This window comes from Neolamprologus brichardi, chromosome 15, assembly GCF_056152115.1.
Source record: "Neolamprologus brichardi isolate AB-2024 chromosome 15, ASM5615211v1, whole genome shotgun sequence".
Classification (NCBI taxonomy): Eukaryota; Metazoa; Chordata; class Actinopteri; order Cichliformes; family Cichlidae; genus Neolamprologus; species Neolamprologus brichardi.
Genome location: NC_142118.1, coordinates 11,497,304 through 12,012,500, shown reverse-complemented (window position 1 = coordinate 12,012,500; position 515,197 = coordinate 11,497,304). Strand labels below are relative to the sequence as shown.

The 515,197-nt window shown below is 41.2% G+C and overlaps 14 protein-coding genes, 1 non-coding gene and 1 pseudogene across 24 annotated transcripts in view; 9 read left to right on the top strand and 7 right to left on the bottom strand.

Annotated features, from left to right (window-relative positions):
- The window catches only part of serac1 (serine active site containing 1), a 6,607-nt gene extending 1,896 nt beyond the window's left edge, over window positions 1-4,711 (bottom strand). Inside the window, exons 1-12 of one of the 2 annotated variants that reach the window (XM_006792456.3) lie at window positions 4,625-4,711; window positions 3,995-4,143; window positions 3,869-3,905; window positions 3,635-3,777; window positions 2,475-2,564; window positions 1,754-1,885; window positions 1,540-1,661; window positions 1,339-1,467; window positions 1,070-1,183; window positions 746-908; window positions 344-494; window positions 104-245 (exon numbers count right to left, since the gene is read on the bottom strand). In XM_006792456.3, the coding sequence (XP_006792519.2) occupies window positions 104-245; window positions 344-494; window positions 746-908; window positions 1,070-1,183; window positions 1,339-1,467; window positions 1,540-1,661; window positions 1,754-1,885; window positions 2,475-2,564; window positions 3,635-3,777; window positions 3,869-3,905; window positions 3,995-4,097 (1,326 nt within the window). In that variant the 5' untranslated portion in view covers window positions 4,098-4,143; window positions 4,625-4,711. Of the gene's footprint in view, window positions 1-103; window positions 246-343; window positions 495-745; window positions 909-1,069; window positions 1,184-1,338; window positions 1,468-1,539; window positions 1,662-1,753; window positions 1,886-2,474; window positions 2,565-3,634; window positions 3,778-3,868; window positions 3,906-3,994; window positions 4,148-4,624 lie in introns of both variants that reach the window. The other variant, XM_087852557.1, reaches the window with a different exon arrangement.
- A 3,107-nt stretch (window positions 4,712-7,818) lies between these two features.
- Window positions 7,819-11,765, bottom strand: myct1a (myc target 1a). The gene is made up of 2 exons (XM_006792455.2): window positions 11,403-11,765; window positions 7,819-8,863 (listed from the first exon to the last, which is right to left on the bottom strand). Exons 1-2 carry the CDS (start codon window positions 11,455-11,457, stop codon window positions 8,319-8,321), a joined length of 600 nt encoding a protein of 199 aa, XP_006792518.2. The 5' UTR covers window positions 11,458-11,765; the 3' UTR covers window positions 7,819-8,318.
- A 16,089-nt stretch (window positions 11,766-27,854) lies between these two features.
- On the top strand, window positions 27,855-154,756 carry syne1a (spectrin repeat containing, nuclear envelope 1a). 2 transcript variants are annotated; one of them, XM_087852137.1, is made up of 147 exons: window positions 27,855-27,951; window positions 30,138-30,199; window positions 36,301-36,396; window positions 36,983-37,066; window positions 44,505-44,525; window positions 45,798-45,890; window positions 47,529-47,710; window positions 47,808-48,004; window positions 50,141-50,253; window positions 51,841-51,948; window positions 52,329-52,466; window positions 52,873-53,037; window positions 53,164-53,276; window positions 53,488-53,656; window positions 53,843-53,939; window positions 55,138-55,343; window positions 55,756-55,920; window positions 56,048-56,200; window positions 57,973-58,116; window positions 58,202-58,378; window positions 59,281-59,439; window positions 59,650-59,814; window positions 59,990-60,124; window positions 60,388-60,549; window positions 60,685-60,893; window positions 60,970-61,078; window positions 61,170-61,334; window positions 61,417-61,584; window positions 61,759-61,923; window positions 62,311-62,451; window positions 62,544-62,704; window positions 63,026-63,182; window positions 63,735-63,962; window positions 64,045-64,143; window positions 64,287-64,474; window positions 65,652-65,775; window positions 65,886-66,052; window positions 66,200-66,353; window positions 66,493-67,148; window positions 67,454-67,633; window positions 67,731-67,884; window positions 69,388-69,546; window positions 70,151-70,333; window positions 70,425-70,526; window positions 71,708-71,911; window positions 72,373-72,580; window positions 73,238-73,350; window positions 73,578-73,783; window positions 73,896-74,057; window positions 74,154-74,433; window positions 74,596-74,768; window positions 75,981-76,290; window positions 76,407-76,571; window positions 77,932-78,291; window positions 79,732-79,868; window positions 85,294-85,471; window positions 87,603-87,785; window positions 87,972-88,115; window positions 89,345-89,500; window positions 90,425-90,589; window positions 91,421-91,593; window positions 91,763-91,916; window positions 92,085-92,228; window positions 92,603-92,767; window positions 92,967-93,284; window positions 94,398-94,553; window positions 97,397-97,567; window positions 100,536-100,862; window positions 101,203-101,355; window positions 101,624-101,791; window positions 103,914-104,090; window positions 105,212-105,358; window positions 105,498-105,623; window positions 105,732-105,908; window positions 106,049-106,314; window positions 106,511-106,667; window positions 106,782-107,180; window positions 107,377-108,981; window positions 109,418-109,755; window positions 109,875-110,019; window positions 110,173-110,391; window positions 111,953-112,239; window positions 112,509-112,674; window positions 113,570-113,725; window positions 114,060-114,212; window positions 114,755-114,937; window positions 115,080-115,217; window positions 115,507-115,692; window positions 116,412-116,534; window positions 116,670-116,852; window positions 117,861-118,004; window positions 120,338-120,568; window positions 122,636-122,776; window positions 124,278-124,391; window positions 124,602-124,763; window positions 125,231-125,419; window positions 125,550-125,723; window positions 127,430-127,621; window positions 128,295-128,426; window positions 128,591-128,691; window positions 128,838-128,988; window positions 129,184-129,312; window positions 129,449-129,622; window positions 129,791-130,006; window positions 130,115-130,216; window positions 130,339-130,458; window positions 130,544-130,744; window positions 130,846-131,019; window positions 131,146-131,277; window positions 131,371-131,567; window positions 131,684-131,816; window positions 132,227-132,409; window positions 132,498-132,647; window positions 132,735-132,911; window positions 132,992-133,147; window positions 133,233-133,388; window positions 133,477-133,647; window positions 133,726-133,859; window positions 133,959-134,163; window positions 134,901-135,083; window positions 135,187-135,333; window positions 135,436-135,590; window positions 136,508-136,655; window positions 136,777-136,871; window positions 136,973-137,207; window positions 137,463-137,657; window positions 138,827-138,952; window positions 140,169-140,324; window positions 140,557-140,715; window positions 140,917-141,083; window positions 143,651-143,813; window positions 144,413-144,600; window positions 144,804-144,954; window positions 145,491-145,673; window positions 145,816-145,953; window positions 146,097-146,288; window positions 146,797-147,115; window positions 147,692-147,760; window positions 148,116-148,249; window positions 148,745-148,871; window positions 148,955-149,166; window positions 149,407-149,613; window positions 150,054-150,182; window positions 150,498-150,752; window positions 150,922-150,996; window positions 151,525-151,583; window positions 153,178-154,756. In XM_087852137.1, the coding sequence occupies exons 1-147, from the start codon at window positions 27,867-27,869 to the stop codon at window positions 153,452-153,454; spliced, it is 26,547 nt and encodes an 8,848-aa protein (XP_087708263.1). In that variant the 5' UTR covers window positions 27,855-27,866; the 3' UTR covers window positions 153,455-154,756. The 2 variants fall into 2 exon arrangements, with proteins under 2 accessions (XP_087708263.1, XP_087708262.1); XM_087852136.1 differs by lacking the exons at window positions 27,855-27,951; window positions 30,138-30,199; window positions 36,301-36,396; ... (34 more) ...; window positions 66,200-66,353; window positions 122,636-122,776 and having other exon boundaries at window positions 66,968-67,148; window positions 153,178-154,750.
- On the bottom strand, window positions 41,536-43,222 carry LOC148098418 (homeodomain-interacting protein kinase 2-like). The gene is made up of 2 exons (XM_087852431.1): window positions 41,918-43,222; window positions 41,536-41,589 (listed from the first exon to the last, which is right to left on the bottom strand). The coding sequence occupies exons 1-2, from the start codon at window positions 43,091-43,093 to the stop codon at window positions 41,536-41,538; spliced, it is 1,230 nt and encodes a 409-aa protein (XP_087708557.1). The 5' UTR covers window positions 43,094-43,222.
- Window positions 154,720-169,453, bottom strand: esr1 (estrogen receptor 1). 2 transcript variants are annotated; one of them, XM_006792453.3, is made up of 10 exons: window positions 169,373-169,453; window positions 165,313-165,738; window positions 164,240-164,448; window positions 163,306-163,422; window positions 162,643-162,830; window positions 162,398-162,551; window positions 160,864-161,002; window positions 159,748-159,881; window positions 158,328-158,511; window positions 154,720-158,150 (listed from the first exon to the last, which is right to left on the bottom strand). In XM_006792453.3, the coding sequence occupies exons 1-10, from the start codon at window positions 169,384-169,386 to the stop codon at window positions 157,814-157,816; spliced, it is 1,902 nt and encodes a 633-aa protein (XP_006792516.1). In that variant the 5' UTR covers window positions 169,387-169,453; the 3' UTR covers window positions 154,720-157,813. The 2 variants fall into 2 exon arrangements, with proteins under 2 accessions (XP_006792516.1, XP_087708264.1); XM_087852138.1 differs by lacking the exon at window positions 169,373-169,453 and having other exon boundaries at window positions 165,313-165,749.
- dcph1 (damage control phosphatase 1) lies at window positions 166,640-171,570 on the bottom strand. The gene is made up of 5 exons (XM_006792454.3): window positions 171,302-171,570; window positions 170,821-170,926; window positions 170,486-170,727; window positions 169,852-170,017; window positions 166,640-169,498 (listed from the first exon to the last, which is right to left on the bottom strand). Exons 1-5 carry the CDS (start codon window positions 171,355-171,357, stop codon window positions 168,719-168,721), a joined length of 1,350 nt encoding a protein of 449 aa, XP_006792517.2. The 5' UTR covers window positions 171,358-171,570; the 3' UTR covers window positions 166,640-168,718.
- Window positions 171,571-175,875: 4,305 nt separating this feature from the next.
- zbtb2b (zinc finger and BTB domain containing 2b) lies at window positions 175,876-182,986 on the top strand. The gene is made up of 3 exons (XM_006792452.3): window positions 175,876-176,212; window positions 179,314-179,494; window positions 179,797-182,986. The coding sequence occupies exons 2-3, from the start codon at window positions 179,322-179,324 to the stop codon at window positions 181,205-181,207; spliced, it is 1,584 nt and encodes a 527-aa protein (XP_006792515.2). The 5' UTR covers window positions 175,876-176,212; window positions 179,314-179,321; the 3' UTR covers window positions 181,208-182,986.
- A 2,204-nt stretch (window positions 182,987-185,190) lies between these two features.
- akap12b (A-kinase anchoring protein 12b) lies at window positions 185,191-241,894 on the bottom strand. 3 transcript variants are annotated; one of them, XM_006792450.3, is made up of 4 exons: window positions 241,567-241,894; window positions 209,363-209,438; window positions 188,399-192,694; window positions 185,191-187,542 (listed from the first exon to the last, which is right to left on the bottom strand). In XM_006792450.3, the coding sequence occupies exons 1-3, from the start codon at window positions 241,699-241,701 to the stop codon at window positions 188,403-188,405; spliced, it is 4,503 nt and encodes a 1,500-aa protein (XP_006792513.2). In that variant the 5' UTR covers window positions 241,702-241,894; the 3' UTR covers window positions 185,191-187,542; window positions 188,399-188,402. The 3 variants fall into 3 exon arrangements, with proteins under 3 accessions (XP_006792513.2, XP_087708065.1, XP_006792514.2); XM_087851939.1 differs by having other exon boundaries at window positions 185,191-187,539; XM_006792451.3 differs by lacking the exons at window positions 209,363-209,438; window positions 241,567-241,894 and adding an exon at window positions 196,368-196,615.
- On the top strand, window positions 225,657-227,730 carry LOC148098417 (uncharacterized; annotated as a pseudogene).
- A 4,795-nt stretch (window positions 241,895-246,689) lies between the features above and the next one.
- On the bottom strand, window positions 246,690-289,849 carry mthfd1l (methylenetetrahydrofolate dehydrogenase (NADP+ dependent) 1 like). 2 transcript variants are annotated; one of them, XM_087852064.1, is made up of 28 exons: window positions 289,375-289,849; window positions 288,114-288,198; window positions 287,800-287,850; window positions 287,641-287,694; window positions 286,847-286,971; window positions 286,256-286,356; window positions 284,425-284,561; window positions 283,803-283,914; window positions 283,504-283,571; window positions 283,300-283,397; window positions 282,984-283,157; window positions 282,637-282,773; window positions 282,150-282,196; window positions 281,447-281,554; window positions 281,059-281,133; window positions 280,308-280,410; window positions 277,809-277,885; window positions 276,064-276,204; window positions 274,748-274,816; window positions 270,296-270,407; window positions 263,236-263,375; window positions 262,772-262,813; window positions 259,533-259,636; window positions 259,225-259,402; window positions 257,888-257,995; window positions 257,639-257,791; window positions 247,737-247,849; window positions 246,690-247,552 (listed from the first exon to the last, which is right to left on the bottom strand). In XM_087852064.1, exons 1-27 carry the CDS (start codon window positions 289,812-289,814, stop codon window positions 247,760-247,762), a joined length of 3,129 nt encoding a protein of 1,042 aa, XP_087708190.1. In that variant the 5' UTR covers window positions 289,815-289,849; the 3' UTR covers window positions 246,690-247,552; window positions 247,737-247,759. The 2 variants fall into 2 exon arrangements, with proteins under 2 accessions (XP_087708190.1, XP_087708191.1); XM_087852065.1 differs by having other exon boundaries at window positions 289,433-289,645.
- LOC102799599 (syntaxin-11-like) lies at window positions 289,187-293,847 on the top strand. Of its 2 annotated transcripts, XM_035908533.2 has the most exons (4): window positions 289,187-289,580; window positions 289,688-289,788; window positions 290,124-290,220; window positions 292,481-293,847. In XM_035908533.2, exon 4 carries the CDS (start codon window positions 292,488-292,490, stop codon window positions 293,319-293,321), a length of 834 nt encoding a protein of 277 aa, XP_035764426.2. In that variant the 5' UTR covers window positions 289,187-289,580; window positions 289,688-289,788; window positions 290,124-290,220; window positions 292,481-292,487; the 3' UTR covers window positions 293,322-293,847. The 2 variants fall into 2 exon arrangements, with proteins under 2 accessions (XP_035764426.2, XP_006792512.2); XM_006792449.3 differs by lacking the exons at window positions 289,187-289,580; window positions 289,688-289,788; window positions 290,124-290,220 and adding an exon at window positions 291,715-291,828.
- A 761-nt stretch (window positions 293,848-294,608) lies between these two features.
- Window positions 294,609-297,434, top strand: LOC102799320 (syntaxin-11-like). The gene is made up of 2 exons (XM_087851854.1): window positions 294,609-294,828; window positions 295,903-297,434. The coding sequence occupies exon 2, from the start codon at window positions 295,910-295,912 to the stop codon at window positions 296,807-296,809; it is 900 nt and encodes a 299-aa protein (XP_087707980.1). The 5' UTR covers window positions 294,609-294,828; window positions 295,903-295,909; the 3' UTR covers window positions 296,810-297,434.
- Window positions 297,435-298,911: 1,477 nt separating this feature from the next.
- LOC102799030 (syntaxin-11-like) lies at window positions 298,912-299,814 on the top strand. The gene has a single exon (XM_006792447.3). The coding sequence runs from the start codon at window positions 298,912-298,914 to the stop codon at window positions 299,812-299,814; it is 903 nt and encodes a 300-aa protein (XP_006792510.2).
- Window positions 299,815-301,305: 1,491 nt separating this feature from the next.
- Window positions 301,306-304,472, top strand: LOC148098416 (uncharacterized). Its single transcript, XM_087852556.1, has one exon. It carries the CDS (start codon window positions 301,635-301,637, stop codon window positions 303,954-303,956), a length of 2,322 nt encoding a protein of 773 aa, XP_087708682.1. The 5' UTR covers window positions 301,306-301,634; the 3' UTR covers window positions 303,957-304,472.
- Window positions 304,473-307,920: 3,448 nt separating this feature from the next.
- On the top strand, window positions 307,921-308,003 carry trnal-uaa (transfer RNA leucine (anticodon UAA)). The gene has a single exon. It is a non-coding gene; the product is annotated as a tRNA-Leu (tRNA).
- A 3,488-nt stretch (window positions 308,004-311,491) lies between these two features.
- Window positions 311,492-502,075, top strand: utrn (utrophin). Of its 3 annotated transcripts, XM_087851850.1 has the most exons (79): window positions 311,492-311,922; window positions 313,157-313,308; window positions 331,253-331,314; window positions 332,514-332,606; window positions 333,738-333,815; window positions 336,614-336,706; window positions 337,340-337,512; window positions 339,099-339,214; window positions 339,836-340,002; window positions 343,007-343,237; window positions 344,301-344,482; window positions 344,968-345,118; window positions 345,379-345,498; window positions 345,696-345,797; window positions 346,048-346,155; window positions 346,321-346,500; window positions 347,273-347,436; window positions 347,581-347,704; window positions 347,797-347,884; window positions 348,570-348,814; window positions 349,349-349,517; window positions 350,699-350,826; window positions 352,942-353,079; window positions 353,172-353,285; window positions 353,457-353,612; window positions 354,298-354,468; window positions 354,570-354,761; window positions 355,486-355,620; window positions 357,278-357,427; window positions 357,899-358,060; window positions 358,288-358,419; window positions 358,722-358,895; window positions 358,984-359,139; window positions 359,261-359,431; window positions 360,152-360,331; window positions 360,863-360,991; window positions 363,088-363,258; window positions 363,344-363,388; window positions 363,652-363,816; window positions 364,495-364,632; window positions 364,772-364,867; window positions 365,632-365,802; window positions 366,373-366,545; window positions 368,814-368,964; window positions 369,900-370,075; window positions 370,391-370,526; window positions 370,976-371,125; window positions 371,458-371,610; window positions 371,718-371,819; window positions 372,060-372,180; window positions 372,665-372,882; window positions 372,989-373,106; window positions 373,178-373,386; window positions 374,331-374,485; window positions 374,621-374,810; window positions 421,498-421,670; window positions 424,059-424,215; window positions 435,007-435,136; window positions 439,335-439,603; window positions 440,442-440,588; window positions 444,345-444,423; window positions 445,751-445,811; window positions 453,631-453,692; window positions 455,361-455,435; window positions 458,430-458,631; window positions 459,173-459,258; window positions 460,647-460,804; window positions 465,672-465,838; window positions 468,638-468,749; window positions 472,204-472,340; window positions 478,895-478,933; window positions 479,429-479,494; window positions 481,766-481,831; window positions 490,086-490,247; window positions 491,054-491,291; window positions 495,107-495,182; window positions 495,381-495,464; window positions 498,196-498,221; window positions 500,748-502,075. In XM_087851850.1, exons 2-79 carry the CDS (start codon window positions 313,236-313,238, stop codon window positions 500,754-500,756), a joined length of 10,626 nt encoding a protein of 3,541 aa, XP_087707976.1. In that variant the 5' UTR covers window positions 311,492-311,922; window positions 313,157-313,235; the 3' UTR covers window positions 500,757-502,075. The 3 variants fall into 3 exon arrangements, with proteins under 3 accessions (XP_087707976.1, XP_087707978.1, XP_087707977.1); XM_087851852.1 differs by lacking the exon at window positions 498,196-498,221; XM_087851851.1 differs by lacking the exons at window positions 311,492-311,922; window positions 313,157-313,308 and adding an exon at window positions 324,865-324,975.
- Window positions 502,076-515,197: the final 13,122 nt, after the last annotated feature.

Genomic DNA, 515,197 nt, shown 5'->3' with positions numbered 1-515,197 from the left:
AAGAACACTGAGATAAATCTTAAGCTGTGTGAGACCTCAGAAACACTGGAAAACACTGAAACAATCCATTAATGTAATGAGAGGAATTAGGTGCCTTTGTTACCTTTGGCCAGCACTCTGTATAGTCATCTTCGCGTTTGGCTGCCTCCTCTTCCTCTAATGTATTGCGGTCCTTCTGCCTCCACGTCTTAAAAGCTGCCCCTAGAATCCCGTGGATGAACAGCACGTCTGCTTTGATTGGCTGACTGGAAATTGAAAACATTGTCAAAGATGACGGCTGGGTTATAACAATAAAATAATATGACGTTAATGCATTATGTAACAACTGAATTTGTTTTCCTACTTGCTACGTGTTTGTGGGTGCAGGATATAGACGCCATCTGGGTATTTCTCTTTTACTGTCTCCCTGTCCAGGTTTGCAAGAGCGCGAGCTGCGTGAGACGCCTGCATGATGTGAGGGCACTGCATCATCTCAGCCAGGACAGACACCCAGCCTGCAGGTGTTTTATGGGTAAAGTAGGGAAAAAAAACAGGAAAGTGTGAGGAGTACGATAAAATTTATAAGTTGGGGTGGATAACTATAAAAGTAAACACATTTTTTTGTGATGGTGAAAATCTAATCTCTAATTGAAACAAGCGCAACATATATTTTAGACCTTACTTTCATAACATCTTTAGCGCACCCAGTCAGGATTACACATAATCAGAACTGTCTCCAGTTTATTCAGATTAGTTACAGACTTACCGGACTGGGCTATGGCCTGATGGGCACCTTCATTGAGAGCCAGGTTTCCGATGATGCGAACAATGTTCCTCTGAATCTTCATAGAGTCTGTTCTGAGCTGATAAACCCTCTGGAGAAGCTGTAGACCTCCGTTGGCAACTATGTGGTCACAGTGGCTCCTTACCTGCAGATCACAAAGTATTAACCACAAGGCAACATCTAGACAGCGGGCGCATAGAATTGACCTTAATACACTGCTACAATGACCGCAATGAGTAGTAAGTAAATAATCAAGCCACCGACTCCAGACTAAAACACCTTTGGATGCACAATGATGATGATTACCTTTGAGTGCTGTACCAGTGCCTGCAGACAGAAGGACTCCACCTTCTCAGAAGGAACAGAGGTGAGGCTCTGGGCATAAGGCAGCCCATTGCCACCAAAACTCCACAGACCACCCTGGAACAATGAAGCGCACGTGTTAATGACAGGATATAGAAACTAGCTTCTTCTTTTTTTCTTTGTTTTTTTTATCACATCCCAGTGACTGTTTTTAGTTTTAGACCTGGCCTTCCTAATGACTGTACATGTATGTGTACATCTGTGATTGTTACCCTTTGTGCTGCCAAGGACTGAGTGCTCTCTCTCAGGGCCAGTGAGGTAAAGTACCGAACACATTTGTCCACCTCAGTTTGAGGCAGAGATGCCAAAAGCTGCCTCAGTCCGTCCTCCGCTGACAAACCCTGAGAAGATCACAGCACATCTGTGAGGTAGGCATTCAAATGGCAACTATCCTAAAGAGTAGATTTGATTACCTCCTCCAAATCAGGCAGTGCAGGTGGGTGACGGAAAAACCTCAGGTCTACCTGAGGTGTCCGGGCCAAGCCCACTGCTGTCCGATGGTCTATAACCTGGGCTGCCGTCTGGTACTGGTAATCTGGATTATTCAAAACAGGTGTGATCTAAGACCAGAGCAAGTCTCTGTTGTGTATCAAATTAAAGTAACAGGAAACTTTTAGGGTCCTTTACCATGCCAGTGGTGATTGTCTGCAAGCTCCTGAACAGCCTCTAGTCTGATGGCTTTGTTAGCTGACTGTGTCTTCTTCAGCAGGACCCACAATGCCACCTCATGTGGGTCAGCATCCACATGACTGAAGTGCTCTAAGACACAAAATTACCGAACAAACTGACTGTCTGAACATTTACAGAATAAAAATGGAGACGTGTTCTACTAATTCCTCTAACTGGACCTTTTAGCAATTCTAACTACAACTAAAAGGTCAACTACTAGTGTCTACTGCACCACCTTTTAGATTACTACAAGAGCTAATGAGCTACAGTACAAACCTTGCAGTAGTGAAACTTGTGTCATCAATTTGGCAGCTATTAATTTGTAAAAAGTTAAAGTAAAGAAAAGTGAATGTAACTTTTTGTCTGCGGATTTAAAACTACAGGTGGCTAAAAACAAAACAAAAAATCTCAGACCTGTTTATTCCACTCACTTTTACAAGATCCACACCACTGTAAAAGCTATGTGGCATTCAAAACAGGATGTGCATGTGCAAAGGCAGGTGTTTCCTTTGGTCTCTGTGCACATACGTCACATAAAATTGACTAAATGACTACAGTTTTCTGAGCATAAACACTTGCCCTGCTATTGGCAATAATACTTTTCAGTTCAAGAAATATTAGGGGCATTATCGTGTATCTGTCCATGTTATTGGTGAATTGGTGTTTGTTAGTTTCTTACCATCGAGTGATTGCAGTAAAAGCCTCGAGGATATTTCCACAAACCGTCTTGCTGCTTTATGAAGTTCCCTCCTTGCTTTGTGTGTAAGTCCTGGAAGAGATGCAGAAAAAACAGCTAGCCACTACTCCCTTGACAAAATTTAGAACTGCATTTCTATAACATTATAAAGACAACGGAAACCATTTAGAAATGCTTTCCTGTAGAGGTGGCTAATTAATCAAATTTGAGTCAGATTAATTTATATTTCCATTTTTATAATAATGATTCTGGTTTTTATCTTTCATTATAAATCCATCTCATCCTTACAGCTATAGCATTTGCACCTCCCCGAAAGCCTAAACACATTCCCTGCTATACTGTTGTGTGTTAAGTTCACATGTATTTATTTTAAGTTAAAAGTGAAATTAATGCATTATGAGTGATTACTGCTTAAAATGATCATGATCATATGTTTCGGCATAATCAAGCCGCTTATATTTGAGTTTATAAGTTGATTGTGAAAGCTTCCACTAAAAAGGAAGAGGAAGTAAAATCACCCAACACCAAATGGCCCAAAGTGCTGGCAGGAAAGGGAAGACAGGAAGAATGAAGGCAGATGTCGCTGCCCCACTGAACATAAAAAACTCAACAACACTTTCTCATACAAGAACAAAATGGGGCCACTCAGCATATTTGTCAGATAATGCCCTCCCACAGTAGGGAAGAAGGAACATGTCCAAAACCCAGTAACATAATATAATTTATACAGTAAAAGAGGTTAAAATGACAGATTTAGTACAAGAAGAAATACTGCAATGCCAAATGGGAGATGCTACATCTGACCTTGTGTATTTTCACAATAAAACGTGTAATTCGTCCCAAAATACGTCTGACACTAGATGGAGGTATGTAGAAACAGAATGTGAATATCTCGATGCAGTGAGAAAATGTAGGACTACAAACACAGTTGTACAACAGGCAAAAAGATAAAATATGAGATGATGAGATGATCCGTGATGAATTTATAAATGTACTGTTTATTCTGGGATTGTCCTAGAAACACCAGCCAGGGTTTGGTGAAAAGTTGTGACTGAGTCCAGCAACATAGGGTATGCAAATATATGAAAAGATATATAATGTGTCATGTTACCCATGAGGTTGTTTAGGATAGCATTAATTACCTCCAGTTAGGTTGTCTTTTTCATCTGAAGGAGTGGCCCTCAGATAGATGTACGACTTGTTCTTCTCCTGAAGAATTGCACTAGTGTCAATGGTCACAGCCTTATCCAAGGCTATCACCTCATAAGTAATAAAAAGACAGCCCCTGCAGAAAGGAGCATGTTTAATAAGCTATGGGACAGAGATCATTCTTCTCTCACACATGCATAAATCAGTCTTTTAATAATGTTACTTACCCCAAGACAACTGCGCCAGTTACTTTAGCAACTTTCCCTAAATGTCAGCGAAGAGGAAGATCTTTATTTTCAATGTGTTTATCGAAATTTATTGTACAAGATTGCTGATTTTGTCTAATAACTTACTTAAATCTTTCCACTGAAGCACTTTCTTCACACTAGGCGGCCCAGCTGTGCTCAGCCTCCGACAACGGATCCAGCGCAGAGCGGCTGCGGACATCCTTCCCATGTGTGCCCTCCCAGATGTGCGTGTGTTAACCAGACTGCTGTCCAACCTATCTGACAAAGTCACAGACGTGAGGACAGTGTCTGATAAGGCACATAACGGTATGTCAACGCAAAAAAGACCCGATAATTACATTTAATGTCATCATGTCAGTTTAAACACTTAGCAGTGCTAACATTTAACTCGTGACAGTGCTAATGGTAAACTAATCTAAAGCATTAATTTAATCAAAGACCATTAGCTAAACGTTAGCTAGCCACACAGGTGGGTGTGACTGACAGCTGGGCTAAAATTACTTGAGTAAATAACATAAACATCGGTAAGTCTCCGCCATAAATCCAAAGCTGGCATGAACACCCAAACGTAATCCGGGTGAAGCTAAATGAAGCCTTAGCTGCCACTAACTTGGTGGAGATTAGTTAGCATTTGGCTATGACTGTTCTATCTCTGTGCAAGGCATCCAAACGTATAACGGAGTAACCCGGTGGACATGTAGTGGATTAATGTCCATTTCTGATAAGCGATATTACCTTATTTATTGATGGACACGTTTTAAAAGAACTACGATAACGTCCTCCAAGACTGCAGCCGGTGTACATAAACACAACATAAATTTGTCCCACAAATAATACGTCATCCACTGCAACAGTTTTTTATTGACAGCTTTAGAGGTCCGGTGTGTGAACTGCAAGATTACGCAAAAACGACAGTGTAAAAAGTAAATATGTCACGGGGGAAAAGAGGAGGGGCGAGAGTAAGAGAGACATCAAATAAAGACGGTAATACTGTTACAATGCGATATTATAAAATCAAAAATGTTTATAGCCTTCTTGTTGCGGGAAGGATAAATTGTGGTCACATAAAGTTTAATTTCCATTCATGAAAATAGGGAAGTGTGGCTTCTTATTGGAGAACTGCAATTTATGGATGTGAAATTTGGCAATGAGTAAAAGCAAACTGATAAGAATAGATGGGTTAGAGGAGGGGTGTCAAATATAAGGAACAGGGAACAGAAATAAGCTGGTGAAGACTCCAATCAGGCCTCACTGGACAGCTTTAGGAAATGCGAAGAGAGTCATAAAATTTTGACTTATAATATAATTTTGTATCACAGATTTATCTTTACTGCTAAATACCTCCCATGTGGCCACACCAAAGTAATTAGGTAACAAATAAAAAAAAAAATCTGAAAAGTTCCTTTTCTTCACTCCAGAAATTAATGGGGGGGGGGGGTTAACAATGGATACAAATAAAGGACGTTTTCTGTGAATAAACAAAAACTTTGTGTTTTGTAATCACAGGATTGACAATAAGATCCAGCTACCAGAACTTTTTCTGTAATTTTACATGTTTATTTCTTACAATTTAATTCTCATACATATAGATTTCTTTCATTCACTACAGCAGTGAATGAATCTTTATTATGTAGAAAAAAAAACTAAGATGTTCTGTTGAAATTGTGCTTCTTTATCAAATATTAAGATAATATTCAATAATCAAATAACCCATTATGCACGGACAGAAAGAGTTTCATTGGTCGGGCCCACTTAAGATCAAAGTGTGCTGTATCTGGCTCACAGTGTAAAATGAGTTTGACCTCCTTTCTTTATCTCAGTCAACTATGTACCAGATTTTTTTAAAGTGAAAATTTGACAAAATGTTATTAGAACTAAAACCAGTAATGTCTTTTCTACAACTCTTTTCCATAAGTACAAGACAAAAAAGTATATATAGGAGGACATCTGTGGGAAGGTCTGACAAAAAGAGCAAAATATATCTATCTAAACAGAAGTGTATTTTTTACATGCAGTAACATATTTGTTGTTACATGTTTTTTTACATTTTATTTGCATTTTTAACATATAATAAAATATAACTTTCGAAACTTAAACACAACTCAAAACATTGTTCTTTCTTCTCAAAACTGGTTTCTTTAACCAAAACAACACGCACATACCTTTACATTCCTACAGAACATCAAAAACCAAATTCAGAAATTCAGGAAACTACTATAAAAATTATTTGTATTATTATATTATTTTTTGGCCATGAAGCTACATATTTAAATCCATGCAAATGTGTAAGAGTAAGTTTATTTTTTCTCATTCTGGTGAAGTGGAGTTTTGTCCAAATATAGCATTTACAGTTCTACATATATGTCAACACCAGTGTTACCTGTTTCATGTAGTATATGGCAAAACTCAGTAATTCCACCATGTAATGTTAGTACAGTAAGAAACATTGCCAAGAAAATCAGTGCAAAGATACAAAAAGGTAACAAAAGAAGTATTTATTGGTTACTATAATACAAAATGTCCCACTGAGCTGACAGTTGCACATATTTCACTGGGAATATTGGCATGGCTGAGCCTTCCTCTTCCTCCTCGTCCACGATGGCCTCCGCTGCCTGCTAGTCTTCCTCTTCGTCACTTGAGGCCTCTTTTATACTCTGACACATGACTGAATTGTTCTTCTAGTTGAGTTTGAGGAGGTGCATGACGAGTGAGAGTAACTGATTGTGATTGTGTTGCGTTTTGAAGGCCAGTGTTTTGTAGGTGAAAAAAGCGCGTTGAATAATGGATTTGTGTGTCAGAAATGTGCAAATCTTGAATTTATAATGATATTTGAGTGAGACCAGTAAAATTGCATTTAGCATTTTGGAGTCATGTTTTGATATGTGAGCTTCATGTTTTTAGATTCGGTTGTATAGTTCTTTTTTTGTGTGTATTAAATGTGGGAAAACTAATTAATTTAGTTTGCATAGTAGGTTTGTGTGTTTCAGTTTAGTTTTTAGTTTGCATTGTTTAAAATTTTTAAGTTTTAGGTTAGCTTTTATTATTTTGATTTTATTATTCAGAGAACATATTGCAGCACAAACAGCAGTTTTTCAAGTCAGTTAACTCAGTCAAGTTGACATCCTAAGTCTGAGTGAAAAATCAGGCCAAGATCTCATCAAGCAAGTTGTAATTACACATTTTCTCAGTAAATTTTTTTTTTTTCAAATTCAAGTTTATTTTTCGGTCTGGTTTTAGTCAGCTGTAAATACCTTAGCGATTATGTGTTTTGCCATTACGAGTGCTGCTCATCGTTTGGTCCTGTAAAGTTTAAGAGCTCTGTAGGGATTGTGTCCTTCACCTTTCAAACTTTACTGTTGTACACAAGTTCCTTCTTCAGGAAACAACAGTTGGGACAGTAATAAAAATGACAGCACAGCTGCACTGTAAATAAATATAGCAGTCTAACCCAGCTATTACTATTATTGTATTCTGGCTTTTTTTGCTCTAGAGTGCATTACTGTGGAACAACACTATAGTCTTGAACTGTTGGTAGCTCATATTTGGGTGAGTGCTAGGTTGAACTGCATCGTAAGGTGACTACCTTGACTTTTATGAAGTGTGCTGGAGAGGTTTCATGAAAATCAACATAGTAGCAGTTCATAGTACAATGGTTCAGACATTTGCTTGCCATGCAAAATGTCACTGGTTCAATTTTAGCTGGAGATTAAAAGCCCATTTGTGCTTGTACCAAGGGAGCAGCTGAAAGTAGCTATAGGTGGAGTGGTAAAGGTCAGAACCCATTACATTTTGAGATTGCTCAGTATCCTTTCTTTATACCTGTAGAGGCCTTATTGGAAGAATCATTCACTTTTTTATATATTTTGTGTCAGCTTATGTGAAGAAGTCCCTCCAGACCTGTTACAGACCAAAATGTCTGCACTTAAAAGCCTTTTTGAGTCTTGCTTTATTGCATTAACTTAAGAGCAGAGTCCAGTAAAATACATTCAAAACATACAAAACAAAAATTCTTATACCTAATGCCCACATTTTCTCACATGTCACATTCGCAAGTGCTGTTCATGCAAACACATAAACAAAATCATCTTGAATATGTGATTCAGAAAATAACAAACATCAGGTCCATTTAACCAAGTTTTCAACATGAATTTGATAAAACATCAAATAGTCTAATACACTTTATTAACTACAGGCTTACACACACTTTTTATTTATCTTTTAAGCTTCACGTGTACAATCATTACATCTTTTCTTGCATAGTTATTATACGACCTGCACAGAGAAAGCATATGTCTTGCCTTACATTATAAATAATTAGAAATGTTTTCTCCACTCCAGCTCCACCTGATCATAAAAATCATAGATTTAGTCCAGTTTGGAAATCCGTTCATCTCCCAATTAGTATCAGCCAGTGGTGCTTTCACTCCACTTAGGTTCGGGTTTCCTGATAAGCTCTGATTATGCTCTCATAAGCTGGAGGTGGGGTCTGCGTAGCATGAAGACCTCTCACACTGTTCCCCCAAAATGACTCTGGTCTTGGTGGGGTGGCAGCTGGCTGGGCTACGCTTTGAGCTGATCCAGTTGATGTAGTCAGAGGTGGTGTACGTGGCAGTGTGGTTTGGCTCCCCTCCTCTGCCTCTCTTGCAATTTGGCTGCACTGGAGGAGCGGGTGGAAGGTGGAGCCCCTGAAGCTGGATTTATGCGCCATTGCGTCAAAGTGATCTGGAGAGGAAGTCTGCCGGTGAAAGGTGAAAGCAGCTGTCACTAAGCTGTTGTTGCTTCGCCGGTCATAGCTGCTGCTGCGGTTAAAGCCTGGACGATGGCGGGAAGAAATGTGCGAGCGGCGATGCGGGCGGCGGGTGATGCTGGCAGAGCCTGCTTTGTGTCGGGAAAACCAAGTAAGCATCACATAAACTAGGGCGCCCAAGAGAAGGCCCACTGCCACAGAAGCACAGAAAGCTATAATCAGGTGGTCTGTGAAGAGAGAAGCATACCATTAAAAAAAAAAAGGATCTTTACAAAATGATCTGTGCTGTAGTATCTTTTTTATATCACAAATATTCCCATTACAAGTCTGTGAAAAAGTGTTTGCTCCCTTTCCTGCTTTCTTCTTTGTTTATATGCTTTAGATCATTAAATGAAATCGTAATATTAGACAAAGATAACCTGAGTAAGTATAAAATGCAGTTTTAAATTATGGTTTAATTTATTAAACCATAATTTTATTATTAATCAGTTAATTCATGATTCCCTGTGTGAAATCATGAATGAACTGTGATTTTTTCAGAAGTTCACTTCAGTTTCACAGGCCACTCTTAGGTTGGATTACTGCAAGACCCGTTGAATCAAAGAATTACTTAAATAGAACCTGCCTGACAAAGTGAAGCAGGCTAAAAGATTTCAGAAGACAGCACATCGTGCCAAGATCTAAAGAAACAGCTGAGAATCAAAGTCATTGATATCTATCAGTCTGGAAAGGGTTATAAAGCCATTTCTAAAACTTTAAGGCTGGGAATCTAAACTTGGAACAGTGGTGAACCTTCCTATGAGTGTCCGGCCTACTGAAATTAGTCCAAGCGCACATCCATAACTTATGGAAGGAGGTCAGAAAATAACCAGGACAACATCTAAAGAGCTGCAGGGTTCACATGTCTCTGTTACACTTAGAATTTATGACTTGGCAAAAATGGCATCCAAGAGAGAGTTCCAAGGAGAAAACCACTGCTGACCAAAAAGAACACAAAGGCTTGTCTTGCACTGCCAAAAAACATCTTGGTGATCCCCAAGATTTCTTGAAGGCTTGAGTACCTTTACATCTGGCATAAAACTAACACAGCATTTCATAAAACGATCACCAAACCAACAGTAAAATAAAATTCTAAAGGAGAATTTCTGGCCATCAGTTCATGCCCTAAAGCTCAAGTACACTTGGGCTATGCAGCAGAACAGTGATCTAAAACACATCAGGAGGCCCACCTCTGAATAGACAAAAACAAAAATGTAGGCTTTGGAGTGGCCTGGTCAAAGTCTTGACTTAAATCCCATTGAGTCTTTTTTGACATGACCTTAAAAAGGCCATTGATGCTGGAAAATCCTCCACTGTGGCTGAATTAAAACAATTCTGCAAAGAAGAGTTTGCCAAAATTCCACCACAGTGATGTGAAAGACTGATTACCAGGTATCACAAATACTTGCTTGCAGTTCTGTGTGGCAAGTGTGGAACAACCAGTTAGTATTTCTACAAATGCATATAAAATTGACAAAAAGATACATTTAGATACATTTTTTGATGCTCTCAATACAACATCAGAAATTAATTTGGATCTAAATATCCTTCTGGATCCACACAGTCAATTAATGCACAGGTTGGAGGGTTTTTCAGCCTTGGTGAAGTTATACATCCTCACTGCTCTTATGCACATGCAGTGCATCTAAATAACGTTTATGGTCTTTTTTTAAAAAAAATAATCCACTGTGAATGCAAGGAATTTAATGTGTGCTAGGAAGAAACTGAGAATTGCCAGACGTGTCTGGAAATATGGTGGCCCTTGACAAAATAATAATAGGCTTTTCTTTGCCTGTGTTTAACAGATTGAGCCTCTTGGAGAAAACAAACCAACTGAGTTTCATTTCCACACACGCACACACAGACAAAAAATGAAAAGCTGTTGACATATTCTTGCTCAGTGCTACTTTGCCTTGGATAAAGCCAACTGAGCATGCTTGAGAGAAGGAAGAGAATGTAGCAGATGAGACAAATACCACTGGACTTATGCCAGGAAAACAAATTGGGTTCCCCTCAATAAAAAGTTCAAAAAGTTTGAACCTGCTTTGTTACTAGACCACATTTCCACAAGTTTTTTTTTTCTCTTAATTTTGGAAAATGGAGGGCAGACGCTAGTAAAAAGTCATCTGGAAATGCCATTAGGGAAAACTGAAAAAAAGAAAACATCAGCAGCAAGTATGTCTGTGTAGGTTCTCAGTCATCCAGGTTATGGTAATCTAAGGAGCTTAGAAAGAAAAGTGACTGGATTGACATTAACATTGATTCAGTAGGTAACATGATAGGGTGAGGTTTCACCTTAAAACTCAGATAATGACCTACACCTTTGTTCATTTGATGAGGCACCTGATCAATAGTGGGTCAAGTACCCTCTTAAGGGAAAACTCCCACTAGGGCTTAAATACCTGGGACTCTCCACCATTTGGTTTTAGAACTGAAGAAGATTCTCGGATGAAAGGTGAAACGTCCTCAAGAAACTTAAAGAAGTCCAGTTGCTTTTCTTTCCACGCTCCTTAGATGAGCACCAAACAGATCGAGCATTCTTAGAAGTCTGAAAAGGTTTCTTTGAATATTCAAATTTGGATGATAAAGCTTGGTTCAAAAAGGCACTAGGCCCGCATATTACATCTATTCCAGGAGGCGATTCAAGCTTGAATTCCTGAGGGCACCAATCAGAGCAACCACATGAAACACACCAGCTAAAAGAGAAAGAAAACTCCGAAAACTCACCAACGTCGGCAGGCTGAAGCATTTCCAGAAGGAAATTTGTGTTGTTCGCAGCCATGACTTTATCTGCTTTGTCAAAGGAGAGGAAGAGAGACTGAAGCTCAGTTCAGTCTGTCTGTTCCTCTCGTCTTCTCCCTTCTCTCCTATCAATTCTTTCCTGTCCTTTTTTTTTTTTGATGGATTTTCCTGTCTTTCTGTCCCGTCTCTTTTCCTGTTCCCCCTACTTTCTCCCTCTTCTCCTTTGCTCACTTTCCCTGTCAGTAACGTCCGACTCCCTCAAAAGGAGACTGAGCCCAGACGCTCGCAGGGCTGGCAGCTAACTCTGACAGTCAGCTTGTTTATGGAAGCGGAAAACTACACTGTCACATTTCCTGCTTTTCTGCTGGAAATTAGCAACAGGAGGGGCTTATCTACCCAGGACAGAGATCCTGGAGGTATAGAGACGGGGTGTTTCTGTAATCACTTCCCCTCTCATCATTTCCTTCAGGTTGATTAAAGTAGAAGAAGGATCACCAGCGCAGGAGTTAGTCCTTCAGCTGTTACCATATGAGAGTCTATTACAATCACAAATATTTTTCTTCCTTTCAGAAATGATAAATATTTGAATCTTTTCTTTTTTTTTCTTCCGTCACAGAGACCCCAGGCGACAAGCCATCACCTTGCACCAGAAGTTACATTTCTGGGGCTGTAAGGGGCATTGAAAGGCAAATCTCCAACTGAAAACGGTGATTGTAATTTTGCAAGTGTCTTTAACTGCAGCATTTGTATTGGTAAACTCAGTGTTTCTTCGGTGCCTCTCTCTCTATCAAAACCAAAGTTGCCTGAATTTGAGAGATTTATTAAAAAAAATGTAATTTGATAAGAAAGAAGAGCTGCTCAGCTGCTCTTTTGATACACCAACATTTTTATTTCAAGTTCTTTTTTACCACCTTCTCTCAACAAATCAGGATATAATGCACTGAAATGAATCTCTGTGTTTTTGATCCCACGCTAAACTAAGGAAAAAAGAATTGCAGCCAAATCTGCTGCAAATTCATCAATTCAGTCAGCAAGAACAATGCCAGCAGTCACACTCTGAGGTAAACCGGCCCCTTTGCTCCAACAGCAGCTTTTTATTTTACTTCTCCGAGTTGACCCCTGATCTCAGCGTTCTCTAAACATTCACTGAGTCAATGTTTTGTTTTGTTTTTTAAAAAATACACAATTATGAGCATTTTAGTCAAAAATCTCTGAGAGTTTATTGTGTTAAGAGAGCTTTAACCTTCTTACTGGCAAAGAGAGAGTAAGGGAGAGAGACTATCCCAACCAAAGCTTGAACTTCCTTTAATTGTTGGCTCGGCTGTATGACCTGTTGAAAATAGTATGTCAGGCCATTGTTTTCTGATATAGAGAAGCTGAAGGGCAATAAACCAACATGTTGATATGTGGCGGAGACATTCTTTAAGCTTTTATAGCTTTTGTTCATGGCATTTATCAAGTGTAGCAGGGCGGAGTGGTGGGAAATAACTGTGCAGTCCTTAATGTCTTAGTAAAGAAATACACATCCAGAAGTACTTCAAAGATTTAGGTAGCAAGGAAAAATGCAGATTTTACAGATTTTTTAAAGTTAATATTTTATGAACCTTCAAAGCTGTGGCTTATATCAATGTGCTTTTCTGGAGCATGTATAAAATTAGTCAAATAAAAATAAACGGGTGAGAAGAAGAGAAGCAACTGGGTGATACTGTTTTGTTTTTAAGACATTGCATTGGTTAGAAATTAATGCACCAGGGAGCTACTCTCTGTGTTTCTTCTGTCCCCGCTTTGATCAGTAGATGGAGCAATACTCCAGGGTAACTTCATAACACATCTCTTTATGTGATCTGAAAGTCAGAGAGCATGTCTGCTCCCACCCTGTAAACATTAAACATCTGTAAACATTAAACGTCAGTCAAAATGGGGGGGAAAGAGTTAGAAAAACATCTCTGTTAGCTAATTAGCAGACACAAATGATAAAAGGGCTGAGGTTATTTATCTTTAACATTTGCACTGTACTTTTGAATGTGTGATACAGTCTGTTTGCAGACCTCCACATAATGATTATTCAACAGTATTGCACTCAAAAAAAGCCATGCTTTCTGCATCTTAATTAATAATGGGTGGCAGCCCTTTAAGGCAAGTACATTTTTACACAATTTTCATGAATTAATTTCATAAATAATTGTGTCCTTTTTGCTACAGAAAAACATGTAAAAGGCTTCTGAGTTGAATACATAACATACATCAGTATAACTTGAAAGATTCACTCATGTTTCAAACATGTTTCGCGGTAAACAACTTTTCAGATACAATAACTCAGGACCCATAATAGATTTGCAGAAAAGCGTTTCTCTCTTAGCATGTTGATTTTTGCCATGCAGGTTGACAGCAAACTTTCTAATGAGATTTCAGAAAACTGCTGACTATGCATGAAAGAGATTACCATGCTAGCAGTCTTGCTCCCAGCTCTCTGGCTGTGGAATGATTAGATAAGAAAACGGATCTTAAAAGGGTTACTCTTGGATGGTTTCCTATTGACCTGAGTGTTTTGTCTCTGCTCTCCTCTGCTGCAGCATTGTCGACTTTCTCTTTCGCTGAATCTGTTTTGGTCCACAGGGGCGCTGAACGGTAGAGGTCACCTCGAGCTGAGCTGTGTAAAAATGTAGGAATCAGCAGTCCATTCCTGCTGCAGAGCAGCCGGCCAATCCAGCGAAATCCCACAACATTTCAGTGCACTGACAAGTCAAACGGCTGATTCTGACACATGTACATTTATTGGGAAGGAATTCCTGTATAGCTGATACTGAATTCACCAAGGTAAATCTTTTGCCCCATATTTTCTATGGCAGTAGCAATGGCAGGCCTGTAATTTGAATGGATTATTGTTTTGTTTTGTTTTTGCCTTGTCTTACACTGTGGTTTAGAACATTTTTTTGGTAGGTTTACCAGTAAAACACCAATTCATCTTGTTTGGGGGAGTTATTTTGAGGATTTCATGTTCTTCCACATCTCTCCACAGCTTTTTGGCTGAAAGACAAATATTTCCCCCCAGTAAATATTATTTTTACACAGTCACTGCAGAAAACAAACAAAACAACAGCACGCAACAAAAGCTTCAAAAAGGCTGCCAAGATGTTGCAGAAATCTAGACATCCACACCTGCAGATATACTGTGGAAGGCAAATCCTCATGCTTAAAATCAGCCCTTTTCACCTGCTGCCAATCATTTAGTGAAATCAAAGAAGCTTCAGTCGATCATTTATTAGTTTTTCTGATTTCAAGGCGTCCTCATCTGTGTCTGCCTTTGTGGAATGACGCTCTGGACGGAGCTCTATAGCTCCCTCTTTTAGTTTTCTAAGAGCTCTCCTGAGATGATGATGAAAGGACTTGTCTAATGGGATTACACATTGCGATAAGTGCTCAGAGCCCAGTGGTTCATCGCACCTCCCTCTTGCATTTCAAAGAATGGCATTGATCTGTTGTTGGGTAGTATATCTTAGACATTGTGTTTTAAGGGAGATGCTTTATTGCTTGATTCACAGAGGTTTGTTCTTAATGCTCTTTGTCATTCCAGCCCCAAAATATATGTGTGATTCCTTTAAAACTACATTTAAAATGAAATGCCCTTTGGTTAGGATCCAGCTCGCTTATTTTCAAGGATTTGATCTGCAAAAGACACCAATCCCCCCCACCGCCACCCGTACCCCATCCAACCTTTAACCTGAGCACACTGTAAAGGTGATGTCATGGGATAATTCACAAAGCTGCCCAATAAGCAATGAATTATGTAGCAACTGAAGCTTCTAGTTTATATTGAAATCAAGCAGCATTATGTCATACTTTTGCACACGTGTGCACATGTTCTCTGTATGCTTATGTATATTTAGATTTTATCATGCTAGAGCTGGTCTACCTCTATTAATACCAGTGAAATAATATTTTTTTCTGTTAGGAAAACTGATTAATAACAGGGTTCCAGTCTATTCCTTTAAGTAAGGAGAAAAATATAGACAATATATGATCATCTAGTCATTGTATTATTTTATTTATTACAATGAATTCATATTAAAAAACGGTATTTTTAAGGTGCAACTCAACCCAAATGTGATTTATACAACAGGTTGGAGCTTGAAATTCTTTCCTTAACCATCAAACACGGCCAACAAATTATTATACTTTCTGGATTTTTAAGTGGTAGAGCCATTTAGCTCATTTTCAAAACAACATGCTTTCAAATATGTAAGTGATTTTGTTTTCTATGCATCATTAACACTAATTGTTTTAATCCATTTTGCCTCCATTTTATCTTCAGTAATTTAAGGGCAGTTAATCTTGGTAAATAGCATCCATTTTCCACCACTAATAAAGCAAATACATCAGTCCTTCTGTCTGGCTGAAGGCGTAGTTATCACTCTGGAGTGAGTGCACAAGTTTGGCTTTAACCATTTCAACAAATTAATGCTCAAACCAATATTACCCTCAAATTGAGTCTAATAATTTTTCAGTAGCCTTAACATGTATTGGTGCTGACAGGTTTGATTCTTTAATGTCGGCCCTTTTTAAAGCAGGATTTATCTTCCATCGCACATTTGATGTGACTCATTCTGTTTTTTCTTGTTTCTTTCTTTTGCCACTCTGCTGACACGCACATTTGCCCAACTGAAGACAACTTCCCGTGTGCAAGAACCAGAAGGGAAGAGAAGAAGCCCTATCCTGAGGTCTGAGATGGAAGCGTATTCCTTTTGGTTGGACAGCAGGTGGCAGTACATGCAGACCACAAAGCTATACAGTCTGCAGGAGTAAAAGGCTCAGGGAAGGGAGGGGGGCCTCTAAGATGTTCAGTGCACAGACACACATGCATGCATGCTCGCATACACATCCAGTTTGCACTTACATCATCATTACCAGGGGAGGAGCTCTGCAGAATGTGAGGATTGCAGACAGCTACTGTAACAGGGATGACTTCAAAAGAAACAGCAACATTGGCATGATTCAGTCTTGACACCCTGCGGTCAGTGTGAAGACTCTAAACTGCTGCAGTCCTGGTCAGAGCATGAGGATCTTGCCAGGGTGATTCACAGAAGCTGGGACGTGACTTTAGTGACCTCAGTACAGCAGCATGGCATCACCCAGGCACTACGGACACTCTGCTCGGGATATTACCAACGTGATGCAGAAGCTGCAAGGTAGGAGCTAAATGCTTACTCACAATGCTCTAACTTGGTTTTGCAGAGTGTTTAGAGGTGACCTAGAGCTTGGTATGACACAGCAGAGCAGAATGAGGTAGAGACAGCGTGGAAAATTCTGTCTTTCATCTCATCCTCATGACATGAATGTCCTGATGTGTAATGCTGGAATTCAAGTTCATATGGCTGATAAATGTTTGGTATGAGAAGGGCATAAATCAGTGGAATGTGCAATGTCACTGCATGCAGTACAAGAAGTACAGTAGAAATTTGGGGTTATAATCAGTTCTGTTTTAGCTCACCTTCAGGCCCTATCAGTGCTTTGGTTTATTTTAAATGCTCTGAATCTTTTTTAAAATCGAGATGGAGAAACCTGCAGTGGTTAGAGCTTATTATTTAAAATATATTTTTTCTTTTTCATTGGGGAAAAAAAACTTGATCAAATGGTAATGAGTAAATGTGTGAGAGACAGCATTATTGCCCCATTCTTGTTTGTGTTTTGTGTTTGTTTTAATTGCCTGCTTGCTCGCTGTGTGTTTGGTCTATCTGTGTTAGTGATTGCACACATGGAGTGCAGTGTGTGTGTGTGTGTGTTTGTGTGTATATATATGTTTCTGTATGTTGATTGACAGGGAAGCAGACAATAGCAAAGCTAATCCTCAGAGAAGCTGACAGGATGAAGTCTATTCCTCAGCCTAACTCGGCTGTAGTAGCAGGACTCCTCATAATGGACAGTTATATCCTCAGCTTGCTGGCAGTTACATCCAACCTGGCTAATTTAAAATAATCAGCTTAAAGTATTTTTTTAAATCTTCTCTAACCTCTAACTTTTATTTCTTCTTTAAAATTTTATTCTCTATTCTTTAAAATTTTATTTTATTGTATTTTTTGCAGCAGATAACTAGCATTTATTCCCATTTGCTAATAATGAGACAGCATGGCTTTAACAGTTTCACAAGCTTCCAGTGGGAAACGGTGTATCTCAGTGTGCCGGGATCATGTATCCTTTGCTGACAGGATCAGATTGATGACGCTTGCAAAGTAGCAGGAAAGTCAGGTGACACTAGAGCTGAGATCCAATATGGCTGCTCACTGTACGGCTTCTGAGGTGGCAGTTTCTGTGAAAGCTGAGAACAGCATCAGCAGCCACGTGGTTCCCCTGCATCACTGTGTGCAGGTGTGGATGCACACTTTGAATCTCAATTGTACGCTGATGGATCTAATTTTAGAAGCCTCCCCTCAAGCCGTCTCTCCAGTGCAAAGACGGATTGGTGCAGACACGCTTTGAGTGCGCATTTAACCATTTGCAACAATGAAAGGGTGTCATATGATCCCATTATTTATTCATTCTTCTCAGAATTAAAACAAATTAATCCACAGGGAGACACCCCCATTTCAAAGAGGTGGATAATGTTTCATCGGCATCTAAATGGTGGTGTTTCTAGATATCTGGCAAGCTTCTACTACTTATAGGTATAGGATTCCTAATGAATGCTGTAAGGATGTAAATAACATGACAGTGGTTTGTTCCAGCCACAGACTTCTGACTGGATCCTACTTTTTTTGGTTTGGTTTTTTTAGTGAAACTTTATCTCATTTTAGCAAACGGCCCTTTTACCAACTGTTGCTTTAATGGTTTCACAAATTGTAAGCATTTCAGATAAAGTTGTTTCTGTTGCTGTGGGTGTCTTTACAAATGGAAAGACTGAGGGTTTGTGGGAACAATGCTGCTCTAATGTAGCCGCAGTAGCCGTTACCACAAAAATACAACGTGTAGATCATCTTTGATTCTGCTGAATTTAGTATGTGCCTATTATATTCGAGTCTGATATATTGCCTGTGGTTGGAATATGCATCGTTCTTACTAAATGTTTTGAAAAAGCAAAATCTGTACTTGATCTACATTCACCGCCCACTTTATTAGCTACACCTGTTCAGCCGCTTAACATAAATGTCTAATTCATCAAACACGGCGGCAGCTAAAAGGATTTAGATCATGCAGACATGATCAAAATGACTTGCTAATGTTTAAACTGAGGACCAGAATGGGAAAGAACGGTGATTTGAGTATCTTTGAACGCAGCATGTTTGTCTGTGTCAAAAACGGCTGATCTGAGTTCTTCGGAAAATGCTGACCTACTGAGAATTTCCCCACAAAACCATCTCAGGGGCTTACAGAGACTGGTCCAAAAAAATAGAAACTATCCAATGACTAGCAGGAGAAAATATCTTGCTGATGGCAGAGGTCAGAGGAGAAGACTGAAGCCAGACTGCTTTGAGCTGATAGGAAGGTAACAGTAACTGAATACAAACAAGATATGCAGAAGAGGATTTCTGAACACCACGTTGGAGCACATGGGCTACAGCCACAGAAGAACCCAATAGGAGCTGCTCCTATCAGCTAAGAACAGGAAGTTAAGGCAACAATTCAAACAGGCTCACTAGAATTAGACAACATATGATTGGAAAACATTACCTAGTGTGATGAACTCTGATTTCTGCTGTGATCTTCAGAGGGTAGGGTCAGAATTTGGAGAAACAACACGATAGCATGGCTCCATTCTGCCTTTTACCACTGATTCAAACTACTCTTAATATTATAATAGTGTTGGGGGATATTTTCTTGGAACTCTTTGGGCCCCTTAGTACCAACACAGAATTGTTTGAATGCTACAGCCTACCTGAGTATTGATCCGGATCATGTCTATGCCTTTATGTGTACACATCTTCTCATGCACCGTGTCACAATGCTCGATCACATCAAGCTAGTTTCTTGAATATAGCAATGAGTACAATGTCCTACACAATGACCTCCACGGTCACATTTTCTCTATCAAGATGAGGGCCTTTAGTGTTGGGTGGAACATACACATGCACATGCTTGCATGTGCAGCACACATATCTGCAGCAACTGTGTGATAATCAATTCCAAATGGACCAAAATCTCTCAATACTAGCAAGGTGTACCTAATGAAGTGGCCGGTCCCCTTTACAGTTGCTTCTGTACATGTACTTTCTCCAGATATTTAGGTTTAGTCCAAATTTAAATCAGGAGTATTGTCTTTCCTTTATAATGGGTTGAGTCGTGGAACTTTTTGATTGTACTCTGTAGTTTTTTTTATTCTTTTTTTTTTTCATAACATGTAACTCTCATGTATCTCATATGTTCTCGCCTCTGAGTACAGCATCAAATTAGCTTGTTGACAGCGGGCAAGCAGAATCTAATTTCATTTGTTTGATGTGTTCTGGTTGCCGTTCATCTCCTGGGAGGCGAGAGCTAAACCTGTGATAATATAATCAAGATGTTTTGTAGGAATCAAAGAGGAGCACTTATTTTTTTTCATTAATCTGCAGATGAAAGTGAAACACAAAATAAAAACGTGTTCTTTCCAGTATCATATAGTTCTGAGCTTGTACCCTAAAAGACAGCTGTAGATGAAATGTATGGAGCCTTTGTTTATGACAATGGGACTCTGCTGGGATAATTGTTATGTTCACATGTGTTTGAGGGAAGAAAACTTGGTTAGTTGTATAAATATATCTAATCTAATGTCACTTGCATGTCTTGTAAACCGCGATTAGTTTAACATATTTCCTCATCATCTCGAGGGAATATAACAATCTCAAATCGCCATGTTTTAAACCGTTCTCCCTCAAGGCTCAATTTGGCGGCCGCTTGAGAAGAAAGAAACGGCTCAATGCAACATCAAAACAATCAAAACTTTTGCCCCAGTTTTGGGCTTGTGTTTTTCTCCCTTTAACCAGCTCTTTTGGTGCACCTCTCTGTCGCATACAAAAGGGGAAAAAAAACAAAAACATCGCAATTAGTGACACCATATGGCAGAGAACGGCAAGGCCGCTTTGAACACCTCCCAGCCTGAACTCATCCATATGCTGTGGAATTTGCCTGTTTGTTGTCTCTCATTAACGAGAAAAGCGATGCGCTGTTTTTGCTATTACAATTTCTCACCTGTTTTCTCTGTCGTGGGCGGAAGAGGCGTACGTCCATGCCTACGCCTCTGGGCGCTGCCGTCTGCCGGCCCATCAAGTGGACAAGTTTGCTAAATCTCATTGAGGTGGGTGTGCACACCTGCATGAGTTTTCTCTGCATTGTGTAATTTTGGTAAAAGAAGATGCTTAGCAGGGGAAAAAAAGACTGAGAGGGTAAAGTGCATAGGCAACAGAGAGGCAGCACATCTGGAAGACATGAGCCCCATACTGAGAGTTTCAGATGGATGAAATGGGAATGAGAGCGGCAGCGGGAAAAGCAGGAAAATGAGGACTGGACCAGCAGAGTTGTTGGGGGGGTGGGTGGGTGGAGAGAGAGAGCGAGCCCACACACCAGCTTTTAAGCTCCTAGTTGCTAGTGGGCCTGGCACAGATCCTTGGGTTGGCACAGGGCCAGCTTGACATCCTGTTGCCAGGGGCGACATTATGATGCGGCCGCAGCCAAGGAAGGCCCGAGCAGACGGTCACCTTGAGCCATGCCAGCCTCCTGTTTAGCTGTGACACCACTATTTATCGTCTGTGGCTCTGCACACCGTGGCTTCACACACAGACACACGTGTCCACATTTACATATACACCGAAATAATCGCTGTGTTAAAAATAGCTCTAGTGCAACGTTTTATTTTTGTGATTTTTTAATAAGACTGGGTGTCTGCAGTTTAACTGAGCGGTTAAACAGACCCAGAGGAAGTCTTCAAGGCCACCAGAGCAGAACTGTGGCAGAGCGTCTGCTCGGGAACAACGCTGTAGCGTGAGTTGTTGTTTGTTCTGCTGCTTCTTCTTCTCCTTTTACTTCCAGATTGTGTTTGTGACTCGTTGCCATAAACGGCAATCGCATGACAGCCAGCACGGGGCTGGCTTTTTTTTCTCTTTTTCACCTTGTGGGCTTATGGGGCATGTCTGGTTCAGGCTCTGCTTCTGTAACAGCACGTTATGCTTGATAAAAGGGTGTGTGTGTATGTGTGTCCCTGCACTAATGGGTATCTGTGTTCAGACCATGCAGGTTTCCCAGTGGCAGCTTCTATTGCAGATCAGATCATAATCTCTTTTAACCTGACAGTCAGTGAGGTTTTGAGTGACGTATCACAAGATTAGGTCATTGAGGGTCCCTCCTGTACAATATGTACGGTGGGTCACACTCATCCACTCTAGACACTCTTTTAAATGTCACTCTTTCACGAAGGTCAGAGTGTATTCCTGCGTTATTTAAGTGAAGAAGAAGAATTACAATATCAAATCTTTCTCTAACTCTAACATTTTATGCAACACAGGCAGCATTAAGTGACTCTAAAGATATAATGAAAGGAGTATTTATGTTATCTCAAACTATTAGGTGCTGTAGCATGGGGCAAAATCACAGCTTTAGGCCACACCGATTCCACGATACAGTATCTTCTCTGATGCTGTCCATCAGATTGAAGCTTCAGATAGTTTTGACGGACGTGCCAAACAATGTCTTAACAGATAAAATCCTGACACCTGAGCTTTTGACCCCGAGACACATTCAGCCTCTTTCTGTAATACTCTGAGTCTCATGCAGGCTCTTATCTCTCACCCACAGACACCTCTGTCCCCCTTTTCCCTCTGTCTCATTGGGATTGGATAGTAGAAACTTTTGCCTCTGGCGGTAAATTTAGCGCTTTTAAATAGAGGTCAGATTGTGAATCCTTGACCTCGTAAAGGTCAGTCAGGCAGATAATGTGGTAATAAGTAAGTCATTTCCAAGTTTTCCTGTTTTCTGTGTCGCTCGCAGAAAATAATGAAAATAAAAACCCCTCATTTTGTTTTTAAGAAACAGACGCAACTCTGCCATCTGACACAACAAGCCCTTTTTGCCTGTTGCAAGAATGCGTAATAAGGAAAAAAAACAACAAAATTCAGGTGAAAGTAGAAGGAAATTAAATGTAATACCTTTACAGATCTGCACTGTGAATGGGACAGATGGTTTTAGTGAAGTAAAAGGCGCTCGGACATCTGCCGGATGCAAAAAAAGAATTGGTTTAGGTTCACTTTTAATAACATAGAAAATTTGCCCAGCTGGATGGGCATAAATGCGCTCAAGTGGATATGTGCAACAGGATTTTGCAGATGATTCTGGCTCTGTGCCAGGCAGCATTTTTATTTCACAGCAAAGACGAGCATTATAACTGAATTTACTGCTCTGGCCACAGTGATTTATTTAGTGTGCTGACGCTAGTCCTTTCACTTTACTCGTCCCTGTAATGTGCGGCGGGCCACTGAACCTGGATAAAGAGCTTAGACTGTCTGACCCACTCCCGCACTCTCCCCCCCCACACACACACACACATTCATCACACACACACACAATCATCACACACATTCATGGAGAGCAGCAGAGAAACATCAAGCAGAAAATATTTTTTCAAAGCCAAATTGAGTCTTTCTAATGCTCTTAGTGCCGCTGAATGGTGTTTTGATACGACCCCCTGTGCCTCCAGTGGAATAGATGCTTTGTATTAGCCGCTTGTTTAGTCTGATTGTGTGTGTGATGTTAAAATTTTCTTGTGTTCACCTAAATGTATTTTGCTGTGATAAAGAAAGCCTTGATAAAACAAGACAGAAGGCTGTAGCTCACGGACTAACACTGATTCGCTGCAGGATGTATCTGATATTTTGCAGCTCCTCTGTCAGAAATGAATCAAATTAATATCTGAAACGAATATACTGTCTACGCTAAGAGACTTTTTTTGTCTCATTTGATTTTTACGTATTTCTTTTTTAAATTCCTTTAGTTTGTTTTGCTGTATTGCATTTGCATTCTGATCTGCCTTCATTGCTGTTGTGTGTGTGTGTGTGTGTGTATGTGTGTGCGTCAGTACCGCAGGTGCTAAAATTGCTGAAATTACTGTATCAGTGGCCTGGCTTTAATGAACACTGTGATATTTGGACATTTTTGTCAAACGACAAAGTGCCTTCTCTGCACATCTGCTACTGAAAAGGGAGTGATGGTGCTTGAAAGAGGCAAGGGGTTGTTTTGATAATCACTTTGACTTGTTCCCCCCTTCTTAGTCCTTTTAATGTGGTATCATTATTACTGAAATGTAATTAGGTATGCTAATTGGCTGACATTTGGACTTCCGTCTCAGCACTTACGTCGGGTCTGGTAAAAATGTGTTGTAAATGAAGTGGGATGGCGAATGGAGAGGCTGAATGGACGTGAGAGTTGAGTGGAGGTGCTGAGAGCGTGATAGATGGTGTTATTGAGTGCTCGGGCTAAAGTACTCCAGCGGAAGTGCAGAGAAGGTTTTTTTTTTATAAATTAGGAATTGTTGGGGTGAAAGAGAAGAGCTTGAGTCAGGAAGTGGATAAATAAGCTGTTGGAAGAAGCAGGGGTAGAAAAGCCTCTAAACCCTGTGAAATCAGTGCGGTGGGATGGGTGAGCGTGCAAGTGTTGCAAAATAGGTTGTGTGTGTGTGAGAAAGAGTGTGAAGCAATTATAGGGTACCTCTGCGGCGTACAACAAAGCCATCCATTTAGTGCACGATGCTGTTCACAGGCACGATCCATTAATGTTGTGCTGCAAGACGCACTATTTTCTAAAAAAGTCTCATCATATACACACACATTCATAGTGACTGTCGTTTAAGCAATTAATCCAGGTTGGCAGCTGTTAGATGAATTTAAATGTCCGCCAGCTTGAATAATATGAAGATAATATGATTAAATCAATGTATTACTACATTAATACTTGACATCAGAGTGTGTGACCTTGTACAGTAAGTATGTGGAGTGCCGTCCATATGTGACCGGCCATAATCATGGCTGGTGAGTTGTGGAGTCATTAATAGATTAAAAGAGATCAGAAATGCTTTGAATGCAGAGCGGGGTCATCTGAGAGGCTGAGGTTTAAAGCTGAGCTTGTTCTTTCTCTCCTCTTCTCTTGCTTTCTTTTGTCTATACGTTGCTTCTTGGGAAATATGCATTCATAAGAAAAAAACCCACCATCAACTTCAAATACTTAAAGCTTTACTTATCCACAAGGTGGTGCTGTGTCTCTGTACAGTCATGAAGGGCTAAATAAGAAGTCTTGTTTGCTCAGAGAGAAAACCCAAATATCCTTAGGGTGAATGCATTATATGATGAGCAGACACGGCGTTATTCCACCTTCCAGGGGGGCGTTTGTTTTTCCTTTAATGGCTGAAAAGAGACGGTTCCTCCTCTCCTCAGGAAGCATCGCACCCCGCAGGCATACCTGTGTGAGCGCTGGGCGCTGACCCACGTTCCAACCTCCACAACCTCAGTGAAGGATCTGGTATTTTCTGGGGCTGCCAGGGGCTCCAACAGGGATCCAGACCAGCTGAGGTTCAGGCTGTTTCAACCCCCCACTATCATCTTTTTTTTTTCCTCTTGGAAAGACTGAAACACTCCTGAGATCTGCAGCCTAAAGGAGTCTGTTGGTTTATTCTTGTACATACAGTATATGTGAAAGTGATTGTCTCCATTCAGCTTATTCTGTTCAACATGTGTGTGTGAGCCTGTGTGCACCTGCTCACCCTGTGGTTCTCTCAGCTCCCGTGGTGAAGTCTAATAAGTCCCATGAATCCTCACCATGTTGTTTTGGTTTTTGTCCTGGGGTTGTTTTTCTTAGCAGTTTAGTTCACCAGAGAAGTTCTGCTTCCACATTTTTCACTGTTAAAAAGGAAGAATTATCTAAAAGAAAACAAAACAAAACAAAAAAACTAGAAATACTGAGCTCAAAAGACTTGGACTTTCAGCGTGGCTATAGCTGGTCATTATTTAGTGCTGGCTCTTTGTAAATTTACTGCTTTAAAGTGGATTAAAAATTGCATTAATTCTCCTTGATTGATTCTTTTTGGCGGGTTCAGCACCTCGGATAGTTCCCTCACACTTCTGAGTTCGGGTGTAGCTGTTTAGCAGCACCTTGAACTTGGCATAGAGGCTGGAGTAAATGGAAACACACTGTGCATCGGTCAATATATTCTGTTTTATTATTTACATCATTGATAATGCGTGGGCTCTCTAGAACAATAGATCTTTGCCTGGTTGCAGCGCAGCATGGGCCAAAGGATTTTCTTGCAGTAATGTTATTGAATTGGGATTGCGAGACTGTGCAGAGTGAAACCCCCAATGGATTTTGCTTTCCACTGGCATAAATCATGTTTTTATAGTTTAGAGAAAGCTGGTAAAGGCAATGCAAATGTCAATATGAAAAAAAAAAACAGGACTGCATGAATATTTCTTTGAACTGTCGCTTGAGCTAAAATGCCGGCACAGTCCGTCACACATACACAGCTCTCTAACTGTATGTTCAGAAATGTAAAGCGCTGCTTGACAGACACTCGTTTCAAAGAGTCATCCAGAGGGATAGGCTCACATTATGACGGCCAGTTCCGGGGCTGTTAGAGGGAGGAGTGTCAGCGGTGTGATTATCAGCAGACAGATAGCGGATGACAGCTGCCATCGGTTATTGATGACTTTTATAATTAAAATCCCTTATGGGGGGAACCCAAAGAACAAAAAGGGAAAATCATACAAATGATGAATGGTCCTTTCATCTTTAAGGCTGATATAAGATGCACCGGGCTCTTCAGCATGAATATTGCTTTCTAGGAAACTCTCTGAATATGGTTTCAAAAAGAGCTCTGCAATTTTAATTTTGCCAGAGCTCACACTGGCTGTATGTTTTTGTGTCTGTGTGTGCGCGTGTGTGCCTGTGGTTGTTGGAGGAGACGGGGAACAAACAGAAAAGGCTGAATGCAGGAGAGCAGAGGTCAGGCAGAAACTGAGATAGGAATCAGAGTGTGAAAGAAGAAGGGGTCAACATACACTGGGGACATGCACACCCAGCAACATCACGAGAAGATGTTAAACCATAGGGAATGGCACAAGTTAGCTTTTTGTTTAATTCCCAGTATCGTCTTGGGATTTCTCGCGCTCAGGGAACATGCCTTTGTAAAATGAACTCTCAGTAGTTGGACAAACAGTGCACCCATTGTCTAATGTTTTCTTGTTGCCTTGTTTAGCAGTAAAAGTTTTACCAGCAGCAGCAGTTCAGTTTCCACAGCATGACTGAATCAGAATGAAAGTGGTGGTCTTCTTTGTTCTAGACTTCCCTATATTGTTCTTGTCCGAGACACTTTGTGCACTGTGTACATTTCATGCTGTATGACAATCCAAACCTTGTCCCAGATATTACATCCTCCTGTATTGTTTTCCACTCCTGTTCGGTAGTCGCTTACCCAGAGAGAAAACAAGCAGACTGTTTGTGACTGTGGTTGAGATGAAAGTGGCTCTTTTCTTTTTTTTCTTTTTTTGAAGGGAGTACAGTAGGAGATCAGACAAGATGACTGTCAGTGATAGTCTGCTCCCCTGAAGGCTCTATGGAGTAAAGAAGCAGCGTGCCTCAGAGCACCGCATGGTATCTGTATGGATGACAGAGGGAGAGCGAGGAGGGGAATTAAGAGTGCCAGCAGCACATAGGGAATTCCTGCACGTCTGTCCCCGCGTTGCTTTAGTGTTTGTGTGTTTGTGTGTGTGGTGCTGTCACAGAAGAGCTCCCGCTTTTCCCCTACTAACCTGCTAAATGGTCTCCTTTAACCCACCCACCACCGCTAAGTCCTCCCTTTCCACATGCGGATGGGGCTACTGTGACATCACTCATTCCCACGCACTCTGATTGGCTAGCCATTGGAGGGAAGTAATTTTTTTTCCTGCAGCCTATAGCGAAAAATTGAGAGAGAGAGAGAGAGAAAGAGAGAGAGAAAACGTGGGAGGGAAGGACGCAGGTAGGGAGGATATGAGAGGGGAAGAGAGAGAGGGAGACTAAGCAAAAAAAGACTGATGCTGAGGCAAGCCGGCACTGCGCAGCACTCTCTCACACACATACACACACAAACAGTCATTGCATCACGCGTACTCTCACATCACACTCCCAAGCTGCTTAACAGGCAGGAAAACCACTGAGTCTGACTGAGTCTGCAGCCCGCTACTGCAGGACAGGACAGAGGACGGCAGAACGTAAAGGGCGACAGGAGAAACAAGAGGGTGGTTCTTTCCTCCCTGTTTTACTTCAGCGCAACAGTTCCACTGCTGTCATCTCAGGAGGTCCGGTGCTTCAGGGAGCTCTTTAAAGACACCTCCCCCCGAAAAAAAGGGGGGTGGGCAACAAGGGCAGGAGCAAGGGCAAGTGTTGCCTCTCCCAGAGGTTGTCGTTGATGTCCTCTCAGTGCCCCCATGAAACAAGCACAAATTGAGGCATAATCCGGGTTACAAGATGGCACGGCAAGTAGGGGGCGAAGCCTCCCCGAAAAAGAACACATCCCTCAACCTGGTGGCCGGCTTCTACCAATACCTCCGGGGTAAGTGGGGCAGTTTGTGTGCGCGGCTGTGTGCATGTGTGTGTCCTGCTGAGACAGATAGAGACTCCAAAAAGAAAGCAAGTGCACAAAATGTGTTGCATGTGTGTAGGGTGTGTGATTTAAAACGGCACTGCAGCATGGGCCGTACGTGCCTGCTGGACATATGTGTATGTGTGTGTGCATAACTATGAATGATTGTGTGCATTTTGCAGTGCAGTTTTCTTCCAAAGAGTTCCCTGAAGGATGCTTTTGTTTTTTTGTCGAAGCTGTGAGTGTGTGAATAAAGTGAAATGGGCAGACGTCTGAAGGGGGCGTTTCCACACTGGCGGAGTCAGCGAGTGAGTGTGTATCTGCCTGTGTGTGTGTGTGTGTGTGTGTGTGTGTGTGTGTGTGTGTGTGTGTGTGTGTGTGTGTGTGTGTGTGTGTGTGTGTGTGGAGGTCTCCAGCTGGTGAAACAAGCATGCCCAACAGACAAGTAACAACTCACTGCAGGTGTCACAGCACAGAGGGCTGACTGTCAAAATGCTTGATTCCTTATCTCTCTGCCTGACCCTGTGGCTATCTGCCTCTCTGCTCATTTGGATATCACATATTCAGCATTCTGTCTGCCAGCTTGTCTCTGGATAAATCACATTATCAGTCTATACTGTTGAGAAGAAAGGAAATACTCTGAGATGTCTGACAACTGGTCTATTTGTTTGCACCAAGTTTGCATTCTTTTCCTTGACTGAATCAATGATAATTTGTTAAGGTGATCTTTGCTGTGGGAAATCAGGGACTGTGCATGAGACAAGTGATACAGAAGGTAATCAAGAGTGTTAAAATGCTGCTGCAAAGGATGGCTGTTTCCCATTGTTATATTGAAAGAAGATGAGCGTGTGTGCTTAAGAGTGACTGCGTTTGTGCGGCAGGTTCAAAGTCACCTCGTCCCTGAGACTGAGAGGCTGGCACCATGCACATGCAGGCATGTTCACCGTCACGCATGTTCCCGCTCAAGAATGTGGAGGGAGGGAACATCTTTCCCCATTCTCATCCAATATTACCGCCCATCAATATTTGATTACTCTTGGACCCAATCAAAAGATTAATTTGTAGAGCGGGAAGCTGCTCAGTGGCACGTATGACTATGTGCGAGTGTATATGCATTATGTATGAAAGGTACCTTCCCTCTGACACAGACACACCTCTTCCCGTTAGCGTCTGTCCACAGCACCCAGTGACACACTAACCAACTTGAGTGCAATCAAGGCGTCAGCATATTTCATTAAGGTAGAGGAAGGCACTGTGTCAGACGTCCTTTCTCGCTGATAACATGCTTATCTCAAGGATATTGCTCTTCAGCAAAGACGGGACACACAAAAACATCAGTTGCATGCGCGTGATGGGATGCTTTGAATCCCAGGTAGATTGTGTGGTTTTGTACACTCTAACAGTATAAGTGTAGCAGCTGCACGTTAATTTCTCTGAGATAACCTCATTCATGTTCAATTTTTTTTAATACATTGGTTGCACATAACATTGAATTTTGCTGACACAAGATATCACGAAGAATAAACTATACATTAGTTGGTAAAAATCCAGCAGAACACACACAATTTCATACTATAAATGCACAGAAAATTGTATATATGCTTGATTAGGTTTTCTCATTCAGGTTAAGTGCCTTTTTAGGGGACATCGTCAGCAGACATGTATACTATTGATTGGGTGTTTCCAAAAGGGCCTTCATTACGTTAGCTGCCATAAACAAGACCAATGCATTTGGGGTAATGTCGCGTTTGTGTATTTTGATCACAGCCCTGAACAGAGCACCAGATTTCATGTTTAAACTGTACTCAGAAATGACTAGAACATGGCAGATAAGAGGGAGAACCACCGGCCTCCTATCATTTAAAGGGCATTTTCGAGAGCACAATTTTCTGTCCTCAGCAAGAGGAGTTCAGATAATGAAAATGCCATCTGTAAATGTCAAATGCCTTCTCTTTGTACATTAGTGTAAGGTATGTATTGGTGTGACTGACACATTAGAGAGACAGGAAGATTATCAGAGATAACAAGAGGCAGCCATCCAGCATTAGAAACCCAAGCGACTCTCACAATAAACAATGAGAAGATTGTGTTTTTAATCCTTTCTTTGTTTATTATTGCGCGTGACTAATAGTAATGCTCTGGGCTCTGATTTACAGATGAGCAGGAAGCAGTGCAGAAAAGGACATTCACAAAATGGATCAACTCCCACTTGGCAAAGGTAAGAAAGTCTGGTTGTGTTTCCCTGCTAGTGCCAGCATTGTGTTATCCATTTACACAAAAGCTGGTGCTGGTGTTTGTTTTAAAACTCCCCGATCTCCATGTTTTTCCACTGTGAGTGACTTTACTACATCCTGTGTGCATGTGCTGACATTTTCCAAGAGCTGGTCATGGGACTGCTTGTTCCAGCTCAGACCACACACGGTCCTTCATTCTTGCATGATTTTCTTGCTCCTTGTTATTCTGTCAGTTTCATATAGCTACTAGCAAGGATTTACTCTCACTCTAATTATCTATTTCATATTACAGCATTTAATACACTGTATATCTTTTCCCCCTGCAAGCTAGAGTCATTAATTTACATCTTAGTAATCTTGCTATCTCAATATGGACCAATTTAGATTGTTTAAGATAAGAGTTTTTTTTATTAAAGCATGCTCTTCATTTGTCCACTCAGTGGACAATATGTCTGTGCCTTATAGTAAACAAACACATTTGATGCTACTGCATGCTGAGGGGCCTGTAATTATTGCATTATACTACGTTAGGCTCATCAGTTTCGCTCATTAATGCTTAAATGGTATGTCAGGAATGGGCAGACAAGGCAAATATGGCACAGTGCAACACAATTAAGTGTTACTCCAATCAGTGACGCTCCTCTCAAGGTTCCCTATTTGATTACGACAGCTGTGGAGTTCTTGAACTGCGGTGACGTGGAGCTGAAAATTCATTTGAAGAGCACTCAGAAGGGAATAAACCGTGACGTAATATTAAATAAGCACGTCTCAGGACTGTGCCAGCAGAGAATTACACACACACAGCCCAATATTTAAATGCTGTGAATTTTTTATAAGATTCAAGGTATAACCACATACTTTATTTATCAAGCCTGCAGTTGAGCAGAGCTGGAGTCCCTTTGTTATTTCCTTGTGATTGAAAATTATGGAGAGGCATTCCCACGAAGCTTTGAGGGGGTAGTTCAACATTTTTTTGGTCAGATGAGTAAATTGAGAAAATGAACACATATTCCACATTTGCATTATAAATATGTAGATGAGTAGATCCAGTAGCTTGTCTTCTTTTATGGGTTCTCCTTTTATGGATCACCACAGATCATCTATCCTTTGCATCCTTTTCTACCACACCAACCCTCTGCATGTCCTCCTTCACTATATCCATGAACTTTCTCTGAGGTTCCTCTTTTCCTCTTCCCTGCCAGCTCCATTCTCAGCATCCTTTGCTCAATATATCCACTATCCCTCCTCTTCAGACAGTAAAAAAAAGTCCAGATATGTATCGATTCAGGGATGTGAAGCCTAGGAGACAGCGCCAAAGCAGCCGGTGTCTTAATTTTAATACATTTACAAACACAGTTAAACCAGGTGGTTTCTAAAATAAATAAATAAGTGGACGTAAACAAAAAAACCTTAGCTCTGTCTAAAGCTGACCATTTTTAACACAGGAGTCCAGGGAGACTGACCTCTTTTTGCAGTTTCAAGTGGCCATTCACAGGGCTGTAATTTTTGACACTTCAGCAATGGGCTCATTTTTCATCCCTGAGGTTGTTGCTTTGTCCTACTTCTATATTTACTCTAAGAGCCAAAGATTGGCATTTATTTCCTCACATAGCTTTCAGCAAGAAGGCCGGATGTCTAACTAATCTTTTAACCTAAAGTGGAAAAAGATCATTTTTGCTATATCAACACTCATGCACTAAAAACTCAATGAACTGATCCAACAAAGATCCCGGAGACTTCATTAAAATTCCATTTAAATTTGCCTTAATTAATGGATTCGGGTAATTAATAGATTAGTCATACCATCACACTTCCACTCGAAGAGAAAACCATATTTGTTCCTCATGCTTTTCCCTCTGCCGACTTGATCAAATTACGTATCTGATGTCCTCCTCGCTCATCACGAAGCTGCTTACACTTCCACCTGATGCCTGACGTTACCATAGTGATACTGATTGGCCTATATTTGTCTTAAAAATGTCTTGGCTGTCATAGCGGCTTGGTGAATTTTCAAAGAGCGTTGTGATGAGAAGGGGGTAAAGGTTCACCAACTTAAAGGTGGTGCAAAAAATAAAGAGAGCCGTTTCTGGAAGTCATCATTCTGCAGACTAGTAGAGATTATGTGGCATCTTATGGACTCACTCTCACAAGAATAGCTAATCATACGCAAAAAGTAGTGTGAAAGTGAGACAGGAGGATAGAAGACAGAGAAGCTTTAACAGTTGGTTTAGCTTTGCTCTCACAGGGATAAATCCTGCCCTTGGCTATGCAGATGATTAGGCCACTCCAGTTATCACAGGTCTTTAATTCACCGCCTAAAGGTATGTGATTAATCGTTAGGTGAGTTGAGCCATAGCATGAGGGCTTCCTTTTGCTATCACCGCCCTCCCCCTCACTTTACTACTCCACAGGTATAACAAAAGAAGTCTTACGGGCTCCGACAAAGACTTTCTATGAGAGGGGATGTATTGGAGCTGGTAATTTATACAGAAGATGAATGACTCTCATTAGTTCACCAGATTAACTCGCCAAAGATGTGAACTATAAGAGAGCTGTAAGGTAGTATTTTTCCAGGGGATGCATTTCATTTAGATAAAGGTTGATGTCGTTTAGACCCACACAGCAGTCACACTCAACTTGCAAAATTGCTCTCCTCACAGTGTATTTTATGTTGCACCCGGTAGTGGAGTGATACATGTGGAGGGGTTTCAGTCAGAGGACCCCAAATTTCCACTCTGACAAATCCTTTCTGAGAAGGTTAAAGCTTAATTACAGAGTGGCCAGTGTGAACTGCGGAGGTCTCGCCGTCTTTCAGGCGTTTTCCCGGGAAAACAGCTTTAGTTCAGCCATCAGTGAAGCAAGTGTTCTTTGAGATTAAAGAAGGAAAAGAAATAAAGCTCCCAGCTCCTCTCTCGGTGTTTACTCTCGGGTTAGAGCGAGGGGAGAGGGTGATACATCCCGTGCACATGAAGTTCAGAGACAGCAAATCATGGCACGTGGCATGTGCTTCAGCTAACTAAGCTGCTGTTATGTTTTTCAAAGTATTAAAAATTTCAATCAGCTAACTCTGCTTGTGGTGTCCTCTTAAATTGTTAAGTTGTGTTTATTATTTATTTTTTAACGGCAGTGTTGCTTTCCTTCATTTCATTTCAGTTCATACTTGTGTTTAGGAGCCATACAAGCTTATAAGCTTAAAAAATCCATCTATCCATCATCTTACACTGCAGCCTATCCCAGCTGTCATAGGGCAAAAGGCGGGTTACAACACAGAGAGACAAAGAACTATTAATGCTCAGAATTCACACCTACAGATAATTAAAAATGACTAATTAACGTAATGAGCTTGTCTTCCGAGTCTGGGAGACTACCACACATATCATGGCCCTGGGTCGCTTGCCCCAGTATTTGTGAGTTTTTGGCCTTCCTGGTTTTGTTTATTTAAATAATCTGTTTGTTTAAAGCCATATCTTTTTTGTTTCTACTTCCCAGTTGCTTTAGAGAGGGATGTCACACTCGTTTTACATTGTGGACCACATGCAACCCATTTTGATTTTAAGTAAAAAAAACAACAACAATTTGTATCAGTGTAAAGATGTTTAACTACACATTTAATCCCTGAGATGTCTCAATATAAAAAAAAAGTGTTATTTCACTGTTATTAAAAAGTGTTATTTCAACAGTATCTCTCAGTTTTACTTCATGATAAAGAAAACTGTTGTATTAAATGCAGGAAACATGCCAGCATGACTCTTTGGGCTTAAACTGTAAGAAGTAAATATGTAAAATTACAGAAAAGTTCTGGTAACTTATTGCCTAAATTGCCCTGTAATTATAAAGTGAATCGTTTTTATTATTTATTTTTCTGTTAACACATTAAAAAAAAACTCCAGGCATTTAAATTAAAAAGAGACATTAATTGTTTGTCTATTACATATTAGTATGAATGGTGAAGGATGAGGTCTTTATCAGCTCGACAAGTTGTAAATTCATGAAAATATATTTAAAAGTCCAAAATGTATGTTAGTCCTTCTTTTTAGTTGTCCCACTTCCTGCTTTATTTTTAGAGCTGTCCTTTGTTTCCATCGTCTCGTCTACTGCGATTTAGTACAGCTGTGTCCCCAGCTGTTTCCACTTCCCCGATTGCCCTTCTGTGTGTATATAGACGCTGTCTCTCCTTGTCTTTGATCAGTGTCTGTTCTCCTTGCCCCAGTGTTGGTTCAACCTTTTGTTTCTGTAGTTTATATTTTTGGATGTTCCCCTTTTTGGATTATTGCAACCAGCCAATAAACAGTTCATTTTACATTGCTCGGTTTGGCTCCACATTTCTGCATCCTGTAAGACTCCACATGGTCAGCAGCACAGCTGATAATGACAACAAGAAAGGCCCCAGCCAATGGATTTAGACCCACAACCCCGCCGCTGTGAGATGACAGTGCTGACTTTGCACAAGTCCTGCATGATTTTAATTGAAATGTTTCGACATGAGTGATTTTATGTGCCAATAATTCCCTGTCAGAATACCATCATCCTAAAAAGACTTTGCTAATAGGCTTCAAGTTTTTATTGTCCTTTCAAACTGGATGTATTGCAGCTCAAACTGAAACCTCTAAGTGTTCTCTTTGTTTCTGCCCCCTTCTGTGTCTTTCATGCTGTTGATCTTTTGGGATCCAGTCAAATGTACCAGGGGAATAACAAGAGAGCATAGACAGACGCACATCCTCAAACTCTTCTGCTCACAATCAATTACGACCCAGACGCTCATGTGTAATTAGCTCATTAAGTTCGTGATTTATTTTTTTTACCGCATGTTGCCGAGCAAAGGGAATGAATATTACTTTCTTTTTTTGTAATTAGTCTGAAATTTCCTCATTAGCTTTGGGATTATAATGAACAAATAGGTAAATTTGGCTTCAATTAGCTCATGGTATAATTTATCCCTCTGAATGGGATCTTTTTTAAGTGCTTCTTCTGTCAGGCTATGATACGGGCACAAGTGCTGTCTCAAAACCCTAATATCCAAAGCCATGAAACGACGTTAGAAGAGGAATTAGTGAGAAGCGCTGCTGCGTTTGCTAATTAAATTTGAAAGACGTGAGGTTAGTGTCCTGTCTCTCTCTGCCTCTGTCATGTTTTTCACTGCCACTCCTTCTACTCAATTAAACCCCTCTCTCCTTTTCACTTTGTTGGGGTTGTACATATATTTTCACTCTGGCTGCACACACACTCTTGCGTACATCTCTACTTTTTTGCCTTCCCTCTCTTCACTCACTCCCTTTGCTGCTAATCTCCCTGTGAATGGTTCGCTCGTCTGAAAGCTCCCCCTCCCCTCTAAAGCTCTCCTCAGCCCCAGCATGTGACTGTGTTTAAGAGAAATCCTTGATGTGGCGGCGGCGAAAAACTGAGATATGTGGATTTCCTCAAGTCTGGAAGTCTGTGTCAGGTCAGGGAGGAAGTCAATGGGAAGGATACAGTTTGAAATCATCAGCATATTTTAGGATTTAAAGAAGCCGTTCAGAGTCCTCTGAGCCGGCGCTTATGGATGAATCCAGCTGTCAGTAATACACGGCACCACCAAACTCTGTTTGGGCTCCTAGCACAGTTTTTTTTTATGAAGATTTCCTTTATCCCTGTCCCACAAGTTTAAATGAATGTCTTACAGTTTAATATATGTATTATGTTAGGGTTATGTATGCACTATGCAGCTTTGTGGGGGATAATGTGCAGAAAAATACTTCTTACCTCAAAGTTTTCTGTACATTGCTAGACCTATTAGCTCTGTAATCCTTACTCTTTGCATTCCAAGAAAACTGGGAAAGCTTTGTGTGACATGAAACACTTATGTAAACAGTGATTCCCCCCCCCCCCCCCCCCCTTTTTTTTTTTTTTTTTGCACAAACAGTTACATAAATTTAGTCGCTTGTTTAGAAATATCTTGCCTGGAAAAATTGTGTTATTATAAAGTATGCACCTGCCTTCAGATGAGTGTTTTCAAGTCTTTCTCAATGTTAAAAACCACAATGTTTCTAGTTTAAGCATTGCACTTAAGTTTACTTATTTCATATGATGTGTGTGTTGTCTTCTGTAGCATGTCCCTCCCCTGGTGATGACCGATCTCTTTGAGGACATAAAAGATGGTGTGATGCTGCTGGCCTTGCTGGAAGTCCTTTCAGGACAAAAGCTGGTGAGCCTGTGGGTCATTTCTACATCATGGGATTTGGCTACAAGCTTCAAACACGTCCTCTCCTCTGATCTCTCTGGATTATATTTTCTACTTTCTCACACTGAACCGGCTCAGGCTGATGCAATAAAAGAGAAATACAATAATTTTTGAATGTTTGTTTGTCCAGTGAGCTGCAGGCTTAATGCAGTGAATGTGAAATGAGCCAGAATTATATGGAAATGCCTATTGACTGACTTTTATTAGGATGTTTGAATTGAGTGGGAAAGCCTAGATTAACAAGGACAGATCAGAGTTCACAAACACAGACAAAGACACACACGGCTTGAGGATTACATTTGACCAATACTGCCTAAGGTCTAATCTGCCTCTGTCCTATTGATCCGTTTGTTTATAGTCTTTGATTGGAATTCTGAGTCTCATTATTTCAAAAACGTTTATGCTATATTTTTTTCATCTATGCTTTGTCTGTTTAAACTGTGCTAATTTTTTATACATGTACTGATACATTTTACCCTCCCGTTTTCTTTCCCTCTCAATATCTCTCTTGCTTCCTTTCCATATCCATTGTTCTCCCTTCTCCTCCCAGCCATGTGAACAGGGCAAGAAGCTAAAAAGGATCCACTGGGTCGCCAACATTGGTACAGCTCTTAAATTCCTTGAGGGTAGAAAGGTAAGAGTTCACCGCCTTCTTTTTATGTTTTTTTTCTCTCTTTTTTTCTTAACCTTCCTGCTTCTCTCCCTGCTCATCTGGAGCCTCGTGGGCGCAAATATTGAATCTTGACCTCTTGTGACCCGCTTCTCTTTCCTTCTCGCCTCTCATTGTCTTCACATTCCCACATCCTTTGGGTATCCTGAAATTAGTAGATTCTCTCGATTTATATTTCCACAAAGACTTTGTTAAATGTAATTCTGTCTTAACTACTTCATTACATTTAATTGTTTGGCTCCCTCTAAGAGATGGAGAACAGCGTCTCTCTCTCTTCAGCTGATTGCCACTACACCTACTGCACTCCATGTTATTAGTACTTAGCAAATTCCTTTTCTCTGCTTCATTGGCAGAATTGCATCAGAAAAAAACGCTCAATATGGTTTTGAATGTAATCATCTAAATGCATCAACTGCCCCTCCATGAGATTAGTAAAACGTTCTCAAAGTGTCGCCTGGCTCGTCCTTGGATATACATAAATAAAGCCATGAGTATGAGCTGACGTCTGCGGGGACACTGACTTGTCTTCCTCGAGTGTGACAGGGTTAAAACTGTAAATCCTAAACCAGTAATCTGCTGTCTGGAGATGAGACATCAGTGGGCACTCTGCTGCGTAAATCGGAGAGATGAAAATTAAACGTAAATATGCTCTCTGTGTGTGAAGCTGATGTACACACAGAGCATATTTACATTTTGCTTTAGATTGCCTATGTCTGATCCGCGATTGTGTCTCGTGTCTGTGTCATAGAAAGTAAGTGTTTGCTGGTGTAATGATGTTTACTGATGTTTGGAAACTGTTGAAACCCTGTGATGTAAAGCCTCCCTTCTGGGAAAGTAGAGAAGCTGTGTAAAATGTAAATGAAAACTGGATGCAAAATCAGACCCCAATCATCGGTGATGACCCTGAACCTATCACAATATTCCCCAGAATATGTAAATTTGTCTTCTTTTAAAAATTGTTCTTGACAGTCAGGGATAAAAAAAATAATTCTAACTGACACAGATTAGGCATTCAGATCATGTGATTAGGGTTAGTTAAAGTCTCTGGTTAGGGTTTAGTCATTGAAAGCTGTGGTTATGGTTAGGGAAAAAGACTGGGTTGGGTTGCCAGATCCTGAAATTGTTATGTCGGCTGTAACTGTACATAGTACATACCACAGCCTGTAAGAAACTCTAAGATAGTTGTACAAGTCAGTGCATGACTCCCTTAAATTGAATTGGTTAGAATGAAGAGTTAGGGTTTGGGGTCATCACTGATGGTGTAGTAAACACCACCATGGTCATTTTCTCATTTTGATTTCGATTCCAGCAACATGTTTCATAAAACCTTGGACTGTGGCAACAAAATGCTCATAGAAATAAGATTCTTTAAAAATGTAGTCATAAATTATTATTTTAATGAGTAATAATCGGATGTAAACGAGCGCCACGGAGAGATTGAGACTTTCTAAAGCAGGGGTGTCAAACTCAAATACACAGTGGGCCAAAATTCAAAATTGGAACAAAGTCGTGGGCTAACATTAATATTTATTGAAAAAAAAATCTTCCTCCAGATATAAGAATGAATCTTTTCTTATGGACTCAAATAAGTTTTGCTGGAAAACTGAATGTGGAACAAGCAAAGCTTAATACTGAACAATATATATATTAACTGTATAATACCAGTAGGCCAGCTCTAATAGTAATTTGGTATGGCTTCGCGGGCCAAATGTGGGCCAGAGTTTGACACCTATGACTTATGGCAAAGTTACAGTCTCTATGTTATTCTTTATTTTTTCTCAGTGTCTTCTTGAGGGACAGTATGTGTATATGTGTACGTGATATTAAATGAATGTTTAAGTGCAGGTTATTGTGCAGACTCAGCACAGAGCATCAAAGAGTTGATTTGTAGTGTGTCACATCAGTGTGGTGGCAGCTGTCCTGGCAGCCATTTTTGGAATTCCATAAGATACTATGATTCATATCAGTATGTCACACATAAACACATTGTATTGAATGACACAAAAACAGAATCTTATGAGAATTATAAGATTCTGCAAACATTCTGTCCACATTTGATAACCTGCTTAGTGATGTGAAATCATCATCAATGTGTGTGGGCAAAACAGAAGCAACTTTGGATTTCTAACTACAAATCCATTCTCTCTTGTTTCTTTTTGTCTTTATCCCACTCTATAAGTTGGATGTAACAGTGAGACCAAATTCACAACCCAATAGAAACAGATCCAGGTACATTTACTGCAATATTCAAACTGAATACAGGCTGCTGGCCATTGACATGTAGTATCCTTTTGACTTGAAGTCACCTGGAACTGTAGCTGTGCTGTAAACAAATAATGAAGCACAGTTTGACCAGAATAAGAACTAGAATCTTTAACACACTAAGATAATAAAATACACAAGCTATTTGGCTGGTAACTGGCAATAAGCCAGAGGACTAATGGCCCAGAAGGCCCAAATGAAACTAGTAATGTCCAGACATCTAGCCTATATTACTTAATATTCATTAACCTATTTAAAAAGCACTTTTGCTCTGTTTCAGGTAAAGTGTAAATCTGCACCTCTGATTTGTGTGATTACATTTTCTCTTTGTCTTTTTCTGCTGCAGCAGCCAAAGTCTGATTTATTAATAACAAACCAGTGGTAGAAGCATCATAACATCAAGAAAACTGGACAGTTAAAGGATTTTTCTTTTTACATAAAAAAGAAAAAAATGTTTGATGATCTGAAATGTTTAAGTGTGACAAACATACAAATAAATAGGAAAATGCTTTTTTACACCATTGTCATATAAAAGACTTACTTCCTTCATTCTGTTCATTGACCCATTGTGGACCACTGAAATTTTGCATACTATGTAGTATATACCTTATTTACTTTATTTATTAAATTTTGGGTTTGTTTTGTTTTTTTGCACTACATTAGACAACATCAAAATAGCGTTGACATTTTTGTTATTTGTGTTTTGTAATCTTTATGAAAACCTAGAAAAAACACCTCTTAATCTTTGGTATATGGCGAGGCGCTGTGGACATCCAAGTTTGTGATTGTGTAGATTTTTCAAATCAATACCATGGTTGCATCTACTGAAAATCTCTGTGAAGCTTAAATCTCAGTGACCTTGACTTCAAGGTCAGAGGTCAACTTTTCTGAAAATCGGATGAGTTTCACATTTATAACACAGGTATGTCTACTAGGAGGCTGAAGGGTAGCACTATATATTTATAAACAATCAAAAACAACAATTTATTTCCAATTTGTATGGAATTTATTTCTGTAAACATGGTGTTTTAGGTCGGATTAAAGGACTGATGTGATGGTAAGGTGTCCACTGCTCTGCTTTGAATATTGGTAGGCTTTTTTTTTTTTAAATTTTCACAAGAATTGCTACTTCCCATAGAGTTTTGGCCACCCCAGCAATCAGAAGATTCCCTATGAGCAAGCATTTAGCGACAGTGGGAAGGAAAAACTCCCTTTAAAAAGGAAGAAACCTTCGACAGAACCAGGCTCAGGAAGGGACAGTCATCTGCCGCGACTGGTTGGGGTGGGGGGAGTGAAAATTTAAAAAAAAAAAGAAAAGCCAAAGTGATAATTATTGGAGCAGCTTAATTAATATTTCCAGTGTAATTTGCTGTTAATATCCTTTTTCAATCCCAGTTTGTGTTTTTATCGCTTTTGTCCAGGGTGGAAGATGCCATGCTGGAGATTGACTCTGTGTGGTTTTTCAGTGTTGATACTTGGGAACTTGTTGGAGAGGCCAGGGTTGAAAAAGGGATGCCGTAGAACCTGAGAGGGTGTTATCCGCTGGTGAGCATCCAAGGCCAACATCTCTTTAATTAGGCTGACAAATAAGCGTTGGCCATCTTCTGGTCCTCGTCTAAACATCATTATTTGTTCGAGGTCATCCAGACGTTTAAGTTTTATGTATCTTGTCTTCAAAGATTCATATCCTGTCTCGTATTTAAATTGTTGGGCGGTCTTAAATGTCCAGCGTTGTTGGTTGTAGTTGTAGTTGTCTTTTGTGAAATAGTCTTCAGTGTACACGCCAGGATCGAGAACATGATCTGGTGGCTGACCCTGAGTCTCTATGATGAATTTCAAAACATCATAATATTTTTTTCCAGGGTAGAGTGGCACCCCTGTAACAAGCTCAACAGCCACCAGCCCCAGAGACCACATGTCACATGCTTCGTTATAAGGAAGGCCAAGCATAACCTCAGGTGCACTATAACCAACTGTCCCCACACAGTCACCAGGCATCACTGCAGACGCAGGACATGCGAGGCCAAAGTCTATAAGTTTGACTTTGACTGGAGACTCATAGCGATTTACAACCATGATGTTTCCAGGTTTGAGGTCAGCGTGCACTATTCCCACAGAACCCAGGTGGGACAGAGCATTTGTGAGTTGACCTAAAATTGGCCTGACTTCGCTTATGGGGAGACGCCGGTTATTCGGGTCCCGTATGTAGTCCCACAGGCATTGATCTAGGAGTTCAAATTTCAGGCAAACCCGCTCTCTGTCAAGGAAAAAGCCGTTCCATTGAACAATGTTGGCGGCATCTGGATCCAACCTTCGCAGCTGCTCCAGGATGAAAATTTCCAGTTTTGCCTGTTGCAGAATATCAGGGCGGCTCTTGTTCACCTTAATAGCCACAGCTTGGTTGGTTTTGGTATCACGGCATTTGGCTACAATACCAAAGCCCCCTTCTCCGAGGAAAGCCTCTACCTTGTAGTGGTTTCCCAAAATGCTCCCTTCAACTATTTCAAGCTCATCTGAGCTGAAGGATGGGCTGGCTGACGTGTGGACGAATACTTGCTGAGAAAATTCAACCGAGTTTTGAAAACTGCAGTTGATTTTCTCTGATCTCTTGCATTTCAAGTTTGAAGGGTACTGAAAGACCACAGGGTTTTGTGGTCTTTCAGCACTCATGTCAATGCAAGGGGAACTCTTAGGGTTGAAAAAGGGATGCCGGAGAACCTCCGACGGTGTTATGCGCTGGTTTGCATCCAAGGCCAACATCTGTTTAATTAAACTTACAAACAAACGTTGGCCATTTTCTGGTCCTCGTCTAAACATCATTACTTGTTCGAGGTCATCGAGACGCGTCAGTTTTATGTATCTTGTCTCCAGGGACTCATGTCCTGTCTCGTACTGAAATTGTTGGTCAGTCTTAAATGTCCAGCGCTGCTGGTTGTCGTTGTCTTCAATGAAATAGTCTTCAGTGTACATGCCAGAGTCTAGAACATGATCTGGTAGCTGACCCTGAGTCTCTATGATGAATTTCAAAACATCATAGTCTTCATTTCCAGGGTAGAGTGGCACCCCTGTACCAAGCTCCACAGCTACCAGCCCCAGAGACCACATGTCACTTGCTTCATTGTAAGGAAGGCCAAGCATAACTTCAGGTGCACTATAACCAACCGTCCCCACACGGTCACCAGGCATCACTGCAGATACAGGACATGCGAGGCCAAAGTCTATAAGTTTGACTTTGATGGGAGACTCATGGCGGTTTACAACCATGATGTTTCCAGGTTTGAGGTCAGCGTGCACTATTCCCACAGAACCCAGGTGGGACAGAGCATTTGTGAGCTGACCTAAAATTGGCCTGACTTCGCTTATGGGGAGACCCTGGTTTTTACGGTCCCCTATATAGTCCCATAGGCATTGATCAAGGAGTTCGAACTTTAAGCAAACCCGCTCTCCGTCGTGGAAAAAGCCGTTCCATTTAACAATGTTGGCGGCATCTGGATCCAGCCTTCTCAGCTGCTCCAGGATGAAAATTTCCAGTTTTGCCTGTTGCAGAATATCAGGGTCGCTCTTGTTGACTTTAATAGCCACAGCTCGGTTGGTCATGGTATCACGACATTTGGCTACAATACCAAAGCCCCCTTCTCCAAGGAAAGCCTCTACCTTGTAGTGGTTTCCCAAAATGCTCCCTTTAACTATTTCAAGCTCATTTGAGCTGAAGGATGGGTTAGCTGACATGGTGAAATGTGTCGGCTTGGTCAGTGAATTGCTAAGTAACGCGAAATTCTCTCAAAACTCTCCAAAAGGGTTTGCTTACTGTCAGGTCAAGGTCCGTTGAGCAGCAAAGTTTAACAGAGCAAAGCTCCTATTTAAGGGTTTTTCTCTCAGCAAGATGATGACATCACAAGGGATCAAAGACATTCTACTTTGGATCAAAGGCATTCTATTTTTGATCAATGGCATTCTATTTTTTTCAGTTGAAACACTGAAAAAAAATAGTGTTTCAACAGGGCAGGCTGGCGCCCTGTGGGAGGCAGAGGTGATAGGGTAAGGATGCAGAGGATAAGAAAAGATCTTATCTGTCACTCATCAGCGAGCAGCCGCAGAATCACAGGTGCAGCTTGGCAGGGGATGGAGAGTGAAGACAAAATCAACAATGACTTATGTCATGGACTAAAGTAAAGACGGCAAGGAGTGAAAAAACTGAGTGTCAAATATTTAAACAATAAAAGAAGAACTCAAAGTCAAATTATAAAAAAAAAAAATGGTTGAATTTGGGTTTCATCATTTAATATGTTGCCTTTGACGTGTTATTAATATAATAAATTTAGATGATTGGTTACCTGTGATGGACAGGTCACCGCTCCAGTGTTTACCCCACCTTTCATGCAAACATCTGGGGTAGGTTCCAGTTTACCTGACCCTGAACTGGATAAGCAACTTAGAAAATGGATGGATAGTTTGTTAGCGCTTTACACAGCTTCATAACTTTTTAGTTTTACTATTTAGAGTTTAGTACAATTTATTCAAAGAAACACAACTACTGCTACTGTATATGCTTACTGCTGTCATTTTATACTGGTGTGTTTTCAGTGTTGTCACGCTATACCTCTGTTAACCACTCCAGCCTTGCATTACTGTTTTGATTTGCCAGGATAACCTGCTGTGTTTTTAATATAACACCATGTATTGCATATGTTCTTATCAGTCTCTATCCCACGGTTCCCCACGTTGCCCTCGTCTGCCCCCAATCTCGTTTTTCATGCTTGTTCACATGTGTGGAGTGGCAGGTATTACCATTAGATGACCTGTTGTGCTGCGGCGCCTCAGTAATACAACCCTCTGTGTGATAATATACAATACTTCATCATATCACAAGATACAGCCTCCTCTCTCTCTCGTTTCTTGCTCCACTCGGCCCCTTTCTCCCTTTCTCTGTGTCCATCTCTGCTGGATATAATCCCTGTTGCCTGTGTAGTAGTGATAGATCTCTCCTCTCAGCCAACCACTCAAGTTATCTCACCTCAGAGACGCTACAGTATCTGCCTTTTCACAGTCAATCAGGCGTTTGCTTTCAATCATCTCCAGTACTTATGAATTATCTTTCTCCCCCTCCTCCTCTTCCTGTTCCTCCTCCATCTGCCTCCAGTCTGCGTACAGAGGATCTCCGGTCAGTATTCATAACATTGCTCCACTTTTTTCTTTGTGATGTTGATAAATTGTGTCAGAAACATCTGCATGCAGGAGTTCTGATGATTACATGTGATTTCTCTTAAAGATGCACTGAAATTAGCTTGAACCTGTGGCTGTTTTGTTCTCAATCTGGATGTTAAGTTCACCTGCTTTAATGTGTGTAACGTTAGTATTTGTGCAGCTTTTTATCTTTTACGTCACTCTATTGAAAAAGAGATTCTCAATCTCAGTAGGACTTGAACATACTGCCTGGCCAAAAAGTCACATGCTCTTTTATTTCATTTGACTTAATTGCTGTGGTATGGTTTAGATAATCTTATGAATGTCCTAATATTTATTTTTGTCCATAAATGCATTATGTTTGTGCCACCATCTGAGTCTGATCAGTTCTCCAGCACATCCCAAAGATTCTCAATAGGGTTAAGGTTTAAAGTCTGTGGTGATCAACCCATGTGTGAAAATGATGGTTCACGCTCCCTGGACAACTGACCTCATGTATTTTTGGCCACATAATATTCCTGAACCAGATCAACTAAAGCAACCCCAAATCATAACACTTTTTCCATTGTTCCAGAGTTCAACCTGTTTGCTCCCAACTAAACTAAAGCTACTGATAAGTGGTTTTCTTTACCCTACACAGTTGTTTAGTCCTAATCCCATCAGTTTCCTTCACATATATATGTATAAGGAAAAGCTTCTACTTTCACTAGTAGACTTATTTATTCATTATATTTGATTTCGCCAAATATTTAAGTGATCTCTGATCACAAACAAGATTTTTTCCAGCTACATAATTTCTATCTTCAGAATCAGAATCAGAATACTTTATTGATCCCTGGGGGAAATTATTTCTTGAGGATGAATGTTTAAGTCATGAGATAGGATATCGTTACTTATGAAACAAGAAGCTACTCGTAGCATCAGTTACACTCGAGCAATTGGACAGCAGAGAAAGAATGTAATTGTACAGAGAAATGCTTTTTCTTGGTACACATGACAATAAACGCTTTGAATCTTCTTAAATCCTATGGATGGCGCTTACTTTTTTGGTTAGTTAAATCCAGATGTTGAGCTTTTTTTTTTTTTGTTCTTTTTGGCTGGGCAGTGTTTTCACATTACACTCTATTGTTAACTTTCTGAATAAAATTGGCTTATTGGGGTAATAGTAAAAAATGATAGATTAGTCTGCGATCTGGAAATATCTAGACCTTCTAATAGTGTAGTTTAATGCTGCTGCGTTTGGACACAGATCAAGTTGGTGAACATCAACTCAACAGACATCGTGGATGGACGGCCATCTATTGTTCTGGGGTTGGTGTGGACCATCATTCTCTATTTCCAGGTAACTTTTTGCAGCATTAGTGCGATTAGATCATCAGATTCAATGCACATAATTCAGCGTTATCTTTTGAAAAGCAGTGATAAGAAGAACATGATGTGAATATTACTATAACCTGACAGCTAACATGGCTGAGAATATCCAGTTTGCAGAGAGAGCAGATGTGTATTTTTCTAGTTATATATATATATATATATATATATATATATATATATATATATATATATATATATATATATATATATATATATATATATATATATATATATATATGAGCAATTTAAGCTAAAGGGAAATAAAAAAAAGAAGTTAATCTTTAAAAGTACCTACACTCAAAATAAACAGCATCTGCCTCAGGTAATTCAGACATGCAGAGAATAAATCAGAACTTAATACTCCACTCTCGTAGCAGCATCAGTACACATAAATGCCTGCTACTCCATCAGACATAAGGATATTCAATAAAGGAAATGTAGTGCACTAGTAAATGTACACTTTCACTTACTGACATATTGATTTGTTTTATTTATGGATTTTCTGAGTCTGCTGACTTTAGGGAACAGAAACTGTGGCTCATCTGCAGGCCTGATAGGATATTATCAGACTGAGCTCCCAATATAATAATTTACATGCTTGCTTAAATATGTCCGTTGACTCTATTCGTACAGATTCACAATTTTTGCTTTGTTCAATAAATAAAATATAATATAATGATACCACAGATAAAAAAATAATAATATTTAAGTAAAATGCGGCTGATGTATACAAGGATTAAAGCCACAGCTAATTTGCAGACACAATTCCTGATAAGGTTGTTAGGAAAAGATTGTCACACACAAGATCTAATAATTAAGCAAACAACTTGGAGAGTGAGAATTAGGACCCAAGATGAAGGCACTGGCTGAGATGTGAGTGAGCTTTATTGAAGGCGAGTGACATACAAACAAAAGGCAGGGATGGTACGAACAAAACTAGCACACCTAAACTAGGAAAAACTAAGAACCAAAGTAACAAACCTGAAGGAGCCGGAGAGCAGAGCAACACAGGGCATGATAAACAGGGAGAAACGCAGGGAGACAACACAGATGAACCAGCAACAAGCAGGAGAAAACACAGGGCCTATATACACACAGGAGCAATCAGGGAATGAGAAACAGGAGGGAGACACTTGAGTGATTAGTCAGGACAACATCTGTGCACCTTATATTAGTGTAGAAGATTAATTCTAGATGAATTCTACTTTATTGTTAAATTCTCTTGGGTGACAATTGATGATTTTTCCCTCCTTTAATGATGTATATTATATAATATATTATGTATATTATAAGTAAACTTCTGGTACTTTGAACTTTCAGAAGAACTAAAACACTGCTCATCAACTAGGTATAAAGTTACTTAAACTGGCTTTAAAATAAAGTACCAGTGGGGTACCAGTGTGGAGCTTCTTATTTGCCTCACAAACAGACCTGATAGAATTAGAAAACTAACGGATTATATTTTCAGATTACGTGATCTAAAGCGCACTGTAGGAATCTGAAAACCTAACAAGATCAAATGTAGCACTTTTGATCTTGAATTGAATATCCTTATGTCACTAACTGTGGCTAAGCCTGACTTTAGTTGGTATTCTGTTGCTTCCAGATTGAGGAGTTAACCAGTAGCCTACCAGCACTCCATACCTTGTCCAGCAGCACCTCCTCACTGGACAGCTCCACCAGCAGCACTGAGATTACCAGCCCACCCGTCAAAAAGAAGACCCTTCCTCCTCTGCAGGGTGGAGCCAGGAAGGCATTACTGAGATGGGTCCAGCAGACAGCCACCAAGTATGAAGTCTGATTTGATGGTCAAGTGTTGCTGCAGGTTGTAGGTTATGTTTTGTTTTTTCTCTGCTGTGACCTTGTAATTTTCTGTCCTTTCTAGAAGTCTGGGCCTTGAGGTGAGGGACTTTGGCCCCAGCTGGCGTACTGGTTTAGCATTCTTCGCGGTTATCAATGCTCTCCGGCCTAATCTTGTCGACATGGAACGAGTATGGGGAAGGCCCAATCGGGAAAATCTTCATGAAGCCTTCTTGTTGGCCGAGACTGAGTTAGGGATTCCACAGCTTCTTGAGCCAGAGGGTAAATAACATTTCCAGTAGCATTTCGGAGTGACTCTGTCATTAAGTTTATCAAAAGCAAACTTGAGCAACAAACCTACAAGTAGGCATAAAATTACTATGTATTTCTTTTTATTGTCTTAACAGGGCTCTAGACTAACTTTTTGCCATGGTTGCACTGGTGCGCCTAAATTTTTTTCTTAGGCGCACCAGCACAAAAGTTAGGCGCACCCAAATTTTTCAACCGCAGCGCTTAACACCGCAGTTTTACGTGTGCACATTTTTTTTTGGGGGGGGGGGGGGGGGGGGGGGAATTGCTGTCCATACAGACAATATTGATTTGTAAATGATTAACTAATAATCTTGTGCTTGTGCTTAAAGTGCTTTGGCACTCTTTGGCAATATTGTAGACAATGTTAAACTTAATCATCACATCAGCCTCCTCTGATGACCTGTTTGCTGCTGCCTGCCGCTGAAAGGCATTGGGGAGAGGGGGCACTTGGGCAGTGCATTTATCATGAGAGAGAGAGAGAGAGAGAAAGCTGTGCATGAAGTGTGATTTTTATTGTTTTAGAGGCAAAATAGCAAAAGTAAGAGAGAATTCATGACGATGTTTATCAAATGTGAAGCGTAGTTTGTTGATTCTTTTGCTGCTGGTTCAGTGAATTTTGGTTGGAGAGAGGCAAAACCTGCCGCTCAGAATCGAGTGCAGAAAAGACATAAACACAGCGCAGACCCAACACATCAGAATCAGTGAGCTGTCGGCTTTCAGCCCCGATGCCGTGTGGAGTCCGTTAACCTGCTCTCATTTGCTGTTTGGTGGTTGTTGAAATAGTTTTGTGAGCTTTAACCTGAGAAAATTACCTGGAAAAATACATTTATATTTAAAAGTCGATTCAGGATTTAATGAATCGATATCGCTTTATTCAAGCTACTCACTTCTCTCTATCCAGCTGCCCTGCACTTTCAAACATACACACGGACTACATGAATATCTGGACCACGATCAATCAGAGAGGTCCCGCCCCTGACTATCTTTGATTGGTTTAGACCACGATAGAGGCATAATGAGTGTCTGCTGTTGACCACACGGAGACGTTTGGAGTTGCAGAGTATTTATTTTTTATTTTTTTGTTACTCAAACAGTTGGTCGCACCGGTGCGACCTAACATTTTCTTTAGTCGCACCATTGAAAAATTTGTTCGCACTCTAGAGCCCTGCTTAAAAATAATATTTTATGTCGCAGACTGGATTCTCTCTGCTACAAAATACAGATTAATGCAGTAAAGAGGCAGATAGGCAGTCCACTGAAGCCATGGTGCATTATACACCTACATATACCAAACACATCCTAAGCTGAAAAAAGTCCTGTTTCTTCCTCTAACATGCTTCTTGCTCTGCTGCGTGGTGTTTCAATCTCACCACCACCCCAGCATTCACCAGTACAAGGGGATGTTTACTCATTAAACCCAAATTTCTGTTACGATTTGCAGGAGAAGGACCCAAAAGTAGTCATCCCCAAATGTCTAAAATATAAAACATATTCCTACAAAGCTTCTTGAAAACAGACAGGAGGAACAGAAGGACAGGTAAACAGATGTTATGACAAAGACTAAGAAACCATACAGGACAATTTATACACATGAAGGAAACAGAAGGATACCAAAATACAGCTCAGTTAAATCAAGATGATGAGATAACAAGGGGGAAGTTAAACTAGACACAAGACTGAGGAGACAGTTGCCTACCATGGGGCATGAATACTGTGGGAAATGTTTGCAAGGCAAGTTTTAGAGAATAGAAATACTGTACAATACTGGGTCAGTCCTTGCATCAGATGTGCATCTCACTTTCACTGCCAGACACCATCTGCTCCCCTTCATGCCTGCCCTTCAAAATGTACTCCAGCAAATCAAGCTTGACATCAGCATAATTAAGGTGCATTAGGCCATGAGATCCAGCATGGCGGAACCCTCAAACAAAACTTGGACACTGATCTGAAATGGTGAAAATTGATTTTATTTGAGATGCCCGCTTGTCTCCTTCAGTCAAGCCGATTCTTATCAACGGCTGATATTTTTCTCTATGAGAAAACTCTTTAAGGATTTACAGCCAGCTTATTTGACTTCTGACTTTATTTTTTTGGTTCCCGTCTCAGATGTCGACGTAGAAAAGCCAGATGAGAAATCTGTCATGACATATGTAGCCCAATTCCTGAAGCACCTTCCAGAACGAAAGCAGAGCGGCTCCGAGGGACAGCTACAAGTAGAGGTAACCGGCTGTCTCGGTCTCGATAGGCTGTCATTGTGATCATCTTCTCTCTTTCTGCATAGTGAATGTTTGTCTTTTGTATATGTATTTGTATGTTTGTATGTGTATTATTTATAATCATTTTGAGCTATCAAAGTGCAATGTTCAAGGTTCAGGGGGAAAAGAAAAATCTGCTTGTCTAATTTTATATTTAATTGATTCAGAATTTAGTTAAAATCTCTTATTTAATGACTCGAAGCTATCTAGTTTTTAAAGTAGGTTGAAACGAGCTGCTGCAGTGTCTTGTCTGTTCTGTGTTTCGTTTTTGTACATCTTTCTCTCTTTGTGTCGCTCTTTGTCTTCTTCTCTGGTGCGTTTGTATGGTGACTGCTTTCCTGTGGTTGTTGTGCTGGACTCTGTTCTGCAGCATGATCTTGCACCTCGGGATATAGAGGAAATGTTGGAGGTAGGTTATTTAGCCACTTTGGTTCCCAGGGGAGAGTTTTCAATAATTTCCTCCAACGCAATGCAATTACCACCCGTGATCATTCACGGTTTCCATATAAATTTGATTAAAGCATATTTTTCTGCCTCCTCTATTGGATTGCTGTATCAGTTCCTACTGTACTTTGTAAGAATGGGATTAAACACTGATTTTTCATGTCAAAATAAAGCCTGTATCCTAATATTGGCTCTTTATCTAACCCGATGTGATATTTGGGCCGCGGGGTTTCTAAGCCATGATAACGGAAGGAAGTCCAATATAATAAGATGTGATATTACCATTTATGAATGCTACCACTGAGTGCTTTGGCTCTCGGTCCCATTAGCATGACAATGAAGGCCTCTGGCATCGGCAGTGTGCACTGATACAGCATATTTGATGGAAAGCTTGTGAATAGAGGTTGGCCTTTTTTATTGTTTGCTGTGTCCAGATGTATGTCACACCGTGTTTTGCTGTTTTACAACACCGATAGGGCTTTTTGTTCTTCCTTACTTCATGGTGTTTGGACTGGAGATTAATTAGCTGTGACAAAGCGTGAATTTAAAAAATAAACAGAAGCATAAACACTTGGGTAGAAAATATTTAGAGAATGATGGTGAGTAAAATATGGAAGACTGTTTCCTTTTAGAATTAACTTGATCTACTTCCATGTTCTGAGCTGTCATAGAGAATAAAGTTGGGGCTTCCTTCAGGAGGGGTGGTACAAGTGAATAGATTCAGACTGAACAGCTCTCAAACTGAATGGTCTGTCGCACAAGCTTTTTAGCAGCATCGCATTATCGTCATGCTTATTTAAAATCCAATGAAATGTTCGTAGGGGGTCTTAGACAAAGTATCCTGTCTAAGCTGAGTGTTGTTGGCAGCTGTGGGTTTTTGACGTTTTGTCCTGCAGGGAGACACAGAGGATTAGGGGAACACATGTTTAACCGTGCATGCTCTGCTTTCTTGTTCCCTTCTTTCCTCTTTTCATCTCGGTCAATCACTTTTTCCACTCTGTCTTCTTTTCTTTCCTCCTTTTTGTGGGCTGCACTGTCCTCTTTTCTTTTATTTCCCAATCTCCTACTCGTTTACTCTGCCACTCCTGCGTGATCCCGGCCACCTAGAGAGAGCAGCGAAAGAGCCTGAGGGAGCTCAGGATGTGGCTCGACCAGCTGGAGAGAGATACAATACAGGCTCAGGAGACTGAGGGCAGTCTTGCTCAGCAGTACCAGGTTAGTGTGAGTGTGTGTGTGTCTGTGGCGGGGTGTGTTTAAACTGGGCACACTGGGCACAGACGCTCCTATTATTAGCTTAATCAGTGGTATTAGACTGTGGGGATCAGGCAGCAGCCGTCATGTTTTCAGTCAATCTGGCTTATTCCACCAAGCCTCGGGATACATTCCATATTCAGCAGCATGTGGGATATCCTCATTGTCATTGCATAGCTCTGAAAGTCTAAAGCCAGATAGAGGGACAGTTTTTAAAGGTAGAACATATGAGGATCTGATAAGATGCAAATGGGAAAAGGGTATGACCTGTGAGAGAAAGAACACTCATTATCATCCTTTTATCGAGGATAAAGAGCTGTGAGTCACTGATTTTTGCTTTTCAGCTGTTCAAGAGTCTGCGTGTCCAGTTGGAGATGAGGAGGAAGCAGGTGGAGGGAGCTTTGCAGTCTACTCAGAGGGATGGGATGTTGACTGTGGATCAGGCTCTGGTCAAACAGGCCTGGGAAAGGATCTCCAAAAGGGTGAGAGCAGTGGGATTACCCACTCGCCTCCTGTTCAGAATTGCACACAGAGCTTTTTCTTTCCATTCAGAAAAAGTGATATCTAAAGATATTTAAAGCTACTCCTGGAGGTTGATGGAGTGTTTACAATGTTCTAATTCATACATAAGGACTTCAGAAGGCATAATTTGAATTTATTTTGTGCTTTGCCAGCAACTCTGAGAATCAGCCATTTTTTAAGCTTGTATGATGATTTATCGTTTAAGGTTATTTCCTTTTACCTTATTTGCGCTAACACAAGTTGTGTTTTTTATAAAGAGCTGATGACTTAGTGTCTCCTTCTTTTTTTTATAGAAATTAAAAATTAAATTATTTGTGTGATGAGGTCATTATTTAAGGAGACATCATCTGTTTTTATCCATCTTAGTTACTGGACTGGCATCTTCAGCTGGATAGGTCTCTGCCAGCTCCTCTGGACACAGTGGGAGCATGGCTGCACGAGGCCGAGGAAGCTCTGCGACAGGAGATAACCATCCAGCAGGCACATGATATCACAGCCAGCACCGTGCATAGAGCTCTGGAGCAGCACAAGGTTAGTGCAGAGCCATACATAGCACAATAGAGTGTGAGAATCAAACATACTATTAGAATGAACACAGAATGTATAAATACATTTTTATGTCTGTTGTCATGTCTTTACTCGGTGTACTCTGCACAGGATGTGTTGAAGAGCCTGGAAAGTCACCAGCAGGTCTTTCAGAGAATCCATAAAGACAGAAGTGTTGATGGAGTGCCTGTTCCCCCAGACCAGCTCCAAGACATGGCTGAGAGGTAAACAAAACTCCTGCTAATCTCCCTTGAAAGTGCAGAATACAAAATTAATGTTCTTCGTGGTAATGTTTTTCTGATAAGAACAGATTATTTGAATGAAATTTGGCACCTCAGTCGGTGTGTTTTCACAACCTTGCTTATTGGGAAAGCAGCAGTATGAGAAGGTCGAGTTGTAGGTCTGATGTCCCTGTATGAACTGTGTCTTTTTTAGGATGAACTTTATCTCTACATCTTCTAGCATCCACTTAGCAAAAATGGAATTTCTGGAGAACAAACATCACATGCAGGCCTTCCTCAGTCTGGCTGAGTCCAAACTAAAGTCCTGGATCATCAAATACGGTCAACAGGAATCTGTGGAACTGATGCTTCACAGCTATATCGTAAGCTCAGTCTCTCCTTCACCTACATTTTAATTAATTTTTGTATATTGCATAATAATTATTGGTTGATGAAGGATAGTTACCATTACATAGCACATGTATAAGATATTTAGTTCTGTTTCTGTGTATCTGTTAAGATGCTTTTCACATCTAATAACATTTTCTTTTGGAATCTGTCTTCATCAGTCATTCGTGGAGAAGCAGCGTTTCTTTGAAAACTATGAGATGTTGTTCCAGTCTCTGAAACTGTCTGCAGAGGCCTATGTGAATGCTGACAGCTCAGGTGAGTAGTTCAAGGTGTAATATTTACTATATGTATATATAAGCATTCCTATCACTTTCTTATAATAAAGTAATTCAGTAATTCTCCCGGGAAGTCTGGGAAATGTTTATCAATATCCTGGCCAGACAGTAATCTGAAAGGCGCTTTATTGCGATGATGTCAGAATCACATAAAATGTCCAACAATGCAATAAAGCAGTCCTGCTCATTGATTGGGAACATCATTATTGTGTCACATTTCCAATGCATTCTCATCCTTTTAATGGAACTTTAATCTGAAATTGATCTGATACTTCCAGTGTATCCTGGCTGAGATCAGTATCTCTCAATTGTTCACTATATTTCAACTTTATTTCCCTTTTCAACAACTCGCTAACCAATGAGGCTTTCCCTGCCAGCAGCTCAGTTTGCCCCTGACTGGTTTCACAATTTGATAGAGGAGGAGAGTCTGCAGGCTACAGCTAAATGAGGTTCCTCCACTCTCTGCTCTCAGTAGGGAATACGACCCCATTTGCTAGTTGGGGGGCTGCTCCACTTCTGCAGGTCTCTGGGCGCAAACTGAGCTAGCTTGTTGGTTTCATTAGGTTTCAGGGTTGCATTGCTTTAGGGTATGCAGAGCAGAGAAGTGAGGTGTGGTGAGAAATCAGGACATCTGAGGTTTGATTGGTCGACCCCACAAATGAAATGCAGCAGGTCCTGCTGGTACTGTAGTTAGCATCGTGGTTTCTGATTGGCTGCCTGAGAAAAATAAGGAAAAGGGTTAGGGTACTGATCTGTTTTTTGTCTTCCATTTTAGAAGCATCGCGTTTATCTGATGTGTGTCTTTATGCCATTGTTTTGCACATACTCTAACAACTAGAGAGTTTGCATCTAAGAATGTAGCACAAGCACAGATGATACATCTCCTTGTAGTGAGTTTTTGGGGTCAGGGAGTTTTCTGCAAAAGCGTGTACCTCCTTTTGCTCTATCGAGTGTTCCTCTGCCTTTGCCAAAGTGTGGTGATGTGAAACAAAGCAGTGAAAGTCATCAGGCACACACAGACATAAAAGGTACAGCTGCAGCTCCAAAACAGCTGCTTCAGTGCTTCATTTTTCATTTGACTCTTGTGAATAAGTGACATTATTAGCGGCAGCAGAATCAGAGGTAATGGTGGTGTTGTCGGTAGCTGTCATTCTTGTTAAACTTTACCTCTCTTCCAGTGGATGAAGGCGAGATGGGAGTGCGCAGGTTCATGCGGGAGGTAGTGACTCAGTGGAGGAGCCTGTCCATGGAAGTGCGCAGCGTAAGGAGCATGTTGGAGGAAGTGCTGTCCAACTGGGAGAGGTACACCTCCACTGTGGCCTCTTTGCAGGCCTGGCTGGAAGATGCAGAGGAAGCCCTGAGCCAGCCAGAAAACACAAAACGGGTATGAGATTAGATCTTAATACTGTCTGAGCCTTTGATTTTTATTTTTATTTTCTGTGAACAGATTAGGAGCCTGCTCATACACCCATTTATTTGATGGACTCAGATTTAATTGTAGCAATCAAGCCATTTTGAAGAATTTAGATTTTTTATGTGGAAGCTTATTAGGAGTCTCCACTCAAGTATCAAATGATCCTACAACAAGCCGCTGAGGATATTCCTGTTGTTGCATTGCCATGGTTACACAGACTCACATCTCCGTCTAGGATTAGACATCTAATTACCCCACTTTTTTATTGTCCTCCCTTTGTTTCTTTCTTTGAATCACTTTCTTTGTTCCTTTTTTGATTAGCTTTCTTCATCTCTTTCTTTGACACTCGCTCTTTGTTTCTCTTAATTTCTTTGTCTTCCAGGAGTTTTTCAGGGATCTCAGCCACTGGATGGATCAGCATGCAGCCATGAACGATGCAGGGAATTTTCTTATTGAAACGTGTGACGAGACAGTGTCACTTGATCTCAAGCAGCAGCTACTCATTTTAAACGGGCGATGGAGAGACCTCTTCCTCAAAGTCAAACAAGTAATGAATGAAAACATCTAAAAATACTGCCTGTCAGACAAAGACAAAATTGGGTCAAAACATATGTGATGGCTCTGTTTGATTCGTTTCTCAGTGTAAAGTGTAATTAGCTTCTTTTTTGCTGCAGTATGCCCATTCAGATGAGTTGGAGAAGTGGAGAAAAGAACACTTGAAGGCTATTTGGGCCTTGAAAGAGCTGCTGGACACTGCCGAAGCCAAACTCAATGCTCCTGTTCAAGTCTCTTTCCTCAGTGTTAGGGCTTTTCTTCAGGATGTGGAGGTGAGGAAAGCAAACTGTCAGTTTAACTATCAAATGTAAAAGATAATATAGCCTGACAGTAAAAATACAACCTGTCAGTAATGTTTTTTTTAAGCTGGTGGCATTGCAGCATCATGATACTTAAGACTTCTTAGTTCAATGGGCACCTACACTTACATACATACTTTATATTAGACCATCCCTGATCACGTCGCTTGGAGTTTGTTTCACATCTGTTCTTTCTTAAGCTGGTCGAGAATGACAAGCCTGACTCTGAAGTGGACCTAATATGCGTTTTCTTTTCCTGTTGTGTTTATTTGCTGTTACTGATGGTGGATACTCATGTTAAACATGGCCAAAGTTTCAAATATGGAACTAGATGGAGTTTTTCTTTTACTCTTAGCTTTATGTGATTTCAAAGAGAATGGTCATCACAGCTCTTTTTAGGAACACAGCTGCCCCACACACCAACAGCAGGTGAAACCTAACTGTTTTACGTCCTTCCAAGCCATTTTCAGACATGTAAACTCTCTTTTTCATGTTAGAGAGGGACTTTTAACAGGATTCTGTGTCGTCCTGATATAAGCTAACTTTAGCAGCAATAAATTGAAGTAATTGTTTGTGGTGTGTATTTATCGGTACACCTTTTAAGGTCCCAACACGGCATTTCAGTGGGGTTGTGGTCTGTTCCTTGGGCCATTAGAACAGTTTCTTTTTCAGTCCTTTTATTTTAGATTTGTTGCTGTGCTTGGGGATCGTTGTCCTGTTGCATGAGCCAAGAATTTGTTACTCAGAGGAATTCAGGGTTGACTTAATGGCTATAAGGTGCCCAGGTCCTGTGGCTGTAAAATGCTCGCCCAAATCACTCCTCTTCCACCACACTTAATAGCTGGTGTCAGGTGTTTTGCTTGCAGATATGCTGTGTTTTATGACAAACTATCTCCACTCTGGTCTCATCTGTCCAAAGCACATTGTTCATATGTAACTTTGCAAGCCTAAGCGATCCCGCCATGTTCTTTTTTTAAAAGAGAAAAAGCTTTCCCCTGGCAACCCATGCAAACTTGTTCATTCTCTTTCTAACTGTACTGTCATGAACTTTAACGTTTAACATGCTAACTGAAGCTTGTAGAGACTTAGAAGCTGCTCTTGAGTTTTTCCTGTCCTTCCTTTTTGACATGACTGTATTTCAGACTGTCTAAGAATTAGTTACATACAACAGACCATAGTCTATTTTAGATGCATTCCCACTATGCTGGCAATGCTGTCCTTGGTCTTGGCAATGGTACTATCTGGGTAGAGCATACAGAATTAAGCTTGTGTGACGCCCACTCACTGTGAAATTCGGATCATTTTCTTCTCTGTACTCTAATGCATGGCACCAGATATCTGTCAGACTTTGTGGTGGTTAAAGGCAGCTAAAGATCTGATCTGAGAGCGTCCAGAATTTATGTTCCATAAATGCAGTTTCATCAGTTAATGCTTAGAAATGTTCATGACTGCAGTAAATAATGTCACTGGCTCAGGTCAACATGAATTGAAGCTCGAGCTCTCTTCCTCGCCTGAGACAAATCAGATAAAGTCACGCTTGAGTCACGATAAAGTGAGATTTCACAGCTGCACTCAATGTGTGAAAACGGCTTTACTCTCATACGTTTTTGATAAGGTGTTACCAAAAGCTGCAAGTCACTGCTTTATTGATGTCAGCATTTTTATTACTAAAACAGCTTTGATGGCAGTGCATTCACTTTAAGAAGGTATGAAATGACCCTTTACCCTTGCACGTCACATCGCAGAATACCAAGCAAAAGGTTGTCGCTATGGAGACACAATACAAGTTGGCTGCCCGCAGCGCTCAGCTCCTTGCCAAGGATGCTCCACAGGATGAGGCAACCAGGGTCATGGCAACTATGGCAACAGTCAAAGGTCAACTAAGCAAGGTGAGTCTCATCCGAGGGTAAACACAAAGACTTTTAAATTAATACCTTTTTTCACTGTTAAGCAGTCCGTTTTGTATCTGTTCAGGTGAGAGAGCGGTGCCCATCTCTGATGCGGGAGTGTCATGCCTTTCTGCCGCTGTTGGAGGAGATGGAGAAACACATCAACACTTTTTACCAGGCCTTGGAGCGAGCGAGTCGCATCACTTCTGCTGCGAGAGACCCAGAGTCACAGGCACAAGACCAGCAAAAATACAAGTGGCAGGTCAGACACGAACACGTTCAATTTACAATAAGTGCTTATTAGATATGTTTTTATTCTTTTTTCAGTTTCTTTTTATTTTTTTACAGTTATTATGGATATGAGCTACCAGCTCCATAAGCAGTGATCTGCATTTACAACACTACAGTCCTGTTGCTGTATCTTTTATGTATTATTGTTCCCTTCTTTTATATTCAAATCTGATGCACGCTGACAGAAAATAATAACTCCCCTCAAACGTCTTCAAAGCAATGAGCCTCTTATGAAAATTCAAGGAGTAGAAAGAAGAGATATTTGTGTTGAAATGTAGCTTACTTAAAATACGTGCTTACTTTACTCTGAGGAGCATTATTGTGTCATTTCTAGATGCAGTTTTCTGCAGCGAACCACTTTCCATCTTTACTTCTGGGGAACTCTGCATCTCTAAGATGCTCTTTCTATACTCAGTAATGTTACTGATCTGTTTCCAGTTAACCTAATTATAGCAAAGTGTTTCTCCAGCTGTTTCTTTTTTAATACCATTTACTTTTGTTGCCCCCTTTCCCAACTTTTTTGAGATGCGTTGCTGCCATCAAATTAAATTGAGCTCATATTTTTCATGGAATGATAACATTATCCCAGGTTAAACTAATATTTTCTGTGTCCCATTGTGAATAAAATATGAGTCTATGACATTTGCAAATCATTGCATTTTGTTTTTATTTACAATTTACACTGTGTCCAAACTTGTAAAAGTCTATCCATCCGTTTTCTTCCACTCATCCAGTTCAGGGACTGTCGGCTTGTCCAGTGTGCACGCTGCCTCGCTAAATTGGATAGCTAGATAAGAAAATGGATGGACAGATGGATGGATACTGGAAACACAAGTAATTGTTTTAAACTTCTTGTCTCCCCTTTTGTGACAGGATTTGTTAAACCATCAGCAAAGCTGTAAACGATGTTTATCGGTGATTGAGAGGAACCACCACTCCCTGCAGAGGGCGCTCTCCACCAGTAAGGTGCTCAGGAACTTCGACATATCGTTGCTGCAAAAGAGAGTTGTTGAAATTCAGGGCTCGGCACAGGTTAGTATTACAGTTATGCATTACATGCATTTGCATACCAGAATGCCAGTCAGAAACCACAATACTGATTATACTATAGAGATTACACAGACATCAGAAAAACACAAGGGATTTGTGCAGATTAGATTTACCCACCATGTGTGTTACTGTTCATTTGTTTGTAGGACAAATAATGTAATTACACTGTATTACTACTATCTAACCTCTCAGGCTTTGCTAAAGGAGGTTGGGGAATGGAGAAGGCAGGAAGAGGCCAACAACTCCCTGAGGAGGAGATTTGAGGAATCACGACAAGAGCTGGAGAGAGTGCTGAAGAAAGCTCAGGGCTGCTTGAGAGAGACTGGAGATGCTGAGGAATTATTAAAGAAACACACTGTAAGATTAAATCTATAACCTCTAAGCATGTCTGTGAAAGCTGCGGCTAATCTGCAGAAGCATTTCTATTTTCTAATTACATTTTTAAGTGGAAACGGGTAGAGTGTTAACATTCTTGACTTAACTTTTACTCTGTCTTGTGTCGTGTTTACTCTTATTTTATTTCACATTACAGGATTTCTTTGGACAACTGGACCAGCGGGTGCTGAGTGTGTTTTTGAAAGCGTGTGATGAGCTCACGGACATCCTGCCACAGGAGGAGCAACAGGGGCTGCAGGAAACTGTCCGCAGGCTGCACAAACTCTGGAAGGTCAGAGGTCACCATGGTTTACCACTCTCACTAATTACTGTAGACCTCTTGAGGCGCATAAGCACTACTTCATTGACTTAACCAGGAAAACCTTTGGCTTCAATAGAGTCCCTCCAGTCTGGTTCCAGTTAACCTGGTTAGATAAAAATGCAACCCTCTCTGTGTTTATTTGCAGCCACTCCAGGGAACTTTTGATCAGTGACAGATACAATGTGACACTTAAGGGTCTGCTATGTTTTGTCTCATCTCCATCTTTTTTACAGGACATGCAGAGCGAGGTACCATCTCACCTACTCCGTCTCAAGGTGGATGTGGAGCGAAGCCGAGTTGCTGTGATCCTGCAAGACTGCAGAGCAGAGCTGCACAGAGAAATGCAAGCCCTGTCTGGCACCTGCACCAGCGAGCGAGTGATCAAAGAGCACAGAGTGAGTCTCGGATTTAGTGGAAAATTGAAACGGATTGAACTGAAAATCAGAGAAAGACAAAATCACTTAATGTTGTCATCGCTGACATTCGGGAGCCTCTCATATCTTAATTTTCTTTTTTTTCTTCTTCCTCAGACTTTCTTCAGGGAGCGCAAACCTTTAATTCAGAGCGAGAGGAGGATTAGAAACATGGAGGATCTGTGTTACAAGTTGCCTGACAACGACCAAGCTTATCGAATACTTGACTGCACTAGAAGGGCCGTAGAAGAGGTTACAGAGCAGATAAAGAGCACCCACCTCAAGCTGGAGCAGCACCCTGATAAATGGAAAGAGTGGAATGAGAGGTAAAGATGGGCAAAAAGCACAGATTTAAAGCGATTTAAAGCAAATTCAGAACTCAGTGGTCCATTTTTGTTTTAGGTTCTGCGAGCTTTCTGATTGGCTCTCATCTCAAAAAAGGCAAATGAGGCTCTTAAGAGGAACAGCAATAACTTCCAGTCATCAGGAGCAGCTTGATGCTGCTGTTCAGGTGAGCTAGTGGGCTACATTTGCTGCTGTAGGCACTGAAATTAGGCTATACTTCAACTTCAGTTAACATCTAGTGCTTCCATCAATTCCAGGCACTACAGGAAGCAGTGGACACTCGAGAGGAGAGTCTGCTGTGGCTCAAGAGCCGCCTTGCTGTGCTGTCTGAAGTTAGCTCTGAAGTGGAAGTCCAAAGGCAAAGAGCAGCCTTGGCTAAACTCTCAACTGACCTGCGGGCAGTTTACTCTTCACTCTGTCAGGTATTCCAGGATAAGTGCTGAATATTCTCTTCCGTACTGAAAATTTTCATCAAAAAATAATCCAATGACCTTTTTGCCACAGCTGGGTGATGAGGGCTCTGCCATGTTCCAGTATGAGGAGCTGAGGGACGAGATTCATGGTGCTCTGGAGGAGGTTCTGAGGGCCCGAAAAGAGGCTGAGGAGCAGATAGGCAGAATTCTGGATGCTGAGGGTTTGGAGGAAGCCAAACAACTTTACCTTATTCACCAGGTATGTGTTTAGTGCAAATGCACTTGTAACAACTTGGTTTCCATGTTTGAAAGTCTCTTTTGTATTTAATTTAACAGTTTAACAGTTTACATTATGAATGGTTTGAGCAAGGCAAAGCGAAATCAAGGTTGCTCACAAAATAGCATGTTGTTTTTGTGTTTCTGTGTGTTATAGCAACATCTAAAGCACCTGCATGCTAACAGGAGAGAGGCAGAGCTTCTGGTGTCCCACTGCCGCCAGCTGCAGAAAGGGGAGGGGCTCAGTCAATCTCTACGGGAGCTGGAAGGAGCTTTCAGTGAGGCTGACCACAAATCAGGGGCAAAGGAGCAAAATCTGCAGGTAGGCAGAGCCAAGATTTTTCTCATGTCGGCACCCTGGTGTTTGCATGTGTGAGTGTCATTGATCATCCACACACATTCCCGCTGTGATAATTGATTAGCCTATTGCTGACTGTTATCCTGCACATTAATTTTGTTTGTTACTTTGTGATTTCTTTGTACACTTGTCGTTATCCTTGAATTGATCAGAAAATTAAAAGTAAATGTCGGTGTATTTTAAGACAGCAGATCATCTGCTGTCGTAAAATACCCTATGCTTACAGATGAAATCAGGAGAATGACAGTAAATATTACAGTGCCCATCTCCTTTGTGTAAATAGTGCATGTTATCATCAGGTATGAATTTGTACCTGCTAACGTTACTCTTTCATTTCTTTGTCACTTCAAGGCAACGCTGAGCTCCTGGGAAAGTTTTGAAGCAGAAAGAGAAACAGTTTGGAGGTTCATCAGCAATACTGACAATGAATTGCACAAGGAACTCCTTTTCAACTGCTTGGACAGCCTGAAAATTGAACTGAAGCATAACAAGGTGTGTATGTGCAAAACGTGCATGCATTCATACTCTGGTTTATTGGCCTGTATTTGCTCATGTTGTGTAACTGCTTGTTTTTCGGTCCATAGGAACTCTTCACGGAGGTCGAGGAGTACTCTATACGAGCAGATCTCCTCTCAGAGAAAGCAGAAGACATTCAGCTTGGTCCGAAGACTCAGACTCTTCTCCTGCAGCAGGCGCAGTCCACCAGAGAAGCAATCGCACAACTTCAAGACCACCTCAACAAGAAGTATGTCGGAATATTTTCTTCTATTACATTTTTTTTTTTTTTTTGGTGGAGATGGGGACAAGCAATAAAGGTCTGAAATGTGGTATGGGCCTTAACCGGCAGTTTTACGAGTGCCCAATAATGAGCTTTAAGTGCAAAAACTAACTTGTGATATTGTCTGAAAAAAAAAATCCTAAAGTATCAAAATGTAAAATTATATTTTGCCAACATATGATGTCTGTCTGGCATTCACCTGCAAATTGCATCCATGCTATTGTCTGGTTGTTTGTTTTCATTCCAATATTCTGACCTTGGGCTGTTGCCTAATCTCATGTGTCCCAGTGTTGTCCAGCTGGAGATGATATTTGTGTGGTGGGAGCGCTTCAGCAGTGAATCAGCGGCCTTCTTTCTTTGGATCAATCAGAAACAGAAGGAGCTGGAGGCTGTCAACATTTTCTCCTCCTCTGATTCTTTAGACAAACACATCAGCGCTGTAGAGGTTTGTGCAGGTCTATATTTCTATCACAGCATTACATTGTATACCCGATCACAAGGTTTCCAATTAGAGGTCAGTCAAAGGTGATGCAGTTCACTGCACACTTTTTACATAACTCTTTAAATATTTTTTTATATCTTCACAAGTAAATAGTTATCATATTTTTTGGTTGCTTCAGTTAAACTGGAGTCACATTGCTGTCTGGTCTTATGTCTGTAGTTTACAGTATCACTGTGGCCTAAAATGATTAAGATTATGATGAAATGAGATTAAATTTTAATCTAACCCCAAGGGAAATTGGGTCAGTGCTGTAGCAGAGGCTGGAATTTAAAGGAAATAAATTGATCATATTTAATAAAATATAATCTTGATATGCCTAATCCCAGACTTGTCACTCTCATGATGGTTTTTAGAAAAAAAAGGATACTGCCATTATCTGCCTTTTTTTTCTTCTCAGTTTGAAAATAAATTTCTTCTTGAAAGAGCGATCTTTTATCGTCGTAATTTCCTGTATGCTTTCCCTCGTTGAATTCCTCTTTTATTGCATCTCTCCAGGCTGTGGGGGAAGCTTTAGAGGAGAGAAAGGCAGTTCTTGTCCTCATGGAGGCCGACTTTGAGGCTCTGTCCAGGTTTGTGACTTCTGGAGAGGCCGGTCGCATCCGGGCGCAACTTAACCAGACGAGACAATACTGGGAAGAGCTGAAGGGGAGAGCAGAGCAGCTTGGCGTGCAGCTCAACCAGAGCGCCTCCTACAGGCAGAGATGCAATGATAATCTTGAACAGGTTTAGAGCATCACACAATTTGACTTTTATTAAAGGTGTTTTATTACACAATACAAACTGACATTTTTATTTTTATTATCAGGTTAAGAAAACAGTTAGTGATCTGAATGAAAAACTGGACTGTCTGATCACATGCTGCGTATCGTCATTAGAGACCTACAAAGCCCTCCAGGATCACATTGTAAGAGCACAACTTGGCACCTCTTTGATACATGAATAAGTATCACTGGCTTCCTTTTCAGAGTGGTGCCATGTTATTATGTTGTATTTTCAAGGGTTTACTTAATGTGTAGTTGATAACAAGTATTTTTGTGTTTATCCCAGGAGGTCTGCCAGACTGTTGAGCTTCTGAAGCCCAGGCTTATGGCCCTGTGTTCGGCCACAAAAAGGCTTGGAGAGGGCAGCCAGCTGGAGGAAGAAGTGGCTAACCTCCAGAAGCAGCAGAGAGAGTTAATGGAAAAGGCTTCAGAAAAGAAATCTATGTTAGAGAGCCTTCTAGCTCTGTGGCAGAGGTACAATAAACCGCAAAATGTGGTTGCTTGACATCCAGGGATGTCAAGCTCATTTTGTCTGGAGGGCCACATCAACTTTGTGTTAGTGTAAAGTTGTTTAGGGATAGAAGAGACAAATGCTAGACAAAGAGTGTTAATTGTTAAACTGAAGGCATGAGTCACTGTTCACTGTAATGTGTGAAGATTGATCCATTTAGTTTAGTGTTTAGAGTTTATTATGCTTTGGTATGGCCCAAAGCAGGGTTTCGGGTGTATGTGTCCCTTCAACACTTTTGTATTACTGTAGGGTCTTTACATTACAATATAAAGCGCCTTGAGGCAACTGTTGTCGTGATTTGGTGCTGTATAGATAAACACCTACAACAGGCCTGATCGAATATTTCAGATTTTGCCACATTGAAAAAAAAACATAAAATCAAAAAGTACATTTATAAAAATGGAGAAATACATTATAAGTCATTTTTTGAGAAACATCTGTAGTCTCCATTAGCACACACCTACAGCACCTTATTGCAGTTGAATAAGCAAATGCCATTTTCCCTTCTATTGTGCATGTGCTGTTTCTGCTTCTCTCTGTGCCAGTTTCCTCTTTATTCCTCTGAATCTGTCTCTCATCTTAGTGTGATGTGGAAGAGCGAGATCTTGTCTGTCCCCCTGTCAGCCAGTGCATTTCTATTCTAATTATATGCTTTCTTATCGCTTTCTTTTGTCACACAATAGTCCTTCACCGCAGTGATTGTTTCTTTTCTGTTTAGCCGTGAGGAGAAAATAATGATCTAGCCACATGGTGGCTGTTTAAATTGCCCAAGCCTTAGCACTTCCTTTTATTTACCCAGCCGGTAACTCTTTTTGAAATGAACTCAATTATGTTTTTGCCACTAAACTTCAGCAGAGTTTATGTGTGTCTGTTTGTGTGTGTGTGCAGCTTAGTGTCTCTGCAGTTAGCCTCATCCTGTATCCTGCAGGTATATGTATAAGGGATTACTTCCAGCACTGGGTGCACTGGGAAGATATGGTTGCCCCATTATGAGCTTGTCACTGATACTAGGCTTTGGTCAGATTTTAAAAAAAAAAAAAAAAAAAAAAGGAGAAAAAGTGAACTTGTAATTGTGTGTGTCCTAAGGGGATGCAACTTCTATTTTCCTTGATTTTAATACATGCAACATCTGCATTACAGATATGAAAAGGAAAATTTGTCCATGAAAAGCTGGCTGGACAGGTGTGAGTCTGTGTGCTGCCCAGACACCGAACTGCTCTCTGCAGATAAAGTAAAGCTTAGGAATGAATTACAAAATGTGCAGGTAAAATCTTTTTACTTACTTCTTCTATTACTTACAAATACTTCTGTATTTGTTTCTACAAGAAAGTTTTGTTATTTTATCTAATTTGCATTGATGTTATGCCTATCCAGGAAATGCAGGTAGAGACGGTGTCACACGAGACTCTCCTTCAGGGTCTCGTGAATCTTGGGCTTTGCCTGTACCCCACGGCACCCGAAGCTCGTATCCAGGAGCTCAGTGATGATCTCACACAACTACAGGAGAGATGCGCTTCTGTGAAGAACAGCATATTACACAGGTATTTTTTTAGGGTGATTGATTATGATATAGTTTATTTACATCTGGGTTACAGTATGTGAATGGATCCTAGTATTCTTTTTAAATTTACATTTAAAACAGTCACTTCCATATTCTCAGTCCATGCTTTTCCCACCCTCACTTTTAGGATAAAGCGGTTGGAGCTGCAGTTGGAGCACTTGGAGCAGTTTGATCAGGCACTGCTGCCCCTTACCCAGTGGAGTGAAAACTTCCTGTCTCTCTTGAGAAGCTCTTCCCAGGTTGATATTGCTGATCTTGAGGCTGTGTTTATTAAGGTGAAGGTGAGAGATCAATAACTTGCTGTCAACTCTGATGTCCTTTATAGGCTGTATGTATATTGGAGCAGTTTTAATAAACAAGTTTGCATCGATTGCTGTTGAAGCTCACATAAATGTGTCTAATTGAACAATCGTGTTGCAGGAGCATGAGGCACAGCTACAGGAAAATGCATCACTGAGAGAGACTCTCCATAAAAAAGAGTCCTTCCTGCTTTGCTCTTCCACCCCAGAGGCCCAAGAGCAGCTCCAGGCATGGAGAGAGGACTGCCTGCAACCTCTCAGTGAATCCCAACGTCTCCTGCTGCTTCGTAAAGAGTGCCTGACCGAGTTAAACACTTTCCTCGAGAAGCATAAAATGGCTGCTAAGGCCGTGCGTCGCCTTCATGAGGCTGTGGAGGGCAGAGGGAGCTGGGACCCTTCCAAAGCTGAAGAGCTGCATCGCGAAATAGGAGAGGTGGCTAAAGAAGTGGCCCGACTTGAGGCTGAAGCTGTCGGGTTAGATGGGCAGCTGAGCAAAGCACATCTGCACCTGTGTGGAGCAGAGTGGAGGGGATCTAAAGATGCCAGCCATCCTCAGGGAAGAACATCTTGCAGAGGACAGGCGGTGGCCCTGACAATGGCTCTGGAGGAGGTGCAGAGGGGTGTGGGGTGGAGACAAAGTGAAGCGGATGCTTTAGGGGCTTTGTGGAGCTCCTTCAGAGAGAGAAGAGAAGAAGTGATGAAGAATTTGAAGAAACTGTTGGACGATGCAAGACAGGAGGGCATCAGAGAGAGCTCTGTACAGGCCTTTCACAACAGGTTTGTTCATTTTAATTTTGACACTTCAGCCCAGTAAATATATCAGTATTCATAGTGTCAGCACAGTTGGTAATGTCGGCTTTCAGTAGTAATAATGCTGTCAGTCCTTGCTTCATTCCTACTTTTTGCATTTCTACTGCCTACTATGAATCTTTGATTCAAAGATCTACTGTATGCCAGAGTCTATTGTCTATTACAGAAGCCAACATACAGGCAGACACATTTAATCTCCTGGAAATTGAGATGTAATATGTTGGAATCAGGCTACTAATCTCCATTGTTTTCTTCTGCATCTATTCTCCCAGGATGCGTTTCTTTGTCCAGCTGGAGGATGAGCTCCAGTCCCTACAGCACTCCCAACGGTGGTTAGAAGAAAAGGGAAACCAGCTGGCCCAGAGAGACAGTGAGCTGGCAGGAGAAGCGCTCAGGGAGGTAGCTCTGGTGAAGACAGCCTGGGATAACGTCAGGACGCTAATCATCAACAGGTAAGAGATTAATTTTCTCTCACCCATCTGTCCATCTTTTACCACCTGCTTTAAAAAATAATATATTTGACGTTTTCTGATTTGTTTTAACATGCAGTCAGGAACACAGTGGAGTTGTGTTAGATCTTCTTCGCCAGTTCCACCACCTGAAGTCGATCCTCACCACACTCATGGAAAGCGCTCAGGCCGTCGCTCACAATCTGCCCGACCACAACCACAGTGCTCAGGAAGCCAAAAGGACTTTCACGCAAGTCAGTAGTTTATGTTTATTCTCAGAAAAGTATTGAATTATTACATTTCTGTGCATCAGACTAAAAAAAATGACCATCACAGATTTGCTTGGGTAAAAATATACAAGGAAAAGTAATTTCTCTAAATAAATACAAAAGAAATAATTCAAGGGATGAGCGACATTAAAAAAATCCACTAACTAGAAAACTACTTGACCCAGGTGCTTCAATTTTTTATAGGTTGGTTTCTACCAATCTACTTTGTGATTAGGGATAGTTGCAAAGGCACCCAGCACACATGCTCTCTTCTTGGCCAGAAAAAAAACTTGGCTGTGAAGGGTAGATAAATTGAATGAAAACATCTTGCTCTGCTTTCAAAACAGTCTTTGGCTGCTATACATAAAAACAAGTGCCTTATAAAACTCATAATGACAAAATGTGAAAAATGATCATCAGAAATTTGGGGTATAATATTAAGAGAAATCTGCTTCTTCTAATTAAGTGAGCTTATATTTTGTACATGGTGTCATGGCTGAAGAAATTATACTGAAGTTGGGTCTAAATGTGGGTTTTTGTTTTGTGGTAGGGGTTTCAAATTCGATCTTTAATCTCTGTAAAACCTTTCACCTGATTTAGACTGTTTTTGTTTGTTGTTTTTTGTTTTTTTAAAAAAAAATGTGCCCTGTATATGAGAAATTATCAACAAACATCAGTTCATCAGCTCAAAATTATGATTTCCACAAATCTGACATCAGGGATTGGAGTTACATCATTGTATGTTAGCTTAAGTTATCCTCATGTTCATAGAGCCATAGTACCAGATACTTAATAACAATTGAATGCCATGCTTAAGTAGTTTTTTAATAGCACGATTTTAAAAAGGGCTACTGGAAAAAGCGTTTGAAAACAAGTTTTTGAGAAGATCTATTGATTGGTGTGAGGGATTTGATGAGCTAACATGAAATGAACCTATTGTTAATTGTAAAGAATTTATACAGTAGTGATTTATATAATAATCAAATTGGTCACTTTAATTGTGAGCCTTGTTATGGAGTCAAAAAGGACAGTATCCATTCCTCATTGTTATGACTTGTTGGAACTTGATGGTCGAAAGAGTTTATTCATTGTGATTTTACCTGCTATAATGAGTTAAAATATCTACTACTGTTAAAACCGGATATGATCGATCCAAGTATGATTCTATTTTTTGTATGAAAACATATGTAAGAATGTTTTTATGAGCTAAGAAGAAAAATCAGCTTTAGTGTCATTTTCTGGTAATCCAATGAGTTTTAAGTGAGTAATAATCTGTTTTCATCAAGGAAATTAGTCTGAAAAGTTTCACAGCTTTCTCTGTGGTTTGACTGTTTTTATTGTATATTAGAAAAAAACAGGAGGTGGAGGAAGAAGAAACTTGTCTTATATTTATTTAGCAAACCAAATCTCAGAAACCCACTGTCTTACCTCCCCACTGAACAGTATCTCGCCCTCCTGTTACCATTTCCCTTGCTGTGTTCTCTTCAGCATAAAGCCATAAAAGATGAACTGAGAGAAAAACAGGAAGACATGGACCAGCTCATCAGGACGGTCGAGGACCTGCAGAGGGAGCTGGAGAAGGTTCCCAACTGTGAAATGTCCTCCATCCAGAGAGACACAGAGACACTTAGAGAGCAGTGGCTGGCGGTGAGTAGTCTTTAGTAAAGATAAATGCACAATACTGATATTTCTGTTATTTCAGGTGTTTTGAAGTGAAATATTTTTGTAACATCAAAAAGTTTCCCAGAATTTTCCGAATCTAAATAAAAAACTGGGAAAAAAAAGCCATAAACTATAAATGGTGTTTTCCCCGAGTCTGGGCCTGAAGTACAATAATAACCATGAAGGGTATGAACAAATCTGTGTGAGTATAAAAAACATCTCTGCTGAACACCTGCGCCGTCACTTTTTTCAATTATATTTTTTCCCTGCTTTTTCTTTTATTTTATCTACATTTTCTCCTCTTTTGAGTTGTTGTTGTCTGCTCAGCTGTCAAAATGAGACAGAGAAATAAACAAGTCTAGACAGGTTATCTGCATCTCTGTCTCTCTCTCTCTCTCGCTTCTCACTTGCACATCTGTCAGACTAATTAGGCAGCGATTTTCTTCCATCTCCCTGTAAAGCATACATCCCCTGTTACAGAGAGAAAGCCAAACACAAAGGAGGTGGGCCTTCCTCTCCTCTTGATTGAGATGTATTATTCTCTTACATACCTCACATAGTCTCCTGGTCTCTCTTTTTCTCTTTTAAGATTGCAGAGAAAATACAAACCAATACAGAAAGATTAGGCTACTGTGTGAAACTCTGGGATGACCTCAAGGCCGCGGAGCAGGACATCAACCACTGGACCAGTGGATCCATTGCTGATCTAACCGACGCTGTCGCCAGTCTCAGTGACAAGGAGAAGACAGAGGCCCAGCTTGCGACCTTCCAGGTCAGAGTATGCTGCGTGAAAGTGTGCGCAAATGAATGTTTGCTCAGATGACGGCGAATGTTATTTCATTGTCTTGCACTTTGATTCATAGGAGGAGGTTGAAAAGAGGGAGCACATGCTGGATGTTTTGGAGGAGAGAGTGGCAGATTTGAAGGCTCGAGCCAGACTGCAGGAAATCCCATTACAAATGCAGGTGAATGTATAGGAGAAGAGAAAAATAATGCAAGGTATTATTCATCAAAGATTAAAACCACAATATGTGGAACCCAGACTTCTTCTCTGATCATGTGCAGATTTTACATATAGAATAAGTAGACACTGAAACATCCTGAGAGTGCTGACGACCTTTTTTTTGCACCTTGGTTCAGTCTTCCTGCATCCAGTGACCCTCCTCCTCTCACCCACACGTGTTGCCACTGCTGTTGTGCTCTTGTTGTGTTAACATTAAGAGCTTCAGAGGGACATTTGAGAGTGCTAAGCAGTTATAAATGTTAGACGGTGTGCAGAAGCTCAGTGCATTAATGTACATGCAGCTAAACCGGCAGGATTATGTGACAGAGACACATCAGGAGGATTAGGTGACAGCCGTGGCAGATAAAAGGAGGGGCCATTTAATTGCTGTAGCCAAGGGGCAGTACTAGTGTGTCAGTCAAGCTCTGCTGTGTGTGTTTAGAACATGTTTTGTAGTGGTGTAAACAGCATATTTACACCCATGTACGTTACAACACAATTTATTGACTTACCTATTTATTTTTAGCTTATGACACCTGTGGTTAAAATATTTTTTTTCTCAGTTTTTTCTTGTGTATAAATAACCGTTCTATTAATTCGGGGTCTCTTTCGTGGCCGTCTCTCCTTACCATAGTACAGCACATCAGCAGAAGCCACATTTATCTTCATTATTCTTCCAATTAATTTGCTATGCTATACTGCCTCTCCCTTCCACTTCCCTCAGTCCTCTGCAGGAGTACTAATTCCCCCTGTTGCTGGCTGCCTGGAAGAGTGCATCAGTTTTTTTTCCCATTTATAGGGCCAGGGGTTTGAACAAACAAAATAGTGATAAATCCCTCTGTGATCTTGGACAAAGCCATGGTCCTTGATCCCTGTGTAATTTACTTTCATCTGATTTATGTGGTTCATGCTTCACTCCTAGAATTTCTGCTCCAAATTGCCTCTTGATTGACTTAAACTTTACAAATAAGCGCTCTGAGTTGAGCTGAAGACAAATAAAGTATCTGTACCTTCTACTCAGGAGGAACTTTTAGTCACAAATCTATGAAACCGTAAATCAAATCTAGGAAACCGTACTGGACCAATAATTAAACATACTATTGTGTTGTTTAAATGTGACTAAAACTGATTTTCACACGCCAGGTCCTGCAGTCAGATCTGAGGAAGAAAATGGCCCATGCTGAGGAGGTGTACAATCAGGCCAAGCACACTCTGACCTACTTCAGTTTCCAGAAAGAGCGACTGGAGGACCTCATGTCCCAGATGGCCCAGCGGCTGGAGGCAGTCGAGGGTTCCTTATCGGACCTCACCGAAACTACTTCCCCTGAAGACATTGGCACTGTTAAGGTATGGCATTATCGGTTCCTTTAGTAAGACAGAAAAACTCACAAAAAACTGTGCAAAGTTTATTTTATTTACACACCTACAACTAGCTTATTACCTAATTAGTTAGAGGAACTAATCATAATGTACTAATTATTGTTATTCTAGCAGGAAACTCCTCAAAAGTGTTTCCCTAATAAAAATCTGAGCACCATAGGCGGTGTAGTAGGTGTTCTTTCCTTTAAGAAGGAAAGAAATGTTTACATCATAGAATTTTGATTCCTGAAGGAAAATGCCTGTCCTGATTAGTGATGCTTTTCTGGAGGACAGATGTCAAACCAGCAACAGATCAGCATCCGTTCTGCTAGAAGAGACTGTTGCCTTAGGACACATTTGCAGGATAGACACAGTACAACACATACAGAGCACATAGCTATAAATGTGCAGAATTATTTGCATAATTTCTCACTGTGGTCCATTTCCAGGACCTGCAGAGTGTCGTGCAGCAGCAGAGGGCAGACATGGACTCGGCTAGAGATGCCCTGACTGCTCTGTGCAGATCGCATCCCTCTGAGGAGCTGTCACGCCTCTCGTCTGATCTCACCTCCATTGCCAAACGAACCGAGACCGTTTCCCAACGCTGTGCCAAGACCAGAGGAAACCTGCAGGACGGTCTGCAGCTCCATTTCAACGGTAAGCGATCATCAGTTTTGCTCGGATTTTGTTTGTGGCGTTGATGATGTATCAGCTAATTTACAAAAGGTGCTTAATTCTTCTTCATTCTGATGCACCGAGCGATCTTATCTATCAGTAATAGTAAGTAGCCGCAATAACTTATTCCTTGATGAGGACAAATTAAAAATTTTAATAACCCTTAAAATGCCATAATCACCCAATCAAACATTGCACTGTTACACGAAGCAGAGCCATTTGTTCGTGTTAGTAGTGCAACAGATTTGCTGTTGATTATCCTACATTTTCCCCAGAGCGCACTCAATCCGCCCACTACAGCCCACACTCCACTGACACACATGCTGTCAGGTACACTGGTGCACTCTCACTGCGCCGACACACACCTGTGCCTCGGAGAGTAATGTCGCTCTCGTCACATCTGCTCTCGAGGGACTCATTTTGGGCTTGTTGCCAAGGCAACTTAGCACTCCATAGCGTGGACACGCCCACACTTTCCATCTGCCTTAACACACTGCCTGCTCTCACACTTCTTCTTCAGGTTTCTTCACTTTAAAATGTTTTTTCTGCCATAATCTGCAACACATCCGTCTTCCTCGACTTGTCGCTATATGTTTCTTTAGCTTTTAACTCATCTCTTCTTCCTGTTCCCTCAATCAGAGCTTGTCCAAGACTTCAAATCCTGGCTAGCGATTCTGAAGTTGGAGCTGAAAGAATGCTCTAATCAGTCAGGAGATGTTGTCCTCTTAGGAGCCAAGTTACAAAGGTTAAAGGTACATTACTTGTTGCTCTTTTTCCCTGTGCAGATGTCAGGGCTATGAAGTGCATATTCCACTTAAAAGTTCTAAGGAGGTTGACTTGTTGATATGAGCATGCTACAGTATAAACAATTTATATTTTTAGAAACATATATCTGTACCTTCCACATAATCTATTAGTATAAGTCATAAGTTTAAACTGGGCTTGTAAATTTATTTAGAGACGCATCCTATGTTCACAGGTATCACTTCAGCGGATTTCAGAGGGTGAGGAGCGCCTCTCTCAGGTTTGTAAAGAGGCTGGGAAACTCCAGCTCCACCTACCTAAAGCTGGAGCAGTGCAGGTTCAAGAGAACCTCTCTGCCTGCCAGCGAGAGTGGAGGAGCTTTCTGGATGGTTGTTATCAGAGCAAGCTGGACTTGGAGGAGAGCGTTGGCCTTCTGAAAAAGTAACACCCTCATTTATGGCTATTTCTTGCTTTTATACAAAGGAATTTAAATCAAATAGAAATATGGCTCTCATTAATTCTTTTTTTTCTTCCTTCCCCTCTTTTCCCATAGTTTTGACGACTGCGTGCAGGGTATAAGAGACTGGCTGAAGCAGATGGATCTCAGCCTTAAGGCTGAGCCAGTTCTTGGGGGAGAAAGCCAGCAAGGAGCCCCAGACACCACAGAAGAGCTGGAGAGGATGGAGCAACTCCATAAGGAACTGACAGAAAGAAGGTTTGTATATGAGGGTGTCTGTGGCCATATGCTATATATGTCACAGCATAAGTTACTGAATATTCAGAACAATAATATATCATTTTCTTTTGTAAGGGAATCTATTGAGCAACTCTGCCAGGAAGCCCAGGTTCTATCTGAGGCAGGCCGGGGGTCAGGAGGAGAGGTCAGAGTAACAGGCCAGCTACAGATGGAGCACCAGGCCCTACTGAAGGCAGCCAGGGAGAGGCTCAGAGGCTGCCAGGAGAGCCAGGCTTTTGGAGACACTCTCCAGGGGGTTTGGGCCTGGCTGGAGGAAATCCAGGAGCGATTGGGTACAGTCGACAGCACGATGGGGACCAAAGAGCAGTTAGAGCAAAGGCTGGAGACGGTGCAGGTAAGAGGACAACAAGACTACATCTGCATGTATTCTTTATTTAGGTAATTCACCTTTATTACAATCTAGTTTTTCCAGTGAACACAAGAGGGGGCTGTTTGCTTAAGATATATTTACATATATTTTATTTTTATTTTTTACTCTGAATGTCTGTTTGCACAGGATATCCTGCTTTTGAAGGGAGAGGGTGAGGTCAAGTTAAATATGGCAATGGGTAAAGGTGAGCTCGCCCTGCGCAGCTATGGCGCCGCCGGACAGGAAGTGGTTCGCTCTCAGCTGCAGGAACTGGAGGACGCATGGGCTACACTGCTTGTGACAGCCATGAGTTGCCACAGGTACAACTACTCACTTTAACTATCACCTGCAATTTGTTATAATCTACAAATCATAATCTAATGAGTAAAGAAGCATTCCTGCCTTTAACTAATTTTGCATGCAGTTATAGAATACATGTATGCTTTTGGATAAAGCACTTTGGTTAGCACTGTCACCTAACATCAAGAAGTTTCCATGTTTGAACCCTAACCGGGGCTTTTCTGTGTGGAGTTTGCATGTTCTCTCTGTGCGTGGGTGGGTTTCCTCTGAGTACTCCTCAAGGTATGCGAAAATATGCATGTTAGGCTAATTCCTGGTTCTAAATTGGCCATGGATGTGATGCAGATAAAGTGCTTAAAATTCAAAAAGCACTGTATGGATGTGTGTAAATTTGGCTTGTAGAGTGAAGCACTTTGACTGGTCAGTGAGACTAGATGAGCTCAATATAAATGCCAGTCAATCCCCATTTCTCTGCCACTGAAACATTTGCCCATGAACATTTAAGAGAGGATTTTTCTGTTTGCCAAAAAAAAAAATTCTCTCTTAGGAACAGGTTATTTTCATCACCACAGATTGATGTGTCGGTGCTGTTAATTACCATTAGGTTAAATAAATAATGAGAAGTATGTGTCTCATTTTCCAACTGTGACTGATGTGTCTTAGTATGTGCTCTCGGGTGTGTTTGTGTTTGTGTGTGTGCGTGACGGCATGCACGTGCATCCGTTTGTGTGTGTGTGTCTAATTGACCAATTATGGCCCCTCCTAGAAAAAAAATTGATCCCATTAGGGACTAAATGGTGGATGGCAAACAGTGGGTCACACATGCGGCGTGTTTGTGTTGAAAGGGGAGCGGGATAACAGGAGGCGAGGGGTAGCAGGTGAATTAGAGGTGTGTGTGAGTATGTGGATATTGGCACTATTTGCACAGGCAGGGGTAACAGATGGCAAGGAAAATTATGGGTGTGTGTCTGTGTCCTTGTGTGTTTTGAACCTCCTGATAAAAAGGGAGAAAGGCTTTAAGCCAGTATTACTGCCAGTTTGTGCTTCTTCTGCAATGCTGCAAATGTACAGGAGAGTAAAAAGGTGTAAAAAGATTTTTATGCACCAAGATTTAAATTAAGCAGTCTACAAATGTAGTTGTAAAAGATTTCACGTGGGTTTTTTTTCTGTTTTCTTTTTACACAATATGTAAAAGTGTATGATTAATGAGAGATCTACTGTTCTGTCTCCAGTCGATTAGAGTGGACTGTGTCTCAGTGGGGAGGATACCTTGAGAGTGCTGCCCAACTGCGCTGCTGGATGGAGGTTGTGGAGCGGGAGGTGTGCGCCCCTCTCACCCCTCAGCCAGGACCTAGAGAAAAAGCCTCACAGCTGGAGAGACTCCGTGCTCTGCTGGCTGATCTAGAAGACCACCAGATGGCGCTGTCCACACTGGAGGAAAAAGCCAGAGAACTCTTCAAGAAGACTGGTGATGCCAGCTTTAACCATGGTGCTCGCACCCAGCTGCAGGTGCAGTTTGACAACCTCACAGCTTTGGTGGAGGTACAAAACATCTGCCTTTATTTATTAATTTACAATGTAAATGACCTTCAACCTCTTTCACCTTGATCAAGGCTTTCGGTAATATAACGCATACATTTTTTGTGTTTCTTCTATAGGAGAGAGTACGTCTGGCACAGGCAGTGGTGTTGGAGCACCAGGACTACCTGGAGGCCGTTAGAGAGCTCACTGATTGGCTAATGACTGCAGGGGAGGAGCTACAGCACTGGTCTGACACATCAGGAGACTCCACATCCATCAAAAAGAAACTGTCAGAAGTTAGGGTAAGGAAGACAAACATTTGTTGGTCACCTCAAGCATTTCCATTCTGTGCTTACGGCCCTTTTTCGGGGACAAATCATAAAGAGTTGCAGATTATTTCAGCCCACATAAATTGAGTGATAAAACTGTAGAGAAGACACAAGTACACGGATGCTAAAACAGTATCAGCTAAAGAATCTAAAATTTATTTGACATAATCTGAAATCTCTTGAGCCACTCGATGTTAACAGCACACGGTACATGTTGGTTAAATTGTCTTTTAGTTATAAACTTAGATTATTTGAGAATTATAACTTGGCTGGACATCTTGTAGGAATTTGTTGGGATAATTGATGTGTAACAGGGACTAATTACACATCTATTAAAGAAGGATTAACTCTTTAAACCCAATATAGACATAATGATTCTCAGTGCAGTATCAGCGACTCTTGTGTGGAAGCGATGTTTAACTTATTTAAGAATAATTTGTCTTTGGCTCTTCTGCATGCTTGAAATGTGTGTGCTGTTCTTTGTTTTGTTTTGTTTTTTTAATCCACGCCCAGTTCTTGCGAAGATAACTGATTGCTGAATTATCTGAACCCATTTGATGAATACATTCTCACTTTGAAGGAGAGCAAATTATGCAGGGAATTGGAATTGGTTCTCAGTTTGTTCCCATATCAGAGCCAAATATCTCAATCTCTCATGATGCATTTTACTGCCAATGCAGTATAATATGGTTTATGGTCGTGTGTAAAAGGAAAAAAGAAAAGGAGCAATGAATTTAATGCTAAATCTTTCCCTGCTCGATAACTCTGCGATTACAGAGGAGAGAAAATATGCGAGGAAAAATTGATTTGCATTTAAATTTTACACATGGGTACTAATTATCACATTATAAATGTGTGTCAGCAGAGCTATGCTGTGTGAAGCATTACAGTAGAAGAGGAGACATGATGTCTTGTGTACACGAGCTAGTTTTCATTTTTTATTTAGTGTCAAGGTTGATCTTCATGGCCATCTTCTCCCTTTTTAATCCCTCTATCAGCTCACTGCTATCGCATCACAGTGTTTTTCACATCATCTGCCTGGCTTTCCCTTAGAGAGTAAGAGGTGAAGAGGGAAGGAGAGGGAAAAAAATCACTAACAGAGCGATATTACTGATATGGAAATTAAAAATACAGCAAATCAGAATAACTGGTGCACTGACAGAATCAAAGAAGTAGATATAAACATGTAAGGTGATGAAGCAGGGGACATCTGATGAAAACACTATACGGCAGCTTTAAATAGACACCAGCACAGCCAGAGATTGCGGTTTCCTTAGCCACAGTTTCCGTAGCAACTTTGTCTCTTACCTACCTACCCTCTTTATCTCTCCAGGAGCGCGTGGAGTGTCGACTTCTGGAGGGCCGCGACCGCCTCAGCCGGGTACGTCGCAGCGCGGCGTCCACAGCGGAACACACGGCAGCGGGAGGCTGCGAGGCCATGGATCGACAGCTGGGGGCGCTGTCCCACGCTCTGGAGCAATGGGAAGGGGCCGCTCTGAGGGCCCGGGATAGCTTGGAGGGGGCCTTGTCCGCTGCCGCGGCTTCCGAAGAGGAATATAACCGTCTGACCGCCCAGTTGGAGGAAGAGTTAAAAGTGTTTGATGGACGTCTGAGGGGGTGGAGCCAGGAGCTGGTTAAAGCTGAAGGGCAGAGTAACGGCGAGGAGGCTGTGGAGGGATGGCAGCTGGCTAAGGTACTATAGAATTTAAATAAACATAATGACAAGAGAGCCTGAATTATTATCTGTTCATTTTCGCACAATGGTGCATTTAAAAAACTCAGCATCAATAATAAAAACTCGCTGGGGTGGGTGAAAGCTGACAGCGGCTATGCTGCCGTCCTATGATTAGCATTGTTTAATACAAAGTACACACACAGACACACACAGACCCTCTGCAATTAGCCATGCTTTCTCTGTCAGTAATTATCCATTCTATTTGTAAATCCTAAAAACAGATTAGTTTGTAAATCAGCTTTACTGGAATGATGAACAAGTGACAGCCACAATCCCATCACTTCCCCTGGTTTCCTGCTCATTCTGTCTTCCCTGCTGTCCCCTCTGCCCCTCCCCGCTTTGTCTTTTTTAACCATTATTTTCCACTATCTCTCCCTCCCAAACATTCCCTCATTGTTTCTCCCGCCTATACTCCGACTTGGTTGAACTGAAGTGTGCTGAGATGTCCTTCTTGGCTGCAGGGGTTCTTTCTTAGATGCTTGTGCTCCTCGCCTCCCCTGCTGCTCTGTTTCTAACCTCCACAGGATGTTTACAGTGTGACAATTTCTCTGTATTGTCAAGGCCGTGCCAACACGTTCAGCCCTATATTTCTCCTCCGGGCTTCTTCAGCCATGCCTTTCTCCGGTTTTCCTCAATTTGGGGCTGTTAAAGAACAGAGGAGGAGTTTTTATTTTTTTTCTTTCCCCTCCTCCGCTTCTCGTTCTCCTCCTTCTCCAGCCTGTTTCCTGTGTCCGGCCTTGTTTTCGTTACGCGCTTGTTTGTGTGCGTTTGAACCAATTCTACATCTGTGAGGGCTGACAGCTGAATTCCACTGGGAGAGAGCGTGAGAGAGTCATCGGGAGGAAAAATGTGTGCGAGGGAATAAGTGGAAGGAGTGGGAGGAGGGAGACAGAAAGAGGAGAGAGCGAGAGAGTGGGGTAGAGAAAGAAGTAGAACCGCCGTAGGAGGAGGGAGGGAGGAAAGGAAAGGAGAAGAGGGAGACGGGAGCAGCGAGTCCACAGGAGCAGGGAGGGAGGGTTGTTTTAATCGTCATACGTCAGAGAGTGAGTGAGAGTCACACAGCGAGAGAGAGAGAGAGCTTGTACATATTTCATGGGACAGGATTTCATGACTGTGTGAGTGCAGAATGTGAGGCACGCTGAGGCGAGCTGGAGACCGTTATCCACAGCTCCTTCCTGCCACACTCCGCCAGGAACAGCAATGCTTTTGTACAGGCAGCACTGTGAGTATGTGTTTGAGCGTCTGTGTGCGCGGTTTGAATGTGAGAAGAGCGAAAACGAGGCAGGGTGTGAATAGGAATGCGAGCGGACTTATTGGAGGGTGTCATGCAGATCCGTTGGGTGCTTGTGTTTCCTTGTCACACACACACTGAGCTGGTGTCTGATTTGTGCCGTTTAGGATATACTGGAGGGCTTGCAGAGCGCCGAGCCGATGGCGGAGAAGTTGAAAGGCCAACTGAATGACCTGGTGCGATACTCCAGAGACCTCGGCTCACAGTCAGACCGGGTCACGGCGCTAATCAAACAGCACAACAGGTGAGAGGAACATTTCTGCTGTAGTGATATGATGTGGGTGAGCGAAAATTACTCCTTGGAGTGTTTGTGGATGTAAAACGAAACACTGACTGATTAACTACAGTTTATTCACGATGTCTTTTGCTTCAAGTCGGTGTGATGAGGCCAAAAGCTGCTTTTTTCAAATGTAGATAGAAATGGCCCCAACTTGAACTTCCTAACCTAAAAGCCAACAAAGTTATCCAAACAAATGCTCAAGGAAAGGAAATTCAGAGTCTCACTGGAGATGGAGATGAAGTAAAAGGTTTTCTCAAAAGTGAAGACGTTATCACACAGATTATATGAAAACTGTGGTTTAATATAGAACAAAAGTATAAATTAGAGGAAGAACCTGGTGATACTTTGGACCAGAGATGAGAAACAATGGATACCAAATGGAATAACAGCACTGTGTGCAGTAAAAAAAGATGAGAATTTTATGAGTTTTCAGGAGATGGAACAAAATTTAACATTATGCAACCATTCTCCAACCATAGTAGGAATCTACAATTTAAAGAAATATAGAGTAATATCTGCATAGTACCAACAGAGGAAAGGAAATACAGCACATTATGTTAAAGAGAAATGGGCAAAAAAGAACTAGGTGTGTATAGTTCTCAAGATAAATGGCTGCCTGTATGGAGAACACAGCAATCTACTACATCATCATGTAGCTTGAGAGAAAACTGTTGGAAGGGTTGAATAACATTCTCTGTCAGCCCCAGTATTAACCATACATTTCTAGTTTTCTCTAACAAAGCCATATTGAAGACAATGTGATACAGTAAATGTAAACCATTCTCATATCTTTTGGCTCTGCCCTGGCATTGTGCAGTTTTGGGAGAGTGTTCATTTATTTATTGTTAAAATTATGGGTTACAATATATACAGGATCATCTCTGGTGTTGCATTTTGGTGATATAGCAGGAAATATTGTGTTGAGAGAAGACAGATGTTTGTTTAAAATCTTGTTAGCAGCCTGTAAAAAAGCCATCCTGGAGAGATGGTACGACCCAGACCGAATGGCTGTAAATAGTGAGTGAAATATATGTTATGGAGTAACCGACTCATAAGATCAGACAGGAACAGTGTTGAGAGATATGGACCATGTTTACACATCAATGACAGGGTGAGGACTGAAATTAATGCCACAGGAACAAACTAGAGATAATCATTTCGGGATTTTTGTTATTTTGCTTTGTTTCACTTCTTTCTTTTGTGTGTACCTGAAATGGAAAGGTGGTAACAATGTGTTTAAAAGTTATCTGATCAAAAAAAAAATGTTTTTGAAGGGTTTTTTTCAGCTAGGATGTTCAAGTTAACCTCTATTGACCAATATGCTATATACATTTTAAGGCAAAAGTAAAAAAAAAAAAATAACATAAGACAAATAAACAGGAAATAATCAAAATATGTTGAGGAAACTAAATAAAAATGAATTTCATTTGTTTAATTATAATATGCTAAAAGCAATAAGTGCAAACAAAGGCCATTGAAAAGGCATACTCTCCTTGACCCACTTGGATAGTGGAACAGTTAAAAGCAGTTGTTCTGGGGATCTGAGACCTACTGCTTGGGTAGAAGACATTAGGTTCTGAAAATCAATCTGACAGGTGGCCAGTGCAGGGATTTTAGTACTGGTGTAATGTGTTTTCATTATCTGCTACCAGTTAGTCTCACTACGGGATTCTGCAACTGCTGCATGATGAGATGAGGGCTGGTGCAGTAAAGGGTCAAAAATCCATCCTCGAGGAGAATAAACTGTTTGTAACACTCTTTATATGAGTGAAAGAAGGGATGCTTAGCTGTGTCTGTCTGCCTAGTTTGCCTTTATGGACAGCTCCCTGTGTACATAGCAGACCTGGTGAGACCTTATTCAAGCAGTTGGCCTCTCTAATCATCTGATCCGAGTCTTTTGATAGAAATGGCCACACTTTTTGAGCTCTTGAACTTTAGAACTACGTTCTGCAGTGGAGGCATGCATGTATAATTACGTTGAGTAAAACCAGGACACTTCCAATGTTAAAGAAATTGTGTTTTGCCTAAAAAGTCTGCATTTTCTTCTGTAGCTATCTGTTTATAGAGAACGGAAGCAAATTAATTGGATTTAGGTTTAAGTGCAAGGTCAAAGGTGATACCAAGATTTTTGCTATGGGCTTAAAGGTTTAGTGCTAATGGTCCTAAATGGCTAGCTAAAATGATCACACCTGTCTGTGTGTCATTTAGATAAAGACAGTTTTTTCTGTAGAAATACACATCCTAAAATATTTGTGTGACATTGGATTATCATTTGAAAGATGCATTGTACTTGTGAAAAATAAAGCCTAACAGACACATAATGCAAAAAGGGACCTAAAAACAAATCCTGAGGTACTCCATAATTGATTGAGGCATTGGAGAAAGAGAGCTTTATTAGCTATTAGTCAACAACCTAGCCAACCTTATCCTTTAGACAGTTTTTATTAAAAGGCTGTGATTAATACAGATGATCAAGTGATTATTCAAATTTTTTTAAAGCTATAAATAGTTTCTTATGACGCAACGTGCAACATAACGTATAAACAAGTTATTTGCTATTTATTACTGTACAAGTATGTGACATACTTTTTATCTGGCATATTATATAAAAATGTGTCATTTTAATGATTCAATTAAACCTGTCCTCATAAGTATTGTTGATGTCACACATTATTCCATATAACAGTCTTAAAAACAGCTGTTCCATAACACAATAACAAGAGCGGGAAAGGAAAGTTCTCCTTAATTACAGCTCAAACGCCAGGGCTATGTTTTATAAGCTCTTTTGTGTGTGTGTGTGTGTGTGTGTGTGTGTGTGTGTGTGTGTGTGTGTGTGTGTGTGTGTGTGTGCGCGCGCTTGTGGCAATAACACACAGAGGTCTGACGTCCGTATCAGCCAGGTGAAGGTGAAAGGTGACGGACAACAACAGAGTCACCAGTTGCTAGGCGACATTTAACCGTCTTCCCTCACTTCCACTTATTGACTATGTTTGTATCCTTCCCCAGTTTAATTTTATGCAACACCGAGTGTAATTTTTTAGGGAAATTAAAAATTTTTGGAAGGTCTTTTTCTTCACACTGATACCCACTTTAGTCTCTTTACTAAGCTCTAATTGCCTGCTTTAAACCCTCAAGTGAGCCCGTGTTCAATGAGCACCACTTGTTTGTGAACGCACCGTGCAGTGCCTTTTCAAAAGAACAACAGTGCATACAAAAGAGCATGCACGCACGCACACAGCCATGCACATTCAACGCATTCATGTACAAGTGTAAACTTCTACCGTAGCGCAAATGATCTCCTTTATTTGCTGCTTCTCTGAAGATTTACTGGCAGACAATCTAAGTGAGGTCAGCTTTTTGGAAATGCTTTGGCAGCTAATTGGCGTCGACTGCTGATTGGCAAAACACCACCTTTCCTTATTCGTTTGGCTGTTTAGTCTGTAATAGACTTGGCCTGTGCGCTCTTTGCACCTGTCCTGCATTAAAGCGCTGCAGAAAGAAGAGTGCACAGACAGAATGAAAAAAAAGGAGTCAGAGGAGAGGAGGAAAAGGCAATAACTCCCCTCCGCCCCGCCTCCTCTTTATACCGCATGCCAGATTTTGTCTGTCACAGCAGAAAAAGTGCTTCTTTTACACCCGTGCTATCCCCACTGTGTTACCCTTTCATGCCCTCATCACACCGTTAAAGCTCAAGAGTATCTGTGCCTGACTTTAATGCGTGTTTCAGTGCATTGAGATGCTACATGAGGACAATGTGTTTTTTGCCATGTTTTTCATACCTCTATTTCTGATAAGTAACCTTATTTCCCTGCTGTCATCCACTTCTCCCCCTTCCTCCTTTAACCTTCACACACTCCCCACAATGTGTGAAATCCAGTAATTGTTTTTCTTTTTTTTGTCTTACGTCATGTTTAAATCTATTTTGAATGAAACCACATGTACACAGATTTTTTTTCTTTATCCCAGAGTTGAAAGAAAATAATTCTGCTGGTTGTACATATAGCTTATCCATATATGAACTTGTATCTATGTTGGTCATAACACACCTCACAATTTGGTTATGTAAATTTAGTGCCAGGGAGCATTGAGCAGAAGTGTGTGAAGGAGTATGGAGGTCAAGAAGACGGGTGGTTGTGTAGTGCGTCATGCTGGAGATTTGAATCTGAAAAAAATTTTTTGTTGTTGCCATTTTATACTTTTAAATAGCCTAATACCTGAATTGTGTCTGGTTATAAAAACACATAACTGATTGTTGGTCTCATGATGTACTCAAAGCACCATCAACAAATTAAAAAAAAAAAAATCTCATCGCCGATCATTTTGTAGCTGACAGCTGGTCTCCCACCCCCTCATATGCCAATCAACAACATCCGCTCCCACTAGGCTGCTACTTTTGCTGCTGGGTCTTTTCTACTCTAAATCAACACACCAAGGCTCATTCACACATTCATAAAGATCTTTATTTTGTACCCTTAAGTGCTTTCTGACTATCATACACACACTTAGACTGCAGTCGATGGATTGGGAGAAATTTTGGGGTTCAGTATCTTGCCCATGGACACTTAAGCACAATTACTACAGGGACTAGGGATCAAACCACCAACCTTCCACTTAGTAGACGACCCAATCTACCTCCGGAGCTGTCGTAAATTTATTATCACGCTCCATAAAGTTGGGAGTTGTCATCAAATTTCGCTGACATTTTCATTTTGTGTGTTTGTGCATCCCTTTAGATTATTATGGTTTCTTGTGTTTTTAGCTATCCTTTAAAGCTTCAAATCTCAGTCTCATTCAACAAGTGATTTTATTATGCTTCAGTTACATACCTGCTGTACTTTGTGGTTAATATATTAATAGCAGAAAAATTCCTCTGGATGAAAAGCTAAATTCTCCTAAAATCCAAATTTGAAAGTGTACCTTTGATATTCTGTCAAGCCTCGCTGTAACCGCTTCCTCACATATCTCCTCCATCTCATCTCTTTCTTATAGCATCAAGCTGTCGTGCCTCGTTCCCTCCATCTTGTCACCCATGTGAACTCTTGCCCCAGTCATATGTTGCCTCTCAACCCCCCTCCCACACGGTGCCCCTTAGCGCCATCCCCCCGCTCTCCCTCTTTGCCCCAGAGCTCATTCCTTCCACTTCACCCACTTTGCCATTTCTCCACCTGCCCATTTCTCATCCCTGGCTCATCCTCCATGACGTGAGTACAGTCTGGACAGTATCAGAGCATCAGCACGTGTCTCCTTTGTTTTGATGGACACATGGGCAGTAAACACTTCCTCTGTTTGTAGCTTCGTTCTTTCTTTGTTCATTTCTCACGGGAGATTTCAACCCATGAACAACAACTTAAATGAGGCCTTTTGTTTCTTTTCTTCTTCTTTCCTGCAGTCTGAGTCTTCGTGTATCCAGGGAATGTCAAAATAAGGAGCGCTTGTTGGAGCAAAGGTTTCGTGCAGCCCTTAGAGACTTCCAGCAGTGGCTGGTCAATGCCAAAATCAGCACTGCCAAATGCTTTGATGTGCCACAGACTGTCACAGAGGCCTCCTCTGCTTTGCAAAGGATTCAGGTAAGGAATATATTTTGCAAAACCCTTATTTACAGCTAAAACATTTTTATTATTCCTGTGTGCGTGTGTTTTTTAAGGGGACATATAACTGTAGTAAAATTGAAGTTCATCGTCTTCTTTGCACAGGCGTTTTTCCAGGACAGACTTACCTGATGCAGGAATTAATCACCGATTTAATCACATTTTTGTCATATTATTCCAGGGCAGACTGAAGTAAAACAAGCATATCAAGCAGGTTTTTTTTGGATGGAAACGTAACTAAATATTACTGTAGTCAAGTCTTTTGAGAAATAACATTTTCAATAACTTGTTTTGTGCTCATTCATATTGATGTCTCAGAGCTGCCAGCCAGCGTGGCCGTATGATATTTTTTCTACAGGCAGATTGCTTCTGTGAGTGTCATTTATTCACTGACATAAACCAGACTTTTCCTGCCTCTCGGGGTGATGATATTAACAAGCTTCTTGTCATAAAGGCCATTTGTCTGCTACTTCAGAAGCTGCAACCTTGCATCAGTTTGAGTCCACTTAAATCCACTCTTGCTAATTACAGACTGGTTCTCGCTTTTTATTTTGTTTCCATAGAGGCAGGCTAAGCAACAATATGGTACTACAAAGAAAAGCAAAAGATGTAGTAGTTAAACAATCAATCCTCTTTCATTGGATGTTTGCTCAAAGGGAAGCGTGTGTGAACATGCCCACTGTTGAGTGTCTGCTGGTGGGCTTGTTGGAGTGATGGGACCTGCAGTAGCCTGGATAAGCTAGAAATGGGCTCATAGCCAAAAGGGATAAGAGAAAGCTCCACAGTGGGGTCTCTCTGCCTTTCTCTTCAAAATATCTGTGTGTCTCTTTCTGAGAAGTCTCTGAGATTCTGGCAGGTCTGGCAGCCTCTTCAGAGCACCGCAGGGTTCTGGCTAATAGTCAGCTGCTTGTCTGTGAAGGTGGACATCCCCACATCCATGCACCGCATTACTATCAAGCAATGCGCTATTATTTCTAAACTCTGCATTCTCAGACCATATTTTGGAGCTCTTAGATGATCGACGAAGCAGTGAATCAACAGTTAGGTGGTCAGGGAGAGTGAGTTCAAAATGGCAAAGCAACGTGTGGTTATTTGACAAAATAATTTGCTGGAAATCCTCTGCAGGGGTTTAGCAAAGTCTGCTCCTTAAGAAGTTTCTAGTTTTTTGGATGAGAGGGATTTTCATACTTTCTGACTATTGGAGGGGAGAGAGGCAATCATGTTTTATTTATTATTGACTTGGTGAGGAATGTGGAACAATGTTTCCACATGGCTGACCTCCAGGAGGGCTAGTGTGGGAGGGGCTGGGGTATCCATTGTGTCATGCTTAATTGGTGGTATACAGTTACACTGGCAGGGTGAGAAAGACAGCAAGTGTGGAAAAGAAAAAGAGCGAGCAAGTAAATGAATGTAGAACACAGAGAGCGAAACGGTGAGAGACGCAGACTTTCTTTTCTTGTGTGTGCCTTTTACTTTACCAAGTGTGTGTGTGTGTGTGTGTGTGTGTGTGTGTGTGTGTGTGTGTGTGTGTGTGTGTGTGTGTGTGTTTTGAGGAGGCTGAAGCTAGATAGTGTGTGTAAGTGATGTGCTGACTGCACAGATGGTGGAGTGGTCCCTGCTGCGCTACTGTCATCGGCTCAGCTCAGAGGGAGGGGTGTCTGTGTGTGTGCATGCTGCATATGCGTGTTTATCCTAATATGTGTGTGTACATTGCCGGTGGGTGTGTATGAAGGCGCTTTGTAAAAAAAAAAAAAAAAAAAAAGCAGACACATTTCAGGCTCATTGACTTCTCTTATCTGTTATTGCGTCTGTGGGTCAGGCCACTTCTTCATATGCATGTAGAATTAGTAATGACTTCATCTAATGTAATTACTGCTTTTCACAATGTAGGGTCACATTCTGGGACCTTGAGAGAAAATTTGTTGACAATGTAGAGAATTGCTTTGTTAACCGTCAGGCACTGCAGCAAAAGCAAAAGGCAAAAAAAGAAGTTTGGGATAGTCATTCAGTCTTTTTTTCCCCTCCTTTCACACCCTTCTCCCTTTGTGTGCATGCTTCAGTTAAATAGTCACTGCTCCTTTGTCTTTGTCTGTGTACTGTATCCTCTTAGGAGTTCTTGAGTGACAGGGAGAATGGCCAGGCCAGGCTTAGTACAGTAGGAGCCAGTGGGGAGCTGCTGATGGCTGTAGTGTCCAAGGACAGGGTGGAGGGAATCAAGGCCAAGGTGGCAAATGCGAGAGAAGACTGGAAGAGCCTGATGAATAACCTGCAAATGAGAGAAGATGCTCTCAAGGTTGGTGCATTGTTTTCTGTGCTTAGCAGATGGCTGCAAAATTACATCAATGTGTAATGTGCAAGAAAGCAAGCAATCATTAGTTTCATTTTTTTATCAGAATGCTCACTTTCTCTGATATTTGTACAGTTTGTGCAAATTCAGAACCTCAAAAGGTGTATTTAACAAGTTGCTTCACATTTACAGAACCTGCAGGCCCAGATGACAGAGTTTGAGACCAGTGCTGAGCCTCTGCAGGAATGGCTGAACAGCACAGAGGTCAGAGTTCAGGAGAGCAGTGCTCGCCTACATGACCTTCCAGCCAAGAAGCAGGAGCTCAGCAAACTACAGGTACTGTGAAGCCCACAGTCGTGCTCATGATTCTCCCTGGACATTACAGTCCTCTTACAATGACATTACTTCTGCGGTTATTGTGGCTGATGAAGGGTCAATCTGTTAGTCCACCCCTGTAGCAGTACATCAGGACATTTTAATCAATACTGTAGGGTCCATTTACTGTTAAATTGCATTACGTTAGTGAGGCTGCCCCTTTTACATTTCTCTTCTCAGCTGCTCTCACTGATGTTTTCTAATTTCCTCTCTTCACTCAAATAAACCTTGTCATTACACCGCAAATTGAATATTAAGTAGATTTTCCAAGGATACTAAATAGTCAGCTCTCCATCAGATATGGATCCCTGAAGTACAATTTCAATTCACTGGGGAGAAGAGAAGGACCTAATTACATTTTTCGAGCACCACTGGATCAAAATAGAGCTGCGTCTTGACACAATAGTCAGAAGAAAAGTCCAGAAATCTAATTAATTCTCCTTCTGTCAAAGCTGAAGCACTGCGTGGCTAAAAGGCCTTTTTCAGGATGCGATAACAGCCTCTGCCACGTCTGGCAGAGACAAAAAGGGAAGACAGGCATGAAGCGTTAAAAAAGATAAAACTGACAAAGGGAAAAAAAAAAAAATCAAACCCATCTCAAAGCTCTGCTCTTATCATTGTTGCTATTTTTATATTTATTCTGTCCCCCGCTGTAGCACTTCTCGTCATTGCCTTTTGTCTGGGCCCTGCAAGCAATTACATTTCTTCCCACAGCACCTGAAGTACAATAAAACACACAGGCTTCAGTCTCTGAACTCATGTAGGGAAAATCCTCCTTACCCTTTAACATGTATACAACCTGTCTTTGGATTACGTTATCAGCCGTGTCTCCTGTGCCTCTTCTTTGCTGTGGTGTCTAACCTAATAACAGCATTTATATGTAAAAGTGAACATCAGGAGAAATACTGCTGATGCTCGTGTTCCTCTGTTTTTATCCATGTATTTTGATGTGCTCTAGTGTGTACTTGTGACATGTTAATCCCGTGTCCCTCCTCCTCTGCGCTTCTCGTGCCTCGTGTCTCCGCTGTCATGAAAAATGTTATGTTTTCTGTTGTTTCATTTTCACGTCTAATGGTGCTCACACACAACCATACTTTCCAACCCATCACTTTTTCTGTACCCTGCGCTCACCAACATCCAATTGCTCCGTCTCTGTTTTTCCACCACTTGCCTGCTTCACATCGGCTTAGTGTGTGCTGGAGGAGATGGCGTGTCAGGAGGTAGAGCTGGGCAGGCTGAGGGAAAGAGCTCATCGACTCTGGGAGGGACAAGCAGCCGGAAAGGGCTTCGTCCACAGAGTATCTCAGCTGTCAGCACAATACCTAGCCCTCAGCAACTTAACCAAGGTAACACCGCTCACGCCTTGTAACCTTATTCCTTGCCTTTCCTCTCTTTATGCTCTGCTTCTATCACAGACTGCTAAAGTGCGCTGAAATGTGCCTTGCTTAACCCATGTGCTCTTGATAAACACTAAAGCGCTTTCTGTCCAGCTGTGGTGTTCGCTGTTTTGTTGTATGATCTGCCGTGTCATGGACTGCTGCCCCCTTGCACATTAGTCATGTCTCCAAGGGAAGACCTGGTTCCCAGAGTAATTTACCTGAGCTCAGTAATCTCTCTTACCTCTAAAACGCCCTTGTGCTTGCAGCCTCATCAGCATAAAAGGGCCAAGACTGTGCAGCGTACCTTTATCCACTAAAGCACTTCTGAAATGTCACAGCTGAAATGTGTCACTGCTTGAGAAGCTGACCTTTGTGGAGCTCTCATTAAAGTGGTCGCACTCGTATGATTAATTTGATACATCACAGAACAAAATATTACGCTGACCACAGAGCACCATTCTCTTACCTCGGGACAATGAGAGTACCCCAGCGATGATGAATGGGATTTATTTACTTTGCTGGCCAGCCAGCGAAGTGCTATTTTTAGGTCCTCTTCCCTCCTAGACGTGGAAACAGGAACGAAAACACTTCAAAAATTGCCACCAGTTATTGAAGCTTTTACTTTCTGCGCTTTGCAGATCCACAGATGTTGCAGATGTATGAGTGATGACTGAAAACACAATGCGTTTTTTTTTTCTTGTGCTATAACATGTGGGTGGGAGAGTCTCTAGAGATGTCTATCTGGGAAAACAAGGCTGTAATTTCAAACACGAACACAGAAAAATATGAAGAAACTGTTGTTGTTCACTGGAAACACGTGTAATGTTAAACTCTTTGGTAAGGAAAGACTTGAGGAGTATATTCACATTACTCTACTTTAATATCTAACAGGACAAGGCATCCAGGATTGAGCGCATTGTAGGGGAACACCGCCTTTTCTCTGAAGGACTGAAAGAGCTCCAGGACTGGGTGTGTGAGGCTCAGCGGGTCCTCAACACCTGCATCTCCACCACTACAGACAAGGGCTTGTTGGAGGACCGGATGTTACAACTTGAAGTAAGGAAGGAAGACATGGATGGAGTTCTTTAAAGGGATACACAAAAAGTCCATTCATGCACATTTTCCTAGCAAGACTTTTCTTTGCTGGCCGCTAGGAACAAAAATGAGTATTCCCCATTAAGTTGGCGTGTGGTTGCTGTTGCTTGATTAAATTTGTTGCAGAGAGCTGTACAGATTGCTGTGGTCCCCTGCAGGTTGCACACAAGATACCAAATTACCAGCAAACAGCTGCAACCAACAACCAAGCAGCAGTGTAATTAAAAAAAAAAACAATAAGCCGTGAAAGTAAAAGTTATGTTTTACCATTGAAACTAAGACAAGGTTCTCCATTTCTTGTTTGCGTCACAGGCTTCACAATTTCACAGCCACCTACCAAGAATTTGTAGAGTGCTGGCAGATAAGTCAGTATTTTCCATGCAAGAAACGGAGGATTGCAGCAATCTGTTAGTGACCAAAGCAATCACAAGAAGGTGATCAGTCAGCACCCTCTTTACAAGTGATTTCACCCAGCAACAGCAGGAAACCTCCAGCTTCCACCGACTAGAATAGAGACTGGTGTTGCCCTGTTGCCGACCAGTCTCTAGGCCTGTGTGACTGAGCCCTATGTGGGCTAAATCACTGTAACTGAGATATTGTGTTTAAAATTTTCAGAAGTAAACATTACACAGGCTTATTTTACAAACCATGCAACTGCAGATTTCTGACTTGACACAAATTTTATCTGTAGATATGTTGCATCTATTTTAATGGTTTAGAAAGCAACAGGGCGAGATGAATTTTACCCTTTAGAGAGTTATGTTCTGTCTGTGTGTTCACCTCTATCTGTAGGCCTTACTAACTGCCCGTCAGGAGAGGGAAATCCAGCTAAAAATGCTCTTGACGCGGGGAGAGGCAGTCCAGAGGAACACTTCAGCTGAGGGAGTCCCGGTGATTCGCAAACAGATCCAAGACCTCAAAGACTCGTGGGACTCACTGCTGTCTGCCTCAATCCAGTGTAAAAGGTGAGCATGGGGCAATTAATCTGTCAGTCTTTGATAAATGGGACTGGGAACTGCCTAGTTTCCCTTGATGGATTTCTGCTAGTTGAAAGGTTAAAGGGATTATTAGATTTAGCTGTTCAGAATCTTGTTTGTTCTCTCTGTGCTAACTTTGCCTTATTTATGGTCACAGTCAGCTGGAAGGTGCTCTGTCGCAGTGGACCAGCTATCAAGAGGACGTGGGTCAGTTTATGCAGTGGATGGATCGGGTTGAAGAGACGCTTAGCTGCTCAGACAGACAGTACTCTGAGATGAGAGACAAGACTGCTAACCTGGGAAAGACCAAGGTATCAAATGCCACTGTAGACTATCCAAACTCTGTATTTAGATTAGCCTGACTGTTATTTTAATTTAATTAAAATTTTAGCCATTTATCCGCTTTAGATTCATGCAGTTACATTTATACCTCAGAGCATCCCAGTTGCAATGATCTATGGGTTCTCCTTTCTTTCCAGCTTCTCTATGAGGAAGTACTGAGTCATAGCAGTCCTCTGGAGACCATTGCCACAAAGGGTTCCAATATGGCTGAACACTACACGACACAGCAGGAGGTGCAGCAGCTGCAGTGTAGATACAACTCCCTCAAAGAAAAGGCTAAGGTGCTTACCCAGAACATACGGCTTCAGTTTTTCCTCTGCAGGCATTTGAATAATAACCGAATAGTTTGAGTGTATTTCTTTAAAAGCTTGCTTCATGCTTTTTCAGAAATCTTAATTATATTCCCCAAAATACTGAAGGGCATGAACTTGTTGAAAATTTTACTGACTTGCCTAATAATTATTGTAAAATCATTACACATATTTCTCTTTGAGCTTCAAGTCTGTAATCAAAAAGCATTTTAATTGATAGACATTAATCTCTCCAACTTTTAATTTTACATTATTCAAATTTCAAATCTCCCTGTAATACTGAACAAATGAACTGCTTTCATCCATTAATGTTTGCGTCTTGTTACCTCTTTTGTTTTTTGCAGAATGCAGTCAGCAAGGCCAAGGAGCTGGTGCTGGTGCATCAGGAGTATCAAAGGGGGTTACATGTGTTTGAGGACTGGCTGGAGAAGGAGCAGGCCTCTCTGGCCTCATTGTCCCATCCAGAGGGAAACGTGGATACACTTGAGAATACACTGCAGCAGCTACAGGTAGAAACACTGTGGAGTTTTATGTCAACTCTATATGGTTATGATCAGAGAAGAGAATAGCTGCAAACTTTTAACCCTGCCTGCGCATAGTTGTATTTTTCAAAAGTAAAGCACCTAACACCTAACCCTTTCTAAATGTTTTAAGTCTTCAGTGACCTCCAGTATTTACTTTGTTCTTGACTCTTCATTTTCTTCACAGAACCTGCAGGAGCACTGTTCAAATGGCCAAGCCTTACTCTCCGCTGTGCTCACCAGCAGAGAGAGAGTAATCCCCTGGGGTATACCTCAGATCGAGGACCGAGCCCTGGACACCGCTCAGCGAGAGTGGGCGGCCTATCAGAGCCGCCTAGAGGAGACTCAAGGCCAGCTGCACTCAATGCTGACCCGACTGAGGCAGATGGGACATAAATTCCTGAGCCTGGCACAGTGGCTGGAGGAGATGGAGAGGGTAGCTAATATCAGAAGTAATCGGAGGTCAGACGCAACCACCAAGCAGATTCAGCTGAAGAAACTCCAGGTGAGAAAGAGGCCTGATTGCTGCAGTCCATATAAGATACAGGCCCGTGATATTTCATGCAACTGTCAACACCGTAAAGCTCAAAAGGGAACAACATACTGTCTTATTAGAAGAATTTCTTTTTGGGGGCCAGGATGTAGAGACTTCAGGAAGCTACTTCCCCCAGCCAGGAAATTGTTTAGTGATACCCATCCATCTATTTTCTTCTGATAATCCAATTCAGGGTCGCTGGAGGGGCTGGAGCCCATCCCAGCCACCAGAGGGAATACCATAGTTTAATAATATTTCAACAAATGTTTTTTTTTATTTCACTGGTCACTTCAGTCAGAGGTACCTTCTGGTTATACTGAAAACCAAACAGAAGAATATCAAGCTCACAATTTGTAATTTACATTTCAGGACACAGAAGAAGCAAACTAACCTAAAAACACAGCCACACATGCTGTAAGCTGTGAAGCAGTGTGTCACTTTATACTACAGCACATCACTTTGTCATGTTTCAAATAAAACAGCTGTATTTCCTATACTTGGTCTCCTCCCTCTGGAGCATGCTTCCTGCCACTGTCAGGATGCCAGAGAGTCTCAGTATTTTCCTTCCTTGCATTTACACACACACACACACACACACACACACACACACACACAAACACAAACACACACACACACACACACACACACACACACACACATGTTGGGGATTCATATCTTGTGGGGACATCTAATTGACATAATGCTTTCCCTAGCCACTTACCCTATCCATCAAAAAAGAATGTCTAAACCTAACTCTTACCCTAAACCTGACCATAACCCAATTGCAACCCTGACAATAAGTGTCCACTAACTCCATTTTTGAGTCTCAAAAATGCCTTTAAAGTTGTGGGGAGTGGGATTTTGGTCCCTATAAGGGCTGTCGGTCCCCACAAGTACAGTAAAATTCCAATTTTTGATCCCCACACACACACACCCTTCTGTCCTTCTAGGCCCTATATTGCTTTGCTTGTAATGCGTTTTCTGACACCTGGCTTTTAAATGAACTTTGCTGACATATAAATCATCTATAGCTTTGGCAGTATGTAACGAAAATATTAAAATTTATGTGTCCCTTGTGATCAGGGGTGTCTAGAGGCAGTGCTCACACGGCAGAGTGAAGTCGATGGACTTTCATCTTTAGCCCAGGAGGTTCTGGAGGAAACTTACATCAGCAGTCGTATCAGTGTTACGGCCACTCAGCTCACTGCCCGCTACCACTCCCTGCTGCTCAACATACAGGTTTGGCGCTCTTGATTATCTGCAGTTTAATATAATAATATTTCCTTTTTATTCAGTTAATGGTGCTTTGCATTTTCAGAGATCCTTTATCTATTTAACAGTGAGCCACATGAGGGGTTTGTTGTGGTGTTTTCAGCGTTTGTAGTGTTGCTAACCCAGTTGTTCCTCTGTTGCTCCAAATGTACTCAGGAACATTGTGATGTCACAGTTGTTTGTTTGTTTTTATTTAACATCATTTCACAAAAACAGTCCCCTCAAGATGTTTTATATTGTAATGTAAAGGCCCTACATTCCTGCGTGTATTTATATTTCTGCCTTTGGGCGCACTTTGCCAGTTCATGCATTTCTCCACTCACAGATTCTGCTTCCATCTCGGTTTCACCTGATTTACCCCGACCACTTAATCTCCCAGCACGGTACTGCTTTTGTAGCGTGCAGGTGTTACACTGAGCTTTGCAACCCACATCAGTATGTTGTAGCTGTGTGCTGTCACTTGAGGGCAGTGTGAAAAATCAGCGGACTACAATGTGGACTGCTTTTGTTCATGTTTGCGCTAAAGTTGTTCCTTCAGTGTCGCCCTTGCAGCCATGAAATCAGAAGTCATAATAGTCAAAGAAGTTCTTTGCAGTGAACTAAAACTGAGCATCAGAAGCAATCATTGTCTGTGCTTCCATTCAGATGTTTATTTCCACAGTTCCTCCTGTTTTTGGTGAACTCTGCTATCACAGCCGTTCCTGTTCAAGCAGAGTTTGAACCAATCAGCATTCTGTCTACACATAGCTTCATTACCATTGGGCTATGCTCAGGTTTTTTCAAGGACTGCATAAAGAATCCATCTCTGCATCGCCAAAGGACACCGCTGCAGGAGTATAAATCACAAATTTCTCACCTGTTCCTGTTTTCCTTATTTGCTCAGTATTCATAAAGGCTCAATTTCAGCTGCTCTTTTCTCAGAGCCACCATGCCTGGTGACTGTATCTGTTCCATTGCTTACCTCTAATTCTCCATTGTCACCACAGCTTTTTAAAACACTTCACCAGATTTTCTTACCTGCTTCTTTGGATCCACCCTATTGCCTACACTGCCAGCCTTGATATGTAAATGTGTAAACAAGACCTAGGTGTCATTGTGAGTTTAATAAATAAAAATAATTAAAAACAAGCTGGCTGCAGGTTAAAACATTTTTTGCGTTACCATCTCAATCATCTATTTTAGAAAATGTGAATTTTTCATGCATTGCCTCTGGGGTCTCTTCCCACAGTGTGTTTTTCACACATGATTGTTCTCCCTCACTGTGGAATTTACTCCTGGGAGAGTTTTGACTTTGTTTCTGTAACACCCCATTGAAGTAGCTTTGAGAGTTATCGGTGTTACCCCTGCCGGGGTTGTTCTGTATACTCAGATCCAGCCTCTCTATTTGTCTTCTCCTCTGGGTTGGGGGGGGGGGGGGACTAAAGGAAAATCAATGGGGCTCTGCTGGTCTGGAGCTAAAGCTGTAATTAAACGCTACAGAAAGCAATCTCACACCCTGCACCAGGAGTGGAAAAGCTTTGCCTGCACTGCATTGATTTTTTTTACACCTTCAGTAACACATCTGTGTGTGCGCATTTGTCCCCCTTTACTCCCTCACTTTTGTTTCTCCACCTCCGTACAGCCCACACCCTTCCTTTCCTGCTAAAATTGTCTCACATATGCATATACTTTACAGTTGTGCCTACACACACATGCAAACACATAACATCCCTCTCAAACTGTGGATGCCTGTAATTATACCGTGTGAAGTGTGGGCCATATGGGCTTGAGGTGGGAAGCTGTTACCTCTGGCTAGTCAGAAAAGGTGTGCACTCAGCACTATCAGCTAATTGGAGCTCCTCACCACAGGATTTGCAAGTTGAGTGAATAATGTGTCAAAACCTGCAAGAAACCCTCTACATCCTCACGGTGTTATCGACTCAGAATATCAGTCAAGTGGATAATGCGTCAAAAGCATAAAAACCCACTCCTCCTTGTAGTGAAGCTATTGACACTGAGCAGATGAAAGAGTAGAGGGGAAACGGATATTTTCTGTTTTGATGGCTGATCAGAGAGCTTGTGGTCCTTGGTGACTAATGTTAGACTGCTGCTGGGGCACAACTCACACCTTCAAAAGGAAAGGATACAGACAGTGTTTTCTAGATTTACCCCAAAGAAATATAATGTTAGACTTTGAAGAGTCTCACCAATAATTCTGACATATGAAACACGAAATCCGTTTTGTTTGTTTTTTTGTCATTTATCCTCAATTTATATTTGACCTACAGCAGTCGACTTAATATTTCCGGGAAGGACTAATGTTGTTTACGAAAGAAAGGGAGGTTTAAGACATTTATATGATGAAAATGGGTAGTTTTAGCCTGTTGCTTGCCATGTATAATTCAACTTTTTGGGATATAAATTAGATGTTCCAATAGGATGCTTTCATAAGGTTTTAAGTCAATAAAGACTAAAAAACAGGTAATAAAAAGTCATCCATAATTCACCTTTTGTGGATAAAAAAAAAAAGAAAAGAAGAAGAAACATACTTTAACATAACGTTGTAGGTGCATGAATTGAAAAAAATGGTATTTTTAGCCCATTGCTAGGCAACATGATGAATATCATAGTATCTGATTTCGATAAGTCCCTTCAGGGGCTTCAGATCTATGTGTGTGCCAAGTTTGGTTGCTCATCTCCTGATCGTCTAGACAGTTTTCAGGCAGACAGAGCTTTTATGTATCATAGTAAGATATTTATCCTCCTTAAAAATCCAAACTTAACATTTCTGGAACTTTTTTCTTCTGACCTTCGATTTAATCTACTTTCAGGACACCATCAAACAGCTACAAGAGGAGCTGAGGAGCATTGAAGAGACAGAGAATCTTTGCAAGTCCTTCACCGAGTGGCTTGGCTCGACTCTGAAAAGCTTCACAGCATTAACTGACACTTCTGAACCTCTAGACCAGGCGGCCATGGAGAAGAAGATGAAAAAACTAGAGGTATGTTTATTTAGTTTCACTGTTACATTTCTAAACCTCCACGGTTTAGACCCAAAGTGATGCATTTGGATAGAAGGTGCAGCGGTGCACCAATGCACCTCCCTGAACTGTTTATGTCAAAGAATTTGAGCACAAATTCATATGAATCCAATTTCACAAGCCAGCAAACAAATCCTTTGTGCAGTTTTCTTTGGCAGCTGCAAAATGGCCGGTAAAATATGCATAGACTTCCTGTAAAACTTGAAAAGCGTTCATTGTTCGTATAATATTTGGACAGCGCTCTCAACTAAGAGAAAATGACTGCAACTCTTTCTTTTATGTTCATTTCATCAAATTGGCTTTTGAGGGAGGTAGCCCTGCTCAGAAATGCACACACTGTAAAAAGAGAATCACCACTATAGTTTGCCTGGCATAGTTCAAATCGAGTGTGTAGAGGATTGGGTGAGAATGTGTGTATCGATCGGCTCTTTATGAAGACAAAGCGGGTGCTGCTTTAGAGGAAGCGTGGTAGCAGGGGGAGACCTCCCACTGTGTGTAAGAGGATGAAGAAGCGCCGGTGTCAGGAGCCTGCTGGCACAGACACTGTAATTGATGCAGTGCCCTTACTGCTTCAATACACACACACACACACACACACACACACACTTCTCTCCTCAAACACTCGTTTCATATCATAAAACCCATCCAAAGTACTAACTAACAAGCTGAAGCAAACCCATGCGTCCTCGTGCATTTTTTTTTACTTCTCCATCGCTATATCTCATTTCTCTTTGTCTTCTTCACATACATCCAGAACAGCCTTAACACACACAAACACCCGCACACCAAACATAGATGTTTACAATAGATCATCTGGTGCAGTCTTTGCAGTAATCCGTGTCTGGGATCGATGCTCTGTCTCTGCGTATGCACTGAAGACATGCTGCCACCACATGTGTCCTTCCAGCACTGCATATAACACGCGAGCGCTTGCTCATCTCCTGCAGTGAGAGCTACAGGGCTGTTCAGTGAGCAGCGATGATTATGCATCGACACAAAGACCAGTAGTCAATAGCTGTGTCAAGGGCCATTAGTTGGATTTGGACTTTATTTGATACTGTCAAAGTGTGAGTCATACAGTAATGATGGACTACCTCAGTTGTAAATGTGCTGTGAATTCATTGTACATATCGTGATCATGTAGAATGTAACATATAATTTAATTTGTCCCCTTCAGCTGAAGTGTGTCTGTAGTTTTCTTTGACAAGATTTCTTTTGAAATGACTGGCTCGTACAAACATGTAAACAAGGCAAAATGCAAAATAGAAAAGGGTTGGTTCTCATTAATAAGCACCCCCCCTCCTCCTCCTCCTCCTTTCTCCTCCCTCCATAATTTTTAATTTCACTCGCATTTCATAAATGTTCAAGGTCATATACTCCCCAAAGTCCCTGATGGTTTCTGATGCACACAGTCAGGGTTTTTTTCCCCAAAGGTAAAAGTAAATTTTTTAATTCCATATTTGTAACTGGGAATAATGAATGCATTTAGTATAGCACAGAAATTGACATATGCTTCTTAATTAATTTGAACAAAATTTCGAGCTATGCAAAATTGAACATGCTCCTTCTGTTCTGTGGTTTCACTGCATTTCTTGCACTGACGGCAGAGACTGCTAAACTGCTTAAAGGGTCATTTTTGTAAAGTCCTTCTCCTTCTAGTAGGTAATGTAACTGCTAAACATGGTTGGCAGATCCATAGTAGATGCAGTGCAGTAGATAAAAGAGCCCCGGCACTGATGCAGAATCACCAGTTACAGCAGGTTGACAAGGAACTTGACTGGTATAATTGGGTTGACGTGCTATAAGACAGCTACAGCAGAAAGGGCACGATGTCTTTAAGACCCGATATACATTGTTCACAAGACTGTACTGCCTTATGCTATATGGAAGCCGTAGAATTATTAAATATGAGCCTATGCAGGTTTAAAGCCTTACACTGATAACTTATTTGATGCAAAGACAGATTGTGAGCACCAAATTCTGATCATTCTCTTAAGTGAAGTCATTGATTATTTCAGATTCTGGAAGAACAAAATCTTGCAACTTTAATTCAACATGTAAACAACCGCTGCTGCTAAGATGGAAAACTGATATCAGGTGTGAGATGAAGAGGCGATAATGAGTTTTTCAGCACTAAATCTAAAGTGCTGTAACTGCAATTACTGCAGATTTCTTATTTTAGCTCTTGGTAAACACAGAGAACTATATGAAATTGAAATGTAGTCAGTGTCGCTCATTAAAGCCATAAAGCGTGAGCGCCATTACTCGAGTGACGAGCGAGCCTGGAGCATCACATTAAGCGGGAAGCATGGACGTGTGCAGACAGACGCGGCTCTTGTTATATTATATTACCAACAGCCGTAGCTGGAGATCGGGGATTGCTGAAGTGAGAGGCTACTTTCTACACAAGCAATAACAGACTGATGATGAAAGCTAGATGGCATCCCATAGAGTGGAGGTGTGAGTGTGTGTGTGTGTGGCATGTTATGGTTGCCCTGGAAACCCTGCAGTTACTTGTGCCTGTTAAGGGCCTGTTATAATTGGGTCCTCCTTTCATATTATTCACTGTGGTTTCTCCCCAACATGACCTCCCAGTCCTCTCCACATCGCACCATGCAGGTGTCAGCTTACCCAATGAGTTCAAAGCTTTTCAAATGCACTGCAAGGCTTGTCTGGGTGACTGGGACACCACTGGAGGTGAAGGACAAGGGAATCAGTGATCTTGTGTTGAATGCCAGCCTCAAAGTCAGTGAAGTTATGATATAAATCTATTTTATCCAAGAGGATGATTGCAGAGGATGATTTACTCTTTTCTTTCATTCAGTAGTGTGTAAACTGCCTGGCTGAAGGTCAGTTAGTAACAAGCAATGGTGATAACACAGTAGCAGGACCCATGGTGAGCTCTATTCATGCTTTCTCTTCCTCCCAGAGTCTCCAGTCTGAGCTCCAGCACGGTCACAGCTTCCTGAAATCACTTAGGGAGCGAGCAGAACAGGCGGCAGGCTTCCTGAATGAATCTGCAGCTGAAAGTTTAGGAGGAGAAGTAGAGGCGCGTCTTTCCCAGCTGGAGGAGTTAGCCGGAGGCCTCAGGCAGGAGCGCAGCTTCCTTGAGCGGGCATTACTGCTAGCTAAGGAGTTCCAGGACCGGTACAAGGCTCAGGCTCAGTGGCTGGTGGAAACCAAGGCTTTGCTTCGTACGCCAGTGGAGCCCAAGGCTGAGCTGTATCAACGCAGAGCACAGCTGACTAAGTATAAGGTATAGTATAAAAAAAGTGAGGGGGACATCTGGATTAATTTTACACTAAGTGATTTTTTTCTCTTTCAGCAAGACTAATATTAGCATAATGAACCACATGAGTGACCTTGCATGTCTGAAAATTAACTTTAAAAGTAGATTTGCTTTAAATGACTGCTGACCATTTTCCAGAGTCATAATGACAAATGCTTATGGGCCGCTTTAACAGCTGTTGGCATTAATAAGTAGACCCTATTAATAGTAAACTAGATTAAAAAAAAGCTTAACATCTAACGCCACATAGCATACTCTATGGTGCGGAAGATACTGAAGATAAAGCCTGTCTGTTTGTGTGTTTTAGGCTCTGTTGCAGATGGTTCAGTCCCATGATGGAGCCATCAAGTCAGTGCTGGAAAAGGGCGACGCTCTACTTTCCTCTGTCCACTACCCCTCCATTCGAGATAAAATTAGCAAACTACAAAAGGACTACACTGGACTTTGTAATACTGCATTGGTGAGAAGCTGTACACACATGACAGTAGTTCTTTTTGAAAAAGAGGACAAACTAATGTAGTTTCCATGCAGGCAGAGCAGGAACTTTGGAATCAGCTTCACATAAATTAAGTGCATGTGGATGTTTCTAAAAAAGTTGTGTAAAACTAGCTTCTGATAAAAAATTAAAAAAAAACACTGTTGCTTCTCAGTGTCAAAGAAGCTTTCCTGCCCAGCTGTTGCATATGCATTGTCATCAGTATAGTTTGTCTGTGAACTGTGTGGTCCAGGCTCATGTGGAGAATTTGGAAGGCCAGGTGAAGGAACAGGAAGTTTACCACAACGAACTCCAGGAAGTGGAGCGCTGGTTGCTGCAGATGTCCAGCAGGATGGTGACCCCTGATCCCAGTATTAGCGGCAGCCTGGAGGCAGCCACTCAACAGCTGGCCAGACACAAGGTACCCAAATAAAATATTTCACTTTTGCTGTTTTTGGCCGTATTGGTTGTATTTAATGACAAATTGCCTTAATTGGGGGACAAAAATTATCCCCTGTGGTCTGTACTACTACTTGATGTTTGTTTTATTTGATGTGGGCGATCGTGGCTCAAGAGTTGTGAGTTCGCCTTGTAATTGGAAGGTTGCCGGTTCGAGCCCCGGCTTGGACAGTCTCGGTCGTTGTGTCCTTAGGCAAGACACTTCACCCGTTGCCTACTGGTGGTGGTCAGAGGGCCCGGTGGCACCAGTGTCCGGCAGCCTCGCCTCTGTCAGTGCGCCCCAGGTAGCTTGCCATCACCAGTGTGTGAATGGGTGGATGACTGGATATGTAAAGCGCTTTGGGGTCCTTAGGGACTAGTAAAGCGCTATATAAATACAGGCCATTTACCATTTACCATGTTAGTGACATCATTATTTGAAAGGGTTTTGTTGCATATAGGATGCCAGTAATAAATTTTACTTATGCCTCTTTTACACACACACACACATATATATATATTCAATTTTATTCAATTCAATTTTATTTATATAGCGCCAAATCACAACAAATGTCGCCTCAAGGCGCTTCATAGATACAGAGAAAAGCCCAACAATCATATGACCCCCTATGAGCAAGCACTTTGGCGACAGTGGGAAGGAAAAACTCCCTTTTAACAGGAAGAAACCTCCGGCAGAACCAGGCTCAGGGAGGGGCGGCCATCTGCTGCGACCGGTTGGGGTGAGAGAAGGAAGACAGGATAAAGACATGCTGTGGAAGAGAGACAGAGATTAATAACAGATACGATTCAATACAGAGAGGTCTGTTAATACATAGTGAGTGAGAAAGGTGACTGGAAAGGAAAAACTCAATGCATCATGGGAATCCCCCGGCAGCCTACATCTATTGCAGCATAACTAAGGGAGGATTCAGGGTCACCTGGTCCAGCCCTAACTATATGCTTTAGCAAAAAGGAAAGTTTTAAGCCTAATCTTAAAAGTAGAGATAGTGTCTGTCTCCCGAATCCAAACTGGAAGCTGGTTCCACAGAAGAGGGGCCTGAAAACTGAAGGCTCTCCCTCCCATTCTACTTTTAAATACTCTAGGAACAACAAGTAGGCCTGCAGAGCGAGAGCGAAGTGCTCTAATAGGGTGATATGGTACTACAAGGTCATTAAGATAAGATGGGGCCTGATTATTTAAGACCTTGTATGTGAGGAGCAGGATTTTGAATTCAATTCTGGATTTAACAGGAAGCCAATGAAGGGAAGCCAAAACAGGAGAAATATGCTCTCTCTTTCTAGTCCCTGTCAGTACTCTTGCTGCAGCATTTTGGATTAACTGAAGGCTTTTCAGTGAGTTTTTTGGACATCCTGATAATAATGAATTGCAGTAGTCCAGCCTGGAAGTAATAAATGCATGAACTAGTTTTTCAGCGTTATATATATATATATATATATATATATATATATATATATATATATATATATATATATATATATATATATATATATATATATAATTCCCCTCTTATCCCAGCGGGCAGTCTTTATCCTTGAAGCTTGGGTCCTCTGCCAGAAGCCTGGGAATTTGAGGTTCCTAGGTCTGCGCTCTTCTGGACAGAGATCTCAGACATTGTTCCTGGGATCTGCTCAAGCCACTTGCCTAGCTTGGAAATCACTGCACCTAGTGCTCCAATTACCACTGGGACCAGTGTTGCCTTACCCCCTCCACATCTGGTCCCTTCTGGGGATCCTTGGGGTTCCCCGGATGGGACTAGTCCCTTCTGGGGACTGGGCATAAGTGATTGGCATGGTGTTTGGGTTTGGCAATAATAGTGAATTTTATGACAATTAATCTGGAAAAAAATCAGACTTTTGCTTTGGACATGAAACTATAAGTAATATATTAATAATGAAATGTTTTCTTTTAGTAGGTTCATCTAAATGTTTAACAGATGCTGGATTTAGTCATCATTTAATCCAGACAGTTTAATAGTTTTTTGTGGTCACTCTGCTCAAATCACAAATGTACAAGCTCATCTGCTATTATATCTCCACTGGAGATTCTCTCATAAAATCCTACGCGGTTACTTTATCCTCCACAGGCCATCATGGAGGAAATTGCAGGGTTTGAGGATCGCTTGGCAGGCCTGAAAGAGCGAGGAGACCACCTGATGGAAGGCTGCAGTGACCGTGTGCAGAGCAGGCTGAGACAGCAGGTCCAGGCACACCAGCAAGGCACCAGAGACAGCTACTCTGCCATCTGCAGCACAGCGCAGAGAGTGAGTGAGGAGGAGGAGGAGATGGAGAGATGGAGGGAGGGAGGGAACGTGGAGGAGAAGGGAGGGAGTTGTGGGAAGCTGAGAAAGACAGATAGTCTGTCTGTCTGTGGAGCAGTGAAATGGTTAATACACATTCATGAAGTAATTCTTGGATGTCTTTTGGATGAGACGTGCATGCACAGAAACGCATGGTTTAGATATCAGTTCCGTTAATATTCCAACAGATTAGATAGCAACTTAATCCTAAATCATTCTGACACTTAAACCCATCTCTTAAGACAGCCCTTTACTGCCAGCGTAGAGGGCACAACCAATTAGGGCTGCCAAAGTGGAGCTCAACAGCAGCCGTATGCGGACAGACCCCACCGGCCAAAATCACTAACTCAATCTCGCCATATTAATCTCCGTGTATCCCCTGTCAGCTCCACTTTTTCATGCTTGAGCCAAAAATGATCACACACCACCATTCAGCGAATCTGGCGAGCCCCCATAATCCAGCCACACTCTGTCATTTTGGCATCGTCTGTTCTGTCATCATAGCTCACCTCCCAAGACACTACCTCCACCACCACTCACACATCCAATCTGGCATTGTGTGATCCAGCCACACTTTACCACTACACTGCTGGCTTCTCTACAACTGCGCCTCAAGTGTTACGATGGCTGCCAACTGTGTCCCAGCGCAGCACAGCTCTAATATCCTGCCTGCCACTTGCCACCATGCCAGCCTTCTAGCCTTTGCCAAATACATTGGGCATTTTGCCAGTAGTTGCCCCCCGTTATTCCTCTCTTTCGGGTTCTCATATTAACACTGTCAATCAGACCTTGCTGTTCCGCTCTCCCCTGGAAGGCATGGACGCCTCCACATTCAACACCTGTTAAATATAACAATGAAAAACTGCCTAATCATTTGGGTTTTAATCTGTCATTGTATTTGGCCATAGGTTTTGACTTCAAAGCATTGTAGCACTGTGTCGGCTACCAACAGTTCATTGTTTTCACTCCGTGTTCTTGCATGTGTTTATTCTGCTACTGTTGGTAAAACAGAAAACATTGAAATGGTTTGCCATGCAGAGGTGCGTCAATAAGAGCACTTATATTTAGCTTCTTCTGTATTACAGGTGTATCAGAGTCTGGATCATGAGTTACAGAGACATGTGAGTCTGCAGGACACACTGCAGCAGTGCCAGACGTGGTTGAACTCTGTGTCAGAAGAGCCAGAGCCTCCTACACATCCTTCTTTCAGCCTCGAGGAGGCTTTACAACAGGTTAGTAACCATACATACATAAAGTAAGCATACATAAAATATATCGATGCTAATTTTGTAGTGAGAGAGGATGTAGTGAGGATATAATATGCCCAACCAGTAAAATCAATAAAATTAATAAACAGCTATATATGAACAGGTGAAGCAGGAGCGGGCTCTGCAGGAGCAGGCTGGCACTTACCTCCAGCTTGTGTGCTCCACGTGTGACCTGTGTGAGCCGAGGGTGAGAGAGACCGCGGCAGCTATCCAACAGGTCAAACTGCAGGTCAGTACACTTTAAGAAGCTTTTAAGCAAAAGAGTACAAGTTTCACCATGCATGTTTATAGCTCATATATCCATCGTGAAATGACTGCACTTTATTTTTGTGTCTAGATTGAGGAGCGTATGCTGCTTTGTGAAGAGGTAGCCGACAGCTGGAGAGACATCGAGGAGCAGAAGGCAGATCTGGAGACCCAGCTAATAGAGACAGAGCAGCAGCTTCAGAACCTCACCAGGAGACCTGCAGAGCTGGAGCCTAAGATTGCACAGAACCAGCTGGACAAGGCCCAGGTTTGATTTTACTATTTTACTTTTTTGTTTTACATTTTTTTACATTTACATTTTTCAAAGAGTTTTCTTTTAGCTAAAATCATACAATTTGAGTTGCTGCTCAGAATAATCCCAGAAACCAACTCTTATCTTTCTTCCAGGAGTTCCTGCAGCAGATTAAGGAGAAACAATCTGAGGTAACACGTCTGCATGAAGCCATCGGCAGGTTGATGGACGGACAGGTCTCTCCTGCCCTGGAGGAGATAAGGAGACTGAAGAAAAGCTGGATGGACCTGGGCCAGCGGGCTGAAGAGCTGGAAGCCCTGCGGGGGGAGGACATGCAGCGAAGTGGAGAGTACCAGGAGAGTGTTGTCGCTGTAGAGGAACTTTTCCATCAAGTATCCAGGGAATGGGACTACCTTGCTAGGTATCAGACTTTTTTGTTTTTATCAAGGCTGTAATGTCATTCTCTTCATGGCATCCACTTATGTATATACAGAAATAGCTATAAATATGAATACACAACATAGTTTTATTAGTCTTTCTACCTCAATAAAGACAAAAGTTTACATTTTTATTACTATATCCCTGATGTCCCTTAACTCATGTACATATGTTACTAGGGCTGACACAGAGAGTACAAGTGAGCATCTAGAGGCACTCAGGAAGCTCGCCAGTGACCTAGAGGAGCAAAGAGAAACTCTGGAAGACTTGAGGGACCAGAGACAAGCTATCCTGCCTCGACTTAGCCTGCTAGACAAGGAGCTGGTCAAACAACAGGTGAGGACATTATTTTTTTCTATAACTGTATGTAATATGTCCAGCAATATGCTAATATGATCGCACGGTCGAAGTAATATTGACACATTTTCTGGAAATATTGTATTTCATCAGGTGGGTCATCTGGAGCAGCGCTGGGCACAGCTGGAATCTCTGATTCAGCAGAAGATCCAGGACTCTGCACAGATGCTAGAGGATCTTGCCCGAGTAGAAAATCAGCTGAGAGATGCCAGAGAGTGGGTGGAGGAGCAGCGGCCTGCCCTCACCTCTGCCCTGAAAACCAGCCCACCCCCCGATCTGGCCCAGAGTTTCCTGTTCGACCACCTGAGCGTATGTGTAGAGCTGGAGGCCCGTCAGCAGCTGCTCGGTCAGGCAGTGAAGGAAGCTCAAGCTGTGGCTTCCAGGCTGGGACTGAGTGAAAAGAGACGCCTGCAGGAGCTCGTTGAACAAGCCCAGACTGAAGTGGAGGCTCTCGGGGCTCGGGTTGCCCAAAGGAGGAAGTACCTTAGTAAGGTAACAGCTGGACTTATGATTTAGATTGAAAATAACATTTTAATTATGCCTTAAAGGGGCTAATTTTATCCTGAGCTATTAGTCTGGTGAAAGAAAAAAAACCCAAAGAAAAACCAGGTAGTCCAAGAAATAAATTCTGCTTATCCTGCCAAAGTCCATTTGTAAATAAATTGTGATGTTTCTGTCTTCCTCTCAGGCCTTCACAGAGAGGACACAGTTCCTTCAAGGCCTGGGGAGAGCATTGTCTTGGATACAGCAACAGGAGAGGAAGGCCTTGATAGATGACCACATAGCACTTCTTCCTGAGGACCTGGCAAAGCAGGTTGCTGGATGTCGAGGTGTTCAGAGCAGCTTACGAGCTTATCAGAGGGAGCTGGCATCTCTCTGGGTACAAGGCCGCGATCTGGAGAGAGATGCCACTGACAAAGAGAGAGCAGAAACGCTGGCAAGACTTGAGGAGCTACAGTCTGCTTTTGAAACTGCTCTCCAGAAGACTACCCAGCGTCTTGCAGCCTTAGAGAAAGCCTTGACCTCCAGGAAGTACTTCCAGGTTGACCTAGACAAGACTTGTCAGTGGCTGAGACAAGCAGATGACATAACATTTCCGGAAATCAATTTAAGCACTGCTGATGATAGCTCGGATTTGCAGTCACAGCTTTCCAATTATCAAAATGTCCTAGAACAAGCTTCCGAGTATGAGAACCTCCTTCTTATTGTCCAAAGAATAGGTCAGGAGATCCTCCCTACTCTGAATGAGATCGACCATTGCTACCTGGATGAGCGGCTCAATGCCCTGCCACAGCAGTACAATGCCATCCTAGCTCTAGCCAAAGAGAAGAAAGACAGGGTCCAACAGATTATCCTAGAACGGAAAGAGTTCTGCACTTTCTTTGATATTACTCGTAATGCACTGGAGGAGCTTCAGGAGCAGTTTGACAATCTGGAGAAGCAGACTATCAGTATTGAAGAGGAGGAAGTTGTTAGTTTAGTTAATGAATACAGAAATATAAATGAAAGTTTAGTCCATATTAGCCCTGCTGTTAGAGAACTGCACGGGAAAAATGAGGGTTTCCTCAGTAAAGGTCAGCACTACAGAGCTGAGGAGACACAGCAGCTTGTGAGTCTCCACAACACACTGAAAAGGAGAATTGATCAGAAGATCAAACACTTACATGATTGCTTGGAAATACTATCAAAACACAAAGTAGTTTTTTCCAAGTTAGACTCAGAGTTACAGTCTGCTAAAGAGGAGCTGGTGAAATTGAAATCAGACAAAGAAGTAAGTGCCATAGATAAAATCTCAAGTCTTTATTTACTGCTGGAAAATCTGGATGGAGTGAACTCTCAGGCTGAAGAATGCAACCAACAGATGGAAAACCTTTGTCTTACGACTGATGCTGCTGCCTTTCAGGAAACTAGTCTGCAGCTCCAGTCGCTGCAGTATTTACGATGTGACGCTAAGCGTTTCGTTGAAGAAAGCGAAACGACAGTCGCAAAAAATGAAGACTTCACAAGAGCAGTTGAGAAAGTGTTCGAGTGGTTGAGGACGGTTAAAGACAAAATGAATGATCCTTTGACCTTTTCAGAGGTCAAAATTGAGAGGATACACGAGGAAGTGCGGAAACTGAAAATCAAGGAGGAAGAAGTGAAAAGTAGACTGAGGGTTGTTGATGTCTTGGGTGCACGAGAAAAGCAAAAGTACAAAAGCAGGAAAGCAACCGTTCCTTCCCATGTAGAAGAGAAACTACAGGAGCTGGGAAGGCTGGGAGTGGAAGTCCAACAACGAATTTGTGCAAAACAAGTATGTAATTATGTTTGTTGATTGCTTTAATTCACCTTATAGCTATTTCCTGATAGTATTGTGACATTGCATTAAATGTAATTGATATACATCTGGAAATGACTGTCTCAGTCATTGTCCATAGTATTCCTGAGCCATCATTCATGGTTTTAAATTCTAAATGTTACTTTCAGTCTCATGTCCTCCCTCACTGTTAATATTAATCAACTTGGGGAGGTTAAAACATTTGAAATATATCCTTAGCATCTTCTTAGCATACTTAGCTATAAAAAGACTACTGGTAAGTTTAAAAACAGGACATTTTTACACATTAACAGCAAAAATGTGGTTTAATGTTTAAACAGTGCATTTCTCTATCAACTCATTTACATAGATAAAATCTTGTAGGAGGCCAGAAAAAGAAGAAGTTAATTAAATCACCTTTTGCATATTCTAGCTGGCTGTGGATCAAGCGCTTTCCTTGGTCCAGAGGCACCACTTATCTCTGCAGTCCATGCAGAAATGGCTAGACTCCGCTGCGGCTTTGCTTCAGAGGGCCACCACAGGGGTGGAGCTCGAAAACCAAGCAGACTGTGCACAGGATCTGGAAGAAATTTTAGCTAAGGAAAAAAACTTCAAAGCTGGTTTACAGGAGTTCGGGACTTTGGATCCCTTGCTGGTGGATTTTCTGGAGGCAGGAGTGATGAGTGGGCTCAGAGAAAAAGTAAACACAATGCAGCTAAGAAGCACCGAAGTCAAACAGCAAGTGGATACTTACAGAGAAGTGTTGGAGAGGTGTGTGCTATATCAAGTATACATATACAGTTTGTATTTATTCCATATACCTAAAATGATGTTGTGCAGTTTCTTTATTATGTCACCCATCATTGATGTTCAATCTGAATGTTTCTTAGATGTGCAGCTCTGTGGAGCTCCTTCCAACGTGAGAAAGAGACCGTGGTTGAGCAAATGAATGATTCAGAGGGCAGGATGGCCATGTTCACTACAGCTAAAGCTGTAAGCGCCCACCAAGCAGAAGACAAGTGTCAAAGATACAAGGTGGGTCACTGTGTCAGAGAAAAAGATTCTGTATTAGAAATTACAGAAATTATCTAGCCTTTCCCAGGGGTCCTAGTTTTGCATGATATGTTTGAGGAGAACATATTTATTAAACAGCTTTGTGTCGTATCTCTTATAACCTTTTGGTTCTAGTCGCTGGTGGCGCATGTTGACCTGCTGGAAATGCCTCTGAATGCTTTGAAAGAAAGAGCAGCAGAGCTGGAGCAGTTAATCTCTGAATCCAGCAAAGCTATCACCAGTCACGTTGTATCGTCACTATGGCAACGGTGGACCCGTCTCCGCAGTGTGGCCCGAGCCCAGGAGAGGGCACTGGAGGACACTGCTAGAGAGTGGAGGAACTTCAATGAGAAAGTAAGAGACAGTTTACCAGTGGGTTTTTGTGCATGTTATTGGTGTGGTGGTCCTCACGTATTGGCCTGCTTTCTGGGGAATAAAAGGCAGGTCCCCACATTGTAAGTCGCTGAAGTAAACCTTTAGGGAAAAGGTTTACTTTAAGGTCCCAAATCATGAAAATGTGTTTTTATTAGCTTGAAGATGTAAAAAGTATAAATTTCCTTGTCACCGGAATTTTTCTAGCACTCTCCACAACTAGACCGCCTTCTAGTTTTATAAACCACTGAAAACTGGATGATCAATCATCATAGACATATAGCTAAAAAATGCAACACATCCTACTCTCTGACTGCTCGGTTTCTTTTAGGTGAACGTGAAACTCCTAGTTAAGCACGCAACTCAGACTCTTTTTAAGTGTGGCTGTATCAGAACCTTGTGCACAGTCGATTTATTAGCTTTAGTGGATGATAGTTTGTACTTTGCCAGGTTGGTGAAGCAGACAGGAATAGCAAGGAAACTAACTGGATCATATAAAAATATTATTTTCAGAGTAGGCTGTGTTTATTTTATTACTTCTTTGTTTTACTTGATATATGACGGCCTTTGCTAAGAGAAGACTTGTTTTATTCTGCTGTCAAAGTCACCAGACTCCATTGATAAAAACACTCGTTTTACTTTGCCGACCACAGAAGAGGCTGATCTGCCTCAGCTTCATTAGTTAGGTTATTTCTGTTATTGTGTGGCTTTTATGTTGAATCACCAGAGTCCCACCCTGACGGTCCGGAAAATTGTAGAGAATATGGGACATTTTAGGTTTGGATAAAGGTTCAGGTAAGACAAGCATTAGCTATGGCTAAAGCAAAAGTCAGACCCGAGTACGTCACAAGTCTTCAGTCTGTCCCTGTCCCTGTGTGTTCTCTATAATCAACCCTTCACTGGCGTCCAGTTAAGTCCCTGTTTATTTTAAGAATGCTGTGGTCCACCCACTTTTTCACTTTTTGTTTTGATGTTTTAGTGTTTTGTTTTATTTATAAAGGTGCTTTGTAAATAAAATATGACTTTACTTACTAACCTTACTTCTGCAAAAATGCGTCTGCAAATTCGGGTCAAACACAGTAACCGCTGAACACCAATTGGTGTGCAGTGATGTAACTCCAGGCTTTAGGCCAGTTGTTTCCTTCTGCCAAAACACTGTGTCATGGAGTGTTTTCCCGCCTTTTGACCTAATTTGTGTTTGAACACTCTGTTTCCCATAAATACCCACAAGACACTCTTCCTAAAAAAGGAAATGAAGTCATATTGTAAGTAACTGTCACTTCCTCATATGTGGCACATTCCTGCTGTCCACTGTTTTTCTGTGGCCCCTTTGTTCAACTGGGCATGATGTCATCCTCTTTGTCCACTGATTCCTTTGACTATCACAAAGTCTTGTCGCACATAAAGTAGACTGGCAGCAATCACAAGTGACGACAGACAAAAATGTTAGTAATTATGTCTCCCAGCCCCTTTATTAAACCCACAAGTTCTACATGAAGCTGAATGAGGAGAATAATTCTGTAAATAAACATCTGTCCCTCAGATGGAGAAGGTACGATCGGTGTCCAAAGACCTCCACGGTCGTGTTCCAGACAGCACGGTTGAGAAAGCAGCCACCAGGGCGGCGCTTCAGAGTCTCCTGGAGTACCACGACTCCTTCAGTCTGGAAGTGGAGAGGGAGCAGTCCATACTGGCTCTGCTGGGGCAACAAAGTTGCAGTCTCAGGGGAGAGGATGACAAGGTGGAAGTGATGGAGAAAAGCACTGAGAACGGACACAAGGAGACGCTGTGCTCACAGGAGATCCAGAGCATGCAGGAGCAGTATGACAGGTGAGATGACTGCTGCTTGGGCTGCTGACAACCACTTTATAATCATAATAATTATTGCTATAATTGTTCAACTTAGGTAGGTGGATATTTAAGTTGTTTTACAGCCTCCTAGTACAAGGATAATGGGGCTACTTTTGAGTTTATCTTCATTTTTAAAAAGAGTTTCTGCTTTTTACCACTTAAATTTGTTCATAGTAAATGTATTAAATATCCCATTCAGACCGAAATGTGTTTGTTTATTTTGATCTTTTTCTTCCTTGTCTTGTCAGCCTTGTGTTGCAGGTGCGGGCTAGCAGGGCTCAGGTGCATCAGGAGTTGAGGGAGAGAGAGGAGGTTGAGAAAGAGCTAGGCTTAGTCAAAGGCTGGATCCAAGACACCCGGGGTTTATTGTTGAGTCCCACTGCAGACCTGGATTCACTGCTGCAAGAACTAGAGGTAAAGGACTTACTAGTCTCACACATAAAGTAAACATAGTCTGACTTTAGTGGTGTTTTTTTTTGCTTGTTTAGACACAAATACAATGTATTAACATAATTAACAGATGTGATTATATTTGAATCTGTGAGTGTGAGAGTAAAGCTATGGATTTACTTGTTTATCTATGTTCCTACCCTCACCTGTGGCAGCAAGCTGTTAGTAGTTATCAAAACAATGAGATAGTACATGGAAGTGGTAAAAATGAATGTCCTCTGAAGGGTCTCTGGGCTCTTCCTTAGAGATAGAGTAAGAACAATGGTCATTTGGGAGGGGCTCACAGTAGAGTCGCTACTCTCCCAATTGAAAGGAGCCTGTTGAGGTGGTTCAGACATCTGATTAGGATTCCTCCTGGGCATATCCTACTAGAAGGAGGCCTCAAGGCAGACCCATGACACGTTAGAAAGGTTATACCTCTCGGCTGGCTTGAGGATGCCTTGGTGTCCTGCGGGGGAGCTGGAAGAGCTTAGTCTGCTACCTTGTGACCAAGAGCCAGATAAGTGGTGACAAATAGATAGATAGAAAGATTAATGGAAAAATGATAAAAAAGGGATTTGTAGTCATTCATGTAATAATTACAAATTTAAAAAAAACACCCAAACAATTTCTAAAGTGAAATCACCAGTAATGAAATGTTGCTATTGGTGGATCACTGCTTTGTCTCCATGCAGTTAGTTTAACTCCCTGACAAAGATTTATACACTTAAATGAGTTAGTTAAGTTAAACAAGACCAAGCTATAAAGGGAGTTTAATTGTTGATTAATTGTTGATCATTCAGCTTGATTATAACCATGTATATTTCATCAAGTGCAGCTTTTCGTATGTTACATTCATGTCATTTACTTTGCCTTGTAGACGGCACACGGTGAGGTGATCAGCAGACGTCAGAGTGTGGAGCGGATGACAGAGCTGCAGCAATCAAAGTACCAGGACCTCCAAGCTGGCCTGCCCTCTGAACTCAGCATGCAGCTAGCTGAGGTGGCGCTGGCTCTCGGATCTGCTGAGGATCAGGTAAGCTCATTTTACTTATTGTATTATTTGACTCTAATAATGATGCATGTATGAATATTATCAATGCAATATGACACTGATTTGTTTAACATTCATTTAGTCTTGTCAAGAGGTTTATGTTAGTATTTGACCTATGTTTTTTTAACTGTGTATTTCTAAGGTATTATGTGGTCTAATTGTTAAGGCTGTATTACACAATCACAAAAGTTCTGTGTTGGATGTTGTCTGCAAAGCTTTCTTTACACATATTCTATCTGTAACTTCTCTGCCACTAACAAAAAGCCAAAAAGGGATGTTAAACAAACATTGTGTGTGTTTCTGATATCCACTTCAGGTGCAGGCAAGGGAAAGGGAGGTGCAGCAGACCAGAGATGTGAAAGAGGACTTCAGCTCCCGACTGCAGGACATCGAGGCAAAGCTGAAGACCATTGCTCTAAAATTGGAAGACAAGGGTGCCGACCTGGAGGAGGCCAAAGAAGACACCAAAGTAATCAAACAGACAGATTGACTAATTAGCAAGCAATTAACCCCTGTTAAATCGGCTATTCATTTTGCAGATGTTGAGGTTAATGAGTGAATTGAGTTCTGGCTTCAACAGTGACCCACTTTTGAGAGGAGTATTCCAGATGGGAGTTTGAGCCCCTTGCCTCCTGTTCTTCTTCTTGTCTCCCCAGCATGTTTCTTCCCTCGCTCATTTGTAGAAAAAAACCTTTGGAGTTAAAATTCATTTAAAGGAGCAGTTTGAGCACATCCCACATGCCTCTGGTTTAGTAATTAATCACTGCTCCTCGCCAGGAAAGCCATAAAACCACAACTTGTCATTCATACGCTTTTAAAGCTGTGGGTCACAATTAAGTAGTTACTGCTTTTAGGATGAGAGTGTTACTTGAAATGTATCCTGACTGTGTTCAAAATAAACTCTAAATCTAGTTTTACCTCGCTCATGAACTCCCTTTCTTTAATCTCTGGCCTCCATACACCTCCTTTCTCCTCTGTTTTTTTCACCCCCTCCTCTCCTCCCCTCTCCAGGCTCTTTCTGAGGAGTGTGAATCCTGCGGTTGCTCTCTGGCAGAGTTGGGAGTGGCTGTGCAGGAGTTTGGGGAGCAGAACCCTCTCCTGTGTAAGCAGCTGGGTGATGCTGTAGCCAAACTGACAGAGGTGCAGCACCACACCTCGCAGCAGGTCCAGGATAGAGCCAACAGACTGAAGAAGGTGGGGGGGGGGGACAGTCAGTTCAGTGTGCCATCCAGATGATTTGTTTCATATAATTCTCTTAAATATTATTATATTAAATGTAGTTTTTGTTTTTTTTGTAGTTTTATTTGCTCTGACTTTGTGGTCTTCTGTTGAGCAGGCAGAAAGACAGGTGGAGGAATATCAGGGCATGAAGGCATTCATTTTGAGCTGGACAAAGAAAGCTGAGGCTCTGGTCACCGGTAATATCATTTGGAGCTCTGCGTCCCAGCTGCAGGATCAAATTCGAGCACACCAGGTGAGCTTTAATGGCGCTGCCAGCAGGGATTGTAAATAACTATAAGTTGTCCTAAAGCTGCTGTTGTGTAAGATGAATGGGTTCTATTAAATTCCATGTTTATTCTTCCTCCAAAATATTAACCCTGGAGCTGTGGATACCCCACAAAGTTGAAGCTAATTAGATGCAGTTTTTAAAATTCCAGTGAAACGTCATGCTCTACACTATGTCGGCCGGCCTTAATTAGTATAACTGCACACCCGAGAAGACTCCTCTCCTTGACTTATAATTTGCGTTCATTTGGTGGCAGGCCTTACTGCGTGAGTGTCGAGGTCTCCATGGTGACTTGGAGGCCATGGGGGAGAGGGAGGTGCAGCTGGCGGATGTGTTGCAGACAGAGAGGTGGAGCCAGCGGGTGAAACACCTCAGCAGACGCACAGAAGAGCTGCAGCAAACTGCCAAGACTCGCCTCCAGAGTCTGCAGGATGCAGCTAAGGTACATGACACTTTTAAGAAAGCATTGCAGGAGTTATGCAGTACCCCCCCTGCCTCAGTCTTCCAGTGATCACATCATCTCCATTGCTGCCAAAAAAACTGTGGCTATTCCCATTTTATAATTCCACACACTCTGTTGCATAAGAGCATGTGCACATCCTTTCAAATTGAGTCAATTATAATTTAGCCACAACTCAACAGTGCCCCCTTATGGTCATTCACGACAGATTACTCCATCATAATGGAAGGCACTGTTTCATTTAGCGTGTGCAGCAGTAATCTGTTACGCTAATCTGATTGCCATGCAGCTGCTTCCCAGACGACAGTCTGTTGCTGATTGTTGCTAATAACACTGTGCATTGGAAATGTGTTTACAACTCCTCTTGTGAGTTAGATTTTTTTTTCTGGGTCTAGATTGCAGAGCACGAGTTTAATTTGTAGCGACTTGTAATTTAGTTTCTTTCCAATGATGCACATTAAGGTCAGTTAGAATTTGCAAATGAATACATTTTAAAGCGAGAGGCACCACTATCTTCATCCTTCAAACTGCACTGAGGGAAAAAAAACATTTGCAGCATTAGATATCCACAAAGGAGCTTTGATACTTTTAAAAATCTGTTTTCATGTGGGTTTGATTACTGCTGTGTACAGAAGCTACATTCTATCTTGTATCTTTGCCCACATATACTTTGCCTTGATTATGTCTGTATCTCTCCTCAGGACATGTTGCGTCTGGAAGCGGAGGTCAAGAGCCTCCATGCTGCTGTAGATCAGATACAGGCCACACTTGCTTCCCCTGAACTTAACAAGCTCAGTCTCAGAGAGCAGTTGACACAGAGACAGGTAAACACAAACATAATACTGGCAAACAGCTTGTGTCCAGTCAGTCTGCAGATGTAATTTAAATTAGCGTGCATTGATATACATCTAGCATTTCTATCTCCCGTCTTATTATCAACCTCTTTGCTTTTCAATAAGCGTCTGCTGGTGGAAATGGAGGGCTTTAAGCAGCAAGTAGCTGCTGTTCAGCAGTGTCAGAGCGCCCTCCGGCTGCCAGAGGAGGTAGTGGCCAGTCTGCCTATCTGCCGCACAGCTCAGACTCTGCAGCAAGAAGCCAGCCAACTGCAACACACCACAATCCAGCAGTGCAACATCCTGCAGGTAAAAGGCAGCCCGAGTATTATGAAGGCTGTTGATGAGCTGTTAGATATAAAGTCATAGTGACAGAGACAAGAAACAGTACATTATCAGCCCTTGTGATAAGAATCCTACTTTTTGTTAGTATTTTATCGCTTAAAAGTAGCACTGAAATTTCAGCTGATGAGAAGAGTTATTGCTTTGAAGAGTGGATGCTCTGAAACCTGCTCTGTAGTGTTTCAACAAGCCTTCTCAGGAATGTCTGTGTTTTCTTTAAGCCCCCATCAGAAGCCAACTGTAGTGAAGATTAGCCCTGAGGAAGAAGCAAGTGACTTTCAGCCAATAAATCAGTCAATCCATTTGAACCAAATACATCATGTTTAACAAGAACTGAAACAGTTTATCTACCATGTGGGCACATTGTTCTGGCTCAAGGTCAAATTTGTGACAGGCTGTCTAAAACATTTTGATACACAGACCTGATTAGGTCATCTACTAATCGGAAGGTTGGTTCTTCAGTCCCTGGCTGATCCAGTCCAAATATCCATAGGAAAGATACTAAGCCCAAGTTGCTAGATAGATAGAAAGCACATAACTAGAAAAAGCATAGAAAAAAGTGCATGTGTGAATGAGGCAAGTTGTATAAAGTGATTTGAGTGCACAGATAGAGTAGAAAAATGCTATATGAGAACCAGTCCATTTACCATTTACATTCACATCTATCTTTGTAATCGCAATATTCTAATCGTGGTGATTTAGCTCTCACACACCTGCATAATTTCAATATCATCAAATGAAAAATACAGATTATTCTATAAGTCTAAGATAAGTCTAAGATAAGTCTAATAAGAGCTTATCAACAATATAATGAGCATGCTCAGTACCAGTTACTGCGTATGGATATGAGAGTCAACGTAAAAGTTTAGAACTTGACTCCCTGTGTGGAGTGGAAAGGGAAAATATAATTTCCCTCAGGGATCTATATTGTAAATACAGTTTCATTCATCTCATTTTACCTTAACGCCCTGACAGGAGGCCGTGGTGCAGTATGAGCAGTATGAACAGGAAGTGAAGAACCTCCAGAGATTAATTGAAGAAGCTCATCGGATCATTCAGGACCGGCCCGTTTCCACTAATAATATACAGGAACTTCAGGCTCAGATACACCACCACGAGGTATGAGGGTCTCCTTACTTTCTGTCATTTATCTGTTCGGTTTATTAGAACAGCAGTATGTAGGTGATAAACATGTTAACCCCCAAATCATCAACATTATCAATAAAATGCTGCTTTATGATTGTCTTATCCAAGGTTGTCAAAAATAAGGCCAGAATTGGCCCTGCAAAGATTCCCATCCGAATGGCTTTGGAAAATGTAAAGTAGAATAGAAATTTTGGCTTTTTAATATTTATATATTTCTCAGGAATTGTGTGGTTAAACTTCTGTACAATGGTTTCACTGGCCCTCCCTGCAAGATTTGCTCCTAGAACAACATTTTAGTCTTCTGCCGTAAACCAAATTGAGTGTGACTCTTAAAAAATTAGTTGATGCCTCAGACATTCAGACATTTCCATTGAGGTCAGTATTTTTAACATCAAAGAGTTAAGTGAAAGAAACAGAGAACTTGAGTCATTATGTTTCCTGCCCTATGTTTCAATGCACAGAGGTAAAAAGCAGAAGTTGTGGCACCAGTGAATGTATCATATATCTTAAATTAGCCTTAGGCAAGCCTGACTAAAATGACTCAAACTATAATTCTATAATTTCATTGCATCATTCAGCATAAGCAAAAGCTGCTTCTATAGAGCCATGAAATTGTTGAGTAAATCTAGTGTGAGAACACAAATGTCAAAGTGGTTAGGCTGGACATGAATTGTTCTTTAATCTTCCAGCTCTTCAGTACAAATGCTTGTCTTTCTTATTACACCTGTTTGAGAATGGTACACAGGTGTGTAGTCCAATTCACAGCATGCACATGTGCTTCCTTCTGTACGCTCCACCCAGGCAATTCCCTCAGCTAAACCAAACAGACAGGCCAGGCAGTCAATAATGCTCACATAAACACCTACAGTCAATTTAGACCAATCCTAACATGCATGTTTTTGGACTGTGGGAGTTAGCCAGAGTACCCAGCACAGGATGCAAGTCAGTCTGCACATTCAAACCCAAAACCTCCTTGCTGTGAGCCATCAAGGGACCCTGGTTAAAAATAAATGGTCAATTAATACCCCTTTCCATCATTCCCCCTAAATCCCAATTTAAAAACATCTGATTTAATCTCCCTTTTAACATGATCAAAGCATGCATTTTCCCAAACAGCAATCCAGAGAAAATGTTGTGTGGTGCTTTTACAAGCCCAACTCACGCACATTCCTAGTTTTATCTGATGGTGCATGTAAATATAATCTGCATAGACAAATGCCAGAGTTAGATGGTTTTCACCTGAGCGATTTGAGCCTCTGCTGCAGTTTCACTTTGCTGAGTATGTTAGATCTCCCATGCCGAGAAGGAGATTGTGAAGGGGGAGTGCAGATGCAAAGACCTGCAGAGAAACAGATCGTGTCTTCCCACAGGCAACATTTTTTCTTTTATTACGTTTTAATTTCTGCTGCACGGTTCAGGCAGATTTATATCTTACTCCAATGTTTGACTGCCTGGAAAATATTAACCCAGGTGTTGCAGATATTTGCAGATATTTTCTCACCCCTGTAATCACTTTTGTCGCTGCAGAGCGGCCTGGCATGCCAGCATTTTTATGTCTAAGTTAGATCTCTAAGCTCAGCGGAGAGTTGCAACTCCACTGGCCCCTTTAGTCACATGACCTGATTATCAGTGCAATGACCATCTGTGGGACAGAGGGTGAAAAGAGGGGTGGAGGAGGAACGGCAGAGATGGGCTGGCCTGCTGGCACATTAGCGTAGTTGTAATTTGACACCGTTTCTGTCACTCTTCCTCCAGACGCCCTCCCTCTCTCCTTCAGCTCCCTTTTGTTAGAAGTAATCTGCCCAAGGGATTGGCTGAGAACGACAGTAGCAGGCAAGGGAGGGGGAGGGTGCAGCGCGGTGAGATCACTTCCTGTTTTTCCTTGCCATTTGTGTATGTGTAGCAGAGGGAGTGTCTGAGGGATTTTGAAGTATTTCTGCTATGGTCTCTGCTTCAACCAAACATCCTGTCTTAGCTTCAGCGCTGATCTGAGTCACCCGCCTCTGTGCTGCTCCGATTGGCTCAGAGATACAGAGGAGAGAGAGAGTGAGAAAGATAGAGAGGAAAAAAGGAGAGTGAGGCGGTGCTATTCTCTTTCTACTCTTACACCAAAGACAGCCAAAGAGAATGCGTCTGCTCCGCTTACTCCTCTCAGACCGGCACCACATTCAAGGCTGAACCAACTCAGCCACCCACTTTCACAGGATCATATTTAAACAGGAACTATTGATCTTGTGGTGTGGACTCAGCCACACTCTCCTGATCCTGGGGGTGGTGTTTTCTGTTTGCTTGGAATGTTTTGACAGGAGTTAGCCCAGAAGATCCGTGGCTACCAGGAGCAGATCGCCTCGCTCCACTCCAAGTGCAAGATGCTGACGGTGAAGGCCAAACACGCCACTATGCTGCTGACGGTCAGCGAGGTGGAGGGCTTTTCAGATGGCATGGACGAACTGAGTGACGAGGAGCTTCCCAGCGCTGTGACAGACACCACCACAGCTGACGCCAAGCAGCTTCCAGCACACCCCTCTGTAGTCATGGTGAGTGGGAAAACCTTTGGTTTTTTAGGGGGGATATACAGTCATAGACCTGCAGACATTACAAGGATGTGTGTGCATGTGTGCATAAGTTGTAGCATCTCTCCCTTTCTGCACATACCACTGACTGCCAAAGTGACTCCAAGGATCCCAGTGGGGCCTTTAAGGTTTCTATGTGCTTCATTTAACAAAACTCCAGTTAGGTTAGTTACCCTTGACTTATACCACATTAATGCATGTCTGATAATATCACTTAAGATTAGATTTTTTAGATCTGCAAACCTTTTCTTCTCCACTATTAAGGTCACGGTAACAGTTATGACTGTGCAGTTCATTTACAAGATAATAATGAGCCACACAGAAGTAGCTGAACAGCAGGCCCTCCCTCACGTGCAGCTGTTTAGGCCTACGTAACAGCTGGATAAGGATACAGTGCTACGCAACATGTTTTAAACTAGTGGCATGAATATTTTTAGTCACCAATTATGTTTTAATTCAAAGTTCAAGTTCAAAGGTTGTTGGGGCGGGTGTAAAACCTTGCCTTTTAAAACAGCACCACTTCTCGCTGGTACACTTGCACCCAGGTGAGTTGTTCCCTTATGAAGATGTTTCCACACCTGCTCTGTGGATTTAGGCTCTTTCTTTGTGTAATCCTGGAGTAACTCTGTGATGTTGAGCTCAGGGCCCTGTGAGTGCAGTGCCATCTGTTGCTGACTCCTTCTTCTTCTAGGTGAAAATAGTTCTTTATAAATCCGGCCGTGTGTGGGAAGTTTTTGTACGCTACAGCAAAGAAATAGTACTGTAAAAGGTTACTCAAACTTAAACTTAATGTTAGCCTGAGCCTGTCTGTCACCCTCATCTTAATCATTTATTTTTCATACAGTTAGCACAAGTAACCACCCCACTTCCTTTCAGTTTGTTTCTGAATCAGGTTTTTGAGCCTTCCCGGTGTACTACTGTTGTTTGTGGTGTGTTTCGTCTCAGCAGGCCAGGAAACAGGATATTACTCTGTGTGTGTGTTTGTGTGTGTGTGTAAACGTTGTCATTTTCCGTGTATGGTAACTGTCACGCATGGATTACTGATATTTTTAAAATTGCACGTTGTCATTGTTACAGCAGTGGTTTTACCAAGCGAACCTCACAATGTAAAACCACACAGTTTCCCACACATACTGGTGTGCTAATGCTCTTAGTTGCCTTGCATTGCATCATAAAGCCCGCGAAACAGTCCTCCGAAGGTCCTGAGTCAGTAGACTAAGGTCCGCATCGCATTGCCAAAAAGCAGCCCAGTAGGGTTTGGCTCACATTTCAGCTCTGCCTCTCTGCTGAAGCATGCAGGCACACTGACAACAGTGCTACTTCTAGGACAGCTGCTGCTGCTGTATTCACCAGTCCCTGTCTCTGTTAGCTATCTCATGCTATAGTCATGCTTTGTTCGAGTCTGAGCCTTGATACTGCTGGATTTTTCAATCAGAGACTTTATTCTTACTGTCTGAAGGACTACTTTAACCCTTTTCCTGTTGTATATGTGTGTACTAACTCTACAGCATGTATGGGTTTATGTGTGATGTGAGCAATCACTGTCTGTGTACTTTGTGTGTGTGTGTGATTTCTCAGCTTCCTGGTGAGAGCCATTCCTTTATCCTAATGTATCCTGTAAAGAATCCAAGCAACTACTTCACTGCCAGTGGAATCTAATGTTTGTCCATTTGCTCACACAGCAAAGACTTTTACCTCTGCAATGCTCTTTAATGTTGTGTTACGGCAGAAGAATTTCAGTGAGGCATATCAGTGTTATTAATGTGAGCTAATGGGTCTCCTTTCTGTGTTATTTGATTACTCACTATGTAATTAATCAAGCAGTATGTGTTGCCACTTCAATCTGGCTAACCTGCACTTCCCCATTAATTTTTATGCTTTTTCTTCTTCTTCTCCCTCCTCATTTTTCCCTCTCTGTCTCCTCTCCCCTTTGATCTGGTTGTTTTCTTTTTGGCTCCCCCTCCTTTTTTCTTTCACCTGCTTCTTTTGATGTGTGCGTTTCATTTCTTTGCGGCGTGTATGTGTGGTCAGATGACAGCCGGCCGCTGCCACACACTCCTCTCCCCCGTGACAGAGGAGTCAGGGGAGGAGGGTACCAACAGCGAGGTCTCCTCTCCCCCTGCCTGCCGCTCCCCCTCACCGGGGGCTAACGCTGAAGCTGCTCTTAACCAGGTATTGCAAATCCCACCCTGGAAAACTCCAAACTGACCAGTATTACCTGATGGTCTCAACTTCCCTACTGCCACTTTGTGTTTTGCACCTTTAAACGTTCAGTCATCACCATCATTGCTAGAAGATAACACTTTAATCTTTAAAGCTTCAAATGTTGCAAAATGCAAAAGCTAAAAAATATTGAATATGTGGCAAAATTTTGACGTAAGGTAAATACATCCCCTTCTCTTCACCATCACCACCATAACAAACCAACTTACCACCCTACAGTGACCACCCCACCATCATCACTGTTAACACAGTATGTTTGAGAGAGCCGGAGATTTGCTGCGCTTATTTTACCTGCTTATCCTTTTTTTTTTAAATCGGCCTCCTGTTTGCATATTTACTTTGCTGATGGAAGTTTTGTTTGCCATTCCCATTTTTGTACACACAACTGAGGTGTCATCAAGTAGCTTTTTGTGCTGTCTGTGGCTGCGAATGATGTAGAAGTGAAACAGAAACACTCGTTGTGCTGGGAGAAACAGCAAAGGTCAAATTTTTTATTTTAGCTGTAAAATCTAAAATGCTGTTTTAGTGGCCTGTTATGTACCTCTACACTTAAATACTGAAAGAAAAAACAGGTTCAAAGAGAGCTGGGAAATATGTGGGAATTTAAACTAACTGTTGCTGTGGGGGAAATGCAGCAGCAGATCTAAGTTAATCTGCCTTAGGATTGCCCCATGCCCACTGTGTGGCAGGATATGATTATGGGGGCAGCCTAATTTTAAAATTAAAGAGAACTACTATTACTGTTAACTCATGACATATTGACTTCAGTTATATAATAGAATAAAAACAACCATGATCAGTGTGTTTCATACTGGGTCGAAAGCCAAAGGGTATAAATGTGTTTTAAGATGAGTTTTGAAAATGGACAATGTAGGTGACTGTTTAACATGTAAAGTCAATTTATGAGAATACATAGAACACATAAGAGACATATTTCATACAACAAATGTAATTATTTGAAATTCATCTTTTGCTATGTATAACGCACATAAATTCTTCTGCGTTTCTGCTAGAAAGGTGTTAATGTTGAACTAATATATGACATAAACTAAATGCTTATTTCTCGTTGTGAGAGAGTAACATGAGAAAGGAGGGATTTTATTCTGTTCTCCCAGCAAGAACAGAAAGTAACGTCAGCTGTATCAGCAAGAGACACCCGACTCAAGGTCAACCAGTTTCATTTGCAATGTTGAATTGCATTTTAGTAGGTAAAGTGGGATCAAGTTATAACATTTAGCTGCCTCTTTATAAGCACGTCTGGGAAAAAAACATTTTAAAAGTACGTTTTTGTAAAACTTTCAGATTCTTAGGCCAAGTGTGCCGCTAGGCTTTTTATAGACTTTATGCTGTAAATGTAAGCCCAAAGGTTTCCCAAAGAACTATTCCCATCAATAGTGTACATCACTCTGACACACTAATGAAGCCCACTTACTTTTTCCTCGTTTCACAGGGTCGAGGTACACTAAGCCGAGTACCTCTGCAGGAACTGTACGACCCATCTATGGAAAGCAGTACTGCTAACTTGGACGACCTGCAGAGATCCTGGGAAACGCTAAAGAATGTGGTATGTCACATCTTCACTTTAATTCAACACATTTATTTATTTTTATTATTTGTGTTACTGTTAGACAAACACAATGACAAACTCAGGATTAGTTTGTCTCCTAGCATACTGAGCAAGACGCGAGTGGTCCCAAATTCCGGCCTGAAGCTTTAGTGACCTCAGACCGACACTGCCATGTCTGTCAGCTTGACTTTGTCATCATATTTTCAGATCAGTGAGAAACAGAAGAGCTTATATGAGGCTCTGGAGCGGCAGCAACACTATCAGGAGTCCCTCCAATCTATTTCCACCAAGATGGAGTCCATCGAGGGGGCGCTGAATGAGGGCTTAGAGCCCAACAAGACTCCAGAGAGCCAGATGGCTGCACACCAGGTGAGAGCTGAGTGGGGGGTGGTATTAGGGGAAATGTGCTCATGTGTGTTCTAAAGGGATAAAGGAACATAATGTAGTGCAGATAAAGAGTGTAAAAGTAGTAGTGTAATACATGAAGTGTAATCTGTAAGGCTCATGGGAGACATCCTCACAAAGATGGTATAGGCCAGCGAGCTCTTGGGAAACAGAGTACGACTCGGGGGTTTAATATTGCACGGGGCCAGGCAATGGTTGGACAGACTGCATGGCACTGTTCTTCGTTGCTATGCCAACATCACGGCTTTAAGAGAAACAGTTTGCTTTTGCAACACTACTGTCAAGAGGTTTCTGCACACCCTCTTTCACTGCTGGCACACCATCTTCTATTCAGCCTCTTCTTCTCATCCTTAATTAATTCCCATTGGCTCTTTTTTTTCTTGTATATTCTCATTTCAATCCTCACACACGTCTTATTGCCGTTTATTCAGGCTTTGATGGATGAGATCCTGATGCTGCAGGATGAGATTGGTGAGCTACAGATGTGCTTCTCTGAGGAGCTGGCAGAGAGTGATGGGGATGCTGGGGAACAGCTGGCCCTGCAGTCTACTCTCACTGTACTGGGAGAAAGGATGGCCACCATTCGAATGAAGGCTTCGGGGAAACGGCAGCTGCTGGAGGTGATTTACCAAGTCCTCATACTTTTTCTAGTTTATCATGTGCTTGTATATGTTATGTCTGCTCCTTATCTTTATAATTCTGGTGAGCTCACCTGAGAATTTAAGATATGCGTCGCATTGACCTCTACAGGAGAAACTAAGTGAACAACTGGAGGAGCAGCGACAGGAGCAGGCGCTGCAGCGATACCACAGCGAGGCAGAGGAACTCGACAATTGGCTGCTCAGCACTCGTGCCACTCTCAGCTCTGCCCTTCAGCCCCAACATGAAGACATGGACATGGAGGAGCAGCTCATTGACTGTCAGGTGAGAAGCCAAATCTGCTCTAAACAAACAAAACCGGGGATGATGGCTTGTATGCTGCTGTGTTTTTATCAAAGGCTGAAGTATCTGGCTGCTTCACTGTCCTAGAAATGGTACTTTTTCTTGGACTCTCTGATCTTCATGCTTGCATTCACTTTCATTTCTATAGAAAAAAAAAAGCATTGTTTTTGTGTTTTTGGAGTCTTTTTATGGCAAATTGATTCAATTGGGGAAGGTGCTAACAAACCATAACTGCGCTTGAGCTTAATTAATTATATATATGTATATTTTTACAATATTATCATATGTTTATAATTAACATCATATGAGCATTTGAATTTTACGGTACCACTGTGCTTAAATAATTTAAAACTAAAATCTTAGTGTCCATTATTATTAAAGGTATACATATATATAAGTGATATATTTGTACTTAGAGTTTAAAAATAAATATCTCAAACATTTCATCCAATATTTCCTCCATCCTGTTGCCCTGGAGATCTTCTAGCTTTGCAGTCTTTTAGTTTAAATTTATAATTCATGGTTCTTTCTTATTTGTCACCATTAGATACTCGGTCCTACTTGATTTGCCCCCTGGGAATTTTCTGTATGTCAGGCTCATGATTTAATTTTTGTGGGGAGGGGAGTTATTATGTTAAAAATACTGTCACATCTAACTCCCTGCTGTGTCAAACTCAATATTTTCTTGTGGGGATTTACGGCAGAGCCTAGATGCTAAAATATTCATGTTGCACATATTCTACATTCATATTACATGTGAGCTGTGAGATGTTTACATATTTGCCTTGTGATGCTCCATAATAGGCTTCTTAGAAGTTATAATACTAGCTCTGTCCCCCAGGCAGAGAGTCAGTGTTTTAAAGAGTGTGTCTGTAGCAGCTGGGAGACAGTAAGCTGATTAAACTGTAGTTCACATATGCTTTGTGTGGTCTGCACATATAAAGGTCTGGACCATGCTGAGCTTCATGTCCAGATTAAATAATGATAAAAAATTGGGTCTTAAAATTTCAGTTTTCTGGTTAATCGTCTTTTAAATGTGGTATGATATGCAGAGACCTTAGGAAAGTATTTTGTTGAACTTACTTAACCCACTCTGCACACCACAATGTAAGCAGCTTAAAAACTACTCACATATAATATGTCTTCAGTCTGTTCTCAATCGAATGCTTTCCTAACTTTAAACTTTGAGCTTTAATTGCGTCATCATAGCCGTTTCTATTATGTTGTTTACTCGGTCTGTTCATCAAAAGAAAAAAACTGCAAAACTTTGTAACTGGTGTTTGAGAATTTTAATTAAAATGCACTATGGAGGTTTTTGCTGAAGTGGAGATAAACCAGTTTCTTTGCCTACCTCCTGAATGACAGAGTGACGCTACAAACTAAGGGATAAGAGGTGCACTGTATTGTTGTGGAAAATTCTCTGCACATGATCACCTCCCATCTCTACCGAGGGCCCTTCTTTCCCTGTGTGAAAGAAGAGAATACAAGCTTAGAGAATACAAACTACCGCCTCTCTTCACTTCATTACAATTGTTGGCCTTTTCAAGCTCTCTCTGGACTTTTAGTCTAAAAGGGAAGACTCTTTAAAACTGTTTCTATTAAGAAACTAATCTGGGAGCTGAGGAGAGCAGCTTAAACCTATGAGAAATGCTAATGCTTGATCAACTGTAATCCTGTTTTTTTAATAGAATATGCTGTATGAGATCGAACAGAAGGTGTCGTACCTATCAGAGCTATCCGTCCATAGCGAGAGCTTGTTGTTGGAGGGCCGGGCTGAAACCAAAGGCGAGGCGGAGCAGCTCACACTGAAACTGCGCTCCCTCAAAGACAGCCTGCTAGAGCTGCAGCAGATGCTGCAGGACAAACAAGTTGACATACAGGTGAGATCAGCAGTCATATGTTATTTCTTTACTGTCTCAACATTCATGGCTGCATCAACCCTCCACACCCCAGTGTATTTTCACTTCCTAGCTTTCCTTCCTCCATGCTTCTTTGTCTTTTCTTTTGCTCTGCTGCATTATGTTGAATTGGCCTGCGACGTCAATGCTAGCATTGTGCAAAAAGTACTAAAGGCTAATTCATGCTCTTTCATAAAAGTCCACTGTTTTCCACTGTGAAACAGCAACAGCTGTGTGTCTCACAATGGCGCTTAGACAAAAGGATGCTGACTCATCAGATGTAAACACTAAATGTATTCGATCCGGTGCGTTTCTGAGGACACAACATGAAAGTTCCACTTTGCATTTTCGCTCCTGGTCTCCTTTAACATGCCCTTTTGGTTGTTCACATTAATCCTCAGATATTTAATCACTGTATAATAAATCAGAAGGCTAATGAAGCTTTCTAGGTACATGCATGCAGCAATCGCTGATGAATAAATATTAGTTCATCTTTACCATTCTCAAAATAATTTAATGATAAATATCATAGATATATGTTAGGCTATTAGGCATATTTATTTCTGCTTACTAAAAATTGGCTTAAAAATTGGCAGCTGTTAAATGCTCTTATTCCAAAATTACATCTTATACCTAATGTCCATCTTTGTCCCAGGGTTCACTGCAAGAGCAGGAGGACAGTGAGCCAGATTCGTCTCTGTCCCAGAGTCCTAACGTTCAGGACTGGCTCTCTCAGGCCCGGTCAACACGCACGCAGCAGCAACACGACAACCTGCGTCGACAGAAGGTAAGAGGAAGCTCTTTTATACTCTAATATATATTTGAAAGACCTAAGCTGACTGTCTCATATGCAATTTGTAATTATTACTTCCCTTTTATTAAATGCACTGCAAAAAGAAAGTGCATATTTCATATAGATAAAATCGAACACAAGTGTAATATATTCTGTAGGAGCTTCAGGAGCACGTCGCTGAACAGAGGAAGCTGCTCAAGTCTGTAGCCAGCGTTGGAGAGGAGTTACTTGGCCAACAAACCACACCCAATGGGGACAGGTATTTTATCAAAGATCTTGAAAAAAAATTTACGTCCTTAAAACATTTAAAAATTGTGAGTACTTTGTTTTTTCCAGTCGGGATTTTGACCACGACACAGCTTTTGCGTTGCCTTGCTCTCTAATGACGTCCTCTCCTTCCTGCAGTGAGGTGTCCGTGCCTGGTGGAGTGCTGCTGGAGAATGAGACCTTGTCTCCTCTGGAGCAGTTGAGACAGAGATGGGAAAACCTAAATAATGATCAGAACACAAAGCTGCAGCTCTCCTTGAACTCCCTGGAGCAAGACCAGCTTAGCCCGGTATACATGCCAGAAACTGTGCATTTTTATTTTATGCATTAAATGGTTTTAAAAATCTTTAAATAAATGTGCTTACTAGAAGCTAGAAGTTTGTGTTCGTACTGTTTCTTCCACTGATGAAATTTCACACTTTTGTTGTTATGCATGCTGCCAGCGTGACCTTGAGCTTTCTCATATTTCGTTCTTTGTGTGCAGGTCCTCCACCGGTCCCGTCTGTCCAGTCCCAGCGTGGTGTTCAGAGGTGAGGCTACCAGCCAGGACTCTTGCTCTCCTAGAGCTTCGTTTGAGGCCTGCAGCCAGACTTTAGAAAGAATCACAGAGGAGGTGAAGCAAACATTTTCTCATGTTAATCTCTCTTTTGTGTTTCTCAAAATAAAAAGTGTTTTTAACCAGTAATACAAAACTATTTTTATTCATGCCTTTCAAAATATCAAGTGCATAATCTTTTTGCCCCTCACAGGCAGCGGGCAGTGAGAGTAAGCTTGCAGCATCTTTAGGGGGGGCAACAATCCAGCAGGACCTGTATGCTGCAGTATCAGCTGCCTCGTCCTGGTTAGATGCTGCTGAGAATCAGCTGCTCGCTGGTCCTGTGCTGCTCTCTGAGGACACAGAGACACAGCTCACACATTTGGAGGTAGGAGAAGACAAACAGCAATAAAAGATGTTAAATAGTCTGACATATAAATCGCAGCAGGAGGAAAAGTACTAGCTGTTCTCGAGCATTAACAAAAAGCTTTTGTCTTACTTGAGTTCAAGGTTTTAACATAAAATAATACTAACTGAGTTTGGCTCCCCTGTTTAGGGTTTGAATAAACAGCTAAAGGAGATGACCAGAGAAGTGAAAAATTGCAGAGATCTGCTGGGTGGTGGATTGGACAGGCTGTGTGGAGGTGAAGAGCGAGCTCTAATGGAAGACACGCTAGAGGGCCTGCAGGAGAGGATGGGCCTGCTGGACTCTGCATTGGAACAGCACTGTGACGCCATGAGGGACAGGCTGCAGGAACATTCAGCTTTCCAGGTGTTAAAGCTGAATAGTTTTACTGGAAACTTGGGTTGTGAAGCATCTTATTGATGTTACAACGTCATTGTTCTTATTCCCCGACTTTGTTTGCGTTATTTTTGCCAGAATGAACTGCGGTTGCTGTTCACAGCCCTGACTGAAAGCAAACACCAGTTGCTACATAAGATGGCCGGAACTGCAGACAGACCTGCATCCAAACAGATAGAGGTATGTATGCGCACCAGCAGAAAATACACAAGTATTAGATGCATATTTAAGATGCAGATTTAATATGCTAAAGGGAGTTTTTACAAACAGATTTTATAGTAAATATGTTGCATTTTCTACAGACATTATCAGAAGTGGAAGACAGCCTGAAGGAATTTGAGCAGAAAGTTACTGAGCTGAAGACGAAAGCAGAGGGACTCCAATCAGACTCGTCATCCAATCAGGAGCTACTCAAACTACAAGTAATACTTTCATTCTGTTACACTGTGATCATAATGCTCCAGCACTGTAACAGGGACTGTTTCACATATTCATTTGTCTTTTTAGGATGCATACGAGGAGTTGGTGCTTATGGTGGGCTCCAGACGGAGTAGTTTGAACCATGGTTTGTCTCTGAAGGCTCAGTATGAAGCTGCACTGCACGACCTTAATGACCTGGTGGACACTGCTCAGGACAAGATGGCTGCTGACCAAAAGATGACAGTGGCTTCAGTCATAGAGGTTCAGATGTTACTAGACAAACACAAAGTAAGGAGGGGGCTTTGATTTTTTAACTTTCTAATTGGTTTTAGTTATCTTTTCTACTGTACAATTGGATTTAAAATGTTGTTTTTTTCTTTTTAATACAGGAGTTTTTCCAGGGTCTGGAATGCCATATGATCCTCACCCAGACATTTTTCAGTAAAGTGTCTGGTTTGGTGTCTCAGAGGGAAAGTCAAACCCTGGAAGAGACCATGGCTTTAGCCCACAGTGTGCTCAAACAGGCCCACAGAAGAGGAGTGGAGCTGGAGGGGATTCTGGAGGTAGGGATAGTAATGAGCTATTGGTAAAAAGTAGCTGCAGTCTTATTCAGTTTAATCCCAAAGAGCAGTGGTTTGTGGTTTAGAAAATGAAAATAAATAGCATACGCTTTCCTTTCGCTCTCACAGTCATGGAGCAGACTCGTGGAAGACTATCAGGCTCTGTGCAGACAGCTGGAGGCGGTGGAGTGTAGCATCCCCACTGTGGGTCTGGTAGAGGAGACGGAAGAGAGGCTAACCGAAAGGATCAGCCTCTACCAGGTGAATGTCTTTGCACACTTTACAGAAAGCTGTAGTCAGATATGCTTTTTTAAATAAATTGATTATTTATCTGTTCCATCCTCTTTCTTAAAGCGACTTAAAGCCAGCCTGACTGAGCACCAGCCCCAACTCTATCAAGTACTAGAGGAGGGCAAGAAGCTTTTTCTGTCTGTTGGTTGCTCAGACTTGGAGAACCAGCTGACACAGCTGGGAGAGCACTGGCTCTCCTCCACCACTAAGGTCAACAAGGAGCTGCACCGCCTTGATTCAACACTGAAACACTGGACCAGGTAAGGGTCTGTGGTTACAGTCCTCTGTCTTGGTCTCTCAGCAACCCTGTTTGTGACACTTAGAGCCTGAATGATGTTGAAAGCATCCTCTAAGTCTGTGTGTTTGTAAATCTCAGGTACCAGAGTGAGTCAGCAGAGCTGAGCCACTGGCTGCAGTCGGCTCTGGACAGACTGGAGTTCTGGACGACCCAGTCGGTGACCGTTCCTCAGGAGCTGGAGACTGTCAGAGACCACCTCTGTGCCTTCCTGGTTAGTGGTGGTTTTATTAGGGCTGTCAACATTAACTCAGGTCCTCCATCCTGACAGCAGTCAAACTGTTTAATACCAACACCCTGTTTAAAAATACATGCATATACATTATTACTCCCACTGTAATTTATGTACATATAAAAAAAAAGATCTGTGCATTTTACTGTAAATAGTGACCATTTTTACATACTATAGTGTTTGGGGTTTTTTGTACACTATTTGTCTTATTTTTATTTTTCTAATGTATCTCTATTTTACTTTTTCTTCCCATCCCTTGTGCTGCTGTAAAAAGAATAATTAATAATGCTTATGTCTACATCAGCAGCAAAAATGTGTCACACACCTATTAATGACGTAAAGTTAACAAATGTAAGTGTGAAATCCAACTCCTGTTTTTCTCTTTCTTGTAGGAGTTTTCCAAAGAGGTGGACGCTAAGTCGTCTTTGCGCTCGTCAGTGCTGAGTACAGGTAACCAGCTTCTGAGACTAAAAAGGGTGGACACGGCTGGCCTGAGGACAGCGCTGGGCCAAGTCGACACTCAGTGGGCTGAGCTGCTGACTCGTATCCCTGTAGTACAAGAGAAGCTCCACCAGGTTTGAGAAAAGCAGCTGTTACAAAGTCAATATTTATCATAACTTTTTGGACATCTCTAACTTCTTTTCTTCTTTCTCCTTTCCTCAGCTGCAGATGGAGAAGTTAGCATCACGGCATGCCATCACAGAGCTGATGAGCTGGATCTCGCTCATGGAGAACATCATAGAGGAAGATCAGGACAGGATCATGGCAGCTGTGGGCTCAGCGGTGGTACAGGACTACTTGCAGAAGTATAAGGTACAAAGATTTTCATGCCACCGGTCCTTGGATTGATATTTTTGCTCCCCATCATCTGTCTCATGATGCGTCTTCTTAATTTCACAGGGCTTTCGTATAGATCTGACGTGTAAGCAGCTGACTGTGGACTTTGTAAACCAGTCAGTGCTGCAGATCAGCAGTCAGGATGTGGAGGGAAAGCGCAGTGACAAAACAGACTTTGCTGAGAAGCTAGGGGCTATGAACAGAAGATGGCAGATACTGCAGGGGCTCATTGCGGAAAAGGTAGCCCTCAGAGTGTACTTAAAAGCTGCTCTTCACCATTTTTGAGTCACTTAACCATTCCACAATGTTCTGTATTTTAGATTCAGCTTTTAGAAGGACTTGTGGAAGGTTGGTTGGAGCATGAAAATGGAGTTCAGGCACTGAAAACCTGGCTCACAGTACAGGAGGAGAAATTGAAGAAGAGACAGAGGATAGAGGATGTAGCATCGGTGCAGAGTGCACTCAAAGACTGTCAGGTAGGACCACACTCACACAAAAATCTGTTTGTTTTTTTGTTTTTGTTCTTTAAATAATGAGCTTAAAATAAAGTTGTTTTCACAGGAGTTGGAAGAATTAGTGAAGGAAAAAGAGAAGGATCTAGAGAAAGCAGAGGAACGAGGAAATGCTCTCATCCAGGATAAGAAAGGAGCAGCTTGCTGTGTTGTAAAGGAAACTCTTAAAGGACTAAACCAGTCCTGGGCTCATTTGGACCACATGGTGAGCTTCTCACATCTCTGATGTCACTTTTAGATGGTTTCTGAATTTTCCCACACTTACGTATTTCATCTCCCACTTTTCCTATCAGATAAGTCAGATGAAAGTGAGCCTGCGGTCGGTGCTGGAGCAGTGGACATTGTACCGGCGAGCTTCAGAGGAGATAAATGGCTACCTGATGGAGGGGCGTTATTCTGTGTCCAGGCTACGTCTCCTTAATGGGTCTCTGGAGGCCGTGCAGCAGCAGGTGGAGAGTCTAGAGGTGAGAATTGCAGAAAATAACCCGCACGCTGTTATTTGTGGCTAGTTTTTATTCATTGTTGGTACCTGTGCCATTTAGAGCCTTCAGGAGGAGATGGATAAACAGGAAAGTAGTTTGAGGAAGTTTGGCTCCATAACTCACCAGCTGCTAACGGAGTGCCACCCGTCGGTGGCGGAAACGCTCAACAAAGCTCTCCGGGACGTCAACATCAGGTAACAAACAACTCATCTCTGAGTGACTTCAGTCTTAAATATCAACTATACCCTCAGTTGATTTCAGAATATAACACTTTTTAAAATGTTCTCCCTCAGGTGGAATCTTCTGCTAGAGCAGATCTCAGAGCAGCTAAGGACCAGTAAGTCCTTGCTCGGACTGTGGCAGCGCTACAGGTCACTGTACAGCCAGTGCGTGACTGCAGTTCACAAACAGGAAGAACGTGCTGATCGACTTCTGAGGAGCGCCACTGACAGGGAGATAACTGAAGAAGAAAGCAGTGCCTGGATTAAGGACTGCAACGTAAGCAGAGATGAGACACTGGAGCACGACATGTTAAACATTCTCTTCTGTAGTTATCGTCCAATGCCTGAGCTTAGCATTAGGTTATTACTGCATCCACATATTCTGTGGCTTAGAATATATCAGAGGATTCCTCCTGCTATCCCTCAATCTCCTTTCTGAGGAATTTGGGAATAAGCTCCTAAACTGCTTGTCAGCTCACTGTGATGGCTCACAAAGCTTCTATCCGCACTGCAGAATACCACCCTGTCCTTTTGTCCGCTTGAATGTAGATTCATGACACAACTAACAAAAGCCTTTTCAAGGGAGACTGCAAAGGGAAAGACAGGCCCCTGATTTACACTACAGGGGTCCCCCCCGGTGTCATGCTGGGTTTGTAGGACCGTACTGGGGCATGTCTAGAGACACAGTCTTAATACTGTAAGCCGACTGTTTTTATTTTTTACTGCGGATCACTGATGCAAACCACTGCCAGACAAAGTTAAGAATTCAGAGCTGCTTACACTCTGTTTAAGAGTTTCTTCACTTTTATTGCTCACTCAAACTTGTTGTAGTCAGTAGCAAATAATACTTTAGTTTCCAAAAATTTCAATCCTTCCAAATAACACAAATAAAAACCCAACACATTTTGGGAAATTACCAGTTTTGGTTATAAATTCTTGTATGTCTGATGTGTGTGCGCAGGCTTTCAGTGATTCCTAGCTTCTTTCTCTCTCTTCCTGAAAATATTATTGCAGGATTGCCTTTGTGACCAAGACGCGGTGCAGCAGTCCCTCCAGCAGCTGCAAGCACTGGGGGAACAACTGAGGAGCCAAGTCGACTCCTCCTCAGCGGCATCCCTTCAGTCCGACCATTTGTCGCTCACGCATCGCCTAGCAGCACTAGAGCACGCCCTGCACAGGCAACAGGATGTATTGCAGGTAGGGTTGTGGGAACTAGAAGAAAAAAGACACCTTAAAGAAAGGTATGCGATTGGTAATCCACTGAGTTTGTATTTACACGGTATCACCTGTCTGTCTCTAGTCCGGATCTGTGACGTGTGGGGTTTTCAGAGAGCAGCTAGACAAACTGATCTGCATGGCTGAGGAGGCTGAGGAAGTGTTGAAGGAGTCGGACCCAGTGGGTTCACCCGACCTTAATGTGGTCCAGACGCGTATAGAAAAACTCAAGGTATTAAGAATGGTCCACATTAGAAGATTTGTTTTTAATGTGTTATTTAGCATTATATTTTTATGTGTCGCGTGTCCTCTAACTTACATAATACTTTTCCAGGGTCACCTGTTGAAGCTGAGCAGTCTATCTCCAGACTTGGAACGTGTTAACGAGATGGTGTACAGAATACCAGTCAGTGACAGAGACATTAAACGGCTTCAAAGTCTCAACAGAGCCTGGGCCACTCACTCTGCTCACCTCACCGAGAGGTTCAGGTACCAAAAATCCCCCTTTGGTTGCCTCAGGAAGGGACTCCAATGTAAACCTCTGCCAAATCAAACTACCCGCTGTGGGGGATCCTTTTTTATACAGTACAACTTCAGTGGGAAACCCCTAACATGGCTGACCTCATCAGTGTCTTACTGAAAGCATTTTGGCATTTGTCTTTTTAGGTTCATGCTTCTTTGATATGAACTCTGATACATACAAAATATTTGCCACTGGGCATAAAATACAAGGGGTCAGAAATTCATTCTTACAGCATGGCAGACGGAGTGCTAGAGTGTTTTTTCTCAAGTTATTGCATTCTGGGCATTCTGAGACATGTGACATGTGCATGCTGTTTAAAGTGGTCTGTAAATGTAGAACCAACATGATGAGTTTGCTCTCAAAAGTGACCAGAGCGAGCATTTAGACATGACGCCAACCAGTTCAAAGTCATATTATCGAAAGGAATGCATGTTTGAAGGGGACCTAACAAACATGGGCGAAGTCTTTTTATTCAGACTGTTGACCTTGAGATGTTTATACTGTCTGACTTCACAGTTAGCCATTTATTAAGTGTTTATTTAAGTCTTTAAATAGTGACTTAGTCATTATTAAATAACTGGCTGACCTGGAAAACATCTGAAATCCATAATAATGTTGATTCATGGAACAAAAGGTCCCAAAAGTCATAAACTTTTAATAAAGAAGCTGATAAAAAGGAAAAGATGCTACACTGACACTGATAGAGATGTGTCCTTCACTTATGCTAGATTATAACCTGCCATTTCATAAAAAATCAATAGAAAACTGTAAAAGTTTGATGAATTTAATAGTAGAAACATGCAAAGTTGTGACTACACAGTGCTATAGTGATCTTCTTTGTGGTGATGTAAATGTCTCTAATGAGGGCTCTATTCGTCTCCAGTAAACTGCAGTCGGTGTTGCTCCAGCAGCAGAGTTTCCTTGAGAAGTGTGAGGCCTGGATGGATTTCCTGACTCAGACTGAGAAGAAGCTAGGTGCCGAGATCTCAGGCAACTACCAGAGTCTGCTGGAGCAACAGAGAGACCATGAGGTCAGTGGTTGTCTGTATATATCAGCTTATTTGTGTGACATTAAAGGATTGCTGCTATGCTGTTTAGCGTTTTCTTTGATTGCGTGCAGTGTTTTATTGATTCATATGTGTGCATGTGCAGTTGTTCCAGGCAGAAATGTTCAGCAGACAGCAGATTCTTTACTCCATCATAAGTGACGGGCATCGTTTGTTGGACCAAGGACAAGTTGATAAGAGGTAAAAGCACGCAGACAATTGCTAAATCTCTTTAAGAGTTTCAGGGAAATTAAGGCCAGAGGGATGCTAACACGCTTTTCTTTCTCTTGCCATGCTAACAGTTACGACTTCAGTGTGAAATTGGCTTTGCTGAGCAATCAGTGGCAAGGTGTGGTGAGGCGGGCACAACAGCGGCGAGGCATCATCGATAGTCTGGTTCGGCAGTGGCAGAACTACCGGGAGATGGCAGAGAAGCTGCTCCGATGGCTACAGGAAGTGACCCGTGATCCAGATGTGCATCAGCCAGGAGAACCAGTGGCTCTGCAGCAGGCCAGAAACCTGCTAGGTCAGATACAGGTAAGCTTCAGCAAGACATTTATAGCCTTATTACTTAAATCTTCTCTTTTGCTTTTTATACTAACTTTGTACTGATATTTTAAAATTTTCTGTTGAAATCTGTAAAAAAAAAAAAAAGACTGTAAAAACAAACTTTATAGCCATCCCGAGCCTTTCACTCTTCAAACTGCAAAGCTTAATTGAGCACTAAATTAACCTAAAAACATCAAAATCCTGATCTGATAACAAAACTCTGCCTCATGTCTGCTCCTTCAGCTGAGGGAGCGAGTGCTTCAGCGGCAGCAAGGAGGCTACATCCTCACCGTAGAGGCCGGCAGGAGTCTGCTGCTGTCAGCGGACGCCAAGGCGGAGTCCACACTGCAGACTGAGCTGATGGAGATTCAGGAGAGGTGGAGGCATGCCCACCATCGCCTGGACCAGCAGAGGAGGCAGCTGCAGGGCTTACTGAAGGTCAGACGCCAGCTTCGAGAATAACTAATCTTCATAAAGTATACTTTTCTTTTCCCGCTCTCGTGATTGCTAGCACCATCTGGTTCGTGTTTTCCTGAGTGTTATTGTTACAGTGATTTTACAGCAGTAAGTTTTTTACAATGTCAAGTCTTTCTTGTACGTAGGCTAAGCCATGTTTCCCACATACTGCAGTGTAGAAAGGTGCTGTGAAGGGTGCTGAAGGGCATTGGCCCGTCTGAGCCTTTATTGAGCATGCCCAGTTGTACATATAGGACAGTGGAGCCAGGTTGTCACATTAATTATGCAGCGTTGCACCTTAAGGCCTGAAAAGAGGCGAAGTGCAGAGATGGAGCACTCTTCTGTCCTTATATAAATAGCTGAGCCTCTCTGCTCACACACTCAAGCACCACAAAATGGCACCAAGATTTTTTTTAAAAAGTGCCAGCCCAGGGCAAACACAGACACACACATACAGGCACGCACACAGACTGCAGATACTGCAGTGAGCTGTAATGATTTGAACCCAGCGAGGTGGATTTTAGAGGCTGTGATAGTGCCCTGTTTAAAACGGGACTAAGTGACGCAGTTTAAAGACACACCCGGGGTTTTGGCTCTTTCATTGAAGGTCTTCGTCATACTCTTTCCCCTGTGATCTGTGTTGTCTTCCCTGGTTTGCTGTTAATCAGCTGCTGTAGCATTTCTAGTCTTGTTTTGGCTCTTCTCTTACTATGACTCTTGCTTCAGGTATGCTGGCTTTCTCCACTGCTTACCAAATACTGTAATGTTTTTTCATAAACTGGACTGCTGTCTAGTCTCTAAAAATAGCTGTAATCCACGTCCTCTGGAGCAGAACCTCCCTGTTTTTTGTTAGAGAGCTGTTTATGCTGTATCACTCTTTCTCGAGCTGCTACTTGAGAGCTTCAGAGCTAAGTGGGCCATTTGTAAGTGATGTGGTCTGACTTCAGCCTTGTGATGTGTGTCCTTGTTAGTCTGTAATTGTGTATTCTGCATTTTACTGCTTGTGATGCCATTGCTATGGCTGCAAGAAGAACACACAGCATCTTCCCTGTAAATGGGAAGGTGTGCAGTCGGTGTGTGTGTGTTATGTGTGTGTGTGTGTCGGGGGGGTGTTTTCTGCTCTAATTCTTACTGTGCGTGTGCTTGCATAGAACTGGGAGCGATGTGAGAAGGGCATAGATGTGTCTTTGGAGAAGCTGAGGGCCTTCAAGAGAAAGCTGTCTGTGCCTCTGCCTGACCACCATGAGGAGCTGCACTCAGAGCAAATCAGATGCAAGGTGAGGAGAATATGATACTTTCTCTCTTTCTCGCACACACATACACACTCTTTTAAATATTCTTCATTTTTCTGTTTTAGCTTAATGCTTTACTGAAAGTGTTGATATGTAGATCCTCTCCACTCTCCATCCTACTGGCTGTTTCTCATCAGTCACATCCCCCCTCTCTCTCTCTGTCTAAACATTTACACATCAACAAACTCAGGCATGTCCTCTCGTTACCTCTTTAATCTATCTGCGGGGATAAACGGACAAACAGACGGAGCGGGAACAAAAAAAAGAAAAAAGAAAGAAAAAAAAGCCCTTTTCTATCAGTCTGCTGTCTGATTGCGTGACCTTGTGTGCGGTAGTCAGGGTAGCTTTATTTTCCTTGTCATTTCCGAAACTTTTTTTTGTTTTGTTTTGTTGTTTTTTTAAGTGACCCTTTATTAATTTAAAGACTTTTTTAATTTGACCCAGGCCCTACCGTTCTTTTTTTTTTTTTTCTTTTTTTCTTTTACTTCATCTCCACCCAATAGTGTATGCAGTCATGTTTCATGCATCACACATCCTCGGCTGCTCCTCGGGGGAGGAGGGGGAGGAGGAGGAGGACCGTGTGAGTAGCTGCACATTGAATCAGCTGAGGAGAAAGGGGGTGGGGAAAGAGAACGAGAGAGAGAGAGAGGGTGCGTGCGCATGAGACAGAGAGAGAGCATCCCTGTGTGTGCGTGTGTGTGTGTGTGTGTGTGTGCGTGCTTCCTTTTTGTGTGTGTGAGTTGCGTAATGGAGACATGCTCTGGGTCTGCAAATGATTACAGCACAGCAAAACCGTCACAATGACGGAGGAGGAGATGCAAGGTTGGATATCTCTGTTACCTTATCTGCTATTAGCCATGAGTGTAGCTGTTTTTTGCATTGAATATGATGTGCTGCTGTTATTTTAGGGATTTACAGAAAAACAACGTCGAATCATAGCATTTGGCACCGCGCCTTCCTCTAATATTCATTGTCACTTTGCTGTTTTGCATTTTCTTAGTGTTTCGGGGGATGCAGGTGCTGCAGCTCAGCTTCAGCAGACATGCTCTGTGGTTTTTCCTGCTTTAACCAACTCTGGCTGTGCTCATCATGAGGGAATAAATCCCTCTCGACAGGCTCGCTCCTGTCTTTGCATTCGAACGTGGGGACTGCTTGCCTTGCTTCTTTTTTCCTACTTAATTTCTCGTTGTCATGGATGCAGGAGCTGGAGAGCAGCGTGGAGGGCTGGACCGATGACCTTACTTCCTTATTCCTGCTGAGAGACTCTTTGGAGGGCGTGGTGAGTGCTGATGACATCACAGTTCTACAAGAACGCCTCCAGCTGCTACAGCGCCAGTGGGAGGAGGTCTGCCACCAGGTACATCCACTCAAACACACACATTGTTGTGTCTGCCATTTTTTTGTGTCTTCTCTTTTAAGGACTTTGCTCCAGTCTGGTTTCTGTTTTTAAAACCCTATTAATTTCTATTTAATTCATCTTCCACCAGTTATATTCTTTCTCTTGATATGCTCACTTTTGATACTGCTTTTGTCACATATTCTCACTCTCACCCCTTCTCTTGTCCCTGTCTCCACCCGTGTCCCCTCAGCTTTCCCTGCGCAGGCAGCAGGTGAGCGAGAAGTTGAATGAGTGGGCCGTGTTCAATGAGAAGAATAAGGAACTATGTGAGTGGCTCACACAGATGGAGAGCAAAGTCTCTCAGAATGGGGACATCAGTATCGATGAGATGATTGAAAAGCTGCGCAAGGTAATTTCAAAACAGTCTAATGCACTTGTAAAGAAACTACTAAAGAGTATGCTTTGATACAGAAGTATCGAGTACAGACAAATGAAAGAGTTGAGTCTGGCTTGTTTTGAAGTCTGAAAATGGCCCGTCTTGACTTACTAAAATACAGCTAAACTATAGCACTGAACCGCTGAGTTAACCTCATGTGTGTTTGCACACCAGGACTACCAGGAGGAGATCAGTGTCGCTCAGGAGAACAAGCAGCAGCTGCAGGTTATGGGTGAGCGTCTGGCCAGAGCTAGCCAAGACAGCAAGGCGACGGAAATCCAGCACAAACTCAACAAAGTCAGCGAGCGCTGGCAACACCTGCTGGATCTCATTGCAGCCAGGTGGGTGTACGAGACTTGTAGGAAGGGTCCATGTCCAAACCAAAAAGTTAAAGTAGTAAATGTTTCCCAAGCTGTCTTAAAGTTCGAACAGTTTTCAGTGTCAGGACAATACCAGGACATTATGTTGAATTAAATGTGTTTTTAATGGTGATAAGAAGCAGGCCGGATTTACTAAATGGGGCAAACTAGCATGTGAGTACAGTGAGTACAGTTACAAATGTTAGTAAATCAGTTTGCATGATTTATATGTTCTCCTTCCTATATTTTTCCCCTAAAGAAAGGAAGTCCTAAAAATACATGCAACAGGATCAGTTCCCATTGCTTTCACTCAAGCTTGTCATGTGTTTTTGTGTAAATACCAAAAGTACAGTTTTTACGCCAAAACCCAGTTTAATGCTGTGGTAAATCTGGCCCCTAGTGGGAACAAGGAGGTACTAGTTGAACTGGAGCCTGTGGGGAATTAATTTTCCCACCGTGCTGCTGAGGAATTTCCTTACCAGCATCAGTGGGGCATTCATTTAGTGAAGCTGAGAGAGAGGTCACATTCCTCATCACTCCTCCACTATGTTTTAGTGCTGATATGAAAGGTACTAAAAAATGCACGCTGAAACTAGAACTGTAAGCAACGTAGGATTAGTGAATTGAAAGTGACCTAGCCCAAACTTTGCCTCTAGCTGCCCCAGTCTGCTGTCTTCCGGCAGTTCCCCTCTGGGACTGTACTGGGGGAGGGAGGAAAAGGAGAACTCTTTCTAACCTCACACAAACAGCTGCAGACTCTTTGTTTCTTATATCCTTCCTTTGCTAAAACAAAACACGAAGAGTGACCTTGTTCCTCTCACAGACTGAGCAGAATGTGTTGTAAGTTAACATTTTCATAGTCTTTGGATTTTGTCTTTTCAGTGGAAGCCATGTTTTATTACTATTGTCCATCGAGCTGCGTGTACATGCGCAAAGTTTACAGTCCTTACTGCTGTTCACACTCCCTCTGTGTGTCTGATATTCCAGCACAGTCCAGCTCTGCAGCACATGCCTCTGACTATAAGTCTCTTTTTAGAAACAGCAGCACTTGTCACTCCACTCGCACTTGAGCACACACACACATATCTGTTGGAGCTTCTCTTTTTTTAACCTTGGAGAGCAACAGTTGATAAGTCACAGTTGTGCCACCCTGCCACTACCTGCTGGCCCTCCCACTCTGTGCACACAGAGTTGAGAGAAAGTCCCATGTGCTGCTCAGAGACGAAACAGAGCGTTCGGACTGACACTTCCTAAGGTTAAGATTGTCTTTAGGAATCCCGCACCCCCATGGTTTTGGATTTGGGTACGGATAATATGGAAGGATGCGCGAGCGAAGAGGATTTGCTGGATTGCGACTGCGATGTCAGCAGGCAGGATGACCTTAAGAATTTATATTACAATTTATATTTTATATATATATATTTTTTCAAAAGTGTTGTTTTCTCTTGTAAGTCATATGCATTATGTTGCATTTTTAACATACTCCTGCTACCGTTTGTAGAACTGCATATAAATAAAATTTTAATTAGGTCATTAGTGCCTAATATAGAGGTTTTTGTTGCCCCAAGTATTTTAGCTTCATGAGTGCACATCTGGTTTAATTTGTGCTAATAATATTTTTTAAGTCTTAGCTAGTTGGTATTTTTCAGGAGGAGGCTAAAAACAAAAAGACAGTTGTGTGTTGGTGTTCATGTGAGAGCATCATCATTTGTTGGCTCACATCTTATCTGGCCCGAACAGACGCAGTGAAGCTGTGCAAACACGTACAAAAAGCAAGTTAAACAAATGTTTACCTATTTGAATTATTTGCAGTCTGTCATTGATGAGGATTACTTGTAAAGCTCTTCACTTTATTTCCCTGTGATGTAAAAAGTCAAGCTGTTTTATCCTACAGTATTTCAAGTGTGACAGTAGATTTAGGAAGTGGAGATGTGGTGTGCAACTGATATCATGCAGCACCCCATGCAAAGCAAAATCCAGCTGCAGGTTGCATACCCCAGTGCAGCCAGTCGTGTAATAATGGACTTTATATGAGGTGGAGGAGACTTGCTAAATGCATCTATTTTTAGAACATTATGGGCCTCGGTATGTTTATGCAACAAAGAGCGGCCGCAGCTTTCGTTCTTACTGCGTCCGTGTGGTGACATACAGACAGGGTTGCATTGCTTTGCAGGGCGAGGTGCTGAATGTTGCACTTGCTGAACAAAACTTGTAGTTGGATGCCACCTAATATACAGCACTAGATTGCAGGGGTCAGTGTTCGAAAATGTCTGGAACTTACAGATCCAAAATGGTCCCCAGCTGTCATATGGGCTTCGAATCTGCTCACATGTGAAATAACACTCGATTTAGTCTATTAGGTTAAGGTTGGTTAGTTCCTTCTTTAAAGCCTGCTTGTGTAATTTACCACCATATCCCTTTATATTCTGTTTTTTAAATTATTTATATTATATGCTGTCACCCACCTGAGCAAACCGTAAGATTTCTCTTATTTACAGTTTACAGTTGTAACAGTACTGACGCTGACTTCTTCTCTGACTTTGTTCCAGGGTGAAGAAGCTGAGGGAAACCCTGGTGGCGGTACAGCAGTTGGATAAAAACATGAGCAGCCTTCGGTCATGGCTCGCTCACATTGAGACCGAGCTGTCCAAGCCCATCGTCTACGACACCTGTGATGACCAGGAGATTCAGAGGAAGCTCAACCAACAGCAGGTGGGAACCAGACACACACGCGTAACTTTTACTAGGCTAATTTACTGATGTGTTCACGGGCCTTTTAGGTAATAAAAAAACAGAATAAAGAAAACAAGTGCTCATCCTTTGTTTGAATTTACAGAACTTGGCCAGCATGTGGTAGGCATTGGTCTTACAAACCTACAGTGCAATGCTAAGATGTATAAGCACCTTTGCAAACACATAGAAGCAGATCTGTATGATGTGTGTCTTTTTCTGCAAAGACTTAATTATAGCAGGACCTTATGACTCAAAGCAAGTTGGTGGAAAATGACACAGAAGCACATGAGGAAATCAAAGCATGACTCTAGCTGTTTGTTTACGTTCAGTGCTCCGTAGGTGTCAATAGACTTCCTCCTGCCAAGACGCTTCTCTAAATCTGGTCTGGATTCTGGGACCCCACTAACCCCATTCCTCTTCCAGAGACGTACTTATCTTACACATGGATTTACTGTAGTTCGCCAGGAGGGCTGATTCTTATCTGAATGAATTTATGGTGCCAGAGGAGCTTGCTTTCTCTCAGAAAACTTTATGAGATGGGTCCTGAAAATCAAGTTATTATTCTGAATGTTCTCCAGGAGCTGCAAAGGGACATAGAGAAACACAGCACAGGCGTGGCGTCGGTGTTGAACCTGTGCGAAGTCCTGCTGCACGACTGCGATGCCTGCTCGACTGAGACGGAGTGCGACTCCATCCAGCAGGCCACCAGAGGGCTGGACCGACGCTGGAGGAACATCTGCGCCATGTCCATGGAGAGGAGGCTCAAGTCAGTGCATCCTCAGTAAATTCTGCCTAATTTGCAACAAGATTCTGCACTGGTGTTGAAATTCAAACAAACCCTCAATCAGCTTCAGAATCATGACAATTTGCTACCACCTCTGATACAAGTAATACAGTGACATATATTGATTTCAGAACATTTAGTGAGCTCGTTCAACCGCCCTCATACTGTAACTTGTTTCTCTGCAGGATTGAAGAAACTTGGAGGTTGTGGCAGAAGTTCCTGGATGATTACGGCAGGTTTGAGGATTGGCTCAAGACCTCAGAAAAAACAGCAGCCCTGCCTAATTCCTCTGGAGTTCTCTATACCGTCGCTAAAGAGGAGCTCAAGAAGTTTGAGGTTTGCATATTTAAGATTTATTCCCACAACAAAGAGTAAAGGTCAGCCTCGGCTGCACAAGTTGCATGTGTTTATACAGTTAAAATACAGTGATAAATGTGAGAAGATCGAGACAGAAGAAAGAAGAGTGTCACATTGCAGAAACTCGTTTGCTCTGGTCTGCTCAGCTGCTGCTGTCTGTCACTGTGCACGTGCACATTCCTGCTAGCTGACTCGCCTGAGCCTTCGCCAACTGTCCTACTTGTGGCTGAACAGAGAGTTCATCTTAGTAGAATTGTAAAATTTTAGGATTTTAATTAGGATTTGAAATGTAAGAACCTAATTAGACATAATTTCACATTTTTTAAGGATTTTGATTCAAAGTTTATTTTTGAATCAAATCTTTAGCCGACTGCAGCAACTTTCGCTTTTCAGAGTTATTTTTGATATATCATCTGAACTTAAACCATATATAACCATTATAACCATCTGTAATCTTTGTGTATTTGTGTAGTGTAATATATATCCCTTTTCCTCTGGACTTATGTGTGTTGCAGGCTTTCCAGCGTCAGGTGCAGGAGTGCCTGACCCAGCTAGAGCTCATCAACAAGCAGTATCGTCGTCTGGCCCGGGAAAACCGCACAGACTCCTCCTGCCGTCTCAGGGAAATGGTGCACGATGGGAACAGGCGATGGGACAACCTGCAGAAGAGGGTGGCTGCAGTCATACGCAGGCTAAAGGTAGCTTTCTTTGAGGACTGTGAGGTTTTTGAAATCACCCTTGCCATTGAGCTTATTTCTTTTCTTTCTCTGGGCACTGGCTTTATTGAAAACAAATATCCAAAATCTGAAATCATAAAGCATGGCTGTTTGTCTGTCACAGCACTTCATCAGCCAGAGGGAGGAGTTTGAGACTGCACGTGACAGCATCCTGGTGTGGCTGACTGAGATGGACCTACAGCTCACCAACATAGAGCACTTCTCCGAGTGTGACGTACAGGCCAAAATCAAACAGCTCAGGGTAAGACGATTTTTTGAGTGCATGGCAGCATACTATTGTCTTTTCTCTCTTGTTTGATGAAATCACAGTACTTGAGAACTGCTTTTGACATGTCTAGTTAATTTTGGGTAAATTTAAAAAAACAACAACATGTTTCTCAACAGGCATTTCAGCAGGAGATCTACCTGAACACGGGGAAGATCGAGCTGGTGTTCAGGCAGGGTGATGCTCTGATTGAGAAGAGTGAACCTCTGGATGCAGCTGTCATCGAGGAGGAGCTGGAGGAGCTGCAAAGATACTGTCAGGAGGTCTTCGGACGAGTGGACAGATACTACAAGAAACTCACGCGACTGCCTGTAAGTAAAAATAAGTAAGCTAGCCTGCCGAATTTCTGAATATCATCTAACGACAATATTTCGGAGCAGGTGAAGAATTTTCTACCCCACATGCAGAAAGCTTTCAGGGCAGATTTGAGGGTACACGGCAAACAGTCTGAATGAAAGTGCAAGCAGATGTGTTTTTATGAAGCAAATTCTGATTAATGTGAAAAACATGTCCTATTGAAATGTCAGAAATGAAGCATGAACTCTCATTGCAGTGGCAACTTCCTTTGTTTTTAGTTTTCTTGTATTTACAAGTTGCACTTCTGCTTGTTTCCAGGACCTGAAGATGTTAAAATAAACACATCTTCACACTCCTGACATGGTGTAAACATGCCGGACAAAGACACTGAGCATGATTGTTAGGATGTCAACATTTCAATACACATGCTCACCTACCTAGTCCTTAGAAACTGCACTCTGTCATGTTTTAGTTTGAAATTGCAACATTAACTATATCTCTCGTCTCGCCTGTCTCACTCAGCTTGCAGACGACGAGCTCGACGGTTCAGACAGAGAGCTGGACATGGAGGATGGAGGAGACCTCTCTGAAATGCAGTGGAGCGACTCCTCTTTGCCCCGGACATCAGCGCGTCCAGCCTCGGGCACCGTGGCTCTCGTCCGGGCCGACCGCTCAGGCAGAGACACCCCGGCCAGCGTGGACTCCATCCCGTTAGAGTGGGACCACGACTACGATCTGAGCAGAGACTTGGAGAGCCCCTCAGGACGAGGCAATGGGGAAAGAAGCCAAGGGCAAGAGGACGAGGATGAGTATATGAGGACGGCTGCCACAGCACTATCAGGTTGGTCTGATGGATGATTAGCTTGATTTAACATTTCCCAGAAATAAACAGTTTTGATGGACTTGCTTAAGTACATATATACACATATACACATAATAGGATAGGATAGGACTATAATAGGATAAATAGTTTAAAGTTTTGCAGTAACAGCATGGATGACATCACACATTTGCCCTGTCAGCAGAGGGGTGGATGTGAACAATTAATAAAGATTCAATTATGTCAATTAAATTCAGTGTAATAAAAATAAATAAATATCTAGAAAGTACCGTGTTTTTTTTATTTGTGACAGGGGAAACAAAGGCATTCTTAAATTAGTGCACAGCAGAGCAGCTTAACATGTGACATTTGTCTGCAGGCAAGAACACAACCTATAATATTTTTTATAAATAAGAAAAGCACAAAATGAGCTCACGTGTAAACACTTGTCATTGGAATCACTACAAATTCATTGTTAAATAGTTAAAGACTTCAATCAAAGACAGAGATCCCTCAGAGATCCCTCAGAGATCCCTCAGAGATCCCTCAGAGTCGTGTGTGCATTGTAAGTAGTGTCTGTTGTATGTCTCTTCCCAGATGTAGTTATCCCAGAGAGCCCAGAGGCCTATATAAAACTGACAGAGAAAACACTGAAATCATCCTCTGGTAGGAAACAGCACGCGTTAGAAGCGCATGCCGTCAACTAAATCACGCTTGTTTTTGTTTTTTAAACAGGCTGGATGTCCAACCATCTAGATAAATCTTTGTATAGCTGCATGCAGGCATGAGTTTTCACTCACTGAATAACCACCGCATTTTTAGTATTGTGCGTCCACATTTGTGTCACATCTAATATCATAAAACTGAGCTCTTGTTTGCGATGGCTTGCCGGTATGTTGCGTTTCAGACTAATGCATGCCATTTCAGCCCCATTCAACACCACAAGCATGCTAATAAAGATTTGTGTTATTGAAACTTTTGCTCCTCTGTTTATGTAGATCTGCTTGTGCTTTTTGTGCAGGTGAGCCAGGCCAGCTGGAGGCCAGTCTCAGGCAGCTGGACCAGGCTTTGGACGCAGGGCGGTATCACCTCCAGCAGAGAGAAGCCACTGCCAACCGGGTCAGCCCCGATGTGGACTCCACTTACATGGGCTACGTGAGTCTTCCTCATGTTTGTTTGATGTCTTAAAGCAACATAAATGATGAATAGCAGCAGTAGTAGCTTCTTTCAGCTGCTCCCTTGTTTAAAGGGGGTCACAGCAGCAGATGGGTGTGCAGACTTTTGCACTGACACAAAGCCTCCCAGGGATTTGTGTTCCCTTCTGCTCTCAAAGCAGGGATCTTCTGCACATTAGGGAAATAGTTTAACCACTAGACTGACACAAACAATGAATGGTAAAAACTATAACATTGTCATATGAAGGTTTAGATCATACATTTGGATCTTAATGATAGATTAAATGCCCTAAAAAACCCAACTAAAGTCCAGTAGTGATGTAATAGTTAATCATGATCAGTGTTACTTTAGAATGGATTGCATCTTGCTACATGCAGGATTTTTATCCCTAATTCTCTTCTTATTCTTAAACAAAGGTTTTTAAAGCGTGATGAAAATGCAGTAAATGCCATGTGGCTCATGTTCTCCTCACAGATGCGTCTGATGGGAGAGTGTCGCAGCAGCATAGACGCAGTGAAGAGAGCAGAAGGAGAGCTGACCGAAGATGAGGATGAGATGCCGGGACTCACCAACCCTACCAACACAGACACACAGAGCGCCGGTCAGTAAACACACACACAAACACACACATACACACTGCATATACTGTGTGGGCTGTGGTTACATCATTTGTTTTCCCTCCAGGTGTGATTGAGCGCTGGGAGCTGATCGAGGCTCAGTCTCTAAGTGAGAAGCACAAACACAAACAGAACCTGCAGCAGTGGCAGCAGCTGATCTCAGATCTGCAGACCTTGAGGGCTTGGCTCGGTCACTCGGAGGCTGAACTCAGCCAACTGCGAGGCCTCGATCTCAGCACTGACATACACACCATCCAGCAGAGAATCAAGAAGCTCAAGGTGGGTGCATGCAGAGTGCAGCGTTGCAGAAAGTCCAACAAATCTGCGGTTATTTAGTCACCTGTCAAACTTCCAGTGCAGTGTGCTGACATTTTCCTCCTTCCCCAAGCACTCACTAGTTTTCAATTACTAGAAAGCAGCATGTCACTATGCTATAAATACATCTTTCTCAGCTTCCTCTCTCTGATGCCTGGCTCATTGCTCCAGCACTCTATAATTAATCACCTCTTTTCCATACAGGAGCTGCAGAAGGGGATGGATGCTCACAAGTCAGAGGTCCTGTCCATCAACCTGAGCAGTGCTGACTTCCTCCAATCAGAGCCCGACTCTGAGGAGGCGTGGGAACTGAGGGACAGGCTGAAGGAGATGAATTTGCGCTGGGACCGGCTCGGCGCCTCATTGGAGGACTGGAGGGAGGAGCTGCAGAGGGCACTGATGCAGTGCCAGGTATTAAAAGCACACACTAACTTTGGCAGCCCACTTTTAAGCTCCACAAATTTACAGCAGTAAAAATATCTGGTGCCGGGTTAGCTCAGTGGTTGATCAGGCAGCCATGTGTCTTAGAGCCAACTGCAGGAGCCTAGGTTCAATTCTGACCCGCTGCCTGTTCTGCCAATCTCTTTTCACCTGGATGCCTATCGCTTCTTCAATGACCTATCCAACAAATGCAAGACTCCCCCCCCCACACACACACACACAAAAGTCTTTGAATAGAGGTCTGTACAGTGAATGTATGACACACATATATTAAATATATTAAAAAATATATAAATAAAATACCAGTTATCTTGTTATTGAAAAGTCTTATATCCTCCTTTTGCGAAACTGGGCATGAGAGACGGCCTTAACAAAAACAACTGATAAGACACCCTGTTTATATTTGTCAGGAGTTCCATGAGATGAGTCACGGTCTGCTGCTATGGTTGGAGAACATTGACCGCAGGAGGAACGAGGTGGTTCCCATCCCCCAAAAAGCAAATCGCGAAACGTTACGAGCTCATCATAAAACACTTATGGTATGTCTCTCTTAAAACCGCCTCTGTGTGTAGTAGACTAACCTGGTGTGAGTTTCATACAACTGTTTTACCTTTTTATACTGATCAGTGTTACTTCACAAAGTGGGCACATGTGACTCCATGTCTTGGTCAATTTGTTCAGACTTGTAGCACCTTTCGTGCAGATGCCCCCAAATTTTTTATATAACAGTCAGAGGAGACAGAAAACTAGAAGTTGTCTGATTTATTTAGAAATAACAAGCTGAGGAGGCACAATAGGTCTTAATTTCTTCCTAATGTGTGGGTGACTCCTCTGTCTGCTTTATTGTTCTGTAGCAAATCAAGTGCGAGCTGCTGGACTCGCAGCAGAAGGTGTCGTCCCTTCAGGAGCTGTCAGCTCAGCTGCTGGTCAACATTAAACCTCAGACTCTGGCCCAGACCTCAGAGCGGACCCAGGCTCAGGGCAATGAGTGTCTGGAGGCCCAGGAGAAGGTTCACGTGATCTGGAACAGGCTAAGGCTGCTCCAGAGGGAGGTCAACTCAGATCTGGAGGGGCTGGAGAGGAGACTGGGGGCCATGGATGCAGAGCAGGTCAGATATATATTATTGCAAATATGCCTTGTACTTGTGACATTTGGAATGACAATAAAGTTGAATTCTATTCTATTCTATGATACTGAGTGCTCATTAGTTCTTTAGTGGCATTAGTTTGTTTTAGATCTGAACATCAGAGCGAATGTTGTTGTTTTGGTGTTTTCAGGATTGCTCGCCGTTGCCTGTTAGCAGATCTGCAGCACCTGGTTTAGATGTGACCAGCCAGACCCGCAAACGATTGGTAATGTCTCTCTTCATAATGTCCAGAAGGGAGAGGGCTGAGCTCACATTACCTTCCACTTGTCTTTTTAGTTTTTTTTGCTCTGCTAACATGTTTGTGGAAGAAAATGTAGTTGACCCCTCCCACCTCCCCTTTTTTGAGATGTTTTTGCTGCCCCACATCATAATGATCTGCAAAAAAACTCACAAGAAAACCTGGCTTTTCGTTTCTGTAATTTTTAATTTACGTGTAAATACCTGAATATTGACTTTTATTGTAAATGACAGCTAAAACATTTAATCGTGTGAGGGTTTTTTTGGGCTTGACCTTTCTGGATTTAGTTTTGAGAAGCCAGATTTCTTGGTTCTAAAAGTCAATCACCGTCATTGATTACGCTGCTGCTCTTTGGTTATTGATGATGATTTCTCTAGCAATGTTATGGCTCTCTTTATGTTGTTTTTATTCTCATCTGAGGCTTTGTCTTTATTTGCCTTTGACTGAAACATTGTTTTCTTTCTTTTACCCCTCCCTGCTCATTATCTGGTTCAGCCCCGAGGCAAAAGTAGTCAGGCCCACCCAGGACACCCTGAGAGCAGCCCGCGCCACAGGTACCTCTCTCCTGGACTCTAGAAACTTGGGATGATGGTGGAACCAAACCTTTCCAACAAGCATGATTTTTATTAACTCAGTTAGGCACAATCACCTCGTCAAAGATTTGGCAGATTTATCATATTATTTCGATTGCAGCGTTTGTGATCCGCTGCTTTGAGGTTTAAACCCGGCGTTCCATGATCTTCCCTTATTCTCGAGACCATGTTGTCGGCTCTTAAACGAGAGGGGAATCGCCTCCATCAGGCCGCTCCCCTTCTCCTTTAAATGTTTTTTTTCACTGCTTCTCTTTGCCCTGCTGCTTTTTGAATGGCATCATGAAGTATTGCCTTCACACATTTTGCTTCTTCTGACTTTGTAGTATGCTCCTCGCCCACTAGATGGCACTCTCTGAGCCCCACTGTCCCCACCTACCCACCCACACCCCAGCGGTCATGCCTTTAGCTCTGTTTTTCTTTTTTGTTTTCCTTCCTCTTTCATTCCCTTCATAGTTTTCCAACAGGATATGATGCATTAACTCCTGGTCTTCCTTCCACGTTAACTCCCATTTTCTCCTCCGTTTCCTTTCCAGACCTCTTTAAACCCACCTCCTTTACACCACATAGTCTCCAAAACTCCTGAACTAGACTTCCCATGAGGGTTGTAGAGAAACTAAATGTGCTTTTCCCCCTCACAGTTTCTTTATGTTGTACATTTGAGGTTTTCCAAGTAGAAATTCAGCAGAGCAGAAGGTGTTGCCTGGCCAAATAATTTGAAGCACACATGCGCAGCGTGCACATGCCTCCTCACAGCTGCATCACTGTACGATGGAGGTCAATGAAACTGGGATGTCAGCATGTCTGACCCTCGGTCTCCATGATGACAGGTCGCAGTAAGAACATGCTGTTCTTCCCTTAGAGTTTTTGCTCTGTCAGTGGTAATCTCCAGAGAGGATTTTGGCATTTCTCCTGCTTCTGTTTGGAAAGATGTGTGGCATTGAACTTTCACATAGTGAGCTCTGAAGCCAGAATCCTCCCCCTCCCCCCCCCCCCCCCCCCCAAAAAAAAACCCCAACAAAAAAACAAAACAAAACACACACACACAGTGATACGGTGAGACACAGTCCATTATCTGTGAATGCTGTCTTACACGTGCAAGTGGGTGCCTGTTTTGTGTGTTTGCGAATGTCTACATGAGTGTGACTCTTTTTGTATCCTTTCTTATTTTTCCGTTCAACATAATTTTGTTTTCATGCTCTAAATGTCAGATTTACAAACTATAAAATGTAAAAAAAAACTGTGAAAAATGCCCGCCACAGTTCCCCCGATGTCTTCTCTAAAAGCCTTTCAACTAGCAACTAAAAGCTTAAAATTGACACGAGTAGAGTGTTTGACAGATGAACAGCTTAACGAGACAATTTTCTACCATTCAGATCCTTTCCAGGCATTTTAAATGAATCTGCAATATTAGTCATTAATTCATAGTCTCGTGAAGTCGGAGCATTTTTCACTATAAAGCAGTTTTGGCACAATTTTTTTTTAAAAAAAACCCAACAACGAGTGATCTGAGCCCCACTCTTTGCAGTGTTTAATTTTTGTCTGGGTCTTCCTGCAGCCGGAGCAGATCACCAGGCGCCGCTGGCTGCGTTTCCTCCCGTTCTGACCTCTCAGACGTCACTTCATCAGCTTCCTCCTCCTCCTCAAAGGATAAGTCCTTCCTGCTGCGGGTCCTCAGGGCAGCGCTCCCCGTCCACTTGCTCCTCCTGCTCCTCATCGGCCTGGCCTGTCTGGTTCCCATGACGGAGGAGGACTACAGCTGCCACCACGCCAACAACTTCGCCCGCTCCTTCCATCCCATGCTGCGCTACACCAACGGACCTCCGCCCATATGAGGAGACGCTGATTTCTGTATTTATTTTTTTTAAATCTACCTACTGCTTTGCCAAGGACTCCACTGACTCATGTGAATGTTTCCTCTTCACCCTGTGCCCTAAAGGAACAAACTCTTCCCCCTCGCTGGGGATGTATTATGAAGTATTTCAGAGGTGACACGAAGACTGCTGTCACTAAACATTGCACACCCACCCACTCACCTGAGTCACCTCTACCCTTTAAAAAAAACAAACAAACAACAAAAACACTCTGGATAACCGCGCCCCCCCCCCCAAAAAAAAAAAAAAAAAAATCATGTTGTTTTAACTTAAATAAGTATTTTATTTTTAAGGTTTCTGGAGAAACCTGTGAAATCATTGAAAAACAAAGCACTATTTATATACTGTATGTTGGGAGCCAAAGTCGACTGTGCATTTTTGTCCATTATATCAAGTGCTGCTACTATTTATTTAGTGTTCAATCTGTTACTAGATTGTTGGCATTGATTAAGCTGAAGCCCCACTGTGAGTGGGGGGGATATTGTAAATTTTAAGAGCAGGCCTGCCGTCAGAGTAGCAGATTATTTACAGCCTCGGGTCTGAAGAGATTCGTTTCAGACTCACGTTTGAACATCGACTGAGGAAAAAAAAAGACCGAAACCGCACAGAATCAGGTCAGCAGAAGTATTTTTCCCCAGGATGACTCGTTTCAGAAGGACCTGCCTGTCAATTTGGAAATGAAGTCTAAAACCTGCACGTAAAGCACTGACACGAGCACTGTCTGAAGGTACTGCACTGATGCCCTCCAGCCAAGATGGCAGACTTCTTTCTCCAAAAGCCAAGGCTTGTACTTTTTTCTTTTTTTTAATTTTAGTATTTTATCAACTGGGACAAAAATGAAAAAAAAAGAGGACGAGCTCTCATTTGTATATCATTGTTTGAAATGCCTTTGAGTACAGGCAGTTATTTTTTTATCTTTCGGTTTGAGCATGCACTTGAAAGTCTCTCGCTTTTACGAAGGCCAAACAATCACTGGTAGTTTTAGTAGACGGCTGTGACATGAAATTGTGTGCTTTGTAATAACTGCGATTATTATTCTGCGGTGATGAGACATCTGAATCTGTTTAAAAAAAAAAAAAATTAAATATGAAAATGGTTATTTATGTATGTACAGTTTGCTAATGCCAACTTCATGGAGAATACCCTCTTTGCAAGTAATAAAACATGAAATATTTACTTCTGTGGATTTTGATTGGGAGAAAATCGAGTCAGGAGAAAGGCGGTGATGAACAATACTTGTTGCTTTTATTTGTATGCACAGTAAACAAACGACAGTCAAGGCAGGTTTGGCTGGATTTACACTTCCAAATCTGATGTTCTGATCCTGTGTGGAGGCTTTCCACACGTCTCTCAAATGACACAAATCTGCAGCTGCCTCTTTTTTTTAATGCTTCTCCCCTGGCAACATAAATTTTAATTGCCTGCAGTTTCCACTCATCACAGGTTGCAGGTAATTTCATGTTTGGGCTGGCAGTGTTTTGCATTGAAAGCACGCAGAATAGCAGCCAGACTCGTATCTATCGCTACAGAAGCTGTGTTTTGATCCCAGATTCAGTTGCTTTATTTTTTTTATTTTTTTTTTCTGGAGTCAGCTTGGCTCCTGTGTTAAAGTACTTATTTTTTGCATCAACAAACTAAAGGCTGGGTAAAAACATTTAATGTCCCCCAAATGCAACTGGATTAATAAAACAATTAGTTAAAAATGCAACTAGCAAACCATCAGTTGAGCAAAAGGTGTCAAATACGGACTCATCCCTGCTTCCCAAGTGTGACTGTGTGCAGTTAATCAGATGCCGTGTGACTGCAAACAAAGTTAAGAGAAAGGTACACCTAGTGAGTAGAGTGCTGTGTGCATCGGCTTTATTAACGTAGAGAGAAAGAGAGGAAGGAAGGAAGCAGGCAGAGCCGGGGCCTCATACGCTGAAACAGCCAATGATAGTGCAAACAAGAAGTCACCAAAACCTAATTTGAAAAATCTTATCTCATTGTGTTTAAAAAAAAATGTGTTGACCTGAGTTCCAGGGCATCCAAGACATTTTTACACTAATCTACAGTGTACTGTATTATATATATTTTGCTTCCAAGGAGCCAAACTTCCTTGTAATTTCAGTTTTCTGACCTTTCTGAAGGTCTTTCGGTTTTTCTTTGGACATTGGTTCTTTCACACCATATTTTTTTCTTTAACACTAACCTATAAATCAATTAAGCATAAAAAAGGCACCTAACTCAAGGGATGGACCACTGTTGTGTATAAACAGTACAGACAATTTAGCAAAGCAGCACTTTTAAACTCCCCTGACCTTTGTTGCTAGCATCCTGTTGCAAAAATGTAATCATCATTTGTTCCCATTTCTTTTGCCAAATATATCAAAAATACCAAGAATACCACAGTTTGACAGGCACACAATAGTATTTTGGCACCAACAAGGTGATTCCGAAAGAGCTATTTCCCAAAAACGTATCCCAGCGTATCTCAACAGGGTTTGCAAAATAGCGGAAACTTAAAAACTGGAGAACAAAAGAAGAAGTAATAGTTCTGATTAGCAGATGAACAGTAAGGGAAAGTGAAATCCTTCTGATAAAAGAGCTGATAAACCCAAACTTTCAACTTTTGGTTCAATTCATTTTAAATATGTGCAGAGAAGGTCAGGAGAGAGGAACAACAGAGAGTGTGAGTGGACGTTCTGTCAGGGTTTTGGGGCTGCATTTCAGTGAGGTCGGAGATCTTCTCAAAATTGAAGGAATTGTGAATGCACAAAAGTAGCATAAGGGATTGATACTATCTGGAAAGCGTCTCTCCCTGAGCCCGGACCTTAATTATCAAAGCAGTGTGGGGTCGTCTTCATAGACAAGAGAACAAAAAGCAGCCAACATCCAAAGAAGAGCTTTGAATGTCCTTCAATGAGCCTAGAGAACTATTCCTGAAGACTACTTAAAGAAATCACAAGAAAGTTTGCCTAAGCCAGTTAAGGCTGCTTTAAAAAATAAATGTGGTTAGACCAAATTTTGACTTTCAAGGTCATTACATCTGTACAAACTGTTTTTACCTTATATACTGTATTTTTATGCATGTTTTCACAGGTTTCAACAAATCCCTGCATCTATTTCTCATTTTCCTAGCAAAATAAAAACAAACTTTTGCACAGTGCAACCAATATATAACGTATATTGGTATATTCTATGCAGTCCAAAATGTGCATTTAATCTGATGCAAGATTTTAAGCCTAAAACGTTGAGTGACATGTTGTAGCAAATTATTCAGAGGCTAAACAACCCCCAGGCTGACTGCACTGTTGCAGCTAATCTAAAGTTGCCAAGCTGGCTGTTAAATTTGTCCTCACTGTGCGTTGAAACCATTTCAGGCTGTTAGTCAGACCCAAAAACAGTTTGAATACGTGACCTCAGGAATTTGTAAGCCAACTAAAGGAGAAAAAAAATCTTCCTTTTAGGTGTTTTATTTCTTCAGCTGCATCCAATTCAGCCACTAACAGAAATTAGGTTGACATATATTCATTTTGGAGACTTCTTTTTTAACACCGTTATTACCTGTTTCAGCGTGTAGTCTCTCTGCTAACCACACACGTGCACAGTGAACACGGACGGCCACATAACAGAGTAAGGAAAAAGGATTTGACGTAGGTTAGCACAGAGAACAATCCTCCTGTACACAGACGTCACCCAACAAACAGCCGACTGATATTTAGGACTCGATCGCACAATTTCTGCCAACTTAAAATTCAACAGATACATCCTCTCCCACTCCTCACTTCAAAATTGCCATCACTAAAATATTTTTTCTCAGATATATCTGAGAAAAAATTGGGTGCGCTCACCCACATTACCTGATATCTATTTTTTAACGATGCCGGCATCTAAGCACAACGAATTCCACGTTCATTTGAACTAGTTTCACCATCATTTCCTGTGTAATTCTTTCTCTTATTTCCTTTATATGAAAAAATAATGCCCATCAGCCTCTTAAATCACAGAGGAAGTGCACTTTGGTCGAGGCGAATGAACAGAAAGATTAGCTGCTCGTTGTTTGAAACATTAAACATCTGCTGTTTTGGAAATGATAAGCGGCACTGGAAAGCTGATTGAAAATCACAGATATCATTAAAGGCAGCGTACAAGGCTGACAGCACTGAAATTCAGACTGCTGTGCAATTCCAATGAGAAGGTTCTCACTAAACAGCTATAAAATCACCTCATTTATAAATATTCTCTCATGCAAACTCGACTATAACCACCATCTTTAATTCACCAACCCCTTTTTTAAAATTCTCGACACAAACCATCCATAAAAATGACTTTAAACCTTCATAGGATGCGGGTGCAGTCGGAATGGGACCCCCTGTACTGCAGGACACCTGGACCTGTGGGCGCTCTGCTCAGGTTCTCATGCCTCGGGCTCTCTTGACTGCCTTGAGGTCCTGAACTGGAACCGGCCGAGGAGGTGCCTTCATCATCGCCGCCACCCCCGCCGCTGCTGCTGGTGCTGCTGGTGGTGGGAGAGTCTCTGTCACCCTGGGACCAGGACTGAGATGGTTTGACTGGGCGATGGATGCGGTGAGCATCCAGCATCTCCAGCAGCAGGTCGTACAGAGGCACTTTGTTCTTACACTTCATGCTGTAGAGGTGCTCCATGCCTTTGTTGCTGCAGGGAGTGTAACCAAAGAGAGATGGTGACCTCACCTGCTTTCTAACACTGCATTCTGCAACCTAGAGTCTCTGTTAGATTTTACAATGTGTTTAAAACCTTCCTCACACTGTTACCGTCATCACATTAGGGCGACTGAAACTTGAAATTTTCTCACAGTGTTTTGAGTTCTACCTCATGTGCCTGATGTGGGAGAGCAGCAGGAGCAGCTGGGCCTGTCTTCTTGACTGCTGCTGAACCGAGCATCCCAATTGGCTGATATGAAATATGAGCGCATCGGTAATGGTGTCCAGCATGTGTTGCACTGCCGCGCTGTCGTGAAGGGGCTCCATTGTGCCAGTGCAGAAAGAAAAGGCACCTAAGAGACCAAGACATCATCAGCTCACTGCCAACTTTCTGTCTAATGCTCGTTTTTTCTCTTGAACTAATCTTTTCAAACATGTTTTTCTTGCAATATTCACAAAAAAACACAGAAAAGTTTAAATAAGGATGTCACTGTAAGCTTAAATGCCCCGTTTTAGAGGTTTAGTTTTTTCTACTGTTCATTCCGTATGATGTCATCAGTGAGACAAGATATCTCTGGTCATCTCGGGCACACAGCTTTGTTTGTCTTTATCTTACAATATAAAGCACCTTAAAAGGCAACTGTTGTTGTGATTTGGCTTGATATATACAAAACTGAATTGAAAGATAATTGCTGTGTTATCACAAACAGATTGCATATCATCGCCGACTCAACCCCATTCAGTAGCAAACTGATAACAGACTGACTGCGTGTTGTTGAGGTTTTATTGCCATCTTAAAAGCGACACGTCAACATCTTCGAGCGGTTCAGGATCTGGACCCTAACCATTTCAAAGGCAACAAAATCATGAGATCATTGCACGCCGCCACAATAATTTTGGTTACTGTGCCGCAGTCTTCATCCGCTGTTTTCCCCAGTCTGCCTGCAGCATTAAAGGAAGGGCGCGCTAAAACAGCTCGTTTCAGATCGAGGCGTGGCTCCTCTAGTTGAGTCCGAGAAGAAAATTATGGAGCTTCCTTAACAATACTCAGCTTTCTTACAATGAAGAAACATCTAAATTTTTATTTGAAAAAGGATCTGATCCACATGCTTAAGATGACGCACGGCAATCTCAGTAATCTAAAGTTCATCCCGCTCCAGCAGCTGAGCCAGTAGTGTCATTTCACTGGTATTTCAGACTTCTCGTACAGAATACCTCAATCTCCGGGGCAAACACAGCCCTCTGTGCCGTCTCACGTCGTCATGGGAACAGCTATTGGTTATTGACGGTACAGATCTCTCCAGAACGCTCTGTTCGCCTAATCTGTCTGCGCAGCGCTAAGAGCTTTACCTCTGTGGGTGTAGTTTGACACTGTTCAATATTTACTCTCAGGAGCAGATACACAAACCTTTGGTGTGGCGCTCTTGTGAACAAAACTGAGTGGATATTAGAAAATAAATAAATAAATGAACTAGGGAGCGGATCCTTTTATTTGTGAAGTGTCCTCGATGTTTTCAGGAATCAATTTGGTCTCTCTCTCTCTCTTTGAAATGCTTTCACAAGGAGGTCACGTTAACACGGTGTCTTACCAGAGTTTAGCAAAATGATAGCTTTGAGACAGACAAACTCCTCAGGTTTGAGCTTGAGCATCCGGAAGCGGGACGCTGTGGCCAGCAGCATGTCGAAGATCTCGGCCATGCCTTCGACGCATGTGCCTTCAGTCCTGGACAGCAGAATGAATTAATGTGTCATGCAGGAAGAAAAACAATATCAAGATCACACAAGTTTCCCAAAAAGTCAAATTTTAACAAAAGCAGATCACCACTTTAGTGCAGAAGGAGAAGAGCACCATCAAACTATCAAACAAGCGACCAGATAAACAACTAATGGACTGAATGGCTGCAAGGCTCCATTTGTCGACACAGTTGAAAGGTGATGGAAAGATGGATAATGTGGCTGGAGTGCAAGATAAAGTTGGATGGCACAGAGCCGAGGGAATTTGCCAACCCTGGTCCTACAGCATTTTAGTCATCAAGTCCAATTGCAGAGGACACTCATACAGGGACCAGGTTTTAGAGATAATACTCTCTAATACACTTTTGAATCAAATGGGACCATCAGGCACATCAGAGGGTAAAAGCTCTGTCTACCCGTATGTCTCCCTCATCCCTCGATCTGTCTCTGCCTCTCTCTTTTTCTCTGGGGTAGATACTGTGCTTTGGCCAGCTTGTTTACTCTTAACATGGCGGGAAATGGAGGGAACAGGCTGTGCCTGCAAAGCAGAAAACAGCCGTGTCTCCCCCGTATCTCTATTTTCTCGTCCTCTCTGTTCATCATTTAGCTCTCTCTCGCTGTCATCTCTCACTCCATCTTTCTTCATTTTCCATCATTCCTTGTATTGAGGGTTTGATTAAATCTCTTTCCTGGCTGCAAGCTCAGCACTGTAATGATGACGGGGTATTTCAGGTAGGAAAGAGGCTGCTCTCCTCTCCATGGGGAACATGTAATTAGTCTTTCACCGTGTGACAGACGTGTTGGGATGGCACAATGCCTGGCAAAGTGTGAAATGGAAAATTTACAATGCTGATGTATCACCCTTAAAATGTGTCTGAGATAGAGAAAGAAAGAGAAATAGGTTGGAATAGCAGGGACAGCGAGATGAGAAAGGATACCAAGGTGAAAATTAGGGAAGTATCCCTCCCTACCTGTCCAGGATGAGGTCCTGTGCGAAGATGAGTTTGCCGGGACAGTGGATGGACCTCCAAATGAGCCCAATCATCAGCACCTCCAGCCACGAGCTCTCCAGCAGCAGCACCTGATCGTGAAGAGACAGCTGCAGAAAACCTAGAAACACAAAATACAAAGCACGTCGTGATGAGAATTTTTGATGCCATGCAGGCAATCTCAACCACACCCAGCAGATTTAACACTTCTGAGCATTTGAAGCATCCGCCCTGAAACAAAATAAGGCCTTTAGCCAGAAGACTCACAGATAAAAGCAAAATAAAAATCTTCACTACAAATATGAGCCATTAGTAATTCAGACATTATTCTGTAAAAAAAAAAAAAAAAAGTAGATAAGTCTACTCAGAATATCTGTGTTTTTTAACCAGGACAAGTAATAAAATATTAATGTCCCCTGCTCGCCTTCAACCCACTCAAAAATGACTAAAACATCCACACTCTTGTTTTAAGCCAGAGAAAATCTACTTGAATGAATCATCTGCAATCTCTACTCACAAAAGAAGCCTTATCGCTGGCAATCAGCTGGGTTAAATTCATATATAATTACAGCCAATCTCCCCCATTGTGCCACCTGTACGATGTTTGGAACCTCTTGCAATTAAAGTTGGGTATCTTTGGGCTTTTAGTGACACACGAGGTTGTAATGCCTCAAAATCTGGGTTTTAAATCTCCCTGCCAGGTTTGTGTGTGTGTGAGAGCACATGTAAAAAGGGTGATGTGTCTTATACTGCATTTAGGCTCTATGGGGTGCCTGCAGATTGACCAAACAATCCTCTCAAAGGTGATGACTGTAACTACTATTTCTGTAATGGCTCTGTATTCGTGTGGGGGGCTTATGTGTACTTTTACTACAGAGGTCTCCCATCTCTTCGCTGTTTCCTAAGAAGTTAAATTGACAACAACACACACACGACTGCAACTTCCGTCACACGTTACATCTGTGCACGATTAAGGGATTTTTTCCAAGATTTTTTATTAGATGTCACGATGCTCCAAAGAAATGGCACACATAATTTGCATGTGACCTCACATTTATGCACATGTTGTAGACTGATGCGCTATAACTATTTAACAATAAAAAATAGGATACTGTAGCACTTGCATGATTACTGGAAACATTTTATTAAAATAGATCCTAAAGGCATCACTTTGCCATACACATACAACTAAACCTGATCATTTTATGTGTGGTCATTTGTCATTTTGTGATGTAAGCCACAGTTTCAGGGCCTGTTAGACATCTAAATCTATAAATTATTACAGTGCTGTAATATTTTTTCTTTGTCTTACAGAGAGGATTTTTGTTGATGAACATCACCAGATCCTTGGAATATCCTAAAGAGTCAAAGAAGACTTCAGGCTAAGATGTATCTGGTAAACTAACACAGCCATTCTATGAACACCCTCTAGATACTGTCTATTGCTGCTCTTGTCTTAATTCTTAATTGTTGCTTCTTTAAATTCTTCTTTGCTATGCTTTAGATTAATTCCTACCTGGAAGCTTCTTGGCCCAGGCGATCATGTGAACCAGCTCCTTGTCGGCCATGCTGGTGAGTAGGGTCATCATGGTGACCTCCGAGTAGGGTCGGCTCATCTTCTGACGAGAGCACAGGGTTGGAGGCTCAGCACCCTGGAGCAGGAGGAGCACCTGGATGACAATAAAAATTTCCCCTTAAATCAATAAAACCTGATAGTGGACTTTTATAAAAACCTGCTGTAGATGCTCACTATTTCCTCACCTGATCAGGAGGTATGCTATTTAAAGAGGATCTTCCTCCACCACCACTTGTGCTGCTGCTGCTCGTTGCATGCTTCCTTCCATCATGAGGGGGCGCCTTTGTGTGTGGCAGGTCTTTGGCTGGTTTGTCTCTGTCGCAGGCCCGTCGTTTTTCACGCCGCAAAACACGTCCGCGGTCCTTACGCATACCTTGAGGACAGACCAAGGATGAAATAACATCATGATACAAAAAAAGGGACGATTAAAACAAAGATACAAACAAGAAGTCATGGGTGTGTAGATAAATCACTTCACTCTTTCCCCCACATTGTTCAAAAATAACTTCATGTTCTGCCACATGTCTTACCACAGATGCGCAGATTCTTTTGGACTACCGAGTGATTCAGGAAGTATGAAAACAAAAATGTGACTGAGCAGTTGTACTCCTTAAGAGGAAATCTCTTCAAGGTCATGTTAAAGTTAGTCTCAAGCTTATCTGGATCCAACAGCAGCCTCATGTTTGTGCCAAGTTTTTCCACAGCAAGACAATCAGTTTTTAAATTTGTAAAGAAGAGTGTAATTTTTGTTAAAAAAATATATTAATAGAATTTCTTTACACAATTTTACAAAAAATTTAAACGTGCAAAAGGTGGAGAATCTTTCTTCTGCTGGTGTTCACCCTCACCTCCTTTCATCATGCCCACTTCGTAGCACTTCCTAAGACGGCAAGCCTGGCAGCTCTTCCTCCGATTCTTGTCAATGGTGCACTGATTTGTTGCTGGGCACATATAGTCATTGTGACCTGAGATGAAAGAAAATCTATTACTTTCAGCTACCCACTTCAGTGTGCAGTTCAGATTTAGGTTATTTAGTAGCCAGGTACACTCTATTCCCCATTCTAAATGAATCTGAGATGGAGCAAATTAAAACGTGGCATCTTGGCTTTGTCATTGCCATGGAGACAATTGGTTTCTTCTTGAGCGCTCTTTCATTGCATGACTTTGCATCAATGCACAAACCACATCCAATCATAAACATGACGCAGACACCGAGCACACTGAGTTTTGGTTTGCACACACTGGGGCAACAGCACAAAGAGTTTGGAAAACAGTTGATGTCTCACAAATGAAAATAAATAAATGGACTGAAACCTAAATTGTGCTCCCTCTCAGTTTCACAATGTCCACTTTCTGACATGCGTCCTCCCTCCGTCTCCTCCTTTAACACAACAGTATTCAACTCCAATTAGGCTGCTTATTTTTCTGTAAACATTACAGGTCGTTCACTTCTATAAAATGAGCCAACCACATCCAAACTTCCTGTCAGGAATGTTCTTTAGATTTCCCCATGTCTTAAATTAACCCATATTTAATTTCTTTGGCTGAAGGACGGAACACTATGTCTTTTCTGCTTGATAGCACTCAAAGTTAAGAAGCCAATTACTTTAGTGCACTGTGTTCTTTAATACTGTTATTTTCTATGACAGACACAATAAAGCCCATGATTTAGACAGTTCCCTAATTTAATCAACTGTAGTTGATCTGTAGTGTTTCACAAAATATAGCGCAATCCTTTTAGATCCACTGATAACAAACAGATAAAGCAGACAGACTACCTACCCTGGATGCTCCTCTTGAAGAAGGCCTTGCAGCCCTCACAAGACCACACCCCATAGTGGTATCCAGACGCGTAGTCACTGCACACAGCGCAGAAACGGGTCTCTTTGGTCATTTCAAACCCCCCAGCTCCAGCTCCCAACTCGCCCACGCCGTATGCCTCATCACGGGTACCACACTGGTCGTCTCTGGGGACCGGCTGATGGCTGGACCTGCAACGCGCCATGAATTTTAATTTGGTAATTTCTTTTGTTTTCATAAAGATAAAGCTCAGTCGCAAAGTTAATCAAATAATACATCTGGATATTTTTGCCAAAATATGGAACATTTTCTTTTCCCTGAAAATGTTAGGCAAGTCATTTAGTGATTAATCAAATCTCATCAGAACGACTTTAATACGACAGCAGCTGACAGCAGGAGCGGAGTTTTATTTTTCACCTGAGGCAGGAAACAACTGCGTGTGTGCTTCTGTTGTTCTTACGTATTGTTCCCTTTTCAAGGTCCTTAACAAAGTCCTTAATCTCTGGAATTAGAGACCAGGACAAAGTTTGATCCTTTCCTCAGAGATAATAGATATGTTTTGTATAAAGCAAGAGAATAAAAACAATGTGGTTATATAATTGTTCTGTTATAACGGCATTTACAGGACCCAACTGAATGTCACTGCCATAATTCACTAATTACAAATTCTGAATTTAATTTTCCAGTAATATTTTGCTCTACTGTCCCCTGGTAGAACACACCAATTAAATAAATAAATGCCAGAAAACACCGGGCTTAATTCTTTTCTTTGTGGTATAGTCACCTAAAATTTATAATGAAGACATGATAGAGGCAGCTACAGCTGTCGCAATGAAGCAGGACACCTGATGAACTGGTTTTGACTGTACTTATCATGTTACGCTTGCATAATCACCAAACTTTTGCACAAACACAACTGACCAAACAATCAAAACCAAGCCCTGGATGTGCCATTGCCAGACAAATAACTTAATGTGTCATCAAGGGGTGATAATTTCATTCACTTTTTTCCTGTCACTTTTCTCCACCAGAAAAAAAAAACTGCATTTCCTCACCTGTAGACGGGTGTTGAAGTGGTTTCCAGATAATGGTGGCTGGGCGGGTGCATAAAGGGGCTCAGCCGTGGGCTGGAGGGCACAAACACAAGTGGACTGGTCGTCCCACTGCCCAGGGACTGAAGACTGCCATCGGACGGTGGTCCGTGAGCGTCCAGAGGAGCCGAGTAGCAGCCAGTGGTGGAGTGGCCGTAAAGAGGAGTCGGGGCAGGGGTGGGGGCGGCATAGTCATAAGTCCCTTCCAGGAAGTCCACAGTGGCTACCCCTCCAGACCCCCGGCTCTCTTCGGGGTACATGTCGTTGAGGGGGGCACACAGTGATGGCGAGACGCGAGTTGGAGAGTGGGGCTCCAGCTCTGAGGAGGCTGAGCTGTCCCTGGGTCTGAGTACTGGTCCGCACGGCTGTCTGCTCTGCGCTGGGCTCTGCCTGAGCAACATCACAGCACAACAGCAGTGATAAGCAACATGATTTAGACTGGCTCTCCCATTTGTTGGGAGGGGGAGTGGAAAGGAGTGTTGCTCTCCCTCTCTTTATTTTTTCCCCCTCACTTGCTCTCTGGGTCTCTTCTCTCCAACAAAGCTTGTCAGACAACTTGAAAGCTCCACTGTTATTAAGCTTTTTTGTGTCTACCTTTGGCTTCTGGTCACTAAGCTCCAAAAGAACAAAAGAAAAAGAGTTTTAAACGACTCTTCTCTTATTTTATTTTATTGTCAGCAAAGCATCTCCTTTTCTAATACATCTTCACCAAAGTGTGAGAGGGAGAAAGGCTGGTGGGACAGAGGGAGAAAAAAAATAGTGATTCACAAACAACTCGTGTCTTCTCATGCGTGCCACAGTTCCCACTCGTCATTTGTGTAATATGGAAGAATTGTCACTGGTTGCACCTGTTTTGCTGAGAAAAGTTGACTGCTTATTCATTATTTGCTCAGCCGATAGCAGCACAGGACAGATGTGATGTACTGCCAGTCTATTTGCAGTGAGATTTAAAGAAATCACTGTGGACAGTTTACAACAACAACAGCAGAGGCTGAAAGAAAACCACAATCTACCATTACTACTACTATACTACTACTCACCACTTACAAACGAAGCATCCTCCTATGTGCTGTACAACGTACTGGCTCTGCTTGCCTCACAGGCATTTAGTTGAGCTCATTGGACACAATGGGAACAGTGGAAAGGTTTGAAAAAAAGGATAAACAAATTAAAGATACAGCCAAATCGATAACCATGGTGCGTTTAAGTGCCAGGTCACCATAACACAGCAAACAAAGCAGGAGGTCAAATCTCTTTCTGACAGCCAGAAATTACACAATCAATCCCCAATGAAGAGATTGATAATCATTTTTATGCTTCACATTTATTTCTTCTCGTTAAAAATTGCAATGAATCTGAGAGAAATTTTAAAAGATACCTTCTGAGTCACATTTCATTAAGTGAAGGTTGATATAAGTTACAGAACCACAGCATGGACCAGTTAATCATCACTTTATCTGTTCAAATAACAGGAGAAGCAGAACACTATGTGTACATAAACAAAGCCAAGGGACCGACCAACCACTGTTGATAAAAATCAAATGTAAAAAATAACTGTTTACAGATTTCGGAGTCAATGACAGAAAGACGCACAAAAATTATTTGGGCCATTTGAATTCACGTCTTCTTGCTACTCAAGTGAGACATGTTGTAATTTATGTGAGAAATGTATAAAGTCAAACATGTTCTCATGCAATAATTAATGGCTACCACCAAGTGGGGGAGAAAACTTGACACGGAGCCCTAATTTTCCTTTCTCTGTGGTACATCTTTCTTGTGTAAACAGCCCAATTTTCAGGACATGTCAGGTCAAGTGGAAAACAAGTGGCCCTGATGATTTTTTCTATTTTCCCTAGAGTAAAATGAAGACATTGTTACACCAGGGAAAAAGAAAATGAAGGGCGAGAAATGAAACAGCTAAATCACCTAAATGATTCAAGATAAGATGCTTCCTGCGGTAATAAGGCCTCATTTTCATAAGGTACCACATTCACAAAGCATCAGAGCAGCCTAAATTACGCCAGTGTTGTTACAGCTCATTCTGAATTGTAATGCACAAACTGCAGCATTTCCAGCTGTTTTGTTGGCCGTTTTTCTTGGTCCAACCCGACCTGAGTAAATGAAAGGTCATCAGGAAAACACTCTTATAAATACAGACTAAAGTCACAATCCTGGTGAACCGACTACTTTATAAGAGATTTGTGTGTTTACAAAAGCATTTGTTCATTGTTTTAACATTAAGGTTAACTGGGGGTTTATATTTTGATGTGTATACATGTAAATGAAACTCTCCTGTTACACGGTTACATGCAAGACCAAAAATACAGGTCAAATTTAAGATCAAATCACAACAGCAGTCACCTCAAGGTGCTTCACACTGTAAGGTAAAGGACCCTATAATAATGGTAAAGTCCTTACAATAATGTAGAGTTTAGGCAGCTACTCTGCACTGTGTTGGCACGTGGTATTCAAGAAGGTTACAGTAGAGGAATTATATCCCTAAATTTAGTTATAGCACTTTCAGAAATGCATTCATTTCAATATGGACAAATTTACAAAATAGCTATTAGTATACAAAAAAACAAAACAAAACATTTTTCTTGCTTGTGAAGTACGACAAAAGGAAAAAGAGCAGAGTCACAGTAGTGATTTATTAAATCGAAACAAATTATCAAAATAACATTTTCACCCAGCAGCACTATGGGATCCAGTTAACATCACCTGTTGATTACTAAAAGTGACAAACGACATGACAATGTGCAAAGAGACATCCACTTTTATCTATGGAGATAGAGGTCCAGGTTCCCATTTTAAGCAAAACAAGCACATGCCACTTATTGTTACACTGCTCCAACAACAATGTAGTTTTCAAAAAATGTTATGATCTGCTTTTGGTGAACTTAACTCGCTGTAATCACACGGAGTAAAACAACTTGAGCTGAATAAAAAAAAAAGACAAAAAAAGAAAGAAAAACAACAACAACAAAAAACCCCAAACAAACTATAAGTTAGATTTACATCATTCTCACAACTGCATGCAAAACTGTTTCTGCTATAGAATTTATACTCAGTTTTTTCTCAGTAATTGCTGACAGCATTAACCTGTAAACAGTATGACTAAATTCATGGTTTACAACACATTTGGGATAAAAGCAAGATGTGAAATTTTGATATGAGATGGTTTTTTATGAAATTATTACTGAGTATTAATTATTGTGCGCGTTCCTGAATCAAACTTGATGAAGTGCTAGTAAACAGCATTTAACAATTCCCCTAACTTAAGTGTCTAGTGTGGTTTAAAGGTATCGCCTGCTTATGAAGCTTCTTTTTAAACCCATGTCATCAAAGTGAGTTCCTGATTTGAACCTTACTATTCTGACTTTGGATTGTGGAACTGAATCACAGCGTACTTGCCGCTAGTCATCCAGCTTGGATCTTGGGAGGTAAGCTTCTCCCCTTGTCCCGGTTGCAGACCAACCTGAATGTTGGCCTTGAGAGTCCTCAGGCTGCACAGCGGTGCAGGCCCAAAGCCTCGCAGTGCAGTTTCAAAGCTTACTGTGTGCTCCCAGTCCCTGTCTCCAGTCAGCTTCCTGTAGTTGAGATCGCCTTTAAACAGCACCAGGTCTGCTCCCTGCAGGGTTGTATACAGGTCAGGAGCATCGGCTGCCATGTCGCAGAACTCATGGGGCTGTGTCCAGAAAGGATGATCATGATAGCACCACATTCCCTCTTTCAAGTACCTCTGCCACTGAACACCACATTTGGAAACCCACTTGTGATTGGTTGCCATGGCCTGCTGAATGGTCCACTGAAAATCTTTAGCTGTGACGTCAGAGACAAACCACGGGATGGATTTGCCATGAAAATGAATCTGACGTGCAAGGCCAGAGGAAACCAGGAAGTCGGCTAAGACCAAGTCAGTGACCAACTCGAAGCCAGCATTGTCTAGCACAATGTCCACTCTGTCTGCAGTGGTTTTCCCTGACTCTCTTGGCCTCTGCGCAGAAATAAGAGCTGACCATACCCTTTTGGTGTCATCCACCAGGATGAAGGGCAGGAGGCTGTAGAGGGAATCTAGTGGACTGGTCTTCTGGGAGTTCTCTTGGCCAGCAGATATAGACAGATCACACTTGTTTCCCCACAAAGATACCTTAAAAGAGTCACAAAATGTATTCAATAAATAGTAACTGATTACTGTAAAACATTTCTAAAATATCAAATCTCCAAGAACTAATGCACCACATTTATTGCAGTTATGAAGGTCTAATCCCACTGGTATTAGTGGGTTCATTTTAAATTAGGCTACCAATCACAACAAGGATTCACAAGAGGACCATTCATCTCAGGTGTAGCCAGAATCACTCACTTTTAAATACTAAAAAGCAAAGTTTTAAATAAATAAATAATTTAAATAAATACAAATGGAAAATTGAAAAAAGAATAGTAACTTACATACTGAGAATCTTTTAAATGTATAGCTTTAAGGTTATAAATTGAACTGACCTGCATTAGTTTGCTGAAATGCTCAAACAGCGAATTCTTAGACAGCTCGTCTATGTTGTTCTTGATGCCCTCCAAGTACGTACACAAGGACATCACAGCCTGTGAAGACTCAGTAAAGCTCTGAGTCTTTCCCTCATTAAAGACATCAAAGTCACTGATGGGAGGACTGAAATAAAAGAAGAAATAAAATCATAACAGAAATCAACAAACACAATCTAAAAAGAAATGATAAAGGGAATTGGAGAGCATATCCTCTGCCAAAGATAGAGCTCAGATTTGGATTTACACAACAACTAAGTGGGTGCTTCCTTGTCTTCTATTGTACCTTTGCATAAAGTTTCATGAAATTCAGTTACGTTAATTTTTGTCTAACCTGGCTAACAAACAAAGAGATAAATACAAGCCTTGGCAGAGGAACATATTTACTGAAGGTCCACCGCTTGTGAAACTCAAGGTTGATGTTGATGGTCAAAATCATTTATCCACTAACCAATGCCACTGTGTTTTTGTTTTTTCTATGCACCACTATATCAGTCAGTACCAAGGTTTTGTCAGTAATATACTAAAAGTTATTACAAAATCCCAGGGTTTACATCTACAGTAGCTTCCATTGTGACATATAAATGCTTCTCACTTGAGCAAGAGCGCCTCGTGTATCCTACGGTACATGTAGCACTCCACATAAAGCCAGGGAGACTTGAACCAGCTGACAGGCTCCAGGTCACCTTGCAGTCTCTGCTGCCTCTCTAGGTATTGGTTCCAGGAATCTGTGTCCGGTAGGCCGTCTGTCAGTGCTAGCACTGGCTTGTCAGTTTGCAGCTCATTCCTCAGCTTAGATAGCAGAGATATAGCTTGCTTCTCTGCCTGGATACCCACCTGGTTGAAAATAAAGGGGAAGCACCGGCAAAATCCAACGCAAGTCTTAACGTGAACCTCATAACTGCCTCAATTGAATGAACGTGGTCTTACCTCTCCGTATTCCTCAAAAAACTTGTTTTTATTGCGATGAATTGTGTCAACAACTTTGGTCAGGATGGTGGGTAGTCTGTCTCTAACGGTCAAATAAGCAAATGACCTGCAGAGAAAACATATAACCAAGAATATCTCCCTTTTATACTGCAGCACTGATTTGCAAGTTAACTAGCTAATAAGCCGTCTGTAAGCTTAGCTTTTTCTTTGTGGAATACAAAAAGTATACTCCCTGGAGTAATATTACCTTCGCATGCTTATCTTTGTTTACCCATAAAATTTCTGGTTTGACCTAAACAACGTCCTGTGCTTGAATATCTACACACCATCACTGCCAACTTACAGCTAGCAGGAAGCTAATGCTATTGCTAGTCTGGACTCTACCGTCCCAAGGTTACGAGACCATTTTCATAAGGAAACGTAAAATCCCCAGGTTATTAAAAATTCTGCGATAAAGTCAAGTAATCAGCTGTCAACCTACCCAACCACTCTGGCAGACAATGAAGGGGGGACGTGCATAGTTTGATCCGTCGCCATGATGTTAGCAGGGGTTCAAATTCAAACTTTATCAATAAAAGCACTGGGACAGCAATAAAGTTTCTTGAATAGCTAGGAGGTTAAAGGTGACGTCTGCTTTTCTGCAGAAGTCACGTGTTAAAATAGGTTGCCCCAGGGTTCACTTCTTATTTTTGCTAAGAATATTTTTACATTTGTAAAAAATACATTTCTTCCCGCTTGCGCTTTGTGCTTTTAGTGAGGGACACGATGCTACCATCTAACGGTTATCATGTAAACTACAGTGCTGACAACCTGTCAAACTGTTACCGAGATTGCATTTTCAAGTCGTATCAACTGTTTCAGTAATACGTATTACCTTAAATGTCAAAGGTCTCAAAGCTGGTGTTATCTCAGGTGGCTCTAAGGTTGGTACGCCTGCCTCGTTGCATCGAGCAGCTGAGGTAGCACGCTGAGCATCACTTGTTGTCCAGGGCAACAATTGTCATGGAGACATTCGTTCACCCTATTAGAAAAGGCCAAAGGGTTTTTGGCGGCAAAAGGGGAGGAGGAGTGGGCGGGGTTGGGTGCTGCGGTTTCCAGTGACTTCCTGTTTCTGACCCTTGTCAAATGTGGAAAAATAACAATGCATACAAGCGTCGTTTTTTATGTGTAATATGTTTGCTTATATTAGTAAATATAGAATGTGGGCAAAAGGAGTTATGAATGGGTTATGTTATATATTAATATGTTATATATGTTGTTTCTTCTTCCTTCTTAAAATATTTACTAAATTCTACATCAATAACAACTAGCTGTGTTTTTCATTAGTTTGCCAGCCAACATGTGAAACAAAAACACGCAAGTTTAAGTCTGAACATGAAACAATTCAACCTAATATTTTTATATGAGATGGCGTAAATGTAAAAATTTATTTTTCAAGACAGATCTGGCCAAATGGCAGAGGAAATTGTACAGTTCTATGAGCATACTTTAATGACCAAAAATAACTTGATTAATTATAATGTGCACAGTAACACAGTAACAGAGAGTCGGTGTCAAATGCAGAGACTTTATTTTATCTATGTAATATCTATCTAAATCACATTCACTACGGTGTATTTACTAATGTAAATAAAGATACTAACACATGAAACACATGGAAAAATCGGAAATCACTTTTGGGCAGACAAGCATTGACCGAAAAGTTTAGAGAAAAGTTGACCTACTGACACCCTTTTTAACGACTCCTTCATGTATAGCCAAGAAGGTTACGAAAATCAACCAATCAATGATTAACGAAAATGGAAAATTTAATTGGCAAGTAACAGAAGAGCAGTCAAACTAACAGCTAAGGAATACAAAATATAATACGTTATTTTTAGCTTGTGATACACATGACTCTGGTATGCCAAAAATAACAGGGTAACATGCACTGTATATGTCGTGTTTGATCAACTCCAGGAAAAAGTACAACAAAACAAACAAAACATGGCAACAGAGTAGGCCTAATGACGTAAATTCGCGGTCGGTCCGTTTTTCTTTCTTTTTTTTTGGGTAGGGGGGGGGGGGGGGGGGGTGTCCGGGCTTCCCCTTTTATGAGAAACATGGCCAACTGACTCTGCTGTCACGATTACTGGCCTGGAGAGATGCGCATATCAATTAATTCAGGCGGTGCTTTCCCTTCTCTCAGATCATCCCCGCGGTCACTATGGGAACACTGCCGGGCGGTTGTCAGGATGTCGGGGTCCTTGGGAGTGGGAGTCCAGCTGCGTCCACCTCCGCTGTTCATCCATCGCCGGCTTCCCATCCCCCCGCCGGGCCCCAGCCTGGCCGGATCTGTTTTTCTAAACCGAGAGAGCAGTGACTCACCACTCCGGTTTCAAAACAGGCCAAGGACGGGGGCAGGGCGGCAGTTAACGTTAAAGGCCTTGTTCAGCTGGGTGTTTCAGCTCCCCACACGCAGTCACGCCATGCATTACTTAACAGCAGGATTTCGTTTGTGCGACAAGCCCCTAGAAACTGCAGGAACAGGCACAAATCTCACCATTCTCATGTTAAAAGATACGTTACTGCAGCGCAGATGAATTAACCGATAATAACGGCAAATAATAAGTTGTTCTGAGAAAATTTAAGACAGATTAAGTCCATATAAACAAACGTGGGAAGGAGTACATTTATCCTAATGACACAGAATAAAGTTTGAATGTATTGATCCTCATTGTAAACAGTAACAGTGATCCAGTGGTTTACAGTTTATCTACTACATTCAGTACATCCCTGCTGTGCATCTTTCAGTAATCAAATATGCTTTTGTTCTTGACGTCCTTGTGGTCTTAATCCATGTTTTGCTTGTTAAATATTTTGAACCATCCATAAATCTAAATTTTTATTAATCGAGTAGCTTAAGTAATGTTATGGCCAAGATTGTTTCTCCTTTTTTTGTTAACAGGACAAAGACTTAAAAGCCCTTTCGTCCCACCTAATAGCCATTTTACCCCCTCCTTTGAATAGACTCCACCCAGCATCCTGCAAAGCAAGCATTTTCAAAGAGCCACAACTTGCTTAGATTCATCCTCCCTTGCGAACCCTGTGTCCTTAAATGTAGCTCAGCAATGGCAGGCCTTGGAAAAAAATGGTGTTTACACTGGGACAACATCCAGCAACTTGCTGATGACAACATCTGATGACAAAATATTGACATGACTCCAAAGTACACTCGTGAAAATGTCCGCCTATACTTTCTGTGTCTCTGGTTTTGGTTAAAATTCAACTGAAACTACTTCCCCTTCACAAAACTTTTCAGAATAAGACTTCCAACATTTTGAGTTTCCCAATGCATTTGTTTTTTTGTTTTTGTTTTTTTGAGCTCACAAAGTAACAGCTGTAACTTAAAGCCCCATCCTGAACTATACAAATTGATGCATTTGCAGAGTTTTCACATCACATAGTTGTAGGTGGAAAGTGTGTCGCCTATAACACGAGTTTAAGGTGCGTACCAGTGAGCATGTCTGGTGACATCACAACCAAACCTGTTCCAAGAATTAACTCTGCAACATATTTTTTAGCTTGCTTTGCTGGGCAACTTTCACTGATGTAGGGGACATCTTTTTATTGAGGGATTAAACTTTTGAAAATAAAAACACAGAAATGTTATAGCTGGTGTCCAAGTGATTGGGTGATACAAAGTTAATGAAATATTAGACCTTAACTGTGTTTGCAACTAGGAATTTACACATATAACACTGCCAAGGCAAGTTACCACTACAGAATACAGAGTACAGTGTTGGTTTCTTTGTTACTATTTGTACTCTTTTACAGATGTGGCAGGAAATTACTTTAGTTCCACAAATAAAAAAGAAGTGACAATAAATAGCCAGACTACTGATAAAATATCTAAATATAACATTACCCAAACATGTGACATGATATAGTCATATAGGAACCAAGTAGTTACCATAAAAAGAGAGTGTAGACTTTTAAGTTGAGTTACAGATCTACTTAATGTGGTTCTTAAATTGTGAAATTTTGTTTTGCTGAAAGATAAAGGGGTTTGTTTAAGAAACTGGAACCAAAACAGACCAACAGTGATCACAATCAGAATCAGCTTTATTGGTCAAGTATATGAAAACAAACAAGGATTTGGGCTCTGCTTTTTTCTCTTTGCTCTCAATGTACTTAACAGAATAGACAAAAAGACAACAGCAACATAACACAAACAATAACAACGTGTACAGTGTGTTTAGATTTATATTTGCAATGCAATGGTGCAGAGTGCAATAAATTGTGGAACAAATAACAGATGGATCACTAGTTATATATACAGTATATGCATGGGATATTGACAGTATTATGTATAATATAGAGACATGCAGAAGCAAAACAACATATACACCATGCATTAGTTCAGCAGCAGGATTGTGGATGTTTGAGTTATATATAATTCATCATCATACAGTTAGGTTTTCAACTGCAATATTATTATTACTCGATTATAATCTAAACAGGTATATTAAGTATGGTCTCTTCTTCATAAAAGCGACCACTTTTCTTATTCCAAAGAACAATGCAATTTTTTAATAATCAGTGTGAATACATTTAATATTCTCATCTGATTTAAGAAATACCATAAAAATTCTAAGTGTTAAAGTTGTAAATAAAAATAAACAAATTAGTATTCCTCCCCTAATCTTTATTACTGTTAAAAACAAAAGTAAAATCATAATGACCATTTAAACCTAGCGTGTTACGTAATAGATATCTTAATTCGTCTTTTGAACCGTTATTTGATGTCTGCAACAGCCCCCCGACATGCACGGTTGCGTTAGCCTAGCTTAAGTATCTCTATACTGCCCTTTAACTTGTTGAAAATCTACTTTAACCGAATATGCAAACATGAGACGATTGTGAGTAACGCAGTTTGTAATGTGGCCAAAAAGTCATGGCCAACACACAGAGACACTCACTGCCACAGTTTGGTTTTATGTTTACGTGTCGTTAACGGCAGCGGCACAATTATTAACTCGCAGACTGTGTGGAGCTGCTGGCTGTTTGTGTTCAACCTCTTCGGCCGACTGTCAAAAAAAAAGAAAGCTGGCAAGCGGGGGTTGATCTCGCGGCGGTTACACAGTGCGGGAAATTAACGTTAACTCAAACGCCCCCTGCTCAACGGATTTTACAACGGCTGTTTTTGGCTGGCTTTTACCCACAGTCATGTGATTGTAACGTAAAACCCCTAACCGGAAAACACCGACGGACGACCCTCTCTCCGCTGCCAACGAATGCAGCGTTTACAAGGAACAGTTGAAGCTGCTGCGAGCCCAGAGGACGGACGAGTCTCCGGTAACAAACAAACAACGGCGACACGGCAAACTCCGCCAATTTAAGGAGCGCGCAGGTACGGTTGTTTTTAGCGACATACCAGCCAGTTCGTTTACTTGTGTTGTAAAATTAGTGCACTACTCGTGTGTGCTTCGGCTAATACTGTAATTGTCACGGGGAAGTTAAAAGAAACGCGTTCGTGACCAGCCCCATCCCCCTTGCGTCGCTCGCTCTCTTTCCTCGTATGTGTGTGTGTTGGCCGCGCGCGTGCGCGCACGTCCGTTTTCTCGCGCTAGCAATAGCAACCGAGAGAGACCCGAGGCAGGGGCAGGACTCAGTCCAAGCGTGCTTGTGTTGTACGCTCCGTCTGGGCTTCTTTATGTACTCGACGTATAATTTTCTGTTCTCTGTAATGAAATGCTTTATTTCTGTAGCGTGTTTACCTTCCTCGCATGCTTCCCTCATGGGCACTTGTACGGTGTATTTTTTTTGGAGAATCTCACTACGGAAGTAACTGTTCCACGTGTCTACATCACAGCGGGGGCGGTGCTACATTGTTACGAACAACTTAGTATTGATTAAGACGTACTCTATTGGCTTTCGAGTTGCTCGATTGCGGTTAAATAGTACTGTTATCTTACAAAATCGCGTAAGTGAAGCCCCAAATTAGACTGCTTTAAGAAAACAGGCGGATTCGGAGGCTCACTGCGATTTCTGGTGTTGCAGAAACCCGCAGCATATAGAAATAAATACTTTTGCAGTTTCTATATATATTATAATCTTACAATCATACCTCCCAATTGACGTTCTTCAACATTGTGTTTAGGGAACCAAGTGAAAAGGTTATTTATTAAGAAAGAGCAGTCAATTAATGACTGAAGATTCTGATACATTAATGATTTCTGGTTCTCTTGTGGGTTTAGCAGCTATTAAGGACAACATTTGCCTCTGTCGTGTTGCTTTCAGTCTTCCTGTGCTGCTTTGTAAACCGAAAACTAGTGAACATAAAATTAGATATATACACGATGCATGTCACTGTACTCAAAAAGCAACTATGATGTTGTGATAGAGTAGGTACCCAGGATCAGGGCAACTATTAATAAAAGCATTCATTGATTGTTAGGTATATAGCAGTGCTGTAAAGAGGACACACAGCTGTAGCACAGCTAGATAAAAATAACAACCTAGCAGTAAAACCATAAAAACTATGATGTTTAGTTTTTTTCCATTTATTTTAGAGACATGGTTTGAATTCATGACTGTTTTGGAGACCATGGCGGTTTGGAATTGTGAGGTATTCTGAATAAAAAGGACAGATCGTCACTGACATAGATGGTGTAATATTGTGAGGTTAGATATTTAAGGTAGTGGGGCCCATCTTTACAGGGAAGAGCAGAAGAAATATAAACTGGAACCACAGATTGTTCTGTACTGTTATTTCAGCTTGTTAATGTCTAATGTATGGTGACCAAATTAGGGCAAAATACTTTTTAAGAAAAGTTATTATTGATTGATTGAGTGATCATTCATTTCACCTGTAATTGACTGTAAGCTGTCTGTTGTGAATGAAGAAAAGTGAGCAGTTTAGCATTGGTGGAGGTTGGATTTAGTGCTGAATTGTAATTCTAGCAAGGTGTATCTACCTAGTGTATATTAATATGTGTGACAGAATCAAAGGTGGTCTATATTATGATTTAGTCTTCTGAGCCTTCTGTGCCAGTTTTTATTGCAGAAACTCTAGCATGTTCCTGGTGTGCTGCAATGCCAGCTTCTTTGCACTCTGACCTCTGAAGCAGATGTGCGGAGGGCTTTTGAATGCTTTTTTGTGGTGCTACACATTCTGATCTGTATGAGAAGTTAAGTGGTGAGGTGTTCCTTATTGTCTGCTTGCGTGATGTGGAGAACTGTTGTAGAAAGGAGATCCACATGGTTATCTGCTGAACAGGGCTAGAACCAGTTTGTCTTAGGAATGTGTGTCGACACCCTTAACCCTGGTCATGTGATCACCCAAAGCCCTCTCAGTCCTCCGGTGACCTAGGGTCAGAAAAAAGCTCATCTCATTGGTTAGATGAAGCCGCAGAGCTCAGAAAGGCTCCTTTAGTTTGAATTCCCTGGACTTACTCAGAACTGAGTACTCCAAAAAGTTAATTGTACACAGACAAGAGCTGCAGATATAGTATATAACAGTTAGTGCACTTTCACTGTAGGACACAGTTTTTAAAAGAGCTCAAATGTGTTATTCAGACCTGAAAATTATATGTGGTTATCTCCTCCAACTTTTAAAGGCTCAAACATCGTGGAAAACATAACATCAATTTAAAAAGCATGAAATTTCTACCTACCAGGATGTCATTTAAGGCCCTTTGACTGAATTTTTGTGTGTCAATGTTTGTTTGTAGTATGGTGATATAATTTTTAATTTCTCCATTAAATATTCTGAGTGGAAACCTTTTTCAGAATTATGTATTAATTAAAAAAAGTTTTTGTATATGTTCCTCTCTCACACATTTAGTAGATGAGTTTCCTGTTATAGGAATTTAAATGCAATTTAAAGGTGTATTTTTGTTAAAATAGATTTATCATTTGATGGATATATATCCATCACCGCCTTTGTTAGACATTTTGCAATTTTCATGATTAGGTTTTGTTGTTTTCTCATCAGCTGAGGGTAGCGTTTTTGAGACTGCCATTAGAAGTCAGTTAGGGACTCTGAGTACAAAGCTAGTTTGAAAACTTCAAAGGCACCCATATCAGTCTGGATAAAATTGATTAATAGTGTCTTGTCTCTGAAGTTCATTCAGAACAAGAATATTTTTCCATGCGTCTGATGTTCTGGATGAAATTTAAATAAGAAGCCGACTTGTTTTTCCCACATCTACCAATGTACAACCCTCAATATCCACAGAAGTTCAATACAGTAAGCCAATCAGATTAAGATGTTTGGATTTGCTAAATCATACCTTTGATAAGCATGCGTTTCTGTGAATTATTGCTTGAGAAATGATCTCCAGTGTCACTAAATGATTCTTTATGGTTGCGTCAAGTTAGCCTTTACAGGGTCGTTAGGCTGACGGTGGAGATCTAACTCTTTGTGGTCACAATACACTCTGGTCTGCTTCCAGACAGGAAACTTACTGTCGCTTGTGTCTGTGTGTGTTTTTGTGCGTCTTTGTGCAGGTTGAAGAATGGAGTTGGCCAACCATGGTCTTATCCTGCTGCAGCAGCTTAACGCTCAGAGAGAGTTTGGCTTCCTGTGCGACTGCACCGTGGCTATAGGAGATGTCTTCTTCAAAGCCCACAAAGCCGTCCTCGCTGCCTTCTCCAACTACTTTAGAATGCTCTTCATTCACCAAGACAGGTATAGCGGGAGAGTACTAATAGTTGTATCAGAGAAATAGCTCAGAAGTCCCTCACTGATGACTATCTGCATTCAGACAGAATAATGCAGATGTAAAATGAAAAAACAAAACAAACAAAAAAAACGTGATAAACAACTTGTTACAGGTTTTTAATTATTCAGACATCAGGAGTCCTCGCTTGAATCTGTTGTCTTTCCTGCTGAAAACTGAAACTTGTTGCAGCATTTTGTTGTTGCTTTTTTAAAAAAAAAATCTCAGGTATCATTTGATGTTAACTGACCATATTCTGTATGTATTTTAGTGACTGTGTGCGTCTTAAGGCTACGGACATACAGCCAGATATCTTCAGCTACCTCCTCAACCTGATGTACACAGGCAAACTTGCCCCACAGCTCATAGACCCTGCACGACTGGAGCAGGGGGTCAGATTCCTGCACGCCTATCCACTCCTGCAGGAGGCAAGCCAGTCTGTGTATTCCCACCCCGAGCAAAGTATCAACCTCTCAACCTCTCTCTATGGCATCCAGATCTCTGACCAACAGGTTGCGCTGTCGGCCAGACTGCCCAGTCGGCAGAATCTCTCTTCACCCTTTGATACCGAGCAGGGGAGCTCAGAAGGAAAGTATCCAGCCACGCCGCCTATTAGTTCATACACAAATTCCTTACCACCCAAGCAAGCTTCCTCACCCCCAGATGTGGAGGCTTCAACTAGTGGTGCAAAGCCTATGGTTGAGGACGGGGTAATGGATATCCTAAGTCCAGACGGTTCGTCAGCAGGTGCCATCCTCCATGTAAAGCCCAGCATAATGAAGCGGAGTTCCTCCTTTAGGAAGCATTACTCCTGCCATCTCTGCAGGAGTCGATTTACCCAGAGAAGTCTCCTGCGAGAGCACCTCCTGCAGCACACACAGGCTCTTCAGCAGATCTCGACTGAGCCCAGCAATTCACTCTCACCTGTCATAACTAAAGAGCACGGCTTACCAGCTGAGGGAGTTTTAAAGGGAAACAAGGCTGGGTCAAGTGGCTCGGTTGCACCGACAGCGGTCGAGATCATTAGCGACAGTGAGCAAACCCCTGTTTCAGGTACCAATTCAGACTCTCCTCGAGCAGAGGTGTCCACTTCCAGCTGGGGAGTGGGAGGGTTAAATTCTCAGGCCGATACGCCTCCTCCTTCAGATATCGCGGACATCGACAACCTGGAGAACACAGACGTGGACCGGGAAGTGAAGCGACGGAAGTACGAGTGCTCCACTTGTGGCCGCAAGTTTATTCAGAAGAGCCACTGGCGCGAACACATGTACATCCACACGGGAAAGCCTTTCAAATGCAGCACTTGTGGCAAGAGCTTTTGCCGTGCCAACCAGGCAGCCCGGCACGTATGCTTAAACCAGGGGGCCGACACATACACCATGGTGGACCGGCAGAGTATGGAGCTGTGCGCTGCAGGTGACGACAGCAACCAGATGGAGGCAATGTTTATGGGCTCATCGAAGCCTTACAAGTGTAACATTTGTGCAACTACCTTCTCTAGCCCTAATGAGGTGATCAGACATCTGTGTTTCACCCAAGGGGGATTAGTGGGGCTGCAGGGAAACTCGGGTGCAGGTGCGCTGCTCCCACGTGAAGAATTTTCCAAAGATGAAGGCTCAGATTTGTCCAACTCTGTTACCCCACTAGAACCCATAAAGACTGAGGAAATCCTCGTAGAATAGTGCCAAGGCTTGTGCTTCTGTCCTGTTTTTGGAGAAAAAAAAAGTGTGTTATCTAAATTATGTTCAATAGGTAAGCTAAAGGTGAAGATAGTCAGGTGGCGTATGTTTGAGGCTCTCTTAAACTTTATTTGTTTAAAGGTGCAGTGTTTAGGCTCGATAAAACAATGTTTAAAGTAAATACGCTTGCTCTGTTTGGAAGAAAATCAAATACGTGACATTTGGCTTGAGGCTTGACTACCACTGTTTTGTGTTATCATTTAATTGTTAGCGCACATTGGTATTATATCTGACATGTTAGGGTGTACCACACTCTCATGAGCTACTATTGTGGTGAGGCAGTTTCTTCTCTATAAAAGGAAGAGGAAGCCGAGGTAGTTCCGGAGGAGACAGCATGTTGCAAGATGAGTTGCCTGTGCTAAATTTGTGAGAGGTGCAAAGTTCTAACAATTCCTCTGGACGTGCACAGTAGAGTCGCTTCTACATGTCCATAAATGAGAGGCTGATTTCACAGATCAGGCATAAGAATTTCCGGCTAAAAGCACACAAACCTGAGACAATCTGTGCTCTTATTTGAGTAGATTCTTAATATGCATCAAACTACATTTGTCTTCCATTAGTCTACTTGTGAGGGCTCGGCAGATTGAACACCTCGACATGTAATCATTAATTCTCAGCAACGATTTAGTTTCCTTTTTGTTCTGCGGACTGTGATTGAGGTTCCTGCGTCAGTCCTGTCACGCCACATTAAAGCACAATTTCTTTTCGTAATACGTGTTTGGCCACTGAGGAAAAAGTCACAGGGAACACATTTCATCTGTCTACAGTTGTGCTGCTTGATTCGACTCATCTTTCTTGCTGTGTGTGAGTGTGTGTGAGACATATTGTATAACTTTTTAATAACTAGGTTCTGATTTGAAGAAGCAACATGATCCATTCAGACACGCATACCTAGATGGAAGGCAGTCCTGTACAATGTTTTACATCTTGTCTTTACAATTAGCCTGGGTCATCTTCTAAGAATCCTTATAATATTTGTTTGTAACATTTTTATTATTATTTTATATACTCTGCTATACTTACAAAGACTACATTGTATTGAAAAGATTTATGTATACTAGTTGAAAAATCGCTTTTCAAAAACACACACATAAGGATGACCGTAATAAATGTCTTTCTCCAAAAATTAGGCTGTGATTTAAAAATTAGGTTTTAAGCCTCCTTAACTTGCCAACTTAGTGCTCACTGTTGATATATTTTAAAAATCATTTTGTGAAAAGGGAATTTATTTGGGAAGTTGAAGGGTTGTTTTGTTTTTTAGTTGTTTGTTTTCTGTTCTTTAGTTCTGTCCACATTAGAAAAAAGTAGTGGCACCAGCAATTGTGATTCATAGAAAAACTTTGGGCTTGTTCAAGCTGACAGTGGGATATAGGAAGAGTTTTGATTAACATGAAGTTTGCAAGATATACGAAGTAACAGGGTTATGTAATTATATGGAATTATAAAATGTGCTTTTCACCAGTTCTTTGGGATATCCAAACACTTTGTATGTACTACTGATGACTGGAACTTGTGAGACATCTTTTGAATAAGTGTGGAATGAATGTGAAGCTAGGAAAAGTTTTTACTCCTTACATAATTTCTCATCCTCGAGTATAATAAGCTCCACTGCTGTAAATTAAATGATAAAGTTGTTAACAAGCGTATATTTTCATTTCTCTATTTCAGAACTGAACTTTATTTTAACTGTGATTAAAAATCTACTCGTAGAAATATCTTTAATTTCTGTTCTTTTTTTTTTTTCTTTTTTTTCAGTATTGCAATGAAGTCAGTGCACGGCGGCGTGTAAACATGTCTCTCCAAGAGGAAATTACTTGTTACAAAATTGCGTTTTTTACTTTACTTTTAATAGAATCTGTGCTTCCAAATTTCTCCAGTTTTCTCCAATTTTTCCCGTATTCTCTTTTAAAGTATTTCCATACCATTTCTCAAGAGGGTACAAAAACAGAAGCATACTGCACGTACTGTTATCTTGCTCCACGACACAGTATAGTGGTGGTGGTAGTAGAGATGAATTTTAACAATTTAGAAATATGGGGAGAAACTACAACTGCCAACTAAGGCACACAAAAGTTACACTGCCCGTGTTGTAAATGCATTATTTTAGTAATTAATGAAAATACTAAAAATGCTCATCTCTAGTGCGTTTAACATGCTTAGTCTGTTGATAGAGCAGTTTTCTTTTACCCCCAGCTTAAAATTTGCTTCAATCTGTTTTTCCTTCCTGAGTAGCAGAAAGCAGTCGTTGCTTTGATGCAGTTAGCCCAGCCATGAGCTAGATGGAGCTGTTTCTCTTTGCTCAGCCCGAATGAAGGGGAACGCTTTCAAACTTGAACAGTTAATTTATACCGATCTGACTGTGTGGTTGCCAACGACATAAACGACCTATTTTGCCAGGAGTTGTCTTCATGTCAAGTTTAGTTATCATAAAAGCACAAATGTCTGTGAATATGTACTAGTGCAAATGTTCAGTCTTCTAACAGGGAGCGGTTCTTGCATGACTGTCTCAAGTGAGGCAGTTGAAATGCTGTACTACTGACTTTTATTTCTCTGAGCTACATTGATGTACAGAAAAATGCACAGTTTAAAAAAAAAAGGAGAAAAAAAGATTAACCCTCCCCAAGGTTGAAATTGTGCTTTAGACACATCGGTCTTGTAACTGAATGGATGTGTTTGTGTGTCTCAGGAAGATGAAATTTTTTGTCTTTTCCGTTTGTTGGTTTTGAGATGATAATTTCAGTGAGGACTCCCCCCAACCTAACCCATGAAACCTGACTGCAAACAATGTTAGTCCCCCCCCCCCCCCCCCCCCCCCGGTGCCCATCAGACATCTACTGTGATCAATCTGTATTCTCAGGAATGTGAGTAACTTTTCTGTATAAACTTTTTTTTTTCTGTGAAGAAAGAACAATAAAAACATTTCTTTTTTGATGATTTTGTCTTGTTTTCCCCACCAGCAGAACTTCTGGATGACACATTTTATGTCACTACTACTGATTTACCGGAAATGCATAATCATCCAAGTCCCAAGAATGGATGTGTCATTTTCAGAGAGAAACGCTTTGTGAAACATCCAAGTGATAAAACATGTCGCTCGCTGAAAACGCCACATCCAGATGAACAGAATTAACTTTCTGGGGTTCCATTGTAGAAGATTTGAATAAGAATTTTTAACTGTAGACTTGTTACCACTGATTTTAAGTCCAGTTCTTGTGTAATTTGAATACTTCAGTCTTTTCTCCCAGTTTTCCTTCAAAAATGGCTTCATGACAGCCACCTTTTTACTAAGATCACTTCCGATAAGGCTTCAATGAACATTAGATGGATCAACGGAAGAGCCAGATGCATGTCTCAGTCATCTAGTTTTTATATGTAGTCTTCTTTAGTCCTCTGCTTGTCAAGCATCCTCATTTTTTAAGGACATTCTGCATACCATGCTGAGATATACCACATTTTAGCTTATAGCTCTTTGGGAATCACCTTGTTTGTGCAAACATGCTGTTTTATGTCTGTCAAACTGTGTTATATCTGGTATTTTTCACAGATTCGGGTAAAGAAATTAGACTAAAGTATGTGGTTTTGTGACAGGCTGCTAGTAAAGTGCCTAAAGATGGAGTTTAAACTTGGTTCTTTGCTAAGTTGTCTGTTGTGCCCCTTTATGATTGAATGATTGGTGGTTACTGTAAGTGGTTTGCTTAACAAACTAACTAAACCCAATCCTAATAAAAGTAGCTTGGAGAAGTATTGCTCAAGACCACTTTAAAAAACAGGGCTCCTTGGAAGCAAAATCTAAAGAAATAAGGGGTGGCTTAAGACTTTTGCACATTATTATACCAAAGTGTATTTATGCAGTCTTCATAAACACTAAATATTGTTGTTACCCGATGGTGAGTCATCATGATTTAAAGTATTCACGCTACACACCGTTTTTCTCTAACTTTATTCAATGAAATATAGACAAGTTTCTGAATCCTTACTATTAACAGCTTGGGAAATATAAAAGACATGCTACATGAATATTATGCTAAATGCCTGCAGGTTAATCGTTAATATTACAACAATATGATTTAAGTACATACAGTAGGTATACAATCTGTACAAATGTTAACAGGTTCACAGTTAAGAGTGTTACAAAAAGCAGGGAGGACTGAAGGTGGGCGGGTGCCCCTAAATGCTTAATATGCAATATGCTGCAATAGCAAAAGTCTTTAGTTCGCCGTTTTCTTTTTAAGTCACTTATTTTACATAAAGCAAATATCACTAATGTGACAGGTCCTCTGGGGTCAAAGCAAAGTGAAGTGGTGACCTAGATAATGGTCCAGACTTCCTGATCCTTGACTTGTTTGGCAATAAAGCTGAGTGAAAGGGGAGCCTTCAGAGCTACTAGCATCACCCACTAAATTAAACTGATTGGATAATAGAACTCACATCTGAAGAGGTTCCTTTTTTTATTATTAATTAACTGTTCAGGAGTTGTGACCAATAGGAAAGCGATTACTTTGGTGGTGAAACTGCATTACAGGGATGATGCAGATATTCAGAAATCATCTGCCAATAAATCTCCAAAACAGGCCCCGACTTTTGACTCGGTTTTGAATTTTGATGCCCGAATCAAAGTAGCTGAGTAGAGGCTTTGGGAATCTAATTGGATGCAACTGATTTCCTATCCTGTGAGCAATGGAAACCACGACTCCCTGATTTATCCTAACTTGATTTGGCTTTTAAATTAAGAGTAAAATGAGCTATTGTTTTTAATTTATGGTACCACGCTTTATTGATCAACCTCTTGGTCTACCATCCTCCCTGGTGCCAGTTTGTTGACCCTGAGCGACCATGCGTGGTGAACAAGCGCAGATCAAGTCAAAACTGGACGATGATGATCTCACACTTTACCAACCTTTAGTTAACATATAGCTGAAGTTAAAAAGAAAATGACACCAATGAGTGAAGACTAATGGGCTGCAGTGCTTTTTGTAGGCAGCAGAGGGCGTTAACATTTCATTTCAAATGTAAATATAGTGCAGCAGAGAAAGTGTTAAACTGCTTCACATCAATTAGACATATTTCACAGAGTAAGTCAGAAAACAGGGTCATTAAACACTGCAGACAAGTGCAAGTGTTTCATAAATGCACAAAAGTGCCATCAATATTCTTTGCACTGTTTACTGCATGCCTGTGTCACAGTATCAGATGAGGTGGTTTTAATAGTATTTTATTGTATTATTACATGAAACAATGAGTAACAATGTGTTTTTACAGTAAACCAGGCAGTGATTGTTTTCTTATCGACTTTGAGCTGCATTTTGATCGGGGTGTCGAGTGGCGAAGGACAAACTGTGACAAGAGAATGTGGCAAAAGTCAAACGTGATGCATTTCTGAAAAGTATCATCATACTCTCTGCCCCTATTGCTTGTTTTCTCTGCCAGAGGAATAACACTTGTACCATGGCTTGCTACAAATCCTAATAACCTTTGAAAATGACAGTTAAAGCTGTGATATACTAAGCACTTGTAAGTGTGTAACACTTTCACATTTGTTTTGGTAAATTCTGATCATCCAGATACATTTAGTAAGAAATACTGTAGACGTGGGCATCTAACTTTAAAGTCTGCTTTCTTATGTTGCTCAAAAATACCTGTTATATCACAGCTTAATATTAGAAATTAAAAAACAGGCAACAAAGTTCATACAATAACAAAACAGAGCAAAATAAAGAAAAATAAAGACCTAGGAGTGAATGAAAGAATAATCAAGATATAAATACAATTTACAGGATATTAATCCATCTCGTCACTTTCTAAGACCATCTTACTCTTCCTTCTTTTCACATACACGCACGCACGCACATATGCACAGAAACACACTCAGCCGGGTTGCTGACTCTTGCGGTGTGCAACAAGGGCAATGGAAAGTCACTGGGACACTGTAGATACACTGCACTGACTACAAGCCAGATGGGATGCTTCTGGGGCACAAGACATGCATGAGTGTGTGTTTGTGAAAGTGTGAGTGAGTGGGTGGGGTGAGTGTGCAACAGTGGGTCGTCACGTTGCGGTGACAGGGCTGCAGGACGGGGTTGGAATACAGGTGGGAGGGCAGCTGGAGAGAATGGCGGTGCTGTTGCTCTTCTCTCTGGGCGGGATGGCCAAGGTCGTTCTCAGCATGTTCTCCCAGAGCAGCTTCTTTTTGTCTCTTACTGTCTCTCTCTTTCTCTCCCTCATCACTCATGTCCTGGTCCAGACAGTGCGTCTCCCAGGCATCAGTCACTTCCTTTCTGCTGCAGTGGAGAAGCACATAAAACCTATATTAGCAAGAAGAAATGGCTGGATCTTGTCTTCTGTTATCAGGGAACTATTTATATTACATTAGGAAATAAAATCTTCCGAATATCATCTTAAAGCTGTGTTAAATGTGGCTGAATTAGCATTAGCATCATATTGAATTACTGTGTTTATCTCCCGTTTCTGTTCCTGTCCAGCCTCTTGCATTGCTTAATACACATTTAAGCGAACTACGCCCAGTTTCCCCCTTGTCCTCGTATCTGGTTGTATCAGGTAACATCACACTGTATTTCAAAAACTGTGCTCACTATAAGAGGATAATTCAGTTAAAACTGAAAAGAAAAATGCCTGCTCTTTGAAGCTTTGTAATTGAGTCTAGTAAATGCATACTCCGACATGGTTTCTTGACTCCATACTGAGCCTGCGATAGAAGAAAAACAGAAGGAGGGAGCGGAGGAATCATAATCAGCCTTTCAGCACAAGTTCATCTGCCCCTCACACACACACCACTTCCCTTTAAGACCCCGGCCTACAAAGAAGGGGTCAACGGCGGCATTCCTGCTTTGATATCAAAGGTCCCCTGGTTACTCATAGCCTGAACAAAAGCTTTTTCATCTGGTGAGAGTGCAAATCCCCTCCCCTACTCCCTAATAAAAGCAGGACCCATTGATGTTTTTTAAAAAAAAAGCCACTATGAGAAGATTGTTTGATAGGCCAACAAAGGAATTTTGTAAATAACTACGCTTAAAAAGAAAAAAATCTCAAGTTTTGAGATACTATTAGTACAGAAGCTACTTAAAGTTCTGAGACAGTCAAACAGACAATATAACAGTGCTGAAAGATTAGCCTCACCTGCTCATGATGCTGCTGTGATCTCTGTAGACACAGGCTCGATCTCCTTCACAGCCTCCTCGATCACCTCAATCACTTGCGCCATCACTTCTGCACACTTTGACGGTGTTTTCTCAGTCTCCGATGTGCCAGCTGCGTCCTCCGCTGCATTTATCGCTTGAGGTTCTTCCTCCAGCACTGGGAGCTTCTCGCTTCCACTGCTCTTAGGTGGTGCGTTGGTGTCTTGAGCTGCAGGACCGTTGCTGTCGAACTCTTCAACGACCTCTTCTTCGATTGATGGTTCCTCAACCACAAGCGCCGTCTGCAGGACCACCTGGATGGGCATGTGGACTTCAAGCACTTTCTCTTTCCTTTCCTCTGAGGGAGCTTCAGGCTTGGTTCCCTCTGATTGTGATTCCACCTTTTCAGGAGCTTCTTCCTGATCTTTGCTCTGTACCTCCTTGACCTGTGCAGGCTCTTCACTTTCCTGACTCTCTTCCTTTACCTGTCCTGCTTCTTCTGTTTTAAGCGTTTCCTCACTTACTTTAATCTCTGCATCTTGCTTTTGACCCTCTTCTGGTTTCTTTTCCACCTCTTCAAGATTCTCAGTGACCTCGATTGGGATAGCATCAATGACCTGAATGGCAACATTGAGTGGCTGAGGTGACTTTGTTACTTGTTTTTCACAGACGATGGGAACAGGGGTCTCAGTGACAACTGGTGCGTCGGCTGCGATGTCGATCTCGTTTTCTGTTGTTGCTATTGCCTGGACTGGTGTTGGGATGGCGGCTGATGGAGTGGGAGGCTTCTTTGGCTCAGGTACATCTTCTGAAACTTTATCTACAGCATCCTGAATGACAGTCTGAGCAATCGCCATGCTCTGAACCTCAATTTCACTGACCTGTTGGGCTTCCTCCTTGATTTCCTCTGTCTTCTCGCTGGCCTGCTTAGCAAGTGAACTGATCACTGGCTCTACTATTGGGGTGACAGCAGCCTCTGTGGTCTTTGCAACCTCCTTCGTGGTTTCCTGCGAGTTGAACTGTTCAACATCGGCTACTTTAGACTCTGAGGCACTTTCTGTGGCCGCCGCCTTCTCTGCTCCCACACTGACTGGAGCCACAAGGACAACTGTATCTATGATAACAGGAACCGCCTCACTTGGAAGAACTACAGGAATGGGCGGGTCAGTCTCTTCTGTGATGGTGGCCTTTGCGGTTTCACATATGTCTGATGACATCTCTGCAGCTGTAGCCTGAAACACCTCTTGTACAGGGATATTTTCTTCAGTGGCAGCAAAGTGCTCCATTTCCATTTCCACTTCCTTGGTCTCTACAGTTACCTCAGAGACTTCAACACTTTGGGCGCAGATAACCGCTTCGGAGGTCAGAGCAATGGGACTGACTAGCACAGTTTTAGGGGAGTTCTCGCTTACTGTGGTGGGCTGAAGGACCTCAGACTCCTCTGTGACAGTGTTCACGACTCCAACCTTCTCAATCTCCGGTTCTTGACACAAGCTGGCAACTTGAATAGTTCTATCACTCTCTGAACTTTCAACAGGAACTTCAAGTTCAGTGGGTTCTAGTTGCTGCACTTGGGCCGTCAACACTGGGTCTTCTGTGAATACTGCTTCCACTGTAGGCGGGTCCAACTCTTCCACTGACACCTCAGAGCACAGAGAATCACGGATCACCGCCACAGTCTCTACCAGAGGCTGTGCAGGCTTCTCCAGAGCTACTTTGGCGATTTCCTTGGTGCCGAGGCCAGTGCAGATAGCCATGGCGTCATCGTGAGTATGTGGCTCGAGGATGGTATTTGTTGTGGCCTTGGCACTGTCAATCGGTGGTTCAGGCTCCGTCTTTTCAGCAGCTACCTCTAATCGTGCATCTTCTACAGCCACACATGTCTGGGACGGGATTTCACTGATTTGGGACTCAACACCCTGCATAACCTCTTCTGCGTTCTCTGACTTGGGTGTCTGAGGAACAGGGGTGGTTGCAGCAGCTGGAGCTGGATCGACAGGCTTGACCTCAGCGACGGAGAGTCGGCGACCTGTGCGTCCCGGGGGTTTAGGTAGCATGGCTGGGTCCTCAGTTTCATCCTCTGCGATGTCAGTATCAATTGACTTTGGTGTAGCAGCATTCTCTGCTTCCTCTGGGATATCACTCAGCTGATCGTGTTTATCAGCAGCGTCTTCAACATCGGCCGGGATCCACGAAGGGGATCTGTCTTCAGATGACACCTTAATCTGGACAGGAGCTGGTTCTGCCTGTGCCTCGGATTCAGCTTCGACTTGTGCATCGTACTCTGAAAGCGGAACCACAGCTGGAGTTTCAGAGTCCTCCTCTCCTGAGCTCTGGTCAGTGGAAGATTGTTTTTCAACCTTCTTCTTCTTGCGTCCTGGGAAGAATCTTCTCAGAGAGAAGGTTGACTCATCTTTTGGTGCTTCACTGTCAGACTGGACTTGCTCTGCAGACTCGTCAGACTTTTCCTCACTTTTGGCCTTGTTCTTTGGCATAACCATGCGTTTTAGGGTACCCCAGGTAGACTCTCTTTCAGGGGGGCTGGGCAAAGGTTCAGGTGAAGAATCTGGTTCACCTTCAGTGTCAGTTGCAGCCTCTGTTTTACCCTCTTTTTCTGCTTCTGCTGTTGCTGGTGTTTCCTCTTCAATCTTGGTCTCATCATCATCGGAATCAGAGGTCTTCCTGCCCCTCTTCTTGGGTCCACCCATACACATTAGAGCTTCCCAGGAAACAGAGGTGTCCATTTTCTTTTTGGGCTCTTCGGTGCTGCTGAGCAGCTTCTCAGTGGTTTCGGTCTTTGGCTCTTCCTCAGAGGGCTTATCTTCTTTAGCTTCTTCCTCAACACTCTTATCTGCTAATGCAGCACTCTCAGAAGAGGACAGGGTGGCCGACTTGGCTGGCTTCTCCGCAGCTGCTTCATCTTCACTCTCTGATGATCTCTTTACACGCTTCTTTGGCGTCACCAGTTTCTTGAACGAGGACCAGGCCATGATGCCCTCCTTTTTCTTTTCTCCATCAGATCCAACTTCACCTTCAGTCTCTTGGCTAGACTCATTCTGGGTCACCTCCACAGCAATAACATGCTCTCCCGACTCCTCTGGAGATGAGGGCCCACTATCAGTTTTAGGAGCTTCTGCTGGCTCTGTGGAGGCCTGGAGCTGCTCAGCCGCCTGCTCCCCAGACTCTGTGAGCTTGGCCTCAGTATCTTTCTTGGTTTTCGGTTTCTTAGTTGAGAGCTTCTTTAGGCCAGCTCCAGTGAAGAGCTTTTTCAGGGGGCTTCCTTGAGGCTTTGCCTTCTCCTGAGATGACAGCAGCTCAGCCTCAGATGTCACTTCAGTTGGAGCTTTCTCCTCCACTCCTGTGGGAGGTTCCGCTTTTTGCTCTTCTTGTTTTACCTCATCATTAGTTGTTTCTGCAACAGCAGGGGTTTCAGCAGTGACCTCAGGCTCTGGATGATCTTCTGATTTTGTTTCCTGTGGGGTAATCGCTGCCTCTTCCTTAGGCTCAGATTTTTCCTCCACAGCAGCCTCCGACACTTCCTCCTCGGTTTCCTTTTCTGTCACATCTTTGACCTCCTTTTCTTCGACAGCAGTAACAGTTTCCTCGGTCTTAGCAGTCTCCTCCTCAGTAGCCACCTCGTTGACCTCCTCCTCTTTTGGCTTCTTTATGCTCGCTTTCTTTCGCAGGTTAGAGAAAAGACCTCCACTGAAGAACTTCCTGAAAGGGGACATGGCAGCCTCCTGAGGTGGTGAAGTGCTCTCACCTTCCTTCTCAGCTCCTTCCTCCTTGACTGCTTCGTCAACAGCTTCAGCAGCAGCAGCACCTTCAGGCGTGGCTTCAGTGGTTTCAGCTTTTTCAGTTTCTGTAGTGACTTTGACAGCAGCTGCCTCTGCATCAGCCTCCTTTTCTTCAGCCGTGCTTTTCTCATCAATAGCAGGAGCCTTCTCTTTCTCCTTCTCCTCCTCTTCCTTTGCAGGCTCATCTGTCCCACTGCTCTCCTCTCCTTCTTTATCTTTGACTGTCAGGAGCTTCACAGGGTCTTTCTCCTCACTCTTGTCCTTCTTGAGGGTGAACTTAAAGCCCACAAAGCGGAAGATCTTCTTGAAACCAACTTCACTTGCATCATCAGGTTGTTCCTCCGGAGCCTTCTCCTCAGCAGCTGAAATATCATTTGCATCGGGGGCCTCTTTATCAACTTTTTCTCCATTTACTTGAGGGGTCACTTCATCCTGGATGGTGTCCATGGTCTCAGTAGCGTCCTCCTTCTGACCTACAGACACCCCATCTGGCTGGCCAACTGAGAGCACAAGAGTAGAGAAAGAACTTTCTATAAGATGTTGATCAAATCTCTCACTGGACTTTACTACTTGTCTCTGTCTACAGAAAAAAAATCACAAATAACATTCCCATGACATTGATATAAAGCTACAATAGGCAATATTCAATTTAACAAATTCAGGTTATGTTGAGGAAATCAAATTATTGGCTGAGACAGCATAAATTATTCAGCATTCCATAAAAATCTCTGAGGAGATGACCCAGTAAAAAACAATAAAAAGTTTTATATCTTCAACAAAACTCTCACCCCCATCTGCAGAAAAAAGACGTTAAACAGAAAGCATTTGAAGAGATCATATTTTACTACTAAATTGCAATCTGCTCCCATTAATCCTTCGCTACGTAAACATGCCAAAGAAATGGCATTGACGTAAAAAGGAAAAGGTTTGATGTAGAAAAATAAAGAACAGTGATCCCCAAATGTAAATTAATTGGAAGTGTTGTGCAAGCAATACTTCAACAATTTGCAGATTATTGTCCAGAAGCCTACAAAGCAACTCTGCTATTGTGCAACGTGTAAATAGCATCTAGTTGCCTTTGATGGTCAACACTTTCCATTATCACGAGTGATTTCTTGGTAGCGATACACTTGCTAGGCAAATGATGCATGATGATGATAAGAAATGAAAACCACACACACAACACACACATACACGCCTGCCACATCTCTGTGTTTTGACAGAAGAAGGCGTGGGGGTGGGGGGGTGGGGGGGGTGGACGATGACCTGCCAGGGAGTCCTCAGATCTCAGTGCAGTCTGGGAAACCTCACATCTAACACCCCTAGACTCTCAAAACAAATTCCCAGAAGTTTAATGCCTGGATATCAGGTTACATGATTACACAGGAGGGCAGATATGCATTCCACAATCTACGCACACTGTGGGAAATATGCCCTTTGCTTGCAAGTCACCAACAAGGCAGACTTTAAAATATGGAAGGAAAACCTTTGAAACATGAAAAATCCTATTTCACAGATCAAGGATTTACTTCCAAGCAGAATTCAGTTTTCCCATTTCACACAAAAATGTACAACTCTCCATACGCCTACATCCCTTTTCCTAAATTATAGGCATGAATTTCAAGTCATCAAATTCTTTGAATGTTTTTTGCTTTAAAAAAACCCAAACGGTTTGTGTTTTTTTGTATGCCAACTTGTTAACGAGGGCACGCCCACATCTTACGCATGAATTTGACTTGAGAGGAATGTGAGCTATGTGGTTCACCATATGTTTAGGAAAAGAATTTAGGGTACGCTAAACATAACATATCCCAGCAGATTTCAAGAATGCTTATTTGTTTGTTTTTTTCTCAGCTAAACTGTGTCTTGCCTGTGCCCATATAGCATAGACAAAACAAACAATACAGTCCTCTACTACCCCTCCTTAGAATAAGTCCCAATCCCCTTGACCCAAATTCCACCACAGCAGGATGGATGGGGACCCACCCCCTTCCCAAGGCACATACGCATTCAAACACAATAGTCTTCTAACCCTCTCTGGCCTCGGAAAATAAAGGAAGGGGGTTGGTCAGCTTTCCTCTTATCAAGAGACACTGGAGCCCCGAAGAAGTTTGAAAATTATTAGGAGTTTGTTAACTTTACCCAGCTGATGTAAACACGAATGAAACAGGGAGAAAAAAAACAAGTCTGAGTGGTTTCTTAATTACATCAGTGTCACATGGCAGTGGGCTCTCTCTTTCTCATGTAGGTGTGATTTTCAGGGTCCGATCACACCCTTGTTAAACTGGAAAGGCAACACCAAAAAACATCAAAACAGACCAGCAGAAAAAAAAACCCACCCATGTTAAGTTTTGCAAATTCAATTTACATATGCTAGAAACAGAAAATCAGTAATAAAGTGCATAATGATGTAGTAAAGACTTTTCTGAGTAAATGTGTATAGAGGAGGGGTCAGACAGTTAGTAAACCAGGCCAGCAACAGTAGTGTGCAGCTACACTGATAATAAAACAGGAACCATGCTGACTTAACAGACTACTGGCATCTCTCCCCTCTTTTTGATCTGTTTTCCAGCCCATAATTTTTCTTGTTTCTTTTTTTCCCCTCCAGACACACAACTCTTATCTGGGGGGGAGGAGGAGGAAGAAGAGGGTGTTTAAAGTAACGACTGTACTAGAAAGAATGTGAGAGCGAAGGGTGAGGTGGCTACAAGGGGTGAGGAGGAGACAGTTAGGAGATGAAGGGGCAGAAGTGTGTGTGTGTGTGCGAGAGAGGGGGGGGGGGGGGTGCATCCAACCCTCTAATTCACTTTAGAGGGTGTCACATATCTCAAACACACACATTCATAGCTGAAATGCTTCTCTCCACTGGAGACAGGCTTTGTTTATGTGTGAGTGTGAGAGCATGTGGCGAGTCGAGGCACTTCTATTAAATATCGTCACTACTGCAAAAAACTGGTGGTTGTTGTTCATGTACTCCACTCTGCGGGGGGTGGGTGTGTCAGTTGGGAGGATGAATAGCAGCTATTCTTTCTATACAGTATGTAAAACATTGTAAAATATATGCAAATCCTTGTTATAATTCCTATAGTCTGGACCTGAAGCCTTAAAACAAAAGAAGTCAGTTAAACCCAAGGTAGGGACAACCCCGCCCCCTGTCCTCCCAACAGAGAGGAGACTAACAGACTCTGTCTTGCACCCTGCGTCTGTATGAAAGGTGTGGTCAGAGTGTCTCAGTGTCTCCAAAGGGGGGGGCACATCAACAGCTGCATCATTGCCTCTCAGAACAAACCAAAGCCTGATGTGAGTTAAGCTGAATTAACCAGCAGCGCACAATAGAAGCCAAGACCATGGGTCACCATGAAACAAAACAGTCCAACCCTGCCCAGCCTGAAACATCACTCCTGGTTAGATGTCCCAGAAGAAGGAACAGTCCTGGCATGTAATTAATTCCATATGCCCCTTGTCTCCTCCCTCCCTATATCTTCTGTGGCTAAGTTAAATAACCCCACTGGGAATTGGGATCCCACTCTGATCTAATGAAACACTTCACATGATGGGATGCACGGAGCGCAGCTGGCTGAGATGACGACACGCGCTAAAAGCAAGGTTTCAAAACATATCTGTGCATGCATCGTTATACATCTCTAATCGTCAGCTGTCTGCGTGAATTATTTCCTCGCTAAGAAGTTTGGCAGCTGGTGAGGGATGTATACTCTGGGATGAGGGGAAGTAGGTCAGTATTTCAACACTTAGAATATTTGTTAGAAGGACTGTAACAGTGTAACAGGATTACTTTACTTAATAAAAAACAAGGCTCTACTGTATAGTGATCAAAGGAAGCACCCAAAGTGAAATCACTCATCTGTGTCGGGAAAGCTACAAACCACAATGCTCACTTAACCACACCCTCAGGACAACAATGCCTCTGGCCATACTCCCTCATACAGTACAAGAAAAACATGCTTTAGGTTTCGAAATTCCCTCAAATAAGTAAAGCAAAAGCATAAATCACAGCATTTAACTTTTAAACATTATCTCATGCAAGCACAGTAAACCAGCAGCCACACCTCTATTTATTTACAAGTTTAAGTAGATATAATTGCATCTTGTACTGAAAAAGACCGAATTTGTCCACATGCAACTGCTTATATTCCACTCAATCCTTCTCCTTACCTGTTAACGTAATTGTTCCAAGCATTGGTAGAAGTCCAAAAAATCCTTTCTCCCAAAAAACTTTTAAAAATAAATAAAGATGAAAAAAAAAACCCCTGGAGTTCAAAACTATAAAATCACTTTTAGCCTTTTAGCGTTGATTTCTTTCACTGCAGACTAGGTTAAATTTCTCTTTCACTTGGCTCCGTCCTTATTATTAACTCAGAGGGCAGAAGCTGTGTGTGTGTCTCTCTCTTTCCTCCAGTGGTTCTCAGTCAGTATGAACAGAAATCAGAGCTCCACACACATTTCAATAGTCCCACACACATGTCATGCTAGGACCACCCCTACCTCCCTCCCACCTCCCTTTCTTCAGCTGTTCTGAATGAACACCCCCCCCACACACACACACACACCACCACCCCCACCTCTTCCTCCTCCTCATCCTTTATCCGCTCACACTCCCTCAGACCTGAGCGTCCACTCTGAACAAGTTGAGCTCATCGTGTGACCTTTTGAGGAAGCTTTTGTCGTCCACTTCTTCAAAAAACTATTGTACATGTACAAACCACCAGCGACCCCCACCCCAGTCCCATCTATTCTCCCCACTGTCACGTAGACGCAAACTTTACACACATTGTTTCCTTGGATGGGCGCTCTACAGGCGTCCTCTCCGGCCTTTGAATATCATGTCTGTCTTTTAAGGAAAGACGTGGGTATTCATGGCTATGTTATTTCTAAAATGGCAACTGTAAAACAGTCTTGAGCGCCCCCATCCCCCCTGAATCCCCTCTACTCCACTTCTTAAGGAGGCCACCAGGCTTTCCGTGCAGTGTGTCGTGGCTCACATCACCAATCATGTAGAGGAATGTTGATGGAGAAAACCCAGAGGGAAATCCAGGATTTAATATGGATGCTAACTGCACTGTATGGACATTGAGACATCTTAGTACACTGATCTCAAGTATGTTCTCATCTAAAGCACCAAAATCATGAATGGGAACTGCTATCAAGTTCCAGCCTGCCCCCTGTGAATGTTAATGGGGCTCAGTTCCTCCAATACAGACACATTTAATTCAGCTTTTGTTTGTGGGGCAAGAGAGACGACAAGGAATGCAGATAAATCCTCAGGTAAATACCAACATAATCAGATCTGTCACACTTTAACATTGTCCCACAGGAATGTGTGAATTCCACCTTAGCGGGCCCCCCAAATGGGTGATAACAGTAGTAATCAAGCACCGTCTGAAAGCGCCCGCCGAAAATGTTTATATGCTTGAGGTTTAAAGTGTGAGAAAAAGCATTCACACAGAGGAAGTTAATCGACATCGAGTCTAGCTGAAGCAATCAAGGTAAGTGTCGGCTCCAGGAGTGAGATGATTGAAGAGTCGGCTCCGATTTTTCAGTATGCTATGCTATGCTATGAAAAAAACATTTCTTATAGCTTTTAAACCTCCAGAATGTCAGGCTAAAAAAAAAAACAAGGCAAACCAAGGAACATGGGCAAGAGAAATATTATTTTCTCCTTATCTAACACCACTTCCTGTGAGTTTTTTTTATCAGATCTACTAAACTGAGTCAGTTGTGAAGAAGTTATTTAATGGGCTTGCAGACAATCAAATTGTAAAAAAAAAAAAGACCAGAAATCAACACTGGAAAACTGTGATCTTAAAAAAGAGACACGCTTGAGCTGTAGAAATCATTGCATAGGCTCAGCATCACAGTTCATCTTTGCAACAAAGAAAAAAAAAAAACACGTGTAAATGGACCAGTATGATTTTTATTAGAATAAATACACTGCCATATAGACAACATATTTTAAAGGGAAGGCAGTAAAAGAGCCCAGATGTCTGCCTGCTTGGAGCTCAGAACTTTTGCACCAACTATTGCAGCTTTCTGAACCGACAAATCTATTACCAAGCAAGAATGAGAAAACATTTATTTTGGAAATTTGCCTCCAAAGTTCCCCAACACCTAAAAAGAAACAATACAGTCACAAGAAGGCTGGAAAGTACCTGTCATCAAGCTCATTATGAGGAGATGGTTTCCAGAATTTCTCAGTTTTACTTTAGTCATTTGATTCTCTTTTATTTACTTAAATAGAGTTATAAAGCATTACACTATTATCACGTTATGGATAAAACCTTCCGATTTTTGCTGATGAATGCTACATCCATGATCTGGTTATAGTAATATAGAGACTTATTTTAACTCTAACTCTAACTAAGAATATAACTTTAATCCATCTGTGCAATAACAGGTTTAGAGTGAGAAAATCTTGTCATTACAGATTAATTACGCTAAAGCTGATCACCTAAAAAGAATTTCATTCAGACACACCAGTGAGTCTTTCTTTATTTGAATCATCCAAGTTATTCGGTTACTGACTCATTAAAGAGTTATTTCACTATCCGTCCCGTACAAAGTGACCGCTTTGACAGGATACTGCGCTGAGTGAACACTGAGTCAGACCGAAGGGAATTTAGATAGAGTGCCTCCAGTAGGTCAAACCACGTCTTCCTTTTCCCTGCCAGCTTCCTTCATGTGACTCATCCACATCAATCACATTCCTGGACTTCCATACATGCTGAGACGTATTGTATTTAGACTACACTGTATGGGAAACACTGAAGACAATAAAGGAAAGATCCATATCCCCTTTAAAATGACCATTATTAAAAACAGAGCAGAGAACAATCAACTCTAAATTTGTCCTGCTACCAAAGATGCTTACAAAATATGCTGGCCTGGCCTGACTTGATACTATGCAATTCAAATGTACTACATATTTGCACTATTATGTTTGCCTTAATGTAAACTTAAGAGCACAAAGTAATTACAATTTTGAATCCAGCTGAGCTGCCGTTGGCCAATAATTACAAACAGCAAGAAATCTGCAAGTTTGGAGCCAGAAATCTTTCAAATACACAGAATTTGATTATTTTGTTTGTTTTTTCATACAAAGAAAACCATAAAGTATTTACATTTGGGAAGCCTGGATATGATTGTTTTACATTGCCTGTTTGAACTTGAGAGGAAAGTATAAAAAGGAGTATAAAAAGATCTGATTTTGTTTTCTGGATATTACAATTACATGTTTCGGATCATTCAATAAATTTTTAATATTAGACAAAGGTAACCTGAGTTTTTAATTTCTGATTGAATTTATTAAATCCAACTGCCTCTGTCTGAAAAAGTAACTGCCCCATAAGTGGCAGCAAGAACTTTTAAGATAAATCTGCTTTAATTCAGTTACACTGGAAGGTTTTCCAGCATGAATGGCTTGCCTAAGGTCATGCCAAAGCATCTAAATCAGATTTAAGTCTGGACACTCTTAAACTGTACACTTGCTGGTTAGTTTTGGATCACTGTCCTGCTGCAAGCGTGCTTGAGCTTTAGAACATCCCATATGGAAAAGATATAAATCTTATAAAGTTTGTATCTGTCTTGTGTGAAACTTGTATGAAAAGCATACAAGAGTGAAAACAGATATAAGATATATGAAAGTAATGAGAAAGTGGCCACTTTCATGAGTAAATCATATAAGTTTTTACTATTTTTTTTCCATATGGGATAAACGTATAGCCGGACATTCTCCTTCAGGATTTTCCGGTTGAGAGAAGAATTTGTGGTTGGATCAATTACAGCAAGTCATCAAGGTTGTAAAGCAACAAAGCAGCCACAGACCATCACACTACCACCACCGTGTTTGAGTTTTTGTGTGACGTTCTCTTTTCAAATGCTGTGTTAGTTTTACTCTAACATGTAACGTGACTAAAACCTTCCAACTTTTGTCTCGTCAGTCCACAGAATACTTTCCTAAAATTGTTGAGGGATCTTCAAGCTGTTTGTCTGGGGGGTAAATGTGCGACGAGTCTTTGTGCTCTCTTTGGTCAGCAGTGGTTTTCTCCTTGGATCTCTCCTATGAATGCCATTTTCGCCCAGTCTCTTTCCTACTGTTGAATCATGAACTCTGACCTTAACTGAGGCAAGTGAAGGCTGCAGTTCTTTAGATGTTGTTGATGCGTTCTAGGAGTGATTTTCCTAGGCTGGCCACTCCTGAGAAGGTTCACCGCTGTTATGACTTTTCTCCATTTGTGGTTAATGGCTCTCACTGTGGTTCACTCGAGTCTCAAAGCCTTAGAAATAACTTTGTATCCCTTTCCAGACTGACTTTTTGTTTCCTGAGTTTCTTTAAATCGCTACTTTTTGATATCTTTTACTCTGCTTCACTTTTTTTAAGAAAATGTGGTCAATCATAGTTAACTTTTGATTTTACAATAGAGTCAGAGGAACAGTTATATTAAATATTAAATATTTCATGAAATGCAAATGTTATATAGCTTTAATGTTGGGTGAAACAACAAGTGTCTTTTCCTTTAATTAAAACTTCTATTTTTACTACAAACAAAGAGCAGTTGTGTTGTTACGTTATGCTGTGCAGTACATGCCTCGCATATCTCGATAAATCGGAAAACGTGCTGGAGTTCAGGAATGTTTGAGGAGGGGTTCTGAGTGGTTGGGCGGGTGGGGGTTTAGGGTGCTGGGTGGAGGGGCTTTTTGGTGACTGTAAATAAGTGAGTGACATCATTAGATAGCACAGAAGAAAGTACCACATACTCCTCCAAGGGCTGGATTGGGTGATATTGAAATAATTGGAGGAAAGGGAAACGAGGCCAACAAGTGTGTGAAACTGCCCTCAAGATCTGAGAGATTTTTTCATTCAGTGACTTTCCTGCCTTCCACATTTTTTAATTCTTCTTTCTCCTTTTCAGACTAGTTTATTTCCCAAATCCACACTGCAATCCCCTTTAATCCTACCCCACTACTTTCGCCTCAGTCTCTTCTATCCACTTTAAACCCCATCCCACCCCTCCCCGAGTTTGTGTGTGGGCCAGAGGGATGGATAAGAATGTCGGACAGGAAATAGTCACTTCTTGACATCACAGTTTCCTCTTCCCATTTCCTCGAGTTACAGTCATTCTGTCTTTCCGTTTTCTTGCTGAGACCGTACATTACGTGATGTCGTGTGATGAAGCGTACACCATGACTGTGATGCCTCCCATGTTTTTGTTTAGTTTTGCTGTAAAACAATGGGTAAGTTATGTTTACAGCTTTCAGTAATCAGGGAGAAGCTTCTGGCTCCACTAAATTGAATATTGACTTGCACGCAACTGGCTAATATCACATTTGAGACAATTAAGCTCACTTCCTGTACTGCTGGTCTTTCTTAAGCTTTATAAAGACAAAAGGGGCTTATAAATCTGGGCGAGGAGAGACAGTTCTCACAAAGTAGTATGTTTAGCCAACAGCTGCCATCTGATCTACACTTTCCTCTGCATTCCTGAAATATCTGGCCCAGCAATTTGGCATTCCAGTTGTTGTTATGCATCATCTTGTCTTGCAGTACAGACTGGAATGTATAAACGGGGAAGTGGAGATCTTAAGATCTCCTCCTAGAGGTTGAAACCTGTCAACATTTACAAATGAATGGAGATGAATGGTGTTCCTTTACGTCAGCTGCCAGTTTAACAAGAATGCAGGCTTTCTTGTGTGTTTTGCTTTAATCTGCATTTCAAATGAATGTGTGCATTGAAACTAACTCCAGATAAAAGCTGTGTACCAACCCCCCCCCCCCCAAAAAAAGCACAATGCTGATTACTAAATGTTGCTCAACCCAAAGGTGGCTCACATGTTCAGGTTCCTTTATCAGGTTCCTTTCTCATTGCTCATCCTCCTTTCTTACTCCAGTGTCTGTTTAACATTCGCTTTTGGCAAATATCCATTTACTTGTGACTGATGTTTAAAATGCTGATCCGAACACTACATTTACTTTCAACTGATCGTTCAAATCAAAGTTTTCTTGAAACGGCTCACAGAGGGAAATAATTCCACAACAATTTTGATTATTTGTGACTTTTGTTGAAACAACTGCTGGTAGTCTCAGTTGTACAAGTATCAAGTATCCTGCACCAAGACGGTTATGCTAAATGTCTGCCAAAACACATGAAAAACCTCGTCTCGCTGGCTAATTCCTGGTACCTTTTTAAGAAGCATTTTGTTCTCAATTTTAAGGTACAAATGACTAATGATAATTTATGGATACATACTGCTTAGGAAGAGTCTCAATAATTTCATTAAAGAAGGAGGGGAGGAGGGGTCAAACATATTTTTGGCCCATTTTCAGAATTCTCCATGTGCCTGAGGGAGGTTAGGGATTGAAGAGGGAGATTAGGTTCCCTGATGCCAGAGAAGATGAGAGAGGAGCGCCCATGGAGACGAGCAGGTCCTGTGGGGGTCTGAAAGCTCTGATGGGAGCCTACCATAAATTTCTAATTATTACTGAACTTTTAGGTCCGGTGCACTGAGGACTATTACTTAAAAGCTGCTGAGCTGACAACCTAATTTAGTGATTTCATATGCTGTGGTTTGGCTCAAAAGCTCTGGTTTTTGAATATGGTGGATTTTGAAAACAACACGATTACGATTGTTTTCTTGCATGAATTTTAATAAATGATCGGGAATTTTAAGAGTTAAAAGTGTGCAGCTAGGGTTACCTTTGAGGCAAAAAAGATTCTTTCTCAGTTTCTACTCATCTGCAAGGTACATTAAGGCTACTTTAATAAATCATTTTTACATTAATTTAATCACAGATTAAAAATATCTTTATTGAATGTTAAATTAGGCATTCACAGTTTCACCATACTGATAATTAGCAGTCCAAACTGAATCCCCGATCAGCTCCACTAAGTTCTTTAACCTCTTTTCTGTAACTCTTTAGGTTTGTTTTAACGTAGTAACATAAACCCTGCTTCCAGCTATAGCACAAACATGTTTTAATGAAAAACATGAAAATAGCTGTGCACTATCCACTCAGCAGGAAGCAAACAACAGCAGGGAGTAGCCAGCACACATATCTGAGCATTTAGATGCTAAAAAGAGTAGATGGAAAATATATATTAGACTAATAAACTGCTTTGGTAGATAGCCCAGACGCTGGTCAGTTTCCTGTCAGCTGCATATTACACCATCATTTTTTAAACAGCCAAAAGTAATTATAAATAATAAATTTCCTCTTTGTGTGACTTTTGCAATAAGCTGTAGAAATTTAAACACAGTGGAAATTTAAAATAAAACATATTTGTCATGATTATCAAAGGTACCTTGATGCTGGTATCAAACAAAGCCAGCAGAATACAAATAGGTGCTGAGTTTTTGAATCAGATATTTGTGCTTATAGAACATTAAAATTGTTGGTGGGAGCCATTGGGGGACAAATAATGTTACATCTAAGAATTTATTTTTCTTCCTAATGAACAGGGAAACAGACATTATTTATTACCGAAGAACTTTAGACACTCCTTTAATTTGCACACAGGAGTCCACGGGATCTTCCAGCAATGGTGATGATATTTTCCAGAGAACTGATTAGGCAGTAGGTGGCTAATCTCTAATCTAGAATATAACCAACTCCAGACCAGGTTAGGTTTACGGCATAAGCTACCATGGTGATGTAACCTGGCAAGAAGGGAATGAAAATCAAGAAAATCCTGCTTTATCTTACAGGCTTAAGGATGTTAGAGAGAAAGAAAACAAAGCAAAAACAGGAACACAGAAAAATGTCACAGAAATGTCAGCTTAAAGTGGCGAGTCTTCAGCTGCTCACATCTCAAAGGTCGTAAGATGAAGGTTTTAGTCTAGGAATCGATAATAAGGCCTGCTGCTGACATGACTGAAAGCGGGTGTAGGAAATCAGAGCTTTGAATTGAATTCTGAATGTACCCACCCAAAATCGAACAAACATCGGTGGATTGGTGCTCAGCGGGGTATTGCTGTCTGTTCCTCTATTGCTGATCATGTGGACTTTTTAAAATTGAGCAAGAGTTAAACAGCTGCAACATTAAACATTTTGTTACCCCTATGAGCTGCAAGCTATGTTTGACTAGGAAGGGAAAAGCCTCCTGCCTGATCAGCAGCTGACAAAAGACAGCTTTCTAATAGAGTTCTCTTATTATCTCCTACCCTGAAGCACCCACTTCATACCTAAAGACTAAATAAAACATGCAGCACAAATGGACATAATTGCAGTCATAACTGGACAATGATGGATCTTGGGGGACCGAGGGGCTTTCAAGCACTCTGGTATAAAACTCAGCCTCTCTAACACTTTCCTGTGGGACATCTTCCTTTATTTGTAGCTGGAGAAATCTTTTTGACATCTCAAGGCAAGTTAATGGATCGCAGCCTGCTCACACTCACAGTACAAATCGAGAGCGCACGTATTCCTTCCAGTACTGTAAGGGCAGTAGAAAAAGATGCACAAAACATCGGAACCACAACTGTCGACTGTAATGAGTATTGTCAGTTGGAATGTAAAAGTAATATGAGGCAGGAATCCAAGAGGAGCGATCCAGCGGCTGGATTGTGTTAGGAGCTCGAAGCTTTACTGGCAGAGATCAGACAGAGCTTAAGTGGAGGGAGAGGTCCCTTCCACAGGCATGATGAACATTTTGGCAACGCAGTCATGTATTCCCCGGAGCCAAGCCCGAGCAAGCCCATCCTGGGATGAAATCATTGCTTCACATTAAACACGATCACACACATGCCTACCAGACTGCAACACGTTGTTAAAGTTTACACCTGCAACCAAAAAAGTAATAAAAATGAAGTGCAGGAAGACACAAGGGAACTAGCAGGGACCAGCAGCACTTGAAAAACCTTTGCTTACTTTACTTTAACTTGTGCGACAATCACTAAGCTCTGACGAGGAGCTGTCGGTATTTATTAGCATGTCCACTACTTTTATTGTTTAGTCTATAAGACGTCAGAACAAGCAAATGGCTTAAGCTCAGAGTGATGTCTTTCTAAACAACCTATAAACCCAGAAGTGAGTCAGCCTAATGATTATAAACACATTTCAACATAATTTCTGAAGCAGCATTTCTGAAGTGAATGACAGAAAGCTTTGAATCCAGTTACATTTCTTACAGCATCTAAAACTGATACGCACACACGTTAATGAATGCGTTCTTTAAATTGACTTCAGTTTGGTGAACCACACCCACCAGTCCCGTGGGTGGAATGTAACAAACAGACACGGATGATTTGACCAGCGAATGATGTCCGGTCGCACTGCAGATAAACACAGGCATCTCCGAATGCATTCACACACTCACACAGTCAGCAGTATCTTCCTTCTGAAGGTTTCCACAAAACTTAATCTGTCCTCTTTTTTTTGAGCCTGTGAGCCATCTGGGAGGGTCTCTCGATGCTCTGGCCAGTGAATTACCTCAGCTTTCATGTCATTCTTTAGGTTTCCATTACACCCCTAACTCATCCACACCCCTGAATCACACATGCAGGCTTTTACGCACATCTAAATGGAAAACAGAGTACATAAAAATCTCTCCTGTTGCTAGTATAATTAAAAACTACACAAAAAGCAATAGGGGAGACAAAAAAATGAAGTGATGTCGATGCATTTGGAGCTAGTTTTGTAGGGTCGAGGCCTTGCACTGGGTTACGTAATCGGTAGCTGCATCATTTATGTTGTTTCCTCTCTTTACCTATTTTTAATCCTCCTGCCTCCAGCTTTTTGGTCCCCTTCTTTTTATCTCCTTGCAAAGAAAAAATTCAGAGTGCCTCTTCAGAACTTTACAAACATGCAATATTTATTGAACTCCTCTCTGTCTACCTGGGATAATGTCATAAAACCCTTAATTTCAAAGCCTCTGGCAGCCTTAAGGAAAGATTTTCAAATAGAAATGTAGAGAATTTCTTATCACATTTTGATAAAAATATAATGGCCCTAAAAGATCTACACTAGACCACACATTTGCTCTTTCACAAATACTGTGCTGAGTTTTGAGTAAATTGGTACTAGGTTGAATTCAGTTATTTATATGCCATTTATTTATATACTACTTTAGTTAGTGGCTGGTTCATGCGTGTTGACTGCTGACAAAGGCACTGGAAAGTGAGTTTAACATATATGCTAAACATATCATTTCTAAACATATATCTAACATATATGTTTTGCTTCTTGATCACCTACATATGGATATTTATCATATTAGGAGTAGGGATGGGTACCGGTATCGGTTCTGACATAAACGGTAGTAACCAGACTGAAAAGCAGCGCACATTTCGGTGCTTTATTTCGGTGCTTTTTTTTTCCTGAGATGTCATACACTTTGGATTCCAGCCAATCATTTTACCTTTGCGAGCGTAGTAGGCGGGCCCAGGTACGTACGTTCTTTTAGAGCAGAGCTACAGATTAAAAATGCCCAAAGCGAAGCGGTCAAAGTCTGGCTGTACTTCACAGCAAAAGATGCAAACTCAGCAGCCTGCAACAAGTGCTTTAAGGTGATACTGTGCAAAGGAGGTAACACCTCGAATCTGATGAAACACCTGGCGACGTATAGTATTTTGTTAAAAGCCGAGAAATGAGCTGTATTTGATAGCTTGCTGCGAGACCTCACACCGTGCACATCTACTCCGGGTGGGTTGCCTGTTATTGGACCCGGAGTTAGCAACATCCCCCAAAAACCCGAAGAGTAGAGTCCTGGCCCCTAGCCCTACCAGTGTAGCAGAAATGATGACGGATGATGATGGCAGCAGCAGCCGTTCTTCTCTGCTTGAGTAGCTTAATGTTGTTCGTGTGTAATTTACGTTGAGTAGGCTCACCACGTTATTAAATTAATGCATGTAAGGTGAACTAGCAAACACCGTCGTAGTTCCATGCGGCTGTCTTCTTGTTTGATGGCAGATACTCCCTTCACCCTGGCAAAAAAGACTAAAATGACCAAAGAAAAAGTGGAAAACAGCTAAACATGAGAGGTTTTTGGACAAAGTTTGTTTTTTCCATTGTTTAAGCACTGCTTCCAGCCAAGAGTGATGCCATAAATACCCTATAGCTGCAGAAAAGGCTAACATTGTTATCTTTTTACAAAAAAACAGCTGAACATGAGAGGTTTTTGGACCAATTTCGTGTTCTCCATTCTTTAAGCACCGGTTCGAGCACCGTTTAAGCACCGGCACCGTTTCAAAAGTACTGGTTTGGTACTGGTATCGGATAAAACCTAAACGATACCCATCCCTAATTAGGAGGCATCTTCAACTAGGCCACTACACTACGGGCTTGTGTGTGATGTGTTTGGGGAGTTTCATGCCTGGGCTGGCCTCCTAACTATAAACACTCTGTTTTACCTGATAGAGAGAGATTATGGTTGTGTGTTTGCATATGTGTCGGGTCTTTTGATCTACATCCAGTCTTTTGTTGTTTTTTGCTGTTATCGGAAAGATTCCGTTTCTCTTCCTGTCTCCCACAATGCATTGCTGCCTTTATCAGGCTGCGCAAGAGGAAGAGTGCTGCTGGAATGTAAAATCCTTCCATACCTTTTGCTCCTCTATCTTCTCTCTCTGTGTATTGTGTATCTCTCTTCCTTTCACTCCCCTGTACTCTTCTAATCTGTAGCCTTGAAAGTTCTTCAGAACCTCTGATGTTTTCAGTTTTTGTCTTTTTTGTTTAGGTCCGGCTTACTGTGAACATCAGGTGGAATGGGGTCAAATAAGACATTCTTTTTTTTGTCAAAGTCAAACAAAAGACAAATTTGATTTCTTTTTTTTTAAAAGACATATTATATATATGTATTGGGTTCAAGTGAATCTCCATGTACATTTTTAACTTAGTTTTCAGAAACAAACGAGTCACTTGTGTTCAAAAAATTTAATTATTTTAACCTAAATGAAATTATTTGGTTTTCTACAAATGAATTAACTAATCAGCAGTTTCTATTTGTGCATAAGATCCAAGTACATCCAATAAGGTAAACATCTGAATACCCTCTTTTCTGCTCTATAAATGTCCAAAAAGTGATTAAATTAGAGTACAGGGCCACAGAAGCAAGTACTTTCCCAACAGAGTTACTCGCTCTAGTCTACATGCCACATCAACTCATACAATCTGTACTTCGGCACTGAGAAGAGTATTGGGTTACTCTATGGATGGACAGATTTGCTTCATTAAATACCTTATTAAATAGGCTATTTGACAGAGTGGTATGTGACATATCTCTGTGTTTTAAGTAGTATAGGGTTACTCCTTCCCCTGGGCCATAACATATTATGAAGTGCACAGGTTGCTTTGTGCGGGGCCCCGGGTCATGGCCTGATAAATATTTAAGGAGGGTGTACGTGCCCTTGCAGCCATCCCAGACTGAGTGGGACATGATAGAGATAGCATTAAAAATAAACATCGCAGCTTTAGTGATGGACAGGCGCTGCAAGAGATCAACAGAGCAGGTTGATGCACATGTTAAAACAAATTTACACAGTTTATTACTGTTTAATGTTTTTAAAAGATAACTGATTTACAATTTCCTTAGAATATCTTTCAAAATAAACCATTTCTCTTTAGTAGGTCTCATTTGTCAGAAAATAACAAATGAGGCTTACTTCTGTATAAAGAATCTTCTGCCAATCAATATTTTTATGTTTTCTTTTGGGAAATAAATGTTACTCTTAATTTTATTGAACAAAATAGTTAGATTTCGGCCATTTTTCAAGAGCTATATGTATATTCACAAAAGAAGCGAATGCAAGTTCAGTTCAAATCCAGCAAACTGCTAAGCTAAAGATTAAAAAAGAGAGTAAAGGAGTATCTTGGTATGTGGGCATGTGGGCATGTGAGAGCGAGTGTGTGCGGCTCCAGTGGGAAAAGCTCATGTAGCTGTCCCCTGTGTGTTGACAAAGGGATTAGGTTAGTATCAACTAGATCATGCAAAGCCATGAAGACATTTGCACACAAGAATTCTTCACGCACACACACTGAAAGCAGACCTCACACAAACAAGCTTACCTTCTGCTGCTGCTTAAGACATAGGACAAAACCCCAGACACAAACACCCACACACATGGTCACCGCTTAACCACATTCACCAAAGAAACGGCTCCCTAAGTCACACACAGAGTAAATAAACACTCCTAGCAATACAGAAACACACATGCATACACACCTTCTGCTAGCATGTTGTCCTCCGAGTGTCCGTTCAGGCTAGTCATGCTGGAGATTTGTCCATTCTTCTGCAAAGACTGAAAAGAAGAGCAAAGAAAAACAAATAAAGACATTTCACACATATAGCATAGTGTCATTAATTCTCTTTAAAGGGAAAGTTTAATATATGTGGATACACATATATTTCCCGACTTTAAGATATCTGTTTTCCGTTTGCTAAGCATAAAGCTAGCATCGGATATAGCATCTTAGCTTAGCACAAGCTAATATAAAAACTGGAAGAAGGGGAAGCATTTACTCAACAAGTAACACAATCAAACTTAACTTAAAGAAACTTTACAGATTCTTTAATGCAGCGGTCCCCAACCTTTTTTGCGCCACGGACCGGTTTATGCCCGACATTATTTTCACGGACCGGCCTTTAAGGTGTCGCGGATTAATACAACAAAATAAAACTAGTACCAGTACTGAAAAAAAGAAGATTTATTCATAACACACGTGAAAAGACCCAGGAAAACCGAGTTAACGATAAAAACGATAACAAAATAGCGCTGAAAACCATACATTTCACACCTGAGCCTCAACTCTCGTGGCCCGGTACCAAACGACTCACGGACCGGTGCCGGTCCAAGGCCCGGGGGTTGGGGACCGCTGCTTTAATGTTGCTTATGTTTTCTCTGTGGTCACTGTGAAGCTAGGGCAGCAAGAGACTCGTTTAGCTTTCTGTAGCTTAGCATAGAGACTGGGAATAATTGGGCATGAGGAGAAGCTCAAAGACACACCACCAAAAACTCGAAAGTTTTCTAATTATCAAGCGTTATAGTGTTTGTTTAATCTGTAAATGGGAAGAAATGTAAAACAACAACTGGCTTAGCAATAGAAATTGCTTGCTGGAAGTATTCCTTGGCAGCAGGCTGTCTGACCACCCACAACATTTGTTAAACACCCCATAAAACCACAGACAGTAACAGTTTGTTTATGATTAAGCAAACAATATTCAAAATTTTATTCTAAGAGCTTTCCAGGTGTTGGTATGAGAGTGTTGGAGCTGTAATTTGACCCAGCATGCTGTTTTCATTTGTTTCCTGTCTTTGTGCAAGAAAAAACCTCAAACCAATTTAGAAATATTAAATACCAAAGCTAGTTTTGTTGGTGAATTGAACAAACCAGAGTTTGTTGATGCTACTGAGCCAAATTTTTTAAGTTAACAAAAAAAAAAGCAAAAACTATGGTTACATGCTCCTTTTTTTATTCTTAGTGATTCATTAAAAATTGGATAGTAATGATGTAAAATTTGGGTTTGAGTAAACTAACCTAATGGCCTCTTTGCTCAATAGCCTCTCATTAAATTAAATGAACATCAAATTCACCACACTGAAGTAATTATTTTACAAAGCAAACAGTGACCAAATCTGGGAAATAGCTACAGTAATTCTTTAGTACTCAGAAAAAGAGAAAATACACCAAAATCACAGCAATAATTTACTGGGTCGTTTTTTTTAAAGTGGCTTTTCTTACTTGTTTTTTGTATCATGGACGAGTGTGTTAACAGAGTTAACAACACACAGCCGGGTTCACAGGACTCTTATCTGAGGATCTGAGCACTGACAGTTTTTCTGGCTGCCACCAACTCTGACTGACAGGTGGACAATTGCAGGCAGGCCCAAGCTTTTGTCCTTCCCAGCCTGGGGAAAAGGAACCAGAGCCTCCCCACTGAGGTGCTAATATAACTAATGGACAAGTCGGCCTCTATTCCCGAGTTCTCTAGGAAAGCCCTGAAAAATGACACCACAAAGGAAACAATCTGCTTGGGACAGGTCAGAGGGATGAACTAAAAGAAAATGGGACCAGATTAGGAGAGTGCAGGGAGAATCAATCATCAGCTGGAGGGATGACCGACATGGTGGTGTAACCACTTGGTGTACAAGGACAAATGGAAAGGACGAGGACAACAAGATTAAACAGATTAAATTTAATTATTTTAGATTTAAAATAATGAAGCTGAAGTTTGTTCAGAGATTTCCTGCAATGTTAAAGATCAGCCAATAGATCCTTGGCTACATTTGGCTACATTATACAGAAGATCTAGATGTACAAAAGTCTCATAATTGCCTCTGAACTCAATACTGCAACCATGAACATTTCAGTACACTGAACTTTGTTGAATTGGTCAAATATCTTACTTGTTTGCTTGAAAAGCACAATGCAGTCTGAGTTTTAATCATCGCCCAGCTCATACAGCAAAGTTCAGTACTTCGTTGTGACGTCATGAACCCTTTGATTCTTCTTTCACTCGTACTAAAACGTTCATCCTTCCAGGAATGTGATACTCGAGTGAAAATTTGCCAACCGCTTGTTTGACTTCTCAATTGTCTATACTAGAAGAAAGAAAATTTCTAATCCTTATATGATTCAAAGGCTGCTCTAATCTATCGAAAAGAGAAATAAATGACTCAAAGCCAACAAATGTGAGTTGTTTTTGGAACTGTGAGGCCTGTTTCACAATATGTGCATCATGCAAGCTGCAATTTGCTGCAAGACATCATTTTTTCCTTTAATTTTGACATCTTTCACCGATTAAAACCCTAACTACAACCAGTGCACGAGCTTTCAAACACAGCTCTCAAAAGTTCTTGGAGTTTCTGAGCAACAATGTCTGTAGGATCCCACCGTCTAGATCTGTGTCTAAGGTTCGCTCGCAAAACAGGGTAAAAAGAGCATTTATACCCCATTCATATAAAATGAAATCTTCACTCAGTCAAATGATTGCATGCAGGGGAGGATGGGTCTGTCATTTTTGTCCTTTTCAAGCCATCAGGACCTGTGATCACATTTAGCACGTGAGCCACCAGCTCACCTCCAACCTTGCGACATTCCCAGGATTCCTTGTCCCCTTCACCAAAATTCCACAGGTCCACTAACACCTGACTCCACCTTCTCCAAATGTTCACGTCCCTTACCCGCACATGGTGGGCAAGGGAAAGTATCCCTAAGAATTTATCCATATTTGGAAAGAATTTGCATCTCATAATTTTGAAATGCAATGAGGGTGGTGGTTGTGGGTGCAGCGTTTCTGGTCATCACACAGGATTAACCTTGCAATTAATGTCTGCATGTCTTTTCATTATCACGTTTCTCTTTTGTTTTTTTTCTAACCACAAACAACCACAGTTCAGTTTTTACCAAAAACTGCTAACGCTGTCTATCCTTAACTACAAATAAGAAAGTAAAATTGATTCATAAAGTGTTTTTCACAGACATATATCCACAAAGTTATTATCAAAGTAATAAAAAGTGAGAAGAGTCAAGACCCCACAGTTTAGAAAAATAGTGTTAGAGGAGAACTCAGGCTAACAAATAAATTCCTGCCAGATAAATATGTGGAAAAGCTGTTTAATGCTGAGCCAGAGATACCAGCCCAAACCTTAAGCCTATTAAGTAACATAGTATGGTCAAAGGCCGACCTGATACCATTAAAAGATCCTTACAGACCTTTAAAAGGGACGTCTCAGTGGAATTGATGAGGATAAAAAATTGTAATTTACACAATAAACATCTAAACTGAATTTTTCCAATAATTTGCTAATAAATAGGCTTATTAATACCACCAGAGTTGGCTTCAAGATGGAGTTTATACTGTAGTTCAGCAAAATGTTTAAGAAAATTCAATTAAAAAAGTAAAAAGTTTGCATTTGATATAATATCTAAAATATTCAAATATTGAAATTTTTCTCTGGTTGGGTGTATATACACATGAATGGATGGGCATGTAAAATTTGGGAACATGTAGATTTAATGTCATACTTTATAGAGAAAATAAATGCAAATTCCTATAGAAACCGCAGCGACACTTAACAATCAATTTTAAACTTGGGTTATCTTTAGATTGGAATTTCATCTACTTTATAAATCTCTGACCTGAACCACATGAGCAAACAGATGATATCTTAGGTTTATTTTGCATCAAATTAGTCTCAGTTTTGCTGTTTATGCCTTTTTTTAATCTTACCCAACAATGATGCTGAGCAAGGATAGGGTTTCTTTTTGTCAAGGTTTTTAATGTCATGTGAAAGGTAATACTATCTATGTGACCAGGTAAGGAAAGACATTCAGTAATGTCATATTATGTCATATATACATTCTTGAAGATTGAAAATTTTCTTGGTATTAAAGGAATTTTGCTTGCATTTCATTATTACGTTGAACTGAAAGTGAACCGGCCCAAACACCGAAAAGTGTAACTCTGAATTCCTTTTTCGAGTGTTTGGACGCAATCAGTCGCCGTTTCACTGCCAGTTGTGCATTTTTTGATGTCTGTCTGGTCAGCATGGTGTGCCACAAAGATCTAAAGACAGACTTCCTGCTGGGGAAAAAAAGTGCACAAGGAATGGCCACATAACGAAATGTCTGCTTATGAAAACAACAGCATGGAAAAAAATAATCTCCTCTTGTTTTTTTCCATGCTGTTGTTTTCTCTTGTCTCGTCTCCTGTGTAATATGATCAGATTTAATTTAGCCCAATGAAAAACATTTGAGAAGTCACATTTCTGTCTATGAATAGATTTGATTATTTTTGATGTCTAGAATGAGACCGCAAAAACTGACAAAACAGCAAGACAAGACACGGTACACATGGATGCATATGTTTACTTGTAGTAAACATATGCATTTCATGTGGTAGGGTAGCACAGAGTCAGAGAGAGCGAGTAGTAGTAAACACCTCCTTCCTCTCTTACAGCTAATATGTTCCTGGTCTCGTGTTCATTTATCCCAAGCAGCCTAGCACTCACAGAGTGATTTCATCTTCCCCTTCCTTTTCTTCAGCCTCTTCCACTTGAGGGATTACACATGCATTAAGCACTTTTTTTTGTAGCACTTACCAAACCTGCTGAGTCACCATTTACACTTGCAAAAAAAAAGCTGCAGTTTATTTGAATTGACCTGCACTGGCAGATGGGCATGATGTCTAACATATATCAGAAACCAAAGTAGAGATCTGGTGACTGTGGAGGTCATTTGAGTGCAGTGAACTCACTGAAGAAAGCGGTTTGAGATCATTTAAGCTTTGTGACAGAAGTCAGGCAACCGTTTTCTATTCTTTTGTTGCCCAAATTTGGCGAGCCCATGCAAACTACAGCCTCGGTTTCCTGTTCTTAGCTGACAGAAGTGGTATCTGGTGTGGTCTTATGCTGATGTAGCACATCTGCGTCAAGGTTTGACATGTTGTGTCTTTAGAGCTGGCTTTCTGCACACCTTCACGGTAATTTTGAGTTACTTTTGCCATCAACAAGTCACTTCTACCCAGAAAGCTCCTGCTCATGGGATATTTTCTCGTTTTCAGACCATTCTCTATAAATCCATGAGGTTATTTGTGGGAAACTGCCTTTAGTGCACTTTCATTAAAGAAATAATTTAAATTGTAATTAGTCTGTGAAAGCAAAAGGATTCAGAATAGATTTTCTTTGTGCTTTCACTTTTATCCTCATTTTATCTATTTTTTTCCTATTCCTCTTATCTGGCTCTTTCATTTACTTCTTGGCTGTGCCTTTGCTCATTGGCTCCAAGCAGTAAGTCTAAGATATTAAGTTCTGTAAATAAAGTTTGATGACCCTCCTTTTCCCTTTAAATCTCCAGATAAAACAGTCCAGGGATGTCTTTATGATGTTATCTAACAGTCTACAGTTAAATGACCCTTGAATTGTTGGTGAAATTGATTTAGGAGCTCACATGTAGAAAAACAGCAGAATCTTTTGGGTTTGTAGTCTGGATTTGTTACAGTCTAATCGAAAACACCTTCTTTTGAAGCGCTATCGCAGACCTTCCCAAAGTGTGGGGCCCGCCCCCTAGGGGGGGCGCAGAGCCATTGCGGGGGGGGGGAGGGGGGGGGGGGGGTATGAAAGGGGAAAAAAAAAAACAACGCTTGAACACTGCTAGCATGGGACGCCCACACAAACGCAAAGCAGGAGATGAAGCATCGCTGAATATGTTTCCAAACCAACTTCATTCTAAGCCAAAGACTAGTAAATATGGTGAAGCATATCTGCCCTTTGGTTTCACCTGCACAAGTGCCAAGGTAGGTCTCCTCAGCAGAATTGGTTTTCCCTTCGTCCGAAGCACATCCTGGGCTCTTCAAATCAGGGACAAACAGTATCCCACATTCTTGATTTTTAGTTCACAAACACTTGTTGTAATGACTAACTACTCCTGACATTTTGGAGATGTTAGCTCTTTATAGAGTAATACAAATAATATCAGGCTGATACTGCCACGATTTGTTCCCCCGGTTCAAATCACGGACTAACAGTCTCCCACAGCTGTTTATGTTCTTAAACCCATTTTGCACAGAGAGACATTTTTTTGAAAAATGTATTGATAGCTATGTTGTATATTATTACACAGAAAAAAAACAACTACACGTAAAATAATTACACAGTGACGCCTCTGCCTTTCTAAATGGAGCAGTGGCGTGTCCAGGCCACCCCCCCCCCCAACCAGACTGGCCACCCCAGGTGCCACCCCGAAGCTAAAACAATAAAATTCAATCAAATATCAAATGTACGATTATGTTTTCACAGTGATGCTCAGATATCCAAGTGTAAGTGAATGCAGCATCAGCTTCTGCACTATGAGCATGATGTTAGCAAAGGTAGGACTCGGAGAGCAAGCACGAAAGACGGCATCGCAGAAAACAATTTTTCGGTGAAAGAAAATGAGGAGAGAATAAATGTCCCTGTAAGTAATATTAAGTTTGTTGAGTTCAGTAAACTTTGGTGAAATTAGAATACCAAGGAAAAAATAACACTTAAAGAATTATTGCAACCTTCGAATATTTCAGACAGTAGGTTACTGGGGGGAGCTAGCATAAGAGTTATGAGTTAAAAGATATAATCCAAGTTCTAACATTGCTGTATGGAGCTGCAGATTTGGTTGCAGGTTAACATAGCTGGACTGGCCATCGGGCATACCAGGCATTTGGGCTGATGACTTCTTTTTTTTTGTAATGGCATGAACAATGAGAGGTGGTGGATTGGCCAGATGCTGGCCGATGTGTAAAAATAACTCAGTTGTTTGGTGGTGGCTATGGCGGAGCTTCCACAGAGGCCAGCAGATGGATGAGGGAAGGGGAGGCAGGAGGAGAGACCCGAGGCGGCGGCCGCCGGTCCGAATGTCAGGTGAACTGAACTTCAGGTAAGAAGTTATGACCTGCAGTCTATCTGGGTCAGATATAAACCAAGTTTAGGGGTAGTTTATTTTCGTTGTGCTGACTTTTTACAGTCAGTTACAGTAATTCGTACTGTGTACTAGCTAGCATGACGTAGTTTCTATACAGCTGGGTGGGTGCTATGATGTTACTGATAGTGAACTTTATTTTATTCATAAGTTTAGTTAGTAGAGTTGCCAACCGCTCCTTAAAAATTGAATCGTCCCTCATTCAGAGAAAATATTACGCGTTTCCTATTGAGCTGAGAAGAGACACAGTTTGTCCCGTACTTTCGCTATAATGAAAAAAAGACAAAGCTGGAGTTATTCTGTGTGTTTACGCTGCAGCTGCCTCTTCTTCTCTCATTCTTTCCCCTCCCTCTCCTGTTCCTACTTCAATCATGAAACTGATCAATGATCAGCTGATCGGCTTTTCTCTCTTGTTTATTTATCGCCCACTTTGCGCCAGAAATAAGAAACTTGCGGATGTCGCGGTAAACAACAGCAGCACGTTTAAGCTTGATCAGCTGTTGTTAGAATTTATTTAACATTAATTTCTAGTATCAGCTGATATTTGCTGGAGCGACAGCTGTAAAAACTGCTGGTCATGATATCGGTTTGGATATGTGGTGAGAGGGAAACATGAAGATGAAACCAGGAGATGTCCTTACTGAATCATCAGAGCTGAACAGGTGATGGAGAAACAGGTTCTGAGAGACAAATAACACCAGGATCCTTTTCTAAGTAGCTGACAGCTGGTAACTGTGCAGGGGTGGGTCTAGCAGTTATGCCAGGGGGCTAGGTAGGGCATTAACAGGGAGAGGAAATACTTTTCTTTCTTATTCTCATTTAAAATGTCGCGCTTTTATTAAATAATTATCTGAATCTTGCGAACAAAGTTTTTATCTGACATAAAATGTATAGAAATCATACATATACCAAAAAGACAGTGTACATCACTGTCACAACAGCGTTTGTTTTCATTCAAAGGCTTTATGGCTTTAATACCTGGTGGGCCGGTCTCGAGTCAAAATGCCCGATTTTTTGGTCCCAGTCCAGCCCTGCAGGTTAATACTGGCAGTGTCACCATGCCAGCTGACTGTATTTCATCATCAGCCAGTGTTGTTCTTTATACATCAATATTACCAAAGTTTACCATAAGGCAGCATAGAAAGTATTTACTTGCTTTCAGGTTTCATTCAAATGTTAGTCTTTTCATTTGTTTCCCCACTTTTTTCCTGTTTCAAAATCAAACACCAGAAGATTATCTTCTTTTTTTTAATAGGTAGATAAAGTTTTGCATTGGCACTGGCTAAAAATGTTCGTATTTTAATATTCAAAAATGTTTTTGCCCAAAACATATGTGCAGTAAAAATACTATGCAAATATTGCTGTCCTTAAATGCTGAATAAACACTGACAAAGCACTGATTGTATCTCTTGTACTTTATCAACGCAGTATCTAAAAGCTTTGCACCGTAGTGGTTAAAACCTCATTCTAATAAGAGTTAAAAGCGCATTCGGTTATTAGGTTTATAGGGTTATTGAATTATGGTTAATGGTTGGTAGATTTTTTTTTTTTACATTATCTGCCAATTACATCTGCCACCCTTCTCCAAATCTGTGCCCCTACCTGGCCCCCCAACAAAAATTTTCTAGACACGCCACTGAAATGGAGGGACAGTAACTGCGTGTGTGTATGTAAGCGTGTAGAAACTGAAGATAGTCATATTAACAGTATTTTGTCTCTATCTGCCATTCTGCAATTCATCTCATGTAAACGATACACGCAGCGTGACGTGAAAAAAGGCACATACCTTTGACGTTGCGTGACGGAACTCTGTATTCCTCGTCCACACATAAACGCAAAAAAGGAGTTTTAAAAACTGCGTTTTCGGTGATTCCAAACGCCATTTACGTGTGGATGAAACAGCTGCGTTTTCAAAAATACCCGTGTAGGTGCGGACGTAGCGTAAAAGAGTTAGTAGTTTATTTTATTACTACCTGTAATTTATTGCAGATTACTTGTATTTGCTTAATTGCGAACATTTTTCTTGTAAAACAAAGGGGGGCCCAGCAAAAAAGTTTGGGAACCACTGCTCTATTGCAATTTATGCAACAAGTTAATATCAAGTCGGCTTAAAAGCTTCAAAGACCCAGCTCATACAGCCGAGCAATGGATGAAAAAAGCTTTTATTGGACTGAATACATTTTGAAATCCTTGCAGAAATAAACAGATACAGTAGGCTAATATTTTCAGTCTCGCCAGGAAAGTACCTATAAACGTCAATCATAACACAAAGTAAGGATAAAGCAGAAATGGCAGTAAATTTACTCCATCCAGCCTTTATGGTCATTTTGTTGCCATTATAATGGGAATTATGCAGTAAAGAGGAAAACCTAGCCCAAATATTAAGAAGTCTTCTAACTGTCTGTGTAAATGGCTGTGCTGAAGTTTAGTAACACTAGCTGGGATGTCAGGATTATTCTCAGAAGGACACATGCACACAAAAGCAAACTGGGCGAATGAGATAACAGGCTTAAAGGCTCCCAGCGGACTCGTATTTTGCCCGGGATAGTTAACGCGACAACCTCTGACCTCCGAGGTGTGGAAAGGGTCTCTGAGCAAACGAAAGGGGGATGACACGGGCAGAAGGGGTGACTGGGAATCACGGAGACAGGAAAGATAAAGACAGGGGTTTAAACATTTCCAGTACTTTTTGTGACATTTCTATCAGTTCCCACCAGGAGGTTTCTGGGGGCCATGACACCATCATGTCTGCCGTCGCTTACGTCCTCCCTCTCTCTTCATGTTTCTTCACCCCTGCCAGCCCCAAAACTATTATCCCTGACCCCCACATTCAGTACATACCAAAGATCAAAGCCTGACAAGACCTCCCGACGAACACTCTCGCTGATTCCACATCCCATTAACTCTGCTCAGGTGCTCAAACTCAACACCTGCGCCTCTGTGTGGTTTGAGGTGAACTAGCAAAGCACTAAGTAAGTCTAATGTTTCTGGGGATTACAAGGTGGAAAGGTTTTTCTGCCCTCTTTCACTCCAGCTATCTCATCCACTTCTGCTCTATAAACAGAGCAGGTTTGCCACTTGGAGTGTATTTACTGCAGCTTTCAGGAACCCATCCGTTACCATAAATCTGTCAACTTTTTCCCCCAGCAAACACACAGGCACAAGCTGTATAAGGAAATAATTCCCTGCTCCTCATGTTTGTAAGAGGGCCAGTGTGTTTTTATGTGCGATGGTGTAGCTGCCAAATTTTTTTTTACTCTTTTATTTTTAATGGAGGAGGGTCACATTCAGTCTTGTGTTTGGCTGAAAGTCTGAATTAAGTTTGGTAAAGACCTGCAAATTGCAAAAAATATAATTTACACGTTCAGAATTAAGTTAGTCAAACTCAGTAATATGCTTTTAAAACTTGCTTTGGATTTCATCACCTTGAAAGACCTCACAGTGTGAGAACAAATGAGTGCATTCGGGTCAAACTTGAGTGAAAATGTGAATGTTAGACATAATTTAAATTCTGCAAGCTAATGCCTTTAGTTTTGTTGGTTTAATGTAGTGGTGTCCAAACCCAGGTCTCGAGGGCCGGTGTCCTGCAGGTTTTAAATGTGTCCTTGATCCATCACAGCTGATTCAAATGGGTAAATTACCTCCTCACATGCCTGGTAATGAACTAATCATTTGATTCAGGTGTGTTGACCCAGGGTGAGATCTAAAACAGCAGGACACCGTTCCTCGAGGCCTGGAGTTGGTCCAGCCTGGTTTAGTGTATGGAGGTTTTGCAGACACGTGACTGCTAACCATGTGACATTAACCTGTCAGCCACTTTGGATGTGATAATCACGGTGACAATGTAGGATCAAGTGGATTAAAGATCAGCCTGTTACCATCTGGCAATCACAGGTCACGGGGGAAAATGAGTATTCTCCAACTGGTTGCTGGTGGTTGATGGGAGTTGCTGAGAAAATGATTGGGGTGAGGGGCACACATTTGTTCATAAGTCATTTGGGTCATAATGGAGAAATGGGAGTAACCGACTGGTCTCTGGCACAAACCTTGTGATTGATTTGGTTGCTACTTTATTGCTGCGGACGCCTGCAGTTTGCACGTTAGTGGCAGACTTGTCTACAAACACTGGTCATCTGCTCCCCGAGGTGTAGTGAAACTGTGAAAAGTGCATTACAACCTGGAAATGCGACAATTTGCCTTCAAAGTAAAAGCTGTCTCTTTTGAAACATGCGAGCTGCAGCTCAGAGGGACAACTCTCACTCTGAATACAAACCTTCACCATAGTTTGCCCCACATTTTATCAAGTCTTCGTACTACTGGGGTAGCAGTTAGTGAGGTTTGAGATGTACAAAGAAAATCACTCTCACTGTGTTAGAAAAAAAGTCGGATCCCTGACATTTCATGGAAATTTATACAAAATTTCAGCATGATGAGCAGAAATTGTAAGACATAGAAAACGAGTGTTTGTGAGCTCCGGCAGCCAGGCTGGTACTTTCTTCACTTTTGGGGTCTTGGTCTGTTTGTATTGTTCTTTAGTCATCTGTGGCCAGCCTTAAGTCTGGTGGTCAGAGGACCCTGTTGCAGGATTCAAAGGCATGTGAGGGAAATAACTGAACTGCTTTTAATTTGACAAAAAAGTCAAAGTCCAAGACAGATAAACTAAACTGGGAACTAGGAATGAAGCACGAGGAACCATACAAGAGATTTAAAAAAAAAGAAAGAGCGGTATTCCAAATCAGAAGAAACACGGGCGCATAAATGGATGACTTGACAAAAGGGATTAACTATAAATACACAGGGGGATGAGACACAGGAGAAAGTAATAAGTGTTGCATAGACAATAAAGAAGGTAGAAGAGGGAGAAGTAAAACTAGAACAATTCACACAGGAAACAACCTTCAAAGTAAAACAGGAAGTGACAAAGAGACAAATTAAGACTCCGGCATTAAAAATAAGATAAAACCCAGCAACTATAACAAATACATTAAAAATCAGTGATAACCATACAGTGAATCAGCCCTTTTGATGTGCTGATTTCTTACCCAGCAGTGGCTCGCCTCCTGCTCTGCCTGAGCAGCAAGATTTTAAATAAATTAAACACTATCTAATGCTTATTTTTATTTGTCTGATGACATGAATCCACAATCAGCTTGTTAGAATAATAATATTACAGATAAAGCTGCAGTCCTCCATCATGCTCTGTACTTTGTAAATAAAGTTATGTGTGGCCAAAATGTTTCGCATTTTAGTGTCGAGGGAGAAATATGTCACTTACAGCTTGCAGGCCCCACTTTACCAAAAAACAGCAAAGCTGTGGTGTCCATGACCTCACTGTGGTAAAAAAAAAATCCACTGTTTGTTTATGCAACAGAGAAAATAAAGAATTTCCACGACTCAACTGTCATTGTTACAACCGACGATTGTCTGAAATGTATCAACAGCTGGCTCCACTTATCCTCGAGTGAGTCCTCTGTGTAGCAAACACTGCAGAGTGGGTGAGTAAGAGGACAAGCATCTTGTGATCAGGGTAAAACGTGGAGATGAAGATACCTACTGTAGCACAAATTATACCACAAAGGCAATTTTCGAGGCTTTGACAGGTGCTTATACCGCCTGTCCCCCTGTGGCTACAGAACTCAATACTCTGAGGATTTGGGTGTGGCTGGACCATGAGGACATAATAAAGGCTTCACAGAAGAGTCTCCCTTTTTCATGCTCTCGTGCTCATTCATTCTAATCGGCAATTTATTTGAAACACTCCCTTATCTGTTGTGCAAACATGCAATGTTTTCAAAGAAGGGTGTGGTCCTGGAGTCAGAGATGTGAATGACCTGCAATTTGTAAAATATTTCAACTGTCTCTGTTGGTTTCTAGGAGCTAAAACGAATGACAACCAGACCAGCAGTGACATAAGCAGCTCATTCACTTCATGATGCGGCACAATTCAGAGGCTGTGTTTAGTACAGAAAGACGGTTCTAAGTTTTGTTGTGATTAGCTGGCTGTATTACACAAACTAAGCCTCAAGGAGGCTCTCAAACAGAGACAAATCCAAGACAAATGAATCTCATTTCACTAAAATCTGACTAATACCCGAGGAGGAGGAGTAATTCTTCTCGTGAAAATGAAAAATGGTAAATGGCCTGTATTTGTACAGCGCTTTACTTAGTCCCTAAGGACCCCAAAGCGCTTTACACTACATTCAGTCATCCACACACTGGTGATGGCAAGCTACATTGTAGCCACAGCTGCCCTGGGGCGCACTGACAGAGGCGAGGCTGCCCGACACTGGCGCCACCAGGCCCTCTGACCACCACCAGTAGGCAACGGGTGAAGTGTCTTGCCCAAGGACACAACGACCGAGACTGTCGGAGCCGGGGCTCGAACCGGCAACCTTCCGATTACAAGACAAACTGCCAACTCTTGAGCCACGATCAAAAAGTGGCTGTAAATCAAGAAATATGGCCTTGACCTAGAGCTCAGTTCAGATGAAGATCTAATAAGTGATTATTATTGTGCAAGTCTCCCTCAAATCTGACCAACACTCCGGAGGGAGCCGGGATTCCTGGGAAATGTGGAGGTGCAGATCCCAGATGGACGTTTCATCGTCGCCTAAGCTCGGTGGTACTGATGACTTAAAAACTCTAACTATTGTTGACCAATACTTAACATGACTTGCTTAACATGATTACTGATGGACTATATGAAATTATTGGATTAAAACAAACAAACAACTCTTCTTTGAACTTTAACAAAATAAACAAAATTTAAAAAAGAAAAAAGAATTAGACTATGAACTGGAATAAACATAAGACGTTTTAAGATAAGAAGACAAAATTATACCTGAAATTTAAATTTGATTAACTGCAGAGCCATAATAAGACCACATCTCTGTTGCATATGCAGCCCGTTGCCAGTCAGCCCTGAAAACCTCATTAGTCTCTCTGTGTGACTGTCAGCTGTATTCAATTTCCGGTTCACATACATGTCGTGAGAGGAGGGACCACGGGGACATTGAATTCGATTAATTAAACAAGGAAGGGATAAAAATAAACCCCCAGAACACAATCTTTTCAGTGTGTCCGTGCATGCTTGTGTGTAACAGACAGAGAGAGAGAGAGACATGGGAAAGAGATGAAAGCAAAGAAAAACCGATGAGTGACACCAAAGCTGCAGAGACACGCACACCTGTTAGCTGCCGTTTCAGGACAACACACGAGGGCGGGATGTCCTCCTCTACCTACATCAGTGCATCGCTAACCTTTTAACCCCACGTCTCTATACCTCCCACAAATTGTCTGTTTTTCATCATCCCCACCCCCTCATCTGTGCAGCTTGCTACACTTGAACAGCAAACGGAGCCAAACAACAACAACAGCCTGGCCGCAGTTAAGACCCCCCAGGACACGATCATAATCAGGCCACACTGGCCAGTGTTTGACCCCAGGGGCCTGCCTCTCTAAATGGGTTGAAATAACAAATCCAGCCTCTTTGCTGACCCTCCTCGTCTCACGTCCGATAAGAATTTGAGCTTCAGAGTCCTATATGAGAAGAGAGGACGACTAAGAAGCATAACATGGTTTTAATTAGCAAGTCACTTAAAGCAGACTTGTTTTTTTATGGCTTTGGGCCTCAAATTACTTCTACATTATTGCCCAGTTAATATCTATAAGTTTGATCCAGGTTTTGGCTCAGAAACAACATTCAAGGTCACATCATCAGTGGGGGGCTGAAGGGCCACATACAGGGTGTCACTGAGAAGGAGCACAAACTTCTCCTTAAAACATAAATCTGCAAAAAATAAGATAAAATAGTGAAAACTATGGCAATATCTTCATTTATTATTCATTAAAGCACAAAATATCATGCAGACAGAACAGTATTGTAATATGAAAAGCTGTTTGGTTGTTTCTTAATATGATGAAGTGTTTTTATTTAAGACCACAAACCTGCTAACAGGACCTTTGCATTTATAGTTTATAATTTATAATTAAAAAACTGCTTTAGTCCAACTGTTCTTTTGTTTAGCCTGTAAATCACTTTAAAACACTGAGGAATATCAGTACAGAGGAAATGAAAACCTGTTATGTCAACAGTTCTATAGCCAATGAGAAGATAGGAAGTCTGTATAAAGTTTACTTTGTGTTTTATGTATTAAACGTCTACTGTTCTAGTCCCTTTCAGGCTACTACTACTACGATTTCATTTATTTGTTTGAAACAAATTACCTACCTACCGATCTATAAAATAAAATCTCCAAATATCCATGTACTGTCATAAAATAGATAAATTCCAGCTACTTGTAGTCATGTTCTGACTCCTTCCCTATAGCAATTCCTTTCTCCAAGAGGCAACACGTTTGTAACAGCAGCGCTCACTGTACGGCTGACAGCTGAGCCAGTATGGACCACAGATCCACAACAACAAGTCCGACTGCATTTGACATGGATATCTTGAGGGCGAAACTTCACAGAGCAGCTACATTATCCACAAGGTTTGTCAGGGTTCTGGGTCTGAGCAACCCAGGATCCCTGAGCAGTTATGGACTGGTTGTATTATATGTATATTTGGTGTTGCTGTCTCTCTTCTTCCTGTTTGCGGATGTGTGTGTTTCCACTTCAGGCCGGGTGGGTGTGGCCCTGCTGGTGGACTGGCCACACCCGAAGCCACACACCTGCTCCTGATCAGGCCTCGTCGGGGGAGCTACTTAAGAGAGTCTTGGAGCTCCCACCGACGCGGGATCATTTCGTGAGACTTCCCGTCAGTTCTCCAGTTGGTCTGTTTGTGAGTGTGAGCTTACCACGTGAACTGAGGGTACTAACTACTGCCTCTATTTTCCCAGGAAGGATTGCTGGACGAGAGGGCAGCAGACACAGAGTGCACTGGCACGAGGGAGCGGACACACGAGCACAAACACTGGGAGAAGACACGGAGTGGAAGTCGGGAGCACACGGGGATGTATTGTTGTGTGTACAGTTTTCACTGTAAATAAACGCACTGCTTGTACTTAGAGCACCGCGCCTGGGTCCTCCTTCCCCACACCCCCCCACGGTTTGCCACGCCAAACCGTGACAGAATGATCCCGCCAGGCATGGACCCAGCGGTCTCTGAGGAGAGGCTCAGGAGGGAGGTGATGGACAAGGTTTACCGCCTATGCGAGTTGTGGGGGGAGAAGCCCGCGGAAGGTTTGCGTCACGCCGTGGAGAGGCGGCTGCAAGAGACGCTGTTCAAATTCCCCTGGCTGGTGGACTCCCTCAATTCAGTAGTCCTGGACTTCCTGCTCTCAACTCTCCACCTTCACTCTCCTACTCAGGCTGCTCGCCAGCCCGGTCAGCTGGTGGATGCACAGCCTGACACGCCGGCCCCGACGTCTACCCGGAAACGACGTGCGCGCCGCCGGCGTTCCTCACCGCAGCCGAATTCCCGGACATCTCAAGAGCCGGCTGTGGTGAGTAATAAGGACACTTTTTCATTTCTCACCCCATTTGCTTCTTTGTTTTTAGTGGATGGTGACACCGCCGACGCTGCTGTAAGCCAGCCAACAGTGCAGCTAGCGTCTCCTCGTTCAGCGATCTCCACACCACTCAGCTCTTCACCATCTGTAACAGTGCCACCTGCTACGACGCCGCAGCCGGTGGAGCTCAGCGAGCGGGAGGAGCCCGCGCCGCAGCCGGTGGAGCTCAGCGAGCGGGAGGAGCCCGCGCCGCAGCCGGTGGAGCTCAGCGAGCGGGAGGAGCCCGCGCCGCAGCCGGTGGAGCTCAGCGAGCGGGAGGAGCCCGCGCCGCAGCCGGTGGAGCTCAGCGAGCCGGTGGAGCCCGCGCCGCAGCCGGTGGAGCTCAGCGAGCCGGTGGAGCCCGCGCCGCAGCCGGAGGAGCTCAGCGAGCCGGTGGAGCCAGCGCCGCTGCCGGAGGAGCTCAGCGAGCCGGTGGAGCCAGCGCCGCTGCCGGAGGGACCTCCACGTCTAGCGCGCCCTCCACGCCGTCCACATCCAGCGCGTCCACGTCAGCGACCAGCGCGCCACCGGCCATGTACCACATCTCGCTGTTGCTCACCGGAGCAGCGCCACCGGACCCGGGGCAAGCCGCCGGAGGAGCAGCTCAGCGAGCCGGTGGTGCCAGCGCCGCTAGCTGAGGAGCGCGGCAAGCCGGAGGGGGCCGAGCTGGAGCTCAGTGAGCGGAGGGAGTGGGACGAGCCGGAGCAACCCGCGCCGCAGCCTGAGCTGGAGCTCAGCAAGCCTGAGGAGCTCAGCGGGCAGGAGGAACCCGTGCTGCCCACGCAAGACCTTGGAGAGCCGGAGGGGTCAGCACGTCCGCGACCCGCACGACCGCAACCAGCACGTCGTAGATCAGGTGCCACACCTCGCGGTTGCTCGTCGGAGCCACGCCGCCGCCACCGGACCCGTGGCCGCCCACCGCAGCTGCCACGCCGCCGCCACCGGACCCGTGGCCGCCCACCGCAGCTGCCACGCCGCCGCCACCGGACCCGTGGCCGCCCACCGCAGCTGCCACGCCGCCGCCACCGGACCCGTGGCCGCCCACCGCAGCTGCCACGCCGCTGCCACCGGACCCGTGGAAGCCCGTCGCTGCTGCCACGCTGTCGTCACCGGACCCGTGGCCGCCTGCCGGGACCGTTTCGCAGCGGCTGCCGGACGCATATCCGCCTGCCGCAGCAGCAACGCCACCGCCGGACCCGTGGCCGCCCGCCGGAGTTGCAGCGCCGCCGCCGCCAGATCCGTGGCAGGCCACCAGAACCGTTTCGCCGCCGCCACCGGACCCGTGGCAGGCCGCCGGAGCTGCTGCGTTTCCATCAAGGGGTTAGAGGTAGGCCACCTGAACTGTTTTGCCGCCACTGCCTAACCCACAGCAGGTCCCGCTTGTTTTGCCGTCCTGCGGGTCGGCCGCCAGAACTATGTTTGCTGCCACTGGACCGGGGGATTGGACTGAACTGTGTTTTTCTTTTGTTGCTTTGTGGTGGCTATTTGGCGGAGAGGTTTTGGGGCCCTCCGTCCTGGACCCCCCGCCACCCGCCCTGGGTTGGTTGGGCTGTGGTTTTGGTTTTGTTTTGGGGTCGTCGGGTGCCGACCCTTAGAGGGGGGGTACTGTCAGGGTTCTGGGTCTGAGCAACCCAGGATCCCTGAGCAGTTATGGACTGGTTGTATTATATGTATATTTGGTGTTGCTGTCTCTCTTCTTCCTGTTTGCGGATGTGTGTGTTTCCACTTCAGGCCGGGTGGGTGTGGCCCTGCTGGTGGACTGGCCACACCCGAAGCCACACACCTGCTCCTGATCAGGCCTCGTCGGGGGAGCTACTTAAGAGAGTCTTGGAGCTCCCACCGACGCGGGATCATTTCGTGAGACTTCCCGTCAGTTCTCCAGTTGGTCTGTTTGTGAGTGTGAGCTTACCACGTGAACTGAGGGTACTAACTACTGCCTCTATTTTCCCAGGAAGGATTGCTGGACGAGAGGGCAGCAGACACAGAGTGCACTGGCACGAGGGAGCGGACACACGAGCACAAACACTGGGAGAAGACACGGAGTGGAAGTCGGGAGCACACGGGGATGTATTGTTGTGTGTACAGTTTTCACTGTAAATAAACGCACTGCTTGTACTTAGAGCACCGCGCCTGGGTCCTCCTTCCCCACACCCCCCCACGGTTTGCCACGCCAAACCGTGACAAGGTTCTCCAGCGGGCCACTTATTTTCTTTGTCATGAGGTCATAAGTGACAGTTGTGGGCTTGTAATCGTGAGCTAACACCTTCCACATTACAGCCATAAATTCCACATTTATGGCTTTAACACTAATAGGGGTATTAACCCATTAGCCTGACTTGACAGAAAAATCCTTACTTGGGTCTGTTAAATGAAGTTTCCTCACATATTGCTGAGTGCCATTTGATTTAAATGCAATGAAAACACACATGTGAGAGAAATTATACGACGAGATCAGCACTGAGGGTGGACTCTGGCAAGAAAACAACCACCTCAGTGTTGATCTCCTCATCTCGTTACGTTCATTTATCAAGGATATATTTCAATCCTCAACTCAGTGAAGCTATGAATGGTTGTTTGCGGTTACATAGTAACACTTTGAGAGGTTTCAAGCAAAACCTTCTGCTATGTGTTTCTAATCATTTAGTAACAGCATTTTTGTGTCAAGATCCCATTTAGAGCCAAAGTAAGGCAGTTTAATGTATTCAGCATATGGTTTGGGCTAACAGCACCTTTAGTTAGGCAAATAGGGTCGCCTACATTGGAGCTGGACTGTTTTATTATCCTTAGTTTGTGACATAGGCTACAAAATTGTTTTTCTTTGGCCTCTCACCCCCAACCGGTCACAGCAGATGGCTGCCTCCCCTACCTCCCAGGCTTTTTCCTGTTAAAAGGGTTTTTTTCCTTCCCACTGTCGCCAAGTCATTTATTCATAGGGGTCATCTGAATCTCTTTATAGGGTGTTTATCTTAAGATATAAAGCACCTTGAAGGCACTGTTGTTGTGATTTGGCGGTATATAAATAAAAATGAATTGCCTTGACTTAAATTTAAATAAGTGCAAGTGAAGTCTTAAATTGTTAGGCTGGACTGTCTATTTTCCCACAAAAAGAGAAACTATCCAGTGAGCGGCAGTTCTCCGGGAGAAAATGGCTTGACTAGAAGTTAGAGTAGAATGACAGGTTTGAGCTAATGGGAAGGTAACAGTAACTTAAATAGTAGTAACTTTAATAGTAACTTAAAATGAATGCAGAATAGGTCAAACCTTGAAGCAGATGGGCTACAGCAACAGATCACACCAGGTACCACTCATGTCTAAGAACAGGAAAGACTACATATCACACGACTGCTTCAAAATTGGATAAAAGATGATTGGAAAAATTAGGCCTGCTCCGAAAAGCCTCAATTTCTGCAACATTTGGATGGTAGGGTCAGAATTTTACCTCAAATTGCTTTCTTGAACATAACAATGAGTTACTCAAAACCACAGTCACCACGTCTGATGATGTGGTCTCAGAGTAATGTTTCCAGCACCTTGTCGAATCTTGGTATGAAAAATTAGGCTGTTCTATAAATATTATGAGCATTTCACAGATTTAGCATGTTAAATCTGATTGAGGCAGAGGTGTTATAAGACTACAATAAAGATAGGAGTTAATACAGTAAGCACACCTCAGCTGTGAGGATTACAGTAACCACACTGCCCCACACGATCATCTCCGAAAAAGCAGCTGTGCACAGGCTATGACTCACTGTTTGTCCTTCAAATGCCCCGACTCCCACCAGAACTACACACAAACACACACCGGTACCGGAAACACACATACACACACAAAACATGACCTCATACGTCTTCCACTGCGCTCCGTGATGCAGCTAGTGCTGCATCAGGACCGAAGCCGATGAAAAATGGATGTGTTAAAAAGAGCAACAGAAAGGAAGGCAGCGAGCGAGGTGAACGAGTGCAAGAGAGGCTGTGGGGGGGGGGAGAGAGCTATGAATTATACGATTTTTCTACCTCTTAAAGCCCTAAAAAAAACCCAAAAAAACAACAAGGACTATTTAATGAAAAAGAATGCTACTGCTTTGTCTTTTCAAAGCTAAAAACAAGGATGCCATCATCTTAAATACGTGGCTTAATTTCACACTTGTTTACACTAAGCCGCATCTAATTGTTTCCATTAGCCTCACGGCAGATCAGCTGAACATGTGTGGGGCGTGTGAAAGGACTACACATGATCATGTCTGTGGAATTTCAACATAATTGCTTGGTTATAAAATCAAAGGGAATACTCTTTTAGGGCTACTTCCACCCATTTTGCCCATTGTGCCCCACTCTGTTTCAACAAACAGGCTGAGAGGCAGACAGCAAAATACAGAAAGCGACTGTAAGTCCACGCTGTGCAGAGCATGAGCTCAGAGGTGTGGGGAAAGATAAAATGATGACTCATGAAGCTGCGAAAGAAGAAAACAGAGGCAAGGCTGACAAGCGAATCCAGCAAGCTCTTAATGGAGTTGAGGTGGGATGTTAACTGAATTGAGAGACTTCAAACTGTGCAAAAACCACATGACTCATGCCCGATGAGCACCACACGAAGGACACTGCTAGAAGAGCAAACGCCTTAACTAAAACTCCTCAAATCAGCCACATTCCCTGGGTCATGCAAACAGAATTGTTGGATAGGCGTGGCCCTGTAAAGCAATTATACTTTAATCATATTATGTGTACGATCGTAACCTAACTGTGAAAGGTTGTGCATGCTCATCAGTTTAATGTAATATGTAAATAACACTTTGAAACCATTAAAATGAAGTGATTATTGAACCATCTGGAGTTTTTTAAAATGAAATAAATATTAAATTGCATATATGAGTTTTAATTTGCAACATGTTTGCTACATCTGCCATTATTTATTTTTATTTATTTATTTTTGCAATTTATTGCTTACAAATGCATTGTGCAATTTATTTAGATTTTTCTGGAGGAAAACAAAATCACTCTGGTGATGTAGAAGGCTCAGAAATTTATATATCAAATATAACACACTAGGCATTCAGGGGACAATAACTCTTGAGGCTTTCCACTCTGCTTTATCTTTGCTTCCACATGAAGACACAAAAATGGGCAAAGCAGTGTTGAAAGGCTGCACATATTAGGGATGCTGATGTGGGAGAATCAGTCCAATCAAAATGATTGATTTGGATAGAGTAGCTATAACGGTCCCTGCGGGACAGTGGCCAAGACAAGTCTGGCAGGGCAAACCTGAGATATTCAATAACGTATTATCACCACAAGACAACAGTTCCCAGTTCTCAAAAACTCCTCCCAACATCTCCACAGAAAAGGAGAAAAGAAAAACAGTGTAACGTCTAAAGTAAATAAAATAATTTTCTTATTTCTGGTGACGCACTTAAATTACATCACTAACAAAATAGCAAACATGTCCAACACCTGATTAGCTCCATGTCTCTTTTTTCTGTGTTTATAATGGTTACAATAATAAATGGGCGGTGTCATTATACACGCATGGGGTCAGAGGTCAAGTTTTCTGAAAATCTTGTGAACGTGATAAAAAAAAATCTCAGTGGCCTTAAGTTCAACATGGCCTAAAGGTTAGAGGTCATCTTACATGTAAAACATCCGCAGTTCCAGGGGATCCCCAAGCCTCATGGGGCATAAAGTAATGTACTCCTAAAGTCAGTCCCAGGATAAAAGGGAAGGTTTTATCAGGAGGACCATGTGCCATAAAATCTGAGCCAAATCAAACATGTGAATGAATCTGCTCTGGGAAATAAGAGAGCTGCTTGTGTCTTAAAATTACTGCAAAAGCTGCAGTTTCAAGGTGTGTACTAGTTATCAACTTAAAATGTAAGTGTTCTTCAGTATGAGGAGCTAAAGGCTTCCAGTGTCTAAAGTAGTCAGAGAGGCTCCATAATGTAGTGGTTATCTGCTCTGGTTATCGGCAAAAAGAAAGGTCACTGGTTTGATTCCAGTTAGAGACAAACTATGGAAGCCCATTTCCACCACTAAAAAAGTATCTGTATTTTTCTCAAAATTTCAACTTATTAACTCGAAATTTTGAGAAAAGTAACTCGACATTTCAGTAATCTACGTGAATGACGTCATTTTCTTGTTACCTGGGAGGATATAGCGCAATACACACTCAAAACCGTACTGCAACAAATTGGCGCTTTGGAGAGTACGTTTGCTCATAGTAACGGCATGTGATTCAGCTAATAACAAAAAGATGACATCATTTGTGAAGCCACGCTGAAGATACTCAGCAATTTGTGCATTCATGACTGGCTGGTAGCTTAGCTGTAGCATTTGTAGCTGAGCGCTTCAACTTCCGGGTAACAAAGAAATGATGTCATTCACGTGGATTACTGATTGGCAGCTCTAACTCGAAATTTCAAGTTACTTTTCTCAAAATTTCAAGTTAATAAGTCAAAATCTCAAGAAAATAAAAAATTTCGATTCAGCGCTGCTAACTGTTATGGAAACTTTTGTTTGTTTGTTTTTTAGTGGCGGAAATGGGCTTCCATACAAATCGCATTTAGGGTTACAGCAGGAAGGTGTATATTTTTGCTTAAAAATGCAGAGCTCCCTGCTGTTGGAACCCATGGAAAGTAGCTTTATTTGTCAGCAACTGCAGAACACATCAAGAAATAATCTCATTATCAAGCAACAGAAAACTTTTCTTTCTCTTCTTTCGGTGGATTTTACTTATAGCTGCATCACATTCACATACACGTACACTGCAGATTTGTAGGGAAAAATATACAGTTTTCAGTATTACGAGAAGAAGCAGACACTAACTGCATTTTAATAGAATTTGTTTCAGTTCATTTGAATCATTTCTTGATGTAAATGCTTAATGATCTGCAGGGTAAACAGCTTATTGGATAATTAGGTGGAAAAAAGAGGCGGAAACGCCAGTAAAAGAAAAACAAACTAAAAAACAGGAAAAAAAAACATTATATAATGTTTCAATGCCGTTTTCTTTTTTTCCCAAGTGCTGATGAGTAAAGAGGAACAAAAGACCCCTGGTTTTTCACATCCTCAAACACCCACGCCTGTTTTTATGGATCTGGCAGTGTATCTGAGAGATGTGTGAGCAATTAGAACAGACCAATTAGAAGTGAGATACTTCCTGTTTACCTCAACAAGAGCAGGAAAAAAAACTTTCTAGATTTGATTTCCCTTTTAGAAAAAAAAACATGGGAGGTTCATTATTTGTTGTAGTTTAATTGTGCTTGCACCTATATTATAATAAAGTAATATAATATACTTATCAGTCACTTCATTAGGTACACTCCTTAACGCAAATATCTAATCAACCAAACATATTAACGTGGAAGTGAAAAATGGCTATTTTTGAATATTTTAATTCATTGTCATTGTTGTGATTCTGCAGATTCCTCCGTTGTAAAAGTGTGATAAACCGTAGGATAGCCTGTGTCTATCACCTGTAGCCTCATCCTCATTATTCTGCTCAACCTCCAAAGCTGTGGTGAGAACAGGTGTTTACAAAAAAGGTCACTAAGAAGGCTTTTATTTGACTCATATGCACAAAAACATGGTATAAAATCATGCCTTGCATAGTTTTAATGGGCTGCATCACCTTTATGATAAAACGCACTGATGTTTTATGGCTCTATAGAATTTTATTTTAAATCAAAATTTGCTCAAAATGGCTCTTTAGATAGTAAAGACTGCTAACCCTTCGTATGACATATAAGGCATATGTCATACATAAGCTGTATGATTGTTGCATTGTTTATATTAGTCACTGATTCTGTTTAGGGTTACATGAGCGTATCTCAGCTGTAATTAGGAAAGAGTTGGGGTACACCCTGTATAGGTTGCCAGTCCATCACAGTCTATTTACATCTGAATTTAACCAACAAGTATGTCTGAAGTAAAACCAACATCCAACTGGTGGACATTCCCAGGTAGTGGGAACCTAGAAAGTGTTCCTGAGGGTTGTTAACTCACTAAAATCTCAATCATTACATGTTACAGGTGTTTAAAAGGGTGTCATCGCCGGGGCGGGGAGGTGAAACGTCTGTTTGTGCTGAAACTTTTTCTGCCTCGATGAAGCTTCTAAATTTGAAATGTTCGTGTGCAGCAGCCTTTGTTTTCTTCCTTATTATAAAGTTGATAAAACTGCTGAATGAAGCAGGTAGCTGTAACTGCAGAGTGGAAAGCAAATCAGTGTTCATTCACTCACATTATCCTGTGATGGCAGTAACACTCTTTAGCACGTTTCTTTCTTTCTTTCTTTTTTACCTGAGCTTATTTTCATTCAACCTCTGTCATCGGTGTCCTTTTAAAATCAGGCCAAAGGGAGGACTGAGGACACAATTGACTGATTCATCTGGCTTTGTGTCACACTGGCAGGCCCCCCATGTAACGCTCTCTTTCTCAAACTTTTTTCTCCCTGTGCTCCATGCTCGCCCCCTCTTCTCATTGTCCACCCAAAATGCATTTCTTCACCCCCCCTCCCCTGGTGCACAGAGGGGCTCCTCGCTTGTCCCCATGCCGGCCCATCCTCAATGGATCTTCTGTCTGACCCCCTTCCGCCTCCCTCTCATCTCTCCCTCCAAACAGGATAATCAGAGCCAGAGCAGCGTCTGATCAGCCGCAGCTCATTACACAGGAACGTATGAGCTTTAATCAGCGCACATTACATTACATAACATGACGTTGGATCATTGGAGTCACCTGCCGCTGCCTCTGCGAGGGGAGGAGGATCTGACTCCCATCCTAGGCCTCGTGTCTAGGTGGGTATTTGCAGTGCGCTTGCTATGTTTAATCTCAAAGTCTCTGTGCATGCGATTTAAAACAATAAGAATTGACTTTTGCAACACTGACACTGCATTGAGAGACACCTCCCATCCAACTCCAATTTAACTGGGCTGCAAAAAAGGAAACTAAAGAGAACATATGCACTGTGATACATTCTGACTGCAGGATCCCTGCATCCCTTTGCACTCCAAGCCCAGTAACATCCTAAAGCTGAAGCAGCAACCCTACAAACACCGAAATCTTCCAGTGTGCTCAAAGAACTGAGATCCCGCAGTGCAACGTTAATTTTACGAGTCCAAAGGCCTCTAAAATCCATACCCATAAATCATCATAAGACTGAAACCTTCTCCTTATGAACAATGCCCGTACTGTTTCCATGATATACACTCATAACAAGGAAACACTGTCTTCTGCAGATACCACTGTCAGGCTGTACATTAACCTAAAATGAAGGTCACAGTGCCGTAATTAACTTTCCATGTGAGCAGAAGCTCTGAATGGAAGGTGCCCGTGAAAAGTGCTTAACAAATACTTGTGAATGTTCAGCTCGGGAATACATGATAAAGATTTAATCTCTAAAAATATCATTTCACTCCAAGAGGAGTAAAATAAACCTACATCAGACTGGAACAGCCACCACTAAACGGAGGAGGCCTACAGTGCCACTGATCAGCACCTTACAGTCAGTATGGTTTAGTAGCTTGTAGAATCATTTTCTGTATGACTTTATCAGGATTTCACACTGTAGTGGAGGAATTTTGGTTCACACTTCTTTACAACATTACTTCAGTTCATTGAGGTTTGGTCCCACCACAGCATTTCAATCAGTTTGCAGTCTTTACTTTGTCTGGGCGATTGCAATGTCATGAGTCCTTTCTTTTGGAGTCATTCTTTTGTGCTTGCCATCATTTTCCTTTTGCACGGCTAAACGTTTTGTTGTCAGACAGACGGCTTCACATTTGGACTCTGGGACACGTTGGTATACATGGTCAGCTCAGTGAGTGCGAGGTGTCCAGGTACTGTCTCTTCAAAACAAGCCTAAAATATTGGCCCAGCCTTACGGGGTTTATTTCGCAGTTTCTCTGAGTATTGCACGGTCTGAATTTGAGATGGATCTGCTTGGACATCCGCTCCTGATAAGCTTATGGCGTTATGTTAACACACAACTGATTAGTCCAGACCAGCAAATTTCCAGAAATCCTGCTTTTTTGCAGGTGCTCACACATGTATTTGATAATCAGCACCTGGATTTTACTTATCCTCTTAATTTCTACAGAGGCAGTAAGGATGCACTTAGTTTTTCACAGTGCAGTCCAGAGAACACCTCAAAAACCCAAAGGTGTCACATCAGGGTTACATGTTACCTCAGCCACTATCAGGGTGCTTACAATCACACAGTTAAGTTAAATGGCAGCACGCTCGATAGCTCGATAGCTTTTCAGATCAGAGCTGCAGAATAGCGATTAGGAATAATCCTCACAGTACCATCACATTAAACTTCAGCTATGCTAATATTTCATAACTTATATTTCTTTTCATACTTTTGCAAACGTTATTACTTTTTTCCATGAGTATTTAGCAGGGGTTTTTCTCTGTAGAAATCCTTCCCTGCAAAGATCTGATGCTCATGACCATCCCGGCCCAGGTGATGACCCCTGGAAACTTTTCCAGGCATTGCAGAATCACTCTAATCAATATTAAATAATCAGAGAGCTAAGAAGACCTTTGCTTTAAACAATTTGCTTCTGTGTATTAATCATAAATGTATGCACTGGCCATCAGGTAGCAAGTATTCCCAAATTTTGCAAGATTTTATATCTTCATTCTTAAAAATTCAGGCTTAATATTTTAGGAGTTTTTCACAAGAGGAGCTTACATGTTGTGCTCCGAACAGAATCAAGTGCAGCAGATTCTATATCTATAGACTACATTCTAGCTATATTATGTATAAAAGCATTATAGAGAGACAAGAAGAAGGAGTTGTAGTACTGTGAAATCTAAATTCTTTGATTCTTCATTTTAACAATTTTTTTCATTTGTGCTGGCCAGACTTGTTTATTTTCTTATTTTGAGCCTCTAAGTTCACAGAATATATCATGTAAACAGCAGCAAAGCCAACAGAGCTGGGTTAAAGAAAAACATTTTTGCGTTAAAAAGAAAAAAGTCTCGGAAACACCTACTTAAATTACAAGCGTAATGTGATCGTTTTGATACCACTGGTGAGGTCGAGGAGACGGAGAGGTATGAGCAAGGCGGGCCGTGGCGCTGGTGGAGAGGGAGACATTTCTAACATTCCTCTGTGGAGTGAGGAGGATATTTATTGACTGCGTATCAAGCACGAAGGCTCCAACCGCTCCAACCAACAAAGCACACACACGCTTCCCGCTCTCGCCCCAAAATACAACATATTATACAAATGTACGTGAAAATAGACCCTTAAAGATTACATGCTTTGTCTAACTCTGATGTTTGTTCTGAATAAATGGATTTAAAATATCTGTTTTCATCTTAGATAGACATGTATCACTTACAGAGAAAACAGCAGTTTTCCAGCGACTCCTTTCTTTTGGTGGGATGGTTCAAGTATAAAATACTTGGGAGCCACAGACAAGGTCATGGTTCTCCTCTGTGCTGGACGACACACAGGTTTAAAAAGAAAACAGCAAGAAAACGTCTGAAGTCCTGACTAGAGGTCAAATACCTGTCAGTTTAACTGACGTGGAAGTATTTGTTTAGTCTTTAAAATCTCATTTTAATTAGATTATGTGTGCCCATTGTTGAGATGTTTATTTGCTGGACAAACAAGCAATTCATTAAAAAAAAAAAAAAAAAAAACTTTAGGAAGGTTTTAGTTTGAGGAGTTTTTTTAAAGACATTATTAAAAAAGTAACAGATCAGTGAATGAAGAAAACAACAGAAACCAGAAAACATGTCAAAGGTTTAAACTGAGAAAATGAACTATTTTGAGAAAAAACGGGTTAATTTGGCAACAGGTGAGCAAAATGAATGGACATAAAAAAGAGCATCTTATAGAGGCTGAGCTTCTCAGAGTTGAAGATTGGCAGAGGTTCAACAATTGTGAAGACTTTGATCATCTCATCATCTATGGTATATAATATCACAGAAAGATTCTGGAGAAATCCCTGTGCGCAAGGAACAAGGCTTAAAAACAATACTGGCTGCCCGTAATCGCCAAGCCCTCAGACGGCAGAGCATTAAAAACAAGCGTGATTCTGACAAGAAAACCCCTACGTGGCCTCAGGAACACTTCCATGATTGCTGTCTGTGATCCAAAAATGGCTTCAGTTCATTTAGGCTGTTCTGTGATCAGACAAATCGAAATGTGAAATTCTTTTAGGAAAACGTGGACACAGCAACTTCTTCTACACATTAAAGAGCATGTCATCAGCACTCAAAAGCTTAAATCTCTGATGATATGGGGGTGTGGTAGTGCCTATAGAATGGGCAGCTTGCACATCTGGAAAGGCACCATCAGTACTGAAAGGCATACAAAGGATTTAAAGCAACATATGCTCCCACCCAGGTAGGGATGGGTATTGATAAGATTTTCACGATTCCGATTCCATTTTCGATTCTGTTTAATGATTCGATTCTTTATCGATTCTCTTATCGATTCTTATTTTTAAAAAAGGAGAACACTAAGGTTGAATAGCTTAGAACTTTATTTTATATCTTCTCTTTGAACAAGATAGAAATTTAGGAGTAACATGGCCTTACAAACCCAACAGTGAGATCTTAAGGGATCCACAGCCTACGGCTCTTCAATGGGGTGTCACAGGGTACCCAGGAAAAAAAAATTGTAAATGTGAAATAATAAAATAAATATTCTTCTGTAGCAATAACGAAGTATAACATAAATTATTCTGTAGCAATTACACAAGAATATCCAGTAATGTCCCTGCCTATAATTAAACACATTCACTTACCGAAAATCGAGGGCATCTGCTGTGGCAAATGGGTGCAAGCCTTTTACCACAAACTTAGTCACTGCTCGGTGACACTCGTCTATTCCGGCCTGAAAGGAGCGACTGGAATCGATAAGGGAAACGTTTGCAAAAATGGCAAACAATTCCAAGGAATTGAAACAGTGGGAACCGATTTTCAACAAGAACCGGTTTTCGATACCCATCCCTACACCCAGGTCTCCCCAACAAACTCTTGGCAAAAGAACGAATGAGGAAATTGAATGAACTGATACTTTTCTCAAAATGTTTCCTTTTCTCATTTTAGACATGTGATGGGTTTTCTTTTCAGTGGAAGTGACGTTGAAAAGAATCAGCAGCAACATCTTCTCTGCGAGCGCCGACTCTTACTCGAGAAAACACAAACCTTGTTTTCAGTGTTGCTTCCATGCAGGTAGTATTTTCCCTTTTACTGAACCACACATACTAAACAAACCTCTAGAGAAGAAAACATCCATTTACCCATGACTAGAGGCTCATGCTTGCAACAGCATGCAAAGTCAGCTTGCTCCAGCAGAGAAAAAGTTAGTAAATTTCACTTTTTTTTTCGAGGGGGTAAAAAGTCTCCTTAAAGATCCGTGACTCTGCTCCAATTAGAAATAAAGGTCTGTCCTACAAATTCTCATATTTTTCCACAAATAAGTAATATTTGATACTAACTGGTAATTACTGATGTGGAAACGGCAAAACAGCATGCCTGGAAATTTACTGTCAGTGGCAGAGACGTAGACTGGGAATCACAAACTGTTCCAACCTGTCACGGTTGAAATCACAGAGAATAACAGATGTACCTAAAACACCCCGGGACGTTTGAAATATTGCATATGACAAAGTCCCCACAGTTACTTGGAAATCAAAGTGAAAACACTGCAATCCATGATGACACCTGAGATAAGAGCTCGAGGCTCGAGGCTAAAACGTCCAACCGCCACACAGACGTTCTTTGGAAATAAACAAGAAGCAACGACCGTGATTCAAATCTGGATTAGATTCTTAATGTACCCCCGCCCCTTTCCCCCCCCCATCACCACCACCCCCACCAACACCCCCCACCCAAGGTATCATGTGACCTTTCTGCTGACCTTAAAGAGACTGAGATGGGCCACGAAATGTAACCTGTTGCCCTCTAATCTATAAAACACTCAATAAATCCAATGGGTTATGTGAGGCGTGAACAGAGCAGAAGGTGAAGACATAAATAGTTCTTAGTAGGCACTTTCCAAATATGCATTCACACAATACTGAGCAATTGACACATTGGTAAGAGCGCAGTGTTTGCAGGATACCTCAGGTGGTTGCAGCTGGACCCCAGCATGGTGCAGGGCTAAAGCAGTGAAAACAGCATATTAGCTTTTTGGAATAGGAATATTTTATATCATTTTAATTTCAAATGTGGAAAAAACAAAACAAAAGTTTAAAAAAATAAAGAAATAAAAATACATTCATTATCTTTAAATTCTCTGCTGTCTGCGCAGGCAGCGTCTTGCACTTTCAGAGGGACTCGGGAAGTGTCATCTGACTTAAATGTGACACTAGAGTTAGAAAACTGCCCGGCGTATGGGAAATGTGAAGCACTTTAATGCTGTTTACTACTAACAGCTGAGTCACGAGATCAAAGTGCTTGATTTGATTGGATTTGATTTGATTTGAAGGGAAAGGTTTAAATAATTAGCTGATCAGTGGGCATGTTTATTCTCCCCCATCAGTCATTTCTCAAGCACAAATGCCAAACCTTCTCTAATTTCCTCTGAGAGGATTTGGTGCTAGATAAAAACTGAATGTTTTCATCTTTGTGTCTAAGACTGTTAAAGTGGTGGCATCTTGGGCTTTGAGACATTATAACAGGCATTTTAACTATTTCCTGTCTTGCAGAGATAAAATAAAAACAGGTGTTTCTTCAGTGCTCCAACATCAACACTGACATTGAACTAACAACACCGCCATAAACCTCTTGAACTGTAATGCATGTAGTTTTAAAATTATGTAATGAAAATCTGAGTATCTATCAGATTTCTGTTTATTAACACATTTTATTTTCTTAGTTTTAATTGTTTGGGGGTTTGTTTGTTTTTTACGTTTTTCTGCCATCTTTAAAAAGATGTGGGAATTACAAAGAACATTGGGATTAATAGTTTATGATGAAGTATAAAAATAACTTTTGACAATTTTTGCTGTAAAGGAACATTAATTATGCAATCATCGGTCACTGTGAGAATCACATCCGTCATTTCTCCCGGTAAAAGCTGGCCGAAAACGGTCAAATCAATCAGTTCCTACTCTATAAAGAAAAATATGCTCGTTATCTGGGACTAAACGATGGCCTGTGTGGCTGTAAACCTGGACCAAGCTGAGCTACTGATGGCGTTTTATTACTGCGGGACTGCAGACTCGACCCATTACTCAGCAAAAACAGCGTCAGGCGCACATGGAGCTGGTGCGCTGCAGCACATTACTCATGCACACAGCGAAGAACATGATTTGAGGCTGGGGAGGCGGGATGGGGGGCGACAGGTATGTTTGCAAACGTGTAGGTAAACTTACAATAAATGCACAAAACGACAGCTTTTACAGCTGGAAGCAGACGCAGATACAGCCCCCCGCAACCGGGTCTGTCTCTGCTCACCGTGCAGGGCTGGGGGTGGGGGGTCTTGTTTACTGTGACAGAGCTAAAAAGGCGCAAGTGTCGGCTGTACCTTGCTGTCCAGGACGTTGTCTCCCTCCTGGTGCGCCTTCACTTCTGCGCTGAGATCCCCGGCGGAGGCTGAAGCTGAGGCTGAGGCATCCTCCTGGCTCTTCCCGTCCTGCTGCGCTGAGTTCTGTGCTCCCATGGCCAACTCTTTTCGTCTTTGGCTACTTTCGGTCTAAATAAGCCTCCGCAATAAACGCAGCCAGAGCAGAACTGCTGTGTTTGGGGAGCAAATATCCAAAGCGTCCGATGTACGATGCAGCTCCGCCCCGGGGTGGCCTGGATCTGGAGTGATGAAGCGTCGGGACTGGCAAACTCTTTCAGGACGCCCCCACCTCCTGCATCTCCCGTCAGTGTCACATGGGGGGCTCCGGTGTGCAGCGGCACGCCTTGCAGGAGCAGAGCCGGTGCTGATGGAGGATAAACAAACGATGGAAGCGGAGGGCAAGTAATTAAAAGGATAAAGGGCCTTTTATTCACACGCTGCATTAATCCGTTTTGTTCTGTTCCGGTAAACTAAATTTGAGCAATTTTAAAAACACAGCAATGACACGGGGGCAGAAATCCGACAAGTTTGAGCAGAAGTGGCAAACATCACCACTGATGCCACTGGTAAAAAGAGAAATTAAGAAGAGTCATTGGGAATAAAAAACAGTGAATTAAAATCAAACCATGGTGCACATTATTTCTTGATTTTGGTGACAGGAAGCACATATAAAGCACCAGGTAAAATTTTCCTGTGAACTTTTACAGTTTAGTCCACGACTTGTTGGAGAATGACACATTTTTTTCCACATTCAGTGAGTTTTAAATAAGTCAAAGTGTGATGAAAGTGCAGACTTATAATTCAAGTGGTTTAACAACAAAAATGCATTCAATTTTTTTTTTAGGAATTAAAGACATTTTTATGCATAGAGCCCGATTTTCAGAGGTGCAGCTAAGACCTCTTCCCTTGTTGTCATGACAAATTTAATCAAAGATGTAGTTCATTAAGAATTTTAAACTTGCATTTAGTAGCTTTTCACTGGAATATCTAACATGAGAAAAGAAGATAACAAAAGGTGGTTAAGAGGTGCAAACCACTGGTTACACTCTAGAAAACTATTTGACTTTGCCAAATATATATATATATATATATATATATGTATATATGTCGTAATTCTTGCACCAGAATGATAGGAAGAGACAAGTATAGAGAGGGAAAGAGGACAGCTTGTGATCGGTCATACATGGTGAAGGAAAGTAAATGTATGGCTGCAGAGGAACTGGCTCACTAGTGGTTTTTTTGATGACAGAAATAGCAGGATGAACCGTGAAGTGTACAGAGTTACACTCTCTGCTCAGATTCAGACAAATGCTACAAAATTAGTCATACAGCATTTTATAGTCCAAATGGATAATGACCCAAAGCTCACTGCAAAAGCAACCTGAGACTTTCTCACAAAGATATGAGAAATGGCCACATCAGTCACTTGATCTTAACCCAAACAGAGTATGCTTTTCAGATATTTAATACCCACAAACAAGTGACAACGAGTGGCAGGGTGATTTGTGTCAGAGTGACGGCAGCAAAATGGTAGTTAGACATGCTGGGCAGAGCTGAAGATGCAGGATGGACAGAATCACAAGTCCATGAGAGAGACAGCTCAGGTTGATCAGTTTGGAGACAAAGTTAGAGAAGAGGGTGACAGGGGTAGGGTAAGACTTCTCCTCCTGTTTAAAAAGGTTCTCCTGGCTGTACTTTGACATCCACCTTATCTTAGATCATGCATTTTAATCCCCCTCCCATGAGGAAGTGCTTTGGCAAAAGTGGGAAGGAAAAACTCCCTTTTAACAGGAAGAAACCTCATTTTGTGTTGCAGAGAGAACAATATTTCTTATGCTTCGTGTAAAAACACTAACACAACCTTCATAACACTTGCAACACAACAAACAGTTTCTCTGTTATTCCTGCTGAATTCGCTCCATGACGTAATCTCTCTGTCTGACATCTCTTTAGATCCAATCTTGTTTACATTTTGCTGTGATTCATTGTTCTGATGAAGTGTGTGTACAGTTGCTCTGGTTTACAGAACTGGTTTGTAGGTAATTGTAATTGTAGGTTGAGCCAATGTGTCATTTTGTTTGGAATTTTTGAACACACAAATTACAGTCCAAGCATTTAAAGCCAAGTTCACACACGCCTAAACTTAGGGTCCCGACAGCTAAACCAAAACACAAATCCAAGCACGTAGTGCAACAACACAAATTAAGACTTTACACAGAGAAACAGGATATAACCAGTCAAACAGTAAAACACACAGGACACATTATACAACTATGAAACAATGACAGCAACATGAACTGATAGGGACTGGAGATCATCTGCTACTCACTGGTAATATAAGGTGGACTCATTTAAAGCAACATACACTGATTTTTATGACCACTCACCGCTGCTTTATAAATCTTTCATTTTTTTCCCAGTAAAAACTGCTTTGTGTCATGGAGACTTCCATCTTTGAATTTTTAAAACCCTTTTGGCTTTATTTGGAGTTATTTGAGACTTCCAGAAAGATTTGATTTAAATGTATGTCTAGAAGATAAGGCAAAATGTCTGAATCTAATAAACAACGGTAACATCGTTGTTCTGATGCAGCCAAAGTGATGTTTAATGTCCCTTAGCAAGGTGCACCTCGATCAGTCCAGTTTTGGTAGCCATCATCAAGCTCCTGGCATAATTCTGCTTGGATATTTGCCCACTCTTTCTGGCATAATTGGTAGAGTTCATTGATTTGATTACTTAAAAGCTGGGACCACACCAGGAAATTATAGCCAACAAGTTTGCAGTAGGGTTTAGGTCGGGACTTTGGGAAGATTAATCGGAAACTGGTTAGGATGATCAGAAACAATCATGCACTCCAAAAAAATGAAATTGTGTGGTTGTTACATGTACAAGATTCAAACTTTTAATTTGAACTAAATTTCATGTTTCTATGGTGAACGTAATTAAATCATGTAGCATCTGCATGAAATTTAGCAACTTAATTTGTTCTTGTTGAGATGACATGATACAATCTAGTAAGAGTGGTTAGTTACCTGGACTCACAAAATTCACAAGATCACATTAGATGTCAAATTGCAGGAAAATCGCTGGAGTTTTAAGAGGCAGACAACTACACACACACCACGTGTATGCTATCACTATTTATTGTGGTTTAACCTGTCAAAGACAAAAACGTACAGAAAATTCTGCATCAAGCCTTGTAATCATAGCTTTCCTACTTTTGTTAAGCCTGGATTGACAGCCTGGTGGCGTGATGGTTAGTGCTGTTGCCTCACAGCAAGAAGGGACTGGGTTCAAATCCACAATCTGGCTGGTTTGCAGTGTGTAATTGGAGTTAGGTTAACTGGTGATTCTAAATTACCCATGAATGTAAGTGCAAATGGATGTTTGTCTCTATGAAATCATCAACCCCCATATTGGTTCATTAAGCAAGACTACCAGCCTTGATTAACAAAGTAGTTGTTCAAACAACAAGATTTCATTGTGTTTTCCTAAAGTTTTTCACTTGTGTAGAATGAATTAAAACAAATTTCACTTTACATACTTCAATAAATCACTTCAAGTCAATGTAAGAATACTACGTTGATCCAACGTAATCTGGTTACATTAAACCACCAAATGCCAAATGTGTTGGTTTGACATGGTCAAAAATGGGTTATTGTACTTGGTTAAATCACGTGGAAAAAGGTGCCATGGTTTAGTTGTGTTCATCCAACAACAGATTTTTTTGAGTGTGGAACCACTAAGGCTCAAGCTTGCCATGAAATGGAAAGTGCTAGAACTCTGTCCACAGTGAAGCCAGTCTACGTTGCCATTTACTGTCCACATAGACAAGCCAAAGAAAAGTTTCGGGGAGAAAAGATAGAGCTATTGGGCCACAGTGAAAAGAGGAATGTGGAGATTTCAAGAAGAGTAACTGAACACAGTATTACAATAACACTCAGATGTAAAGCAGAGCTGACAATCCTGTAAAATCTCGAACAAACTCATGAACACCAACTGAGACAGAAAGACAGAGGGTATGTCCACACAATAAATGAGCAGTAATGTAATGCTGGTGTCAGCATTACTAGATATGTCATGCTCAGAGCTCTATGAAACAGTAACGTAAGGGTACGTTAAAGGCACAAAGCAGATACTCGCCACTTTATAGTTTTCTGCAGACCGGATGGCTCTAGAATACGAACCAGTTTGTTTATTTGAGAAGCATAGCATATAGATCCAGGACTGCTGAGCAGCTAAAATCTAAACTAATTGGATAACTTTCAATGGAGGACCCAGTTAATGTAGCACTTTTTTAGTATAAAAGTACTGAAACAACTGAGAGTGAATTGGATGTTTGGGGACCAGGATCATTCAGCTTCAACTATTTGGACCAATTTTCCAGAAACTCTTGGAATTCCTCTCACATGAAACATTCAACAGGACACTGTCCTTGGTACTGAAATTGGAAAATCTATTAAATCTGTCCAGAAGTGCTAAAAGATGAGAGCCTAAACAATTTCTCAGATGGAGTCAAAAACTCAATGTAAACAACTCTAACCGAACAAAACAGGAATCTGTTAGCGCATTACAGTGCAATGCCAAAGTGTACAAGTTATCAACACATCTTTAAATCTGTCATCAGATCAAAACAAGAGGGTTCAGTCTCTGTCTCTCTCTCTCTCACACACACACACACACACATTAAATCTGCTGTTGGGGTGCTACTGTATAAGATTCCCGGTGCCAGATACTGCCGGGTGAACACGTAGAATAACACGGAGACTTTGAAAGTGTGGAATGCCAGCTATGACACATGTGCACACATACACACTTGGCTTCATGCTGAAAACCCAAACACCTCATAATGACAGATGTTGCACCCTGGGGTGCTGCTGGGGGGTGAGGAGGATCATCTGTTTTCAGACACCGTTCCAAAACACATGCGAAGAAATGAAAAAAAAAACCAAACACAGAAAATCTTAAAGGTTTCATCTGTGAAAGGAGGCACGATTGTATCGCGGCATCTCAAAAAGAATCGCGAGACAACAGCAAGAAAAGAGCTCATGTCTGATGCTTGACGTAAAAACAGAAATACACAGTTTTGGAGTGAAGAAAAGGTTTATTATTACTGCTATAAGGCACTTTTGATCTTTGACAAATGAAATATTTGACATACAGCAGCTTTCAGGATTGTACCAGATGTTTTCAGAGAGCACTACCTCTGTTTGTTTTACACTCTATGGAATAAAAGTGAAAATGACTTTATCTTTTCTGAAGGTAACACTTAAAGAAGCTCCAGAATCTGGTTGGTCGATATTGTCTGAAATACCTCCAAACAAAATATATAACATGACAGAAGCACAGATATTCTTGTCAAACCACAAAACAAAATAATTTACTAATACTTACAGAAAAAACTGCTTAGAAATTATGAACATAATTGACATTTGTAGTGTTTCTCAGTGTATGTAAAGCACCTTTAACATTTAGCACCACTTAACAGATTAGGAAACGCAAAGTCACATGAGGGCGTTTTGTGCGTACACCAGCATCTTAATTGACAAGTTTGCCAACTCACTGCATTTAGGTACAAAACAACAACGCTGTATTAAGACATTAGATTTTCTTTCCAGAAAAATAAACAGAAGTTAGACATCCAAGGAAACAACAAAATAAAATCCAAGTAAATGGATTCTTCTATACCCAGAAAAAAGTTGTCACAAGTAGAGGATGTATGATATACATATATATGGTTGTAGAGCATGGTCTTTGGCATATGACACACGTGCAAATGCAGCATAATGCTAGTCTAATGGTCCGCTAATCCTCCCTCTTCTTCCATGTTGCTTTGATGCGGATCAGCTGGGAAGAGAAAGAAATTGTTTCCTGCCAGTGGTGCAGGGTTAAATGAGCCTTATGGTGAATGCACGGAGCCCATGATCCTGAAAACAGAGCAGGGAGCCTGGGAACAAAAAAACAAAAACAAAGATGTTTGCAGGGCCTCTGAGCCTGGAGATGCAGCAAAGTCCCAGCAGCCAGTCGATGTAACGAACTGTACTGTCATTAGCTGCTTGTGAAATATGTAAAGTGAAACAATGGCAGCTTCTTCAGAAGAATTTATATGATACAGATGAGATGATACCCACGAGAATACCGTTGGGGAGCATGCTCAGAAGAGCCCAGTGATCTCCTCCGTGACCGGGTCAAGGTCAATGTCGTAGAAACAGGGTCGTGTGGGCAGGCCAGGCATTGTGCTCATCTGAGGGAAAACACATCAGAGAAGAACTTTAACCCATATTTGAACTATTATAAATCTAACTTTGATCTATTTAATTTTAATTATGTCAATCATTTACTGTAATCATGTGTCAAACAAAGAGTTTGATGAGAAGTCACCAAAAAATGCATATATGGAAATATCAGACCACAGAATTAAGAGAATAATAACACTGCTAATCAAATGCTAGAGGTGGATTTATAAGCTACTGAATTGTACTTAAAATCCTTTTTATGTGACAATCCACGTTTGCTAGAAATCAAAAAGGTGCTCAGATGACATTAAACTCATCAACAAACAATAGAATTTGGAAAGAAAAAAGAATATGTTTGTTGTCTACTATTATCCTAATCTAGTCGAATTTCAAGAAAGCTTTTAATGAGTGGACATATCCGAGGAAGCACACGCAGGTGGTACAGATCTTCTCATGAAACTGTCAGTGGCCACAAAAATCAGATAAGAAGGTAAAATTACAATCTATATAATGACCTCGCATTAAAGCCGTCACCACAACACAGCTGCTCTACACCAAAACACCATCTGCCAACATTTAGCATCACAACTTGTGTAAATTAGACAGAATAGGGTCATTCCACACAAGCTCAATAACTGTAATCTAGACTTAATTTAACTCAAGGTTAGCGGTGATGAATACGCCCGCAGAAAATGGCAGCTTTGTTTTTACTGTTGTCAAAATATAAACGAAAGGAGGTCCTGCAGGTACGACAGTTAATAAGCGCTATGTGAAGTCAGAGAGAATCACGGTTTTGATTTGGGCATTAAGAAGCTCAACTGAGATATATTTTAGAGTTTCAAAAATAGAAAAACATAAACGGAAAAATGTTTAGAGGGCCTTGTAATTATTTTACATTAAAAGGTTTTGATCCATCACATCTGCCAGAAAGACTGTGTGTTTAAGTTTCTGAATGACAATGAGTCAACAGAGGAACGGTCCTGTTAATCCTGATCATGTCTACAGTGCAACGAGAAAGCTTGTGTCAGTTACAGAGCATCACGTGGAAGTACACTGAGACTGACTATAGAAGAAGAAAAGAAACGTAAGAGGCTGGAAATGCTGCCAAAAGAAATTTGAGAGAGAGAAGGGCATGTTTTGCACAGTTCAATGGATCAAAGACTCCTATGTGACTCGTAAACCCCTTTTACTCTCTCAAAACCCAGCCGGTTCATCCCGTCCAGACTCAAAAGTAAATTATCTTGCTCATTAGACAGACAGCGACATTCCTTGCATACCTCTCTTCTTCTGACCCAGGAGCAGTTTTATGGACCCACAAGTGGGAATTAAACAGGAGGAAGTGGGCAGTGAGCTTCCTGTCTGAGGACGTGGCTCTGCATACTTGCAGAAGCACAAAACAAGGAGAACGTGCTTTCGCAATCTCACAGAGCAAATAACAATTCCTCAAATATGACTGCTGTGACATGGGAGTGTCCTTTAAAGTCCACCGTCAATGCTTAAATCCCAAATTAATCCAACTAAGAGGTCCCAATGCTCCTTCAGTTGCTAAAATCAAACAGAGAGGGACCATTAACAAATAAAATAAGGTCAAAGTTCTTTAAAAATCCAATAACATGATCAGTGTAGCCGTTCTCCAACATATTATTAAAAAAGTTCTCTGTCCATGCATCCATGAGAAACAGGATCTACAAGGCTAAGAGGAGTTGGTCAGGTAGTTTGTGGCGTTCCCACTTTTGGTCAGCGAGCAGCCCCAAATGAGGGAGTTGAACTATCTTGAGGTCTTGTTTACGGCTGAGGGGAGAGTGAAGACTGACAATGGTTTGGTGTGGCGTCCAAAGGACACTGCACCAACGAACTGCGTTTGAGAGAGAGTGAAGCGTAGAAGAAAAGATGTCACTCTACCAATCGATCTACATTTCTACCCTCACCTTTGGCCACAAGTTCTGGGTAGTAATGGAAAAAAGAAGATTACAGATAGAAGTGGTGGAAATGCAGCTTCCTTTGAAGGGTGGCTGGGGTCAGCTTTAAAGCTAGGATGAGGATTGGTTCTACTCTTCCTCCACATTGAAAGGAGCCAGTTGAGGTGAATGTTCTGGGCAAGACTCAGGAAAAACTGGAGAAATTACACTGAGGGAACCCCTTGGTGTCCCCTGGATGAGTTGGAGGAGGTGGCTAGGGAGAAGGAAGGCTAGGCTTCTCTAGTTAGACTTTAATCCTGGCAACTGGGCCTTGGATAAGCAGCATAAAACTGATGGATGGACAAAAAACGTACACCACTGCTATGCTACTGAGTTATGGTTAGGCTAATTAAAATACATGATCGTTCTCAATTAAATTACATGTTGGTGGTCTCTTTGCTGCCTGATTTGGATTATTGAAAAAGTTGTACTGGACTTGAATGACAATTAAATATTTTTCGGGAGTGGAGTGCAGGGGGACTTTCACTTTAACTGCAGCATTTACTGCTCCAGTCACTTCATGCCTTTCTGTTTATACCACCTCCTTTGCTTTGCTTCTAGCGCTACCAATATCTAATCTAATAAAGGAAAAGCTCTGCAAAAATCATCATGTGATATCAAAAAAATATTTTTCTGTCTACATTCCTCACCAATTTGAATAATAGTTCTGGAAATCCCCCCTTCCATTAAAAACACATGAAGATTCATGAACACATGAAAATAACTTGTAATAACATTAATATAACATAAAAATATAAAAATGTTAAAATCTAATAGGACACACTAAGAAGCCTAAATCTAAAGTGAATGCAGGCAGTGTCACATATGTGAAACATCTGTCCTTACAATCATAAGAAAACATTTTGAAATACTTAATACTCAATACTTAATGATTGGATAAATGTGCACTTTTTTTGCAGCCACAGAACACAGACGGCTTGCACTCACTTATTCAGCCTTTATCTCCTCTGTATAGAGAAGTATTGTAGGGTCAAATGTGAGGCAGCCCTCACATTTGGGTCAAACTGGGTCATGCAGCAGGACAATGATCCCAAGCACAGCAGCAAATCTACAACAGAAGGGCTGACAAAGAAAAGGTGCTGCAAAGTCCAGAGCTCAACCTGACTGAAAGAATGTGACAGAACCTCAAGAGAGCTGTGCATCACAGATATCTGCAAACCTCAATCAACTGAAGCAATGTTGTAAGGAAGAGTTGGCCAAAATTCTCCACAATGACATGAGAGACTGATCAAATCATACTGAACGGCGGAGCTGAAACAGAGACAGTGTTCACTCACTATGTTTTAATAGACTTCTCTGCATTAAATCATACTTGTTATTAATCTCTGGCTCTCTTCCACGGCATGTCTTTTGTCCTGTCTTCCTTCTCTCACCCCAACCAGTTGCGGCAGATGGCCGTCCCTCCCTGAGCCTGGTTCTGCTGGAGGTTTCTTCCTGTTAAAAGGGAGTTTTTCCTTCCCACTGTCGCCAAAGTGCTTACTCATAAGGTAGTCTTATGATTGCTTGGTTTTTCTCTGTATGCATTATTGTAGCGTCTACCTTACAATATAAAGCGCCTTGAGGCGACTGTTGTTGTGATTTCGAACTGTATAAAACAATTTAATTTAACTGAATTGAATTCAGCTGCATGTCCGGTAAGTATTCTGCACACACATTTAATTAATATTTTTATCAGGTATGAGAAACAGAACAAACATTTGTGAAGTCAGAACTACGGAGACCAATCAGAGTCCAATATGTACCTTGAGGCATCGATTGCACATCTGAAACTGAAATGACCATATTTCCGCACTATGAGGTGCACTTAAAATCCTTTAATTTTCTCAAAAATCGTCAGTGTGCCTTATAATCTGGTGCGCCTTATGTATGAAGTCTGGTTGTGCTTACTGACCTCGAGCTAATTTTATGTGCTACACGGCGCTCAAACATCTGTCAAAAATTTTTTTAGTACGACTTTGTGAGCTACGAAGCTGCACCGCTTGATGGATTTTCGGAGCATTATGGCTACTGTAGTCAGGAGCCTCGCTGAGTAATCTGGGTCCAAAACTCCGTCCGCTTCAGGTCCCAAACTCAAACTTACACTGTGGCATCACCGAGAGTTAAAAACTGTCTAAATTCTTTCAACTTTGATAAAATGACCAGCGTTGCTGCTTTACCAGGTGCAACAATTAAGTTTAACATCCAGGCATCCACGAAAACAGAATTTATTAAATTTAACGGAGTTGGACGTTAGCAGGAAGTTAGCTCGCTAGTTTCCACCTAAAACATGATGTAGCATGTTCTGACTGAGAGATTTCTGAAAAAATTTAAACGTACAGCTCTGCTATCACTTCCAACATAAATGAAGACAGAAAACTAAACAGCAGCGACTTTTTTAGGGTTACTGAAATTGGACTAGCTGGTATATAATGATGTACTATGTGATTGCTAGCGACACAGCTATGTTAGCATAACATAAACACAGTGAAGCTGGAGGATGAATACTAACTTTTTTTCACTGATAAAAGTTAACGTGAGGGTTCGCATGGCAGGATGCTGTAAACGGACCAAACTTCAGTCAGGAGAACAACTGAGACAATCCATCCACAATACGAGGTTAGTCATTCATATACTGCAACAACATGGGAATAGAGCAGCTGCGAGAGAATTCAACATTAATGAATTAATGGTACCGAAGTGGAGGAAACAAGAAGAATGAGTTGAGCAAAATTGGAGCTGGAGCTTTCTTTAGGTGCCTTTCCAGCTTTGACAAAAGTCCAGCTGGGATAACCACATTTACTCAGGGCCTTTATGATGTGCTGTTCTTCTGCCTCCCTGGCCGCTGTGTCAGTGGGGATGGTGTTCGCTCTGTGTTGCGTTTCCAGCTTTTGTCAAGAAAGAAAGCTCCAGCCGATCCAGAAGAGAAGGACAACCGCTGCCCAAGCGAAAACTTGTAGTGATCCCATATGTGTCAGGAGTATCGGAACAGTTGAGACGCATTTTTTCAAAACACCGGGTGTCTGTGGCTTTTAAACCCCAAAACACGCTGCGCCAAAAATTGGTCCACCCCAAGGATCGGGTCCCCCGACACAAACAGAGTAACATAGTGTACGCTGTTAAGTGCCAGGAGGATTGCCAGGATTTATACATCGGGGAAACCAAACAACCTCTGGCGAAGCGGATGGCACAACACAGAAGAGCTACCTCGTCAGGCCAGGACTCTGCAGTCTATTTACACCTACAGGCTAGTGGACACTCTTTCAAGGATGAGGATGTACACATCCTGGACAGGGAAGAACGCTGGTTTGAGCGTGGAGTCAAGGAGGCCATTTACGTGAAAAGGGAAAGACCATCTCTGAATCGAGGAGGGGGCCTAAGGGTACATCTTTCGCCATCTTACAATGCTGTGATTGCAGCCATTCCCCAACTCTCTGTGAATGGTACTCATGGCCATTGATCAGTGATCTTTGATCAGTGGGTTTTGGTCAGTGGTTGTTGATCAATGGTCATGAGAATTTGCATAATTATGATTAAGGAATTGACCTCACAGCCCATTGTTCCTTCAGTGGGCTGGTTTCAGTCATTATGCAAATGTACTGTTTATAAGATTGGGGAAACCTGCAGTCAGCTGAGACTGAAGAAGTCACTTGGATAAGTGACGAAACGTTTCTCCCAGAAAACGTTACGTCCAGATGAACAGAATCAACTTTTGGAGAGACATATGACATGTGGTTAGAAATCGTTACGGGGGAAAACTCTGTCCCTACAACTCTAGACTGCTTTGTGATGACTTTTGTGTACAAATGCAAATGTTTTCCCATTCCTGTATATGAAAGCAAAGCTGCAAGGAATAAATTCATCCCCTTGTTCTGCAACAAAATCCCAGTTTCACTTTATTTACTTGAATGAAAGACTACAAAATGTCAGCTCACAGGAGGAGGCAAATCAAACCTTATTTAAAAATATCAATTCCAATTCACAAGTAAAAAGTCCTTTCACTTTTCTCGTCCTTGAATGAAATATTGGGCAGCACATTTAAATATAAAAAGGTAATAAAAAGTGTATGAAAACCTTTCAAAGTGCTGAAAGCAACAAAAGATGTGCTGTTCTGCCAGTCCTCTCAAGCATGAGAACAAGTTGGCACTCGCGAAAACACATAACACTCCGTGGCTAAAGTTGGAAAGCCCATTCAGGCAAATAAGTCCCTTCATTATGCCCAAACACAATGTGCCTTTGTTGGGGAAAGCCCTGGAGGAGACAATGTAGCTGGTTTTTTACCCCCCACTGGTTTTGGAGAAGCGTCTCGGTCAACAAGCAGCAGAGTTTGAAAAAGTACTGAGAAGATTATGAAATCTAAAAGACCAAAAAGCACTTGTGTCAATTTAAAATTAAAGTCAGTGAAGTCCATAACAGTAAATCTTTAAAAGTCACACAGATTCTCCACAGTTTATTTGGTTATTGAGTAATAGGGTTTTTATTAAAGCTGTTTTCATTTTAAGATTTATGGTTCATCTGTGTCTGTGATGTGAAGAACAGATGAGATTTAACAAGTTTTAGATAGGGCTGTGCGATATGACCAAAATCTCATATCCCGATATAAGAATTCTATTGTCCCGATAACGATATAAATCACAAAAATGTAACACTTTCTGTAAATTCTGTGAATCTCGGGCAGCTCGACTTGCAGGAAGTGTTTCCAGCTGCACATCATGTAGCTGGAGTCGAGTGTTTTAACCGATGCATGAAACTATACATCTAGTCTAAGTCTAAGGTTTATTTTTTAGCACCTGGCGGCTCTTTTTTTTTTTTACTTCTCATCCGTAAATAATCTGCTCTGTAGTTTGGTTATATTAAATAAAGGAAAAAGAGAGAACTTTAAGAAATTAATATAGCCACTACAGTGACCATCAAAATGATGAAAAAATATTGCCGTAAACAGTTTATTTTGCGACACCACGAAACAAACGATAGCGTAAAATGAAACGATAGACGTTTTTATATCGTCATCCGATATATATCGTTATATCGAACAGCCCTAGTTTTAGATCTAGTCTGAACTCTGAACCGTGCACTTTGGACTTTTTACGTTTTTTACGGACTACGGTGCATCCTGTTAAGGGCTAAAAAACAGTATCACTGCTTGTCAATGAATGACAAATCCTGTACAGGTTTTTTGTAAATGTGTGTGTACTTACAGGTTTTTATTTTTTCACACCAAACTTTTTAAACTTTTAATCTTTAATTTTGAATCTTCTTCTGTGATGTACTTCAGGCTGCGTGCTTGCATAGATAAATAAAGTCAAGCTTGTAAATTTTCCTTCGTTTTGCCAAAGGTGTTCTATTGTTTGTGAACCTTTGTACATTTACTGCTTATTTGTGGTGTGTATGGTGTATTCATTCTGATGCTACATGTATACTACCATAGACGCATCTGTTCATGTATGTTTGCTGCCTTGATGATGAAGAACTGATTAAGGCGTTTAATGACGCTGTGCAACTTGATCAATCTCTGCCTCGTGTCTAATCTAACTTTAGTAAAGCTGCAGTTGAGGCACAGGTCAATTACCAGATAAATACATTTACTGGACCTGTTGGCCGGCAGGTCATTAAGATAACAGAGTTATCCAAAATTAATGAAAACTGAAACAGACAGCTGTTTTTTGCCATCACTGGACAAGAAAATCCATAATAATCTTTCAGTACAAGTTAAGTGGTCTGAGAGGGAATCCTGTGCCATTACTGGGCTTTTTAAAATAGAAACTCTACACTAAGACTGGAGCCAATCACAGGTTTGCTCAGGTGAGTTCAGGTAAGTTCTATGAAGTAGCAAGAAGAGCAAAAAATTCCAGATCGGAAGTAAGATGGTGTGGTGTGATAGATTAAACAGAAGACTTTAACCTGGGAAAACAGGGTTCGATTCACAGGTGCAGCATGTATGAAGCACATGTAGTAGGAATGTGGGCGACAAGTCAGCTGAATGCTAGATGCTGCAATTCCACCGTCCACTATTCAAGAATCCAGCCTGGACAGAAGGCTGCCCCCACCCCGAATGCTTAAGCCTGACTGTGCTCAGTTCTGGATGTTCTCCGTCTTTTAAAGTAGTCTGGTCTTTTTTTCTTCCTGTTTAAACAACTAGTAAATTAGTCACCAGGAACATCCTAGTGTGTATCTAAGAAGCTGCTTTCGATTGATACCTTATTCACATGGGGTTGCCGCAGCAAGAGGCTCCACATGTTTGAGTTGGTAGATATTTTCTTTAAATGCCAGATGCCTTTGCTGACCAAACCTCAATAGGATTTGTGGCTCCTTCCGGCATCAACCTGGGGATCTTTTGCTTGTTAGGTGAATGCGTAGACCACTACAACTACTGCTTATGGGTGGGGCTTAGAAGAGAAAGGGGGGCACTGCAGGAGATCGACTCATATTACATGCTGCAGCTTTAGGGCTTACTGCTATATCTGTTGCCTTTCTTAGAATTGATAAGAAATCTTTAATCATCAACCATCTTTAAAGTTTAACTGGAGAATATTCAGCCAAGGAGGGCGTTTCTATAAACCTGACTGGTTTAGGGTGTAATGATTCAGTGAAAGCAATTCTAACGGGATATGAATTCCAAAGACGTCTATTGTTCCGGTTGCAACTCCTCCCATACATATCTGGAGAATGACATCAGTGTCTTCCTGACTCTTTACCCTGCAGACCCCTAACCTACCCATCGATCTAAAACCCCGCCACCCTCCTTATTATCTTGACTCAGAGCTTTTCACCTCTTTCCGTGAAGGGAGAATTGAGTTCTTAGCTGTAATCAGAGCTAAGGCATCAGAAGTCCCCTGACAGTTCTATCAAAAAAAAATATCTCATGGAGGTTTCTTGACTTTTTTCTTAATAAAGCCATTTTAAACAAAATAGCACAATTTTAACTGTGCCAGAGCAACAGGTGCTAACATGAAAATCATGCAGCGATTAGAAATGGTGTAATCTTTAACTATTAAAAGTTTCAGTCTTGGGTCAGTGTGTCAAGCAGAAGCTAAGCCAACGAGTTCAGAGGACAAACAAAGAACTTCCTTTGGGTTAGAAGTCATAGTTCAAGAGATGTCAGTGTGCCAGTGGCTCCATAGGCAGCAGCACATCAAAGGCAGGTTGTGGAAAGTGGAGAGATGCCACAACCCTACAAGATGCCTTTCCAAGCATGGCCAGCGTCTCACACCTCTGGCCCAGCCTTTCAAAGCCAGGCCCTGAGGGCACACTGGTGAAACAGCGGGAGCCAAAGCACTCAGGAAGCCGCTTCCTTCCTGCCTGCCCAGCCCATCATCAAGCAAAAGGCTCCAGCCAGCCTTGTTTGCTCTAAGTAGGACTACATGGCTCAGGGAAAGCAACAGAGAGGACCAAAATCACACACACTCTCCGGGGACGAACTTGAGGGAGGAAGGAATTAACATTGACAGATGAATTAGCACATGCAAGGAACAATAATCCTACACACCCACCGAACCCTTGAAGATCAGAATGAGCTTCAAGGGTTGGAGAATGGAGACATTAAGCTTTGGCAAGGTTAAGGAACGGTGTCATGTTAACAAAATTAAATTGAACATTCTTCAAGAAAAAAGCAGCTGCACAGGCAAACGTGTAGGCACGAGTAACAAGAAAACACTTGTGGTGTGATTTCTGTGCAGACGTCTGCTTCACAGCCTCCAAGTTTTCTCTGTAAATGACACCAAATGCACTTTCTTATCAACTCTGTGCAGTATTGTGAAGCCAATCACTTCCAAAAAGCTCTGTGACTTCGCGCTATGAGGCATGGACCAAGACGTCAACGTTAACCTGCTGCAGACCACGTACCGTTCCCACTAATGGGTAGATGAAGCCAGCTCCGATGCTGGCACGGACATCTCTGATTGGCAAAACAAATCCAGTGGGTGCCCCCTTCTTGTCGGGCATGTGGGACAGAGACAGATGGGTCTTGGCCATGCAGATGGGCAATGAACCATAACCCTGGTAAAAGGCAAAAGAGAAATAGTCATTGTGTGACCTTGTCACAGAGGAAAGAGAAATGAGATGAGTCAGTTACTGCAGCGGCAGTGAGCTCACTTGTTGATGGTAATAATCTGTCTTGGTCTTGGCCTCTGGAGACAGCTCGATGTCATCGGCCCCGTACACTCTCTGGGCTATTGTTCTGATCTTCTCCACGATCGGCATCTATCAGAGGGACAGCACATCAAACGCAGGTGAACACACAACAGCTCTACACTCAAAGGGAAGTGAGGAAATTAGATTTGGTGAAGTGAACACATATCAGCGTGGCATCAGAATCAAACACAGTTCAGCAAAATGAATTAAATATTTAAACTTTTTCTCTTTGAGCTCTTATCAGACATGTGATAGCTAAGAAAGCTGCCTTTATTCCTCTGTTAACTGAAGCCAAGTACACTTGATCTTGATCAAGCCTGTCTCCATTTCAGGGGTATTTAGACAACAATCAATGATGGACTCGTGTATTTGGAATTCTACTATCTTTTAATGTGACAAAAGACTTCTGACAAACTGAAAGGGATGCACAAATATTACTTCTGACCTGGAAGACTGATGGCCTAATTTCTAATGCAAAACTGCCCGAGGTGTGGTTTGTAAACAAAGCCGACACATTCAGGTGTCATTAGGTTAAAAAAAGAAGGCTATATCTGATTCTCACTTGACACTACAAACCTTTGTTTTTCCTTTTTGGTCAAAAACATGTAATAACAGAGGATTTGAGCACTATGGCATCAACAGCTTATTAATGAGAAACCTATAAAAACATTTATAAACACATCTTTGACTTCTTTCTTCATCTCCTAAACTGCAGCTTGTCGGAGAATATCTCGTCACTAATATATTCAGAATTTCAGCACCTTCGCTATGAGACACCATCACCTGCCAGGTGTATTGAGGTGCAGTTCTTCTGTATCGTCCATCCGAGCTGCTAACTTGGAACTTTAGCAGGTATGGGATATTCTCACACTACCTTCTCTTCTGCCAAACATCCAAGCCTGAGGTTTTCTGTCTGACCTTCCCTCTAACCCGTTTAGCACATGGAATAATCAAAAGATTGAACATCTTATTATACAGCAGTTAAGGTTTGATTTATTAATTTAATATCCAATAAATTCTGCTGTTGAGAGCGCTTGCATGCAGGCACATGCTTACTGCAAATGGAGCCATGCACAAAGACACAAACAGCATAACAAGGTCAGTTAATTTAAGTCACAACCTCCTAGACTCGCTAACTCAAACCAGCTGATGTTTTTTTACTTCAACTTACTCTAGCTCCCAAAATCAACGTAATTTATGGCAAACTAATTATCCAATACTAAAACAGTAGGAACCGGGATACCGCCTATCATAGAGCAATAACTAAATAAAATTTCCACTACATTATCTGCACTCACCTCTGTGTTGTAGAGGAACTGGAAGTCGCTGGGTTTGCTGGTGGCCTCCTTCACAGCCTGCGCGAGCTCCGAGCAGCCTCTTCCACCCTGCGCCCAGTGGTTGCACGGCAAAGCGTCGGATGCGCCACACTCTTTCGCTATCTGACATACAAGGTCGATCTCTGCCTGGGTGTCTGTCCTAAAAGATCCGAGGAAAAAAAAAAACACCATTAGCAGCGCGAAGCTGGCGTTTATATAAAACACGAATTAATCACAATTAATAGCTTTACTTGCAGTCAGCTATTTAAAAAAAAATATATATAACTTACTTAAAGACATTAACAGCAACCACAACTGGTACCCCAAACAGATGTGCAATCTGGATCTGCTTCCTGAGATTGCTACGGCAGCCGCCAGCAACCAGGCGCAGATTCTAGAGATGGCAGAGAAAGAAGAAAGAGAGCAGAGGTAACAAACTGTTATTAAAAAACAAAACACATCTAACCCATAAAATGTGCCACAACTTGAACCAAAACATATTATAAATGTAATAGACGAGCTACACGTCCTGTAGCTTCATAACATCTGCGCTGCACAGTTTCTTACAAGGTGGATTTGTTCATTAGGCTTCTTTAACAGAATAAAAAATCCACAGGGCTGTGTTATATTATCCCGCCCACGATTACACCGGTATATAATGCAATATAAAAATGTCACATTGTGTCACATCTTTTCTACACAACAAGTTTAAGTTCAGGGGATGCCCAAGAGCTGCGCATTAGCTTCTGATGACATTTTAAAACCTACAAAACAGAGTTACTTTAACATTCCCCAACAACCTGCAAATTATGCAAGAAAACGGTTCCCGTTAAAGGTAAACTCCACGGCCTGTTTCATCACGACATGAGGGAGGAGATACTATCATCTGTGACCTAAATGTAAGCAAAATACTCCACCGAGCATCGTTGGAGCTCTTCCAAGTTGCACTCCATGAGGGAGGAAGATGGTAGATGGAAATTATTGATTCAGCTACATGGTGGAAAACCAGAGCTTTCAGCAGGTGGTTACAGCACCTGTTACAGTTATATCGTGATAGAATTTCAAGGCTTTCAATCCCTCACTCCGAGTACTATATAAGTCAGAAAAAAGTACTTAAATGGTTTGCAGAAATCTTACATGCTAATTGTGTCCTGTGGATCTTTGTTCTATGAAAACACTCACCCCCCGCCAAAAAGAAATTCCTGTCTTACTTAATACTGAAATTATTCTGTGTCATAATAAAAATACAAAAAACCCCTAAAAGACAACAAATGAGATGGAGAAAGTTTTACTGCATCTTCAGCTCACCAGTGGAAAAAATGCTAAAGATCCTTGTTTATCTGATAAGCAGTTTACAGAGATATGATTTAAAGGGCATGACAGGAAATCTGTGATTCTAGTGGGAGCTTCATTTAATTACATTAATGTCCTATTCACCATTTTGTATAAGTTGTTCAGGCTAATATAAAATGTCTCGTTACTAACACTTGTGTGCTTTGCACGTGATTACATCATTATACTTGATCCGGTGATGTGTGCAGCAATTCAATAGCTCATATTGAACCGCATGCTACTACGTGCACATTGTAGTAGCTTCACGATAAGCTCCTATGCGACCAAAGTAATCTAATCTAGCACTATTTGTGTGTAGCCACAGGCTAAGAAGAGCAAGGCCATACAGGTCCCATAAATTCATTTCCTGAGCTCTGCTTTCCTCAGTACTTCTGGTTCTTATTACAGGCTTTACAGTTAACCTTAATTAACTGCTTCATTATTTACTCAGCTGAACCTGCCTGAGAGACCACTGATTTTGGCCAGATACAGCCGCACATGCACACACACACACCAAAAGAATCCCAACTCCACTTTTGCTTAAGTCTACATAGGTGAAAGCCACAGGCAAATGGTCTCTTAATACATTAAATGCTTCTAATCACGGTTGCTGGCAGCGGATCTATGCAGGTAGATGGAGATTTAAATGTCAATGGAAATGCAGCTGAAAGCCTGAGGTGGACTGGTTCAGTACAATCTCCAAGACCCTTTATTGCATCACATAAACATCTTATAAATGCTGTCAAATGACGTCTCTCTTCCATGATTTTTCTGGTTAATATTACACATGTTTGACGCAGAGGAGAGACCAAGTATACATTAATACAAAGATGATGCACTGCTCTGTAAGTAGCCCTAATGTGTACAGTAAGCCCATTAGGAGCCAGGTCACAAAACAGCTGCATGAAGAGGAAGTGGGATCGCCACCCACGGTCATGCTTCACTGCCATGGTAGTTTACTCAAAACACAGCACCAAGCACATCACCAAATAGAGTTATGTTAATGAGCGTAAATAGCTTTAATTCTCCTGAAAACATCCTGAACTTTCAGACTAAATACAATAAGGACAGATACAGATAATTATTTTATCCTAATTACAAGTGATGCCACGGCCCAATAATTACCTCCCATCCCCCATTATTTTACCACACTGCCTTTTTCTTTAACTCTCATATCTAATTGGCCTATCGCATGGACGTAACTCAATGCATTTAGGCATGTAGATGTGGTCAAGACGAGCTGCTGACAGCATTAGAATGGGAAAGAAAGGTAATTTAAGTGACTTTGGATGTTTGAGTATTTCAGAAACTGCTAATCTACTGGGACTTTTCCCACACAACCATCTCCAGGATTTGCTGGTTGGGAAAAAGAGAAAATATCCAGTAGGCAGCAATTCTCTGGGTGAAAATATCTTATTGATATCAGAGGTCAGAGGAGAATGGCCAGATTGCTTTGAACTAACAGGAAAGTAATATAAACTCAAATTACCACTCGTTATAATTAAAGAACGCAGAAAAATGCACAACATGTGCACAACAAGCAGCAGAAAATTACACTGGTTGCCACTCGAACACCGGACTCCTGGCAAATCGTTTTCAAACCCACTGCCATCTTTCGCTACTCAGGTTAAATATATATAAGTCACTTAGATAACTTCAAAATGTTATTGTTTGGCTTTTTTAGTATTTTATTTGTTCCTGAGTAAATTGGTTTGGCTGAGAGAAGTTATAGTTTTTACACAGCTGAATAAACCTCAAGAAGACAACTGATTATCAGAAGTGTGAGATGCTCAAGAATATACTCCGGTGCCCCGTTATATTTTAGATAGCAAGGAGTTTATTAAACTTCACCGAAACAATCTGCAAATTTAATTAAAATTTAATAAACTATCATCTTGCCTTTATTTTTAGTGAGCACATACCTTAAACACTTAAAGCTGTAAGCTAATGATAGTTATATAAGAGCAGATGCATGCTGGTGCAATAAGCTGTATGTTTTACGTCCAATGGATGCATGATCTGATTAGTCGACTAATCGCAAAAATAATAGGTGACTAGTCGACTACCAAAATAATCGTTTGTGGCAGCCCTATTCTGAAGGCAAACGGGTTCCAACCAAGTACTAGCAAAGCATATACCTAAGTGTTTGGTGAGTGTATATTTATGTTTGCTCATGCATATTTTTCATGGTTCCTACCTCATCGGTATACTCTCGGGGAAGAGGTGCACCTGCAGATACCTAAAACCGTACAAACAGACCAACAAATTAGACACTTCAGCATCACAGGTTTTGCCCATATGGGAGATAAACAAGAAATCAACCGTTCTAATTCTTAATATTTTCACTAGCAAGTCTATAAACACAGTTAGTAATTTGGAAGATTAATTTCAGCAAACAGGATGGAGACTAATGAATACCAAGAAACCGAAATAACCCTATGAGATAGTAAGCTCATTAAATTCAATTGAGTTACAGCTCAGTACAGGATAGCAGGGCCTTTCATGACCATTAAGAGCATTTTACTGTTGGAGTTTGTCTATCTCATGCTGCGCTAGATTTTCAGAGACATTTAAGTGAGTGGTTCTTTAATTCATCCACACCAGAGAAGAATTTATGGCTAGGCTATACTGTGTTATTACAACAGCGCTGTGTTGACCTACATTTGGGCCGCCGCCGTGCATCTTTAGCGCTCGAACGGTTGCGACCAGCACCACCACACTGGGCCTCAAACCTGAGGCTCGACATTTGATGTTGAAGAATTTCTCCATCCCAATGTCAGCTCCGAAACCTGCCTCGGTCACTGTGAGGAAACAGGTACAAAACATAAACATGTCTACCAGTGAATTATTGAATTACATATTAAAATTTATGGTCAGCAAATAAAGAATGTGAGCAGACTGCGATTCAGCCGTGTTAGAAGCTGGAGCAGCGGCGCTGGACACAGGCATTAACGTATCATCTTGCTTGAAATAACTCATCTTCCACCTTCAAGCCATGTTTGACCCAATTTGACCTCACAGCACCACATGTGAGCTCGATTACACGCCTGGAAGAGACATGGGAACGGTTTCTGAACAGTAGTACTGAGTAATGGGTACATTGTAGGGGCTCTGAAAAAGACAGAGGGCCTCTGATAGAGACAGCTCTACGCACAGGCCTCTTGAACAGGCTCCAAACAAAGCAAATACCCCACCTGAAATGGCAGCCTTGTTAAGATAAGGTTTCCTGCAACATGCTGGCTAGTTTTACACATTTTACAGTAAAACTAAAGTTTATTTCCCATCAAAAGTGTTTAGGCAGGTTTTAATCACTTTGGGCTGTTTGTTTAGTCTGCTCAGATGCCGTTATTCTTCCCCTTCAGTACTTGGAAGGGAAGAATTCACTGCACGTCTGTTTCCTTGTGATCTCTGAAGCTTTTGGTTTGTGCTAAAGATTATGATATTCAGATGGGTCATGAAGAATCAGCACCGTTTGCAGGCTAGACTGCACAACGCGCTGAAAGTCGACTACATTATTACTGCAAATATTTTAGCTTTTATTCAAGAGGACAGTGCAGAGTGTGTGCAGGAAGAAAGGGAGAAAGTAAGGGAGGAATGACATGCAAGAGATGGTTTAGAGTGGCCTTCAGTCACCAGGCTCGACCAGGTGAGCTATAGTGGCATTGCCCCAACACTTTTACTGCTACTAGTAAAGACTAACGGCTTTGCTGTTTGGTTAAATGCTTTGCCTTTGTTCCAACACATATTTTACGAGAAATCTTCCAGTAAAACATTTTATCTAAATCTAAAAGCCAAACAGAATAAATGCACCGTAACGTGCATGGAGTCCAGTTTGTAGTTTAACGCTTCACGAACTCTTTGTGACCACGAGAAGAGAGATTAAGCCTTCAAATGCAGCATGATTTTCTGTCAGTCAAATTAATAAAGTTTGTTTTGAATGTCTCCCACAGGTCCCGATAATATAGAGGACTTTGTCAATGTGACATAATGTTAACAAGTTGTGGTCCATTAGTAGCAGCTGGCCCTCGCAATATTAGTGTAAAAGGTTTTTTTTTTTAAAGGACCCAGTCTAAACCAGCTGATCTCAGAAAACATTTATCAAAGTAATGATAATTTAAGTATTATTAAAGGATAAAAACAACATCTCAGTGATTAAAGCAAGGAAAAACTCTAATTAAGCCCAAAAGTAAATTTTTACACATTTAAGACTGATGAAAATCACAAAACACAGAAAACTCAGTCAGAAAACCCCCACAGAATTTAGCTGAAATACAATCTTTGAATGGTACTGGAATCTACAAGGAGTACTGTCCCATGACAACCAAATATTACTAAGGAAAAAAGACCAAGGCGCAGATTTGTTTTAACAGCTAAGGGTAATTATCTATATTACAGTTTTGTTATTCTAATAAAAAACAACTAACTTTTGTAATTGCCGAACCAACTGGGTGGCCAGGTCAGGACATTATTGACTAAAAACAATCACAGGGTTTAAGAGCCAAAAAAGGGATTGTTGTGAGAGAAAAGGTCACCACATGACCAAATACAGGGCAAATCGCTCACTATGGGTATTCATGAAAAATAACATTAACAGGAGGAGTTTGCTGTTATTTTCCCATTTTTTGGGGAGTTTTTTTGGAGTTAACATTTTTTTTTAATTTATTTTGTTTTAAAAGAACCAATACGCAACCCATAAACTTAATCATCTACAGACCCCGCTTCCCTTCTTGCTCAAACTGACCCATCCTGGATAACCCCTTTCTTCCAGTGGTGTAACATCTGTGCTCGTCAACTGCTAACCTTATTGACAGTAAATTTGATTCAAACGATTAAAAAAAAACCCCAAATGGGACTCAGATGCAAACCAGGAAAAACAAATAAAATGTTTGTGTCATTCTGATCAGTTTTACGTCTCATACAAGTTTTTGTGCGTAGGACTCTGTGCGCAGACTTGAGCTCCACAGAGACGGGCTTTGACCAGTTCCACTTCTGAAGGTAGACAGTAATGGGTTTGCAAATTGAAAAGGGAACGAGGGGAGAGGGCTTGGATCTATTTCCACTTGGAAGGAAGCATCACTGCAAATCAAATCTGAGTGGTCTCCTTCATTCTAAGATAAATCATTCCTATCCTGATGAGAGCTGCCTCCTCCAAGAGGAGTCACTGAAGTGAAGTGAATCATAAACCTTCAACGCCTCTTTCCATCGCCGTTATTAAAAAACTAAATGATGGAATAACTTTTGGAAGATTTGAACTTTTGGAAGGCTTTTATAATTACATAAAAAAATAAAGCAGGCTTTTGTACATTCTACATTTATCACATGTAATGTCTAATATGTCAAGTCTTTTTCTTGGTTCAACTTTGAAGACTTAAAGTTTATGACGGCAAAATAATGAATCCTCACTAAATTTTATGAGCTAAACTCTGTTTAATCCAAAAAGAAATTTGCTGAAAACATTTATTGACACGCCTTTGGAAACACGAGAGTACTTTAGCTTGGTAGTACTTGTGTCTGACATTTGATGAAATCAATCTCTCTGAGGCTTTAGAGAAAAAAACAAGTGTTTTAGAGAAGAAATGCGTCACTCTGCTTTGTTTGTCTTCGTTTAATGCTAGTCACAGTGTGATTTATTTCACAAGACGCGAGCGTAAATTTACTTCAAGGAGGGAAGGCGAGAGGAGGAGAGAAAGAGGATGGAAATACGTGAGGAATGAAATTAAATCAGAAAGTTGAGAAAGTCTTTGGGAGAGCAGAAGAACTAAGTCTAACAGGACTTAGTTTCTTGGAATACCAACAACAACATTTAGCAGAAACTGTGACTTGGGGGGGCCTTGGCTGCATTGCCTGCATCTTGAAAAGTCTATCTGCTCAAAGAGGGAAAAAAATAAAGCCTGCGAGAGGAGTGCAAAAATGTAACTCAGCTTTCTTTTGGCCAAATAGCGCTCAGTGCAATGTTTCTCATTAGCACCACACTAGAGCTTTGGCTCTGAATACAAAAACAGCTTGCCAACAAAAATCTGATTCTTAGGTACAGTATTTGTGGAATTCCACAAACTTTATGACAAAAAGCGAGCACAAGAGTACTCACACGACACGACGCAGCATATTGAGAGGTGAAAGAAAGCAAACAGAAAAGACAGTTTCCCCTCGACGGCATTGCATCAAGCGGGAAAGTGACCCCGGAGGATGTCCTAAGGAAACACTTGCAAGCTTCCTGTTCTGCATGACAACCCTGAACTGCCCAGAGACCGAGAGGGAAGGAAGAGGTCGATGATGTTGTGAGCAGAGTCAGAGAGAAGGAGAGAGAGAAAGATCGGTGTGGTGGAACTAGATGTCAAAGCATTGGTATCAGCACAGCTGCCAATAAAAACACAAACACTGCAGAGCAGGCTGCACGACCATCTATGTGCTGTTAGTTTTCCACAATAAGACTTAAAAGTAAAAAGTACTACTACTTTAATCAAATGTCAGAACACATGCCTGTCATTATTTGCCTTAAGGCTCTTTAATTTAACTTCTTTAATTTTTGTGTAATGAACAAACAAACTGAGAAAAGCTAAATCAGCGAATCCTATAACATTTCTAACTAAATGTTCAAGTGATCATAAAAGAAAACAGTGATTTATCTCTCATCCATCTGCATTTGCTCATCCCAAAAGGTGGTGTACACCCTGGACTATTGGCCAGTGGTCTATTTGCTGGGTGACCACCATTCATGCTCACATTACCTCCTAGAGCAGCGGTCCCCAAACCCCCGGGCCACAGACTGGTTTGATACCAGGCTGCGAGAGTTGAGGGTTTTTAAATCGTTTTTTATCGTTAACTCGGTTTCCCTGGGCCTTTTCCCGTGTGTTACAAATAAATCTTCCTTTTTTTGGTACTGGTTTTATTTTGTTGTATTTTTCCGCAACACCTTAAACGCCGGTCCGTGAAAATATTGTCGGAGATAAACCAGCATACATAAACCAAAAGGTTCGGGACCGCTGTCCTAGAGCCAATTTAGAATCAGCAGCTAAGCTAAAAAACAGCCTTCAGAAGTCAGAGAACTTGGGGAGACCCACAAAGGTACAGGGATGACGATAACCTTTTATTTTGGACATATAAACAAACAAAATCTTTATGACGTGACAAAAAGCAACTTAATTGTCAAGTGCTAAATGAAGTAGAAAGAAGTATGTACATACTTATTGAACCCAACCCTGTGCTCAACCAAACGCCACACCCAATTGCTCCAGCTAGCCAGTGGAGTTGGACCCAGGTCTTCAGCCACCGCATCTGACATCTCATTCAAAGAATTACTTACAACTTATTTCTAAGATCATATTTTAATACAATGTGAGGGTGTATTTACCCTGCATTTGAAGCTAAACTAAAGAAAAATTAACAACCAATTGGGCTAAAATTCTATAATGTAACTGAGTTTTCCTTTAAATTTAATTCACTTAATTGTTCAAACATAATTTTCAAGCAACTGCTTGTCTATGTAGGTGATAAAAAAAAATTAGAACTGTGACTCCAACATGACTGCAAATCTTTAAACGCTAGAACTTTTTTTTTCACGTTTTCTAATGTGATCTTTTAAGCCTTATAATAAATAAGTATCGCGGGGTTATCTGCGTTCAGGACTCCAGACGGTTAATGGTACAGGAGACGCACACATCTGGCATGTGGAATTCATCTCCCGACAGCCGCCCCTCCCCGCAAAAGCAGCATTTCTTCATGTTAAGTCCAGATTCCAGAGTGACTTGAAAAACACCACAATAATATTAAGAATGATGAAGCAGGGCTATGAGTGAGCATTAGTGCCGGACCCCCCCGGAGTTCACAAAGAGTTCATGGCACAACAACAACTTTCACTCACCAAAGAGGGTCCCAGCAATTAACAAAACTTGGGCGTGTTTACTGTACATGAGTGCCAGACGTAATTTCTTCACTCTAATTGTCCTTTAAAAAAACTTTAGCCTAATTTTTTGCAGTTTTGGTCATTAGTCATAATAGCAATAATAGTAATAATAACTTTTCAGAGCCTAAATATTTAACAGGATCCTGCAAACATTTCAAAATATGTGTACTGTCTATTTCTCTTGTTAAACCATTACAGTAACACAAAAACTAACAAGTAGTTGGCTCCTCTATTTCTGACAAAACTCTCTTTTATACAAGGCAATGTGATTTCCTACAAGAGTAGGGAATTCTAGCTTTAATACAGTGAGTGTATATTGCTTTTAGACACCTTAGTCTGCATTTACAGCACCAAGATGATGTGCGGTGACACAATGAAGGAAAACTTCATGTGTTGGCTCGCAGATGTCTTTTTTTCAATAGGTTTGGAGTTACAAGGTGAAAAGGAATAAGACATCAGGATGATGCCAAATCCTATATTCCTTCTGTTTTCATCTTTGACCTACCATACCGTGTTATTTAAACAATTTTCTGAGAAATATGGAATTATCAACATCATCACAGTTTTACATGGTAAATGGTAAAATGGTAAATGGCCTGCATTTGTATAGCGCTTTTCTAGTCCTTAAGGACCCCAAAGCGCTTCACACTACATTCAGTCATTCACCCATTCACACACTGGCGATGGCAAGCTACATTGTAGCCACAGCTGCCCTGGGGCGCACTGACAGAGGCCACCTATTTACCACCTATCTGATCATCTGAAAACGGGTTTACTCTCCTGCTGGGCTTCACTGCACAAGATTGTACAAAGAAATGACTTGCTGTACCACATTGCATCTGCAAAAATGTTCTTGTTTTTTCAGTGTTCCTGTTTGTTTGTAGATGGGACGAACGAGAGGAGGGCGCACGCGTCCCAGCTGCCAGGTGGGGGGTTCCCGGCATACCTGAGAGTCAGGTAACGAATATGCGGAAAGGGAAGGGAGACAGGGAACAAGACATACAGATGGTAACTAAGTGGGATGGAGAGAGGTGGAGGTTTAAAACAAATACAAGTCTCCCTGCTTTTATGCTCAGTGTTGTGAAATCCTGCTCTCTGCCCTCACATTTGTCCAACTCACAGATGACAGCTTGGACAAACGCTGGTTTTGCCCAAGCAGTCAACCTTTTTTTTTTCCCCTTTTATACCCGTTATAGCTTTGATGGCTAAAGTATCTGTCGCCTAAACGTGAACGTACGCCTTAAGGAGATCTGCATGTACGCCGAATGCACCTGGCAAAACCACAGACACACACATGCATTCCAGACATATTCCTGCAGCCAAAGTAAATGAAGACAGGGAGAGAGCAGCGGGACAGATAGGCCGATAAAAATGGAAATGCTGCAGTGTGCTTTGACGTTGAAGGGATTAGTGTGGTTTACTCTAAAGCATTCCAAGGGCTCTTAAGATTATCAACTTGCTTCCTTCCTCTGCGCTGATATTTTTTCTTTCGACTAGCTTCTTAGAAAGTTATGGAGGAACAGCACCAGAGCAGAATACTAGTCCACCAGAGGCAGGCAGAACAGATCCAGAACCAGGCTGATAATGAGTTCATGCTAAAGCCTTCAGCGGCAGGGGATCACGCTGAAGTTCATGGCTGGAATAAATTATAAGTTATAAATTTGTTTGTTCTGCTAACGAAGCTTAAGCCTTCAGTTCAAACACATCTGGGACTCCTAGATCCGACAGCTGAGATCTTCTTGTCTGTCATCCCCAAAGGTTTTGTGGTTGTGTGGTGTGTGTGTGTGTGATCTGTATGCATGGGCTGCATGCTCTTACCCACAAAGCCGTCCTGTCCGACCAACTTCAAAGCCAGCTTGTCTGCCAGCACCGAGGAGTTGCCATGGGCGATGTTGGCGAAGGGCCCAGCGTGGACAAACACCGGCGTACCCTACAACAATTAAGAGGGGTGCACAAACATATGGGAGGAGTTGAGAAAACTTTGCAACCCATGGCAACCAAGTTTAAATACTAACTAACCACTTCTTTCATAGAAAATTCAACATCTTTTAACCCCGGCTGCCAGGATAAATGATGACATGCTGATGCGGGGTTTGTCTAAACAGTGGGCAGAAGTTAAGAGGCCCTTCACAGGCTTGCCAGCCTGAATATGAGCCAGGCTTGTGTTGCCTGTTGATTTGGACTGCTTTGGAAAGGCTAGAAAAGCACCCACACGAACTAAAGGAGCACTTCAAGGCCTCAAATCTGGCAGTGCAGCTGTGCAAAGTTCAGATTTGCAGCGATTAGCCTTACAAAGACACAAAGGAAACACTGAGTCAGTAAGAAATACAACAAAAATCACTCTTTTCTGTTGCTCTATTAAGTCACCCTGCACAGGTTTGCTATAGGTAAGATTGGCTGATGTCATTTAAATACCTAGCAAAGATTTTGATGATCAATTCATCTTTAAGGAGATGGCATATTCCACTGTTCGGATGCATCCTTGACTTGAATACCTGGTCTACAAGAGGGACTGTGCCCTACTGGACCAGAAACCGATGGTTCTCAAAAGGTTTCTGCCTGGCTGTGTCTGAATCAAGTTAACAAGCCAGCATCTAGAGTTGGACAACCATGATTCAGCTCTCCACCACCACAGAGTAAATGCTACACCATAAGACCCCAACGACCAAAACCATAAGCAGATGTGCTCGATTTGCACTGTTTTTATTTTATTTTTTTACAAACAAAAATGATTTTCCACAGTAGCATTCAATCAGAAGTGGCCTGAATGTGAGTATTTTGTGCTGTTGCACATTTTTCACATTTGTAGATTAAAAAAAATATGCATTTTGTTGTTTGATATAATACTTTCCTTTGTTAGAATGAAAACCAGCAATGGTCACTGGCATACTACTAGAAATAAACTCTATCCAATGCCCTGGATCATTTTTGTTATTAAGTTAATTATAATTTGGCCCTTTATTTGATTTTTTCAACTGTATTATCTACTGTACTTGAATTGCATGACATTTCATACTTTTACCATTGAGTAACATCTCAACCATTTGGTAGAGATCAATATTTTAAAAACTAAAAGTATTGATTGTGGTGATTACTCAGCCAAGTCAATAAGAAATGCAAACAAAACTTTTTTCCATTGCTTTTTTCTTGGTGTGGACCTCAAAGAGTTAACACTGACACATATTCTAATAGGTGTAACTGAATATCATTGGCTTTTTTTAAGTGTAAAGAATTGTTACTGTCATGTTTCCACTATTTTTCAACATTTCTTGGACTAAATCACTCATTAAATAACGTAAAGGAATAACTAATGACTTTTTATTTTGCTGCCTCCCAGTTAAAGTTACTTCAAATGCACAGACGCACAGCTGGTGTACTTTACAAGCAGCAGATGTATCCTCTCGGAATAATTCAGATCTGTTTTGTGGAGTGCAGCCTGCTTGCAAGAAAGGCATGAAAGAATACGGCTGCCAAGGAAAGGCCCACTCATCGAGATCAAAATCCTTCTGCCGCACTCTAGACAGGCTCTTAAAAAAAGGTCATTACTTAGAAAGAAAACTAGGGAAGCTCAGCTGACCCATTGTTACACTGAATATGAATTCCTTAAGAGAGAGGAAAAGGGAAGGATGGGAAGGCCTAGTCTGATTTTCAAGGCTTTTGTTTGCATACCTCTCCCTCACCCAGCATAAACAGCCTCCCCTCAGAGGAGTAAATCATTTCTTTAACAAGGTCACGAGCGAAGCTGCCACTAGCAGCATTTACTGAATGAAAGAAAAAAAGAGTATGCATAGTTAAGAATGAAAAGTAAGGGGGAAGAAGACAAAACGCAGACCGTGAGATGAAGAGAAATTGCATTTTAGTACCATTACCTAGCCAAAAACATCACATCCATTTCTGTGTTTTAGTGGAAGGACATGGACGTCAAACATTACACGGATTTCCATCTGTGTTTGCAAACTTTGAGGTTTAACTTGACCCAGTGCAAAATTTTCACTCTTTCCACATCTGTCCACGAGGAAACAACAATGGAATGAAAGTGGAAATCAATGAAAATCCATTGTGTCACCTTTCCATCTGTTGAACGCAAGGATTAGGAACATTCGGAAAAGGGAGACGAATAAAAACAGGAAACCGGAGATCATGTTAATATTTCCGGGTGTCGCGCATCACTTGGCCAATTTTATATGTCAACTGCAGAGCAGGGCTAAAGTGACAAAGTATCCGAAATGTATTCTGACACAGCACAAGGGCTCAAACTGCTCCGCATTTCCACACAACCCTTGCCCTCTATCCTATAGTCTACTTCCTCTCCCCCAGGAAAGATGCATACTGTGAACCTCCACGTAGACAGGATGTTTGGAAAACTCACACAACAACTGAAGTCTGCTTAACAGACACGTACACAGGGAGAAAAAACTATCCCCTTTCTTCTTGTGATCCAAATTGTGTCCCGTCTAAAAACGACACAGAAATGCAAGCTCAGCGCCAGCGTTCGTATGCCAGCTCTATTCTCAGGAGTGCATCTGCATTCACAGCCGTGACGAGCCAAAAGGGCACAAAGGGCAAAGGCGGTCAAGCTCGGCGGAAAATTCTCATGGAGCTCTGAGGCCCGCTTGGTCCCGATACCAGTTCCCTGACCAGAATCGCAGGAAACCCACACAGGAAACAGTTTCACACAACAGGACCGCAACGCTTCCTCCCAAAAACAAAAAGTAACCAAATCTCTGCTTCGTACAACACAACCCTCACCGCACCCTTGAAAACACAGAATCCGGGACAGTCGATGTTTATTTTCTCCACCCAGCAGCCATATAATCAAGCTTTCTGCTCAAAAACCAACAAGGAACAAACAAACGAGAAACAGCCATCACGTCAAAACGAGAAACAAAAAGTCGTTATCACAAGCATGACTGCTAACATTGTGTTCACTGTAAACTTTAATTACATAAACCAAATGGGCAGAAAAGTACCCTCAGCTTGTGTGGTAAATCTTTGGCCTTTAACTCAGTGTTTCAAGTCTGTGCACAAGAAAACTGAATCAAGTGTGATCAAAAAGTCAAAAGCAATCATTCCATTATTTAAAAAAAATAAAAACGATATCCAACCAAACACCTTAAAAAAATCAAAAGGTGCTCAAAATAGCATCTGACCAGAACTTTTTGATCGCACCTCTTACATTCGGGAATGTGAACATTAAAGATGACACATTCTACTGTGATGCCATAAAACAACACCTTTATAGAACAAGCCTAATGAATATGTTTGTCCGTTGGTGAGAACCTATTAAAAAATGCATAAAAGCCAATGTTCCACTTGTATACAATCCTGTTTAACAAACATATATTAGGATTGGGTTTAATGGAAGCCTGTCCAGCAGAGAGTCTCTCTGTGCATTCCCTCAACACCACCCATTTGCAGCAGATGGGTGCCCATTCCTGAGCCTGGTTTTGCCCGGGGATTCTTCCTGGTAAAAGGGAGTTTTTCCTTCCCACTGTCACCAAGTGCTTGCTCATAGGAAAAAAAGAGAAATATATAATATATAATATAATATATAATAATAATATCAAAAACAGGAGTACCCTAGAGATAATCGTCAGTGTTTACTGGATTTAAAAAAAAGCAGAGACATTAAAGTTTTACTCTTTTATTCTCTGTGACGTCATCATCCAAAACTGAATCCTTGCTTTGGACTTTAATCACAACTTCTAAAAGTGCACAAATAAACTTGGGAAAACCAAAAACATGCATCCTTCATGTGGGGTTTATTCAATTTTAAAAGTGCCCCAGCTTCCCATAGAGTTTGACTAATCATGGTGGCTGCAAGGACAAGATTTGGGCGTAGTGTCACAAATATGTTGGTGCGTATGTGCTTTCTGTCCACATGGAAGAAATATTCTTGTGGTATCACATGTCTAATTCTTCTTAAGGTAAAATCTCAAATGCCTAATAAAAGCCAGATGTTGTGAGAAGCAGAGTTTTGTTATCAACATCACAACCAAATTAAAGTGTTTCCCTAGCACAGCTGCATGAAACTGGATCAGGTGGATCCCCTGCCCGAGACCTTCACCTGTCCACCGAGCTAAACTGCCATTAAGATAAAGAGCCCTGGGAGGAAAAAAGCCAATCCATCATCCTTTCTTTAAGGATCTCAGCGGAATGCTTTCTCCGGCAGCAGCGGAGCAAACCCATTTATTCCATAAGATATTCATCAGAAGCTGCTCAGCTGAGCGGGATAACAACTATTTAAGAGGGGCTGTGCACAGGTCTCACCTCAAGGGTCTGCATCAGCGTGGGCTTGATAGCATCTTTCATTAACACCGCCAGAGCTCCACTCACACCCTGACGGAGAGAAAGAGAGAAAAATAAGGGTGCTGGCTGGAAAACAAAGCAGGTTATCAAGATTCAGACAAAACTTTGAGCTCGCTAATACAAACAACTGATAATGTAAAGTATAGTCAAACAGCTGTCCACTTTAGATGATAAATGTTTTTACAGTCCATTTGCAAGTTTCCGTCCTGCATGCAAGTAAATCTTGCTTTGCACAAAATGCTCCATCAGCAACGTGGACACATTTTCACACACACACACACACACACACACACACACGGACAGCATATTTCCACTGGGCAGGCATTGATGTGTGGTTGTGTTTTCACATCCTGGCATATCAGAAATGCTAATACAACTTTATGGAGGTTCCTCCTCTACAGCTCTGAAACATCACAGTCATGTGTGGGAAACCAGAGCCTGAAGAATCTACAATGGGGCGCTAAAACTTAAAGTTTTCCTGTGCTCAGGATCATTGACATGTCGCAAGACCCAGCTTTGACCAAGCTTTAACTGTTGGGTAAATGGCCTCACATTTGACTCTAGAATACTTTGGTATACAGAAGAGTTCACAGTTGACTCAGTAACTGCAAGTCCGGTGCCCAAATCCTCCCTCTATTACCGTGCTTGCCCGTTGGTATGAGGTGTTTGTGCTGATATGCTGTGTTGGTTTGGTTGGTCAATCATCCAAGTAAGGAAATCTCAGAAAGTTGATTCTGAGAATACAGCCTTTTTCTTGGCAAAAATTCCAGAAGAGCCACGCCTGTTCAGTCCTTTTTTGTAACTAATTTCATGACCTTTAACATTTAACATGTTAACCGAGGCCTGTGAAGTCTGAGATTAATACTCGGGTTTTCTGCTTGTGTTCTCTGACCATTACAAGGTCGGACTTCAGGGTGAATTAGCTGGGACATTCACTCCTGGGAAGATTGGAATATTGTGCTAACTCACAGCTGAATGCTCCAGAGTAAAAAAAAAACTTCCACTTTCTACACTGCAAGTGTTTTTCTTCCACTATAAACAGTTAATTTCTCAAATTGAGATTTGAAGATGTTTCGTATCACTTAAACAAATCGAAGATAGCTTGATAAGGACTAAAACCACTATCTTTCTATAACTCTTCTTTACAGTCTTAAGCACAAAAACAACTTTTTTCAGAACAAATTTAAAAAATCCATATTTTTGGTCTAAAATTCTTTGAGTTAGACAGCAATAATACTTCCACACTTACAAATGAGATTACAACACAAAATACATACGAGGTCCTCTGCTGTGATAGGCTGTCCAGAGCGGCTGGTCCCCACCACCATGCGTGCCAGTCTGTTCTTCATGTCCCCGAGGCTGTCAGCCAAGGCCAGGATGGCCATGATCTCACTGGCCACTGCAATGTCAAACCCAGTCTGGAGTGTGAGAAAAGAAAAATCACTTGCAACATAAACCAGGACTGTAGTTTCAGCAGTTCTTTTATACACTTGCTAGCGGAGAGCTGAAAACAAATGTTTTACCTGCAGTAAAGTTTAATGGATGAGTTTGTTTGGAGCTAGAATGCAAAATAGTAAGCTTAAGCCTTTACAATCTAATTTATCTTTCACGGACTCAAGAATAAAAGCTTTAAGTGAATAAAATGTTTTGCACAGGGTGGGAAGAAAACTGGCAACTTTCTTCAAAACAGCAGTCACCGGGTTTATCACATGAGAAAGAGAATAAAGTCCTATGAACAAGGCCTAGTTTCGGATCGGATAATTTGATGAAGAAAACCTAAAAAACCTATAAACATGTTTAACTTGTTTTGATACGAGTTTCTGTCATGATTTATGTTTAACAAAAAAAGGATGGAGAGAACAAGAAAACACGAGTAAGTAAGGTTAGAAAAAAAAAAAAAAAAGAATAAAACCCACAATAATCCCTCAAGGAATATAAGAATTCTATTCCCACTCCCACTGATAATAACCCGAGGGGCTATAGTATAACCAGCACTGGAGAAAGTGCAGGGCAGAGGAGAGGAAGGGGAACAGAATGGATTTACCAATGATCATAAATATAACCATATGGTGAACTAGCTTAGAGGCTATTCTAGGTGTGTACGTGTGTGAGCGTGGATGGATGGGTGGGTCATTTTTCTCATTCTCTAAACATTTGCTTTCACTTAGGCCTGCTAGCTTCCCACTGACGTGAAATATTTATTTAGAGAATTTCATTTAGCTGCCATTACTACAAATGTATGGTGGTGGTGGAGGGAGCTGATTACATCTGGGCTGTATCATGAACAGAGGAGCATGTGCAGAGGGGAGTGTATCAGAGTGGACATGCATGAGAAAGATTTTAGTCATGGTTTTGCTAAATTAAAAAGCAAAAAATAAAACAGAGATATCCGAGGCCAGGCCATGTTAATAGTAATATGACGCCCCACCAGCTACATCTTTACAATGTAAATAAACTGCTGCACCATTGTTCTTCATTATAAAATAAGTTCATGTGAAGTTTTCTGTTTGAATGAACAAATTACACAAATCCAGGGTGGTAGTTGAAAAGTATGCAACATGGTTTGTTTGTTATTTTAAAGAATCCTAATCTTCACAGCCTGAGTGATTCATACCACAGTTATTATACTTTAGTATATTCAACATATTTTACATTGTTACTCTTGTTTTAATTTGGTCTCCTTTTGTTTTGAGAGCAGATTTTCTCAGCTCAGTTTAATTTTAGTAGAGCTTTTATTTGTTAGTCTATTTTAGTATTATTGTATGGAGGGAATAAGCTGGAGGTAAGGAAAACAGTATAGGCATTACAGTAAAAACCCTTGAAAAAAGTTGGCTCACATTCTTGTAGACGTCAAAAGTCTTAATAAACACGTCCATTACAGCCTCGTCAGGCAGGTTGTGTTAATACACTGTACCAATTTAACAAAGACTAAAGCTAAGCCACTTTAATTTTCCAACTTCCCAAAATGGTTTGTTAGGTAAATGGAATGCTTTTCCACTTTTATTCCACTATAACGCCATACCTCTCTGATCTGTCCTTTCTCAGAGCTTGCCTGTCCGACGGTGATCTTCCTCAAAAAACGGTCATTTGTATCAACGACTGGAAAAAAAAACAAAAAAGTAATTTTTTTTTTTGGGCAAACCTTGTTATATAATCTATAACTCTGACCATGAAACATTGCCTTTTAACATGATGCAGTTGCCTTATGTGAAACAATATGCCACAGAAAAACATTACATTTCTGATTAATTTCATGTTAGATTAGATTAAAAAGCACTTTTCTTTAAAGAAAACAAAAAAAAAAACCCAACAGGACTACGTGACTGTAAGAGCCCATAAACTGTGATTAATTGATCTGATACCTGAGCCACAAGGAAAATGTATGTTTTTACAGCGTTAGCCTGACACACTGTAAAAATTCATCTCTACACGTTTATAAATACTAGCCCATAACGTGTGTTTATCTTAAAATGGATTAGCTAATGAAGGCTTCCTCACTCAGCACTTAAGGCTACTTTCTGATAATGCGGATAGAAATTCACTGCGCTCAGCCAGGAAATCATTTTAGGAGACATTATTCCTGTGTTGGTTTTGTAGAATGAAAGAACCTTCCCTTTCATGAAAAAAGGAAAGTGTGTCCATTAAAAAAAACAAGTTTAGGAAAAAAAGTTAAGCAAGAATAAGTCCCATGAACACATGAAACAAAGTCACACTGGGTGCTAAACCTGTTTTTAATCTCCAGAGTTTGTTTATGATGAATGACCCCGAAGCCGACAGAGTAAAATACCACATCGGTCAAAGCAGCACCTGGCCGGCTGTCTCACAGGCAACTTTAAACGAACCCAGCTATCACTGCTGTAGCTAATTCCACATCTGCCGTACCCACGTTTATAATCTTGTGACTGATGGTCTGACACTTTACATTAATTTAATATGAAGCCATTTTTGTATTCATTATGTAAGAAAGGAAATTACCTTCTATTTCAAGACTGCATGTGACATTCCTCAGGAACGGCCCAATAAGACACTTACATTGCAGAGCATGAGATGTTTGTCAGACATTTTTTATGATAATTAGATTTGTGTGATAGTCATGATATTGTTTTTTGACTGCGAGTACATCCGAGTGGAGACAATCAGACTGGTGTTCTGAAGCAGCCCCTTTGCACTAGTTTGAAATATAAGGCATCTCTGCTGCGGTGTTGTTCACATTTGGCCAGATTAAGATTGCGTGCTTTACACCGCCGCTGCTATAAAAACCACTTGACTTCATAAGCAGTTGGAGATCGGTGTAGGGTGTAGTAACATGTTACTGTAATTACGTTTTTCTCTGCAACAACACTATCGGAGATTCAGTAATCGCAAAATTGCTGCTTAGCAAAGAATTATGTTACTTATGTCATTACCTGTTTTACATACACTTAGCACTTTTAATAATAATAATAATAATAATAATGGATTGCATTCATATAGCGCTTTTCGAGACACTCAAAGCGTTTTACAATTCCACTATTCATTCACTCTCACATTCACACACTGGTGGAGGCAAGCTACAGTTGTAGCCACAGCTGCCCTGGGGCAGACTGACAGAAGCGAGGCTGCCATATCGCGCCATCGGCCCCTCTAGCCAACACCAGTAGCCGGTAGGCGAAGTGTCTTGCCCAAGGACACAACGACCAAGACAGACAGAGCAGGGGATCAAACCGGTAACCTTCCGGTTACAAGATGAGCTTCCCAACCCCCTGAACCATTCGCAACCCCCTGAACCAGTCGCCCATTTCTGTTATAAATGTAAAAATAAATAAATGAATCAATCAAATTTGCCTTTTTTTCCTGCACATTTATCCTACAGTCAGCTATTTTCAGTTTATTAGCAGGGACAGGCCAGAAACAACTGATGCTAACATGACAACTTGTACCAAGATAACAACTGCACTGATGAGCATTTGGACTTAGGACAGTAGCATCACTGTGAAGTGCTCCTCATTAGCACAGTGATATGTGGTGTGGGACCGCATGCTGGTAATTATGCATCTTAGGCCACCAATTGACCTAACATACATGTCTTTCTCAACATGCGAGCATCACACAGAAAAGCCCCAGCTGAAGATTTGAACCAGTGCTAACTCAATTACTCCATTATACATTTAAGCGTAATTGGTCAGTGTTAAGATGTTTCCCATTATATGTGAGAACACAAAGATCCAGCTTAGTTAGAGAGAGACATTAAACGTTTCCGTTTTAGTCTAACTGATTAAACTGTGCTCATGTGAAAAAAAAGCTGCTGGTAATTGTCTGGTGCATACGCAGCTCTACACAGGCGGTATCTTCGCCTAAAATTCTTGCCTAAGGAGTATTTCTCCTGCTGGGTGCTGCATTTGAGTTGGACGACATCTCTGTTTGAGTCTCCCGACACATAGTTAGTGAGAAAACAGCTTGAATCAGCCATGATTGTGATACAGTTACAACCCCCGCTTAAAAAAAAAGCACACACAGAGAATCTGTCTGTTTATAAAGATACCTCTCTGCCAGGTGATTTTTGAGGGGTCAAGATCAAGACGTACGAACGCGTTGATTTCTTCAGGCGTGAGTGATGCAGGATCTGTTTTCCTGATGCCAAGGCGCTGGAAATTGAGACAGACAACAAGATTTTGTTCCACATGTTTCTGATACTGTTTAGATTTTATTTAACATGAAAGAAGCCTGTTATGTCCACCGTAATAGGTGGGAGGTATCATTCATGTATAGGAAACAAATCCAGACTAAATAACCAGGAAATTATTAACTCACTGTCATGATCAGAAGGTTTAGTTGGAGTTTTCTGCTTAAAAAAAAGCCTTTTAAAAATCTTTATCTCTCCCTTCATCAATTAAGGCTGATTTTATAGTCTTTTTCTCTAATCCTGGACTTTCCTGCAACAGGACATAAACATGTTCAAACCTTCATCTCCTGGATCAGTAACATCTGCCATGCATATTTTATCTGTTAGGACTAAATATTAGACATTCTTCATCAGCACTACATGAAGACTGAATTACTCTTTCTTCTACAAACAAGGAGTTTTATCTGGCATAAAGAAATGTTTGGTAAAGCAGCCAATGTGAAGGGTAAGAGTGAAAATTTAAGCTGGATCCACAGAGGCCCCCTAGTGGACAAAAAACAACAACAACAACAACTTTTCATGAACACCCCAGACACAATCCTTAGTTAGTTAGTTCACGTGTGATCATGGACATCATGTGTGATTATGGAGCTGTAGTATTTAAACTTACTTGCAGCCTGGAGATCTGGATGGGTGAGAATTTTCTGACTCCATTCACAGAAGGGACTAATCTATTGAAAAGGGCCTTGGTGGTAAAGAAAACAAAAAAACCAATACTATTATTTAAAGTACATTTAACCGGTCCTTACAGGAGGAAAGGACTTTTGTTAAGCTGGAATTTAGATAACAAGATAGCATTATGTGCATGAAAAGCAGGATTACAGAAATAAATCAAATACATGAAAAGTTACCACAGAATAATTTACAGTCACCGACTAAAATAAATCTACAGCAAATCGCAAACATGACTGAGAGCAAAAGGAATCCATACTGTCATTATATTACACACACATTTTTTTAAACTAGAGTTGCTACATGCTATCTTTTCGCACAGTCACCTTGTCTGACTGCGTCGCTTCGTGGAGCATCCTGGCATCGATGGCTGCTGCCACCAGGTTATTGGCAGCTGTGATGGCATGAATGTCACCAGTCAAATGAAGGTTGAACTGAGAAGATTTTAAAAAATAGCAGAAAAAAAAAAAAACTCAGTGAGAGATGAAAGGATTACAGGCGAGACGTCAACATGCTACTGCAGAAGTGTACACTCTGTAAGATTGATTGAATGGCCCCTAGGGAGAAAAAAACCTCTAACAATGGGGGTCAGTGGGCTGCACCCACAGCATTTGGTAGCAGATGATAAATGTGGGTTCAACTAAAGCAATCTTCTCATGGCTTGGATTTTGTCCCTTGAGTCTTTAAATATATTATGACACATTTTCTCACAGTTTGACACAAGCCCTTTGATCTCAAGACATACAAATATATATATTTTTAGTGCGCCTAAAAGAAGGAGGCGTAAAGAAAAAGGGTGAATTGAGAGAATGAGAAAAGTAGTTGGCCTTATTGTAGCCTACAAGGCTGGGGCTTAACCCCTCGTTCTGTGTGTCTTTATGTCTGTGCTTGTAGTCACAGCTCCGGGGTCATGAATGTATGCTTGTGTGTCTTTTTGTACAAACTACTGTGAGTCTTTGCATGCCTCAGGTCTTTGAAGCCTGCGTTTGTCCTGCTAGGGAACACTCTGAGCCTGTCTGTGTGTCTTACCTCCTCCATAGGGATGACCTGGGCATACCCACCTCCTGCAGCTCCCCCTAGGCAAAGGAGGAGAGGAAACACTGTGAGAGGCAGGCAACAGGACGAGGACATACAAAGAAACAGTGCTGAGTGTTGGACTTTGAATGAACTGCTCCACCCGAGAACAAAATGTAGAGCTGACCCCACACTGACAAAGATAGCTAAACTTGTCCAAATGTCACTGAATGTATTCAGTAGAAATATTCACAATTTGAAACATTAAACATTGGTTCCAATGTGAAAATACACTATTCTATCAATGTTTTCTTACAAAACAGGATTTTAGAGAAAACACTCATTGTTTTTGGAGAAAATAGTTTGGAATGACCAACAGTAAAGTAAAATAAAAAGTATCCAGATGAAGGAATGCAAAGGAGCACAGAGAGATGACAGCGTATCTTTCAGAGAGGATAAGCCAAGTGCAGTTAGCATAAAGACCCAAGTATTCCTTGCTGACCTTTAACTCCAAAAGTTGGTCCCTGGGATGGTTGACGGAGACAGGCAAAAGAGTTGAGCTTAATGTGGGCAGACAACGCCTGGACCAGACCGACAGTCACTGTGCTTTTACCTTCGCCCAGTGGGGTGGGAGTTATACTGAACAAAGAGAGAATACAGAAGATTTTCAAATATCACTTTTTCTTTTTCTGGTGTGCACAATATGACCCTGTACTGTGGAGTCCCTCAGGGTTCTATACTAGGACCTATGTATTTTCTTTGTAATGGTAATTTTGTACTATTCAAATAAACTTTATTATTATTATGAAGCAGGAGAAAGAATAAGAGAGGATTTGGTCAGTCACTCACCCGGCAACCAGAATATATTTGCCATTAGGCTGTGACTGGAGGCGTTCCAACACAGAGAGTCGAACCTTAGCTTTGCTCCTACCATAGGCTTCTAGCTCTTCTGGTAGCAAACCAATCTCTTCAGCCAGCTGATCTACTGGTTTTGGTATCTGAGCTCTGGATATCTCTAAATCACTGACAGAGAAAACATATAGACTATATGGATGATGGCTGTAAGCATCACATCTTATTCAAATAGCATTAAAATGAGGTATACAAGAATCTGGGTAAGATGAATGAAGTTAAATTCCAGTGTTCACCACACAGTGGTCTATACCTTGGTACAGGAGTTAAGGGCTGCAGTTTCAGGCTGCGCAGATGCCAGGGTCGGTATTCCTGACCCTTGAGCCACCGACTGCAACTCCGGACAACATTCTAATGGACAAAAAAGAAAAGAAAAGAGAAGGACAGAGAAAGCTAACAAATAAGTAAGGAAGAATATAGTAAGCCAAAGAGAGGAGTTACATAGGAATATATATACCTGTGTTCTATAAGCTGCTGTGAGGCTTTCTAATCCAGATTTTGAAGACAATCCAAAAGCATTTTCATCTAAAACAAACAACAACAGGATTAATGCACACAATAATACACAAATCCATACAACAACAAAAAAGCATGTGATAGTGGAAGCAAACCAGTGCATCTGAAACTGCAATTTCCCTGATTTCTATTTATTTTTAAAAGATAACTTAAAAAGTGTCTCTGCAATGGAGGGCTTTAAAATCATTTCATGTTCATTATAGCACAAGTTGATTGGAAACACAACATATAATGCAATACCTTTCTCCAGAGCTGGCTTACAGTAAATGATAGCAGCCCCTGGTCTAATCCAGGTGGGTGGAACATACATATTTCCAACATCTAGCAGGACCACAGCATCAGCCTGCATAACCTGGGAAAAAGGAGAATTATTAAAGAAGAAGAAATAATTAAAATAATGAAATATTAATGACCTAAAAGAACCTCTGCAGAAAAATGTCTTTGAACATCTTCCCATGAGCAAAACTGCTCCAGTGAGCTGTTGTAAAATGAGAATACTGTCTCCGTGTGGCCAGCAACTAACACTGCACAAGCCCGACGTGAGATTTAAACCCATGTGTGTATACAAACTTCAAACCACAATTGTACATACTGAATGTTTACTTAAACTGGTACTTAAATTGGACACCCTCACCCGCAGTGGGCCTTAGTCTACAACTCTTCTCTCTCAAGCGCTCCCTCTCTATTTTGGAGAACAAAATTTTAGGCATTTTAAGGATTAATTGGAACAACTTCTGGTTAACTCCTGGTTCAGGAGCTGGCACTCCTTATACATTAATTCATTACTTAGGACAGTGATTTTGACATAGGTAGCTTCTAAGGCACAATACAGATCATCTAATGTGAGTACACCCTGTCACACCTGTGCCTGCAGGGTTTTGGAGCTCCAGTGACTCTTCAGAGTGACCATTCCACTTCGTTCAATCAGGCACTGCACGGCCAGCTGAAGGGGTCCCTCACCACCAACCAGCAACACAGTTTTTCCTTCCAAAGGAGCATCTGTAGGGATGTTTAAAATGATCATTAGCGAGTGGAAATGCCCCCAGCTGCAGAGTCTGTCCATGGACTCCCTGTCAGGCTTCCCATTTAAATATATCTGAAGCCAAACTATTAAATAAAGGCAAAATATAAAAAATAACAATCTAAAAAATCTTAAACCAGAATTTTTTTTTAAATGTACCTTTAGTTTATAACATTCTACACAGAAATGTTCAACGTTTTTATTAAAGAGCTTGGAAATCTTTAGTAGTTGTATCAGAAGTACTGAAAATATCTAAACCCGAAGTGTGACTTCAACCAAAATAATCTATAAGTCTGTATCTCATACGCACAGACCCCCTGTTTAGTAAATTACCAGCATTTTAAATTAAAAAGAAACATCCCAGAAATATGGTCAAATCTTACCAAATTCGATGTCTTTCCTTCACCTTTTTATAATATAGTCATTTGGACTCAAGTACATTACGTGTTCACATATTTGTTGATATTTTTCTTGCTCATGTTTTCATTGTATTTTTTTTAAATAATAAATTGGAAGATATTTTCTAAAGTCACAGTTGTCTTTACAATAACCACAGCAATGGTATCTTTTCCTGTTAGGTATCAGATCTCAGTAGTTAACAGTAAAGGATACTGATGTATTTTACAGTAAATTTAAAAAAGAGAAACATCTGTCACATTTATCAGTGTATCTAATTCAATTTCTAGTATTTATATATCGTCCAATCAGAGCACAGTGAGAATCACTTTGAGACCTCTCTGCATTAAATCATACTTGTTATAAATCTGTCTCTCTTCCACAGCATGTTTTTTTATCCTGTCTTCCTTCTCTAACCCCAACCGGTCGCAGCAGATGGCCGCTCCTCCCTGAGCTTTGTTCTACTGGAGGTTCCTTCCTGTTAAAAGGGAGTTTTTCCTTTCCACTGTCACCAAGGTGCTTGCTCATAAAGGGTCATATGATTATTAGGTTTTTCTCTGTATGTAATATTGTAGGGTCTACCTTACAATGTAAATATGTCTATGAAGGTTCTCAGTCATCCAGGTCATCGTAGTCTAAGGAGCATGGAAAGAAAAGCGTCTGGACTTCTTTAAGTTTCCTTGACGTTTCACCTCTCATCTGAGAAGCTTCTTTACTTCAGAACTAAAGAAACTTCTGGAATAAGAGGTGAAACGTCTTCAAAGAAACTTAAAGAAGTCCAGACACTTTTCTTACAATATAAAGTGCCTTGAGGCGACTGTTGTTGTGATTTGGCGCTGTATAAATAAAATTCAATTGAACTTAACAGAAATGTGAAAATATTTCAAGCACACTGGCTGCATTTAATTTCTTTTTCAAACTGACGCTTTTGGGTCAACTGTTTATATAAACTGTAATTTAATACAATCGATTGGTTACACACACCAATGTAAATGCACTTAATCAGAACACTGTGACTTTCTCAAAAGTGATGATTTTTCTCACTGGCTAAAAATATGCACCTACTCTATTTCTGGCACAAGGTGCATAAACCTGCACAATGCAGTTAAGGATGGCAGAAAGTCAAGCATATAATTGGTTTCTAAAGCATCAACTCAGTTATAAAATTAAAATCTCACAGGAGACTTAACGTCTCACTTCTGACATGTTTCCTGTGTGCTGTGTAAACACTGTGTAAAGAGAGGAAAACCTTCAGTTTCCTTCAGCAGAAACTCACCATGGTTCTCCAGCAGATCCAAAACAGCACTGGCTAAAGGAGGCACAAAGCCTTTGCTCAGGTCTCCTCGTATCAGACGGCCCATATTCAAGTCTGATATGCTACAACAAGAGAAAAACATATAGAAATTAATTTTTTTTATTTAACCGTCCAGTTTTACAGGCCATAACAGATTAATAAAGTGCAATGGATAACACAATCACACATAATAAATGTTAAAGACACAGCACAATACTAGCGAGTAACATATGAGGATATATAGTTTTCATCAGGATTAGGTTAAAAAAGTTTTCCATTAATCATCAGGAACATATATACTTTTCCTCTGGATAATCTATCCTTAACTGAACCAGATCTGATCAATTTATCATGATTAAGAAGGGTCCCCTGCTAATTTTCTCACCACGTGTCTACACACACTGGGCACAAACGTCTTAATTGTGAGCAGTCCTTTCGGATTTGGGTCAACAGGACACGCACCGTGAGTTAATTCATTTATTTTTAATTGGAATAACAACCTTACATGCATTTTTACATTTATAGAACTTATAAAATAAATGACTGAATATTTATGCCCCTGCAGGTTTTTACCCTTCGATGTCCTTCTCGGGTTTTAAGGTGTTGAGGACCCGACTGGTGATTGAAGCTGGGGGGAGGTGAAGGTAGATACCATGCACTTTGGGGTCATCATTCAACTTCAGCAACTCCTCTACAATCTACATGCATACATAAAGAGAACAAATAACAATCAATGACACACATCTGAGAAATGTAGTGAGAAAATAGCAGACGAAACAAGTGTGAAAATATTGAAGATATACCAAATACAATCGGGTACTTTATGTGGTAGTCTACAAAAAAGTCAAGAGAGAAACAAACAGCACATGCACCTTCAAAATCAAACAATCAGCACTACCTAATGAGCACAGGCAAAGTGGTAGTGGAAATCCCTGAGGAGGTGAAAAACAGGAGAAAGGGGGACGAGATAATGTGTAAAAGTAGAGCAGCTGAGTTCTCCTAAGACCAGGCATGGCAACATAGATCATCCACTGTCAGGTCAAATGTCTAAGCTATTCCCATGAATTCCTTCTGTCTACATGGTTCAAGTGGCAGGCTCCAGCTGAATGAAGAGCCAAGAAGGTTCCCCCAAATCTCAGTTACATAATGCTGGAAAATATCACTAAGTAGGATAAAACCTGATTCAGTCACTTAGATGATAAATGAAGAATAAACTGGAAATACTGAAGACCTGAACACACAGGCACCAAAATCACATGCTGCACAAACATGAAAATGGTAATCATGTAGTGACTTGCTAAACTTTGAGGGGGGAGGAAGAGTTCTCTATTAAGGGGAAAATTAACTTGTGAGTCACATCGACTTACATCATCTTCACTGCACTCCTTTGCCAGACAAATCTGAGTGATGTTCAAACCAATCTGCGGACGAGGAGAGAGGAGATCTTTTGTAGACATTACAAAAGAACAAAATGGCCAAGCTGAAGAAGAGAAGTTAGAAAAAGGAGAAGTGGTGACGTGGATTACCTTTCCTGCCATTTTCTTATTGATCTCCAGCATGCTATCGTCTTCACCTGCCTTTGAGATAAAATGAGCACACTGAAACAACGCACAGAACCCTGATAATATAGAAAAGCTAAGATGAAACTTCAGTAAAAACAGATACCCTCAAGGTCAGGAGAAAATTAAAGCAAATCAGAAGACTTCTAGCATCAAATGTTTAGGCTACGCTTTTTCTAAGCATTAACAACACTTAAAGACTGCTTATTACAAAATAAGACGGTGTATTTGCACTCATTTTTTTTGTTCTATAACAGTATTCATGTTTTCCCTTACAGTACCTGTAGAATGGCTAACAAGGGTTGAATTGCTGGGTTTCTTTTCTGCAGAGTCACAATTGCTTCCCTGGTGCTCTGAACCACTTTCCTACAAGAGAAGACAACCTGGTTAGAAATACCCATTAACCTATTAATGGGTACACGCAGGATAAAACACCCCCATCAGGAAAGTGGATAATACATAATTAAGTTCAAATATGTTCATTTATATAGCACCAATTCACAACAAAAACCACCTTAAGGTGCTGAATGCTGCAAGGTAAAGAAGCAGCATAACTATGGGGCATTTATAACTACAGTGGCTTTGAGAATTCAGTGCAATGCAACAAGAAATCAGATCAAATGCGAGGAGGCAATGTCTGCAGCACGTGCAGCAAACTATGGAGCTGATGAGAAGGTGGGAAGCAGTCAGGTGCTGTGTTGACTTTAATTCACAGACTAGCTTGTGAAATATGTGAGATAAGTATTGCTTAGGACCTATCAAGCCATCATTTTTTTGTCTATTTGCAGGAATTTTCCTAATGAATGATGCATCAGGCTCTGTGGAGTAGAGATGGGCGGAGTGATCCAAATATCAATAGTATCGAAACCAGAGCTTATATTAGTATTGGGTCAACACCAATAAATTGGTGACCACTGCTCTCCCCATGAGATGCCTTTAAAAGTTAAATGTATCTGTATCAGTATTGGTATATGCAACATTGGCCCTACATTTACTTGGTATCGGATTGATACCAGAATTTGTGGTATGGAACAACCCATGGTCGTTTTCAGTGCGCATGCGGCAATATGCGGGCGGGTGGGGTAAAATGTTTACATATACCTTAACAAATACGTTAAAAGTCCAAAACTTTAAAGTTAAACTTTAACTGAATAAATTCATTTTTGCTAATTTTCTTCACACTCGATACAAGTGTTATAGATCTGCATGCATTTAAATGTTAGCAGCAAAACTAGTTTTTCATCCACGCCTGCGTGTTTTTACTCGGTTCCTCGTGTGTCGCTTGTTTAGCAACAGCGGAAAAGGGTTGCATCAGCTGGCTGGTGTCTCTGACACCCTAACCCGGGGGCACGTGCAGAACTGGCTACTAGCCAGGGGCCAAAACGCCGGTGAGACCGGAAATGCTTACTACCTTTGTTACGTAGATAACCATCCCTCCAACAAACTTCGTTTTTTTAGGTAACCGTTAAAATAATTTGTCATGACGCACCACAATCAGACTTTTACTCTACATTGTTGTTGGTTCTGTTGTTATTATTTTACCTCACATGGTTGTCGTAATCAGACTCATCCCCCTTCTGAGATTGTACCCCAAAGTTACCGGTTAACTTCGGGTTGGTGCCGGTGCTGGAGGTAGCGCTTGCCGCTCGGAGGCTCAATCGACTGCTGGTAATGCCTATCGGTAGGCATCTTCGCGAAAACCCGTTGAATCTGCTACCCGGACGGACCTGATGTGCCCGGAGACTCCTGTAAGCACTGCGAATAAGCGCCAACTTCATTGTAGTTTTATGTTTAAAAAAAATAAACAGGACTAAAAAGTGTTTCTTCTCCTTTCGTCTCTGGCGGCGGTGATTAGCCCGGTTCCTTGAAAGGAACAAAAAGAAAGTTGAGGTTGCAACAGGGTGCTGATGGAGGTGCGCTGTCTTCACGAGCAGTCGGAAAGATGAAAAACTAGCGGTCGGTATGCTTTGTTTCCCCCCCATTCCCCCATCCTCCCACCCACAAATGGGCAATTCCCATAGAAAGAAGGGTCTTTTAAGACAACACACTGCGTTTAGGAGTCACATATGGATGCCTTGTTGTTAGTGTGTATATGCCTCCGCAATATTTTGATTATCTAATAACGTGTGAAAACGCATTTGTTTCCTTCCTCCAAAGTCACTGATAATGTGAAAGACTGTTTGAATAAGACAATAAATGCTACATTTCCTGCAAGTCTAGATGCTGTTATTAAACCAGCATTTTAAAGTCATATGTTTTCGTTTGAAAATCCGGGGTACACTTGAAAGCAGCAGCCTAACAAGAAGCAAATGCTCGCGACCACGCGAGTTCACGTGCTGAAGACCCTGAGAGGAGTTAGGTCAGCGGGTTCAAAATACACCTCAGTCGGTAAGTTAATCATCCAACCCAATGCAATAATGTAAGTGAGTAAAACTATATTTAGTCTCAGGCTCATTAAGAATCAACGTTTCACTCACTCAAACATACCTATTCACAGGAGGCCAAACAATCAGTATTAATAATCATTGCCTCAATTCATATGTCGTATTAGAATACTTTAAAACCAGGTTCCTTATCACCAAACACTTGTCAATATACTCCTAAACCAGAGCTGGCACTCTTCATTTAACAGCATGTGATAAATCAGGCTTCTATACACAGCGTGGGTTGCTGGCCTAAGTTGAACTAGTAAGTTTAGCTACATTCCTGTTCCCTATGATTGAAGCCTAAACCCTGATTTTTATCTTGAAGTCATGTACTAATCGTGCAAATTTGATGTGTATCAGAAAGACTGCAAGTAAGGGATTTGGCAGAATATTAAAGAAAACTAATGTATCTATATATAAAGAGAATAAAAATGCGTCTAATCTAATAGAAATTCCAGTGAGACCGGGTTTGCCCTTGTGGTGCAATGATAGTTCAAAGGATGGCGATAAATATACTATAGATAAGAAACAGTTAATATGTATTTTACAGCAGGAATGTTCATCCAAGTTTAAAGTTCTTATCTATGCTCGTACACCCCTTCCTACATCAACTATCCAGATAAGAAAACATAGTTTGTCTATGTGTGATCAACAAGCACCTAAGCTGTGCTTAGTTGTGGTTGATTTTGGAGCCAAAACATGAGGACAGTGCTACAAATGCCTCCAGCAGACTTGACCTCCTCAAAATAGTAAAACCGTCACCAAATACAGGGGTTGATTTAAACCTAACTAAATTGCTAAGGGGCATAACTAAGTGTCTAGTAGTCAGAAGAATTTTTTTAAAAAAAGAAGCTACTAAAATCCAAACTTGTTTGTGCATGTAGTTGTGGAAGTCATTTGGGTGTGGCTAACACACAAACACAAACTGCACAGACCTTGTCCTGCCTACTCTCAAAGTGTAGGCTGCCCTCCACTGGTGGCCGTGCAGATGAGCCGCGGCATCATTTTATTTTCCAGCCATTTAATTAATTAAATATTACAATCAAAATTTTTAAAAAGTAATTTAAAAAGAGCGGTTTAAACTGCACATTATCTAGATTTCTCGTACCCATGTCTGATCCAGAACCATTTTATTTCTTTTGATAATTTGGGATTTGTAACTGATGGGAAATCTCATTGTGACAGAGACTCAGAGGATCAGGGGCCAGGAGAAAAGCTGCTGATGGTGAATCAACCGGTGATTCACCAGATTGTGTGTGGGAACAGAAAAAGTCTGGTGTGTTGATTTAAAGTCTAGGTCCAAGTTTATGTTTACAAAGCTGTCCTACACAACTGACGCTCCTGTGGTGCAGGTCAAGGTTGAACTGATCTGTCTTCATTCCTAAAGTCACATGACTGTGACTGAGTGTCACAATTGTGCACCCTGACAAAAAGCACAGCAGATTTTCAGTTTTTACCTCAGAGCCTGCAGCACTGGTAACACGTGGGACTGTTTTTTGTGCTCACAGTCCGGATTAGTAGACTACAGATGATGGCCAAAGTTTGATTTGTAGAGATAAAGAGCAAACGGGTGAGGATCTTTCCTTTAATCTTGTCACTGTGCGCATGATTATTTGACCTTGTTGCATATGAAATGGTAACGGTGGGATTTTGTGGTTTGACAAAAAGTATGGGTAACTTATGAAATTACATGGTGATAGATACTGAGCACAGGAGGCAGTCATTTGTATGAGATGTAAGAAAAGATCAGATATGTCTAACTTATCATTTCTTCTAAAACATTTGGGGTTTTTTCTTATATTTTATAGCGTTGCAACCATATATTTGCTGTGTAGCGCCAACAACTGAAATGCCTTTTAATGCTATCACAAGTGTACTTTATGCATTGGAAATATTTAGTTTGTTTATCCAAGATATAACTCTAACTGATATGCAGAATCTAGAGCTCGGTTTTTAAAGTCAAAATGAATCTCTCTTTGGTGAAAAGGAACATTGTTGACTACTCTTTGGAGAACCTGTTAGGCCAGTGATTGGTGGTGGGTGGATTATACTTGAAGGAAGAAGGAAAACTATTTTCATCAGATATGAGAAGCAAGCAAGGTGCCAAGTGTGTTTAAATTCAAACATAAATGTTTCACCTACTTGAATGAATTAGCTTTACTAATGTTTGTTAAGTGAATAGAAAATCATCTTGACCTCTATAACCTTCACTTAATCTCCAGATCAGCCATGAGGGACAGACTGAGCCACCTGCAATCAATGTCCGGCGGCCCTGTGGAGCCAGTGGAGAATGCAGACTCCACTCTCTCCAAGTCCCTCAGCAAAGTCGACCTGGACAACAGCCCTGCTCTGGCAGAAATCTTTTCCCAGGCAGAAGGGATCCATAAAGACATCCAGCTCATCCGCCTGGAGGTTAAAAGGCTTCGTGAGCAGAGCTCCTGCATGTTCCATGGCACCTCCACTATTAAAAGGGACTCTATTGGAGCTGACATAAAGACGCGGGCTGAGAATGTTCTAGCACGCCTGCATGACATGGATGGCATGGCGTGCAAGCTAGAAGAAAAACATGGTGCCAATTCTGCTGTGACGCGTATCGCCAGAACCCAGTACGCCTGCCTCAGTAATGGCTTTCGCGATGCGATGTTTGACTACAATGAGGCCGAGATGAGCCACCGGGAAAGCTGTAAAGCCCAGATCCAGAGGCAAATGGAGATAGTTGGGTGTGAGGTGACGGGAGAGGAGGTGGAGGAGATGATTGAGAAAGGTCAGTGGAACATCTTCAGCAATAACGTGGTGACTGAAGGCAGAACGGCGCGTTCAGCTCTCTTCCAGGTTGAGAAACGTCACCAGGAGCTTCTGGACCTGGAGAGCCGCATCAAGGGCATCCATGAGATATTCCTGGACATCGCCGTGCTGGTAGAGGAGCAGGGCAACATGCTGGACTCCATCCAGACCAACGTTCAGAAAACCGATGAGGGCGTGCAGGATGCTCTCTTTAAAATTGGCAGGGCCAAACGCCATGACCGCAACAACCCATTCAAAAGAATATTTAAAAAGACATAGCAGCTGAAGACACTTTTTGGTTTTTAAGCTGGCTCAGTCTCATCATGTGAGGGATTTGCTATTAAAGCTAATTTTGACTCCTCCCACATTCACAAAGTGTCGCCACAGCAGATGCTTGATTTGGCTAATTTTTTTTTCAATGTTTTGTTTTGTTTTTTAAAAATGTCGGATACTATTCCTGTCGCAGCCCCAAGGGGATTTGTCTACTTTGTGTCTGATGTTTTTTTTGTTGTTGTTTTTTAAACTGTGACTTTGAGAAACATTTTTTTCCAGTTTCAGAAAAGAAATAAAACTCAGTAAAATGTCTGCTGTAGCTGAAGAAAGGCTGAATTGTTCTTCAATTATTTGTAGTCTGACTGAACTGTTAAACTTCTTTGGCTGGTTTTCAGAAGCCGTTCATCCAGACCCCTGAAAGGGTGGCAATAATACAGCATTTTAACAGAGATTTAATTTTATATAGGTTATGCAGGGATTACACTACTTATGCACTAATCTGTTTTACTGTCTTTTAATTACTTTTTTAATATTAAACTTTTTTTTTTTATTCCTGTGTTCTGTGCCTTGTCTCTAAGTAAATATATTGAAATTTTGAATGTATTTGTTTAAACATATAATCCACACAAGCTTATTAAAAATTGACTAGATCTACTACACACATTTTACTTTAAGTCTCTCTTAGAGAGGCAGACACACTGTTTGCTTTTTCAGGCATCTCGGAAACAGTAAAACCTTTAGTAAATACTGCCAATAGATTTACATTAATAGAGCACAACAATACTGTTTTTATTAGTTTCGTATGTTTATTAGTATATATATAGTGCTTGAATGTCTGGAACCTAACCAACCTGTTAATGGACACAATTTATTGTGTGTTCTAGTCAAGGTACAGTGCAAGAAGCTGGTAAAACCACACAAGTCTGATCTCTCCTGCACGAACACAAGCTGGTACTGTGTAAGTCATTTGGGCGTGGCTGGGAAAATCTTGACGTGAGCTAAAATCAGCTCAGGCTTCACTCACTCATCTCGGAAACTGTCAGGTAGCCTACCGCGGCTTTAGATGTTAGGTCAAAGTGGCTAAGTGTCGCCAATGCGTTTTTAACCGCAACCCCCTTTAAAAATGGTGAACTCGAAGGTTCCATGCCAACAGTTTTGCTTAATTGTACAATAAGATAGACGCCAAGTTGCATTTGGCACTCACTTGAGTGTTACACACCCGCTGCTCACACCTTGGCGTCACTGCAAACCAAACCGACCGGGCTTCATTCCTCAAGTCACATCTCACAGCAGTTGCATGGCGAGGCGCAGTTGGTCAGCTTGACAAAAAAGAAATAACACAGTAAAATTCCAGCTTTAGTTCCAGATATAGCAGCGTTACGCATGTAGGGCCCATTGTTGTGCTCACGGCCCGGAGCAGTCGACATCAGAACAGGAAGATGCTGCTGAGCCACGGCGGCCACCTGACAGCAACGTACAAACTTTGATATCTGTGGACATAAAAGCGAAACAGGTGAGGATCCTTCCTTTAATCTTCACGAGATTATTTCATCTCGTTGCTCATGAACGGCGAAGGAAGATGAAGTTTAAGTTATGGCCCATCAGACAAATGAAAAGTGATTTTAAATGTGTTTTTGTTTTGGGTTTTTAGTAGTAAACGAGATTTATCGTAGTAGAAATAGACACTAGCGTGACATAGACACAGCCTAAAACCATGTCCATACATTTGTGGAAAAACGTACACCTTTCTTCCACAATTGTTTAATTATTATTTTTTACTATTATCATTGTTATTTTACATTTTTATTGTACTTTATGATACATTGTGCCCAAATCAAAAATATTTCCTAGATTTAAAAAATCTCTGAATATTGAAACAATGAGTTAAGTGTTGAATACATCTACCAACAAAACAACAAAAATCCTACATGATGATAAGGACCACATGTATTTATTTATAATACACATTTAATCCACTAGATTGCATCTTAATTGGAAAATTGTATAAAGGCTGTTGTGATCAATGATATAGATTATCAGTTATTCTCAACTAGAAGCAGTGACAAAATCAGACAGGGCAATCGGGACGGGAAGGGTGTAGTGGCAGTGCCAGAAATGCCTTTAAATGATGTCACCACCGTCCTTTTTTCACACTATAAAGATCTTTTACTTAGACTGCTTCTCAGACTCTGATATATAATTATGTCTGTGAGTTTTTAAAGTCAAAATGAATTTAGTTACAGAAAGATCCTAAGTTGAAGGAACTAGTCTGGTAGGAAGGAACACCTCTTACTATTCTTTAGAGAACCTGTTAGGCCAGTGATTGGTGCTGGGTGGATAATATGTAAAGGAAGAAGGAAAATATTTTTAACCTGGTATGAAACAGGTTAAAAGACAAGGTGTGAAGGTGTTTAGTTATGAACAAAAAAAAAAAAGGGGGGGGGGGGGGGGTGTCTTGAGTTGCTTAGTGTTGCATCATTGAGATAGGCCCCATTTAAATTGGTCAGCTTTACCATTGTATGTTAGATCAACAGCAATCAGAGAGAGAGAAAAACATCTTGACCTCTAACCTTCACTTGTTCCCTAGACCAACCATGAGGGACAGACTAACTCACCTCCAGGAGCTGTCCAGCGGCCCCATGGAGCCAATGGAGTATGCGGAGTCCGTTGTCTCTGACTCCTTCAGTAACGTTGACCTGGAGGATGAGTTGCCTCATGAAGCAGTGGTGTTTAGCGACAACAGCCCTGCTCTGGGCGAAATCTTTACCCAGGCACAAGGCATCCACAAAGACATCCAGCTCATCCGCCTGGAGGTTAAGAGGCTTCGTGAGCAGAACTCCCGCATGTTCCAAGCCACCACCACCATGAGCACCATTAAAAAGGACTCTAACACTATTGGAGCTGATATCAAGGCGCGGGCTGAGGATGTGCTAGCACGTCTACATAAAATGGACGACATGACGCAGAAACTAGAAGAAACGCACGGCACGAATTCTGCTGTGACGCGTATCGCCAGAACCCAGTACGCCTGCCTCAGTAATGGCTTTCGTGATGCGATGTTTGACTACAACGAGGCCGAGATGAGCCACCGGGAAAGCTGTAAAGCTCAGATCCAGAGGCAAATGGAGATAATGGGGCGCGAGGTGACGGGAGAGGAGGTGGAGGAGATGATTGAGAAAGGTCAGTGGAACATCTTCAACGACAACATCGTGACTGAAGGCAGAACGGCGCGCTCGGCTCTTTCCCAGGTTGAGAAACGTCACCAGGAGCTGCTGGACCTGGAGAGCCGCATCAAGGGCATCCATGAGATATTCCTGGACATCGCCGTGCTGGTAGAGGAGCAGGGCTCCATGCTGGACTCCATCCAGAACAACGTTCAGAAAACCGATGCTGTCATGCAGGATGTCCTTTTTAAACTTGGCAAGGCAAAACGCCATGACAGCAAGAACCCGTTTAGAAAGATGTTTTGCAGCTGTTTTCCGTGCGTCGACTAATCGGTACAACAGGATGACCCGGCAAAGAAGATGTCAGCTAGCTCTTAGGATATTCAAAATGTTTGACATGTCACAAAAATGTTATTGTCACAATAATTTATCATCACGGTCTTTGTTGCTGCCTAATATTTTCTCAGAGAGTAAAATGAAGGTTTGAGGGAAAGGGTTCAAACTGCTTGGTTAAAATGCAAAAATTCTTGGGTTAAACTTCATAAAACTCTATTTATGTAATTCCTTGATTTTTAATGTCTGTAGTAAGGGTTTGAGACATAACCTGTGTCGAATAACAATGACCTAGGCACGATGCATACTTGAAAACAAACGGTACGTGAAGGTATTTTTCAGCTTGCTCAGGTTACACATTTACTAATAAGTAGCTTTCAGATATTTTCATACAATTTCTGAAAGTTCCATTAAAATAACCTTGAAGAAATGTTTGGTTTGTCACTACACATCTTAGCACCAATACCATGGATGTTGTGGTTGAAGTAAAACAGAGCGTACCGGTAACAAAGCAGTTTAACAGGGATATAACTTCTGCAGGGATTGTACTTGTGATGCACCATGCACACTACCTTATTTTGACTTCTGTATATTAAAATGTTTTTGTCTGTCTTATGTGATTTCTCTTACAAGTAAATATAAAATATATTAAATATAATAGGTGTCTGGGTTTATTTTTTTTAAACATACAATTCACAATAACACTAACATTTTAAAAGGCCTGCTATGTTCTTACTCAAACGCACAGAAAACTGGAGAAAATCTGGACTTCCAGCTCAATGACAGCTGCTCTTTGTCATGATGCGTATAACGCCATTAACCAGTTGTTTAACCTGCACACAGGTGCCGTCACAAAACAAATAAAGCTGCTTATTACGCGTTTTTCAAGACGTCTAGTCAAATCCCTTTGTTTTCTTGTTTGTTTCCTTAAATTTTCATTAATTCTTGTTTTTGGGCATGTCATTTACCAGGAATGCTGTGCTTGATTCGTGAGTTGAAACAATACTCTAGGAAGTATTATGTGTCGCAGTGGGAAGGCTTAAGTGAGTCACCTGTTAAGGGGCCGGCAATCACACACAATGCTGAAAAGAAAGTAGACGGCCAACTTCCTTCAGTAGATTAAACACATACTTGCTACAAAAATGTCAAATGAGACAAGCTGAAAGGATTTACTTGCCTTTTCTGTAGTGTGGCGGCTGTTTAAAGAAGGTAAGATCATTTGATTTGTGAGTCTAATGATTTGGGTTTTTTCATAGGAAAAGTGTTGCCATCTGGAGGCAATTGGATAATTGATGGGACTTGCTGGCTACTTAGTTTAGGCTCCACTCTACAGGCAACCCAAGGGGAAGATATGATTTCTGAAGACTTGTTTAAGTCTTTTATTTTTAATTGAGACAACTTTTGAAGTGAATGTTATACATTCGAACAGTAATGTTAGACATCCTGCAACTGGCGTTGGGGCTGTGCAGGGGTCTCTTTCTTCCAGAAGATGATTGAAATAAAAGAAATATAAAATGTTTTGACCACTATGAGTCGGGTTTTCTCTGTTCTATCATGGGGACAAAAGAATCGGGGTTTAATAGCGGAATGAGGAAATTGACTTTCTGAGCTTATTCACAGGAACTTGATGAAAAGATACCTGCCATCCAAAAGCACTGCAACTTGTGGCGTTGACAGACCCAACGTAGAGAAAGTACTTGGATAAATGCACAAACCACCATCCTATTGCAAAACCTCAATTTAAATGGAAAAGTCTGCTTTAGGATGAGAAGGTCCTTGTTCCTGGTTTAAATTGAGAAATTCCTGTTGGTCACTTAGCTGTGACTGCTGACGGGAAAAGGCTACTGGAGATAAAACTGACCATACGTGCATCAGTTGCATCATCAGTTTTTAAAACAATCTTTCTAGATGGCTCTTAAAGTTCCCCCCTTACTAAATTATGGCAACAAAGCACAATAATTTACAGCCAAGTGATCAGATTACTCTGTTTCATGTGTGTCATCACTTTGAAGAATGTTTATGATAATCATTTTTGAATTATGGATTTTATTTATTATACTTTTTACTTCTTTTTTTAATACACTGGTCTCTCAGGCAGAATGCGGGACAGGTTGGAGAGGCTGCAGACCATTAGAGAGGAGCAGGAGGAGTATGAGCCCGAATTCTATGGGTTTGAGTATGATGTAGACAAGGGAACTTTGTCTCATCAAGCGGTAATATTTGAGAGCTCCTCAGCTATTGAGGTCATCCTAAAGGAGGCTGAGTCAATACGCAAGGACATCTCCCTGCTCAACTTGGAGGTGACACGCCTGCGCGCCCTCAACGAACGATTTGGCACCTCTGTGCGCCGCCTGACCCTTATTAAAAAGGATTGTGACTCCATTGCCAGAGGGATCCAACAGCGGGGGGAGGCTCTGTACGCCCGTCTACAGGTCCTGGGTAAACAGAGCAAAGAGCTTGAGGAGAAAGAGGGCGCCAACAGTGCTGTCAGTCGCATTGCCCGTGCTCAGTACAAGTCACTGACCTGCGCCTTCCACAGTGCTATGACTGACTACAGTAAGGCGGAAGAGGTTCAGAGGAATACCTGCAGGGTGAGGATCCAGAGGCAGGCCTCAATACTGGGGAAAGAAATCACTGATGAGCAGCTGGATGCGCTGGTGGACAAAGGTGGTGAGGGCTGGGCGGAGCTGTCCCAAGGCCTTCAGAATCAGAGTGTACGCTCTTGCCGCACTGCGTTGTGCGAGATCAAAGGCAGACACAAGGACCTGGTGGAGCTGGAGGCCAGGATGAAGGAGATCCACGAACTGTTCCTCCAAATGGCCATACTAGTGGAGGAGCAGGGATCCATGCTCAATAACATTGAGGCTCATGTGTGCAACACTGTGGAATATATTGAAAAAGTCCACGTTCATATGAAGAAGGCCATACAGTACAAGAGGAAAAACCCTTTCCTCCAGTGTTGCCCCTGTCTACCGTGCTGGAAAAACGACCAAACCTTTTAGGACTGTGTTTGACGTAAATGATTGAAATTCTGATTAAACATTTAACTATTTACGTAAAAGGTATGGAACTAAACAAAAAGGAAAAAGTAATGTGCAATATTTTGATGAAAGACGATGGCACTAAGTGCACTGAAGACAGTTCTTCCCTAGGTAGAAACAAAGGGAGTAATTTGTAATCTGTAATTTGATAAATTTTGAGCTAATGTTATGAACACAGAATTTACCCATGTATGTATTTGAGATAACTTTTAACAAATTGATGTTTTAAGTTGAGCCTGTTATCATGTTCAGTGATGCGCAAAATAAACTATAGCTGTAGGAAATTAAAACTGGCTTTTTGTTCTTAGATCAGAACTAGAAGCAGGATCATTCGAGTGATGAGTCGAAGTATGGGTGGAATAAACGTTTTTGGTGTTGGATTATTAGTTTGCACATAAGCAGTTGTGTGCTGGACACTGCAAGCGTCATAGCTGGGTGGCATATTATATTATTGCAAATGTTACAAGTTGAAAACCATGCTACATTTAGTTGTTACTAAAAAATGGGGGGGGGGAGAGAATCAGCTTTAAAAAAAAAAAAATAAAAAAAAAATAAAAAAAAATCGGCTAGTTTTTCCAGATTCTTTGAGTCTAAGTAAGTGTAAAAACATTTGACACCCAAATGATCCAGACATAATCACAACTATTTCCTGAACGTAGAACAAGAGCTGTACTGTGTAGCTTTTAACTAAATGTCATGTCAGACTGCGATAAAACTAAGTTATATCAGTAAGAGGTGCAGTGAGTATGATGTAGACAAGGGGACTTTGTGTGTACATTTCTCTTCTATTACGTTGGCCCAAGATTATTTTGTGTCAATGTAACAAAATGATCTAATCCATTAAGGTTTTATTTTGGTACTTCTGCTAATCTGTAAATTCATGTTTAGATTTAATATTTAAAATGAGCACTGGGGTGGGGAAGAAAGATGATATGGATTACTTTAAATGTGGCATGATTGTTGGTGTCAAGTAGACAGAGTATTCTGTGTCTTTCAAAAACTGCTGATCTACTGGGATTTTCACACACAACTACTTCTAGGGCATAAGTGTCAAACTCTGGCCCGCGGGCCAAATTTGGCCCGCAGCCAAATGTAATTTGGCCCGCGAAGACATACCAAATTACTATTAGAGCTGGCCTACTGGTATTATACAGCTAATATATATATTGTTTAGTATTAAGCTTTGCTTGTTCCATATTCAGTTTTCCAGCAGAACTTATTTGAGTCCATAAGAAAAGATTCATTCTTATATCTGGAGGAAGATTTTTTTTTCAATAAATATTAATGTTAGCCCGCGACTTTGTTCCAGTTTTGAATTTTGGCCCACTGTGTATTTGAGTTTGACACCCCTGCCATAAGTCATTGTTGATTTTGTCTTCACTCTCCATCCCCTGCCAAGCTGCACCTGTGATTCTGCGGCTGCTCGCTGATGAGCTGACAGAAAAGATCTTTTCTTATCCTCTGCATCCTTACCCTATCACCTCTGCCTCCCACAGGGCGCCAGCCTGCCCTGTTGAAACACTATTTTTTTTCAGTGTTTCAACTGAAAAAATAGAATGCCATTGATCAAAAATAGAATGCCTTTGATCCAAAGTAGAATGCCTTTGATCCCTTGTGATGTCATCATCTTGCTGAGAGAAAAACCCTTAAATAGGAGCTTTGCTCTGTTAAACTTTGCTGCTCAACGGACCTTGACCTGACAGTAAGCAAACACTTTTGGAGAGTTTTAAGAGAATTTCGCGTTACTTAGCAATTCACTGACCAAGCCGACACATTTCACCATGTCAGCTAACCCATCCTTCAGCTCAAATGAGCTTGAAATAGTTAAAGGGAGCATTTTGGGAAACCACTACAAGGTAGAGGCTTTCCTTGGAGAAGGGGGCTTTGGTATTGTAGCCAAATGTCGTGATACCATGACCAACCGAGCTGTGGCTATTAAAGTCAACAAGAGCGACCCTGATATTCTGCAACAGGCAAAACTGGAAATTTTCATCCTGGAGCAGCTGAGAAGGTTGGATCCAGATGCCGCCAACATTGTTAAATGGAACGGCTTTTTCCACGACGGGGAGCGGGTTTGCTTAAAGTTCGAACTCCTTGATCAATGCCTATGGGACTATATAGGGGACCGTAAAAACCAGGGTCTCCCCATAAGCGAAGTCAGGCCAATTTTAGGTCAGCTCACAAATGCTCTGTCCCACCTGGGTTCTGTGGGAATAGTGCACGCTGACCTCAAACCTGGAAACATCATGGTTGTAAACCGCCATGAGTCTCCCATCAAAGTCAAACTTATAGACTTTGGCCTCGCATGTCCTGCATCTGCAGTGATGCCTGGTGACCGTGTGGGGACGGTTGGTTATAGTGCACCTGAAGTTATGCTTGGCCTTCCTTACAATGAAGCATGTGACATGTGGTCTCTGGGGCTGGTAGCTGTGGAGCTTGGTACAGGGGTGCCACTCTACCCTGGAAATGAAGACTATGATGTTTTGAAATTCATCATAGAGACTCAGGGTCAGCTACCAGATCATGTTCTAGACTCTGGCATGTACACTGAAGACTATTTCATTGAAGACAACGACAACCAGCAGCGCTGGACATTTAAGACTGACCAACAATTTCAGTACGAGACAGGACATGAGTCCCTGGAGACAAGATACATAAAACTGACGCGTCTCGATGACCTCGAACAAGTAATGATGTTTAGACGAGGACCAGAAAATGGCCAACGTTTGTTTGTAAGTTTAATTAAACAGATGTTGGCCTTGGATGCAAACCAGCGCATAACACCGTCGGAGGTTCTCCGGCATCCCTTTTTCAACCCTAAGAGTTCCCCTTGCATTGACATGAGTGCTGAAAGACCACAAAACCCTGTGGTCTTTCAGTACCCTTCAAACTTGAAATGCAAGAGATCAGAGAAAATCAACTGCAGTGTACAAAACTCGGTTGAATTTTCTCAGCAAGTATTCGTCCACACGTCAGCCAACCCATCCTTCAGCTCAGATGAGCTTGAAATAGTTGAAGGGAGCATTTTGGGAAACCACTACAAGGTAGAGGCTTTCCTCGGAGAAGGGGGCTTTGGTATTGTAGCCAAATGCCGTGATACCAAAACCAACCAAGCTGTGGCTATTAAGGTGAACAAGAGCCGCCCTGATATTCTGCAACAGGCAAAACTGGAAATTTTCATCCTGGAGCAGCTGAGAAGGTTGCATCCAGATGCCGCAAACATTGTTAAATGGAACGGCTTTTTCCTTGACAGAGAGCGGGTTTGCCTGAAATTTGAACTCCTAGATCAATGCCTGTGGGACTACATACAGGACCCGAATAACCGGCGTCTCCCCATAAGCGAAGTCAGGCCAATTTTAGGTCAACTCACAAATGCTCTGTCCCACCTGGGTTCTTTGGGAATAGTGCACGCTGACCTCAAACCTGGAAACATCATGGTTGTAAATCGCTATGAGTCTCCAGTCAAAGTCAGACTTATAGACTTTGGCCTCGCATGTCCTGCGTCTGCAGTGATGCCTGGTGACCGTGTGGGGACAGTTGGTTATAGTGCACCTGAGGTTATGCTTGGCCTTCCTTATAACGAAGCATGTGACATGTGGTCTCTGGGCCTGGTGGCTGTTGAGCTTGTTACAGGGGTGCCACTCTACCCTGGAAAAAAATATTATGATGTTTTGAAATTCATCATAGAGACTCAGGGTCAGCCACCAGATCATGTTCTCGATCCTGGCGTGTACACTGAAGACTATTTCACAAAAGACAACTACAACTACAACCAACAACGCTGGACATTTAAGACCGCCCAACAATTTAAATACGAGACAGGATATGAATCTTTGGAGACAAGATACATAAAACTTAAACGTCTGGATGACCTCGAACAAATAATGATGTTTAGACGAGGACCAGAAGATGGCCAACGCTTATTTGTCAGCCTAATTAAAGAGATGTTGGCCTTGGATGCTCACCAGCGGATAACACCCTCTCAGGTTCTACGGCATCCCTTTTTCAACCCTGGCCTCTCCAACAAGTTCCCAAGTATCAACACTGAAAAACCACACAGAGTCAATCTCCAGCATGGCATCTTCCACCCTGGACAAAAGTGATAAAAACACAAACTGGGATTGGAAAAGGATATTAACAGCAAATTACACTGGAAATATTAATTAAGCTGCTCCAAAAATTATCACTTTGGCTTTTTTTTTTTTTTTTTTAATTTTCACTCCCCCCACCCCAACCAGTTGCGGCAGATGACTGTCCCTTCCTGAGCCTGGTTCTGTCGAAGGTTTCTTCCTTTTTAAAGGGAGTTTTTCCTTCCCACTGTCGCTAAATGCTTGCTCATAGGGAATCTTCTGATTGCTGGGGTGGCCAAAACTCTAGGGGAACTAGCAATTCTTGTGAAAATTAAAAAAAAAAAAAAGCCTACCAATATTCAAAGCAGAGCAGCGGACACCTTACCATCACATCAGTCCTTTAATCCGACCTAAAACACCATGTTTACAGAAATAAATTCCATACAAATTGGAAATAAATTGTTGTTTTTGATTGTTTATAAATATATAGTGCTACCCTTCAGCCTCCTAGTAGACATACCTGTGTTATAAATGTGAAACTCCTCCGATTTTCAGAAAAGTTAACCTCTGACCTTGAAGTCAAGGTCACTGAGATTTAAGCTTCACAGAGATTTTCAGTAGATGCAACCATGGTATTGATTTGAAAAATCTACACAATCACAAACTTGGATGTCCACAGCGCCTCGCCATATACCAAAGATTAAGAGGTGGTTTTTTCTAGGTTTTTATAAAGATTACAAAACACAAATAACAAAAATGTCAACGCTATTTTGATGTTGTCTAATGTAGTGCAAAAAAACAAAACAAACCCAAAATTTAATAAATAAAGTAAATAAGGTATATACTACATAGTATGCAAAATTTCAGTGGTCCACAATGGGTCAATGAACAGAATGAAGGAAGTAAGTCTTTTATATGACAATGGTGTGAAAAAGCGTTTTCCTATTTATTTGTATGTTTGTCACACTTAAACATTTCAGATCATCAAACATTTTTTTTCTTTTTTATGTAAAAAGAAAAATCCTTTAACTGTCCAGTTTTCTTGATGTTATGATGCTTCTACCACTGGTTTGTCATTAATAAATCAGACTTTGGCTGCTGCAGCAGAAAAAGACAAAGAGAAAATGTAATCACACAAATCAGAGGTGCAGATTTGCACTTTACCTGAAACAGAGCAAAAGTGCTTTTTAAATAGGTTAATGAATATTAAGTAATATAGGCTAGATGTCTGGACATTACTAGTTTCATTTGGGCCTTCTGGGCCATTAGTCCTCTGGCTTATTGCCAGTTACCAGCCAAATAGCTTGTGTATTTTATTATCTTAGTGTGTTAAAGATTCTAGTTCTTATTCTGGTCAAACTGTGCTTCATTATTTGTTTACAGCACAGCTACAGTTCCAGGTGACTTCAAGTCAAAAGGATACTACATGTCAATGGCCAGCAGCCTGTATTCAGTTTGAATATTGCAGTAAACCTGGATCTGTTTCTATTGGGTTGTGAATTTGGTCTCACTGTTACATCCAACTTTTAGAGTGGGATAAAGACAAAAAGAAAAAATAAAGAATAACATTGAGACTGTAACTTTGCCATAAGTCATAGGTGTCAAACTCTGGCCCACATTTGGCCCGCCAAGCCATACCAAATTACTATTAGAGCTGGCCTACTGGTATTATACAGCTAATATATATATTGTTTAGTATTAAGCTTTGCTTGTTCCATATTCAGTTTTCCAGCAAAACTTATTTGAGTCCATAAGAAAAGATTCATTCTTATATCTGGAGGAAGATTTTTTTTTTCAATAAATATTAATGTTAGCCCGCGACTTTGTTCCAGTTTTGAATTTTGGCCCACTGTGTATTTGAGTTTGACACCCCTGCTCTAGGGTTTACAGAGAATGACACATGATGGAGAAAATATCCAGTGCGTGTACTTTTCTGGGTGAAAATGTCTTGCTGATCCCAGAGGTCAGAGGAGAATGGCAAGACTAAGAACAGAAATGGTAAACTGAGGCTACGATCTGCACCTGCTTACTAATAGAAGATCAATAGAAGATTGGAAGAATTGTTTGGTCTGATTAACCCTCAATTTCTTCCACAATATATGGTTGGTAGGGCAGAATTCATGGTGAACAACATGAAATATTGTTCCATCCTGCATGTATCAATTACTCAGACTGCTGCTGATGTATGGGGGATGTTTTCTTAAGTTGCTTTGGGCTTTGGGCCCCTTAGTACCAATACAGCATCGTTCAAATGCCACAGCCTACCTGAATATTGTTGCTGACCATGTCCATCCCTTTAAGAAAACAGTGTGCTCATCTTTTGATTCTTCGAGCATGATAATGTGCCATTCCACAAAGCTCTAATTATGTCAGACTGGTTTCTTGAACATGACAGCGAGTTCCATGTATTCAAATGGCTCAACCTAATAGGGCACTTTCGGGGTGTGGTGGAACAGGAGATAGTGTGCAGCTGAGAAATCTGCAGCAACTATGTGATGCTGTCATGTCAATAGTCACCAGGATTTCTGAGAAATGTTTCCATCAACTAATTCCATGAAGAATTGAAGAAGTTATGAAGAAAAAAGAGGGGTTCATGTTAATACTAGCAAGGTGTACCTAAATGGTGAGTGCATATTTGACATATTCAAGCTTCCATCTATCATTTTCTTCAGCTTATCCGGTCTGGTCAGCATCCTAAGCTTTAAATATAATATTTAGATTTACCTATTAACACTTAGTATTTCAATTTAAATTTCATCTTTGAATGTAAGATCGAGCATTAGCTGTTATTTCAGAAAATAATTGCTGGAAATCTGCTAAAAAATGTGAAAAACGAACCCTGAATCTTTGTATAATATTTGGAACTTTGTGGAATTAAATCCTGTAGTTATTTCAAGAATAGCTCAGTGCACAAGACAAGGCAACAACAGCCATGTGAATAGATGCAGTCAGTTTCTACTCCACAAACTGTTTAACAAGCTAGATGCCAAACTGAACTTTCCTATCTCGGCCAGTTGGAGTCAGACTGTGTGCACGTCTAACCGCTTTTTGCTTTTTAAAACTATGCATAATAGCTTATGTATGATCAAAATTCAAAGTATAATTTCCGTACCAGTTAACAGTATTTCGATTTTATTTTCAAACCAGTTTAATCTCAAAATAACATTTCGAGTTCAGTCTCGAAATTTCATCTTTATGGTCAAAATGAACAATAATATTTATTTTTTTCTTAATGTGGCCCTATACTATAGTTTTTTTGTGGGGTTTTTTTTGTGTTTTCTTTTCGTTTTTCAAATATAGAATGAAATATCCCTGATGGCGCCTGTCCCGTTAATGTCCCACACACTCAGATCTACGTACACCTAGCAAGACTAGCTGTCATTCAGTCTCCGAAGTTTCTACGGACTTTATTTGGCAACTTATTCTCCGTGACTTCGTAATTTAGAGATTCGTTGTGCGGTATCGGTGTTTCGCTTTGCTTCGAGGTTTCGTTTGGCTGCAATGTGCAGCTAAACACGCTACTGTGTATTTACAATATAGAAGTTGTACGCCTGCTATAACTTCTGCTACGGGTTAGCATACGCTAACGTTATTAAGCGGGTTCTAATTTGAGAGAGCGGTTCACAGGAATTCGAATGGAATGGAAGCAATTAACCCAAGTATGCGAGCTGGTATATATATATGTGTGTATGCTTTAGTTTTGTTTTTGTAAATACAAGCCACCTTAAGGATAGTGGTAGTTTTATTTCAAGCTTTTGAGGTCGAGCTTGTCGTTAGCATGACAGTGAATGACTTAGCTGCTAGCTACTAGCAGCGGTAGTGTCAAATGTTTAATCCAGTATGTTTGTTTGCTATTGTTTATGTCGCCGGCTTACGCTGCTATGCATTGCTACCTTTGTGCCAATTTGATAACTAGGTCTAGAATAAATGATGATTAACGGTATTTGGATGTGTTGAGTTTTACAAGTGTGGGGATGCGTTGGGGTACGGTGTATATACCAGGATGGCCGAGTGGTTAAGGCGTTGGACTTAAGATCCAATGGACATATGTCCGCGTGGGTTCGAACCCCACTCCTGGTAAATTTATTTTGTTGATGTATTGGGAGGTTTGCGTCACATAACATAAACGAAGAAACAGTTCTGATACATTACAAGCAAGACCTAGTCAAAACAGAGAGCACTGATGATAAAGAGCTTATAGTTGGAGATGTGGTAGCTGCGTATGCATCGTCTCGTATTATTTCCACCGAATGCAACAATTTCAGCTCCGTTTAAAATTGCACTTTTTAACAGTTCTCCCATTTTATAATTAGTTATTTAAAAAAAATACACATTTTTTTCAGCCAATTTTTTTTTTGATAATAACGGTCTTCCTCTAAGTTAACAGATTTGCAGCAGTCTATTGGTAATAAAACTGTGCTGAAAATCGCGGGCGCTAAAATAGTGTTGTATTACAAAGCCAGCCGCCAGCTTGCGGTTAACCCAAGTATCCAAACATTACTTGGAGAATTAGGAAGGTTGATTTGAATTCTGATTATCCGTCTGATTATTACTTGTTTAAGGCGTAACCCGACGTGCACCACTCTAGAAATGCAGCTACACCCCCATTGACGGAACTCTTGTGACTGGCTTGTTCGGTGAGGTCGTTTCCTCTTGTGAATTTCGCCGCAGTTTTTGGATTCATCAGTGAAAGAATAACAAGAAATATCTCAATATAAGGTATAATAATCATAGCGTCAATATAAAAACTCACAAAATTAGGCAAATTAATGCAAGGGGAAACTGAAACTGAGTGAGTGAATGTAAAAAGTAGTGGAAAAACTGAGGGACAACTGAGGCAGCAGAAATTGCAAGAAATATAACTAAATATAATGTAGGTGCAGTTAACGCACAGTCAAAACAGGTAATTTCTTTATAACTCAGGATTGAGTTATAAACTTAAGATAAGTTTAGTAGTAGTAATATAAGATATTAGACATAAAAAATTGAAACATCACAAATAACTTTTTGGCACACCAGCAACGACGTCTGTAAATTACTTAGGATATACTAAGATTCTCCACAGAAGTTTAAAATCAGGTCTTAGCAAAGCACATTGCATTAGTAAACCTTTCAGGAGTAGTTGCGTGATTAGGACAGAAGAGGGCACTTTAACGCCTTCTTGTAGTTTCTGGGCTGGAGTCCAGCACTGGCCCAGAGGAGGCCTGCACACTCTCACCCCTGTAATTTCACAGCCAGGGCGATGCCTTAGATCCATCGATACCCAGTCATCTGCATATGCCACCGGAAAGGCTTGACAGAAAACAGCTGCAAGCAGTACTCAACAGTTTGGTGCACTGTAGTGATGCAGCCTTATAAATACTTCTCAACTTCACAAACATGGTGAGTGTGTAACTATGAATCATGTTTAGCAAATTGGGGTAAATTGAGGAAGAAATACTGTGTGTAAAAATCGCTAATGGGGCCTTACATACTAAAGATTTCCTGGTCTTAGACCATATTTTGTCCTATTCTTCCCTCTTTTTTTTCCACTGACAAACGCATATGCTGTCACTTGATATGTTTTTGTGGCATTAATAGAGTACTGATTTGTGAAATTGAGCCTCTTCTTTAGGCTGCGTGAGGAAGCATCCACAAAAGAGGCCCGACAACTGAGACGCAAGGGGGAGAAGGATGAGGGCATACAATGGGAGATCAACATCTCAACATCCCCCAAAGCCTCAGAGACTTTTTTTAATGGGGTCTAATCTATTATTCAGTCCCCTCAGGCACGGGAAAAGTTGTTGTTTTCAGGCCGACATAACTCACTATCACAACATGAAACCTGAGACATCAGGGGTGGAGGGGTGTGTATGGTAACGATTGTTGCTGTTGTAGGTATTATCTTTCTTACTATTTTTTCCATTTAAGCCGTGGCCATAAATAAGGGTTTGATTCTTATTTTACTTGTCATTATTTATGTTTTAAACTTGATTTCCTGTTTGTCTTCCTGTCTTGTTTTGTTTGTAGTTGTGTATCAAAGCTGCTATATGAATAAAGTTGGTTATTGAGGAGAAACCTGTTTTGTGTGTTGATTGAAAAAAAGCAACATATGTTTTGTTAGAGCTTTGCTGGTTGTAATTTTTAATTAAACTAGAAAAAACCCACACACAAACACACATTTTGGGGATTTTACACTGTACCTGGGTGCCCAGTAATTCTCAGGATTTGTTTATGGGCTGAAATACTCAATAAAGTGATAACCAGCCAGGCGTGGAATGCAGTTACTCTTTCCAGGAAGTGCATCTTTGGGGTACCTGTCCATTTCTATGCATCTTATACATTCTGTCCCTCTTCCTTTTACATGACTGTACTTAGTAACTATTTCGCTGAGTCATCATTTCCTTTTTGATAAAGGTTATAGTTAGGCCTGGGTCAGGTGACCCTGAAGCATATCTTAGTTATTCTGTTCTAGACTAAGGTTGCTGGGGTACTTCCTGTGATCCATTCAGCATTTCTTCTCCAGATTTCTTTTCATTCCCCAGGTGTTTATATACCACTGCTGCAGGCTATTAATTCTTGTCCTGTCTCTTGCATAGTCTCTGTGCGTCACATCTCCTTTTTCTCTTCTCTTTACCCTCACCTCTTAACCAGTATCAGCAGATGACTGAGCCTGGTTCTGCTGGAGGTCTCTTTTCTTGCAAGGAAGTTTTTCCTCCCCACATTTGCCTAATGCTTGCTCACAGGGGGTTATCGGAAGGTTTCTCTTTAATACCGCAGGGGTCTTTACCTTACAGTGTAAGGTACAGTGTCTGATTTGTTGGTATATAAATAAAAATGAATCACTTTGCTTGATCTGCCAGTGAAATATTTAGTGTTAATAGATGAAACTACCCAAAATATAGGTCAAATGAAATGCCCCTCTTAATGCATCAATAGCAATATTATAATATGATATACAATCAAGCATTGGTACGGACCAGTTTGTAGAGACAACAAATCTGTAGGTGTTTAAATACAACCATTAATGCAGAGAGTTCAATTAATTAAATGGGTCACATTCCCCACATGCTGCAATAAAATAAATCTCTCTGATCCAGCGTCAGGCTTTAGTCAGTTTGCGTTCCCTTTAGGTGGAAAGGCGTGGAAACTGTCTAAAGCACCGTCCGTTATTTCTCCGGACTTAGTGTTTCTATTAAAGTTTGTGTTTCCCCGTGAGAGTCATAGGTTTTGTTAGAATTACATCACGTGACGGCCACCGCGCCATGTTTCCATCTCAGACTCAGGAAAACTTTTACAGCCAGAGGGACACGCTACAGAGCGAAATCAAGTCACCCAGAGGGGGCAATGTAGTTCCGATATATGCCTTCAAAATAAGACATCGGTTGTTGCAACGTGAGTCGGTAATTAGGATTGAGTCGATTATCCGGTGAATATATCATTTTCAATTTATAAAAAGATTATTTCGTTTATTTCCGAAGCCGCAGTAACAATATAACACTGCGAGGAACTGCTTTAGTTCTTTGGCTATTTTATTTTGAAAGACAGCGCTACAGTTTCCGTTGCATTTAGCTTGCTGTTTGCGTCAGTGTATGCAACAGGGAGAAAGAGTGGAGAAAAGCAACAGGAACAAAAGTTGTGGACCTGAGTGAACAGCTCTGCGGTGCTCACCCGTGAAATGTTGTAACCAGCTCTCCGTTTGCAACAGACAGCTAGCCGTGTGCTTTGTAGACGACGGTGGCCTCACCTTGCATTGCGTTGCCAAAAGGCGTCTCTTGAAGCTTTTTTGGCACATCGCGGAGACTGGATGCGCTCGGGGACGGTGGTTCTCTTTGGTTAACGTCAGCTAAGTTTTAACGCTAGTTAGTGGGGAAAGACGCCTCGTTTCTCGTAGAAAATGCCTTAGATGAATTAAATCCATGTAGTTTTAATACATTTTACCCTGTTTGTCCATCCGTACTCGACACGTTTTGGACTTGCTCTGAGGGAACACGTCTCCTGACCCTTGGTGACAGCAGAGGTGAGTGATTGGATCCATGAAAACGCCCATGACCTGTAGTGCTCATCACTAAATAAACCGAGTACAGCTTGGTACGTTAATGTGAAGTTCGCTATCGGATTTAATTGTAAAAGGAGCCACTGAGAGAGAGAAGTTTGAAATAAAATGGGATAAAAAAAAATCACAGTAATCTTGCAGTGAGTTGGCTGAGGGGTGGTGCAGCACTCCAAACAAAAATTCCCAAACTGCCGCAGTCATACCTAAGAGATAAAACATTAACTAAAACAAGACTATCATTGATTCACTGTTTAAAAGTCACTTGGTATATTTTGTAAGGATCGCGCTAGTCCCGTCAGATTATCCATATGCGTGCTTTTAAGCACATGTGCACTTTGGTCCGGTCCACTTTGGGGCAAGCTAGAAAGTTCTGCACCACACTTGTGAGTCAAAGAGATCAGATTAGACTGTATTTTTTTATTGTTTTAAATCTTCTCAGTTGTTTTGGTCTGGTTGTCAGCACTACTCCACTTACAAAAAGAGGAACTAAAATTAAAGTAAATATAGCTGCAAGACAGACAAGGCTGACTTTTCATTGAGTTTACAGTTGTTATTTTTGGGGTCTTGCATCATCCCTCAAGAACTGTAACTCACCAAGAACTGTAAGGGGGGGAAACTGCACATGAAGTCCTTTCATGGTAAAAAAGTAAGCTATTTTGGAAGGGAAAGTGGTTGAGTTTTAATGAAAGGATACCCTGAAGTGAAACAGGCCACAGGCATAAGCGAGACAAAAAAGGGGTCTCAAAAGCTGCAGCATGACTCAGAAATGTAAACTAGTAAATTGAGATGACCAGCTGAAGTATTGACTGGAGCTTTTTTCTTTTGAGTTTCAAACTGAGACTTGAACAAAAAAAATCTCTTCAGTCAGATTTCTTTGTTGTGTTGGATGCTGATTTCAATATCTAGATTGCCTCCATGCCAAGGTTTAAGTCCACATTTTAATTGCCAGTTAAGGAGTTATTTAAAGATAAAGAAGAGCACAGCTTGGCATCCTAAGACATGGTTTAAAAAGCTTGTGTCCTCCTGAGACATCCTAGGTTGTCATGAGGTACCAGGTCTGAGACACTTGATCTGGCCATTTGTGGATTTTTGTCTTCTACTAAATGTCACGTGAAAGCAATACAGAACTAATTTGACAGTAAAATTTTTGTTTTTGGAGGAACTGTGGAGTTTGAGTTTTCATTTTTATTCCTTACAGGTGCAGGAAGAGGGCTGCTGAGAAGCCTGGAAATTGATCACTATTTTACCTGATCTAGCACTGGATTAACTGGGCTGCAATGGCGTCACCCGGAGACGTCGCTGGGGGAGGAGCTAACGAAGAATTCAACGACAAAATCAAATCAAGATCTGGTATGTTTTGATATTTATGTCCATTGTTTGTGTTGGTATTTTGCAGCTGTCTCCAGTACTTAATGTTCCCTAATGAGAACACATGAAGCAGAGCATGCAAGTCCAAAGGTTGTCAGAACTTTCAGTGTTCTTTAACAGAATAAATGGCACGAGGCAACAGTTTGTTGTGCGTGAACATGTGCAGTCACTGTTAGAAAACCGTGACAGAGCCAGAAATCCTGTTGGCGTATGGTTAACCTCAGTTAACCATACGTGGAGGCAGGGGAAGAGAGACACAGCACACAACACAGCATAATGAGGACGGGAGTGGGTTCGCAATCACACCTTTGCAAGGGGAAACAGAAAGTAAGAGGGAAAGTGTCCAGCAGCAGAAGAGGGGGAGGACAAGAATGTAGGGATGGTTTTAGAGAGAGACACACCCACTGATCACGTTCTCTGCAGATCGTTCCGTTCCATAGGTTAATATTTCGTAGAGACCGCCCTCAGAGGGAGAGACGCTTACAAACAAGTTGTTGTTCTAGTTAGACCAACTAAAGCACTCCTCTAAATTAAGGTAATTGGAGGACAATGCCCTGATGTTGTGTACCCATCTTGATTTAGTCTATTCCTGGCTCTTTGAACAGTACATTTAGTTAGAACATGGCAAACTGGAAGAACAATATAAGCACACATTTTTCTTTGTTAGAGGAGTCTAGAGTGACACTTTGCATTGTAAGTTTATCATTATACATCCCGCTAAAGAGGTTGTTAAAGGATGTCCCATTTTAAAATTGGTGCCCAGGTCAAATGGGCTGACAAGATACAAAGAAAATTGGAGTGTAAGACAGAACAGAGGAAAGCAAGCTCATCACTCTTATATGAAACACTTTACCTGTACAGTAACTATTACACAAACACTATTGTCATATGGGGATTGTTTACTTTTAACAAAAACTGAGCTTTAAGTTAAACGTCTTGGATGTAAATTGATGTTAAAGCAGCATTTGACTCATGAGGTTTCCATTTCCACTGATAACTGAAATGGGGATCAAAGTTAGGAATGCATTTATATACATCAGCCAACTATTGTGATCAGCTGAGCAACAGTTTTTATTCCTGTTTAGATTTAAAAAAAAATAATTTACAGATTTCAATATTTATGTGTTGGCACAGACAGAAGTTTAAAACACCCCCCCAGAATCAGTCTGCCAAAGAGTTCAATCTGGCCTCCTATATGGCTTTGGAAAACATGGAAATTTCAAAGGAGAGTATAGAGTAAGTGTGGCTCTTTGACTGTATTTGGATCAGTTTTACAGGCCTCTTACTGACAATGATATAAAACATAAGCCTATCATATACTTAAAAATAAGACTTTTCTGCGTTAAACAGTAAAAAAAAAAGTTTTTCTTTGAATTCGCACATGATTTATTATTATTTTTAAATTACAGGATAAAGTTGTTTATTTCTTACAGTATAGGCTCAATGAGCCGTGTCAGTAGGTTTCTTTGGTGTCTTTGTGATTTGGAAAAAGTGAGATGTAATAGTAAAATTGCAGGTTTCTTTTATAAAACATCTCAGGATTAAATGTGTAGTCAAACTGCTTTAGACTGACGGTAAGGGGAAAATGTTTTGGGTATTTTTAATAGGTTATTAGGCAGTAGCCTGGTCTGGCCCTCTTAAAATGAAATTGGGCTTTATGTGGCTGTTGATATAAATGAGGTTGACCCCTGTTGTACTAAAAAAATTCGGTGTCAAAAATGGAATTAATAATATGAAAAAGTGGGGGAAAAAACAGTGTCTTTCAATTGTTATTTTAACACACTGATATTGGTAATAGGATAACCCTGCTATATGTTAGGCTAAAGTGTTACTTGACCTATTTTAGGTCATTGGTAAGTAGGAGCTTCGCCTTGGAATGTTTCTACTTTAATGTTCCTATAAAAAAGAACACATATAAATATATTTAAAGCCTGTGTTCTGGGTTCCACCATAGCTGCCCCCCCTTCTAACTCCCAATTCCTGCTGTAAACTTGTTAAATACAGTAAAAAGAGGCCAGTTCTCATGCCAGCTTTCCTCACCCACCCAGCCTCACAGCACTGGTGGATTCCATGCCAGGAATTCCACTGTGCCGATGGAGTTTGTAATTTATAATGCTTGTCTCCAGACCACAATGCTTTTCTCACAAAGATTCAGGTTTCCCTAGCAACCCTAAAAGTAATGTTTTCTTTTATGGCAACAAGGGGAAAATTTAGCACGTAACATAGCTGCACAAAAAACGCAACTTAGAAAATACGGCCGCTCACATGTATGTCGAGGTAACCTAGGAGCCTCGGCACAAGTGGTTCTTCTCTTCTCTTTGACGATGGAAATTTGTGGTGTGTGAGTGTGTGTGTGTGTTTGTAGTTGGTGGATAAATATGACAGAAATTAGCTGTTCTGTTTTAGAATTCAGAGAGTATGCGCTTGCTTTGAAACCAAGGCAAATCTGGGAAATGGCTTCAAGCTAAACGCTGATAAAATATCATGTGGTCTTCTTTCTTTCACCATATTATAAACTAGTGAGGCTGATTGTTAACAGTGATCCTTAGACACCCACCCAAAACTGGGTTTGTTTCATGTGGTTTCTGTCATCATGAGAAAAAGTCTACACAGAGCTGAAACATGGGGTATTAGAAGAGAGTGACAAGCAGGTGAGTGTGTGTGCGTCTGTGTGTGTGTGTGTGGTGAGCAGGTGGAGGGATGTTTTTGCAGCTGGGAAGACAAGCATTAGCGCACTTGTTAATCTCCATGCCGGCCACCATGTGGGCATGTTTGAAAGGTTGGAGAATTCATAGCCAACAGCAGAGCGCGCGCTCAAACGGTAAACTCTGTTTTTTGTCACCCTTAGTGACTGTCACAAAGTTAGCACCAGGCATCTTGATCTTGCAGAGAGAGTGAGCACGTTCGTTATTTCAGCTGGCTCGTTTTCCATTTGGTGCTTGACTGAGATCTCACTGCAGTGTAGGTTGGAGCAGGGGTGTGTATGTGTGTTACCAAGTTTCCTATGAACTAGCTATACAGTCACTTCGTTTCACAGACAAATGCACATTAGTGTCTCTGGAGGGGCGAGGGGAGGTGGTTCAGTGTGTCAGGTTACTATCCAAGCTTACAGTGGATCAAGGAGGGAAGAAAACAGAGGAAATGGGGTGGAGGTTACAAGTGTGTAAAGCTGACAGAGCAGGTAATGTATCTGCTAGGGATGCACTGCTCGAACCTCTTCCATCTTAGAGTAAAATAACTTGAATATACAACAATGAATAGTTTACAGAAAGTGTATTTATTAGTAAAATAATAAATGACAGTGGGATCAAAATAATGAAACATATGATGGCTTGGTAGCACTTCATTTGGCACTGTTGTGTTTTCCCTTCCTGCAGCCCTGGGTTAGATTGTTACATATCCAGCTGCACCTGAGAGGTGGGAGTGACAGGAGTATAAAAAAACAGCTCCTGCAATCTCTCTCTCACACACACACACACTTTTTCTTTAGTCAGTAAATTTGGAGGCTGTAAGGCTCTTCTAGCTTCTTCTTCTGATTCTGGATCAGGTGAGTCATACTTTTTGTTGATTTTTATGGTGGAGCCATTTTTTCCGGCAGGCTTCAGAGATCGTGCTCTGGGTAACTGGACACATTTACTTGTTGTCTTTTAGTTTGTTGTCTTTGTGCATGAAGGCGGTTGGAGCAAGTTGTCTCAGGTACATTTCCGTAACTTTTTAGGTAAGTTGGCAGCTAGTCGGTTTGTCATCAGAGTTACCGTGTTTAAAACACCCACCACCAAATGCATGAAGACTACGGTCTAGTGTATGTAGTAAGTTTCTTTTGGTTAGGTAGCTAGTAAGGGAAGAGTGTGCCTTACTGCTGGGTGTTTCATACCAGTAATTGTTAAGCTAGTGTTGTACTATTTTTGTGTGTACATGGCTTCTGCACATGAGTTTTTTTCAAACTCCCAATGAACAGTTGTTTACTGCTTACAAAAAAGAGCAGCGGGAAGTGGCAGAGCATTTTGGCATTGATTGCTCTAGACTCTCCAAAAGGATGAAGATTTTTCTATTTTAAAAGAAAAGCTTATTGAGAACGGTGTATTGATTGCAGAAGGTGGCCGCAAGAAAATCGTAGTCTTCTGAACAAACGCCTAAGGTAATTCCATCTGCGTTAACTTTTGAACACCAGAAATAGATGTTAATGTTGCAGCATCAACACACTTTGGAGTGTGAAGAAAAGAGAGGCAAAAGAGCAGGAAGTGGAATTGAAAAGGTTAAGATTACACGTTTGTCTGCATGAAGCTGATTTCCCGAAGGTTATAAAGAAAAGTTTAGAGTTTCCTGGAAACAGGAGAGCCAAACTTATGTGGCATTTGTTCAGGAGCTAACAACCTTGTTTAAAAAAAAATAAGCTCATATTTTTATGTTAACATGTTAATTTCATTTATGTTATTGTAATTATACTTGTGCAAAGTAATGTATTTGCATTGTATCATCTCAGTTCAGTGTGAAAGTCATTAGAAGACTGGATACTAGGATCAGGCTCAGTCATTGCAGAGGAGCCTACCTTGTGGTAATGCTATTCCCATAATGTAAAGATGTATGGCTTAAACACACAGCTTAATTTGTAGAACTGGAGTTTAACTTGAAACTCCACTTCTACAAATTCATCCTTCTACTTAAAATGTCACTTGATTCTGCTGCAGTCTTTACCCTCCCCTCCCCAACACAGCTGAGTTTCTCACAGACCAAAACACCCAGTGGAGGAAGATGAAATAGCATCTCTTGGATCTCTGCAGATGTGGTCATATTACACTCAGATTTAAAAATCAATCCAGCAGTAGTCAGAAATATCCTCCTCTTGTTTGTTCTCGTTAGATGACATCATGATGGATCTCTTAGCCGCTATCGACATAAACACACACACACACTCACACACACACTCTAACTTCAAAGTACAGTGAAGTTTGAGTACCAACTTGTGCATGCCTGGAAACATCTGCGTTGCAAGTTTTGGTTATATGTTGAGGTACGATGTGAAACCTAGTGCTTCACAGATTGAATTTATCACAAATCTCAGCACAATGACAACATAAATTTAACATATCAATGGGGAAATTGGCTAAAAGTCGCCTTGATTGGCGAGCTGTCATCGTTAACTTTGACCACGTCTGACACCATTGTCCTTCTGCACAACCCTGTTGCTGCCATTCAGCCACGATAGGCTCGAGTCCGCTCACCAGTTGAAGATGAGTAAGCAGTTAGGAGAATGAATGAATGCATACTTGTGTAATTTACAGGACGTTTCTCTTTGCCTGTTCTCACTGTGAGTGCACTTCCTCACATGTGATAGAAAGGTGGGGAGCCAACAGGTCAGGCTTCTGATTGCTCTTAACACTTTCCAGAGTTTTGTCTTTTCTTGGATTAGCATGATGTCAATAAGAGGGGCTATTGTTAATCCCAGGCACACAGCTCTGGCTATGAGCGCACAAATCTTCTGTTCATGATGGACAACCAATCAGGAGAAAGGTTGGTCGCGTTTCACACAGAGTGGCTGAAATTGTAAATAAGGATTATGTTAAACGATGCATCATGCAAAACTACTCTAACAAAGTCCAAGAATTTAAAGCTGGAATTTAGGGTAATAAGTCCCCTATAATTAAAATAAATAAATAAATCACTAGCTGCTGCCCTCCGTCTGACCTGTAGGCTGTACTGTATATGGTAAAGTGCTAATTTTGTGGTTTGCCACATTGCAAATCAGTTCTGAATGGGATAAGAGGATGGTTAGACACACTACTTAACACAGTTACAGCTGGATTACCTTATAACCGCTAAAGTCCTGCCTTTACATCCTGTCTGTGCGTGTGCTTTTCTTCTTTCCATTCCTGAGTGCATACAAATGTTAAAGGTCATATATCACTCACAGGGTTAGCGGCTGTTGTTTAACATCACACGGTAATGAGGTGAGAAACAATCACCCGATCCTTATTTGTCACTTGAGAGCTCTGTGGAGGAGCCTGCTCTAAACCTGAGTCAGTACCTGACCTGGCCTTGTTGTTCTGCTCTTTGTTCTGCTCTCCACTCATCAGTATTGATTTCGTATGAACCATAACAGTATCTGTATAAGTCCCAGACAATATACTTTAAGAGCTGGTGGGTGCCTTGAAATGTTGTGTAGTGTAGTGTTTTGAAATTAGCTGACAAAGTCTATCCTACTTGGTTCCCACACTTTGTTTTTGTACGTGCTTTGTGCAATATGTGTCACATGAAAGATATGAGGAAAAAGTAATTGGTTGACTGGTTGAAATGGGAAGCTTAACCATCAGCTTTATATGTGCGATGAGCCACAGACTGGATCATCTGCTTACCTTTGGGTGTAACACAATGTAAGACATATTTGTGTTTTCAACAAGAGAATATGAATGTCACCAAATGGGTGGTGTAGAGGGTGTGTTTTGTCACCATACTCGCTCAGCTACATGTCACAGATCCTTAATTCAGGCCTTGGCTTCTTGGAGCTGGGTGTACTCAGTATTTCAGCTGTTCTGTGCGTGCCTGTGTGTTCAAGAGTAACTGGGTGAAACATTGAGACGTTCCAGAGTTGTTATTATTCTGATTTGTTATTGTTTCCTAGCTTTGCTGTTACTTTAAAAACAGATTTTCAAGCTGTCAGTGAATGCAATGATATACATGCAAAATGCTTATAATGGGTGTGTGTTTGCATGTGTGGGTAGCATGGAATACAAATCAAAACAAAGAGGCTTTCACTGTGTGCCGCCTCTTGATGCAACGTAATGACCTGAATTGTTTCTTTGCCTCTGCTTTTTTGGAGCCTCCCAGGCTTGTTTGGGTCAGTGGGAGTTTTCATGAGTTTATTCCACTTTGAGAAAGAAGTTTCCACAGGGAACACGCAGCTGGATGTATCTTCACTCTATATGGGCACACAAGCCTCTCTGTGTTTGTGTTAATGTCTTTGATTGCAGCTTAATCTGGCTGCTTGGGAAATGGGAGGAAACTTTACTTTGCAAAGTCCTGGCTGGAAATGTGGGAATGAAGGCCTGGGCCAAAGCATCTCCCCTGGGTGTGGTTGTGTGTGGGACTCTGCTTCTTTAGTGCATGAGCAGCATTGAGACACCCCGCCCAGGCAAGATGACAAGCTCTTCAAGACTACACTGGGAATGGCAGAAAATCATCAGTCTTAAATGTTCCTACAGTTGTTAAACACTCACAGACCACTTTTCTCCCTCCTCCTGTGGATCTCTTATTTTCCACTGCAGGCACTTCCCATTTCATTCCTCCTTTCTTACCCCTTGTCCTAAGCTCATTACAGCTACAATCTATGTTGCCTATTCTACATTCTGACCTATCGGATCATTCCTACTTTCTTGCTACAGTACTAAATATTTTTGTTGTTTGGTGCATAAAATGATACAGATCTATTTAGTTACCATGCTAAAAATGTTATATAAAGTTGTGGCATGGTTATTTAGCAACCAGCATAGATCCATAACAACCCACTTTGTTTTTCCAGCGTTGCATAGAGAGACTCAATAGAGATGGAAAGGACTGACTACAAGCGATACATGTGCTAATGAGGTCCAACATTTAAAAGGTTTGGATTTCCTAGTTATTCAATTTTAACTTGGTGTCTGATGTGCGATGTTTTGTTGAGATATAACGATCACACAGACATTATTGTTAAAGAAGAACCCATTTGTGGTTAAAAGAGAGAGAAAAAGCCAGAGAAGCCACGTGACAGGAGAGGCTCACAAACTTGAAATCAATGTGGAATATCAGGAAGGGAGGCTGGAGGAAACAAACACAAAGTTAATTGCACCATTTTATCACCTAACTCCTGCAGCACATCACCATCAAAGAGTGACAGCAGAGTCGGAAGGTCTCTTTTGGGGATTTTCTGTCAGCGGAGAATGGCTGTTGGTTGAGCTTATTTTGTGATCCGTCTGAACTGCATGCTCAATGAATCCAGTTTGACAAGGCAGTTGGCTAACATGGGACTTCTCACCCACAATCAGGTAGTCTCAGTCTGTCTGTGTCTGACCCACGTGTACAGATATTTTGGAGACAAGCGAACCTGGCAAAACATTGTAGGGTTGGTGAACTAATGCCAGATGATGGAAAATTAACAAGGATAAATAAGGAATGATTATAACGTCTTGATGCATTCTCAATCATCCAGGAAAGTAAATCTCCAAAAGTTGATTCTGTTCATCTGGACGTAGCGTCAAGACGCTACGTCCAGATGAACAGAATCAACTTTTGGAAAATCATTATAACATACCTTGACTCTTACCCTTCTTTCATTTCTCTTTACACAGTAAAGTACTTGTACTTCGGCTTTATCGAAAACATTTAAATCAGTGTTGTTGTTCTTGCCAGTGAGTCACAACATTATGGATATAAGCTAAATTGAATCTCAAAATAAACTCCAATCAGCATTTTGCTGTCTTCCTGTGATTATCTACCCCCGGAGTGCAGAGCGGAGGGCTGCACTGTACGCTGGTGACACTGTAGGCTGCAGCAGCTGAAATGCAGGATGACGCCAGAATGTGGCAGGTGGCAGGATCAATGCACAGCTGGGTTACCGTTTCATGATATTAAACATGAATATGTCTTTTCACCTCACTTTGATGTGGTTAACTCAATGTCATGTCCATGAAATCCGCTAAAACTGTGTGAAACAACAAATATGATGTTCATATTGATTTATGCTTTGTGTGCATTCTTCTGAGATCATTTGAGAAGATTGTGCATCTATAAGTGTGATTACTGTAAACGTAAAAATACTGGGGTGACAGTTGTGCATTAAGCTGCAGGGCGACTGCACTGTCCCTGCCAGAGGGCGATGTGAGTAGATGAACTGCTGATGGGCGGTCTCATGGTTGCGCACAAAGATTTCATAAGGTCCTTTGTATTATTCATAGTTGAAAGTAGGAGTTCTAGTGTTAGCTATGATGCTGAGCCAGGGAACACTGCATGTACACATGTTTTGCATATCTAACTTTATATCTCACTTGCCATTTTTGACCTTTATGTTCACATACACATTTAGACTTAATATATGGCAAGAGTTAATTATATTAAGTTTTATAAGTAATTTTCTGTCTAATAATTACTGAAGCTCAAATACCAGACATCCAGGAAACAATCAACTTTGATTGTCATGTAAACTTAGGACTGTTTGTGGTGAGACGTGGAATGAAAGGGTTTCATTCATATCTTCCAGTCTCTAGTCAGAAGTGGTATTTGGATATAAAGCGTGAGAGAGATGTTTATGTGCATATTTAAGGGGGGGGGGCATTTTTTCATGGCTTCAGTGAAGCAGCTTGACGATGCTCTGGGGACGGTGTGTGAGGATGGACTGACAGGGGGAGGACGCCTGTCTCTGACTGACGCACCCTAGTGGAAAGTTCCTTTTGGTGTCTGCTTCCTTCACTCACTGCCAAAGCCAGCCCGACCCGAACCATTTCATTCCTCTGAGTTGTGACCAGACCAGCTGCCGCAGCTCTCTGTGGAAGGAAGTGGATTTAATTCAGTCAGACTCTGGAAGCTGGTCACCAAGCTGCCATCGTCTCTTCTACTTCCTCTTTGTTAAGGAAAGGAAAGCAAAAAACAAAACACAGGAAAATATACTTTCTCTTTTGCCCTCACCCTCTGCCCTCCCTCTCATTTCTCTCTCTTACTCTTTTTTTTTTTTTTCACTCTCTCTGTGTGGGAATAGAGCTGTTTGTTCAGTTGGCCCTCATTGACTAAATATATCAATGGGCAAATGGACTCTGGCTTTTTCCCTGTTCCCTGCTCCACTGCCCCGGCTGAGACCCTCGGTGAATGTCAGGACCCACGTCTCAGTTTTAACTCAGTCTGCTGTAACAGTTCGGTTTTTCTGAGAGTCGGGGACACTGATTGCTTCACTTTGATGGAAACCAAAGGCAAAAGAGGTGGCTGTCCTAACCCTAAACCGTTCTGCTAAGGCACGCTCATTCTGGGTCGCGGTTATTTGAATTACAGCTGTTGTTTCCAGCAGTATTGTGTTTGCAGGCGAGAATCAACTGATTTCACAAAGCGTACAACACACACACACACACACACACACACACACACACACACACACACACACACCCCTCTCTAACCTTTCACTTACCTATTAATTATTTAATTAACGATCTGTTTTTCTCACTCGTGGTTTTTTTTTTCTCAGCCTTGTGTGTGCGAACGTTTGTATGTCATGACAGAGTGCCCGACCCGGCACCCCACATAAACCCACCCAGCGTCATCGATGAATGCTGTCACACCTCCACTTCCTCTTTCTCTTTTCTTTTTTTCTTGTTCTCTCACTCACTCACTCTCCCACCACCCACCACCAAAGCTGCTGCCACTACCTTGTCTTCCTGTTCCGGATTACTTGTTTTCCTTTTTCTTTCTCTCCATTGTGTGTGTATATATATATTTGTAAGGTCTGTATTGCTGTCATGAATTTGGGTAAATGGATGTCGTGGAGAAAGCGTAACTTTTTCAGAAGAAAAGGAAAGCATGAAAGTAGCCTCGATTTAGGTAAGCTTGTCTTGATTAACCTAGCAGACTAAACACACCGGCATTGATTCTGTTTTTCATAGCCGAAGGAGCGTAATTGTGAACGTTACTCATGACTTCGATCAATTGATCGATTCTTTTTCTTTTCCTCCTTGTGATTTTTATACAACTTCTCTCTTTCTGTCATATTTTAGCCGTGGTGTGCATACTTTTTATTTGTGTGAATGAGATAGTTGAGCATCCCTGGGTTTTATGGCTCCTTATCTAGCCAGTCAACCATCACACAGCAGAAGACTGCTGATCAGCATTCGTGTTGTGATTTATCTGCACAATGGAAGTGTGTGTGATGTCTCATTTCGTCACATCCACAAAACACTCATACTCTACTGAAAAAGTAACTACACGAAGCTCTGCAAATTTCACTGCAGAGCTTGCACCACCTCTTGATAAAGCTGGAGTAAAGATTGCCAACATTTACACATAATTGAGTTAAGCGTTTACATATCTTTCACTCCAGCTCCTCTGTGTTGTGTTAAAGGTGGTTGTGAATTCCTTTCCAACTTTGTTTGAGTTGTGTAGACTTCCAGCAAATGCAGATAGGAAAGTTAACGCCTCTGCCCCACCGCATCGCCCACTCCATAATCCCGTGTTGCATCTATGTTTGTGTGCCAATCTCTGTCTGACATGCCGATTTTTGCCTTTGTTTTCCCCAAACTTGCATTCTGTCCCATCGCATGCTGGAATGGTGCCGAACAGCGTTCATCTGTGTTCGCCCCCTATCACACGATGCATCATGACTCCCCACCCTTGGCTTGCCCTGTCCTGTTTCGCTCTGCTCCAACCACTTTCCCTTTCCCTGACAGCGTCCCCGTTTCCCTCCCCTCTCCTTTTTCTCTCTGTTGCTGCATTCTTGCGATCTGTTCCTCCCTCTGTGGTCAAGGAGTGACAGACACATGGGAGAGACAAGAAGAGGGAGGCAGGAATATCGAATTCTTCTTTGCGCAGATACTCTTGGACTATCTCCTCCGGCTCTTTACTTGACTTCTGTTGGTTCTTATGTTGAGCATTACGGTGGCCTCTGGTAAAAGATGGCTCAGCATGGACTCAGTCTTAGAGGTAGGAACTTTTGACAGGTGTGCGCGCTTGTAGTTTGGTGGCAGCTAGGTGTGTCGCAGGTATGGTGGACCTTGGTTTTAAATCGTGCATATTTTTAGTGCTCTTGCAATCTGATCAAGGTGTAGGCGCAAGATATGGAGTGGCTGGATTAAAAGGAGAGTGTGCCATGAAACGAGAGATTTTGTTTTCTCAAGCAAATTGTCTTTTTTCTGTTTTTCTTCTCTCATGCACTTTGTTAACTGCGCCAAAGATACTGGTGGGGTTTATCAAAGGTCAGGTTTTGGACATTTCTTTTTATTTCTACTGAAAAACTGAACATATCTCTTGCACAAGCATACAAAAATTCAAGCTATATTTGGACTGTTGTAAATTGGCCATATGGAGTTAAAACCAGTTCGAGTTCCTTCACATTCCTTCACTGCATTTATTATATTTTTTCTCTTTCCCTCACTTTTACAAGCAGCACAGGCGATTTACACTGCTCTTGTTAAATCTCTGCCGTGTGTGGGGTGATCCGGCTTGTTGAACAAAATTCGTCACCCCGGCCTGACTTCCCCAAAGCCCCGTGCCCTCTCACCTCACTGTTTCTGCTCAGCCCTAATTACACGCACCTCTGCAGACCACGGGGGTGTTTTGAAGAATGTAAGTGGGGATATGGGTTAATCCATTTGGACGTTATGAGTGTTTTCCTTGCAAATTCCCAGATCTTGGCAAGGGTAGAGTGTCAACAAAGCTGTATGGGCTGGGGCAAGCTTAGACAAGTGACCAGTGGGGTAGGGAGGAGGAATGCATAGGAAATTATAGAAATTCTATTCATTCCTCTAAACCTAAAGATTCAAAGTAATACACGTCTGCCAGCGCACTTTGAGTCAGACTGAGCAGTATCCTTGTATGAGCGTGTGTGTATTTCCTGTATACGGATTAGCGCCTTTCATTCAACCGTGGGTGGTGCTCTCCTGACAGGACAGTCCGTAGCCAAGGCTCCTTCCAAGCAGCCATCAAGGTGAAGTTCAGCATGTGATGCTTTTTTTTTTTTTTTGTGAGCTGTGTAGCAGCCAAGCCAAGAGCTCAGTTTAATGCTTCACCAATGACCTGAGAAAGGCACGCATTCAGTCTCATTATTTTTGGTGTAGCCACACTCATGCTAGTTGCTTTTTTTTTCTCTTTCATTTACCCTTCCAGACACTTCAGCTAATGCAGGAGCTGTATTGTTGGCGTGTTAGCCGTGCTCATTCATCGGTCGAACATGCATTTTAAGCCGTTCGCTGAAACGGCGAACTGGGAAAACCTTGGGCTAAGATTTTAGCTGCTGGGTATGAATTAGTTAGCGGTAACAGCTGCTCACTGGTGTGGCAAACTTTGTAAATATCTCTGTTTGGAAAAGCTCCAAGCTCCCGTGTGTTTACTGTGTGGTGCTGTCGTGGAAACCCTGATGGTTTGTTTGATTTCTCACCTCAGTGCTTTCCACATAGTTTTCCCCGTTTTCTCTACTTTGCAGTCACAGGCTCTCTCCACCTGTGAGAGCGAGGGGGAGACCGGGGCTGTATATTTTATGTGTCTGCTCTTGTGTTCCCAGCTGGCTGCTTTGAGAAACATGTGTGCTTCTGTTAATTTTTTTCCTTCTTTTTTTGCTCCTTGAACATTATGTTTTATTATGTTTTTCAGGTGTGTTTGTGATTCTTTTTCTCAGGTTTGTCAGCACTGTTTAAACTTTAATTAACGTGCTGTTATTCAGCAGTTAGGGAAATTATTGCAGTTTGGCAGCTTGATGGATGTTGGCCAAATTTCAGGAAAAATAAACTTGTGTTATCACACCAGGTTCAAAGAGTGAACTGATTAGAATTTGTGCGGCAAAGGTCACTGACTTAATGAAACATGCTTTGAACATAACTCAAGAATTCCTACTGTAATTGTAACAAAGTTGTTACTCTGGACAGAAATAGATGTGAACTGTAAAGTGGGTTTGAGTTGTTTAGAATTTATCACCTTGGTTGTAGTCATTCTGCAAACAGGATGAAACACAACACTTTGGTCTTAAGCTGTGGTGTGGGTGCACACCCATGCATACCATGTGTTGAGAGTATGAGTTGGATCACTCTGCTGAACTCGAGATTACTCCTCCTGATGTAATCATTACTTTCTTTTTTGACTGCTGGCAACCTGTGACACACACACACACACACACACACACACACACACACACACACACACACACACACACACACACACACAAAAAACAAAACAAAAACAAAACAACAATCACTTGTTTCTCAATACTACATAACAGTATTGTCTGTGCAAAGCAGATGCAGACTAAGACTGATGTGTTTATGTATGACTCAGTTATTTGACATATGTTGACTGTTTGGCAGGGCTGGAATATTTTTCTCCGTGGAGGAATGTACATGCAATTCTTGCTTCACTGTGCTTGTGCTGTATATTTACTTCTCCTCATTTGGTTGATAGAATGTGTCAAAGCAGATTACATGAATAAGTGAAGTGAAAGTTTCCAAACTGATTGGACGAGGACCTGGTAAAAGATACTGAAACAAATACTTGTGTCATATTAATAAACAATAATAAAAATGTTAAAAATAAGCTAATCGGTTTCTTTTTGAGAAATTTTAGTGTTTTAATAGTTTAAAAACTATATTTGGATGCTAAATTTAAAAAAGTCGTTTTTAAGCGCAAACGTAAGTGCATAAAAAAGTAATCACAAATGCAGTAATGGCATTTAATAGATTTAAATAGAACCTAAAATGAGGCTTTGCGCTGTCTTCTTTGAAGGCTTTCCTACATTAGCAGGAAGCATTGGTGTGTTTATGTGCATATTGAAGTGTGTAAACCTTTAAAGGTGCATGTGGCGGACCATATGAGCATTCTCTGAGCTGCTGCAGAAATGCACGTTCTGATGGTGTAGATGTTAATAATTAATGTTAATAATAAATCGGTGTCCAACCTAACTGCCTCAGGTAAGTGGCTCAGAGTTTTACTGGCCTGCAATAAAATATTATAATTTAATTATCATAATAATTTATTTATATATTCCTTTAATCTAAATCTGATAAATAATGTTACTAAAGCTTTGAGGTGAACAGGGTCTAGTACACCCCATGTCCCACTTTTAGACTCACCCCTGCTTGCTGCAGGTATCACTGCAATAGAAAGTGGGACGGCTGCTGTCAGCTTTTAGCAAGCTGCGTGATTTAAACACAATATTTCACTAAGTTACCAGTTCATCTGCCCACATGCGCTTCTATTTTAAACTGCTGCGGCTTTTTGTACATTTTTCAGTGTAAAACCAACAGCGGTTGATGGGAGCAGCTGCAATGTTTGTTTTTCCTTGACATTGGAGCTTGCTGAACAGGTGGTTTGATTTGATTAAGGGCGCTCACTAGCTTTTTCCCAGTAAACTTTTTTATGGTGATTACAGTGACAAGCGCTGCTGTTTTGGATACTAGAAGAAATGTTTATTCACGCCACCTGAGCTCACAGTCGTGAAAACAGCTCGGCCTCTTTGCTTTTTGCTGTGTGTGTAGACGTGCTAAACTAGCCATGCTAAACTACTTGCATAGTGACAGCTGAGTGCTGCAGAGTCATGGGTTAATGAAGCATCAAAGCAAAAATATTTGCGTTGTGGTTTTTTCATTAGTTATTCACTTTACTCAGTGAATCTTTGCAGCCCTAAAAGCTTGATTCATTGATGGATAAAAGGGTCGGTTACTCACTGAGCAACAAGAGAAAGTGCAAAAGATCTTAACTGATGTGTTAAGCAGATTATTTAAAGCGTAACAAAAAGTCAATATTGTATATTTATTCTATTTATTCTATGTCTAGCATGTCTATTCTATGCTATTGTTGGTGTATTGTCAATAAAAAGCACCATATGTAGAACATAAGTCTTTAATGTTTATGCCTCCATCATGTCATCACTTAAAGACCGGATTAAACAGTCAGGTTTGTAATAGCAGGTTTAATCCTTAACAGATACAAGAATTTGTGCTGAATTATATTTGTCAGCACTTGTTACACTGGACGTTCGTATCACATCAACTTACAATGAAGCGAAGCTTAAACTTGAAGCCTCCAAACTGATTAGAGCAAACACTTATGGCTCTGGCCCAATTAAACAAAATATAAAAATAAAAATACAATTTTTTTTTTTTTTTTTTTTTTTTTTTTTTTTTTTTTTTTGTGTTGCTCATACAAACACACTCTTGAACACACTTTCTCACACACACAGCCTGCTGCCTACTTTGATCTATCCTGCAGCGAGGCATTCCTGTGCTGCAGCGAGTAGGAGCAGCAGACAGATTGAGGGGGAGCATTGTGTATGAATCGAGTGTATTGTCCTATGAAGATGGTAAGGTAGAGAGCCTAGGAGACCTGAACCCCAAGGGACCCTCTCCCCAGGGGCCTCTACAGGGTGCCAATAAAGCTGTAAGAACAGGAGGCCTGTGCATGGGCCTTTTTATAAAAGGAAAATTGATATTGTGTTGAAAGCATACCTGTCTTTGCTCCTTGTGAGCTATTTTCTCAATGTTCTTGCCAGTGAATGCTCCCCCTTTGGCTGCCTTTCTCTAGTATTTTTGGCCCACTCTGCTGCCCCCCACACCCCCAGCATTGGTTTTGTCTGGTGGTCCACCTATTTTTTCTTTCATCCCTTTTCTTGTCTGTTCTCCTTGTCAGAACATGTTTAACCACCTGTAAGTTATCTACTGTAATTGATCATCATCTGTTACTGGGTGCCAACCATTTTGTCATTTTGTTTTTCAACATGAAACTTTCTTCATCTCATGTATCCTTTTTCTGTCATCATCTTCATTAAACCCTTCCATCAGCTGTCTTCTTTTCTTTAAGAATAATACAAAAAAGGAAAAGAAACCCCTCAAATTTATATGGAAGAAGGTTCAACCAACACTCGGGAGGTGTTTCTATAGCAGTCTGTGATTCGATGCACTAAAGACAATGACACAAAGATAGCAAAGTTCAAGCGTATACCAGTCTAGGCAACAAGCCTCTTCTGGTTTGGTCCCCACCTCAAAATCTAACCTAGCCAGTTGCCTGTTTCCTCATACGCTTACTAGTCCTAGTCTCTTGCTACCTCGTCCTATCCTGTGGCATTTCTGAAGAAATGTGTATTATAAAAATATTGTCCATTTCCCTCATCTGCCCTTACGTATTTGGTCTTTAAGGTCTTTTAGATCACTGATTTGGGGAAAGTCAGAGGAGAAACCCTCTCTATTACCACTGTTTATCCAGTCCCGTCACCTGTTTCACCTGCTTCTACTCTACTCTTACCATGCACTTGTTTTTATGCAGTTTGTCACCCAGCCAGCCGCTACACAAACACACACACTCTACACATCCCAAACAGAGAAGCCAACCAGTGCTGAGGCTGGTGATGTTAACCTTTTGACCTTTTGTTCACTTCATGGTGCTTTGCACAGCTGCTGGTTGACCTGACCCCCACACACATAAGGCACTTTAACAGCTTTCCTAACCTTAGATTACAGTCTGATCAAGACCTCAGCCAGAGTGTTTTGAGGCAGATGTGAATACGTCTTTTTACCCGTTTCCTTGGTCGTTACACTGAAATTGACTAAGAACTCAATGGATTAGTTATTTTAGAGTTCATAGAAACGGCACATTAGAAAGAAGCCTAAGTAAAACTGAAATAAATTCTCAAGAGAAGTCCAAGGCTTTGTGTGAGCTACTCTGATCCATTACAGGAGCCAGCCATCGCCCTGGCACATCAAAGCAGCTGACCCTCCGCCTGTCACACAATGAGGCCTTATTAGAGAGCCATGTTGGAGAGAATAAAGGAGGCGCAGGAAGGGAGGGAGTCAAGTGGGAAGAGAATGTGAAATATTTGTACAGTTGGATTCAGGGGAACATTATAAATGGACAAGGGTGTGCGCACATGTGCAAAAAGGTTTGTTGGCTTTACTTGTCACACCGTGGACCTGTTGACATTTGGTACGCACGTTTAAAATACCCCTCATTTTGTTCTGGTAATTTTCTGATGTTCCAGCCACATTGATCGGGATGCTTTTAAGTCAAAAAGCCTGAGGCTGTAATTACCATTTACCACATCAGTGTAAGTTAATTTGTGCCGAGATCAAGTCGCTCCCTGAAAAAGCAGGTGGAAATGGACATCAAGTTGTAACAATGTTCGCTGCTTCTTTTAAAAGGCTGACTGTACCTGACGTCACTTTTGATCCACCTGTTCATGTTCTTGACAATCAATTCTTCTCTTTTTTCTTTTCCTGCACAGATGAGCACGACGCAGTGCAGAAGAAAACGTTCACCAAATGGATAAATGCACAATTCTCCAAGGTAATGTGAAACATTAGAGCCAAACATTTTCAAATGGATGTCAAGCACTGTCCTTTTTTCCTCATAGTACAAAAAAAATCTTCATCTGCCTAATAATGTTGTAAAATGTTAAATCTGCAGTTACTGAGTCAGCAGGGCATTTGCGTCTTTTTCGTACTATGTGACTAAGCACTCAGCAATCCCACTCTGTAAATTTACATTGTCCGTGTTGCTGTGTGGTTCCTAAACACTTCCTCTTTGCAATAATACCACTTCCAGTTGATCGTGGAATATCTAGGAGAGAAAAATTTCCCAATGAGCTGAGTAATGTTGGCTTCCTGTTACAGTACTACACTCAAATGCAGTGAGCTCTTTAAATGACCATTCTTGCACAAAAGTTTTTAAAGATAGACTGGATGTCTAGGTGCTTGATTTTATACACCAATGAGACTGAAGATTAACAGGTGTGGCCCAGTAGTTTTTTTTCCATACAGTGCAGCTGCACAAACTGATGGATGACATCTTTCTTGTGCCAAAGAGACATGAGGGGTACTTCCCACAGTCTGACCTGCATAGACCTGCTCCAGAGTTAGTCTTCTAAACAACTGTTAACTGAATATTTAACTTGAACTTGAGCTGCAGCAACTTATCAGCGAAGTGGGTGTTTAACCTTTTCATTACCAAGCTGCATCATTAGACTAAAGCTCAGGGGGCACAGTGACCTCAAGACCCATCCATGATACCAGCGCTGCCATACTATTGTTTCTATTATTTCTTAAGCTAAAAACGAAATAATAAATTAAAAAAGGTTAATGTTAATGTCTTTCAGTTTATGTCAGAGCGCTTATAGTCTATGTGTGTGGTTTTTTTCTTTTTCTTTTTCTAGTTGGTCTACCTGAGCTAATTACTGTCCTCACACTGTTTTCTCCTAAATACTTTGAGTTTCACTCTTACACTTGTTTTGTTTGGATAGTTTCAGATTTGTTGCCTGTCTGTGCCTTTAATACTGGTTGTTACAATGTGCCAAACTTTCTCTTCTTCTTTCTGCATACCACCGTGACATGTGAGCTTATTCTCAGTGACGCTTGAAGTGTTTGAATTATGTGTAAATGCCTGTCTCTCCAAAGCTGCAGCCACACTCAGGGCCTCTTATCCACTGGTATTGACTGTTCTAATCCAGTCTTATGATAAATCTAATGCTGAAATTGTGGTGTTTCCAGACAGGGAAGACGCCCATCAAAGACATGTTCACCGATTTGAGAGACGGGAGGAAGCTGCTGGACCTTCTGGAGGGTCTCACTGGCAGTGTCCTGGTGGGTTTTTGTTTATGTGCATTAACATTCGTGAGACTTTTTTTTTTTTTTTTTAATTCAAATTTGACATTTTAAAAAAGTTTGCTGTTTGAATGCATGAAATTCGAGATTTGATTTCAAGGAGGCGCGTTAAAGCTGCAGAAATGCTCATGAAAGGTTTGGCAGTGCATGCAGTCAAATTATAGTAGTGCAGTGTTTTGTTTTGTTTCTTTTCCCCCCTTTCCTCCTCCTCTTAAGTGAAAGTCATGCCAGTACAAGCACATGCACGATGTGATGTACACACAAAGGTTAAATCTAATGTAAACATCTGAGCCACTCTGGAGTGCCGTGCTTGGCTTTTGCTTCCTAAATTAAAACACGTATTTTACGCTTATGTTATTTCTTGTTTAATTTTGGTAAATACATGTTATGTTATTTGAATTTCTGCAGCTTTCAGCAAACTATCACTTTACTCACCTAAAACTTTATTCAAAAAGAGGTTGGCATAATGGATAAAGAAGTATTATGGGAAAGGAGACTAAAGATATGCATGTCCTCTACGACTGGCTTTGTGCTTGTATATGCAATTTTTATTTTACTGTTTTCTTTTCTTTCTTTTTCTTTTTTTCTGTACCACCCTTCAGCAGCATCATATTTCTAACACCTGCAGCCGTATTAAGTGCCAACTGTCTTTGTGCCATATATGTTGGCACACACATGTGCACAGAGGCTTTTTCACTGATACCAGAATACTAATTCTATAATTGGGTGCTAATGAGTGGTTGACGTATGTGAAGACTTAAAAGGGATTAGCAGTTGGCAGCCATTCACCGAGCCATTCTTTCCATAAGTTCTTGTGGACGCTGCTGAGAGCGTAATAGCTGTGATAATGTATGGTGTGAAACACTGTGTGGAGTGATGGCATACCTTATCTACATTTAACCCGCAAGCTTTGGCTTGAAGTTGGGGAACAAGTCGTCAAGGTGACTTGTTCGCAAATGAGAATATATTTATTTATTTATTAACCCGCAGAAATTCATTTGAATAAATGAGTTACAGGAAACGAGAGCTAAAACTGTTGACTTGCATGATTTTTAGCCTTGATTGGCTAAAACGTGTCAGCTGATTTATGCTGCATTTCCTCCTCCTCAGAGCAAAGAGCGAGGTTCCACCAGAGTGCACTCTCTGAACAACGTCAACAAAGTACTTCAAGTCCTACATCAAAACAATGTGAGTACTTCCTGTTTGGTGGCAAAGCTGTTGTGCATTTGTCATTTTCTGCCACGTGCCGTTAAAGAAGAGTCTGTTTCATTTCAGCCTCATAAGATAATCAGAAATAAGGAACTATATTGAACTGTGAAATGATGTCATGTTGTATTTTGTTGAAGTAGAAACTCCCAAACCCTATGTCCACACTGCACATTTACAGTCATGGTTGCACTGTTTTTGATTCAAACCAGTAACTCTTCCTCTAATTATACAAAGCTCCTTATTCTCCTGTGGCCTCTGAATTCATTTCATACACAAGTAATTTTCTTGTGTATTTTTCTCTGTCCTCCTTCGCTGCTTCATTTCATCATCCCTCCTCCTACTTTCTGTGTCCAACAGTTGGTCATAATGCCTTGACCTCAGCAGTGGGAGATAAGGGGCAGGGCAGGCTCATGGGAAGCAGCAGAGACTGAAGTTTGCATGCAAATCCTGCTGCTTTCACTCTTGCAAGAGGCAAAATAAGTGTCAACTGGCCAAAGTTTCCACAAACCTGAACAGTGGAAACATATTTGAAAACAATTAAAAAATTTTCTCATGGAAGGCACAACTCTGCAATTGGATTTAGTCAGTTCATGTTAATATTATTATTATTTTTTGGATGGAGGGTACTTAAGGAGACAATACTGCGAGTTTTGGAGTGGGTGATGACTATTTGTGCGTGTCTGCTCTGATGCATATGTGAGGCTTTGTTTCATGAGAGATGTGGATGGTGTGGCAGCATGAGGCTAATTGGTACTAGATAGGTCAGAGGCCAGCTCTGCATAGAACAAGAAAGGACACTTCATAACTTGACCAGACACATGACCTCATGTTCCACTGTGTGCCTTGATCCTCTCCACAATATTTATATATAATCAGTTCACACTTGACCTTAGTTCATATGATACATGTCTGATGAACCTGCAGACCTCACTTCACCACTGGGAGGCTGTAATTAGGGTGGCATAATCTGCTTTGTGGTGACAGTTGACTGGGTGGAAGTGTTCAGCTTTAACACTGATGGCTCATTAAGATGTAAAGTAATATTACTCAGCTGCATAAGAAAACTCAAATCCCATTTCAAAGGAGAGGTCCTCTGGTTTTACTCAGCAAGTGTGTTTACAGGTTCTGCCGAGTGTTACTGAGCATAACAACTCGCAGTAAGCTTTTTATGGTCCCACACATATCTTTGGGAAAGCTGATTAATTTCTTCAAGTCACTCACTAGAAGTATTAATACCATTTCAGAGCAATAGCTTCAATTTTTAGGATTAATATGTTCCCCATAAGAACACATTTCCATATATTTGAACTAAAGATGGCACGATACCACTTTTTTATGTCCGATACCGATACCGATATCATAAATTTGGATATCTGCCGATACCGATATGAATCCGATATAGTGTGTTTTTTAATCAATAAAACGTTTTTTTTAATATCTTGCTGGATTTTGTACAAGTTTATACTCAAGTTTAAATAAATAACAACACTAAAGCTATTCTGTTATACCTGTATGTAAAAAATACAACAAAATATTTCATAGTTCAGCAATACTGATCAATCTAATAAACGTAAACCTACTCCATCCTCCCTATTCTGGTATTTTAAAGAGTACTTAGCAGAAATATCAAGCAACCTAACTAATAGGGTTGCAAACTCCCAGCAAAAAAAAAAAATAGGGAACCACCCCCCACCCTCCAGCTCATGATGCTTAATCGATGTAATCAAATTTAATTTGATGCAGGGGGAAAATGCACAGAAAGAAATTATTTTTCAAGAATAATTAAATAGATTCAACATCTTTCTTCAACAGAATTGCAGAATTCACAGATGGTATCTTCCCAAAGGAAAAAGTAGTATAGCTTACTAGGGTATATTAGACTTAACAGTTACTATATACAGTAATGGACTTCTATATATTTTACATCAGATTAAAACTTTGGGTGTAAGAGTCAGACAATTATTTATTAAAAGCTAGATATTTTAAATGAGAACAAGAAAGAAAAGTATGTCTTTGTGCCCCCTTTTCCCTGTTCATGCCCTATCGGCCCCCCTGGCTAAACTTTTTCTAGATCCGCCCCTGCACAGTTACCAGCCGTCAGCTACGTAAAAAAAGATCCTGGTGTAGAAAGTAATATTAAATAAATTCTAACAACAGCTTATCAAGCTTAATAGTGCTGCTGTTGTTCAGCCGCTGGTTTCCTCTTTCTGGTGAGAAGTGGGCCAAAAACTAAGAAGAGAGACGGACTCGCGACAGAAAAGCCGATCAGCTGATCATTAAGCAGTTTCACGATTGAAGTAGCAGCAGGAGAGAGAGAGAGAGAGATGCAGTCGCTCCATATATCTGTTGTTAAGCTTAACGCGGGAATGCTTTACAAACATTCAGAGATGAACTTACATACTTGCTTTACTTCTCTCTGGGAAAACTTCCTCGGAGATGAAATGCTGGTTTGCTAGCAAGGCTACAAATACACACAGAGGCTCTATCACGTGATGCATACTGCTGCGACGTGCTACGGTTATGAGCCGAGTTACGCCGTGTAGCATGCTTTGTGAGGTGCTTTTTTGATATTTAATGGATCGGATTACATTTTTTATTTCTCGCCGATATCCGATCCAGTAATTTGGGTCAGTATCGGACCGATACCGATACGTAATATCGGATCGGTCCATCTCTAATTTGAACGTTAATAACCTGCAAGCTCAGAAAGTAGAAATCATAAATGTTTATTTGGTTGCTTGTGATATTTTTAACAACTTGGTCTGCCCTCCTTTCAGGTGGATCTGGTAAACATAGGAGGGACAGATATTGTGGATGGGAACCACAAGCTGACATTGGGCCTCATCTGGAGTATTATCCTTCATTGGCAGGTGAGCAGGGTGCACGCACACACACACACATACACACTTCTGTTTGCTAACCCTGGGATCAAAAAAACAGATGATGGAAAATCAGTATTGATGTTCACACATGCGTGTATGCGTGTAAACATGTATATCATCCAGTGCTTTGTGTGCTCAACCTGCTGGCGTAAAACAGCTCAAGAGGTTCTTTCATAAGGTTTGAACCTTACCAGTTTTTTTTTTTTTCAACATTTGTTTTTCATTACTTTCATTATTGTTAGTTAATGTAACAGATGCCACATGCATTTTTTTTTTTTGTCTTTTGTTTGGGTGTTAGACATGGTGTTGGTTTTATTAACTGCATTATTTTTATATAACTACAGCAATCCTTATCCTTTTAGGATAAAAAAATATGGCTAATTTAATGTGCATAGAGTTATTGAGAAAGAGGTTTTTATTGCTGATGCTCCTATTCAATGTGCCCACCTGCTAATAAGAGAATCAATACAATGATTCTGCTGACTTTCAATAGAAGAAGTGATCTATTCAGACAGAATATAGAAACTACTGTTTTGAATCAAAATGTGGGCGTACAGGTTTTTGCTCTTCATTAATCACCCACATGAAAACTCCTCTTTCAATGTATATGTCTCTCTTTAGGTGAAAGACGTCATGAAGGATGTTATGTCCAACCTACAGCAAACCAACAGTGAAAAGCTCTTACTGAGTTGGGTACGACAGTGCACCCGCTCTTACCCGCAAATCAATGTGTTGAATTTCACCACCAGCTGGGTGGATGGCCTAGCTCTAAACGGCATACTTCACCACTTCAGGTGAGGAATATGGGGACGCTCAGCAGGTACTTTAGCAATAAGTGTGGACATACTGCTATTACCTGACTGGTACAAACAAAGGAGCATTGGGACCACATTAAGGAAAAAATATGTAGCTGTTCATTTCAAGAATAAAGTAGAAAGAAACACGCAGACTTGGAGGAGTCAGCACAGATACTGATGGTCACAGCCTTGTGCAGTAGAGAGGATGTATGTTTTATCACAAGGCGCAATAAGATCGCTGATAAAGTTGTGTCTCATGCTGTAACTCAACTTCACAAAGCATTTTGTAAAGGGTATAGCAGCTGTGGCAGTAGCCTGACTTGAAATGACAACTTTAATCCCCACATCTCGGCTTTATTCTCAAAATGAACATTATATACATATATAATACTCATCGTAGGTAAAAGGCTGCAAGTCCAGGTCATGCAATTGTGTTTTGTTACATTAAGTCTAAATTATATTGATGACCAATTTTTGCGTGATTGCATTGTTTTCCACACTTGCAAGCGTGCAGCAGCCTTCTGTTGTAGTATGTGTTGCTGTGAGGTGAATTTACTGTTGAAGTTAACGTAGTATGGCATGTACCCTTTAGATACAAAGTTGTGAAGAAATCAAGGACATTTAAAAAAAAAGTTTAGGACCTTTTTTGTTCATGTATATGAGAGAGAGAGAGAGAGATGCTGTGAGGATACCCAAGCTGTACATGTGGGTGAAGATCAGGTTGATAGGTCAGCGCCTGCAGGGTGTGTTGATACTGCTTGGCTTGTTCGTTTACGCCTGCCATGTTACTGTTTGCATGTGTGTGCATGTGTGTGTGCGTAAAAGAAAGAGGGAAAGAATTGTCTGGGGTGTTTTCCCCTTTCTTTTAATCCCTTGTTCTTACTAGTGACATGAACACACACATACAGTCCAGTGTTGGTTTAGACCTTGGGCTAGGGTTTAAAGACATTCCACACACAGCTGGCCTCAATGCACAGATCAGGGAAGACCTTTGCCTATACACAGGGTTTGTAAATGTTTCAGATATCTATGAGCTAGTTTCTACATTAGGTGTATAGATGGATAGAAAATCAATGTATTGTCAAAAAAATAAATCAAATCTTTACCCCTGGCAAACAGTGAACAAGAGTTTTGAATTGTCTCAGGGTATGCAGCTACCCTTGGAAAACCCAGAAACGACTCATAAAACCTCGTCTTTATTGATATGTACTGAGGTTTCAAAACTTATCACTACGGGTAAAGGGGAGGTCATCAAATGTTGTCTTTATGGGGGAAATGGTAAAAAAAACAAAAACAATGTTGCACTCAGAGGAACGCATATGTTCCTCTGAGACATATGCGTTCCTATTTGCGCTTTCAAAAAGATGAAAACATCAGCAGCACCTGGCTTCAGGTTTTGGATTTCGTCTACATCATTCTACTTCAAGTGTTGCTCAAATTCTGACCTCTTCTGACCTTTAAAGCAGATGAAGTTGTGCCACTAGGCTCTTCACTGCTTCTGCACGTTTGTAGTTTCTGATGTATAAAGTAGCCATGATATAAAACTGTGTCTTCTATTGGTGCGGTTCTGTGTGTGACTTCAGGCCAGATGCTTTTAGCTGGGATAAGGTGGTCACGATGAACCCTGTGCAGAGACTGGACCACGCCTTCACTTTCGCCAAAGACCAGCTGGGCATTGAGAAGCTGCTGGATCCTGAAGGTACTGTTGTTCTGAGCTATTCTGAGCACATTTGTGACTCAGGTAAATATTATAGGAATGTTTTTAGATGTAAGTCTAAGAATTGGCACCTGCATCTGCTTTTTATAGCACTTGGTTATGGATTGACATAAATTTTACTGGCCAAAATCCCCACATAGTAAAATACAGTCTGCATTCACAAACCTTCCCTTCATGTCCTGCCAGCAGTTGGATAAGCTCAGAGTGAAGAAGGATCTTGATGTTGCTTTGGCTGAACATCTGTAACAAGCTGGACCCTTACTTACTTGCTTGAGTTGTCCAAGTCAGGCGCCTGTTTTTATGTCATGACTGAGGAGCAGTCACACCTGACCTGTACTGAAAGCATATTTAATTAGTACATCTTGTCTTAACCTGGCATTTTGTTCGGCTCTCTCACCGTCCTTCCCATCTAATCTCCTTCTGTCAGCCTTAACGGCTATCGCGCCCTATCTGCTACGCTTCTGTTCTACTCATGCAATTTTCACCTCTGTATCCTCCCCTCTTTCTCTCTCCCTCCTGCCTGTCACGCACAGTTTATATCTCTGATCTTTCTGCCTTACATCCCTCTCCCTGACGCCGTCTTGCTCTCTTTATCATTCACAGACGTGGCAGTGCAAGTACCAGATAAGAAGTCCATCCTCATGTATATAACATCGCTTTTTGCCGTGCTGCCGAAAGACGTGAGCATGGAGGCCATCAAAGAAGTGGAGACCCTCCCACGCAAATATAAAGTGGAGTCAGAAGACTCAGGTCCAGGACTCGGTGCCCAGGTAAAATCTAGAGTAGAGCTGTCGTGACATGTAGGAACAGGAAGGTGCAAGCCAAGCTATTAGGTTTAGGGCAGAGGTGTTGGACATGTCAGGTTTGACCTAAACATAAAGAGAAATTGAGAAAAGTATTTTTCAGAACAAAACACACATAAGTTTCAAAAGATGTAAAGTTGGAGTTTAGCAAAATCAAAACTCAAACTAGATTCCGTTTCAGAAACGGGCCCTGCATGCATTTCAGTCAAACAGCTTCAATTATGTAGCATCCGTTCACATCAGTGGTCCCTCAAGGCAATTAATATTATTAAGATGCTACAACTTTAGAGGTAGAAGCCCAGCAAATCAACAAATCTCTTTGAGCACTTGGCACAGCGGAGAGGGAAAAAAAAGAAGCCCTCTTTAAGAGCAAGAACTTTCTGAGCAGCTCAGAGATGGTGGATATCTGTTTGGGGTTCATCTTAATCCATAACTGTTTGCTGTGAATGTTCATCAGCAGATAATCCAAATAAAGCAAAAGTCAGTATTGCTTTAACTTGATTTGCACTGACTCTGGCTCTTTGTGTTTAAGTAAGATAGTACCATTCACTGTTTCTTTGACCTCATGTCAGTCTACAGAGAAGGAATTTACCTCCTTGTTTTATCTTATGATCATAAAACAAGAATCCCTGAAGGTGCTTCAAAGTAGCTGGTTATTGCTATATTATCTCCAGACGTTGCCTGTCTGAACCTTGATGAATTATGATGATATAAACAACTGTTATCTTTTTTTTCTTTTCTATGAATGCAGGAATGATAGTCCAGCTCCTTTTTTAAAAAAAACAACTGAAAATCTTGAGTTGCAAAAACTGAACAGCTCCAGCTTTTGCTTTGCTGCTGTGCTCCATTTCTGATCATCATGTTTAGTTTGAAGGCAGCAGATGTTGCTACGTGCAAGCATGAGGAATATTGTCATAAGGAATAGTGTCTTATTGTATGTTGCCAGATACAGTGAGTCACTCTGAAAAAGCAGCCTCCTTCATTCTCTCCGGCACCGCTCATGAAAGGCACAGCAAGCGCAGAGAAATGGGGAGCAGAGCCATGACTCACCCCTCTGACATTATCCAACAGGCCGAGCTGCATGGTGGAAACGCAGAGCTGTAAAAGGATGGAAGGAAATAGGGGTGCTGTGCAGTGCAGTGTCATCGTGATTTCAGTAGTTTTTCTTCAGCATTTCACAAACTACTGATTGGAATCTGTTTATAATTTGCTTTATCCTGTTAACTGTGATTTGACAACTCCAGGTACTTTAAAAACTAATAATAATAATAATAATAATCTTTGTGTTTTGAAAAGGAGTTTGCTGACATTAATTAAAAGTTAAGTATGCATTTTGCCTTGTTAGCTTTTCATCCCCTCCCAGCTTGTTGGATTGGTCAATCACATATAGCTCTGGGGCATCTCTCATTTAAGAGGGTTTTTTTTTGGTTTTTGGTCAAAAGTCAGAAAACCCCCAAACCACCTCTTAGGTTGTTTTATTGCCCATGGGCACATACTTCACACGCCCCTGGAATGAGTCCTGGAACAGTCTTTTTTAAAATAGTGTTCTGATTGGTCCAACAAAGGGTTTACTTTCCTGGCTCGCTTCCTCTCTGCATAGGAACCAATGTGTAATACTGTTGCTGCTGGGAGACTGAGTGTAGTTAAAATAAAGGGCTCTTTGTATTTCATAACTTCAATATGGTTTCCCACTTTTCTTTTACATTCATAATTTTAATCTGATTTGTTATGAGAGTAGTTTTCGGTATTGATGATACTTTGAAACATACTGAGAGATCCTCCCACGATCGCCTTCATTTTGTAATATCATTGATAATTAGAGAGCTGCTGGTGTGTGGTAGTGAATTACATGCTCTGCGGTTACAACTGCAAACGTGATGAATGCATAGACAGAGGTGAGCAAATCATTTAGTGATAATAAAGTGTTCTGTTGAGCCAGACCACAGCTATTTTACAGCCATTCAACTCAATAAATGCAGCAAGGCTGCAGTTTTCCCTTCTCTCTCACTCTCTCTCCTCTTTATTTCTCTCCCTGTCGCCCTTCTTTGCCATCCCTCATTGATGTAACATAAGGGCTTACAGTTCTTTTGTCACTTATTCCAAAAATATCCAAAAGGTCATTGAATATTTTCAGCAGGTGACCTTTCCTGAGTTTGTTGCACAGGCATTACCACTGTATAATTTCAGCCTGGAAAACAAAAGTCTGTTTGATTTGTTACTGCACACCCATTACCATTTCTGTCATCTTTGCCTCGGCTGCCATTGTGGAGATTTTATCTGGAGCTTCATTCAGATTTGTTGAGCAACTTTAAAGTTTCTTTACAAGACTAGGAGCCTGGAATAGTTTTGTCTGTGCAGTCGGTTATAAAGGTGTTGATTTTGTTGAAGTGTAGTTTTTTTTAGTGACGGTTCAGTTTGATAAAGGTTGGTAAAGTTCTTCTTCTTCTTTTAAAGTGTAGAATTAATGTTAATGTAATTTTCCCAGTCCTTCTGCACTGCACATCCAACTTTATCTTGGTTAATGCTGTGTTTCAGACTTACTGCTGTTCCCAAAATAAGATTTGACCTGCCCACTTCCCACCATCCCATAATTGGCTTGCAGTCTTTCTTTTTTTCCCCCTTTGCTGAACAGGGCAGGTCGCACTGCGTGCTCAAGAGCAGCACAACCCCCTTCTAGATGTCTGGGTCTATTTTAAAACTTGCCAGCTGATGTGTGCAGATGAGCACAGAAGACAAACCAAAGTCTTGCTTCGACTTGTTATATTTCATAGGCGTCTTTGTCTTATGAATGTGGCACATTGGCACAAAAAACCCTTCCTTTTTATTTTTACTGTACACTTTGGCCTGTATACTTACAAAATATAAGCCAGTTCTTTCAATCAAGTGTTGTACTGCTTTCAGTAATGTTTTCCTGCTTATTAAGTAATTATCTTGTTTATAACTTGGTCAAACCTTGCCTCATGTTTCTTAGACTGTACAGACAGAGGAGGCAGGCAGCAGTCCCCGGCCCGAGACCCCCAGCACCATGACTGAGACAGAGGGTGAGATGAAGGGCGGCCTGCTGGAGGGGGACCTTGACACCTACCAGACTACGCTAGAGGAGGTTCTGACTTGGCTGCTGATGGCTGAGGATGATCTACAGGGTCAGGACAACGTCTCGGACGATGTGGAAGAAGTCAAAGAGCAGTTTCACACACATGAGGTAAGAAGACACAACAGTGCTGTTATTTACTTTTTGGAATTCATTTGTGAGTCCTGAAACAGTAAAAAAACCAAAAATGGATCGGACTGAGACGTCACATTCAGGAGCATCAATTTTACAATAAATGGTGACACATTTAGGCTGTCGCTCTCCAGAGAGACTGACAAAAGTATCCCACAGACAGAGGCCTCCCACAAACAGCAGTGCATGCCTTTAACATGTTGAGAATGGCAGGAATTCCATGGCTAACAGTGACACACTGCACTCCATGGTGCCCTGGCCCACAGCTTACTTCCTTGCTCGACAAGGCTTAGTTACATCGTCTCTGTCGGTGCATGTGTGTAAAGGGGCTTTGGCTGGATTCCCTCGGCTGAACTGTGAATATTTGTGAAGTTGAATGCCTGGAATCCAGGTCAAAGCTGAAATCTGCTATGGAGACAGAAAGCAACAGGATTGAAAGCTGCTTTAACAGCCAGGCTTTTCAGAAAGTCTACAAAAATCAATCCAGTTTGTTTCGGCCTTGTTTCCCTGACTTACTCCAGTTTCGCCAGTAAAGCTTAGTCAAAAAACAAAGGCGTTAGAGGTGCAGTTGAAAATGCTTACTCATCCAGAGAGCTCCCTGTAATGGACAGCAACTCAGTTCACTGGCTTCTCCACAGCTACAATGAAATAAAAACAACCAAACATTAGCTTTTGCATTTCTTCTTCAAACCTTTTATGCTTCTTTTTTTTTTTTTTTTTGGATGGCTTTGGTTTGCTAATTGACAGCCCACCCCTCGATTTGTGCTCACGCTTTGTCTTGTTGCTACAGCAGCACTTAAATATGAGGGTGCTACGGTACTGCTCAGTGCTTCTGCAGGGCATTATTAACATTAAACCTAATGAAGGAAGGGCATCCAGATGTTAGCATGTGTCTGCCAAGTGCTAACAAACAGGCTCAGATTATAAAGGCTTATTATGAGTGCTGCGTGTTCATGTTCCCAGGATGCAAACTGTTTCATAGACAGAGATTTTTCTGTTTATTGTTTAAAATTGTAACCACTTACTACTCTTTCCTTTCAAGACATTTATGATGAAACTGACAGCGCGTCAGAGCAGTGTGGGTTATGTGCTACAAGCGGGTAACCAACTGATTGCTCAAGGCAACCTAACAGAAGAGGAAGAAGATGAAATCCGGGAACAGATGACCCTCCTCAATGCCCGCTGGGAGGCTCTTAGAGTGGAAAGCATGGACCGTCAGGCCAGGTAAACAGAGACATACCTGAATCGGTCTTCTGGAGTTGTTTAAATGTCCCTACTGATTCATCTCAGAAACGGGTAAAGGACATTTCTGTTTCAGGACAAATCTGACTATAAACCTGAACATTTTATGGTCTAGCGTACAGTGTTATCAAGCCATCAGTTTATGCTGTAAAGAATGGACAGGGGTGCAAGTTGCCAGACATGACACATGCTGAGCGTTGAGCTACCCAAGGTCTTACGATTTGCACTCTCAGCTTGTGTCATCAAGGTTTACGACACACACACACACAAACTGCACACAAGTTGTGTTCATGATGTACGCTACATTTGTTGACCCTGAGCTTTTTTAGCCACAGCGTTTGTCTTCCTGTGTTGTTGCAGTTAAATCTTAAAGTCCTAAAGTTTATGAAATTTACGGCTTACATATCCTTTCTACCTTTATGTGCTCACTTTACTGCCCTTCTGCCTATCGCTTTCTTTCTCTCCAGGCTCCATGAAGTCCTGATGGATCTTCAGCAGCAGCAGCTGCAGCAGCTTTCTGACTGGCTGACACAGACAGAGGAGCGAATCAGGAGAATAGAGACACAGCCAGCAGCAAAGGACATGGAGGCCTATAAAGAACAGATAGAGCAACACAAAGTGAGGACAGTTTACCGTTAACACTTAATATTAAAACACTTTTGCATGGGTAAATACTTCATTGTTGACAGTGTCAAGTAAAATGCCAAAAAAGTCCCAGTGCATGCATGCAGCTCTTGTTCTAAAACAGGCTGGTCTTGTGATCATTCCTTCCCGTTTGATTGTAATCTTTCATGAGTCACGATAAGGCTGAGTAGCTTCTCTGCTTGCTTAGTTAATTGCAACATATGACTGAATTCGCTGTTTGTGTTCCTGCACAGGAACTCCAGAATGACTTGGAGGCGGAGCAAGTAAAGGTCAATTCTTTAACTCACATGGTGGTCGTGGTGGATGAGAATAGCGGTGAGAGTGCCACTGCTGCCCTGGAGGAGCAATTACAAGTAAGTTTTTAGGCTTTGAAGCTGATTGGCCAGCAATTTATCATTTATCAAATAGTTTTCTTCCATTATGTTCAGAACATACAAATTTGTGTTCAGTATCTTTTAATTGCTTCCTTATGTGGATGCACTTGAGTATAAAATGGTTTGTCATTAATGAGCTACTGCTTTAATTCATTTTTTGTTCATCTTGAATTCAGTCTTTGGGTGAACGTTGGGGAGCCGTGTGCCGCTGGACTGAGGAAAGGTGGCACAAGTTGCAGGAAGTCTTTATGGTTTGGCAACAGCTTCTATCAGACCAGGTAACATATTTATGTCCTTATACAGTACATTCATATCTTGCACAGGTTTTTCTTCCCTCCTGTTTAAATGCACATTTATAACAAACTACTTCAGGAGAGAAAAAATAAACTGTATTGAGATGATTTAAAAAAATGAATCGCTTGTGTCTCCACTTGGGATGAAAAGCATCAGACTTTTTAAAATAAAAACAGATTAACCCAGGCACGAGTCTCTGTGTGTAATTAGAATACATTTTTTACTACTCTGCAGAGCTTGTTTAGTACATGGTTGGTTGAAAAAGAGGAGGCCTTGAATGAAGTAAAGACGAGCAACTTTAAAGACTCCGGTGAAATCAATATGAACGTGCGCCAGTTAGCTGTAAGTATTACGCCTGTTTGTTTTGGTTGTTAGCATTTACTCTGGAAAAATATGTTGCAAATTTAAATTTCTGGCATTGTAAATGTCAGTACAGCTTTCACTGTAATGAATGACCTTTCCATCTTTATGTATTTACTTATTTTTTTTTGTCTTCTGCTCTTATAGATTTTAAAGGAAGACATGGAAAAGAAAAGGAGGGCTCTGGACAAGCTGTCTGATGCAGGACAGGATGTGATCCAGCTGCTGCGAAGTCCTGATGCAGGAGCGAAGATCGAGGCAGACACAGAGGAGCTGACACAGCGATGGGACAGCTTGGTGCAGAAGTTAGAAGACTGCTCGTTTCAGGTGCGTGACTCTATCTCAGGTGGTAAAACATGATTCTCACATGGTTAATGCTTCAATGAGCATTTACTGTTTCACCATTTTTGCAAAGGAAGGCATCAAAACTATGAATGAACACACAGAATTATATAGTAAACAAAAAAAGTGTGAAATAACTAAAAAATATGTTTTAGATTTGAGATTTTTCAAAATAGCCACCCTTTGCTTTGATTACAACTTTGCACACTCTTGGCATTGTCTCGATGAGCTTCACGAGGTCGTCATCTAAAATGGTTTTCCAACAGTCTTGAAGGAGTTCCCAGAGATGCTGAGCACTTGTTGGCCCTTTTGCCTTTACTCTGCGCTCCATCTCATCCCAAACCATCTCGATGGGGTTTATGTCAGGTGACTGTGGAGGCCATCTGGTGCAGCAATCCATCACTCTTCTTCTTGGTCAAATAGCCCTTACACAGGCTGGAGGTGTGTTTGGGGTTATTGTCCTGAAACCGGATGGGATGGCATATTGCTGCAGGATGCTCTGGTATCCATGCTGGTTCGGTTCGCTGCTTCAGTTTTGAATCAATCCCCGACAATGTTACCAGCAAAGCAGTGCTTCATATATTTGACATCTTCATTATGTATCTACAATGTAGAAAGTAGTAAATATAAAGAAAAAACATAAATGAGAAGGTTTGCCCAAACTTTTGACTGGTAGTGTACTTTTATTTCTTTTTCTTAGCTTTGATTGATTTATCTTCCTTTCTCTTTCACTAATACTATAACTCACTCCTCACAGCTAATGGAAGCTGTGACGGATGCTGGGATGACTCAGGTGGAAGAACAGGTCGTCGTGGATACAGTTGCTGTGGATTTGGTCACTTCAATCGACGATCAGGACCTGGCCCCACCTGCTCCCCCAAAGAAACGTCTGGTGGAGACGGATGCAGAAGTCATAAGAATGTAAGAGTGGGGCCATAAACAGACAGAATAAATCTCTCTACCCTACCACACACACACACACACACACACACACACACACACACACACACACACACACACACACAGCAGTGTGTACATAGTGTGCATGTCTTTTGTGTTCTGCAGGTTTGAAAACAAAATTTCTGAGCTTTTGAGCTGGATAAAAACGTGGAAGATGTCCACTCAGGCACTGGCCACCACACATCCTGAGACTACACCTGATACTCCAGACCTTCAGGAGAATCTAAAGGTAGACCTGCAGACATTTAACATAATTTCAACTTCAATTGAACAAAATATATTTTGTAGGCATAAACTTTATGTGTTAAACAACCACTTTAGGATTTGGAAGCAGAACTTAAAGCAAAAGAAGCCACAGTGAGTCAGATGATCCAGGGGGGAAGAGCCCTGATGGACCAGCTAGAGAGAGGTATGAAACATAGAGTAAAGGTTCCTCTTTCTGTATAAACCACAAAATTATTAGAAACAAATCATCCAAGTTTTGTCACGTATGTTCTTCTAAAGTGTGTAAAGATCTTGACTTCTATTTATTGCCTTAAGGCAGCTCAAACAACAATCTTCCATCTCCTTGTTAAACTGTGTTTTCCTCATAAGATTTTACCACTTTTCTGCAGCTGTCTGGTATTTTCTGGGTATTTACAAGCCTACATATTTTTATTGTTATTTATTTTTAAATGCCAGAACTCTAAACATGTGTTTGTGTATTTGGGGTTTGAGTAATAAAACCCCGTCAGTCTGCAGGGTTGCTGATTTCATATAACCACTCAATGAAATGAAGAGGCACTCAGGGTTTTTACGTGTTTACACTGCTCTGGAGGCAGTGGGAGGTGGTGGCGTGGCTAAGTTGGAGAAGACTTTTTTTTTTTAACGTCAAAATTTCCATTAAACAGTTTTATTCCATCAGTTGCTTTTTCATCTGTTTTACCTTCTCGCCATTATTTTATCCTCTGGTGTTATTACAATTATTACTTGCTAGGAGCTCCCACATAAAATCTAGAACAAAAGCTGTGACACATTCAAACATTCAAAGGCTTAAAATCAGTTAGCTGTTAAGTGCATTTGATGTGAGCCGGTGTCTTTGTTTCTATCTATAGAGGCTGTGAGTGTGGATCTGGTGAGGGCAAACATAGAGCAGCTCCAGACTGAGTGGGATGTCTGTGCGAGGGAGCTGCAGGCAGCCCGTGAGCGGGTTCTCACGCAGACCCGGCTGAGAGCGGTTTCTAATGAACTTGCAGGCTTGGACCGGGTCTTGCAGGAACAGGACCAGTGGCTGGACTCGACCGCGCCTGTAGAAAAGTGCAACAAGATGGAGCTCGGAAACCTGAGGGGGGAATGCCAGGTAAGATTTACCGTCTCACTCGCAGACACTTCAATGTCCTTTGTGTGACTTTAACCCTAAACGTCACTTGTTAAATTCCTCTCATTCAACTGCATTCTTTACAAGTATTACAATTTTTACAGCAAAGATAAATCACCATTAAAATCACTGATCAGAAACCACGAGGTCACAGCAGGGATGCAGTAAATCAAGTTGAGATGCATTCAAAAGCTTGTAGAGTAGAGTAAGACAGATGAAACCTCCCTCCAGTGTGTCATAATTTGAGCTTAACTTACTTGCCTGTCATTGGAAACAATGACTCCATCTGGTAAATTCCAGACCAGTCAGCTAACTCACTGCAGCAGTGTGAGTAAGACGTTTTGTAATTATTTTAGATAAATGTATGTAATTGCACAATAAAGAATCAAATGTAAATGTTTCTATTTGTTTTCAACAAACATGAGAAGTCTGAATGCCAATTGACCGAAGTGTGGTCATGTGATCACTCCTCATTTCAAACACGTGAACACATTTGTTTTCTTTTGTGCTTGTCAGTCTCAAATTGCTCAGGTCACCGCCTTCAGTCCACGACTGGAGCAGCTGTCTGCAGAGGCAGGGACAATGGGAGCCCTGCCTTCTCTAAAAGACAACATGGTGGTGGTTTCTGCACATCATGCCTCCACCCTGCAGAAGCTGCAGAGCAGAGAAAAGGAAGTCAATGAAGGTACTGCTTAAGTGCATTAAAATAATTTCGTAAATCAATACAGTAGAAATGAAGTCCGAAACTCTGAGCAGGTCCACCTGCTTTTCCAGTGACCTGAGAGCTTTCAGATATCCTCTTATTCCTGAGATCTGCAGGGCAGAGATTTAAACCTCCCTTAAAACAAATGCCTTTATCTCTCTCGTTGCTTGTGGTGCAAAGCTTTCAGGTTTATGGGAGACTGAATGAGTAATGGTTAAGATCAGCAGAGCCCTGTTCCACACGGGCTGTGTAAATTTGACATGAGCTTTTATACGAATCCTTGGCCAGCCACAAGTAATAGATGATGCCCTTATATGGCCTCCAAAAGCTCACGGAGATGCGAGTGTGTACGTGAGCGATCGCGCGTAAGATCGTACCTCTGTGCCAGCTCTGTCTCTACCTGAGGACCTGACTTGGACCTGGACGAGTTCTGAAAATAAGTCACCGTTTTACCTCTGGAATTTACGTGCGCTGATCCTGGCCAAAAAATATCCGTAAAGGGAGGCTTGAATGCTCTGCTGACTGTAGGGGGATGTGGGTGGGTGTGTGTGTGTTGTGTTTGCATGCCTGTTTTGCTGTACCTCTAGGGCTTTTATGACACTGAAGGTTTGGATGGGATCCAAGGAAAACCTTTTTGTTTCTGCCTGAGGGCGGTTTGATTCTTGCTGGGGCCCTCTCTATCGCCACCCCCACCCCACACTTACACTCCAGGTTTGCTCCTTGTGTATATGAACATAGCCAGATTACGTAAGCATTAAATCACCTGGTAGTTAACAGAGAAGGGGACACAGGGAAAGGAAGACAGGAGTGGAAGCATAGAAAAATGTGCAGAGGAATAAGTGTAAAATGAAAGGTAATTGAACTAATTAAAATAAATTGGTCACTTGTGAACCTTTTGGAGGTTTGGATTTGCTATTTTGGAAATAGCAAATCCAAACTTATTTTAAGTTTAACACACAGTGCAATGTTTGGGAACCTCTTAGTGTATGGAAAACACAAGCATCTCCAACAGTAAAGAGGGGGAATCCCAAACTTGCTCACTACCCCCTTGTGGCAGAAGCTTGATGCTTAAGCCTGAATGCTAAAGTTATATTTCACAGTTTTTCCGGTCTTTTCTTCTCTGTTATTTTCTAAAACATCTTCTTTTCCTTGCCTTATTTCAGCCCTGGCTAATCTGGAAGCCACACAGCTGGTACAGTCTGTGGTGGAGGGTCTAGAAGCCAGACTGGCCACTCTGAGGAACGGGATGGTTGACATGCCTACAACACAAGAGGCAGTGGAGCGGGCACAGGTGGGTTTTCCTCCAGATGAGTTTAAATACAGATATTCTGCTAACTGACAAGCAGACAGCTAGGACAAAAATGTCAATTCGACTGAGGAGGATATAGCTGCATTAATTAGTTAGATAGTTAGTATTTATACCTCTGGAATTTACGTGCACAATTTTTTAGCACTTTAGATTTGCTTTTTGTGCAACACGGTGTTGCAGCAGTTAGCACCGTCTCTTCTCAGCAAGAAAGATCCTAGTTCGATCATGTGCTTAAGTGGGTTTCCTCTGGGTTCTCCAGTTTCCTCCCACAGTGAGTCAGATAAAGTGCTTAAATCGTATAGAATAAAGGGGTTTATTAATGTGTGGTTAAATGTGGCTTGTATTCTAAAGCACAATGAAACTATATAAATATTAAATGTTATTTTGAGCCTGCTGAAAAGTTTAGCTGCTGTCATATGTGCCCTTTGACCCAAGTAATTTATTCTCATCATTCACTTTGGTTGTTTCTGTGTCCTTGTATGTACATTATCTCAGTTTTTACTGTCATCTTTTCCTCTGAAAGCATAACAGATCCTTGTATCAGCCAGTCACTTCCCTCTGCACTGTATAAGTGCAGAAGGACTGTGCAGAGGGACTGTGTAAGAGGGAAGGGTGTGTAGATTTGTAATCTGTGCATTGTTGTGCTTTGTGTGTTGCTGTGTGTGCTGGTCTCCTCCTCCATCCTTCAATGGAATGTGGCTCCGTCTGCGCTCTTGTTATCATGGCAGATAGGGCACGGTGCCGGGGAGGGGGGCGGGGACTACACGCATTCTGGGCAGCATGCCCGTGCATGCAGCGCGGAGCTCCTAACAGCTCAGTGTGGAGCCGCTGAACCTGTCAGTCAGTTTGTTGACCGCAACATGCAATACCATAGCAGCATGTGCGAGTTCAGGTTCCCTTTAGTCAAATGAGGCAAGGTGATAATCACCATATTGGCTCTGGTTTCTCTCTGTGTTAATGTATTACAGCACACAGTTTTTTGTATTATAGAAATTTTATGTTGATGATATAAAATTAACAGCAGCACTTTTCAGTGTTTCACTAGTTTACTGCTGGTTTTAATCTGTTTTCCTCCTATCAAACCCCAGCTGATGGCTGCCACTCCCTGAACCTGGCTCTACTGGATGTTTCTTTCTGTTAAAAGGCAGTTTTTCCTTCCCATGGTCGCTAAGCGCTAGCTGATAAGGGGTCATTTGATTGATGGGTTTTTTTCAGTGTTATTACATGGTCTTTAACTTGCAGCACCTTGAGGCTTAAAATTCAATTGAATTGCTAGGAGTGTTTTTGAATAATGAGTAATTAAATTAATTTATACACTATTTAACTAAAGAGTTGAACATTTAATGAGGAACAAACCACATGCTTGTTAGGCCTTCAGTACACATGCAGATTGCAATCATACCTATATTTGTTTTCAAGAAGCTACATTCACAGAAAAGCATTTAGACTTTTTTTTTTGCAGGGTGTATAATATATGATCAATATCTAATGACTTTATAACTTACCGCAATATGATGTACGGTATAGACAATATCAATGTTAGTTATTTGCAGACATACTGCATTATAAGAGCCAGGTAATTTAAATTAAAGAAAAGACACCAGAAACACGCTTCAACCATTTTATGAGAATCGATGCTGCCACTTCCCTGTTGGCAATATGCGTTTGGAGCCTCAAACACAACAACCAGATGATCCCTGCAGAGTCGGGCAGAGTGTAAACAAGTAATCCATGACCTAATAAAACAAGGTTACTTTTAAAGTGCATTGTTATGCCTGCAATTGTATCTGAGTAAAGATACAGATAATATTTTTTAGGGAAATTTTTCCGTTGTGTGACCCTAAAAGAAGAACAAATGTTTGCTGATATACTGGATTTTTAAATCGCCAAGTATCATATTGGTCTTTAAATTCCTGTCAGACTCAACTTTTTGTTTTTTGTTAAACTCTGGAATAAAAAGTTGTTGTTTTTTTTTCTTTTTAAATGTTTCTTTTACGCATGCAACAATGTTTAAGAGATGTTTTTTCCAAGAATTCCAAGATTGATTGATTGTTTCTCAGAAATGTCATTTCAATTCTGTACTTGTGTTCATGTCAGGTCCTGTGTCTGGATATTGAGCAAACACAGCAAGCCTCTGACCCTGCAGAACTACAAAAATGGAGTCAGCTGTCCTCCCGGGCCCGTGAGGAGCTTGGCACTTTGCAGTGCATTCTGGGTAGCATGAAGGACAATCAGGTAGAGCAGCTGTCAGGGAGAATAAAGAGTCTGTTTCTGCTTAAATTATGGCTGTAGTTTACACTGTGGTTTTGCTCTTGTGCTGCATTCAGGTTCGTTTGGAGCAAGTGGAACGTTGGCTAGATGCAGTTCAGGAGCTGTTGTCTCGGGATGCCACAGGGATGGGTGACACAGAGAGTCTAAGGGAAGAACTGAATCAGTGCAAGGTGTGAGAAAAATGCAACAAAACACAAACACTGGTGGTAATGACACACAAACTGCTCAGAAATCAACTTGAATAATATGCTGAAGTAGGGTTTTTTGTGGGGGGCTTGGCTTGAATGAACTTTTTTTTTTTTTAAAAAAAAAAAGATTTCCTTTCATGTTCCTATAAACAGGAGCATGTGAATGAGATGGAGCAGGTGGAAGGTTCACTGAAGCAGATGGGAGAGAATGTGAATTCGGTACAGGCAGCTGCAGTACCAGGGCTGGCCAGGTGGGGGCAGGACAAATTGGATGAGTGCCAGGCTCGGTGGACTTCTCTCAGCAAACAGGTGAGTTTGTTTTATTGCTTATAATTTATTTAGTGGCTGATTTATGTCATGGAAAAATAAACTGAACGCTGAAACCAAACCAGCAGATCAGCACAGTACGAACAGTCTTCATAGCAGCACAGAACAGAAGAATAACAGCTCCTTTATGCTCTTTGTGTGGATACAAACTCTGCTCAGCTGTAGGGAGCTTGTTTTCTCAGTCGTGTAGGCACCTGTCTGATAACAGAGACATGGAAAGTGCATCATTACCTTGAACACAGCTAACTGTTAGTTTTGGGCCTTTTGTTTGCAGTCTTCACACAAACTATTCGTATAATAAAGTTACAATCACATATCAGTAGTACACAGAGGCTAAATAAGTTAAAACACTAATTTTACATTATAAATTACAATAACAAATTATGCATGCACAACTAACCTTAATGTTTTAATGTTAAGGTTTCATAACATGTGGTCTCACCTGTGTCCTGTACCTTTTGTTTTGTACATCACAAGTACTTTACAGGAAGATGAAGTCCACTTCATTTCACTAATATGCTGTACTGTATATATCATTGCATAATCATGAATGTAAACCATTAAAAGATCAATTAAAATGTGATTTTTAAGCAATATTAGAATTTCTAAAATTCTAAAAATGTGATGCCAGCTCGTTACAAACCTGATAAAATGCATTTCCTTCCAGTTGCTGAGCCATCAGGAGCGCGTGGCAGAGAGTCAGGAGAAGCATGTGAATTTGAGGAAAGACCTGGCAGAGATGCAGGAGTGGATGGCCCAAGTTGACGAGGAGTTTCTCATGAGGGATTTTGAATACAAAAGTCCAGAGGAGTTGGAGGCATCACTGGAAGAGATGAAGGTTGGACTGGAAGGGCGGTCAAAGAAAGCGGTGTTGAGTAATTCTTTGTGTTTGAATCTAACTCTTGCTCTCTCTCATCTTGGGTGCCTCGGCTCTCGCAGCGGGCTAAAGAGGATGTGGTACAGAAAGAGGTGAAAGTGAAGATCCTGAAAGACAGCATCAACTTGCTGGTGTCCCGAACATCACCCACAGGTGGAGGCAGCAGGCAAGAACTGACCTCAGAGCTAGAGGGGGTACTGGCCAACTACCACAAGCTCTGTGACCGCCTCAAGAGCAAGTGTCACACCCTGGAGGTAATGTAATCAATTTATTAATGTATTTTCTGTTGTTGGTGAATAAAAATGCAATAAATGAGCTCTACTCACATAATATACAATAATATATTGATTAATCTCATTATTATGAGCTTTTATTGCTGGAAACCTGCACTTAACTAAGTAAATTATAAAAAGTGTCATTTTCCCCTATTGTGTTGCATTTAAATTACCTTGAAGCTTAAGTAAAAGCTCCTGTGACACATTAACATGAAGTTAATTCATTGTTTTCTGCTTGAGTGGCACGATTTTGTCCATCAGCTCAGAAGTCCCGTAGTTCAGTAGAGGAATGACATGTCGGGTTATGCAATGTGTCATTTCTTGGGCCCTCGTTTGTTAATTTTCGTGCAAAGACCAAGAGAAGCTTGAAGGGAAAATGGTGATTCTTGTTTTCAGAGCTAATCTGTAAGTGTAAAGTCCTACTTAAGGGCTCCTTTTTTGATTAAACACTGCAGACTAAAGGTCAGGCACGTCAGAAAGCTGTGTTTATGCTTGTGTATGCTTTTTGCCTGCAGCCTGTTTGTCACAACCTCCTCTTTGTCCGTAGAATTTGGCTGTTTAGTCTTGCTATAAAGAAGAAAATAAACATTAAAATGTTTTATTTTGTTCTTTAAGCGCCTGAAAAGGGGCATGCTCATGAGTGTGGTCACCTCATAGTAACATCAAGAATTTCCCTTTTAATAGTTTTTGTGTTGCTCTGTAGGAGGTTTGGTCCTGTTGGATGGAGCTGCTTCAATACCTGGACATGGAGCAGAGCTGGCTCAGCACTCTGGAGGAGAAGCTCCAAGCTACTGAAAACCTGCCAGAGAGCACCGAGGCCGTTAATGAAGCCTTGGAGGTAAAAACGCACACCTGTAATCAAATTCAATGTAATTCAGTGCCACATTCCAATTTCTGTCTCATTTTTCTCTTAAACCATCTTTTAAACCGGCAAGCCTGTCCTAATATCCTCATCATCTAAGGGGCGGTTGACATAAAAGGAAAACAATGCACCATTCCTCATCTCAAAGTGGGAAATCTTAATATTATACATCCAACTACATAATTTTAGGAAACATGTTGATGTCAAAAGCAAATGTGGAAACAGTTTTAAAGTACACACAAGCCTTTTCGACAGCTGAAGGCATGTGTCAGGAGCAAGCGTGTAAGAAATCTGATATAATTAGTTACATCTTTAATATATAAACAGAGAAGACATGAATCTGTGAATGGATTTTAGATTTTATCTTTTTATCTGAGATACAACAACATAACCTCACAAATAAACAGAGTTGGGGTCAGAAGTTACTCTTTACTCTTCCAAATGTGCCAAATCTTGTCATTGTGGTCAATGACTGTATGCATATATTTGAGGCTGTGTAGAAAATCCAAACTATATTCAAACTTGTGCTTTGGATACTTGTTTTTAACATCATTAAAGATGTAAGCTGTACAATCATTCCACCCCGGAAAAAGAACAGTTCAAATAAATCATTTAAAAGCCTCAAATTAGCATGATATTCATGCCTGTGATGACTGTATATAAAGTTCTGATCACTTCTGGTTCTGTATGCATAAAGTGGCAACATTTAACAAACTAATGCTTCCATTACACGTTGAACTGGATGTTAATAACCTCATTTGTCTTTGATTTGTCTTCCAAATTTCTTCTGCTTTGCCTTGATCTGCTGCTATATCTGTAGACCGCCTGCGGCATGACTGTCAGAGTCACTTTAATCACAGTGCTGCTTCTGTAACATCGCATAGTGATGAAGGAAGTTGAAGACCCTTGAAGACAATGTTTCCCCGCTCTAGCCTATGTCCTTATAATATATTTTTTTGACTTTTCTTTTCTCCTCCAACAAGTCCTTCTCTTTCTCTCTTCCTCTACACTCTTTTAAATCCTGTTTCATCACCCGGCACTCGTTCCCGGCCTCTCAGTTTCCTAATCAGACCCACCCCTCTGGTGGGGGGCTGTCTTTTTCTGTGTCTGTTACCTCCAGGGAAGGAAAAGCAAATTTAATGACCCCACATAAGCAGTGACTGTTGGGTCCAAACCGGTGCCGTCACTATTCAAGCTCGCTCTCTCACTCGTCTCTCATTTCTCATTCAGTTATCATCTTTGTTTTGGTTTGCTGCTGTCTGACACACCCAGCCCAGCGAAATTCTGCATCTGGACTGCATCTGTTTGCTCAGCTTTTTTTTTGTTTTGTGTTGTTTCTCTCTCTTTCATCCACACATACGCTTATGTACCGGAATTCATTTTTCACCCTGATGTTTTGCGCTTTTTGATCGTTTGGTTACAAGGTTAGCTCTGCTCTTCTTTTTCTTTTTAATTCATTCATCCTTTGCAAGTTTCTGTTGCACATTTTTGGAACTGTAAAGCTTCATCATTGTTTCAGCATCCTCAAAGGAATTGCTTTCCTCCCCTTTTTGCTTGATTCTTATTTATTAATTTTTTCCTGATTCTTTGCGGATGTATTTATGCTTCTCTCCATCTCTTTTGTCACCACCAGTCTTTGGAGGGCGTGGTCCGCCACCCTGGGGACAACCGGACACAAATCAGAGAGCTGGGTCAGACGCTGATAGACGGGGGCATACTTGATGAGCTCATTAGTGAAAAACTAGAGGCCTTTAATTCCCGCTACGAGCAACTGAACCACCAGGTCAGGACCTTGTCTCTGTCTGTGTGTGTGTGCATGTTCTACATTTGTTCCTGCATAAACAGGAATGTTGCAAATTACATCTCAGTTCCTTTTTCAATGGATAATCTGTGCTTATTCTTTTCGGGGAATTTATATCTGATGCTGTCTATTGCAAACTAGAACATGTCCATATCTGTACAGAGTTCATGCATTGACATTTCATACGATATTTATGGAGTGCTCCTTTACTGTATCAGCTATGCTACATGTAGAAATATGCCTCAATGTATTGTCAAATGTAATTGAGTGCAGCTAAAAGTAGAAATAATTAAGATGCTTACAGCGAGTGTAACCCTGTGTATATTAGCTATTATTTTCAGTCTCTTTCTTAGCCATTTGCACATGCATGATAAGAATAAATATGTCTGTCTACACTAAAATCTGTGATTATAACAGATTCAAATGTGTCTCGGTGTCTGTGTCCTCATCCAGGCAGTGAACCGGCAGATCAGCCTCGAGCAGCAGCTGCAGACCCTGAAAGAAAACGAACAGGCGCTCCAAGCGCTGCAGGAGTCTCTGAGCCAGCTGGACCACACGCTCACCTCCTACCTCACTGATCGCATAGACGCCTTCCAGCTTCCACAGGAAGCACAGGTACAGCGCACGTGAACATAAAACACTTCTGTGTTGGTAAGACTCACCTAATGAGATCTGACACTCAGAGAAGCCTCGGCGCGTAAAGGCCCTTCATCTAACATTAATAAACTGCATATGCAATGAAATATGCTTGAACTTCAAATTGTCTTCTTAAACATAAAACCACCATAATAATGCATACTTGAATGTTCCGTGTGTATAAAAATAAAACCTTTTTCCGTTAGACTATTGGAGCAGAGATCGCAGCTCACGAGGTGACAGTGGAAGAGATGAGGAGAAGAAATGTGGCCAACTTGCCTCCTAACACCGCTGATGCCAAAGCTGGCCGTGGTGGGACAATGCTGGATCACCTACAGGTAACACTGACCCCTGCTGGACAATGTCAGGAGTTGTCATGCCACCACCACTTATCATATAGCTTTAATACCTTTACCTTTTTGATACATTTTCTTTACTAAGTGTTGGGCTAATATTACCAATAAGACATAGTAGATTTCTTCTCTTCCTTTTTTTACTTGTATAAAGGTTTCTGTAATCCTGAAGATGCATTTAAATTTTATTAAAAGTTTCATACTTTCTTTAACATTTTGCTGGGTAAACATTGGCTATTTTTTTGGCGATCTTTGACTTTGTTTGCCTTCTGAATTGCGCTCTGCAGAGGAAACTGAGGGAGATCTCCACAAAATATCAGCTTTTCCAGAAGCCTGCTAACTTTGAGCAGCGCATGCTGGACTGTAAGAGGGTCCTGGATGGTGCTAAAGCTGAGCTTCACATCCTGGATGTTAAAGATGTGGAACCGGAAAAAATTCAGTCTCATCTTGCTGGTTGTCTGGTAAGAAACAGACCTTTTCTTCTCTTTTCTTTTTTTTCTCTCCAGTCAATCCACACAGCTACTTATTTCATGTCTTTTTATTGGATAGAAATTGTACAAGTTGCTTAGTGAGGTGAAGCTGGAGGTGGAGACGGTGATAAAAACAGGCCGCCAGATTGTGCAGAAACAGCAGACGGAGAACCCCAAGGCCATGGACGAGCAGCTTACTGCTCTTAAATTGCTCTACAATGAACTCGGGGCGCAGGTACCTCATTCTGGACGAATTAACACTTCCACTTCCACAAAATCTAGCTTTTAACATTGAGTACTTCTGTCATAGCTCTGAGCCCTTTTTAAAGATGCCATTGTATTAATTGTCCTTACAGGTAACAGAGGGCAAACAGGACCTGGAAAAAGCTTTGTCTCTATCCCAAAAGTTCCAGAAGGAAAGTGCTGTCCTGCAGGACTGGCTGAACACAAATGAGGCCGAGCTCCAGCAGAAAAATGGCTGCGGAGACATGCCAGCTGACATCGACGCTGAGATTGCATGGGCTAATGTGAGTAGCTGTATCAGTATGTGGAAAGCTTTTTTGTTTTTGTTTTTTTAAACAGACATTTATTAAGAAAAAAGTGTGCTGTGCAAGTGTTAGTGAAAACAAAACCTTTGAAAACAATAGAGGTGAGTCTGTTTCTTGCCAGTAGATGGCACAGAGGGACAGTTTCTTGCCCCTAAACACATGAATCTGATTCTCTTTCTAATATGGTAATCAACATTATGATCCGTGTGAATTATGTGTGGCTTCGTATATAATTGATGAGCTCTTCTCCTCTTCTCTGATCCCACTTCGGTAAAAAGGACTGAAAGATTTATGATTACATACACAGAACCAGGAAAAAAAAATGACCCCGTTTATCCAAAAATACCCAGAAATGACATTAAAACTGAAATGCTATGAATTAATAATAGTTCACTAGTTTACATAAAGTCATTAAAAGTGCTTTAGTACAGTAGGGTGTAGAAAGTGTTTTTGTTGTTTTTCAGCTGTGCTTGTTTTGAAACATTTATGCAGTGAAAATGTTCTTCATATCTTGGTGAAGGCAGGTTGTTGTTTTAGTAACATCAGCATTATTTTTTCTTTTATATAGCAGTGTGTCAGTGTTTACATGTGCCTCTGTGATAATATTAAGACAGGTAGCTGAGGTGGTGCTGAATTATAGAAACATGGTGGTCATAACATGATCTTGTTGAATATTTTGAACTGGATGTGCTTAACCAGGGTCTGCTGAAGGAGTCGGAGCGTCGGAAGGCGGAGCTATCTGGCCTGACGGAGATCGGCGCTGGTTTGCAGACTCTGGTGGAGGGAAGTGACGCTCAGCTGGAGGACAAACTCTGTGGTCTTAATGAAGCCTGGGAACGTGTTCACACTTTGACTGAGGACTGGCTCAGCACTGTTCTTGTGAGTCCTAATACTGCATATAAAAAGACTAAAGGTGTCATATTTTGGTTTCTTAATGAAGTCGAGCCTTCCAGCTGCTTAAATTTCATTTCATTTCTTTTCATAATTTGCAAATGCATAAAGGCTACTCTTGAGTAGATATATTTAAGGTAAAGGCAATTATCCATGTCAGCTATTACTGCATATGCATACTTTATAATGCATATCAGTAGAACAGGATTATTTAGTTAGACATGGTGAGTTTAGAAATTCTAAGAAATGTATTTAAAAGTTGCATATTCTGCTCAGTGCAAAGTGCATTACAAAATGATATTTATTAAGGATTCACAGCTCAAATGAAACATGCTCTTTTTGTGCTCTTTTACTCTACTGACTGCAGCAAATAAATAAATGTCAAAACCAAAACAAAGACTTCAATACACCTCTTTGGTGCACTGCAGCAAGTCTATGATAAAGTACAAAATGGTAAATACGTAGAACTTTTAATTGCCTAAATATTCATTTTTGGGGGGTTGTTTTTGGGTTGTGTAGAGTCACCAGAATGAGGTGGAAATTTTGGATGAAAACTTGGCTCACATCAGCACCTGGCTCTACCAGACCCAGATCCACCTGGATGAGGCTGAACGGCTGGCTCCAGCAGAAAGAGAAAAAGTAATAAAGGTAAGGCAGCGCAGGTTATTAGTGTGACAGGTAAAGCAGGACAGGCCTGAGTGATTCTAAAACCTGAGTTTTTGAGAAAGCTCCCAGTGAATAAGATTCTGAGAAGGTGCATTAAAAATAAATGGCTGGGCCACTGATGCACATTGCAAATTAGCTCGCATAGACACATTAGTTGTGCTGCTTCTTAATGATGGTATGTTAGCTAACAACCCCAATTACCAGATTCAACTTGTAATTGACTAAAAATCACTTGGCCTACCGGTGAGAGGGACGTTTCTAGCTGGCAGTGTTTTTTTCAAGCAATGAAATTTCCGCATTCCAACACTTCAAATGCTTCAGGAGCCGTCCGCTCAGCGCAGCATCAGCACCATGGAAATACACACAAATACAATACTGTACTATGCCAACATGTGCGAACAAATATAGTTCTATAAAGTTGTTCTATATAGTGTGCAACTGTTGATATAGAGCGTTATTACATTTATTGCTATTGCAATGGTTGGTATGGCACATTGACTTGTGAGGAAATTTTAGATGGCACTCATCATCAGAAAGGTTGCCGACCCCTGGGCTACACCATTCAAAATAAAAAGTCAGGGTCAGGGTCTCTAAGGCCAAAATATCGGCAGAAGACCCCTACAAAGGTTCCATTAACAAATACAACACTGCATCAAAATACCAGATCATTTGGATCCCTCAAGATTGCCACTTTTTCTTCCAATATCACTAAACAAACCGGTGGCCACACACTTCTGAGCCGAGTGGCCAAAATTGGAGCTGCAGGAGCTGCAAATGAAGTTCCACACAAAAGTTGAATGCTGTTCAGCTTTTGCAGTCAGGTGTGGGAGAGCTGGAACTGAAAGGGAGCGACAGAGCAGCTTTCTTTCAGAAAAAGGCCAAAAGCTCAGTGAACGTAACAGGATGCCTCTCATCACTTGCCTCGCTCCTTATTCGCTTCTGTACTCTCCAACAGTTTGCTGTCTGGTGTTGCTATCTTTCTAACACACTTTCTCTGGGCCTCAGAAGTGTTTCCAAACCAACAAATGATCCAAAAACTCAGATCCAAAAACTCAGAACAATTTCAATAAGAGCACAGGAACATTTTGTCTGCAGTCAAGGATAAAAGTGTTTTCTTTGTTGTGCCTCTGTGCTCAGACACTCAGTCCAGGAGTCTCATTTCACTCTGTAGTGAGCTACAACCCCAAGTTACATATATGAGGTTGCGCACTGCATCGGTTCTCAATTAATGAAAGTGGGTGGATTGTTGCCTCCTAAAATCAGCAATTTCTTTAGTATTTGCAGTGTCTATTCATCTGTAGGTAGCGTTGTAAAATACTTTTAAGGCTCTAGAAAATGATTATCATCTCTCATCTGTCCATCTCCATTTTACGAGTGCCTGCTGGACAAAGAGATATGCACAAAATAAAGAGCAGCAAAACAGCAGCAGAGACCTCGGAACACGTTTATCTAAAGCAGATAAAGTGAATGATAGCACCATCTTTAATCTTTGTTTGTTTAGAGTCCAGCTGAAGAATCCTTTATTGTGTCTGTTGTGTCTATAAATGCTAGGATGGCGTGCGCTAACAAGCAAAGAAGGTCAGATCAGAGTTTTCAATGTTTTTTTTTAAACAAACGGATTGGTTGAGTTTGCACTTGCAGGTGAAACCTCTGTGCTTGGTTACAAATGGATAACTCCAAATCATATATATTTTTCTGCTGTTTAATAGGGTATTTCTTTTATAAGTCATCACTAAATGGACTAAAAAGAGAGAGAAGGCAGGGCTGAGAGAGATTGGATTGGGTGGCATCGAGGAATAAAATTGGAAAGAAAAAAGAGAAGGCAGTTCTTTTACGTTGGTGTCATAATTTATCATACAGCTGCATTAATTTCTTAACTCTCCCTCTCCTTTTGCCAAGAAGAGTGAAGGTCCCCACTAAATATCAGCTGAGCTTAAGGCCTCCTAACCTTGATCAGTACATGATGTCCCGAGCTCTTTAATCTGACCCAAGGCTACACTGCCGGCCGGTCTGAGGGAGGATGACTGATGGCACAAACTGATAATTCAATGACCAGCTACTCTGCGGTCTGTCCGTAGAGCATGCTGGAGGAGCTGGAGGATATCGGTTTGCGCGTGGACAACGTCAGGGATCAAGCTGTCATCCTGATGACCAGCAGGGGGCCCGCATGTCGAGATGTGGTGGAGCCCAAACTGGCTGAGCTTAACTGCAACTTTGACAAAGTCTCCCAGCACATAAAAACAGCCAAGGTATTAAAAACAGAACAAAAGAGAGATTAATTAGTGCCTTGATGCAGTCTGTTCAGCCAGTCTTTCTTTTCTTTTGGCAACACAGATGTTGACGAGTCTGGAGTCAGGCAGTGCTGAGGTGAACCAGCAGGTAAGGAATCTATCCTTGGTATTAAATGCAACGGTGAAACACACCGTATCTTACCAGGAGATATAATATCACAGGCAATAGGCTTATAATTAATTTCATGTAAGTTACAAATGCTGTGTGCTATTCTGTGTGTGTCTATGAATTGCAGCACAGCTGAACTCTCTTTAAGAAAGTGGTCAGATAATTAGATTGACATGAGCAGCTCTGACTGTGTTGCCTGAGGTTTGTTGTTTTGTTTTTTTCCCCCATTTCCTTCTAATCAGGTCATTCACAGTCAGGAGATGCAAGTTGAAAGTCGGAGTCAGAGTCACCCTGACCAGGCTGCAGTCCCAGGTGAAGTGAAGAACCTTCAGGCAGAGCTCCAGGACACACTGAAGGCTCTGCAGCAGCATCAGCATGACCCAGTAAACACTTTGGATGATGATAAGGTACAGAGAATTACCTTTCAGTTAGACTTTTTTTTAATATTATTAAATAAGGTCCATTTATTTAAAAGTAGCAGTACTGATTGTGATAGTAATGGTAATAGAAAAGTAGCTTCAACTACTGTACAGAGGAAAGAAGACTCAGTCTATTGCCTGGTCAAAGGTTTACCATGTCTATCAGTTTTCAGGAGGAATTGGAGCACACAAAGAGTACTCACCCAGGTTATTCTGAAATTTCAATGAAATGTTCTGAATATGCCAGGCTGCAGATTGTGTAATGTAAAGCTGTCACTTGATAAGATGAGGTTTGATTGGCTTAATAGTCCTGGAATTCAGTCTGACTTATCACAGTTTATGATGTTAAACAAACTGACTGATGAAAAAAAGACCAATCACAAGCAAGGTCACTGTGCCAGGGAGTTCTTGCTGTGTTTTAAACAGTATTTCCTGAGTGGTGTATACTTAGCTAAACAGGCAACAAGTTGCTCAGGCTTCTAAAGAGGTAGAGTTTATGTCAGATGGTGGTATAAATGTTTTCTTCATGTTTATTGAATAGAAGATGCTTGATTTGAGATCCATCGAGGACTGTTTGGGGGGGCGGAATAACTATTCACATAACTTTTGAATGGCAGACTCTTGAATGCTCAGTTTGCCCTTTTGCCCTGTGTCTCTCTGTGACAGATGGATGAGGAAAAAGCCAGTGTGGAGGACTTGCTGAGAAGAGGAGAAGAACTGCTGCAGCAAACTTCAGACGAGGGCCAGAGGGAGGAGCTGAGACTTCTGTTGCTCCGGCTGCAAAGTCAATACTCTGCTCACAGGGTGAGATGCATATCATGTGTCCTCTGTAGAGTTTTTCTTTTTCCTCTCCTAGAAAAACACGGGATATTCTTATATTGTGTTTTCTGCTGTGTGCTGATGCAGTACACTGAAAGTGTGTGTTTGTGTCTGCTTGTCTCAGGAGCTTAAGGTGCTGCAAATCAGGCGAGCCGAAGTCTCCGTGCAAACGTCGTCTTCTCACACCTTCAGAGAGGAGACAGCTGAGTTTACAGCTGAGGTGAGAGACGAATGCAAGCACACACATCTAAGAAAGGGGAGGAATAAATACTTTGGAGTCCTTGATGAGAAACTATAGGGAGGGCATAGCATGCTCTACTTCTTCAGGTCTTTTAATGTGTGTGCCTCATGATAATGCAGCTCATTTACGGGTCAAGTTTAACATTCTTCACTTAAAGTCAGTTGAGGTAGCAGCATCAGAACCAGTGAGACCAGCAAAGTGAATAGGAAGGATAGCTCTAAGAGAATAATTCAGCTTAAACTGCCAACCATCATGTAGAGGATGCTGCATCCCCTCTGTGAACTGATGATCATCCAGTAGAGGGCTAAAAGCAGGGAATGGGTGTGTCAGCTGGCATCACATTTACACTGCTTTTCCTCTTTGTCAGAGAGTGCTGTAGTTTTTCAGTGGATTTGTGTTCTGCATTAGAGTTTTATTCTCATCTTTTAGTGTTTTTTGCCCCTCTGGTTACATTAAGTGTAGTTGTTTCTGATTTGCTCTCATTTAGATCTGTACTATTATAATATCAGCACTCAGTGTAGCCGAAGGCCTTCTTAGCTTCCTATTTTCTTTTGTAATATCAATATTTTTTTTTAAATTTACACTGTATTTTGTCTTTTTGGTTATTATACACATTTATCCTTAAATAGTGTTATTATTCATCCACCTTTCTTTTTGTGGTTCATTTAATTTGGTTGCTGTAACAACGAATAAGTACTTCAAATACCTAGTGTGCCAGTTAATTCTTCTCATCTGTCTTGTAGGAGATGTCTGCAGTGGGGCGTAGCAGTGCTCCTTCACTGACTCCATCTGACTACCTTTTAGACATCAATAAAGTTCTTCTCGCCATGGCTGACAACGAGTTGCTGCTGAACTCCTCTGAGCTCAGCGGGGGCCTTTATGAAGACTTTTCCAGCCAGGAAGACACACTGAAAGTGAGCCATACCCAGCCATTGAAATGAGTCTTTCTACTGTAGAAATCGTGGAGAAAGTTCTGGTTATGTTTTTTTTTTTTTTTTTTTTTTTTTAAATGTGGTTTGGTTTTGTGGGGCAGTCTTGAAAAAGTTTAACCAAATTAAAGAATAGAGAGACACAAGACTCCCCCCCCCCCCCCCCCCCCCCCCAAGTAAAAATTATTTTGCAACAGTAACAGTTTAAATTAGAGGTTCATCAAGGGTTTTATTTTGAAATACGTTTTCTGGTGGTTTGGTGTGTTCCATCATGGTTGATCTGTTGAAGAAAGCTGAAAAAGCTTGAAAAATAATTCATTCAGACTTCTTAAAAAGTCACACTGGCTGTTCTGTCTATTAAAAATAAATAAATATGTAATTCACTGAGGATCTTGTAGACTGCCCATCACCACTGAACCCTTAAGCTTCATAAGACTGGGGGTGGAATTGTTGACGTTAATTGGTGTCAGATAACCAGCGACCACATTTGCAGTTCTGCAATCTGCCTGCTGCATGAACTTCCTCTTCTTTTATTATTCCGTTTTCATGTCATAGAATATCAAAGACAATCTGGACCGTCTGAGCGAGCAGGTCACAGGGATCCACGAGCGCCAGCCTGACGCCATCCGGGACGCTTCGCCTGCTGAGGTGGCGCAAATGGCAGACGCCCTGACACAGCTCAATGCCGAGTGGGACCGCCTCAACCGCATGTACAACCAGAGGAAAGGGTGCGTGCACCAGCTTCCTATAATATAACAGATAAAGGTGTATTTATATTCATTATCTAGCTTTAAGGGTTTAAATCAAACTTTTAAACGCAAAAAAGGAGAACGGTGAACAAGCTGCTATTTTTACATGTGGTGTATTTGTGTGAGTAAGAATATGCATGTCAAGATGTTTAGTAGCTGCAGGGACAATATATGCCAGCTGTCCACTAGTCAAGAGAGACAGCAGGACCAGATAAAGAGAGAGACCAGCACACATGGTAAAGAACACACACACGTACACGCTGACCTTAGTTAATGTCAAAACAATTCCTTGGGCCAATTCACGCAGTCTGACAGTCATTCACTCATTCACACTCATGCACAGTGCATGACCCTCAGTGCCATCAGCACAGTTCCTTGGGCATAAACAGTCTTCACATTTGCTGAGTGCAGTGTGTGCAAAGACACTGTAGTAAACTAGTAAGCTAATTTTGAGATTGCACACAAACTCTGCAGCACTGCATCTGTAATCACAATAACCTCTGGGCATCATTAAGTATCAAAAGAATAGAGTACATGTTGTAAAATTACTCATCCAGAACTCATTTCCTCAGCTTGTCCCTCTGATCAGATTTGTTCTTTTCAGAGCGATGCTCTGAAAGGAAATAGCCGTTGAGCAGACCACCATTGTGAGAGGTTTTCTTTTTTTTTTTTTTTAAGTAATCATCCTCTCGCTCTTTATTTCTTTCTATTCAGTGGTTGTGCTGTGATCTTCACGGTGTTGTCAGAGGTTCCTGATTGTTGCAGCGTTTTTAATAGAGATCAACTGTTCAGTTTTCCCTTATCATTTCCCGATGGTAGAACATGATGAATTCATTAATTTTTCCGTAACTGTAGCATATTAACAAGCGGATATGATTCCAACCAACACAACGGATAAAATATGCAGACTGTTTTCTCACTACTACATTCTTACTCACTACAGATACAGTAGATTAGGTATGCTTTTTGAACAGTGGATGCGTAATTGAAAATGAGAGATAAAGTCAAAGGAATGGGAATTGGATTGTATTAATGCAGCTGAAAACACTTCACTCAGTTTGGCTACTGTTCTCAATAAAAGTGGCAGCGGAAATGACAGTTTGAGTCACAATCGAGAGGATTTACAGGCATAGAGATAACATCGATGTTAGTGATATACACAATATGACATCTCAGCCCCTCTAAGGTATGGAGGCCTATCTCCCCCCACCACTTCCCCTGCCAGTGGCAGACGCCCTCAGACATTGGTGCGTTGGTGGTTCTTTGTGTCCGGGGGTGGGTGCCCAGGTACACACCGGCTCACTCCTTGGTGGCTGCTTATCGGGGCCTGGAGCCTGGGGCTCGCTCGGGCCACTTCGGGGGTGGGGTGCCCTCGGCCTCTCGGCCTGGAGCTCGGTCATGGTGGACGGGGCAGTGGCTCCCCACACCCTCTAGCAGATCATTACATGAAGGAACCTTTTAAAAACAAGCGCGTTCATGCTCACAGGTGTACACACGGGTGCTCACACAGACAAACTACACCCTTTTTGGCTCCTACCTCAAAGCACACTGTGCGCTGTCGATATTACGTGCTGCACAATAATGTTTAATATTTAGTATTTACTGTTATGTACCCATATATCATCGTGATGTTGTTTATTGTATTGCTCTCGTTTTCTTCTGCTTGTTTTCTTTTTTCTTTCTCAACAGGTGATCGATATATGGGTTTTTTTTTTGTCTGCTTATTTAGTTGGGGTTTTTTTTTTTTGCCCTTTATCCCCGTCCCTCTTCTCTGCTGTTTTTTCCCCCCTCTTCCTTTCTCCCTTTTCTTTTCCTCATTCAAGTCTGTCCCGTATCTAGCAAGTTAAAATAAAAAAATGAATAAAATAAACAATAAAAGGTGAATCAAATAGACCATTACGGCAAGGCTGGGATGGTCAATTTGGTAAAATAAATCCGTTGGGCATCTTTTCTCGCCTTTAGACAACAATTTTGATGGCAAAAGAACCAAACGGGACAGGCAAAAAGGAAAAAAAAGTGATATCCACAATATGACTGTTTTATTGGTGATGTATTATATTTATATAATTTATAGCCCAGTGCTTCATAGAGCCTTTGCTGTGCACCACACTTTTGAGTTCAGCTGTGTTGAAAGGGTCTTTAGCGACGGCAGAAAGTTGGACAGATTGTCAGTGTGTCCTTCCTCTTTTTACAGATTATCTCCAGATTTCAGCTTTGATGCATGTGCGTTTCCTTTTTGTGCCGCAGGAGTTTCGACCGTGCTGTAGAGGAGTGGGGGCAGTTTCACTGTGACTTGAAAGACATCAGTCAGTGGCTGACTGACACAGAAAACCTGCTGTCTGAGAGCGTTAGCCCTGATGGACAGCTGGACCTGGAATCTGCACGACAATACCAAGAGGTCAGTGGAGGGTGGTGAATCGTTGGACTGTGTTAAGTTTTTTGTTTTGTTTTTTCTCTCCTAATCTGTTTTGGTTTCTTTACCCCAGACACAGAATAAATATGTATTTTTTGTGACAAAAGGCCTGTCAGGTCTCTTTCTTTTATTGTTATAGAGACTAATTCGATTAATTTGGCAATATCACATCATCAACGTGTGTTTACAAGTTTAAATCAAGATTATTAACTCCCAAGGATGCTGTAGTAATATGTTCACGCTATAGGCAGCTTGATGGTTCGACGTGTTGGACAGAAGATAATTGCATTTGGCTCCCCCAGGGGAAAATGGGTGCTATACTGTATCTAATAAATACACCACACATCTGACTGTTCATTATGCAGAGTGGAAATGGAGAGAAGTGAACTGAAGAGTAAGATTAGAAGGGGACTTAAATTTCTCTTTGTTTGATCGCTAAAGCGGTAATTTCATTTCCAAGGGGAATTAAATTCTCTGAAGCTGTTGCATTATCGCTGACGGCGCCGGTGCCATTAACACCTTTATCGGCGCGATTTGCAAAAGCTCGAGCCGCAGTCCAGTGCGTCTGTCTTTTTTACGTTTTCACAGACACTGAGAATGAGACGAGGGATCAAGTGGATGGGAATTGAGAGATCAATTAGCTGAGTCACCCTTTAGCGGACTTTACAATCACTCACTCTACTTTACGAGTCTGTCTTGGCAGGTTAAATCTCTCTCGGTGGAAACAGAGATTTGGCAGCTTAAGTCGTGACTCGCTACAAATCATGCCTATGTGTCAATAAGAGATTTGCTTGGAGAAATGGACCTGAGCTTGGGATTTGAGCACTAGTAGATCAGATTATGCTGTGTGACTGAAGCCTTTTTCCCCCCCCCTTTCTTTTTCTCCTTTTGTCTCTTCCTTTGTTCTGCATGCATTTTAGGAGTTGGAAGAAGGCATTGCTAGTCATAAGCCCGTCCTGGTTGGACTCAGCCACACTGGAGAGCAGATAATTGGCAAGCTCTCCTCTCCTGATGGGCCCCTGCTTGAAGAGAAGCTGGAAACTCTGGGTCGACGTTGGAGAGCGGTAAACCGCCAAGTCCTAGACAGACAGCGGAGGTAAAAATGACCTTGTACAAACGAGGGGGAAAGATTGAGGATTTAGAGTTTGACATTCTTGTGTGTTGACATATAACATCTTAGTTCTAGAATACAATGTAGCATAGAGGTTGGTGCTCATTCTCCGTTACCATCAGTCTGTTTCTTTATCAGTGTTTGTCAGGTTAACGTTATCAATGCGGTCAGTCAGCCTGTAACAGCAATTTAAATGTAAATTTTTAGGATCAGGCCTGCAACCTGGAGGAAATGGAGATCCTAATCTAAGGTGTGTGTGTGTGTGTGTGTGTGTGTGTGTGTGTGTGTGTGTGTGTGCAGGTTGGCTGGAGGGGATCCGGCCCTGTCAGAGCTGGTGAGGAGGCGCGAGGAGCTCGCTGTGTGGCTCGAGCAGGCAGAAAATGCTGTTGGCTCCCTGCCTGTCACTGCCACTGACAGAAATCTCAAAGAACTGAAGGTAAAGCAAAACTCAAAACATGCTCGAGTTAGCGTGATTCATGGGAGCTCAGAGATTTCTATTCCTGCTCAGGAGCTGCTGGGGAAGTGCTATTTTTATGGTCAGCTCTGACTGTGTTGTGTTGTCCTTTGTTCTTCTTTCCCCTCTATGCTATACTGTGAGCACAAGTTGCTCAGAGTGTCTAAGTTAGTCACAAGCAGAACCAGTCTCACCCAGCAAACGTAAACAGAAAGAGCACTGACACTTCCTGTTTTTAATATTCCTGTTTACATCCTCCAAGCCCTCAAACTCAGACTTGTACCTTATGGAAATACACTGCAGAGTAGAATCATTCACACTACATATCTCTGTGCAACAGGAGTTTGCTTCTTTGTTTCCCAGTCATTTGACTTTATCTCTCATTTTCAATCACACGGTGAAATTAAGCCTCGGTGCATCTTTCCTTGCAGGCCTTTGCTGAGGAAATGGATTTACAGAATGAGCGTCTTGGCTGGCTTAACAAGCACGCTCCTCAGATCCTGTCCAGTCCCAGTGTTAGCCCGCAGAACAGAGAACAGCATGTTGCCAAACTCAGAGGCATAAACCTCAACTGGAGCAAGGTATGAAACAAACCAAGCGGGCGGCATGCACACCCAAGTTTGTGAATGCAGAACCTCAAATGAGGTGATGTAGGATTTTGAAATTAATACCATATGTCCATCTACTAAAAATCTTGAGCGGGTTTGAATCTCTGTGACCTCGACCTCATAGTGAACTTTTCTGAAAATCACCTAGAATTTTCAATTTTATACCATAGGTGCATCTACCAGGAGGCTGAGGGCTAGCAGTAGCAGCTCCCAGTAATTTAAATAGCTGGCTTCAAAGTGGTTGGTGTGAAACGTTGAGTTCCCTTTCATCTGCTGATTCATCCCTGATTCTACCACTCCTGCAGGTGACCAATGAGCTGTTGGACAAAGTGGGTGAAGTGGAGACCAACCTGCAAAGTCACGCCCAGTTTCAAGACAGGATGCACAGACTGACTGACTGGGCTGTCATCACGCACCAGACGGTCACGACCCGCGGCCTGAATCCTGGCCAGGCACTGGTAGGTGGACTAAACTGAACGCAGAAAACTAATACACTGGTGCTCACTGAAAATCCATCAATTCTATGCAGGCCTGTTCTCTTATATGATTTTTAAATACGCTGTAGGATCTGGAGGCTTCCATGAAGGACAGAAAGAAGGAGCTGGAGGACCTGTTAGCTCATTCAATAGAGCTGCAGAGACGACAGCAGCTGTTGCCTCAAGAAAAGGTTTCCATAGTAATATAATTTAATAACAAAGTACTAGTGATTGTGGCATATAATTACACATTATTGCACTGTTGAAGTGCTGCTGCCTCACTTTGGGCCAAAAAGATACAATTTCCTGTAATTTCTTAGTTTAATTAGCTCTTTATCTGGTTACACACCATTTCTAATGCTATTATTTTGTACTAAGTCTATATATATATATGTTTGTGTGTGTCTCCTTATGCGCTATCATGTGTATAGGCTAAGGTTGAGCAGCTGGCAGCTGACTGGAAAGCCTTGGATGGCCGGCTGAGGGAATCTCTTGAGCCACCTCTGTCTCCATGGACACATCACCAACACGTAGTCCAACACCAGCAGCTGGGTAAAAAAAAAAATCCAAGAAATGCAATTATTTCTCTCTTTATGTATCGCTGCCTCTGTTTTTATGGTGCATCAAGGGCATAAGGAAGAAGGCATCCAAAACTTGCCCCAGTGAAGTATTTAAAAATGAGATGCTTGTGGATCATTAACAGGGCATGACAAAAATAAGTAATAAGTTCTTAAATTTGCAATTCCCTTTTGTCCTGCCTTAATCTGGAGCATGAAATGCTTGATTAAAAATAACAAGTAAGAGGTGGGCGGCAAAGGTTGTAGCAAACTAAAACAGTCCCTGATGGCTCGTTCGTCATGATTTGGTGTGGTGCTACTATCCTCTGAGAGCCTTTTGACAACACCACCTCCCTCCTTCTAACATCTTTAACGTTTGTTGTATCATTTCCTTTTAAAGGAGCTCTATATGTCAAACCTTGCTTGGATCAAGATTTCTTCCTTTTTTTCCTTTTCCTCCCCCCCCACCCCTGCTCCAGTGTCTGCTGTCCCTTCAGCCGTGCAGATGGCCAGCTTGGTGAGCGAGGACCCACACCACCAAACCCCGCACACACCGGACACCGTGGCGCCCACTGATCTTAACGAGACTGCCACTGAGCTTGCAGACTGGCTAGTCCTCATCACCCAGATGCTCAAGTCTAATATTGTCACCGTGGGGGACACGCAGGAGATCAGGACCACTATGGGACGTCTTCAGGTGAGAAATTGGTTGTTTTGTTTTTTTTTTTTATGTGTGTGATTCATTTTTTTTTTTTAAACTGAATTTTCACTAAACTTTCCTTGTATGTTTCTTCATTTGACAGGTGACAAAGAATGACCTGGAGCAGCGTCACCCTCAGCTAGAGGACATTTTCACACTGGCGCAGAACATCAAAAACAAAACCTCCAACCTTGATGTTCGCACATCCATTACTGAGAAATGTAAGAAAAAATATGTATGTTGTGCTTTAGCCTTTGTTTGTCCATATAACCACATCCGTCTCTGGCTTTAGTGGAGAAGGTGCGCAGCCAGTGGGACAGCACTCAGCATGGTGTCGAGGCACGGCTCCAGCAGCTGGATAATATGATTGGTCACAGCAACCAGTGGGAGGAGCAGAGGAAGGAGGTGATGGGCCTTATTGGGCACCACGAAGGACGTTTCCATAACCTTCTTCAACGTCAGTCCAGAGATCCCCTGACTGAACAGCTTAAAGACAATAAGGTTAGCGGGAAAAAAACCCACTGCTAAACTTTCTCTCTGTGACCTCAGTACGCCTCGTCTGTCCTCTTGAGGTCATTTACTGTGATTCTGTAGCAAGCTTGTCTACTCATATTCCTCACGGAGAGAAAAAATAATGGATCAAAGCGAACTTTATAACATATTAGAGGTCCTTTATACAGTCGTGTAAGTTTATACAAGGCGAGAATGAATAAATCACCTCTCTGAAGTATCACTTTGAACTTTAATAACGTTCGTACACCCACATCATCCATCATTTTAATTTGAGATGATGTCTTGGCCAATGATTTCTGGCACCAAATCCTGCCTCTTCTGACAGATTACAGGGACCGAACACTAGAGGGCAACTGAGTTTAACAGAATCCAGGATGCTGTATACACAGCTGTTTGCTCCTGGTGTGTGGTCTTGTAATAATGAGTAATTATGTATTTAAAATAGTGAAGTACACTTTTTTTTGTTAAAAGAAAAGGAGCCCAGCAGTCTTCTATGGATGACTTACTTCCAAATGCTGAATTTGGAGTCTTAATCACCAGGGTCTAATGTAACGTGCTTGATTAAGCAGAGGTTAAACAAACAATGTCAAAGAGCTGAGCAGCAGAATAACAAATTTGTGTGTGTGTGTGTGTGTGTGTGTGTGTGTGTGTGTGTGTGTGTGTGTGTGTGTGTGTGTTGTTGTTTTTTTGTTGTTAGTTTAATATTTCTTTTTTCAGCTTAGAGAATGAGTCATTAATATCCTCACACGGCAGTTTTTCATATACCAGGCCACAACAGTATACAGAAAACGGCACAGGAAGATGAATAACTCCAATAATGATAAACAAAGCCCTTCACAGTGACTAACAGTATTCACGCTGACTCACATCTGTCACATCCTCAGACTCGCAGTCCAGTGTCACGAATATCAAAGCGCTGCATTGTTTTACAGGAGTTTCTCCAAGCTCTGGGCCGAGGCCAAGCTACAGTCGCAGCCTTCAACGAGTTGTCCAATCACCTTTTACGAGAGTATTCTACCGATGACACCAGGAGGATCAAAGAGGTCGCAGATAAACACAATGCTGCCTGGAACAGCCTCAACAATAGGTGCATACAAATTTGCCCGCTCACCCTCTCACTGTGCTTCAAGGCAAATACCCTTTAACAGTATTAAATGTTTCTGAAGTTATTGCTATATCTCATATATAGCTATGCGTTTGTCTCAATCATATTAATGGACAGGGCCAATGACCGTCACACGCAGCTGGACAGTGACCTGAAGGGTGTGCAAGTGTCTCTCAGGGAGCTCGAGTCCTTCCTCAAATGGCTCCAGGAGGCTGAGACTACGGTCAACGTTCTCGCTGATGCCTCCCAGAGGGAAGATGTGTCGCAGGACTCCGCCCACGCGAAGGAGCTGAGGCGACAACTGGAGGTAGGGGCCGTAAATTGATAGAGAAACCGCGAGTATGTGAGGAATATATGCACAGGTGCCAGCCTATTATCTCACTGTCATCCTTCATTAACGCATCCTTCAGCTACCGAACAGGGGCTGGAGTGTGTGTATGCTGCTGGTTAAAGGTGTGTGAATCAGAGGGCACACAGAGGGTGTGTGAATGCTTTTACACCTTGAACGTAGTTCAGTGATCTCCTTGTTCTGTCCCGCTTACGAATTCTGTGTGTGTGTGTGTGTTTGCCCCCAGCTTGCTTGTCATTTACCCAGATGTTCCCTCCAGGATCAGTTGACGCACATCACCCTATGCTTTATGTAATGATTTAATCCCAAAATCACCTCACCTCAGCCTTCCAGCAGATATAACAGGCGCTAATCTTCTTTCTTGTATTTATTTATTTCTTTTTTACTTCTCGCTGAAGTTGAAAAGGTGTTTTTAAAAATGTCTTGCGGTCATCTCTTTTGGCTTCTACATTGAGCGACGTTTTAACAATCTCATTGCTTTTTCAGAGGAACTCCTTGTCCCTGAAAATCGCTGCAGTGTCATCCATCTTTCAGAATCGAAATCACCAGTCCAATAATAATTCTGTGTTTTCTTGTCTTGAACGCTACATTGCCATCACTCCCACTTCCATTTTCCGATCATTTATAAAGAGGCCAAGGTTATAGAGAAAAATGACGCTGAACCACCGCATGAATGGCTGCAAAGATTTCTGATTCATCAACTTGATGCGAATCTGATGGTCACAGACTTTTGGAACCCGTTTGTTGAGCCCTTGCTGGATTTGGAAGTAATGAATGCTATTATCACATTTACCTGCCCATTACAGTCATCTATATTTGTTGTATTGAACATAATCCATCATTATATAAACCTTTTCAAACTCATGTCCTGCATATTATTACAATTTAGTCCTGCAAAGGTCGTGTGTCTTACTAGAACACCAGAAACTGTCTGTATAAACCTCTTATACGATGAGTTGGGAAGCCAAAATTGGCACAAAGGTAGATCTTAGGGCTCTGAAGGTTATCATCTATATTACGTTTTAGCACATTATCATGCTGCAACCTAGCAACCACCAACCAATGGGCTAAAATGAACCATTTGTAGCATTTTGCACCAAGAACACTTTAGACAAGCATTGGATCATTTTGATTACCTTGACTTATACATGTATTGTAATGTCATCGTGTTGCCTAGCAACCACCTATTAACATACTTTAGTGAGTTCAGTAAATGTGTTAAAATAGTAACTAAGGGTAGTTTCCACCTGACTCCATTATGTTTGTGCTTATGAGCAAACATATTGGTGTAGCTTTCCTAATTTGTTATTGCCCGCCGTCTGTCTTTATCTTCTTTTGTCATTTCATTACCAGTTGGAGTCGAGATTGATGGATGGTCCTCGCCCAGAAAGTGGGTTTACATAACACAGACAGGCTTTAAGCCTTTGATGTTGTGGCTTTACTGAGTGTTGTTCCCCACAAACCCTTTCATTAGGTCACAATGACTGCTCTGCCACTGTTTGGTGCTTAGTTACTTTAATGACAATTAGTAGCCGCAGGCGGTTGTCATTCTCACTGCTGTTTTCATATTAAGCCCGCAGTTGGTGACTGGTCAGGCTCAGTGACAAATACAAATTGGTGCATTAACTGATATTTCATGAAAATGTGAGGCTTAATGGCATAAGAGCGAAAAACAACTGATGCTGTTGCGTGTGATGCAGTAATGACAGACATGGCCACAGGAATCAACATACTGGGAAACAAACTTGTTTGTTCTCTTGCCGAGTTGGATTAGAATTGATCGTGACTGTCTGATAAATTGGGGAATTATGTGATCAGTCTGGTTAGTCTCCTGCGGATTTTTGTGGGCTTCCAATGTAGCCAGGAAATCGGGGATAAAGAATAATGGATTTCCAGTTCAAAAATTCCTGTTCTCTTCATTGGTCATTGGTTACGAAAAGAAAAAAGCAAATTAAAGCTTAATCGTTGTCAGACGACAGCTATTGTTTCAGAGATTAGATGCAACTAAAAGCTACTCAGCAAACTTTGTGCCAGAGATCTTGTCCCTTTAATACAGATTCCCCATAATCGCAAGCAGATATCTGATGTCTTGACTCGGCTCAGCCACTAAAAAAAAAAAAAAAGTCCTTGTTTTATTTATTTAGTTATTTATTTTTCTGTTTTTTGTTTTTTGTTTTTTTTTAAGAATTTACAAAATTTCTTAAATAGTTTTTGCTTCACTGAGTGGAAGAAGTACCAGTTTTATTTATTTTTTAATTTACAGACACTAAAACTTTGCAGAAAATAAGGTCGCCTGACTACATTTTGAAGCTACGGTAATTAATTACAAAAATAAATTTTGATCCAGTTCAGTACGCTTTCATTATCTTGGCACTGGAAGGCAGGCTGTGCATGAGCCATTATAGAGATATATGTAACTTTGTATTATTTTATCTACATGCACTATATTTTCAATAGTTAATTTTCTGGACATTTAATTCTATAAATTGTGCCTTTTTATAACACACTCCCTCTCATTAATTTGCACTGGTCCAGTAGAGACAGGAACTTCAAAGGGATAATTACCACACTGTGAATAATTTCATGTTATGTAATTGCATATTGTCTTACTGGAGCATACAGGAAGTCACTTGTTTACATCGCAAATCTGCACATTTGGTGGAATAATGTGCAGATTTATTCCATCATGAAGGTGCAAAGATGTACGCAGCCTGACGATCTGCTTATAGCTCGCTTGCCTTGTGCATGTTTAGCTGTGGGCTTTAGATTTATGTGGGTTAGTGCATGATTGTACTGTGGTGTAAGCAGATGAGACGCACATGCTTTCTACAACCTCTTTCTTTGAAAAATGGTTCATAGTTTTATTAACCCAGAGCCAACAAAACACTCAGTGTCCCTTGTAATTCCCCGTGAAGCAGAGTCAATACTCTGTGGAATGACTGAAATGGATGCTGTAGCCAGTTAAACCTTGTCTAAACACAGCTCTTCAGTGAGCTCATCATGCCATCTCTCATTGTGTGCGTTTGTGTCAACTGTGTGTGTGTGTGCCTGTTGGTGAATGATGATTAATCTAGTTGGCTGCATCTTTTTCTTCCTTTCCACTGTCAAGTTACTGTCATTTAAATAAACTTAATCAGGGACCAAAAAACAAAACAAAACAGTATTTGTTTTTGTGCGTCAATTTGTGTCACATCTTTTTAAAAAAAAAAAAAAAAAATGACGGAGAGGCGGCTGGTCTTGGGTTTTCATCTTCAATTCAAATTAGTGCCTCTTGTCTTGTGGTTGGGAGAAAGAAGGGTGTTTTTCATCACTTTAAATGAAAGTCAAACATTAGCAGAGGGCATGAAAAGGGTTAAAATATCCACTCTATGGTTTATACTTTGTTATACAGCGTGGTTAGGAGTTCAGGAGGAAGTGAGCGGCTGCTTTTCTCTGCTCTTTTTCTTCTCTAAATGTCATCTCTCTGCTGCCTGGTGCCTCCAGCAGATACATTCTCTAAACATTCAGCTGTTTTCTGCACTGATAAAAGATACTTAAAAGCCTTTTATCTTTTATTTTTGACCTTGCCCTCCTACCCTCTCTTCTGATGCTCTGCTTTCCACCCACTTTTTATTTTCCTCATTTTTTTTTGGTTTTATCTGCAGTTTACCAGCATGTCCTCCCTCTTTTCTTCTCAGTTAATCGCTTAAAAAATAGTTGGGTTTTTTTTGGCGACAAAAACATGGCTCTTAATTAAAGACATGCACTGTATCTCTCCCACACACTTGTTTGTGTCTGGAAATATTTTTCTGTAACATACTTGGCTTTTTAAAGAGATATATTATCAGTTGTAAACACCGAAAAACATAATTTTCTGTTTTTGGTAGGTGTACTGTAGTTTTTGGCCTTTAGTTTTAAATACTTAATTTTTTTGGACTGCTAGTGGTTTTATTAGATAAGCGACAGCAAAGAGACGGCAAGGAAGCCAGGAGGAGACACCACATGGGTAATGACAGAAGTCTGGTCTGATGCAGCCTGCGTTTGGCACCACAGATAAAAAGTAAATCAAAAACAGTCACTTAATGGCTTTTTTGGAAGATTTTAAGTGCATTTGGCATTTCCTGATGTAATTTGTTCCACGATCATATCTCAGGTGTCTGAAACTGAGACAACAAAAATGGCTTTCTTAATGGAAGAGGAGAACTAGAGCTAAAAAAAAAAGTAGACTGTTATTTATTTTGCATTGAAAAATTACTGTCTGAAACTAAAGTTTCTCAACAAACCTTTTTTTTCTTTAATAAAAAACTTACCAAAGGTTGTCAGCTACCCTAATAGAGAAAAAAGTCTGTCGCAAATTGCAAGAAGAAGTTGCGTAGGTGTAGTAACAAATTGGCTCAGTGTAGTTTGAAGGCATTCAGAATTGACCTTTAACCTGTATGGTGCATTATTGTATCTCTAGAAGCATTGTTTTTGGGTTCATGCAATCCTATGTGTTCTCAGATTTGCTGGATCCACCTGACTGCACTACAGAGTAGGGCTGTGCAATATGACCAAAATCTCATATCCCGATATAAGAATTCTATCATCCCGATAACGATATAAATCACAAATGTAACATTTTCTGTAAATTCTGTGAATCTCGGGCAGCTCGACTTGCATGAAGTGTTTCCAGCTGCGCGTCATGTACCTGGAGTCGAGTGTTTTAACCAATGCATGAAACTATACATTTTTAGACATAAGTTGTAACGGCTGCCGTTTTCTTTGTGAGTATTTATTACACGGCGTGCTGCGGGGAACAGCCTGTTCTAACGTTTGAGTCTAAGGTCTATTTTGTTTTAGCACCTGGCGGCTCTTTTTTACTTCTCATCCGTAAATAATCTGCTCTTTCACGTGATTCAGTTTATTTTGAAAAGTCTCAACAGGATCTTGAGCTTTATTGTGAAAGGTTTATGTGGAACATAAACAAGCGGACACGCGATGGTGTTACCGTGGTTGTTGCTAGCCACAACCCATAAAAACAGGCGCTTGTCCGTCCGTAGTGTGGTTATATAAAATATAAGAGAAAGAGAGAACTTTAAGAAATTAATATAGCCACTACAGTGACCATCAAAACGATGAAAAAATATTGCTGTAAACAGTTTATTTTGCGACACCACGAAACAAACGATAGCGTAAAATGAAACGATAGACGTTTTTATATCGTCACCCGATATATATCGTTATATCGAACAGCCCTACTACAGAGCATCAGTAACGCTTAAGAACAAGCACTCAACAGTGTTGTCTGCAAGTATGAATGGTACCAGCCTTCTTGGCATAGTGTCTCAAGTGCTTGACAAGTGAGGATGTTTTGCTTTTCATACAAGAGGCTTCTTCAGTTTTAAGCAACTGACAGAACCCGATGTGGGGGTTGTGTAGTGGTGTGAGGTGTGAAACCTCTGTAAGATGTAGCCCCACCCACCATCATAAGGCAAGGTGAGAATGGGGGGTTGAAGACTGCTGACTCAAGGTGGCTGGTAGCTGGTGCTGTAAGCCATCACCTCTGTTCAACAATGGTCGATCACAGCGGATGTAGATGGCCTCCTTTACTCCTTCCAAACTATCTGTCTTCTCGGTCCAGAATGTGAACACTGGCATCCTTGACGGAATGCCCTCTCTCCTGTAGGTGTACAGCAGAGTCTATCAAGCACTCGACTACCATGACACGGACGACTGTGAACCGACACAGACTTCTTGGCACTCACGTCACACATTCGAGCTGCGATACTACAGTTCTTACTTAAAGACTCCTTTTTGACCTCTGCACATGTGCAAAGATGTATTTTTCTTTTTGTCATCAAAATGAAAAATATGTTTTTTAACTACTCATGTTTAACATTCATGAGTCAGCCACCAGCTTCACGGGCATGTAAGCCGTGAAAGTGCTCCAGCTAAGATTGCCAGTGCAGAAAATGAATGGGACCGCTACTTCCCAGAATCCTGGATGCCTGAAATAACCCCTCCTTCTCTATATCTCTATTGTGTGTGGTTCTCATTTGTCCTCCAAGTTCTTGCACAATCTCTATCTCTCTCCGTCTCTCGCTCTCTCACTCTCTCTCGTCTGATTGTCTCTCGCTCATTGATTTGTTTCTTGCCTGGCATAATGTCATTCAACCTTCACAACAGATGCATTGTTTGTCTTCCAGCAGTGGTGCTTTTCATCCGTCTCCCTCTTTCTTAGTCTCTCACTCTATTTTGCTCGCTCTCTCTTTCGCTCGCTCTCTCTCTCTCTCTGTCCTGCTCTCTCTCTCTCTCTTTGTCACTCCTTCCCTCTCTTTCTCCGCTCCGGATCGGCAGCAGTAAAAAGTAAGCCGCGTACGGACAGCTTCTCTTCTCGTCCAGTGCAACTCGTGCCTTCCTCTCTCCCTTCCCTCTCATCTCTGCCAGCACTTTGCGCTCTTTCTCTCCCCGTTTATCTTTTTCTTCTTCTTTGTTTCATCTTCTTCTTCTTCTTCTTCATCATTTCCCTCTTCTCTGTCACTCTCTTGACTCTGCAGGGTGCCGTCACGAGTGATTTGTTTGATTCTCTTCTGGCTCTGCGGTCGAGGTGCGCGTGTGAATGTCCGCGTGGAGGAGAAAGTGAGTGTCTCGTCTTGTCCGGCTCTTTTGCATCATTGCGCGCATGTGTGAGTGCATGCTAAGAGCTGTGTGAGTGACTGTTTATAAAGAGAGAGAGAGAGAGAGAGAGAGAGAGAGGGGGAGAAAGCAAACTGAGGCTGCGCTCACTATGTTTATTGTGTGTGCGTGCGTGTATGTGACGAAACGTGGGGGCATGCTGAGCTGAGTACGACTGCGAGTGAGTGTGTGTGGGTTTTTTTTCCCCTTCTCTCTCTCTCTGTGTACATGTGTGTGTGCGCATCACGTCAGCTTGGCTGGGGTCTGGTCGGCTGGAGAGGGAGAGGGAGAACAATATGAGCGGGGTAGGGCAGTGCTAGCATGCGGACCAGGAGCAGGCTGCTGCAGACTTGTAGCAGTCTTAAGATGATGGCCATGGTCCGGACCTCCCTCCAGAAAGTGGTGGTCTTCTTACACAGGCTCCAGAGGATGGCCATCTCCTCGCCGCGCTACCAGAAACTCTGCAAGGTACGTGGAGACACGGAGCTGGAGAGCAGAGAGTTCATGTTTTTCTTTTTTCTATTTTTCTTTTCCTAATTTAATTGGATTTTCTTTTGAAAGTTTTACGATTGCACTCGTATGTGTCATTTAAATGATTATTTTTCGATTCTTTGGGATTTGTTTGGAGTCTATATTTATCAGATGCTCGGTTTGTGCGTCCCTGTCTGCAAGCAGCCATAAAGTTTGTGCTGCACATGTGTATGTGTATTTCCCCCACCCCCAGTGTAAATGCTCTTGCTTTTCAGAAATCTGGAGTTTATCACCAAGTTGCCCGTCTTTGCCTCATCCATAGCTTCTCCTCTATTTTTGGCCTTTTTATTCATGAGTCATTTGGTTGTCAAGACATTCTGTTCCTGCTGAAGTTGTTTTGAGGACTCCAGTCACCTCCACAGCCTGTCGTTTTAAATATATATGTGCATATATACATCAGCAGCTTTAGGAACTTTTGGTACGTCTTTCGCATATCAAAGAAGAATTCAAACTGTGCGTCCCTGCTGTAGAGTGAGGTTGTGTGTGCACGCTTTGTATTTTTGTCAGCTTTTAAAGTGAGTGCAGGCATACACAGGGATTGTGGTGAAGAGTGTGTTGTATTTGTTTTTTGGGTACACAACTATTTTTGCTTGTTTGTTTTTCAGAGACATTGTGACAGGTGGGACTGATGGGACGCTGTTCTGTAACCTAATTTAATTCGATCTCTTGATTAAAGTTTTTAGCTGATCTTATTATGTTGACACGACACACCGGTTAACAGGTTGGCGCCACACACACATTCATTCGAAAAGCGCATAAGAGAAACATGAGGAGAGTGTATTTGGTTAAAAAAAGAAAATCAAAGTCAGCTTTATTGATTTTACTTGAGAGAAAACGACCACTGATGTGCACCGGACTCGATGTCATTTTGTACCCCTGTTGATCATTATTGATCGCCGATCTTCATTGCTGTCTCTCTTGCGCTGCACAGCACTGACCTGCTCTCGCTCAGAGGGTAAGGGTGGGGGTGGAGAGGGGAGACCAGCTGTTGAGATTTGACAGTACTGTGCGTGTGTGACTGTTGGAGAGCGACAGACTAATGCATCAGAACAGTTTTGGATTAGTTTCCAGCTGCAATCATGGCTCGACAAACATGTGGTGGCTCAGTTTAATCCATCCTGAAAATTCGTTACGCTTTAGGACTGCATGTTTTTTCCTTTTTTTTTTTTTTTTTTTTTCTACTCACCAAGTGTGTGGTTATTCATTCATTCATTCATTTATTTATTTATTTATTTTGTCTCTACAGAAGAAAAGCCAAAAATTATCACGAGAAAGTCTATTTATATGTATATTTTCCCTGTTTTTTTTCTAGCCTGTCTTGTTTCTCTGGGAACAAAACAAGAAACAAAAAGCAATAGTGACGACTCAAGGATTAGACCTTGTTAAAAAATAAAAAAAATTATGGGAGAGTGATAAACAGAGCATTAGGCATTCGGGATTAGGCATTTATTTCCTGCTCTTTCTCAGCTTATCTTGCAGATGCTTGACTTATGTTTGTTTGTTTTTAAACAGTTCTTGGCAAAAACAATTAAAACTAGATCTGTGGTAGCGAACATGCAGATAAATGCACAATCAACTCTACCCCTCTTTTTTTTCTCTTTTTTTTCTTTTTTTAACTCCAGCAAATCCAAATCTTGAGTTGATTTGCTCTTTTGGCTCCATTAAGCACCCTTAAGGGGCCAGACCTTCGCTGGATTGTGTCCATACTGGACAGTGGGAGGAATCAGTCATTCCACAGCCGATTACCCTCCCCTGGGTTGCATCAGTCATTCCAGCTTCGTTTGGCCTTCCCTTGGGGGACTGTAATGCCAGGGTAGTCCTGCCTCCGTGGGGTGCGCTCACTGGCCGGCAGACTGGAACAATGACATCCTGATGATAGATTCGAAATGGGCTCACCCTCCGGCTCTGGTCATTCTTTCTTTTTTAGAGGCAGACCACGGCCTGTTTTATCGTCTGACACGCGTTATCAAGTGCAAAAATAATGGAAGATGGTTCAATTAAACTGAATAATTGTAACATTTCTAATTATTCTCAGAGGAAATAATTGATTTCATATATTGTATTCCTTAGTTTCCTGAAGAACATGTTGTTTATGTTTTCGTACCACTCTTAAAATCGTAAGAAAAATAAATCCCACCTACACTTTCAATTTGATCACACTAACTCAAGTCAACAGTTCGTGTTTTCGTCTGACTCACTATCACAAAGGCTGTTTTTTACCCTTGGAAAACCAATTAGACGGCAATATCAAGCTTACCTCTTGAAAAGCACGGACTTGCATCATGTTTGTCGTCACTACCTCTAACAGAGTACCAGTGCAGGGCAGGGTGACCACTGACTCACCGTGCTGTGATGGATGGGAAGAGTATGAAATGTACTGAGTCATATCTTTTTATCTGTTAATCATATTTTTCTGGGAGCTTTTGGGTTTATGCAGAGCACCAGTTATTTTGATGTATAATAGCGAGCTTAGCGGTGTTTGCAAGCGGCAGCCATTTAACGTTTTTAAAATTTCATCTGTTATTTGGAGAGTAAATTATCTTTCCCAGTTCAAAGCAATAATATTTAATAAGGTTGCATGCTCTGAGAAATTTTATTTAATCTATACGGCGTTCCCCTGAGGCTGCATTCGATGCATTCATTCTGTACTCATTAAAAACATCGGCTAAATGCCTTAAATGTAAATGCGAGTTTCGGTGCATCCCGATTGTTCCTCTTCACCGGCCTTTCACCTGGCGCTCTCGCTCTATAGCGTTCTCTCTTGAAAATTGCTTGCAAGCATGTGACATATAGTTTACTGGTGAATAGAAGCTCTGAGTGGCATGCCTGGTTCATTTATAGTGAGGCATACAGAGGGGCCCTTGTGGCTCATTTCATCTCCTCACTTTTGCTGCGCTCTGTCTCTCCGTGTGTAATCTCTAGCTGAGAATTGGGTGAAGGGCCCACCTCTCTCCAGAGGAGCGTCCTCCTACTCTCATTACTGTAGCGTTGGCTGCTATTTTGTGTGTGCGTGTGTCTGTGTTAAACCAAAGCCTACTTTAGAAACAGCCCAAAAGCAGCAATAATGTGCAGTCATGCCTTGTCTGTCTCTGTTTCTCTGGCAAATGCTTTGGCCTTTGGGCTCCACACTCGATCCACCTTTGCTCCTGGCTCACTGCTACCCCAGGACAGGTGACTCAGGCGTGGGCATGGAGCCCAGCTGTCTGACCTCCCTGTCCTTGAGCTCCACAGGGGTCCTATGGGTTATTAGGCAAGTGTTAGCATTAGCAGTTAGAGCCTCAGGTGTAGTCAGATTACACCCCACCCCCCACAATCCTCTCCCCCCAGTAACCTGGCTCACGCTCAGATTGTGGATAATTTATTTCTTTATTTTTTTTCATGCATCCTTAGACACAGTTAGCTTACGGACACTCATGCATTCAGTTCTCCAACACATATGTGGATGAACACGTTTAAAATACAAGCATACCCACACACTCACTCACTCCTCAGCTCCTCTGTGAGTGATGAGTCACAGGCGGGAGATTTATGTGGTAACAGATTCATAAATGCAGGTCATTTAAATTCATCAAGACCGTATTGGGAACGAGCAGGGACAATAAAAGAAAATGAAGATGGGTTTTTCCTCTCCCAATCAACATTACATGTAAATCACCACAGATGGACTTTCTATTGGGAGTGGACTGAGGTGAAATAGCACTTAAATCACTGATACAGCCCCGAGTTAAGCTGCTCTCCTTTTCTCGATTGCCATTACGGCAGAAAGTGACCGTTCCATTATGATAAGATGAGACGAAGAGGACAGAAAAACTGGTCTTGAGATTGAAAATCAACACCCCAGGATTAGATGGAATCCACATTATACTATATTTGCTTCAAATATAAACAGAGAAAAGGAGGGGGGGGAAGTCCCTCAACCTCCTCGCCTTTCTCCTCCCTTTGTCTACATCCCATTTTGTCTCTCGCACATCCAGTAAACCCATTTATCGAGCCAGTAATGCACGCGTGTGTCCGGTTTGTGTTTATATGCACTTCCATTAGTGGCTTTCAGGCACTTCCTAACACCAAGCTAAAGCTACTAATGCCTGTGTAGTTTGTCATCACGTATACTTTATGGTGCTGGAAAGCTCTGTATTCACCCAGCACTTCAACATGTGATATCCAGAGTAAATAACGAGGAAGAAAGGGAAAGATATTGATGGAGAGATGTGCGCAATTACCTCTGTAACTGTGTACTGGTTAACTGTCGTGATCAGTTTTCAAAGGAGTTGTTTTTCTCTTGTGATGACTGCATCTTTGCACTGAGGCTGGAAACGGGAGGAAAAATAGCTTAAACATGAGAAGCACCTACAAAATTCACTCTTAAAAAACAGAGAGAGAGGTATTTAGGTATTGTGTAAGTCCTAAAGGGACAATGCACATTAGTTAGCATGAGTACTTGGACCCATCATTTTGTCATGGCATGAATAATTATTAAAAGGAATCGCTGATACAAAAGCATCAAAGCCCAGTTAAAAGTCAATAAATTAAACACACCGAGCACAGAACAATGACATAAGCATGTGACATATAACAGAAAAATCTGAACTAACATTACATTTTAATGTCCAAGTTACTAACAACTTGATCATATTTTTCCCAGTTTAACAAAATCACATTTTAAAGTCTTGATACAAATTTGATCTAATGTTTCTACAGTCTTTTTTCCCCACGTGTCTGTCCAGCTATTAAGAAAGTAGATGATGTGATAGATCTGAGGTCCAGTACTCAGGTTTACTGGAGGACATGTTTGTTTTCAGACAGCAGACTTGGCCAAAACTCACTAGCCCACCTGACACCGTGATCTATGGCCAGCCCAGACATGGCCTGAGCCGAATCACGGCAAGCAGAGGGAGAGATAGAGATCTCAAGGTTTTTGCCTTTTCATTGCTCTCCCTTATGGCATGGCAATTTCTCAATACGTGCTTAAAGTGCTTAAAGATTTGTAGAAACTAACCCGTAAGAGAGGGGGAAAAAAGGGAAATATTGACCTGAAGGCAGTGAGGAGGCAGTCATTTTTGTTGCCATCTAGAGGTTTCTATGACCTTCCAGCTCTCTCTTATCATCCTTTCACTGTCTCATGTACCGCTTGCCCGACTGAGTCGGGGCGCGATCCAGGGGGCACCCTAAGTGCAGGAAATAAAACGAAGCATGCAATCATTTTTCCTTTGCTGTTCCTTCTATTCTTGTGCTGACAATCAATCTGCGGGGACAAGGCCTGCGCTCTGCACCTTGCCAGAGTCCCACCTTGCCAATATCTATGGTGAGCACACAAACAGTGCTGACTCACGGTCCATATTCTGTTTTCTCTCAGTGTGTACATGTGAGTGCCTGCACCTTTTTGTGGTGCTGACAAATACCACAGTTTCAAATTGAAGAAGAGATTGTGTTTATACCAATGTGCTGATAACATAAGGTCAGGATAATCAGAAGGTGATTGAGCCAATTAGTATTCAACAGATTAGAAAGTGTATCGATTGATCCTGTCCTCACTACCCTCTGTTACTTCTCTCCTCTTTGACCCTTCCCTCCGATCCCCCCCCCCCCCCCCCCCCCTTTTGTTTACCTGCATCAGCTTCAGTTCTCATTCTTTCTCCTCTGTGAATCTCTTCTACCTTTGGACAGTTTCCCTCTCTTGTCAAGGATAATTAATTCTTTAAGAAGGAGTGGAACATTTGCTCCATGATAACGTCTGTTCCTGCTACGTTTCAACGCCTCTGTGTTTTATTTCCACAGTGCTCTGAGCCCAAATGATTTTGTATTTCATCTTTTTTTTTTAAACATCTATCAAAAACACGGTGTGCATTTGCAGTGATTTATCACTCCTAGAAATCTCTTTTGAAAGGTGAAACATTCACGTATGAGCAAGCGTCTTGTCTTGTCTCTGTGCCATTCTTTCTCTGAATCTTGTCCTTGCTGTAGAGATAAACATTTAATTGATCTATTCACCTGTCTTTTAGGCTTTTTGTACAACCACTCAAAAAAGGGGGGAGAAAAACACTTAGATGGAACTACAAATTTTTTTTTTAGCAGAGAAATACAAAGACAGACTTTGTTCCCTTTCTTCTTGATCTACTATCACCATTTCACTCAGTAGCAATTTTCCTAATATCACCATAATATGCAGCATATGCACCGGCTCACCCCGCCCTCTTTCTATTTATGCCATCATCTGCTCTTTGCACGCCGCTTCTAAATCATTCATGCTTTCCGTCTTTTCCCTCCCATCCTCCAAAAACATTCTGCCCATCTTCCTCAACTCTTAGATGGCTTACTAGATGCTACTTGAGCCTTCATTCATGCACCCTTTACAAACCAGATACTTGCATTTTGCAAGTTTCCAACACTGAAACTATACTCGCGTGGATGTCATATATGATTTGCCTCAAGGTTTATCATCCAGGTAGCTCATCTTAACATTTTTCCAATTGGTTAAATCAGCAGATGTTTACTTCACCCGTTTTATTTTGTCTGAATGTCCCTGACTTGGGGCTTTCAGTGGCCTAAATAAAAAGGATGGAGGTTAAAAAGAACAAGAACCCCAAGAAAATAGCAGTGGAAGAAAAAGTGGGCAAGACAAGAGGAAAAGAAATTAGCCCCAGTGTAGAAGGTACTGCGATGAAGGAAATGGAGCATTGAGCATCCTCTCAGAGATAACACAAAGAGGAGCTGAAAATGGTTTTCACTGTTATATCACAGGAGATTAAAGATAACTCAAGCTATATATAGTCTGTAATCTGCAGGCAGGAACAGCCTGCTAGAGTCAAATGCCACTATAGGGGGGAAAAAAAGGAGTTTGATGGGTAGTCACGATCACGTCACAGTGTTGAGCAGAGTTTTTGTAAAGTCTTAAGTTTGCCCAGAGGAGCTCTCACTGTTGGCGTGCAGTTTTTGCTCTGACAAGCTTTTGAAAGGTAAAACTCTTCTTAAATTAGAAATGTCCTCTCCGTACTACATGGTTAAAAGATTAGACACGAGACGGAACCATGTGATACTCCAGAAAGTTGAGAAAGGGATCAGAGATGACGGGAGCGGATCAGCGTGAGCAATGAAAATGTTTGTGAAAGACAGCTCGACGTAAGCTTTAACTCCATCTCAGTGGTGCCTTCACACGTCGGACCGCAGACATCAAAGAAAATCCAGAGCTGTTAGGTGAGACAAGGAATCAAATTAGATGTACTACAGTGCTGCAAGGGTGGGTGTTCACTGGTTCAGCATATTTCATAATTAGAGCAGAAATGTGTGAGAAGAGGGGACATTTTTGTTCCTTGAGGAGAGAAGTCTGCCCTTTCTGAAAAGTAAAGTTACAAAAAAAGGTTTGACTCAAAAAGCAGAAGAGGAAGAAAAACATGTCATGAGAGAAAAGATGGCTGCCAAGTATGTTTTATTTTTTTTAAGAAGGACGAAATTGAAGTGAGGAAAGAGCTATCTAAACATGACACCGGGACGATGGAAGCTGGGAAAAGTTGGACACGGTGACAAGAGCAAGTAGGAACCTGGAAATGGAAAAAGGGTGCAAAGATGGGAAAAGAGAGACCAATGCCTGAAAGGAGGAGAAGGGATTGAAGAAGAAAGGGTCGATAGAAGTGTGCGATTGCCTTTTCCATCTCTGGGGTTTGCAGGGCTTATTTCAGGGTCACCGGAGAGACGATCGCACACACAAACATGCACACACACGGACAGACGGAGAGAGATAGAGTTCAGAATCGACCCGAGTACTCGTTTTCAGCCTAAAGGATATTCTCAGATTGGGCAGGGGGGGGAGAATTTATTTATTGCCTCAGTACATGAGTGACTTCATTTTCACTGGCTGCCTTGCTTCCCACTGTGGACAAAAGAGAAATGCCAACAAAGCCTATTACACATTTGTCCAGTTTACAGCCAAGTATGTCTTGTTGAATGTCTCCCTCTTTTAGCCTGTCCCCCTTGTCAATGTTTGTGTGTGTGTGTGTGTGTGTGCGCCAATTCGTGCCTGCTAAATATCATTGGGATTAGCGCCGGAGGCTTAATTAAAAAGCAATTACCTTTGGTCGCTGCGGGCGACGCTTGGCGGAGGGTAGCTCGACTAATCTGGTGAATGTTGTGAGGGACCCTCAGCATGTAGCGCACACACACAGATGTGTGCAGTTGTCTGCAGAATTAAAGGGGGATTAAAACAATTGTTAATTAGCGAAGTGGGGTGGGGGCTGAAAGGGTAGAAGAGGGACTGCAGGGCCAGACGCACGGTTCCCTCTGCATCTCACGGCCTCTGTGAGTTTATTTATGAGGTTAAGTGGGCAAATGATATACCCCACATCCAATTCATTTTGGAGCTCCTAAGCATGCGTACTCTTTCCCATTGTACCTCTCCTGCATTTCCACCTCTCTTCTTGCGCTTTCAAACACTAAAATAGGTTAGCAGAGTTAGCGCCTGGGCTAATCTTTTCATTTTAAAGCTCCAATTAGATGTCGCTAATGACGGTAATTAGATTATCTCTCTGAGACTCGCTCTGTTGTGCCCTTGAAAAACCCCAGTATGCTCGATACAATAGAGGCGAATCTGCCAAAAAAAAGTGTGGGGTGGGTCATTTCCTGAAATGATGAAGCTGTCTGAATACAAAGCAATGCTCTGTGTACACCTAAAATCAAAGATTATCTATGGGGATATTGAGAATTTAGCCTAAGTTGAACTTTGGATAGATCTTAGTGTAATTTTAGTGTCTGAAGCCACTCTAAGGTTAGTCTGTTTTTGGATAGGCGGGATAATATCAGATATTAGCCCCTTAATTCCTCCCCCGCCCCAAATTATATATCTGTAAATAATTTAGTATTTACCCATGCCATTGGACCATGTTGTGTTTCATCAGTTTTGTACTGGAAGATTACTTGCTGTCCTTGGCCAAAGGGGCGAATAAATGACCCAATGGCCCTCTCCTCCACCAATAAAACAAGCCAAAATTATCTGTATTGGCTCTCAGCTGAAATTTAGTTTTAAACATTGGTGTTGGTATTGGCCCAGTATTGCGTTATTCAGAATGGATGCATCCCTAGAGCATATAGGAAGAGAATTTGCGTTAAAATTGTGGTTTTGGTTGCCACAGAAACAAAGTTTTTACTCCTGTGCATTTTTGTGTTGTGTGTGTTTGTAATCTGTTTGTGCCCTCAGGTTTGACGATTTGTTGTAGTTCATCAAGATTTAATTTTGGATTGATGTTTTTTCATCCCTGAGAGAGACCATTAATTACCACTAAACGCTGTATGAAAAGTGCTCATGCACACACAATCACAACACGCACGCACAAGAACACCCCTCACTACCCCCGGCTGATGTATCATAATTGTCCTCTGTCCTCTTCCCATCTTGCTTTGCTCTATTTATAGCTTGTTTTAGGCCCCACCCTCCCAGACAGCACTATGGCAACTACATGATTGACAGGCCAATTGTCAAGTGCGCTTGATCCTTTTGAGTCTATCGTCTTTCCTCCCGTTGACCTTCTCTCTGACATCACCGCCGTCTGACTGTCTCGCTTCAGTCCGTACTGTCTGCGTGTGATCATAACTCAGTTTGGATGGCCCTGCACCCCGCTGCTAAATGTCCCCCTCACACAGAGATAGATAGGCAGCTCAGAGAGGAAGAGCGAGTCATAAAATGCACACTCCACACATACTACCTTAACTGCATATGACTACATCCATTAATCTCCTTTTTAACCTCAACCTTTGTGCCTGTGTATCAGCTGTGTGTCTACTTTTTATTCACAATTGTAGACACTGCCTAAAAACTGTAAATGCAGCAGGCTTCCTACTTCAGCAGGGGTGATCCGTATGAAAGGCAGTGTTTATTATGAGTTATTACATGCAATTAAAAATGCTTCTTGGTTAAGGAGGTGAGGCAGACCTCGATGCCCAGTTTGTACAAACATGCTGCAATCTGAGAGATACTGAATGACACACAAGTGCACATGATGTGCTTTAAACACTGTAAATTATTAATGCATAAATCAGTTTTCCTGTTATAGAATACATTAATATCAATGTTGTTGTTGTTCTTTATTGCATATTCTGATGCCTTCGCAATATTGTGAAGCCAATAAAGCCGCTTGAGTTGAATTACAAAGAGTAATTTTGGCTGTCACTCAACTGAGGCAAAAGTGGCAGCATGACTCAAGCAGTAGTGCTCGTGGTTAGGTAGAGGTTAAGAAAATTATCACTCAGGATGCATCAGATTCATGAAAGCCTCACCCTTAATCTCCAGGAGATAAAGTATTGTATATTTTGAATAACTTAACATATAAATTGTGGTAAAATAAGTAGCAGCAGCCACGCTTCTGTACCACTGGCAGATTAAAAGTAATTAAAACAAAAACACCTTCAACAGATATGGAAAGATTTGTGGCCACCTACCAAAGTGTAGCATCTGGGAACCTTTTAGGAAGTAGTATATTCCATAAATAAATCAAGGAAAAATGCTAAAATGTACTTTGAGGGAGGACTGAGACTCACATTTTCATATATTATTACTGGGTGAAGCTTGAATGTCACCTTCTGTATCACATGCCCAAACGCACTTAATTTCACCCCATAGTTTAACTGAACCTCTTCACTTAAGCAGACCTCTTAGAAATCCTCCAAGGTGTTATGTTCAAACCGTTTCATTTGAGTGTTGCTCACCTGCGACATATTTCTTTCCATGCCAGTTGTTTTTCTCTTGTCCTGCAGTTTAGCTGTACTTACTACTAACTTTACACAGTGCCCTGTTATCACCATAAGAAGTTGCAATTCCGTTTTTTTGTTTTAATGTTTGTTGACAGCATGGGAAACGTACAGTCTCCAGATAGGCATAGGCACAACCCTGGACGGTTCTGAGAGTGCATGCTTTGGGAATCGAGCTGATATTTTTTTTGCCCATGCTTAGCCGTTTTGCTCTCTGCGGATATGCACTTCATTCAAGTGTTGCCTTTCTCCTTCTGTCTTATCAACTAACTCTAATTTGGAGCTTTGCAATCTTTCCAAGTGTTTACATATTTTTATATTTCAATATTTGTTTGCTTGATTTGTGCATGAGTGGTTTAGTCAAGTCTTTTGCTCCCCCCTAGCAAAAAAGCGAAGTAGGTCAAATGTCTTTCTCTCCAACCATGCCCTTCAGCTCCTCTTGGAGGAAGTGTTTCCAGGCCAGATGGAGTTCTTCCACCGTGCTTTGGCTCTGCTTGAGGTTTTACCGCGGCTGAATGTACCCACTGCTATCCATGTAAATCCTAGAGGAATATGCTCAAAGAAGTAGCCTTGGTACTATTACTGTGTGCGAAGGATGAGGGGAAAAGGAAAAAAGCATGGGCAGAGAGGGTGATGGCTGGTGTGACACAGGAGGATAGCGTGAGATAGCTGTACATCTGCACTTAAAGAATAAAGGTCACTCTTTGAGGATTCTGATGTTCAGATTTTGGACTGAGAAGACAGATGATTCAAAAGAGGAGTAAAAGAAGCCATCTATGTTCTCTGTGAACAATCTTTGAACAGAGGGGGCGGCTCACGACACTGTCAGCCAGCTACACTGCTGTCTTAAGATCCCTTCCCAGGCACTTCAACCCCTACTCGCATCTTGCGTCAGGTGACCTCAGTAGGTCACACTATAGAGTGAGGTAAGGTCTCACAGTAGTTTCAGCTGAAACATCTGTTGGTAATGACCCACAGCTTTCACACCTTGGCTCACACCTGCAGGCTTGGCTCACGTGATGACACACATGATTAATAGTGGGTCAACGACCACCTTCTAAGGGACGACTCCCACTTGGGATTAAATACCTGGGACTCTCCACTTTTTGGTTATAGACTTTTTTCCTTCAAATGCTAAGACTAGCATTGTTGTTCTTTCTGTACACCAAATTTGGCCACTCATCTCAGATTTGGGGTCATGACTGAGATGTTAGATGTTAGGAGAAACTCGCCACCTGTAAAGAAGCTTTTTCTGATAGAATCAAGTCTCTCTTTACCGCAACACTCTATTTAAGATGCATGTGACTGTGGAAGGTGCAGAAACCCAACTGTTGACCTGATCCAAATTTCTCCACTTTTTTAAAAGGGTAGCTCACTCTGGGTGTCTGCCCCTTTCCATTCCAATAATCCTGTGGGTTTCACTTAGTACAATCCTATATAGCTAGCAAGCGTGATCTCCAAATTCTGGTTGCCATGACAGTGTCACTGGCAGATCGTTTGAGGAGAAAAGGGGTCCAGTGCACAGACGGGTGAGAGGAAATGAAAAAGAAATGTAATGAAGGAACATGAAATGTCATTTCTCCCTTCCCTACACATGCAGCAGAGATGGGCTTTGGTAGTTTGGTCACAGCTAAAGAAGTGCCAGAGACGGCCCGCTTTAAAGGTTGCAGACGACAGAGAGCGAGGGGGACCGCAGAAAACTGCTGCGACTTGAGCTGAGCCTCTCGCCACCTCGCCGGTGCATTATGACACCAACTCACCCTGTTCACCTGTCCCTTTGGGAGGGCACATGTTTGTATACTCCTCTTCCTAATTACCTAAGTAACTTCCTCTTTGTATAACAAAATCACATCACAATCACAAACATCCTTGATTTGTACACTGCTCTATTATTTAAACAGTCCTTCTCATTATTGGCTTAGCCAGCCGGTCCCGAGCAGCAGAAGCACTCAGAGATATCTGTAAGTCACGACGTGGGAGGCAATAGAGCTCAGGAAAGAAGTGACCTGAATGTTTAAAGTCAATCTAGGTTAAGTGATTTATGAGCATAAAAATGATGGGAAAGTTTCCATTTAGATGACAAATGTCAATCAGGTGACGAAAAAGAGCCACGGTGCCAGTAAAGTGTTTTAGATAAAAGAGACAACGTTTATACTCATTTGTAGTCTGGTGTGGGGAGGCTGTTCATTGTATATTCAAACCACTGGTTCAGATATGTTAATGGCTTCAATTATGATAAAACTATCTTCCACCAAATGGCATGCATTAGAGTAATTGTATGTGGCTTCAGTAGTTGTCCCTGCTCTTCCTCAAAGCTGTGCGAATATGCCCAAGAAGATGAACCAGCCCGACTGAGTAGAGGCTCAAACCCTGACAGTCTCTGATGGTATTTGTGTGTCTGTTACAATAATCCAATAATACAAGAGTTATAAAATAATCAAAGCTTAGCGACAATCATTTACAAAGTAGTCAGATGTGAATTCGTATCGAATATCTAATAACGTCCAGCTGAAGCTCTCTCGGGCATTGTTGGCTACATTGCTGCCTCGATGCCATTTCATCATATAAAACTGTTGCTAGTCTGATTGGATGGCTCCAACCAGAGTTTGGTATTTTCCCAGTAGAATGGAAGATATTGAGGTGATGTGCCGTGTTGCTGAATTGCTTCAGGAAACCGAATGTTTTAAGTGACTGAATTGGGCACAGATGGTCTCCGTAATGGAAGATAGCTTTCTGCATTGTCTGTGGAATAACGAGGTTTTTTTCCACAGGTTTTGTGGGTATTATTCACTTCTGTTCTCCAATTTCAGCACACTGTTATCATAGACTGCGTAGTTTTTCTCAATTTCATCTCTGTGTACCTTTTTCATTTCTTTTCTTGTTCTTTGTTCAACCCCTTCCTTTTCTTTTATACACCTCGGTAGAAAACTGTGACACTGTAACTTTTCCTCTTGTCTGCGCTGGTTTGTTTCCATTTATAAACTTGGGCTGGCGTGCTTGGCCCCGAGGCAGGAAGTAAATCAACTTAGAGGCTTTAACCTTTCCATAAATATGTCACTCATCACCTAATTGCTCAGTTCACTAGTTCACTTTAATTAACTAACGCCTGCACACACACACACACTGAGCATCTAGACGTGCAGACACAGCAGCTGTGCCACACTTTCTACTTTGTCACAAAGCAGACTGGATTGATAAATTGCTCTAACGCTGGAGGTGCTGGCTGGCGCTTGTTGATCTAATGCTGACTGGCTGTTCAGTTAAGACGTCATACGCTCTATTTCCATCTTTTTGTTTTATAATCTCTCCAGCGTCCGCCTCACTCTCTCGGTCTGTCAGTGGGTAGAGTGCACCGAGTGCCTTGTTAAAGCTCAGCTGACATTTATAAGTGTCTGCTTTCTTTGTAATGATGAAGTTGTTTCAGGCCATAATATCGATGATTCACCAAAGCTAGAGTTCTATTATGTAAACCAGTCGCTTAAATGGCTTTACGCACAGTGTGCTTTTGAGATAAATGGATTGTAGGCTTAAAAACTTGGACTTTACTTTTTCTTTTAAATAGTTTTTTTTAACGAACTCCTTCTTATAAATGAGATTTGCTTTTTATTTTCTTTGCATTTACATTGTGTTCTTTACTAAACATGGGATTTCCTTTGTGCCGTCTGCATTGACTTCGAAATGTTCCTCTTTTTCTTTTTATGCGTGCATAAAAAATTTATTTCCCAGTTACTAATGGTCCAATAATGCTTTGATCTCGAAATCAGACTCATTGGTAGAAAAATGTTTGTGAGAATAACTTAATATTTTTTCCCCCTGCTTTTTAGGTTGAAGTTATTTGATCAGTCACAGTCTGTATCTGTCAAAAGCTCATTTTGTCCACAAAAAACACAACTCATTGTTGCTGCATTCCTATCATAGAATATATAACAGTGTATGCAAACCTAAAGTGCAAGAAAAGACCAATTTCCTTCTCTTGCTTGTAGTTTTCTTTTTGTTTTTCACCTTTTTTTGGCTGCTCTGATGACATTCATCAAGTGCTCATCTTCTAGCTATTTCACTGAGGTGTCTGACTTACAGTTTGTGGTTATAATTGTTCTATCAATGTGAGAAAATCTGAATAGACTCTGTTATATATTGTCTTACAGTCTGTTGTAGCTCACATTTTTCATTGGTACTGAAGGTTGGGTCAGGTTGGATTGTTTGTCATGCTGCCTTTCGGTGACATTTGGCTTTATTGATGCAGTCTAGTTTTATGAGATGACCTTTATGATAGCATGATGTGTTGCATTTTTCTGATAGCGGGTGACTTGTCGACTTGCTGATTTTCATATTTTCAGATCAGTCAAACCAGATGGAGAATTTCTGGAGATACATCTTGGATTTAAAAAAACACATATGGTAATAAATGAAACTAGTTTACACTTTGATTTGACTTGAACTCTGTGAGCGCTAACCAACACTTATGGTATGGGGTAAACTTCAAGAAATCAGCTCCATGTGTCTCTTCTGTTTACTAAACCTGTGTTCAGACTATTCAAATGTAAACTCTATTTGAGACCAAATGGACAAAATGCAGTTATTTTATGCAAAAAATGTTCTAATGCTTGTTATTTTGATGTTGATGGATTGAAGATGATGCTGCATTGCTCAGTTAATTATTGAAAATGAACCAGATTTGAATCACTGGGAAAAAACACATGTTTTGGGAGGCTATAAGACAGATTAAAAGTAGCAGCACACTATGCTAATGATGGCATTGCACAAAGTAGACGCTGCCTAATGGCTTAGCTTTAGCTTTCTCTAAAATATGTTTCTGCAGGTATAAATGGGGACTTGAGATGTTTGCTGCAGTGGTGAATTGCCTCTGCAGGGCCACAGTATGTAAATAAAAAAAACCCAAAACAAGTAAACAAGCTGAGGGAGAGTGAGAGGAGCTTCACTGCACTTGTCCCAAAGCTTTTAAAGCATCTCTTTTGAGTTTGAATCAATACTGGCTGCCCTGGATGAGAAGCTCCGCAACACTAGCCATTACTCTTGACCACTGCAGTTGGTACATTTGTCTGCAGGCCGTGTGCTTGACTGCGTGTTCGTCCGTGATGGAGCATGAGCTCTCATTATAGGCTGCTATTAGTGTCTTGTCAGTTTTAAAACCTCGGAGCATCCTAATGCGTCTAAAGTGTGCTCCGTCAGGGAGAAGTGCACAAAACGGAGAAAATGGTCAATGACTGGGCGCATGGTTTCTGAGCGTTGTGATTTAGAGATTGGGCTTTAAGTCAAGCCCATTACTGCATCGCAGCGATCCTCCTCAGGGTTAAACGGTTTATTAGAGAAACATGGACCTTAAACTGCATCACGGCATCAGACTCCAAATGGGTTTGATCACAGTCTTGGATGGGGGGGAAGAATAGTAAATAAAAAGAAAATAGAAAAATAAATAACTGTTGAGACTTGGAACATCAATTTTGGTTTAAAAAAATATAATCCACTTTCCTTTAATCAGATAAACTGAGTATAGCTTTGAAGTAAATAGTAACCAAGTTGTTTTTTTCCTTTTTCCACTTTCAGTAACGTATTTTTGCACCTACTGTTTTGCCTGCATTAAGCCAACTTGGTCAAGGCCATCACTAAATTTCAAAAGTGTCTGAGTGTGTTTGGAAGATTGTGATGGTAAACATCTATCACCAGGGTGTCCTGGATTCTTCAAAGCATGTTATTATTTTATTATTTTTCAGCCTTGAAAATCGGATCTCAGCCACATCCTAGCTTCAATTACTGAGGCTGTTATCGACAGAGAGAACAGCTCAGCAGTTCAGGCTTCATTAAAAAAGGGAAAGTGTATTATTATTATTTATTTATTTTTAACGCTGCCAAACCGAAACACGCATATGCTAATATACATTACACAGTTGCAAGAAGAGTGGTTGTGCTGCAAGGAACTATGTGCTGAGCGAATGAATTGACTCTGTAATTGCGCCACAGACCAGTATGGCCTGAGTTTTAATTAACACGTCATGTTATAAATCTGTTTTACGTAACGTGCAGTCAAACACTTTCATTTGCTCAGCAATAGCGGACTCTGGGAGACCTCCTACAGATGAGTAATTACCTCGTGTCACTCGGTATATCTGGACCTCTCTCTTCCGTTTACTGCGTCGATTAGGAGTATGATGAAATGAATTTCACAGGTCTGTTGCAATCACTGCAGCTTCAGTGCTTTAGACTTTTACTTTGTTCCTGTTTTGTTTGTTGGAAGGAAGTTATTATTTCTCATCTTCCCCGCGGCCGACTTCTGTTTTTCTCCTACCAAGTTTTCAACAAAAAGCCAACAAACAAAAGTTAAACTTTTTTTTTTCCTGGTTTCAATAAGTCGTGCTCTTTTCTTTTCTTTTTCTTAATACAGCCGCTGAAAGTACACGGGGTCAGAGGAGGGTTAATTGGGTATCAAAAGGTGAGCAGCAGCTGACACCAGTTATAGCCTAAAGCACAAAATACATGCAAATGGGGCACACATTAAAATGGATCTCGGCGGTCATCTCCGACTTATCCCAGACATTTATTACTGCCACTTAAAATGACCCCACATTAAGCACTGATGCATTAGTACGTTTGACGTTAAAAGGTTTAGCATGATTGTAGCAGAGGATGTTTGATATGAAAGGTTAATTCATTTTTGGATTTTTTTTAACCAATTGAAAGAAATGGAAAGTCTTGACTGCCTTGAGTATAACAACTACAAACCAGTTAAGCAGTTTAATTTCCTATTTTATTTTGTTGGTCCACCAGTTAAGTCCAAACTAGAGTGAGTGAGCTGCCATCAAAATTGGTTCCAAAAATGAAGTGTTTATAAATTTTGTTCCCAGTAGGAGCGAAACGAGGTACAACACATACAATACATGTTGGACTGATGGAAAGGGAACATGATCCATAATGACTTCTGACTACCTGTCGCCACCAACATGTCATTGTTTTCATGCAGCCATCCATTTTCTTCCACTTATCCAATTCAGGGTCATGAGGGCGGTGGTCATAGGGCGAGAGGCAGGGGTACGCCCTGGACAGATTACCGGGCTGTCACGGGGCTGACGCAGAGAGACAGACGACCATTCATTGACCAGCTAACCTAAACCCCACTTATGTCTTTGTACAGTGGAAGGAAGCTGGAGTACTCGCATGCAAACTCTTCAGCCGGCTGTAAAATATGTAACTTTATGTTTTAATTGAAATCCAGCATCTGTTAGATGCATTGCCTTTATTTTTGATGTGTATATTCATGTCTCCCTCAGGATGATATGTAATATATTTGTGGATCCTTTTTAATTTTTATATAGTGCCATTATTATGTCTTAAATTTAATTTGCCCAAAGCTTACACGTGTCTGCAAAACTGTCATAATTATATAAGCGCCAGCTGTCCCTTTAACATGCTAAATAAAAAACCTAGCACGCTAACATGCTGCACTAATGTGCCTTGCATTGGTACATCAGTATTGTTGTTTTTAACAGCAGCCCTCGTGGAAATGCAATGCATGACTGCAGACTAACAGTCTTGGTGCGTGTCAGATGCTATTTACGGTTAAAGTAAAATAAATTCTGTTGAAGATGATGCGTTACGTGCCGCATCGGTAATTTGTTATATCACTTCTGCATTACCAGCTGCAAAATGAACTTTAAATATAGAGCAGAGTCATCTGCTTTTGGCGTGTCAGCTTTTTGCTCCACTTCAAGCATCTGCATGTTAAAGCTGTAATATCAGAAGCCTCGTGATTAGACAAGCCTTTGAAACAAACCATGAAATTGATGACAAGCTAACAAGTAATCCACAGAAATCCATTCATCCAAAGAACAATCCATTCACATTGAGCATAAAATTGGTGCCATGCCACCAATAGAAAGCTAACTACATACAATGCTCTTAAAAAGTCGTTTAGTTACACTGTTGTATCTTTTTTTATTCAGCTTTTCACTTGAGAGCTTGTTTATATCATTAAGTCTGTCCTGGTAATTGATTGCTTGGTAGGATGGAGCCTAATGAAGGAGATTACAGAGTGACTAGAGGATTATAGTTGCTGTGATGAATAAATATACACAATGTGCCATATCGACTGTACAATGGTACACTACAGACTGAAAATCCAAAATACTGTCAGTAGGTTTTTAGAATATTTTTTAGAATATAGTCACAGAATCACCTGGTTGTCGTCTAGTTTATTAATGAATTATTTCTGTGTTGTATTTCTAATGACCTTATTTGCATCCTTACAGCTCTATTCTAACAGTTTTGTCTTTTTTTTCTTTGCCGTTGATGTGTTTTGTTGTAATTATCTGTCAGGTTATGCCCTCTCTCTGTTTGAATGATTAGCAGGATTAATTTATGTATTCAAAATTATCTGTTACCTCCGCAGAGTTGTAAATACGTTAGCGTATGGACTTTTTGCAGCGTATCAAACTAATGTGTACAAGTGTTTATGAACAGCTGCATATTTCGGGAGTCGCTTTACTTCACCATAATTGGACAGGCCTTTCATCTCCCTCTCTCGCTGCCTTTGAATATGCGTTTCCTCATCGAGGCAGATCAAAGGCACCACTTACAGATTAAAAAGAAGAGCGTATAAGTGTGTGCGCGCGCAGATATATGCGTGTGTCTGCAAATACTCATCACAAAAAAGGAAATCTGAGGGAACATGGATATCAGCCCCCTCTTTTCCATGTTTATCACTGTTTATCTGTTTTTCTTAATCCTCATCTGGCTCTGCTGCTCAGCAAAGAGCTGCTATTATGACGAAATGGAAACTCTAATTTATCAGCAGGATTTAGGTATTTAAAATTGCGATTGGGAATTTTGACCAATGGGGCTCCTGCGAATTGGGAATTTGGTTAGATTTTGAATACGCTTCTTTGGCTTTTTTCACTCGCTAATTTGGCTTTAGCTGGTTTTATTCCAGATTGTCATTTTGTGTTCGCCTGTGTAATTTCAGTTTCTGAAAGTCTTAATGATGTTTTCTTTTTTAAAATTGTAGCCTCTTAGTCCTTCTGTTAACAATTTCTAACTTTCTCGTTTGTTCTATTTGTCAAGCCGCGTTTTACTCATGACTAAATAAATGTACTTCCTGTAAACACTCGCACGCTGCTTGACAGTCGAGCAGTAACAGAAAATCAATATTTTTTTCAGATGCAATAACGATTAAAAAGTTCGCCCCTGGTGCACCTATTAGCAGATTGTTTCCTAGCGGAATCTGGGAAAGTGACCAAGAACATCGACCCAAAGTGATGAGTTATGTGCACAAGTGTAAATATGAAACATGCTGGTTTCCCCAGTAAAGGTACATTTGAAGACACATTCCCAAAGTCCCGCTTTGTGATTTTGCACACTTGTGACAGTAATGCTGACTAACTCATTATTCTCCTATCACTTTAGATGTAATATGGTTGGTCTCACTTTGTCATGTCCTTGGCTCATCTTATGACCCTGCATGACTCAGACAGATCTCCCTGGGAGGGCAGAAGGATGTTTAACATGCATCCATCTGTGGCTTTGAAGTCACAAGGCATACTTACATAACATTTGTGCCTCCTTCAGTGCTGCTTGAGAAACGTGTGCCGGAGCCTCCACGGGGCTGGCCCTATCTGTGTGTGTGTGTGTGTGTGTCACTGTTCCCGCCCTACCTACACTCTCCCATCTTCATTTGAAGTACTGAGGCACAGCTCGCACACACCACAGAGGCCCAGATGAGCACAAGTAGTCTTCCTATCCTTTTCTCCTCATCTTGCTCGTTTTCCTCCCACTCGTCGTGCTCCTGCTCCTCAGCGATGGAAGCAGCTGTTGTTTGTTCATTAACTTCTTTTAGGTTTAGCACACACATCCAACAGTGTTTCAGCAACGTGCTCGTGCAGTTACACACTCCCAGACATTCACCCTCTCACACAGACGCTGCAAAAGGCACACAGTGTTTTTCTTTTAGCACACCTCTCTCTCTGTCTTGCTGTTGCACGCTGATTGTTTGTGTCTTTCCATCTAATTAGACTAATTGAGTTTTCTTTGCTCTGAAGACTCTAGCTCGTCTTACGCGCCACTGTAGAGAGCCTGGGTTTTGTTTGATCAGCTAGAAAGTCAGGGGAAGAGAAAAGGCACAGACATATCAGACTGGGGGATGTGTATACTTTCGCACAGGCTGCAAACGATTTCCCTCTGTACGAATCAAGGCAAAAAGGAAATGTCAGTCTTTTTTCAGGGCCGCCGCTGTCTTTCTGATCTCCCCCACCTCCCCTGTCCCTCGCGTGGATTAATTTGAATAACCCTCTGGTGTACTTGTGAGTACAAGTTCAGAGCTGTGTCAACATGTCCTCTCTTCATATATTTGACTGAAAGCAGATTACATCTGCCCTGATTTCCTCAGTGAGGACACATTAGTGTAATGCATGCAGAAAAACAAAGTTAGAAGGGCTTCCGTTTCCTTTCTTTTCTGTCATATGGTGTTGTGATCGGATCGGCACAAACTTTGTCGGGGCAAGAGAGCAAACTTTTCTATTTGATTGATCTTAAGGGGGGTTTAGTGACTTTTCAGTAAAAGCCGAGTAACATACAGAACAGATTTGTGTACCCCAATCAATCTTTTTGGGCCTACACACAGACTAGACAAATCCTCTATAATTGGCCCTGTCAAACAATGCATGTCCTCTAGAGAGCTCATTTAAAGTCTGCCAATATTTCAAAAATAAATAAATAAATTTGACACTTTACACTGGTTTTAAACTTACTACTGAACAAAGATGTGCTGATTGGGTGTGGGCTGTTGCAAATTGCACGGCCCATATCCGCTATATTGAAGCCACATCAATGCCATTGCTACTTGCGACTAGCGCTAACTATAAACTATAAAATTCCACCATCATATTAAGCTGTTACGGAGCCCCACAGGGGACATGGGAGAAAAAAAAATTAAGACTGACTTTTGCGAGATCCCGAGTTAGTTTTGCGAGATCTCGCAAAAGTCAGTCTTAATGTATTTATTTTTTTCTCCCATGTCCCCTCCGGGGCTCCGTAAGCTGTCACTCTTATTGGCTTTGTGTTTTTCACAGGAGTCCTGTGGAGACGACCACATAACATGGAACATGATGTTCCTTCATAATAGTGGCATGGTGCATTACGGCTATTTACTTGAACGACCCTGGTAATAAATGCATTCATGCTCCCATGTTCATCTAACATCCACTACAAGGGTGTCTGTACTCTCGTTCATCCTAAAGTGACCCTGTCTCGACAGGAAATAGAGCGAGAGATTGAGTTTTATCATATCATCCCCGGTCCCATCAGTAGGGACGTGATAAACTGTGTGCGCTTTGTGTGTGTTTGTGAGTGTCATGAAATGTCAGTGAAAGGAATGATAAAAGCGCACAGAATAGTGTGTGACTTCCATTGTAGTTTGTTAGGAGAGATCAAAGAGCAGCAGCAATTAATGGCTTTCAGTTTTTAGTTCCCTGAAACAATGTCACATCAGCGTGATGTGCCGAGAGACAACCGTTTGACCCATTAAAAGTTAACTTCATGTATAATACTGTGCAGAAGTCTTGAGTCATATTTTGCTTCCAAGAGCCAGACTTTATTTGCAAAAGCATCATATGTTCCCATAAAATAGATAAAATTGCCATAAAATAGTATGCACTGACAGGGTGACTCCCAAAGAGTTATAAGCTGAAAACATATCAACATTGTGTGCAGTGTATTCTTAAAGAAATTTGACAATTGAAGGACAAAAGTAAAAATGGCTGACCTAAAAATATCTACAGCAGATGAAGCAAAAGCCTGACAGAGGACCTGAGAGATGCATTTGGTCCTTCAGTTGATCATCTACTGTTCGATAAAGCCTCACCAGAAATGGTCTCAGTGGAACGTTGGCTGTCAAAAACACATTCCTTAAGGAAGCGAATTACAAAACTACAAAACTTAAATTGATGGCAGCCAGTCTTAAATAGTGCAGAGGTTATCTAATTTTTAATTAATTTATTTTTTTTGGTTTGAGTCATGGAGGAGGTTAGGCGAGAGGTACAACAATGAGTGTCTACATCCATCTGTAAAACACAGTGGAGGTGCTCTCATGGTTTGGGGCTGCATTTCAGCAATTGGGGTTGGGGAACTTGTTGAAATTGATGGAATTATGAAAGCAGAACAGTATCAATCAATCAATAAATCTATAAGCACATTTAAAAACAACAGAAGTTGAGCAAAGTGCTGTACAAGTAGAACAAACACACACAAAGAACAAAACAAAAACTCAGTCACAATTAAAAGCTAGTGAGTAAAACGGTTTTAAAGATGGCGAGTTTTGGACTGATCCTGATCCTGAAGAGGCAGACTGTTCCAAGGTTTGGGCGCCGCAATCGCAAAGGCCTGGTCTCCTCTGTGGTTTAGCCTGCTACTAGAGACAATCAGAAGGAACTTATCAGCTGACCCGAGAGTTCTATTTGGAGTATTTTTTGTTAAAAGATCAGAGAGGAATGACAGCAGTACCATCAGATTTTGATCCACCATGCAATACCGTCAGGAAAGCGTTTGATTAGCAACATTTTCATTTTTTAGCATGACGGGGATTCCCAACGAAGTGCAATTAAACCATACCTGGATAGAAAAACACACAATGGAACACTATCAGTCATAGTTTGGCCTCCCCATAGCCCGGACCGTAACAATATTTAAGGAGTGTGGGATCATCTTGACAAGGAACAAAGCAAAAGACAGGAAACATTCAAAGAAGAGCTTTGAATGTCCTTCAAGAAGCCTTTAGAACTATTCCTGGAGCCTACTTAAAGAAATTACAAGAATGTTTGCAAGAGAATAGAATAATCCTTTAATTGTCCCACAAGGGGAAATTTGGTTGTAACAGCAGCCAAAAAGACAAATATACAAACAAACAGTACACAGGACACGGAACAGAAACATACACAATTTTTCTTACATATTTACATTAAGGACAATGGTTACTATAAACAGAGAGTACTGTACAGTTATTAAATTAAATAAAAATAATTACAGGTAAGAGGCAAACCAGGTTGTAGTGCGAATTGGTTAATTAACTAACTTATTGCAGTTACAGCATTGATGTAAACATCTATGTTTGTTGGGAGCAGTTCAGATTGTACAGTCTGACAGCTGCAGGGAGGAAGGACCTGCGGAAACGCTCCTTCATGCATCTAGGATGCAGCAGTCTGTCACTGAAGGAGCTCTGCAGTTCAGCAACATCTACATGCATGGGGTGGGAGACTCTGTCCATCAGAGATGTTATTTTGGCCAGAGTCCTTCTGTCTCCCACCACCTGCACTGGGTCCAGGGTGCATCCCAGAACAGAGCTGGCCTTCCTGATGAGTTTATCCAACCTCTTCCTCTTAGCTACCGATAAACTGCTGCTCCAACATACCACACTGTAAAAAATGACAGATGCCACCACAGAGTCATAGAAGGTCTTTAAAAGCGCTCCCTGGACTCCAAATGACCTCAGCTGCCTCAGCAGGTAGAGTCTGCTCTGTCCCTTCCTGTAAAGAGCATCAGTGTTGTGGCTCCAGTCTAGTTTATTATTCAGGTGAACACCCAGGTACCTATAAGAGTCCACTATCTCAATGTCCACTCCCTGGATGTTCACCGGTGTCAGTGTGGTGGGTCTGCGTCTCCGGAAGTCCACCACCAACTCCTTCGTTTTCCCGGCGTTGATCAGCAGGTGGTTCTGCTGACACCAGTCAACAAAGTCCAGAGTCCACTGTCTGTACAGAACAGAACATGTTGAAGAATAAAGGTAGCCATCGGCAGGCTGTCTGGTTTCACAGTCTTGATGTCTTGATTCCCACATTGATCTTTAGTTTAAACAGCACTTTGTTACTTCTGCTTCCTCTAACGCAGTGAAAAACCTACTGGTTGTCGGACTGATGATACCTTTCCTGCCACTCTATTTTTGGTTAAATAATCTCAGTGCCCCAGATGGTCTGCAGTTTGCCTAAATTACTGCATGTTCTTCTCCTCCCCTTGATTGGACTATCCAAGTGGTTATTTTTCTGTTTCAGGGGGCATCAAATACAAAACAGCACTGAGGTTAGGATGTTATTCCAGCTCAGTAAATCCTTAGAATTTGGTTTGCGCCTCAGTTATCGTCTGACAGAATATGTCTCATTAGTAGCAGGAAGAAGTTGTCTTTGGAGCCGAATGTGTAGCTTATTAGTGTGACGAATTATTGGTTGGGATTATTGTTAAGCATTATGTGAAGCAGTAAAGCGTGTAATCTGCTGACAGTTGTCTCTGCATGACCCTGTATGTCAGTCAGACAGAAGGAAGCTGTGCAGTTGAGTTTTCGTTTAAGGAGCGCTGATGCATTGTGATATATTTGAAGTATTTGGGCAGCTGGTTAAACTTTTGGGATCCTTGCTCATACTTAACTTTTGAATGCAGTGTTTTTTTGCTTGTTGCTGGTTGACATCACTGTTCAGAGTGCAAAAAACTGCTGAATGACACTAATGACAGCAGAGCCCCGAAGTTATCTGGCGTTGGCAGCTGATTTCTCTCAAACTCTAGCAGAATTGCACTTGCTTAAAAGTTTCTTATAGTGGTCCTTATTCATTCTCGGGGGGGAGCAGCAGCACATGTAGGGTTGGAGACGTGTGATGTCCTGGCTTTATAGCTTAGAACTGGACCCGATCCCTGGAGAGAAGCTTGATAAAGCCATGAAGAGACAGATCATTGATCATGTGAAAGTCAACAGGGAAATGTCAGTGAGATGAGAGAAAATGAGGGGGAAAAAGGTTATTCAGTTAGGAATAAGGTCTTTGTGCTTGACTGCAGAATATTGCTTTTGTCACTGATGGAAAAGATCCATGCGTCTCTGGAGATGAAGAAGTTTGGGAGAAAAACCATGCGGTCATAGAACACACTCGTTTTTTTTTAGTTCTTTTATTTTCACCTTTTACCCAGCGGAGCGTAAAAAGTGGCTCAGTGCTCATCCGTGGGAAGAAAATTGAGTCCACGGCTTATATTAAGTTGTTGCACTGTGCAGGACGTCTTAAGGAAGTAAAGTTGCTGCTGTATGCTGATGGCATTCATTACAACTTGTAATGGAGTCTCAGTGGGAGACGGAATATTAAACTTCAGGCATGTACATGACAATTGAAGCTGTTTAAACCAGGGTAAAAAACTTGCCCCTGCTGAGATGACACAGAGTCAGATCTTCCTTAAATCCGATGGGTAAACTGGATATCAGGGCACGGAGGATTACACACCATCAAACAAGTCATTTCAGTCTAGCAGCAGCAAATGGTTCCTGACTGGTGGTCTGAAATAGCAACATGTAGTGACTGTTAGGACAGTAGGCAATTTAGGGAAGGGAGGAAGACAAATGAAGGCAGGGACTCCAGACAGAGTCATGCTTGAGTGATGGGTAAAGTAATTTAGCACAGCACGACAGAAGACGCGTCAATGATGCGGACTGAGACAGCTTCCCTACAGTAAACATTCCAGGAAGTAATAAGCCAACCATCAGCCCGGCCTGTTGTCGTGGTGATGGGAGCTCAGCAAGAGGCCGGCTTGTGGGGGTTGGATATCTCACTCACCTCCCCTGGGCAGTAAACTAACTAGGAGGTGGAGATGACAGAAAATAAAAAGATAAATAGGGTGGAACAAAGGTTCTGAAAGTAGGAGATAGAGGTTGAGAAGGAGGATAAAAAAAGAGGAGTTGGAGTTAACAGGAGCAGTGGAGAAAGATAAATATGGCCAAGAAATGGGATGAAAAGTTTATATGAAGGGGTAGGATGGAGAAGCCGGGGTGTAGAGGGAGCCCACAGGCTGTATAACCAGAAAACTGCATTGCAATAAAAAGAACTCATCATACACTTAGGCGCCCACTATGTCAGTGTCATCGCTTCCTCCGCGGGGCCTTTATATCCTCGGCACAGGTTTTTTTGACTCACGTCTTATTTTGTATTCAGTAAACACTTCCATTTTTATTTTCAACTTGACACGGGTCTAATAGTGTTTTTGCAAAGAAATCTTAGTATTTGTTTAAATCTCACTAGGGTCTGACTTACAAAACTAGGAAGTACACGCAGTAAGGAGTTGTAAGAGAATGAAAGGTTGGGCGTATTTTTGCTGAGCCGCAAACTTTTACAGCACTTGTCAGAGCAGTTATGCAAAAATATCAGTCTGTTTGGAAGCTCAGAGGCTGTGGAAAGACTTCACCGCTTCAGTTTCCAGCACCATATGCAGGATGTATTATTACATATTTATGGTTTTATCCCCATTTTCGCTCTTTTATTGGACATCGACTTCTTGCCTCCCAGGATTTTTGTCAGGGTGGAGGTTCTTATTAGCATCTTTGCTGCCAGGACAAACATTTATTATGTAGCTTGGCTGAAATACTTTCAAAAATCCAATTCCCTTGTTGAATTATTCTCCTTCTTGACATTTCCTTTTTTTTTAAATCTGAAATTTAAGCTCTTTCTTTGTGGCGTTAATTATCACTCATGTCTTCTCCAATACAAAGCAATAAGAAGGCATCTAGCTGAATTATTTTTATTTTAGAAAATCTACAGAAAGTGGATGTACCACTTTGTTACGTATAGATGCTTGAAGGCTGGTGTGTGCAGGTTTTTATCCCTTTATGGTGCTTTTTCATAAACATGTTCAGGAGTTATTCAAATGGAAATCTGTGGTGTTTTTTGTTTCTCATGATATTTCACGGCTGTACGGTGTAGGGTTTGGCCTTTGGAAACTCTGTGGTCTTATCTTTCCTCTGAACTGAAGCTCTGTTGTGAGTCCCACCCAGCAGTTCATCCCCGAGGGGGTTAGACAGGAACTGTGTCTGTAGGCGGTTAGACCCCTACATCGTGAAATTTTATGGAAATGTGCAACATCAATCATCAACTCTGTTCATGTTCCCTATTTGCTGTTTCAGTGGTTGATGACAGTCACATAGTGTTGTCATTAAATTAGGAGTAGAGTATGGATTGTGGTTATTGATCCTTTTTTTTCTTACTGTAATGAAGCTCTAATTCTTACACAGACATCATATTGAAATCCTAGCTTGGCTATCTGTATGATCGATGCATCAGTTATTTGAAGGTACACAGAAGCTGTCAAATTGTTTTCCGTGCAGCCTCAAAGCTGGACGCCAACCAGCTCGGCCACCCCAATTTTGAAATCCTTCCTCTTCACTGAACGATGCGGGCTCTAAATAAAATAGCTTCAGACAGATGGGAAAGTAAATGTCACACCAAAGCTGAATGGCATGTTTCAAACTTCAATAAAAAGGCAATTGTAAACAATATGTGAAGAATCAGTCAGTTTCTATGAGTTCACGGTCTAAAGATTTTAAGGTTGAGTATCTTTGAAGGGTGTTTTCTTTAGTCGTCGATAATATTTGAAGTTGATGGCTGAAAAAAAGCGAGGCACAACTGTTATATGAAGCAAATGTCGGCGATTTGCTTTCTCTTAAAAACAATATGTGTAGCAGTTGGTTTGCTTGGCGAGGATGGTGTGAGAGGGTGAGTAGGAGGTAGTGTTGATCTGCGTAATTATGCAATTCACTGAAAAGTAAAGAATCGCCAAGTAAATTTTTAAGACTGTTACCAGAAACTCTATAATGTTTTTATTTGAAGGTGGAGGATATGAAGGCAGGCTTTCCCACACTACCCATTATTCATGTGTCTATTTTCTCTGGTGAAAACAAATTATTCCCTTCATGCTTTTGTTGCTAAATGTGTCACGTTGTGCACATTTGTCTCTGTTGTTGCTTTCTTCAGGGCGCTCTCATTCTTCCATTCTTTTGATATTAAAGCATTTGCTGATTGTTTTCCAACTTTCTCTTCCTTCATCAACATAAGTATGCAATAATTTATCATCATCACCATTTCCTTTATCCATCAGTTCCTTTCTTGTGTGGTTTGTTGCTCCAGGCCAGCCCCACAGAGTGTGACAATGCTTTTAAGCCATTATCATAATGCCTTTCATTTTCTTTGAGAATATCAATGTGTTTGAGATGTAATTTCAATGTATGTTAGTGGCCTCATTGCATAACACAATATTTTTGTTCACGCTTTTCTACCATTATACTTTCATTGCCTACTTATAACCTGTTCTCACCCACTGTTTTGACACCGGCTCCATAGCGCCACAGGACAGTCCTTCACACAGTGGTCTCCTACTGTTCATTATTGGAGCACACTAATTGGTCCAGTCACCTAACCTTCTGAGGCCTCTTTCCTCCCCACCAAACACAGCAGGTGTCAGGCTCATGTTCAAAGCGTATTTCTCCGCCAGCCCGCCGTGGAGGCGACAGCCGCCTCAGAAGCAATCACATCACATCAACTTTTTTCTTCTTCTTCTTTTTAAAAAAAATTTCTGTTGTGATGTGATGCGGCGACTTGCTGGCAGACCACCCACAAAGGTCAGGATCTTCTGTTCCTAGGTGCCTTTACCTAGATGGCTTCACTTCAAATAGTGGCCAAGAGTGGAGATAAAGTAAAAGAGATGGGCCGCTGGAGGAAAATAGTGATGAAAAGGAAGGATGGAGAGGGAGAAGTCTTTGAACGCTAGGGAAAAGCAGGGTGATAAAAACCCTCAGCAGCCCTGTGATATTTTTTTTTTTTTTTTTTTAATCCAATAAATTGAGTAAGTTAATAGTGCTCACAATTCAATGACTTCTTATTCATTATTTTACTTCCAAAGGTCTGCTATCCAAGGATTAATTGATTTCTATTAATAAGTGAGACCTCTGTTTTAGTTAAACTGTACTAGAACTATAATCTTACTGACATAAAACAGTCAGACCTTGTTTTTGTCTTTTAATACTGTGTAGCCAACACACACCTAGAAGCTATTGACATATTCTGTTGTACAATTACTACTCTGTATTTTATTTTTATTGTTTGTTGCAAGCTTGCCTTCACCTTGTTAGATTTAAAATGCCCACCTATGCACAAGTGGCTTACAGGGAACAATGCTATTACCGTTTGTTTGATTTGTTTGATGTCTGCCTTGCTACTTAGTCTTTATGGCAATGTGGGCGGTATATTAAGTTGCTGTTAATCGAAAACAAACATTTTCTACTACTTGCTGGTCACATTTAAATGATCTGACCTACCACGAGACAAGGATGGCTTTTAATTGTTAATCAGACACCAGGAAAGAGGCACACTCGTTGGACACACAACCCCGGAGGCCCAAGATTAGCATCTAAGAACCACTGCATTTTACCTCAATCTTCAGGTCATCTCCCAAGAGTCTTGTAGACACACTGCAAGACAAAAAGCCTCTCCACAATCAATAGCTGATTACCAGGTAACAGCACACAGGCTCTTCTAATCAATTTCCACTCCCTGTGTTAAGGAGCTTGCATACGATTTCAGGATGTCCTTTTTTTCTTGGTTGTGACGATGACTATGTAGAGTGTCGGCTATTATTGAATCCCCAGAAGAAGTTATTATTCTTCTCCATGACCTTTGACTCCAGTTGTCTTCTCTAATGGCAGCTCTGTCACATCACTGAAGGTTAGCTGTCAATTGAATATCGGATTGTGGCTTTTTAATGTGCGTGTTAGCTGGAACATGCTTTATTACTTTGTCAGCTTGTAAGTGTAGCCCATATATAACTTCTGTGAGCAGATATGCCAGATAATTGTTTTCTTGGAAGAAACACTGTATAATAAGAGCATGTGATGCAACAATGCCATCATTCTTATGTTGGTTATTCTTCTTTTATCTGCCTTTTTATTCACGCTCCTTCACAGTAGTCACACTGGGAGCCGCATTAATCTTGTGTTTACTAAGTACAGTGCAGAATTCGATAGCTGAAACTGCTGTCGACTCTGCGATTGTATTCACAGAGAAATTTAAGCCTAAACGAGTTCGAGAAGTGGCCTTCAAGTTTACAGAACTATTTCTGCTGCACAATTGCACATTTGTTTGATGAGAAGGGTTTACACATCTGAAAGCAGAGTACTTTAAAATACTGCAAGAGTTCTTTCATCTGTGCACACCCACAACACTTTGTTCCAAAACTTGACACATTTGTTATACTGCCAAATGAGCCACAGCGAAGACGCACTCACTTTGCCCGTTTTACGCACAGATATACACGCGCACACACACACACACACACACACACTCTCTTCAGGGCTCAGATCTCCCCAAAGGGCTGCTGCCCTCCTAACAGGAAGAGGAGTGTCAGTGATAACCCCGAGGTACAGGAAGTGACTTCACTAGATGTGAATTTAAGAGGCTGCGAATTATAGTGGAATGCTGCAGCTGCATTGATTTTTCAGCAGATGCTGCACATTGTAAAGACAGAGCCTGGATTAGATGGGTTTGTGTGAATTTTAACTGACCTGACAGGGAATGGTTAGTGTGCTTGTGTGTTTTGGTTTATGTGCCCACATTTGTGTTTATTCATTTGCTCTGTTTGGCAACCATATCACAGGATCACAATCTTTATTTGGACAATATGGCCCCGGCTCCCTCTTGACATCATCCGAGATGGTAAATTGCCCTGCTTCTGTGTCCTGTCCTTCAGCAGTTGCTCTTTAACGCTTTCATATCCTTCTGTGTGGTCTTCTGTGTAGATATTGAGACGAGGTTTTTGTTGGATAATTTTGATTAAGTATGCTGTGTTTTGGATTTGTCATTCCTGTCCTAAAATTTATAGTTTCTTTGGTCCAGATATTTCTGTATAGGTTCTTTCTTTTGTTTTAAATCTTTGATGACCCGTTGGCGTGGTTGGCTAAGAAAGCTCAACTTTAGAAAGCTTTAGAAATTGTTTTTTCAATATTTTTTTTCCCTTTTCAACTGAAGTCATTGTGGGAAAAAAAACACTTTAGAAATAAGCAAACACTTAGCCATATGTGAAACTTTGTGTACGTATAATCATGACATACTCAAGAATAACACACAAAATGTACTTTTTTTTTGGTCCTGTTAATAACTTAAACGTATAAAACAACAAATCAGTCACATGGAAAAAGTTAGTATAAACATATATGAATCACCTTCACATTCCAAAAATGCATTAAAGAGAGATAAAAGCATCTATATATCCATCCTGATTCATCCCTCCCAATCAGTCGGACAGCAGTTTAAGCAGGGAAACTCATTCCTTGCCGTCCCTCACTGCCACCTCTACCTCATCCAGGGAACATCAAGGTGTTTCTAAGTCAGCTGAGCGATATAGTTGGTACAGCATGTCCTGAGTCTGCCCCAGGGGCATCATCTGGGTGGACATCCTGAAAATACATCATCTTGGAGGCGTTCAGGAGGCCCACCCTAGTCAGATGCCTGAACCACCTTAACTAGATTCGTTCAATGTGGTCGGCGAAGGGCAAAACAAATTCAGAAAACCCATATGCCGACAAAGAGACCAGGCAAGGGACCAGTTCACCCTGGGAGAGGGTTACCAGGGTCCCAGTCTGGCATTGGCTCAAGGGTGGGTGTCTTAGCCTGAAGAGCTATATGGGTCTGCCCTCCTATGGGGCCACCACCCGCAGGAAGTCATGTAAGGGTTTGGTACATTGTCAATTGAGTGGAAGCTCAACGATCGACATACTCAACGGAATGATCCGATCCCTGGTAAAAATCTGCACTATTCAAACTTTTGACATTCAGGGTTTGTTCTCTTTGCTGCTGGGGTGTGTGATCTCAACGTACCAAGATATGAAGAGTTCTCTAAGGCCTTAAATATAATGGATTTAAAAAGATAACCAAATTATGTATGATACATTTTTCCATTTTTGGACAGTCATCATACAAGTTGTCAGATTTCAACTGCCAACTTTATAGGACTCGGTCCTCAGTGATAAGCTCACTACATCACTCATCACTGGTTAAATATGGTAAAACACTAATTCTCTTTGGCCTTATAACACATATTGAATAATATGTAAACTGTTAGAAAAAAATAAAATCCTTTGCTTGGTTGTGAAAGCCATGAAGTAAAAAAAAGTAAAACAACTAAAGCTTATACGGAAGAAAAAAAACAGGATTTGAGACACATGGCGTTTGCACTGTAATATTTAATTTCTGACTCACTCAGCTTATTTTATCAAATATAAATCTTTTAGTTTACAGTTAAGTGCTTCGAGTTTTTCTTTCCATTCTTTTTTTCTTTAAGCAAAAGTTGGAAACGTTTGGGAATCTATTACGGGGTTTTTTCTATATCCTTTTTTTGCCTTTCCTCACATTTTCTCTGCTCTGCTCACCTTCATGTTATTACTCCGTAAGTTTGTGTTACTCTTTTCTCATTCACTGAACTTTATTTTTCTTTCCTCTCCTCTTTTCGCCCGAGGGATTAGAAGCGTTACATTCTTACCCCGTAATGGTTCTAATCCGCTTACCTTAGTAATGTAGCCCAACATTAACCCCGACGTGCCCCGCTTTAGGCTTCATCTATCTCTGTTTTTGCATTCTTAATAAATGTCTGCTTTTGTAAACCGCACTCCTTAAGTTGATTGCACAAAGTTAAAACATTAAAAGCCTCGGTGAGCCAAAATCATCAAACAAGTTTTAGCGTTTTTTTTTCTCTTTTCTCCCAGCTTCCACCCATTGTTGAATTAGTTATGCTTGTCAAATGTGCCAATTCGCTGCAGTTAATTTTACATCTTTCACTAGAAACCCCTCAAACGGCATATATTTGTCAGCATAACTCACAAGTGCGATTTAATGGCCTCGAGTATGTAAATATTTTTAATTAGCTAAGTGCACTTCAAAGTCTTTGTCTTATGAATATGCAAGGTTGTATTGTATTTTTTTTTCTTCCCCCTCACTTGACAGCCATCTGTCTGCATGTCTTTGATGCATACCACATGTCTACCCTGCTGTTCAAAATGCCAGCACACACTCGAGGATTCAGGCTATCACTTCCACACTCACACACAGGTTTAATATATGGAATCAATTTTAATGCTTGCACCTCTTTAACATAGCCCTATATAACACAGCTCCTATCCGAGCCTCTTCAAAGCATTTAGCCTTTACGCTATAGTAGGAATTTCAGGGCTCACTTAATTCAGTCCTCTGCAGAGTGATGATATTCAAATTGTGGGATCTGAACAGTAACGGCCTTTAGTAGTTGGGTAGTTCTAGTAATTTGAATAAGGGCTGTCAAGGAAAGGTGCTGTTCACTGATTAAAATACATAAGAAATGAAAAAGGTTCTTTGTGGAGCAGATTATATCAGCCCCTGTCCTGACACCCCACCATCCCAAATTCCCATTACTTTCCTTTTTCTCATCTTTGAACAAAACATCCACGTTTTCATCCCTTTTGCACCGGACGGGTAGAAGATTCCACCTGCACTATTGGCCCTCTCCCCTCGCTTTCTCTCTCTTAACCCTCACAGACATCCTTTCTTCTATTAATATTCTTCCTCTCTGCCCGTTTTCTCACTGACATCTCATTTTTTTTCCTTTTATCCACTTTTTATTTTGCTTCTACTGAATTCTGGTCTGTATGTATTTTCTTTCTTGGCAGAAAGCCTTACTTTTCTCATGAACTGCCTAGCTCTATGCCCATGCAGGCCTCAGGAAGTGGGTGTGTAGTGTGTTGAATGGGTTTAGGGGGGAGAGAGAAAGAGAGAGGTAGGGAGAGGAGGGGAAAGGGAGGATACTGATTAAAATAATAAACAGCTGTGTGATAGAGCGAGGCTAGTGGCCAGAAAGAAAGAGCAACAGAGGAAGAGAGAGGAATGGGGATACCAGCTATGGAGTTTGTATGACCCCCCCCGCTAAAAGATCAAGCAGAGAGCGGGAGAATTCAGGTAACTTTTTAAAAAGTTTCTTCTACTCGAAGAGGGAGAGAGGACGGAATGGCAAATAGGTCACGCTCATCTTCTTCACCTTCCCAAGAGACAAGGGGATAACCAACTCAAAAGAGGGGCCAAAGTGTCAGACTCGCTGTTCAGGATCTAGACGCAGAACCTCGAGGCAGCTCTCTGTGAATATGTGGCTCCAACAAAAAGAAGGCGGCATTCTTTGACTAAGTGGCCCAGTCATGGCAGTGATTAGGAGGGTGTCATAGAGCGACCAAACTGGGGCTAGTAGCAAGTCGGACGCTGAGGGGGACTCTGTCTCTTTGAGCCCAAGTTACCTCTAGCAAGGGCAAATCACGTGCCTCCGTCTGCTGTGGTCTCTCCTCTTGGTGTGTGTGAGACTGGATGAGAGAAAGTGCTTTTTATTTCAGTAATTGAGAGCAAACGTCCCGGCCCTGCCCAGGGTTGGACTACTGGACACGGTGAACAAAGCTTCCTTCATACTTTGAAGGGAAGTGGTAGAAGGAAAGCAAAGCGAAGGAGAGCGCAGACCTGTCCTCAACCACTCTGACGTTTACATCAGCCCAGTCGTCCTTCAAGACACAAACTGTTATCTCCACTTTGCAGACCTCCACCCAAGATTTGTCAGATTTCTGTCGCGGTTTAAGTGCTCCATTCCTGGCCCGAGGAACTCAACAATCAGCCTACAGCTGCTACTCTGTCAAACCTCCAGTGGCACCACTTGTCCCTAAATCCTTGTCTCAGCTCTGAAGCATGACTGCAGGGTAACTGTCACCTTCCCTATGCAGTCTGGCTGCCTTTCAAAGGAGGATGCTACCAACATGTGGCGGGATTAGGCGAGCACACGCACCGGCATGCATGTTCGAATGCTGCCAAGGGGTGTGTAAATTGCCTGTTTTGGGATTGCAACCTGGTTTTGACCCTTTTGTGTCTGGATTTTTTGCAAGAGCTGGGTTTTTCAGTTGCCAGATTCGAGATTCTTCAAATTCTGGATTTATTATTGATCTGAACGCTGACCTTGAATGTTCTGGTTTTGACCATAACCACTGGAGGACTTGTCTACTTGCCCTAAACCTGAAACATCCTTTCATCTGTATGAAAGTAGAGAAGATGTAGGGACACAAGGGAGTAGGAGGAGTCAGAATGATTGGCTTCAACTTCAGCTTGCAGGAGCTGCTCAGAAAGTTTGAAAAGGTATATTATAAGTCTGTTCTGTCATAGCTTGACTACTTTTAGCTTTTGATTGATGCAAACTATGAGTACAAAGACAACCATCTTTCATTCTTCTTTTCCCCCCCTATCTTTGTTGTTGTGGTCCAAATTTAGTCAGCTTTATGAAGTCTAAGCAGTCCTTATTGGACTCATTAAAGTGGAATGAATGGTTCTGAGAGACGGATACTGTGCAGAGAGCGAATTAGTATAGAATGAGACCCACAGCCATGAAATCAGCATCATTTGTCAAAGCAGACCTTTACGCTAATTGCTTTATTAAGATCTAAAGGCTAACATGGCTTAGCCAAGTAAGGGTCATTGTTGTTTTGTTAATGTAAACAAGTTCTTTTAGATGAAAGTTTCACCGATGGGCGAGCACGTCTGGGTGTTTTGTTTTTTTTGCCCTTCAGCCATAGCTTAACAGCATGTTTAATGCTTTTATCCTTCATAAAGCTTTAAGCAGTAGTTGTTGCTTCAGTTTCCAGGGAGACTCGGTCGAATCGCTTCTCCAGCTCCAGCAAGCTCACAGCCAGCAAATCTCTATCACTCATTACAGTGTGCATAAGATCCAGAACCCATTAACCTTTCTGCTGCTTTTCTTCCCACTCGCACATAAATCAGTGTTTGTGTGTATGGTGAGTGCGAGTTTATAGATCGAGGAGAGGCGGCATATTTGAAGTCCTTTGGACCTAAAACGGTCCATTTTTAGTCAATAAGTCATAAATAAAACATAGAAGAAAAGTAAACACAGGCCGGTGGTTACTCTCATGGTGACCTGTGGCATACAAATGGTTTTTTGTGTGTCTGTTTGGGTATGTCTGTGTTGACGAGAGGGAGAAAATGATCCGTCGCTACACTTATACATCAACATATACAATCCTCTGGCTCCAAGCAGTCTTTCATTAGTTGAAATACACCCTAAAAGGGTTTTTTTGTAAATGAATATATGTGCCGTTGTTTGTCCGTTCAATGTATGCTTTCTGTGTTATATGTGAATGTGCTAGTGTGTGCAAACTATTTCCACTGGAAGTAGAAGCGCTAAAGGAAAATATAAGGGAAGCACTTGGGTAATGACTTGAAACACAGCCAGCTGGCTCAGAAGCCAAACGTGTCTCTGTTTTTTATTCTTGGTGTTACTCTTTCTTTCTGTCTTTATCACCATATCCTCTCCCTCTGCCCGTCTCTCCCTGGCTTTCCTCCTTTTTCCTATAACCTTTAAGAAGGATTTTAATTGTGCCTTAAAAAAATGCAGTGGATGATTATCCTTGCAGATCACAGCAAAGGCATTTGCTTCAGCCTTCAATGAAATGCCCATTGGCATTAACTAACTGCGGCATATTGCCACAGGTAGCTGTGTGTAGCCGTTTCATGTGCAGTCTGGTCACACTGTGGCTGAAATTTACTTTTTGAAATGTATTTTTTGTTTTTCAGCAGCGCACTTTGCAGAGTATTTAAACTCTACTATAAACTATTCAAAACATATACACAGGTCATGTCTTTTCATGCTCGTCTAACATACATCCACTCTGAGGCTCCTGTATCGTTTATACCCATTCAGCGTCTTCCCTCTGTTTATATTGGAGTGTGTATTTGGAACCACGGCTGATTTTTGTCAGTGGATTTTTTTCTGTGTACAAAAAATGCACACACTTGGCATCGCTACATGTAGGTCATGTTAGTTGGACAGTTGAAAACTCTTCATTTTTTCACCTTAGTGTGATGGACTTTCATTCAATGTTTTCACACGCTACTCATGTTTTGACCTGTTGCACTTGTGGCAACGAGTACTGTAAGTGTCGACTCTGGCCAAGTGAATCCATCACGTTGGAGAGTTTCATTTTCTCCTCTCTCCTCACTAAGACCAGAATCTGTGGATGTGTGCGTGATGTGTGCGCCTGAAGCCTTGTTTATACTCTGTTGCTGACACGGACAGCTGGAGACACAATAGTTATTCCTGTTAAGCCTTGATTATACTTTCTGCAGCCGCTTGGGTTCAAGTGATGCAAATTTTGTTGGTAAATGGGGAGTACCTGTCTTTGTTTTGTTTTTTGGGGGGGGGTTTTTGTGACTGCGGACTCATCCTGAGAATTTCCAGTACACCCACCCCAACTGGACTTGCATCCCAGATGGTGGACTTGAGGTGAGCTTCAAGGAAGTATGGAATGGGTGCTGAACCTGTGTTTCCAGCTGCCCGTATCTACAACAGAGTTCAGTCAAGTCGAGCGAGAGGAGTTATCTTCAGGATATTGAATAGCATATGGAATATGACTGGAATCTTTTTTCTTAAGCAATCCAGTACCGAAACCAATTCCAATAATGTTGTAGGTTACTAATACTCTAATCTTTTAATAATGTAGCTCCGGAGCCTGTTTAATACCAGGTTTCTGTGCCCATTCCCTACTCACTGGGGAACGGCAGGATGATGGAACAATGGGGGACATTGCCAAATCCCTAATCATTTTCACAAACCAGTGAGAAACTTAACACAAATACATTGCTTAACTGCTCAGTTATGATGTATAATTTACAAACATAATAGTGTAATATTAAAAAGAGTTTCATATCTAGAAACATTTTGAAGATATGTTCATTAATTCATCTGTAATAGGCCAAAATTAGCACGGGGTGATCCGTGTATCCGTTAGGCTCTAGTTAGTGTAGCACATTAATGGCAGTACAGACCATTTCCATTACTGCACACAGTTATTATAGTGATGCAGAGGATAGGAAAGCAATTCTGCAACAATGGCCTTTTCCAAGATTTTCCTGTGTTTTATAATTAGAGTAAATGTAAAATATTACATTTCCAGTGCAAATGATACACAATTAACTACTTAAGCTGCTGAAGATGTGTAATTTTATACACCATGTTTTGTATTATTTTACAACGTTCCTGCACTGTTGTAGGCTATATGTCTTATTACACTTTTATTAGCTACAGCAATTTTGCCCCATTTGCACACCTCTGTGCTCCAAGCAGTGTTACACTTACACACATGGTATTCTTTGGAGTCTTTTCTTTATGTGCAGTTGAAAAAGGTTGAACTGAGGGGAGTCCCAGTAGAGAGAGTGCGCGAGAGAAGAACACGGAACAGTTTTATACATCTAAAAATAAAACATTTGACAGGATCCTCTGCTTGCGTCAGCGCCCCTTGTGGTTTAACCCTCACACACAGACGTTCACACATGCCCTTTGAGATGGGGTTCTGTAATAGAGCCACTGAGTTAAGAACACACACACACAGACACACAAAATCTTGCTTCGTCATAATATTGAATTTGGTCCTGTAAATATACACACATCCATGCACAGAGCATTTTTGAGTCACACTGCAGTGCATTAGAACTTTATACCAGCATAAAATGAGAAATTCTTGCTGTCATTCAGACCTGGTGTAATGTAATGGTGGTCCAGCATTAATATGAAGGCTGATATTGCTCAGGGACTTGCTTCTGGATGGCGTGGGCCTTCCAAGTTGGCAAAAGAATAGAAGTTAAAATCTTTTTAGTCAAAGTACCTTGAGGATATTCCAGAAAATATAAACTTTTCTGCCCACTGGTAAATTTGTTTGCAGTACGCTGTGATGTCCCTCGAGAAAAGTCTCTGTGACACAATCCGAAGAAATTTTAGGTTCACTTGTAGTCAGCTGTCTCATCCATTTTTTGTGATAAGAATGATGTGAAACTACTTTATTGCTGCCCTTGACTGTACCTTAATTTTCCACTGATAAAACCATGTTCTTTGTTCGTATTTTTAGGACATCCAGGCTGAGATCGATGCCCACAATGACATCTACAAGAGCGTCGACGGGAACAAGTCGAAGATGGTCAAAGCGCTGGGCAGCTCAGAGGAGGCCGTGTTCCTCCAGCACAGGCTGGATGACATGAATCAACGATGGAGCGACCTGAAGACCAAATCCGCCAACATCAGGTCAGTAAAAGCTCTCAACTTAACTTGTTAACTTTTGCTTTCTCGAGTCTTTTGGGTCATGGATGTCAGATTGCAGTTTTTTGCCTTTTTGCTGCTCTCAAACTCGGAAGAAAAAAGATATCTTGGCATAAGGTCTCAAGGCAATGGTCCAAGTAGGTCTCAGCTTGAGTGTTCTCCTTTTTTTAATCAGCTAGTGTGTCATAACATTGCAGAAGTTTTGATTAACTATTAAATGTAGTGCATTGGGAGATGTGCTATTTCCTGATCAGGAAATTTCCTTTTCCCCAACATGTGGAATTCTGGAGCCCAGGAAGTTGATAAATGGAAACAATCCAATCAGAAAATGCTTTAATTTAAAAATGAAATAACAATGTCAGTAAAATGGTCTGCATTTGTTTATGGATAACATGACCTGCTTTGTACTCAGTGAAAATCCTAAACACTGCGCCTTTAAACACAGTGTCCATAGTGTCTACTTGATTATTTTACACAAATTACACCAGGCTTCTACACAGTAACTACATCAGGCGGGTCAGACTTAACTCGGTAATCTACTCATTCCAGAAACAAGCTCATTAATTCAGTCATTACTCTTATGCATCACAGCCTCCATCCCAGGCTGCTGCCAATGTTGTTTTCTTAAAATGCTTTAGAAATTCGGAAGAGGAAGAACAACAGCTACTGCGTGATATTTTCATATGTGATGTGACCGTTTACAGCATCAAATACTGCAGAATAAAATGTCAGGTCGATGCAGGACAGCCACAAAACAGTGGTGCTGTCTGTTTGCATCGTGCCTCTCTCTGCGCTATTGACACTACGACAGAACATCCTGCAGCAACCAATTTATAGCTTGTTGAGCTTTTGTGGTCCTATTTCTTTGTGATTGGTACTGCAGTTTCACAGGAGTGAAGCTAGTTCTTTGACTGACTCGCAGCAGTCAGCCCAACTTTGAGCTGCTACACATGCAATCCCGAAGGCAAGAAGCTGAAGCTGATGAATATTCAAGAAATTTGTGCATGTTGTAAATTTGAAGTGTCCCATTTTGGGGGAAATTCAGGTGGTACTTTAATTTAAAAACAAAAAAAAGAGAGATGCATTGATTTTTCTGATTGCATGATTGAAATTGGTCTCAAGGTTGCTCCCATTTTATTCTGAAACACCAGGGAGTTTGTTTTGAAGAGCCTGAAAATGTTTTCAGGCATGTGTAGAAGTACATAAATCACTTATCGAAAGATACACTGAGACCAATTCAACTGTCAAGTATTGATTAGGAAATTTGGTACTTATGAAATCCAAATGTAGTCCTAGTCATGATTTAAAAACATTCTTCATATATGAAAATATTCATTTGCATACAGTATTTTAGGAAATATTCATACGAGCTGTTTATAACAGCCTTACACTGCCTCCTGTTCTCTGCATGTCCATCGTGAAGCAGAGGGATGACATATAGCACAAAAAATACCCGAGAGCAACCACGGTAGGACATAAACTTCACACACGCAGTGCCTCGTCAGCCACAACCTTGGCATAAATAAAAAAGATTGGTGATGAGTGGGGACGCGGACGGTGAAGAAAGTGAAGGCAGAAGTGAAGGTGACAGGGCCAGATGGAGATGTTCAAAGAGGAAGAGGGGAGGGTGAATAAAGCCATGCCAGGAGAACAAAGTGAGGTTGGGATATCAATACAAATGGTGAAATGAGATGAAATGATTCTGAATTTATAATGGTTTATTTTGGTGGGAGAAATGGGACTTAGTCAAGATGAAGCATTGCACAGAAAGGAAAGAACAGGGAAAATAGACAGCAAGAAAACTCTGTGTGTGTGTGTGTCTGTGTGTGTGTGAGTGTGAGGATACGGTATGATGATTGCATGCAGGCCATTATGCCTTAATTGCAGTACATGTGTAATTAAGGCTAACTCGGTAAGTGGCATTAGGAGGTCTCTGTACACCGTGTTCAGATACATTTTGCCCAGAGGAGAAGACAAAAATAAGTGATTATCAACACACATTGCACTCAAGCTGCCACCCACACCGTTAGCAGCCAACTGCATCCACCTTCTTCAAATAACGTCCACTCCAGAAGGCCAGCGACCTCTTTTGAGTGGTTAGCAATCTGGTTTTTACAGGGTTTTGTAAGGATATGTCTTTTGACGTGTTGAAATACAGTCATAGCTAGAATGTAGCAGGAAGAATTCAAAAGTTGTTGAACTTTACTATATGATTTAAACGCTATAATTTAGAGAATAACAAATTTGAGACCATAATATGTGCGGATGTATAGAATAAAGTATAAAGTAAAGAGTACAGTTTGAAAGGATTTACTGGGATACTGTCACAGGGATCTGGTGGTACTAGTTTAAGTGGATGCTTCATCTTGGCAGAGCACATCTGGAGGTGAGTGCTGAGCGCTGGTCTCGACTGCTGGGCCTTTTGGAGGAGCTGTGGAGGTGGATCTGCATGAAGGATGAGGAGCTGGCGAAGCAGATGCCCATCGGAGGAGATGTGCCCACTCTGCTGCAGCAGCAGAATCACTGCACGGTAGGAATTGTTGCCACTGGCGATGTTCCTGCCACACTCTGAAAGATTTATCCATACCTTGTCCTTTCCTTATTGATTTTTCTTTAAGTTTTCAGAGAGAAGCTTCAAAAAAAGTAACTTTTTTTCTAAAATAAACACGTTCCTTCTGAACATTTTAAGCATTTGTAACCATACTCTCAGCTTGATATAGCCAGCCCCATGTTATCAAGCTTTTTTTCCCCTTCTTAAAGCAAATGCCTCATTAGTTGTCCCCTCTCTCTTTCTGTGTGCGCAGATGGCTTGCTTGTGTTTGACTAACATCTCCCTCACTGTCCTAATCATTTTCTCCTGTTAGGGTACAGAGGGTTAAGATTTCTATTATTTCGTGAAATTTGCTAATGTTATATCGTAGCAGCCTAATTCCTCCCTCCTTATCCTGAGCAGACGTCTAATTAATTAGAATAAATAAATTGCACAAGATGCGTTATTGTCATAAAGATAAACAAACGTGTTATTAAAAATATAACCGTGCTAAAGATGATTGTTTTTCAAGCGTTAAGCCCAGCAGCCGTGTGGCTATGGTACATTTATTCGTTTCAAAATCCTGCATTGGTAGAGTTTTAAAGGCCAATTTCGACATCATTGCCGTACAGTGAGTAGTGTCGTTTCTCGTGTTTTATCTTTGCACTTATTGATGTTTTTACACTACACAGAATCAGTTTTTCTAACAAGCAGTCAATACCTTTATTGTGCTGACCCATTCGTACCTTTGCCATCAGTGCCGTTTGTCAGCAGTGTTCCCCACTGTATTATTTATTGTAACCACGGGTTATTGTGATAGTGCACCTGAGTGTAATTGCTTTCAGATAAATGACTCAGCCCGTGGCTACTGTTTACTCCCAGCCTGCCGGCCGCTCTTGACATCGTAATGCGTTTCTCGGCATCCCGTTCGCCAGACTATTATTTTGTTCCCCAAAATGCCTTGGGAGTAAACACGCGTGCAGTCATGTGTCACAGACGCAAGGATCACAGACACGCTGGCAGATCAGCTGGCACACGCGCACACGGAGCTCAGTACTCCTGCGTTGCGACACCTTAGCATACGTGAAGCGCATTTGTATCTGAATGCCTTCTCTGATCTGCTACATCTTCTTTTTAAGTTTGTGATGAAGTTTGACAAACTATATTTTGAAATGTCATTTTGTAATTTTAGATGGCAATTTGTTAGATACAATACTGTTCGAGGCTAATGAAACAATCATGCACATAGAAAACAAAGGAGTTTCAATTTTGAGAAGCACTTCTGTGATAATTTGTAGAAAGAAATATGAAAGAGAGGGAAAAAATAAGACAAATTACACACACACACACATAATAAAGTGTGTAATACTTAAAGCACTAATTCCAAACTTCAAAAGAAAAAAAATCATTAGAGCAATGTGCTCAGTGCTTTCCCTTTTTTAAAGGAAAATGGAGAAGGAAAAAAAAAGACATAACTGATCGACCACAGAGACTAAGAGCGGGCTCTTCCAGTGGCACACGATCAATTCCTTGGCTGCTGTAATGTCTGCTAAATATAGTCTTTTAATGGTTTAATGAAGAGTCGTTACTCAGAAAGCAGAGCAGATTATGTAAAAACTATATATTATGGGAAAAGAGAGACACTCTTCCACACTTTGCCTGGTTGACAGTCCAAACTTGGAGCCTTTATGGGAATCTTGTTTCTGATTTTAATTGAGATGGGTTCATCAGAGTATGCTCTCAGTGATCGAGGCTTGCTCCATGTTTCTGCTGAACACCTTACAGAGAGAAGAGAAAGGCATTACCCCAGCTGATCAGATGAGCTCCATTATATAAGCAATGAGTCTGAGAGCACACGCAGTAACCACAGAGTGTAATCTACCTTCATGTCCACTTCTACTTTCCTTTTCTCATTACCCTCTCTCAGCCCTTTTATCTCATTTTCTGTCATCCTTTGCTGTGGTTCCTGTCTCTAGCCTTTTTGTCTCTTTTCTTTACACTCCTCCTCTCTATTTCTTTCACATTTTCTCCTCTCTGCTTTCCCTTGTTCATCTCCAGGTATTCAGCTTTGAGAATACTCAAAAAAGGAAATAATGAAACTGGCGAGTTGAAAGTGCAGAAGTCTCACTTACCATTTTTTCCCTGTGTTATGTTTTTCCCTCACTTCTTCTGTGTTCTTAGTAGATTGGCCTGGAGGTCTTGGTGACCCTAAAAAGGATGAGGGGAGGTGGCTGAGCAGAACAAAAAGCTGGGGCTTTGAACATGTCATGCTCTATTACTTGCTTACACTGACAGACACACACTTGCAAGTCCCCTGTGCTCACACATACATACGCAGACACAGTCGGTAAGCAATGCATGTACCAGCTGCTCTGCCGGAGAGATTGGGGGAATGTGTATGGATATAAATATATGGAAATTGGTGTCTCTGAGGTAGGGAAGGCTTAGAGTAAGGTTTTTTTTCCATTCTCTTTTTGTTTTGGGAGACTTTGAGAGATAAAAGATGAAGGCTAAGCCACTTAGCCCAGCAGAGAGCAACGGATATTGCCGTTATTAAAGAATCAGAAGGAAGAAAAATATGAAAGAGCAGTGGTCCAAGCAGAAAGTGATAGACAGGAAGTGGCAAACAGAAGCAAAATTAAATGAGGAGAAAAGAGAAAGATGTTATGTACAGTAGATGAGAACCCAGGTTAGTGGAAGTAGGAAAAGTATACATAGTACATCTTTTTATATTCATAATATTTAGGTTTCCAACATATCAGCTGCAGTCAGATCTAGCTCAACAAGCTGATTGCTGAAGTGCTGAAAGTGTGAGGCAACTGAGTGGATATTGTCTGTGCTAACTTGAGTTACTTCTCCCGCCCTCCTCTGTGTATTCATCCGTGTCTGTGTTTTTCTCTTCTAAAATGGCCATAATAGCGTTTATTAATTGCACATTCAATTACCCAGTAAAAACGCCTTTGTTAGCATCAAGCCGATTAAACTCATCAGTCTCTTCTATTAAATTAGCAGCTTTTAGATCAAGGAGTGGGAACGAGGGACCAGAGGCTTGTGGGCATCTTTAACGACTCTTATCTTTCAGCAACAGTTGGTTTCTTGTCTGCATTGTTACGCAAGTTCAATCTGGTTCTTTCAAAAGCTCATTCGACTCATTCAGAATGAATACAGGCAACAGGCAATATACTTTAAATTTAGTTAAACCCCACTTCCCCATATCTTCTAAATATGCTTAAGTAGCATACCATTACTCAAACTAAAGTGGGGAGAGTCTAAAAATTTGCCGCAGGACTCATCTTAATCATTGTGCCTGAATGATTGATTAGCACCATTTACTCTTGAATGGACAGGTAGTAAAGGAGAATAAAATGGATTTAAGTGCTGTGCTGGACTTTACCTCAGGGTGTCTTTGGAGACGCAGGGCTTTTTTAGAACTCACCACTGTTTTTTTTCTGAGGAACTTTAAATTGTTTTTGTCTGCTTCATTTACACTTGCAGTTTAATGAAATTGCTAGATGTGTGTGTTGATGGTCTAAAGCACTGCTGGCAAAAACCAGCCCTTATCTGCTGGGGGTCCTATGGGTTTGTCCTGCAGTATTTGGCACTGGAACATTGGCCTCAAATCCTTTGGGTCCTGTCAGCTCCGGGGTGGGGCATCCTTAGATCTGGTATGTTTCAGCACATTCCATGGATGCAGATTTAGCTAGAATCAAAGGAATTTGCAATAGCAAACCAGGTCAATGCCATGGGTCCTTTATTGTCTCTTTTGAGCCAAAGGGCAGTGCCATGTGTATGCATGGTCTGCAGCAGTGATTAGGTGGATCAAGATGCTAGGATCCAGCAGAACATTGATCATCTAGGTACAATTTAAAGTTTTTCACTTCGCCTGTCATTTGGTTTTTAATGTGAAGTTGTTGTTTTTTTAAACCATGGAAATAATTCTGTGATCATCCACCTCAGTTTTATTATGTGGTGTTTCAGACCTTTTGGTGTTGCTGAGCTGACCAGTGTGTTCGTTCAAAAAATGTACCAAATTTTTGGCCACTCTCATAGTGTTTGTGATCACTCTATGGGTTTAGTTTGGTTTATTGGTCTTAATGGCTGCTTCCCTCACTCACGTCAGAATCTCTGCCGGCTACATATTGAGAGATCTGGTGAAAACACAACTTATACACTTGGAGTCAAATACAGATGTTTTTATTGGTTTAATTTGTCATGAAGCATCAAGGGAACAGACTGTATCTGGCCACAAAGCTACTTGTCAATTAATTACTTTTGAGCCTTTGAATATGATGCACTGTTAACCGTTAATGCAATACTTTATTGAACCGCAATACTTTATTGAACCCTTTGAATTAAAGCTGAAAGTCTGCATTTTAATCTCATCTTAATTGTGTAATTTAAAATCCACTGTTGGTTATGTCTAAAAATGCAAGTTAATGTGTTTAAGTGCATATTTAAGCAATCATTATCACTACTATTAATGCACCAAACAGCGGATAGGTTAGTATAGTCGAGCATTTATGAGCTGAAGAGAGAGGTTTGGGAGTTAATCAAAACCAAAAGAGATTACTAAAAAGAGACTGCATATTTGGACTGTGTTGGGAGATGAATCCTCTAAATTAATGCTAATAGTATTCTGGTAAGTGTGCAATAAACCTTTTAAAGGCTATGATAGCGTAAAGAAGAAAAGAAGTATATGAACAATGCTGCGGTTAGCAGTTATAATTATCGGTGACAGCAAACCTCATTAAGTACTGCAAAACTATGCTAAAGAGTGATGCAGTGACCATTCAAAAAACATAAAAAAGGTTCTAAATTGACCTCAAACTTGTAAATTATTGCAGTTGCACTAACGCAACAATGTAAAATATACATATGTTTTACATGGAAAAAATTTATATTTTTATTTCGGCAACTGCGAATTTGTCACATATAGGTTTCTTGTACATCCACAGGCATTTCACAGCCTGTGGGTATTGTTACTAAATTAACAATGGCCAAGGTTGGATGCATTAGTTAATTGGAGCATTTGTTTTCAAACTACTAGCAGCTATCACTAGCTTTCAGCTATTCTCAGATAACAGCAAATGTTGGGAGGGCAAAGGAGCAATTAATATTTTTTTTCAGTTGAATCACTCTGTGGCTCCTTTATGAACTGTGCAACTGTATGCAACTGTAAAATCTAATTTGGCCCAGACGACACAAGTTCAAATTCTGGCCTCAACTAAAAATAGTTTTTGCTAGAGAAAAATAAGAAGTCATCAGTATTGTGACTTTCTCCCCCTTGTCCCGCAGTGTGATTGAACCCTTATTGCAAAGGCGCCTGAAAATTCCTGCCTTGTGCCTCTCTTATGTTGAGAGATGGTATATTGTAGCAGTCCTTTTTGGGAGGCTTATTTCTTCTAGAAGATGAGGGCTACGGTAATATTGTGGATGAGATAGCAGGGTTTTGAGAGCAGGAAGAGGGATGTTTGGCAGAGCTCTGAAAGAAGCTGTGTTGTGATGTTATCTCATTGGCGCCACAGCACAGGGCACTTAGTGATAAGAGTCTGCTGTGCTGCTACAGCCACAAACTACACTCTTACACAGACCTGGGCACAAGCACTTGCCCACAGACATAATCACACACTCACAGCCAAGGTCACGGACACTCGTAGCTTCAAGGTAGATGCCAGAAGCATTGTGAAAGTGACAAGAGTCCCCTCTTTCTCTAGTCTCCATAAATCACAGCTCATATTCTGATGTGCCAGAGCCTGAAAATTGTTGAAAAAGAGCAAAGAGAAGACCTGTCCTGTTTTATCTTTGACATAGATAGTCTATGTCTCATCACTCAAAGGCTGTCTGGGATTTGCTTGGGAAAAAAGAGCTTTTTTTGTTAACTTAAAAGCGGCTTGTGCATTTGATATCCGCCTTTCAAAAAAGCGTGAAAAGTGTGTCCCTGTGTGAAACTCTGATAATGTGCGCATGCTGAGGTTTCACTAAAAAGATTTGGTTGAGTGTTGGGTGAAAGTGTTTTGTGCTGTTACCTGCCTGAACTGTAAGGATACCCAGTGGCTGGATAACAGACGGCGAGGCTGTATCTAACAAAGAGGATTACTTGGCGCTGCTCACGTTGCAGATATTAAAACCTTCTGTGGCTCATTTCTTTGGAGCCAGTTTACATTAGAAGATAATATTACATTTATTGTAACGGACAGGGATTTTTTTATTACTCAAACTATGCCTGTGTGATATGATTATTAATATGGGTATTATTATAGTAAATACGCCTGAGACGCAGAGTTCACTTTTGACCACAGTGGCCTTACTGCAGGCTGTTCTTGAGCTTTTAAGCCACATGATCTTTATCAACAGTTTTTTTTTTCAGCTTGTATTTGAATTTATTCTCACACACAGTGTAAGTAAACAGTGCAGCAATAACACAACACTGCACTTCACTTCACAGAAGTGATATTACACAACAGACATGGCAAACATAATACAGTATCTCAGAAATTATGAGTGTGTGTGAGAAATGAGAGACATGTTCAAACAAGAGAAGGAGAAAAATCAAACAATCAGTAAGAAATCGGTAGGCGTTATCTTAGAAATGACTCAAAATTAATTCCTGACAATATAACCCCAATTCTTAAAAAGGTGAGACGCTGTGCGTTATGAAAGAAAACACCAGAAAAAAATATGTGCACGTGTCATAAACACATTTTTAGCAGAATGTTTAAATTTTTAATGTTAAAAATGTGTGTACTACTTTGTAAAAAAAAAAAAAAAAAAAAAAAAAAGGGGGGGGAGTTCATTTTGAAATTGATGGCTTGCAAGTTACCAAAGGCTAGAAAAGTAAATGTTCTAAAAAGAAATGGATGCAGGAACATTTTGCAACTAATTGGGTTAATTGTCATCAAAATAAAATGATTGGGTATAAAAACAGCATCTTAGAGAGGCAGAGGTTCAGCAATCTGCAAAAAACTGCAAATTTCAGAATAATAATGTTCAACATAAAATAAAGAACACTTTGAATATCTCATCATCTATAGGCCTAATGTTTAATGATTCAGAGAATTTAGAGAAATCTCTGTGCACAAGGGACAGTGCCTGCCTGCCTGTCCTGACCTTTCACCAACTGAAAACATTTGGCACATCATGAAATGCAAAAATAAGACAAAGAAGGCCCGGGACTGTAGAGCAGCTAGAATCCTGTATCAGCCAAGAATTGGACAATATTCATCTCCCAGATGTCACACAGGGTGCTACACAGTGGTAAATAGGGCTGTGACCAAAATCTCATATCCCGATATAAGAATTCTATCGTCCCGATAACGATATAAATCACAAAAATGTAACATTTTCTGTAAATTCTGTGAATCTCGGGCAGCTCGACTTGCGGGAAGTGTTTCCAGCTGCGCGTCATGTAGCTGGAGTCGAGTGTTTTAACCGATGCATGAAACGATACATTTTTAGACATAAGTTGTAACAGCCGCCGTTTTCTTTGTGAGTATTTATTACACGGCGTGCTGCGGGGAAAAGCCTGTTCTAACGTTTGAGTCTAAGGTTTGTTTTTTAGCACCTGGCGGCTCTTTTTTTACTTCTCATCCGTAAATAATCTGCTCTTTCACGTGATTCAGTTTATTTTGAAAAGTCTCAACAGGATCTTGAGCTTTATTGTGAAAGGTTTATGTGGAACATAAACAAGCAGACACGCGATGCTGGTACCGTCGTTGTTGCTAACCACAACGCATAAAAACAGGCGCTTGTCCATCCATAGTGTGGTTATATAAAATATAAGAGAAAGAGAGAAGTTTAAGAAATTAATATAGCCACTACAGTGACCATCAAAACGATGAAAAAATATTGCCGTAAACAGTTTATTTTGTGACACCATGAAACAAACGATAGCGTAAAATGAAACGATAGACGTTTTTAAATCGTCATCCGATATATATCGTTATATCGAACAGCCCTAGTGGTAAACCCATCTACTCATTATCTTGAAGGACCTCACAATATCGCCCCAGTAAAACTTTTTGCTCTCAGACTGTTGGCAGACCCTGTTGAAGCTTTCTTCATTTTCTCTGTCATTGTATGGTCTTTACCTTACAACATAAAGCGACTTAAGGCAACTGTTGAATTGAATAAACTTTTTTTTTGATGTTGCCTCCATCACATTCAAAATGAGTGGATATTTCTTAATTTTCTGAGGTTAAGTATTTGTTTTCTGTCTTCTATTGTGAATAACATGGGTTTATCAGACTTGCAAATATTTGCAGACGGATCTTTGGAGATGTTAAAAGTGTAATACATGAAGTCAAACTTCACATATCTATAAACAAGCCAATTTGCTGCTTTGATGCTGTATATATGTTGGTTCCTTCTACATCTGGTTGTAATCAGACTTCCCTAAATTATTCAACCAGGTGCAATTTGTTTCCACCAGGATGCTGTTCGTCGACCTGAGCTGTTATCTGTGATTAACACATTACAAAACTGACATCGGAATACTCTGAGTAACATGCAACAAACTTTGAAAATAAACAGCCTCTTTACCCTCATTTCATTTCCTAATTTAAACCACCACTCTACATCTGACAGCAAAAACAAAAGGAAATATATGGAAAACTAAAGGCGCTGGTATCAACTGGGAGTTGTCCTCGCTGCTCAGCTCGTCATCCTCTTTTTCTTATCTCTGCTCACACCCCTTTCCCTCTTCCTCAATCCCCTCTCATTTACGTTCTATCTCTCAAGGTCCCCTCTCTGCGCTACCTACCTATTATGCTTCCTCTGTGTGAACGGGGAGGAAATCATTGGAACGAAGCAAACCATTTATTAGCAGGGATGATCTAATTTGTGTTCAGCAGGATGCTTCATTTCAGGGTGAGAGTACATTTGTCTGCAGGAGGCTGTGTGAAATTGTCATTGCATTGGTCTAAATCCAACTTTTACAAGAACTTACTTCCAGAAATGACTTTTTTTTTTTTTTTTAATGCTTCCACAGCAGCAGTGTGTGAACTGTGAAATAGAATTGAAAGAAGTGGTGAGAGGGTTAAGGTCACTCAGGAAATTATAGGCTAATTATGGCAAATCTTCACACAAATGTCTAAAAGGATGAAATTAGATTGTGATGACATTGTATAACGAAGGTCACACAGAAGGTGCAAGTTCAGGTATGTGCGTATATGGATGTAAGCTGCATCTTGAGTGGTGGGGTGTTCTCATACATACGGATTGGATAGTTTCTCTTCAAGGCGATTCTTATTGTTCTTGTCTTATGTCAGGGGTGTCAAACTCAAATACACAGTAGGCCAAAATTCAAAACTGGAACAAAGTCGCGGGCTAACGTTAATATTTATTGAAATATATTTATTTGTCCAGATATAAGAATGAATCTTTTCTTATGGACTCAAACACATTTTGCTAAAAAACTGAATATGGAACAAGCAAAGCTTAATACTAAACAATATATATATTAGCTGTATAATACCAGTAGGCCAGCTCTGATAGTAATTTGGTTTGGCTTCGCGGGCCAAATGTAACTAGGCTGCGGGCCAAATTTGGCCCGCGGGCCAGAGTTTGACACCTATGTCTTATGTCTTCAAATGTTGCCGGTAATACGATTGCACCCAAGCCAGCATCTTGTCGTCAATCTTTTGCATCTCATTTTTGCTGCACTCGACTGTTTGATCAGTCTGATAAGTGTGAGACTTTATCAGAGCGGGTCATCCCAGCTAATCAACCAGCTTCACAGTGTCTTCAACTACATCGCCTCTTCACAAAGCAATCACACACTCCGATAGGCAATGAAGTCCTTCGGGGTGTCACATGTATATTCAGACAAGAACAATTATGCCATTACATACCGTTCTCACCCCCTTTATGTAGTTCTATCGCCTGCCGTGCACTCTGCTGAGGCAGAATTCTTGACATAAGGTTAAGAGCATTTGTCAGATTGCTTCATGAACTTCATGAACTAGAGCCTGGAGTGTGTGGTGCACTATGCTCATTTCAATATGAGCGGCGCTGTGAGAGGATGTGCAAGATGTGTGGTGTTACTAGCGAGCTCTATAATGATTATTCCTGCAGGGTTACAGTGACTCGCTTTATTCTGTGCCTTGCTCAGCTAATTTCACACAGACCCAGAGGAGAAGCCCAGTTTGACCCAGTACTCGCACTTCAATCGCTGCTCTGTTCTCAGAGCTTTCAATACTGCTGACACTCCTTACATAGCCACTCTCTCTCTCTTACCTCTTGATTCCTTCTTAATAGGCGAAGACTGAGCAGGGAAACTGTTTTGTTCTGCTGCAATAACCTAATTAGCCATTGAATGTGTTGGTTATCTTGCCGATAGGGAGAACGTAAACATCTGTGTTTGTTCATTGGGCTGATGTGAGTGTTTTAATCACAAGAACTCTAAGAACTGGTTGATTAATATGTATATTTCTGTGGGGGGGTGGCAGCAATCTGGGTACAAGCCCTGTTCAATATGCTCCAGGTTCACTTGGAGTTCACTGGCAGGGACAGGTTGAGGAGATGAGTCTAGCATGCACATACCTGCAGAGAAAATGCATAGGTTTTGTATTAAAAAACATAAAAACACATGAAAAATTACAGCCTTACTATTTTAGTCTTCAGTTATTTCAAAAACGAGGACCTGCAAGAACTGTTTGAAAATTAAACTCAAATTAAACGATCTTTTTAATATATAGATCATAACAAAGTTACAAAAAAAATGTGGTTGATATTAGTAACATTTTTATATACATCAAGTCCCCTCTAAGCCATTGCTCTGTGCTTTTCCCGCAGGCGCTACGGTCAGAACTGAAGGAGCGCGAGCACTTGGTAATCAGCACTTTGGACCAGGCGAGGACATTTCTTGCTGATCAACCCATTGAGGGTCCTGGAGAGCCACGCAAGAACCTGCAGCCAAAGACTGGTTTGTGCCTTTTCATTAAAAAAATATATATCTCTAACAGAATATATAAACTTTCAGTCCTGGAAACCGGTTTGAAAAGATAATTGCAGCTTAAAAATACTGCACACCACTACCAAGCCCATTAAAGCCATGCCATGCAGTTTTTTCCACCTCCTAACTGAGTAAATTGTGGTAAAATCAGAGCTCATAATGAGGCTTAGGCAGTTTTATCTTTTAGGTATAGTAAGTATCTGGAGATAATGACTTAATGAAAAACTATTAGAAACTCACAGTTCTCTGTGTCTCTAGTTAGTCTAGTCTGTTGTCAACAGATTTTAAATCACTAATCGCCTATTTTTGTAATTCACATATAATTTTTTCCCTTATATAGGGCTGTGTGATATGACAAAAATCTCATATCCCGATATAAGACACTTATCGTCCTGACAATGATATAAATCACAAAAATGTAATATTTTCTGTAAATTCTGTGAATCTTGGGCAACTCGACTTGCGTTTAGTTTTTTCAGCTGGGCGTCCTTTACCTGGATTCCAGTGTTTTAACCGATGCATTAAAATATACATTTTTAGACATAAGTTGTAACGGCCGCCGTTTTCTTTCAAAGTTTGAGTCTAAGGTTTATTTTTTAGCACCTGACGGCTCTTTTTTTGCTTCTCATCCATAAACACTCTGCATACTCTTTCACGTGATTCAGTTTATTTTTAAAAGTCTCAACAGGATCTTGAGCTTTATTGTGAAAGGTTTACGTGGAAAACAAACAAGCGGACAGCGGAGCCATGCGATGGTTTTACCGTCATTGTTGCTAACGACAACACGTAAAAACAGGCGCTTGTCCGTCCATAGTGTGGTTATATTAAATATGAGCGAAAGAGAGAACTTATAAATTAATATAGCCCCTACAGTGACCGCCAAAACGATGAAAAAATATTGCTGTAAACAGTTTATTTTTCGACACCATGAAACAGACGATAGCGTAAAATGAAACGATAGACGTTTTTATATCGTCATCCAATATATATCGAACAGCCCTACCCTTACATGGCCAGAATCTCATAGAAACATAATTTCCCACTCTAAAATTGTACTGTTTGATAATAGTATATAGGAAACAACAATGCATTGACAATGCAACTGTAGACTGTAAACACTTAAAAGAACAAAATTGCTTTGTAAAGCCCCGTTTTGAAGCCATCCACAATTAATACTGCCACACCACTAAATTTAATGCAATTTAGGCTGTTGAGTTATCAAAAAAGATCACCCATATATACATTAGCTACACAAAAATGTCTTTGTTGAAGCTGTTTCAGTGTTTGCTTCTGTTGTAAAGTTGGACCTTTGGCCCCTGAAAGAACTCTAGTTTTTGGCACCTATACCTTGTTTTCATTTTTCAGGCATAGTGACAGAAGGATAGCAGCAGCACTGAAAAGGAAGGTTGTTAACATTGTTGTGAAACCCTCTATGATGTATGGTTTGGAGATGGTAGGTCTGACTCAAAGAGAGGAGGTGGATGAAGATGAAGATGTTCGGGAGTGACCTGGAGGGACAGATTTAGTGTCACAGTGTGTCAGTGGGACAGTGCCAGCTAAGCATTTTGGAGACAATGTAAGCAAAGCAAGAGGAGATGGTTTGGACATGTGTAACGGGGGGATAGTGCATACACTGGACAAAGGATGTGAAATATGGAGCTGGCGGTAAGGAGGAGAAAGACCTCAGAGAAAGTTCTCAAGAAGGTAGTGATGGAGGACATGCAGCGGGGTGATGTGATGCAAAAGAGAGGGTGAGGTGGTTGCAGATGACGTGCTGTGGTGCCCCCGAAATTGAGCCACAATATAAAAAAAGGAGCTGGAAAAGGTTGCGGCTTGCATCCTACAAAGTCATTTGCTAAAGGTTTTTAGTTGGATTTAAGTTCCATAGTGTAATGGTTAACACATTTGCTTAATATGCAAAAGATCACAGAGGCACAGATACCTGGTGGTGGTGGTGCGGGTGTCTGGAAGGGCAGCATTCAAATCTGTGCAAAATCAAATATATGGATCCATCTGCTGTGATAGCCTGATGTAAATGGGAGAACTGCCAGAAGAAACTTCTTCTTTTCTGCTCCACAGGGGTTTTGTTTTAGGTACCTTAACCTGTTATCAATCACAAGAATGTCTGCTTTTCAGCCAGTTTGAAGAACCAGAATCTAAGGTCTTATTTGTCTCACTTCTGAGGTTAAAATCATTTAAGCTGTTACCTCGGTTGAAGGTAGTATAAATAGACAAGGAGCTGGGCTTACACATAAACCAACTCATTCAGTATTCCCTCTCTGTCTCTTTTTGGGTGCAGCAGGGAAGTCTTCGTTAGGTCAGCATATTTCCCTTCTAACTAAACCCCTACTGTGTAAATAATTAAACTGACCCAAGGGAATGTATAGGGGTGTGGCGAGACTTCAGAGCGCAGACCGATAGGCTTGTTGTCTGTGGTCTTTGATGCAGATATCAAAGTGTCATCTCATTGAATACAGTAAATAGATTTTTTTTTTTTAAAACAAGCTAATTTAAGATCAGAAGCTGTGCTTGTGGTGTAACGAGAGGATATTGAATGTGTCAGAGTAACACTCTGATAGTGTATTAGTATAGTAATGCTTTGTAAAGACAATCAAACGAGCTTACATTACTTTGCCTGTGTGCATCATTCTTCTTTATAAACTACAGACACCATCAGTATCAGCAGTGACATGAGGCTTCCTGCAGTGTCAGGCGTTTTTGTATGCCGGGAGCAAGATGAGAAAAAGCGAGATTGCAGAGGTGCAACAGGTGAAGATGGTAATTCAGTCACTACCCTGGAGATAAGACCTAAGAACTCCTTAGAGCTGCTCATTTTTTTTGCAGTTAAAATGATTATCTGGGGAGCAGTTTTCTCCTATACCTGCTCTTTTTAAAAAAAAAAAAAAAAAATTCCCCCCTCTTCTCTAACCGCATCCTCAGATACGCCACAGTCGTCATGTCTTCTCACCTTCTGACTTCTTAGACTTCTGTCATTTCTTAGACCCTCAGTCTCTCTCATTTTTTTTCTGTCTTTCTCTTTGATCAAGCCTTGACTTTATTTAAAGCTTCAGCGTCCTACCTTCTTTTCTTATTTTTCTGCCCTCCTGTTCTCCTTTGCTCCTCCATTCTCCTCGTGTTGAGTGTCGCTCATTTACCTAGTACGGGATCAAAGCTTTAACTGAAGAAGTGAGGACTCAAAAGCTGAATTCAGGGACAACAGTGAATAGTTCAGCAGGTCGTATTTGTGACTTGAAAGCAGCTGAATTTGGCAGCTAGTGTGTCAGAGAGCAGGTCAAGGCTGGCGAGAGCGATGGAGAAGAGGCGCGTGTGCAGTTTGGAGTAGTTCAGGTTGTTACTAGAAAGAAGTTGGTAGACCTGAGACACAAAGGGACAAAAGAATTAGTTCTAAGGGTCAGAAAATTCTACATATCCATTCACAAGTTCTGACAAGACTGTAGTTTTTCTACCAGGCAGTACAAAGTCAGAAAGAGGATCGAAGGGCTGGGGTTTATATTGTCCTGGAGCTTGATTTGTCGATGAGTGTCAGGTTTGCAGATGAGTCATAGAAGGGTCAGACTTAGACATGAAGGATGTGCAACTGCTGAAGGAATGTGCAATAAAAGAAAAAAATGATCACAAAGGGATTATTCAGCTGTATAATAATAGTAAAATTTGCAGATAAATGGCTCATAGTTCTTCAGAATCTTCTGCCACATCATCTTAGGAAGAGAAAAGAAGAGACTTTAATGAAAATTTATACAGGTCTCTTCGGTGTTTTTGTTGTAGAAGTATGTATTTAGAGAACAATAATTAAATGTTGAAGATGGTAAAGATTGTTTTTAGGAAGCTCTAGCACTGAAATGTCACAAGCATGTGTATTTTTGCAAGTAAAGCAGTGTGGGAGAGTCTGTTTGCAGCGCTGGAAAGAAGTCAAGGACTGTGAAATAAAAGAAAAGATCCGGTTCAGTGCAAGAATTTGAACACATTACAAATGCATTTCTATCATTTCTTCCATTTTATAGAAGTAGTCTTGAAATAAATGCCTTTCATTACCATATTGTGAAGAAATAACTGAACAAAATATGAAATGATAATGAAGGCCATGAGCATTTCTCCACAAAATGGCGTGCTTCTTTATTTCCCGTATTCTCTTTTTTTTATCTTTCAGATCTCACACCAGAGGAGAAGGCCCGAGGTTTGGCCCGGGCTATCCGAAAGCAATCTGGTGAAGTGAGGGAGCGGTGGGAGCGTCTGAAAGGGCACGTGGGCGGTTGGCAGAGTCAGGTGGAGCGAGCCTTGGAGCGACTCCAAGAGCTGCAGAGCTCCATGGACCAGCTTGACCTGCGGCTGACTCGGGCAGAGGAGGCCAAAGCTACCTGGCAGCCTGTGGGCGATCTGCTGATCGACTCTCTGCAGGATCACATCGATAGAACCACGGTGAGTCAGAGGGTCAGATTTTTGCTAATGAACCATAACCATCCCTCTTATACTGTCAGATATGCTCAGTTTGAGTTCTGTTTAACAAATCATGTTGTTTTCCGTTATAAAATCGTTGAAAATCCTGATTTAAAAAAAGAAGAAGAAATGTTTGATGCTTCATATGGTTTCCCTGGTTCTTTATTTACTTTTTGTGTGTGTGTGTTTTTTAAAGAAAGTGCTACTTCATTTGAGGAGTAGGAGGAGACTCTGAGGAGACTCAGTATAGTCTTGTTTGTTTACACATCATATTTGAGGATGTCTCGTTTTGCCAAGGAGAACCGGCCGAGAAACAAGCAACAAATTTAATTTAACAAGCAAGAAAAATGAGAGCATCTTCTTGTAAACTGTAAACAACAAATGAAAGAGTCGAGACGCGGAGGACAAAGGGGCACTGAAAATAGCCAGGTCACGATTCACAGGCTGCAAATTCAGCTGTTGCACTTATTTCTCTCTCTGCTGCACTTCAGATCTTAATCACCTGAGGTACAGCCAGTCCGGGCACTCGTGTTTCTTTATATCCGTGTCATTTAGCGATCTACTTTAGATTAAACGGTCTGTTGATAGATTTGATTGCAATCAGAGCAGCACTTGTCTCTAATATGGGAGACAGGTAGGACAGTACACGGAGGAGACTTTTTAAATGCAAATTTTAAAGCTGAAGCTGAAAACTTGTTAGATTTTAGGTGGTCAAGCAAGAAAGGGATAAACAAACAGCAGTCAGCAGTTTGGACTAAAGCATATTTTTTTAGGCTAATCTCACAAGTATAATACAAATACGCTATCATCTTTTTCCCAGGCCTTCAGAGAGGAGATTGCCCCGTTGCGTCAGGACGTTCGAATTGTCAATGAGCTTTCTGCTGAGCTGACACCATTGGACATTCAGCTGTCGTCCACAGCCTCGAGACAGCTGGACCAGCTCAACATGAGGTGGAAACTTTTACAGGTACTTTAAATCCCCCTGAAACAGCTACAGATTTTGGAGCAGGAGTAGGGTTTTTTGTGTGTGTGTGTGCATTTTTTCCTCTATATTTTGTCACAGTTGTCTAAATGACTTCAAAGGAGACTGCACTGTCTCGTTGTTTTTGTTTTTTGTGTCTCCCTCGCTTTTTTTCACTGTATGTCAATTTTACTTTGTCAGCCGAACACACGGGGAATTTGGAGCCGTCCCTCTCCCTGTTTACTTGTTTTAGTTGAACGCAGCTTTATGTTCAGTGCGACACTTTGTCACTACACATCAATGGTCACTATTCTTGCAGCGCACCAGTCACATCCTTGGCTCTCTGCACGCTTGATAGTCACAGCTAGATAGTCACGAGTGTTTCTCAGAGTTGAACATGTCTCAGACCTCGAGGAGAAGTCGTGAAAAAGTCTCTTAACAAGTTATTACAAGGAGATAGAAGAGGAGTGGGTTTTGAGCATGAGCACTGGAGTTGTGTAGATGTCCTTTAGACAAGTTTCAGTAATTTTTGTATTCTAATTGGGGATTTTTAAACTTAAAGGTGCACTGTTAGTCAGTTTTTAATCTCTAGATTGCTATGCCAAAGTAGCTTTTCTGTCATGTCTCTTAGATTTAGGGTCCTTGGCATTGGTACCCAGTGATGCTTGAGATCTGCAGTGGTAGAGTGTGGTAGGACTTGACCTAAGCGGCTAAGAATGGCAGGAGACAGGTGCTGTCCAGTGTAGCAAGTGATTTATTCACCATTTTGTGATCAAACCTTATTTACAAAAAAAAAAGAAGAAGAAGAAGAAGCTCAACTCCATAGTTAGCTCAGTTCAAATAAACATAACTGCACACAGCTACACTGACCTGGTCCTTTCCCCCTGAACACCTGCATTCATCTGCTTAAATAGTCCACTCACCCCTGGACTATTCCATTCAGTAGATAAGATGAACATTATCATACTCAAACCTATACTGCTACTCTTTACTAGCAATAAAATCTCTACGGTGTAATCAATACATATTGCACCAATAAATCCATTTCTGTATAAATACAGTCTAAAATTCTCCCCGTTCTTCACCTGGTGTCTTCCTGTGACCTCAGATTAACCAGGAAGCTATAAATACAGGAAGTAAAACTATAATTTCCTCCTTTTGTTCCTGGAACACAGGTAAGTAAGGTGAGTTCAAACTACACCAATTAACAGTTGAAATAAATAACATGTTAACTTAACAAATATATAATCTGTAAAAGTGCAAAACTTAAACAAACCCGGGATAGTAGATGTTTGCCTCCTGCAGACTACATATGAAATATGGTTAAATCAAAACAAGAATGTTAACTAAGAATATGGACAAATGGTGTTCTCACCCACTTTGTCACATAGAGGAACTAAATACAGGTTAGATTCTCAGCTGTGGACATGAGACAGATGTAGAGTTTTTTTCTAGTGCAATGTTTTTTGTTTATAATTGAGGCACACAGTGTGGTTGCATTATTCGGGAATTTAAGCAGGAAAAGAAATGTGGCCCCCCTTCCCCGCTAAGCAAAACTGGTTAGCTGTGCTAATTTGTAGCCCTGTGATTTTTTTTTTTTTCCAGTGCACTGCACAGATACCCACTAACAGTCTTGTTGCCTGGAATATGACTATAATTTAGATTGTGAGTCAGAGAAGGGCTTAGTTTCATTCTGTCTCTCTCTGTTGTCCGCTCTTTTCATTTCTTTCAGTCTGCAGGACGGCTTCAGCTTCACTAATAAGCCAGATCTGGCTGTGTAGTTTGATGGTTTGGTTTTCATTTCCAGACAGCTACCATCTTCCTTGCTGCGGGAGAGTGAGGATAATAGTCACTAAGTGGCCAAAAAAAGAAACTGAGCTACTGGTCTTTCTGTACCCATTTCCAGGATCCCTCTGTGATCTGGCTGATTTAATACCCGAGGCTCATGTGTGAATGTGCGAGTCTCAGTATTACAGGCTGCCAATGCTGTCCAGCTAGTCGGAATGATGGAGCAAAGCAAATCATGTGCGGCAGGGCACAGGTGCAGTGCCTGAGAGGTCAATACACGGCTCTCAAAGGAGCGCGGGAGTAAGAGTCTGAGTGATTGATAACTTAAATGCCTTTCACACAAGTTTTTTTTATTTTTTGTAAGCAAGCTGAAGTAGTAGTAGAGATAATAACATGGAGTAAACAGCAGTGTTTTAGCATTGATTTTGAAAGTATATAAGATTTTGTGTTAACACACAAATGAGTAGAGCCGCTGCTGCTCCACATCGAAAGGAGCCAGCTGAGGTGGTTTGGGCATCTGACAAGGATGCCCCCTGGGCGCCTCCTGGGTGAGGTGTTCCAGGCATGTCCCACCGGGAGGAGGCCCCGGGGCAGACCCAGGACACGCTGGAGAGATTATATCTCTCGGCTGGCCTGGGAACGCCTTGGCGTTCCCCCGGACAAGCTGGAGGAGGTGGCTGGGGAGAGGGAGGTCTGGGCTTCTCTGCTTAGGCTGCTGCCCCCGTGACCCGGCGGAAGATGAAGATGGATGGATGGATGGACACAAATACGCACAGTGTGATTCTGGTGCTATGTTACAACTGCACCCAGACAAAACACCACTCTGTCTCTTCTTTCATCTTCCTGGCACTATGACACTATCTTCTCCATCACACATTCACTCTCATTACACTAGTAGCTTAATATTCCCTGAGGGATCAATAAAGTAGTGCGTTCTTATCGTGCCCTATCCATCTCGTATATCTCCCAATCTCGCCTAATCTCTTTCTCTTACTGTCTTTTCATCTTTATATCGGAGTGTTTTTTTTTTTATTTTTTGTAAGCAAGCTGAAGTAGTAGTAGAGATAATAACATGGAGTAAACAGCAGTGTTTTACCATTGATTTTGAAAGTATATAAGATTTTATGTGAACACACAAATAGGCACAGTGTGATTCTGGTGCTATGTTACTTTGCTGATCTTTGCACGAGCATGTTTCTGATCGACCCATATTAATATATATTTGTTGTTTTTGTGGGATTAGCTCAAAAGTAGAGATTTAGGAAACTTAGTGTTCTTGTGTGCTGCCTGATTTAGCTTCTTATGTGTTTCCCCGTTGAGTTTATCTCTTCATTTTTCAATTTTAAAAAAAAACTTCCATTAATGCTCTGTTTCCCATTACGGTCACATATGCACATGGCACACTTCCATGAAATCTGGATAATGGGTTTCCCTCTGGCCCCAGCACCATGTGTCTACACTAGATGGCGGATTTGTGACCTGCAAGTCTATTTTGGTCCACAGTTACCTGTAATTGTCACTGCAGTGATTTACTATGGGTTTGAGCTCATTGTGTGCGAGCATACAGCCGTACTGTGATTGACTGCATCCGGTGTAGATACTTATTAGCTGACATGTGCATGTAAGCACTCAGTTACCTGCTGTTTGTGGGTTTGACATGTGCTCAGCTAATTAAAGCTGCTTTATAATTTCCAGACAATGCTAAATGTCCTGAAATTGACACCAAGTGCCTGTGAGTCAAGTCAAGACGTGATACTGTGTGTATGTATACCTCTATTGGAAATAAAGTTTCTTGAGTTGGGGTCTTACAGAAAATCCACTTGTAACTTAATTGCACTGAAATTGAATTCTTTCCAACCATGACGCCAAGTCTAGCCACTGTAAAGTTCTGTCTGTGCGAGCAGAGCCTGCCAGCCCACAGCTGACTGTCTCTTCTTTGTGTGTGTGTGTGTGTGTGTGTGTGTGGTCATACAGGTGGCAGTGGATGACAGACTGAAGCTCCTTCAAGAAGCCCACAGAGACTTTGGCCCCTCCTCTCAACATTTCCTCTCCAGTGAGTACCGAGCCTATTACTTCTCTAAGGAAATTATAGATTTGGGGTGACTTGGTTTGATTCCACTCAGTTACACAGTTTCACATCGTCCAATTTCTCTCCCATGACCAGTATTTTCATCCTCAGCCATATGCTTTGCCGTCACAGATGCTCAGTAGGCACGTGCATACACATAGCGTGCAGACGCGCCACTTCACTCATGAATAATGCAAGGCTTAATTACAGCTCTGCACTGACTCCTTCCTCTCCCTCCCTCTTTAGAGTGGTCATTAGCAGAGCATAGAGAGTTAGAGACAAAGCTGGAGAGAAAAGACAAATGCAGAAGCGTGAACATTAAACAGAGCAGCCAGACTCCGGCTCCCTGCGCCTCTGTCGCGCTCTCCCTCCCTCTCTGACTTTTGTCATTTTCTATAATCATACAGCCATTAGTGTTCTCCCCGTTCCACCTGATTTGCTTTGCTGGCTGTCAGACACAGAGACAAAATGGACGGTGTGCGATTCAGAGCAGGTGGCAGGCTCAGCCGGCATGCTGTGTCACCAACAGACACGAGTTTACAAAGTAAGCGCTGCTGAGAGCTCAACAACTGCACGCAGACAAAACACCACTCTGTCTCTTCTTTCATCTTCCTGGCACTATGACACTATCTTCTCCATCACACATTCGCTCTCATTACACTAGTAGCTTAATATTCCCCGAGGGATCAATAAAGTAGTGCGTTCTTATCGTGCCCTATCCATCTCGTATATCTCCCAATCTCGCCTAATCTCTTTCTCTTACTGTCTTTTCATCTTTATATCGGAGTGTAGAGCTGTGTCAAGGAGGAGGGAAAGTGGGAGGGCGATAAATCAAGCAACATTTCTGCTTCTTATTGCTTTTGAGAGCATCTCAAGAGTTATATTTGTCTGGTTTTAACACTGTATCAGCTCGTCGTTTTTAAGATTTCCCTTGCTTGTCTGTGTTTTTTGTCTTGTTTTGTGCCCCCAGTTTTTTCTACCTCTATTTAAAAAAACAAAAATCTTTTCTTTCATGTCCTATTGTCTCCCTCCTCTGGATTTTCTGCCAAGAAAACAATATCCATTTACCCCACCCCCCACCCCAATTTCATGCTCTGTGAGAGTCTTCCTTATACATCTAGACTGTGTTATAATGGAAGTGTTAGATGTAAAAATTATTTCAAGTCAAGGTCCAAACACTAAATTGATTATTATACTGCTTGGTGGAATTGTGCAGCATTTGTTAAGGTGGCGTTTGGATTTTAGTTGCCCAACTTTTTGTCTTTCCCCTCATCTCACTGCTCTCTTTATCTTTGTCTCTCTCTGTCTGCAGCATCTGTACAGCTCCCCTGGCAACGTGCAGTTTCTCAGAATAAGGTTCCTTATTACATCAAGTAAGTGGCGAGAAATGGCTTCGATAGCACTCACTGTGCCTGTATAAACTGTATGCATGCGTCTGTCTGTGTGCTGTAGTAGGTTAGAAAAAAATGGAATGGAATGATTGTGTGTGAGTGATTTTTTTTCCAATCAAATTTGACTTTGCTTTAATTTTCATTCTTGGAGTTTCTTTGCCCACTGGTAGTCTCAAGCACCTGAATTTTATTACATGACCTTTTGCGGCGTATGACCATAGTAGAATATTTCAAGTCTAGACTGTGCAACTTTGTAAAGTAATCTCCTAAAGGACCTCTAAGGCTTTTAAGGGAGTATTTATAGGGCATGACCCTTTTGTAATTTTGCAATAAGTTCTTCCTTTTAAACAGTCAGTTCCCCAAAGTTAAGTCCGTGCAAAGTTCATTTGTACTTATCTGAGAATAGTGTAGGTAACTGTCTGTTGAAGTGACAGTGAGCAGGCTGGTGCCATGTGTCATGTCTCTTGGACGCTCTACTCAGGCAGCATCATTGTCTAAACCCTCTCAGCAGGTCATCCACAAATCAGAAGGTTGGTGGTTCGACCCCTTGGTGATTAAAGCCGATTAGATAGTAGGTGCAGAAAATGACTGGTGTTGACTGATGATAATGTATGATGGGGTTTGAATGGGTGAACGAGGCATGCTGTATAAAGTGCTGTGAGTGCTCAAGTAGACTATGCATTCACACTCAAGTGATCAGGAGCAACTGCTACTTTTGACCGTCTCCTACCTCCTGAGTGCTTTGAGCGCTCACATGGAATTGAAAAGCTCTATATAGAACCGGTTTATTTACCATTTACATTCATTTAATGTCCTGATCTGAATCTCCTGACATTGTGTTCGTTTCACATGTGAAAACAGTCTTTACTGTCATACGATCTTTTCTGCCTTTAAGTAACAGATTTGGTAGACAAGTTGAAGTTTGCACATTTATGACACCTTTATTCATCTCAAGGTAGATTCAGATGCGGGCAGTATGGTGCAGACGGAATAGATACTATTTTTTTGATCTGCATTTTGAAAATGCTGAGAGCTGATTGTGAAATGGCTCATTATTATCTGATCTTTTCAGTTTTTTCTTTTGTGCGTCAGAGCTGTGACCTCTTGTGTTGTGTAAACACCGCCTGGTCTTGGATCTTAGTAGCTATTTGTTTTTCCTTTGTATTTTCTGTGAATTTTCTTTGTCATCCAATTAAGAACTTCTTTCTCTCGCGATTGGTTTTTGTCTGTAAATTACCATTCAGGCTGTTTCACCTGCACATTTCACATTCAGTTCAACAGTAGCACTTCCTTTTGAATAGATAATATCTGGCTGAATCCCAGGACTGTAATGACTTTAGCTTGACATCTCGCTTCCCATTCAAATTTTTTGCCAAATCACTCCAAACTGCAGGTTTTTGCTTAAACGGGTAGAAATGGCGTCCAGGAGAGCTTTTCTACTGCTTAGGAGATGTCAGTTTTGAAAGCATAAAGGACCTCATTATCCAAAAAACATCTAACTGTACCTCAGTAAATTGCTGCCTTAACCAGATTCACACTTATTTTTGTCTAGCGGTTAGAAAACTCTATTTCAGCTATCATTTATCAGTTCTGCTGCTCTCTGGTTTCTTTTATAACGCTGTTACTGCCTGTATTTATTTTTAAGATGATAAAGTGGTAGCGTTTTTTCAGGTTGCCCTCCTAAATCATCCTGTGCCCTGAGTGGAAATGTCACTAGCTCAGTTAAAATTGTCAAATGGCCATTTACCCAAGGGAAAAACCCCACTTGTACACTGTCCACAGAACAGTCCACAATAAAAGCTACAGCTATGAAGATTTAAAGATACAGTCATGTTTCAGTAACGAGTTAAATGTCTTCAAAAAAAGTTTGATGAATTCATTTTCCAAAAGATTCTATATTATTAAGTGTGGTCACAATCTCAGCTTGGATAGTTTTATTTTTATGTAGAAAATTTGTCTGTTGTTGTTTATTTGGTGATGCGTTTGTGTGCATATAGGCAGTAACGAAGAAAAACAAAATTTCATAATAATCTTTTTTGCTGGACGTTATCAAGAGGCTTAAGTGTTAAATCATGTTAATAAGACAATGTTTATGTACAGCCTTGTGAATGGTGTCTAAAAGCCTTGTGTTTTTAGAGGAAGTGGCATGTAAAGCCATTTTTAGATGGAATAACAAGACAACACCGTTTTCTGCCTGACTTTCAGTCTCTGACACTATTGTGGAGACATTTTGAACCAATCTTTTTTACAACGTGGCTTCACTTCGTTGAGGTTTGTAGGTATTTGTTTATGCACCGCTCTCTTGAGGTCCCGCCACAGCATTTCAGTCACTATTTAGCTGTCAGCCTCATATTTGTTACACAGAGGAGTTTATGGCTGTGAGGTTCCCTGTGGCTGCCAAACAAGCTCAAATCATCACCCCTCTGCCACCGTGCTTAACAGTTAGAGCTGATATGCTGTTTGCCAAACGCATTATAGTCAAAGGGCATTGTCCCAGAAGTCTTGTGCTTTGTTTTTTGTTTTTCAGAGAGGATTTCTCTCTTTATCTCCAAACAATCCATGCTTGTTAAGTTCTTTTCTCCTTGTACTCTCATGAACTTTAACATTTTTAACATTTAAGCTGCCGATTGAGGCCTGTAGAGTCTGAGATGTAGCTCTTTGGGCATTTCATGGTCTGATCTTGGAGTGAATTTGCTGGGATGTCCATACCTGGGAAGTCTGGCATTGTATTCACACACCCACTTTCTCCAGAACAGTAAACTGCCAAAGCTTCTGCTTTTATAGAGGTGCTCACACTTACTGGTGCTGAGGTGCACTTGATTAGCATTTGATTAGCAGCACCTGGCTGCTTCTTACCCTCTTAATTTGGGTGTCAACAGTAAGGGCGTCTGAAAAAAATCTTTGTTTTATATGATAGGTCCCCTTTAAAGAACTAGGTAATGTCTAGACGAAGACAAACATGGGATTTATATATATAGAGAGAGGGGAGGGACACCTGCTTTGGGTTTGGGCCTGCATCTTGGCACTAGAAAGGGTTCAGATGTGAAAGCCAGTGACTCGGAGGACAGGATTTATAACTTTAGAGTCAACAACAGCCTGTGATCACAGATGTGGCCAGCCAATGAACCTCCGTCCACCCACTAATACAAACACGCAAACAAAACACAGGGGTATTCACAGAAAACTGTACACAGAAATGTATTTAGAGACACAAGCAGTGATATATATTTTTTCTATTTGAAATTGAAGCTAGTCTACAGCAGTATCCTCCTCTCTCACATCCACACATTCGGCCTCGGAGGCAGTTATAAAATTCCACCTAATTTGTTGTTTGAATTCAAGTCTAAATCCATCTCCAGGACTAATCACGGGTCGCTTTTTGTGCCTCGACATCCTTGGGACATCAGTGTCTCTCTCTGAAACATTCATTTCCCCAAACTCCTCCCCATCTCGTCTTCCATCTCCTTTCATACTCTGCCTCTTTTCTCCGGGCTGACAAAGGGCCTCTGATTAAAACTGTGTCTTTGTCCACCCCCTGTAGCGAGCAGTTCCAGTGACATTTTGTGGGGAAACTGAAATGGCTTCACATAAGTCCGGTGTATTTATTGCATCATGCTGGCAACCTCATATGCTTTCCCATTTCACCACTGGCACCCTCTCGACATTCGAAGAAATCTTTGGTTGTGCTGTCTGTCTGTGTTAGGAGAAATTTGGCACTGTGAAATGGTGCCAAACGGTTATGGTGGGGTTGAGCCTAGCAATAACCCCCCCCCCCCCCCCCCCCCCCCCCCAAAAAAAAAAAACAAAAAACAACCACTGTGCTCACTGTGACAGTATGCTCCTCAGGATGTCTAGTTTAGGAAGTTTTAATAGGAATCCTAAACTATTTGAACCGTAACTCAAAAGCCCAAAAAAGGGAGATGCTATTATAGGAAAGATGGGGGTGGCTTTTTAAGGAAGGGTGGAGGTGGAGCGGTAAGAGACAGAAGATGTCAGGTGGTGAATGCAGGCACTTATCACCTGTCACAGACACTTGGTGATAAGCCTGGCAGGCTGCTGTCAGTGGGGGGAAAAAAATAGTTCCTGAAATCTTCCTCGTGCTTACTCAGATATTTCCCTAATTCTGTCTCTTTGGATATCCAGATATGCTACTAATCATTCAAGTGCACGCTCATGATTATTCATGAAAGTCTCTGAGCGTGTGACAGTGACAAATTCCCACCACCCACCAGCAAAGCGACTGCAGACGTGTTTGGCCACACTGTTGCCGTTTTTAGTTTTTAGGGAATCGTCTCCGGCCGTGCTGTGATTGTAGATCTATCGAAGAAGGATTTTGGCTTTTCCCTCAGGAAATATGAAACTTCTAGGTTACTTCTAGGGTAGAGGGAAAGAGTAGGAGGTTGTTGTGGTTATAATTTATTTTTAAGAAGCACCAATGAAGACGTAGTAATTAGCAGAACCACTTTAACCTTCAATGAGACTCTAAGTAGCTGGAAATTGTAAAGCTACACAAGCTTGATAAGCTAAACTGCTATTATTATTATGATCAGTTAATCTAAGAGGGTCAGATCGTATCATTTATGTCATATAACTTCAGCTGCCTATTTTGCTGACTTGGTGAGACAGAAATCTCATTAAAACATCTTGTAAAAGGTTATTTTCCCCTCACAGTACCCTTGTGGATACGTAAATATCATCCTTTTCTTTGTGCCTGCTGCTGCATCCCCTTTCTGTGACGCCGTTCGACTTGTAGATGGTTATTCTGAGATGTCATTTAATGACTTTTATGAGGGGAAAATGTCACATGCATTAAACAAGACCCAAGAGGATTCATCTCCAGTCTCCTGTCTCGCAGTTATCCGCTGCCTGACGAATCGGCAAAACCACTACGTGTCATCAGTGGCCGCTTTAATTGCCTTGTTTCTAATTGAATTTCCTTTTAATTTGATGCATATGAGAAGTCATTTTCCACTGTGGAAATCAATGTCGAGGAATGCGTTCAATATCTATCACGCTAATTCTTGAGTTTGAAAAGCTCGAGATATTGGAATGAAATAACTTCAGACACTCAACTCGATTGAAATGCAGCCTTGTATTATGGTGTGCTTTTGGAGTGTTTTTGAACTTTGTGGTGCATTCAAATGCTTCTTGAAAGTTAGTAAAGGACACTTATCCATCGTAAAATCACCAATTAAACAATTAAAAGTAGTTTAGTTAATTTATTGACTCATAACCTGGCTTAATTTCATAAGGTAATAAAAGATTTTCGCTCAGACAACAGCATGGAGATAAATAGGATTTGGAGCGTAGGAAGAGAGGGAGTGACAGCTGTGCTGTGTTTGCATCTGCTGCTGGCGACACTAAACAGGGATCAGTGATAAAAGCCAGAATGAACAACAATGCTGAGGACAGGCTTAGGACTTACAAGTCAACGACATCCCGTGATCACTGATATGCCCAGTCAGTGAAACATTCAAGAATGCTTCTATGTTCAACCATTTGGATTAGTCAAGCTGGTGTGAAAGCTATTTGTTGACTACAGTGTGAGCTAAACAATATTCCTGAAAAAGGAGGGTCTGAATTTACATTACAATGCGCTAAACACGTATGAGCCAAAGCAGCAGAGTTCAAAGAAGCATAATGGGCATGACTACTCGGCCGTCTGGTCTCCAGTTGTCCATCTAGGCTCAAGTCCACTCCTAAATTTTGTCGGTTTACCTTTCAAGGTTTTCTGGATCATGACCATTAAACTTGGATTGAATTTTAGGGAAGTGAATAAAAAAACTTGGGCATGCACCAAAGTTTGGGGCACGAAAACTCAGGATGTTATAGTAGATGTTTTGACCCTGTGGGATAAATTTACAGTGCACAATCCAGTGGAAAAGAAGGAGGAAAAACCCAAACAAAAATAACAAGCATGCTCCTAGTGTTACTCCCAGCCTGACGCACCGCCTTTCAGCTTTTCCACTGAAAGCTGCTGTTTCCAGTCAGGTAAAAACAGCTGAGGCACAGTGATCATCTCTGGGGATAATCGTCAACACAGAAGTCCAGCCAGTGTGAAATAGACACAGATTTTTTGCTCTTTAGCAAAGTTAGCCATCCATGGTAAAACGTTGTAAAGGTTTAGTTCTAATGTGTGTTTACTGAATCAAGCCGTCAAGCGTGATTTGTTTGTATAAAGCCAACCTTACCCTGAATTTTACTGTGGATGAATGTTTCACACTGCGCCATCTAAACTGTAACAGCTTTGTCATAAGTGTGCCATCACTTCACTTAGCTTTCTTCCCCCCCCCCCCCCCCCCCCCCCCCCCCCCGCCTTCCTACAGGACAACAAAAGGATTGACATTGCAAAGGGAATATGTTGAGGGGAAAGAAGTGAAGACAGTTAAATTTGACAATTCAGTTGTCCCCATCATGGCATTCATGAGCTGTGGATATGAGCACAAGCTGTCTAATCTCTCTGGTGATGGAAATACTGGCTGCCGTGTGTGTGTGTGTGTGTGTGTGTGTACAGAAGTCTGATTTTTGATGTTTTGTGAGTTCATGTGTATCCTATCAGTGTACTAGTTCTGTCTCGTCTGCCATGTACCATTCGACACGTCGGTGTAAAAAAACGTTTTATTGGTGATAGCTGCTTGCGAATGTGGTCTGCATAGAGATCGTGCTCTTTCTCCTCGTGTTCGTTTGTGTGGAGCAAATATCAGCGAATCCCCTGCCAGCCTTTGACAATTTAGGCAAATGTTTCGCAGATCCTTAGTGCAGGAATGTCCCAGCGTTAAATATGCCTGCTCAGGTGTGAAAAGGGTCACCAGTCTGCGTAGCCACTGAATAGCGTGAACATCTACGCACGAGGAGGGCTTATGCCATCCACTTCGCCGCTGCGCTTCTCTGTCAGCACTCGGCTTTACTCCCTGCCGACTGTCAGCAGAGAGCGAGCCATCGCAGAATCCACAGGGGAGCTTCTGCATTCTGAAGCAGACTTTTATCTTTTAAAAAAAACATCTTCCAGAAAACTCCTCAAACATCCCACGCAGATCTGAGTGTGGCTTCTGACAGCCAGGTGCCTCCTTGAAATATTATGCAGGTGTGTGCACACACACACACACACGTAAGGCCACATCATGGCCAGAATAATAAATAAAAGAAGTGATTGGCAGGCGAAACAGCTATGTTTGATCATTCTTTTTAAATGTGGTTTTTTTTTGTTTGTTTTTTTCCTTCTCCTACTGTTGGTTTTCCGACTGCTTTGATTTGTGTTGTGTGTGTGTGTGTGTGTGTGTGTTTCTGTTAGGTGTGTGTTTGTGTGCGTGCATGCTGTGGCTTCTACCTGAAGCAGAAATGTAAACAGAAGGTTTAGACTTGGTCCCCTCATGTTTATTATGGTATTTGAAAGGAAAGGTGTGTGTGTGTCTGTGTTGTTTCCTTCAGAGTTCTGTGATTTATGATGTATTCGTAGCCTCTGTCTCCATTTCAGGGGTGATAACAAAAGAGATGCCAATATAAGCGTCCACAGTGTCTGTGCTGTTCCAGTGATGATGATGATAAAAGTAATGTTAGCTTCTGTGTATTTCCACTTGTTTATCATTTTGCTCAGTTTCTCTGTATGATTTTTGCATACCTTTCTTATTCAATGTTTTTTTTCTATCTTGTTTTTTTGTGATAAGCCTTGAAAGTGTAGAAAGTATTTATGAGTGCGTGTGTGTGTGTGTTTAGACATCAGCAGTTGTTCTGTTTATGTGTCAGCTCATGATTTTGTGTATTTTGCACTCTTAAGTTTTCTCTTCTGTGTTTCCATTTTTAGTCATCAGACACAAACGACCTGCTGGGACCATCCAAAGATGACAGAGCTCTACCAATCACTAGGTATTGAACATAGTATTATGTATGAGGACTTAGGCTCCCGACTTATTTTTCAACATAAATGTCGCTTCAGAAAATTGCTAAGAATAAACTTATTTCCAACTTTATATAGTGTTATTTAGCTGGGGTTTCTTTGCCCAGGTAATAAGATACTGCTGGAGAAATGTACAATGGAGATATTAAAAATTCAATTTAAAAACATTTCTATAAAAAAAAAAGACTGTCACGCAGGATAATCCACAGAATTCACTGTCAGCTGTTTTTTCCCCCTCAGCATTTCTTTGGTGGAAACTTGTTCCAATGCGAACTTTTCACAGTTTGTACTTCATATTATCCAAAGTACTGAGGTTGCTGATCCTGAAAAGAGATGCTGCTGTTGAATATTTCAAATGTAATCTGTCATTGCTCTGTGCTTCACATAATGCAATTTGTCTGTATGATGCTAGGGTCCAAAAACTGTTTTTCTGGTCTTTAGTCCTGTCACAGGGCTAAAGGCGGGGTACCCCGTGGACAGGTCGACAGCTCACACAGAGACAGACTCATATTCACAACTATGGGCAATTTACCAAATCTTTGTACTGTGAGAGGAAGCCAGAGTACACAGAAAATGCACACCAGCACAGGGAGAACATGCAGATGCCACACAGAAATGACCAATGAGTCAAACCCAGCACTTGTTAACCACGCTAACACAAGGCTGGTTTTGTTTTTGTGAACTAAAGTTTACTTAAAAAGTATGAATTAAGTGTTAATTTACTGAATGTGATTTGTAAGTCAGGTAAAATTGTCATTAGGTGTCAGCTGATCGTGACGTATCATAGCTGATACATTCCCTGACTTCGTCCAACTCTGGCATCTCTAAGAAACTGATTGAGAATCTCAAATAAAGCCGATGCATGCCTACAAAGCAGCGGAAGGCTATAAAAAGATAGTAAAGTGAAGCTGAAGAAGAATACTTTAAGACTGAAATGTACATCTGCTGGACCGGGAGGCAAAGTAAACCCTCACATGACTGCAAAGTAGCTGCAGAAAGGTTTAAAGGCTCTGCAGCTTTCACGCACAATCAGGGTGTGGGCTGAAGCATCATCACTGTGATCTCAACTTCTCCACAGCAATATCTGCGTGAACAAGATCACCTTTTAAACAAGTGATGTGGCTCTTTGAAACAGACCTCTTGTTTCTGATCAGGGATCAGCACAGTGCTGTAGACCCATTCTCACTTGTCTGGTTCATTTACTCTTTAGATTTGACTTCATGAAGCTGACACGCTGATCTTTTCCCTCTCTCCCCCTCCCTGATAATATCCATATGCGTGCCTGTGTCCCTTCAGGATCACCCGTATGACTGTGGTATTTTTTTAATGAGCTGCCAGATAAGTAATAACCTGTGAAACTTTGGGAGTGTATTCTGTAGGCCAGGAGCTCAACAAATAGCACCAGACTCCACTGAGATAGAACTCACTAACCTAATTACACAGTCCATATTAGCACCCTCTCGCCTCAGCCGTCTCCACAGACAATAACTAACAGAAGTCAGATTTCACTGAATACAGAGGTTGCTTGTGTTGCCCAGAAGGCAGATTTCTGCTGCATTTTGTTTTCCAATTTTCTGCCTCTGTTTTCCTTTTTGTCCATTTACCTTTTATCTCTCTGTCTCCTTTCCTGCCTGTAGCGGACTTGAACAATGTGAGATTCTCAGCATACCGAACAGCCATGAAGATTCGCAGACTACAGAAAGCACTGTGCTGTAAGTAAGATGAACACGCGAGCGCACACACACACCCACAGACACCTTAATACCTACAGCCGCGGTCTGCTTCTTTTGATGTTTGGGCTCAACAAGGGGATGCAGTAATGATTTGAAGCTTTGCCAGATGCTGTGCCAGAACAGCATAGGAGCCAAGCATATTTTTGGCTTTAAAATTACCCACTCTGCATGAATTTGTGTGCGCGTATGTGCATGATTCTTTGCATACAGAGTCACAGCTGGTGCTTGTGTTAAGCCTGTTGAGCGTAAGCCTCATTTGGTGAGCACAGGTGGAGCTTTTTTTAAAATAAATAAATAACTAAATACATTCTCAGAATGAGAAAGTGATGTTTATAATGTAATCTTCGATAGGAAGTTGCCATTACTTAGAGTCTCAGGTGGCTATAAACACCATATATATACACAAATACACACACACACATCACAGGTGCATGTAGACTCCTCCATGTGGGGTTTCAACCAGCATGGCAGCAGCTACTTGGGCTCAGCTCAACGTAATAATGGTGACAAATGTTAACCATTATCCAGCTGTTGACATTATTAGTGCACCTCACACTGTGAGCCTACACTGTTTATTTACATCCTGCTGTTTGTAGGAAGTTTGGAGTGTGTACGAGTGTAACAAATACCACACATCAAAACCGTACCGTTACCTCAGACGGTTGTGTGCATGTGCAGCATGTCCAGCAGGGTATATCAAAGTGTGTTATTGTGTGTGTTGGTTGTTAATGAGTTTGAATGATTCAGGCGTTTTAGTTTGCTATCTCATATTGCTTCTGTGTGCGCGTGTGATTGTGACGATATTGCATTAGCCTGAGTGAGTTCGACTTGGGGCACTGCGATTCAATTTCATTCATTAGATTGGAACAGTCACAGTATACAAACACACACTGACATGCACACACACACACATGCACATGGAGGCACAGAAGGATCAGTAGTTATTAGTTATTAGCCTGGATTCATGTGGAATCTTTGCTTGGAGATCCATGTGTCTGACTGTTTGTGATCGTGTGTGTGTGAGAGCGAATTTGACACACACGTGACGGGGATACTATAAAACGGCTAATTGGGTTAAGTCTGTGCCAGGGGGGTGGAGAAGCACAAATGAGCTTGCGTGGCATCCACTAATGTGCCACAGCCTTTCAGCTCCATACCAGAGTGTGTAATGACAAAGCTGCAGAGAAGTAAAGTTTTGCTTTCTGATAGCACAGCTGCCCTGCTGCGTCCACTCTGTGTGGATTACTCTAGTAATTAGTGCTGTCTTTGAGGGCAGGAGGGTGAGAGAGATGTGCAGTGTGGAAGTTTTTAAATATTTATAGAAAATTCATTAAAGGTCAGAAGAGTAATGCAGAGAGAGAGGAGTTTACAACTGTGGTTTATGTTCCTGTATACCTGTGAAATAGATTTGAACCTCCCATGTATTGAAATGTTTTGATAAATCTGAAACAAGATGCCGTGACCATAAAGTACGGTAGATTTTTAAATGTTAATGATTCTTTCTGTGGTAATTATCCCACTGTCTGCATTTTACCTCCCGGTTGGTTGACCTGCCAGTGGATCTAAGCAAAGCACTAATTAAAAATCCTGTTGGTATCTGAGCTTCATCCTCACCTATTAATATATTCTTGTACTATGTAACTAGATCCTGACTCTTGTCATGTATTTATTAAGCAGTACATGTGCTGTAGAAAACAAAGAAGGAGATGCTGTAACATTTAGAGAAAACTGCTTATCTAATTTTTTTTTTGCTGACAAAAACAAATGAGATACAATTTGTTAATTAGTGAGCTTAAAAGGTACTGGTCGGCAGATTTTTTACTTCGGGCAGAGACAGCCAGCTGCTCGATCCAGTGTCATATTAAAGAGCAGGATATTAGCGCAGTTTTGATTATCTTATTAACTCATTAGTGGGATGTGTCATTGTTTAATGTCAGATATTTAACAGATTTAAAGGACCAAACCGGCTGTTGCTTTCTTGAAAATGGAGACAATATCGTTACTCTGGAAGCATTTTTGTTTTATAATGTTATATGTTACATGTTTCTTAGTCTGAGCTTTTAAAAAAAAAAAAAAATCTCAATACAACAGTATGACTTCACAGTGACACTCAAAGTTTAATATACTCCACTAGATTTCCATATTGCTGATATCAGTATATTGTAATGAAAACAGGCTGACGTCATCGTAGTGTAATTAAAACATCATAAAACATCAGATTTTTAGTGTAACCCTTGTCCTTCGAGAGGCGTTACGTTCTCTGAGTGCTGCTTTCCTTATTCTAAAAGAAGTACTGCACTGTTACAGTTAAAGGCCTCTTATGATGGGGAGTTCATGCTCAAGCACTATAAATACAGCAGCTTCTCTTGTATTTATTTATATTTTAGGTACTTCGTCTCGATGCGCCGGCTTTTTTATTCAATTATCCTCTTTCGTTCGATTTTCCGTCTTTTTTGCCGTCTCTCTTGCGCTTCAGATGCGTAAGTGAAGGGGACAGTATGATGGAGGCATAATTGAAATTCTATATAAAAAATATGGTTACATTTTTGTTTTTGTCATTCTAGAGCCAAGACTCCAGAGAGACTGCTCTCAGTCTGATTTATTTCATCTCTGTTCCTCGTTTGTCTATTTCTAGTTCACATTTCTCCACAATGGATCCATCTATTTTCTGTCTGTAATTCTTGCCTACCCCTGCACTTATTTTTTTATGAAACTATTTTGATAAAATATCAGTAAATTCTGTAGTTTAGAAGTTCTTCTATAAGTAGCCTGTGCCATTTTCAGCTCCTTGTCCTTTTCTGATATCTTGACATTTGTTGAAAAAATCAGAGCAGCTGCTGAAAGCTCAGTGAGCAAGCTGGAAAGGTTACTAATGGTCCTGTGTTTCTTTGTCCCTTTCTTCCATTTTCCTCCCGCCTCCTTCTCCTCACTATTTCTCTCCTTCTATATCTCGACCGCCCCATTCATCTGCAGTGGACTTGCTGGACCTCAGCGTTGCCCAGAACACCTTTGAGCAGCATAAACTCACCAATAACAATCAGCTGCTAACCGTTCCCGACGTCATCAACTGCCTAACCTCTATCTACGACGGCCTGGAACAGGAGCACAAAGACCTGGTTAACGTGCCTCTCTGCGTTGACATGTGTCTCAACTGGCTGCTTAATGTTTACGACACGTACGTATGCCATCTGCAATACATGTTGCCATACATATTTGAAGCAAAGCTTACTTCTTCATGCTGTTGCATGCACATGAATGATGTACTTGTTTAAAATTAGACTGCATTAAAGGAGCTGTCATGTCAACAATGCACATCCTCTTGCTGTCATCATGTTATATGCATAAGTCGGCAAGTGGGCGTGTTACGCATTGTGCTAATTTAGGAGCAGATTTCATATGTAAATATAATCTGCTCTCGCCAGAACATGCAGTACTCTCTGCATAATCATGTGTGCACTCATACACTGTAAACCAACCATCTCCCCACTCTAAATACCGTTGTGCGCATTCAGGGGAAAAAAGCACAAACAAATCACAACGTCCTGCACGCAATCCTTTCCTCTCCTGGCACATAATGGTTTTATGTCTCTGTTGTTGCATGTAATTCAAATCTGAAATGATCTCGCTACACTTAAATTGAATGTATACTCAGAAACACACAGCAACAGTAAATGTAACTAATTTTCTGCTTGGTGTCTCCGTGGTGCTGTCTGCAGTGGTCGCAGTGGGAAGATCCGGGTACTGTCTATGAAGATTGGCCTGCTCTCTCTCTCCAAGGGACACCTGGAGGAGAAATACAAATGTAAGTGTCAGCGAGTTGGTGTGACGTTTGATTCTGTACACGTGCATCTAAACTCACTCGCGTTCCTTTCATAAGAGACCAGCCTGTCTCCGATTTCAAGTGATACTGCTGGCTGTACTCCCAGCAGTATTAATCAAACTCGAGACGGAGAGGAGTTAGAAATCGGGTCGTCTAATTGGATGAGAGACCACCTCCGCGTTTCTCTTGTTCTTTATTTAATTTTCTATTCTCCCTTATTTTTTAGGATTAGGGAGCGTGAATATAGGCTTGCTGCACTGGGAGGAGAATGTCATCCTAGCTTCCTGCTCTTTGTTTTTGCTGCTTTATCTCTCTCTCTCTCTCTCTCGCTCCCTGTCTTCCTTTGCTGTCACTGCTCACGCCACTGTTCATCCATCTAACAGTTCCACTTTATCTTTTGTCCTGTCTTACTTAGTCTTGCTTCCATCCTCTTTCCTTTCTTACTCTTTCGCCTCCTTTTCTCTTCCCTTGGCATGGACTCCATCCCTGAGCCTATTCGTTCCACTGGCAGTTTCTATTAGCCTGAGAAGGGTATCTAGCATGGTTGATTGCGTCCTTCCTCCTTTACTCTTTTAGGGTCTCATTGACTGTCAGTCCCTTGCAGATAGCTGCACTGCATTGCGCACGCACCTAACTAGGTGTCCTGTTATTTGACACCCATTTTTGACAGTTGCAAATGTCAGATGTATATCTGTACTGGACTGAATCAGCTGGAGATGTCGGTCTTCAGCAAGATTTCATAAGAGATGTGTGTGTTTTTTTGCATGTGCAATCCATGAACACCCACACACAGTCATGGCAGGAGCTGGCATCAGGACCAGGCTTCACAGAGAGATCAAAGACAGTGGCAAGCGGAGCAGAAAGACCTGTCATGCCCTCTGTTTTTTCCTCTCCTCTTTTTCTCTGGATTACACTCTCTGCCTTCTTTGCTCATTTTGTGCATGTGCTCCAGCGATGTTTCGTAACCTCATCTAAGGGGGGGGGGGTGTTGCCAACATGCAGAGTAGCTTAGATAGTGTGTCATTGGGCAGGCATCCATATCCAGTACGGAGCTTTGTCAATCTCCATGAGAAGGGATGGAAAGATGGAGACGGGGTGGGAAAGATTAGAGGAAAAAAAGCCTGCTGTGGAAAAAACTAAGACACAAAGATTCAAAATGCATCTGTTCTCTGATTCTTTTTGTGTCCTCCCTCTCACCCACATATACACTAACGCTTTTCCCTCCCACTCCCTGCTATATTGTCACTCTTTCCTTCTCTACATCTTTTCTATTTATACTTATTTTAATTTAAATATCACCCACATGCTCTAACTTTCTCCCTTATTCCTTCTCTTTTACCTCACCGCTCCTCCCTGTCCTCTCTCTGCAGACCTCTTCAGCCAGGTGGCGTCAGCAGGTGACACGTGCGACCAGCGGCAGCTTGGACTGCTGCTTCATGAAGCCATCCAGATCCCAAGACAGCTGGGCGAGGTGGCTGCCTTTGGAGGCTCCAACATTGAACCCAGTGTTCGCAGCTGCTTCCAGCATGTATGTTCACACAGAAACACACAAACATGTGCATTTAACACATCACGTTAGTGTACTCCTACACACATCTGAAGAATACAGAAGCACATAAGCTGTTCACGCCATAGTCTTGTAATGTTCTTAACACTGGATGGATTATAAACATGGGGGGGAAAATCAATTTAAATTCTTTTTCTTGTCTTTTTTCCCCAAAATGTTAATGAATAACAAGTTCAGGGTTTTTGTTTGTAATAAATCTATAACCTCAATCTGATTAATCAGTGATTTTTCTCCGTGTTTAAACTATGATTTCACTGGTTTTACCTCTAATACATAAGCTGAAAATGATTATCTTGTTTTGCTTTGTTTTTGTTCTGTTTCGTTTGACAAAAACAGTCTGAATGTGAAATTGTGATTGCTTAACTGGTGGGGGAAATCAGATGGCATATTAATGACTAGTTAAAATAAAGGTTTGAAAATGTGTGCTGGTCAGAGAGAATAGAAATGCTGGGACATAATGAGCCCGAAACTAGTCGACTCAAAATTACCTCTTTATTGCTGTTTTTCTTATATATGCTCATTTTAGTTTGGGGAAAAACTATCTTATGTACACATATTGTGTACAGTTAACTGGTAGTCTGGTGCTCATGTGTAAGCAGAAGCTTTAAATCTTTAAATCTCTTCTTACGATAATATATCTCCTGTTAGCTACAGGGTTCATGTTATGCTTTATATTTTTTGCATGAACTCATAACGCCGATTAGGCAATCGATCCCTGGGGATTTTTCTGTTAATATATTATTCATGTCTTCCTCTGGAACCTACTCTACCATATCATATTTATTTCTATCTTAAGAGACATCTTCTTGTTTGTCACAAGCACATTTTGTCTCTGCCATCTGTCACTGCTTGTTAATACTTGTAAAAGAAAAGTCAGATTTTCCAATTATCCAACAAAGATTTCTTGCGTGGACACTGCTTGTCTTTTGACTCAGCTGTCTCCTACAGAATCTAAAAAAGCTGAAAGGTATGAGCTTAAAAAGCGCTGCCAAAAAAAGTTGATTCTGTTCATCTTGATGTAGCGTTTTCAGTGCAAGAAACTACCTTTGCACAACGAGTGGACTGAACAATGGGCTGTAAGGTCAGTTTCTTGATCATTAAAATGCACATTGTCATGACCATTGATCAACAACCACTGATCAATGGCCATGAGTACCATTCATAGAGAGTTGGGGAATGGCTGCAATCACACCATTTTAGGATGGTGAAAGATGTACCCTTAGGCCCCTTGACTCCCCACTCAAACCAGCATTCCTTCCTGTCCAGGATGTGTACATCCTCATCATTGAAAGAGTGTCCACTGGCCTGCAGGTGTAAATAGACTGCAGAGTCCTGGCCTGACGAGGTAGCTCTTCTGTGTTGTGCCGTCCACTTAGCCAGAGGTTGTTTGGTTTCCCCAATGTATAAATCATCCAGTCCTCCTGGCACTTAACAGCGTGCACTATATTACTCTGTTTGTGCCGGGTGATTGGATATTTGGGGTGGGCCAATTTTTGGCACAGCGTGGGGTTTAAAAGCCACAGAGTCCACAGTGTTTAGAGAAAATGCGTCTCAGCTTATTCCGATACTCCTGACACATACGGGATCTCTATAGGTTTTCGCTAAGGCAGCAGTTGTCTATGTCTCCTGGATGGCCTGGAGCATTCTTTGGGTGCCTTCTTAGCTTTGACAAATGTCCAGCTGGGATAACCACATTGACTCAGTGCCTTCTTGATATCATCTTCTCCTTCCATGGCTGCTTTATCAGTGGGGTGTGCTATATGACATTATTATTCAGTGCATCTTCCAAAGGCTGATTATCATCGAGCATCTGAGCTTTTTTCACCTTCTCCACCCACCTAACACCAGATCCTGTGAAAAGTACTTCAGTGTTTGAGCTCTGCTAACCAACCACAAAGCCTCAAATGGCCTCCGGTGCTCTGCTGGCTGTCCTCTAGTGTTTTACTGCAGTCAGCTAACCACTTTCTGCGAGTTTACCTCTGGACGTTACTGGCATTTAATGATGTCCTTATCCCCCCCAGGATCACTGTTTTATTTCTCTCACTCTTCCTCCCCCTGGCTCGTGCTTCGGTGGTCATAAATGGGAGCCAAACATTAAAATTAGGAAGCTATAAATTTCACTGATTTCCTGCCGCGCGCCTCCCAAAATAGCAGAGGGAGGCAGTTTTAAACTTTATCTCTCCCTCTGTTTTCTTCTCGAAATATTGCAAAGAGGCAAACACCTTGCTGCCTCGCCTTGATGTCATAATAATACGCACATATCCACAAGGAGATATATACATGCACGAGTGCACGCACTAGCTTATATGGACATAAATTGCTCACAGACTTGGTCGTGAATTGCTGTGCCAGCTGTAGTCCAGTTGCTCATTAATCATTCAATCATCCAGCCGGGATGGCAAGTGGAAACCAGGCAGACATAAACTCTCACACACTCTCTGTGTCTCTTTTATTTACACATGCATACACATGCATACACATGGACAAGCGAAGCCCCATGCCACCTGTGTGTCAGTCAGCCCCATCAGTGACAGGGCAGTCGCTTATTCCATTTCCTTTAATGGGGTCTGTGATAAATGAGTTGCGCCGCCATAAATATAGCCTTTGTTACTCTCCTTCATTTATCCATCCGTCCATCTATCTAGTCATCCTTTGAGACACCCAGCAATTAATCTGTAAGTGCTATAATTCTGCCGTTAGATGGTAAGTAGGAGGGAGAGAAGGCGCAGATCAGACTAATGTATGGGAAAGGAGAGATGGAGAGGTGGTGCATGGGAAGATCAAATGAAAGAGTGGAGGAGCGTTAAAGACCATTTGAGAAGTCATAAAGGTGAGGAATTAATTGGATGTGTTCTCATTTATGAATTTGAATCTTAAAAGCTGTCTTCAATTTAAAAAAACCAAAAAAAAAAAAACCCAAACCTGCCTCAGAAGCATTAACAGTTACCAAACCCAAGGTTAATTTTTTAAAGTTAAACCTCACTTTAGTACTTTAAGGACAATGTCAGTGTAAAAAGCAGAGTTTCATAAAGAATACCAAAATATAGCTTTCTTTGATTACCTGCAGTTACTAAAATATATGTTACATGGAGCATGTTATTATTTACAAGATTGTAATTGAGTAAAAAGAGCCACCGATACAATGAATTTAAACTAGAGCTTCACCAATATCCAGTGTAGATATTTGCTGATTTACAGTATCGTCGTCTGCATTTATGACACAGTTATGATAAATGGGAAAGGCTGAGAGTAAACGAGTACACCATGGCTTTTTGGGATAATTTGAAGGCAGTTTTGATTGATAAGATCAATGATGCCACATGTCAATATGTCCTGTCTTTGATCAGCTGTTTCCCTTTAAAGGTTATCAACCATATATTTAGATAATATTAAGGGGTTTTAAGGCCAGCAGACAGATTTACAAGAGTCAGGAAGGATAGGGTTTTTCTCTGTCACCACACTCCTATAAACAGTGCAAATATTTCCCTTTTAGGATTGGCATTTGAAGCAGAAAATGGGGATATTTGGCTTTTTGTTTGTTGAAATTGATCCTTTTTCTCAATATAAACTTTGAAATGGACAAAGATACTTGATGCATTTCTGTTCCACAGATAATTTTAAATTAAGTGTCACTGTTCCACAATACCTTTATTTTGTTAGTTTAGACTTTGGGATGGTGAAGAAAAAAAAACCTTAGAAACCTGACTTTGATTTGAGTAGAAGTGAAAAATATATATATTATGTTCAGTAAAACAAAAGCTTTGAGAGAAGGTAAAGACATCCTGACACTGTTTACATTGAGAGTCCAGCCAGAACAGGATTTTTTTGGTTTAAATGTGTGATTTTTTTTTTTTTTGGTTCATATTTTAGCTGGAATTTATTTTCAAAAGTATATGTAAATGAAGTCGAGATGCCGTATAGTCCTGCACACCATAAGCCTTGAAAAGGGATCAGGAGGAAACACGCAAACACATTTACTAATGTTATTCCTTTTGATTGTTTGCTCTTCTTGTTGCAAATGTATTCTGCCCTTTGCTGCCCTTTTGTGTGTCAGGCATGATGGAAAGGTTGCCTTTGATTTGTTTTGCAGTAACAGCAGCCATGTCAAAGCTTTGCTTCATGTGTTGACTTTTCCATTGGGTTCATTATTGTCTGCAGATGAGCAAAGATCCAGCTGAAAAACATCTTGTGAACATTCCTGTGTTGGATTACGGCACTTGTTGGAATCATTTAAAACATTTGATTGGTTAAGCTAATAAAGAACTTAAGCTATTGAAGCAGGAGAGAAGCAGATTGTTTACTCTGCAGTTTTCATGCATAGCACTGTACAAGTTACACCCCCAAAAGTATAAAGCAGCACATATGAGTAGGAGTTTAAGAGCGTTTTTCAACGGTATCTGCACAGAGCAACAATGCTGTTATCTAACAGTGCAACTATGGGGTGTGTAGGGCAGAGAGGGTGTTAAAATCAATCATTGTTTACTGTAAGATATTTCAACCAATAAACATGAATAAAGAGCTCATAAAAGTTATTTAGTCTTGGTTCACAATTCAAGGCCTTAACGAGCCGCAGGGACTCATCACTTTAATATGTATGGTCATCTTAAATTTGTCTGCGTCTTTATTGCGTGTTTGGTAACAAGTCAGAAGTTATTGCCTGTTGGTTATTTCTGGTCTGCGTGTTTTTCTCTCATGCTGCAGAGTGCCTTTTATATTTTATCAGCTCTCATTGCTGAACCTTTATTGAACTGTAAATCATATGATTGATAAACCTTTGATTTAAATGCCTAATTCTTAATCCTGCCTCCTTGTTTTTTTAAATGTCTAGGTAAACAATAAGGTGGAGCTAAAGCCCAGGGAGTTCATTGACTGGATGCGTCTGGAGCCTCAGTCCATGGTTTGGCTTCCTGTCCTGCACAGAGTGGCTGCTGCAGAAACGGCGAAACATCAGGCCAAGTGTAACATCTGCAAGGAGTGTCCTATTGTTGGCTTCAGGTAAATACACATATTCCTATTTAGCATTCAGGTCGGCATTTGCGCAACATGCCAAATAAATAAAGGTGATAAAGTCTGCAACTTGTAACAGGCTCCACACACACACAGCAAATCTAGAAGTGTTCTGCATTGTTTTCTCCTGGTTGAGCATAAAGGGCAGGTCTGCTCTGGAGGGCAGGCATTTATCTAAATGTCAGCAGCTGATACACCACTGACTAAATACCATCCGGAGGTTTGCAGTGGAGCTTGCACAAGTACTCACAAACAAAATGACATTCTCATACACACAAACATGTAGCGCACCACCAGATTCTCAAAATTTTTTAACAGCTGATCACCCAGCTAACAACTGGCAGAAGACCACCCTGTGATCCTGTGCAGTACTGACACACACAAACACATGCTCTAAATATTGCCTGTCTTTTATTTGGCCACTGCTCTTACTGAGTAATCGCGAAAGGTAGCGAAAGATCAACAGGTTTATTTATTTCAAAACAAAATTGAGGTTTTCCACTGGCCACCCTGATGGAAATGCTTTTTGTGTGGCCGGAGATGGTAATAACCCCACCTTTCTAAGTAAGGTTAGGTGGCAGGATTGCCTCTTTCGGATACCTTGCTTTGCCAGCAGAAAGAGAAATACGCTCAGGCATTTGATGAAGCACACATCTCCCAAGTTGTGTCATTGATCGATGAGAGAGCGCGATAGTGGGAAGGAAAGGCAGGGAGCAGGAATGAAAGGGGAAGAAAAATGCATAGCAGGCATTTTGTGTGGTCTTGAGACATGGCACCAACTGGGTTTCAAGTACTTTTCATGTTCTTCTGAATATCAGTAGGTTTAAAATTAGCCTTGGATGGGGAGGGTCAACATATACGTTTGAGTTGACTGGGTGTATGTTAACTCAATTCTGCAAATTAGTGAGATAGGTTATATGCCACTGAGTCGTATTTGCACTCTTGGTACTTTGCATGTATTTTTTTTTTTTCTTGCGCTGTTCATTCTGACAGCAGTCATCACACCTTAATGACTTTACAGCAAAATCCTGGGCAGCCCAAAGGCTTTATGTGTTTTGTGGGGCTAAAAATTCAAAATGTATTAATAAGTATAGGAATGAATTGTAAACTAATTAGAGTTTATAGATGGATGGTTTGATTAAATTATAATATATATTATAATATATAATATATTTGTGGTTAAGTAGAAAATAGTTATTTACATTTGTTTCATAAGTACTTATTTTGTTAAAAAAAGATAACAATTTGATAACAACCCTTGTTCGTATTAACAGAACAACCAAAAAAAGGACAGCAGTTTATCTGCGAGCGACCGAGTTGTGCTCTGTTTGAAATGTGTGTTTCTAATTTAGATGTCAGTTACTTGGGAACCTTTGCCACGCTGTCTTTGAGTGATTAGCCACTGAGCTGGACTGAGCTTGGAATCAAATTGTCTCCCACTAGGGTGACCTGTGCAATATCCTTCAATCCAAAGTGCAAAACCCCCAACACCTGTCCGACCAGCCAGTCACTGCAACTACTTGGAATAAGTCGGCAGTTGCAAAAACCTAAATGCAGTCTTTTTCCCCCCTAATTTGAAGGAGGTTACCGTCCTACTTTAACCTCCTAAGACCCGAACTCTTCCACGGCATGCATTTTTTATTTCTCTTTGATATTTGGGCTGATTGGGGCCCGATGAATGTAAGAATAAAGAATCACCAGATTTTTATTTTTTTTACATTATTTTAGTTTTTATGAAAAATAAGAGCCACATATGAGGATATTTGTTTAAAATTTTGATAGAACAGTAGCAGTATAATGTCCTCGTAAGTGGATATCAGGCCCATGTAGAGCAAAATTGAGTATTTTGGTCTAAATAACCCAAAATGTGATGTCCACATATGTGGACGCCAGGTCCTAGGAGGTTAATGTTTTGAGACTTAGCCATTAATCGGCCATTCAAGGAACATTTACAACCAAGAGCATGGGCTTAAAATTACCAGTACGTAACTGAAGAGGCAATAATGCTAAACGCTAATCAGTTATCACCAAGGCTGCTGTTGCTGTTGGGTTTTTTGTGGTTTTGTTTTCACCGCTTGAGTTGATCCTACATTGATCAATAGCAAAAAGGAAATCACCAAACAATACAAGTTTGCTGGTTACCCAAAGTTGGCGAATTAAATGAGGGGCCATCTCAACACCTTCTAAGTGAAGGTGACTCAAACCCCATCCCCTTAACAGTAATATGCTATGTGTCAGTACATAATGGCAAATTTGACTTGGAGGTGTCATGCGCACTGTTGCATCCTTTGATATATAGCTCTCTTTTGTAGCTCATCAGTCAGCTAACCTTGGGAGAGCTGGAAAGGAGAGAAAGATAAAAGACTTAAGCTATTATGTCTGAATGGCTCCTGTCTCAATTTAGCTGTTAAATGGCCTTCTGGCTACAGCTGCTGCTGAGGACAACATCCCAACAGTTGTTGTCACATTGTTGTGCTTTGGTGAAAATCCAACTGTCTGTCGCTCTGTCAGCACATTTTGTGTGTGTGTGTGTGTGTGTATGCGCACATGAATGTACTTTTGTGTGCACGTAAACATATTCATGCAGCAAAGGTTGATGGAGTGACTCTGGAAGTCAGCAGCTCTCCAGGTGACTCCAGAGTAGCTTGGAGAGGAGTCGTGTTGTAGTGGTGCATATGTGCCCACACACCCAGAAACACATCCTGAAGACATGAAAGTGACACACACACACACATCGTCCCATCTCAACTTATCTCACTTTTCACCTCGCCCTCTCTCTGTCTCTAGGTATCGCAGTCTGAAGCATTTCAACTACGACGTGTGTCAGAGCTGCTTCTTTTCTGGGCGCACCGCCAAGGGTCACAAGCTTAACTACCCAATGGTGGAGTACTGCACACCGGTAAGAAAGTAACACACACACACAGACGTTGCCCACTAGCTCATCTCATATCTCTTTTCCACATGCTCACACATTCCACTCATCCATTTAATGAAGGCACACGAATTCGGGGTTCAGACAGACTTCAGGCTTTGGTTACCTCCTAACCATCTTTCATTAAAACTGTTCCATGCCCGATGTCATAAATCACTGACTCACACTCTTCCCACTCCTTGAATATTCATGTTCTTTTTTTAATACCCGTTAAGGGAAATCCGAAGTATTACAGCAGCACATTCATACATATTTTCATTTCCAATTTCTTTAACACAATCTTGCACTTAATACATGCTGTTATTTTAATCTTCTAGTCATGTCTTACTCTCTGGTTTTCTTTGTCTGGGTTCAACCAGAGTTATTTATTAAACGTGCATTGTTTGAATGTCATTTGCATTCATCTGCAGCTAAAGTAGACTGCACTCTTCTGGGAGAAAATTTTTTTGGAACTTTGCTGGGAGTTTCCCTCTGACATTCACAGGAGCCTCAGTGAGAAATTGTGATAGATCAAGCTGTAGACTCAGGATAGGTTCATTTCTAAAGTATTGGGTAGGCTTTAGAGTGTAGAGTTAAAAAGTATGAAAATGCATCAGTTCCTAATTTTTCTAATGAAACTGACAGACAGCATTTAATGTGGATAATACCTTGGCAGTCACCCAACGTGCTGAAGGTGGTTGGCATTTACAGAGAAATCAGAAACTGCGTGTATCAGAGTGCACAAGAGGCAAACGTATCGGATGTAACGTAGATTAGAAACAGCCCGAATCAAAACACAAACAGACTTGTTCACATCACGTTATACCGACGACACATTTAGTGAATCTGAAGCATCTAGGCTTTAACTAACCTCTTTTTTCCCTTTAAACTAGGTTCTGTCAACTGCAGAATTTCTTGTCGCCTCACATGCTGTTAAATTCCTTTGTCTTGTTTCTCAATCAGCCCTCCCGAAACACCCCTGGCTTAATTCCGAACGTACCAATGGTAAAATACTCAAGGTTATATTTTTATCCTTCCAAGCCAAAAATATTTCACTTCACAGCTAGAGATGAATATTGGAAAAACGGGAGCTTGGCAAAATTGAACGTTGCTCTTCTCCTCAATTAGGATCTAACACTTGTGGGCCTGACTCTTTTCAGTATTGCTTAACGTCATACTTTGAGTGACTCGAGTTTCTCTCGACATTTCTCATTTCTGTCTTTTAATTTGCTTTTTCAATTTCCTAAATGGGATACATATTGACTTTGGAGGAGTAGCTGTAGGGAGCAGTGATCACTCTTCCCTGAGTTAAAATGCCCAGCAGCTGCCTGACAGACTTGACTTTGAAAAAACATTTATTTAATTTTTTTTACTTTCAGCTGTGCTGCAGCAACAAACACTTAATCTGTTGGTTAATTATTAGTACTCAGCTACCGGGTAATCACTCAAGAGGTTACTGATTCCCTTCACTGAAAAGAAAACTGGGGGGGGAAAAGGCTTTTTCCCTTTTCACTTTCCTTATTTTTTCTTATAATAAAAGGAGATTTTATTGAGGTCTTTCTCGGCCATTTGCACACATGTAAATGAAATGCAAATCAAATACAGCAAAGATAATTGAAACTCTGACTAAGATTGATTTGTGGATATCCATCTCTACCTCTGTTGGAGCCAGAGCGAAGGGAGGTACTTCACGGGTTGCCCAACAACCCATGCAGTGGAGCAAGACAGACTTAGATATGATTGTGAACTCAAGGGGGCCACGCTCATGCAAGAGATATGATGGCAGATCTTGCCAGAGGGACAGTAATCAGTGTGACAGAGATCTCTTTTGTTGGGGTAGGGAAAAATCATCATGACAGCAGCCTGAAAAGTGCAATAACAAAACAAAAAACAAAGTTGAAGATTAAATGAATATTTTAAGTTGTCAGCCACAGTATTCAGACTCGTGTCTGCTATAACAGCTGCAACTTTGTTTGCGTGCATGTGTCTGAAAGGATGTGACAGCAGCATAGTGTCCACAGGTTTCTCAGCAAGGGAAATGTGTGAGGAGAAAGAGAGAGTGGATGGGCCTAAGTACAAGAACAACACAACATGGTGAAGCTGTGTTTTGCTCAAACACTGACGTAAAGCTTACAGCCAGATCAATAAAAGATCACGAAGAGAAACCTTGAAAGTTTTGACTCAAATCACCGTGTAAAGCCCCGAAACTCAACTCCAGGTTCATAAACGCTGCATATCCATCTTCACAGAGCTTTATTGAACCTCAGCACAGTGAGGACTGGGAGGAAATCACCCAGATCTTGCTTTTTCAACCTGAGAGATATAGATCTCTGACAAAATAATAAGTTGTGGATCACTTTATTGTCTCATTTTAAATCTCACAGTTCAGCGTAGCTTTATCTGAGTAGTAAAAGTTTTTTCTTTATTTCCCTCAAAAAAAAAAAAAACCCAAAAAACATCAACATGATATGTAATTATACTTGTTTGTCTCCCCATGCTCGAACCAAATTGTGTTTCAGTTTTATGCTTTTGAAAATATTAAGTCCATATTGAATAATAAACGCATTTTGCAGAGAGTTACAGATTTATAGCAGCTTTGGTGAGACTCACTGCGGTCATTTAATAAGATTGTTTTCTCATCTTTGTCATACTGTTTATTTTATGGCCACAATATTATATTTTTTTTATTAGCTTATGATTTTTATGGGAGTGGTGTCTTCATATTTCTCATTGTTTTTGTCAGGGATATTAAACAACTTTGGGGTGTGATGTATTGATTACTGTAATTTCAAAGTTTTGAACTGTCCTAAGAGAATATTGTGTTTCAGTTTGACTGCGATTGCCTGTCTCGTCATGTTATTGAAACATCTTGACTCGTTTCCAACTGGGGTCTTATATCTACCCCCCCTCCTAATGTAATAGAGGCAGTAGAATAAAAAATGCATGTCTCTCAATCCTCACAGGAAGGAGCTTACACACATGCACAAATTCTTCTCCAGCTTTAGTATAACTCTTCTGTAATTGCTGTTGGTTTGCTCAAGCTACCATCTTAAATTGTGTGGATTAGTCAATAAGCCGAGTGAACTCAATAGAGTCTGTTCATTTATGCATATCTGTCAACTGTAGGAGCTGTGTATTTGCCTGCGTGTGTGTGTGTGTGCGTGCGCGCGTGCCCCTGTGTGTGTGTTTAGCAGTGGTTGTCTGCATCTTTTGGAAGGGATTTTCTCTCCCTGTGGTCAAACCCGTTTGGTAATTTACTGGTTGCTTGCGTGGCGGAAAGCGCTTCTGCAAGAACACCTCTGCTAAGTATCTAATTAGCAAACACATTCCCTTACACGCAAATGCTTATGCGTGCACAAGAGACTGTCGAAATCTTTGAACTCATTACACACTACAATAAATAATAAGCAACCCCCTGCCCATCTGTTTTTTCCTCTGACAGACGACATCAGGTGAGGACATGCGTGATTTCACCAAAGTGCTGAAGAACAAATTCCGATCTAAGAAGTACTTCGCCAAACATCCACGGCTAGGTTACCTACCAGTACAGACGGTTTTAGAGGGCGACAACATGGAAACGTAAGTAACTCATAAGTTTCTTTTTTATACGTGCTTTTGGATCACAAAAACTTTTCCATAGTTGCTATAACCCTTAAAGGAAGTTTTGTGTGTCCACATTGTTGTTAAGGACTATTAAGCAGCAAGTTAACCCTCCACGCGCGATGCAATATCCTCACGCTGGCATTTCTATTTATGCTCACCATTAAGGTGTAGGAAGGCATAAGAAGACACTGACAATTCCACCACATAAGCACTGATATAGAAAGAGATGAAGTTTAAACTGTGGAAGCCTTTGAGTGTGTTTTGGCAGTTCCCAGTTTATATCTGTATATCTCTGAGCTTCAGTGCTGGAGTAACATTAAAATGGTGGTAAAACCCGACACCGATTGTACACTCAACTCAGCTGCAGCAGCTTGATTTTTGTAACCTGGTGCATGACTAGCCAAAGTGTCACAAATATGGTGGCACGCACAGAGTTTGACGGCACATCATGTGGCATTAAAGTTCTTAGAGTCTTGTTTTGAGGGCATTGAGCCCCCCAGCATTTCTTTATATTTTGCTTTCAAGGAGACAGACTTTCTTTCACTTTCATTATAGTGGTCTTGAGTATCAGTTCTCCAGGGTTCTGAAGCTCTTTGAAAGTTTTTCTTTGACACTAGCTGCCTTTCGCTCATTTCACTCATTTTCAGTCCAGTCCTGCAACCTGGCCATTTTCAATGTTTTGGTTTTTCTGTTTGATTTAGGTGCCTTTTTAATGCTTGAATGATTCATATGTCAGCGCTGAGTGGCTTAACAAACAAAGGATGAAACACTGAGGCGCCTACACACAACTTAGAATTTAAAATTGGTACTTTTCTATCTTTAAGCACTTTGTCACTTGCAGCCTGTCAAGAAAACATATAATTTGTTCCCATTTTTTAGTTCGGTTTATGAAAAATGGCAAAGATAACAGAGTTTGACAGGAATAAAATAGTATTTTTGCACCAACAAAATCATTCCCAAAGAGCTATCAGCATCGTGTGAACTGTGTCTGTGGTAAAAAAATAAATTAAGGACACCGGACAAGTGGGAGACAAAAGCAGGGCTAAAAAACAATCTTCAAAAGATGAACAGTCACTGAAAGTCATGTCCTTAAGAAATATGAAAAAATCCAGCAAAGACTTGACTCAAAGCTCAAACATGCATTTAGTCTTTCACTCCATTCATCCAAATTTGGGATTATTTGCTCAGATAGTCAACAACATGTTCAAAGGAGGACAGAGGACAGCTACAGCAGTGCGTGTCTGCAGTTATCTGCATCTTATCAAAATTGATAGAATTATGAATTCACAAAGGTGTGCAAAAGACAGCCAACCTCCACAAAAGAGCTTTGGACTATCCTTCAGTAAGGAACAGAACTGTGGTGTTTGCTGCATAAGCAAGAGTTAGCACTAAAACTCTTTTTCTTCATTCTTAGAAATGGACCAATTGAATTAAAGCGGGTGCACTGTGGATCCTTTGTCTGCAACACTGGCCCAGTGATTATGTCTAATTTATGTCCCTTCTGCTACCAGCCTTAAATCCTACTGAAAAGAGCCGTTTAACTAGGCCCATATTATGTAGATACCCTACGTCATACCTTCCAGGAGGCTGTCTGAGTTACTGCCCCTTCAAACAGGAGACTCACAATAAAATAAAACATCCCTCACTGTGCATTTTTGTCCCCCCGTTGTTTCCTTTGTTTTTGTTTGTTAGTATTTTTTTAATGTGCCATCACTCACTCACTCCTAATGCAACATTCATTTCCGTTGAACCATGTAGTTTTTGCATCTTTTAAAGCAAAACAACTCTCGGTGCTGTTCACGTATGCACACACAATGAGTCACTTGTTTTCTCTCAATAAATTTTTCCCGACTCGTGCTCAGTCACCGTTCAGATGGATTGCTGTACCGCTTTCATCCCTCCCATCCTTGCCTGTCCTCCTCACCTCCCACCTCGCTCCATTTTCACTTCTCTTCCTCTCTGAAAAATGACTCCTGCAGAGCTTCTGGTTTGATAAATGTCTCTAAAAGGTAGTGAAATTACAGCGAAATGCAGAGAACTTCTCAAAATATGGCAGAAGCGAATGGAGACTTAAAGAAATTTAGGGCTATTTCATGCTCATCATTTTGTCTCTTTTACAGCATTAGGTCTCATCTGCGATCAGTGGGCCATCCATGTATTGCCACAGGCAAAGAAAGCAGCTTTTGGACTGCCTGTAAGATCTGGCCCAAACATAGCCAGTGTTAAGAAATGCTCCCGTTCATTTTAGCTCTGTATTGTCACCGTCTGGTGGCTTCTGCCATCTCTGCGTCATAAAAATTAATACCGTGACCTAAATTGAAATGGATTTTTCTGTAATTGGAACAAGGTCTGGGTTCCTGCTTAATAAGAGCTTTAATACAGATTAGGTAAACACCAGAACAATTGCAGTCATGTTTGTTGCAGTAAGATAATGCTTGTTTACAATTTTAAAATATACAGTTTTTAATTTCCAATTTGTTTTGCAGTTTTTATTTCTAAATATTAAGAGATTTTAAGTGTCACTCCAAACCTTTTTAGTGCATTGTCAGTCTTCATTAGTCATCATAACAAAGGGAACTTTTAAGAAGTAGTGATTTTATAATTGCCCTCACTAATGCACTCACTCTCTCGCGTTCCCTCTTTTCCACTCGCGTAACATCGTTTCTTTTTTGTTTTTTGTTTAATTCCACCCACTCTCTCCACCTTGAGAGTGAGCAAAACACCACCTACTCTCACCTCCCACTTATATCTTTGCTTCATTTCACGCCAGATAGGATTTTAGATTCGTCGCAGCTATATTTGATAATGTGAAAGAACCATTCAAATGGTATTCCACTCAGTGTTAGGTTTTTTTTTGCTTTTCACCCAACGTTACTAGATGGAGCAGATGAGTCTCCGTTGTATTAGGTCTCGCAGGAAGGTTAATGGTTTTGAATGTGGATTTGAAAGCTTGTGGGAGAATTTTCTTGTATAAGTAAAAGTTTTAATGGAATGATTTGACAAGGATAAATCAATAGCAGACTTTTAAAAGGAAAATGTTTTCCATTGTCATATGGCAGTAAAATAGTTTTTATGTTTATTACATTAAGAAAAAAAACTGTTTTATTATATATATGTTTACTATTTTTAAATACTCAGTGGCCACTCAGTGGGAAGGGGGATAGCTCAGTAGGTAAAGTGGTTGCCCCATGATCGGAAGGTCGGGGGTTTGAATCCACTGAACAGCTACCCTGAGGTACCCCTGAGCAAGGAACCGTCCCTACACACTGCTCCCCGGGCGCTGCACTGGTGGCCACTGGTGGCACTGGTGCCCACTGCTTCACTGGGTGAATGGGTTAAATGCAGAGGAGTAATTTCCCTACGGTGACTAACACATACACATTATACTTTGTTAGGTACAACTGTTCAAACTCTTGTTAGTTCACATATATAGACAAGATGACCTGCTGATGTTTAAACTGAGGAAAAGAACAAACTAAAGGTGATTTACATGACTTTGAATTAGATTTGTAGTCAAGACCGCCTAAACCGAGACCAAGACCACACCAAGACCAGAGGGTATCGAGACCAAGTTGAGACGAGACCAAGACCGAGACCAAGTTGAGACGAGACAAAGACCAAGACAGAGACAAAAAAAAGTCTTTAAACTGCAGCCAGATGCTGCTTCGTTTACGGGTGTCAGGCACGCCCCACTTGACTGTTGCGTCTCTCACCCTCTCTGTTTTTCAAATAATGATATTATCCTATATCCTCGCTTGTGATTGGCCACAATATAGAGGGATTGGACTATAGCTGAGCCACTGTGTGAGAGCTGAGTAGCGAAAGGAAATTAAGTGATGGTAGAAATGACTGAAAGATTAATAGGCTCTGTTTTGAGTTTTGTTCAAAAAAGAATGACTTCACATAAGAAAAAAATATATCACATATGCAGGACACCAGGATTTACATACTCTTCAGCTAAAAACACAAACACTTGTACTAATTGTAACATCAAATCAGACTAAATGTTTAATTTTTTGGTTTGATAAATATAAAAACATTTGTTAAATTTAAGAGTAAAGAGAGAAATTGTCTGTATTTCTTAATTGAAATGGCACCAAATTGTATTCAAAACTGAGCCACACTTATGGAGCTCCACAATTCTTTTCCTGGTGTTTTGGTTGACATATCTTGATTTTCCCATGTCAAAGAAACAGGCTCTGTGTTTTGCCTTATATGCGTCCACAGGTGTGCCACCAATTTACTCACATGGACTCTACCAACCAATCAGAAGCTTCTTAAGCTCAGAATGGAATCATCTGGTCGTTTTCTTAATTAACAATAAACTTGGTGTATATGTACTCCTAAATTTGATGAAAGTGATAAAAATAGACAGCTCTCTCTCGCTTTATTCTGACATTTAACTAATTCAAAAGATATTTCAATATTTATTTATCTAAAACAAATCAAGTTTACTCTAAATTCATGTTTAATAGTGAAAAAATGTTTTATGCTTTCTCCCTAAAGTGTATGTAAACATCCGGTTTCAACTGTGAATATACTGCTTTGTATTGAAACTCCTCTTGTTTTGCATAGAAATATACTGAACAACATATAAAGCATAATATATAAAATAACATCTACCTGAGTTTTTTTTTTTTTTTTTTTTTTAAAGAAGCCCCTTATGTCCATTGTTGTGTTCATCGGTACATAACTGAAACCGATATAGAGAGTTTGTTTAGCCGTGGAGGGTAACAACTGAAAATATGAAATAAACACACATGTAAGCTAAGACTCTCTAAAAAAAAAAAAAAAAAAAAAAACAGCATTATTGTTGTTCAGCTTTTCATTTCGCCATTTGTTGATTCACTCGAAGAGCAAGTAACGCAATATGGGTCAAGTGATCAGTTTGATATCAATCTTTTGTGATACACCGTCATATTTACATTATTTGTACATACGGATGATTTGCTTTGGTACCTGGCCAAACTCAAGCTCTCCTCTGTCTGCAGCAAACTCGTAGGCAGCAGCTTCTCCGCCCTCCCCCCCTTGTTTTCTTTATTTCCAGAGTTCATCTAAAGAGTGAAGTTTTCTCACTGAATAGAGGTTGCAGAGATATGTATGAAAGGAAACACATCTGCAATCTGCAAAGCTATCTATCTTTGCAGAGCTAAAGACTAATGTCGGATCCTGAAAGGCGAGATGAGCACAACGAGTATTCCTCCAGGCAAAGATTTAGGCGGGGGTGTGTAAAATGCTGCAGCACTGCCTCCAAGAAGTTAGCTCAGCCTGCCATACCGACCCCGATCTCGTCTTTTCTCTCTCTCTCTTTTTCCCCCCTCCTCTGTTCTGTCTGAATCTCCTGTTACATTTTGAATTCTCCTCACAGCTACAGAAGTGTGACTACGCTGGCTGCCCCGCTGTGAGAAACATAACCACCATGCCTCACGTCTCCCTCTGATTTGCTTTGCTTTAATGTGGGAACAAAAGCGCGAGGCAACAGAATGTCAACCTCAACTGTTATCTTAACAATTTCTAGCCAGCCTCCTTTGTGAAAACGGCACATTTCTTCGTGTTCTTGGGATTAGAAGGTGTCCCGTTTGTTTACAAATGACAATTTTGTGTTCTGGGTCGCTAAAAATAGCGCAGTTATTGTGGGCTGGAAAGCAGAAACTTTAAAAGACTTGCATCAGTGTTTTATTAGCAAAACTCGATGACCCGTATCTTCGTTTGTGTGCTTATCGCACTGTTTTTTTTTTTAGTTCTCCTTATATAACATATTGTATTGGACTCAATAGCAGATTAACCAGGAAATAGGTTCTACTGTACTGATTTTTTTTTTCTTCCTGGCTTGCTATTTCTGTAAATCCTGCAGGAAATAAATGAGAAAAGGGAATGAATTTAGGCCATATCATTCTGTATACAGGAGCAACTGTGAAACCAATTTAATGAGATGTGTGTTACTGCAGCAAAATCAACTTGCATCATTAACCCGTTGTGTGTGAGATCTTTCAGACACACACAACCATTGTTTGTGTTACAGGGTGTCACTGACAGATCCAGCTGCCCATTTTCACTTTTTCCAAACTGTTTCCAAGTCTAGTTCTGAAACAGATTGAAGATAACTCCACGAGAGATAGTCTCGGCGGTGTATATTTAGATATATGTTGGTCACTGTTTTACACGCCTTTCCTGTGTGCACACGGGGGAAGTTTGCTCTCAGTGCTTTCTATCAGTCAGGCTCTGTAGATATGGTTGACAGTTTTGAAAGGATGTATTTGATTTTTATTTTTATTTCCCCAGAGCTAAACAAGTATTTTTGCTGAGTAAAACTAACCAAACAGTGACAGAATCTGAAAGTCGAAGAAAGCCCTAAAGGCAAACTTCTCGTGTGCTGAATCCAGGCGCTCAGCATACAGACATACTTTTTCCTTCCACTTCTTCCTCTACCTGCTGTGTGTTTTGTTTCTGACCCGCTCAGTGGTTTTGACCCTGAAATGATTTGTGGTTCCTTTACTTCCCTTCCCTCTCCCCTCCTGATTCTCTTACAGTCCCGTCACCCTCATCAGCATGTGTCCGGAGCAGTATGAGTGAGTATCTACGCCACCAGCAAACACCACCTCGTCTCCAGCCTGGAATGCCTTTAAAACACCGCCTCTTTTACTCCCTTGTTCACTTACTCATCTCCCCCCATCATCCTCACACCAACTAAGCCATGACTGCTCTGCATGTTGCCTGCCCACCTGCCTGCCCGAGTCACTGGCTGAGCATGGGACCAAAAAACTCTCCCCCTGTCTCCTCGCCCTCACTTTTTTCTCCTTGTTAGAGCACCCAGCTAGCATTCAGTTGCTGATCCCAGCAGGCCTGTCAAAAACCCTCCAGTCGCTCTTTAGATGATCCTGCGCTCCTATTTCTCTGTCTAGGACCATGAGATTTGTTTTCTAGGTGATGTTATGAGGGGCTGTTAGGCTGTCCATGAACGTGTGTGTGTGTGTGTGTGCGCGCGCATGTGAATATCAGTGTGTTAATGAGCTTGTGTGGGCTTGCTGAATCTCATTCATCTCCATTACCCCGTTCATTTTCAGGCTGTCCCAGTCACCTCAGCTCTCTCATGACGACACCCATTCCAGGATAGGGCACTATGCCAGCAGGTAGGCACTGGATTCTCCAGTCACCATCCTCTCATTGCAAATGCCACGAAGCAAGTGTGTAAAGAATCGATAATTGCATTTAAATGTTGAACAGCTTCTTTTTGAGGACCATTTTAAAAAGTTTTCTATGAATTCTTGTAACTGCGGACCATTATCTAATGGACATCAGCGTTTAAGTAGATGCTTTTCCCTCCCCCCAGGCCGCACTTCCCTTCAGTCTGCACTAAAATAATGATCTGAAAGGGGCAACAACAAATGCAGATGTGACAACCAAATTAAATCTCTCCAAGCTAAAGAAATGGAATAAATTGGAAACAGTCGGTGCTTGGAAGCTAGGGAAAACATTCAATTGTGGTTTCTTAAATGTGTAATTTATCTAATGTAATTTCCAGTAAATGGGATCTAATTAAGTAAATAATGTGTTTTTAGTACCATAAGATGCATGTGTAGTGCAGGCGTTCATAAGTAATGGAACAGCTTTTCTTTTCTTTTTGTGTTTTATCGTCATTACACAGCAAAACATGTCTCAAATGGCTCTTCAGATTCGGAAACAAACACAAAGAAAGTAAATTCTGCATCTATCAAAGTACCCCGTTGCTTATTTTGGGTAATTGAGCTGGCTCTATTGTCAGGGACGTTAAATGTTTCCTACTAGCTGAGACAAAAGAAAAGAAAGGGAGGAAAAAAAGCCCAGAAAGATGGAAATGGCATGGTTCCAACTAAACTGGGGACGAAAATAAGCATTCCACCTTCATTTATGTGCTGAAAGTGTCATTTTAAAACTTGCTTCATACAAATTAGAGAAGCCGGAATACTGTTTGCCAGTTTTCTCCTCAGACGGCACCAAAGCATCTGATTAAAATCGATAGCGTTTGGATTTTTCATTGTTACTTTAAAAATAGAAAAAATAATTGACCTGAACCTTTCAAGAGATCCATAATAGAAAAATGCAGCATTTATTGATGTTTTCCAAATCTTGATTAAAGTGAGGGAAATGCGTTTGTGGTAGAGGGAGATTATGTTTGGGTGCCAGGGAAGGCACAAACAATCCTAATATGCTCTTTTTGAACTTTGTGACAATCCATCACAGTGTTGACATACTTTAAATATCAGCTTGATGCCGATGTCTGCTTGCTGAGTGGATTTAGTGGCATGCAGCCACCCACCACATGAGCTGGTGACATTATAGATGTGTTGCTAAAATCAGTCTAGTAACAGATTGGCCCGATAGCTGCTTTTAACCGCCCGCTTCAAATTATCTTGCTGTGTACATCAGCACATCTGTATGCACTGTGTGTGAGCTGCAGTTAACAGCATCAACAAACTGATGTTTTTAGTAGGTTTTTTTTTTTTTTTTTGCACTTGGGCTGAATTTCTGTCGTGTTCTTTTAAAAATCATTTTAATACTAAGATCCACTGATATACTTGCTATATCCTATCTGTGCCATTAAAAAGATTTTCTAATTGGTCCAAATCTCATCTCCTGTATCAAAACCCAACCGCAGGTTTCCAGGACTTCTGCAGAAATCTTTACTCATTATGACTCTCGTGACGCAGCGCTGCTCTGGCTGCCCTGTAACCTTCCATTAGCTACACATCATTAACCTTCGCTCACTGTTTCTGGTGGTATCGTTTCACTGAAAAAGTGACACCGGAATTACAATTTCAGCTGTAATAAAAACACATAAGAGATTAGATTGGAGCGTACGGATACGCATGAAGATATGCACACTTTGATGAGATATCATATTAGAATTATAGCTTCTCCCTTTAATGTATATTCTGTCAGAGATCAATTTCTTAATATTGTGGGTTATATTTTTAATCTGCCCCTTTTGCACTGGTGTAAGACTGGCTTTGATGTGGGGAACCAGCCTCATTAGCACGGTTGCTTTGACTGCGTAAGTCATCAAGACAACAAAACGTTTTCCCCATAGCATGTCGTACATATTCATCCAAACATTGATCCCATATATTAGGATATAAACTGCGCATGCATAAAGTAGAATCACTCAATGATGTAATCCATTTCCTCCCTTAAAAACAAAAAGCACCAAAAAAAGCCCGAACAAACTGTGGCATCTTTATCATTAATATGCTTGTGGACTCCACGAGATGCTTTAAATTTTAATTGGTCTGCTACTGTGGCATTAATATAATTTGTTGACGCTGTTGCTCTAATGCTCTGTTGCATTTAAATGAGATGTTGACAGCTTTCAAATGGTTTAGTTTCAGCTGGTAATTTCCCTGATGGTGTTTTTTTTTCCTCAGGTTGGCTCAGATGGAACGCTCCAACGGCTCTCTGCCCACAGACAGCAGCTCAGCCACAGGAAGCATGTGAGTCACTGCTGGTCATTTTCAGCATTTTTCCACATGGTTACATGTTTCCATTCAACTAGATTTCAATTTCCAGTGTCTGAGACTTGAGATTTGTCTAATAATATATTGTAACACCCATTTTAATGTTCATGAAGCTGATAATTCACAAATGAATATGTTCCGGATATCCTTATTAGATATTTGATTTCATTATAATCCTCAGTGAAAAGTGAACTGTTCGCCTTGCTTTGCCTACCACTGTTTTAAATAAATAAATAAATACCAGGTAGCTTTTGGCATCTTTGCACAGAGATCTGGAGACACAAATTTAGAAAGGTTTCTTGGAGAGTAAAAGAAGTGAGAAATGAGGGGGGAAAGACAATGCGGTTGATTAGTGTGAAGTAGAGAACTTTAGAAAGAACGTACTGGATTAGAGTGCCAACAATGACAAAGTGAGAGCGTCTGCTTTCAGGATCTGCGATAACAACAGCGCTATCGTTAATCAAAGGAGATGAGAACATGGCAAACCGTGAAAAGAAAATCACCAGAAATGGGAGAAAAGCTGATGAGGAGCATGCGCGCAGAGGATCACGATTGTGTTCGTGCTTCTGTCTGCAGGCCTTTCAAGTTGAAGGACGTATTGGTTCCCAACTAAGATCCCAATCGCGGGAATGAGCTGCTCTTGCGGCTCAAATGCCCTCCGAGCTCAAACACACACACACACACAGAAGGGAATTACTTCTGGGTTTTTTATCATTTTTGGTAAAACATTTGTAGATCTTTAAGATTTTCCAAATCATAGGTTTGGATACGTGCATGGAAAGATTTAAGCTGTTTTTTTAAAATCTCAAAAACAATTTGAAGTGGCAGGAAAAAAACCCTTATACAAACGTGTTTTTGGAGGTTTTGGAAGTGGAGAGCAAAGAGATTCCCTAGACGCTGTGTGAACAGAAGCGAATATAGTTTGGGGATTTCTAAAAGGAAATTGTTCTTTAAAAAACAAAGAGTATTTACAGCATTTACAGCACAACAGAGGAAGGGCACACGGGGTGGATGGCTAAAACCTTTGAGAATCTGCAGTAAAGATAAAGCAACTTCGCTGTGTTGTAGGTTGTATCCCCTGCTGATGTGCTTGCATCATGTGGACCACTGCTCCCACACTTCACCTTCAACCAACCTTGATGCTTAGAATAACAGTTTCAGACGAAGACAAAACGCTATTGAAGACTCCCAAAAGCTGCATTTGTCCGCTCTCAATAGGAGGACCGAAGAATGGAAAGACAAAAACTGTTGGCGAGCAGGGCAAAGTAGAAACAGAGGTGGATTTATTTTCGCTCAAAGCTTTCGTAATGCGGGACAAACATATTATCATTACTCCTCCTCACTCTCTCTTTTGTGCTTTGCGCTCGGGCTTATTTAAGAGAAGAAGTCATTATCGTTTCCAACTCTAAAAAAAACAGGAAAGAACGCAGATGTTAGACACAGAATGTATGCAGGGCATTAATGAAGTGAGGAAGACGGTAGTTCGATGAAAGGCTAATGGGTTTAACAGCAGAAAGGGAAAAAGAACATTTAGTGCATAGTCAAAGTTGGACTTTCTCTTACTTTTACACTTTCACTGCAAAGCAACAGATGCAAAATACATATAAAAACAGCACAGGAACATTTAAATGCTTTTAGATCAATAGAAGTAATGTACTATACATTGTTATTTGATTGGTTAGTGTTTTATATTCATGGTGCACCATAAAGCCATCTTCTATATATATCCAATTTCAGCAGGGTCATGCATTTACGTAATATGCTTTTTAATGCAATAAAACTTTAAATAAATAACCTGTCCCTGAATGGGGAACATTTGTGCCTGCTGTAAACTGTTATGTATTTCAGTCTAAAGGCTAATTGACTGGGAAAATTACCTACATTTAGTCTGTCTGCTGTAACATTTGACTATTGGCTAAACAATCCTGAATTCATCCCTGATGGGAATTGTTACACGTGAAAAGCATAATCATTAGAGCCAGCCTACTTGCCCTGAAATTTACTTTAGACTAGACGTCATGAATGTCCACTTAAGTGCTTCAGTTCTGCAGCTGAATGCCATTCACAGTAGTTCTTGCAGCTGTTTTGCACATCAGTAACTTTGAATCAAATTTATTTTTTTTAAAGGCATTGTTATATAGACCACTACAGTGAAGCAGCCCACTCAGCCACGCGTCCCTCTCTGCAAACGAATTAACTCTCATTCCCCTTCCTTTCAAAGCTTTGAGTTTTGAGTGGTTTATTGTTCCCCCTCTTTCTTTTTGCGAGATTTACTTTTTTCTGCCTACAGCTGATTTCGCCAAAGCCTCTTTGTCTATCACTGCACTCCATCTGGTGATTTGTAAGGACACACAGTCACAGAAATTATCCCAACTGCTGTAGGAGGCGGCGGTGTCGGAGCTTCCGTAACACGGGTGACTGCGATTGCCCGTTAAATGCGCGTGTTTGGCTTTTGGCTGGTATTTTCAGTACATCCACTCATCTTTAGCTTTGCATTGACTTCATGCGCGTGCGCGTGCATGCACATGTGCTTCTTTGTTTCGCGTTACTTTTATGTAAAAGGGAATTCTTAATTAGAAACCTAGCGTTGCCTATTTTTATTTCTGACCCTCAACCGAAGCACAGCGTTGTCATCGGCGCCGTAGGACACCACCGAGGAGCGAGACTCTCCAATTCCCCTTTTGTTGCCGGGCTTTATTGTTTGGTTATCTCTCGCTTTCCAGTCTTTCCCCGAGCACTGTCCCTTTTTCTTGTCTTTCATATTTTGCCCTTTTATTCCTGTTCCTCTCCCTTTTTATTTTTCCAGCCCTTTACTTTTTGAAACCACCTTTCATCCTGCCCGATCGTCCCCTCTTTCTCTCTTCCTTCTTTCATCAGTTTTTTTGTTCTAGTCTAATCATGCTTTACCTTTGGGCCCAGGCAACCTTCAGATTAAACACTGCAGGGTGTTAAACACTGAAATAATGTTTTAGAGCCCTGCGTGCAGTGCAGAACAGTAACACTAATAAATGAAGGACTTTACACACAGAAATCAAGGATTATAAATGTTTCTCGCCAGGGGAGAAGAATAAAAGATTTTTTCTTTGACCGTCTTTGATCCCCCCCCCCCCCCTTTTTTTTTTTTTCTGTTTCCTCTGGTATTCCTGATTTCCTTGTTTCTCTTTCTTTATATTTTCATCCGTCTTCATCTCTCACTGTTTCTCTCTGAGCTTAAATTACTCAGTTGATCGTGGCATTCAGCTTGAGAGGAGTTGCTTGCTTTGTGATATGTTAGGTAGGCCTTGAGCCCGGAGATCACTGTTGTAGCGGAATAAACTGTAAAAGTCCCCTCGGGCATGTCCAGTGTTGGGGAGTAACGGAATACACGTACCGCCGTTACGTATTTAAAATACAAAATATGAGTAACTGTATTCCGTTACAGTTACCGTTTAAAAAGGTGGTATTTAGAATACAGTTACTTTGTTGAAATAAATGGATTACACAGCGGTACTTCCCTGTTTCATATTGTCGCGGGTCAGGACTGTTTGGGTTTTGTTTGACAGCTACGTTCTGCTGTTCCAGGCGGCAGGTTGCCATGGTTACAGGGTGACGCGCTCTCTCTGCGTGTTTCCTGGGTGAGAGAGGCCTTTTTGTTGTTGTTGTGCTAAGCTAATAGGCAGAATGCTACATGCTATAGCTCTAAAGAATGTAGCATCATAGGCAGTGTAGTCCGTGCTGCAGGGAGAATGGACTGCCATACCCGTTATGTGTCTGTGAGCGAGGGAGGGAGAAAAAGGAAAAGTACGAGCTGTCATTGAGCAGAAACGGGAGCTGGAAGCATGTAAATATAATAATAACCACTGCAGCCAAGAAGAGAGCCTGACGAGCCCAGTTGTAAGTAAGCTATTAAGACTCAACTGTACGCTGTGTTCGTGTTTTCCTCCGAAACAATAAGTTCCGTTGGAGCAGCCTTTCAACGCCTCTCTCTGTCTCTCGCTAGCAAACTTGACCCAGACAACAAAGTAAAGCTATTTTTCGGCTACGAGCCGACACGGAACCCACCGTATTAGCCAGAGGTCCCTTTACTACGGTTCGGAGCCGCGGACCTTCAGTAACAGTAATAAATCACAGCAATAGTACATTCATGTAGTTGTAAACAGCATGATAATATATTAAGTAATCCAAAGTATTCAGAATACGTTACTCTCATTGAGTAACGTAACGGAATATGTTACAGAATACATTTTGGGGCATGTATTCTGTAATCTGTAATGGAATACATTTTAAAAGTAACCTTCCCAACACTGGGCATGTCCTACGCCTTCCCGCGTACCAAGCATGGAATTCATATTCAAGTTGTAGCTACAGTAAACTAACAGCCTTGGTATTCATCACTATTATTCACATTTAAATCTTCTGCCACACTGATGCTCTGTTCCTCTGGCATCGCTATAATTTCTGGGTCTCTTTCTCTTCAGCCGGCCCCACGCTGCGTAAGCCTGCAGCCCTTTCAGTGCACTTCCTCCTTCTCTCAGGATTTCAGTGCAGGTGGTCTGTGAGACTGCTCTACCGCCTCTAGTCCCCATTTTCACACGTAATGATCCCCTTCCTGCAGTCCTCTGGGTTCCTCCTGCCAGCTATAATGTCCTGCTGCAGCTTTCCGTTGTCAGGGACCTTCCCTAATTGGTCACTCGGTTTGTGCAGGACCCCGGTCCTAGTTTCTCTGTAGCGAGGAGCTCCATCTCCATCATGAGTGTCTGCCCTGTCACAGCAGAGTGATAATTCAAAGAGAGAAATGTGATTGTGTGTGTGCATGCTGGTGTATTGCTGCTTGTTGCAACAACAGCTGTGTCGACTTCCCGTCTCTTTCTGCTTTCTTTGTGCCGTTTTTCAACAACTCAGTGGTTTCAACATCTTCAGCCTTCATTTATTTAGTGAAATTGATGAATAACTACAGATACTTTGTGTTCATGCATATGCCAGAATCTCCATAAAAGTTTCAGAAAGTCTAGGAAAGTTAAGTTTGTGAAGAGTGTGTGAAAGTTAAAGCAGTGATCACACAAACTATATTTGGAAGAAGTGGTATAAAAGAAGAGGCCAAGAGGAGCTGCTAGTTACAGCAGTTCGTTTTTTTAAGCTATGGAATGTGTTTGTTCTTCTCTGAGAGAGCGGAAAGGTTTAAGCATTACATTCACCACTTAGAAAGTTTATTTCATGTCTCTTTTTATGACTGGCACCTAAAATTTTTACCAAAATACAGGGAAGGTTGAACTAGACCCGAATTGAATACCTAAAGAAAAGGATGCTCTGAACTCATCATACAAGCTGCTTAGGTCGGTTAATCATAAAAAGCTTTTTTTTCTGTGTTCATGCAAGGCTGGGCATATTGTTTCTTTTATGTTAAAAGAGATAAAAAGCCTATTTTGGGCTCCCTTTCATAAGCTTTTCACTCCTTGGTCATGAAATAGTATAATTACTGTCGTCTCCAGAAAAAAAAGGCGTCCTTTCGGTAACCTTTGTCTGTGGTTATACACGTGACCATAATTGATTCTGAATTTCTGCTCACTACTCTTGAGTGAAATGGAAAACCTGAGACATTTTAGTTTGCCAGATTGTTCTTCAGGGTTATTGTGTTAACTTTTTCTTGATAGCCAAGTATTAGGGACTCATTTCATAGTCTCCTTTGTGTATAGAGAAAGCACCTGCCTGGATGTCACTGTCACTGAGTCAGCTTTGCAGGGTTTTCAGCTCACAGACTCAATTTCACCTCAAGCACAGTATTATGTTCTGTGAGTCAGATAATGTGCATTTACTTTTCACACATAAAACTTATCCATGCTAATAATCTTACACTCACCAGGTTAATTGCTGAGATCTGGGAACACAGATTTAAGCAATTAACGTGTGGCACACACGCTACAGGAAGTGTGAGCAGGTTAATGTTAATGTGAAATAGCATAGAATAATAGCATAAATACAGATGACGTTAGACTGAAATTTTCCTTTAAATTTATTCATGTAAATTTATAAACATTATAGGACGACGGCCGGAGAAAGGATTTTTAAGTTATAGTCGAATTTTTCGTGTGAGTGTGTCAGGGGTTCGGCTTCAACGCAGGCTGTGTTTCACAATGAAGGTGACAGGTGGGCTTTGGCACTACTCACATCACTGAGATGGCACATAAAGACAGAGACAGATAACCACACATGCAGGTATAGAGCAGCAGCTGTTTCTCCCTCCATATCTTTTCGCTGTCTGGCGGGCTCTTTCTCCTCTCTGCTCCCTCCATCTCCTCATAGCCTCCCCTCATTTCAGTTATCTGATGGTAACGACTGACACATCTGTGTTTTAAACCCGGGTTTGTGGAGATTACAGCGTGGCACACCTACTGTCACTAAGGATCAAGACGTCAGCTAACACAGTCCTTGTTTAGATCGGGTGCTTGGAAGCTGCCATTCATGTTTCTTCTGTTCAGTTCTTGCTCTTGCTGTTCCATAGTGTTGTACCAGTTTTGTACTTGGTAATCTAAATGGTTATACTGGTGTGTAAAACCAAAAGGCTGTAATGGCTGATCTGTGCTGGTTTTGATCAGAATTCACATAAAACTCGTATTTTGAAACATTAAATCAAATTATAGATAAAGTTGTTACATAGTTGTTATATTCTTTTATATAACATACAGTGCTTAAGAAATGTATTAGACCACTACATAGTGAAAGGGTTATACCGCATCTGCCATAAATTCAGACTTTATAATTGGTAAACATATTTTTTTTATCTTTTTGTAATGGCTAATTTACTGCTATTTTACACTAAACTCTTTAATCAAAATTATTTTTCTAATGTTTAAGTATAATTATTGTTTTTTCCAAAGCAGATTAAACTAGCAAAGCCCCTTTTTTTTAATTAAGATGCTGAACCCAAGTTATTTACTTGCTTGATGTTGTGCTTGATTAATTTCTGAGAGAAGTCAAGTGTTTTGACTCAAATTTGGACAGAAAAATGTAAAATAAATAAATAATAATAAATAGATGAATAAATTTTTTGAAACAGGTGTCTTTTTTAGCAGTGGTCTGAGGATTTGATTACTGCATGTATGAAGTTTGGGTGTGCTAATGGTGAAAGAGGAAAATAATAACACAAACTAAATTTATTATTGATTTAAATTAACTATACATGCTATCAATACACAGAGACTAATCAACGGAGTGTACTGTACATTTAGCTATGGAATATGTAAAGCTGAAATGTTAAATGTAATCAAAAAAATCAAAACAGACAAACAAGAGAATAGATGCTAACTGGCTTAAATAGGGGAAAAGCATTCCCGTCTGTGTGTATAGCATTGATTGCTAGACAAGGAGGGGTGGGCAATTCATTTTCCCAATGGGCGAAATGAGAAATTGGGATTGTTGTGGAGGGACCAATAACCTTATAAAGAGATTTAAAAAATTAATAAATAAAAATATTGAGCAGAACTGAGAACCTTAGCCTTGTGTACAAATAGCCTGAAAAGGTATTTCTGCAGTAGTCAAGAAGTACGCGCAATAGTTAGCATAACTAAAATGAAACACAAATTACAAAAAAATTATAGATTTGCACATGTTTAGGCAGACAAGTAAAGAGTTGACTAAAGTGAACAAAGAGTAGAAATAGGCTATCAGAAGATAATCATGACTGAAGAGGTGGTTGAGCTTTGAAATGGCTAGCTAAAAGTTTGGCTAACAGTTGAAATTGTAAGCTAACAGCATGCGTAGCTGAACCTTACTGTCAGCTAGATGTAATGAGAACACAGTTAAAAGAGTTAATAAAACTGATCAATTGAAAGTCGGAAAACATAATAAAAATATGAAAAGACAAAATTATTATGCATAGCTGGTAAACGGATTAAAATTCACTGTTAAAGCTCAGTTTGTAGTTGATAAATGGGTTCTTGGGCTTTTGGGCTGTTTTTGGTGAAACATTTAGGAACCACTGTTTTATATAGTTTGCTGGCTGGCATGAAAAACCCTTCAATCTCCACACTCCTTCTGCTGCCTTTATAGAGCAGCACTGTGTCATGGTAATCTCCCAGGGTTCATTCAAACCCATTTTCAAGCGTACTGATTTGATACAAGTAGTTACCATAATTCTTTCAAACGGCAAAAGTAAATAGCTCGTCTCTAACTGAACAGAAGGTGTATTGAACTGAATAGCAGGGAAAGGATGTGTGGGTCTCATCGCTCATCATAAGCTCTACACTTTCCACAGGGATGATGAGCATGCCCTGATCCTTCAGTACTGCCAAACACTGGGAGGGGAGGCCTCTCCTTGCAGCCAGCCTCAGAGTCCTGCCCAAATCTTACAGGCTGTGGAGAAGGAAGAGCGCGGCGAATTGGAGAAGATCATAGCACGTCTGGAGGAGGAGCAGAGGTAGGAGACAAACATCAAAACTGGCTAATCTTATTAAAATTGATAATCACGTCTTTGCTGATAGTGATTACAAGCTATTGATTAATTTTATGAAAAGTGACATTCTCAAAATGCATAAAAATGGGGTTATTCTGGTTGCCTTTGTTACGCTAAGTGTTTATTGACAGCTTCTTCTTTCAAGTACACGTGTACGCTCGAGTCACACTACAGACACTTACCGTACCACCAGTGCATCTCCCCCGCCAGCTCCTTCCCCGTTTTGATTTCTAAATGGAGTTGGTATAGACACAGAGTGACTGCGCAATCTATTGTTGTCGAGATGCTTTTTCCAGCATCTCGACTGGAGTGATTTAACACTGATTACTTACACACACACACACAGGCAGAGGGGAGCGGGTGAGAGCTTTACAGCCGGTCTCATAAATGGCAACTTAAGTAAAGTACTGCAGCTTATAGTTCTGCACTGAGAGGGTGAGGAGGAAGTGAGGCGAGAGATTTGGTAGGGGGCGTTATGTTTGGTTATCCACTGTGGATAGGATTTCACACAGATTGAAGAGGTAAACACGAGTGTGGTGTTTTGTGTGGCGTCCCGCTGTGGAGGTTCAGAACTGGCTTTTTGAATGTTTTAAGAATATTAAAACATTATATATTTACACAGGAAACACCAGGCAGAAGAACATATTCCCGTTATTTGTCCAATTTCCCAGCTGTTCAGCTGCCACAGATTGTGCGTCAATTTCACATTCATCCATGTGTATGGAAACATTTCTTGTTTCTTCACTTATTTGCTCTCAATTTTTCTTCAGGACACTGCAGAGGGAGTATGAGCAACTTAAGGAGCAACATGGACAGCGAGGCACGCCTACAGGAAGCCCCTGGGAGACGGAGAGCCCCTCCGCCCACCCCGATGAGGCAGATCTTTTAGCTGAAGCCAGGCTGCTACGACAACACAAAGGCCGGCTGGAGACCCGCATGCACATCTTGGAGGAACACAACAAACAGCTGGAATCTCAGCTTCATCGCCTCCGACAGCTACTGCACCAGGTGACGTATCATGTACACATTTTATCCCCGACTTGGGGTTATGTTTTGTTCCCGTTACCGACTGTAGTTTTGGTGCTTTGCAGTCAGAAAACATGCAGTTTCTCTGAAAATAATTTAAAACCTGAAGTAACATTGTTATTGTTAATACAGCCAGTTCATAGAGCAGATGATGGACCAATTTGCAGCAGAGTAGAGGAATTATGGCTTTCTCCTTTGAGTACAGCACATACACAACTGCGATATAAAGTTTATTTTCCACATTAGCTTCCTTTCCGTTCAGTTCATTAGGCTTGTTGTTGAGGAGCAGCAGGGCAGTAATCACGGTTCACAGACTCACTCACGCACACCAGCTGGCAGGGCTGTTTCAGACGGCTCAGGAAAAAAATAATTTAAGCAGACGTAAAAGTAAAACGCTGATACAGAAAGCTTCCAGTAAATTAAAGGGATTCGTTCAAAGTCTAGCTCCATCATGAGCTTGCAGTTATTAATCCCGAAATCCACTTTTATCACAATTTTTAAAAAACTGCTCATCATCATTCAGATTAGATCCTAATCACATCATTTCCATTCCACCCAGCATCCATCTCCGATCTCTGTATTAATAACTTCCAGATTTGTTTATACCAGGCCTAATTGCTCACTGAGGTTGGATTGTTTGTGCCAAGTGAGAAATTCACAAGCCTCAAGCCAAACAAGCAGCAATCCTGACAAAGCAAACTGAGGCAGAGCAGGTATTGGCTCTCTGGAAGCTGAGAAGCTGTGAGCATGGGCAATAACTCATAACAACAGGCGGCAGCTGACGTGACTCAGCAGATATTTAATGGCAGATGATTAACATTTGGACAGAAATAGTTTTAGTATTGCACTCTCACTAAATTTAAAGTTGTCCTTCAGCAGAAGTACAGTAGATAAAATAAAATATTAAATAGCTGTTAGGACACTGATTTCTACTTTCTCTTAGAATACAGTTAATGATACAAGGTTGCCAGATACTGGTAGTGTTATTAGGACATACAGACACTATAACCCACATTCGCTCATTGATTCAATTTGTCAATTTTAACTCTACAAGCATCATTTTACCACCAGATTGTAGGAAATGTTTGTTTGTTTTTTAATCTGTAGTATTTAAGTGAAAGGAGTGATATCTGGGTGGCCCGTTATAATTTGATCAAGGAAAAACTAGAAATAAGCACCATTTTTATGTAGCTTCCATGACCATGTTTTTAAAAGTAAAATCACAAAAACAAAATGCAGATCTGTTAGTGAACTTTTTGGGGTGCTCGTGCTTTTTAAAGCTGGTGAATATGAGCCGCGGTTTGCAGAATGAAAGCAATTTTTTTTTTTGAGAGGAGCGCCAGGCCCATTTCAGATAAATTTTGAGTTGTTATATTCAGTCACACGGAATGCCATCGCCATGGTAACTAACAGCTTAACTGGTACAGGTGGATGCAGTTGACAGTTTATGACTTATGATGGATTTGAAATTCGGAATCTCTGATTGGTGGATTTTTTCTCACTTTCTTGACATCAAGTGTGGGAAACAAGGTGTATATGTAGGGGTTTTTTTTCCAGTCAGTCATCTAAAACGAGCTAACGTCATACTGCGGTTTGAAGGCAGTTTGAAGTATTTTGGCTGTCATTCACAATTTAAAGCTGCCCCTCTCATCGTCCGTCTCACACACAATGTTAGATAAGAGTCCTACACCCTGACAGTGGCAGTGACCTGCACGGGTTTGTCAGATTTTCTAAATAAAAGTCCTTAGTTTCTAAATGGAAGACCAGTATGCTTTAAATTCAGTGTGTTTTCTTAATAAATAAAAGGTTAAATGTGTTATTATTAATCTGTCAATGAGAACAAAAGCACCAGAATAGTTGCAGGAATTGAACAGGATTCTTTAAAAATTTCATTATGGCTTCAGTCATTTATCAGATGTTATTAAGGTGCTTTAATGCTGTGAAATTTTAAAAATAAAAGCTCCCAATTTATATTTATAACCTGAAGAGAATGCTTAAAAAATTTCATAATTAAAAAAAATGCATCAGTTATAGTTTGCCATCCTTAAGGTGCCACATTTCCAAAATAAAAGCCTCACATTTAGTGTTTTTCCCCCTAACTTTATGATACAGGTATCAAAAGCAATCTCCCTTCAGCTTCATTAGCTCACCAAATCACTTCGAATCTTTTAGTAACAAGCCACAGAGCAACCAGCAGCAGCAACACTTTCACTGCAGTGTTTTCAGTGGTTTTTCTTTTGTAGGGTCTTTAACTTACAATTCAAAGCACCTTGTGGAGACTTTTTTTGTAATTTGGCACTGTATTAAATAAAACAGAATTGGGGGAAAAAAATAAAATTGAAGTTTAACTGAATATTTTATGACTTCCCATGGTGTCCAATTAATAATGGCAAACCGAAAGTCATTTGGCAATTCTCATCCCTATACTACACACAGAACTAAAGAAGTAAAGCGAATCAGGGACTGTGTCGCTCATTTTTAATTTGAATGCTAAAACGTTTGCTATAACTGTCAAATTATAGCGATGAGGAAGTAAAATCTCAAAGTAGAAATGCTTGAAAAACCTGCGCTGAAAGGCGATTCTTAATTTGGTTTATACAGCAGACTGTCAGGTTGCAATGTGCTGTAGTGTTGTATACTGTCTAAGCTACTGCATTTCTACCTCCGCTGAGTTAGCCTTGTTTAGACTTTCCATCAATGCTGCCGCATGCTGCAGTGGATTTATTCTGACGCTGATTGCAACAGACAGAAAATCCAAACATAAACGGCGCACACAGCTACCTGCACACATGGAAACGTCCAAACACTTAAGTAAGAACTACAGTTCTCAGAGAGTCCCCGGAGACCTGACGATGTGTCAACACGTCTTTCCATCAAGTGCTGTGTTACTGCCAAGCTTCAGAGTAATAAACCCAGCCTGCCTGATGGCACGCATTAAATTCACACTCCCGAAGGGTGACCAAAGCCCTGACCTGAGCTATTCTAAGACGAGCCTCGAGACAGTTGGTTGTGCTTCAGAGACGTTTCCAACATGTTAGCCTTCGCTAGCGCTAGGGGCACGAGGAGATGAAGGAGGAGAGGAAGAAGGAGGGTATATGAGAGAGGGGAGGGAGCATTGATTTACTTTCTTGAACTTGAAAAGCCAAAGGGAATGGGAGATTGTGCCGTGAATGTCACTGGACATAAAGTGTTCACTTCTGAGCATCTGAGAAATTGGTTTTTCAACAGACTTTTGAGATATTCTGCAGTGTGTGTGTGTAATATATTAATTTATTTGTGAATCTTTAGATCTTGAGAACACAGCACACTGGAGGGCAAATAATTATTTGTTATAGCAAGATGAGGTTAGAGGTTACAGAGTGGCAAGAAGCAGTGATTCAAAAATGCTAAATATGAGCGCTGTTGTTTAGATTTATGTACTATCATCTGTTTTAACCATTTTCTACTTCAGTTATATTTAAGAGCATGTGCACATATTTTTTACCTTTCCACTCACTGAAGACCATCAGGGTAAAGCATTTGAGCTAAAACTAAAAAAAAACTGGGGTAATTTTGATTGAGGGCTTTAAATGTGATTGATACTGTAGTGTGTTAAACTCAGTTTTGGCTTGTTTGGAAAATTGTACACATCACAAGAGCCTCGTTGTGCTGCCCTTTGGTTGTTTCTTGTCTCTGCCTGCTGCTGTGAAGCAGGGCTAATTTTGAAGTTGTCAAGCAGACGCCAAGTGGAATAATTGTGTTATAATGACTAAATGTTCTTTCGTTTTGTTTTGTTTTCATGTCTGCCTCTCTATCAGCCCGATGTGGACTCGAGGGTAAATGGATTGTCCTCCCCCATTGTGCAAGATCGAGGGCCACTTACTGAAAACTCAGGTGAGACACTCAAGCTGAAAAAGGCTTAATGTACTGTTGTTTATTTAAATAGGAAGATATCAGTCCATTGCTCACAACAGAGAAAAAATATTTGCTTTTCTGCAAAAAGTGTTCCTCGCTGTGGTGCAGTATTAAAGTGTGAGTGCGTGTGGTAACTGAAAATCAACCTCTCTGTGCTTTGCGTGCATGTGTGTTCAGATGAGCTGTTGGACTCCCACAACAGCAGCTCTGACCTGGCAGATGTAATGGAGCAGATTAACAACTCCTTCCCTGCATGCAGTCGTAAGTTTCCCAATCCTCCTCCTCGAATTTCCCACCGTGTCTTCCCAGCCTCCTGCAGCAGATTTTTTTGTCACACCATAATGTCGTAGGTCAGCAGAGGAAAAAGTACAGTCTGTTTAACCGGAAAAGCCCTTCACAGAAAAACTGATGTCGCATGTGCAAGATACAGTGCTGTGATCATTTCTTACTTTTTTACATATTTGTCACACTTAAATCTTTCAGATCGTCAAAAAATGTTTAATATTAGACACAGATAACCCGAGTAATTGCAAGATACAGTTATTCAATGACGATTTTATTTATGAAGAGAAAGGAGCTACCCGCACCTACCTGGCCCTGTGTGAGAAAGTAATTAATCTCCTCTTCGTTAAACGATGAATTAACTGTGACTAACCATTTTTTGGAATGCTGAGCTTATTTTCACTACCCACACTCAGGCATGATTACTGCCAGACTGGCTGAATCAAGAAATGCCACGATCTAAAGAAGCAGCTGAGAAACAAAGTCATTGACATCTATCAGCCTGGAAAGGGTTAGAAAGCCATTTCTTAAGCTTCGGGACTCCTGTGAACCACAGTGACAGCCATTAGTTGCACATGGAGAAAACTTGGAGCAGCAGTGAACCTTCTCAGGAGTAACCGGCCTACCAAAATTATCCCAAGAGTGCAGCGACGACTCATCCAGGAGGTCACAAAATAACTACATCATCTGCAGGCTGCACCTGCCTCAGTTAAGATCAGAGTTCATGATTGAACAACAAAAAAGAGACTGGCAAAAATGGTATCAATGAGAGAGTTCCAAGGAGAAAAGAACACAAAGACTGGTCTCACATTTGCTAAAAAAAAAAAAAAAAAAAATCCAACACCTTTGGAAAAAATATTCTGTGTACTGACGAGACAAACGTTACATTTGGCACAAAACTAACACAGCATTTCAGAAAAGAACATAGCAAAAGTCAAACATGGTGGTGGTAGTGTGATGGTCTTGGGCTGTTTTGCTGTAATTGGAGGAAGCATCAACTTTGCTTTCTACTAGAAAATCCTGAAGGAGGATGTCTGACCATCAATCAGCTCATGTCCTGAACCTCAAGCACACTTTGGATGTAAACACTGGGTTATCTGGACTTAAATCTGATTGATATGCTTTGGCATGACCTTGAGCAGGCTGTTCATGCTGGAAAATCCTCCACTGTGGCTGAATTAAGACAATTCTGCAAAGAAGAGTGAGCCACAATTCCTCCACATTGATGTGGAAAGCTCATTTCTAGTTATCACAAACTGCTCGATTGCAGGTCTTGAAGCCAAGGGTGCCACATTAGTTTATTAGCAATCGCTTTTTCACTTAGGGCCAGGTACTCTAGGTTTGGACAGCTTTGTCACTTACTTAAAAGAAATCTTCATTTAAAAACTGCAGTTTGTATTAACTCGGGTTATCTATGTCTAATATTTAAATTTGTTTGATCTGAAATATGTGATTGCGACTGAGATAAATTTGCCAAAACAGACTGATATGTTGAATTGCTGGGACAGGAGAATATTTGGCAGTTTAGCTTCAATCACGTCTGGAACAACAAAGAGTTTTTAAAAATAGTTGCTATTTACAGTAATTGTCTGTCATCTTACTTTTTAAATACCACCTTTTACATTTCAGCTACACAAATGGTTTTGTAACATTCCCCTCTTTTATCATACTTATTTACATATTATTGTTAAAACAGCATTGAATGTTATTAAGCAGTATTTAACTTGAACTCGAAGTAGATCCGTTAGGTTCATGGGATAACTGAAATTACACATGCATGGCATGAAAGCCAATGATTCCCAGTATGTTCACAGCACAACACTGACTTTAGACATCTTTGAGGTACTTTTTCCACTAAAAAGGTGCACGCTTGAGCCTGTGGAGAAACGGTGGTACTTTTCTGATAATCTACAATATCAACCAAACTCATGATCCGCCTTCTGATTTTTTTTACCACCTGTCAGTGCTCTTATCGATCCTCGTGTCTTCTTCCTCTTTCAGCCCCTTGCACACTCCTGCTCTGTATCCTTCCTTTGTATTTCCTCGTCTCTCACGCTGCCACTCGGCTTTGTGCCTGTTTCACGTGTCTTTGTGTGCACAGCAAGGTGTCAAGCAGCTTTGTAATCCTGAACTCAGAAGGTCTCGTCCTGCACGGCGCTGAAATTTTCCGTTTTCGGATGGTTTGCTCAGTGCAGTCCAGGTTCCTCTGCACCCATTTGTGACTTTGTGCTTTCGATTCTGATGTCTGCTCAGATGCACAGAGTTTAAATACAGGCCTAATTGTTTCAGCCATCATCATTTAAATTTGGTATTTGATCAAATCGGGAAGAAAACGTTATAGCTCATTACTCCTAATAGCTGAATCTGAAACAATATTCACCTTTGGGAACGTTAATCAAATAGCAAAATAAATTAGAACGCTAAAATATCGAGCTCGGTGATTTTTAAATTGTATTCCATTATTGGAGAGTCGAAACTCCTACGAGGGCTTTAGTTATAAATCCATTGTAATCTGGCACACGTTCCAGCGTTATTAGAATTTGGTTACTGCATAGCTCGGAGGCACCGGGACTCAGCCGCTCAGTGTGCGCACAAGTACGTGGGAGGTACCCAGAGGCTGACAATTTTGTGTAGACTCATAAATGCTGAAATGAACTGGGGAGTTCAAGTGTTAAACTGCTCTAATTTTTCTTTGTTTTGCCTCCTGCAGCCTCAAGCCTCTCCTCGAGACCACAGGTAAGACATTCTCCCATAAATTTAAAGACACAACAGGGGATGTAAATTTGTCTTTTAGCAGTGGGTTGTTTTTTTGTTCTTACGCCGTATTGTTTGTATTGAGGGATTGGTATTTTGGTAATTGGCAAAGGTGAGAGAAGTTGGAATAGAGCACGTTTTAGAGGTAATTACAGCTGCTGCCACAAAAGCAGTCCCCTCCACGAAGCCTTCACCTGCCTCAACCCTCCACATTCTGTGAGAAAGCGGCTGCTAATGGATCCCAGGGGAGTGCCATTAACGGCTCCTCTCTTTCTCTCAGTCTGAGGCCAAGGTGCATTTTGGGACAGAGGTATTGTGAAAGCTGTTGCCACTGACCTCTTCCCACTGTAATTATTTACCCCGCTCCGGTGTCCCTTGGTTCTGCTTCACACCTCTTTTCCCCTCAGGGTCTTTTTAAGCTGCTCAGCTTGTCTCCCTGCACAATAAGCAGTACTTTTACATGCCAGTTAAACTGCCTATTTTCTGAGAGTCAGACATTTCTACTTTTCTCTCTGTTGACCAGAACAATACAGCCCGTCCTTTCAAGCAGTTTGCAACTCAAAATTTACATTGCTGTTAAAAACTTTGTCCTCTTTCTGATTTCTTGGTTTGCTTGTTTTTTTGTTTATTTGATAAACATACATGTTTGAGATCGAAGATATATTAATATTAGACAAAGATACCCAGAGTAAATACAAAATGCAGTTTGTTATCCAAACCTACCTGGTAATTCCCCCCTATGTCTAATAACTGGTTCTGCCACCTTTGGCAGCAAGAACGGTAATCAAGGGATGACTGGCTATGAGTATTTCACATCCCTGTGCAGGAATTTTTGTCCATTTGTTTTAATTCAGCCACACTGGAGGGTTTTCATGCATGAACGACCTGATTAAGGTCGTGTCAAAGAGTCTCATTTGGTGCAGACGTTGACTAGGTCAATCCAAAACCAATCCAAAAATCATTCATAGCTGGACTTGCTGGTGTGTTTCGGATCATTGCCCTGCTGCAAATGCTCTTGAGCTTCAGGGCATGAACTGGTGACAGAGTAATTTCTTTTAGGATCTTCTGGTGAAACGTAGAATTGTTGTCAGAATGTTGGTGCAATAATCATTTTATAAAAACGCTGTTAGATTTACTCCACATGTAATTCAAACCTTCCAAAGAGTTCAGTTTTTGTCTCCTCAGTCCACAGAATATCTTCCCCAAAGTCTTGGGGATCATCTTAGACGAGCCTTTGTGTTGGATCCACGAATGTCATTTTGCCCAGTCATTTTCTTGTTTAATCATGAACTTTGACCTTAACTGAGTCAGGTGAAGCCAGCAGTTCTTCAGATGTTGTTCTGGGTTCTTTTGTGACCTCCTGAATGTGCCTTTGATTCTCTCTCACTTTAATTGTGGTAGGCCGGTTCACCATGTTCTCACACTGGTTCATTGGAGGCCCAAAGCTTTAGAAATGGCTTTGTAACGCTTTCCAGACTGATAGATATTAATAACTGTTTCTCAGCCCTTCCTTTAGATCATGGTATGATGTGTTGCTTCCCGAGATCAGACAGTAATCAGGCCTGAGTGTGGGTACTGAAACTGAACTCAGCTTTCCACAGTTAATTCACCATTTAGCAATAAGTTTTTCACACATAACCAGGCAGGTGTAGCCCCCCCCCCCCCCCCCCCCCAATAAATGAAATCATCACCTAAAAACTGAATTTTGTATTTACTCGGGTTATCTTAGTCTAACATTAGAATTTGATCGACCTGAAACATAATGTAAAAAAACTAAGAAATCAGGAAGACTGCAAATACTTTTTGAAAGCACTGTAAGTTTATGACTTGTATTCATTATCTACATATGCACTTTGACTACAAACACTATGTGAACCACAGGTCTCCTCGTTCTTCTGTTCTCCTGCAGGTTCCATGTTAATGATGTGTTTATTTACCACCTGCTTTGGAGTACATTCCTCTGTACAATAATGCAACCTCATCTGACTCATCTGCAGCAGTGTTACACAACACATGCATTACCACATCAATTGAATATTAAATCTAATGAGTTCATTTCCCAAACATCTTCCACTCCTGGCTTTTTATAGTCCTCGGCGGACAGCGCTCCATGCACTCTCCTTTAACTTCAGCGCAAAGCTTTAGTTTGAGTGCCTAATTTCATTTCTGAGGAGAGCTCTGATTTGTAAAATCTTCCCAGATTCATCCATGCCCACCTCCCACTTTCCCCCCTTCTGCGCTCCTAATGGACTCTAACTGGCTGGAGGGACTGCAGTCCATTTGCCAGCTCTCAAACCTGATTACTTTGTTTGAACTTCTGACGTTTCCACACGGTGATGTCTTGATGAAGAGAAATGAGGCGGGTTCACCTGCAGCACTCGGGACTAACCAAAGAGACTCATAAATCCGAGCTTTTCTGTGGCTGTATGTGAACTGCGGCACTGTCGTGTTTCAAATTCTTGGTTTTTGTCGTCTGATCCAAAGCATTTGCTCTCTGTGTGTTTTCAGATGATGTGAGGACTGACTGGAGGATGGAGAGACCATTCCCACACAAACAAAATCCCCTGTCCCTAAATCCCAAAGACGCACAGGAGCAGACAACTTAACTACTTTTACCACCTTGTCTTGTACTATGCAAACTGTACATTTTCTGAACTGTAGATTGTACCGAATTGAACATTTGTCAGTGATTTATTTAGGTATGCAGATGAGTATATGGACACGGGGCTTTGTATAGATTTTTTGTTTTGTTTTTCAGAGGGTGGTTGGGATTTTGTTTGAATTCTGTTGACTTAACTGGGAATCAAACTGTTCCATTTTTATTTGTCATTCCACTGCTTTGTACCATTGAGCCCCGAATAGCCCCAGACTTTTGTTAAATGCTTGGGGAGCGCACACACTGCTCCCGGTGGCTGAAAGGATCGTTTCCAAAATGTAAACTATCACCTCTCGGATCACCTGGTTTGTTTTCCTATCTATCTCGTAGCATGCTTGATGTCAAGTTCCCCTTTAAAAAGCATCGATATGCCGGCAGACTTTGTCTCAGCTGCGATTTTGTTAAAGTAAACTTTTACCCCTTCTGTGCCTACAAAGTTTGTCGTTCCACACGTGGAAGACGGAGGTGAGAGTCGATGTATTATTGGGGGATTGTGTAAAAATGGTTTTGGAAGTTACAGATTTAAATCTAAAGTTGTTTTGAATCTGGGTTTATGAGAGGCCCGCCGTTATCATGTAGAATAGGTTTGGTTTGTTTTTTTAAAAGAGATATATGTTCAGAAATCAGAGGAAAGCCATGATTGCCTTGCTACCTCAGACTCATAGACACAGTTTTGTTTTTGTGGTTCGTAAACACGTCAAACAGTTGTGTGTTCATTTACAACCATGAGCAACCTGGTATAGATTTCTAAGCTTTAGCTCACTGTATTGGTGTACACTGCAATGAGGAGTTACCAAGTTCAAAAAAAAGAAAAAAAAAAGTTACTATTACTGTACCACAATGGGTCTGTGGCCTGCTGAAGCTAGCCTCCCGTTATGATGAGTAGTATTTTATCTGTTGTTGGGTTGTTTTGGGGGGGTTTTTCCACTGGCCTTCTAGCACTGGTCCCTCACTGCGTCGTGTTGTTGTGCTATATGCTACCCTGTAAAACTTGTGAGATTGAACAACACTACTATAACCTCTGACTGTAAACTGATGGTGATGATGATTTTAATGATCATGATGAACCGTACCATGGCAGAACTGTGTCGCTTCTCCTGAGGTATGTAAAATAGATGGACCACACTACATGTAATATGGCTACGTTGTTTTATTCAAAATAAAATTTTTATAACAAGTACACGTCCCCCATGTGCTTTCGTTATTACCTCCACCACAGGAGGTTATGTTTTTGGCAACGTCTGCGTTTAAAGTTAAAAATGGTGTTGTCGTGTTGTCGAAGTTTGTGAATGCGTTAACTCGAGAACAAAGCGATGTAGGAGTTTTAAATTTACACCATAGGTATATCTAATAAAAATCTTGGGATAGTTGGAGTCGACCTCAAAGTCGAGGTCAGAGGTCAAGCTTTCTGAAAGTCTTGTGAATGCGATAATTCGAGATGGAAGTCACCTATGATTTTGAAACTGATACCATCGGTGTATCTACTGGAAGGCTGAGTGGCGCCACTAGCCACTGCCAGCTTGAAAAATTAGAAATGAATTCTGATAAAACTTTGTAGAGCTGTAAAGTCGGGTCGTGCTAACAAGTCGTTAAAGTTTGGCTTATATCCAGTAAGGTTTTCAAGGTCGACTTGATTATCCTTTAAGTCCTGTAATTTGCTAAATGGGGCCTCCGTGGATCAGACTTATTTTCCCAGCACATTCTTATGCTACGCGCCAGGTTATGGGTGAAATCCAGTAAAATGACATTCTAGCCATGTATTCCAGCCCTAAACCTAACCTTATCCCCTAACGATAACCTTAACCAGCACTTTAATAATGTTAAATATCGTTTTCCAAAGCAATTAAAATAAAGTGAACAAACATGTAGATTGATTCCAAACAATTTTCACGTCTCCTCGTTTTTCTTTTCTTGTCATTTAGGGACGTGTTGGGTGCCCTGAAGCGTAATATGTTTACCATTTGTCACCTAGCATAAAATATTACGCTTCGGTAGTGAGAATGTTTTGCCCACACAAGCCAGTCTAAACTCCCCATGTGCATCAGTGAGCCTTGGCTCCCCATGACCCTGTCACTGGTTACTTCATTGGACCACTTTTGATAGATGCTGACCACTGCAGACCAAGGACATCCCACAAGAACTACAGTTTTGGACATGCTCTGACCTAGTCGCGTAGCCATGACAATTTAACACTTGTCAAACTCACTCAAATCCCATTTTTCAATGTTCACTTGCTTCCTTATACATCGCACCCACTAACAGGTGCCAGATGAAGGATGAAGAGCTAATCACTGTAATTCACTCATCTGATCAGTGTATAGAAAGTACCATATAAAAATTTAAAGTATCATGTCACATGTGACCTCTGACCTCTCCTTCAAGGTCAATAGATTGATCTGAAGGTCATAGTGATAAACAGCTCTACATAGCTTCATTAATACTGTTTCTTACTGTCACTGTTTGTACTGACAAACACATATATATTGATATATGTTATGGGGATTGTAAATGTTACGTTACTTTGGACCTCCAACCTCTTCAAGATCAAATAAGGTCAAACTTAAGGCTTAAGTCAAGTTTATTAAAATGAGTTTCAGCCGGGCAAATAACAAAAGCCTGCACTTTGCACTTCTCATTACTATTCTATTAAAAGTGAGACAGTAAGCTGCCTTGGCGCATGTTTGTGCACTTGAAGGTTGTTTAACGCTCTAAATTTTATTAATGTAATGCAGATTAATTAACTCTACAGACTCATAAACTCTAATCAGATTCAAAGCACACCTGTTTTAAGGACTATAGGGCTTATTACAGCCAACTCCTCAGCTGTCATCCAGCCACAGGAGTCATTATTTATCAAAGGAATTGATCACGCAGTGAGAGGTTGTATCATTATTGCATGTTTGCAGTGAGCATGCTGAGCTGTAGCTGAGAACTCAAAATGAATAATGAAGCGCAATTAGCTTTTTCATAATTTACTTAAACCCTTCAGATGGATTTTTTCTTCTTCTTCACTGGAACAGCATTAGTGGTGCTGCACGCATTAATTATTTCACTTTTCTCAGCGATTGCACGATGTTTTGACTAAAGACATTTACCTTCATCTTGCTTGGCTGTTCCTTGATGTTGGCTATGAATGAAAATCTGACAGGACGTGTGATGTCACGGTGATGGAAAATCAGCTCATTTTATCAACCTGTCCGACTAAATTGTCTCCCAGCAGGAGACCGTCAGGACTCTATTAGACCGTGCCAAACCTAAATTGCTTGTTTTTCAGTTTAACTGCTCCTTCCTAAACTTGCAGCACTTCCTGTCATTCTTGCCTCATCGCATCAAACCTGTATAATCTTGTGCTCTCCTTGAGAAAAATTAACTACAGGCACACCCATCTCTGATTACTTTATGCACATTTTCTTCTTTCTTTTTTTTAAGTTGTAACACCTGTACAGATTCAACAAACCAGGCAAGGAAAGTAGTTGATTTCCCCCACCCTGTATTCTTAATGGCGTTCCCCATCATCCAAGGTCCAGCAATTCCATACTTAATAATGCAAGAGTAGCCAAATGGTGGTGCACCCTAATTGGATCTGAGGCTACTACATATTCTGGCTCTGCTCACATCCTTCGGCACCCCTGAGGTGCTTTAATTAGTCCACCACTCCCATATCTGTAATACGCTGCAAGAGTCGGCCCATATATGCGGAGGCTAAGGAAGTTTTAAGCTGTAAAGTATTAGAGTGAGGGAGATGTGCTAATGTAATTTACTATATCCTATAATGAAATAGTGTTGTTGTTAATATTAATCTTACAAGTGAAATTTGATTTTGACTTCTGATGGCCTCATATAAAACTTAGTTGAAATAAGATTGCATGAATTATTAGAAATCTTATACACATTTTAATCCTGTCTGGTTGGAGCCGAGCTCTCGGTGCATCAGGCTGTCAAATTCGAGTGAGGTGCAGTGTTTTTGCTAGACTGAGCAAAAACGCCAGTTTGTCATTACGTGATATCAATTTAAGTAAAGTTCAGGCTAGATCTGGGAAAGAAAATGAATAATTCAGTCTAGACTGGAACTCCCTATAACAGCGTCCTGTGGTTGTAATCTTTATTTCCCAAAGGACCCTGTTGAATAGATGGTGGTGAGGCTGCTTTACTGTGAGGTTTGGCCATAGGGTGCAGTAAGATGTGCTGAAATGACAATATATTTTCAGACTAGATGTTTAATTGTCCCGTCCACTCACTCCTGTGAGTGCTTTATGTTGGATTATTACTTTAGATTTTAAAGATTACTCCTTATCTTAAGTGGTATAGCTGGAGCTCCAACACCACTCCATGATATCAAACTTGTATTAAAACCAGTCATTTATTTGTGAATAGAATTTAAACCCTGAACCGTGTAAAGCACAGGTGTCAGACTCAGTTTGCCTTGTGGTCCAGATAGAGCCCACTCTGATATAGGGATGGGTACCGGCACCGGTTCTGACATAAACGGTAGTAACCAGACCGAAAAGCAGCGCACATTTCGGTGCTTTAGTTTGGTGTTTTTTTTTTTCCTGAGATGTCATACACTTTAGATTCTAGCCAATCATTTTTACCTTTCCAAGGATAGTAGGCGGGCCCAGGTACGTACGTTCTTTTAGAGCAGAGCTAAATGCCCAAGGCCAGTGTTGCCAACTTAGCGACTTTGTCTCTATATTTAGCGAGTTTTCAGACCCCCTAGCGACTTTTTTTTCTAAAAAAGTCGCTAAAAAAAGACGTGAAAGCGCATATCGCTTTTACTCTCAACAAGCAGCGGGTGCTGTAACGCAGTCAGTTCTTCTTTTACTCTTATGCTGTTTTGTGGATCACAAGGTTTAAAACTACTTATAAACACACACACAAAGTAACTCCACCAGAGTGCCTATTTCGGGTCACTTTTGCCGGTCCAAGCCCGGATAAAGGAGCAGGGTTGGAATTGTGACATTAAAAAAAACAATAATTGCTAAAAGAAATTTAATTTGTAGTTCTAAATAAACTCTAAATGCATTTAGGACGTTTTTTACTCACTTTATGTCTCTTCCACGATGTTATTTCTCTCTCCAACAACATAGGTTACAATTACATTAGCATGACCAATTATGCAAATTAGGTGATGATGTCATTTAGCGACTTCTAGCGACTTTTAGGACAACCAATAGCGATTTTCCTTACTGAGGAGTTGGCAACACTGCCCAAGGCTAAGCGGTCAAAAGTCTGGCTGTACTTCACAGCAAAAGATGCAAACTCAGCAGCCTGCAACAAGTGCTTTAAGGTGATACTGTGATACTGTGCAAAGGAGGTAACTCCTCGAATCTGATGAAACACCTGGCGACATAAAGCATTTTGTTAAAAGCCGAGAAATGCACCGTATTTGATAGCTTGCTGCGAGACCTCACACCGAGCACATCTACTGCGGGTGTGGTGCCTGTTATCGGACCCGGAATTAGCAACAACCCCCAGGAACCCGAAGAGGAGAGTCCTGGCCCCTAGCCCTGCCAGTGTAGCAGAAATGATGACGGATGATGATGACAGCAGCAGCCGTTCTTCTCTGCGTGAGTAGCTTAATGTTGTATGTGTGTAATTTACGTTGAGTAGGCTCACCACGTTATTACATTAATGCATGTAAGGTGAACTAGCAAACATCATCATAGCTACATGCGGCTGTCTTCTTGTTTGATGGCAGATACTCCCTTCACCCTGGCCAAAAGGCTAAAATGACCAAAGAAAAGTGGGAAACAGCTAAACATGAGAGGTTTTTAGACAAAATTGGTGTTTTGTACATTGTTTAAGCACTGCTTCCAGCCAAGAGTGATACCATATATGCCCTATAGCTGCAGAAAAGGCTAACATTGTTATCCTTTTACAAAAAAACAGCTAAACATGAGAGGTTTTTGGACAGTGTGTGTTCTCCATTCTTTAAGTACCGGTTCAGCAAGGTACTGGTATCGGATAAAACCTAAACGATATGCATCCCTACTCTGATATTAAGTGGGCCAGACAAGTGGAGCTCCTCTTTCTTTCGGTATAAAAAAATTGATTTGATCAAATTTAATCCTAATCTATGAGAAAGAGTTAAATTTCAACATTAACTGATTTTTTCTACATGACAAAGAAATTCTACTGTAGTAAATGGAAGAGGGTCGACTCTTTGGGCTTAAATTGCAAGAAATAAACATGTAAAACTACAGAAAGCATACTAGTAGCTGTAGCTCATTGACTGTCCTGTAATTATAAAATGGCGTTTTTCTTAATTCACAGAAATTCCTAAAGTAGAGTGTGAAAAAACTAAAACTCCTGTCATTAACTTAAAAAAAAAAAAAAATAAAATAAATAAATAAATAAATAAATAAATATATATATATATATATATATATATATATATATATATATATATATATATATATATATATATATATATAATTACTTGATCTGACCTATCTCCACTACCCAGTAAACTAATCTTAATTAAACTAATTAGTTTAACCCTATCATGTATGAATTATGACAACCCCAATCAGGATTTTTTTTTTCTTAAGTATTTTTATTCATCTTAGGCATGAAAAGATGAATAAAAATACTTAAGAAAACAATAACAATAATTACAATGAAACACGTCATACATCTATAGTGACATTAAACGACCAGTGGGTGGCAGGGTATGGAGTGACACATCACCGTCCAATGCAGTGGTTTATGTGCAAGTGTACCATCAACACTGACACAATTACAAGAAAACAGCCTTTGAATATCTTTCTACTGTAGTGACCGCTATGCGTGAAAGGGTTAAATGTAATTTAAATTTAATTTAACATGGAGATGCCTGCTGGGGTTTGCAAACAATCCCAAAAAATCTCAAGTACAAACTTTATAGTCATTTATTTATGTACTCTAACAAGTACAGCACCATGAGGTTCCAGCCCTTCAAATTTCATACACACATGACATTTTGGCATACATGCACTGCTAATTTGGACACCATAGTTGTGTAATACCGCTACTTTTTGCGTCATGTAAGTGACTGCTTTTTCCCCCCATCTGCTTTGTGTGAACGAACTGAACCTATTTGATGGATTTGTTGAACTCTGAAGCACTCTGTTTGCTCATTTTGCTCAGAGCTTTACTGAAAAGCGGTCTGTGTGAAGAAGGCAAGTGCCTGCAGGTTCATTAAATTTCATTCAAATACAGCCGAGCAGTTTGAAAGACAGCACTTTCTTTCATCTCCGAAAACTTCAAACAACACTGATTTTGCTGCGAGGTGTTGAAGATCGGGTCAAATACGCACTGATGCAAAGGAAAGTAACCGAGCAATTTACCTCACTGAAGAACGGGGCCCTCATAAATGTCACACCTTCCTCTGTTTCTTTGTTGGTTCATGCAGGGTTTCCCCTGTCCTGTGCATACGAGCCTCTCACAGGGTCCTGGGTAGTGTCTAATCTAGTTAATTTTCTTGTCCCCTTGTTTCTTTTCTCCTCTGAGCAATACCATCTGTGATCTGCGAATTGTCTTTGCTGTGGGGAAAAACAGACCACGGCGCTTCCAGGCTTTGGCCGTATGGCCTCATGAGTCCACTAACCAGCCAGCCCATTTTTTAGGATGCTGGTGCCGCTGATGGTGCTGGATGTTTATTTTTATTTATTTTTTTCCTCCCCTGCACATTTTTCATTCATACAGCAATGCTGGCTTGCAGATCACTTCGACAGCTGTCCTCTTTGATCAGATGCTTGGCAGGCAGCGGCATAGCTGGTATGGGTGTTTTGGTGGGTATAGCTGCCCCTGGCACAAGGCAAGGACAGGGAACAGATGTTGAGGGGGAGACAGGACCTGTGTGGGGTGTAGGATACAAGCTAGACCTCAGACAGATGAAGTCAGAGAGAGTGGGGAATGGATGAGCACGAGGCAGGCAAACTAGATGGGAGACTCAAAAACGGATTAAAGAGGAGAGCTGCTGTAATTTCTGTTTTCATTATCGCTATCATGTCAGCAGTGGAATCTCTTTTATGCTGACACAGTTGCCCTGCATGTAAAAGCTCCATCACACACAAACTTGAGTTAAACTTGTATCCTAATGATCCTCCTGGCTTTAACAGTTCCTTCGCAGTACTTATCTGCTGAAGTTTATTGTCCTCGGTGCACTACAGACCCACAGAATATGCTGAGCGCACATGGTGAGTTAGCATTAGCTGCATATTATCTCTCTGTCTGACAATTAATTTTAAGTAGCTAACTGCAGCGGACCCTCTGGCAGGGCGTCGACCTAGACTTTTCATTTTAGATGCTTTTGGGAATATTCTGGGCATTTGTCCCATGTCAGCATTTTTACATGTTGGCAAAAAGAAATAGAGAGCACAACCTGATATATCAAGCATGCTTTCTTATAGCACTTGTCTGTTTTTTAAGGAGTCAGCATCACATGTCACCCTCTCCTGCCCTTGTCTTTTGTTGAAATTTTTCCTCTTACATTAATTTTCACTCATTTCTCTTTGCTTTCACCTCTTCTCGAGAATAATGTCATCCAGCGCTTTTAGCCGCCTGTCTCCATGGTGCTCGTGTTTCAAGGCAGTCATTACATTGTTCTTTACACTCATATGGCTGTAATAGATGCAAAGGCTGTTTTCCCCCACTTTCCTTTTCAGTCACGCCACTGTAACGTGCTTTCTGAGGCTATTTAAGCTCCCTCATCTCTTTGTAACAGGCTCATCAATGATGCCCGGTCAGGGCTAATTGAGGGAGACGAACCCAAACCGGTCTGTCTCAAATGGAAGCAGTGGGAGGCATGCATAGAATTGGTCAGTGTCTTCTCACTTTTATTACAGCATGGACAATTAGCTGCAGGCAGGTCACTGACATTCCCTCTCTTGGTTTTTAGAGCTCTGCTGCCATCACACCAGTATAAACCAATCAGGCCTCTTGTAAACACAGAAGACTAATGAAATTTGATAGGCATTTTGTATCGCTTCACCGGAACATCTGGAAAGTACGAAGTGGACCGTTGTTGCTGTGATTATTAAGACAAAATAATCATAGCACCCAATCTGATCTGTGCAGACTGATTGCAGTTTGATTTCTGTGTGTGTGTGTGTGTGTGTGTGTGTTAGTCACAAAATGTCTCAGGTGTTCGCCGCCTCCCTTTTCTTTCATAACCCATCATCCTGCCAGGGGCAGCTTTCATGCTCATCACACCTCTGTGGCTGACAGAGGTTTGGTTGATGTGTCACAACACTTGTGCCACAATCCTGCAGGATTGTGAATGAGAAACACGCTGAATTATTAAAAGATTGCTCTTGGTCATGGTGCACAGACACACTAGCATATTGATGAGCGTAATACTGAATGTGGATGCCACCATGTCATATTCCACGGTCCATATTTTGAAATTGGAGCAGCGAAGGGCTTCTGTGAAGTTACACAAAGCAGAAGTCGGCGGTTACCGAAGGCGCCGTGATTTTAATCAGTCTCGCGCAGTGATTTGTTGGTGTTTGATATGCAGATGATGTTCTGAATTTTAAATGGGACAAAAAAAAACCCAACCTTGGGCGTGCTTAACGCGCTCTCAGGTGTTTTGCTCATTGTCACGTTTGTAAAATGCCTCAAAGAAGAGAATTGGAAGAATTTAGACTTTACACAATGTTCCCCGTGTTTGTAAAACAAAACGTGTCTGCCGGAAGCAAATTCAGTGCTGATTACACCGCCATGCAGGACAGGTTCACTTCTTATCCTGAGGATGTGTCTTTGAAATTATGTTTCGTCTGTCTTTGTAACAGCTCTCTGTTTTTCATCAACCAACTTCATGCTTTACAGACAGCTAGGTGAAAACATGCAGATAACAGCAAGGGACATGGATGGAGGTTAGGCTGGGGCAATCGCTGTTTACCACCATGTTGCAGTCAGATACGATTATCTACTAGTGTATAATAAAAAATAATGACGGCAGAACTCTATGCAGAGTCCATGCTGACTCCCTTTTCCTCTGGCTTACACTCCACATCTATCTATCCAGCCATTGTCACTGGTAACACCTTTGGTTCGTGCATTATGGAAGCTCTGGAAATAAGCTCAGTGTGATGATGCAGTCACATCAGATGATAAAGTCCACACAGCACAGCACGACAGCTCAGCTTTCTTTTATCTGCTGTAGACATTAATATTTCTTCCGGCGTGGCGGGAGCTGAGGCGAGGAGGTGTCATTTGTATGTCTGTCACAGAGATTACCCAAAACTACAAAGGCAAGTTTCATGAATCACGTTGTAGAAGTGGGGCAAGAGCAAATGAGGAATTTGTTGCGGATCCGGACTAATTTATTCAGAATTACACAGCGTGGCTTTGTCCTTGGCGTGACCTTCTAGTTCAAGATCAGATCCCTTTTCTCAGTACAAAATCTGTTCCTGCCAATTAACATCCATCCATCCGCTTCCACTTATCCAATTCAGGATGGATGCCTGGATTAACATCACATTCATAATTGATGTTTGCCTGTTAACTATTCCACTGAATAAACTTGACTTCCCAACTGTGGAAACTTTTCAACAGTAGAGCAGACAGAGGTGATTGACAGCTGCAGCTGACAGATGTTTGAATGTATCAGCACAGTGAAGATGCACTGCAGGGAGAGAAGGTTTGTTTTTTTTAACTATACCCTGTATTGTGGGTTATTGTATAATATTATACATATACCCACACTGTCAGGATGTTACCAACTAATCCAAGAATAATTGGGATTTTCATACAGATCATAAATACCGGCACACTTGGTGTTTCTTAGCAAAAGCAGACTCAGCTCAACTGGTTGCATCCTGGTTATATTCAGTATAACAGCTGCAGGAATTTTGACCATGCATCTGTCTCCAAGCACTGTTTTCCCTAGTCTGACTAATGGGAGTGAGGTGCTGGGCCAGAACAGCTGCCAGTGCACTTCCCATACAAGTCTCTGGAATTCTATTGGAGAGATGGAATATATTCCAAAAGATATTCCCTCAACTGGTAATTTGATGATGTTTGTCTAATACATCGGTCCAGAATCTCCAGTTTAATTCAGTTAAATTCAGTTTTATTTGTTTTAGCGCCAAATCAGAACAACAGTCACCTCAATGATCTTTACTGTATATTCAAAGGGAGAGACCAGACTATAATAATAATAATAATACACTTGTAGGTGTTCATCTGGGGTGATGAACTGAGGATGTAACAAAATTTATTCAATATGCCCTTCTGCTGAGTGACGTTCTCGAAGACACCATCCCCCTCTGGATAAAATAAAAATCTTACCAGTGAATAAAGCTGAACTATTGATTTGCAGTGATCCTAACATAACACAGGCTCCTGGTCCTCCCACTGCAGGAGTTTTTCTTTAGCCTATCATGTCTGCCCAAAGAGTAAGTAAATAGACAGGGAAATTGCTCCTTAATTACCTTCAACAGTTGATGATGATTAAGCCCTGAAAGCGTGATAAAGCTTTGACAGTGCAAACCCATGGACTCGTGAAAGCCATTTATGTGAAAATTAACAGACCTTGTAGCAGCTCAATGTATCTGCTTCGCCAACAACTGCAAAAAAGTTGCTCCACAGAGAGGAAGCTTCATCACATACAGCTTCTTTTTTTCTTTTTTAAATAATATGCATGCTCTTTATGACAAATGGGGAGCTAATGATCAGAACGCAATTCACTGAAGCTTTTAAAGAGCCTGTCAAATTCAGCATCCAGGCTGATGTGAGGAGAGGGAGCTGTCACACGTCAAAGGAACAGGTAACTACGCTACCAGCCGAGGAACAAGGGAGATGTCAGTGAATTATGTAGGTAGGAGCTTGTAAGAGATGTGCTCATCCGACTTGTCACTAACGAGAGAGAGAGAGAGAGTGTGTGTGTATTTACAAAAAACCTCAAAGCTGCAATTTTCCTTTTTTTTCCTTTTACATTTTAACTACTTGCAATCCAGTTTCTCAATAAGCTCCTGTGACAAACCTACAGACAAAGCTGTTGGGTTACAACTTTTCCCATCTACAGCAATAAAAGGACGAGACTGTTAAAGTAAAAACAAACTCTGAGAAAACTGAAGAAAAAGAGATACAGGAAGGACACTGGCAATGATTCTTCAACGTAAGCAGAGATCATAAAGTAACCGAAGCTTAAGAGAAAGACAGAATCAAGCTGGCAGCTGGTGGCAGCCGTCTCTGATTCAGCCCATTTTAATCAGTTCTTTTATAAATAACTGAATACCAAATTACTTGTGGTTCATCTTTGTATTACGGTGTGTGTGTGGCACTGTGTTTTCTTTCTGGGGATGAGTAATGCTTTCATCAGTCTGTGAGCTACCGACGCCGACCGACCTTCGGTGTTTTGGTTTTTTGGGGGGCATTTCTACTTAGAGGTGATCCTGCCATTTGTCTGCAGCCACACTTGCTATTCTGTATTGCCAGGGTGAATCACTCTATTCAGTTCAATGGATATTAACCCACATTCACATACAAAATACTTCTCGGTAGATCTGGACTTTACGTCATAGAATTTAACGATGAGAAAAGGAGTGAAAATACAAACATGATACTGCTACTATAGTATAGTAATGTGTGTAGCGTAATGCAGTGGGTTGCAAATTATGTTCTAAGTAAGCCTAATGAGCTACTAAAAGTAGTAAATAATGATGCAATTTAATTTATTTTACAGCATAATTCTTTCGTAATAGGCCAAAAAATACTGTCTTAACAAGGTTTGAGTGTTTGATGATGGAAAATTCAGAGCTAGTGGTGGTTTACCAGGGCTTTCTTCAGTATAAGGCTTCTGGGTTTGAATAATGAAATAGCATATCTCAACCCGTATGTGAGCAAAGTGCTGAGGAATTACTGTCTACAAACTCTGCAAACATCATCCAGGCTATGACGGATCATTTGACCATTTGACCTTGCTCTTTTTTAACTGTGGTTTATGGTACAGTTTCCTTCAAATGAACAAATGACCTTTATAACACAATTAAAACGATGTTTTAAGACAATCTTTCGGGTCATTCCATCATGCATCTCTGATTCACCAAAAATATAAATAACAATTGCTGTGAACCTCAAATCAAATACCTTTTGAATATATACATGTGTTCTGCTGTTCAAAAAATTGTCTGTTGACCCACTTTTAGCACACTTTTTCACATTTTGTGAAGCCAAGTCTAGTTAATTGTCTAGTTAAAATATATTTTTTTTTACAAAAAAATTAAAGAAGTCTTATTAAGTCCCATATTTAATTTCAAAAATAATTGCAGATAACATTGCAAAATGTATGGGAAATAGCTGTATTTCACAATACTGCAAAATAAAACACAGAGTGGGGGATTTTCTTCATTTCTGTGACTTAGAATTTCCTGAAAAAAAGTATTCTGTTTTTAATGTGGCCTTCTACTTCGTGGCTGGGTTGCAGTCATTCCCAGTCGCTTCCACTCTTATAATTACGGAGCCCCGCAAGGGACATGGGAGAAAAAAAATTAAGATGGACTTTCGCAAAAGTTTTGCGAGATCGCACAAAACAAACTCGGGATCTCGCAAAACTTTAGCGAGACCTCGCAAAAGTTTCATACATCTCTGAAAACGTTGGAGCACTTTTGCAAATATGTGATGTCTTGTAAACCGAGCAGATATTTGACGTTTACACAACTACAGTCACGCCTCAAAATATCTTAAAAGTGTATTTTGCGACCCAGAAAGAGTAATATTACAACTAAGTAGCTGCCGCCATTGTTGGAATTCAACTTTTGCAAGATCTGGCAAAAGTTTTGCGAGATCCCGAGTTTGTTTTGCGAGGTCTGGCAAAAGTTTTGCGAGATCCCGAGTTTGTTTTGCAAGATCTTGCAAAACTTTTGCGAGATCCCGAGTTTGTTTTGCGAGATCTCGCAAAAGTCTGTCTTAATTTTTCTTTCTCCCATGTCCCCTGCGGGGCTCCGTAGTATATAATACTGTTATAGTAATGAGGAAATTTCACAACTGGACTTGCCCGGGTGCTTGATTCTATACACCTGTGTCCATGGAAGTGATTGGAACAATTCAGTGCTTTGGATGGGTGAGTCTGGCCAGTCTGGCCATACTCCTCTAACCACTGGCAGCAAAGCATTTTCTCCTCACTGGATATTTTCATTTTTTTTTAGACCTGTAAATCCCACAGCTGGTTGTTCAGGAAAATCCCAGCTGTTTCTGAAATACTCAGACCCGTCTGGCACCAGCAACCTCGTCACATTCAAAGTCGCTTAAATCACCGTTCTTCCCTATTCTGATGCTCTTTTGAACTTCAGCAGGTCGTCTTGACCATGTCTAC

What these genes read in the sequence shown, in the direction of transcription:
- myct1a (XM_006792455.2), bottom strand. Translation starts at nt 11,457, where the DNA reads ATGGCTGCGAACAACACAAATTTCCTTCTGGAAATGCTTCAGCCTGCC. An exon ending in GCTTCAGCCTGCCGACGTTG is followed by an intron (nt 8,864 to 11,402) that starts GTGAGTTTTCGG and finishes CTCTCTTCACAG; the next exon opens with ACCACCTGATTATAGCTTTC.
- syne1a (XM_087852137.1), top strand. Translation starts at nt 27,867, where the DNA reads ATGGCACGGCAAGTAGGGGGCGAAGCCTCCCCGAAAAAGAACACATCC. An exon ending in TTTACTCTTCACTCTGTCAG is followed by an intron (nt 61,335 to 61,416) that starts GTATTCCAGGAT and finishes TTTTTGCCACAG; the next exon opens with CTGGGTGATGAGGGCTCTGC. An exon ending in CACTGCTGCAAGAACTAGAG is followed by an intron (nt 112,675 to 113,569) that starts GTAAAGGACTTA and finishes TTTGCCTTGTAG; the next exon opens with ACGGCACACGGTGAGGTGAT.
- LOC148098418 (XM_087852431.1), bottom strand. Translation starts at nt 43,093, where the DNA reads ATGTCAGCTAACCCATCCTTCAGCTCAAATGAGCTTGAAATAGTTAAA. An exon ending in CGGTTGAATTTTCTCAGCAA is followed by an intron (nt 41,590 to 41,917) that starts GTATTCGTCCAC and finishes TTGAACTCCTAG; the next exon opens with ATCAATGCCTGTGGGACTAC.
- esr1 (XM_006792453.3), bottom strand. An exon ending in CTTCAAGAGGAGCATCCAGG is followed by an intron (nt 163,423 to 164,239) that starts GTAGGTAGTCTG and finishes CTTTCATCTCAG; the next exon opens with GTCACAATGACTATATGTGC. An exon ending in AGTGGGCATGATGAAAGGAG is followed by an intron (nt 162,831 to 163,305) that starts GTGAGGGTGAAC and finishes TCTGTCCTCAAG; the next exon opens with GTATGCGTAAGGACCGCGGA.
- dcph1 (XM_006792454.3), bottom strand. Translation starts at nt 171,357, where the DNA reads ATGGCGACGGATCAAACTATGCACGTCCCCCCTTCATTGTCTGCCAGA. An exon ending in CACGAGGCGCTCTTGCTCAA is followed by an intron (nt 170,018 to 170,485) that starts GTGAGAAGCATT and finishes CTTTTATTTCAG; the next exon opens with TCCTCCCATCAGTGACTTTG. An exon ending in ATTTCAGCAAACTAATGCAG is followed by an intron (nt 169,499 to 169,851) that starts GTCAGTTCAATT and finishes GACTCTTTTAAG; the next exon opens with GTATCTTTGTGGGGAAACAA.
- zbtb2b (XM_006792452.3), top strand. Translation starts at nt 179,322, where the DNA reads ATGGAGTTGGCCAACCATGGTCTTATCCTGCTGCAGCAGCTTAACGCT. An exon ending in CTCTTCATTCACCAAGACAG is followed by an intron (nt 179,495 to 179,796) that starts GTATAGCGGGAG and finishes TATGTATTTTAG; the next exon opens with TGACTGTGTGCGTCTTAAGG.
- akap12b (XM_006792450.3), bottom strand. Translation starts at nt 241,701, where the DNA reads ATGGGAGCACAGAACTCAGCGCAGCAGGACGGGAAGAGCCAGGAGGAT. An exon ending in ACAACGTCCTGGACAGCAAG is followed by an intron (nt 209,439 to 241,566) that starts GTACAGCCGACA and finishes TCTTCTTTTCAG; the next exon opens with TCTTTGCAGAAGAATGGACA. An exon ending in GGACAACATGCTAGCAGAAG is followed by an intron (nt 192,695 to 209,362) that starts GTGTGTATGCAT and finishes TTGTGCTCTCAG; the next exon opens with TTGGCCAGCCAGATGGGGTG.
- mthfd1l (XM_087852064.1), bottom strand. Translation starts at nt 289,814, where the DNA reads ATGGGGGGGAAACAAAGCATACCGACCGCTAGTTTTTCATCTTTCCGA. An exon ending in ATAAGAAAATGGCAGGAAAG is followed by an intron (nt 287,695 to 287,799) that starts GTAATCCACGTC and finishes CCTCGTCCGCAG; the next exon opens with ATTGGTTTGAACATCACTCA. An exon ending in AGAAAGGACAGATCAGAGAG is followed by an intron (nt 276,205 to 277,808) that starts GTATGGCGTTAT and finishes CTCACACTCCAG; the next exon opens with ACTGGGTTTGACATTGCAGT.
- LOC102799599 (XM_035908533.2), top strand. Translation starts at nt 292,488, where the DNA reads ATGAGGGACAGACTGAGCCACCTGCAATCAATGTCCGGCGGCCCTGTG.
- LOC102799320 (XM_087851854.1), top strand. Translation starts at nt 295,910, where the DNA reads ATGAGGGACAGACTAACTCACCTCCAGGAGCTGTCCAGCGGCCCCATG.
- LOC102799030 (XM_006792447.3), top strand. Translation starts at nt 298,912, where the DNA reads ATGCGGGACAGGTTGGAGAGGCTGCAGACCATTAGAGAGGAGCAGGAG.
- LOC148098416 (XM_087852556.1), top strand. Translation starts at nt 301,635, where the DNA reads ATGTCAGCTAACCCATCCTTCAGCTCAAATGAGCTTGAAATAGTTAAA.
- utrn (XM_087851852.1), top strand. Translation starts at nt 313,236, where the DNA reads ATGGCGTCACCCGGAGACGTCGCTGGGGGAGGAGCTAACGAAGAATTC. An exon ending in ACGAGCAACTGAACCACCAG is followed by an intron (nt 357,428 to 357,898) that starts GTCAGGACCTTG and finishes GTCCTCATCCAG; the next exon opens with GCAGTGAACCGGCAGATCAG. An exon ending in CTCTCAACATTTCCTCTCCA is followed by an intron (nt 444,424 to 445,750) that starts GTGAGTACCGAG and finishes CTCTGTCTGCAG; the next exon opens with CATCTGTACAGCTCCCCTGG.